Source organism: Equus quagga, unplaced genomic scaffold, assembly GCF_021613505.1.
Source record: "Equus quagga isolate Etosha38 unplaced genomic scaffold, UCLA_HA_Equagga_1.0 226_RagTag, whole genome shotgun sequence".
NCBI classification, from domain to species: Eukaryota; Metazoa; Chordata; class Mammalia; order Perissodactyla; family Equidae; genus Equus; species Equus quagga.
In genome coordinates, this window is record NW_025799809.1 from 17,618 (window position 1) to 485,287 (window position 467,670).

A 467,670-nucleotide genomic window follows, 5' to 3' on the forward strand; every position below is an offset into this window, starting at 1 on the left:
CTAGGAGTTCTAGATTTTCTTCTATGTTGTCTTCTAGGAGTTCTAGAGTTTTGTGTTTTACATTTAAGTCTGTGATCCATTTTCAGTTAATTTTTATGAAAGTTTTAAGGTCTGTATCCAGACTTATTTTTTTGCATGTGGATATCCAGTTGTTCCAGTGCCATTTGCTGAAAAGACTATCCTTTCTCCATCGAATTGCCTTTGTTCTTTTGTTGAAGATCAATTGACTATATTTACATCAGTCTATTTCTGGGCTCAAATCTGTTCCATTGATCTCTGTGTCCATTCTTTTACCTCTACCACACTGTCTTGATTACTATAGCTTATAGTACATCTTGAAGTTGGTTAGTTTCACTCTTCTGACTTTGTTCTCCTTCAATATTGTGTTGACTATTCTGGGTCTTTTGCCTTTCAATATAACCTTCTGAATCAGTTTGCTGATATCCACAAAAATAACTTGCTGGAATTTTGATTGGGATTGTGTTGAAACCATAGATCAAATTGGGGAGAATTGACATCTTAACAATATTGAATGAGTTTTCCTATCCATGAACGTTGAGTATCTCTCCATTTATTTAGACCTTCCTTTATTTCTTTTTTTTTCTTTTTAAATTTTTTTTACAGAGTGGCACCTGAGCTAAAATTTGTTGCCAATCTTTTTCTTCTTCTTCGCCCCAAAACCTCCCAGTACATAGTTGTATATTCTAATCATAGGTCCTTCTGGTTGTGCTATGTGGGACACTGCCTCAGCATGGCCTGATGAGCGGTGCTAGGTCTGCACCCAGGATCTGAACTGGCAAAAACCTGGGCTGCTGAAGGAGCATGCAACCTTAACCACTGGGCCACAGGGCCAGCCCCCTTCCTTGATTTCATTCATCCATGGTTTTCAGTTTTCAGTACAAGATATAGATTTGTACATATTTTGATAGATTTATATCTAAGTATTTCACTTTGGTGCTGATTTAAAGGGTATTATGCTTCTAATTTCAATTTCCAATTGTTCATTACTGGTGTATAGAAAAGCAATTGATTTTTATATATTAACGTTGCATCCTGCAACCCTGCTATAATTGCTTATTAATTCCAGGAGTTTTTTTTTTTTTATTGATTCTTTGGGATTCTCGGTATAGACAATTATGTCATCTGTGAACAAAAACAGTTTTATTTCTTCCTTTCCAATTTGTATTCATTTTATTTCCTTTTCTTGCTTTTTTGCACTGGCTGGATCTTTCAGCACTATGTTGAATAAGAATGATAAGCACAGACTTCCTTCTTCCAATCTTAGAGGGAAAGTATTCAGTGTTTCACCATTAAATATAATATTAGATGTAGATTTTTGGTAGATACTTTTTATCTGCTTTTTATCTTTCTCTATTGAGGAAGTTCTATATTACTATTTTTCTGAGTTTTTATCACAAGTGGGTATTGATTTTGTCAAGTGCTTTTTCTGTGTCTATTGATACGATTTTTCTTTTTTAGCCTGTTAATACAGTGAGTTACACTGATTTTTGAACGTTGAACCAGGCTTGCATCCCTGGAATTAACCCCACTTAGTCATGGTATATAATTCTTTTATGTGTTGCTAAATTTGATTGGCTAATATTTTGTTAAGGATTTTTGTGTATATTTAGAAGGCATATTGGTCTTTAGTGTTCTTTTTTTATGTTGTTTTGTCTAGTTTTGGTATCAGGATAATACTAGCTTCATGCAATGAATTGGGTCAAATCATTTGTTGTACTCCTAAAACAATGGCACATGTCAATTATATCTCAATTTTTTTAAAATATTGAAAAATACTAAAAAAATGAATTATGAAGTGTTTCCTCCTTTTCTGTTTTTTGTAAGATATTGTTTGGAATTGGTGTTAACTCTTCTTTAAACCTTTGGTAAAATTGTCCAGTGAAGTCATCTGGAGCTGGAGATTTTTTATTGTGTGTGGGGCGGGGGGGAGTTTTTAAGTTATAAGTTCAATTTCCCTAATAGTTATAGGGCAATTAAGATTATCTATTTAATATTAGATGAGTTGTGGTAGTTTCTGTTTTTCAAAGAATTGGTCCATTTCATCTAAGCTGTCAAGTTTATGTATGTGGAGTTGTTCATAATTGCTATAGTCTGAATGTTTGCATTCCCCACAAAATCGTATGTTGAAACCCTAATGCTCAATGTGATGCTGTTCAGGGAGGTGGGGCCTTTGGAGGTGATTAGGTCATGAGGGAAGAGTCCTCATGAATGGGATTATTGCCCTTATAAAAGAGGCTCCAGAGAGATACCTCACCCCCTTCTACCACGTGAGAACATAGCCTGGATTTCCCAGTCTCCAGAACTCTGAGAAATAAATTTATGTTGCTACCCAGAATGTGGTATTTTGTTGTAGTAACCCTAATGGGTTAAGACAGTAATATTTTCTTCTTATATTTTAGACATGGATGTTTCTGGGCACCTGACTTCTGTTCCAAGTCTGGGATATATGAGGCATAAAAGAAAACCCAGGCAACTAACCACCATGGTGTTCCTCAGAGCCCAAGGTCACTGGCTGGCCTGCTTTCTTCTCTCTGCCTTTCAGAGTCTTATGTTTGTTTTAGATACAATGTCCAGGGTTTTAAGTTGTACTTAAGTAGCAGTAGGAATAGGGAAAAGTATATCTACTCTATGTTCCCAGAGCACAAGTCCCATCTTCAGTTATTGATGTTACTGTGTTGTTTATGTCTTGCTAAGGTATTGTGGCCAAATCATTTTCAACGAGATAAAGTGTTGCTATTATTGTAAGACCATTGTTGTACATTTGGCAAATCTTAATCACATTCAGTGGCCTGAGATGCTTGGTGAATACAACTTTTTAATATGTGGAAATATTTTAAGTATTGGCTTAGAACAGACTACTTCTATAATAGCAAAAGATTTGTCTTAATTTCACTTGTGAGTAGATATTTGTACATAACAGTTTAGTTGACAAATAAAATATGGTAGTTTAATTCTTCAAAGGCAGTTTACAGACTTGCTTTTGATTAATTACAAATATTTCAACCCTGTATTTGATTTAACAGACAAATGAATAGGTGGAAGAGAAACATTGCAAACAAGGAGTATAAATGTGTATTCAAATAACAACTTTAATAATTAAATTATGCCTTCCATTTTTTCTGACAAGAATGTCACATCTATCCCTCACAGATAAACTGATTGTTCTAGTAATCTGAAATAAATGGTCTGAGATTGTGAGTTACATTTTGAAGTCCTTTCAGTTTAGTCAGAAGGAGTGACTGTATCATACACCCACTTCTAAGGAATAAATATGGCTATTCTGCCCAGGAAAAAGTCTATGTTCTAGTTTTTCCTAATAATTTTCCCCTCGTGTTCACATAGCTTTATAGCAGTGTTTTCATAAACAATGCATTGTTCTACGCCTAGAATTGCTATATGTTCACAGCACAGGGGTGAGACTTCTTGAAGTCTCCAATGTTCATCATCATTGACTATATCACTGAGCAATAGCCAGTAGAGAATGTAGCTTGGAAGAAATGTAGGCTTTTAAAATGCAAAGCAAAATCATTCTACTAGCTGGGAAACAAACAGCAGGTTTTGAAATCTCAAGAGGCCCAAATATGAATTTAAGTTAGAGTTTTAGAAGGTAACGTAAGTTCTCCTCTTAATGCTTCTTAATATAATTTTCTTTGGTATTCCTTAACACTCTCTAAGCCAATAGTGCTCCACAATTATTTTAAAATCAATCCCTAAGTCAATATCCTTTCTCTGTAATTTTAGCATCTTCCAGTCTCCTAAGCACAGCTGCAAGTTGAAACGATTTTGAACTGTGGGCAAAAATCTAATACAAAAAAAAAGTGGCTTCATTTTGCAGGGAAGAGAGTACTAGGTAATTGACAGAGAATGACCAGGAACATGAACATAGGAGTAGGTCAGACAGATTGAATTGTTAAGTATTTTGAATGCACCATAAATGAGATTTTGAACTCAATATGCCATTTTTGTTGCATCTAATAAGGATTTTTAAGGATAGAGGCAAGATGGAAAAATGTACCACTGCTTTGCTTAGCCCTGCTAAAGCAAATGGAAGTGCTCTGTGTGAAAATTCCCAAGAATCTTTTGCAAAAGACAAACTGCACTCATGTAATTTTGCTTTTAGAACAGGGTGTTTATAATTGTATTTGAAATAATTGTATATTAAATACTATTGCAATACATGTGATGCTAATTTTCACCTTGGAACATCTTACTGTCTTTTTATTGTTGTTGTTTCGGGATTTCAGTGAGTTTTCCATGAAAGCTCTTGTCTGGACACAAACTTACTGAGGTTACTCCCTCCTTTATTATACTGCATTCAAATACAGGAATTCTAAGCAGCCCTAGTTAGATCTCAAGGAACTGGTATCCTAAGTGTAGCAGATACTTTTGGTTCCTTACCCAACAGCCATTTCCTTTTTCTTTGCTGCTGGAGACCCATATTCGTAAGGTTCCACTCTTTCTTTGCAGTCCTGTGCTCAGAGAAGAGAGAAATCCTGGTAGGTACAAGGTAGTCAAAGTGGGCCTTTCCCTTAGTTATTGACTAGTTTAGAGGTGTGAGTATCAACCAGTTGGGCCAAAGAGACATGAGAAATATGCTGAAGAACTTCTGGGAAAGTTTTCCTTGCTCTCAAAAAAAAATCATCTCGGAGAGGAGATAAGCCTCTTTTCTACTGAATATCATTCCTGAATGTAACCTCTGAACTGCTACCACTGTCTAGAATCATGGATGAGCTGACTTGAGGACAACAGGGCAGAAGATGGAAAGAACAGACTGGATGACAATGTTCCAGCTTCTGAATTTGGAATGCAATTTGGAGCTGCCCTACACCCAGACTTGTTAAGTGAGACATTGTATTTCCCTCTGTCTGGGCCACTTGAGTCAAGATTCTCTATTACTTGCAACTGAAAAAGTCCTGTTATAATAATATTATACCACAGTACCCTTGGCTTATGTAGCATCTTCCACTCAGCATACTCTTTTAAGCAGCAATGGATATCAATCATGGGGGCTCTCTTTGCATTCTTTAGGGATTCTAGAAAGGCCAGATAATTCCACTTTTACACCATTGTGGTGATAGAAAGAAGAATTTGGCTATAATAGTTACCATTTACTGAACACCTACTGTATGTCGAGCACTGTGCCAAATGCTTTAGGTATATTATCTCACTGAATTCTCACAAAATGCCTAGGTACTATTTCCCCTGGTTTTCGTTTTTGTTTTTGTTTTACAAATAAGGAGACTGGGGCTCAAAAAGTTTAAACCGCTTGCCCAATATGAAAAACTTGTAGGAGGTAGAAAAGGACTGAACAGAACTCTCTTATAAAAAAACTTGAGCTCCTAACTTTACTTTTATCGAGTATGACATGCTAGTCATTAAGGATAAATAGAGATAAAGTCAAAATTGCTTCGTAGCTTTGGAGAATCCTCAGGACTTTCCACCCAGGAGAAAAAGTCCACACCGAAGGACTCTAGAAATCAGGCTTCCAAAGATGTGGTTGCTGTTGTCCTCAAATGATGTCTGATGGTGAGAAGGAGAGGTGACCATGATGGGAAAAGTCACACAGGATGATGGTTAAAGAGCCCAAGCTCTGGGCCAGCCTGCCCGGGTTTGCATCGCTAAGTGCTTTTACAATGTGTAATGGCCCCTATATTGGAGAACCAGGAGTCCAAGGTATCATGCTCTTGCTGTGGGTGAACTTTTTAAGGATAAAAAGTAAGTTAGCAGAGAATCATATAGAGGAGACTTCTAAATTGAATTTTCTCAAAATAAAGCAAAACTTTACCCAGGGTGGTGGGGTAAGACAGAGGTATATAATTTAGTGTAATATTCTGGTTTTAGATGAAATTGAACCCATGACAGGCTTTATGGCAGTATATGTTTAGGCCCTAGGGACCATCTAGCCAACACTTCCATTGAGGAATCTTTCTAAGAGTGAAATAGACTCCCTCAGACTATGAATTCCACAAAGTAGACTGATTAAGTCTCTCTTCAGTGTCTCTCTGGATGACCATGTCAAGCACCCTAATTCCATTCAGGTTTCTGAACCAAATACTGGACCATGATATACAAGAAATAGCTGAACATTAATGTATGTTTCATAATGTTGCCGTTTTCCATCTTTATCTCTGAAAAATATACCAGCCATTGAATTAGACTTGGAGATTCTAGCAATAGTGCCAAAAGGCCAGAAGGATCAGAAACAGATCAGAAAAGAGCTGAAAGTGAAGTAAACTGACCAGGGAGAAAAGTGGCCCTCATGGTCCCTACTATCTTCCCCAAGAAGTGGTCAGAAGTAGCTTGTTCCACTATTAGTTTGACATTTTTTCTTATCAAGTGAGGATACAGTATAACCTCTGTGAGTGTGTGTGTGTGTGTGTGTGTGTGCATTGATGTTAAGCAGGAGATTATTCTAGATCATCTTGGTGGGCCTGATCCAATCATTTGAAAGGTTTTAAGAGCAGAGCTGAGGCTTCCTGGAAAAAGATTAAATTCCACCTGTGGACAGCTGCTTCAGCTTGTGCCTGAGTTCCAGTGCTCTTCCTGATGGCCTGCCCTGTGGATTTCAGACTTGCCTAGCCAGCCCCCACAATTGCATAAGCCAATTCCTTGCAATAAATAAATCTCTTAATCTATAACTCCTACTGGTTCTGATTCTCTGCTTGAACCTTGATTGATACATAGTGATAAAGAGAGACTTTTTTTTTTCTAAAGATTGGCACGTGGGCTAACAACTGTTGCCAATCTTTTTTTTTTTTTTTCCTGCTTTATCTCCCCAAACCCCCGCTGTACACAGTTGTATATCTTAGTTGCAGGTCTTTCTAGTTGTGGGTTGTTGTGGGAGCTGCCTCAACGTGGCCTGACGAGTGGTGCTGTGTCTGCTCCCAGGATCCGAACCCTGGGCCTCCGCAGCGGAGTGCGCGAACTTAACCACTTGGCCATGGAGCCAGCCCCCAAAGAGAGACTCTTGAAAGCAGCCAGAAAAGAAAAAAACATTATGCACAGAGAAATCAAGAATGACAGCAGATTTCTCATTAAACATGCAAGTGAGAAGATAATGGAGCAATATCTTTAAGGTACCAAACAAAATCTGTCAACCTAGAAATTATATAACCAGTACAAATATCTTCCAAAAATGAAGGCAAACCAAATATTTTCCAGACATACAAAAGCTGAAAGAATTAAGCAGCAGCAGATCTTCACTATAAGAAATATAAGTGAGTTTTTTTAACAGATTTCAATTTTTAGAGTAGTTTTAGGTTTGCAGAAAATACAGAGAGGTCCCTTTTACTTTCTCCCCTACCCTACAGTTTCTCCTATTATTAACATCTTGCATCAGTGTGGTATATTCATTATAATTGATCAACCTCGCTATTTTTTTTAAATGAGATAACATTGGTTTATAACATTATATAAATTTCAGGTGTGTATCATTGTATTTTGATTTCTGTGTAGACTACATCATGTTTACCACCAAAGTCTAATTACCGTCTGTTACCATACACATGTGCCCTATCACCCCTTTCGCCCTCCTCCGTCCCCCATTCCCTTCTGATAACCACCAATCTAATATCTGTATCTGTGTGTTTGTTTGTTTGTTTGTTGTTGTTGTTTTTATCTTCCGCTTATGAGTGACATCATATGGTATTTGACCTTCTCCATCTGACTTATTTTGCTCAGCAAAATACCCTCAAGGTCCATCCATGTTATTGTGAATGGCAAGATTTCATCTTTTTATGGCTGAGTAGTATTCCATTGTGTATATATACCACATCTTCGTTATCCATTCATCCATTGATGGGCACTTAGGTTGTTTCCAAGCCTTGGCTATTGTGAATAATGCTGCAATGAACATAGGGGTGCAAATATCTTTTTGCATTTGTGTTTTCAGTTTGTTTGGATAAATATCCAAAAGTGGAATAGCTGGATCATATGGTAGTTCTATTCTTAATTTTTTGAGGCATCTCCGTCTCCATACTGTTTTCCATAGTGGCTACACTGGTTACGTTTCCAGTAGTGGTGTATGAGAGTTCCCTTTTCTCCATATCCTCTCTAACACTTATTATTTCCTGTCTTGTTAATTGTAGCCATCCTGACAGGCGTGAGGTGATATCTTATTGTAGTTTTGATTTGCATATCCCAAATAATTACTGATGTTGAACATCTTTTCAAGTGCCTGTTGGCCATCTGTATATCTTCTTTGGAGAAATGTCTGTTCAGATCCTTTCTCATTTTTCAACTGGGTTTTTTTTTGTTGTTGAGTTGTATGAGTTCTTTATATTTTTTGGATATTAACCCTTTATCAGATATATGATTTGCAAATATCTTCTCCCGGTTGGTAGGTTGTCTTTTTGTTTTGATGGTTTCCTTTGCTGTGCAGAAGGTTTTTAGTTTGTTGTAGTCCCATTTGTTTATTTTTCTTTTGTTTCCCTTGCCTGGTGAGATGCGGTATTCAAAGAGATTCTATTAAGATTAATGTCAAAGAGCATACTACCCGTTTTCTTATAGAAGTTTTATGATTTCAGGTCTTACATTCTAGTCTTTAATCCATTTTGAGTTAATTTTTGTGTATAGTATAAGATCATAGTCTACTTTCATTTTTTGCTTGTGGCTGTCCAGTCTTCCCAACACCATTTATTGAAGAGACTTTCCCTTCTCCATTGTATATTATTGGCTCCCTTGTTAAAAATTAGCCATCCGTAGATGTGTGGGTTTATTTCTGGGCTCTTGATTCTGTTCTGTTTAACTGTATGTCTGTTTTTGTGCCAGTACCATGCTGTTTTGGTTACTATAACTTTGTGGTATATTTTGAAATCAGGGAGTGTGATACCTCTAGCTTTGTTCTTTTTTCTCAGGATTCCTTTGACCATTCAGGGTCTTTTGTTCTTCCATATAAGTTTTAAGATTCTTTGTTCTATTTCCATGAAAAATGTCTTTGGAACTTTGATAGAGATTGCATTGAATCTGTAGATTGTTTTAGGAAATATGGACATTTTAACTATGTTAATTCTTTCAATCCATGAGCACAGAATATCTTTCCATTTCTTTGTGTCTTCTTCAATTTCTTTCAGCAATGTTTTTTTTTTTTTTTTTTTTTTTTTAAGATTTTATTTTTTCCTTTTTCTCCCCAAAGCCCCCCGGTACATAGTTGTGTATTCTTCGTTGTGGGTTCCTCCAGTTGTGGCATGTGGGACGCTGCCCCAGCGTGGTCCGACGAGCAGTGCCATGTCCGCGCCCAGGATTCGAACCGACGAAACACTGGGCCGCCTGCAGCGGAGAGCGCGAACTTAACCACTCGGCCACGGGGCCAGCCCCTCTTTCAGCAATGTTTTATAGTCTTCAGTGTACAAGTCTTTCACTTCTTAGGTTAAATACATTCCTGGGTATTTTATTCCTTTTTTTTTTTGAGGAATATTAGCCCTGAGCTAACTACTGCCAGTCCTCCTCTTTTTGCTGAGGAAGCCTGGCCCTGAGCTAACATCCGTGCCCACCTTCCTCTACTTTATATGTGGGACACCTGCCACAGCATGGCATGCCAGGCCCGCACCAGCGAACCCCGGGCCGCCAAGAAGCAGAACTTGCGAATTTAACCGCTGCACCACCGGGCCGGCCCCTATTTTACTCTTTTTGTTGAGATTATAAATGGGATTGTAGTCTTAGTTTCTCTTTCTGCTGTTTTGTTGTTAGTATATAGAAATGCAACTGATTTTTGTATGTTGATATTGTACCCTACAGCTTTACTGTATTCATTTATTATTTCCAAAAGTTTTTTGGTGGATCCTTTAGGCTTTTCTTTATATAAAATCATGTCATCTGCAAATAGTGACAGTTGTACTTCCTCCTTTCCAATTTGGATCCCTTTTATTTCTTTTTCTTGCCTGATTTGTCTGGCGAGGACTTCCAATACTATGTTAAATAAGAGTGGTGAAGTGGGCATCCTTATCTTGTTCCTGTTCTCAGAGGGATGACTTTCAGTTTTTCACCATCAAGTATGATGTTAGGTGTGGATTTGTCACATTTGGCCTTTATTATATTGAGGTACTTTCCTTCTATACTCACTTTATTCAAAGTTTTCATCATGGATAAATGGATGGATGGATGTTGCATCTTGTTGAATGCTTTCTCTGCATCTGTTAAGATGGTCATATGGGGGCCGGCCCCGTGGCTGAGTGGTTAAGTTCGAGCACTCCGCTTTGGCGGCCCAGGGTTTTTCCGGTTTGGATCCTGGGCGCAGACATGGCACCGCTCATCAAGCCATGCTGAGGTGGCATCCCACATGCCACAACTAGAAGGATCTAGAACTAAAAGTACACAGCTAGGTACCGGGGAGCTTTGGAGACAAAAAGGAAAAATAAAATCTTTAAAAAAAAAAAAGATGATCATGTGATTTTTAGTCTTCATTTTGTTAATGTGGTGTATCATGTTGATTGATCTGTAGATGTTGAACCATCCCTGCATCCCCGGATAAATCCCACTTGATCATGGTATGTGATCTTTTTAATGTATCATTATATTCAATTTGCTAGTATTTTGTTGAGGATTTTTGCATCTATGTTCGTCTGTGATTTTGGCCTGTAATTTTCTTTTTTTGTGTTGTCCTTGTCTGATTTTGGTGTCAGGGTAATGCTAGCCTTGTAGAATGAGTTAGGAAACATCCTCTCCTCTTCAATTTTTTGGAAGAGTTTAAGAATTGATAAGTGTTAAGGTTTCTTTGAATATTTGGTAGAATTCACTGAGGGAGCCATCTGGGCCTGGACTTTTGTTTTTTGAGTGATTTTTTTATTACTGTTTCGGTCTCCTTACTAGTGATTGGTCTATTCAGAATCTCCATTTCTTCTTGATTCAGTTTTGGGAGGTTGTGTGTTTCTAAGAATTTATCTATTTCTTGTAGATTATCCAATTTGTTGGTGTGTAGCTTTTCATAGTATTCTCTTATAATCTTTTGTATTTCTGTGGTGTCCATTGTAATTTCTCCCTTTCATTTCTGATTTTCTTTATTTGAACCTTCTCTCCTTTTTTCTTGGTGAGTCTGGTAAAGCTATATTGATACACTATTTACTAAAGTCCATAGTTTACACTAGAGGTTACTCTTTGTGTTGTACAGTTCTATGGGTTGTAACAAAAGCATAGCCATGTATCCACTATTATAGAATAGTTTCACTGCTCTAAAAATGCTCTGTGCTCCCCTACCTCTCCTTGAACCCTGGCCACTATTGATCTTTTTACTTTCTCCACAGTTTTGCCTTTTCCAGAATGTTGTATAGTTGGAAATGTACAGTATGTGGAGTTTTCACAGACTGGTTTCTTTTACTTAGAAATATACATTTAACATTCCTCCATGTCTTTTGGGGGCTTGATAGCTCATTTCTTTGAAATGTAAGTTTTCCAGGCAGAAGTAAAATGATACCAGCTGGAAATCTTTATTTACACAAAGGAATCTATATCTATAACAGAAATCATAACAATGTGAATAAATATATAAGATTTTAAAATTTAAGTATCTTCAAAAGATAATTGACCTTAAACACAAACAAACAAACAAGCAAACAAAGTGTGGTATGGATTTCATAACATAAAATAATAAAAATAATCCTAAAGAACACAAAAGAAAAGGGAAAAAAATCCCAAAGAACTCGTAGGGCAAATGGAAAACAAAGAGCAAGTTAGTAGATTAAATTTAACCATATTAATGATCACATTTAATGCAAATTGTTTAAACACCATAATTTAAAACAGAGATTGTCAGATTGTGTAAAAACATTGCCTGTAAGAAACCCGCTTTAAATATAAACACATAAATAGATTAAAGTAAAAGAATGGAAAATGACATATTAGGAATGATCAAAAGAAAGCTAGTATATATACATTGATATCAGACAAAGTAAATTTCATTGCAGAGAATATTACCAGGGTTAAATAAGGCTATTCCATATTGATTAACTGAATCAGTTTGTCAGAAGTATATCACAATCTTTAACGATTACGTACCCGAAAACAGAGTTTTGAAATCCATAAACAAGAACTGATAGAACTGTAAGGATAAATAAGAAATTTATTATAATACTTGGGGATTTCAATACCTCTCTCTCAATAATGGGTAGAACATGTGGAAAATATCAGTAAGGACTTAGAAGACATTAATAACATTTTCAACTAACGTCTTCTAATTGACATTTATAGAACACTCTACCCAACAACAGCAGAATATACATTTTTAATGTATACACAGAACATTTATCAAAATAGACAGTATTTTTCTCAATAAATTTAAAATTATTCAAGTCATATAAAATATGTTTTCTGACCACAATGGAATTAAATTAGAAACCAATAAAAAAAGGTATCTGGAAAATCCAAATGTTTCCTAAAGCTTCTAAATTACCCATTGGTCAAAAAAAAAAAAACAAAGAGAAATTAGAAAGTATTTTGAACTATTTGAAAATACTTTTCAGACAACAAGGTAAAAAAACTTGTGGGATGCCACTAACACAGTACCTAGAGGGAGGTTTATAGCGTGAAATGTCTGGATTATGAAAGAAGGAAGGTTTCAAATCAGTGACCTCAGCTTCCACCTTAAGAAATTAGAAAAGGAAGAGCAAGCTAAACACAGAATAAAGAAAATAAATAATAAAAGATTAGAGCAGAAATATATGAAATGGCAAACAGAAAAATAATAGAGAAAATCAGTGAAACCCAAAGTTGGTTCTTTGAGAAGGTCAATAAAATTGGTAAACCTCTAGCCAGACTGATCAGAGAAAAAAAAAAGAGAGGGAGAAGACATAAATTACAAATATCAGGAATGAGAGAGGTGATGTCACTATAGATTCCACAGATATTAAAAGAATAATAAGGAATATTATGAATAGCTTTATACCAAAAAACTCTACAATGTAGATGAAACGGACAAATTCTTTGAAAACCACAAATGACCAAAAGTTGTGCAAGAAGAAAGAGATGACCTGAATATTACTGTTTCCATTAAAGAAATTGAATTGCAGTTTAAAACTTTCCCACAAGGAAAACCCCAGGTCTTGGAGACGGCTTTGGTGGTAAATTCTGCCGAATGTTTAAGGAGAAATAGCATCGGTTCTACACAGTCTCTTTCAGAAAACTCAAGAGTGGGGAATTCTTCCCACCTCATTCTAGGATGACACCAAAATCTGACAAAGACATTCCAGGAAAAGAAAACTATAGATCAAATTTTTCAGGAACACAGATGCAAAAATTCGCAAGAAAAATTTAGCAAATCAAATCTGACAATACATAAAAATAATAGTACATTATAATCAACTAGGGTTTATCACAGGAATATAAGACTTCTTTTTAAAAATGGAGGCTTATATAATCAATATAATTTACCACGTTAACAAATAAGAAATAAGAACAATTTGATTATCTCAACAGATGCTGTTTTAGTCTATTCAGGCTGCTATAACAAAATGCCACAGACTAGGTGCCTTATAAACAATAGAAATTTATTTCTCACAGTTCTGAAGTCTGAGAAGTTCAAGATCAAGGTATCAGCAGATTCGCTGTGGTGGCTGGTAAGGGCCCATTTCCTGGCTGATAGCCAATACTTTCTTGCTGTGTCCTCATTTGGAGGAAGGGACTAAGGATCTCTCTGGAGTCCCTGTTATAAGGGCACTAGTCCCATTCATAAGGGCTCCACCCTCATGACCTAATTAACTCCCAAAGGCCCTACCTCCTAATATCATCACCTTTGGGGGTTAAGATTTCCACATATGAACTATGGGGGGACGCAAACATTCAGACCATAGCAGATACACAAAGAGCATTTGACAAAATCCAGTGTCCACTCCTGATAAAAACTCTCAAAAAACTAGGAACAGAAGGGCCTTTTATTTGTCTTTTTCTAGGCCTTGAATCCTTGAAACAGATCCAGCTGTGTCCAAATGCCGTGAAGATTTGCATTGCTGCCAATGGCAGAGGATGGACATTGCTTTGAAGGACAGGCCAGAGTTGAGCAGAAGCACCTAGGTAAGAAGACTAGTGAGCCTAATTCTCCTCAAAGAGCCAAAATGCAATTGTTTCTTGCTTAATGAAGTATCATTTTTCTGTAGTCCCATTTTCTTGCTTCTCTTCATGTTCTAATGCATGGTTCCGGAGCTATGCAGGAATTAGCACAGTATTTGCAACAGCTGTACAGCAGCTGAGGGTCATTCTGCAAATTAAACACTTCATATGAACTCTTAAATTTGCATCTAGGTCGGTCTACACATAATATGCATGCTTCTTTACTGCATCAACAAGATAGATATTAAATGCTAGAGTACTAATTTTGTTTTTATAAAATATTTCATATAATCAATTTTTTAAAAAATTAAAGTTTAAATAATTTTGATTTAAAATCTTGATATTTTTAAATTGACTTGTATTTTGCCTATTAATTTTCATAAGTAGCTTTTAATATTTTGGAAGAAAATAGCTCTTTTGAAAACATTGAAAAGCAATTTTACCTTGTTTTTTTAAATACTTTAATTTGGATTTTTGGTAAATATATATCCACATTTGTTCACTTTGAAATTACAATCTGAAAAGCAATTACATTTTATTTTTTATTCTTTAGATAATAGAACATAAATTATATAAAAATTCAATTATAACAGATCAATTGGTGAATTTCTAAAACAAGGCAAGAGATATAACTGCTATGGTCTGAATGTTTGTGTCTTCACAAAATTTATATGTTGAAACCTAATCCCCAAGGTGATGGTGTTAGGAGGCGGGGCCTTTGGGAGGTGATTAGGTCATGAGGGTGGAGCCCTTATGAATGGGATTAGTGCCCTTCTAAAAGGGACTCCAGAGAGCTTGCTCACCCCTTCCACCATGTGAAGACATAGTGAAAAGTCAGCAGTCTGCAAAGAGAAGAGAGCTTTCACCAGAACCAGGCCATGCTGGCACCCTGATCTTGGATTTCCAGCCTCTAGAACTGTGAGAATAAATTTCTGTTACTTTTAAGCTACCCAGTCTGTAGTATTTTGCTATAGTAGCCAGAATAGACTAAAACAATAACTTTTAGGCAATAATTGTGAATTATGTATGTTTTTCACGTTATGTCTCATTCAAATGTTATTATTTATCCAAACATTGTTGTCCCATCCACAAAACCCACACATGCACAATAATAATTAAATTCAGCCATCTTTGATATTTTCCCAGCTTTCAGTCCTAGCAAACCATAACTTTACATACACTTTTCAATTTTGTCATTTCAAAGGTATATTTGAAAAATATGTTTGTACAATAAAATATATTTTAACAATTTGTTAGCTTATTTATCATGTTTAAAAATTTAAACACATGGCATGTGAGTCTTCATTTGTACCCCTGCCTGAGGCCCCAGAAATCTTCAGGACAGCCTGAAGGCGGGACTCTCAGGTCTTGAGGCTGCTCTGGTAGTCTGGTGTGGAAACTCGCGTGATCATGAGCCATCCCTGGCTGATTTCTTCTCCTTCATTTCCTCTGTCATGTTTTGTTGTAGAAAACTGAGCATGGGGGACAAAGAATCTCCTGGAGATCAGCTTATACACTTTCCCTTTCCAAGAAAGACTCAAAGGGGTTGAGGAGCCCCTGGAGTGGCCAAAGTGCCTGAGACCTTCCTGTATGCATGGCCCTGCAAGGGGACTGGCTGACTTCCCAGCCCCGACCCAGTTCTCCTCAATGCTGCAGGATGCCTGACATTCCACCCTTAGAACTTTATCGTAAGATTTCAATACTTCTCTATCTATGTGTTGGTACTTCCTGAGAATAGATTTGATTTTGGGAAAAGAGCAGGGAAGACCTGAGTCTCCAATGCAACAGGGAGGAAGAACCATGAATCATTGGGGAACTGAGACAGAGATGAGGGGAGCTGGGATGGAGATGAGGGGAACTGGGATGGAAATGAGGGGAGCTGAAATAGAGATGAGGGAACTGGGATGGAGATGAGGGAAACTGGGACAGAGATGAGGGATGCTGGGATGGAGATGAGGGGAGCTGAGATAGAGATGCGGGAGCTGGGATGGAGATGAGGGGAACTGGGATGGAGATGGGGTGGTGATGGAATGGAGATGAGAGGAGCTGGGATGGAGATGAGGGGAGCTGAGATAGAGATGAAGAAAGCTGGGATGAAGATGAAGGGAGCTGGGATGGAGATGATGGGAACTGGGATTGAGATGAGGGGAACTGGGATAGAGTTGAGGAGAGCTGGGATGGAGATGATAGGAACTGGGATTGAGATGAGATGAGCTGTGACAGAGTTGGGAGAGGTGATAAGAAGGAGAAAGTTCAACTGCCCTTTCTACTGTTTGTCTAGGGCTGGTTGGAAGGAAGAAGATTTTATTTCATTTCATTTTATTTTTTTTAAAGATTGGCACCTGGGCTAACAACTGTTGCCAATCCTTTTTTTTTTTCTGCTTTATTTCCCAAAGCCCCTCCCCCCAACCCCGGTACATAGTTGTATACTTAAGTTGCAGGTCCTTCTAGTTGTGGGATGCGGGACGCCGCCTCAACATGGCCTGAAGAGTGGTGCCATGTCCGCGCCCAGGATCCGAACCCTGGGCCGCCGCAGCGGAGTGCCTGAACTTAACCACTCGGCCACAGAGCCGGCCCAGGAAGAAGATTTTAGAAGGTAGGTTTGGCAATGAGAGGAAGGTAGGCTTTCTGTTAAACAGCTTACAGGGGGACACAGTGTGTGCTGATCCTTGAAAACATGCACTTTGGATTCAGACAGATGGGCTCAAATCCATCTGACAGTTTAGTGCTCTCTGACCCTCAATAAGTTGATTAATCTACTTGAATCTCAGTCTTCTCATCTGTAAAATTTAGCAGAATAATAGGACCTATTTTACAGGATTATTGTGAGGACTAATGAGGTGTCATTGGATAAATACTTGCTAGTATGCCTAGCATACTGTAAGTAAATTACAGTTCTTGGATAATTTCCTCTCCACACCAAGAACAAATCATCTGAATAAAGACTCCATACATAGTCTTTAACCTAAACTCAAACAAGCCTGTTTCTGTTCTTACCCTGAGGCATTCTGACTCTAGATAACAGGACTTTGAGGCAGGAAAATTTCTGAAAAGGGGTCTGACTCTACCTTGCTCTAGTCTAGACCTTCTTGAATCTTCCCCCTCCACTGCCTCCAGAATGACCCTTTACAAGGTGAATTTGTTTCTTACTTTCTACTTGTTGCCTACAGAATAAAGCAAAAGCTCTTTAGCTTGGCATAGAAGGTCCTCCTTGTCCCGGCCTCTGATGACCTTTCCTGCTTCTATGCCCTCTCCCCACCCGGCTGGCTGGGTGCCTCTTCCCAGCGCTCGCTAGCACACTGTGCTTACTTCTAATTCAGTACTGATCATACGGTATTGTATGTGTATGTGAATTTCCTCCTGTGTAGCTGAATGTAGGACCTGCCTCATTCATTTCTGCTGTATTACTTTTCAGTGTTTGTTTATTTTTTGTTAGTAAATATCTTCACATGGTTTGCAATTGAAAAAATATAAAAGGAATAGTGAAAACTCTCTCCTACCTCTATTTCCCAAATATTCTGTTCCCATTCTAGAAGGAAACCAACTAATGTTAATAGTTTGGAGGGGGGGATTTGTATCTTTCCAGAGATATTTTATGTGAATGTGTGTGTGTGTGTTCTTTCTTCCTCCTTTATAAACAAATGGTAGCATATTATTCATACCATCCTATACTGGTTTTTTTCCCTTAATAAGTCTTGGCAATCTTTCCATCTCAGTACATAGCAAGTTTTCTCATTCTTTTTTGCCATTGCATGGTGTTATTCATATCTTTATACCTCAACATCTGACACATAGTTAAATAAATGAATGAATGAAAACAAAAGGACGCTTTTGTGCTGCTCTTGGAAATTAGCTGAATAAGCGACTATATATTGTTCCCTCACATGTTACACATAATGTAGATAAATCATACAAAGCCCTCTGACTTCACAACAAGAAGAAATCTGACTTGTCTTATTCTTTCCCATCCATTAGAGGGAGACATGAACCTGTTGTGTAAAGCCAACACTTAGATTCTCTCACTAGAAAATCTGAACCAACTCTATAGCTGGTGGTCCTTTGTAGGATTTGGGCCCTTAATAAATATACCCAGGCCTGCAGGTTTGAGGGATGATAAGGGAAGGTAACTGCAGGAGGAGAAAGCACCTAGACTAGGAATGAGGGCACAGGTGAACTCTGCTCAGTTACTAACAGCAAGACAAATTAATTACCTTTGCTCAGTGGTGTGCTAGTAAGCCAGCTCTTTAAAAAAAAAGGAGTCCTACCATAGAGAAGTTGAAATATAATGATGTCCACCTGAAATTTATATGATGTTATAAACCAGGGTTACCTCAATAAAAAAAAAAAAAGTCCTGCTTTGTAGGTAGTGTTTATGGATTCCCTAGAGAAGAAGATAATATGCAGAGTGAGCTATGCCACAAACCAGAGAGCAGCCGAGAGATGGTCATGTCAGTCAATGCCCTGTGTCTGAAGGAAGCCGACCTGAGCACCCCAGAGCTCCCCTCTGGCCAGGAGAAATCTGTAGTGTAACTACTCACATGGCCAATTCAAAGCTACCATTGTTTTAACGACTGAATTGTAAATTCCTTGGATATTTGACAACCAGCTCTCCTGAGCCAGTGTGAGCAGGCTCCTGCACACTGCTGAGCCTTGCCGGGCCTTACTTATCTTTCCTGTAAAATGGGGAAGAAAAGTCACCCATTGTGCAGCTTCCATTACATAGTGGACACATAAGCAGTTTGAACAGTTTAAAGCAATGTTTCCCAAACTTCCCTGATGGTAAAATCACCCAGTGGCTTGCAGAAAATGCACATTTCCAGGACCTGCCCCAGAGCTACTGGTTCAGAGCCTGCTGGGGAGAAGAGGCCTGGGAATCTGTATTTTAAACAAGTGCCTCAGGTGACTCCGATGCTCCAGGAGGCTGGGGAGACACTCAGGCTTACAAATGGGTCATATGTCAGAGGGTCTTTCTCTAACTCCCTCCACATTGGGCCTGCCTCAGGAGATGCACGCAGTTCTAGGACCAACTCCAGGCAAGGCGTTTACTTTCTCTACTACCTCCTCCACCCTCAAAGCCCAGACAGCCCCAGTCAGGAAACCTGCCCCTTGCCCTCTCCCAGGCAAGTCTTCCCTGCATCCACGAAGCCCTTTGTTCCAAGGACTGCTGGGTTGTTTGAAAGCTATCATTTATTGAGAATTTACCAGGTGTCAGGCAAATTACCACTCATCCTCACAGCGATCCTAAGAAGTAGACGCTTGTGCTCTTGCCATTTTACAAAGGAAGATCAAAGAGGTCAGGAAAGTGTTCAAGGGCATACAACAGCTAAATGCTTGGGCTGACAACCCAACCCAGGCCCCACTGACTCCAAGCCTGGGCTCCATCTGGGCTCCTCTGGCCTGCCTGCACCAGTGCCTTTGTGCTCTCTTCCTGTCTGCAGAAGTCTGTATACCCCTATTGCAGCTTCCAGAGGCAGAGTGGAGAATGAGGGATTCCAAAGGAGGGATGCAGTGCTGGGCCTGGGTACCTGTAGAACTCAGAGGAGAGCCCGAGGAGATCAGAATCCTCATGTCTGAAATTCGGTCAGCTCAGGTAAAGAGCTCGAGCTTGGGGGTTAATATAAATTGCTCTCTAAGGGGAACCCAAACATGCAGGGAAACGACTTCTCATCCTCTGAATGTCCACAAAACTCCTGATCTCCACTATTCCTTAATCACTTATCGTTTGTAACAGGTATTGTAGGTCATTTCTTAGGCATTTGTCTGCTCTGCTCAACCAGAGTATAGAGCCTTAGGGAGGTTAGTGGTTCAGAGAGAACGGGTGTTAGAGTGGAACAGGTCTGGTTGGAACCCTGTGCTCTTACTAGCTGTGTGATACTGGGCAAGTTACTTAAACTTTTTCTAAGCCTTAGTCTTCTCATTTGTTACATGGGAACATACATAGTACCTACCTGGCAAGAATGTTTTGAGGATTAAGTAAAATAGTGCAGATAAAGAGTTTACAAGCAACAGCTGAATGAACGGCGCTCATCTCCACCTCCTCCTCATCAACTGAGAACAGACACCTTCACCTTCTCTTGTGTCTCAGGTAGGTACTTACAGCATTATTGTTTTTCAGCACTAAGGGGGCATTCTTACAGAGATAAATGCATGAGGGCAAGAAGCATTCTCAAAAAGAGTGTTTTATGAGAGAATAATGTAATGTCGAGTGTCAGAATAATTTTAAGGTGAAAATAGCTAAAGAAGCTGTCAATAATTTTCTCCCTTGAGTGGTATTTCAGACTGAGATAGGGTGGGAAAGGTGGAGGGAAGGGATGGGGCCAGCTGACTCAAGCCCGTGGATACTAGCAGTAGCAGTGGCGGACATTAGGAGACCCCAGTGCTGGGAACACAGGAAATGAATGTCCCTCAGGAAGGCAGGTATGGATCTACATAATGAGTCAGATGACCTGGGTTCCTGTAGGTGTAAATCTGGAGAACTCACTTAAATTTCCTTATCTGCAAAATAGGGATAAAATCAATGTCACAGAGTTGATGTGAAAATGAAGCATGGCATGGCCATGTGAGTGCTTGGTTAACTGTAAAAGCCAGTGTCATCCTAGGGTGGCAGTTCTCTTAGTAAGTTGTGGCTGGCGGCTGGGAGATTATGTGGGAACAGACTGAGGAAGCATCTGGCCTGAAGTTGGGCAGAACCATGAAGGAGAGATTAGTGAGCAAAACTGCCTGGACTGATAGAGAAAAAATATGTGAAGATGTAAAAAGAAGAGGCAAAAGGGGGGAATGCAGAGATCCTAGGACATTGGACAACCCCGGTGATCCCTCCGAAGCTGTGAGCTACTTGGAGAAGTCCATTTTCTGGCTGTAGTTCCCGGCAAAGGAGGGGATTGCATAGTGGGGAAGACGGTTCCTTTCTCTGGTTAGGCTCATGAGATCAAGCAATAACGTGTGAAAGAAGCACCTTCTCTCTGTGCACAAAAAGATGGGGTCTGTATTTTTATAAAAGCCATTAATGCAATGTGCATCACTGGAGTGTTAATTGATATGGGTCTAAAGGAAAATACGAGACATTTCTAGTAATTTTCCATGATATGAATGAAGAACTTGAAATCGTCAAATACGTTTGGAGGGGTTTTTTGAATTCTAAACTCTATGGAATCAGACAGTCTTATTAGAATCTGTGGCCTCTTAAGCCGTGTCTGTCTATACCCTATCTCCTTGCTGACCTTATTTCTGGGAATAGTCCACTGTCTGACCTGTTAGTAATATTATCTTATTCTGTGATAGAAGAGGTAAGGAAGCTGCATTTCCAGAATTGCATCTGAGTCATTTGTGAAATTGCATATTACAATTTGCCACCATTTCTAACAGTTCTTTAACATTTTCTTTCTCAACTGGTGTTCACACTCATGCAGTGACCTCCAGGGGCTAGTTTCTTTTCTAGCTCAAGAGAGAATTGCTTCAGTCAGAGTTGGGACTGAGGATAGGAATATATATTCTTCATGTTGTTTGACTTCAGATGAATGGAAAATTAGAAACTCAAAGTATGCAAGAGGTTTGTGTAGAATTTAAGTGCCTTCGAGGAGCAGTAGACAGGACAAAAGTTATTTTACCTGTATGTTTGCAAATGTCAGAGACCAAGACTGAGACAAACAAGGATGACTTATAAGGAGTTGGCTGCACAAGCTGCCTGCCTGGGTGGTTCATTTGCATGGCAGGTCAGAGTAACCTTGTCCTGTGGTCTGAGCACCCTAGTATCAGGTTAAGTCTACCTTACTGCTTATGCCCTTGGTCACCTTCCTAACGGCTCAAATCAAACACACGTCAGTAAAGAACAAAGTTATGTAAATATGCACACAGGTGGTCATGCCTAGACAAGAACTTGGCAAAATTTCATTCAGCAATATCCGGGCTCTACAGGACAAATATGCCTCAGTTTACACAGCAAACAAGAAAAGCATCACAGGGTAACAGTGGAGAAAGCCGGGGACTAGCAGGTAGGTAGACAACATTGGGTTGGAACTTTCACTCTGCCACATGCACACGAGTGACCTTACAAAAGAAACGTCATCTCTCTGAGCCTCAGTTTCCCCATCTAGAAAGCAGGGACAGCCACAGGGGAGTTATGAGGATTAAATGAAATAAAAATGAGCCAACCTGTGCAAGCCTGCCTACTGTGGCACCCGGACTGGAAAGATGCATACAAGTTAGGTTCATTTTTTATTTCCACGAAAGACATGGCCCTAAAGAGCTCTACCCAAATTCAACTTTCAAATATCAAGTTCTGGTTTACGAACCCTAGTTTATGAGCAGCTGAGATAACCTCTGACCTATCGCCTTAGTAATCCCGCCTGTCCAATTCGGCACCACCAAATAAAGGTTTTATTGAAGGAGCAACAAGTCTTTCCTTCTCTTTTACTAATTCTGTAAGTTTAGGGCTTCATCTCTCAGATCCTCTTAAAACAGACCAGTTTATACCCACATAATATGAAGAACGAGCCTGATGCTGTTACACACCAGAGCAAGTGAGAGCACCCCAGGACCTCAATACTCCACATGGCCTCAGGCTCAGAAGAGAAATAATGACAATCCAAAGCCATCCTGTAGCATGACACTCTTCTAGTCATTGTAGGATCCTCCCTCCTCTCCACTTTTCAGCATTGGCTTTTGCTTTCTTGCCTTCTACAGGGTTTTATTTGCTTCTTCTGCCTCTTGGTAGTTTCTTTGCTACAGAAAATCCTCTCCTTGCCCTCTGATCTTCCCAAGTTGAAGCCTCCAACAGGTACCTGTTGAACGCCTGGGTTGTACGAGGTGGATGCGATGGGTACTACGCTACCGTAGGGGATGCTTGAGATACAAGACGGGCACTGCACAATCCCAGCGCAGGCAGTGTGGACAGGTAGGATGAGGGCTGTGCGGGAGGCAGTGTGTACGTTCCGCTGGGCTGTCACGGTGTTCACTTTACTCAGGCTTATGACTTCGGAAGGGGTAAGACTTCACTAGACAGAGAAGGGGCAGGATGAGAGGATGAGGAGGGTGCACCCTGATGGAGAGGCCTGCCTTCCTCCTACAGCACAATGTACCTGTCCGACGCTGACTTCCTTTGCTTTCCCAGGTGACATTTAGCTCATCTTGCAAGCTCATCTTATTAATGTAATCATAAATGCTAGTAAATTAATTAATATTACCCATCATATATAACATCATTGAATTGTAACAATCCAATGCTTTAACCCCAAAGGATGACTGAGTGGCGAGGACTTCAGGCCCTGTTGCAGGGTATTTTGGGGGAAGGAAGGCCTTTTGATGTCACACCATGTGGGTGCTTCCTTAAGCAGGTCATGAGTGAGGTGGAAACGAGACTGGGACCCTGCTGAGCAGAGGCACGGCCCTCAGCACTAGATTTCAGGGTGCTTTTTGGTCTAGCCATGGTATTACCCGTCTCAAGAATCCCTTCTTAGTTTTGAGTATGGTTCAGGTAGAGCTGGAGTAATCCCCCTCCCCACTCACTGCATTAAACGGGGTGAAGGTTCTATCCCTAAGGTACCGTTATCTTTCCCCATCCACAGGGTGAGTCAGAAGGAAATGGACTCACTCCCGTTCATTCTCTTTGCTTACTATTTCCTGCATTGAGGTTTCCTTGTGTAACAAACAGCCTCTGTGGGTGTCTGAGGGTCTTTAAAAAGAGAACATGGTGAGAACACGACGTGAGTGGAACGTCTTCTGAAGGAAGCTTCGTGGCAAACGCGCCACTCTGGTTCCGGCCGAGCGCAGCTTTCCTCACGGGCAACAGGAGGCTTTGAGGGGAGCTCATCTGTAGGGGATGGAGGGGCCTGACATTTAAGCCCTCTTCACTTCCAACCGATTGCAGTCATGGTATGGAAGAAAGCAGAGTCTTGGGCTCTGGCCTGGGTTCAAGTCCTTCTCAGCCACTGCCTGGCCATTTTCTCAACCATAAAATGGGGATAATTAATCACAGAATTTTTCTCATAGGCGTGTGTATAAAATGAGATAATATGTAGAAAGTGGAGCATGGCTAAGTGCCCAGTGAGTGGTAGCTGTTTACAAAGCCATTTTTGCTATTGGGTTTCTGTCTTACTATGTGTGGCTTCTGGTAACTGATACAAGTTCTGTGAGCCTCAGTTTCCTCATCTGAAAAGTAGGGTCAATCTTCCCTGTGCGAGCCTTAGCACGCTCTCTGGAACGATGTGGATACTTGATAGATGTCGGTTTCCTTCACCCTCACATCATCTTTGTCTGCCTGTTGGCTGATGACTGTAATTCCTTCATTATAATTTCCTTGCCAGAGCTATCTTGTTAACAAGTAAGTACCACCAAATGGAACTGATTTTTTTAAACCATCATTTAAAATTTTCTCCTTAAGGTGGAAAGAAGGAAGGAGTACGTGAGTACTGGCTACCTGGAGAGACACCCAGGAGAGGGAACAGGCAATCTGAGACTGTCAAAGATAAACATCTTGTCCTCCACAGTGCTTCACTGGGTGGATCTGGTCAGCTACACACCCTCCTGTCCAAACTCACTTCTCTGCCTCAAGGATCACGAAACTCTCCCTTACAACTTGAGAGAATCTAGGAGTCTCGGCTTTAATGAAAAATCGGGAGGAGGGAGTAAGTATTTTTGATAACTATTGTTTGTAAAGTCGAGCCTGTCTCCAGCACCTGTGGACCTTGCTCTTATAAACCCACAGCACACTAGAGTCCCTCTAGGCTATTTTTGGCTAAACCCCAACACCTGAGGCTGGCATTGTAAAAGTTTCCCTCTAAATGCCCCTTTGGTCTTCCTCTACCAGAGACCTAGAGTCACAACCAGGTCAAGAACCATGTCCCTTATGCCATGTGTATGGATAGTTTAATGATTGATTAGGCACAAACGTGGCACTGGGGTCTCACAATGGCTTATGGGACATCTGCTACTTTCCTTTTGATTTTCACCATCACTGGCTGCCCTAAAGCCCACTGCTTCTTAGCGACTGTCATATGGTCCTAACTCACACTGTGGGCTTTTGCGGCGGGTGGGGGGCCGGGGAGATGAGAGCTTGGGGACCCTGCAGAGCCGGATGAACTGCAGCTGCCACCAGGGGGCGCTCGCCAGTGGCGTGAGCTCGACCAAGCGCCCGAGGCGGGCGGGCGAGGGGAGAACCGCCACAGCAGAGGCACAGGTTTTCCCCTGGGTGCTTCCTGGCCGTAGGTGAGTTTGAGGAGGTCCCTGGCATCTTTGCTCTAACACGAAAGGCCTTCCTACTCAGCTCCTGAGAGCTGAGAACACACACCCTCCACCTCGAGCCAGGGCAGTGTGGCTTTGCCTCTCTAGGAGACAAGGTTGTGCTCACTGCTGGTGATTGGGCGAATCCAGAGTCTCTAGTTTCACCACTAGATTCTTAAAAGTCAGACTTCTATATTTAATGACGCCGAAGCATCCAGCCCCTCTCAGACCCACGTGGGTCAGGGTCTAGGGACGCGATCCTCAAAGTGTGGTCCCGAGCCCGGCAGCATCAGTTTCAGCATCACTCCGGACCTGGTTAGAAATGCACATTCTCAGGCCCCGCACCAAACCTAAATGCGAGACGGGGTCGGGGGCGAGGAGGCGGGTAAAGGGCGCCGTCTGTGCTGTGCTACCCCTGAGGGTGACTGTGAGGGGCTCGAGGGTGACAGCCCTACCCTAGGGCTTCCCCCTTCGCCCAGGTGCGTGTGGATCACGAGGCAGGGAGTCCAGGTCCTCCGAGATCTCCGTGCCGCTGGCTCGGTGGTCACGTGTGCTCTTGGATATTTTCCCCCCACCCCCCTCCTGGGTCTTTAAAAGGAAGAAGAGGCTCTTCCTTAAGTCGTTTGTGATCTTCGCAGTGTCTCCAGAGACTGGCCGTTTTGACAACCACTCCCTCGCCCCTGCTGCTAGGCCGCTGGAAGCGCCGAGGCTTCGAGAACCGCCTGTGGAAATTTGCAGGGTGGAGAGGAGGCGCGGGAGCCCGGCCAGAGGGGGGCCATCCTGGGCTGCGACTGGCATCTCATGCTGCGGGCGAAGGCCGGCGATCCGGGTCCGGGCTGCGCGAGGCGCGCTCTCTCTCCGTGGCTGGTGGCCGCGGGCCGGGTGCGGGGAACAGAACTACCCCAGGAAAAGCACGTGTGCCTTTTAGAGATTGCTAGGCCAGTGTTTACCTGCAAGGTAAGTGCCCCTTCGCTCAAGGTGTGATTTAATTCTCTGATTTTCTGTTTGAAATCTCTGGGATGATTGTGCTAACATACATGTCTTTTTAAAAGGAAAAACTCCTCTGGGTTTTCTCTCTGGATTTCCTGACAGTGGGGGAAATGTGACAGTGGGAAAGTTGGACGAGGCCCTTCATTCTTGAGTTTTGTAGGCCTGGGAAGATGTATCAGGCAGGTGACCAGTGCTTTAAAATGCATTAACTGGCATTCCTAAGTCATATCAAAAAGTACAGCTACTTCTTTCCCGGGCAGACTGAGCAAAATTAAGATCTGGTCTGGGTTTTTTGCTGAAGAGGAAGCCACCTGCTGCTCTCTTAACCCTTCGTGTTATCTTTCATGCCAGTTCATATTGAAAGCATAGAACTGAGTTATGGGAATAGTATTTTTGTGAAAAACAAAACTTTGGATGAGTGGATTTCTTAGGGAAGTAAGGTTGACTCAATTTTACTAGCTTTTCAAAAGCAACTTGGTGCTTCAGTGTGGTACACAACACTTCAGAGGAAAGCGTTTGCCTTATTTTGTTAGATTTCTAGTATTTACATGAACATTCCATTACGAATTTTTACTTTTGTTGTAAGTTTCGAAACTCACAGTGGCTATTTTCCTTTAGGTCTGGGGAAAGATGTTTGTTATTTAAAAAGTGAACATATGTACTCGCTTCAGCAGCCCATATGCTAAAATTGGAACAATACAGAGAAGATTAGCATGGTACAACTAGGATATACAGCTATATACTGGGGCTGTGGGGATAAAAAAAAGTGAAACGAAAGGTTTGTGCCACGAGTATTGTAAGAAGTAAATACGCCATGACTATGAAAAAAAACGACTCTCTGACTCCTATGTTTTCTGCAGAAAATCTGTATGTTTCTGCATACGTTCGAGAAGAAGGAAAGTGTAAGACTCTGTTCATCAATAGGTGTTAAAGCGTAAACCTTAGGATTCCATTTTACATTCAAGCCTTGTTTTTTCAGTTGACTTACTGAAACATTCTTATTTCAAAAGCAGCCAGTCTCCTGTAACACTTAAGACCTGTAAGTCTCTGCAATCAATTAAAAACACATTTAGTACACATTTCATAGTGGTTCTGAGGGACTTGAATGAATCTAATCACTTTTTACATTTCTCAATTCATTTATAATATGGAACAGGTAAAAGTAGTAAATTCAATGCTTAAAAATCCAATTAGCACTTAATAGATATTGATATGCCCATTTTTAAGAATGACTGCAATTTTCTATGGGTATCCAACAGGTAATGATTCAAAATACATCTTGTAATAATTTTAGTTCATATTTTGAGTCATTTTATATAATACCTATAAATAATAAAATAGTTATATAAAAGACTGAAGGCTTGAGTCATTTACTGACAAGTTTTTTGATAATTACATTTAAAACCCTTGAGACATGTACTCTTGATGTTAGGCTGCATAATTCAGTGCCTAGCATTAATTTTAGACATCATGCTGTTAGTTTTAGATATAATAGCATTTTTGAAAAGTCAAACTTATTGCAGTATAAAATCTAGCCTCTTCAGGTGAGGCACTCTGTGAATTCTGACAGTTGCACACAGTTGAATAATCCCTTCAGTCGTCAAGATATAGAGCAGTTCCACCACTCCCAATAGCCCCTCTGTGCCTTTGGAGTCAACCCTCTCAGCCCATCCCCAACCCCTGGAAATCACTGATCTCTTCACTGATTTTATAGGTTTGCTCTTCAGTATATTTTTACCTAGAAATAATTATCTTGCTTTGCTTTTCTCAAAAGAAGACCCCAGTTCCCCCTTTTTGTTGGGGTGAGTCAGGTTGTGGTATTTTTGTTTTAAGCCTATATACTTTGGGATAAATTGAGGCAAGAGAAAGCTATTTTGCAAGTGGGAAACTAGAGACTTAGACTGTGTTAAATTCATATTGGGCTAATAGTTTTCATTCCTAGCAAATTTGTATTCCATTCTGGTTTAAGCCTTTGGTTATGGTGTGCATCATGAGTTATCCCAAACTGAAATACAAGGTTGTTTAGAAAATATTTATTTATATTGTATTAACAGAATGTATTGTTCCTTTATAATCTTGGCATTTAAAAAATACTTTTATTATACTTGAGATTAAGAAACTTCCCTGAAAATTACATATTATCCAATAGTGAAGAACAAAAGAATGATTGAAAATGACAATTTCAAGACATTTCCAGTAAAACATAGAGTGATTGTAACTGCTTAAGTTAAAATACTCTCCTTAATAGGAACTAAGGTCTATGCCCAATTTATTTGTAGATGTCAGGGTTTTTTCATTTCTGTGCTTTGAAATCTAGATTTTCTTGTGGGACACAGATTCACTATCTTTTGTAAACTAATATTTTTTACTGTTTGATATATTGTTCAATTTAGTAAACGGGAGCTTGTTATTGTTAGGCACTCCTAATAAAGATATGTCAGATGATGTCTTTTTTCCTTTGTGCTATGAAAAACAAGAACCTGTATTTTAAATACTCAGTTTACCTTTCAGAGATCTACGTGGCAGTTACTAGGCTGTGCAGAGTGGCAAGTTTATGAGGCACAAGCAAACCAGATGCTTGGCGTTCCCAGCCGGAGCTGTTATGGCTCTTTGTAATTAAGGGCTTTTAGAGGGGAATCTTTGTGTGGGTGTAGAGTGAGGGTCACCTGGAAAGAAAGATTACTGGACTTGTGTATGTTTCCTCAAAGCAGGACTGCAACCTTTTGTTGGTAAATGTTTTGTGTTCAACTGTTAAACCCAGCACTGGCGGGGAGTTGAGCATATTCAGTTTAACTTCTGCACCGGTCAGATCCTCTTGAATCTCTTCACCCACCGCTCTCCCCAACGCTGCCCCAAATGCATCTTTGAATATGGTTCCATTTCCTAAGAGTGGAGCGTTGTCTCTGACTGCTGGTGTCAGGAAGGAGCAGAGACTGGCTGGTAAGAGAGAAGATTCCCGCCTTAGCATGTGAGACCCCTGGGGCTGATGCTCTGTCCCCTTCTATTCAAGCCCTTAGAATTCTGCTTCCTATCCAGCTCAGTGAGCGCCAGTGGGCTACCAGGGGAACTAGGGTTTTCTCATTTCAGAAGATAGCTGTAACGTGTTCTTAAGAGTTGCATGTGAATCAATTATTAATGATCAGTTCTATGGTGATTTTGGAGTGTTTTTTCCTTATTGCTAATAAGTATTAAGTTGACTGAAAGCATTAATATTTTGTTTTAGAAAAGGTACATTTAAGGCCAATGATTGGCAAACAGGCATTTATACACCTCAAGGATGCTTGATACTTAAGAAATATTTATCTTTTCCACAAAATTCCTTCTAGTGTCTGCTTTGTGTGTGTGATGGACTTCTGTGGGACACATAAATGTGGGGTGTTGAACTGAATGCTTGGGAAAGTGTGATGGGCAGGCTTGAGAATACAGAATAAGGAGAATGTGGCATTTTGTGCTCCATACAGTGCTAACAGGCTACCAGCAGCCCAGCTATTTGGACTGGTGGTGAGGGACTGTCAAATGGAAGTTAAGAAAGTAAAATTAAGAGGCAAAAATCTTCAGGGTGGCCATAAAGATATTTTAACTTAAATTGTCTAGAAATTTTACCCAACACTAAAGATGTGTTCATCAGCATGCCAATAGACTGACTTCATCCTCTTGGATATGTAATAATACCTTACAAGATGCATTCACATACATCATTTCACTTCATCCTCCAAGCATGTGAAAGGCTGCAGCTCATGTTAGGTACTGTCTCTACTGAGGAAGATGTGGAGGCTCGGGAGTTTACGTGATTTGTCTAAGATCACCTGGCTTCAGGCAGAGCTGGGACTAGGACTCCATGTCCTGCTCTGTCCACTGGGCCAGAATATACTGAAAGCAGGCCTGCCAGGGACTGCCCTCCTAGTCTTTAACTGGACGTGATCGGTACTTTGATAAAATCAGTCTACTCTTTCTAGAATGTATTTTTGCCATTTCTAGAGCTGCCTTCTTCTTCTTCAAGGAATCACTGTCAATATTTGCAGTTTTATAAACCATTTTTTCTAAGAGCCATAATGTGTTCCCCAGCCAATCTGTTAGAACACTGTGTATAATCAATGTGTACAGAAAGCTTTCCCGCTGAACACAGACGTGACTGGACAGGGTTCAACACAGCTGTGTGTGCTGGGGGTGGGAAAGGAGAGAAGTCTCTGGACAGAGACAAGGGCAATTCATCACGAAGGATTATGGGCCAACTATTGTAGGCTACAGTGACTAATTAAAGAAAATTGACATGCAGAGAAATGATTAATTCTCAGAATCAGGATGTCCGGGTGCATGTTGTTTTGTTGGCCAGGTGCAATTCCATGCCTGCCAGGCCCAACAATTAAACTGTGTGGAGACTCCGTTTCCTTGTTGTACCAGATATTGTGGTCACTGATGCTTGGGTGTTCAAACGAATGTGTTGAGAAAATCTTGTCCTACTATGTTGAAGAAATTTGCTCTTTTGGGGATTCTTTCCTTCAACCAGTTTATATTCCTGTTTTAGAGGAGGACTACTCAAGTAACCAGAACAGGTCCGTTTTTCACTTTTATAGACCTCCAGTGGAGAAGACCTCCCCTTTACTACCTGCTCACCCGTTTCCCATGTCTACTGTGATGATTTAAGTTCATCACCCCTTGTTGCGTCTTTGCTTAAGAAAAACCCTTTCCATCGGCTACAAGTTACCAATTATCTAAGATGCCACTGAGAAATAGTTGTCACATAAATCTGGATACATCTAAAGGATATCCAACCGAAAAGCAACATAGCCTTTGAATCACTGTCCAGCCACTAGTTCTCCCACATTAATTGTTACTGTACTGGGGATGTACTGTGGAAATTCTAGAGACGTTGATTGGTGTATATCTGCAAAAATCCATATTTTCTAAGCAAAGTCACTGTGGCACCTGACTGTTGCCTGGATGAATCCTGGCGTTTGCCATTTGGTGGTGTGTGTCTGACAGGTCATTTCAGCATTTCTGGGCTGAGAATGAGCATTTCAGTTGCAGGTGAAAATGAGTGAAGGAGTTGATTCTCTGCTCCTGAGAGAGATGTCATATTCATTTTAAATTGTGGGTTCCTTTTCCAGTTGGATAAGTCGGAAGCACTGTTTCAAGTTCATGAATTTCCATGCTACATTCATCACTTTGTTCCAGTAGATGCTTTATGTCTTCAAGAGGGCTAATGAAGGGAAAAGACAGCAGTGGCTTCTGATAGTTTGGTGTATTGGCTTTGCTGAGCTACTTATGCTAACATGCTAAATACATTTCTTTTGGGCAATGTAAATTTGAAACAACATGAAATTCAGTAAAGTCTTGATTGACCAAAATGTTCAGAGAATGATTTTTTGTTTAAACATTTTATTTGATTTTTCCATTAATTGGGTATTAGATTGAAGCCTCTTGTTCAAATTCCTATTCTAATATTCACTGCTTTCCTGCTTCCTAATTTCCTGAATATAATTTAATCTTCATTTGATGGCTGAGAGTGTTGAATTTATCCTGATATAAGTTTTCTTTGAACAGTACTCTGCATAAGAAAGTTGGTGTCCTCACCACAGTGACCACACTCACCTTTGGATATGCTTTTTATGTATTAAATTGGGTAAACCATCTAGTTGCCGTATGCTTTTTTTTAAGTTCAAGAAATGTAAAATGTAATTATTACCTCCAGGTTACATTTTGTTATGCATAAATATAGCTCCTTATGCGTGTTAGGGTAAGAATTGTACTCTCAGTTGTTATAATGTATACTGTTTGAGTTATGCTGTTAAAGTACTTTAAAGGTCTTTTGATGACACATTTGTCTACATAAGATAGGCTCAGATCATATAGTAAAACAATGCACTAAAATACAGTTGGCAAGGTACAATATTGAAGACACAAACACAGTGAGCAGGTGTATGTATAGGTGGATTGAACAGGAGAGATGGTTTCAGGACAACTTGAGGGATAAATGCTTCCTAACAATACTCAGTCCTGGAGCTGCCATCTAAAGGTTACTGATGACCTAATTACCAACTCCTGTGATCTCTCCTACATTCAACCACTCGCTCTAACCTGGGTCATTTCCATGGTTCTGTAAATGTTTTCAAGCAACTCTGTTTAAAACCTTTCCTTGATAGACAAAATGTGGTGTATAGATACGATGGAATATTATTCAGTCTTAAAAAGGAAGGAAATTCTGACATATGCGACAATGTGGATGAACCTTGAGGATATTATGGTAAATGAAATAAGCCAGTCATGAGAAGACAGATACTGTATGATTCCACTCATATGAGGTACTGAGTAGTCAAATCCATAAAGACAGGAGAATGGTGGTTGCTAGGGGTTGGGGTCGGGGGAGCTCTTGTTAACAGGTGTAGAGTTTTAGCTTTGCATGATAAACATAATTCTGAAGATGGGTTGCAGAACAGTGTGAATGTACTTAACACTACTGCCTGTACACTTAGAAATGGTTAAGATGGTAAATTTTATGCTATGTGTATTTTACCACAATTAAAAAGTTTGGAAATGGCTATTTTTGACAATAGTTAACACTATATGCTTTATACTGCATATTTTCTATTAGGAGTCAGCAGTTGTATATATTGATTGGGAATCTAAGTAATTGAAATATGAAATTCTGTACTCATGATTAATAAGAGCACATAGATATTTTTTAAAAACCCAAACTTCCTTGATCCTATATTCTCCTCCAGCTGCCATTCTCTCTCCTGTCCCTTGTGGTCAATCCATGTTCATTAGAAGTGGTGGCAACTCTGTATTAGTTCCTTATTCCACCCGCTCCATCCTGCCTCCCTGACCAGGCACAGGAGCCACACATTTCCTCATATTCTCTCCTTACAGCAAATATTTATTGAGTTGTAGTGGAAGGTGAATAAAATATAATGTGTCTTCAAGGAGCTTAAAATCTAATTGTACTTACTTCTTCCTTGACCACCCCACCTCTACCATTTCCAAGAGGGGTTCAATGTAGTTCTAATCTAAGAAGAAGGAGTAAGTTTATATGTAAGTAACTACAGGGGTGCCAAGAGTGAAAAAAGTGCTGAGGCGTACAATGCCCTCCACTTCACAGCGCACTTTCCATATTTCTTAGGGATGCGGCAGGTTTTCTGTGGGAAAATAGCAGGAGGTTAGAGTGGAGTGATGGGTTGGGGCAGCGGAGTGGAATGGGGCAGCATCGAATGCTAGAAGAGCATGGCTTATTACAGAGGCTAGTGGGAAGCAGAGGACTGATCAGAACTGAGTTTTAAGATGTTCGTCTGGCAGCTCTATGGATCTGGAGAAGGAGCTCACTAGGGACGAGGAGCAGTAAGCAGCCTGTTACAGATGAACAACTGAGAAGTAATGAGAGCTTGCTCAGGTGATGGCAAAAGACAGAACAAGGGAAAGGCACTGTGGAGAAAACAACAGTGTGCCTTGGTGATTAAAGGTAAGTAGATGAAGGGGAGAAGTCACAGCTAACTGTAATGGCTTTGTTATTAACACAAATAAGGAATAAGGAGTGGTTTGGGGGAGGAAAATGATGAATCTTACCTTGGATATTGTATTAATTATATATTGCTGTGTAACAAATTATCATAGAATTTAGCTGTTTAAAGCAGCAAGCATATATTATCTCATACAGTTTCTGAGAGTCAGGAATCCAGGAGCAGCTTAGCTGGAAGGTTTCAGTTTCAGTCTTCTCATGAGGTTGCAGTCAAGATGTTGGCCAGGGCTACAGTCATCTGAAGGCTTGACTGGGCCTGGAAGAATCTGGTTTCAAAATATCTCACTCACATAGTTTGGCTGGAGGCTGTAGGTCTTTGCTGGTCATTGGCAGGAGGCCTCCAATAAGGCTGCTTGAGTGTCCTCACAATATGGCAGCTACTTTCCCTAGAGTGAGTGATCCAAGAGAGCAAGCCAGGATGAGGCTGCACTGCCTTTTATGGCCTACCATCCCTTCTGCCATAATTTATTCATTAGAAGTGAGTCACTAAATCTAGCCCATACACAAGGGGGAGGTTAGGCTCCACCCTTTGAATGGAGGGGTGTTGAAGAATTTGTGGAGATATTTGTAAACCACCACAGATGTATCATGTTTTGAGGATGAACAGACTGAACATTCCAATGAAAATGTCAGGAGGAAGGAATTGGGGGCTTTAGAGAGCCAAGTTGCTACATATGGAATAGGTGACAGCTGGAGCTGAAAATACTGAAGATGGCAGGTTTCTTTACCTAATGATCTCAGTCAACCAGTCTCATTATTAATGGTCATTGTTCTCTTTTCCAGATTATATTATCCCAGTTATGCTAACCTTTTTTTTTTTAAAGGTTTACATTTTTAATTTCTTGTCTTATTTTGTGTTTTTTCTCCAAAGCTTCTTATCATGAAAAAATTCAAACTTACAGAAGAGTTGAAAGAGTGGTATAGTGAATGTCCATATGTGCACCATCTAGATTCAGTAAATGTTAACATTTGGACTTATTTGCTCTATCTTTTTAGCTATCTATGTATCTATCTAATCCATCCAATTTTTTTTCCTGAACTATTTATTAGGTGGCATTCTTTTGTAAAGAAGGGTTTCCCCTCGACCTTGGGACAAACTACAGATCCTCTTAAAAAGGCAGGGTACAGGTTTAATTCTTTTGCCTTAATTACTAATTTTCAGAACAAGGAACTGATGTAACAATCATTTACAATGGTACTAAATGATTCTCTTTTTCTTTTTTTCCTTTTCTCTATCACTATGGACTCCTAGTCCAAAGGGTAAAAGCATATGTCATTTTGCTATACATTGCTGAATATCCATAGAGGTTGTGCCATTCTGCTCTCCCACCAGCAGTGTAGGAAAGAGTCCCTGTTTTTCCACAGTCTCACCAACAGAGTCAAATATTTGAATTTTTTCCAAACATGATAAGTGATAAATGGTATCTTGGTGTAGTTTTAATTTGTATCTCTATTATGAATGAGATTGAACATCTTTTTAAGTGTTTTAAGAGCCATTTGCTTTCCTTTTTCTGTCTGTCTGTGTCTTTTGCCAATTTTTCCCATGAAGTTTTGGTCTTTTTAAATCTTAATTTATGAGTTCTCTCTATATACTAGGGAGATTAGCCTCTTATTTCTAATATAAATTCAGATTATTTTTTTTCCAATTTGTCATTAGTCTTTTGACTTTGCTTATGGTATTTTTATGATATGCAAAGATTTATGTACTGAATTTACTGGTCATCTTTTTATTGAGCCATAGTTAAGAAGGTTTTCCCCACACTCGTGTTACAAAGAGATTTGCCTGTGTTTCCTTCTAGTACCTGTGCAGCCCCCTCCCTCCCCCACCCCTCCCTGTGCCTTTTCTCTCCCTCTCCTACCCTGCCTCCCCCTCCCTCCCTCTCCCTCCTCCTTCCATTTCTCCTTTAACATTTGGATCTGTGAACCATGTGTTGTTTATTCTGGTGTATGTTCCTTTTCCACTGGCAATTCTGTTGTCCAACGTTTTCCCACTGATTTGAGATACTACCTTTATCATGTACCACATTTCCAAAAACTTTTGAATTTGCTGTTTTGGGATTTTCTATTCTGTTATGTAGAGTCTAGGTCCAGTCAGGAGACAGAACTACACAGTAGGTTAAACAGGGCAAGTTATTTTTTGTTTTTTAAAGATTTTACTTTTCCAGTACATAGTTGTATATTTTTCTTTTTAGTTGTGGGTCCTTCTAGTTGTGGCATGTGGGACGCTGCCTCAGCATAGCTTGATGAGTGGTGTCCATGTCCACGCCCAGGATCCGAACCAGCGAAACCCTGCACCACTGAAGCAGAGCGCATGAACTTAACCACTCGGCCACGGGGCCAGCCCCAGGGCAAGTTTAATATAAAGAACTACTAACTATGATAAGAGATTAAGTATAGACTATAAGGAAACTATATGGCACCCTAGAGCTGAGAGAGTGTGCCCAAGGAAGGACAAATTGGAAGGAGTTCAGAGGTCATTGGAGAAGGTGGCTTGGCCCCAACTAGCAGAGATGTTTGCTGGTTTAGTCGGGCCGGGGCTGGTCTGGAGTTGCAGTGGGGAGCAGGCAATCAGCAACTGGTGGTGTGGGCATGCCCTCAGAATACAGATGCCTGCGGGGGCAGAAGGCCTTTATAGCTGCAGGAGGCTTGCACAAGGGACAACTTCTCTGTGACTCCTCAGGCCACAGTCTGGACAGGTGGCTGCAGAAAGGTTCTCGCTGAGTCAAGGTTGCAAGGCTGCAGTCGGACTTCATTCTGGACTCGTGGCTGGGGCAGGTGCCACTGGATGTTCTCCACCCACAGGGCCAACCCCTGCTGGCACCGGAAATCATGGCAACCTCTTCCTCCTGCACGGTCCTTGCAGCGCCCTGTACTGAGAAAAAGCTTAGCATTGTGCTCACTTTAAAAGCTTCAAGGAATTCTGTTATCATAGGGCATATATTAAAGGACTTATTTGAAGCTGAGAGGCAATCTGTGATAACTGACACAGTTACATTGGCTTGTTTATTCCTTGTTTTTTATTCTTGGCAATTCATAGTCTATTTGAATATCTGTTAAGGCTAGCCCTGCTCATTGATCTGCTCTTTCAGATTTTTCCAGGTTATTCTGGCTTATTTTTTCAGTAAGAACTTTAAAGTAAACCTATCTTGTCCCAGAAAAAGAAAGTTGACGTTTTTATTTAATCTTGTGTTTTTTAATTTTAAAAAGCATTTTGTAATAAATTCTCATGGTAAAAAATATTCCTGTGGTTAACAACAACACTGAAAGCAATAAAGAAGTGAATGATGTAGGAAATGAGAGTTCATGCCTCACATCCTCCCCAACCCCTGAGGTTAATATTTTCATGCATATCTTTCAGGATCTATTTCTAAGCTCATACAAGTGTGTGTGTGTTTAATAAAAATGTTTGAACAGTTTTAACAGTTATGGCTGTAGCTCTAACTTAGAAATGTCTTTTGTTTTTCTTTATAGCCATTATACCTGCCCATGAGACTTTGAGAACATTATAATGTCCCTCTGTGCCTCTTCTCACAAGGAGTTTTCTCAACTTGACTTACCTAGTCAAGACATGGATATCAAAAACTCACCATCTAGCCTTAACTCTCCTGCCTCCTACAACTGCAGTCAGTCCATCCTACCCCTGGAGCACCGCCCCATCTGTATACCTTCTTCCTATGTAGAGAGCCACCATGAATACTCGGCTATGACATTCTACAGCCCTGCTGTGATGAATTACAGTATTCCCAGCAGTGCCAATAGCTCCGAAGGTGGGCCTGGTCAACAGACCACAAGCCCAAATGTGTTGTGGCCAACTCCTGGACACCTCTCTCCTGTGGCGATCCGTCACCCATCGTCACTTCTGTATACAGAACCTCAGAAGAGTCCTTGGTGTGAAGCAAGATCACTAGAACATGCCTTATCTGTAAACAGGTAAATCCAGCCTTCATTATGAATTGTAGTTCATGAGCATTATTCAAATCACGTTATGATTTAGTGAGAAGAAAGATATGCATAATCCAAGGTCTTTATTAGTCATTGATTACTTGGAGCACCTAAAACATGATATTCTGAATTCCAGAATATCTATTCTGATATTCAAGTCCTCATTAAAAAAGTTGAGCTTATAGAGCTGTGTTGTGGGGAGAATTCACTGTCATGACTACTATCTTCAGACAATAAAGATTGAGTTTAAATCGCTTTTCTCTTGATGAAGTGATTTGGGTTTGAAAAAGAAATGTTTACCTTCAAGTGAGATCCTTCTTATCTTGTAGTGAAATCACAGTTTAGTGTTCACGACAAATGGTGTCCAGGATGAGAGTAACTGGCAGTATTACAACTTAAATGAAATACTAGACATGTGAAGCCTGAAAAGACAGCAATTGGTAGAAGCTTTTTAACAATGAACTAAAATAATAACATTTTATAAAGATCGATGGGAACCTATTTAAATGTATACTTAGCTGAAATTTATTGAAGTTAAAAAGAATATTTGTACTTTTTAAGTGCAAAGTAACATGATGGATTATTTCCATTCAATTTGTAATGTTTTTAATGATAATTATGGCTATGGAGGGCAGAGGTGGTGTACGGAGAAGGGGGTGGGGGAGATAAATTTCTAAAACAACCAAAGTACTAAGTTACAGCATATTGGATATTGAAATTCATTACTTTCAAATGCTATCATAAAACTTTGGGAAAGCCATATTATACAGTAATTTTATTTTTCTTTTTAAAAAATGTTTGTTGGTCGAGGAGAATATAAAAATTATGGATAATTTTTTTAAAGTAATGTTTTTTGTTCAGCCCTCAAGAAAGAAATATTTTGGTTTTGAGCGTCAGCTCTGATCTGAGTTCCGCTAGTATTTGTGTAATGAAACCATAGTATAATTACCTTCATTTATAAACCAGTCATGCATCTACCATCTCTTTCTGAGAAAAACATGCCCTAGCAAAATAGGGAACCAGCCAGGTGTGTTTTGGTGTCTTCCAGCGCTCCCTTGATGGGCTCTCCTTTCCTCCCTGAGGCCCTTGCCGGTCAGCCCAGCCTTGAGTGCCTGCTTCCTTCAGCCTGCTCTAAGGACAGGCATGTGTTCTCTCTCCTCCCCCTTCTGTCTGCTCCTTTCTTTCTCCCCTTTTCTTCTCCTTTCCATACCGCTCCCTTCCTTTGCCACCCCTACCATCCCTTCTACCTTTTCCCTCCCCTTCCCTTCTCTTACTCCCCCTCTCCTTCCCTTCTCTTTTCTTCACTACCCTTCCCTACCCTTCCCTTCCTATCCCTTTCCTTTCCCTCCCTTGTCTTTCTCTCCCTCCCTTTTCCTCCCTTTCTCTACCCTACCTTCCCTCTCCTTCCCTTCCCTTCCATACCCTTCCCTTCTGTTTCCTTCCCTCTAAAGCCAGAATATAGTATTCACCTTAATATAACTTAAAGTCCACTTGTTACTCCTCTTAAAGTTGTTTTCATTCTAGACCTTTATCTTAAATTGCAGAATGAAAGATTTTGTCCCCCATTTAAATGGGGACTCTGAAGGGCTATTTAGCGACACTGTTTGGAATGACTGATATTTGGAAATGGTTGGGCGAGTTTAGGCCCATCCGCACAGTGTTGATGAACTCCAGTAACTATGGTAGGTCACTGCACACCTGCTTGTGGTTCAGACCTGTGGGTAAGTCTCCATCTGGTCACTTACTACACTCAGAGATATGCGCCCCGATGGCTACACCAGCCACTTTCCTAACCACTTTCAAACCTCAGTCATTCCCAACAGTGTGACTCTTCATAGATCTGTTATCAGCAACAAAGGTTTTGCTTGATTACAGTTCCTGGGATATGTTTATCATGAACCTGGGAGGGCAAAGACATAAATTAGGCAATGTTCATGCTGGCTTTTTTTCTAGAAAGTCCTTCTTTCCCCCCCTTAATGCTCTTTTACAGTGAATGTTTTCTTTGCCCCCAGAGAGTCCCTGAAAAGGAAGGTTAGTGGGAGCAGTTGTGCCAGCCCTGTCACTAGTCCAAGTTCAAAGAGGGATGCCCACTTCTGTGCTGTCTGCAGTGATTACGCATCGGGATATCACTATGGAGTCTGGTCATGCGAAGGATGTAAGGCCTTTTTTAAAAGAAGCATTCAAGGTACAAGAGTATTATTAGTTGCTTCTTTAGTTTTCCACTTTTGCTTTCAAATAATTTTGCAGCTGGCCTGGCAGAAATTCACCATTGGCCTGTTTGGAACACAAAGTACTTGATGAGCAGTTTGGAGGGTCATGTGTATTTGGGGGTGGGGTGGATTGTTTCAAGTGTAGAGAACTTTATCTTTAATTGCAGATCTCTAGCCCCAAACTCCAGAACTTGAATGGGTCTTGCCCCACCATCACCCATCACCGTCTTCTTGTGAGAAGATGTCAAGTTACAACCCGTGTGAAAATAAAGCTTGAAAAAATGTGCACTCCTTAGGAATTGTAAAGATCATTTCTTCCTTTGACTTATGTTTAATATCTGGTATGCGTAACAGTCATGATAGTGAGCTGGCTCCTGTTAGAATCCAGAGGGCAGTAAGGCGTAGAACGTTGGTAGATAAAGAGTCACCTTCCAGTGGATCCCCTGAAATTCACCCCATATTGATGACCATCTATTTGTCCTGGACCCTCCACTTAGTCACTCTCTAACTTTCCTCCCGGCTCATTTCCTCCTTTGTGAAATGGAGATACTCACAGAGTTGTTTGAAAAATGCAATGAGGTTTATTCATTTGGGTAGTTTCCAGTTTTGTGCTATTTTGAATAAAAACTATGAACATTCATGCATCTCTCTCTCTGTAGACGTGTTTTTTTTTCTCTTGGGTAAATACCTAGGAGTAAAATTGCTGGTTGAAGATAGATGCAGAAAAAGCATTTGACAAGATCCAACACCCATTTATGATAAAAACCCTCAATAAAATGGGTATAGAAGGAAAGTACCTCAACATAATAAAGGCCATATATGACAGACCCACAGCCAACATCATACTCAATGGACAAAAACTGAAAGCCATCCCTCTGAGGACAGGAACAAGACAAGGGTACCCACTTTCACCACTCCTATTCAACATAGTACTGGAGGTGCTGGCCAGAGCAATTCGGCAGGAAAAAGAAATAAAAGGAATCCAAATAGGTAATGAAGAAGTAAAACTCTCGCTGTTTGCAGATGACATGATCTTATATATAGAAAACTCCAAAGAATCCATAGAAAAACTATTAGAAATAATCAACAACTACAGCAAAGTAGCAGGGTATAAAATCAACATACATAAATCAGTAGCATTTCTATACACTAACAATGAACTAACAGAAAAAGAACTCAAGAACTCAATCCCATTCACAATCGCAACGAAAAGAATAAAATACCTTGAGATAAACTTAACCAAGGAAGTGAAGGATCTATACAATGAAAACTACAAGACTTTCTTGAAAGAAATTGACGACGACATAAAGAGATGGAAAGACACTCCATGCACATGGATTGGAAGAATAAACATAGTTAAAATGTCCATACTACCTAAAGCAATCTACAGATTCAATGCTATCCCAATCAGAATCCCAAGAACATTCTTCACAGAAATTGAACAAAGAATCCTAAAATTCATATGGGGCAACAAAAGACCGCGAATTGCTAAAGCAATCCTGAGCAAGAAAAACAAAGCCGGCGGAATCACAATCCCCGATTTCAAAACATACTACAAAGCTACAGTGATCAAAACAGCATGGTACTGGTACAAAAACAGGTCCATAGATCAATGGAACAGAATTGAAAGCCCAGAGATAAAACCACACATCTATGGACAGCTAATCTTCGACAAAGGAGCAGAGGGCCTACAATGGAGAAAAGAAAGTCTCTTCAACAAATGGTGCTGGGAAAACTAGACAGCCACATGTAAAAGATTGAAAATTGACCATTCTTTTTCACCACGCACCAAAATAAACTCAAAATGGATCAAAGACCTAAAGATTAGGCCTGAAACAATAAGTCTTCTGGAAGAGAATATAGGCAGTACACTCTTTGACATCAGTTTCAAAAGAATCTTTTCAGACACTATAACTCCTCAGTTGAGGGAAACAATAGAAAGAATAAACAAATGGGACTTCATCAGACTAAAGAGCTTCTTTAAGGCAAGGGAAAACAGGATTGAAACAAAAAAACAGCTCACTAATTGGGAAAAAATATTTACAAGCCACTTATCCGACAAAGGGTTAATCTCCATAATATACAAAGAACTCACACGGCTTAACAACAAAAAAACAAACAACCCGATCAAAAAATGGGCAGAGGACATGAACAGACATTTCTCAAAAGAAGATATGAATATGGCCAATAGACACATGAAAAGATGTTCATCATCGCTAATCATCAGGGAAATGCAAATCAAAACTACACTAAGATATCACCTTACACCCGTTAGATTGGCAAAAGCATCCAAAACCAAGAGCGACAAATGTTGGAGAGGTTGTGGAGAAAAAGGAACCCTCATACACTGTTGGTGGGAATGCAAACTGGTACAGCCACTGTGGAAAACAGTATGGAGATTTCTCAAAAAGTTAAAAATAGAAGTACCCTATGACCCAGCCATCCCATTACTGGATATCTATCCTAAGAACCTGAAATCAGAAATCCCAAGAGTCCCTTGCACCCCTATGTTCATCGCAGCATTATTTACAATAGCCAAGACGTGGAACCAACCTACATGCCCAGAAACTGATGATTGGATAAAGAAGATATGGTATATATACACAATGGAATACTACTCAGCCATAAAAAAAGACAAAATTGGCCCATTCACAGCAACGTGGATGGACCTCGAGGGTATTATGTTAAGCGAAATAAGCCAGTGAGAGAAAGACGAACTCTATATGACTCCACTCATAGGTGGAAGTTAGTATATTGACAAGGAGATCTGATCGGTGGTTACCAGGGAAAAGGGGGGGTGGGGGAGGGCACAAAGGGGAAAGTGGTGTACCCACAACATGACTAACAAAAATGTACAACTGAAATCTCACAAGGTTGTAATCTATCATAACATTAATAAAAAAAAAATTGCTGGTTGAAGAATAAGCGTATGTTTAACTTTCTAAGAAACTGACAAACTATTTTCCAAACTGGTTGAACAATTGTGCATTCTCAACAGCAATGTGTGAGAGTTCCAGTTACTCTATATCCTTGTCAAAACTTGATATTGTCAGTTTTTAAAATTTTAGCCATTCTATTGGGTATATAGCTGTATCTCGTTATGGTTTTAATTTGCATTTCCCTGAATACTGATGATTTTGAGCATCTTTTCATGTGTTCATTGTTTTTTTTCTCTCTATATATGATATGTTAAATTCTTATATATACTAGTGTTTTATTCTGACTGTTCTCTTGATCTGTCTCTTAATTCTTGTATAAGTACCCCATTATTTTAGCTGTTATAATTTTATAATGCATCTTAATGCATGCCAGTGTAAATACCTCCTATTTTAAAAATATCCTGCCTATTTTCTCTTGTTTATTTGTCCATAGGAACATTAGAATAATTTTATTAAGTGGCCTCCCATCTTTAATGTTAAGAAAAGTGAACATTTTGTTAAACCTAAGAATTATTTTAGAAGGAATCTTTGTAATAGTCTTCATATCAAGAAACATGTTATGTCTGCATTTATTTAGGTCTTTTATATCTCTTATAATATTTTGTTAGTTTTTTTAATATGTATCTGGCACATTTCTCGATGGTATTTCCACAAATTTCATTCCTTTGGCTATTTATTTTATATCCATATAAAATAGCAATTATTATTTTGTATTCTACTATTCACTTTCATTTTGGTATTCATTATAATCTTTTTTCATTGTCCTTTGAAAGTTAAAATCTATATGCTGCTCATGAATCTTCAGCTCTTCATTTCTTAAGACTTTAGAGGCTGAGCTGTAAGTGGGAAGTTCCAACAGCCCATAGGTCACATAAAACATTCTTACCTGGAAGGCATACATTCCGTTACCTGCATGTCTTATTTGGTCTTGAACTCAGGAAGCGTGTCCTGAGGGAACAAAACACAAAGTGGAGGCCTGCTCTTGAGGATAAGTGCCAGGGAGGATGTGGATGATAAATGTTGCTCTACTTTTAAAATAAGACAACTGGAGGCCAGCCTGAGGGCCCAGTGGTTAACTTCGCACGTTCTGCTTTGGTGGCCCGGGGTTTGCCAATTCGGATCCCGGGTGCAGACATGGCACTGCTTGGCAAGCCATGCTGTGGTAGGCGTCCCATGTGTAAAGTAGAGGAAGATGGGCATGGATGTTAGCTCAGGGCCAGTCTTCCTCAGCAAAAAAAGAGGACTGGTGGCAAGATGTTAGCTCAGGGCTAATCTTCCTCAAAAGAAATAAAATAAAATAAAAATGAAAAAAAAAACCCAGAAAACTGGAAGTCTGAGCTGACATTAAACTTAGATCTGATTCCAAGTCCAATACTGTCTCTTCCCTCCATTCAGTTGCATATGAATGATAATAGGTATTCAGACACGCTCAATAATTTTGCAGAGAGACCAAAGATATTCTATGTCTTATATTATAAAAAGTATATTTTCCTATAATGTTGTACATTTTAACCAAAAGAATTAGCAGCTTATTTGCTTTGGACTTTTCTTTCAGTTCTGTTAGTACAGAGTAGCATGCTTCTCAGATTGTTGCATGGAACAGGAAAACCATTTTAATACATGAGGTAGTTGGTGCAGTTTGAGGAGGATTTTTTTCTTTTTGCCAGAAGTGGAGTGAATTACCATGACCTTCTTGCATAAGACATTTTCTGGGCTATTGAGTGTGTTCATATTATTGTGCTTTCTGATCCTTTTTTAAAAATAAAATGATCTTTTTAAAATAAACTCTGAGAAAAAATGAAAGTAAACCTCTAGTTGTTCCTTAAGTGCTTATGCTATAAACCTCTGTATGAAACTAATAAGGATGCCATCATGTGTAGTTCCTAGAATTTTTAGAAAGTACTTAGAAGATTCCCACTGCTATGGAAAGTCCTGTGGGATTACATTTATCTTCTAACTATAAAGCATGATGTTCTGAAGTACAATAGAAATTTCCAATTATAAATATATTTTGGCTTTTACAAATATAATTTATTTTTGAATATTATCAATGAGGATAAAAGCAATTACAAGATAATTATCTGTTCCTTAAAATGTATATATAACATACTTTATGTTACCCCTTTTTCCTGAGTGTGTGAGGAACCTGTAAATAGGATGAGAGAGTCGCTTCCTTTGTTAGATTACAATATATATCAAATGGTGATGGGTTAGTCTCTCATGACTATGCTATGATTATGTAAGACTCCATCACACAAGACTGGAGAGAGACTGGAAGTCAGAGAGATGCGCTCCTCCTGGCCTGGAAGAAAGCAAACATCGTTTTGTGAACTGCCTCTGGCAAGGAACTGCAGGCACTTCTAGGGACTGAGAGTAATGTCCAGCCGATAGCCAGCAAGAAGATGGGAACCTCAGTCCTACAACTGCAAGGAAATGATTCTGTCAACAACTTGAATAAGCTTGGGAGAGGACCCCGGGCTTCAGATGAGACCACAGCCCAGCCAACACCTTGATTGCGGTTTTGTGAGACCCTGAGCAGAGCGTCCAGCTAAGCTGTATCCGGACTGTTGACTCGTGGAAACTATGAGATAATAAATCTGTTTGGTTTTAAGCTTAAAATTCGGTAGAAATTTATTACGCAGCATAGAAAACTAAAACAATAACCTTCAGGAGATTATTAAACTGAGCTTAAGTTTTTTCATTTGTAAAATGGGGATCATAGCTCTTTATAGAGAAATTATAGGATTAAATGAAATGTTGATGAAACGTACCTGGAAATCAGTAGGTAGGCAGAAGTGTTGGAGTGTCAAGCTGGGTAGGCATTGCTTGCTGTACGTGACCACTGTGGAGGTCACCTGGGAGAGTGGTTTTTGCATCTCTGGAGGGAGGTGTCTTACTAGCCCAGAACTGTGTAGTCTACACCTTTGGGGATACCCCAGACCAACTCGGCATGGTGGTAAAACCACAAACAACTGAATTTCAGTTTGTGTTTTGTTGAAAAAATCCTATTGGAATTTATCTAAAGTGGAAGAGAATTATAAATTTTGATTATGATCCAATCGTGGAACCATGTCTTTTTGGGACTATTCTTTAAAATATAGTGAGTTGGAAAAAGGAAAGTTAATTTCAGGACTTTAAATGATAACATTTGAGATATAGATTAATTTCACTTTTTCTGTATTTGAGTATTTGTCTGTATCTATATTTGTGTGAAATAATAGTTTATTGTTTGAGAAGCTAATGGAAGCATTTCTTTTATTAAGTCTCAAACTTACAGAAAATGTGCATATATAATATAAAGAACCTTTTTCCTGGAATATGAGTGGCCAAGATTATGCCCCATCACCCCCAGATACTTTAACATGCGTGTCCTGTATAGTCACAACACATTAGTCAAAACCGGGAAATTAGCATAGATACATTACTCCCATCTAATCCTCAGGCTCATTAAAGTTTTGCCAGTTGTCCCAATAGTGGCCTCTACAGCAAAGGAGCTAGTTCAGGATCACACTGCATTTAGGTCTTATGTCTTTTGCCCTCCCTCTGTCTGTCCAGCACAGTTCCTCAGTCTTTCCTTGGTTTTCATGATTAGATTCTCGTTGGCTCCTTTCATGTGGGGCCTGATTTCAGCTTGTCCCATTACTGGTGATGTGCACTTTGATTATTTGGTTAAAGTGAAGTCTGCCAGGTTTCTACTCTTTCTTTTTTCCTTTGTAATTAATGAATATTTTTGTTGAGAGATTCTTTGAGACTATGTAAATATCCCATTCCTCCTTAAAACTTCAATTAATTTATGTCAGTGTAACTTATGGTTTCCTATTTTCTACAATTGGTTACTGTCCATTGCTATCACTATTTATCTGGATGTCCAAATTATCCCAGATTTGGCTGGTAGGATCCCCTTAAACTACCTTCTGTGTCTTTTTTGACATATACCCATAATTCTTTGGGTCCTTCTTTACTTCCTGGCACAACAAGATGTTTCAGGCTCAACTTAAACTTTCTCTGCCCCCGTCCTGGCATAAGCTGTTTCTCTAAAGAGCCCTGATTCCTTTTGGTGGAGAATAATATTTCTAGACCAAGATCTGGGTGCTAGATTGCTCATTGCTCTTGGTTTGTCCCTGTTCCCAGGCTCTCTCCGACATATATATATGTATAATTTAAAGAATAATTTTAAGGTTTGCAATTATTTAAAGAGTAATTTATAAAGATTAATTATGAAGCAAACCCCTGTGTAACTAGTGCTCAGGCCGTGAACTAGGATGTCTCCAGAGCCCTAGCATCCCTCTGAGAGGTGCTTCGGGTCACAGAGGTAACAGTCCTGACTTCTGCCTTCCTCGCCGTGGTTTCACCCCTGGAGCATGCATCCCTAAACAAGTCTGTTTTCTCTACTTTTGAACTTTACACAAATGAAATCTTCTCCTTTATATTCTTTTATGAGTTGCTCATTTACTTTATCGTTAAGATTCATCCATTTGCCACATTGAAATTCTGACCCATTATAGACTTAATGTAAGAAATTCAGGCCATATTATTTATGAGAAAGACACAATTAATAGAAACAAAGGCACCAAAGTCCCCTATTCACTTTCACTTTTCATCCGTTTTATTATAATTTCTCTTTCCTGAATCTCTGAGATCCATGGAGCTCTCTTCATCCTCCATACTGTTAGCCGATCCTGACAGCCTCATCTCTGGTTTGCATGACTACTGCAGGTTCCTACCTGGTCTCCTGGCCTCCATTCTCCATAAAGCATCTGAAATAATTTTTGAAATGGAAATTTTCTCATCTCTTCCTTACATAAAAGAATTAAAAGAGGTACCACTGTCTTAGAGATTGCTAGAGAGCTAGTGTCTTACTACAATGGGCATTAATTTTCTTGGTTATGGTGGCTCGACTTCACAAGGCTGGCGCTGGGCCTTGGGTTGAGTTCAGATCTGCTCCACGTGGCTCCACATTCTCTTTGGAACAGCAACTGCATGAGGCATCTTCTCACGGGTTTTCAAGAGGCCAAACCAAACTGTTGGAGTATTATGTCTACTAACACATCATTGGCTAAAGCAAGTCCCGTGGCCAACCCCAACATCAGTTGGTGGGGAGTATGCTCTGCCCACTTTACGATACTTCCAAGGTCACAAGACTGAGGGACGGAGTGAAGAATTGAGAACAATAATCGAATCACCACCACCATTGTCAAGTAGCAGTTCTTTCTGTTCTTGCTTAGTTTGCTAATTTCTTTATTTGTTCTCTTATTGACTAGTTTAGTTCTCTTACTTGACTATGATTTCCCATAAAAACATCACATTAAATCCCCAAAAAGGATATATGTAAAAGAATATAAGTAGTCAAATTTGGTGACCTGATACACAAATACTACTCTTGAGAAGTTCTGTGAATTGGAGCAAATCAATTTTCAGGTGACTGTCTCATTTTTCATGTTCAAAGGAGAATATTTCTAAATGTATCTCTTGAGAATTCTAAGAGCATGCAGAGAATGTTATTAGTCAAAAAATAGGATATTGAAATATTCCTAAGTTTCCTTTACTCACCAACTAGGCACTGATAAGGCTGAACTTTGGCCCTTGCACCGTGACCTGTTGGTAAGAAGACATCCCTATCTCTCAGCAGGGTAGCATTATCAGTGCTGTTGACCAGGAAGATATTTAGCCAAAATATTGTAACAGTAAACTTCCTTTTTTTGCTCTGCTGTAGGACATAATGATTATATTTGTCCAGCCACAAATCAGTGCACAATAGATAAGCACCGGCGCAAAAGCTGCCAGGCCTGCCGGCTTCGGAAGTGCCATGAAGTCGGAATGGTCAAGTGTGGTGAGTGTTCGCTTCCCCTTTTATTGAATGTGGGACATGCTGAAAGCTTTTCAACTGAGACCCATTTGAGGAACTGGGGACATGTAGTCTGGATGAGTGGAGATTTAGGACTTGGTAGTTATCTTCAAGTATTTGTATGCTGTCACATTGGAGGAGACATTGACCTATTCCCCCTAGCTGCAGAGGACAGAGCTGGGGTGAATGGGAGCAAGTTACAGGAGGCAGATTCTGGCCCAATATAGGGAAGAACTTTCTATAATACAAGTGGTCTGACAGCAGAATAGGCTGCTACATGAATCAGGGAACTGTAGCCACTGGAGTGTTCAAACCAGCTGGATGACCATCTGCCTGAGGCCTTGAAAAGTCTAAGGATGATGTTCTGGTAAATGTTCACAGTTAAAGCTATGACAAGAAAGTAGAATATTTTGGGAGTTCCTTGGGTGGCTATGGGGAAGACTCATGCCTCTCCCTCCATTAGCTTTCTAGAAGTAGAAAAAATGCATATAGGAGTCAGAAACATGAGAGAACTATGGAAAGCACAAGGAGCATAGATTTTGTTCTATGACAATAGGCATGTGTGCATATATGTGTATAAATATATATGTGTGCACACACATGAAAAAATAAAGGACAATGAGCATGTTAGTACAAAAACTGACAACGATGCCTCCACCCTGCTCTCTCAACCTGAGGATTTTTGATTCACTTGTCTGTATGCACTTGCTTGTTTATGTACGCTCATATCAGCTCTGCCTGTACTTTTCTTATTCTTCTGCTCGCTGATATTTTGCCTGTGGTTAGTTGTAATTTCTCTCTTTGTAGCTATTTGAAAAATTTAAATAGAATTACAGCAGAATTTCTCTGAATTTGATCACAGTTCTCTGGCTTCCTAGCATCACTGATGTTCTCCATTTCCTCTGTGAAACATTCTGCTGTGCCCAGGACCTCCCAATCATGGGTGTGTTTTATGCAGGAAAGTAACTTGTGGTTTAGTGGCAGAGTTACTTAAAGAGAAAGCCTTGGCCCTCTGACAAAGGATTGCAAATAAATGTCTCATGTTTTAATTTAAACAATATTTTTAGGTGAGTGTGTATTTTTTTAAAAAACGATTTTCAATTTAGTCTTAGGTTAGGAATGCTTTCATTGAACGTACTAGGATGTTGGACAGCTGTAGCGCTCGTGGTTCAGGACAAGGGCAGCTGCAGATGTACGCTCCGCCTGTAGGGGGCAGTGTATGCGGCGGGAAGAACGAGGGCAAGTTTCCCATAGACAGAAGCTCATGTTTTGTCTCATCACTTCATGCTAACTGTGACTATGCTCAAACAACACAACCTTTCTGGCACTCGGTTTTCTTTCCTCCAAAATGGAGATATCTGCTTCATTGAGATTTGTGAGCAATACGTATGAAAATATATAAAGACCTAGCACAGTGTCTGGCACTAAATTTTAATTTTCCTTACTTTCTCTCCCCCTTATTGAAAACCTCATATAAGTTACGAGTTTTGATACAATACAGACTCATGAGGTAGAGTACAGAGAGGTAGTTAAAAAAATCTTTCATGGAAAAGGGAATGAGAGAAAAGGTAATTGAATTTGGTCAAAAAGTTACTGGGTAGGGCTAAGAAAAAACATTTTATCATTTTTGGAGATTACAGAAGAAACGAGATAGGTTGATATGCAAACAGTTGGATGTTTAGCCCTTTGCTGACCACGGAGAAAGACCATTAGAAGTGAATTTTCTTAACCATGCCTCCCTCCTTGCCTAGCACTCTTCTCATCTGCCCTCCCCAAACTCTCCCCACAGTCTTCCTTCTGTCCAGTCTCGGAGGATTATGGGTTCTACCTGCATTCTGGATCTTCCTGCACCATTTAACGTCCGCCTTTATTCAGAAATCATGGTTCTTCGGTTATCACCTTTTTCTTCAGCATTTCCGATCATGTCTTTTCTACTGAGGTATTAATATGATCATTTAAATGGCAGGAAAATACCCACCCAGACTAACTTCAGGGATACAGCTTCATCATAAGGATACACTGAAATGTAAATAACCAGGAAAACAATCTGCATAGCCATATAGTTGGTCATATCCCTGTCTCTCAGATGCCATCTCTTTATTCACCTGCTGTGTATACACATGAAAGGGATTTGATAGGGAGGTGATATAAGAGCTCCAGCTCTGGATGCAGCCTACTGATGGGGTTTAGATCTGCTTCTGTTATTTGCTAGCTTTTCTGTCTTGGGAAAGTTATTAGCTCTCTCGTGCTGGGTTCGTCATCTGTACCTTGGAAATAGTAATAGTACCTGCCCTCTGGGGCTTTTGTCAGAATGGGATAATCTATGTACAATACACAATGTCTGACACATAGAAGCTTCTGGAAGATGTTAGCTGCCATTATTATCAGTTACCATTATCGTTGTTGTCATCATCATCATCTTTTTGCTGGGACTCTTTCTAATATGGAGCACTCCTGTTTGGTAGAGTCCCATTAAGCTCGCTCAGAGGCACACTGAGTGACTTACGACTCAGCCTGGATCACAGTGCCAAAGCCACGACGCTAGAAATGTCCTTAGTAGAAAAATGTGAGTTCCTTGTCAAGGGTTTTATTTTATTGATCCTAGAATCCCCAGAAATCAGTGCAGGGCCTAACACAAGATTTTGTCAGTGAAAGTTGGTTAAATAAATTTGAATGTGATTCAAAACTTTTCACTTTGTGTATAAACCTATTTTGTAGACTCCTTATCTTCATACACTCTACAAAAGAGAAATGTATGATCAGAAAGGTTCTTTCTTAAACCATACATTTTTTTCCATTTTATTTTGGGGGCATAATCGATCTTATATAGCATCTATAACACTCTGATTACTAATAAAATGAATTATATTGTAGGCTTTTACTTCTTTTAGTAAAAATTTTGATTCAGTTATCCCTGGATGGATAGAAACCTTCCTTCTACAGCAATTAGCCAAGGATAAGGTGAGATTGAGATAAATTTTCTAGGGAGCAAATAATTTAAATTTGCTCATTCCTCCTAACTAATGTTTCCTTTTAAAAATGCTGACAATTGAATTTTTGTGTGTGTGTGGTAACATTGGTTTATAACATTATATAAATTTCAGGTGTACATCATTATATTTTGATTTCTGTGTAGATTACATCATGCTCACCACCCAAAGACTAATTACAATCCATCACCATACACATGTGCCCTATCACTCCTTTCACCTTCCTTCCTCCATCCTTCCCCTCTGGTAACCACCAATCCAATCTCTGTCTCTATGTGTTTGTTATTGTTTTTGTCTTCTATTTATGAGTGAGATCATATGGTATTTTACTTTCTCCCTCTGACTTATATGCTCTCATAATGCTCTCATAGGTCCATTCATGTTGTCACAAATGGCCAGATTTCATCCTTTTTTATGGCTGAGTAGTATTCCATTGTGTATATATACTGCATCTTCTTTCTCCATTTGTCCCTAATAAGCACGTGGGTTGCTTGCTAGTCTTGGCTATTATAAATAATGCTGCAGTGAACATAGGGGTGCATATATCTTTACACATTTGTGTTTTCATGTTCTTTGGATAAATACCCAGCAATGAAATAACTGGATCGTATGGTAGTTCTATTCTTAATTTTTTGAGAAATCTCCATCTGTTTTCCATAGTGGCTGCACCAATTTGCACTCCCACCAGCAGTGTAAGAGAGTTCCCTTCTCTCCACATCCTCTCTGACACTTGTTATTTCCTGTCTTATTAATTATAGCCATTCTGGCTGGAGTGAGGTGATATTTCATTGTAGTTTTGATTTGCATTTCCCTGGATAATTAGTGACATTGAACATCTTTTCATGTGCCTGTTGGTCATCTGTATATCTTCTTTGGTGAAATATCTGTTCGGATCTTTTGCCCATTCTTTAACTGGGTTGTTAGTTTTTTGTTGTTGAGACATATGAGTTCTTTATATACTTTGGATATTAACCCCTTATCAGATATATGGTTTGCAAATATCCTCTCCCAATTGTTAGGTTGTCTTTTCATTTTGTTGATGGTTTCCTTGGCTGTGCAGAAGCTTTTGAGTTTGATGTAGTCTCATTTGTTTATTTTTTCTATTGTTTCCCTTGCCCGGTCAGACATGGGACTTGAAAATATGCTGCTAAGACCGATGTTGAAGAGCGTACTGCCTATGTTTTTCTTCTAGAAGTTTCATAGTTTCAGGTCTTACATTCAAGTCTTTAATCCATTTTGAGCAGACAATTGAATTTAGTGAAAAAACATAATGGTGGGAGTATCGAAACTAGGCATTTTGCTGATTTTAACTTTTAGAGAAAATTAATATAAAAGTTATACCCATGCTAATGACATCCTGACTTACAACATGTCTTTCTTAATTTCCATTTTACACCTTTGTCTTTAACCAATGGATATTTAGAAATATTTTTGTGCTCAAATTTATAGGGGTTTGGGTGTTTTATATATATATATATATTTTTTTTTTTTCTGTGAGGAAGATTGGCCCTGAGCTAACAACTGTTGCCAGTCCTCCTCTTTTTGCTTGAGAAAGATTCTCACTGAGCTAACATCTGTGCCCATCTTCCTGTACTTTATGTGGGATGCTGCCACATCATGGCTTGACAAGCGGTGCTAGGACCACGCCCAGGATTGGAACCTGAGAACCCCAGGCCACTGAATGCAAACTTAACCACTACATCACTAGGCCGGCCCCTGGAAGTTATATTTTCATTATTGATGTATTTTTTATTTTATTGTGGTCAGAAAATATTATCTATACAATATCAGCTTTAGTTAAAATTTTATTCAATACCTAGTGTATGATCATGTTTTCAAATTTTATGAGTTTTTATAGCACAAGCTTGTTAATTGTGTAGTTCAAATGTTCTGTATTCTGACTTTTCCCGCACCTGTTTGCTCTGTGAGTTGCTGAGAGAGATACGTTAAAATATCCTATTATGATAGTATATTTGTCAGTAGCCCTTTTTCTTTCAATCACTTTTTGGTGTTATTTGTATACTGTGTTTTCTTGTTGTTTTGCTGTTTTGATGTATATGAGTTTAGAATTATTTATCTTCCATTTATAATCTATTGATGAGGCCTTAATAATGATTTTTGCCTTAAAGTTTATATTGTTTGATATTGATAGAGTAATTCCAATTTATTTTGTTAATTTTTGGCTGTTATATCTTTTCCTATCCCATTACTTTCGGTTTCTCTGTGTGTTAGATGTGTCTCTGACAACCAGTCTATGTCTAGATTTAAAAATATGTGTGATCTCAGAGTTGCTCTTAATTGATGAATTTAGTCTGTTTGTGTTTATTGTGATCTCTGACATTTGGATTCATTTCTATTATCTTATTTTGTGCTTTTAAAAAATATGTGTATTTTCTATGTTTTTCATTTTTGGAGTTGATCACCAGAAAGTTTTCATTTTCCTCTTCTGCTAGTTTGGAAGTCATACATTCTGTTTCAATTCTTTTAGACAACATTTCTATTTTTAGCATGCATTCGTGGATTAATTTGAGAATTCAAGCCCCTCTCTCTAATAGATATCTTTCTTCCCTAACAAAGAATCTTAGAAAGCTCTAGACAAAATTATTCTTCTTTCATCTTATATGTTATTGTCTGGTATTTTGTTTCCACCTTGTTTCTGTACCGCCAAAAATTAATTATTATTATTTTATTCATTCAATGCTTTTCGGATTTACTCACGTATTTACCATTTTACTTTCTTACCATTACTTCTTGACTTTCATTGTTTCTTCAGGCTTATTCTTCTCCATCCCAAAGAACACAGTAGTATTTCAAAGGGGCTATGAATGATATATCTTCTCAATCTTTGTTTAACTGAAAATGTCTTTAATTTCCTCACTCTTGAATGATAGTTTGGGAATATAATTATAAATTGAAACTTTCTCCCCCGACTCCCATCTTAAAGACATTATCCCATTGTGTTGTGGTCCATAAACCTACGGTAACCGAAACATTTTGGTACCAGCACAGGAATAGAAAAATAGATGTTTGAAACAGAGTAGAAAATCTGAAAGAAGTTACTTTTATATAAATTCTTTATTAAATGACAAGGCATTTTATATTATATAATATATAGTATATATATAAATATATATTTATATTTATTATGTTATATTGTATATTTTTTCCAATGGGAAAAGCTTATTCAGTAAATGGTATTGGGAAAACTGTACATCCATTTGGAAAAACATAACATGAAATATCCTTATGACATGATACAAACATAAAATTCCAAATAGATTTGAACCACAAAAGTGCTTCAAAAAGTGAAGATATAGGAGAATATTGTGTAATCTTGATGTGAAGCAAAAGACAGATTTTTTTTTTCTTTCTGCTTTTTCTGCCCAAATCCCCCCATACATAGTTGTATATTTTAGTTGTGGGTCCTTCTAGTTGTGGCATGTGGGACGCCGCCTCAGTGTGGCCTGACGAGTGGTGCCATGTCTGTGCCCAGGAACCGAACCAGTGAAACCCTGGGCTGCCGCAGCAGAGTGCCAAACTTAACCCCTCGGCAACGGGGCCAACCCCAAAAGACAGATTTGACTATGTATTAAAATCTTCTTACAAGAAAAGACACCGTGAACAAAGTTAAGAGATATATAACAAACAAGACAAATATTGCATATAACAAAAGTTATATATTGTTACTATATAAAGAGATTTTATAGGGTATTAGGGGGGAAATGGGGTGAAAGAAACAAACAGGCAATATAAAAGAAAAAGAAATACAAAGGGAAAACATATTAGTCAACCTTGCTAGTAATTAAAAAAATACAAAGATTGTTTAGTCACCTGTCAGATTAGTAAAGATTAAAAATGATTTTTGATGCCCCTGGTGTTATGAGAAAATAGCCCTTAAAGTATTGTTTAGAGTATACATTTTAAAATACTTTTGGAGGCTGATCTATTACTATGTATCAAAATTTTAAATGTGTATATGCCTTGGTTCAGGATTGGATGTCTGAATTTGTTGTAAGGAAGTGATTAGATACATGTACAAAGATGCATTTCATTGTAATATGTATACTAGCAAAGAAATTAGAACCAACTTAGATTTCCAACCACTGGGGACACTTTAAATAAGTGAGGCTATACTCATGAACAGAATGCTATAAAAATTTTAAAATTGTTGTAAAATGACATATTTTTAATAAAAAGGCAGGTTATAAAATAGTATATACACTATAATCCTAATTTTGTATATAATATTAGGAAAAATATAAAAGCATTAAAAAACCTGAAAGAATTTATACCAAAATTTGTGCTCTTCTGTATTTTCCAGATATTTTCAATTAATTTATTATTTGAAACATACTTATTTGTGTAAGTATATAAAAAGAATATATTATGTAATACATATGCATGCATGTAAACATTTTAAGAATGCATTATAAAAGTGTATTATTTGATGACTATTTGGAAATATCAATGTTCACTTCCTAACTTTCCTCTATCTTCTGCCTGAAGAAAATTCCAAATTACATGGTTTGGAAACTGAGGTATGTCAGCACTCTTAAAAAGAGAAATGGATTTTGTATCCATAGGTGACCTGAAATGGAGACCTTCAGATCATTTGGGCTATTGTCCCTAGCAAGTCATGTTACTGGTTTTGCCATATACAGTTACAACTGTAATAGTCATTGGTATATGCCCCCAGGGTCCAGAAGATAAAAGTCAGGCTTCTGTTCTAAGACATTCTGAAACTAGACTCAGGTCTTATAATGATAGCATTGCTTCGTTTTTACCCTGGCGACTCGGGGAACTTGAATGCTGGGTCGGGGAAGGATGGGAAAGCCCTGTGTTATCATCTGCTCTCCGCCTTAGGCTCCCGGAGAGAAAGGTGTGGGTACCGCGTAGTGCGGAGGCAGAGAAATTCCAGTGAGCAGCTGCACTGCCTGAGCAAAGCCAAGAAAAGCTGTGGACACGTGAGCCGAGTGAAGGAGCTGCTGCTGAGCACCCTGAGCCCGGAGCAGCTGGTGCTCACGCTCCTCGAGGCGGAGCCGCCCAACGTGCTCGTGAGCCGCCCCAGCACGCCCTTCACCGAGTCCTCCATGATGATGTCCCTGACCAAGCTGGCCGACATGGAGCTGGTGCACATGATCGGCTGGGCCAAGAAAATTCCGGGTAGGGCTTTCTGGGTCTTAGCTTTGCATTTGTTTGTAGAAAGGCCTGTCCCTAACAGTTACGGGGCAAGAGTGCAAAATGGAGGTCCATAAACCATGTCTCCATATTTAACGGTTTGGCAGCTTGACTTATAAACTTTACATGAAATATATTCTTTCTTCCTATCTTGACGCACTATATACCTGCAGCATGTCCTGGAAGGCCAGGTTCCATTTTAGAATTCTTGGACTCCTCTGAGTTCTGTGCCAGACATGGCAGTACAAGAAGAGTTGTGCATGGCTGCGCCCCTTCTGTTCCCAGCTCTCTTCTTTTCCCACCCACACATCCATCTCACACAGCCTTGCACATGCTCCATCCTACATGTCACACCTCCTACAGGCAATAGCCTTTGGTCACTTCTCATGTCTGGTCTGGGAGGATGGACCGGGGAAGAGACACACCCAGGCTCTGGAAATGGGCTTGGGGCATTTGGGCAGGAAATTCTAGGGCCCTGGGACCTGAAACATGGTCTAAAAGGAAGGGATCTAGACTTCACATTGACCTGTTTCCTGGCTGTGGACTCCTTACCTCGAAAGAAGGGGCATAGTGAGGTGAAGGTGGGGTGGAGTGCAATATAACCAGTATGGAAGTGGAAGGTTTGTCAGATGCTCAATATGAATTTGTAAAATATTGTTCCAATAGAGAAAGAACCAGTAGTAGGTACATAAATGAATGTATCTGGACAAGTAGAGAAAATTAGCAGCTGAAGTGACATCAATCATCAATAAACCTAAAATGCCACCAAGTTGAAAATAGGTTTGATTATTCAAGATGGTTATTTGGAACCAGCATTTTCCATCCTATGATGTGGTGACTTCCCCAGGCCAGTTTGTAATATAAACATGAAGTATTGCATTGTGTTGAAATTACCATCTAATTACCGTCTAAATTGGTATTTCTGTGAAAGAGGGAATCTGGGATTCTAACAGAGAATGGCAGCACTCGTCCTCCCCCTGGAAGGGCTTCTCCATGCACGTCTTTCCCAGCATCTAAGAAGTGAGGTCTCTCTCCAGGTTCTGAGCCGCTAGGGACGATTCCCCAGGCCTGGGGGCAGCAACTGCCTTAAGGAAACTGTGAAGATGGGGAGAGGTGAGAAGCTGGGTGAAGAGCAGTTGGGAGTAAAGAGCAGTGGGAATCAAGACCGAGGGTCATAGGATCTCTTGGGGCCATTTGTTGGGTTCTGAGCTTCCTTAGGATTTTCTAGTTTCCAGTTCTGTTTTGATAATCTAGCATCTCCACCTTTGCCAGGACTATATTGTTTTATCTTCTCTGCTCTTTCCCAGAAGAGACGATACTGATGCACTTCCCTCTGGCTTTCACTCTCCAAGTATTCCAAACACTACTTTTCAGAACCCCACCTGGAGAGTGGTGGTGAAATTGATTACTGCTGAGATCTGCACAGCTTCTCTGTGCCGTAACAAAACTGAACACTAAAGCTGCATTAGTCCCTCTTTAAGCTTGGTATTTTAAAAATTTTTCAGAAAACTTAGGCATAATCTGGAGGGGTGATTTTTTTCCCCTATGTCAGCTGATATAGTCATTGTCCAAACCAAAAAATTATTAAAATATCACCTAGACTTGATCTTGTTGAATATCTACAAGTGTAAAATGCTTGCTCTCCCTTGGGTCAGCTTATTGTCTACAACTATGGGTGAGATTGGAACATGTGCACATTTTAGGAACGTGAACTGAGCGTAGGATGTGGCTTTGGAAAGGATTTATCCATCCTTCCATTCATTGCTCCATTAAATTCTCCTTTGTGCAGATTTGCATTTTAATTGTTCAAAGATTTGAACCACGTGCGTCTCTGTGCCATAGTTTCCTCATATGTAAAATGAGGATGATGAGAGATCTTACCTGTAGGAAATTCTCAGAGGTAGGCGTTATTACCCCTATTTTTCCTATAAGAAAACAAAGACTTAAAAGGAGATTAGTAACTAACTAGGAAGAGGCTGAGCTGGGATTTTACCCAGAGTCCATTGCACTCTGAAGCTGTGCATTTGGCAAGTGTTTTTGTATTACGCTGCCTCCTGCTTTTCTCATGGCTTGTGGAGGAAGCACCAGTGATCTCTGCTTTGCTTTTGAAGCACTCACCTCCCTAGAGACTACCTGTTTCCTCCCAGTTCCTTGACCAATGCATGCTATTCGGCTATCAGGCTGTGGGAACCGGCTTCAGTTGTCAGATTCGCTTTTCCCGTTAGAAGAGCCTGGAGACAGCGCTCCTCCTCAGAAGAGTGACTCTAACACTGGATGGGAAATTTTAGGCAATTGGAGAAGTACTTTCGGTTGAAGCCTTGACTTTCTACAGGGGCTGGCCCTGCTCTCTCTGCATGCCCTCCACTCCCCACCCCACCTACCACATCCCCTCACTCCTCCCCGCCCCAATCATGCACTGGGCCAGTCAAGGCAGCCCCTCTGGCCGGCAGCCTAGCGTTATCTTTCTCAGCAGTGCAAGGAGTGATTAGGATCTAAGGAAGAAAGATCTGTCCCAGCTTTCTGTTCTTCCCCAGCATCTATCTGGGGAGCTGTACCAGCCCAGGTAACAGGTCCTTTATACATTCTAAATGAAGTATTTGTCCTAGAAGGAGTCCAAGACTGGAAATAGTGAGGTGCACACCTTAAGTTCAAAATTTTCTTCCTTAGGTCAGGATTTAACCACATCTTTGTAAGATTGTTTCCCCGTGTTTATGTTTCCTTAGCTTTTTAAAACTTGCTGTTCTGTCTCTACAGAAACAGGGAGCTGAGGAAAGGGCAGGGGTGTCTCACGGCCTCTTGCTTTCCCCAGGCTTTGTGGAGCTCAGCCTGTTCGACCAAGTGCGGCTCTTGGAGAGCTGCTGGCTGGAGGTGCTGATGGTGGGCCTGATATGGCGCTCAATCGACCACCCCGGCAAGCTCATCTTTGCTCCAGACCTCGTTCTGGACAGGTAAGAAAAAGGGCTTTGTGTTTCTTCTCCGAGTTGTTTGAGTGAGGCGCTGAGTGAGTGGGAACACGGTCCTGGGTGCTGCAGTTAAAATCTCGCACCTGAAGGGGCAATTAGAGGATGATAAGGTCATGAGCTCCTTCACTGGCTTAGGAACCTGAGAAGGGGATCACAGGGACCAGGATTCGGTGTCCTGTGACTCCTCTTACTTCAGTGGGGCAGCATTCACAGGCCAGGCCATTATAGGGGTCTATGTCCTGCAGGGTATGTGGCCACCAGGTGTATCAACTTAGATTTTTCTGCTTAAAAATTCCATTTTTGGGTGAAGTTGTCCTGCTGTTCTTTCCACCTGTAGGGATCAATTACATCGCCAGCTATCTGGACAGGTAATAAAATTGTTACAAATCTGCTAAGTTTATTTTGACATACTCACTCTAATTGCATGTACCATATAGCATTTTTGGCAATAGTGGTGGAAGGAGTGATTATTAAAATCAGACGAAAGTTAATGGGAATTGGGGAATGTTAGTGATGATGCCATAACCTGGTTGCATGTCGTTTTCTTTTAACGAGGGCACAGAAAAGGAACCAATTTTTAATTGACGTAGGTGAACTGTTTATGGAGGGAAAGCTGGAATACACAGCACTCAAGCTTTTTAGTAGGAAAAATCGAACACTTTCTTGGTTTAGATTTAAGGAGTTTGAAACTCTCCATGGAAATTGATTTCCACATACCTTATTTCGAAAAAGTTCTGGTGTGGAACGCTCAGTCGCGTTTGATTCTGTGCACAGAGAAGAAGGGTGCCTAGTGCTATGAGCGGAAAGCATCTGCCTCCAGCTCTTGGTATAACCTCTTTAGAGGATCCGAATCTCCCTATGCACATGTTACAGACATGAAAACCCCCAAAGGATTAGCACTCGTTCTGCCTGTTGTCATGGATGCTAACATGGACAAGGAGCTCTGTTCTGTAATGGAGGTGTTTTGGTGGAGAGCAGAGCCCTTGGGAAGAGCTGGAGCATGGGATGTGGCTCCAGCAGAAACAAACGTAGGTGGTAAACCACAGAGGGAGGTTCTGGAAGCCTAGGACAGGTAGGACCCTTCAGTAATGATCAAAATAGCTAACTTATTGGCATGTATGTACCAGGCACCATCTTCAGCACTTGATGTGTGTTAACTCACTTCATCTTCACAACAGCCCTTTATGGGTAAGCACCATTATTATCCCTGTCCTTCGGATATGGGAACGGGAAATTAGGTAACTTGCCTATAGTTAGAGTAGTAAGTGGTGGACCTGGACTTAGGGGGCTGGCTGTGAAGTCCACACTCTTTACTACAACAGTACATGCCTCTCATACAGAACTGGAAGGGGGAATAGGAAGAGGCTAAAAGGCAAACTTTCTACTTTCTTCTTTTGTCTTGGAACAACTCTATTCTACTCTCTGCCCACTTCAGAAGCCTACTCCTGCTGTCATCTCATGCTACCACGTTTCAAGGTGGCCTGAAAGACTGGGCACCCAGTCAAGCCATCGGTCTCATTCATTCATTCATTCACTCATTGAATTTGACTTGGTGTTTCAATAAAGCCACATATGTACATCCTCTCTCTCACATGCACACACACACACACACACATAAATATACACATATAATTCTCCTAGAAGTTAGTGCTAGGAAGAAGTTCCATCCCTTGATGAACCAATAAATTTGCAGACATTGGGATTGCATTATTTTACTTTTTGTCTTAATTTCTAACTAAATGCCATATTTAGTGTTTATTTTCAGTGACTATTTCATTCTTAGTTTTTGGTACAATTAACTCCCCTCTTTGTATGGATTCTTTAACTCCTGTAAGTATGTGTATAAGTTACTATAAATTGACACAAATCCCGGGTAAATTTTAGGCCTACCTTTTGGTTAAGTAACAGAAGAAGAAAAAAAGAAAGAAGTCATTTTTTTTACAAACTATTTTTAATAGACTCACATTACTCTTTATAAATATTTGAAAGCACTATATTTTACAACATGTAAATCTAGTTTCTATGGTTGAGTATGGAAGAGGAGTTCTTGAGAATTGTAAATGCATTCGCATTGAGCAGGCATTTATTTGGAGTGCTTATTGGTGGATATTTTTTGTTGCAGTTGCTACTACTGTTTTTAACACATGAACTCTGTGACATCTAGAATTTCAAGTCCAAGATAGTTCAGTTTCTTAGTGTATCTATTATACAAGTAAATACACTTTCATGTAATGAGTATGTTTCTGGAGGAGTTGCTTATTCAAAAATGTTTAAAATATTACTTATTCAAAAAGTCAGGGATCGTACACCATAAAGAAGTTCTATTTTGAATCTTTTTGCAGTGTAAATAAATAATTTTCACACTACTTGAAAATAACTATCTTTTGGTGGATCATCCTATCAGAGTTCCTTCAAGTGCTGGTATGACCATATGAGCAACGAATACAACTAAATTAGCCCATTTGTGGAGACTGAGACTATGATTTCTGTTTCCCTTTATTCTTTTTTTTCTTTATGGATCAAGATTTTTTAAATTATTTTTTTAATTGCAGTAATATTGGATTATAACAATATATAGCTTTCAGATGTACATCGTAATATATGTCGAATTCTGTGTGGATTACATCATGTTCACCATCCAAAAACTAATTATAGTCCATCCCCTCACATGTGAGCTTAATGACCCCTTTTGCCCTCTCCCCCACTTCCCCTCTGGTAACCACCAATCCTAAATCTCCGTTGCTATGTGTTTGTTTGTCATTGTTTTTATCTTCTGCTTTTGAGTGAGATCATATGATATTTAACTTTCTCCCTCTGAGTTATTTCACTTGGCACAATACCCTCAAGGACCATCCATGTTGTCACAAATGGCCAGATTTCATCATTTCTCATGGCTGAGTAGTATTCCATTGTGTATATATATCACATCTTCTTTATCCATTTGTCCCTTGATGGGCACCTAGGTTGCTTCCAAGTCTTGGCTATTGTGTATAATGCTACAATGAACATAGGGGTGCATGTATCTTTATGCCTTTACATTTTCAAGTTCTTTGGATAAATACCCAGCAGTGGGATCACTGGATCATATGGTAGATCTATCCTTAATTTTCTGAGGATACTCCATACTGCTTTCCATAGTGGCTGTACCAGTTTGCACTCCCACCAGCAGTGTGCGAGGGTTCCCTTCTCTCCACATCCTCTCCAACACTTATTTCCCGTCTTGTTAATTATAGCCAAATGACGGGAGTGAGGTGATTGTAGTTTTGATTTGCATTTCCCTGATAGCTAATGATGTTGAGCATCTTTTCATATGCCTATTAGCCATCTGCATATCTTCTTTGGAGAAATCTCTGTTCAGATCTTTTGCCTATTTTTCAATTGTGTTGTTGGTTTTCTTGTTGTTGAGATGTATGAGGTCTTTGTATATTTTGGATATTAACCCCTTATCTGATATATGGTTTACAAATATCTTCTCCCAATTGTTAGGTTATCTTTTCATTTTATTGATGGTTTCCTTTGCTGTACAGAAGCTCTTTAGTTTGATGTAGTCCCATTTATTCATTTTTTCTTTTCTTTCCCTTTCTCGGTCAGACATGGTACTTGAAAATATGCTGCTAAGACTGATATCAAAGAGTGTACTGCTTATGTTTTCTTCTAGAAGTTTCATGATTTCGGGTCTTACACTCAAGTCTTTAATCCATTTTGAGTTAATTTTTGTGTATGGTGTAAGAAAATGGTCAACTTTCATTCTTTTGCATCTGGCTGTCCAGTTCTCCCAACGCCATTTATTGAAGAGACTCTCCTTTCTCCGTTGTATTCTCTTGGCTCCCTTGTCGAATATTAGCTGTCCATAAATGTGTGGGTTTGTTTCTGGGTTCTCGATTCTGTTCCATTGATCTGTGTGTCTGTTTTTGTGCCAGTACCATGCTGTTTTGGTTACTATGGCTTTGTAGTATATTTTGAAATCAGGGAGTATGATACCTCCGGCTTTGTTCTTTTTTCTCAGGAATCCTTTGGTTATTCGGGGTCTTTTGTTGTTCCATATAAATTTTAGGATTCTTTGTTCTATTTCTGTGAAAAATGTTGTTGGGACTTTGATAGGGATTGTGTTGAATCTATAGATTGCTTTGGAAATATGGACATTTTAACGATGTTAATTCTTCCAATCCGAGAGCACGGAATATCTTTCCATTTCTTTGCGTCGTCTTCAATTTCTTTCAACAATGTTTTATAGTTTTCAGTGTACAGATCTTTCACCTCTTTGGTTAAGTTTATTCCTGGGTATTTTATTCTTTTTGTTGCAATTGTAAATGGGATTGTATTCTTAATTTCTCTTTCTGCTACTTTGCTGTTAGTGTATAGAAACGCAACTGATTTTTGTATGTTGATTTTGTATCCCGCGACTTGACTGTATTCATCTATTGTTTCTAAAAGTTTTTTAGTGGATTCTTTAGGGTTTTCTATATATAAAATCATGTCGTCTGCAAAGAGTGACAGTTTCACTTCTTCTTTTCCAACATGGATCCCTTTTATTTCTCATTCTTGCCTGATTTCTCTGGCTAGGACTTGCAATACTATGTTAAATAAGAGTGGTGACAGTGGGCATCCTTGTCTGGTTCCTATTCTTAGAGGGATAGCTTTCAGGTTTTCTCCATTGAGAATGATATTTGCTGTGGGTTTGTCATATATGGCGTTTATTATGTTGAGGTATTTTCCTTCTATACCCCTTTTATTTAGAGTTTTTATCATAAATGGATGCTGTATCTTGTCAAATACTTTCTCTGCATCTATTGAGATGATCATGTGATTTTTATCCTTCATTTTGTTAATGTGGTGTATCACGTTGATAGATTTGCAGGTGTTGAACCATCCCTGCATCCCTGGAATGAAACCCACTTGATCATGATGTATGATCTTTTTAATGTATTGTTGTATTTGATTTGCTAGTATTTTGTTGAGGATTTTTGCATCGATGTTCATCAGTGCTATTGGCCTGTAATTTTCTTTTTTTGTGTTGTCCTTGTCTGGTTTTGGTGTCGGGATAATGTTGGCTTCATAGAAGGAGTTAGGAAGCCTCCCCTCCTCTTCAATTTTTTGGAAGAGTTTGAGAAGGATAGGTATTAAGTCTTTGAATGTTTGGTAGAATTCACCAGGGAAGCCATCTGGTCCTGGACTTTTATTTTTTGGGAGGTTTTTGATTGCTGTTTCGATCTCCTTACTGGTGATTCGTCTATTCAAATTCTCTACTTCTTGGTCCAGTTTTGCAAGGTTGTATGTTTCTAAGAATTTATCCATTTCTTTTAGATTATCCAATTTGTTGGCATATAGCTTTTCATAGTATTCTCTTATTATCTTTTGTATTTCTAAGGCGTCTGTCGTAATCTCTCCTCTTTCATTTCTGATTTTATTTATTTGACCCTTCTCTCCTTTTTTCTTGGTGAGTCTAACTAAGGGTTGTCAATTTTGTTTATCTTTTCAAAGAACCAGCTCTTGGTTTCATTAATTTTTTCTACTATTTTTTTAGTCTCTATTTCGTGTATTTCTGCTCTGACTTTTATTATTTCCTTCCTTCTGCTGATTTTGGGCTTTGTTTGTTCTTCTTTTTCCAGTACCTTTAGATGCACTTTTAGATTGTTTATTTGGGATTTTTCTTCTTTGTTGAGGTAGGCCTGAATTGCTATAAACTTCCCTCTTAGAAGTGCTTTTGCTGTATCCCACAGATTTTGGCATGTCTTATTTTCATTTTCATTTGTCTCCAGGAATTTTTTTATTTCTCCTTTGGTTTCTTTGTTAACCCAATCGTTGTTCAGTAGCATTTTGTTTAATCTCAACATTTTTGTGGTTTTCTGGTTTTCTTCCTGTAGTTGATTTCTAGTTTCATACCTTTGTGGTCAGAAAAGATGCATGGTATTATTTTGATCTTCTTAAATTTATTGAGACTTGTTTTGTGGCCTAATATGTGGTCAATCCTGGAGAATGTTCCATGTGCATTTGAAAAGAATGTGTATTCTGTGGTTTTTGGATGGAATGTTCTATATATACCTACTAAGTCCATCTGGTCTAATGTGTCCTTTGAGGCCAGTGTTTCCTTATTGATCTTCTGTTTGGATGATCTATCCATTGGTGTAAGTGTCCCTTTATTCTTGTTGAGGCTTCTGCAGAGAGGAAACTTGAACCTACGGAGGAAGAGAGGAAAGTCCAGCTATCTTAGCTGATTTCTAACAAGGTGGTTCTTCCCTTAGTAACCACGAGATTCACAAGTTCACATGAAGCTCTACCACAGAATCTGAGCTTCTGCTTCTTGAAAAATCATCTCTCCTAAGACATTTTGTGTCCTTAGCATCAGCAGGAAACTGTCTAATGTTAAATGTTAATTAAAAGGCAGAGAACTTTAGATCTGGGCTTGGACCTGTTGTGGATGTTTGTGGAATTCCATGGAATCATATAATTGTGAATGTATGAGTTTGCATTCACATTAGTTATTTCTTTTTTTTAAAGATTGGCACCTGAGCTAACAACTGTGGCCAATCTTTTTTTTTTTTTTTACTCTAAAGATTGGCACCTGAGCTAACAATTGTTGCCAATCTTTTTTTTTTTTTTTTTTTTGTATGCTTTATCTCCCCAAATCCCCCCTGGTACATAGATGTATACCTTAGTTGCAGGTCCTTCTAGTTGTGGCATGTGGGATGCTGCCTCAATGTCGCCTGACGAGCGGTGCCATGTCCGTGCCCAGGATCCAAACCAGCAAAACCCTGTGCCATCACAGCGGAGCACGCGAACTTAACCAGTTGGCCACGGGGCTGGCCCCCACATTAGTTATTTCTATATCGAATTTTCTTCAAGATATCCACAGAATTTTCACTTATAAATTTTCATTTCCCTTTTGTATTCAGATAATTTTCACCTGAGTTCAATATTTAAGCCTTTTCATGTGCGAAGTCTTGAGCCCTCCCCCCGACGGCCGCCCACACAGAGGTAAACTGTGGTTTGTAGCCACATGTCTGTGCCAGCAGATACTTAACGCAGGTGCAAAATAATGTACCCTAAAGCAAGGCCCACTCATTCAACACTTTGCCCTTGGTATCAAACAGAATATTTTCCTTTTATGAAGGAGTGATTATCAAATAATAAGATATTCCACATGTAACGACTTTTATTTTTACTTAGCACTAGTTTATGGACAAATGGTGTGCAAAAGTGAATTTCCATGAGTAGCTTGGTTTGACTGATATATTGTTTCAATATTTTAACATTCAAATCATATACCTTCTATCTTTAATTTAAATCTTTTAATCCAGTCCTAATTCCTTCCTCGGAATTCAGTGTCAATCTATAGATGCAAAATAAATGAAATACATCTCATTAATTTGTTATTTTAAAGTCTTTTCTTATTCTGTTCGGTATAACTCATTTTAAAGCATAGCTTTATTAGGGTGTCATTTATGGAGTATTGTACCTTTTATTTTTTAATTTTTATTTTTTTCGGATGTACATCATATTTCAAATTCTGGATACCTTACATCATGTTCACCACCCGAACACTAATTATAGTGCATCCCCTCACATGTGGCCCTAATCACCCCTTTTACCCTCTCCCCTCCCCCCTTCCCCACCAGTCCAATCTCCAATGCTATGTGTTTTTTTTTTTTGTCGTTTTTATCTTCTATTTATGAGTGAGATCATATGGTATTTGACTTTCTCCCTCTGACTTATTTCATTCAGCATAATACCCTAGGTCCATTCATGTTGTCACAAATGGCTGGATTTCATCATTTCTTATGGCTGAGTAGTAGTCCATCATGTATAAATACCACATCTTCTTTATCCATTCGTCCCTTGATGGGCACCTAGTTTGCTTCCAAGTCTTGGCTATTGTGTATAATGCCGCAATGAACATAGGGGTGTAAGTATCTTTATGCCTTTGTGTTTTCAAGTTCTTTGGATAAATACCCAGCAGTGGAATAGCTGGATCATATGGTAGATCTATCCTTAATTTTCTGAGGATACTCCAAACTGCTTTCCATAGTGGCTGCACCAGTTTGCACTGCCACCAGCAGTGAACAAGGGTTCCCTTCTCTCCACACCCTCTCTAACATTTGTCGTTTCCTGTCTTGTTAATTATAGCCATTCTGACCGGAGTGAGGTGATACCTCATTGTAGTTTTGATTTGCATTTCCCTGATAGCTAATGATGTTGAGCATCTTTTCATATGCCTATTGGCCATCTGTATTTCTTCTTTGGAGAAATCTCTGTTCAGAGCTTTTGCCCATTTTCTAATTGGATTGTTGGTTTTTTTGTTGTTGAGCTGTATGTGTTCTTTGGATATTTTGGATATTAACCCCTTATCTGATATGTGGTTTGCAAATATCTTCTCCCAATTGTTAGGTTGTCTTTTCATTTTCTTGATGGTTTCCTTTGCTGTGCAGAAACTTTTTAGTTTGATGTAGTCCCATTTGTTCATTTTTTCTTTTGTTTCCCTTGCCCGGTCAGACATGGGACTTGAAAATATGCTGCTCAGACCAATGTCATAGAGCGCACTGCCTATGTTTTCTTCTAGAAGTCTCATGGTTTCGGGTCTTACATTCAAGTCTTTAATCCATTTTGAGTTGATTTTTGTGCATGGTGTAAGGGAATGGTCTACTTTCATTCTTTTGCATGTGGCTGTCCAGTTTTCCCAGCACCATTTATTGAAGAGACTCTCCTTTGTCCATCGTATGCTCTTGGCTTCCTTGTCGAATATTAGCTGTCCATAAACGTGTGGGTTTACTTCTGGGCTCTCAATTTTGTTCCATTGATCTGTGTGCCTGTTTTTGTGCCAGTACCATGCTGTTTTGGTTACTATGGCTTTGTAGTATAATTTGAAATCGGGGAGTGTGATCCCTCCGGCTTTGTTCTTTTTTCTCAGGAATCCTTTGGCTATTCGGGGTCTTTTGTTGTTCCATTAGAGTATTGCACCTTACTGCTCCTATATTTCCCATTTATTTTCTAGAAATGTACAGTCATGTGTTGCTTAACAACAGGGCTATGTTCTGAGAAATGCGTCGTTAGGTGATTTCATTGTTGTGCAAACATCATAGAGTGCCCTTGCACAAACCTAGATAGTATAGCCTACTACACACCTAGCCTATATGGCACTAATCTTATGGGACCAGTATTGTATATGCAGTCCATTGTTGACCAAAATGTCGTTATGCGACATGTGACAGTATTTGGTTTCTACAGCCTGTGAAGCGAATAAAAATGTTCTAACTTTGCGATCTCTTGAATGAAAATGATTGGCTCTCACATCTGGTAGAGCAAGCAATCAGACCTAGTTCTATAGACTTTGTTTAGAAATTCATTTTTTGCACGAGGTATGCATGTTCTGATTACTGTGAGTTACAGCATTTATTAGGGCTTAAGATGCCCTAGAATGAAAACTCTCTCTCCACTTTTGAACTATGATTTTGCATTAAAAATGGCATGTATGTAAATGAGGAAATGGCACTAATTTCAATATTTAGGGAACTGTACTTTGGCACAGGTGGCAACTTCTGCAAAATAGAATTGATTTCAGATGAGTCCCCTTATCATACTACTTGGGAGGGGTGTGTGTGTGTGTGTGTGTGCGTATGCATGTGTGCACGTGTGCACCCAGTGTACATGATCCCACCTCTGACTGAGCCTCTCAGAAGAGTAAATGGCCAAACTATTAAACCAGCAATGCAGGACCTGGTGGATTTTTTGTTTTTACCCCCAGAGATACTTTAACACCAGTTTTTCTCGGTATCAAGTGTCCTCAAGCCCAACAATTACAACTTCCGGTAATTAATTGTCCCCAGGCAGAGGGATTTGATGATGTGGCATGAGGGGCACTCAGTGAACAAATACATCTTGTGCATCTGCTACGTGCAGGGCAGGTGTCATCCTTGCTGGGAAAGCCAGAGCAGGGGAGGTGGGAGGATGGGGCATGGGGACGGTTGTAGGTTTCCGACAGGTTTTGGCATCTTTTGCCCAGACCTCTGAGTCTCCAAGGTGGCCTTTCTCTAAGAGTGACTTCTAGGGGGCACTGGTGTTTTATCTCTTAACGTGTGCACGTTCAGCAAGCCTCAGCTGGTTGCAGAAGTTATGGGTTTGCATGCTTGTAGCTTTGTGTAGGTGAGTTTGCAGGGGTGCAAATGCAGTGGCATGCAGGATCCTGGTTAGTGACCATCCTTGCACAGCACAGAATGGGGAAGGCTTCACCATGATTGGTGGTGCCTCTGGGGTCAGTTCATTTGAATACTACAGAGGCCTTCCCACCAACCACCACCATCACTGGAAATGTCCTGGCTCGGGGTTGGGGGAAAGAGGAGGGGAGCAGCCAGTTCTTGGAAGATCTCAGATCCCCTCCAGGCTGCTACGGAGACTCAAAAAGAATCCTTCTGCCACCACAGCTTCCCTTCACTGTGCACTGCGGCTTTTAGAAAGTTTCATGGCAAAATCATCTAACTCCTTGTCAAGGGCTTTCAATAACTCTCTGACTGATGATAAGAGAAGTTTTTTGGGAGCAGTGAGGTGAAAGAATGTGTGTCTGACCAGAGTCAATAGAAGCTGGTATTTTCTCGATACAGTTCAAGTAACTTACTTCAAATGTATACTTAAAAATTAATTGCTATAAGGAGTTCTCAAAAGAATTTTGATTATATGGTTGAAAGTTTGTCTAAACCATTTGCTTAAAAATAGTCTTTGTTAAGTCAAAAATCTCCACGTCTGCATTTCTACCTTCCTTTCCTGATTCTAATCCATCTTCTCTAATTGTGATTTCTTTGTATGTCATATTAGCTTTTTTCAAATTGCATTTAAATGTCTCTCAGTTGCCTCACTAGTTTCTAAATGACCACTAGGAAGTGAGAGTTAAGCCCTGCGTGTGAAAGATTATTTCTTCGTGGGATATTTGCTTCTGTAACATTGTCTTCCTCATGAACGCTTCAGGTTTCTTCCGAGGGGAACATGGCATATCCCCTTTTAGTAATATGTGTCATATCTAGAGCTGGTTGGCTAAAATGGTTTAGATTTAAAATAATCAACAGAAATGGCGTTCCTTTAAGAAAACATTTGGTGAACCGTTAGAAGGAAAATGTAGTTCCAGTGCACACTTTTGCTTAAATAGTGTTTATTCAAATGCTTGCTTTAGAGATTTATAGGAAATGCCCTGTCCTCTTTATATGAAGATAATTCTAGTAATTTCATATCGTTGGGTGTGGTCTCATGACCACATAGTTAAAGGATGTACAAGATGAAATTTGAGATTAAAAGGAAAATACTCCTTATTGCTTTTGATGGTTGCCTGGAGCTGTATGTTCCTTAAATTTCCAAATGAACTTTTGTAGGGAAGAGGGAAAATGCGTAGAAGGAATTCTGGAAATCTTTGACATGCTCCTGGCAACGACTTCAAGGTTTCGAGAGTTAAAACTCCAACACAAAGAGTATCTCTGTGTCAAGGCCATGATCCTCCTCAACTCCAGTAAGTAACCACACAGCTGGGCCGTGTTCTGTAGGGGGAGAGACGCTGCTTCTAGACCTGGCATGGCTAAGGAGTACTGAACTTATTTTATTTGAAAATGGGAAAACAGCTGTCTTTTTCACTTCTCTGTTTCATTTTATAGGGATTTAAACTGTAGTTAACTTTGATAATTTTTATATAAATTATTCATGAGGTGAATTACTAGTAGTAATTTAAAAAGTAGCTGAAGACACTTTGCTGGAAAAGAAAAAAATGAACTTTAAAATGTTTACTGTTTACCTTTTTATCTTTTTTTACATTTTAATTTATTTGTTTTATTGAAATATAACTGACATATAACATTATATTCGTTTCAGATGTAGCATATAATGATTTAATATTTACGTATATTAAGAAATGATCACCACAGTAAGTTTAGTCAACATCTATCACCATGCATAGTTACAAAATTCTTTTTCTTGTGATGAGAAATTTTAAGATCTACTATCTTAGCAACTTTCGAATATACTGTAAGTATTAACTACAGTCACCACGCTGTATATTATCACATCCCTATGACTGACTTATTTTATAACTGTACTTTCAACTTGTTTTCAATGCTTATAGAGACCTTTTACGTGGTTGACATGCATTTATATTTATTGTTTTGGGTTTGCTTTTACAGATTCATTTAATCATTCATTTCATTCATTCATTGGGTAAAGACATTGAGGATACCATACTCCCCTCAAATAGCTCATAGTGTAGGGAGGGAGAGAGAGAAAAATTCATTAAAAAGAATGATCTCAGTGCTGTAACAAAGGATGTACAGGGTGCTTTGGGAAAACAGAAGGAGAGACGAGGGAGTGGTTGCAGAAGGGAATGAAGTTTGAATATCGAATGAGTAGCTGGGCAAATGGAAGGACAGACATGGAAGAATGAAAGAACATGGGTGAGCCAGGAGCTGCAAGTCAGGCAGTGGAAGAGCAGAGGGAGACGGGCAAGGTTGTAAAATGTAGCACTGAAGACTACAGCGCACAGTGCGGGTTGAGAGCTGCTCCCGGGGGCACTGAGTGGCCCTAGAAGAGGCTCCGGCGGGGGAGTGTCATGGACAGGTAGGCATTCTTTTTTTTTTTCCTTAACATTGGCCCTGAGCTAACATCTGTTGCCAATCTTTTTTTCTCTTCTTCTCCCCAAAGCCCCCCAGTACGTAGTCGTATATTCTAGTTGTGGTCCTTCTAGTTTTGCTTTGTGGGATGCCGCCTCAGTGTGGCTTGATGAGCGGTGCTAGGTCCGCTCCCAGGATCTGAACTGGCGAACCCCGGGCTACCAAAGTGGAGTGTGCAAACTTAACCTCTCGACCACGGGCCAGCCCCTGGATAGGCATTCTTGAAAGGTCACTCTGGCTTCCATGTGGAGAACTGACTGGAGAGGGGAGAGACCAAGGCAGGGGACCCAATAGGGATTGTTAGGGACAACAAGAGCCTGAACTGACTTGATGTGGAGGGGCCAGGGAGGAAGGGACCTGACTTGAGGGAAATAGAGTGGTTAGAGTTGGGAAGATGAGGAAGGTGTCTAAGATATGTGTTTGTCGTAGCTTTGCTGTTTTTTCTTATTATGTAAATAATACCTGGTTATTGTAAACATTCTAAAAAAAGAAAAACATAGAAGGAAGAAAATGAAAATCACTAGGAATCCTGACTCCCTCCCCTAAGATAACCACCGTAACTTTGGTGCCCATTGTTTGACAGCTCTCTCTTTAGCTAGGTAGGTAGACAGACAGATATAGACATACAGATATGTAAATATATCTATAGAGAGAAATATACATTCACATGTATGCTGGCATATATAATTTTACGTAAACAGCATAGCATCTTATAGTATAAGTTACAGATCCTTTGAAAGAGGCTTGCTTTGATCCTTCCACCCCACACCAAGTAGCTAATCTTAACACCCAGAAGGTAGGCTTTATACCTTCTTCCATCCTCTAATAATCGTTTAAAGTAATACTTCACCTCCAACATGCCCACAGATAGGCTTTTTCCTCCCATTTTAAAAAAATTGGGACACTGTATACAAACACTTCTCTGCATCTTGCTTTTTTACTTTTCAAAATGCTGTGAAATCCCTCCAGGTCAACTAGGAGAGATCTAACTAATCTTTGAAGCGGGGGCATTGCTAAATTGTTCAGCCATTTCTCTGTTGATGGGCCTTTACTTAGTATACAGTTCCCTTTTCTTCTTTACCATTATAAACATTGCTGCAATAAATAGAGGTGTATTATTTTGTACACGTTTTCTAAGTTTCCATGTAGTTTTCATAGTGTTCAGTTTATTATCTACCCGGGTATTTGATCCAGCTGCTATACCAGGTATTCATTGCTTTGCTTAGGTATTTACTCTGGTTGGGCCTTTAGGTTATTATTATTTTTTCTTTCTCAAATAATAGGTATGTCCAGGTTTTAATCCTCAACTGATAACTTACAGGTACCTTCATCTGGTCATCATTTAGGGCTTTATTAAATAGATTTTATCCAATCTCAGAGCTTAATGTTTGAAACAACAGGAGTCTGTGAGATCATATTATGCTACTTTATTTTAAATCAGCCCAAGCAGCAGTTCCTGAAGCCAAAACTCAGTGCAGAACCTGTGGCTGCCTGGGTGCTAGGCGCCTCCTGACCTGGGCCAGCTGACCTCTCCCTCTCCAGCAAACGCTCATCTCCTCCCTAACACCCCCACATACTCCACATTGGCCCTAGTTTCGATGAAGGGGGAAACATACCAGAGCAATGTTTCTCAAACTCGCTGTGGTGGAGGACCTTCCTTTTCTTTTTAAGTTTCCGAATTGTTGTAGACAGTTGCTTTTGTAAAATATAATAAAAATAAATTGCTAGAAAAATGAAAGGAAAGTGCAAAATCCAAGCCCTAGTTTTTTTGTTATTGTGTTCAACTGCTTTAAAATTCCTCTGTCAATTGCCATGAGTTTCCAAATGCTTACCCTCATTTTCTGCTTATCTCTTTGTGGACTGGTAACAGACCACACCTTAAGTACCCTTGGTATAGCGCATGGGGTGCTGCCCAGGAAATGGGTGGATTGAGGGAGGTGGTTAGGTCTTGAAGGAGGGAGGAGAGGGGGAACAGAGAAGGAATCTGAAGGTCACGTGCGGTGCAGAGACCCTGAAGAAACCTTTGGGTACTTCCAAGTTGGGTCTCGATCTGGCCCTACTTGCCCTACAGGACATTTCCCCTGTACCCAAAACACTCCTTACCCCAGTTCTGAAAAGCAAACAGTTTGTGAGTAGAAATGGTAAATTGTTAGACAAATAAAAATCATAGGAAAAGCCAAGAAAACTCTAAAATACTTTGGGGCTTCTGGTACTTTCTTGGCATTTATTGTTACCGTTTACCTTTTACAACATACTATGAGGGCCCAGCTTATATCAGCAATTAAGTTGATGTGCATTTAGGAAATATCCAGGTGGGACATTTGAAATTGATCATGGAAGAAAATCAACTCTTCCGATCTTCTCTTTGAACCCCCCTACAGACATTACCTCACATACGTGCTGCCATTTCTGTCTTTGTTACTGGGAAGATTTGCTTGAAAAGTATATCCCGACCTTGGCACAGGAGGATCATCCAATGCTAGATCATGGGGCTTCTCTAACTTGCAGAAATAACTTAGGACTCTTCTCTGTGCAGCAAAGCGCTTCTTGGAAAGCGGTTTGCTTCTTGTTATGACACTTTGCATTATAAAGCCTTCTGTTTGGCAAGGCTCCTTACAATCATTTTAGCCTCCAAGACATCATATTGTGTTGTTGTGAAAGCTAGAAGCATCATCTGTGCAAATGGGAAAGACTAAGGCTGGGGTGTTCCTCCTGCAGCATTTGACAGAACTGCCGTATTAAGAGAAGTACAGAGAGTGAGGCAGCCGTGTGATGTAATTACCCCTTGTGATGGGGTAGAGGAGTAGAATTAGTTTACAGTTAAATCTGAATTTAAGAAATCTTCCTTTAAGAAAGTTTCTTTCTTGCTTGGTAATCATAACAGTTGTCAAAATCAATTTATTCTGTTCAGCATTGCTGTTAAGAAAATGCGATTCTATTTCTACTGGAAAATTTCCACTATCAGGAGAGCTGGGTCTTTTCTATGCTAGATTTTAAGCATTTGAAGGTACTGGGTTTTTTTCTTCTGGATTATTCGTAGCATTAAATTAAAAGCAAAAGCAAGGACAGAATCTACTTTCCCACCTTAAATTTTAAAAACTCTGGCAGAATATATAAAACGGACATTGGACATTGGACAATAGGCCACACAGGCTGCACAGGAAAGTGATCCCCAAGAGAAGGGACACAAACAAAGTGAGCCCTTTGATTACCCAGTTTACTGCCTGAAGCTGGTTCCCAGGTTGCAACGTAGGGAGAGGTAACCCAAGTAGACACCAGTGTCTCCTGGAACTGAGGAGACAGAGTTGTGAATTTGGGGAGGCTGAGGCAGCTAGGATTTGCACGGGAGAGTACTGGAGAGCAGAGAACTGCACACAGAGGCTTTAGAAATCTGCAAAGCGTCCCCTTCAAGTCTTCAGCTGAGCACTAATTTGCTCATGCTTGTGAGGATACTAACCATGGACAGGGAAAGAACCCCCAGAAAGGAGTAGGCAGAGCAATCCCTGGAGTTCACACAGGGCCAGGAGTAGTTTATGTTGTCACCAGCCAGAGGGGAAAACCTTGTGTATGTTGGACATTGGGTGTAGTGCTCAGAAAGGTATTGCCTCAGCAGTGGAGTGAATTAGCCCTAGACTAAAGGCTGCTCTGGTCCTACCAGACAGAACGTAAAAGGAAGCCTGAAGGGTCAGGCCAAATAACTCAACTGCATCCCGGAACAAAGCTCAAGAATATTTAAAGGAATACAAGAACATCCAACACCCAGCTAGGTAAAACTCACCAGGTCTGGTAACCAATCAAAAGTTAGCAAGCATGCAAATAAGCAGAAAATATGACCTATAGTGAGAAGAAAACCAGCCAATTGGAAAAGACCCCAAAATGACACAGACGATGGAATTAGTAGACAAGGACTACTAATTAAAACACAGTTACTGTAACTGTATTCAATATATCCAAGAAGTAGAGGAAAACGTGAACAGGTTAAGTAGAAACATGGAAAATATGACACACATGCAAATTGAACTCCTAAATGTGAAAACTGTGTCTATGTGGGATTTACATCTGATTAGGCATAGCAGAAGAAAAAAGTAGTGGATATGAAGTCATAGTGATAGAAACTATCAAAAACAAATGGAAAGAAAAAAAGAGTTAAAAAAATGGACATAGGGGCCAGCCCCGTGGCCGAGAGATTAAGTTCGTGTGCTCCGCTTCAGCAGCCCAGGGTTTTGCTGGTTCGGATGCTGGGCGTGGACATGGCACCACTCCTCAGGCCACACTGAGGTGGCATCCCACATGCCACAACTAGAAGGACCCACAACTAAAATATACAGCTGTGTACTGGGGGGATTTGGGGAGAGAAAGCAGGAAAAAAAAAGAAGATTGGCAACAGTTGTTAGCTCACGTGCCAATCTTTAAAAAAAAAATCAACAGAGTATTAGGGAGGTATGGGACAACTATAGTTGTTAAATACCTGAATTTGGAGTCTCAGAAAGGGGGGTAGAAAAATACTTGAAGAAACAATGGCTGAAAATTTTCCGAATTTAATGAAAACTATAAACACAAAGATCCAAGAAGCTCAATGAATCTCAAGCACAAAAAACCATGAAAAAAACCACACCAACATACATCATAATTGAGTTGCTTAAGACCAATGATTAAGAAAAAAATCTTGAAAGCAGTCAGAGAATAAAGATATTTATAGACAAAGGAACAAAGACAAGGATGACAACAATTTCTATTCTGATGCAAGCCAAGGAGACAAAGGAACAGAATCTTTAAAGTACTTTAAGAAAAACGTGTTAATGAAGAATTCCTTACACCATGAAAATATCTTTCAAAAATGAAGCCCAAAAAAAATATTTTCAGACTTAAAAATGGAAAGAATTCATCACTTCCAGACCTACACAATAAGAAATATTAATGGAAGTCTTTCAAGCACGAAGAAAGTGATGTCAGATGGAAACATGGATCCACACAAACGAGTAAAGAGGACCTGCAAATGGTAACAACGTGGGTAAATATAATGTTTTTTTTCTTATTTAAAACTCTTTATTTATCTTTAAAAGATAATCTAGTGTTTAAAGAAAAAATAATAGCAATATATTGTGGGTTTATGTAGAAGTAAAATATGACAAGAGCACAAAGGCTGAGAAAGGACAAATGGAAGTATACAGTTCTTATTTTGTATGAAAGTTTACTTGAAGTATTACTTGAAGATAAACTGCAATAAATTAAATACATATATCATAAATCCAAATGCATCTACTAAAATAACTCAACACATTTAGAGCTAATATACCAACAAAGGAGATGATAGGAGATAAAATGGAACCATAAAAAATAGTCAATCCGAAAGAAGGCAAAAAAAAAAAAGCAAACAAAGTATAGACAGGACAAATAGAAAACAGCAACTTGAGCTAATTGACGTTTATAGAACCCTCCACCCAACAACAGCAGAATATACATTCTTTTCAAGTGTTCATGGAATATGTACCAGGATAGACCATATTCTGGTCATAAACTAAGTCTTTACATTTAAAAGGATTTAAGTTATACAAAGTATTTTCTTTGACACAGTGAAACTAAATTAGAAACCAATAATAAAAAGATCTTGGAGGGGCCGGCCTGGTGGCGCAGTGGTTAAGTGCACATGTTCTGCTTCAGTGGCCCGGGGTTCGCTGGTTCGAATCCTGGGGTGCGGACGTTGCACCACTTGGCAAGCTGTGCTGTAGCAGGTGTCCCACATATGAAATAGAGGAAGATGGGTGAGAATGTTAGCTCAGGGCCAGTCTTCCTCAGCAAAAAGAGGAGGATTGGCAGCAGATGTTAGCTCAGGGCTAATCTTCCTCAAAAAAAAAAAAGATCTTGGAAAATTCAAAACGTTTGGAAACCAAATAACATACATCTAAATAACCTATGTATCACAGAAAAAACAAAGTAAAATTAGACAATATTTTGAACTCACTTAAAATGAGAGTACAACATAGCAAAATTTGTGGGTTGCAGCTAAAGTAATAGTTTGAGGGAAATTTATAGCACTTAAGGCCTTATTAGAATACAGGAAAGGTTTCAAATTAATTTGAGAAGATCAATAAAATTGATAAGCCTCTAAGTAGACTGATTGGGATAAAGGAAAGAAGACACAATATCATGAGTGAGAGAGGTGACACTGCTATTCTGTGGATATTAAAAAGAATAATGAGGTAATAGTATGAACAACTTTATGTCAATACATTTCAATACATAGATGAAATGGACAAATTCCTTGAAGGACACAAATTACTGAAAGACACATCAAGAAGAAATGTAAAAATCTTGAATAGCCGTATATCTATTAAAGAAATTGAATTTGTAGTTAAAAACTTTCCCACAAAGAAAACTCCAGGCCCAGATGACTTTTCTGGTAGAATTCTACTGAACATTTAAGGAATAAATAATACCAAGTTTACACACATTCTTGCAGAAAATTGAGGAGCAGGGAATACTTTCCAACTCATTCTATGAGGCCAACATAACTCTGATAGGAAACCCAGACCAACATATTGGAAGAAAAGAAGACAACAGGCCAGTATCTCTCATGCACATGGATGCTAACATTTTTTATAGAATTTTTGCATCTCTAAAAAATTTTAGCGAACAGAATCCAATAGTATATTATGAACTTGTGGAATTTCCCCAGGAATATAAGATTTCTTTAACATTTGAGAATCAATCAACATAATTCACTGTATTAACAGAATAATAATGAAAAAACCATACAATTATCTCAATAGATGCAGAGAAAACATGTGACAATATCTAATACCCATTCCCGCTAAAAAAAACTCTCAACAAACTATGAATAGAAGGAAACTTCCTCAACCTAATAAAGGGCATTTATGAAAAACCTACATTAGGTTTTATACTTAGTATTATACTTAATCATGATCAGGAACAAGGTAAGTATGTCCACTCTCATTAATTCTATTCAAGATTTTACTAGAAGTTCTAGCCAGTGCAGTAAGGCAAGAGAAGAGATAAAAGGCATCCAGATTGGAAAGGTAGAAGTGAAATTCTTTATTTGAAAACATGATAATATGTAAAAAATCCCAAGGAATCTACAAGAAGCTGAGTTTGGTAAGGTTATAGGATATAAAGATAATATATAAAAATCAATTTTATTTCTTTATGGTAGTGATGAACAATTGGTGATTGAAATTAAAAGTCCATACCATTTATAATAGCATGAAAAATTATGAAAAATTTGGGATAAATTTGATAAAAGATATGAGACTACCTACTGAAATCTCAAAGCATTGCTGGAAAAATTAAAGTAATCCTAAATAAATGGACAGATGTGTTATGTTAATGAGTTAGAGGGTTCAGTATTGTTAAGAAGTCAGTCCTCCCCAAATAATCTATAGATTCAACGTGATCTCAACAAAAAGCTCAGCAGGCTTTTTTGGTAGAAATTGACAAACAGATTTGTAAATTCATATGAAAATGCAATGGACCTACAATAGCCAAAACAACTTTGAAAAAGAACTAAGTTGGAGGACTTATACTACTGGACTTCACAATTTATTATAAAGCCACAGTAATCAAAACAATATGTGTTGACATCAAGATCAACAAATAGATCAATGGAACAGAATAGAGAGTTCAGAAATAGACCTAATCAACAATTGATTTTCAACAAAGATGTCAAGGTAATGGGGAAAGAATGAAAGAATTGATAATGGATAGATACAGGCAAAAACTGAACCTTGAGCAGATCTCATTCTATATTACAAAAATTAACTCAAAATGGATCATAGACCTAAATGTAAAGACTAAAATTATAAAACCATTAAAATGTAGGAAAAAATCTTGTTCACATTGGGTTTGGCAAAGATTTCTCTAATAGGACTCAAATAATGCAAACTTTTAAAAAATTCATAAATTGGGTTTCATTATAATTAAAACCTTTTGCTTTTCAAAAGGTGCTCTTGTGAAAATGAAAAGATAAGCCACAGACCAGGAGAAAAGCTTTGCAAAACATGTATTCAACCAAGGACTTATATCTAAATGTGTAAAGAACTGCTTCAATTCAATAGTAATAAGAAAAACAGTCCACTTAAAAAATAGCCAAATGTTTGAACAGACACTTCATCAAAGAAGATGTACTGATGTCAAAAAATTACATGAAATGATGCTAAAATTATTGATTAGAGAAATGCAAATTAAAATCAGAATAAGGAACTACTACATACCCAATAGGATGACTGAAATTAAAAACACTGAACATATCAAGTGTTTGTGAGGATGTGGAATAATGCGAACTCTCATACCCTGCTGGTGGGAATGTAAATTGGTACAACCACTTTGAAAACCTGTTCAGCCTTTTCTTAAAAAGTTAAGCGTGTACCTACCAGGTAACCCAGTCATTCCACTCTGTAGTATTTACTGAAGAGAGATGGAAGCATATGCTCATGCAAAAACTTGTACACAAATGTTCATAGCAACTGTATTTGTAATAGCCAAAAACTAGTAACAACCCCAATGCCCACCACTAGGTGAAAGGATGAGCAAACTGTGGTATATCCACGCAGTAGAATGCTACTAAGCATTAAAAAGGATTGGACTACTGACAGATACATGCAGCATTATGAATATCAAAATAATGGAACTGAAAGAAGACAGACACAAAGGCATACATACTGTAAGACCTCGTTTATATAAGATTTCAGAAAATGCAAGCTAATCTATACAACAGATCCGTAGTTGCCAGGGGATGGATGGGGGTTGGGAGAGAGGGAGGGAAAAACAGAAAATAAAACAAAACAAAAAAGATGAGAGCAAAGACTGCAGCCTGAGTGGAAAAGACACAGCCAAGCAGGGAACTGAATCCAGTACTAGGTGGAGGCCGGGAAGGATGAGGGTCAGGAGAGGAGAAATGGAGTACGTTTCTTAAAGTCAAAAGACTGTGGATACTCTCTGTCCCATATTAGAACAGCAGAGTCTCCAAGGGCTGCTACTTGGCTGCTGCTAGCTTGCCTTGTCGTGTTAGGTAAGCATTGGGCTCTCTGGAGATGGTCTTCTGTATAAGTTGGCCTCCTGTTTCCCTGCATATATGACAAGCTCAAATTGGGATTATGTCACTCAATCAGGTCCGCACTGGTATCAGCATGCTAGGTGGCCGGGTCAGGATTTGTCAGTAGTTGTGTGTGTGTATGTGTGTGTATGTGTGTGTATGTGTGTGTGTGTGTGTTTACAGCCAAGACAGTGTTTTTATTTTTAGCAGAACTAAGAGGTATAATTAACATACAATAAACTGCACATGTTTAAAGCACACAATTTTATGCCTTTGGGCATTTATATATGCCTCTGAAAGTATCACCGCGATCAGGATAATTAACATATCCATCACACTCAAAAGTTTCCTTGTGCCCCTTCATAATTCCTCTCTCCCTCATTCCCTCCCCCCTCCAGTCCCAGGCAACTGCTGATGTAATTCCTGTCACTATAGATTAGTCTGCATTTTATAAAATTTTAGTTAGATGTAATTTAGGGTGACCAACCATTCAGATTTGCCTGGGACTGAGGAGTTTCCCAGGAGGCAGGATTCTCAGTCATGCTAACAGGTGTGTAATGGTATATTATCGTGGTTTATTTGGCATTTTCCTAATGACTAATGATGGCTATTTTTTCATATGGTTGTTTGTGATCTGTATATCTTCTTTGGTGAAGTATCTGTTGAAATAGCCCATTTTTAATGAGATGTTTGTTTTCTTTCTTTTTCAATTGAGGTATAATTGACATACTGTATTATATTAGTTTCTAGTGTAAGTAGTTATGTTTTAAATAGCTGCATACTTCTGGGTTATTTATCTCTTCTAAGAATGGATATAGTATGGAATGAAAATTAACTTTATTATCCAATTAAATTTCAATTCAGTAAATATTTATTGAGTTCCTGGTATGTGTCAATGACTTCTAAATACTAAAAATGTCAAAATGAACTAGATACAGTGCTTTGGGTCTGGAATAGGGATGTACACTCAAACAGTTGATCAGGGGTCTGAGCCTTGCTGGGCTTGAGAAGTGCATCTTCCTCTCTATGGGGAGAGATGGGAAAAGGACGCCACCATTCTAGCTTCTCTCTCAGCAAACCCTCCTCTGCCAAACACAGATGGGATGTGGGGGTACCTGGAATTACTGTATTATACTCAGCCTTCCATGTGGCTCCTGAAACTCAGAGACAACAGAAAATGTTGCCTTTAACAACCTGTTGCAATGTTTGTTAGAAAGTCGAAGGTGTTATGCAAGTGTGGTAGTTAACATAATGACATATCTAAGGTAAGAGTGGTGGGACCAGCCATCTTGTCACCCAGACACCTGAAGACTAGATAAGTCTTTCCTTGGATAGAATTAGAGGCTACAGATTCTAGGAAACAGAGCAGAATCAATCTGCAAATAATTAGTCTTTAAAAATATTTAAAATTAGGAATAGGTCTATTTATCTAAATGATTTTAAGATTTAAAAAGGATGAAATTTTTCATTAAATGAAAGAAATGGAGAGTTAGAACCCAGTGATCATATTTTACATTAAGAAAATTATCAAGCCGTCACCTCCAGGCCCCGGTTCCCTGTGAGTTTATGGGGATTTTTCCCATGAAGGGGTGAGTGGAGGAGGCAAAGGCACAGAAGGAGGCTGAAGAGGCAGACAGGTCCTTTCCTGCTCATCAAGAATGTGGGTGCAAAGCACTGTGGACATCAGCCTGCTGGTTTCACATCAAAGGCACCTTTTGAACACCGGTCGGTTCTCCTGTTGCTGGGATAGGAGGTGGTGACAAAGGAGACGGTCGCAGCTAGAGCTCCCCTTCCTCAAAGCAAACAGGCAAACAGACACACACCACTACACCTCCCAAAAGCCAGAACATTTTCCTTTGGTTAGTATTCTGGGATTTTTATTACATTTGAGATCTTCTGATTTATTTGACTTCAGTCAAGGAAAGCTTGTGTCTTCATCCTTTGAACGCTTAGGATGTGGCAAATCTTGGGGGGATTGCCATCTCCCCCATGTCCTCATGGAATGTCATCAGGTGGGCTAGTGAGAGGAACACACAGCTGTTCCCAGGCAATAAAGAGGAGAGAAGATTATGTCCTTGATTTTATTTTATTTTCTTTGGTATCTGTGGGGCATGGTGCCAAGATCTTGCTTTTTTTACTGTATTTCTTTAGTTTCATGGAAAGTAATTTAATTTGATTCTAAAATGAATCCTAATCGATGTTCTTACTTTTGGAGTTGGAGGGAGTCAATTTTTGTTGTTTCCTATGTCTTGGCAATGAGGGACCTGCGGGTGGGGGCTTTGGGTCTTGTCGCTTGCCCCCTCTCAGAGCCTGCCACTTAGCAATTACCCTGTACAGCATGTTCGGTGAGCAGAGAGCGCGTGGATGCTCAAGTGCAGGCGCGGCACTGCTGACTGAAGGGAGAGGCAGGCAGCCTCCTGTTCCTCCTGATGTTCTTCAGCCCGCTTCATTCCCAGGATGATGTTATGTAGGTTCATCTTTTTGCATATAAAATCTTTTGGCATATATAAAATTAATATAGCATATGCCTTTCCAAAACTGCAGTGACTGCCATCCACAAGCACCTTGTCAATGATTGACGATGATGGTCCTGCTGGAGCTGGCTGCCCCCATAACCTATAGAAGACCCTTGCCCTTGGCAGTGACTATTCATTTATGAAGAGGGTGACCCACCAGCCAACACACATTATCTGAGGGGGGCCTCGATCAGACAGAGGGACACCCCCAGGGGCTTTTATGTTACTGTAATTTTGGTTATGAGGATTTATTTTATCAGGTTTTAATGACAGCCTTATTGTGATGTAATTCATATACCAAACAATTCACCCATTTAAAGTATGCAATCCAGTGGCTTTTAGTATATTCATAGACTTATGCAACCATCATTGCAACCAATTTTAGAACATTTTCATCACCCCAAAAGAAGCCCTGAACTCCTTAGCGATCTCTCCCCAGTCTGTCCCACCCTCACTCCTAGGCAACCACTAATCCACTTTCTCTCTGGATAGATTTGCCTGTTCTTGACAGTTCGTATAAATGGAATCATACAAAATGTGGTCCTTTGTGCTTGGGTTCTCTCACTTAGCGTAATGTTTTCAAGGTCCATCCATGTTGTAGCATGAATCAGTACTTCATTCCTTTTTATGGCTGAATAATATTCCATTGTGTGGCTATACCACATTTTATTTCTTAGTTGATGGGAATTTGGTTTGTTTCTACTTCTAGGCTGTTATAAGTAATGTTACCATGAACATTTGTATACTAACTGAGGATTTATTTTTATATTTTCAATCTTTGTCATTTTGAACTGACACATGTACAAGGATACAATTTTGACTCCTTTTAGAATCCAAAGACATAAGATTTGTTTACAGCAGTGGAAATCCATGGAGCATGTGTCGTGTAGCAGAACAGACTAAAGGGTAGTTAAAAGAAGGCGCTTGTTAATGCAGTTGGGATTTTAGGGAAAGTAAGAGTAAAATAATTTTCTCCATACTTTCATTTGACTGATAATTTTCTGTGTGTACCTAAAATATGCACTAATGTGCATATTTATCATTTCACTTATGATGGTGTGATTGGCTAAAAAAATGCAAAAATCTGAACCTCTGTGAATTCAGTCTAATTCTTCCATTTGTGAATATTTACTCCATGCTGGTCATTGTACTAGGTGATATGGATAGAACGACAAACAGGCAGGGTCTGTGCTCTCAAAGCACTTATGTCCAGTTTCTCTGGGGGTGTCCATGAGGCATGTACGAGGACATCCAGGATGTGGGACAACATGGTGCCCTCTGCTGGGGGCGCACAGGGCACTGTTAGAGCTTCAAAGGAGAACTCAAACCAGACTTAAGGTGGGATGGTAGGGAGGTCAGGGAAGCTTCCAGAAGGAAGTTCATAACCAGGCTGGGATCTAAAGGAGGAATGGATATAGACAAGCAAGGGAAGGGAGGGTGGAAAGGAGGAGAGGGAGAAGGAGTGTGAGAGTGAGTTCCTAAGCAGAAAGGGCAGCGTGTTCAGTGCATCTCCTGTTCAAGGAATTGACAGTAGAGTTCAAGGTGGGGTGTGGTGGGAACTGAGGATGAAAGAACAGAGAGTGGCCTGGTACTGTTGAGAGCTGCGCCAGGTGGTTTGGACTCTGCCCCGAGAGCTGGGAAGTCATTAAGGAGAGCCACATGCGCAGATCTGCATTTTGGCCACTCAAAGCGGGCACATTGGGTCCAGGGTGAGGGCTTGTTGCCTCTGTCGTAGGAGGGCAGGTCATCAGCTGGGGGTTCAGTGGGAGGTTTGAGGACGATGATTCAGGGGATTCAGGAAGAGTCACTGTGGAGAGTGAGGCGAGCAGGTGTGTTAGAGGCAGTTCTAGGCTATTGTAAAAGATGAATATTTTAAATCTGCTTCATCAGACCTCATGGAGGGTCGTGCCCCCAGGGACGTGGCAAAGCACCACACTTGCATAATTGTGGTTTAATCTGACCCTTGCCTTAATTGAACTGTTGAACTTAGTTGAACTGAAAATGCCAATAAAAATAGAGAACAAAAATTGCCAAAACAAATTCTGTGGATGATGGAGTGCCAGCCATTCTTCATTCTCATTAGAGTCAAAAGTTGGCAGCTCCTCTGTTGATTTCACATATTTGCTATTTATTCTTATTTTGCAATCAAAAGCCTGGAAGAGAAGCTAATTATTTCCCTGCTTCCAGGAATCAAGGAATCGGGGTTGGTGATGGGGGATGGGGGCAAGGAGATTTACCTGAGCTGTTGTTTTGCAACCATTGGGGGCCACAGTATCTCAGAGCCTAGAGTCAGAGGGGAATTAAGCACAGGGCAGGGCAGGATGGGGGAAGCAACCCACCTCATGGCGGGTTGTGAGGACCTCAGGAGACGTGTGCCTGTCAGCTCAGCTCAATGAGGAGTGCAGGCTGGAGGAGCTGGGTACCTGGTCTGGAATCTGAGAGCTAGAGATGCTGGATATCAAGTAGGTCTGTCTGACTCCAAAGTGGTGGTCTACCTGCCTCAGCAGGTGCCACCAGAGGTGGGATGCTGAGGGCCTGGACAGAGGTGGCAGTGGGCCTACGCTGACTGTCTGCACATGGCACACACGAGGGGGTGGGCAGGGGAGAGGCTGCATGGCAATGTCATTAGGTTATGTGTATTAAATTCCCCTTAGATGAGCAGCCCTCCTAGAAGTGAAGAGTAGAATTCATCTCACTTTCTCACCATCTCTAGATGTGTATTTGTTGCTGTAGCTGAGACATCATGTAATCATTTCAGGCAATTAGATACATTTACTGCTATGGCAAGCCCACAATTCTGGGCCAGTTGGCACTTTGAGAGGCCATTTAGTCTGCCCACATTCAGCTACGCTTTCTCTTCCAGCTCAGCGATGGGGCTGGCTCTTGGGAGGGGTGGGGTTGGGAAGGACACCATGGGCAGGTGAAGCCCTGCTTTTAAGATTGTCCCACACATGTAGACTCGTGGCTTCTCTTCTTTGTCCAGGTATGTACCCTGTAGCTGCAGCCCCTCAGGAGGCCGAGAGCAGCCGGAAGCTGACTCACATCCTGAATGCTGTGACCGACGCTCTGGTCTGGGTGATCTCCAGGAGCGGCATCCCCCCCCAGCAGCAGTCCATGCGCCTGGCCAACCTCCTGATGCTCCTTTCTCACGTCAGGCATGCCAGGTACCATTCCTGTGGGGCCGCACCACCCAGTGTGTGTGTGTGGTGGGGTGGGGGACATGCTCAGACGAGGGTGAAGAGCTTTGGGGAAAAGGTTTGCAAGTTTGAGACAGATAAGGTCGGTCGAATTGTCACCTTTAGAGAAAAATGAACCTCTGAAAGAGAATGGGGGGCTTCATCAGTGCACACACCTGTAACCAAGATGGGCACATAGGGGGCACCAAATGGATGTCACGTGGCACCTTATTGGATATTGATGGCATCCCTTATCTGTTTTCTAGTTGCTGCAGATTTTAGCTTGTTTATGGAATTGTAAAATGGGCAATTTCTCCCCTAAAGTGAACTGCCACCCCTCCTTGCACCACCTTCAGCTGGGGCCCTGAGGTCATTTCCTTGAAGAGGCTAAACCCACCCTCTCTAGATCAACTTGTGAGGCTGGTGATTTGGGGAACTACACACAGCTTTCCCCAAAAGTTATTCTTTTCTTGCAATAGCATCAGGATATTAAGAATGAATGAGACCTAAGGGAATGGGTGAGCCCAACAGGTTTAGGAGGGCAGGGCTGCAGGGAGTGTACTCAGGAAGTGTAAATGGATGTGCTGATGAAGGGGGACGTGTCCACAATGGTGCTCAGTGCTTGGTGGCACCCAGGATGAGGGGAGCCCTGCCCTGGGGCTGGAAGAAGGAAGCCATGGATGGAAGGTAATTGCTCACTTGAGGAGGAGGACAGTCTTGGGGCTGTGCGGAAGGACAACATACACCCGAAGGATTTTAACAAGGGGAGGAAATGAAAACGACCTCTGCCTCCGTTTCCTCTTCAATGATTATTCACACAACCATTTGCAGAACAGACACAGTCAATCCTTATTATTCGCAGGGTCCATATTTGCAAATTTACCTATTTGCTAAAATTTATTTGTAACCAAAAACCAATACTCAAGGCTTTTTTGCGGTCATTTGAGGATGTGCACAGAGTGCTAAAATATTTGAGTCGCCCACGCTTACATTCCCAGCTGGGGTCAAACAAGGTGACACTCGCCCTCTTGTTTCAGCTCTTACTGTAAACAGATGTCCTTTACGTGGTCTCTGAAGTGCCATGTTTTTGCATTTTTGTTTTGTTGGAAATTTCACTGTCTGAAAACGGTCCCTAGGCACAGTGCTGGAGTGCTGTCCAGTGCTCCTCCACGCAGGAAGGCTGCGAGGTGCCTGTGGGGAAAAGATGCGTGTTAGAGAAGCTTGTTCAGGCACGAACGGTAGTGCTGTAGGCCCAGAGTCCAATGTGAATGAATCAACAATTTATGTTAAATAAAGTGTCTTTACACAAAAGCACAGATAAAACAACGTTATGTGTTAATCAGCTGAGGAAAATGTCGAGACCAGAGGCTTTCCAGAACCTAACCCTCTTTCCCCCAGGAGCGGTGGGTCGGTATCCACTAATTCAGGGTTTCTGGTGACTGTGTAGAACATAGCTACTGTGAACAATGAGAATCGACTGCAGAGAGCCAGGTGCTATCAGGCCATTGTGGGTGGGCAGTGGGACACTCATGTCCACAGGACACTGTCCTTGTCCTTAAGTGCAGATTGTGGAAGGAGCCAGATGCAAGAACCATAGGACGAAGGGCTGGGGGACGTGCTGGGGAGGGGACGGACTCCTCTGATGGGGAAAGTTGGGGAGATTTCAGAGTTCCTATGGCGGCCTCACAGGAGGAATCTCAGCGCCTTTCTGTCCCTATAGTAACAAGGGCATGGAACACCTGCTCAACATGAAGTGCAAAAATGTGGTCCCAGTCTACGACCTGCTGCTGGAGATGCTGAATGCCCACACGCTTCACGGGTTCAAGTCCTCAGTCAGAGGATCAGAGTGCAGCCTAGCAGAGGAGAGTGAGAGCAAAGATGGCTCCCAGAACCCGCAGTCCCAGTGAAGCCCAGCTCTGAGAGGACAGGCCGCAGAGGTCAGAGGCTGAAGCATGAACTCCAGCACAAATCGTGAGCCCCATCGGGAGTGGGCGGGCTTCATCGTCTTTCTACTGTGTGGTCCCTCATTTGCTCATGGCAAGCTTGTCTTGTACCATCCTTTCCCCAACCTCCCCACTTCCCGGGCGTCAGGGTGAGAAAACCACAGTTTTGCTTGTTATCAGGGGGTACATTTGAATGCAGAGTTTACGTCTTGCTCAGCCTTATGGGATCTCAATGTGGTCCCATTCTTACTTTCCATCTCCCTTCCATCCCTTTGGGAGACATCTTAAAGGTTGTGGAATGAGTGGTGGAAATCTGACTTGGAAGGGCTATAAAATAGGAAGGGGAGAGAATGTGGTACCCTGACAGGAAGTGGACTAACCTTTGGTGTGCAACCCGAGCTGTCCTTAGATTGGAACTTTGTATGCTCTCTTCTGGACCACTCGATTGTAGGATTGCAAACTGTGATGACAATCAATTAACTAGTTTCACATACCTACCTCGAGGGCCTGTGAGGACTGAAGTCACGTATTGCTATTACTCTGTTGAAGGCCAGAGGGAATGTGATCTAGGGAGCCAGTGGTCAAGCTAGGGTGCAAGCCATGTTCTTCCCCCAAGACCTTGCTGCCATCTTCACACAGATCCATCACTCAATTTGCATCCACAGAGCCTGCGAATTATTTGGGGGGCAGGGGGTGGCGAGTATGATCACGGTCATGGAGGAGTGTGATTTAACTCTCCTGCCCCCCCCCCCCCCCCCACCTTAGAACTCTGTTGTCCCAAGGGGCCTGGCGCGTGCTTGAGAAATGTCCAGTGTTTATGGGAATGGGGCTGTTTCCTGTGGGACGGAGGTCACAGCCACAACACTTCCCTGGGGCAGCCACAACTGCCACATCAGCCATCCAGAGGAGACAGGGACACTTCAGGCTGTGTGTGTGCAAGGCACACTGTTCCCTGGAAGGGTGAAGGGCTATACATGTGCCAGCGGGTCAGGTTCAGGGCTAAACTGTGTAGATTTGATGAGCACATCACTCGAACAAGACCTGGTTTGTGAATTCTACTTAAAAAAGAGAAATATTGAGGGTAATTATTTATAGTAAGAAAGAATTCTTTATACCCTAGAGGTCTTTTAAAATATTTTCTTATCAGAATATTTATGTGGTGGGTTGGGTGAGATAGAAACTTAGTAGGAGATTCTTATTCCAGATGGAACATAAATAGGACATGATGATAAAGCACCTCTGAAATTACAATTTTAACTTTTTAAAAATTGAAATTTTTGTACAAATTTTCAGGAACATAGTGATTGCATAAAATGAGTTACATCTATCTTTTGGAAATGAGCAACTAAATAATCATGTTCCATTTTTGTGATAATGTTTTAAAAAATTACCTTGTAATAGGCGATTAAAACACATTTTCTGTTTGAAAATAGGTTTACTTTGGTTAGCGCATTCTGTATCTACTAAGTCATTAGGAAGATTACATTCAATGAGATAAAGCTTGGTTTCTGCTAGTGAGACCTTGTATAATTCTTAATTTTGATATTGGTGCAGTGTTACTAAAAGTTGAACAAAGCTGTTTCAGAAACACTTGGACATAAACCTAGAGAACACACCATTGTCTGTGTTCTGAGGTGGTTTGAAATTATTCTTAGTGACTCAGTGTTTCAGCCTTGGTGAGATTCAGTACAGAAAACATGAGCTTGATTTTATAGGCATCGGGGAACCGTGTTATCCAGAAGGTCAATTTTCTTTCTTTCGGGCCAGCTTAGAATCCCCCACGACAAACAGAAGGAATGCGAGGCTAGAGAGTGGGAAGTGGGAGGCAGAGAAGGCAGCCTTCAACAATTATTTGCTGATGAAATTCTATTAATTGTATTTATTAAGAAGACTACTAGGTTGAGAAAAAACAAAAATAAAAAAACAAAGAACAAAAAAACCCAGAATGAGGTCCAAGCCACTGCCACATTAGTATGTAGTAGAGTGAAGTTTAGGTTCACTAAACTCGATTTTGGATTTTGATGCCCAAAGTAGGCACCAGATTGGATGCAGGCGTCCAGGCACCCTTTTGTGCCAAATCCTGTGTGTGCTCTTATGAAAACACTAGTGCCCATTACTCCTTTTGCACAGATTTTCCTGCCTGCTTCTTGAGGCTGCTTGTCTGCTTGTGAATTTAGCCCATGAGGAGGATGTTACCCTTTTGGTAATTTCTTCCTGACTCAGGTCTTACCTGCCTGTGTGCTTGGGGATGCAGGTTAATTAGGTCAACCCCAGAGGCCTCTTTGGTGCAGGGCTGTTTCTTAGACTGGGGTCTGGGCCAAGGAGTAGTTGAGACAACATGGTTTATAGTTTAAAGGTCTTCTCTTGTTTTGAATATTCTTAGGTACTTTCCCCCTTTCAGGTGAAGTGTTTTGAATCTCTCTGCCCCCCTGCTCCAACCATGTCCTCCAAGGATGACACCAGTGTGCAAAGTCAGGCTGCCATTTTTATGTGTTTTCCTTAAACCCTCAATGTCCATTTTAAAGATTACCCGTTTCTCTTTAATAGTGCTTTCTTTTAAATGTCTTCTTTTGGGAGGGTATCCACCCCCCAAAGTGGTCCATGGGCAACTTTAAATTCTCCTGTAGCGAGGCAAGATTTCAGTGTTTTCAAGTTCAGTTTTGAAAAGGAATTAACTAGGGGGAATAGGACCTGACAACTCTAAACAGAAATTAAACTGAGTATTGAAAAAAGAAAAACCTACCCAACTGCATTGCATGTATTATGGAACGCGATCCTCAGCTTTGCCTCAGCCTCCTTTCCTACATTTTGATTTGTAAGTGATCATTTGATAAGAGAAATCTGTTTGTGGGAGAGGAGTGAGATTTGGGCTTAATTCCAAACACGTGAGTGTCTAATATGGGGTCATATAGACAAATTTTAATTAAAAAATTAACATGGAATATTCTTAATACAGAGAACACGAGAACAGAGTGTTCCCTCAGGTTCTTGGGAGACAACTGTCAGTTCCTAGAAGGACCTGTGAGGGCGACGTGTGGGAGGCAGCACAGGGCGTTTCCACACGTCATTCTAACGGCACCTCCCCCTGCCCTCACGTGCCCCCCCGTCTGGCCTCAGGTCTGTCACATGCCCACTGTCCACCAGGACTAACTACAGAAGATTTAACCCTAAAATAATTCTGGATTTTTCTGGAAAAATTGAGGTGGAAACAGAAGATTAAGTTCTCAGCCTAATAACAAACCTGGAGGGTCTTAACTGTAATGAAAGAAAAACAAGGCAAAATCAACAAAAGCTCCACAGTGAGCGTTTTTATCTGGCTACTCCGCCTGCTAACTCAGCTGGAAGGGCAATTATTTTAGATTTCAGGAAAAAAAAATAATCAGTTACCAATTCTTGGCAGAGCTACGTTGTATATTCATATATATATAAACTAAGTTGAAGCAATTCTAGAATTTACTAGCATGTGAAAACAGAGTTTGTTATTTAAATCTGCTAAGGGGCTTGCATATATTGACACCTTTTCAAATTCAAGGTGAACCTTCAGTTTCTAGGTCTATTTTGAAACAAAACATTTTTATTTAATAAGATTTGACACATTTCTTTAAGCTGCTAAAAATCTTAAAAAAACCAATAAAGGTTATGTGAAGGAAATGATAAAAATACATTGTTTAGTACCTAAAAATAATATTGTGGAACACTTACTACATGCCAGCCATGGTTCTCAGTGCCTCATATATTCACATTTAATCCTCATAATAATTACTGTCAGCCTGTTTTTCTGGCTGTGGAAATCAGAATAAGCAACTCGTCCCAGCTTTCTCAGGGAGTAAGTGACAGACACTGGTAGTCCAAGTCCAGGGCTAGAGGTAATCATGCAGTTTAGTTAAAAAAAACAAAAGAATATTTTTTAGACCACAGAATCCATTCATCAAATGTAATCTGACACGTATGGCTGCTGTGGTCTAGCCGGGGCCCGCTGTGGCACTCTCCCCCTCTCAAGCTCCAGAACACCCCTGTAGACAGAGAAGTTTAGTCCCATCTTTTAACATGTGTACATTAAAGCCCAGAGGGGCAAACTGACCACTCAAGGTCATAAAACTACTTACGGCAAAGCTTGGACCAGAATTCAAGTCTTCTGCCTATGTAGCCAGCACTGTTCCTGCTGCAGGACTTGCTTCTGTCAGTCTGCTGCTGGAGCCGAATCTCTGCGTGACGGAGATGGTTATGGTCGCCCTACGCTACCTGTAGCTCCTTCCTTCTCAGCTTAGATGGCATCTGCATGAACCTTCACAGAACAGCGGCAATGACAGATGGAAAAAATAGGATGAATTATTTTATTCCTGCCTTCCCGTCCTGGGCTCATAGCTGGTGGGTAGTATTGCTGTCACCTCCTTTCTACTGTTGCTTCCCCAGAGGCAGTGCCGTGCAGTACGCTCCTTGGAAATTTACCCGTGTAAAATGCTCACAACTTTTAGGCACTGATGCTTCCCTGTGGACTCTGGTATACTGTAGTGTGAAACACTTGCCATTTATTCTGTACAGCTCTCAGAGTTGCTGGAACCTTGGCTCCAGTGGGCAGCTCTAAGATGTGCCCTGTCTCGGCCATGTACGATCCTCTTATAACTCTTTTTGTTGCTTTGGAGTCAAGGATCCTTTCTTTTTGAATTCCAAGGGTCCTCTTCACTTGTGGGGCTGGTCACTGTTACGTGATGGTGGGTTTCCTTTACGGGAAGGGCAGAGGTTTGACGATACCAGCCCAGACCAGCTCCCGTTGATTGCATAAGCTATGCTACTGCATTTGCTTTTCTGTGTTGGGTGTCTAAATGCTGTGACTGTTGGTCAGAGAACTTCAGTGGTCTGGTGTACCTCAGTGCCTGCTGGCTGGCTATCATGTGTCATTTTTTTAGATGAATGCCTTGTACCATTAAGCAGGCTTTTGAATTTGGGCCTTTTTACAAATGAATGTTTGCTGTTGTGGGAAAGCAAATTGTGAGATCTGCTTTCCATTCCTCCAGGTACTACTTTTCCTTTGCCGTGTCTTTTAATGTCTGTGGAACTGTTGCAAAAAGAAGTTTAATGTGACATAAGCTAAATAAAGTGTTTTTGTAATTTTGGTGTTAAAAATGAATTTGTTGGGAGTTGAGTAAAAGAACTTTCAGTAATCAGGCTAAGTAGTCAGTGTTCCCCTTCTATTCTGAATTCTATTATATTTTAGGTTTGCCTTTAAGAATTTGATGAAAACCATGGACACTCTTCCTGGAAAAAGGTACATAAATGCAAATGCTTGCATACAATTTCCAGAGAGTTAAAAATCTCTGACTTAAAGTTGTGGAAGACTCTAAACATTAGCAGCAATTTAATCTAGAGTCAGCTAATCTCACACTTGTGGTTTATGACCACAGGCACTGTGTGCTCAAGGACAATGCAATCCACCAATATACAAGTCCTGGTATCAGTGCATCAATTAGTTGGGTAGATTTTCTGTAAGTACCCCATCTGAGTCAATTAGTATTATACCCTCCTAGGGATGGGGAGAGAAGTCATTCATTCATACCTAAGCTATCTTAATGCCAAGAGTCATTTGAAAATTTCCCTTGCACAAGGGGAATGAAAGATGCAAAACCTCCTGAAGGTGTAAAACACTATCTCATAACATGCATTTGGGAATACCCTGAGCTGTGAGTGACGGAAGGACTCCTGGGGGCAAGGGAAGTGGGGAGAAGCCTAGAGTACACACTCAAGACTCAAGGGCCTTTATCCTGAGGATTGACATTCATAATTACGCTTTAAAATGCAATCAACACTTTCCCTTCACCACAACTCTGACTTGTCCCTGAGTCCCTCTTAAGGGCAGAAATGGTCTCTAGGATGTTACTCCTTTGGACTGGAAGGGAGAGAACCTACCTTTGCCTTTTGTGAAACTGGAGCAGACACCCTTCTAACCAACTCTGTGGCTTAAACAAAAAGTCTGGATACCATTTTCGCTTAAATTTCCCTCTGGGATTATTGTAATCCATGAAAAAAGATGAATTATTTTAAAGAGTTAAAACACTTTGAAGCTTTGTGGTAAAAAGTACCTTTCTCTCCACATCACCTCCAACAGTGTGGAGACAATTTCCTTGGCTTCCCCCAAGGTTTGTGCTTTGCATAGAAGGAGAGAGGGGACTGAGATTGCTGTGAAGTCAGTGGTGTCTCCCAAGTGTCAAGAGATGCGGGTCAGGAGCAGTTGACCAAGGGACTAGTTCAGTAGCATCTAATCACCCTCTCTGTTTAGGTGGGACACAGACAGTGGGAATTGTGTGGAAAGCAGGTGGCTTTGCCTGTAACATTTGTTACACATTATCTGTTAATTCGCTCTGGAGAGAGCTGGGAATAGAAAAATCTGGGTGAAATGATCCTTTCCCTTGTGTCCAGCTTCCACGCCATGCTGCCCACATTGCTCCTTACAGCACTAGAAGGTCACACGCTGGGCAGTTTCCACATGTGCAGGCTGTAGATTTCCAGACCGCGTAAGTGACTGTGTACAAAGTTGAATAAGCAGAATAGAAAGCACAGCTTAGAATTAAAACCAAGAACCCCCCCCGATACTTTAAAAATAATTTTTGTTCTATGGCAAATTACAAATACCATTTGACTGCTTTTTAATATAATCCAGAACAACAAAAGTATGGCTATTTTTTTGTTTTGTTTTAATGAGAAACATCTAAGTTGTACATACCACAAACAGCTTCAAGTTTCTGTACCAACCCCCCATGGCCCAGCAGTTAAACAAAACCCGAAGCATCACTTTAAATGTGAAAAGTCTTATAAAATTAACTTACAAAAAGGTCCCTACAAAGTCTGTAGTTTGGCATTTACTGTACATTAGTCAAAAGCTCAAGCTAAAATCTGATTTTTTAAAAAAATCAATGTTTACATTATTCATACAGATTCAGCATTGTTAAAAAATATGCACAAATAACCACATCCATGCAATATAATTTCTTTAAAAATTTAAAGCAATATAAAAGAGCAGACCTAAGTACTGAACAGAAAGTTTTGGTTTATAACTTGTAGCTCAAGATGGCTAGCTGACTGGAGTAAAATTAACTCTGAACATTTTAAATATGATTGTTCCAATCAATCAGCCAAGGGTGCATGGGAATTTCTGAACCATTGCTAAGGCGGAATCTGCTTGCTTATTTCTAGAATATATATTATGTGGTGAACACTACTGTTCATTGACCATATTAGCTACAGTTTAAAAATGTTGTTTTACAAATAAATCAGAATTCACAAAGTGCTTGGCTCTTCAGGAAATTGCAGTTTCCAGAGATCCTGAAACCAATCAATTAGCATTGCCAAACTGCCCGGGGCAGCTGCTGCCCAGGTTCCCTGCCCTGGGTCCCGAGAGAGCCCTCTCTGGCCAAGTCCAGAAGGAGGTGTCCACAGCAGGTCCCTGGACTGTGCCAACGCTCAGAGTCACTCACAGGCTGGTCTGCGGCCGTGAGTTGGGCGCCTGAGTAAACAGGCTGGTGGTGGGGCGCTGCAGGCCGGCTGAGCCCTCTAGGTGGGGGGTGGCCCGTTGGTGTACCTCAGCATGGGGTAGAAGGACCTCGCAAAGTTGTTGGCCTGTGTGCAGCTGTAGTCCTCCTCGGAGGAGGGCAGCAGGCAGGCCAGGAGCAGGAGGAGCAGGAGCAGCAGCTGCAGGGGCAGCGCCGCCCTGAGCACGCGGCAGAGGAAGGAGCGCTGAGGCCGCGAGCCACGGGGCACCCTGTCAAGAGAGGCGGTGGAGAGCTGATCAGGAGGTTCCAGAAGCAAAACCCGCTCATGTTACCTGACCCCCTGCTTACGTAAGACATCCAGGACCTGAGATTAAAATGGGGCTAACCGCTGGGGTTCCGTTTTGTAAGAGAAGCCCAGCCCTTTCCAGATGAAAGAAAATGAGAAAATCAGGTTTCTACAAAGACCTTGATGGTGGCATTGGCAAGACTGGTGTGGTGGGAGTGTGGAACTGGGGGGGGGGGGGGGGGCCGCTACAGACACGAACAGGACGGGACAACGACTCATTGCTGTGACTGCAGAGCCCCGTTACCTGCTGTCTGTCTTGTTCTTGACTTTTGTAGTTCTCTCTGCTCCGAACTGCTGGATAAAAATAATCCAGTTAATGAGCTGAAGATAGTTTAGTCCTGTCCCTGATAAAACATGCTTCATTCTTAAATCACACACCTTCCTTAGGTCGGCTTCCTGACCAGCTTTTGAGCCTAGGGTAATACATTTGCGATTACACTCTAGGAGGAGAAATGATTGGGTTTGTTAAATGATCGAGATTTTCGTGTTCCAGTTTGTTGATCTGTTGTTAATGGAGAGATCAGGAAGCCCCTTCAACACCGCTAGAAGGGCTCTCAGCTTTCACAACCTACTAGAATCCCAGTGAAGAGCAGGGACTAGAAGACAGCTTTTGAGTTAGGTCTTTAAAAAGGGTACTGCAATTTTTTTTTAATCTTTGGAGTAAAGCTCCCTTCTGCCCAGCAGAGGCTGAAGCAGATCTGTGCTATCGTGAAATGCTGAGTGAGGCCTCGGAGTCCCAAGTTCCTGTCATCTCAGTAACTTAAAAATAACCAGTGTGGTTCTCACAGGAGAAAGGGGCTCTCACCTTTGCTTGGGGAGCTGGCACGGACGCTGCTGGAGGCTGGTCTCCAGAGTCTGCCTCGTCCAAGCCAGGCAGAGACGAGTCTGGGTTCTGGAATCCACATGCCAAGTGTTCAGTTCAGGGAAACAGAAGCTTCTAAACAGTCTCAAGGCCCCAAAATGTGCTTCCCGCAGACTCTCCTTTGCACTGCTCACCACTGCCCCCCAGCTCAAATCTTTCCTGAAGAGGGGGCTCTTCCTCTGCTCTCACCACTCCCACCCCCCACCCACTTTAACAGGGACTTTTTTCAGACAAAAGGGAATGTAAACACCACAAGGCCAACCATTTGCATGGAAACCCAGAGCACACACTGGGGGAGATGAGTTTAGCAGCAGCAAGAAAGAGAGACAGTTTCAGTTGACAGTGAGCTCACAGCAAGTGTCGATGTGATCACGTGGCCATCAAGACACTATGGTCTTGGCTGCACAGGAGGAACTACATACTCTAGAATGAAGGGGACAGGCCTGCCCGAAGTCTGGTGAGGCCACGGTTTGAGTATTCCCTTTGTTCTGAGTTGGATCACATTTTAAAGAGAAAAAAGTAGACAGATGAGAGGGTGGTCAGAAGACAGTGACCAGGACAATGAAAAGGACTTGAAACTGTCACATGAGGAGAGTGAAGGCTGGAGTCTGTTGGGCATGAAGGCAAGGCAGAAATGCTAGAGGGATCAGACTTGTTTTTCATAGCCCAGCCATGCTAATAGGTACTCTTGTTATCGCCCTTCTACAAAGGACAGACAGCATCAAAGAGCTTATGTGACTTTTTGAGGCCACGCAGCCAGAGGGGGCACGACTCGAGGCTCCACTCAGACCACTCCACTTGCTCACGGCCTCCCTCTGCTTTCCTGTTTGCATCGAATGTGACATCTTTATAGTTAAACGCCACAAGTGGACTCACCTGGTGTCCCTGCAAGGACATTAAGTCTTGGGACACTTGCTCGAGTAACTGTTTGAGTTTCTTCTCAATAACATGCACCTTCTCTTCAGCCTCAATATAGTCTTCTCCATGCCCCTTAATAAGAAGGCTGTTCGAGATCTCTTGTAAGGAGTTTACTTGAGGTTGACGTTCCACTAGCTCCTTTTCTAGTTGCTAAAAATAAAAAAGTGTGTGAAACAGTTGCTTACCCAAAGGGAAGCTAGTGTGGCCGCATGAGGCTTTCTCAGCACCAGGAAGGTCCCAGGATGAATGATGGGTGGCATTCCACTTCAGAACCTTCTACTTCTTGTATCTGCCTGTCTCTGTCCTTAAGCCTAACGTCATTTAGGGAGCAACTTGGTGACACCCTACTCCTATTTTTTATTCCTTCTCATTCTGGAGACCGCTGTGATGCTGGAGGAGTTAGAGGAAAAGTGAGGGGGGTGGTGTGAGAGACCAGGCCCTCACCCACCATGGCAGGACATCAAAGTCAGGGCAGATCTAAAGTGGATAAACTGGAACAGCAGCCTGAGCATACTATTCAGAAATACAGAGGTATCTGGTGAATCTGCTCGTATTGTCGAGGGTGGTTATCCTGCTCATTGTCCAATACAGTAGCCACCAGACAACACTGGCTGTTTAAATAAATTAAAAGAAAAAGCTCCGTTTCAGTTACAATAGCCACATTTCAGTGCTCAGTAGCTACCTGCAGCCAGCAGCTATATGGACAGCACAGACACAGAACATTTCCACCACTGCAGAAAGGTCTACTGAACAGTGCTGCTCCAGAGAGTGGGGCTTTACAAAGATTTTAGCATACAAACATATGTTTTAAGAACAACGACCAGCACTTTAAATTTAAAATACTTAAAATCGAGCCACATACAAATTTATGGATAAATATGTCATCTTGAGTTGATGTGAGAAGATATAGGCCTCATCTTGGCTTCCTAGTGAAATATAGGGAAAACCAACTACCCTCCAAGAAGTCAGACTGTTCCATAGTGGATATGGAAAACTCATACAACTCATCATGGCCATGGAGCAATGAGCACCGTATTTTCCTCCAACTGAGCCACATTCAAAGGGAAAAAACATTTCAAATGGACATAAGTTTCTCCGGATACTGCTAAACACTTTTGTCTCGAATTCCTGGGAGCCTTGAGGACTTTCTGCTCTTGGCCATGGCTCTTCATCCCTGGAAATCATTCTGCTTCAAAACTACAAAGGGATGCTCAGTAGACACCAACTGGAACAGGAGGGCAGAACAGCACACTGGCATTGTTGTTCCCAGAAACACCAGGTGAGGCTACCTGAGTACTGACTTCCTGGCAGGGGCCAGCGGTAGTGCAGAACTCCTTAGGAGGAAACTTACCATCAGTTGTTCCTGACACTCCAGGACAGCCTGGGGGTCTGCCTTTGGATCAGTGACATGAGCCTTCTGCCTCTGGCTTTCGGCACTCGCTAACCACAGTAGCAGATTTTGACTCAACTGGTGGAAGTCCTTAAAAAACAACACACATCACAGCATTGCCCTTTCTCCGAACTATGAAGGAAGGTGTGCTGGGAAGGAGCTTGCTATTTCTAGTCCATCATAGCCACTTGCTCTTCTAGTCTTACCCAGTGAATAAAAGGGCCAGATTTAAACTAAATGCCAGGGCCCCAAAAACAGGGAAAGGGGAAGGAGAGCGCATTTGGCACAGCCCCAGGAGGCATGCTGAATTTAGCCAAGGGAAAAGTGCTGGCAGAAAGGTGGGGCTTCAGAAGGCTCCACCGATATTTCACAGGGAGACCACGCAAATTACTCGACAAATCTGTCCGATTCAATGGTTCGGGAGACAGCCCAACAGGACAGGCTGTGGCCTGGGGACAGGGCTGCATGTGGCCTCGCAGCTGGGCTCAGAGGCAGACAGTGGTGTGGAGCTCACGTGTGCTGGGCATTTATTCTGTGTCAGGTGCTGGCCTGAGATCACACGCGCGTAGTCCTACAAAGAACCCTGTGAGGCAGGTAGGCACTCAAATGATTCCCACTTTTCCCATGAAGAAACTGAGGTCTGGAAGGTTCAATGATTTGCCCAGGTCACACAGCTAAGCTGTAGAGCTGGGTTAAAGTGCTCTTTGTTCCAGGGCCACGTCTCTTAATCACTCTGCTGTACAGCCTCCCTGGCAAAAGGACCGAGATGGGGTACGGTTGGGGTGGCGTCTCTGACCTACTGGAATGTTTGCTGGAACGCTTATACTAGGAGTGGGCCTGGGCGACCGTCAGGGCTCTGAGACAGCAGGCGGGCTTCTTTGGAGACAAATGGTAGAGCCCACATTTCCTAACACAAGCCATATTTGGCTGTGCCAAAGCAGCCTGAGGATGATAAAAATATCTGCTTCTCCCACCCACGTGGGCCTGGGCCTCGGGCACCAGCTGCGGCGGCGTACCTGGCACTGCATGAGCGACTGCCGTAAGCTGTCTCTCCAGCTCTCCACCGCGCCCTGTGCCGCGTCCCACTGCAGCCTCAGCTGGCCGACTCTCCCCTGGAGCTCTTTGGATTCGGTGCTCTCGGTTTGCAGAAATTCCTTGCTGTTCACATTGACAGACACCACTAAAGCCTTGTAGGTCTCAAAGGCTTTTAATATCTCCTACCGCAGAGGAAGAGACTGGGTTAGGCATTCTGAAAACAGAGATGTGGGGTTCATTTTGAACCTCGGGGGGAAATGGATCTTCCAGACACTTCTCCGAGCTGTGGCCACAGAAACAAGAGCAACGTCGCCTGTGACTGGCTGAGAAGCATCAAGTGAGGGAGCTGCCTGCCTTACAAGGTCAGTAAACTTGGCCAGCCGGCCAACCAGGCCTGAGAGCAAAGGCCTGTCTCCTGGCTGGCCACCTCAACCGGAGGTATGAATAGACCCTGCTGACCTCTGGTTGGCTTAATAACATTTCTGGACCAGATTAAAGCCTTCTAGATAAAGTATAGGTAGTTATCTGGCATTTGCCCCTAGACATCACAGAAGTGTTACTCCTTAAGATGAATGGTAACTCCTTATATATGAGTGCACACAGTAAAATGACAATAGAAAGATGAAGAGAGCCTGGATACTCCGAAACCCCTGCCCTGGGTCCTCTCGGGAGTTCAGGCTCATGCTTAGGGCACCCCCAACGTGCAGGGCTCAAACTGCCCCTCCCCTGCTCCCTGGACCATTCCAGTGGGGCAAGGGCTGATTGTGTGGGTGACAATTCCTTACTGTGTAGGGGGTGACCAGATCAGACCACCGAGTTCATCACTGGGTGACCTGGTCCTCCCCACCCCCAACACTCCAGCACCAGTCTTGGCTGAGACTGTGGCACACAGTTTGGAAAGGTGGTTTCAAGCTGCCTGACAGTGGCCACTAACACCCTCATAAGAGTCCAGAGGTGCCTCAGAAGCCAGGTCTTTCCAGTGCTGGGGATCTGAGCCACAACTCCCCAGTGCTGCTCTGGGCTTTGGGATCATTTGTAGGTAGTCTTCTGTAGGATAACAAAAATCTGAATCTGGGTCCTTGCCAGTGACAGAAGTGAAATGGAAGAGACTGACCTCTACCACACACAGTCTGCAAAGTTGCCACCAACACCACTAACAGATGTGACCCACTTGATTTGTATGCACGTTCTGAATTCCTCTTGCCCTCCACGCCTCCAGCTCACCTTCAGTTTCTTCACTCTGGGCTCCATTTCCTGCATATCCTTGGGAGGCTTTGCCATCTTTAATGTTTCTAGCTCTGCTTCAGTTTTTTTCAGACAAATGGAGATGTTACTGATATCAGAGTTAAGCTGCTGCAAGTTTTGTTTTATTCTGAGTTTATTGTGAAGTTCTTGTGCTTGAATCAGCTCCCATCGGTCAAAAGCACCTGGAATCAAAAGCCACCAATAAAAAGAAGCGACAATGCAAACAGACTTCTCTGCCTCCAGCTGGTTCAGTGTCGGGCTGATAAGCCCTGTAGGCGATGCCCCTTGCGAGAGGCTCAGGGTGTGGGCGTTATCATCTTCCCTGGGCTGTGGAATAGCTCATCTCCCCTGCTCTGGTTCAAGGCCCGTGCCACTCCACTCCCACGACGGCTGGAATGATGTGGGGCAGGGTAGGAGACCCAGCATGTTGCCAGCATGTGCTGTGGTCCCAGTTCAGCCTTTCAGTTCCTGCTGTTATCAGGGCGCTTTCTCCTTTGGTCTATGAATGATTAGCTTGACTTTAGACTCAGCTGAGTAACTACTTTTATAATCATGGAACTGGCCTAATGGGGAGACACATGACACAACTTTTTGATCACCATCCTCATGTCTGATACTTATATACAAGTGAAGTCATTAAAACACATACTTCAGCATATGAGGCTCATTTTGTCAACAGGATTTAAAAGTGAAAGTTTTGAAAGTAAACAGCCTCAGAATCTGTTTATAAACACAAGTCAGCTGATTCTGAGATCACACTGGCTGCCGTAGGGTCAGTGCAGCAGTCTGGGTCAATCCCTAATTAGTGTCCCCTCCAGCAATGACTTACAGTAAATGCCTAATCACCCCCAGTACCAGACTCCAGCTCCCTCCCCAACTGCCTAATTTTAAGCCTACCTGACTGCTGCCCGGGTCGACCAGCCAGTCCCTCGTCTTCCTGCTGCGGGCTGCCATTCAAGGCTTGTGGGCCTTCTTTGTCACCATCAGTGCCTGGAGATAAGAGCAGCTTTACCTAGAATGAGCCAATTTTTACGTTACCATCTAGAAATTTTAAAGGCTGTCTGCAGAGTATGTTGGTTCATATTAACAGGTCAGAATGAAGACACGGGGCCCTTTCTTTCGAGGAGTAACTTGCTCATGACACAGGGGGGCCTTAGTGTATTGGTTGCATTATAAGCAAGCAGAGTTAACAGAAATAACACCTCAGCAGAAGCCCAGGGAGGGGAAAGCAGGGGGGCGTCAATATTGGGAATAAAACGGCCTGACTGAATTTGCAGGCTTCCCAATGCTCCTCAAACAACCGTGTAAAGAGTTAAAAACAGTTGTTGGGCTTACTAGACTGTTATTGTGTTAGCTCCTTCCAATTTGCACATTTGTGTTTTACAAAATTTTAGTCATCCCCCCCAGTCACTCCGTGGCGCTGGTGGCATTATCACTAGGAATCGGAAACACAGAGGACGAATCCGCCTCCCAGGGTCATTCGTACCAAGTGTTTATCTTTCACTGCACATATTGACTCTTCTGTTATCGCTGAGCTGATTGGGCTATTATCTCAGGCCCTTCTAAAAATAAATGTATCGTTTCTAGAAAAGCCATGCTGTCTTTGGAGTGTGTCCATATGGCCTATTTGTGTGGAATGAAAAAAATAAAAAACGCTTTGGATCTGTGGTGACATGCCTGGTTTCAGACACAAAAAAAAGGGTTGAGCTTTTGAAACCAGCCAGGTGAGGGACACAAGCATAGTCACTGAGGAGGCCAAACCACACGACCCTGGAGGTATGGCAAAGGTGGCGTGCTGGGGTCCGCCCACCCATATTGTCAAGTCTTATTCCAGATCACAGAGGGACAGATTAAAGATGACAACTGCTTGCTGAGCGAGAGGAAGAGAGTCTGAATTGGGCATGGACAACCTATTATCAAATGACTCGGGTCTGACCATGAACAGGCAGAATCTTCTCTAATTATCTGGCAATAGTCACTCCTAGACACATAGTGCACTTTGAGGAGTAATCCATGATGCTTACACTGCTTCTGGTTTTTCTAAAAGATGACACTAAAAATGCTTGAGACATTGTAATTTCAACTTGCTCGTCACTAATTCTCTGTACTGAGAATGATCTGTGGCCAACATTTAATCCTAGGTTGGCTGCCCCCCAACAGCTGCATAGTCAGAGTATGCCAAGGACTCATGTTGCCTGAGGAAAACGTAACTAAGAAGGAAGAGTCACTGTTACAAACAACAACAACACGCCGTATACAGCAGTGATAATAATAATGACGATCACCACTTCTGAGGGCCTTCTTTATACCCATTAAGTCCTAACAACAATTATGTGAGGTAGGTTCCTCAGCTGAAGAAGGCTTACAGAGGCAAGGCGAAGTTTCTATGGCCCCAGACCAGTTTACAGTAGGGCTAGGAATCAAACACACATCTCCCACAGCACACTGTCAAATCATTCTGAAGATGAAGTCAGAATTTTCTGAATAGGATGTGTGGTCGAAAGGTAAACAGAACAAAGGTTTAGGGAGCTCAGGAGCAGCTCAGGAAAGCCAGCACTTCACTTCTCCACCGTTTGCACGGATGACTGACTCACCAGTAGTAACCACTGTCACATCACGTCAATACACACAAAGATGGTTTTTGGCCCCAAACCTATCTTTAACTCTAGTCAGTTTTGCCAGGGTTCTAATGAAGTAGGGACAGCTCGGCAAAGATATTGTCACTGTGGGAAAACCAACTCAAAATGTGACCGAGGAGTGAGCACATGCAATATACACCAAAATCTCTCTCTCTTGAAAACTTCTGATTATGACTGACACACTTGGGTTATATACTCCCAGTGGGGTGAAGACTTACATAGGCTGGTTTGTAAGGAGTGCTGGAATCGGAGGGGGTGGGTTGTACATTCCTATCACCTCCCATTTGTTTGTAGTGATGCTTGGGACAGGATGGACTGTCAGGAACATGCCATGAGTGGCCCTCAGAAATGGATTTACCTGAAACAAAAAATAGCAAGTGACAGTCCATTCTCTCCAACCAAAGGACTCATAGTCAGTTACACAAAAAAGGTCATGGGTAACATGGCGTCAGGTTATAGTATAACATGAGTTCTGCAGCTTTCCTTGCAAAGCATGCACATTTGCAAAATGTCAGTATGTCCCCGAAGGGAATGAAATGAGAGTCATGCAACTGAGCAGCACTGGGCCTTCACTAGATGGGTTCACGATGGAGCACAACAAACATGATTTGCTGCGGGATGAATGACATTTTGGAACTAGGGTCTCTAGTGGTGGGGACACTGGCAGCAAGGCTGGGTCTGGGGGCCAAGAGGACTGAAGGCCTGTCAGCAGTGAGGGGAAGTGTGAACATCAGGATGGACTTGGGGACCAAAGGGCCGCTCGTGGTTCTACCCCCCACTGCAGATGGGGACGGGCAGGGAGTAAAGATTAGAGCTGCGAGTCAAGGAAAGGAAGGTTTCTTCTCCTACGGCAAATGCAACAGCACCTCTACCCCCACCCACCCCTCCTCTTCCCAGGAAATCACCGTAAGCAAGGAAGTAGTTCCAAACCAAGCCACCATGAAGAAAGCTTGGCCCATGCCAAAGGACTCGAGTTAGATGGAGCGGGAATAAAACTAAAAAAAGGCACCATGAACAATTCCCTTCTGCACAGGCCTGAGGGGGAGGCGAGGGTTGGCGTCGAGACTGCTCTGGTCTGGGCGGGGCTTGGTAAGGAGCACGCGGGTATGTGTGAGTACGGCAGTGTAAATACACCATGACACGAGGACCAAGGCGCATGGTGTCCACAGAAGGCAGAGGTCAGACATGACATGGGAGCGAGGTTTAGGATGCAGTGTGCGCCACAGGGTGCTGCCATGTTGAGACACATGCACGGGCAAGGGCCTACCAGAAGACGCTTTCAAAGTTTTTGTGGTCATTTTAAGATATGCCTCAGGATTTTCAGGGATTTCTACATCTGAAAAAGAATAATGTCATTTTCCTCACTGCAGGCGTCTGGAGATGAATGGCCAAGTATTAAGTTAAAACAGTAGAAACATTGTCAGCTGGAAGGAGAAAAGTACCCTTTATCTGTTTTATTAAAAAGCTTTAAAAAACCAGATGGATTTTTTCAGCCAACTCCTCACTGTCGGAAGCAGTGGTGGGGAAGGGGACGTGCACACAGAGAACCAAGACACTCCATTTACTGATGCTCTGAAAACTCAACCGAAAGCCCACTGAGGAGCCTTCCAAACAGCCACACCATCAGGCAATAGCCTTAACGTCCCAATGGGACTTTCGTTTCTTTTTCCTTTCATTCTGCCTGTAATAGGAGTGAGTCAACTCTCAGGAGTCAAAAGTGGGCAGGACAGCACACAGGAGGCCACAGGAAGTCTGGGTCAGCCGCAAGTTGGACTTATGACCAGTGAGAGTTGGCCAGCTTGCTAAGGTGCTAAAAATACAGCCAAATGGGTCAATTTCAAGGGCTCTGGAAACCCGGCCATTACCTGACAGCGCACTGTAGTATGGACCCTCCTCGTCTTCTTCGTGAGAGGACGAGCCCCCTACGTCGCCTGTGTGATCCCACTCCAGAGGGATGGAGTCCACACTGACAGGGGTCTCACAGCCAGACCGCTCAGGCCCTGGTGCTGGGGGCACCAGATGACAAAGAGACTGAGGAGATGAGGGCTCCTCGCTCACTCCCCTTTTACGCCAAGAGTCAGTCTGGATCTCTCTGGGGTCTTCCATGTCCGTTTCATTCTCAGAGGCCTCCTTTTCGTCTTCCAGGCCCTAAAGCGGGAGGATCCAGTTTTCAGAATTAACCAAATCCCAGGCTATTGCAGTTACTAGCAGCGTGAGAAGGCGGCCCGTCCAGCAGTTCCTGAAATGGCCACTGTCAGCATTTCTGAGGCAGCTTTAAGCAGAATCAGCTCCCCAGGCCTGTCTGTGTTATTCCAGTTTACACTATCTAGCGTGGGGCCTAGAATCTGTATTTCCCAAAATTTCCACCTTCTTTCTTAGAAAAGATCTGAAATTTGATAATCTAAGTTACACCTTAGAAGATAAGGAAATGGAGGCCAAAGTTTCATTGATGGTTAATGGTAGCTTCCTCCAAGATTCAGGAGATTAAAATTAAAAAAAAATTTTTAAGGCCATTAGAGTATTCTGGATAAGATTCACAACTTCAAGGGCCACATGTACCAGGTTCTTTCTTTCTTATCCCCCAATCTTATTGTTCAGAATACAGAATCTCACTCACCCTGTGTTATAATGATTCTAACAAAAATGACTAAACTGCTCTATTAAAAATGAGAGAATTGTAAGGTAATTTTTGAGGTTACGTCTGATAAAGAATTATGTTTGAAGTTGGCCAGTTGGAGACACAAAAGAAGAAAAGGTGGCCAGTTGTGTTGGTCAATGGTCATCATTAAAGCTTCTGTCACAAAGGCAGTAAGTGACTTTGAATAATGGCCTTAACTCCACCTGAACATCCCAAAAGATCCCTCTGCCAAGGGAAACATCACAGTTGCTTTCGAAAGTTGGTGCTTTTGGCATGTCAACAGTGAGACCAAAGCACCAGAAAGGCACAAATATTAAAAGCTTGCAGACACTGAGGCAAAGGCCAGTAGAGTCCCAAGTTGCTACTGTTAGCAAACTGGAACAGTTATCCTCACAGGGAAAACAGGTAAGAGAAGCAAGAACTTTCAGAAGTGCCACGCTTTCCACTGGGAAATGGGAGCTTGTAAGTAATTGTGGCTCTATATTAAAAGGAGTGGAAATAAAATTTTTCAACATAGTTTTTTTTTTTTTTGAGGAAGATTAGCCCTGAGCCAGCATCTGCCACCAATCCTCCACTTTTGGCTGAGGAAGACTGGCCCTGAGCTAACATCCGTGCCCATCTTCCTCTACTTTATGTGTGGGACGCCTACCACAGCATGGCTTGCCAAGCAGTGCGGAAGTCCACATCAGGATGTGAACCAGTGAACCCCGTGTGAACTTAACTGCTGCGCCACTGGGCCAGCCCATCAACGTAGCTTTTTTACCATAAAATAAAATCATGGTTAGCCATTACACAGTAAGTTTCCCAATTCCTTAAAAATTTGCCCAGACGTCAGCTTTGAGTGGCCCAGAAGCCCTCTGTTGGGGGCAGTGCCCTTACCGGAGCGTGGGAGGTCAGCCGCCGGTGGAAGCGGGAGACTCGGCCGAACACCTCCTGACAGTACCGGTGGAGCTCCTCCACCTCGTCTTCGATCAGCACGGCGTCCAGGGGCTCACTCTTCTGAATGAGCTGCTCCCCAAAAACAATGAGCTGATCAATCTTGTTGGTATTCAACGTGATTTCCTGTTGGAAACCCTATTTAGAATATGAGAAAGAAAAGATTTCAAAGAAAGAAAAATTCTGCGAGGACCCAGTGTCTGTCTCTTTGAACAGGGCCACAGAAAAAGCATCAGAACGTCATTGCTATTTTGTTCCTTCACTGAGTACTCCAGCTTCATCAATTTTTAACAAAGTGACAATAAAGATTTAATAATTTAAAACAAGTGTACCTATTTTTTCCTCCCCCTTTGAGGCACTGACTTTTCCAATTAAATTAATTCTAAAAGTTTGACATGGATGGACCTTTACTGTTACTGGGTCTGAAGGAGAGACCTTGTCTTACTGACGCTTGGTGGAAACAGAAAATCGCCCATAAGTCACCAACGGGCATTTGCTTCTGCTGACGCAATAATAGTGTGCATTGGTGCCATTCTATTAGGGAAGGTGCATTTCTATTTTTCAACATCTTGTAAGACCTAGCCAAGGAGGGGAACAATAGTGAGACTAACGTGTAATACGGGCAGACCTCGCTTGATCGCACTCCACAGATGCTAGGTTTTTTACAAGACCCTCCACCAGCAAAACGATTATGATTCGCTGGCCGCTCAGATGATGGTTAGCATTTTTTAGCAATAAAGTAGTTTTCAATTAAGGTATGTACATTGTTTTTTAGACATATGCTATTGCACCCTTAACAGACTACAGTATAGTGTAAAGGTTAAGTTTTATAGATACTAGGAAACCGAAAAATTCATGTGACTCGCTTTATCGCTACATTCGCTTTATTGCAGTGGTCTGGAACCGAACCCGCAATATCTCTGAGGTATGCCTGCACAGATATTTGTAACAGTGGGAGAGCAGAAGATATCTGTTCTTGGGCCCACTCTTGATACAGGTTCTCCTCCTGTTACACCCCACATGTTGCACTCAGACTCAAGTGCTGGAGAAGCAGCATCTTTGGAAGTTCTGTATGGAACCCAAAGGGCGTTCTCCCCGTAGATGATTATAAATGACAAAGAGAATAAAGGGCCTCATTCCAATGACCCCTGGCCGTAAGGAAGAGTATCCTGGCTTGTGATAACTCAGCAGTACTCAGGTGGATGCAGTCTGGCTGCTGTAACAATTCTGGAACCTGCTCTCAAGGTATCAGGTGACATTTGTACTTGGCCAGCTCTCCTCTGCAAAGGTGCACTCTTTTAAGAGCAGCTAAGGAAGCAGGCCTCACGTTCAGCTGGCGCATCTTGTCGTCGGCGTCGCTCTCCGAGAAGTGCTCCACGTTGGTCAGCTGCAGGTCCATCTCCGTGAGCCACACCAGAATGCTCTCCCTGGTCCCCTCGAATTCTTCCCTTTGGTTGGTGAAATGCTGTGACAGGAGAAGAACATCACATGTTTGTGTTGATGGCAGAATGAGAGTTCACTTAGGCAGCAAGGCAAGGGTGCCCGGCGTACTCAGAGAAACCTGCCTCTGGGTACCCGGGGGGCCCACAAGGCCTTCAGGGGGCCAGTGTGGGGTCAGGAGCCTGGGTCTGGTCCTGGCTGTGTGATATCAAACGAGCCCCCCACCTTCTCCCAGCCTCAGCACCTTCACTGGCAAATGAGGGTGTGGGAATGTTGACTACGATCAGCATTTGCAATTTCATAATTCTCTAAGCTTGTGATTTTCCCCAACCTATCCTTTGAGGAGCCCCTCCAAGTCCAGGCCAGGCACCTTGCCTGTTTTCACCTGTCAGCCTCTGGGGGTTGACAGAAGGATTTACAAGCCTCATGCTGGAAAAGTACTGCTCTCAGGGCTGAGCCTGGACTCATGCCCCATTAGCCTTCACTGACGTAACCCTGAGTGTGTCTCCTCAGAGAAAGAAGACCCAGATTTACCACCTCCAACTAAGGATGCCTCTCGGGTTACCGCCTCATAGATGGGCAGCCGATGCTCACACAGAGCCTTCAGTGCCCAATGATGGCTTAGACTGGTCAGAGTCACATCAGCGGGAGATAAAGAAGTCAGTGCAAGAGGGGTGTCTGAAAAGTTAGCCAATTTCTTCCCGAGAGGGTTAAAAAAAAAGTCTAGATTCTCATCTTCTTAGAATGGTTTCAAGAGCATTCTGCTCTGAGAACAGAATACAGGGATTAAAATTACTTCCTGCAGCCACAGCCCACACCGGTCTCGTCAGTTACACCTGGACTCACAAAGGATGACATACCACGCCTTCTGAATTACAGAAATTTAAGGGGAATGTTTACATTCAAAAATTGAATCCAACTTTTGAGGTTAGTCAGCGTGCCCCGAAATTCAGAGGATAATCACTCTCCCCAACCCCCACAATGCAGAGGGGGCTCTGTCCGCATCCCTCAGAGTGTAAGAACCCACGGGACACACAGAAGCGGGCAGATGGGCGAAGCGGGCCTCTCTCCAGGCTGAGAGGGGCCTTCGCCAGACCCATGGATGGCAGCGCCCCAGACTCTGGGGACAGTCTGTGAGCCAGCGTGCACACTGTCAGGGGTTACAGGAGCGGAAAGAAGAGGCGTGTTGGATAACACAAATCACATAAACAGGCTCTGCCTAAGAAGCCTGTTCTTCAGCAAATAACCTCTTTAAGGAAGTGAACGCTGGCAGCTTTGGGCTTAAACAAGGGGAGACTGTGTTGGAAGGATGTTAAAACAGCTTAGGCCTTAAACGAAATCTTCTGCCTGTTGCTTTGTTACAAGCCTGATGTGGCAGATGGCTTCCCCCTGAAAATCTACAAACAACCCGAGTGCCGTAGAGAAGGTTACTCTGAGTCTGCGCAGCACAGCCGTGACCCGCTTCTGGAGGCTGTCCCAGCGCCGGTTGCCCTCATGGACCATCTGCTTCAGTTTGCTGGCCGTGTCGGTGCGGTTCTCCCGGGCCAGCCGCCGGTACTGCTTGTTGATGAGCTCCAGCTGAGTGAGCCGCTCGTGGATCTGCCGCTGGAAGGCCTGTGTCACAGAGGAGCCCATCCGTGCCACAGCACAGAAAGTGCCGGGACACCCCCCTCCAGACCCCAGATGACCTGACTCATAGTGGTTAATCCCCAAACTGAAAAGGCATCAGAGGGCATACTTCACTGTTCTGATGCTAAAGCTAAAGGCTTCCAAGTTCAGTGCATGGCAGCTGCATAATCGGCAATGTCTTGCAAAGCTGCCCAAGTAGCTGATGGTGGGTTATGGATTGGGTGGCCCGGGCCAGTAAGGGGGGAAGCCCGCCACTTAGAGGAGTCATTTTAGCCGCTCCTGACCCCGCCGCGGGCTTGGTTATCAGGAGCCCTGGGCTGGAGGGGGTCATTACCTCAAACCTCTTCAGCTCTTCTTTGGCATTTGTGTACAGCACCTCTGAGGAATTCGGGTAGGCCGCTGTCCTCTCGGCCGGCTTGAGCCAGTCCTCAAAGCGGGAGTAATCATCTAAAAACTTCTGCCACAGGCGCCACGTCTCCTCAATTCTGACAGGAGGAAAGCAACGAAATACAAGCCACCCGTTTCCACCATGAGCTTTCACACCTCCTTTCTCACTTAACCGGTCCTGTTCCCAACTCCCCTTGCACCGTCCCTGTTCGAGGGCAGAGACTCCACTAGACTTCGAGCAAATAACCAGCAACGTCACTCCTTGCTCAGGACACCTTCTGTCTGGGAGCGCCAGCGCCTCAGAGCTCCTGCCTCACAGAGACAAACAGGAGACAGGGCTTCCTCTGTGACTTTACAGCTGGGGACAGAGTACAGTCGCCAGCCATGGTTACAGCCCAAGACACAGGCGAGCTGAGGAAAGACATGACCCAGTTAGATTGTTCTGGAATCATTCACTTAATAAGCACTAGTCACACTTACTGAGCCTTCCCTGCTAAGACCCGGCACATTTCAAAGTGAAGGGAACAGAACACAGTTACTGTACTTTCGGTCAGAAGGGTGCACTGAGTTGGCCACATTTAAAATGTTTAGGGGCAGCTCAGTTCTTACTTCATTCGCCGCTCCATTGACATGGCGCAAATGTTCCTCCAGCGTCTGTCCAGGCTTCTGGTAGTCTGCTGGATGGAGTCACACTCGGTCTCGTTGGCACAGGCATCGGAGTCGTGCAGTAGGACATCACAGATGTTAAACACGGACTCCACCCCCGCACTGTGTTGCTCAATGTCTCGCTGCAGGTCCTACATTACAACAGAGTAGGAAGCACCTTAAGATGGTGGTCAAAGGATCTCTACCCACACCCTCATCTTCCAGCCCAGGGGGCACAGTCCTGGGTGGATTTCTACCTTGGAAGCAGAAACACAAACCGGTTCCCTCTCATCTTTGTGCAGCCATTGCACTGGAGCAGCTGACACAAAGCCTAACAAGTCAGGCAACAACTGGGATTTCTTTGTCACACTGACTATGTGAGGAGTGGGAGTAGTGGGGGATACCCTCCCCTGAGATCCCACCGCCCCACAGATGGAGGGGAGGCATCGGATCCACTCCACACCACTCGACCCCAAGGGCCTCCAATTTAGACTTGGCTTTGGGGAGGTCTTCCATGGAAAACTGACTGAGTCTCTTCAGTAGGACCGAAGACTTCAGCAGCAGCAGATCTTCACCTTTTATGGGTCATAGAATTCTTAAATCTACTAAGACTTTTGTGCTACCTTTACCGCCCCCCCCGCCCCAAATAATGCGTGCGGCTGTATGCTCCACAGCCTCCCCGTGAGCCCATCCTGGGGCTCAACAGGCCCAAGGGGAGAATTTGGGGGTAGAGACTCTGCTCCCCCCATCTGATGGGGTCCAGCCAAGGCTTAGCTCTGAGAGGGGAACCTTGTTCTCTGATGGCGACAGTGATGCAGTTCCCTGATTCAGGAGGAAGAACATTCATGAAGAGAAAATGCATGGAGAATAACCATGGCACTGCCCGTTATCACCCAGATCCTTCTGCCCAACACGCGTGGGCCGGGAGGGAGACGCGAGGAGGCTGCATGGCACTGCGGACGAGCTAGGCTTCTCCTGATAGCTGAATTCTGAGGAAGGTGACATGAGACTGCCCCCACTAATCTTAGCATCCGAGTTACTTTGTGAGATAGCAAAGACGAAGCCCAGTTCTAAGTTAAATACGGCACTGTTAACTATATTAAAGTTCCCTGGCTTTCACAAAGTTCAGTTTATAGGAGGGACAATTTTATACACAGTCCCTGCCGCTGTCTACAGGAAGGCAGCATGAAGTTCATCACGGGTCACCTCAATATTTAATAATTTTGGACATTACTATTGTATTACTAGATAAGACTAATATTTTCTTTCTTTTCTCCTGATGAATGCACGGTCCGGATCATTCTGTGTCCGAGTGGATATGAAAGAATAAAATGCTAACACTCCAACTGAATTTTAAATCAGGCAGTTCTTAACATAGATCCTAACTGATAAAAAAGAGCACCTCAAAGTTATATTCAGAAGAAAGGTGTTTCCCACTTGCCACCTTGTGTGCCCTGTGAAAAGAGATGCGCAGGGTGACTTTGTAAGCTCTTCAGTTGAGGACAAATGCCTGAAATGCTGCAGTGGGGGACGCCTCCCTAGGGTCAATGTGAGGACTAGCTTTACAATTATTAGGTTTAAATAGAATTCCAGTTTTAAAATTCTTAATGGTTCACAGAATTGCCATGGGCTTTCCTAAAACTTACTGGCATTGATAAATATCCCTTTTAACTTTGTTAACAAATAAGGAATTCTAACACTGGTGCTAAATGAGTAACACTGACCATTTTCACTGATAAATGGTACCTGCCCCTGACCTCACACGGTGGGGTTGGGTGGGATCTGGTTGAAAAGCACGGAGGAAGTCTCGTCTATGGATAAACATGAATGCCATGCATTTTAACAGACTCTCTGCAGTCACTTTACATTATTGATTCAGCTTATAGTGAGTGAAACGGCTACAGAAAACTGATTAATACGCAGGGTGAATGGTGGCAGCGAATGAGCTCCATGATAGTTTATAAGAGACGACCGACATCTTGGGAAAAAAGAAGTCCCAACATTTTCACAATTTCCAAAACAAATTTCTAAAGCACCACAGAATGGCCTGCTGATATTGTAGTGTGAACCAGTTAGTTACCTTGTAAAATATCAAATAAAGTGGTAGACCTACTCGAAAATGCAAACCATTTAAATGCTAGACAGGTGACACTTTGCAAACTGAAATAATCCTGCCACAGGTCTCCACTGAGGCCCGAGTTTGTACAATAATTAGATTTCAAGAACTGTCCAAATGCAGAGAAGAGCCAGACTTAAGAAACAACAGGACAATGTGAAGGCGTCTGCCGGCGGCTCTGCAAATGGGCTCCTGTCCGTTTCATTTTTCTGGTCCTGCGTGGGGGACACAGAGCACTGAAGCTGAGTAAGAGCTGGGGTGGGGAGCGAGAGGAGACGGGGGTGACATGAAACTAGAGCTAAGAAGGCAGCCAGGAGGAATGACAATACAGAACGAGCTAGAAGAATAAGGTAAAGGGGGGAAGGAGAAAACCAGGCAGAGGGCAGAAAATTGCACGTGGTGGGGCGCCGGTGGTGGCTCCAGAATGTCTCTGTGAGAGGGGTTGGGGGTGACAAGTCTGGGTGGTCTTGGGGAGTGATTTAGGGGGGCTGGCATGAAGCTGAGTTGGGCCACTGGGGAGGGGACTATTGGTAATTACAGAACCACCTCCCCACACCACCACCTGGCACCCCTCAGGGAACCAGGAAACCAAAGAAAACAGGAGCAAGGTGCTGAAGACTCACGGAAAGTGGTTCACAGTGTAAAATGTCACAAAGGTTGCTACCACTTCCTTTGCATTTTGAAGATGATATATTCTCCAGAAATCACAATACACCCTTATCATCTAAGGAGTTTCACATAAAAGAGAAACAAAAAAGGAGTCTTCTAAGGTCTGACCTCGGCCCCACGGCCCCAGGGACATCACAGTGAGGATCCAGGCACATTGCGGCTCTTTACCCCTCTTGGGGGCTGAGGGCTTTTGCAGGAAGCAATACTAGCCCAAGCTTTCAGGTCTTATTTCCAGAAGTAATCACGTAATTTACTATATTTAACTAGTGATAGAAACACGGGTAAGGTTTTTTGAAATGGCCCATACATAATTCTCTTTTGTGACACATTCCTGTTTTTGATGGAGCATTTAAGGTCTAGGCCTAGTATGATTTTTTAAAACAAAATGCTAAAAGTTTCCTTTTAGTATATCTGTGGTAGACAGAATATTGGCCCCTCCAAAGATCTCCATGTCCTTATTCCCAAAACCTGTGAATACGTTAGGTTACACGGCAAAGGAGAATTAGGATTGCTAACCAGCTGACCTGAAAACAGGAAGATTATCCTGGACCATCTGAGCGAGCCCAATGTAATCCCAAGGGTCCTTAAAAGTGGAAGAGGGGTGGGACCAGCCCGGTGGCACAGCAGTTAAGTGTGCATGTTCTGCTTCGGCAGCCCGAGGTTCGCCGGTTCGGATCCCGGGTGTGGACATGGCACCACTTGGCAGGCCATGCTGTGGTAGGCGTCCCACATATAAAGTGGAGGAAGATGGGCATGGATGTGAGCTCAGGGCCAGTCTTCCTCAGCAAAAAGAGGAGGATTGGCAGCAGATGTTAGTTCAGGGCTAATCTTCCTCAAAAAAAAAAAACAAAGAATTCCATGATGGTGATTCTGAATTCTATAAAGAGGGAAGCTGCAAATGAACCAGACTGAAATGCTGCACCATTTCAGTACAGGAAGAAACAAGGCCAAGGGGATGGCAGCTGCTCCAAATTGTACACTTTTGAGAATAAACTGTCTACAATTTAATGATGTTTTGTCACCCTTCAGGTTTATAAAATGTTAATACACATTATTATCCCCTGCCAAATTGAGCCAGTTATTCTTTAAGAAGAAAAATATTGTCAGCTTCTGTATTATTTACCTGAAAAAACTCACCACTCAGGGTAAATGGTTATTTGCAAGGCCTTGTCTATAAAGAGACTATTCAAGAAATTCACCCTAGTGGATCAAACTTGTAAATAAAGCTGATAATGTTCAGTAGCTGTGAGTCCACTGAGAAGGGCATTACAATCTCTGCAGTGTCCATTAACATGGTACTTATATCGATATTCATTTCTCCACAAAGCAAAGACAGAATTTAGATGACCTCAATGAAAAAGACATACTTAAATTTCTGAGGCTAAGTGGAAAAACCAGTATTTTTACCTAACAGCATTGCTAAATCATACCAATTTGAAAATAAGAGAATAGGCATCGTTTAAACAGTAATTGTAATAGATTGAATAAAGATCTAAGTCGAGAGTACTATCAGCTACTTAGCTCTATTTCATGGTAGCATGAAATGTCACTTGTTACCATTAAAGGGAATGACCTGAACTCAAGAGAATTTATCATCAACGGGTGGCCTTGATGATAATCTCATGGAAAAGGTTCAGCCCCGGATTCTGTCTCCAAGCAGCTGTGATACGTGGGCAAATCTCTGCAGTGTGTCAACAGACAGCAAACACCAAGGCTTTGGAGGAAATGCGAAGAAAACAGACACAAGTCTAAGAACCTGATGGCAACAGTATTGCTTAAATGGTCAAAACAGAATCTGCTCACAGGTCTGAGGAAAACAGAGGTGATGGAAAGCTCCTGAAAGAGTAACATAAACATAATATTTTAGAAATAAAGACAAGTTTAGGCACTGCATTTGAGAATGAGCACGTGAATGTGAGCCCACAGAGGGCAGGAAAGTGGATTTGGTAAGACAGTGATATCAAAGAGCATGCCCACGTCAGTGCAGTGATAAACACTGGCGGGACTCAGTGGTCTGCAAATGGCGGAATTCCCAGGTTGGCTCAGAGGGTGCATAACCGGTGACAGAAATGCCCAGAGCATTGCAGGAGAAACTTCCTAAGCTATCAGTCCAAGCACGCTCCTATTACACCTTGTTTTAATTTTTTTAAAGCTCTATCAGACACACCGAGTGTTGTCCCATGAAAACCTTCCTTGGTTAGAAAAACTATTTTTCTTTCAATTTATTGCCTTCTAAAACTCTATCAACAAAAACAACAAAACAAAGATCCAAGTTAAAAAAATAACAAATAAGAAAACCTCATTTACCACTAAGATTAAGGTCTGCATCTTAACCATTGTTCAAGGTATTTCACAAAGAGCTATGTGAATGGTGGCGGAGATGGGTACTCAAAAGACGGAGACCTCACACACGCAAGAACACGGACCGGTGATCAGCTTTCTCTGGAAAAAACAAGCCCGTATTATGAAATGTGAGCACACTTAAATTCACAGCCAATACAGGGAAGGTTCGAGTTAGCAGGTATTGTAGACACCTACACCCTTACAAAAGCTCATCGCCCATTCCCCCACCTGCTGCTCAGCGAGCCTCTTCTGGATCTCTTGATCATCACAGACGTCATAAACCACGGGCTTAGAGAGCTCAGACTCAATCCGAGCCAACCAGGTGCGAAGGTTGCTCATGTTTTTGTCTAACTGCTGAATAAAAGCAAAGGTCTCCTTCAGCTTCTTCACCCTAAACATATTTGTAGGAAAAAAAGAGGTGGAAAACAAAAGCACAATGTTTAGTGGGGAGAAGAATGCACGGACGAGGGTGTCGGAGGGTGAAAAGGAATCCACATCGGTTATTGATTTTACAGCAGAACAACACTCACATTACCAGATAGTTTTCACAGAATTATGTGACACTTTCCAAAACTGCTGTTCCAGCTGATTTTCAAATCGACTGAGTTAACCCACCCATGCAAATATGAAGTCCTACTATTCCCAGAGTGAGACCCCTGAGACCCAGTCCATCTTACTGGGGCTGCAGAGGAGACGGGAGGTGCTTTCTCTCTTTCTAGGTTAACTTCCGTCCATCTTCTGTCTTGGGGATGCCCAATGATCAAAGCAGCCAGGACCTTCCCTGACGGGTTAAGATCACACACCTGCTTCACTTGGTGGTATCTGGCCCATGCTGCCTCTCATGGGACCCTCCTCTTGAGCAAGCAGAGAACGTGTGTCAAACCCACCCCGTCCAGTCCGAGGGGTTGAGGGTGCCGCACGCAGAGAACCAGCCCATTACGGGGCAGCTGTGTCAGCCAAAAAGGGAGGGGGCTCAGAGAGAGGCTGCAAGCACAGTTCTGACTCCACCTCCCTCACCGACCAGCCAGACTCGGCGGGAGTCACTGTATTTCGTGAGCTGGCTGGCACGTCCACGTAGTTGAGGGGAAATGACGCAGCTGCTGAGGGAAAACGATCTTCTGATAGATCCTGAAGTAAAATGCTTGCATAAACTGCTTCCACAAAAGTCCTAAAGTAGAGCTTATTCCAGTGATCTGTGGGACTTTTAGTGAATCCCAGAGATATGAAGTGATGGCTACAATGGAAAGTTCCCATTTATCAAAACTCATGTTGCAAGGTGCCGTCAGAACTGCATCCCACGGCGCTAGCAAGAGAAATCAGGGCACTGACCCTAACTCGGAGGATGCGCACTCCTCGCCACCGTCATCTCTTCTGTGACTGCCTGTGAACAGCTTCCTACCGTCCGCCATGCCCTCCTGTCTGCCTTTGGTTCTATAGCCAAAGCGTACATTCCAGGCGGCAAGACTGATCCACGTTCAAACCCTTCCACAGTCCTCACTCCGCCCTGACGTACTGGTTTAACCTCTGACCTTACAGGTCCTCAAGAGGACAGTGGCCTCTCCGCCTCCACCCCTGCACTCTGCAAAGTAGCTCCTCCTCCCTTTTCCTGGGGCTTCTTCCACTGCTCACTGAGGCACCAGGGGCCCCTTGCCCACGTGCTCCTGTGGCACCCAGGCCCACCCCTCATTCACTGTGCATCCATCACGACAGAGCCCACACTGGCCAGGCTGCACAGGGCTGCTCCCTCTGCACGTACGGCACCTCCCACACTGCCTGGGGGGCAGGAGGTATCAACAAACATTGGTTGAATGAATAAATGTGTATAAGACTTCCACTACAAGCTATTATTTAAGTAGACCACAGAGTTGTGTGTGCTTTTTTTACTTTTTAAATTTCTTTTTGCATCCTACAGTAGATCAAATCAACTCTGGGGACTGACTTCTAGTTTTAGCTCTATTACCAGCTAGTTTTATGATTTAGGGAAAGTCCTTTTCCCTTAGCCCCCTCATCTCTAGTAGGCCTCTGAGGTCCCTCAAGCTTCAGGGGCGTGGTAGCATCCGGGCGACATTCAGGTCAGAGCTCTGGATGCAGGCAGACTGCGTCTAAGCCCCATTGCACCATCCCCGCAAGGAACCTAACCTTCCTACGTCCCTGTTTCCTCATTATCTGCCAAATTATTATCCACCTTGCAGGTGGCCGTGAGACTGAAACAAGAGGATGCATGTAAGACCTTTGTCAGATAGTAAGTGCTCAATATAATCCTAGGTCTTATGACTGCTGACTGGGACTACACGAGGCCGCAACGACGCCTCATTTATACGGCACTGGACCTCCGGAAGTCCTTTTACAAATATTGTATTCTCAACAGCGCCATGAGGTAGGCAAGCCTGGAGGGAGGCTGTGGAGGCTGGCGGTGGAGAGCACCGACTCTGCGGTCAGGGCCTGGGTCTGAATCCCAGCTCTGTCTAATCTCAGCTGTAAAACGCTATCAGAAGCAGTCTCTTCCTTCACCCGGTGGCTGAGAGGATCCGGTGAGATATAAACCCATCAAAGGCCTTCAGCACAGTGCCTAATAGAGATAAATCCCCAGAAACTGTGGTCAGGATGACTTTCAAGGTGTGTTTTCCATATTGCATTCTTATTGCAAACATCATAAGGAAAAGCTCCCTTCAAAGCTACAGGATGATTTATTAAACAGGAAGTAACAGAATCCGAGGCCAGGCCTGGATGCAGTTGTAACCTAGATCCCTCCTTTGTTCCTGTGGCTTTGAGGTACACTCTCCTCACCCCAATGTCTTGTCACCCTGATTGCCCAGGGACCAGACAGAATACTCCAGACAACGCCAGAGCAGCCAGGAACCCCAGGCCCCATGGGACAAGGAGTCTTTCATGCAGTTTGCAAGGGGCTACCCTCCTGTAAGGCTGTGGCTGGAGAAGCAGCCTGGGCCTGAGAGCTGCCATAGATGGGGAGAGGAGCTCAGGCCCAGCAGCCTCTGCACAGCTCTCGTGCCTCCCCCTCCTCCCAGGACCTCAGCCCCCACTGTCTTATCCAGCACCTGGATGCAGAGACGCTGTGATCTTGAATCATGTTAATCCCAGGGCGAGGTGTGCAGTGAACACATGGGGGAGTATGGAGAAGGCGGAGGAATGATTTAGTATTCTTCCCCAGGACTATGGTACTCCAGGCCAGTGGTGTCCGAAACGGGGTGCTCAAGACTCAAGACAAACCACTGGGGTGTGGGAATAATATATTAGACTTGCTATTATTAACCCACTTAAAAAAAATTTCTACATTGGATATGCCTTATAATTCACAAGCTTTATTACTGAAATGGAACATCCACAGAGCATGCTGACATCTGCACGTGCCAAGCCTGTTGTGTTTTACGTGTCAGCAACTCACTTAATCGTCACAACAATGCTATGTGATCGGTACTGTTAGTATCCCCACTGGACAGATGAGGTAACTGAGGCACAGAGATGAAATAACTCGCTCTAGTGACACGGTCATTAAATGGCAGAGGCAGGATTCCAATCTGGGCAGTCTGGCCTGGAGCCGCTGTTCTTAAGCATCTCTTACAAACCTGCCTATGCTAATGTGCACTTACTGGAGGTACGAGATGTTTCTCTTGCTGTCAGGGAACGCGATCAGAAGTCTAGACTCATGGGGTCAAGGGTACACGGGTGGGGGCGGGGCAGGGGTAAGTGCATTTTGGGTGCCCGTCTTTGCCCCTCCATGATTTCCTTTCTATAAACATTTAACCATTTTTGTCTTAGGTCCTACACAGATCCTGAGGACTCAAAGATAACTGAAACATCGGTCTTATTCCTAAAGAGCTAGTGGTCTAATTTAGACATTTATAATATAACATCGGAGGCAGTCAATAAATTTCTTCTGAATGAGTAAATGATGTTCACTCATACCTTCGAATGTGTCTTTTTCGTAAGAGGTGGCCATGTTATATTTTAAAGAAAAGATGTAAAGATCAGAGTACCTCTGAGCCATCTTTCCACAAAACAATTTCCTGCCACTATGAGCCACGCATGCTCCTAAAACTTGGTTCCACATTAGGCACGTGAAGCACTGAGAAACACACACGTAAATCACATGCATACTTAGGGCAAATTAATGGGGAAGGCAAGGTGGGAGGGAAAGAAAAGAAGGAAGTTGTCAAGAAGCTACAAAATATCCATCCAGTCAGGATTTAACCTGCTCTATGTCCCAACCTCTGACCAAAGGCATGATAACCCAGAATGCGCGGTGATATAAATCAATACTGTTCCTCAGATAATCATGTTACAACTTACTCTAGACACTATCCAACATCCTGTTGAGTTTGCATGGTTCTGTTCTGTACAGACTGCATCTAATGATCACCTTTTCCAGGTCAGGAAGTACGTGTCATTTGCCAACCCAGGCAACCGATCTCCACGTTAGGCCTTGTTAATATCGCTCTTAGAAAAATTTAAATCTCGAGTTAATATTGGGAAACAAGGAAACTCATTCAGAGACCAGACCGCTGGCACAGGGAAGCAGCCCCAATACTACATTACATCAACCGCCAAGGTGTTCTGTTCTCTGCACTGGCCTGTTTCACCCAGGTGCACTCGACTAACGCTGCTCTCACATACATTTCCACAAATCATATTTCTCCAGAAAAAACAGCATGATTTCCTGAGTTGAATTCTAATTCTGAGGATTGGGAAAACAATTTTTAGGTGCAAAAGGAAAGTTTTTCACCTGTGTAGATTATTGGAAGCCTTGAATAAAACTAAAATATTTTTATATGAAATCAAACAAAATCAGAATTTTGCCTAAGAAGAACTACAAATTAGAAGATCTTTTGCAGGGATTATGGGTAGAAATGCAGAAAATCATAAAGTGAATAAAGTTTTTCTTTTATTTTAATAGTGATGGATCAGAATATAACATTTATGAACCCTGCTCTCCCTCCAAACCAAACAAAATCTAGGCAGGTTAGTATCATCCTATGTATCAAGCCCAAGTCTGACAATGTGTGATGGAGGCTTCAGATATCAAATTCATGTGGAGGGAATAATACACATTTCAGTCCTATTCTCTATATGCTAAAGGGTCTACAGTTAAATTACAAAGGCCCTAGATCAGCGTAAGTTAAAAAAATTCCTATGCCAATGTGGACAGCATAACAAAAAATAATAACGAAAACTGAGATGGTCAAAGTATCTGAATTTGCACTAAAACAGACAGAAGCTCAGACCTGTGGACAGCTGTCAGTTGCTAAAATTGTACAAATTCTGTACAACTGCATCTTTTTGAGTGAGTAAACATCTTTATAGCAATACAATCAATTACTTTGAGATCCTGAAGACCTGATTTAGGGGCACAGACGTTACAATGCATTTGAGCTCATCGCCTCTTTGAAGCATTTATGTTGCTGGAGGACTTCCATTTTCCACCCAGCACAATCACTTCTCTCCCCGGCTCGTCAGAGGCTGACTGCAGACACCACACGCACGCTGACACTGAGAAAGAACCCATCCCCCGATGGCTGAGCACACAGACTCCGCGGCCACCATCTCATCAGTAATTTCTATTGTAACCAAAACGAGAGAGTGAGAGCAAGACACACAGAGACAGCAACCACCCCTCGGCCATATGCAAAGCTAATGACTGAAATGGCACTTACTGTTGACGAGAAAAAAATCATTCCTTATGTTGATTGAAAGCTCCAAGTTCCGAGCTGCCCCTGCACCTCCACCTCCGGAGGACGAGGCAGCCCCTCCCCCGCCTGGTGGGCCTCTCCATTCACTGGTTCAGCATCTTCCCCAGGCCGCCCTCCCGCAGGCTCCCGTGGGCACGGCTTGCTCACAGCCACAAAGCGATGCCCGCAGGAAAGGCAGAGAGCTGCTTCTCGGCTAACTGCAATTTTTAATCTCAGTTTTCTCCTTTCCAATAAACAAATATCTCCAGCTCTTTTCTCTCTCTTTCACACACACACACACACACACACGCGCGCACACACATACAAACACACAGTCTTTGTTCTGACGTTCAGGATTGCAATACTGGGGGAAGAAAGTCACAGTGTTATCTTGGCTATGGGTTATTTATGAAGTGTTATAAACCAAGAGAAGAAACATTTAGATTTAGGGCACAGAAAAGAGGACTTCTGTTCTCGTCAAATTAAATCTTCTCTGATTAGGTTTAAAAGAAATGGTGAAATCTGAAGCCCCTGAGTCCGACAGGAGTGCCTCCCTCCTGTCCCCCTAAAGAAGAAACTTCCCCGGGGGGTTCTGCCCTGCCTTTTTAGGTCCTGTGTATCCTGGCTCAGGAGGGGCAGAGAGTTCATTTAGTCCATTCCTCTACTTTTTGCAGGAAAAAAAAATTCTATCTCACAGCACAAATGGAGTTCAAGACTCTGCAGAGGAGGAAATTTTGCAGTTCTTGTTGCTAGCTCCTCCTAGGGTTTACCATAATGTGAGTATCTGAAAATTCCTCTGCACGCCAACCACAGTTCTCAACGCGAGCTGAAACGGCTCTGCTTACGGAGCACCCTTGCTTTGCGTCCAGCCCCTTCGAGGCTCAGCCCCAGCCTTATTTTGAGACTTCACAATATCAATCATTTCTCATGGGTCCCTCCAGCCCAACATTTAGTCATTATTACATCCCCACCTTGAAACACCGCAGACACATTCTAGATCAGTCAGATTACGAGTGTGGATTTGGAAACAGTTCTCCCCAAATGCTGCATTTGACTAACTTGTGCTCACATTCTTGGCTGTCCTTGGGACCTGCTACATATGACCCCCCAAGGCTCATACACTGGACCTGCCTGATGCTGGACACCAGGCTACTGATTGCTCATTGACCCAATGATGGCTGCTGTCCCTTGGGGAAGCTCCCCAACTCTCAAGAAGCCATTTCTGCAGGGCTTGGGAGCAGCAGTCACCTGCTCCAGAGGAGGAATGATGGGGCTGAGGGGAAGGAAAAATGAAAGGGGAGAGGTCGACCTCACATCTGGCTCTCCCTGTGCTAAATTTCTAAATCCTTCCAAGCCCACTGGACGAGGCAACCTGTTAAGACCAGAGCAAGTCAACTGTATGACTAGCAGCATTGTTTGGTCTTCCAAAAGAACCTTGAGACAACACAGATAAAAAGAGAGCAATGAAAAACTTTATCAGTTTAAAAAGGCACATATCTCCCTGCTCATTCTGCAAGGGATGGAAAAACAATCTTAACACACAGTTGCCATGGCAGTAACTGCTGAGTTTAAATGACAACATTTTAATTGCTACTATTATAAAGTAGGGGGGTTTTTCATGTTGGTAGGTGAAATGTGAAAATTACGCTTAAAGTTTTTTCATGGACTTGATCCTTCTGATGGCGAGAGAGCTATCTAGTCTAAACAGGAATGGACCATATGCTAGTATGTCTGAGTAAGTTCCCCCTTCATAACATTGGCTTAAGGATGCCAAGTCTATTAATGATGCTACCATCAAAGAGAAATTAGGAGAAAGCTAACAATATTCCTGACATTTAAGGCCCCCATGTTCCTTTTCCATAATAAACATTTGGAAAATACAGATAAGCAAAATTCTTTTGGAAAACTAAAATCACCAATGATGCCAACGCCAACAGATAACCAACGTGAACGTATGTCTTTCTGCTTAGCTGTCTTGTCTGTCTCCTGCATTGAAAGCTTTCACCAGATCCTTCCCACGTGCTGCTAGAAAGAGTCTTCAAAAAGAGCCACCCTTCCACCCATGTTTCTGAATAGGCTCTGCCAACACAAACGACCAGCAGGGTGACTCCCTAAGGACACACGGCTTGTGCTTTATAGGACACAGCTGAGGCTCTGACTAATGAAATGGGGAAGGGGTTGTGGGAAACAACAGTAGATGGATTTTTAAAGAGTTCAACTACTAGAATTTTGAAATCAAGGGTAGCAAAGGTGAGATTACGTGTGGAGCTGAGTCTTTCTCTGGCATGAGTCCCACTGAAGGGAGGATGGCCGGGGACCCTCTTTTCAGAGCTTTGGTCTGTGCTGGCTGAAGCAAGTCAGCTTTGCATCTTTTTGTCCATCGCTCAACATCCTGTGCCTAAGCTGTTCTTATTAACAGGTAGCCTAGCTTCCTCCAAAACAGAGGATCGCACATATTGGTAGTTCTGAAAAACAACTTCTCTAATTTACTCCTCTCTCCTCCATTCAGGTTTTGCTGGGTCACTTTTTAAAGATGTCTGAGAAAACATGAGGAAGAGGAGGAGCTAACAACTACAATTAAAAAAAAATTCACTCTTCATTTAATCTGTCAAATGAGCATAGTAGGATATAATTAATATTTCTTGTCATCAAATCAGACTGGGTTCTAGAATAATCATACCATTCACTAAAAAATATATAGTGCTTCCAATGGCCTTTCTGTTGATAAAATTAATAATGTGTTTTATAAGAGTATAGATGTCACAAATGTAGGAAGCTGCCCAGGGGCCCACGAGGACTGCTTAAATCTCCTGCAGCAACTCTGAAGGAGAGCCAGTTCCCTGGATTTTAATGCCCACCTCAGGGCCTCTGTGACCTTACGTGAGGTCTTTACAAGCAGAGGAAAAGCAGTGGTTTGGGCCTAAGCCCCCTCCCATTCCTCCTCTATGCGGCCACACTGAGCTGCACCAGAGGCTAGCAGTGAGTGCGTATGGACGGACCTAAGGGTCCCAGGTTCTTGTGCCGAGTTTATCAACAAGGAAACAGGCTCACAGAGGCCACAAGACGTGTTCAGAGAAAGTGGCGAATCCAGAATTTCTGCCTCTTGGTGCAGCACATGTCACGTCATCCTGCTGCTGGCTCTAGCTGTGTTCCCCAGACCAGCACCACTAGCAACACCTGGGCACTTGTTAGAAATGCACATTCTCAGCCCCACCCACACCTACAGAGTCAGAAGCCCTGGGGGTGGGGTCCAGCAACCCACGTTTTCATGAGCCTGCCAGCGATTCTGACCCACGTTAATTTAAGTCTGAGAACACTGCTCTAGAGTAAACAGTAAATTCTACACCGAGTTCTAGGTTCTAGAAAAATTCTGATAAACTACCTTTAAAAGTCAAGGTCTCAAAGGAGCCAAGTGCTCTTCCGACATATGGTGCAGGCAGACGGACAGATCCCAGGTCCGCCCCTGCCCTGTGCAGAAACGCTTCTGCCCGGGACCAGTTATTCACCCTCTCGGAGCTGCAGCGTCCCTCTCTGGAGGGACAACCGACCTTGCGGGTTGTTGCAAGAATGAAATGAAATAACATATATGAGGAGCCTGGCGCTTAAAAAATTAACAATGGTTTCTTCCCCTACCCAGCCCATAATGGAGCCTACTACTTGAAATGATCAGACATTTTACATGCATTTAAGTAACCCTGTCTTTCATTTTTAGCAATTCTTTTGAAATTTACATTTTGCTGAGAATGAACCCAAAACAACAGACCTCTTTTGGGTGAATTAAACCTGATTTGTTGAGGTCTTGAACTTCTGAACACCCTTCCAAACTTTGAAGTTAAAGGCTTATAGTTAAAATCTTGAAGACCTGAGGCTGGGTACCTGTGTAGGATCTCCCTTCCAAATCTTACCTAACATTTTTAAGAAGAGATGTTGCCCCCTGCCCCAGGAGTGAAGCAGCAGAACACTGAGCAGGACAGAAAAGGTTAACCAGTGGCCAGAATTCTTTGGGCAAATGAGGCCACAAGTGTACCCTGCAGGGCTGCAGGTTCTGGTGGGCAGTGTTCAAACCTAAATTCTGCAGCCTGTGCCCCCCCTTCCTTGATAGTGTGATACGATCAGCGTCAGAGATCAGACAAGGAGCTGATTCTATGTGAGGTCTATTTATGGCAGGTCCAAGCTTGCTGCCTCAACCCACAGATTCCCCTGAAGGGTAAACGCCAACTAAGACTTTCCTAGACTCTCAGCCATCTGTCTCAGCTCAGCCCTTGCTTTAAGGTAAAATAAGTTATTCCCTCCCTAGTCCCTCAACTTTGAGGGGATTAGGTTCTCAATACAGTCTACTCATTTCAGCGTAACAAACTAGAAGGGTCTGGGGCAGAGGAGAAGCAACACAACTGCTTGAGTTGAAATCCTGATTGCCTCACGTGTTGGTGATGTCATTGTGCACAAATGACTTAACTTCAGTGCCTCGGTTTCTTCATCTGTAAAATGGGATAACAGTATCTACCTTTCAGGATACAATGAAGATTAAGTGAAAATATACCTAAAAAGCACATTTTTAAGAATATAGCTGGCAGCCAATATATTTGCTACTACTTCAACTCCTTATTTTGCCAATTGCTCCTTCCAAAAACACCCCACTGCAATTTCACCTGCTGTTTTTTCCCTTTCCCACGAAGGAATTGGCTAAAGACAGGCAACCGGAGAGGAGAGAGGAAAATAGCCTATTAAACTCTGAAGTGCTATAACCAAAGCATGAATGACTCCAAATGGACTGTCAGTCTAGTCTTCACGAAGCATAATCTAGATCTCACTCCTGAATGATCTGTGAACAAGCACAATGTCATAATACCCTTGATTAATGCCAGGCCCAAGAAGACTGGGGATATAAAGATAATGGTGACAAAGACATGCTAGCCACAATTTACCTAATAGAAAGGATCTTATTCTTAGGTACTATGACATTCATTCATTTCAACAAATATCTGAAGCACTGTTTCAGGTGCTGGAAAGAAGTCAAAGAGATTGGTCTCATGGAGGAAAGACCTCTCACTATTAGACATAATGGAGGGAATCCTCTTCTACTCAACAAACATGCCACTTAGTCTTGGAGTCTTAAGGAAAAACAATGATAATAACCACTCATAGACGCTGGCTCCCATGTGCTGGTCCTGTGCCAAATGCCAGGCACATGTCATTCATCCCCACACAGGCCTCTGATGTGAGCGGTGCTGTTAGACACATTTTGCAGATTTGGAAACTAAGGCTTAGGAAGGTGAAATCACTACTCAAGTTTCCAAGGTGAGTAAGTGTTAAAGTCAGGCCTGGCTCAAAATCTGTGCTCTTAATCCTCACTTGGGTCACCACCATGGATTTCTATTGATTTTTTTTTCAACTGGCAGTAGAGAGAAGTTGAATTCAGCCCAGCTTATACTGCTAGCCAAATCACCCTAATATTTGTCTTTAGCAGACGCTGTTAAAAACCATGAATGACCCAAACTTTATTTAGAAGGCCAAGTCTTTTGTTGAGATTTAAGACTTGGCCCCAACCTACCTTTCTAGCTTCATCTCCCACACTGGAGCCAGCGGAGCTTCTTGTCATTTCCTAAACAGCTTCTACACTGCTCTACCCTGCACCTTTTGTCCCCAAAATGTGTTTCTCCTTCCCTGCCACCAGTAACACTTCAGAATCCCAACCCCTTATTCAGGACCATCTGGGAACACCACTCTTCTGTAAGGCTCTTCCTAATCCCCAGCCCCGGTCCACGAAGATGAGAACTGAGCTCTCACACCATTTTGCTCTACAGCGGCTCCGACGTCTGCTCCCATTAATGTAATGGGCTCATCTTAACGTCCCGCCTGTCACTCTCACAGCACTTAGCCTGGTGCCTTGGCTGAGTGAATCAGGTTTGCTTACCGTTTACAATAAACAGAGATAATGGAAATACCATATTATTATGAGTATCTTATTTTAGTACTCCCCAATTCTTCATTAACCTTACAGGTTTCTCTTGTATATTGCACATTATATATGTGTTCAAAACGTCTGAGCGCACTGTTGTGTAAAAGACTCGCTCAGCCAGTGGAAGCACGACGCTGCATGAGTGGTCCCAAAGCCGAGCGATTGTTTTTGTACGTCATGTTGCAACTGAAAAACACTTTGGCTGGGGTGTCTTTGGAGAGAGACTTTGAAGACAGAAGACATTTAAAAGCTTTGAGAGGCATCATCCTCGTTATTTGGGGGGGGGAGATAAAATGATCAGTCTTGTTTCTGACGAGGTTGCGCTGGAGAACACAGCTTTGATGTATAGTCACAGCCTCGCCTCCCAGGTCCGCACCTTCGGACCAGATGCGCACTGGGGACCTGGTGTGTGCATGCCCAGCACACACTTCCAAAGGGTCCCTGCCTTGTGTGTGCTGAACCCCTGTGGTGGGGACAGTCAGGGACCTCCAGAAGCAGCATCTAGAAACCCGTGCCCTGACTGACTTGCATCTGCCACGCATGAGAGGGACAGGCAGGAATGATTTCATCCAGGGGACAGCAATCCTAAAGCAGAGTTAGAATTTCGAAATAACACCTCCCCAAGGATCTCTTTTCAAATTCAGTATCCAACTCTCATTTAAACCTAATCTAATTCATGTAAAATTTTAAGCTAAATAAACAAATACATTAAAGTGGCATATACTAAAATATAACCTTCCTATAATGCTGAAATAAGAATTTCCACTCATTTTTACTGAACTTTACATTTCTCTTTAAGTTTACAGATCTGCCGGATTACCTGAGAGGAGGACTGGGCTCAGTTTCTAGATCTGTGAAGTGACCCCTGTACCTCGGGAGTAGGAATCATTTTTAGGCAGTTTCTTACCTTGATCCAATGACATCAAAAAGATGTTGCCAGCGGTCATTAATTTTGCTAAGCTTGTCATCGATCTCAGCTGCTCTCGTCTGGTTGCTGGCCTTGATCAACTGGTCACCCATTTGCTTTAACTGTAACTTGTTTTCACTAAACAAGTTTATTTCTTCCATGCAGTCCTGGCAGAGGCAGCAAAACAAACCCTGAAGTACTACCGAAAAGTCATTTCTTCGCCAGCCATAAATACAGTTTGCCTTTTGAAATTTCTTTTTCCACAATTTTCACCATCTTTATTCATTAATTTTTGTCAGATGGTTTAGTGGAGCATGTGGGAGAGAGATGGGCAGGAGCCGCCCCCCGACCCCCAAAATTGTTTAAAAAATAAAAAACTTCTCACATCTGTTAATTCTTCAGTATTAGCTAAAAAAGTCAAAGGACCCACTCAGCACATGTATAATATATAAAGCAGTAGTTCCTTTCTTAATTCAATAGGCCTGGTTTCCCCTCACAGCTTTCTTCTAAGCCAACCTACCTGGGAGCTGAGGACAAGTGAGTACAACCAAACTAGCCTAATATACCAATAAGAGTTTTGCTGAGGTTTAACTGAGTGGCATTTTGGGTGACTGCAGCAAAAACGCTCTTTCTCCCTTTTCGTGGGAATTAGTGACCATCTCAGACTTATGAGCCCCATGGCTGTCAGCCTCTTCCCTTTGGCAAGGGGAGCTCCTTAACGATAACCAGAGAAGCCATAACTTCCTTAGGGTGTGAAGCGATGCTTAAGGAGATGAGAGTGCCTTCTCTGGCCAGGCACCCTAACCGAGGGAAAGCAACCCCCCTCAGTACATACCATCATGCCCACCCAGAACAGTCCCACATTTCCCATCTCTCTGGAATCCTCACTCACCAGTTCTTCTCTGAGAAGAAACAGAAAGTCCCTTCAAATTTCTAAAATGTTATTGGAAACATACCTATAACATTATACGGCTCTGAGGTGGGGAGTGGAGGGCAGAGGATACCGCAGTATCCTAGCTGCACCCACCTGGGGACTCCTGCTCACCTTCTGTAACTTTTCAATCATCTCTTCAATGCTAATATCTGCTGTCTGGAGAACTTTGTTTTCCATCTGTACCAGCCATGCACATAACTCTTTATTTTTTTCATTGAACACAATCCATGAATTGAGTCTGTCTTCAATCTCCTGTTTTCGTATAGCCACCTGGAAACGAAAATGCATTTGGCAGCTGAATATAGGCAGGAAGGAAAGTGTTTTTCTTCCCTTCCTCCCACCAAAAGGACTATGAATTTCATTCATTTTAATCAGTGACCCTCTAGATTTAAATCATTATGTTTTTGCCTCTTAAACACTTAGGGTTCAACATCAAGAAAAGTTTTATACTTTTGATAAATACCATAAAAGGCATCTAAAAGATTAAAGTGTAACTGACCGAGAGGATTCAGTTTTATCCAATACAAATGTATTATCAGGTTATATTAAAAATTAGAAACAGGAAAGGTTAGACGAATGCATTAAGCATCACCCAAATTTCTTCTGTTCCTCATTCTTTCAATATACATTTATTGACTGCTTGCTACACGCTAATTTATAACTCTATGACACCAATCGTTTTGCCTTTTTAAAAATGACAACTCCCGGGGCCGGCCCCGAGGCCGAGTGGTTAAGTTCCCATGCTCCACTTCGGTGGCCCAGGGTTTCACCAATTCAGATCCTGGGTGCGGACTTGGCACCACTCCTCAGGCCATGCTGAGGCGGTGTCCCACATGCCACAACTAGAAGGACCCACAACTAAAAATATGCAACTATGTACCGGGGGCTTTGGGAAGACGAAGAAGAAAAACAGATTGGCAACAGATGTTAGCTCAGGTGCCAATCTTAGAAAAAATAAAAATAAAATGAAAAGAAGATCAATTCTTTATTCCTACTTAAGGCCAATGCCCTGCCTTTAAATCTAGATCACAATATAAATCTAACATTTGTAATGCAAAGGGAGCACAAAAATTAAAGTCATTTCCATGTTTTAAGGATATATTTCAAAAACAAAGCAAAATAAAATAAAAAACAATGCACACCACTCATTCAATCCACCTTCCCATTATACACTATGGCTTTGGATGGAAACCATGAAAATGGAACCAAATACTGGTCTGCAGTGAACAGGCTGACCCCAAAACACCCAATGCTCTATTACGCATGAGCAACACGTAAGCTGAAATCAGCAAAGGGTCTTCCTCCTCACAGGGTTCAAATTTATTACTTAAACAAACATAAATTTAAAGAATGCAAATCAGCCTTTCTAAATGTACAAAAGTATTCCCAGGTCTTAAAAATCTTTAGAATCTCAGAGTTGAAAGGCATAGCTAAAAGTTCTTTTGGTCAAGTTTTAACATCCCACTTTAAAGATGGGGAAACTGAGGTTGAACTCCCAGAAATTTTCCTGCTATGCACAAAAAAAACCTCTGCTCTTTTCAGACTGAGGCAAAATAACTGATGCTTGTACATCCACCCAGTGAAATGTATCAAGAAGGCTCAAAAAACTATCCCTAAAAAAACAAGTTTTGTGTTTCCATTCCTCAGGGCATCTATTTATTTAGCTTTTTAAAATCCTGGCACTTTGTACAGCATCACTTTGATTGGTTTCATAATGGTAACAATTAGGAACATCTGGGCCCCAGTCTGTGCTTCTTAACTTTTAGGATAATTTTCATGTATTCTAAATATTTCCTTTTATATAAAATGTGAAAAAAATTCTAAAAGGACATTTAAAATTAGGATACATTGTGACTATCAAAGAAAAACATTTTACTTTATTAAAATACATTCAAAAGGGCCTGAATTTCAACTTTTAAATACCTCTCCTTAATTCACAAAAATGAGATTAAGGAATTTATTTTTCTTAGAATTATGTGTTCTTAAAACAAAATCCTATTTGAACACCCTTTAATGCCATCCTGATCCTGTCACAAGTACATACTGTATAACATCCTAACCGCAATCCGATTCTTTCTATGTAGAAGTGAACTGCTGAGATACTAGTGTAGCAGCTGATCATTTCATTAGCTTCAAAAACCAGCTGCTTGAAATAAACATCGGACTTCATGTGAAGGCAGACTCTTAGATAACAAGCCCCTGTGCCGGGCACTAAGTATGACTCCTGCTGTTCGCTGGGCCCAGAGAAGAGCTACTGCAGCGATGCTGACCACTCCAAGACCACCCGGGACCTTGCTGAAGTCCTGATTCGAATACACTGATTGGTACCTGTCATTGGTACAGGACAGAGAGCAGTGTGCGCACGGCGGCCCAAAATTACAACTTTCTCCCTGACTTAAGGTGATTCTTAAAGAAGCTCATTAAAAGCATGCAAAGTTCCAGCACTGAGGGCTGGAGAAACAAAGGGTCAAATCTGTTAAACCGTGTTGCTGCCTTCTAAAGAACAGCATCTGGCCCGGGCTCCAACTGAAAAGGGCCTCGGGCTCAATGAAATTAAGCTCCTTTCTACTCGGTTAGGCCTTCGGAGACATTTCAATAAACGCCAGAAGAGCCGTGCCCTGCAGTTAACTGACTTACCCTTAAGCAGAGGTCCTCCCATTGTCTGTGCAAATGCTCTATTTGCTCCTTCAAAACCATCACGTCCTCCACAAGAATGTGCTGGGTTAAGTCAGTCTTCATAGTGGGAAGTTCTTTCAAGTTCTGAGTCCAGTTAGCCAAAGACTTCTCTAGTTCCTGCGTTTAAACACAAGAAGGAAAGAAAAAAAGAAAAAAAAAAACCCTTCAACTCAAGCTGCTGTTGTTTCCAAACCTGTAGGCTAATCCTTTGATTGGACTCTGGGGGAGGGGAGAACAGGGGAGGGGGCGGGACCTACAGAATGAGAAACAGCCCCGGGCGAGCGTCTGCAGTTGTGGTTGGCCAATTGCTCACCATCTATTTTCTCAAAGGAAACTCGTTTCTACCTTTGTTTTCATTTCTTCAGGTAGTTCAGACTTTTATATAATTAATTCTATTTTAAAGTCGTGTAAGTCTTTACCTTTACTCAAAGGAAAGTATTTTTGGAGTCTAGCAACAATCTCTCTTTCTCACACACACACTTTTAATCCTGAAACTATTACAGAAATGTTGTATAAAGTGTGATTTCCCATTTTTTAAAACATGTAAGAAATGCATTGTTGCTGCTGTGGCAATCACATAACAGCTTTGGTTCAAAGGGAATTATTTTGGTTAACTTTTGAAAAGAATGAGTATAACTGAAGAAAAAATAAATCATTCCCTAATTATTGGCAGATTGGTTAGCAGAAAATTTCCTCTGGCTCTGCAGACATTTACTTCTTAAAATGAAGTGTGTGTCAAACGAAAACTTTTGTATGCTAGTACTTAATCAAGAAAATTGCTTTCACAACAGGGGCGGTACAAGGAAACAGCCCACCGGTGAGTCCTCCAGATTTTTCCTGTGCTTAGAATTCTTCCTACTTAGGCATATTTTAATGGTCTCCATTCATACCTGTCTATTGGAATCTGAAAGAAAAGACTACTTCATTTACATCAGAAATAAGTCTGAGGAGTGGCAACAATACAAATGTGTTAACTCTGATTGATTTTCAGAGTTCTAAAAGCTACACTGGCATGATTTCGCAACTTGCCAAGAAGAATTTACGTTTAATAAAATGGTCCAGAGAATTCTTTTCATTTATTTATTTTTGTGAGGAAGATTCACCCTGAGCTAACATCTGTTGCCAATCCTCCTCTTTTTTTTTGCTTGAGGAAGATTGTCCCTGAGCTCACATCTGCACCAGTCTTCCTCTACTTTGTACGTGGGATGCAGCCACAGCACGGCTGATGAGTGGAGTACGTCCACACCGGGATCTGAACCTGTGAACCTGAGGCTGCAGAAGCCAGAGTTCGCGGAACTTTAACTACTTGACGGCAGGGGCCACCCCCAGAGAATTCTTTTTAAAGGTTGCATGGAGATCAAGAACTAACATCTTTATGAGAAGACAAATCATTCCTTTAAATTTTTGTTACCCAGTTTTAGCCTCACGGTTCTACTAGAGGGGATGAGAGCAGATCCCGCGGTGGAACACTTCTACTAGCCATACGGCATAAAGGGGCAACTCGAAAGGGGAGGGATACCATTCACTGACTCATACTCAAAGGCAGCTCAGATGCCTGCACACGGGGCAGTTATCCACAGCCACATTTAAATCAGTTTGGCTTGGATACTTGGTTTCCTCCTACAATTTGAAAGGATAATTAATAGATGTAGAACTTTTGCATAAGGACATTTTATAGTTCTTAATAAATGCTGCCAAATTGTGTCCTCAAAGAAATGACTTTCTCCACATACTTTGTGGTGGCAAGTTCTATGTATTTTTTTGGCAAGTTGAATATGTGTAATGATTCCTAGTTATTGTTTAAATTTGTATTTCTTAAATTACTAGCCTGAAATGCTATCCACTCCTTCACTCTGATGCTTCCACAGACATATTTAGTTAATTCCTGACATTTTCAGATCTAAGACACAAAGGTCATTGCTCACAGGAGCCTTCTCTGGGTCACTGGACAAGGTTGGGACCCCTGTTTTATGCTCTTTTAGCCCCCTGTCCTTTTCCCCTCTGATACTCACCATGCTGACAATTATTCACACACACGTACGTATGCATATAGGGGACTCTGGTTAACATGTGCGTCTCCAGCAGTCCAGACTATCAGCTCCCTGCTGGCTGGGGCCATGACAACAGTGCTCACCAATGCATGGCCCACTCAGCCCCTACCACATGCCCGGTGTAGAGTAAGTCCTCACACATCAAAATGTATGCTTGAAAGGAAAGCAATGTGGCAGGATGTCTCAAGAGCTTTAACATGTTCATAGGTCTTAAGTGAAAAAAGCAAGGAATCAAACAAGCTATAGAGTGAGGACTACTGTGGAAGTTTATTACGGCTGATGCTCACTGTTTGTATAAACATTTCAAAAATCATGCTTCCGGGGCTTGCCTTTGGCTGAGTGTTTAAGTTCGCGTGATCTGCTTTGGCTACCCAGGGTTTCACGGGCGCAGACCTAGCACCACTCATCAAGCCATGCTGAGGTGGCGTCCCACGTAGCAGAGCCAGAAGGACCTACAACTAGAATACACAACTATGTACTGAGGGGCTTTGGGGAAAAGAAGGGAAAAAAAAAAAAAAGATTGGCAATGGATGTTAGCTCAGGGCCAATCTTTTTTTCAAAAAAAAGTTTTTGCCTTAAAATACTCTAGATTTGTCACCAAACTAATTGCCAAAGAGAACACGTCAGTCAGATAAGTTTCCCTTTTTTAATTTAACCAGATAAATTGTCTGTATTCCAAAAACTACCTATAAAATTCCAATTGCCCATATAACACGTGATGTAAAACTTGAAGTTGTTTGACCATGTAAAGTGGTGTGTCGCATAGGCCTTGGCTGGACTCTCTAATGTCTCTAGGCACGACAGCATTTAAGCCTTTGTCCGTGAACTCAGTTACTGTTGGGATTGTCAAGTCCCATTTCTCTACACTACCATTTGGGTAAAAAGAGGAGCAAAAAATAAACGTGCATCTCTATAAATATTGGCCTGTGTATGCACAGAATATCTTTGGAAGAATGTGCAACAAATCTCTAACACTGACTGCTGCTGTGGAGAGGGAGTGAAGGGAGAAAAAATTTTCATGTATATCTTTTGTACCTTCTGAATTTTGAACCGTGTGACTATATTACTTATTCAGTAAATATTTTAAAGTTCAAACTGTCCTAAGATTCAATTGACAAGTTTTATGAACACAGATGTCTACTATAGCAACTGTCATAATAGTGAAAAGTTAGTATATAAAATATAAAGAAATTACATATATGTATATTACATATATTACACAGCCACACACACATATAAACATGTAAAGCAATTTTTCCATACATCAACTTGGCTGTAATGGGAATGTAATTTTTCAAGGAGGAGAGTAAAGCTCAGACTGGTCAAGAGGCTAGCATATCTCCCCAAGCGACTCAGGGATGATAAACATTGTCCTAGACAGGCTTCAGATTACTGGGGATCTTTCTGGAATATGATCATAGGTTGAATGAACTCAATGCTCTTGGCCTCTCTCCCTGATTCTTCCCACTGAGAAATAGAATGCTGAGGCCACGGAAGCTGAAAGGATCCTACTGGAAATTGAGGAGTGTGATACTTGGGAAAAGCATGCCTATGCGTGGGTTTATGGTTTGTATTCTGCACAAGTGTCTAGACTTTATGGAAGTAAACTCTATGTATCGACTGAGAGAGTGACTCCAGATTCTTTCATTTGTTAGTAAAGTCTAGATCTAAACCTAAAGATGTGAAGAGGGTAAACATTTTGAAGATTAGGGATGGATAGGAACCTTCTCAACCTAAGAAAGTCATCCACTAACACATCGCCAGCAAATATCACACCAACAGTGACATCTTAGACTCATTTTCTTTAAAATCAGGAATGGCACAGAGGAGCCAGTAAGCAATACTTCTACTCAACATTGTTCTGGAGGTACTGACCAGTGCGGAAAGAACAGGAAAAAAAGTATAAGAATTATAAGGAAGAAACAAAAAAGTCATTATTCACAGACAGTGATTGTCTACATAGACACTCAATAGAACAGATAGACAAATTATTGGAATTAACAAAGAGTTTAGCAAGATGGTTGAATGTAACATCAATATACAAAAAGTAGTTAAATTTCTAGGCACCAGTGATACATAGTTAGAAAATATAATTAGAAAAAGGCAGTATTTTCAATGGCTTCAAAAATAACACACCAAAAAATAAATCTAACAAAAGATATGCAACATAAAGAAATTATAAAACATTACTGAACATGGCTAAAAGGAGAAATAGGCCATATTCAGCAACGAGAGTACTCAATGTCAAAAGGATGTTAATTTTTCCCAAATTAATCCATAAATTCAATACAATTTCATTAAAACTCTTATCAGGACTTTTCACAGTTTGACAAACTGCTTCTAAAATTTGTGGAAGGTCAAAGAACCAAGGACATCCACACCTAATGTGGGAGAACAAGGTATGGGTACACATTCCACCTGAAATGAAGATTTGTCATAATAAACACAGTACGCCAGATAATTTGATATAAAAGCTGAGATAAGCAGACCAAAGAAGTAGAGAACCAAGAGACAAATCATACATATAGGAAAACTTGATATTTGACAGTGGACTATTCAATAAAAGGGCATCAGGACAATGGTCATCCGTAACAATAAAATAAAAATTTGATCTTTACCTCAAAACATATGCAAAAATCAATTCTTCAATGAATAAAGATGTAAATATAAAAAGCAAAATTTGAAAACTTCAGTAGGAAACGTAGGAGCGTATCTTTATGACTTTAGCGTGGAGTGATGGTACTGCTTATATAGAGTTTAAAAACAAAAGTAATACCTCTATACTTCATTGAGAGCTACATATATATGTGGTATAACTATAAAGAAATGCAGAAGGATGATAAAACACCAAATTCAGCGCTGCGGCTCCCACTGGAGACCACGCGGGCACGTGAACTGCATGTATAATGTTTCATTTTTCTGCCGAGTGGTGGTTTTATGACAGTTTGCCACACCATTTAATGTGTTAGAAACTTTTTGCATGTTAGAAATTTTTACAGTGAAGAAAAAAGACACAGGGAGGAGACACTAATGTCCAGCACAGCTCAAAGTAAGAAACTACTCATTTCTTTCTAATTTTTTCAATTTGATCCCTGAAGTCAAGGAACGAAGAAAAAATTTAAAAAACATTCCATTAGGCCCTTGATGTCTTTTAAACATCAAACCTGCAGATAGGGAAGAGACACAGGAGATCCTGCCCTGGGAATTTTACTGGTGCAAATCCCTATCCATAAGTTTGCCTTGTTGTCTGTAAAGGCCTAAAATATCCAGGAATTTTTGCTAGTGTGGTATCAACTAGGCAGAATATAGTTTGGAAGGTTTTATAAAAATGTTGTATTTGAGCAAAAACCCCAACCCATGGGCTTCTTTAAAATGAATTCTTTAGTTATACTTCACTCTTATTACAAAGTCATTTGCTAAGGGAACTGCTTTCAATGTGATCTCAGAGACCACATCTTCTATTACACAGGAGAAACAGAGAGAAAGAGGACCTGAAGGAGAAAACCCCAAATGCTAAGAAGAATTTCTGCAAAAGTCTTTCTCATCTTCACACATGGATCTCAAAAGGCATCGATTCTAACTGCTTTAGAGACCAGGATGTGATGTTAGAGCAGATAGGAAAAATGTTTTCCAACTGGACACAGACACTTAATTTCACACAGAAATTGAAAGGCAAGCAACCACTTCAACTTCTCAGCAAACAGCTCCGTGATGATCTTCAATAAGCCTTCAGATTTCAATACCTTAATCAGCTCCTTTTCTTTAAGGAGGTCCTCGTGAAGTTCTGGAAGAGGATCTTTGCTTTGTGCCTTTAAAACTTGCAGCCTGCTTTCCAACTTCTTGATTTTCTTTTCGCACTGGTCCCAGGTCTATTTGAAAACAGTGTTAAAATTGGTAAGTACTTTGCTATTTAAGGAGGAACTGTAGAAATAGAATAGCTCATTTAATCCTTGTAATCACTCTATCAAATGTGATTTTTTAAATCACACAGAAACACCATTTCCTTGTCTTGAGCAGACTGTGGCCCACGAGGGTAGATGGGAGCCCCGTGTGGTTCGATGCCTCTTTGTGGCTTTACGTGTGGCTCATCTCAACCATCGGGTTGGCTTTGCTTTGAGATATTTCTTCCTCCCTCTTCATATCCCTGATCTATCTAACTTATTTCCATTTTAATTTTGGAAAAGTTCACATCTAAAGGCTACTCCAAGAACTAATATTTACCCTTTACGATGTTGGGCCTATGCTATCACAGCACTGTAAAGCAGAATGCTCACCCGCTTTGGTTGTCTTCTTTTCTACTTTCAACCCTCTGCTTTCTTTTCCCCTTTCTAGAAATAGCTTGTCTTTAGCGACCCTTTCACAGTCAAGCTTCACTCTCCATTTCTCACCCCTGCTCTGACTGCTGTCTTCTAGTTAAAGCACGTTATAGTTTGCAAAGCATTTTCAACTTCATTTATCTCACTGCAATCATAATAACCTTAGGAGACAGACAGGGCAAGTGTTATTATCACATTTAAAATGGGAAAACTGAGGCTCAGCAAAAAACCGACTGGCCCAAGCATATGCGGCTGAAAGCAGCCTAGTCAAGAATGGAGCTAAGGCTGTAGTTTCCCCTGCCAATGCCATTCTTTTGAAGCATCTCTTTTCCTTAAACCTGACATTACTAAGCAAATAGTTGCCTGTATTTTCAAGATCAGGATGTTCACAATTGATTCATTAGGATAAATTTCTACTCCTGAGGTTACTAAAAACAGGCAAACAGAGTCAAACACTATTCTATTCCTCTACCTAAATATACTTGGGTTGGCCCATTTCTGTGGTAACACCTCACTAAAGGAGAGGCCACTTGTCTAGCAACATCAACTCTCTGGAACACAACCAAGAAGAAAGTGAAGAGAGAAACAAAACCATGAGTCCTAACTCTTCCACCAAACTGTTAAATCGCATTTACCATCATGCTTTGCAAACACGGCAGGTGTTCAACAAATATTTGCTGGTTCATGTATTTCACATAGTCTGTATACCAAATAAAATTCAGATACTTTGTTCACAGGAGAGATGTTCAGGCCCTAACTCACATATATTTACTCTTTATTCAGAAAAACATCTCTGACAAGCTTGGTTATCTGGTTTTGGTACACACACAACAGATCTGAGAGGAGAATGGGCCCCAAGAAGTAGGTGTGCTCAGAGAAATAAAGTAAAAATAGACAGCTAACATTAACTAGACAGAAACAAAAACCAGAAAAACCACATAAGAGCACAGAAGTGCAAGGCCTAAGTTCAAAGCAGCTCAGAGTCCTTGAGAGCAACTTGGTATATTTTGGCATAATAAAATGTTAATGATTTTCCTCATAATGACTCAAAATAAAACATCATGGTTCTTAAAGGTATAATCATTAATTATCTGGGAAATTCACTTTTATGGAAAAGTGCATTCTCTGATGATAATAGGAAGACGAAGTATCACTGTGTTTATTTTCATATACTACGCCCCCAAATAGACCCTATTTGGAACATTAGCTCTATGTATATTGAACACGAATAAATTTCCTGTTTCATAAAAGTAAATATAAAATAAACCTCAAGTATTTGTACTTAACATTGACTTTTTCAATGCTATATTATTATTTTACATTACGTAACTGTCATGATTCATGGATTAGTAGGACTCAAGTTCCCTTGGAAAAATCACAATATTGTGATTTTCTAAAATCATTTCCATCTTTACACAGTAAACAAAAATTCTATGCACTGCGTTTCAGCATCATGAAGAGTAGAAGGCGAGTTTACCTCTGCAATGCTCTGGAACTGTTTAATCATCTCTCCTACTTGGAGCTTTGTGTCCTTCCAGTTGTCCTGAAGTTGACTGATTCTTTTGTCAATTGACTCTTTGGTTTCCAGGTTAGTTATGTTCAGTAACTTTTCCCCAGCTTCCAAGGTTAGTGCATAGGTAGGCTGCCATCTCTGAAAATGAATTTCTCTATTCTAGAAGAAGAAAGAAAAGGGATTTGCTTAAGCCTCTGATGCGACCAAAATGTGACTCTTTGTGTATGTTTGTGTATATTTCCTTCAGAGATTTTCCTCTATGTTAAATTAGATATAAACTAGACAAATCTGGTTAGAATGTACACACACACATAAACACACACTCACTCACTCATTCACATCAAAGGCTAACGTTTTTACATTGAGTAGACAGCATACTACCAAATGATGTGTTCTTAAAATAATTTCCAAGGGCTGGTAAGAGATAAGATTCTTAGTGTAATGATTAGAAGTATAGAGAAATGAAAAATATACTTCACAGAATAAAAGCCTACAAGATAAATCGATGTAAGAACATTAAGAAAATGATTAGAGTATTAGACCTGAAACTAAGAGCAAATACCCATTAGCATCAGGGTCCCAGAGTCAGCTTACTCCTAACCCACAAGAGTTGAATGTGCACATTATGCTAAACAAACTTAAAAGACGGAGAGAACAAATAAAAAAGGTAAAATACAAAAGTATACACTCAAGCTTATTATGGGCACATAACTATGTACATCAATATTACATATGTACAATATATACATAAAGATGTACAGCAATAAGGGATTAAAAAATTCTATTTGAATATGATGTAGGCTTTTCTTCAAAGGGGACTGAAATGAGCGATTTACAACACAAAAATTAAGTAAAAACTTTTAATTCATAATTCCAAAAGCATTGGTTTTCAGAAGAAAAAAATTAGTTCTAATTTTTGTTGTAAATATAATTTCCTTCATTTTCAAATTTCTCAAGGGAGACATAATGTAGGCATTTTCCAAAATGGCAGCTGATATTTAAAAAAATCAAGAGAGCATTGATTTACAAAGGTATTTCTGAGAGTACTTAAAACAACCCAATGCAAAGGAGGAAAGCAGACAATACTCTCAGAAGCAGACATAAAGAAAAACTGCAACTCAAATGAGTATACTGCCACTCCACACTCATCTCTCCAATATGCAGCACTGCTCGACACAGCCACTACGCTAGACGCCTAGCAGCCATTTCAAACTTAACTTATCAAAAGATCTGCTCCCCCTCCTGTCTTCCCTGACTTGGTCAACAGCACACTATTAACCAAGATGCTCAACCCAAAAACCTAGAATCATCTTGATTTAGATTTTTATTTACCTGCCACACCCAAACCATAAACAAGTCCTGTAAACTCTACCCACAGACATATCCTTATTTATCTTCATTGTCATCACCCTTGTCTTAATCATCTTAACTATCCAAGACTATTGAAAGAGACTAACTGGTGACGGAAGACTGTATTTTTCACAAAATGGCCACAGCAATATTACCAGTCCTGCACGCTCTTCCAGAACCTTGCCACTCCCCATCAAGTGGTGCTGCCTCTGTCCCCTCCTCTTGAACCTGTGTGGGCATGTATGATGGTCCTGACTAATGGAGAATGCTGCAAGTGAGTGACTTCCAAGGCCAGGTCTAAAAAGGCAATACAGCCTCCCCCTGGATCTCTCTTTCTTGGGACGCGCACCTTTGAAGGCATGAGCCGTCATGTAAGAAGTCTGGCTACTGGAAGCCTCCAGGTGGAGGGAGCACAGGGAATGATGCCCAAGGAGCCCCAGCTGGTCCAGTTCCTAGCTGTCTGAGTCTTTCCAGCTTAAGTGCTAGACACGAGAGTGAGGAACCCTTTGGATGAGTCCTGACCCAGTCACCATCTGACTGAAACTGCCTAAGAGACCCTAAGCAAGAGCCACCTGACTGAGCCCTGTCAACCTCCAGAACTGTGAGAGATAATACTAAATGTTTGCTGTTATGCAGCAATGGGATTCCTGCTTCTCCTTTGGCTCCCCAACAATCTATCCTTCTCAGAGCAGCCAGATGATCTTTAAAAATACAGACTGTATTGTATCATGCTGCCCCCTCTTCCAACTGAAACTCTTCAAAGGCTTCCCATAACATCGAGACTGTAAACCAGGGACCACATCTCACCTACAAAATCCTCCTCCCTCACTGCGTCTAAATGCGTTTTCTATCACTGCTGTCTCACTGGCTATACTCCAGTCATACTATTTGATCTCATCTTGGGGACTTTGGGAAAGCTGCTCCCTCTGTCTGAAAGGCTCTTTCCCCAGATCTTTGCATGGCTCGCTCCTTCTTGCCATTTAAGTTCCAGTTTAAACGTCACATTCCCAGAGATTACCCAAAAGTTCCTAAAGTACCACCCAGGCCCCCCATTACTGGCCCTGTTTTAATTATCTACATATGCCTTGTTGCAATCAGATATTATTTATTATTTTGTCTGATTCCCCTCACCAATCAGACAAATTAGTATTTTCTTGTCTGTTTATTAATTTGTCTGATTCCCCCTACAAGAGCAGAGGCCTTCTCTTAGTCCACACCATATGCCCAGCACTTAGAATAGAGACCAGATAAGAGCAGGTACTCAATATTTGATGACTAGATAACTGAATGAGGAAAGCACAGGACTTCAGAACGGTACCTCTAGAAAGAAAAGTGGTTCTACTGCTCAATGGAACATGCCCTGGGAACTGCCAACTCATTACTCTAGTCCTGTGCTCAGCAAGCAACTTTCTGATTAAGAACTCTGTTGCCTAAATGAATCTGCCCTTCAAGAGTAAGCAGGAGTCCCACTGGAAGTTACCACACTGGTCGTCATTTCTGCCTTTGTCAGTGCCTAATCAGCTAGGGTGAGTCTGTCACCCTAAACTTCCCCCACTCTGCCCACCCATCTCCAGTCCACGCCTACTGCCACAGCCCAAGAGAGCCTCACCATTTCTGGGTGAATGGGGAAGATTGGGTTTCTGACCCCACAAGGCTAGGGACAAGGCTTGGTAGGGTCCCCATGACCCTACCCAGCTGGCCTCCCCATTGCAAAGAGCATACTTGAACCATGACATCACAGAAAACGTAAAACCTGAGGCGAATGAACACCTTCCAAAGAGTGGCCACTCTGTAGTTCTCACACTGCTCCTGTGCACACACTACCTTCAGCTCATGGATCAGGCTTCGAGTTTGGTAGAGGCTGTAGCAATCCTGGCTCTTCACTGCAGACAGCAGGTGGGTGGTGTCAGTGAGGAAGCGGAGCAGGTCCTCCTCGGAGGTGGTGAAGGACTGCCACTGCCTCACCAGCCCACTGATGTCATTCTTCCTCTGCCGAACGCTCCGGACAGCACTCTGCCACCGGTCTTTCAGCCTCGTGAAGTTTAAAACAAATTCAGGTCTTGGGAAAAATAGATCGTTAGAGAATTCTGACATCAACATGTAGGAAAAATAACTATAAATACATAATAGGAACTCGGATTTGCTATTTATATGCACAATTTAGATGGGAAAAAACTCTTAACACCTGAGCACCATTCAACTTAAAGATGATGGGGAACTTGGGGCTGGGGCGTGTGTTTTGATGAAAGGCATTTAGCAGAAAGTGTCTGCACATGACCTGGTTTTCTGCCAGCATGCATGACAACCATTCCCTTGAACAAACTGAAGCTGTTTTAACATACATTATGCCAAATGCTGTATGGAAAACTAAACATTGGGTCAACGGGAAACGGATGAACCGGTAGGTACCATGTAATGTTCTTTATTACTTGATGGTTGCACTTTAAGTAATTTCAGCAATAAAGAACATGCTTTCTGCAACTACTCAACTAGTTATTTCCCAGATCAATTACACTCTTCACATGATTGATAAGGCCTTTTATTTATTATGGGAAAAGTCATGCTTTGCTATACTGATCAAATCAAAACCAGTTTATCATTTTGGAATTGGTTTGAATTTATTTCTTCAGAGCCAGGAAGAAATGGGCATTATATTTCTTAGTTATGCTGAACGATGATTCAGAGGTATATGGGTGGTGATGGGGGGCGGGGTGGAAATAATACCTATCAGGACATTTAGAGAAGTCTTTAAGAGGCCAGGCCACCTCCAGACTGTCTGCATGTCGACCAGCTGTGCGGGCAGGTTCAGTCACTGTCACCGGGCTGGCCTCAGGCGCTCTGCTCAGCCCAACTGGCACTGCCCAGGGACCTCAACCCCATGTACAGCAGAGAGAGAAATCCCTTCTTTCACACATGTGACAGAGCTACCTGCTGGGAACAGCAGCACTTTAAAATTTATTTTTTACAGAGCAAAACATCATGAAGCTGAAGGTAGAGAGGAAAACAGACTACAGAAGACTCTCTGGGGTAAAAACTTAGTTAACCGTATTTGGTGAGTGGGTATTTGCAAAGCGTCTGGTCTGCCAACTCCACCCACCCATCATAGGGAAGAGTGCCACCAAAGTTTTTACGGCTAGATTTCATCCTAATATACAGTCAAAAGACTGGCCCCGTGGTGGTCTATCAACTGACACGGCCACAGGGGACTGACACGGTCAAGATCCACGTGGTGGAAGGGTGGCCCCAAATGCACCACCTTCCCCGCACCCACAGCCATCACAAGCCCCAGACAGCTTACTTCTTCTCCACTTCTGTTGTGTCCAGGAGTTGTAAGGACTGGGTGATGTAGGAATCAGCAATTGTCTGGTTTATAGAAACTTCAGCTTCTAACATCTATATATGAGTTAAAATATAAAATAGCAGCTAGTAGAATTCATTTTATGAATCTGGAACTCATAGTGCCTATTAAAACCAAAGCTCAGAGGGGATATGCGAGATGATTCATTTGCAAATCATCTGAGCCTAACTACAAAAAATGCTCAACCATCACATCAACATCACCTGTGGATATAATCCTAGAAGCAAATACATCTAATAATAACTATATCTAATGCCCATTTATTGGGCGTTTACTATTTGCTAGGCACTGTATAAAACATACATTGTCTCACTTATTCCTCAACCTTAGGACTTAAGTAATATTATTAGATCCATTTGAGAGGAGGAAACTAAGAGGGAAGGAAGTTCAGTAACTGATTCAAGGTCACCCAGCTTTTTGGCTGGACAGATTTCATTTTCATTGGATGATCTTGATGTAACGATGCAGACGTAAATCAGTTACATTAAAAAGTTACAATGAACTCATCATGCACACTTTTGAAATGCAGGGTCTGGCTATAACCACCAGCAGAATTTTCAAATAAACATCAACACAAGCCTGGGGAAACTCCTCTGTGAAATTATTAATGCTACAATTATGATTATACCAAGTGCTTCAATATTTTAGAGAATTACTTAGTAAAAATGCAAAGACGAATTGAAGTACTTTAACATATTCTTGGTAAATTAGTTGTATAATGTTTGCATTCTGTGAAAGCAAAGTTTGCCCTAGAAGCTTCCACCTACTGCAGAAAATCTAGGAGTTCTGTCATTAATAAAACAGAACAGTAAAACAAAACGTTGAATTTTATGAAACACGTGAGGATTTTACAAATGATCAACTGACAACGGAGTTTGCTTAAAGACTTACATTCCATGTTTAGAGAGTGATGGGTACTCTCTGTATTTTCTTTAAATCTGTCTTTCCCGGATGCCTGCCCCAGGGTCGGGGGTACTAGGTGGCAGAGAACACATGTTTACCTCATATGTTTTCTGCTGTTCCAGGAGAGTTGGAAGGCTGTCAGAGATATTTGCTTTGAGTGTCTCCTCTATCTTCTCCAAAAGCTGGACCCATTTTTCACAGCAAGAAAGAAACTTTTCACTCAATCCAGTTCCCTGAAGCTCACTACAAAGGTTAAAAACAAACATAACAGAGCCATGTAACAGTGACATTCCTGAGCTCAAGCCGTTAATTTTACCCTAATGGAAAATGGTAAGAGATGGGCTCTGCTGACCTGCAGCGCTCCAGCGCTGTCGCCGTGGCCCGAATCCACTGCCGGTTCAAGTTCTGTAATGTCTTTACAGCTATGTCACTCAGCGGGAGCCTGAGGCTGACTTCATTCAAACGTTCAACCTCAGGTGACTGGGCTGTCAGTGCCAGCACGTGATTCTACGAAAACAATTAAATTCCTGATTTTTGGATGCCAATGATATATCTAGAGGATGCAAAGGCCTCAGAAATCCTGTAGACCATCCTTAGTTCAAAGATAAGGGAAAACTGGAGCCTAAATAGGTAAATGACCTGCCCACAGTCAAACAGCTAACTAGTGTTGGAACTGGACCTGAACCCAGACCTCTCAATCCTGTGGCTTTTCTAGGACAACAAGCTGCACACACGGCCAGAACCTAACCAGCCCAGGAAGTAGAAAGTCATCTCAGATTTTGTCTTTGAGGAATATTGAACTGAGCTTTCTTTTTTAAAAGACCCATTCTGGACCTTCAAGTACCTTTTAGTCTGCCAACAACTTGACTTTCAATAGATCATGCAGTTTACCTACAAATCAAATGAAAATTCGATCCTTAAAACAACCCTAGCAAAGCACAGGACAACATCCATATTTTGGTAGAATATGAAATCACAAGAAAGCAAACTCATCAAAATTTTATTTTTAAGATGATATTCCAGGGACAGCCTCTAGGTCAACAATATGTTAAGCAAACATCCTTCACAATATCCATGTTGCCACTATGGAACTCTGCTGTGATGTTCTGGGTCAGGGTCAGCAAATTTTTTCTGTAAAGGGTTCGGTCATGAACATTTCAGACTTTTATGGGTCATATTGATGAGGATTATTTTAGGCTGGTTACTTTTAAAACTGCAGATGAGAAGGGGGCTGGTTACTTTTAATAAAAGCAACTCTGAGGAGTAGAGTTTGCTTGCCCTTTGTTGGGAAACATTTCCATTTGTAAGGAAAATCTCCACCTGTAAAGATGCCTCCCGCTCTATGCCAGGAAGAAGGGGGATGAACTTATCTCTAGAAACTCTTTAATCAGTGCCAAAGGCAAGAACTTAAGTTGTTTACTGTCTGGCAACCTCATGTAACTGACCCCCCCCAACATCCTCCTTTGTCTTTAGCTGAAGATAATATTTAAGGGGTGACTTCTGCCATTTACTCAATCCAGTTTGATTCTTATCTAAAAGTTATAGGACCACCCAATAACCAGAACCCTACGGGCACTGACACCATTTTAACCACTCTTTTTACACATTCTTTCCTTTGTCTTGTAAAGAGATAACTCACATACCTATGCCTCAAATTTAGCCTTACTCTCCACCCATGTTTGCAGCAGCAGCAGTGGCAGCAGCAGTGGCAGCAGCAGCTCCTCCTGCCTGTGGGTCCTGTCCCCATGCTATTCCACACTATTCTATAAATAAAAGAGCACTACTGCCAGATCTTGAGAGTCCAAGAAATCTTTTTCTCGACTCCTTGGCTCACTGACCCCACATCAATATGATCTCTGTTGCAACGATTCAACTCTGCCGTTGTAGCATGAAAACTCCCATAAACAATATCTAAATAGAAGGGAATGACTTTGTGACAATAACACTTAATTTACAAAAACAAGTGGTGGACTGGATTTGGACAGTGTGCCACAGCTTGCTGACTCCTGATCTAGGTTATGAATACTGGTCCTTCAGAGTTTGCACGATCCAGAATCCTTTAATTTTTCCATTCACTCATGTTAACTATACTAAACTCACTAAGGTAATAAAGAAGGAAAAAATATATAAATAATTTTACACGATATTTTACTTTTGATCTCGATTAACCAGAAAAATTCAATTAATCACAACAGCCAATTCCTAGATTATTCTAGTTCACGGAAGCTAATTAGTAAAGATAGCAAAATTTAAAAATCTACTAAAATTACTGTGGCACATTACTAAAACAGATCCCTATGTTGTCACACTTTTCCACACCTTAGGGAAAACAGGGCAAGAACAAATGGTGCATAACTGACTGTTCTGAAGAGTTTAGACACAGATTCTATAAGACGACAGTAACCAGCTTATTTTTCATCCTGTGGTGAATTTAAGCCCTTAGGAAGGACAAATATTGGCAATACCAGGAATAAGTCAGGATTTTCTTCTTTTTCTTGCTGGTAGAGTTTATCTAAGTTTTCCTCTTCATGCATAATAAGACCTTTTAAAGATTCCAACTGGTCCCCAAAATCCTTGAACTGTGAGAGAACCACCTAGAATGAGAGAAATTTCTGTTAGAAACAATTTTCACGTGTGTGTATAACAGAATTAAGCATAGCCTCCGGGGGCTGATAAAAGTTCAAGTTGTTTTCAACCCCTAGCAGCTCATTATTATCTTGAATATTCAGAAGGTGTCTGATTTTCACTCTGTGCCTTTGGCAAAGCACTGAGCCTTCAGGAAGCGCCTGCCTCAGAGGGGAACGCAGAGGACGGTTAGTGAGTATTCCGCTCCCTCAGTCCTGCTGGTTAAATGTTTTTTTCCTGATGGTACTGAGGTGTGACCATGGTCTTCCTTGCAGCTTTTTGACAGCTCATGCACTAAGGGCTTTTCAAAAAGTGAATGAAGAATATAACAAATGGCCATGCTTTGAGCAGCTACTTCTATGACTCCATTACCCTACTTGGAGATCCAAATAACTATGAGATCTGAACAGTGTACGAAATCCAGCACTTCTTTAACATGTTCAATAAAGAAGAAACAATTGCTGAGATCTGCCCATTGCCCGTGGGATTGGAGAATCACCTGACTGAAGAATCATGTCAAATGGCGGATGTGTTTGGCGTAGCTTTATTTTGCAGCTGCCCTAAGGAGTAGTCTGCAAAGCTCTAACAACTATGACTTCATAGGATACGAGGAGTTGAGGAGAGTGTGCGAATGCCAAGACTACAACTTAAATGGAAAAGCAAGATGAACCTCAAATCCGTTTGCTTTCACAAGCAGCATCTTTTCCAAGTAAGAGGCCCTCTGGAGGAGGTGCAGCTGACCAGAGAGGAGCACGTTGGTACTGGACTCTGTGGGCTGTGGGAGTCGATCCAGGAGAGTGGAATTTTGGAGAAAGTCTTCTTTTGTCTTCTGTACATCATGCTGCAGCTCCTGGAGAAGAAAAAGTGGTCACAAAACATTTCCTCCTTCTTTCACAACAGAAATCCCCATCCCCTGCCACTCCATCAACATCTAGGAGAATTCCTGCCCGGAAATTGTGGGCATGTTTTTCTGTTATGGTTTATTTTAACAAGTTAAAAAAGCTAAACATTCTTTATATGATGCACAACTCTAGTGCTGTTCTAAAATTCGTCAGTTCAGAGCTAAACCTGACCACTGATCAATAGATTTGGGGCTTCTAGTGTTCAGAAACTGAAGACCACTTGAGTAGAGTCCTGTGTTTTATATTTCTAATCATCAAACACTCTAGGGATCTGTCTTAATGCCATTGTAAGAATCAACACAGCCCTGTTCTCTGCCTGAGACTTTTTGACATAAGTGGATTGATTTGCAGAGAATGTAGAATCCCCTTAGAAGATACAAAATGCATCTAGTCACCCACTTTAAAACTAGAATGCATTCACTTTCTGAGCATTCATCAACATGATAGGATAATTCACTCGGTGTGATCATCTAAGAATAGTACACGTTGAATCTCTTGCTTTAGAAATACTCTGAAATATAGTAGTCTAAAAAGCATTATACCCACAAAATTATTTCTAAAGCAAGAGATTCAACCTGTACTATTCTTAGATGATCACAACGAGTTAAGAGACTTGTGCTTTCATTTGAGACTTTGTATGAGGCTTCTGTTTTAGATTTACCTGCTGGAGTGAAAGAGGAGACTTGGAAAAGGTGGTGTCAGGTGCCCCTGTCCCAGCTACCTGCTGCCTAGACCTCCCCCTGGGCCGCCACCTGTCGCTCCCAACCACACACCTCCCGGCCTTGCCCAGGTCCTACACAGCGTGCTCACGTACCTGCTCTGATGCCCTCTCTGTCCCTGTGGTCTGCCCAGTCCCTGAGTCACGGCCCCGTCTGCTGGGCTATCGTGGCCTTGGTTTTCCCAGTGGGCTCTGCACTCACCTTTAAGTCCCGCAGGGCCGGCGTCAGGATCTCTGCCAGGTTGTTTCCAGACATGTTGATGTTTGCGAGCTGTCGGTACTTTGCTTCCTGCTGCTCCAGCCTTGCTGCAGCTTCAGTGTGAGCGCTGTTATAGGCCTTCCAGAGCTGCAGCAGACTCTGGGCCTTCTGCAGCTGGTCTGCGATGTCTTGATTGACCTGGGTCCACCTGTCAGCGCAACATGAACAACAGGACCCTCATTCCATCCTTTCTCTTGCAGCAAAAGCACAATGCACACCTTCTACCAGTAAGTTAATAGCAGATGGATTGTTAAGAAGAGACTGTTAAATGCCTTTTCTATTAATGGCATCACCATTACATAAACAGAAGTCCAAATTAGGATATTTAATTGACTTTATAATTCTCAACAAAAACTGCAAAATTTGTGATTGGCAAGAAATATCTATTATATTATGAATGTCTCTTAGGCAAAGGTGAAGAAAACACTGAACTGTGTTCCTGATGAAACTTTCTCCACATGGGAAGGACTCCTATTTTATGGGGGGGAGGGGGTGTCTTTAAATAGGCCTCATTTAAATTGTGTTTATATAAAATTTATCTTCCCATTACAAAAGCAACGTATTCCTTGTATAAAAGTGCAAATAAAGGAAATTATTCTTATTCCATATATAAACTGTAGTATCTTGCCTTTCTTTCCCATTTAACTTTTTACAAAATATTTTCCCCATGTTATTAATAAAAAATTTTAAGCCTAATTTTAAAGGGCTGTACGTAATGATCTGCAAATCGCCTGTTTTTGGTTTAGTTACAATAACCAAATTCCTGTTTAGTATGGATATTGAAGTATTTTTTCAATTTTTGCTTTCCTTTATAATGCTCAGATACAACTTTGTTCAAAAGTTTTTCTCTATACTCCAAGATATTAGTCTTAGACTAGATTTCTGAGAAAATTAGTGGGTCAAAGAATATACATATGTAAATATTTTTAAGATTATGGGTATATATGATCAAACTATTTTCTGAAAGCATTGTAATATCTACATTCTCACCTGAAGCACATGAGAATAAGTGTTTCACAACATCCTCAACCTGGCTAAACGTGTGAAAAATGGCACAATTGCTATACTTTTATGTATTTCAAAAATCTTAACAGAATAATGTTTTTTTACAAGACTTTCCCCAATTATAAATACAACATATGTTCTTTGTAAAATAAAAAGACAACAAAACCCACAAAACATGTATGTTTATGTCTATCTTTATATCTAAATCTAGATTACCTACCTATCTACCTATCTATGAAAGAGAAAGTAAAAAATCCCCTGACATCTCATTAATCTAGTGATAGGTACTATTAGCATTGTGGTGATATTTTCTTTTGTCTTTTTCAACATGCCTTCCAAGATATTCTTGTGCCAACATCTGAACATGTAGGTGCAGTGGTGACAACTGAATCCCTTTAATAGCAAACTACACCACCATACATTTTGAGGGTGGCCCCCGATACCGTATGTAGAGTCAGATGCATTTCTGTGTTCCTCCTTGCCCTCCCACCCTCCCCTCTTCCAATAAGGAATGGATCAAGAGCTGACCACACTACTGCAGGGTATGTAAATTTGGTGTCCTTTGTTCAAAGTTGATTTACAGGAGAGGCTGAATCTACATGGAGGAAGGGTGGAGATGGACACTGAGGGTAGCTTAACCTCTTCAATACTGTCTGGAGCAAATGATCTTTAGGCCAACTTTCATAGCCCATTCAACAGAGCGGGTCATCAAAGAATTCCTTCCAACCCCAAATATCACCTCCCTGAGAGGTATCCTAACATCCCCTTTCCTCCATCTTAGAATGTTTCCAGTGACACAGATTGTCCATCTGACACCCCTTAGTCTGTTTCTGCCTGTGATTTTGGTGTCCCTGAGGATCACACTGGGCATTTAGTCTATGCCCTCTGAAAGTGGCTACCCTGGGGCTGTAATTAGGGTGTTTCTAGACTGATTATACCCAATACTTGTACAAAGCAGGTAATAGCCTTCACAACATCAAATCTTACATGAACTAGATCCTTTAAAGCAGAAGAGAGCAGAATCCAGTCACCTCAGATGATTTAAGAAGACTCAAATGGCACTTCATTTGCCTCATGTCATTATGATGACGATATCTGATCTATTATTCAAACTGTATCTTAATACGTACCTTGTGTGAGTATCTTGGCATTTCTCTTCGATTATTTCAGCAACTGAGGGGCAGTAATCTTTGAGTTTTCCAATAACCTCCTGGAGTTTCTTCCAACTCCCTTCACTACTCTCAGCTTCATCTTGAAGAGACTAAGAGAACAGAGCAGGGAGGTTAGTTCCAGAACGGCCTGGCTACTTCCAAAGAAGGCAGCAGCTTTTCAGCACTTGTTGCTATTTCCCAACAATAACAACACTCAAACCTTAACAGGACTGGGATAAATGATTAGAAAGGTGAAGAAGAGAACAACTGAGAAGGCATTCTTTCATTTGAGACTAAAACTTTAAAAAGCATACACACACAAAAAAGCCCACCCAAACCCTTTAAGTTGAGAAATAATATGGACAGGAAAAATGAAGAAAAATTCAATGTATACTTTTACAAACTTTTGCTCATTTGGCTCATGTGAGCCATTTTGGAATTTCAAGTTATACTTATGATGCTGCTGTTTAAAATGTTTTGTGGGGAGTGCAAAAGCAAACACTGGAGATTTTCTGCCAATAATGCACTGTACAAAAATCTGGTTAATTTACCTGAAGGTTCTGCACCTGGCATGTCAAGGCCTCCAATGATAAAACCACAGGCTTGCTGTGTTCCATGCAGTACCAGAATCGGATTGTCATCGTACTCACTTCATCATAGAGTTTATCATAAATCTTCCACTCCTGTAAAACGGACTGCATGGAGGTTTTGAGCTCATTGACCTATATGAAAAGAGAAAACATATTTAGAAAATGAGTGAGAAGAGGCTCTCTCATCATTTTTTTTTCCCTAAGGACTCTACCATTGCATCCACCTTAGGCATTTCAAGTTGAGAGTACTGATGGAGCTTTAGTGATTAATTGAAGGTGGGAAGGGAAGGTCAATGAACAAAAAATATCAGAGAAGGCTAAGTTCTAGAACAGGTAATGGAAAAGAGCCCTGAGACCAGAAGGATCTGCAGGGAGAGAGTTTGGCCAAGAGAGTGACAGCCAGTGAAAGAACACTAAGAGAGGAATCAGAATTTGTGAGTGCACGTTCCAGGGACACCCTATTAGCTTTCTGACCTTGGGGAACTTATTTAACCTTGAGTCTGTTTCCTCATCATCAACAGAGAGATAATAGACAAAAACATAAATAGTGTCTATGAAAATGCTCTGAAAACTGAAAAGCATTATAAATGTAAAATGTTACCTGTGCTACCTGACACTTGAGTCTGATTACTACTAGCAAGCAAGCATAAATTGAAACGAAACATACCTGGCCAAAACAATGGGCAAGTGCAAACTAGGAAGAAATGCAACAGTGAGCATATTTTATCTGTTAGTATGCTTCAATAATCATGAAAGGATGGAAGCTGAAGCACTTAAAGGATATCAGATACAACTGAGAATATATAAATATATATTTATATATATATTATATAAAGAACACTTATAACTCAAGAAAAAAAGGAAAAATAACCAAACTAAAAAGTGGACAAAGGATTGAATAGACATCTCTCTAAATATATACAAATGGGCAACTATACACTTAAAAAGATGCTCAATATTCACAGTCATTAAAGAAATGTAAACCAAGACCACAATGAGACATGATTTCATATCCACTAGGATGGCTATAAGCAAAGCGGATAATAACAAGTGTTGGCAAGAGAGTGGAAAAACTGGACCCCTCATACTTTGCTGGTGGGAATGTAAAATGGTGCAGCCACTAAAGAAAACAGTTTGGCAGTTCCTCAAAAAGTTAAATATAGTTACCATGCAACCCACCAATTCTATTCTTAGGTATATACCTAAGAGAATTAAAAGCATATGTTCACACAAAAACCTGTATACAAACGTTCACAGCAGCATGACTCATAATAGCCTAAAAGGGGAAACAACTCAAATGTCTATCAACAGATAACCTAAATGTGGTATATCCACACAATGGAATATTGTTCATCCATAAAAAGAAATGAAGTTCTGATACATGCTGTAATATTGATAATCTTCAAAACATGCTAAGTGAAAGAAGACAGACAGAAAAGACTATTGTATGATTCCATTTATAGTTATGCATCGCTTAATGACAGAGATAAGTTCTGAGAAATGCATCATTAGGCGATTTCATCATTGTACAAACATCATAGTGTCCTTAAACAAACCTGGATGGTATAGCCTACTACACACCTAGGCTATATGGTACTAATCTTATGGGACCACTGTTTTACATGTGGTCAGTTGTTGACCAAAACATTGCTATGTGGTGCATGACTGTATATGAAATGTCCAGAATAGGCAAATTCATAGATAGAAAGTAGATGAGTGGTTGCCAGGGACTAAGGGAAGGGAGAAATGGGGAGTGATTGCTAATGGGTATGGGGGTTTCTTTGTGAGGTGATGAGACTGTTCTGGAATTGGATATGTGATGGTTGTTTATCTCTGTGAATATACTAAAAACCACTGAATTGTACACTCAAAAGGTGAGTTTTATGGTATGGGAATTATATCTCAATTTAAAATGAAGATCTGAGTAGAAATGGAGTGTGCTCACTACGTTGGCCAAACTGGACATCTTAGTTTGTAGGGTGATGTCGAGTTTTGGATGTAATTACACAGGCCTGCATTCAGGCCCTCTGTTCTCTGCTTAACAACTACAGAGGGCACTGCACATCCACCGTGATAAGGAGGCTTCCCCAAACCCTGCCCGAAACAGGGACAGAGGAAAAACAACCTGGGAGGCTAAAATGCTAGTCTCACATTGGCAATTATGGGGGCCAAATGTCTTTATAAGGACTGGATGGCTCAGAAAAAGAGCCAGAGTCATTAAGAAAGAATAAAAGAAAGGAAGGAAAAAAGGGAGGCAGGAAGGGCACTCCTCACAGATGTACCTCTCAGAAGCTTGGACCTATCTGGGTGGCAGGGATGATTCTGGTACAAAAGGGCCTACAGGCACACTGCTACACAAGGCACTGCCACGGTTCAGGCCGCATGGGCCTTCATGGCTTCCTCATATAAAGTTGGTGCAACTCCTGGTGCTCTTAAGGGTAGCCCCTTAGAATATTATAGCTCCACAAAAAGAAATGGGACATGTGGTTTGAGGAAGAGGATAAGAAACCCATTAAGTAAAATTCACAATGCTAGCGACAAGAAGAAAGAACATCCTCAAAATGTTAGAAATGGGATCCGCCAGTAGGGGAGCATTCACTGAGTGCAGTATATGCACTGCCACCAAGGTAGAAAGGAATGAGTAGGTATCACCATGCCTATTTTATAGACCAGGAAATTGAGGCTTAGAGAGGTTAAGTACCTGCCATGGGGCAAAGTTAGAAAATGGTAGTGTCAGGACCTTTATCTAGGTAGAGACTCAAAGCCCTTGTTCTTAAACACTAGGCTATGTTGACTTTGGAGAGCTTATGGATGCATGATCTAGGTCGTATCCCTCTGCATTAAAAAAAAAACAAAAAAAGCTTTATTGAGATATAACTCACATTCCATACATCTCACCTATTTAAAGTGTACAATCATTATAATCAGTTTTAGACCATTTTCATCACTCCAAAAAGAAAGCCCATACTGATTAGCCACCACTCCTCATTCTTCCCCAGTCATTAATCTACTTTTTGTCTCTAGAGATTTGCCTATTGTGGGCATTTCACATAAATGGAACCATACAGTATATGGTCTTTTGTGACTGGCTTCTTTGACTTAGCATAATGTTTTCAAGGCCATCAATGTTGTAGCATCTATGGGCACTTCATTCCTTTTTATGCCTGACTAATATCCCATTATATGGATATGCCAGTTTTATTTATCGCTTTGTAAATTGATGGACATTTGGGTTGCTTTTACTTTTTGGCTATTATGAATCATGCTGCTATGAACATTCATGTTCAAGGTTTTAATGTAGACATATGTTTTCATTCCTCTTGGGTAGACACCTAGGAGTAGAATTGCTGAGTTATATGGCAACTCTGTTTAACCATTCAAGGACCCGTCAGACTGTTTTCCAAAGAAGCTGCACCATTTTTCATTCACCAGTGGTGTGTGAGTCTCCATATCCTTGCTAACACTACTGTCTGTCTTTTTATTACAGCTATCGTAATAAGTGTGAAGTGGTATGTCATTGTGGTTTTGAATTGCATTTCCTTGATGATTAATGATATTGAGCATCTTTTCATGTGCTCATTGGCCATTGTTTATCTTCTTGAGAAATGTCTGTTCAGACCGTTTGCTCATTTTTTCTTTGGTTATTTGTCCTTTTATTACTGAGTTGTAGAAATTCTTTATCTATTCTACATACAAGTCCCTTAAATAAGCAAATATTTTCTTCCATTCTGTGGTTTATCATTTCACTTTTTTGTGTCCTTTGAAACAAAGTGTTTAATTTTGATGAAGTCCAATTTATCTATTTTTTCTTTGGTTGCTTGTGCTTTTGGCGTCACATCTAGGAAACCATTACCTAATCCAAAGTCATGAAGATTTACGCCTATGTTTTCTTCTAAGACTTTTGTAGTTTTAGCTCTTTATATCTTTGATCTATTTTGAGTTAATTTTTGTATATGGTGTGAATGCAGAGGTCTAACTTCATTCTTTTGAATGTGGATATCCAGTTGTTCCAATACCATTTTTGAAAAAGACTATCCCCCCACCAGCCCCGACTGAATTGTCTTGGTATCCTTGTCAAAAATCAATTGACCATAGGGCTGGCCCCGTGGCCGAGTCGTTAAGTTCGCGCGCTCCGCTGCAGGCGGCCCAGTGTTTCGTTGGTTCGAATCCTGGGCGCGGACATGGCACTGCTCATCAGACCACGCTGAGGCAGCGTCCCACATGCCACAACTAGAAGGACCCACAACGAAGAATATACAACTATGTATGGGGGGCTTTGGGGAGAAAAAGGAAAAAAAAAAATCTTAAAAAAAAAAAAATCAATTGACCATAAATGTGAGGATTTATTTCTGGACTCTCAATTCTATTCCATTTATCTATATGTCTATCTTTACGCTAGTGCAGATCTTCTTGACTTATGATGGTGTTATATCCCAATAAACCTGTCATAAGTTGAAAATATCGCTGTCAAAAATACAGTTAGGGGGCCAGCCCACTGGCGCAGTGGTTAAGTTCGCACACTGTGCTTTGGCAGGCCGGGGTTTGCTGGTTTGGATCCCAGGTGTGGACCTTTGCACTGCTTATCAAGTCATGCTGTGGCAGGTGTCCCAAATACAAAGTACAGGAAGATGGGCAGAGACGTTAGCTCAGGGCTAATCTTCCTCAAAAAAAAAAAAAAAATGCAGTTAATAAACCTAACCCACCAAAGATTATAGCTTAGCCTAGCCTACTTTAAATGTGCTCAGAACGCTTACATTAGCCTATAGTTGGGCAAAATCATCAAACACAAAGCCTATTTTATAATAGTGTTGAATATCTCATGTAATTATTGACTACTGTACTGAAAGTGAGAAACAGAATGGCTGTATAGGTGCAGAATGGTGGTAAGTCTAACGGTTGTTCACCCTCATGACTGCATGGCTGCTTGGGAGCTGCGACTTGCTGCGGCTGCCCAGCATCATAAGAGAGAAACCTACCACATATCGTTAGCCTGGGAAAAGATCACAATTCAAAATTTGAAGTTCAGTTTCTACTGAATGCGTATTGCTTTTCCACACCATCGTAAAGTAAAAAAATTATAAGTCGAATCATTGTAAGTCAGGGATGGTCTCTACGGTCTACATGTTTTTTACATGCATTATCTCATTTAATCCTTTTTCCCCTCTACGTTTTTATTATATTGTAATTTAATTGTGTTGCAACGATCTGTTCAAGTGTCTTTCCTTCAGTAGCCTGTGAACTCTTTGAGGGTAGGACTCATTTACTGTCTTGTTGATCTATGTACCCTCAGCAGTGGGCATAGTGTCTCACAAAAGATATGTTTAACAAACGACTCAGACAAGATACATTAAGCTTATCTCTATTTTCCTGCCTGAGTTCTGGGGGAAGAATGAGGCTGAGGGTCGCCTATGGATTTCATTCACCGAGGTTATTCTCAATTCCCTCTTGGAACAAACGGTTGAAAGTAGATTTTACTAGATGACAAATAATCCACAGTAAGGACTCTCTAGGAAACATGGAGACACCTATAATTGGTTAGTATTTACAGTTTTCTCTCTTCCTTTGTGGGGAAACATCAAGATTGCAACGTCTACAGATGCCTGTTCTTTCTCTTTTGATGCTCTCCTCCTGGAAGGGGTAAAAGCAGACTTTGACATGCCTTTCATAAAATCATCCACACTCTTCCTCTGTACTTTCTCCTGGCCACATGCTATGTTTCTCCCCACCTCTGGACTTTTCCCTACGCTGACTATGCTTCCAGCTTAACAGAGGCTACAGGAGGCAGGATCACTCCGTCCCTGAGGGCCCTCTCTGCATGGGGGGAGTTGAGCCGTTTCTCTGTAGCTGCTCCTGTACATGTGGCCAGGACACCATGCCAGATACTCTGCTGGGTTTGATAGGTGGAGACATTTTTGTCTGTATGAGTACATTAGACAAAACAAAGATAACCAAATGGATTTCTAGCCCGCCAATGATGCTGAACCCGGGCTTTGCCTCTGATTATCCAGTGCAGAAAACCGAGATTTGAAATGCTTTTCTCTACTTCACTTCAGGATTCTTCTCAGCAACTGTTCAGTTTTTGGTCTGGAGTGAGTCTCCATGATTAAATAACAAATAAGATAAACAAAGGATATGTGAAGAGAAATAGTACAGTTCAGATGAATTCTAGTACCTGGTTGATAACACTGCTCCTCTTTTGAAATAATCCATCAATTCTGGATGCTGTATCTGCCAACAATGGCATTGTCCCACTTTCTGAAGTCAGGCAACTTTGTCTCAGCTCAGCCAGTGCTTTAGATTTAATTGCAAGTTGATTTTCTATATCCTGAAAGGGCAAGAGCCAAAGGTTTTCACATGCACAATATTATAAAATAATTAATAAGTTGTAAGAAACAAGAGTTAGCTCTTTTCAAGTAAAAATGCCATTAAGTATAAAATTAAATAAAACTATACTGAAGATATTTTAATAGTAAACTCAATTCCATTTTGACAATGATTTATTACAATGACTTTACAATATTAGAATATGAATTTTTACAATAATTCCAATTATTACATGGCTCTAGATTTTAGAAGAATCTAGGTAACAAGTCCTTATCACACACTACAGTAGAAAGAGTCCCAGAGACTTAGTCCCCATTCCACGTCCACCCTTGACAGGCGGTTTGACCAGGGATTAAGTCATCAAACCCCCAAGTTTGCCTTTTCTCCTCTGAAAAACAGTGACGATATCCTACGACATGCATGACAGCACTCAAGGGAAACCAGGGTGGCCTGCTGGGGGTGGTGTGGTACTGAGCTATGCAATATAGGCTTCCAGTCAGGAGCTATGCTGAATCCAAGGCGGCTGTGAGAATTCTCGAGTGGAAACGGCTAGTGGGTAGTTAGAATATGACCATCGGAAAAGATCTCTTATGGTGATGCTGCTGCTCACATATTATGCCCAGTATTATTCTGTGGCCTTCTAAGCAGAATTGGGGTCTGAGCTGACTTTCCACCCCCGACAATGAGTAGTGCCATACCTTCTGGAGTAGGTGCAAAAGCAGCACAACCTGTGCCATCTGCAGCTACGGGGACAACTGAAATGTTTTCAATAGGGAGCGACACAATCAGAGCAGGGCTTAAGGGGGATTAATCCACATTTGGGTGAGGGCACCTCAAAGACTAAGTGACCTCACAAATGACAACTGAACAAAAAAAGGGCACGGTCAACAGCCTCAAGCCGAAATGTGACTTAGACAATGGTTCCAAGGTACAGGTGGTCCTCTTAGAACACATCACAAAGTAGGTAAAAGAAAATCATTTTCTTCTGAAGAAACAGAATGAAAGACTAAAAATAATGAAAACTTAGAGTAATTTTGTAAATATTGGGTAAATTAATGAAAAACACAAAAGTTGGAAAACATCTAAATCAAAATTCCCTTGGAATATTTTTTTCTCAGGAGTAACACTCAAGTCTCTTAAGAACAACAATAAGCATGAAAAGACCTTCTGTTTATCATAAAAAACAGCGTTTTGCAATTTTGTAAAGCCCATGGATGATTGTCTGTTTTACATAAGAAAGTAAGTACATAGGGGTTTGGAGGAGAACCCAAAGAAACTACAGCAGCTTGCCCCATTCCTTGGGGCACGAGTGGTGACTAAGCAGCATGATCAAGCCGCGTGGGACAGGTGCTGTGTGCCTTCTCACCTGACAGTCCAGGAGCATCTTCTGCACTGAGATCACATTTTCAGGTTTTTGTAAAGCTTTCAGTCTCTCCTTTTGCACCTCCATCCAGTTGTTCAAAATCTGTATTTTATTTTCATTCTCTGTGATACTCTCCAAAAGTTGTTCTAAATGTTGAAGCTACAAGTTGTAAATAAGAAAATAAAATTCTTACTTTAAACCACATGCTTTAAAATGTAAACGTCATGATGTGTCATTTTTAATAGGATAATTTTGTTTCATCTCAGATTTCTAATATTTTGCATAAAATTTCCCAATAACTTTGGGAATAAACAGTCATAAATCAGGAAACAGAATTAAAATCCCCTTTAAAAAAATCTAACATTTGATATAACAGTTAGCGTGCTAAGAAAGCTGGCTGTTTTGGAGTTCCATAATATCTGTACAAAATAAAATCATGTTGCTAACATTCAATATTTTTTCATTGCATTACCTATTGATCTATGTGAAGCTTAATAAAATTTTCTTTCCCCAGACTCTCTTCATTAGAGTCACTTTAAAATTAAGTCAATATCAAAAATCACAAAAACGTCATCAATTTAATAATTATTGCTTGTAATGTCTGATTCTTCTCATTTCTAATGCTTACAATTTTTATCAGGTTACAATCACAGCATACATAAAGTTTTAAACTCTTTTCCCAATGTCATAGGCACTTGCTGTGTCATGACATATGCCTTATATTAATTTAAAAGGCTGCCCAATATTTCATCAAATGGACACAGTATAATTTGATTAACTATTCCCATGTAGTTGGAAATTAAGGCATTCTACATTTTTCACCAGTATAAAAATGCTGAATTGAACGGTTTATGTGCAAATCTTTTCCTTTTTGGAGGACCATCTACTAAGATAAAGGTGTAAGAGGTGGAGCTCTGGCTTAAGAGATAAGGTGATTATCATGGTTCTGGAAATTTTCCCAATGTTTCCCAAAAGGGTATGTAGCCATTATCTGTAACGTATGAATGTGATGGCTTTAGGTTTTATGTTTATCTTACTGAATGAGAAAAATTTAATAAGTACAATGTTACATTAATGTTTATTTCAAATGTTTGATAACTGAAGTTGTAATCTTTCCATGTTTATTGGTTAACGATAATTCTCTCTTTTGTGAATTATCTGTTCATGTTCTCTGTCCATTCACGTACTTGAATCTCAATTGTATAACCCATTTGGATGCATCCTCTACACAGCAGAAATCAACCTATTGTCATTACCAATAATATATAAATATTAAATATTTTTCCAAGAATAAGTTTTCTTAATCTTTTCAGAGTCATGGAATGAAAAATCTACCACAAGGCCACATCTATTTTTCTTCCTTTTTATAATCTTTTCAAAGCTGAAATAGCTTTGCTGCCTTTGAACATCTACTTTCACAGAAAATGTCAAAATGTCATTTCGTAGTCTCTCAGAATACTTGACATCTTAAATAAAATTTATCCTCTTCACTTGCCTAACTCAATTTCCCACTAAGAAATCTCAAAAAAATATAAGAACTATTTTCATACTCTCTTATATGTACCAATAGGAATGCTGAAACATAGGACTTAGAAAAGGGCTCTAACTGAGACGATTATCAGGCATAACTGGAAATTAACTATATGAATGTCTTTTCAAACTTTTCAGAAAGTTGTATTTTGCAAAAACCAATCATACATCAAACCATCACACATGAGCACACCTTTCTGTTTAGTGTTCCGTGTACCCGGTGCCATTGACGGTTCATCTCTCCCAGGTGCTCTGCAAACTCTGTTCTCTCATAGCGCTTACTTTCTACATCGCAGGTGCTTAACTGAAGTAATGACTGGTTAACAAAGTCAACTATCCATTGTTTAAAGTCCATTTCCATTCTAAACTCCTAAAACAAACAAACAAAACAAAATCAACCAACCAAAGCCTGGACTGAAGTAGGTTAGATGATCTGGAGTTCCTTTGGTGCACTCTAGGGGGCGCCAAGCCCCCATACATCAATCAAGGGGCACCTGTCTGTGCTGTGTTAACTCTACCCCGCAATCCTACCAGGTGTGTGCGCTATTTGAGTGGAGTGTCTTTTTGGGAATTCCACATGCTGGGGAACAGAGAGACTCACTGCTTTCAGACAGAAGTCGACGGCAGCACCATGTATGGTATAATAGCTGCATCAGCTGAAACAAAATAAGGACCAGAGACTGACAGAGGGTTCCCGTGAGAGGCTCAGAGAGCTACTGGAACTGAGAGCCATCCTGCAGGCTCATGGAAACGAAAGGAGGCGAAATCTGAAGTTAAGACTCTCCCAGAAAACCCAGGACACCTTTAAGGAACTTTGCCAGTTCAGGCAGCTTCTGTTCCTCTGGGGACAGTGTAGGCCTCCCAGTTTGGAGGACTTTAAGTTCTACAGCAATTCTAAACCCCTCAAGGCCAACACGTTTCTGTCAAGCCTGTCAAACCTTGCTGGGTTTCTCCTGGTGAGTTTTAGCAGCTCCTTTGGAGACATCTGGGGGGAAAACCCCGGGGTATGTCTACGTTACTAGAGCCCGCAAGAATACGTACATGTGGACCCTCTAAAGATTCTACTACTCACTGAAGCTAGGATGTGATAGTATATAAAAATGAAATTCTCGCTAACGTGCTTTGTGATGAAGCCATTCATCTTCTGCCTACCAGAGGTTAGATCCATCAGCCCGTGAGATCTTTGAAAACAATGACCCGGGTCTTCATTCATCTCTGTGTTCCTAGTGGTGAACACATTGCTTGGCACACAATCAATGTTTGTGTGTGAGTTTGTTAAACGTTAATTAAAACTGCTTGAAATCAAATATGATGGAGCAGGCCACATTCATATCTGTTTATAGGATGTCGATTTATCTGTATGCACTCTCTTACTCAAAGAACATTTACTTAACACCTTTTGGATGCCAGGTATCAGGCTAGATGTGCCGTTTCAGGGAGGTGAAGGATAGCCTGTGTTCTCAAGAAGCTAAATCAAGGTGAAGAGACAGGCAAGCAAGCAAATAATTATAATACCATATGACAGGACCTATTGATGGCACCCTGGAGACACCGAATCCCAAAAGTAAACTGGTCTAGCTGGGAGGGTCAGGGGTAGATTTTCAAATGAGGAGATACTTGAGCTGATGCTTGAAGGATGACCAAGAGGATTTCTACGACTAAAGCGGGGCACTGGAATTCCAGGCCGAAGGTGCAGCATGTACAAAACCATGAGCGGGGAGAGCACCAGAGGCAGCTGAAGGACTGCAAATCATTTGGTTCTGGCAGAGACCACAGTTTACATGGGGGAATGAAAATACGGGGCTGGAGAGGTAAAGAGGGGCGAGAGCCAATTAAAATCTTGGATTCTGTCCTGTGGTGACGGGAATCACCGAAGGAATCTAGGCAGAATATGAGCAAGTATACTAACTGCTCTCTCTAGAATCATCCATCACCCCATCCCTCACCCCTAGGATTAGTTTTTCAAAATTATATCCTACATGTCTCTGTTTAGTATTCCCCCTCTTACTGACTTGCCTTCTTATTTAATGAAAAGGTTTCCGGCTCTTTTTCTATGATTACCTTGTACTTCCGAAGAAGACTCTTAACTTGAGATGCAGAACTCAGTGAGTGCTCAGCGTCTTCATCTGCAGTCTGACGTTCCACATTGTTCATCCAGCTAATCATTTCCGTGATTGCTTTACGAGACGGCAATTTCTCCATCTGAAGCTGCAAGGACAAAATGATTTCCATTTAATTACCTGCAGTTAACAAAACGATTCAGGGCATCATTAAAGATGATGCCTGATTTGATAAAAGGTCTTGCTACATAATTACGTAGGTTACTTACAAAAACAACCCAGCACTCGAGCTTAGAATAAGTGACCCCAAAACAATGACAATGACCTTCACATAAACTAACACAGTGGTGCAGATAAACTGAGAAATAAAGTAATTAAGCCTGATTTCTCTCTTAAGAAAGATCCCATTGGAGGAGAGTCCAGTAATTAAGACCTATATTCAGTCACGCCAGAGAAAAATAGGTAGTGTCAATGAAAATTACTGAGTCAGAGAAATAATTTTAAAGGAGTTGTGAGCTAACAAGTGAATGCTAATTCAAACGCTGGGTCTTTAAATACTGACCTGGTGAAGTTTTTCCTGAATGTCTGGAAGTTGAGTTATGAGCATTGTCCATTTTTGTTCAAACTGTGCTAAGGAAGCTCTCAGTGTAGCCGTGTCAGCTTCTTTCAGGTGAAGAAGTTGGTTCCCAGTACTTACAACTGCAGTCTTCAAGGAGGACTTCTCATCAAGTTCCTTTGAAAACTCCTAAAGGAAACAGTTTTAAAATTAAGCAACTTTCAAAATTTAAATCTAGCCAGAGTAACTAAGAGTCAGAATAACTGGGTAGAGTCTAAACTAAATAACTGAAGTCAACTCAAATAATAAATATTTGTATGTGTATTTGTAAATGTGCTCTTGCACATGTGCGCACACACACACACATTTTTCCTACTAAGTGTCAGGCACTGTTCCAGGCATCATATCTATGTATGGTGGGGAACAAGAGATGGAATTCCTACCCCTTGAGCAGTCTATAATCTAGTGGGTTAATATTTAAAAAAATAGACAAATCATCATTTCAACTTTAAAAAGAAACTAAAAAACACAAAGTTCACATTAAATGAACTAAATGCAACAAATTTTTAACGAAAATATCTAAATCTTTCCCGTGTACTTAGAGGTTTTTTCCAAGTATATTTTTAAATATTTACATTTTAATATCAAAGTGAGTAATCATAGCTACAAAATATGAAAAATAGAAAAAAAGAGAAAAGACTAAGGGAAAAGACTAAAAGTTTTCAAAAGTGTAATTTATATTACAGAACTAATACTTCCTTATCTTAAAACAACAGAAGAATAACATTTTAGTAGAAATACCGGTTCTGTATACAATAATGTAAGATCATGTATTTATTAACTTTAACCTTTATGAATTAATAATCCTGTGAGGCTTTTGGGGTGGGCAACGGAGTTATTTTCTGCATTTGTGAAACATGCCCCATGTCATATCAAGTTTTAAATTTATATATATTTTATAGGGTCAATTAAAAATATACTTTATCATCATTATAAGTGTATAAACGAAGAGAATAAACAAACAGTTTTACACTTCAAGAACACAGCTGTTGTTAGCCGAAGTGTTATCCCTTATTCACAAATGATTATGGAAACTATCACATCAACCCTGATATTTATTTCTGACTGGTGATTACAGGAGTGTATTCTGTTGCAACTTACCAAAAAATCGTTTATGTTGCTTCTGATTGTACCCAAGTCCTGAGACACACTGAGGGACTGCTCCTTCCAGTACTGCAGAGTTTGCTGAGAAGATTCCAGCCATTTGGTTAACTGACCGGAATCTCTGTTATAACTAATAGGAGCAAAGTGAGAGGAAGGAAATTAGAAACGCACTCCATTGATGATGCGCGTCATTGGCATAGTTTCTGCTTACTTTACTGTGTGTTCTCCTGTGTTGAGCAGCCCTAATAGAGAATCATGATGTTTTTAAGGATTATACTGTTTTATCCCATGCCCCAAATCTGATGCTCCTGGTATTTTCTATGACTCTAGTATGACTAATCAAGAATAAAGAGACATTTTAAAGCCTAAAACATCTTTTTTAAAATTTCCTATTACTCCACATAAAAGTAAACCCATGGACAAAGACAGAGATTATTTCCATTCAGCAAATGTCCTCTACAGATTTATTTATAGTAAAAATATCACCAGCATTTATATAAGTTGTATAATAGCAAACTGCTATTGGCTGGATGCCAACATATCTATCTGATATGATGAAAATATCCAAGCAAAATGCTGTCCCTCTTGTAACTTTAAACTTCTAGGTTAAGACAGCCCCGAGAGGCGAGGATGAGAACGAGGTTTAAACATTCTGTTTTCTACCTTCCTCAAGGGGTTCATGATTAGATCAACTGAACAAAAATAATCCTCTGAAGAACTCCAGAGCCTTTTTCAAACTATTCTGTTAGCTAAAATTATTTAACTTTTTTAAATTTTAAAACTTTTGGGGACCGGCCCCCTGGCCGAGTGGCTCAAGTTCCCTGCACTCCACTTCAGTGGCCCAAGGTCTATGGGTTCGGATCCCAGGCACAGACCTGCTCCACTCATCAGCCATGCTGTGGAGGCATCCCACGTCAAAAATATAGGAAGATCGGCACAGATGTTAGCTCAGGGCTAATCTTCCCCAAGTGAAAAAAGAGGAGGATTAGCCACGGATATTAGCTCAGGGCAAATCTTCCTCACCAAAAAAAACAAAAAAGAAAAAACAAAAAACACACTTTTGGAAGAGGGTAGGAAAGAGCAACATCATGGTATAAAGGTTACATGCATAATTTTATAACATAATTCCTAGTTTCCATAGAACTGACTATATATTATCCTGAGTCTAGCAAACCAACATTAGAGACTCCAGACCCCATTTAGCCCAGAAGAGGGACCTAACTGTTTCAGATCGTCCAAGAAGAACCATATAGAGGGGGACGACATGTAAAATCGGGTGAGTGCAGAGTCCCTCTGTGGTCTTTCTCCACAACAAAATCTGACACCGATCAATCTCTGAGAAAACACACCTGAGCAGATGCTTGAGAAGCGTTTGTAGTCTGTGCAGTTCATGGTCAATTTTTTTGTTCAGGGACAACCACTGCTCCTCTAGCTTTGCCATCTGGCCCTCCAGCTCAGGACAGTTCACAGACGCCACCAGCTGTTTGCCTTCATTCAGAGTCTGATAAAGCCGAGCCTGCTTTTCATCGATGTTTCTTTTTATTTGCTAATAAAAGTCAAGTCATAGAATGAATTATTAAAAATGAAACCAGCCAATCCACTCCCAAATACTTCATTAATGAGCTACAGTAGAGGCTACTGAAGAAACGTGAACAGCTTCCTAATGCTCAAGACTCCACGGTCTCGCTGGACAAACAGGATGAACAGTTGACTGATCACCTCTCATGATGAGAGCATCTGACTAATGCATTTCCACGGCACAGATTCAGTGCTACAGACTTACATACGCCAACAAAACCCCAAAATTCACAGATTTAGATCTGATAGTTAATTCCTCCATCTAAAAACAAAAACCAAATTGGCAGTTTATGGGGTGCATTCAGCTTGCAGACAGGTTTCACGTGACCTGAAGATTATTCTGAAAACCAGGAAATTTTACACAGAAAGCAGCATTTCCTGTGACTCTGGGTAGAGTAGAAGAGCCAGCAACCTGGGTCAGCATTCTCACGTGGCAAAGACGTGAAGCAAGGAGCAGTGGCCTCCTTTAGAAGGGCCTGCTCTCTCTCCTCCTCCTCCTCCTCCACCGCAGTCCCTGCCACCCCTCCGACTGGAGACCCAGGCATTTCCACTCTCCTGCCCGGCACCTGCAAGCATTTTATGTTGTGACCTAGGTATGAAGGGGATAAACAGGCAAATATTTCTTTATGATATTTTAGACCCAAATAGTAGGGGAAAAACTCATTTCTAGAGTCTTCTGAACGTAAGGATTCAGCAGGGGGAAAGGAAGAGGACTTTAGAAGAATAGATTAAAACAGCACATCACTAATCCAACTTTGTGAAAAGAAAAATAAAATTCTTCAAAACTGCGAATATAATGACCCCCTATAGAGAATTCTGCCTAAAGGCAGTTGTCTTCCATTCGGGTTCGACTAATGACGCTTACCCTGACAGCTATTTAAATATCATCTCAAAAAATAAATTATGATCCAAATAGAACTTTTGCTATTTTCCAATTAACTTAAGTTTTTTAAAGAACTACTAAAAAATTCTACTTCCAATGCCCTTTCCACCACGCCAATTTGTAACCCCTACTCCTGCCCGAGCCTGCAGGCTAAGCTAGAATAAGATGTTCAACATTAGTTAAAAAAAAAAAAGGTTCTAATTTTCTAAGCCTTCAGTGTGAGACACTTCGCCTTTTCAGTGTCTCTGAGAAGTTTTAATTTCCCCATTTTATATACAGGAGTCAGACTACATTGGTCACTCAGCCCACGAGGTGACAAGCCAGCATTTAAACAGGGTTTGTTCAACTCCAGAGGCCACATGACCAACGCCTAGGGTCCTCAGAAGTCCCCGCTCAAGATACACACTAACTTCTCTGTGGCACGGGAGGCTGAGAATGACCTGAAGGGGTCTGTACACAAGATGGGCTTTACAAGATATTTGTCTTCTTTTAGTCAAATGGCAAATTTATTTCAAAGTCTTAGAATAATTATTTCATTTTTTAAAATATTTCAAATTTAACAGAATCACAGGTCACATTTTAAGTATGGATACGGTCACTTTTGGGGAAATAATCAGGCTTATCTCAGGTTGGCTAACATGAACTGTTTCTTAATATAATGAGATTTAAAATGCTATGTTTTCAACTGTGTTCTTTCAGCCATCCAGATGGTACCTTCCGCATCTGTAGGCTAACAAAAAATTTAATAGCAGCTTCCCGCCCCCAGAGGATTCAGATTTATCTTCGAGTTAGGCTCAACATAATAAGACGGCAGAGGTCAACCGCAAGCTGTCCAGGCATCTAGAGAGCATCACCTCAGCATTCCAGCCTCTGGAAATGTTCCTTGTAGCTCAAATGCCTCTGGAGTGGCGTGGCCCTGGCAAGTATTTCACGCTTTCAATTTCTACCCAGTCTGTTCAGGCAACAGACATACTTTTGAAGTTTTAAAGTTGGTGTTGGATGACTGCTTCTAGCTGAGCAGCTCAGATTCTGACCACATATTTTCTAAAGTGAAAACTAAGTATTTTAAGTTTCTGTTGAGAAGATTTAAAACTTGCTTTTGTCTTGCTGGTCATGTTCTCAATGTCATCGAAAATCATTTTAAGGTTTTATCTTTTCTATAGCCCAAAATTTGAGACACAGAGACTTTGATTATAACAGTACTAAATGTTACACAAGAAAAATTTTAACGTTTGAAGTCTTTTTATAAAGCTGGTGACGGGTAACAGATTATTTATTGCCTGTCTCATAGGCTATGTCGAATCAGGCCTTCGCTGTAATAATAAAACTAAACATATGTTTAGAGGCCCGTGGTTTGCAAGGTTCTTTCCATACTTCAGCTCATTTCCATACCCACTGACATCCACCTCCTGAGATGGGCAGAACTCTCCGGATTCTCGACATTCTCTAGATAAAGAAACAGAGGCTTAGGGACAGAAAGGCAACAAAGTGATAAGTGAGAGCCAGGACTCAAGCCAAGGACCTCGACCCCACGCCAGACATGGGGTTATGCTGAGGAGCTCACAGCCAATCTGCAGTTTCCCTGAATATACGTAACAGTGAGTTATGTGACGAACAATATTTCATTTCAATTCAAATCATTCACCTTCAAAGTCAAGCAATTTGATTGGAAAGAAAAACCACATAAGGTTCTACAGATCACGCCTTTGATGTCTTAAAGGGAGGCAAAATACCTGGTAAAATGAAATCCTTTCTGCTAATCTTTCCTCTGTCTCCTCCACCAAACTCACAGAGGGCAACGTAGATACAAGCATTTCCAGGTCCTTTTCAAGAGATGCATAGTTTTCATCAAATTCTTCCCATTTCTAGAGAATCAAGAACATAAAATCACTGGGGCCCCTTTTCTAGATTAGTTCCAGACCATGACAAAATTAATCAGAAACAGAAATGAGCTCTGAGACCACACAAAATGGAAGTGCAGATTTCTAGGGCTTCTGTGAGGTACTACCCCGCCTGGTAAACAGCTCAGTGTCTAATGGGAAACAATTCCATTGCCGTTGTGGAGAAGGTTTTAAGAAACCCACTGGGCATTAGTGTTTTATGCTTGCCTCGTCATATCGAGTAGGGACTAACAGGATTAAGTTAAAGTGATACGCTTAGCATGAACCTCTGTGGAGGCCTCAGAGCCGTAGGAGAGCCCTTCTTTCATCCGGAAAGGAAGGGCCAACTCTTAAAGCCTTTCTCAACAGAAGCACCTGTCAGGCTGCTTCCGCCCTCCCTACCCCAATGCCCCGTCCACTGAAAATCACTCTACCGTGCTGCACGCACACGATTCCACTGTTTGAGGAGTGTGGGCTCACACTTCATCGGGGGAGTGCTGCTGCCTTAGCCTGAGCCTTGCCTCATCCTAGCTCTCCGTTTCCACAGAAGCCCACGGCGAGGGTCTCAGCACACGACAGAGCTGACTTACGGACACAAGAAATACTAAGGCGGGAAAATAACCACCTTACTGATTCTCATAACTACTGAAATAGTGGGTCACCTGGCTATTAGGGGCACTCACGGGGCTCAAGGAGTCTTTTTTTATTTCAATACCATGAAATAGTACTATAAATATCAATTTGACACACTAACTAGGAAATTAATTTTATTAGCTAAAAAAACCCATTTCATATTATCACATTATAAAGTTGAATATTTCCTTCACGGGCTAACATTCGCTGTGATAAAAAGTTAAAGGGGGAAACCTTAACACTGAGAAAGAGCTTTACACAAATTTAATTTTTTTTCTTTGAACTGGGACAAGACTGTCATGAATCTACTTCAACATCATCATGTGGACCTGTCTCCTTTGGGAAGTACCATTTCTGAACCACTATTTTATCCAAGCGATCTCACTCAAGGTCTCAAAGTGCTTTCCATTTTGTTTATTTGTACACAAACCCAGAAAGTAGAAAGATGCTGTGCCATCCGTAATTTTCATAGAAGTCTCAGCTGCTACTTCACTCAGGGAATAGCAGTCAGAACTAGAACAGGGTTCCACATTCCTCATTGTTAGCTCCTTGTGCCTACTGCTTAACGATAATTAGATACTTCTTTTTGACACCTGGAGGTGGTGGCTGAAAATTCGGAATTCCCAGCTTAAGTACAAAGTTTATACTAGCCAAATACCTGTAACAAACTCTGCAGCTTTATCCCATATTGGTGTGACTTTTCTTCTAGCAATTTAACTTCTTTTACTTGTTCTGCCCAAGATGTCTCTTTCTTTTGCAATAAAGAAGGAAGCATTTTGTTGGAGTATGTCTGGATCAACAGCATGTCAGCAACAAGCTTCTGGAAAAAAAGCTGTAAAATGGAGAAGGTTTTAATATTTATTTATTTTTACATTGTGAAAATCTTAAAAACCAACTTACTTCAACGTTTTATACTGTTATATCTGTTTTTTAATCCAAAATCCAAAAGCACAGCCATGTACAGTCAAATATATGAGAAAACAAAAATTTCCAGTGAGATCTCCCTAAATCAGTTATTCTGAGTTTTAAGAAACTTTACAAAAAGGTAGATACTGACGTGGCCGAGGAATTTCAAGACACTAAGTTGGGTGGATAGATGTGTGAGCCAAGAAGCCACGCATCCAGTAGCTGGGGGTTCCTAAACCCTGGCTCTAACTTCTACTCAATACAAAGGCTAAATAAAGGGAATTTATTGACGAGGTCTATTGGGATCCTGGTATGTAAAAACTCCCAGAATAGCACTTTAAGAACCTTTAAAGAGGAAGGCTTTCCTTCATACATTCTTCTCCATTTAGAGTCAGCTGCCCCCAGTAGTTATCTGGAGGAACTTCTTATGTGAGTCTCTTCTCCTATTCCTTGAAAAGGATAGAAGGGTTTATAGAAGCATTTAGCATAGGGCTTGACACACTGTAAGTTTCAATTAATATATTTTGTCCTCTTCTCCTCCATTCTTTATACAGTATTTATGTTTGAATTTCTTAGGAGAAGGTCCACTTATCAAAGGCCTAGACTTCAGCTTGTTGAAGGTAGGAACTCTGTCTTATACAGTTTTTATCATCAGCACTTAAATTACTGCATATCTTTAGTTGATGATCATGAGGTTTTTGTTTAATGATATAATGGGAAACTAAAGGATTTACTGAGGCATTACACTAGATATACATTTATATATTTAAATAGGTATTTCCTTTGATCTCTGTTCTCAGGAAAGCCTTTCCCAACTTACTGAATTCAATTTCCTCTATTAAATGCTCTGAAAGCATGTATCTTAATTTTAATTTTAAATTTGTTTAAATGACTCCTTGATAAATATGTCTTCTCTATCGGCTGAAAGCTCCATAAATGTAAGGAACTGTGTCTGTTTTCACTCACAATCATATTCTTAGATTTAGCATAGTTCCTTGTACACAGTGAGCACTCTGAGAGATGTTTGCTAAAAGATGAACAAATGAGGGACTAGCCCTGTGGTTAAGTTTGGCATGTTCCACTTTGGCGGACTGGGTTCGGTTCCTGGGAATGGACCTACACCACTTGTCAGCCTCCATGCTGTGATAGCAACCCATATACAAAATAGAGGAAGAGTGGCATGGATGTTAGTTCAGGGCAAACCTTCCTCAGCAAAAAAAAAAAAAAGAAAAAAATAAGAACGAACGATGTATATTTCACCAAGGAAGAAAGTGGATGCTCTGTTCACACACAGGAAAATTCAGTCTATGAAAAGGTGACCTGACCCATGTGTCTTACCTTGTGGTTTTGTATTTGAGCCTGTAAGGCAACTTTACTTTTGGTTTGTTGTAAGTGGCCATGAGCAAGCTTTTCCTTTCCGATATTCACTAGTTCCACCATGCCTTGCAACAAAGCATCTTGCTGGCTCTCAGTGACGAAAGGGCTGCTGAGTTCCGTGTACCTGGCTCTCAGGATTCCCCACATACTGTCAAGTACATCCTGAAAGGAAAGAGTAAGTGTGCGCAAAAATGTTCACCCAACCACGAAAATAACCCAAATGAAGAACAAATCTAAACTCCCTTGGGGGAAGAAAAAAGTCTTACTCCTTATAATCATAGTAATTCACTGATTGAATGTTTTCTGCTCAGACATACCTCTAATTTGTAAACCTCTTGAAGTAAAACATAAGGTAAATGAAGACTCTCCCCTTCGTCTCTTAGTTTTGCAACTCGGCTCTCGGAGTTCTGCAGCTCCACTGTATACGCATCTGCTTTCTAAGGTGAGAGACAATACAAAAGAGTAAAACCTTTTAATAAATTAGAGAAGGGTATATATTCATGTAAAATGACTTAAACAGTACAGGAAAGAATTAAGGGAAAAATGCAAGCCCAGCTTTCCCCACCCCAAACCCGCCCCCGCCACCTCCAGCTCTTCCCAGAGATGCACAGTCAACAGCATGTCCATAATGCCTTTCAGGCATGTACCAGGAGATCCAGGCACATCCTTACACTCATTGCCTTGCACACATCATTCTGTTCCGCAGTGTGTACTCCTCACTTATCAGCCCCTCAGCATCTCTTCAAATCAGTACAAACTTATATGGCTCCTTTTAAACAGGCACATAGCATGCCATTGTATGGAGGCACACTGCTTTAGTAACAGTCGGCTCTCAATGGACTTTGGGGCTATTAAACAGTTTTTAATTCAAGCAGTGCTGCCAGGTCCATCCTTGAATATTTATATGATTATTTATCTTTATGCACTTGTCTTACTCCCTTACAATAAGTGCATATCCAGCACCTAGAGCAGCATCTGAACATAGTAGGTCCTCAATTAATACTTAAATAAATGAAGTGAAAATGCTGCTGGATGGAAGAGTATTTATGCTTAAAATTATAATCTATAGCCAAGTGGTCCCTGAAGCTGACCAGTCAGCATTCCTACTAAGAGGTGAGGGTCTCCTTTCCCAACACCCTTACCAACACTGCACAAGCTCAAACTCTTGCCTAGTTGATATGCAACAATGGTCTTTTTTGTTTTAATTTACACTTCATCAAGTACCACTCAAGAGATATTTTTAAAGGTCAACATAAATAGTTTTCATTCTTATTTATTTACTTAAGCCTTGCCACTGCTCACAGAGGGAAATGGTTCAGAAACACAGCTTATATACACGACTCTTTGGTCCAAGGGCCGGCCAGTTGGAATTATTTTCATTTGATTACCTGAAGCTGCTCATCAATACTCTGGCCACTGATCTCATTCAAAGACTGTTGTAAAGATGCTTTATTCTTAATAAGTTGATCATATAATCGCTTTATTTCATTCTGTACAAAAAGATAAATGCAGGAAGCAGGAAACTGAGAATCTCATTTAGGCCTTCAATACCTTTTTGAAAATTAATTATCCTTTCATTTTTGTGCTATCAGAAATTTCAAACATATACAAAAATAGAGGAATCCCTGCATTACCATCACGCAGCTTTAACAATGATTGATTTGTGGCTGGTTGTCTCTCTGCACCCTCCCCTGAGCTTTCTTGACTGTACCTAACCTCCCTTCCCTCAGATTATTTTGAAGCAAATCCCAGATATCATATTATTTTATCAGTATGTTTCAGTATGTATCTCTAAAAGACAAAGATTTCTCTTTCAAAATTCTACAAATCAATAATAATTCCTTAGTATTATTAATACTAGACAGAGTTCACATTTCTCTAATTGCCTATAATTTTCTTTTTTGGTTTATTTGAATTGGGATCTAAATGAGGTCCAATAGGTTGCAATGGATTAATATGTGTCTTCAGTCTCTTATAATCTGCAGGCTCCCCGACCCCCTCTCTTCTTCATTTCTTGGATTTTTTTAGGGGGGAGGGGAAACGAGTTCTTTATTCTCTCCAGCTTCCCACTGTTTGTACTTGGCTGACTGCACTCCCACGGAGCTGCTTAACAGGTCCTTCTTCCCTGGTGCCTATTGTACTTGGATTCTAGAGGCTGGATCAAATTCAGGTTTGATTTGATGGGCAAGACTCCTTCATAAGTGGTGTCGTGTTTCATTTCTTTTTCATGAGATAATTTTAGTAGCTTCCTGACTAGTCCACCTGCTCAGGTCTCTCTTCCAATCCCCATAGACAACTGCCAATGACTCTACCTGAGACACACACAGACTGCCACTCCTTTGCTGAAAAACTTTATTGGCTCCCTCTCATCTAGAAATCCTCCCCTATGACACTCATTAAGTGGCTGAGTGTAATACAGAAATATTACTTTAGCTCATCCTAACAAATTCATACCCAAGACTTTGGAAAGGGCATTGCTTTCAAATGGTCTCCAACCATGAGCAGGAGAACTAACTTCAAGACTTTCACAGAAAGAATCTCACCACTTTCCTTAGCAATTCCTATTCACAAATGCAGCCAGGAACAGGAATTAATGGAAATTAGGGGTCCTTTCTGTAACCTAACACAGCGCCAAAGTAGGCTGAGTGCCCTGCCCATACCTGATAACTGCGGTTATAGTCGAGGCCGGCTTTCAGGGACTTGCTTCTAGAGGCAGCTGCAGCCTGGGTGTGCTCCAGGTAGACCTGGAGGTTATCAAAACATTCAAGGAGCAAGCTGGTGTTCTTGCCAGGCCAAGTCATGGCTTTTAAAAGATCATCCTTCTTGTCACTCAAAGCTAAGTAAAGTTTTTTCAACTCAAGAGCCAGCGTCTGCAAAGTAGAGAGGAAGGAAGACACAGTGAATGAGCTCTGACCTTAAGAGGCTTCAGCTCTGGCTTGAGTAGTGGGATGCCTGTGGTAATGACCAACATATGGCCTTGGTGGAGGTTTCCTACCTCATAGTGCACCTGCTGAGCACAAGCATCCTCTCTGAAGAGCCCAGGTGTCTGCAGCATCTCCTCCACACTGCCAAGGCACTGACTGAGGGTCAGAAATAGTTCAAATAATTTTTTATCCACATTTATGAATGTTTCTTCAGTCATGTTTCCCTGAATCAAGAGGAAAAAGAAAACATAAAAATCATTAAGCTTCCTAGCTTTCCCAAGCCTACATTTTCCCTGGTTTCCATTATAGTTTACAATTTATGGTATACTCTTTTATAATTAGTTGTTTCAAACACTATGTGAACTACGTAGCAGAATAAATAAATAAAATTAAGATGTTAACTCTGGGAAAAACAAGTTTAAGAAACTCAGTGTTAGGTAGTGAGTTGACTATTGAATAGAATTAAAAGGTAAGTGAAAGGTGAAGGACTTCCTGAGCAGGGTCATCCAGAGGGAAGCGTGGCCCCAGATCAATCATACCATCTCTCTTCCCGCTGCTCCCTGCCTCCCACATCTTAACGTAGGAGAAAGAGGGTTAACGAAATCCAGTATGGCTTGGAGAAGGAAAAGAAGTCAAGAAGGGGTTGATTAGAAAGAGGTATAGTATCTGAAAGATAGGGATGGTACAGCATGGTGACTATAGTTAACAATACTGTATTGTATATATGCAAGTTGCTAAGACAGTAGATCTTAAAAGTTCTCATTACAAGAGAAACAATTTGTAACTACGTATGAGTGACAGATGTCCACTAGACTCATTGTGGTGAGCATTTTGCAATATATACAAATATCGAATCATTATATTGCACACCTGAAACTAAAATAACGTTATATGTCAATTATATCTCAATTAAAAAAAGATAAGAATGGGCTGTGGAGCAGGGGGGAATTAGGAGTGTCACTTATGGGCTGATTGTGAGAATTAAGGCCACTCTTACATGTACAGCTCCAAGAGGTGCCCCGGGGTTGTGCAATTGTGTCCTGGTGAGTTTGGGAGCCACAGGTCTGTTTTAGCCGAAGCTGTCGGAACCACCCCTTTTTCTTTACCCACAATCACCTTGAATTCCTAACCAGTTACAAGTAATTTAGGAGCATCCCAAGGCTAGTAATCACCCCAATTTGGGCTGTCTCCTACTGTCTTCTCTGATGAATACCTAACATTACCTAGCACACCGTCTCAGTGTTAAGCCTACTCAAGATTGGAAACCTTACCTATTCTGCCCTCCTTCTTCACCCTTCCAACCCCAGAGCACTACTGCAGACAGGACTAATCAACCAAGTCCTTGTTCCTACTAACCCTGCACTCAGGTTCAGGAGCCTTTGCACATGGTGCTCTAGGCAGCCACTACCAAATTTATCAGAGCTGGCAAGAGGGATCAATTCTATGTGCAATTCTAGGACCCATTCCATTAGGTGTTCTATTATTTGTTCAGTAAAGAAAACTATGACCAATCCATAATATCACATCTCCCTTCTCTTTTGTTATTGCAACGAGGAAAATATATAACGTGCAGCTGCTACCTGTGTCTGCAGATTATTTGCTTCTTGACGCAGGTCTTCAAGTTGGGTAGTATAAGTTTTCAGTTCTTCAGTTGCTGGGTATCTAAAGTTATACACGCTCACACTGGGTAGAATACTCATATTTGTGGCAACCTATTTGAAAAAGGGAAACTCTATTACAGACTGAGATCCTGCTGATGTTAATGTCAAACAGTAAAAACACCTTAGCACGCCATCTTCAGAGTTACCCTCTGGATAAGTGTTTTTGTCTACCCTGTCATTTACAAGAAAAAATAATTAAATTAAATTTTAAATATTTTGGACAATCTGAAAAATCATGACCAGTTAGTCATGGCCTTACTTAGACACTTCAGGGCCCATTTAGATATCAAAATGAGAGAAAAAAACCATAATTTGAAAAACAGAGTAAAATTTCTAATCTTTCAATTTAGTAGCAATGCTATCCATGTTACAGTTAGCTGTTTCTCTTCCCATTACTGTAGACTCCTGTATACAGCCAACTCTTAGAATAGAATTCAGTCACCTCAGGGACAGATATGGATCTTGATTTGTTATTGAAAAGCTTAAAAAGTATTGATAATGAGCTGAGACTTCAGAAGGGAGAACGATTCAAAGTTAATTTCTTTCTCCAATTGGAAAACTAACATGAAAAGTAACAGGATTGGGTGGTAGATGACTCTGCTTAGGGAGAAAACTATTGATGGTGTTTTACTCTCTTGGAAAGAGAAAGATATACATGTTATAGTGCGTATAACAAGGAGAAACCAAGACTAAAGCTCTACCAATGAGTCTGACTCAACCTTAATTGGTCAAATAAGGTTCTTGGCAGAATAGAAGGGAACTAAAAAGTTCCCACGAGACTGGGGAATTGGGAAATCGTTGGTAACCTTTGTCCAGGCAGTTTGAGGGCAAAGTTGAAGGCAGAAGCTTGATTGCTATGACAACAGTGCTATTCTGCTCATGGCCTCCCTGTTTAGCGAGAAATCCAACAGTATCTGGCACAGTATGAATAAACCTATAATGGCAATGATCAGGTGTGTTGGTGGGAATATAGACTGGTGCCATTGGCACAGGGGCCGGCACACTGAAGATTCCAAATAATCTTTTGATGAATCAATGATGCTCATATAGCACTGTATCATTTTTTAACAGTTTTTTACATATATTATTTATTCCACATATAGTAACTGAGATTCTATGATGCTCTAGGTACTGTGCCAGGCACTCAAATGTGAACCAAGCAGACATGGTCTTTCTTCTCACACCAGCTAGTGGGGAATACAGACAAATAACCAGGTGCACGGTATGGTGAGAGCTCTGATGAGGGAAGCCCAGGGTGCTAGAGAAGCACAAAGGCGGGGCACTTAATGCAGATTCCCAGGAGGGTAAAAAGGGGCCAGCCAAGTGAGGAACCTACTTGGCATCTTTGCTTTCTGAAAATAAACTGCCACTAATGCAGAACATACATGTGTGTTTAATGAACACGTGTTGGATTTTCAAAGATAAGCATGCTACTTTACACTGTGTGCAGACACACACTGACCTGAGGCTGCACACGTTGCGGGAGAGGTAGTCTTACTTTTGATGAGAGTTCACGATGTAAATATTGCCACCTATCTCCACTGCGGCCCTGGGGTGACAAGACCGAGTCTGAAGCATCATTTTCGGGGCTAGATGCCTTATCGCTTTTAAGGGAAAACAAAAGGTGAAAATAATAAACATACAAAAATTTTATCACATTCAGATAATACTTTATTAAATGACTTTAAAAGAAACACTTTAATTCTCCCAACCATAAAACTACCGAATATCCAACTCTTTAAAAATGTTTTACCTCACAGATGACTTCTGAGTTGCGTCTTTATCATGTTGGCAATACTGGGGCCACATTTTCTTAGCATTCAATTCTATGAATTTGATGAAATCTTTCTGTTCCATTGGAGATAACTCCAGAACCTATATTGAGTAAGATTCAAATGGTTCAGTCAATCAGGGTTTCTAATTAGTACCCAGGGGTTTCTTCTGTTGAGATAAGCTGATTTTGAACCACTTCCTAAATCATTAGTTACTATTTCTTTCTTGTTTGCTTGTTCCTGTTAACTTTTATTTCTCAAAAACCTATTTAAAATATTCACACAATGACCAAGGGTTATTTAATATATATTACACACATGGAAAACCACCAAAAATATCCTACAACATTTTGAAACAATAGGGGAAAGGGTGTTGCAGTTACAGAGGTAAGTTCACACCCAGAGTTGCTGCACGCACAGGAACTCACGCACCACACTGCCCACTCAGCCACATACGAAAACACTCCAGCGGCAGCTCAGGATGTAGTTCAAAGGGAAATTCCACACAGCAAGCTTTATTCTTATCCTTATAACTGTTAGGGGCTGAAATTACCTGTTGCTGCTGGAAATCTTTTTGCTTGCTGAATTGTGGCCTTTCAGTGACAACAGATTCAAATTCAGAAAGGTTATCTGGTTGGAGAACTTTTTGATGCTCTGAAGGTTTCTTTAGAAGAGTAGAATGCTGCAAAAAATTTTATGATGGTAGACTTATTTTATTTAAAAAGATGACCCACTTTATTTCAATTCTAATAATGAGACCACATAATGGAAAAGTTTCATATGGAGTAAATGACTGTATTTTATTATTTATTATAATTATATACTACGATTTAAATGTACTCATTTCATAACAACTTCAAAAACCACTATATTTGATGAAGTTGTCATCATATTTCCTCAACTGAATTCAGTCAATGAATTACTAAAATCCAGGAAATCTATTGCCTTTTTTTTCTTAAGAACAGAGTAAAAAAAATATCAAAAAGAGAAATAGTATTATGCATATGAATTCAAATATCCCCTATGTCTAAAACATAAGTCGATTTTTTTTTTAAAAGAAAGAACACATTAGGATGCAAGGGAACCAAATGCCCTGTGTATCTGCAACCCATCTCATTTCTGTGAATCTAAGTCCTCTAGCAGGAACTAGCATCTCCTGAGTATGGATGCAAATCTTATATAGTAAGATCCTACTCACAGGACGCACATTCGCACTTCTAAACACAGAACGCTTTTAAAAGTCACAGGAACACTTCAGCTGTATGATACTTTGATCTCTATATATAAATATTTATAAATAAATAACAAAAGTACCCTAGAAACAGGTTTTGTGTTTCTGAGGTCGAATTTTAACCATACCTATAAAGGCTTCGTTTTCCAGTCAATTGGAGTCACAAAATTCCTTTAAAATACATCTTTCTTTTATGAAGAAGGCTTACACCAGACCTATTACCAGCAAGAACAATCAACCCAACCCAACCCAAACCAAAACCATCACTAACAACAACCTAGACTGAAAAACTGCACAGCAAAAGGAAACCAATAACAAGAGCAAGCACAACCATCCCTCACAGTTTTAAGAGGCGTAATTTTTATTTAGTATAATTCCTCTGTAGTTGTTTCATCACCTCCACCCAGAGTTCCTTCCTAGCAGGTTTATCACATACATATACCTGCATACATGTTTGTTTATACATAGCCGTATTTTACCTGGTCCTCACTGTACTTCTCCTGAAGCATCACCTGGACTTTTTCCAAATTGCACTTCACAGTTTTTAGTTTCAAGGAAAGTGCTTCAGCCTCCTGTTGAGTGGCTCCACTATCTCCCAGGCCCTGATCTTTGCAATTCTCTAACAGAGACGCAACCTTGTGCTCAATCTCTGTTAGCATAGCCTAGGAAATAAAATCATTTAATTATTCCTAGTTTTGGTCTTGAACAAGTGTTATACCTCAAAATAAGTTAGATTCCCTCTCTCTATTTAAGTACATACAAGATGTTCCAGAAACACAGGTTGGAAGGGATCTTGGGAAAACAGAAAAACAACTTCCACATAATTCCTGTGCTTTTCCACAGGGGTGTCATGAAACCAACCCCAAATTGCCGATGTCACTCTCTAATACAAGTGATTCTATAATGACTTTAGAAAACACAGCTGAATGTATCCAGCATGGCATAGTGGTTAAGAACACAGACGCTGGAACTCGACTACCTGCGTTCAGTCTCTAGGGGAACTTGGGCACCTTCCTTCATGTGAGTGTGCCTCTAGTCACCTGTAAAGTGGGGATAATAACGGAACTTACCTCCTACGGTCCCTTTGAGGAATTACAGTTAAATCCATGTATTTTGACCAGTGCTTGATACATACCCTGTGCTTAAAATGTGTTGACTATTACTTTCCCCCCACCTTCCTAAAACTTTCTGTTGCAAAGTGTTGAGTACTAATAACCAAAGAATTCTACAGAACTCTTTGAAAATTCTTTCCCTTGCTCTTTTCCTTCTCGTTCTCAAGCCAAATAAGCTTCCAAAATATCAGAAGAAGACCACAGAAGAAATAATTTGGAACCTAAAACACTTAGTCATTGATACAACTGGCCAACTTACACCCCGGCCTAAAAATAAATCAGCGGGATGAAGTAAGCTTCTCAGTAGGTCTCCGTCATGGTATTCCTCCTCAGCAGATCAAGTTTGCCCTCTCCTGGGCTCAGGACCCCGAACAGCCATGCCAACTGGCTGGGCACAGAAGCGGCATTCAGACTCCCGTTCCAGCACCTGGATCATTTGTGCTAAAACTCTGTGTGGGACTATGAGCAGGTTCAGCCCTCTGAGAGAAGCGTAAGGAAAAACTCTAGCCTTAAAACAAATTTTCAAATAATATATGGTCTAATTCCTCCATCCACGAAAACTACTTGTATCCTCTAACTTACAGACTCTTCTAAGCTTAAACAGTACGTCCTCACAGATTTTAAAGGGGCTGTAAAAAAAGGGTATGATAATTTTGCACTTTTTTTCCACTTAGCTATTTTATGCTCTCTACTTTTTCATGTGTCTACATACACATGTTCAGGATTCCCATTTTGATAGTCGCAAGTTGATATTCCATGGTTCACATAACTTCCCTATTAAGCCTGTAAGCTGTTTCCAATTCTTTATTTTTGTAATAAATGCTGGCATAAATATTTTTCTCCTTTCTGGGTTATTCTCAGAGGGTAAATTTAAAGTAATGGTATTATTAGGCCAAAGAAGATGGACATTTTATCTCCTCATGGCTGACCTCCCAAAACGTGGAACCAATCTGACAGAACTATCAGACGTTAGTGGATCCATTTCTCCAGAGTTTTCCAGGATGATATAATTTTTGCCAGTGTACCGTAGGAAGAAAACAACAGCTGTTTGGATTCACATGTCTTTCACAATCAAGGCTGAAGATTTCTTCTCAAATATTAAATTACCGGATATAATTTTTTCTTCACTGTTTGCTCTTGTGTCTTTGGACACTTTCCCGCTGGAAACTTAGTGTTTTTACAGACCAGTGTAAGACTTTTTATAAATTTCAATATTAAATTGTGTGTGTCACGGCATTAGATAAATGAGCCAAAGATGGCCCCTGTATATTGGTCCCTATGATGTTTATGTCTTCACAGCAGGCCAGGACCAATAGCTCAATCCCACTGGCACAAAACTCAAAACTGGACCCCACATCTGCTAGTCACGGTTAAGACAAACTCTGGTGAACTGAAAGACCCCAGCCTCTGCTGCCCTTTGGAGCTCTCTGATATCACCTAGACACACAAGCCCCTCCGGACTCCTGACCCCCCAAGAGTTCCCTTGTCCTCTTCCCACCCCCATCCCATGCCAAAGCCTCTGGAAGGTCTCCTGCTGTGAGGGACTTCCCAGTCCCTCAGGATCCTGCCAAAATGCTGCCCAAATAAAGCTCTTGTATGCTATTGCCACCTCGTGGTCTGTCTTTTCCTTGAGCAGTCCCAAAATCTTTGAACTCACTACAAGTGGCTGGAAGATGGGATTCTGGTGATGATCAAGGAATTGGCATGGGGTCTACCCAGTGAGCAGGACAATCAAATGGCAAATCGATCCTGGACGGTCTTCAGGGCCTGGGACTCAACACCTGGCACGCTGTGGGCTCAGTTTAGCGTAGCATCGCTCTGTGCTGAGTTACACTCTTTTTTCCAGACTCCCCTGTGCCTCATCAGCCAGGCCATGCGACAGTGCCAGTGTGTGAGTGAACCCACCTCTCAGAGCTGACTTTTGGGATCAGAGGCGCTGAGCTGCTCAGGGAAGGAGGCCAGCCTGCCCACCTGAGTCCCCCACTAGTTGGATGTTCTAAGACTGTGGGCCTGAATGGAAGACGGTGAGGAGTGTCCTCCCTGGATGGAGGGTGGGCTACTCCCAACCCCATAACACTATAGTGGGAGGAGCTCTCTGTGGCAGGGCCGGTGATATGGGGCACTCTGAGAGGATGTCTTCATCCCTGGGGACTGCTGCAGGAGACAACAAGCCAATCAGGCAGAGACTGGTCTAAGCACCGTTGGGGGAGGAGCCTCAATTGTTGTGACACTCAAATTATGCTGCCGCCATGTCGTCATTCTAGCCCCTCCCTGGAGGGACACAGAAATCCCAACATTTGGGCTGAGCGAGCAAATGGTACTCAAAGTGACTAAAGGCAAGGAAGTTTACATTCCTGCCCCTCCCAAGCAAGAGGAGCATTTGTAGAAAAACGGCAGCGAGGTCCTTTTATGCTGTATCTGCCATCTTGCAAATCAGGATACTCAGTTTCATTTCCGGTGAATGAAAATTCAAAAAACTTATTATTATGAATAAAAATAACAGCATTTATTGAGCACTTTTTATACACTTTATACACCAGACACTGGTTTATAGACCTTATCTCATTTAATCCTAAATCCCATGAGATAACCTTCTATATGAGGAAAATGAGGTGAGAAGTTAACTTCCTCAAGTTCATAGTTAACGTGATGGAGCTGAATTTGGACTCTAGATTCTGAGCTCTTACTCACTACTGTCTCCCCAAAATACTCTGATTACATAAATTGTTTCAAAAAATTACCGTGAGAACAAAAGTTGAGGCCAAGATAAACGTAAGGGTCAGAGTAACAGGAAGAAACCCACTGTTGCTTTAAGAGAAAGTCACCTAGTCTTGGAAGGGGATTGGCGAAGAGGTAAGCCATGAACTCCGACCCCAGCCTTACCTGGCACCCTACCAGCTGCTGTTCCACCGCCTGCTGCATGTCTGCGTCTAATGTTTCTGGCTCGAATGCCACGTTGGCTTGGCGCAGCCACAGCTCCAGCTCAGCCACCTGGGTCTTGCAGACATGGAGGACTTCTGTGGGCTCGAGCCTAGGTTTCTCCACCGTGGCCTCAAAGGCTCCTTGCTCGTCAGAAAAGCCCAGAGCTGCAGCCTCGATAGGAGGTGTGGCACCCTAAGATAAATCCAAAGGTAACCCAGCAGTGAAAAGCCAGGAGTCCAAAGTTTTCAGATTTGGACTTGCAAGGACCTGTGAACTTGCATTTCCCCAGTTAAAAGAAAAGAAATAAGGGCAGAAGAAGAAAGAAAAGAAAAGAAAAATGCACCTCCACACACATAGCAACAATCATGTGACCTGCCACCCCAGGTTTCCAAGCAGCTGATCTGCATGTACACAGGTACAGTATTCCCAGGCACAGAGGACGCAAACGGGCTCGCGGTTCATTAAACGGCAGGCCCCAGGAGACAGGTGAGTGTGAGGGAGAGGGTGTGCATGTGGGTGTGTCTCTGAAACATTTCAGCGAATTGCCCAGTGTTTAAAGTTGCGTGACACATGATTAAGCAATGCTTACATTGCTGTGCGCTCTATTCAAACAGAAAAAAAAAGATCTTTACACACTGGCAGGGATACAAGGAAATATACCACTTTTAACTTAACAGCTTTTCAAGTAGTTAGATTATAAAATATTTTAGCTTTTTTTCCCCCTAACATACATGCTATTGCTCATCTAAACATCTCCCTATTAAAAATAGCTTAAGTCAAGCAATGAGTTTCCGTGGGGTATTCTGGAAACTTTTCTCCTGTTCTTCAGAGAGAATCCCTAAGACTACTTTTCACCTTCTAGAGACTCAAATATTAGTGAATTAAGGACTAGATGCTTACAGTGTAAATTGTGGTGTGTTCTTTTTATACTGAAATAACTGGGTTGCCTATTGATCCAGTAGAAAAACTTCTCCCAGATACCAAATTATTCTGCCAATTTTATAATAATATTTTTAATTTTGAGGTAAAAGATTATTTGATACAGAGATATATATTTGCCTCTCATTGTGTAATTTACCCTTTCCTAGAATACTGAAAGCATGTATCAGACCCTTCTAGAGAAATTCCTTTAGGAATAAGGATTTGTGTTTGGATCCACAAAATTATTGTTCTCAATAAATATTTTGTGGATTATGAATATGATGAAAATACAATGTTTTCTACATAAGACTTTACAAACTACATGTTAGCATCTAATAAGACACAATTTTGGCCAAGGGACAAACTTCTAATGAAAGTTGCTCACAAATGTAAACCCTACCTCAACTCAAACGCACATTTCCCAATGTTTGTAGAATTTAGTTTAAACATAGAAATTTCAGGACAGCAGAAGTGCACAGAATTGGCAAGTGGTAACAAAACCATGCAGGGTATGAAAATACCATTCACTTTCACACACACTGATGAGGATCCTGGAAGCTGGTCTGGCAGAAGTGTTTGTGGGATGTACTTGTTCCTCTTGACCATCTATTAACTTCATGTGTTTGCTCTTTTCCACCCAAACACTCTCTCTCCTGCCTTCATCAATATATTCTGCAAGAATCATCTTTCTAAGGTCACTTTCCCTTATCTTGTCAGGTCTATACGTTGATTCACCTGTTTCAATTTTCTTTTTTAATCCTGATTTTTAAAAAAGCAACAGCTGTGTGACTTTACTGCCAGATAGCAATTTCTAGTCATCTGATTAACTGTTTTTAGATATCACTCTACCTTAGCGGCAAAAATTTTGGGATCCTCTGTTTTGTCACCTGAGAATCTGTTAACATTAATTAATTAATCTGTAATAACAGATTTACCACCTGTCTTCTTTATTTATTCAAAACATTACTTGAGCACCTATCATATGCCACACACATTTTTTTAAATGACAATATTGAGTTTCTTTGCTTTCTAACTTACTGAATTACTGAGGAAACAAGGAAGCTGGATAACTAATCTGGGCTTTATTTGCTAGTTATTTGAACCTGAGAAGAATCCAAAGGTGAATGGAAGGAAAAAGGAATATTTGCAACCACAGAATTTCAACAGCTGAAGGTGGCCTGGGGAACCTGCCAGCAGTCTGTTCAGTCACCTCTCTTTATAGTCACAGAAACCCACGGGCATTTAACATTTATCAGTCCACACACCTCCCATTTCACCACAGTGCGTCTGAGAAGCTCAGGCCTCAACACGAGTTGCTTGCCTCAGGTCACGCAGCTCCGTGATCTTTTAATTCTGAGTCCCCAGTTTTTCCCACAATAGCACCTCCACTCAATATCTTCTACAAATGATCGCCCCAAATTCTAAAAGCAGACATTGTTTAAATGAATGTTTTATGATTGTACACTTTGGGGGGCTAAAAAGTATTATCACAAGTATTTCTTGTGACAGAGAATTATGTCAGGCCGGTATGGGAAGTGTGATACACAGACCATCTCATTGCTTCCACCACAAGCCCCTATTACTCCCAGTGTACAGAGGAGGAAACTGAGGCTTAGAGAGGTTATTCAAAAAGCCTATGGTCTCACAACTAGTAAGGTGAAGCAGGACTCAGTCCCTGGTTATCACGCCATGGAGTCCACGAGTCCACATTCTTGACGTGATTTTGCCAACGCTCTGTCTCCAGCTTAGTCTCTCAGTTAGTGAAGGTCATACTCTGACTTCTGCATCCACACATCACTGATCCAAGGAACAGGATGCAGTTAAAATGCCAACTAATTTTCTAGTTGGAGCTATACATATTTCATGCAAAAATATCAACCCTTTAAATTTACTCCTTAATATTTTACAGTCAATTCTACAGACATCTGCACATCTCCCCTACTTTTTATAAATGTAAACTTGCTTGGCTACAGAGCAATACCTAACTGCATTCGCACAAATACCAGACATGCCTCTAGGATGGTAAGGTGCTGGTTTATTTTGTGAGGCCAAACCTACCTTGGTTTCATATCTTTCAGTACTAAATATTCAAATTAGGGAGGCAGACTGAAATATTCTGGGTTTGACTCCTAACTCCTCCATTTACCAGCTGTATTTTTACTTCCTGAATTTAGATTTTCTCATTTGTAAATTTATGGTAGGTGTTAACCTAACTTACTTAATCTGAGGATTAAACTGCAAAAATAAATGCCTCTTAAGTAATAGTTAATCAATACTAACTCTCCTCCACTTTCATCACCCCCATAGTTTTATCTACAGAAGAAAGAAGTAGTTGTTAATGGAAAAACTAGTTCATCCTGACAAATGGTGAGGGAGTGAAAAATCTTCAGTTGCTCTGGGTCATGCTTACTTTCTATGTAAACATCTGATGGCAAATCTTCCAGTTCTCCAGCTTGACAGCACAGGTGAAGATGTTCACACAGAACTCTTGGCTTGATGGACAAAGTATTGCAGAACACAGAAAGCTTGGCATCTCTGAGTGCTGGTCCAGGTATCTGAGCAGTTAGCTTATTACCAGCAGGGACTTACCTCTTCTGTTTGGTTGGGACTCAGGGAAAATTCTGGGCCTTGCTCAGGGCCTAGTGAGTCTGGTGCAAGAATCTGTGCCATGGAACTAGCACATGTGCTTATTCTCCCAGCTGCCTCCTGTAAAGAAAAGAATTAGAGGTCCAAAAAAGTTCCTGCCCTGCTGCCACCCAAGTGACCCTTCCTGCACCTGCTCATTTCACAGATCGCCTGCTTGCTAAAACGTCCAGAGAAGTTAGGTACATTTAGAGAAAAACTTTGTTCATTAGGGAAAAAGTCAATTTCCTTAGGTTTGTCTTTATTTGAAAGACTTAAATTCTCCAACACTCTTCTAGATAATGAGGAGCACATAAGGAATCTAGAGAATTATGTATTTAGGTGGATTATTATGACAAAATTCAATTACACGATAAAGGCAACATTTCAAATAATAGGGGAAAAGATGAAGTTATTAAATTTGGGAAGAACTACCCAGGCATTTCATGAAAAATAGAACTAAATCCTTGTCTCACTCCTAACAATGAATTCTACTTGTGTCTAATATTTAAATATAAATATTTGAAGAATATTTGAAGATTCTTGAAGAAAATATGAGTGAATATTTTTCTAATCTAGGTTCAGGGGAGGACTTTTAAAGCATGACAATAAAGGAAAAGAATGTTAGTATTAACAACATAAAAATAAAATAATGTGCACCAAAAAGGACACTATAATCTAAGTTAAAAGAAAAACAACAAAACGGGGTAATTACTTACAAAGTGTTAATATCTTAACATAGTAATTGCTCTTATAAATCAATAAGGAAAACCTCAACCCCTATGTAGAAAAACAGTCAAATGGGATAAACCAGCAATTTATAAAAGAAGAATACAAAAGCCAATGAACACCAAAAGAGATATTCAACATTCTTAGAATATAAATGCAATTTCAACTACTGGCTAAGATTGAAAATATCCCATATCAGCTTGGAATCAGGAAAGAGGCACTTCCATGCATTCCTGCCTGAAATAAAATTGATATAGTCTTTCTAGAGGGCAGTTTGATAACATGTGTCACATTTTAAATGGATGTACATTTTGATCCAGCACTCCCACTTACTAGTTTAACCATGGCCAAACAATGGGAAAACAACATTTACACAAATAATTAACATAGCATGGTGGGAAAAGTATGGATGTTGGAATTAACCAATCTTGACTCTCTGAGCCTCACTTCCTTCATCTTTGAAACTGGATTATAACCCACCTCAGTCATGCTTGTGATTATTAAAGAGGATGACGTATATACAGCATCTAGCAGTTCCTAACAAAATGTTACTTCATTTTCAGCTCCTTGTACTGCAAACAATAACTGCTATTAGAAAGGTAGGAAGCAAGTAATGATGAAGATTAGATAAAACTGGAAAGGCAGGTCAAGATCATGAAAAGTCTGGGATGCATTTTATTCAGCAGATAATCAGAATCCATGAAAGATTGCAGCTTAGCATTAATGGTGTTTGGAAAAGTCATCAGTTGGTTTTGTATAAGATGTATTAGGAAAAATAACTGAGGCTAGAAACCCAATTAGAAGGCTATTTCAAAAGTACAGGGAAGAAGTAACAATTGCCTGGAATAGGATGCTGGCAAAAATAACGAGAGGAGAAGAAAGATGTAAAGATTGAGTGGACATCACTTGACCACTGACTGGATATGAAAGGTAAGAGAAATGAGGTACCCAGGATGACTCTCAAGTTTGTCTTAGACTCAGAAAATAATGGGGCCATTAACAGACACTGAGAAATTAGGAGGAAGCTTTGAAGGAAGGTTGGTAAAATGGGTATGAGATGAAGAAAACACAGCCAAAAAGAGAAATCTATCAGGAAGGTAGATGTGGAACAGATTTAAGGGAAAAGCCAAGACTAGAGATGTGATTTGGGAATCACTGGCATAGAGGTCACTACAAACCTATGGGAGGAGATGAAGTTGCCAAGGGAGAAAACAAAGAAGGAAGAGGAGGGAACAATGAGGAGTCCTCCTATCACAGAGATGGCGCAAGAGAAGGAGATGGAGGAGGGGCTGCAGGAAGATGAGACAAGAAAGTGCAGAATTAAACGTCAAAGGAACGTTGCATTTCAAGAATCAAGAGGTGGTAGATGTGTCTAATGCTAGAGAGATCAATAAAGATTAGGACTAATAAAAGGGCACTAAATTGATGTTCCAGAAGTCAACGGCAGTTCAAGTATAGCCGGGGGCAAAAACTTGATTGCAATAGGGGCCAAGGGTGAGGAGCAGCAAGTACAGACGTTTAGCCAGAAGTGAGAGGAGGCTCAGTAATTGACCTGGGGAAGCAGGATCAAGAAATTCAATGTATTAAAGTAGCACATTGAGCCCAGTACAGGCATAAAAATGTAGAAAAGTTCTTGCCATTCATGAAACTGTCAGGTGTATGAATGAAAATGTCATAAGTCATAACTGAAGTTAAGCACGCTATCAGAAGACAAAGGGAAAGAGACAGGAAGTTTCTTGGAGGAGCTGGAAGTTGAGATGGGCCTTTGTGGATGGGGAGGAAGTATCCAGGCAGATGTGGAAAGAGGGGTAACCCAGGGAGGCAGAGCAGTTTCTGAAGAAGAGTCTGGGCTCTGGGATACTCAGTTGGTTTGGAGGGGCGGGGCTCTGAGGGAGGGGACTGGTTAGGGAGGAGAAAAGTGAATACTTCTGAGGGAGATGGGAAGGAGCCCGTCAGGAGGCAGAGACTGGAGATGCAGGCACAAGCAGAGCCAGGTGCCAATGGTTGATGAAAGGCCTGGCCTGGGGTCTTCGGTGGGGCTCAGCCCTGGACAGGAGGCAGGAGCAGGGAGGTGTGTGGATCAGAACGATCAGGGATGTTTCAGGAGCCAGGGAAAACATAGTTTTCACGTCAGCTAATAATGATTTTCTAAGTGAGGGTATTTGCCCTCTATTTTGAGAGATTGGAGATTTAGAAGGTCATAAGGAGCAAAAAGACGTTTTTCATTAATTTATCGTATACGTTACTTTGTTAAAAAAAAAAAAAAAAAAGGATTATGAGGAGACTTCTCCCCAGAACTACTCCCAAAAGAAAGGCGCGTTCAGTACTTGTTAACACCGTGCCGAAGCTTTAGGTGTTCCTTTGAGTTATCTGTCAGTTTGGATTTTCACAAATGGAGTTTTTCTCAGAAAAATACTCTCCTATTATCACTGAAGGCACAATAGAAATGCAAATAATAGGCAAGTACTTAGCTGTCTTTGCATTTGTGCAGAGGTAACGGTGAGAAACTTAAAAATTTCAGCCCAAGCAGTTTCCCTCCCAAAGAATTGTTTCGAACAAGAAATTCTTTTCTTTGACCTACTATCCCTTATCATCCCCGCCCCCCAACGGAGGTGTTATGCCCACTCTTACCTGAATGATCGTTCCAGAGGACGAGGATGCTCTATCTTCCTCTATGTCCTTGTCATGCTTCCCGAGTAAAGACCAGGGCCCGGAAGATGGCTCTGCTTCCTTATCTCCATTCTAACACAGTAATCAATGGATGAGCAGAGGGAAATGATTTCCTACCATTCTAACCAGCAGCCTACCCATCTCTTTTACACAAAACTCAGCTTACCAGGCAGTATAATTATAGACCTTAATTTGTCTCTCCCCAGATTTTTCATCTATTTCTTTGGCTAATTAAATCATATGTCTCCGAATGTGGTTGCTTTTCCTGAAGCCTAAAAAATATATATATTTTTTTAAAGATTGGCACCTGAGCTAACAACTGTTGCCAATCTTTTTTTTTTTTAATTGCTTTTTCTCCCCAAATCCCCCCAGTACATAGTTGTATATTTTAGTTGTGGGTCCTTCTAGTTGTGGCATGTGGGATGCCGCCTCAACATGGCCTGATGAGCAGTGCCATGTGCGTGCCCAGGATCCGAACTGGCGAGACCCTGGGCCCCCAAAGCGGAGCGCGCGAACGTAACCACTCGGCCACGGGGCCAGCCCCTAAAAAATGTTCTTAAAAGTTGGGAGTCAGCTCACATCACACAAAGGGGATGTTTTTGATCTGCTTTCGTAAATGTAACCTTAAATACCATCTTTAAAATAACACCCGGATGAACATGTATTTTTTTATTGTTGACAAAGCCAAACACTGAGTATTAGAAACATATCAGCTCAGATGCAAATACAGGTCTCAAATTATAATCATACTGAAGTACACTCTTTTGGTCCCCGGTACCTCCTTCATTCTCACAATTCTCTCTCATGAAGGGGATGATGGGATTATGAAGTTGTCTGATGATCAGAGTGTAGTAAACCTGCACTCTTCCTTGTCCCATGTCTCAGTCCCACTGTGACCTAGTGACACACTCTAGGACAACAGGTTGTTCTGTGTGACAGTGGAGCTATTTAACAATCCATAAGACAAGCAGAAAAAATGTCTGGGGATTACATGTGAGACCATATACAAACTATAAATTGCTGCAATTTTCTTCCTTCCGGCACAAGACCCATTATAACTTTAGTTTTTAAAGTATGAAATGGAAATTGCTGTCAGGAAAGACAACTGTAAATATCTCATTCAACCAGTTCTAATGAAGTAGTAAGCATTTGTGGTAGTTTTAGCTGCTAACACATCTCTTCGTGTCCTTGCCAATGCTGTTTTAGACTAAAGAAGTAATTCAAATGCTGTTAAGAAAAATAAAGTTCTAAAAAGCACACCAGAAGTGCCAAACAAACAGCATACTCTCAAAACTTCAGAGAAAGTGCTCAGAAGTCAGGATACAACAAAGAACTCCATCTTCTCCCGTATGCCAACAAGTGTGTCTGAATTACATTTATCCCACTCTGGCCTGAAGTAGGTTTCAATGCACTTAAACAACGTTAATAACATCAGAGAATGACTTCAATCCCCCTTATAAAATATCGGCATTAATGTAAAAAATCCTTATGTTTTCATTCATTTTAAGATCTTCTCAATGACCTTCGTCTAGAGATTTCAGTTGTAACCAACTTTAACGAGAAAAATCATGTTCCTTACTTCACTCTTTAGGGAGCTCTCTTCCGCCTCTTCCTCAACTGCTGGCAGGAAGGACATGGCGCCTGTTCTGTCCGGCTGAAATGCACAGCACAAAGCCTCCTGCAGCCGGGCTGCCATTCAATACCACCAGCATCCCAGCCTGGCCGCGTTTTTATGCAGGTAATTTTTCACTCACTTTATCCAAGATGCCCACCCACACAAGCAGCCTCTGGGTCCAGCACCTTTCAGCTCTTCCAGCCAAATATCATGACTCGGACAAATCTTGGGTCACTTTCAATTGCATTCCCCTCTGTGGCCCCTCATCAAACAATTCAAGAACATGACTCATTGATGTGGATTCAGAACGCACTTAGAGGGGTGCTGGGCCCATTCTGGAGCCTCCAATGGGCTGTTTAGTAGGAAGATACTTCAAAGGTTGGCTCCCACCCACGTGCCCATGGAATTTCATAAGCACCTCCTTAAGTAACTCACGCGTAAGAATTCTGGGTTGAGTCCAGAACAGACACACGTCAAGGATTTGTATTCACTAGTGAACAATCTCAGGTAGGGTATTTCCACTTTTGAAAATGCCTTTACTGTAGGCCATAGACATAGATGCCACAGGTTTTTCTGGTGAGAAATACTACCAATTTAACACTCTTGTGGAATGTGGGGCCGGCATTAACCTAAAGTCATACCCACCTTCCACTGAGAAACGTCCCTCTCAGCTACTCCGTCCTCTTCTGAGGCTCCGGCTGACAGCATTTCTTTTTCTGAGTCTCGCTGTTCTTGCTGTAAGCGCTGGTGAAGGTTTAGTACAGTGGCTTTCAGGTCCACTAACAGGTCTTCTTTTTTCTGGTTCAAACTCAGAATCTGCTTTTCCACAGCTTCAATTTCTCCCTGTGCAGAAAGAGCATTTGCACGGCTTCATCTGAGGCCTCTGTATGCCCACAGGAGCCTGCTTCCTTTGGTACAAGAGATGAAGCCTTTTCTATGCTGTTTGGTTTACAGAGCCAGGAGTTACAGAACAGTACAGTTCCTCTCTATCCTGGCTGCACTTCCAAATGACTTGGGGAGGGTTTATACGCTCCCTTATAGGATGCCGTAGCCTCACCTGAGACCTTGTCAATCAATCTCTGGGGGTAGGGCTGAGGCACAGAAATTTGTAAAAGCTCCGAGGGTGACTGGCATCCAGGGTCGGGAACCACTGCGCGAGTGGCCACAGGACTGACTGACTAGAATCCAGAGGGTCAGGGCCTGAGCACTTGCACTTGAACAAGCTCCCTAGGAGATTCATAAGCAGACTAACATTTGGGAACCACTGAGAGAAAAAAAGGTTAGAAATCTCACACTTATACTGCCTTTGAAGACTTCTTTGGTATTACTGAACTCCTTTACTTTTTCTCACAAAGCTTCCTGCCAAATGGGAATAAATAAACAAATATGGGTACTGTGAAGTGTAACTTTCTATGGGACTGATGGACAGATGATTCCAAGCTGTACGTTACTTTAAAAATTTGTATGATTTATGTGTGGGAATGAAATTCCTCATCCACGGTAGAAATGAAGGTGTCCACTGCGTGTCTACGAGGATCATGGAATTAGGAATCCTACATTTGGAAAAAATAGCAGGGGCCGTCTAGTCTGGCCTCCTCCTCTTCAGCACCCCTAAAGGCATCACTCCACCTCTGCCTGGGCTTTGCAGTGAGCGCTGCATCAAAGGACAGTACACTCCTTTCTGGTAAACCTACATGTGTTGGAATTGTGTTCCTAGTACATTCCTTAAATCACTGTTTGTTTGTTAGTTCGTTCCTTCCTTCTCATCCATCTATCCATCCATCCATCCTACAGATATTCATAGAATCATAAATTGTTTTACAGACAGAGAAACTTAACATGTATCCACCCATAAGTGAGAGTTCTGACGTCCAGAGAAAGCAGGTGATTCTTCCATGGCTGCAGCTAGCTAGTGACAGAGCCCAGACTGGGACGTCCTGACAGCCAGCGCCCACAGCTCTTCTGCTCCTGCACATGTTCCTATGCCAATACCCCTATTCTGACTGAACGTAAACTTCCTGTGACTGCTTTGGGAAATGATAATTGAATTAAATCTGAGCTGGCTGCGGTTTGTGTTCCGTTTTCAAAAAGCACTAAACTTCAGAGGTATAGTGCCTCCCAACAGACGTAATACTGCAGCCACTGAACAGCACTTAAAGAAACAGAGCAGTCTGGAGGCGCCAGCAGGATGGAGGCACGGAAGGGCAACGAGCAGCCATTCTCAAAGTGGTATCCGGACACCCCTGTGGTCTGCACTCCCTGAGGTCAAGATCATTTTCATAAAACACTAAAATGTTATTTGCCTTTTTCACTGTGTTGACATTTTTCACTGTGTGATAATGCAAAAGCAACGGTAAGTAAAACTACTAGCACCTCATATGAATCAAGACAGGGACACCAACTATATGAGTAGTTACCGGATTCTTCACTATCACGTACTTACAGTTAAAAAAAAAAAAGCCAGTTTCACTTAAGAATATCCTTGATAAAGAACATGTATTTTTAACATTCTGCGACATAAAGCACTTCTGATGCATACCAAAGTATGATGGTTGAGGAAAAGCACTCGTGATTATTTGAGTTTCGAGCTGAACTACCCATTTTTTTTCATAGAACGTTATTTTTACTTGAAAAAAACAGCTGGTAAACTACTTATATATGTAAATACTATACTTAAAGATCTTTCTGAAGAGATAGATGTTAATAAATGTGAATGTTTTAATATCAATTATGGAAATGTGTCAACAGTGGAGGATCTACATAACTAGTGAAACAATATTAACCAAATGATCAAGCCTGATGTCATAAAATCATGCATGCTTAGAAGATCCACTCAAAGTATAAAACAGCCCGATGGATTTTAATCTAAGAGTATAAAAAGTTCATTGACATGACTTCAGAGACCACTGAACAACAAAACTGTGAGTAACTTCTACCTGTTGGAGTTGAGTGTAGTTTCAAAGACCATCCAAATTATTCAAAATTCTCCCTCTCTTTTCCATGCGCATGTCTTTAAAACTTCAAACAAAGCTACATACCTCAACAGATGCAATGCAGAGGCAAATGAGAATCTTGCTGTCTTCTAGTAAGTCAGACATTAAAGAGATTTGCAAAAATGTAGAACAGTGTCACTCTTCTCACTACATTTTCTTTGGGCAATTATAATTTCTTCCATAAAAATATGTTAGTTCTATTAACATATAATGGGCTTATTGTGATTTTAAAATAAATCAAATATTTTTACATTTCTGAGTTTTAATTTCTATATCTGTAGATATAACTCATAAACAAAAGCTCTTTGAGGTACTCGAATTTTTAAGTGTAAAGAGAAATTTGACTTTTTTTTTTTTGCTGAGGAAGATTAGCCCTGAGCTAACATCTATGCCAATCTTCCTCCACTTTATATGTGGGTCACCACCACAGCATGGCTGACAAGTAGTGTACGTCTGCGCCTGGAATCTGAACCTGCGAACCCAGGCAGCCTAAATGGAGTGTGCAAACTTAACCACTACGCCATGAAGCCGGCCCCAAATTTGACATTTTTACAATATTGAATGTGCCTTATTGATTCTACCACTTAAGAGCGGTGTCACATTAGATTCCCTCTGTACTTCACCTTAGACATTATGTAATTTGTCCTAGGTCTCACGGTTAGCAAGTGGTGAAACCTGGCTTTGAATACCACACATTGCCTGCCTATATCACCTTGATGGCAGGAAAAAAGAAGCTCTCTACAATCCTTGGCATACAATCAGGTTTTTTTAAATTATAAAAGTACTGACTCAAAAACAAAGACTGAAAAAGCCCCTCACAGTAGAGGGTTAACATGTAAACCACCATAACTAGGTCCACAGGACATCGTTAATTATGGCATATGGAAACCCTGCTTAGAATATGGAACTCTTCATCATAACAGTATTCAGAGACCTGAAGTCTAGAGCCCAGCCTGCCCACATTGCCTGACCCCTCTCCCAGAAAGCTAGCTGGAAAGTCAGACTGTCCAAATATCCTGTGTTACATCAGCTTCTTCAGTACCAAAGCAAATTCAGACCAAAATGCAGCAAGTTGAGGCTAAGGACACTTGAAGGGTCTTCCATTATGATAATTATATAATCACTTATTTTATGAAATAAGAATGGAAAGTAAATATACACATAAAATACCTTCAATTGGAAGAGAGAAGCAGGAAATACACTGTACCGTCAAAAGGCTTCTAGACACCAATGGCTTTAAGTGATCATTGAATGAACTGCTGGATGAATGAATGACACATACCTGTACTTGTGGCAGGCTGGCAGCTTGGCCTGGTGATATACGTTCAGGGGAGAACTCAGCTGAATAATTATTTAAGATCTGCTTCAAATTTTCTATTTCCTCATCGTATTCATTTGTCTGTTTTATGACTATCTACAAAATAACCCCATCAAAAGAAGAATCTTTGTCAGAATCTAAGAACTAGATCAATGGACTACTTCCAACGTCTATCCCCATCACGTTTCAATCAATTACAGAAATACACACCCAAATAGATTGCAATAGGATATGGTAGACTAAATACAGAGAACAACATTTGCAAAGCTGGCACCTGACCTCCTTGGTCTATGAGATGCCAGAGCACCTTGTGCAGTGCTTGGAGTACAAGTCTAATTAGACACACCTTTGCTCTTAAGTACCTCCAGTCCAGTGGGCTTATTCTGGGAAGGGTTTTATGGCATGATAACATAAAGTTGCTAAATTTTATGAAATGACTGATATGTCACATACGCCATTTTAATACACATTCCATGTGGGGCTTTCCACATAGGAAGGCGGGATTACTGATTCAGAATGGAAAGAGCACATGACTTGAGAGACGACAAATTTTCATGTTGCAGCCACATTCTCACCTGGTACTCCTTGGGATCAGTGATGTACATTTTAGGGTAAGAGGTTGAAGGTTTGAGAGCAGTTTGAGTTTGCAGAATAAAGCAAAACTAACCAGAACAATACCTGGAATCTAGTGTTAAGGGAGTAACAGAGCTGGAACCTATTTGTGCTAAATGATACGATCAAAGCATGATGAAATAAAGAAACGGACTTCAAAAGAAAGTCTAGATATTTCCTCAGCATGCTTCGCAATGAAGCAAAATCCCTTTTAAAACTACAAAGTTTCTGGCCAACAGAGAATTCTTCCTTGTATTTTCTTTAATATTTAACCATAATTTTAGCTGCAGGCTGGAAATGAATAACTGCACACACCTGTTCCCCAGCTCTCTATAATGAGCTACGTCCCATTGCTCCTCCCAAAAGTAATTTGTCTTGTTTTCCACAATGAAAGCACTTGCAACATCTAAAGTAGGACTTAAAAGAAATGTACCATATTCTAATGATTGTCATTACCACTGGCTCCCTTAGCTTTGAAATCTTTGAGGACTCTGATTTCCACTAACACAACGAGATGGAAAATTTTAGTAGCACAGTTTGATACCTAACTTGGCACAAAACACAATTTCCTCTTCTATTCCCCCCTTTCATCTTGTGAAGAAGCCACTTTAAAGCATAATCAAGACGGTTATTTTCTTTTGCTGACCAGGAGACCAATAAAGCACAAAACGATTAAAAATAATAGATCAAATTTTATATCTTTCTTTTTTCTTTCTCTTTACATTATTAAAAAATAGTACATTGAGTGCCAGATCTTTTATCTCCCTGTAGGTGTTAGGAAATGACGTCAGCTGATCAGGAGTCAGACCAGAGAGACCATACGAGCTAAGACTCAAACCAGAGCTGACAGCATGCTCAGATCTCAGGAGGACACGGACTGGCCACCTCCATGCGAAAGAGACTTAAGAGGGAGAAAGAGACAGCATTTTTCTTCCCATAATGAAGTGGTGGGTGGGAAGGAGGGAAAATAAGCTTTTCTCCTACCCTGACCCTCTAATCAGGAAAAGCAGGCAAGAGAGGGATCTATCAAGAGGGTTGAAAAGTCTGTGGAATTTAGGGCTCTTTCAGGAAACTTTCTTTTCTTGTGGGAGTGGTTGTTGATCCAGGAATACAAACCAAAGTAAAATGTACTTTTTTTTCCTGGGGAAGATTCGACCTGAGCTAACGTATGTTGCTAAGCTTCCTCATTTTTGGCATGTGAGCTGCCGCCACAGCATGGCCACTGACGGACAAGTGGTGTAGGTCCGTGCCCAGAAAGAACCTGGGCTGCCAAAGCAGAGTGTGCCAAAGCAGAGGACCAGGGCTGGCCCCAAATGTAATTTTTACCTAATAATGATTCTTGACTTTAGCTTGGAGATCAAACAAAACATAAGAAAAGAAACCCTCTGGGGAGAGGCTGAAAGAAGTCATCAGTTAGAAGGAAGAGACTGATTCAGAGAATTGCACCAGATTCTTGTCCCATCTGTGCACAAATGAATCTCAACACAATTTAACTCAGAGGTTAGCAAGTCGCCCAACCTTCTCAGACTAGTCTCCTTATATGTAAAAATAAAGATGGCCAAGTGCCTACTTCCCTGGATCACATGTTTGAGAATAAAATGGGGTGATTAATAGGAGAGCGACTGAGATGTATAAAGAGATTATTATGGTGATGATTACAGTATGATCTGTCGGCCTCCCGAGATTGCAAACACACAGGTTTGAACCTCTTCCCACAGCATTACACCATGTGGGTCTTCAATAACTGGAGAATGGAATTAAATAGACCACAACTGTGCTTCAATTCTTCAACCAGAACGAGGGTAAGAACTGAGAAAAATAACCTTAGCCCCATTTGAGCAAGAAGATACACTCTTATATTCAAATGCCACCTCTGGGATAAGAGCGTTGGAAAAGGCGAAAAAGAATCAACAGACAGCATATTACTGTCATGGGAATTTGATCTACTCAAACATGAAAACTGAAAACAAAACCAGCTTTTGCTGAACATTTTCATCCAATAAGTTGGCTGTCATCATAAACTACTCACCTTTAATAACTCATTTTGTTCCTGAGTCACATTTTCCAACAGTTTTATATCTTGTAAAAGCTGGTGTGTCCGCTGAAACACAGGCAGAGGCTTCATTCCTGCCTGGGGTAACCTCAGCTCCACTTGGTAAGACACTATTTCAGCAATGGTTTTCTTCATAGGACGGATATTTTCAAGTATGACCTTAATTATATCAGATAAGTATGGCACACAAATGAATAAAAGGGGCCACTGCTAGATCTAATTAGTCAAAATTAAAATACTGCATAATTTAGTCTTTGGTCTATTGTTTCAATTTTTAAAATGCTTCCTTAGCTTAGATTGAAAAGAACTATTTTATCACTTGTGACCCGGTAGTTGAAGGTCTCAGGAAAGAAGGCCTGGGGGCAGGAGAAACCCCAGCGCTACACGATGGCTTTGGACAACCCTTTCCTTCCTCCTCTCCCTCCCCTCACTCTCTGTAGAACTATGGTTTGCTTTGTGTATTGTCACCAGACAGTGAGCTGTGCAAGGGCAGGCACTACACCCCACACTTTCGTGGCAACTGCACTTAGCACAGGGCTTCCCACATAGTAGGCCCTCAAGAAATGCATATTGAATTGAAGTGAATTGTCCCGCCAAATTTCCTAAGTCCCAAGAGTACAATTATATTTTGCTTTAATGACATCTGATCCAGAGAAATCTGGGTTTACATAATCAATAAATGAGAAGAGATTATTCACTGTACTAAGTACTGCATACACATCACTTCATTTAACCCTCGCAGCTACTCTGGGAGGTAGGTGTCAGAACTTCCACTTCATAGGTAAAGAAATTGGGTTCCCAGAAGTTAGAAGACCCAGGCGAGGTCAGACTGTAAGAGGCAGGGCTAGGATTAGAACCCAGGCCCGCCTGATCCCAAAGCACGTGCTCCTAACCACCAGGCTGAGGGGGAATCAAGGTCTGTGTACAGTTTCGTATGTTCCAGTTCCTGTGCTAGCAGCTCCATATACATTATAATTGTCCAACATAATCACTGCAACAGCAATGTGCAGATATGGAAGAGAACCCAAGAAACGTTAACTAACTGCTCAAAATCACACAGCCAGTAAGCAGCATCACTGGGCTGGAACCCGGTTCTCCTGACTTACAGGCTCAAACTCTTGGACTATTAAACACCAGGATTTGACTCGAAGGCAAAACTCCCAAACTCTGAAGTTTTGGGGATAAAGTAAATGACAAAATAACCTATAGGAAAATTATCTTCATATAGACAGTACTATACAATTTAAAATACGGTATTTATAGTCATTCATTTCTACTTTCCAACTTTTTCCTGTTATTACTCTAGCAAAAGTAGTTTTATCACATCATATTACTACATATTTAAAAATAAACATAATAAGTATTACAAGAAAATATTTTTAATAATGATCCACGCTTACCTCCCCATGCTTAAGATGTTCTTCTGGTGAAAAATCAAATATTTCTTTTGATAATAGGATAGTTTTGATTTTTGAAACTCTTTTCTCCATTGGTTTTACTTCAGTTTCAATAGCAACTACATCCTAGAATTCCATAAACAAAAAAATACACTCATGCAGTATATGCTATACATTAATATCTATAAAACACAATTTATTGCCATTCATTCTGTTCTCATATTTAACCAAAATGTGTTTGCCACTTCTAACTCTTAAAAACTAATCAAGTGCTACACAGATAATGTTGATTGTTTTCAATAAAAATGTTCTTCTATTAATAGCATACACCACATTACAAAGCATTGCTGACATCTTGTTGAGTTAAAGATCCTCACAAGGCCAATTTTCAATTATTTATACTATGAGATCAAAAATAGTATGTATCCAAAACGTTTTTTAAGTAAATTCTCAATTATCTACAAATTCTTTAGATTTATCTTTGGAATGTGTTTAAACACTTGAACACAAGTGGGTCTAACATTTAAAAAATTCCCACCACTTTAAGTAAAATGATAAAGTCACCCCTGGGAAAGAAACACACGAGGAGCTAGAAAATTGACAGGATTTTCTTGCCAATCCCCTAATGAACCGTTGCCATGCAGAGAGTCACTAAATTGCTTTATAACTTACTCAGATTCATTTAAACAATAGACCATTTGTCCAGTGGTTACTCTCTCATCAGTGTCAACCTTTAGAACCTGGCCAAGAAGCTTAAAGTGAAAATGCCACAGTATGTGCTATAAAAACGCCATATTCAAGTCGACTCACACCGTAAGAGAGCCTTCAGACCTACAGAGCTCAATGCAGATACACCGTGGCAATAAAAAGGTACAGCTAATGATGAATGGGGTAGAAAAAACTACACAGAAATAGACTGAAGGTTTAAAACTTTAGCAGTTTGGAGCCATTCAATACAGGAGAAATATAACTTTATAAGCAAATGAAGCAATGAGTAACTTTATAGTGATAGCTTCAGATTATGAGGAAAAGTTAAATCATATTGAAATTATTTTCTGCACTTTATATTTAAAAAGGTATATAAAAGTGTACAATGTATTTTAGAGTGATTTCCATCAAAAATTGTAGAAGCATTTAAAAACTTTGGAAGAAGATTCAATAACCAAAAATATTTAACAACTATTATTCCCTGAAGTTACATAAATGTGGTATAGGGAATATCACTGAGAAACACAAGGTCAATAATTAAGACTAACTGCACGTGCCTTTGTTATGACACTCTACCCTTAAATAAATGCCTTGCACATTTTAAGCTAAAATAAATAAAATTATTTGAAAATCCCATGGCTGGCATACAGCAGCTCTTCAATAAATATTTGCTATCGGTGAATGAAGGCTTGGGAGGTCATTGTTTTAATTCCCTCTTTGCTCATCTGTGCTTTTAAATCAAACAACAGCTCCTCTCTGACGAAGAGAAAACACTGAGCTTATTTGATCAGGACTCTTCCCTTTAAATAGACCACTTCTGGACTGAGAATGGGGATACGATCTTTCGCTGTAGTTGGACCACAGGCAGCAAAGTAAAGTGAAATACAATTCAAGGAATAAGGACATAAGTGAAAAACATTGCAGATCAATGTGTCTTCATAGAATTAGGAGTTGGTTAGTGGTATAACTCTACTTTACTAAATGAAATATAAATTACAAACAAGAAATCGCATCTTTCTAGTGCCAACTTACGTCAGCCATTCGCTGAATCTGTGGAAGGCTTTCCATGATTTTTTGTTGTAAAGCCGTTACCTGACGCCTTAACTCATGTACGGATTGTGCAAAATCATCTGTTTCAAAAATTACTGACAAGTCTTCCAGGTCTGTGAAGACTGAATGTAAAAGATTGTGCTTCTGTTCTGAATCTTCCAAAGCCATCTAGATATGGGAAATAAGGGGAAAAAAAGATAAAGAAACATCAAGATACTGAAACAAGTTGATCAAAAATTAAATCAGAGGGGCCGGCCCCATGGCACAGTGGTTAAGTGCACACGTTCTGCTTCGGCGGCCCAGGGTTTGCCGATTCAGATCCCGGGTGCAGACATGGCACCTCTTGGCAAGCCATGCTGTGGTAGGCGTCCCACATATAAAGTAGAGGAAGATGGGCACGGAAGTCAGCTCAGGACCAGTCTTCCTCAGCAAAAAGAGGAGGATTGGCAGCTGTTAGCTCACGGCTAATCTTCCTCAAAAAAAAAAAAAAATTAAATCAGAGAAAATTCTGTAACTGTGTATGGTGATGGACATTAACTAGACTTATTGTGGTGATCATTTGGCAAAATTTACAAATATCGAATCATTACGTTGTACACTTGAAACTAAAAAAAATGTATGTCAATTATATCAATAAAAAAACTTGAATCAGAGAAAATTTAAATTTGTCTCAATATTTCAAACTCCTGTACATTTCCAGTTACATCATAAAACATTGACTATTCTCTACTGTCAGTGGCCCCAGATGACTTTAGAGCGTCTACCCCATTCTGGTGGGCTCACAGCAGCTATCTTATATCACATAGCCCTATTCTTCCAGGCATCATTAATAGAACAAGGAACACCTGGCCTGTAGTCCGTCCCTCTGAAATTTGGAATTGGGGCCAAGAAAGCCATTCAGGCCCTCTCTAATTAGCTGGACTTGTAATCTTCAGAACATGTGTTTGAGAGAAATAGATAAGTGGGGATGAGAAATGAAGAGGAGGTCCTGTGGCTTGCCAGTCCTGGTGCCAGTGTCCTTCTTAGGCCTTACTACATGGTACCAATGACCTTCATGAGACATCCCTATAGCCCGAGTTGACTTGAATAACTTGATAGCAAAAGAGCTTTATCTGATGAAATCAAACGAAAGTGAAAAATATGCATTTCTAGAACTTCTTAGACATTCCTTCTTATAATTTCTCTTTTTTCTTTTAATAATTATAATTTATTTGCTTTCAAACTTAAGAGTTCAAAAGATCTCAGCTACCTATTGGAAATGTTCAACCTGCTAATGTAGTCTTTAGGTAATTCCATAAAAAATAACTGATATGAAAAAGAACATTTACTTATGCAACTAGAATTGTAATCATCAGTCTGTAAACTTAATCAGGTTATTCAGAATTTTATATTGGCCTTATTCAAAATCCTAGAAGGAGAAAACTTTAAGGAAAACAAAACCAAACCAATGCTTTTAACCAATAATACTTACAATAGCATCAAAAAACATAAAATACTTAGGGATAAATTTAACAATTTACATGCAAGACCTGTACACTGAAGAGTAAGAAACAGAGGTGAGAGAAATTAAAGAAGACCAAAATAAATCAAGAGATATATCATATTCCTAGAAAGGAACAGTCAAAGTGGTTAAGATATCAATTTTCATTACATTGATCTACAGATTTAATGCAATCACACTCAAAATGCCAACAAACCTCTGTATAGATATCGACAAGATGATTCTAAGACCTATATGGAAATGCAAATACCCTGATTAGCCAAAACAAATTTGAAAAAAAAAGAACTAAGTTGTAGAATTTATGCTATCTGATTTCAAGACATACTCTAAAGCTATAATAATCAAGATTGTAGTAATGGTGAAAGAACAGGCACGTGGCTCAATACAACCGAAGAAAGAATCCAGAAATAAACCTACATGTATGAGGTCAATTGATTTTCAACAAGGCACCAAGTAATTCAACAGTGAGTTTTTTCAATAAATGATTCTAGAATAATTGGATATCCCCACTGAAAAAATGAACCTTGATCCTTGCTTCACACCTATACAAAAATTAACTTGAAATGGATCATAGACCCAAAAGTAAGAGTTAAAACTATAAAATTTCTAGAAGATAGGAGGAAATCCTCGTGACTTGGGGTTATACAAAGATTTCTTAGATACAACACAAAAGAATATATAAAAGAAAAATATTGATAAGTTGACTTCACCAAATTAATAAATTTGCTCTCTGAGAGAATGAAAAGAGAAGCCACAGACTCAGAAAAAATATTTGTAAATCACATATCTGATAAAGGACTGGTTTTTAGAATATTTTATAAATAACTCTTACAATTCAACAATGAAAAGACAAAAAACCCAAACAAAACATGGGCCCCCCCCAACAATGAATGAACGCCTCACAAAGGAAGTATACAAATGACACAAAGCATATGAATAAATGCTCAAATAAACATCAAACAAATGCTCAAATAAATCATTTGTCATTAGAGAAATGTCATTTAAACCACAATGAGATATTACTACATGTCACCAGAATGGCTAAAATTTAAAAGACAGATAATATCAAGTGCTGACAAGAATATGGAGCAATTAGAACTCATATTGCCAGTAGGAATGAAAAATGGTACAGCCATTTTGGAAAACAATTTGGTAGCTTCTTATCTAGTTAAATACTTACCATAAAAGCCAGCAACTGTACTCCTGGGTAATTACCAAATGAAATGACATGAAAACACATCCACACAAAGATTTGTATATGAATGTTCATAGCAGCTTGGTTCCTAATAGCCTATGGCAAGCAGCCCATAAGTTGGCCCCCAAAGATCCCTGCCTCCTGGTATTCATGTCCTTATAATCAGCTCCCTTGAATGTAGGCTGGGCTTACTCATTTACTCCTAATGAAATATGGCAGAAGTGATGAGATGTCATTTCCATGATGAGATTATATAAAAAGACTGTTCTGTCTTGGGAGCTCTCTCTCACTCTCTTTTAGATTTTGTTTATGGTGAGCAAAGCCAGCTACCACACCATGAGAAAGCCCTGTGGCGAGGCCTCCACATCTGTATGGACGTGGATCTTTTGAGGCCCTGCCAAGGGCCACGTGAGTGAGGACAGAAGTGCATCCTGTCTCTTCCCTCACCCAAACTGAGCCTTCAGATGAGACCACAGCCCTGGGCAACACTGTCTGCATTCACATGGGTGACTTGAGCCAGAGGCACTCGGCTAAGCCAGGCCTGGATTCTTGACCCTCAGAAACTGTGAGATGATAAATATTTGTTATTTTAAGCTTCTAACTTTTGGAGCAATGTGTTACACAGCAATAGATATCAAATACACAGCCCAAAGCTTGAAACAACCCAATGTGCATCAACTGGTGAAGGGGTAAACATACTGCATATTTCCATAAATGGAATACTATCAAAAGAATGAATTACTTATAAATGTAACAACCTGGATGAATCTCAAAAACATTGTGCTAACAAAACGTCAGGAACAAAAGACTACATACTGTATGATTCTATTTATAGGATATTGTAGAAAAGGCAAAACTATACTAACAGAAAGCAATGAGTGAGTGATTACCGAGGGCTGAAGAGAAGTGAAAGGGGACTGATCACAAAGGGGAATGAGGAAACTTTCTGGGGTGATGGAAATGTCCTCTATGTTGACGATGGTGGTGGTGGTGGTTACACAGTTGTATACCTTTATCAAAACTCATCTAGCTGTAAACTTTAAATAGGTGTATTTTACCATATGTAAATTATACGTACCTTAACGAAGTTGATTAAAAAACAAATTGTTTTCCTATTTTTACAATGACAATTTATGTTTCAATGATTCTTAATTACAAAGCAGTCTTTGTAGAAGCATTGTTAGGTTATAAAAACCTATTTTAACAAATATAATCCAGGTGGAAGGTTATAGTGCAATTAAAACAGACTTTTAAAGCTTAGTTGAGAATTTTGATGCTTCTTTAAGAGTCATTTTAAAAATCAATGCCTGGTAATGCTAGAAAAATGGAAAAGGGTATCTTAAAAGAAGGACAACTATTTTCAAAACAGGGACAAAATGAGGTATACACATATGACTAGTTATTGAGACAGAGTTCCAATTGCGGGATTTAGTAGGATACACTCTACGGGAAATCAGCCTGCATCTCCTTTGTCTCTACTTCCTCTAGCCCATAAACTACATTGCTAGCCAGCTTTAGCTCATAAACAAAGGCAAACAAATTAGGGAGTCCTCAACAGTTTGAGAGACACTTTCACACTTTCACATGTGTCAGTAGAAGGAAGCAAAATTCCAGCTGCTTTTGCCTGAGTTCACTCTTGTATAGTTTTTTTTAAACTCATAACAAGCATTTGAGGATAAAAGCCTCAATCCTCTCTTGTGCCTTTGCAAACTCCCTGAAAATGGTGAAAAACACAAGCAATTTAAAATAAAAAGATGACATGCTGTGGGGACGTGGAAAGTTAACCCAAGAGGTGGAGGCAGAAATCACAGGCGAGGGGATGAAAAGAAACAAGTGGGTGAAATGAAGCATCTTTACAACCATTACCACAGGAAAAAAACGTGCCAACGAATCTCAAACATCACGGAGGTATGGAGTCAGCTGTTCACTTAGGAACACACTGTGCTATTCTACAGATATAAAAAGGAGTTGGATCAACTTTGAGGTCTGATTACTCTAAAAATTGTTAAAGAATAAACTTTTTCCTCAGAAACTCTTTCCCATGGCTGAATAATATGAGAGAAGGGAAATACACCTTCGCAGTAAAACTTAAGCCAATACTTAGTATCTGGAAGATCTCTCACAGCCATGGCCCGAGGAGGAAGACACTTGCATTTGTTTTGTCTTGGTAAGCTAGCACAGAGACACAGGGCACCTGTGGGGTACCAGGAAGGACAGCAAATTTGGAATCACGACATGCTAGAACTGGAAGGAACTACAAATCAGTTTTCTAATGCTGTGTAACTAATTACCACAAACTTAGCTGCTTAAAATAAAACCAGTTCATTATCTCGTAGTTTCCATGGCTCAGGAGTCCAGGCATAGCTTGGGTGGGTCGTCTGCTTGGGATGTCACAAGGCTGGAATCAAGGTGTCATCTGGTGTGCAGTTTCTCTTCCAAGTTCATTCAGGTTGTTGGCAGAATTTGGTTGTAGGACTGAGATGCCAATTTTCTTGCTGACTATTGACTGGGGGTCACACTCAAGCTTCCAGAAGCTGCTCTGGAGTCCTAGCCCCTTGGCCCTCACATAATATGGCAGCTTACTTCTTCAAGCCAGCAGGAAAATCTCTCTCCAGTCTGCTACCAGGGAGTCTTATAATCATATAACCATGATTAATCACGTATTCCCGGGAGTGACTATCCCATCACCTTAGCCATATAACAGAACCTAATCAATGGAGGGACTGTCTATCACATTCTCATATTCCTGCCCACACTCAAGGCGAGGGGATTAGACAGGTTGTGTACATCAGGGGACAGGAATAGGAGGAGCCATCTTAGAATTCTGCCAACTAAAACCATCAACACCGTTCAGCGCAACATTCTTACTTCACAGATGAGGGAAACTGAGGCCCAGGAAGGATGCAGTAAATTATCCAAAAAGTCATATAGTAGTTATGAGGACAAAAAGAACGAGATCCTGGTCTCCAAATTCCCTGTCCAGAGCCTGCCACTCTCCCAAGCTTCCTTCTGCCATTTGGCTTGAAGACAAGGTTGTTTTTCAGGAAAGAAGGGCAAAAGAGGACCATGATGGTCAGCTAAGTCACTAATCAGTATGTAGATTCTATGACACGCAGGAAACACTGAAATGACACTTACCTGAAGGGTGCTGGCACGGTGACTCAGCGTGTTTGAAGAGTCATAGTCAGCAGGATTAGCCAGCAAACGACTGGTTCTTTCTATCCACGCCTCAGTACTCTTCAAAAGGTCATGATATTCCTCCATCTTAATTGTGGCCTGTGAAAGACAGGCGGTACCCAGCTTAATCTGACGCCTTCTACTTCAGTTCAATGATTCTTGAATGAAGAATTCTTTGCTCTGAGTCAGAGTGTGTCAGGCGGTGCAGGGCTCTGTTCCCCATGGCTGGGCCACTTGCCCACTCCTCCAGCCCCCTTCAGGCTTTCATCCTTCCAACTTTTAAGACTAATCCTGACCATAGGTGGAAAGGTCTTATGAAGTTCTACGTCAATGCTACGGGCTCAGCAAAGGTTCCAAGTTAGCCTTACAACTAGTTGGGTTCCCATCTGATGCTTCATTTTGAAAACTGGATTTGTCTTTTGTCCTCCTGTACAGGGCCTTGTCCTAGAACATCCCAGTTCTTGTGAGCCTAGGATCCTGCCTTGTTCTTGCTAGATCACATGTACGACTCACCTACCATGACGGCTACTTGGAAGGGAGGGGGAGGGTCTCTCCACAATGACACTGTTTCTCTTTGTTGGCTCCCTCCTGGGACTCTCGAGATTGACTGCTGGAAATGTCCATCACCTATTGGGAAGCTCAACACCTGGACTCCTGCCATGGCCTGACATTTGGAAACTTGCTTCCTGCCTGCCCAAGCAGACTTCCTCTCTGTGTCAGCAGTGAAATCTCTCCCCTTAGCCCACCTGAACCTATCATGTGGTTAGTGTCAGGTCCTAAAACTGGCAATTCAAGGGAAACTGGCTGCCTCTGAATTTACATTTTTGTCCTGTTTTAAACTCATCGCCATACCACCACATGCGAGGCATAGTAATCACATGTTTCTGTCGCACCTTATTTAACTGTGAGGTTCTGGATTCTGCTCTCTGTGAGACTTGCTGGTACTGCTGGAAAGGAACCATCAGTTTATCCATCCATTCTTGAGCCTGTCCTGGATCCTGTTCAACAATGTCTTGAACTTCAGAATCCAGCTCATTTAGCTTGGAATGCCAGAGATCTAGCTCATCCCACATTTTCTGGAAAAGGAAATCATAAGCCAATATGAATGCAGATGTCATGGTTTATTGTGTTAATTCCTAGTTTGCACACAGTATTTGCACTTATAAATGCTACCAAAACAACATCACAGGAAGTTATTCACTTACGCCTAGCAACCACTTGTAACCTAAACCAAAAACACGTTTTATGAGGTCTCTTAACGCTAACTGTATTCATTTCAGTATGAATTAGCTGTACAGGAGCAGAAGGACCTGGACATTTCCAGAGATGAATGACACCAAACAGGGTCACTATAACCCTAATCTTTCAAGAGTGATGAGGTAATATCATGTTTAAAAAGGGCTTCAGTTAATGCCTGAACCTATTTAGACCAGAATATACATGTGCTTAATCTATAAGACTTTTTGTTGTTGTTGTTGTTATTTTGCTGAGGAAGATTTGCCCTGAGCTAACACCTCTGCCAATCTTCACCTATTTTGTATGTGGGTCACTGTAACACCATGGCCACCGATGAGCGGTGTAGGTCCGTGCCTGGGAACCAAACCCAGGCTGCCAAAGCAGAGTGCGCCAAACTTAACCACTAGGCCACCGGGCCAACCCTAGAAGACAATTTTTATTAAGTGCAAAAATAAAGCTAATAAAAAGAGAATAGCTGCTCTGACTCAGGATTAATGCAGTGGTAGAAAATTCTAGCCACATATATTAGTAGCAACTGCTTTTGGCTCAAGAAACCAATAGGCTGGATTCAAACCTGGACTTGTCTTGGGCAGAGGAAATCTCAAAGGTGAAATATTTAATTCTTACTGAATATTTGCTTAAGAACATAATTTCTTGAAATGGGAAAATCTGACCCATTTGTTAAATTAGGCTCCTCTATTTATTAAGAGTCCAAGATTTTGTCCAAAGGTGAGCCACATTCTGTCCCATTTTTAAAAGTCTCCATTCATATTAGAATATTTCCTTAAAATGTAGATTAGAATAAGAATGCTTTCCCTATGCAGGAGTTTACTTGGGAGTTAAGAGGTAACATATTACATTTATGTACATTTCTACCTAAGACTTTATTTCCTAAGACATTTTACAAGGGAAATAAATTCATAATTTCTATTTTCCTCTTTCCCCTTGCAGTCTAAAGAAAAGCTGTTAATCTATTCCAATCTATTGAAATATTTTTTAATCAAATACACTTCATAAATCTTCCATGTTATATTCCCCAACATTAATTCACCTTAGAAAACCAAAAACCCTAAGAACTGCTCCAACATAGAGACATGTCAGCTTTGCTTTTTCCATTTATATATTTATAAAATTTTTTATATCATTCTCCCCACGATAAGATCCTTGATTTCCTTTACTTGTGAAAAGGCTGGTTCACAACCATAGGCTCTCGGGGGGGGGGGGGGGGAGGTGGGCATATTCCCTCCATGGAAAAAGTGAGAACATGCAACCTTCTCCAGCGAGCCTCTGCAGGTGACACTCTCCGTCAGGGTGGTCGCAAGGATCTGAGTTAGATCTCTGTGACAACTGATGAGCCGAGGGAATACCAAATGCCGAAGGAAGTTAAAGGAGAATGTTACCTTTTGAATTTCTTGAGCTTTCTCAATATTTTTGCTTTTCTGTTGCAACATCTTTTCAACATTATAAAGCCCATTGTTAATTTCATCTATTTTGCTACTCATTGCATATGACGGTGAACTTTTCAAGACTTCATTGCTAATCTGTTACAATGGGAGAAAGACACGTTTGGTTTAGAGATGTTTTCTGCACTCTAGTCACAGGTTCTAATGATAAAAGGGGTAGTCACACTGTTACATGATTTTACTTATAAAAATCTTTTAAGGGCTAGGGAGAAATACCAAACCATACCGGCTAGTGTGTTAATGAGAGGGTAGATTAGCAGAATAAGAAACAGCAGCTGTGCTGACTTGACCTTTTAAATCCAATCTATAAAAAGAAAAGGAAACCAACAAGCAAAAATTTGTTGAATGTAATCCACAGTATGTACTACAGATATGTGCTATGTTGGGCAAAACTACTGAGTGGACAACTTAAAACACTCCCATGGAGCAAATGATATGAAAAAGCTCCTGTGAGACAAATTATTTATTACACAATCTCTCCATTTTATGAGGAAATATTCTGCACAGAACTCTTTTCAATACAACCTAACCTATCCTCAAACTGACTTAAATAAATGTAATTCCCATCTTAATATTCATTTGGGTGAAAAAATTTTCTGAAACTAGCTATTTCTTGAAGATGCACAAAGCTTAGTTTTTCTCTGTGTGAATGTTTCTAGTGTACGTTTTCACAACAATCAGAAATCTAGCTGCTAAACAGTGTAATTTTTTATCTGAGTGATTTTCTTAAGAAAATAACTTGGGCTAGGAAAGACGATAAATGAATGTTGACTGTGTCATTTTTCAAACACTTGATTAGTTTGTATTACTGTTTTTTTAAAGTTATGTTGATAAGGCTTTCTCCAAACTGCCATTAAATAATGAAATAATACTTTACGCTTTTGTAAATCCTTTAACTCTTTTAAACACCAATCTATCTGTATAGCCATTGTGACTGGAACCTTCCAGTGCAGACAGTATACAGATGTAGAAGCTAAACAAAGGCTGAACGACTTGCTTAAGGTTACATATCATGGTAGTGGTTGAACTCCTACAAGGAGCCTCAAATCCCCAGACTGGATTCTCAGGCTCTTTTCACAACATCAGGCTGTTGACACTTTTATAAAATGTTTTTATTCCACAGACCATACCACAGTCAAAATTAAAAAAAAAAAAAATTAATCCTGTATTAGTTTTTTTTATTGCTATGTAGCAAATTACCACAGAATGAAGTTTTCTGGTATTTTGGGCAGTTATTCTCCCGGCAGAAATGTATATCGTTTAGGTACATTAGGAGACATCATGATTTAGGAAAAGTAAGCGGACACCTGAATTATACAGAATGGTACTGTGTCTGTTGCCTGTACCCTTTAGAAACATCACACAATAAACATCAGTTGCTGTTTGTTACAAACATACAAGTTACAGTTGAAATTTGCAACCCTACTTTTAAAGGGCAGATCTTGATTATTAGTTCTCTGTGTTAGGGATTCCATGAAGCATTCAGGAGAACGAATTTTCTTTCTCTCAAAGCATTTAGTATTCTCTTAAAATAAAATCAATGTATGCAATCCTTGAGGAAGTATCTCATAACAGATTTTCTTGTGTGTTAAATCAACAAGATTTGTTATAAATATATACATTAGGAGTTACATGTTTTTTAAATGGGTTAGATTTTCCTAAGAAATCTGTCATAGAAGTGAACTAAGTCTGAAATCTGATTTTTTGTGTGTATTTCATATCTACTTTATTTAATAAGTTAGAGGTATTCTAGGCTTAAAAACAGCAATACAAAAATCTTTCTGTGGATGCTGGACCAAAGAGAATTTTGTTCTGCTGGATTTGGGCCGCCTTTTTACAAACCAATAAAAGTGTCTTGCTAAACTCCTAAGACTCCGGGACTACGAACCATTTCTCACTCTTTCTTCCAACCTGGACTTTCAGGTATAAAGATTTGCCCAGGCATGTTTCGCAAGAGTGGTGTTACCATCGTCATTAGAAAGACACTGTATTAAGTGCTATTCCTAGTGAGTTGCGAAATTTGTGTTCTTATAGCCCTGGGTTGCAATTTCAAAATGTTGACAGAGAATATGTTTTAAAGCAAAGTATTCTTCATGCTCCAAATTTTAAAGTGTTTCTCTAGTTAAAAAAAAAAAAAGCCAAGTAAAAGATAATATATAACTCTACTTTTAAATGCGAAAGAAAAACTAAGCATCTTGACTACAAGTAAACAGATCATCTAATTCTGTTATCTATGTCACTTATTTAGAGCAATATCTCGGTATTCAATACACAAAATTATCATTAGCTAAACTCTATAAAAATAGTCATAGCTGAAATCTGGGCAAATGAAAATGTGACATTAAATGCTATTTCCTTCTTTATATTCATTCAACTCCATAAATAATAACACTAGTACAAACATTATTATTACCTTCTCCTCTACGTCTTCTAAAGCTTTTCTGCATTCTTCCACCTGGGATTCAATCTCTGCAGGGACTATGGTGTACATTTCAGAATACTTGATTCTCAGTTTTTCCATAATATTCTCAAAAGTTAGCTTCCCTTTTGTAAGAACGCTTTGAAGCTCCTAAAAACATCGAGAGAGTTTCAAATACTCACAGGACAGGGAAAAAGTTTAACTCTAAAAATGAAAGCAGGTTTCCAGCACATCCTTAGGATTTAAATGGACAAACTTTGCATGACAAAACCTCACTATTGATACAAGCTGTTTAAGCCTGAGAGATACTCAGTGTGGTCAGAGGATGCTTTCCAATTTGGAAGAATTAAACTTGATATCTCTTCCTAGTGTCAAACCATTGTCCTGAAAAGACGTTACAACATCTCCTGCTTCTAAAGTACCTCTAAGATTCAGTGTATCTCAGTAGCAGTCTTGATCTAAAAAGCTGCAAGGAGCAAAAAGTTTCAAAGAAGTTTTTTTTTGTTATTAACTTGTTGCCATTTCTGCTTCTTGCTACATTATCATCACAATGATTCAAGGCCACTAAAAGCCCTGTGCTTGAAGCAGAAGTGTCTGCTTTCATGTAATTAGACAGCCCAGCAGAGCTCAACTTCTTTGAAAAGGGCGGGTTCCAGTTCCACGCAAAGAATGTGGGTTTGGGGAGATAAAAGAGACCTGAACAAATGGTCTATTGGTTGTGGCCTAGAAACAAAATCTGATCTACGTTCTCCTGCACTAATTATAAAGGAGAAACTCATTTGTTTGGGAAAGTTTCCCAAAGGTCAAGTAGAAAAATACTTCTTGACTTAACTGTGGCTTTTTGGGGTTTTTTCTTTTTTTTTACAGTAGCTGTTCAGTAGCATTATTTGTCTTAATGGATTGAGTCACCACACTGAAGAATGATTACGATTTTGAATGACTATGATGCGTGACTGTTTTCCTTTTAACCCTCAGCAGAGGACAACTCTAGAAAGGGAAAGTGAAAGAACAATGCTATTCAGGCAGTCTGAGGGATAGCGTCACCCTGTTTAATCCAGACCTAGGCGGGGTACAGGTCTTCATTCAGAGCTTCACGTACATGGCGGCCCCACAAAGACTGCTTCTGTGAGGGACAGTGAGTTTCCTTTTTCAACTCTGATCACCAAAAGCTCTGATTAACAACAGCATGCAACTTTTGAACAAACTTCCAAATGTCATTTTTGCCCGTTACCATTGGATCTGAACGAGAAGAGATTTTTCTGAAAAAATGAGTCCCCAAATGACACAGGGGCATGTACACAGTCCCTATGGGACATCATGTTGTGATATAATAAATAAATGTGGTCTTCATCCTGGGTTCCTGGCACAGCTTCTAAAACCCTTGGTATTTCCTGGATAGAGGTGAGAGGGGCGTCTTTTGTTATTTATCACAAGCCTTTTTCAAGCATACCTGAGTTTATGCTAACAAATAAAAATGGCAAGCAATAGGATATATTGGAGTATATGAGGAAGCCATTTGGTGTAAACCTAATTCGGCCTGACCTTATCTTTCCAAAAGGGCCTGACCGAGGCTGTTGAGCATGCATTGTATATCTGCTTTAGAGATTCCCTATGGCAAGAACAAAGGTGCAACTTGAGATAAAGGTGCAACTTCCCTCCCTCTCCCAACATTGGCATTTCCTTAAGGATTCAGCATCTTTCCTTAGGCTAGGAACTGATTGCTGCGCTCACCTGTGACCACTCAGCTCGAGACAATAGACTTGCCTCCTGCTACACCCTCCGAGATAGCAGACCCACTACCTGCTGTGTCCATCAAGCGCTGTGCCGACAGGACAATCTTGTGACTATTGTGGGAGGGACATTTCAATCATATGTGAAATATACTGTATGGGGCTATATAACCACTCTGTATGCCTCACTTCTTCGGTGCCTTTTCTTCCTTCGGGAAGAAAGGCCCCAGGCCATGGTCCTCAGATTTTGGCTCAGAATAAACTCATCCCAAATTTTCCTTTATAGATTGGTTATGGATTATTTTCGTCGACAATGCTAATGAGATGACTCTTGGAGGGCCCCTAGAAAGCTTCAGGAGCCCCCTCCTGAAGGGGGCGCTGGTTGCCAGAGGAATCAACCATGTGGTTAGAGGTTTCAGACCCACTCCCCAACCTCCAGAGAGGAGAGAGGGGCTGGAGGTTGAGTTAATCACCAACAGCTAACAATTTAACCAATCATGCCCATATAATGGAGCCTCCATAGAAACCCCTAAATGACAAGGTGTGCAGAACTTTGGAGTTGGTGAACACATCAAGGTGCTGGGAGAATGGCACACCCAGAGAGGGCATGGGGGCTCTGTGCTCCCACGCCTAAACATTGCCCTACGCGTCTCTTCCATTTGGGCTACTCTTGAGTTGTATCCTTTATAATAAACCAGTAATAGTAAGTAAAATGCTTTCCTGACTTCTGTGAGACATTCCAGCAAATTATTGAACCTGAGGAGCAAGTCCCGGGAAGGCGTGATTTATAGCCTGTCAGTCAGAAGGACGGAGGCCTAGGACTTGCCACTGGTGTCTGAAGTCGGGGTGGTCTTGAAGGAATTAGCTCTTAACCTGTGAGGTCTGTGCTAACTCCTTCCCGGTAGTTAGTGCTAGAATTGAATTGAATTGTAGGACACCCAATTGGTTTCCACAGAGTAGAAGAATAGGTTGGTGTGGGGGTAAAAACCCCACACATTTGGTGTCACAGTGTTGTAAGTAAAAACAGTTCCATTCTATCGGAGATGAGACATTACACCCTAGTGAAAGGAGTAGTCTGACATGCTACTCAAGAGTCTAAGGCCCCTGTCCACTAAACACACTTGAAATGTGGCTGAAAAAGGGCTGCTTGGTCCTGACTGGCTTACTTCTGAACCTGGTCTCAACTCCACTCTCTGCACTTCAACTGCACTGATCTCCTGTCACTCTGCCCATTCCATGCCACAGGGCTTTTGCACATGCCTTCTTTTCTCCTGGACCACTCCCTCCACTCTAGTCACTAAGTTACCTCTGCCCCAAGGACTTCAGATTCAAGACTGTGGACCTTGTATCAGCCACATTCACTGTTCATTCCTCACTTACCTCAAACTCTTCTGCCTTTTCTGGGTCCTCTTGTAATGCCATATTTTGGAAAGAAGTTGTGGTTTGTTGAAATAAATTCTTCAAACTAATTATTTCTTTTGTGAAAGAATGTCTTTCTTGGATTTCCTTCTGCATCATTTCCTTATTTTTTTTAACTTTCTGCAAAAGCCTAAAACACAGCATCAAAATAAAGTGTTTCTCTATCTGCTTTTCTGTGAAATAGTTTCATTTCAACAATTAATACAATGTCTGCAGAGCTCACAAAAGAAGTTTTCCTGAGAGAAAAGCAACAGTTTTCAATGATTCATATACTACATATACAAATATATATCAACTCTATCACTCAATCAAAAACCTCTCTAAATCTTTCATCCCCAAATACCCTCTTTTCAGGTTTTACATTCCAATTACCATTTCTATGCCCTTTTTCTCATTGTAATCAAGAAATTACAACTGAGTTCAAATGAACATGACTTAGGTGTGTGAACTCTGTTCACACACCTAACCGAACCGGGTGGGTTCTTGGGGACAGACAACTCCACTAGCCTTTTTTTCTCAGCTGACCCCGTTTGCTGTGGATGTAGCCACCATATTAGTAGGGGAATTTAAGTGAGGAAAATCTTTCCTGAAAGCTATTTCCTAAGTATCTCTAGCCATATATTTATTATACCCTTTGATCCAATGGTTCTACTTCTCAGCATCTTTCTCAATGAATTAATCACAAATGCAGATAGAGATTCTAGCATAAGAATAGTCACCACAGTGTTTATAAAGGTAAAAAAAAATTACCTAGAATTTCAAGGTCCAACATGAGGGGCTTGGTTAAATAAATTATGGCATATGCACATGGTGAAATATTGTACAGCTATGTTTTAAAGATCATTTAATGGCACAGGAAAATAAACATGATATGTTGATAAATGATTGAGCAGAATAAAAAACAGTATAAGTACTATGACCACAATTTGTTTAAAAATATTGTAATTGTAATTGTAAAAAAGCGATTGGCAGTGGTTGTTGCAGAGTGCTGAGATTAAAGGTGGGTTTTATATTAATCTTTATAATTGTCCACATTCTCTAAACCTCCTATAAATTAGAAAAACAGTAAACATTAAAAAAAAATGGAAGGATATTCACCCTCAGTAATACCAGGATGGAGACGAGGTGCTTGTTTTAATTATGGCTGTTAATCTTTTGCATCCCCTTTTATACCTATCAGTGTTGACTCAATTCTGTTGTATCATTTTGTCATTATTCCATACATTTCTATAATCTATAATCTCAAAATTCAATATTTTCTAAATTTTAAGCCTGAGTTGTCAAGTATGTTTTCTTAATAGTTTTTCTTAAATCTTACTTGTTGCATCGTTCTTGCATAGACGTAATCTCTTGAAATGCTGGAACAGCTTCCACAGCCTCTAAGCTTTCAGGAGCATTCTGGATGCTTTTTATGCGCCAAAGAAGCAGGGTCAGTAACAGTTGCTGCTTCTCCACATTCTCTTCGTATTGGCATAAACAGTCCAGCAGCTCAGAGAGCTCCTCTGTGGTGGCTGCCTCTTTTGTTTTGGAAATTTCAGGGAGTTCTTCTTGAAGATTATCTAAAATAATTGCTTCTCGTTCAATCTAATTCAGTAAACAAAAAAAGAGAGCTAAAATAAATAAAACATACTTTGACCATTTCAGGATCTCAAACATACCTTGCAACCATCGTTTTTGTATACCGGCTCTTCAAAGGGTTCCTAATGCTACATCCTAGTTCAAGGCAGTATTTGTCTTCCCGTAGCTGGGAAAATTATTCCTCCACTATCAGTAGCCCATGACTGCCAGCTACTGAGCATGTAGATGTGTGATTAAAAGGAAGTACTGCTGTTATAAGAGCTGAAGGAAACACTGTTGAATATTTTCATAAATAATTTCTTTCCTCTTCATATTTCAGTTGCATAAGGCAATTATTTCTCCTGATATATCCATAAGGTAGTTAGAATGCACTCCACCAAGTTACATCTACCAATTATAACAGGTTGGGCAACTACTGGATAATTTTTACAGATCTCTTTTCTTTCATATCTGATTCCAATATGCTCACATAAGTAAGTCCAGTCGGTCCTCATTACCCTGACACCCACACCAAAGGGAAAGTAGCCCAGATTATTGAATTAATCACGTATTTATTAACCACTGCTATGTGCAGACCCCAGAAATACATCGTATATCTAGAAATTGGAGTTCTACCAACATCACACATTTGTCACATTCTGCCCTGCGTTGTTAACTCTCCTGCTCTATGTTCAAACAGAGTCAGGCATGACGTTCTTGACGTTACAGAACATCACACAGTCCACTACATTTATGATATCGTGGTAACTGAAATGATGAAGGAGGACCTGGGGGCCCTGTAAGACACACCAGAGGAAAACTCAGAAGCCCCAGCATCAATTAAGTTTCCAGGGGCGCAATGGTCTGGGGCATGCCAGGACTTCTATAAGGTAAAGATCATGTTGTCTGATCTTGTACTTCTATCGCTAAAAAAGCAGCACAGCACTGGATACGTCTATTGGGATTTTGGAGGCAGTACATGCTCGACTTGCAAATATTGCTCAGTTCCAATGTTGAGGGGAGCCTGGAAAAAAAGAGGCACTGACTGCTGGAGAGTTTGGGCTGAGGTATAAGCTGCCCTGCCACTTGCACCACAGGATCTAGCTGGGTCCCCCGTCACTAGAATACATGGGTGCAGGTGTAGACTGGCCCCTCTCCAAGAGACCCAGTTATGGAATTTGTGCTTTCCATCACCTCAAACCTAAACTCAGTTGGGTTGGAAGTCCTCGTTCTCGGGCAGGCAGCTACACTTCCACCAGGGAAAGAGATAAAGCCTCCGCCGGGTCATTATGTGTCCCCCCCCGTTGGAGAACCAGCATCCAAAGAAAGGAATTGCTATATTGACAGAGGCAATTGTAGATCTGGGGTCTCCAATATACAGTAGGGGTGGAAAAACTATGTCTGTAAACCAGGACTTCATGGAGCATCTCTTGGGGCTCCTGTGCCTGGTGATAACCATAAATGGGCAACTGCACCAATGGGACCCAGTAAGAGTAAAGCAACTAAGGGCTCCGACCTTTCCTGCTTCAGTTCTCCAATCCCTACTCCTGTTCCCTGGGATCACTTTCCAAAATCAACCACTTGCCTACAAGCCGCGGCTCAAGCCCTGCTGTCTGCTACAGTGGGTCAGTGATAAGGTGGAGAACACAAAGAGGAAAAATGATTTTTATTAGGACAATAATTTTACTCAAAATCAAGGCAATTCTGCAACTTGTGAGTGGATAAACAAACTGTTATACATCCACCAATGGAATATTACTCAGGCATAAAAAGAAACAAACTCTGCTACAAGCAGTAACAGGAATGAAGCTCACATGCATAATGCTTAGTGAAAAGAAGCCAAGTCAAAAGGCCACCAAGTATTCGAGTGCATTTGCTTGACATTCTGGAAACAGCAGAACAGATCAATGGTTGCTAGGGGCTGGCGGTGATGGAAGGGGCTGACTACAAAGGGACACAAGGGAACTTTTTTGGGGGATGGAAATGTTGTAAATCTTGATTTTCTTGGTGGTCATGTGACTGTATGCAGTTGTCAAAACTCAACAAACTACACTCAAAAGGGTGAAGACAGCCTCCAATCAGTAAAATAGTTGCCACGAGGATAACCATTGACTCTTGCACCTAGAAGAGGCTCTGCAGCCCCCGGATGATTTTCCTTGGACACAGAATTCTAATAAAATTAGTTATAAAACTTTTAGGTTCACAGTCAATTCTAAAGTGGAATCTAAAAAGGGAGAAGGAACCACAGTTGCACCAAAAGTAAACATAGCGAAGGGGACGGAAAAACCTGCAACTAGCAGAAACAGGAACTAACACAGAAGTGACTTTTGAACTTTTGCTACACAGGGAAGAAGCCAGCCTTCCACTTCTAATTATCTTTGCAGATATGACTTTATTCTAGCATATTATGATCATCAAAGAATAACATGATGATTCTGAATAACCAGAAATGAATAACTAAATCAAGCAGATTGTGTTTAGAAAACAGGGAGGTTAAGATTTTGGGAGCAAAAAATAGTAAATTTAAACTTACTTTTTTAATTTGTAAGTTTAAACAGAGTTTAAACATTTTTCAAAAATTGACTTCTGGGCTGGCTCAGTGGCGCAGTGGTTAAGTTCGCACGTTCTGCTTCTCGGCGGCCCAGGGTTTGCCAGTTTGGATCCTGGGTGCGGACATGGCACTGCTTGGCAAAAGCCATGCTGTGGTAGGCGTCCCATGTATAAAGTAGAGGAAGACGGGCATGGATGTTAGCTCAGGGCCAGTCTTCCTCAGCAAAAAGAGGAAGATTGGCAGTAGTTAGCTCAGGGCAAATCTTCCTCAAAAAAAAAAAAAATCGACTTCTACAAATCCTTTAGTCCAGGAAGACACTGGATGATTGTATTACTATAGATATTTTAAAAACAGAAATTCACCTTGTCACATTTAAAGCACCAACCATGCTAACAGAATCTTGCATGTAAAGGTCTTTAGATGATGTAGTTTTTATTGAATGGATAAAAGCTATTTTAAAATCTTACACGGATTTGATCTATGTAAATATCATTTAAGATGATAGTTTAGTGGTTAAACTCTGGAGTGTAAGTTTGAACGCTTTTCTACCGCTCACTTGTGAATTTGGGCAAATCACGTGATCTCACTGGGTCTCACTTTCCTATGGAACAAGGATAATAAAAATATCTCCCTCATAGGATTCTTTTGAGGACAAATAAGATAATACACATAAAGAGCTTAGAACGACGCCTGACACACAGGAAGTGCTCCATAAGTATCAGCAGCAGTTGTTGTTAGTGTTATTACATGAGGACATACTGTTTGTGCTACTCTTTGAAGAACACACTTTGTTAGCAGATACTGCCAAATGTCCGTATGAATAATTACAAAGTTCTAAATGAATGGGGTCTGAATTAATAAAATATAATTGCAAATGAGTATATACCAATAGAGAGACAATGTAACAAAATAAAAAGAACAAAAATTTAGCATTAACCTACACCTGGGTTTGAATAAGAGAGGTCTCTCAACAAATACTTACTATGAGCCCGGTAAGCGCAAGGCCGTGTTGGATTCTAAAGTTATAGCAGTGAGCAAAACAGACACGGCTCCAGCCCACAGCCCCAGCTCACTCACTAGCTGGGAGATTTGGTGCCAACTTAATTCTCTCAGTGCCTCAGTTTCCCCCTCAATAAAATGCTAATCATAGTTAACTCCTAAGGGCGATGCAAGGATTCAGTGGCATCGTGTGTGAACTGCCCACTGGGCACAGCACACAGCCTCCTGGAGGAACCCAATACACGGTGCTTCCATGGATGGGAAAGAACTGGAAGCCTGCAGCCCTGCTGAAAGGACAATTTGCAAAATTTCTTAGAGCTTTAACATTCAAGAGACTATTTACTAATCAAACCCCACCAGCACCACCAAAATGATATTCACTTTCAAGAATATTGAGTTTTAAGCAGGAAAATACAATAGTGATAAATATTTAAATCCCAAAGCATGTGAACTACATCCAATCGACTATTGATTCACTATATTTCTCACTTCAGTAAATTCAGCAGGAAATTTGACATGAATAAGAGAGAAGGATTTTCATTTAATGTTCTGATTTGTACCTCATTTATACCTGGTCCTTTGGAAAGATTAAAGAATACCCTAAGATAATTTCATACTATTTTAAATTTTCTTTCTAAATATATGTGATACTTGAGTCCTGAAGCATGGTGAAATTAACGTCTGTGATTGATATATATTATGGAGGTTTTCTTTGAGACACTTTTCAGAAAGAATATCTCACATATTTTTAGGTCAACACTTAACAATTGTAGTTAATTTCCATAGTTAACAATTATGGTTAATTTCAAAATTAGCTGGTGTGAGATAACAGACGATATATATTATTGGTATTTGCCCCAGTTCTTGGCACAGAGCTCCTAAAACCCTTGTAATTTCCTAGGTAATAAGAACACAAGAGCGGGGGCTGGCCCGGTGGCGCTGGGGTTAAGTGCACCCGTTCTGCTTCGGCGGGCCGGGGTTCACCGGTTCGGATCCCGGGTGCGGACGTGGCACCACTTGGCACGCCATGCTGTGATAGGCGTCCCACATATAAAGTAGAGGAAGATGGGCACAGATGTTAGTTCAGGGCTTCCTCAGCAAAAAGACAAGGATTGGCAGCAGTTAGCTCAGGGCTAATCTTCCTCAAAAAAAAACAACACAGGAGCATCTCTTGTTCTAATATTGGTCTTTGATCTCAGATCCTGACACAGGGCTCCTTAAATCCTTATAATTTCCTGAGTGACAGGACTGTCTTTTGTTCTAATGAGGTGACTCTGGTTGGGTTCCTGGATGGCTCCCGGATGCGGACTAGTCACTGGAAAAATGAAGCCATGCTTAGAAGCGTGAAATTTTCAGCCCCGCCTCCATTCTCTTGAGAGGGAAGGAGAGCTGAAAATGTAATTAATGATCGATCATGCCTACATGATGAAGCCTCCATAAAATCTCAAAAGTACCAGGTTTGGAGAGCTTCCAGGCTGACAAACACATGGAGGAGCCAGGAGAATGGAGCACCAGGAAAGGGCATGGAAGCTCTGCACCCCGGCCCTCACACCTTGCCCTACACATCTCTTCCACCTGGCTGTTCGTCTGCATCCTTTATCACATCCTTGAATAAACTAGTAAACTTAAGTGTTTCCCTGAGTTCTGCGAGCTGCTGTAGCAAATTAATCGAATCTGAGGAGGAGGTGGTTGGAACCTCTGATCCACAGTCAGTTGGTTAGAAGCACAGGTGATAACCTGGACCTGCGACTGGCGACTGAAGTGGGGGATGGGGGGAACTACAGGGAGATAGTGTCAGAACTGAGGTAAACTGTAGGACACTCAGCTGGTGTCCGAGACTTGCTCGTTGGTGTGGGGAAAAACCTCCACACATTTGGTGACCAGAAGTGTCAGAAGTGAAGTGTTCCCTGTGAAGGTAAAAGACATGACCAGGGAAGAAACACACAGGAGAGAAGAACTGGATTTTCTCCACACAGGAAGGAAAAGACTGGAGGTTTTCCATTTACAGTTGGTTATTATGATTATCACCTAATTCTAACCTTCAGTGCGATGTAGAGACCACTTTTTTAAAGAGGGGTGTAACTTACCTGACGGTATCGAATGAGCAAGTAGTCAGTTATTTATAAGAATGATCTGATACCAGAAAGAAAAATGCCATTATTCTGAAAGAATTTGAATCATTTCTTGGAGATTATCTTACTAGGACCTGACCTCTGTAAGCATTTATGTGTTACGTATATGTGATGTTGAGGAGGCGTTTTAAATAATAAAAACAAAATTAAAGTAACAGAACAGTTTAAATGACATTTGTTAGGAAACTGTATAGTTTGACTGTTGAAATTGAAGCACTTACTTCTTCGCTGACAAATTTCCACTCCTGCTTAAGCTCTTCACACCACATCTCCCACTCTTTAGCAGCTTCCAGCAAACTCAGCCATTTCTCCCACAGAGCCGACGCGGTTCTGAACAGACATACGCCATCGCTGTCTGTGCATGCAGGCCTCAAGTGTCTGAGGACCTGTCGTAGTTTCATTAACTCTTCTTTGGTTGATATGAGATTTGATACCAAGGCCTTAAGAAAGAAAAGAAAAGGAATAGGAAGGATATAATGTCTATTAATTTTCCTGGTACTTATAAACTATTTTAAATCTTGAACATGTAATAATTTTAAATCATCCATAAATATTACATGATCCATTTTTTAGGCCCTTTGGAAGCCAGTTTGAGACAGATGAGAATTATCTATGTACTATTGTAGTGTACATGAATTTGGAACTATGGGGACAAATAATGTCCCATAAACCAATTTTTCCAAGTAAGAATGTGTTTCAAAGGCAAATATCCTACCAGTTCATTTTATTTTAATGTAAGTCTCCTGTATTACTAGGTATTAATTTGTACAATACTTACTGTATCAACCACCATTATTTAGGTTTTTTGTTCTTTGTTTGTTTTGGGGTGAATGTTAAGCACAGATGATTTAGAATGTTCTCACCCAAATCCTAATAACATAATACCATAAATTCTAACACACGAAAATAAGCAAAAATTAAAATTGCTTTGTAACAGGGTATAAGAAGTAACGAGAATCTAGCACTCATGACAGCTGCATTAAGTTCTCTGTCATTGATCCAGCAACGTCCAAGAAAATAACACGAGAGGTAAAGGTTTAGAAAGAGCAATCAATAAGGACAGTACGCTACTGGGGAGAGAACTGTCCTGTGAACCCAACTGATTCATTTTCTCAGAACCGTTGTTCTTTTGGTTTGAGGAATTCTCTGGAGTGTACCACTCAGGTTAAAGATTTCTCTGGGTCACAACAGAGGCAAATTCCCTGCTGCCTCCACCTGCTCTTTCTGCCAAGTTTTTGTGCACAGTCTTACTGGAGATTTGCAAATACTGGTACCTTGCTCTGTTCCAAGCGCTCCAAAGCTTCTTTGTAAGATACGGGCAACGGGGACATGGCCTGCCCGAGAACCGTCTCCATTTGGTTGAGATTAGTGTAAATTTTCTCTTTAATTTTTCTATAGCATTTGTAATTCTCGAGACACCTAGTGAGGCACAGTTAGAAAAAAGGTGATATTACATTTTATTTAGTGCAATAAATTCTGAACTTTCCAGAATGAATTCTGAACACAATAAAAAACAGACTGTAATTTCTTGTTGCTATTCAACGTATTTCAAAAATTTTTATTGACTCCCTCCTCCTCCTCATGGGCACTTGCACGAGACTTTAATGCAAACTTTAACAGGCAGATAAGACTGTTCTCAAAACACCCACCTTGGAAAACTGCATTCTTGAACACTGCTAATGAGGTGTTAAATTGGTACAGTTCTTGTAGAAAACCAGTTAGCATTAAACATGCTCATATCTTTTGACCCATTAATTCAACTTCTGCAATTTATCTTAAGGAATTAATCCTAATATAAGGAATTTATCCTAAACCTGAAAAAGAACCTTTTGCACAGTAAGACCTTCTTACTTATTAGAGTATTAATTAAAATGGCAAAAATTGGAATACACTTTATGTGTAACAAAAGGCATAGTTAAGTAAATTACAAGAATCCATTTTATAAAATATTATACAGCAATTACAATTACTTTTATGAAGTTTGTGTCACAACAAGGAAAAGAGCTCATGCTCAAAGTAAAGGAAAAGCAGCATATTTCTTATGTGGCATAATTTTGTGATATATTAAAAAACTCTATGAGGGCCAGCCCTGATGGTATAGTGGTTAAAGTTCAACGTGCTCTGCTTCAGCAGCCCAGGTTTGGTTCCCAGGCGTGAATCTATGCCACTCATGTGTCAGTAGCCATGCTGTGGTGGGGACCCACAAAGAAGAACTAGAAGGACCTACAACCAGACTATACAACCATGCACTGGGGCTTAGAGGAGGGGAAAAGAAAAGAGAAAGGAAGATTGGCAACAGATGTTAGCTCAGGACAAATTTTTCCCAGAAGAAAAAACAAAGCAGCACTATGAATAAAATTATGTTTACAAAATAGATATAGCGTAAATCCTACACTGAAAACAATTTAAAAATCAACATCAAATATATATTTTTTCAAATTATTAAAACCCAATAATAAACCAGCAAGTAATTAAGGAATATTCAGAGGTCTCAAACTATGTAAAAGTGGAAATACAGAGAAATAAGCTGAGCTCTAGGGCCACTTTTTCACTTTGAGGGGATTTGCTGAGTTTCAGTTTTGTTGACCTTCTCCTGGAATGGGGACAGAGGAGAAAGCCTGGAGCTCATCTCAAGATGGGTGTTTCATAGGAGACCCTCTCTGTAAAGACATCTATAACACATGTACCACAAAGGACCAGACTCCAAAATATAGAATAAATCCCTCAGATCAATAAGAAAAAGATGAACAACCCAATAAAAACTGGGTAAAGGCTTAAATAGGCATTTTTCAGAAGAGGAAATATGAATGACAGAGAAATATTCAAAAAGGAGGTTCAAATTCATTAGCAGTAATAGCGATGCAAATTAAAGCCACAAGGAAATATCACTTCTCACCCATCAGACTGGTAAAAATTAAATCTCATGATATCAAGTGGTGGCAAGGACACAGGGCAACTGGAACACTGATATGCTGCTGATTTGAGTAGAAAGGGGTAAAATCATTTGAAATGAAAAATTTAAGGTGTGCATACACTTTGACCTGGCAATCACAATCCTAGGTACATATATACACAAGGGAAGCTCTTGCATTTAAAAATGTTCTTAGTAGCACTGTTTGTGAATGCAAAAACTGGAAGCAACTCAAATGTCTACCAATAATTGGGTGACTGAATTCTACCACAGCCAAGAATGTGAGGGGCCAGCCCCGTGGCTCAGTGGTTGAGTTCGTGTGCTCTGCTTCGGTAGCCCAGGGTTTTGCCGGTTTGGATCCTGGGTGCAGATATGGTATCACTCATCAGGCCATGCTGAGGTGGCATCCCACATGCCACAACTTGAAGGACCCACAACTAAAAAAACATACAACTATGTACCAGGGGCCGTTGGGGAGAAAAAAGAAAAATAAAATCTTAAAAAAAAAAAAAGAATATGAATAAACTTCAGGATCATAATGATGAGTTTGAAAAAAATGAAGTCGCAGAAGAATACACATACAAGAAAACAGAACACAAACACATAGTAAAGATATTTTTAAAAGCAAGGAAATTATCAATAAAAAACTTAGGATAATAGTTACTTCTGAGTAGAGAGGGAAGGGGCCCACAAGAGAATTCAAAAGTCATGATGTTTATCTTTGAACCTTTGGGTACAAAGCTGTTTGTTTTATCATATGCAGACTTTTTTAAACATTCTGTTGTATGTACTCAATATTAAATAAGAAATAATAAAGTATTTGCCATGGTTTTCTTTACAGAGTGATTTTTGGGGTACTTTTCCAAAGGATTTCTAATGTGTACATTAGTTATATTTAAAAAAATCTGTACTTTGGTCTTAAAGCATTACCTTTAGAAAGAAGAACCTACCTTTCTATTTCGGCCTCCTTTACTTTGCCCGCCTCTCTCACGGCTGCGTTCTTAGAAACCAATTCCTGTAAAGTACACTGAAGTTGTTGTTTGGCTTCAGGGCTGGATACAGCCTCCAGTTTCTCGGTGAGGTCCTGAATGTCTGCTATTGTGGATTCCAATTCCTCTTGTTTCCGGCGAGGCCGCCCTAGTGCTTCTTGTGGATTATCAAGGTCTACTCTATGGGATGCAAAGATGGCTTCAAAGGCAGCGATGATCCTCATCGCCCTGGTGACTGCTTCATTATAGTGTGTCATATTTTCATGAGCATCATTCAAGACATTCTGGTGAAACAGGAGATTAAATGCTGTGACAAAATTGTCAAACGTTTGGGATTTTTGTCATTCATGAATTTTTGTGGTGCACTCGTAACATGTCTCTGGGTCTTCTAAGAGTTAGCATCCTAACTCTTTTATTTTTAGTTTGACCATAGCATACTGGTATTTAAAAATGAATAACTTTAATTGCATAAAGAAAAATTGTTTCCAGATTTAATAAGAAATATAATCTAAATTCAAAAATACATCTCATGAATGTCTAATGATATATGTTTCTGCTCTAGAACTCATATTAGACTATGAATTAAAGAAAACAATTAAATATATTTAATGTATATAACCTTAGTCAATATTTGTGGGGGAAAAAAATGAAAACAAACAAAAACCTACAGACCTCTTGTGTTTTAAAATTAATGGCTCTGCCACTAACTTTAGTTTTGAACACAACACTTAATGTCTCCAGAGCCCAGTCTTCTCATTGAAATAACAAACAGTTGAACTAAATGGCTTTAAAGGGCCCTTCCATTCCAGCTCTAATCATATTATTTTGAGGATTTATGTACATTGTTTCTTGAAACTGCATTAAAAACAATAAAAAAGTACTCAATTTACTCCACATTTGTAAAGTACCAATTTAAAGAACATATTAGAGTTCACAATCTTAGTTTATATTTTGATAGCATTTATACTTTTCAAAATATTTCAAATATATTATCTAATAACTCTGAATTAAAGAAGAGAGTTAATTTTCCCATTCTATAAATTCAACATGACAATTCAGAAAACAGTGAAAGGCATTGTATGAAGCACTGTGTTCCAATGATGTCTAAGACATCTACCCTACTATTGCAGGAAAGGAGGGAGTATGTCGGAGTTGCTCTGCAACAGAGGTCAGCATATTTTTCCTGTAAAGGGTCAGACTAAATATTTTAGGCTCTGCAGGCCATCTGGACTACCACAATGACTCAATCCTGTTGTTGTAGCATGAAAGCAGCTGTAGACAATCCACTAAGGAATGGGCATGGCTGTGTTCCAATAAAACTTTATTTATAAAATCAGGCACTGTGGGCAATTTGGCCCACGGGCCTTAATTTGATGACCCTGCACTAGAATCAGACAGATCTCAACTTGAATCCTGGTTCTGTTAGTGTTACAAGACCCTGATAAAATGAATGTTTCTGAACTTCAATTTCCTTATTTTAAAATGAGGCTAATAATAGCACCTACCTCCCAGAGTTGCTGTGACAATTAAAGGTAAAGCGTTCAGCACAGTGCCTAGACATTGTAAATCCTAAGTAAATGTGGAGTTATTATTCTGTGTTTCTCTACACCATATTTCTTCCACCATGCCCTACTCTTTCTAAAAAACAAACAAAAAAAACCCAAACTTTGTCCTGAGCTCAACAGATGCTACAAGGAATATAGAAATAAAGGTGTCAAACTCATCTTCTTCTAAACTATAAGACAAAGAATTTAGATGTAGAATGAGTCGGGATTATAAACCAGCCCATTGCAATTTTTTAAATGGCTATTCTCCTGTAGAGAATTTTCCTGTGGAACCTGTAACTTCTTGAGAAGTGCAGACATTAACTAGATTAAAACATAAAATCATGACATAAAGATAAATGAATTAACCACTGAATTAAAAAAAAAACTTACTGTGCGCAAATCAAGACTTGCACTAAGCTGCATGTGAAGATCTTCAATGTCACGTAATTTTGACTCCGTATCACTGGCTTCAAAAGAGTTTTCTTCTCTTTGCTTCTCAGCAACAGTCACAGCTCTAACGCTACATATTTCTGCCTGAACTTGTTCTTGAAACGCTTCACAATGATCCTTTTCACTTTGAATATGTTCGGTTTTCAAACTTATAAGTAAAGGCTGCTGTAACTGAGATTTTATCTGATTTAAAACATGTAAGGAATGTTCCAGTTTGTCCTGAAAATTCTCTTCATCCATTTCTTTCGGTTGGAATTCTAGTGCTATGTTTTGGAGAACTGTGCGCAATGTACCATGTTCTTCTACATACAGCTTTATTTGTAGTATTTCTTTCTCTTTGAATGAGTCATCGAAGGCTTTATTTTCACTTAATTTCTTTATTATCTCATGAGACAAGCATATGGCTTTCTCTATTTTCTGATTCAAAATCTGAGCATTGAGCAGACTGCTTTCTGATGAAGTATTAGGCGTTTTTAGTACTGCTTCAGCCCTTTTCTTAATTTGCAAATCCACAGCCCTCAATTCACTTAGGGATGCTTGATATTTGCCATATTCTTCCACAAATGTGTCCAATTGCTTAATTTTTTCTTCAAGTTCCTTTTCTTTTTGAAATACTAGAGTTTGCAACTGGTCAAGTTGTGAACAATCCCAGTTTAGTCCTGCACAGTCAAACACTTCTTTAAGTTTCAATACTCGTAAGATGCTAGATTGAATACCAGCGAGTCGGTCTTTAAGATGATAGGAGTGCTCTTTAACATCTTGATTTACTTCTTGATGTAGCAGCAGTTCATTGTGCTGTATATTATCAACCTCCTTCTGAAGTGCAGATGTTTTTTCATGGAATTCTCTGTAAAAATTTAGCTTGTGTTCTACTTGATTATGTTTAGTCTGAATGAATCTTTGAGTTCTGTTGGCTCTAGTCTTAAGATTTTTCAACTGATCATCCAGAAATAATTTTTCAAACACACTTAGATCCTTATAGATGTCTGTTAGTTCCTCAAGACATGCTGAGAGTACACTCTCAATTTCTCGCAATTCCTTCTGAGAAGTTGTCAAAATGACACGCTGATGTTCCAGTTCAGTTTCTGTGGAAGTTGTTTCCATTTGGGGAATTATTAGTGTTTCATTTCCTTGAAGTGAAAGCTGAACCTTCTCTATTGATGCAACAAATTTGCTTCTTTCTTCCAATTTAAATTCTAATTGCTGTGATCTTTGAGTTGATTTTAAAACTAGCATTTGGTATTGATTTTGTAAGTCCTGTAGGAGGTTATTTAAATCATCGCTCTCATGTGCTGTAAAGTTAGGAATGTTATCTTTGACCTCTTTGACCAATGACTCCACAGCCTGCTGCTTATCCAGAATGTCATCATGTGTCACCTTGCATTTTCTAATCTGTAAAAGAATGTTGTCTGGGAAAAGGGAAATGGCAGGAATGAGTTCACCTAACAGATTCTTGAGCCATAAGATAGTCTCCTTCATCTCGTTCCTTACATCACAATTCTTGATCTGATTTTCCACTTCTATGTTTAATGGATCCAATGCTTCCAATTGCCTCTGCAAATTATTTATTGCATCTTCCAAAATCTTCTTTTCTTTTTCTCCCCAAATCCTCTTCATCTGAAGTTCAGTTTGCCCCTTCAAAACAGAAAATCTATGCTTGATAGTGTGGAGTTCAGCAGCCAAGGCAACTATGCTTTGCTTCTCTTCCTGTTCTGGAGAGTTCAGCCTTAACATTAAACACTGCTGCTGCTGCTGCAGATGAGTCTCCAGGTCTTGAATCTTACTCATGAGAAATGTAAATTCCTCGTGTTCCACTACTTGTTGAGTATACTTCTTTTGGACCAGTTGTTCCACTTGCTCCCAACTATGTTCGAGTTGCTTGATCTGGCTTTCCAACAACTTCTTATCCATGTCAGTCAGACAGTTTGATAAATTTTCCCATTCTATTTTCACCTTGCTTAAAGAGCCTTTCTCTTTTTCTATTGATGCCAGGAATTTTTTAATTTTGTCCAGATAGGTTGCACTGTCTAGTGATCCCCTAGAAAAAGAAGAAAAATGGAGCTTGTTAATATCTATTATATATCCACATACAGTTAGAGGTCATTAAAAGAAATTAATTCTACTTTGAATTCACAGAAGATTAGATTGTCTATAAGAGTACTCTGTCCTTAAAATAAAAATCAGAACCTCGCACAAAGGTTAGTCTAGGACTAAGAGAAATTACTACAACATCTAATCCATTTGTTACCGTTTTTCCAACAATAATGATAAAAATGCTGACCAAGAAGGTGTAAGCATCAGGCTAATCTTTTTAATATAAAATTGTCTCCTCAAGGGATATCACTGGAAGTAAACCTCATTTAGGCATAAGTATAAAATAAAATAAACATTTTTAATAACAAGAAAGTGTTTATACATTAAAACTATATCTACAACCATTTGCCATCATTTTCAAAGCCAAAAGGAATGCATATATTTTTAAAGAAGTCATTACAATACATACATATTCACTATGTTCCAAATGATTTAAACAAATTAAGCTGATACTAAACAATTGTATATATGTTTCTCTCCACATGTAGAATACATTCTTGACAAAAAGAATACTGAACTCCATAGAACTTAAACCTATTTTGCAGATATTTATACTGTGAATTAATTGTTTAACAGATTAATTTGTAAAATTCATTTAATTAAAAAAATTAATAAACATTTTTTGCATGAAACCAACCGATTTTCTTAAATGGCTTCCATATGGAATTAATTTCCATATTGTAGTATGAAAATCCTAATATCTTTTCATGGTATAAACTCATAAAACTCTGGGCCTGTCCTAGGTAGTGGAGGCTGTGTTTGAGTAAAATGAATGAAGTCCTAAATTCTTAACACTTACACTTTTAGACTTTCCTTTTCTGTCAACAAGGCTCTCATCAAGGATTCAATTGCGGCAAGGTGTTCCTGAAAATCTTTAAGGCAACAATATTGGCTTTCTTTATTTTTCTTCAAAGTAGCAAGTGCCTGAAGCAGACTGTCCAAGCGGTGCACTGAATACCTTGCCCTGGGCAGAACCGAGGCACCTGCTTCTGTTTCGTTGAGGGATTCAGTCTGTTCTAGTGGTTCAATGGCTGCTTTCTTTGCTTCCAAGTGGGTATACAGTTCCTATAAATAAGTCAAGAAAATCAGTAAATACACACTCATTCACTCATTCATTCATTCACTCATTTTCTTTCCCTTCCTCCTTCCTTCCAACACACATTCTGGCCCAAGAAGACGTTTTAAATGTTTCATTTGCACACACAGAAACCCTGACATTTAAAAGATTTCTCACTAAAATCTGGGTAAAATCTAGAGTAAAACTCACCATTGGGCTAGCATTTAATAGCAGTTAGATCACCCTACCATGTTAAAGGGTTCTGTAATGCCCAAAGGAAGATTTATCTTATTTTTATTATTTACAGGCATCACCTCTTTTTCCTGTTTTAGATACAGGTTTACAGTTATGTAAGCTTAGTTAAAATTGTAGGGGTAATCTTTAAAAACACAGCCATGTATTGGCCTTTCAGATTAGTTTGCATAGCTATAAGTACATAAACACACAATTACATCTATGTAAACACAGTTGTAAAAACAAAGAAGGAGTACCCCCAAATGCTGATAATTCGGAGAAATAAAAGGAATTTGTCAGAATCAGAAGAATACATACGACTGAGAAAAGGAAAGATGACAAGTCAGAATCTCCAAATTTTGTTACTGAGTAAGTAAGCTTTTAGGCACTTTGTGAAAGAGAAAGAAGACTAATGTTCATTAAACTCTTCCACGTTTTAAACGGAAAGATTTATACAACTTACTGATTAGTACATAATTAGAGTGACCAAATTGATCATCAGACGAAGGTTAAATAAGACTTTTCACTCTGCCCAAGCAAGTTTTTGGTAATTAAAATATATTGTATTGCACTGGATAAATGATGCAATCATGTTGTCAGTGTTTTTCTTGCTTCCATACCTCTATCTCTTTTAATTGTTCATTTCTTAACATAGCATCTAATTCTAAAGGTTGATTTTGCAGCTCATTGACTTTCTGCTCATCTTCAGTGTTTTTCATGATTTCTTGAACATTGAGAGAAACTTGTCTTGACAAAACCATTTTCACGGCTGAATTCTGAAAACATAAAAAGATTAATTGTTGAATAGCCTATCTTCCAAATAAATAATTTTTCTTTTTCTTGATGAAAATATTTCAGTTTCTTCTTTTTACTCAGATTGAAGACTGTTAAAAAGGACACGTGGGCACTACCAAAGATGATTTTTCCATATAATATTTAATGCCAATGTTCGTATCCCAAGAAAAATGAATCTCCTTTCACAAGATAATATAGGATCTAGCTTTGCTCATTAAGATACCAAGGCATCATCTATTGTCTTAAAGAAAGGAAACAGCTATAGGGAAAAGCTAAAGTTCCAAAGTTTGTACTTAGTATTCACCATGATGCAGAGGACAGGGCAAATAATAGGCATTCAGTATTACCTATTGGTAGTTTAAAATAAGTTGAGAGATGGAGGAAACCCCAAGATTCCACAATATTAAGAATGAATTAGGCCTTAAACCACCAACAGCAAGAATTCTAACCTAAGTAAGGCAGAACAGCTTATGTATGGAGTAATTTGATCTTCTGTGAAAGCTATAAGAACTTGAGGTTCTCAATAGGGTACATAGAGATGGCTTCTGCATTCATTTATTCAGTCTTTCAACAAATATTTGTTGAGCACTTACATGTAGCACGCACCAACCATGCCAGTAATTTTCAAAGATTTCCATTATTTTGCTAAGGTATAATTTTTTATTTTCTAGTTACTTTATAAATAAAATACCATTTAATTTTGCCATATGCTTTCATGTCAGTAAAATCTTTGAGGTCTCAAGTCTGTGAGTAAAATGTGTCCACATCCCTAAACAAGGGAGAAATTAAAATACCGCCTAGATAGTAATGTAAGATGTTAACAACAGGGGAAACTGGGTAAGGGATACATGAGAACTTTCTGTCCTGTATTTGCAACTTTCTGCAAATGTAGAATGATTCTAAAATTAAAAGTTTATATAAATAAAACAGCTACTGTCTAGAGCTTCACCAATACTAACTGGTAAGAAAATTCAGCTGACCAGTGTTGCTGGTTTTGAAGTACTTAATTGGCACTTAGTCACTTCTTTAAAAAGGCTGCAAATGATTGAAATGATTTTGCAAATTTCCTCCAGTTCCAACAATTTATTCATGAGAACTACGGTTAAAATCTACATTGACAACAGCATCTCAAGTGGAAAGACTGAGGAAAGCTGTGAGAGGAATAAATAGAAGTGCCACAACACAGGCTTCATGGACGCATGAGTGCTCTTTGCCATGAGCCACGGTCATATGGGGTGGATGCCTGCCCCCTTTCCACTCGTGGTTACTGTTACTGAGAGGAACCCCACAAATCCACCTGCAGAACAAGAGCACCTGAGCTGAAGGCCTAGCCCCAGGAAAACCTTACTTGTTATTAATCATCTACTCAGAATTCAGAGCCCTTCGTCTCTCTTACCTGATGGACCAGTGACTTGAGGACTAGCAACATTTGTAACGTGCCATTTGTAATCTGCCTTTAGTCATCAGAGAGAGCATTCTGAAAAACCTGAAATCACCCCAAACACTACTTGTTTACCAACTCCAAAAGCCACGTTTCTATCTTGGCGGAAAACCCAACAGAATCCCTCAAACGAACATTTGAAATTTGAAACATAACATTCCTTTGCTCCTGCCAGAGAGGTTGGAACTCAAGGTCCTGATTGGCTCCTGGAAAGATTCTTTCGTAACCAGTCATCCTATGGGCATCACCCTTGGCTGTATTTTATTCTGATTTTGCACACTCATTTGAAATATTTTATTTTAAATTATAAAGTATTCAAACATACTTAAAAGAACAAAATATAAGAGATATTCATTATCCATAAGACAAACATGTGACAATTTTCCATATTAAAAATTGAAAGCCCAGTCTTGATCTCTTTTTCATTTCTTCCTCCCCAGAACTAACCACTATTCTAAAGTCCCCACATTCACGTTTTTACACTTTTACCACACATATTAGTATTCATACAGTATTGTTTGATGTATTCTTAATTCTTATAAAATTGGACTCATGTGTGCATCACTTTATAACTTGTTTTTCTCCACTCAGCAGCATGTTTGCAGATACCCATGGTGACAGACGTAAATGCAGTGCAGTCATTCTGCTGTCTGCAGGAACATGATTTATTTATCTGACATGCTACTATGGCCAATGCCATTGTCTCCAATTTTTCCTATTATAGACATTGCTGTGATAAACACCCATGTGTAAGTATTCTTGCACATATGCGTGAGTTTCATTGGAATGTTTTCCTAGAACTGAAATTACTCCTTCTGATTCTCAATAGATAGTTATGAGTTGTTCTCCAAACTGAATAACAGTTTTTACTCCCACTGGCATGGTAAAAGAATTTGTATTTTCCCTAATCCTCTCCGATATTTGGTGCTAACAGACTTTAATTTCTGCCAATATAGTGGGTATAAATTTGATATAATTATTGTTTTAATGGTATTTCCCTGACGGCTAATAAGACTGAGCAACTCTCATATGCTCATTGGCCGTAAGAGCCATACTTTCTGCGAATTACTTTTGCATCTCCATTTTCTATTTTTTATTGGGTTGTTTGTGACTTTTGGTGTTTTTTTCATATTCTGGACACTAATCTAACAGTTTCATGCATTGCAATTGCCATCTTCCACTAGATTGTCTTTAAACTTTGAATGTGGTGTCTTTTGCTGAACAAGAGTTTAAAACTTTAATGTAGTAGAATTTATCAATCTTTTTATTTTGGGTTCTCCTTTTAGGGCCTATTTAAGAAAGTCTTTTATACCCTGAGATCACAAAAATATTCTTTATATTTTCTTGCAAAGGTTTTAAAGTTTTTCTCTCCACATTTATGTTTTTCTGTAATATACTTTTGTGTGAGGTTTGTGATAGGTAAATTCAGTCTTTGTCTGAATGTAGGTATTTTGCCTCACTAGAGAATGATAGTTCAGCCGGATATCAACGTGTAGGTTGATAACCATTTTTCTCCCAGCCCCATGAAGATGCTATTACATTGCCCTCTGACTTTCAGTGTTGAGAAATCTGTTGTGAACATAATTGTTCTTTTTTCTCTGGCTCCCTTTGAGATTCTTCTTCTTGGCTTTGCTGATTTACTATTTAACTATGATGTATTTATGTAATAATTTATTTTTATTTAGCCTGTTCAAGGCTCTTTGTACTTCCTGAAACTGAGGATTCATATTTTTCCTCATCTGGAAAATTCCCAGCCTTGCTTTTCCTCCATTTTCTCTATTCTCTCCTCCTAGAACTCCTATCAGAATTGTGTTAGACCATCTCAGTACAGCCTCTGGGTCTCTTAAATCTCTTTCCTATTTTCCGTATCTTTACAGCTGTGTTGGGTTATGGGTAATTTTTTCAGTTGTATAGTCCAGTTAACTAACTCTCTCTTCAAGTTATGTCAAGTTTGCTGTTTGACATGGCCAGAGCAATCTTAATTTCAATGACTTTTTTTTTATTTATTAAAGTTCCATATTGTTCTTTTTCAATTCTTCCCTTTTTTCTCAAAGCATTTTATTCTTTCCTTATGACTTTAAATCCTTCTTTTACATCACTAATCATTTTACACATGGTATCGTATAACACCTTTCAGACCGCTGCATTACCTCCCTTTCTGAGTGTATTAATGCCTCTCATTTGTGGTGAGGAGGATCTTCCCTGTGGTGGAGTGTTCCTTTGTCTTACTGATTGACTGATCCTAACTCGCCATTATCAGACTTTTTTTTAGTCTACTGTGGGAATCCCTTAGGTCTGACTGGTAGAAATGACCCCTTTATATAGATTTGTGCTTGCTTCTTCCAGGTACCCCAAGGCAATACAGAGATGGAGAGAGATGATGATAGATAGATAAATAGATAAGTATAGAGACTGATTTTATGTCAATTTCTTGATTTGAACTGCTCCACAATGCAAGTAGTATAGATTTGGACTCTAAACCTATTTGAGATACAGGTTTGGTTTAGATTTCTCACAGCAGATGTTTTCTTCCCACCTGCAGTTAGAACAAGCCAGTCCTGGTTCTTTCTCTGGGTTAGAGACTTGCTCGTCTACCTTTCTCCCAGGGTACAAGCTTTTCAAGGGGCCATGTCTTTCCAGAGTATCTACTCCAGTGGTGGCCTTTCACAAGCCCTTGTGGACTCTAAGCCCTTGGACATCTGACTCTTTCCCTTCCCCACTGCTCTTAGAATTTCTCCTTAAAAAAAAAACCTATGATTGGCATAAACTTAAGACAAAGCATAACTTTTAAACAGTGTACACTTTGAGTCTCTAAGCATAAATGGAATTTTCAAAGTTAACAATAAATTTAAGGCAGAAAATTACCATTCTATCAAAAGCCTGGTTGAGTTATATTGCCACTTCTGTTTACTTTTAAAAAAAAATGTTACTTCTTTTCAACCACATATCTTTCCTTAGAGTTTGGTCTGTTTGTAAAAGAATAGGAAGCGAAAGAAAGAGATATATCATCAACTCTCCTTAAGCACAGGACCATGACATTTTCATCTTTATGTCCCTTAATTCACGAAGTAAACATCTTACCCTAACATTTAAAACATCGAGCTTTAAATAATTGAGCATTGCCTCTGGCTTAAGAATTAAGTCAACAACAGCCTCACTATCCCTTTTCCCATTCAGGAGCAATTGCCCCATCGCTATGACAATTCCATGACAATGAGAAGCTCAAATCCATCACTCATACCCTGCCAACAGTAGGACAGTGTCATACAAGCTCTAGAGGATACATTTCTTTCTTCTCTTAAGAATTCCAAATGAACTTTTCGGACACCATGCCTTCTCAGAGAAGGGAAACAATAGAAAGAATAAACAAATGGGACTTCATCAGATGAAAGAGCTTCTTCAAGGCAAATGAAAACAGGATTGAAACAAAAAAACAACCCACTAACTGGGAAAAAATATTTGCAAGTCATATATCTGACAAAGGCTTAATATCCATAATATATAAAGAACTCTCGCAACTCAACAACAAAACATCAAACAACCCAATCAAAAAATGGGCTGGAGACATGAACAGACATTTCTCCAAAGAAGATACACTGATGGCCAATAGGCACATGAAAAGATGCTCATCATCGCTGATCATCAGGGAAATGCAAATCAAAACTACACTAAGATATCACCTTACACCCGTTAGAATGACAAAAATATCTAAAACTAATAGCAACAAATGTTGGAGAGGTTGCGGAGAAAAAGGAACCCTCATACACTGCTGGTAGGAATGCAAACTGGTGCAGCCACTATGGAAAACAGGATGGAGATGCCTCAAAAAATTAAAAATAGAACTACCATACGATCCAGCCATCCCACTGCTGGGTATTTATCCAAAGAGCTTGAAGTCAGCAATCCCAAAAGTCCTATGCACCCCAATGTTTATTACAGCACTGTTTACAATAGCCAAGATGTGGAAGCAACCTAAGTGTCCAGCAACAGACGAATGGATAAAGAAGATGTGGTACATATATACAATGGAATACTACTCAGCTGCAAAACAGAACAAAATCATTCCATTTGCAATAACATGGATGGACCTTGAGAGAATTATGTTAAGTGAAATAAGCCAGAGAGAGAAAGATAATCTGTGTATGACTCCACTCATATGAGGAATTTAAAATTATGGACTAAGAACAGTTTAGTGGATACCAGGGGAAAGGTGGGGTGGGGGGTGGGCACAAAGGGTGAAGTGGTGCACCTACAACATGACTGACAAACATTAATGTACAATTGAAATTTCACAAGATTGTAACCTATCAATAACTCAATTAAAAAAAAAAGAAAAAAAAAGAATTCCAAATGAAGCAGTGAAAAACAATTCTAAGCATAAGTATATATCATCACCATTAGAGACAAAACAGAAAGGCAGATCAACATAGTCCCAGAGGCTGCCTCTCTCTCTTAGCATAATGTCTAAAATGTTGACCTAGGGGCTGGCCCCGTGGCCGAGTGGTTAAGTTTGCGCTGCGCTACAGGCAGCCCAGTGTTTCCTTGGTTTGAATCCTGGGCGTGGACATGGCACTGCTCATCAAACCACGCTGAGGCAGCGTCCCGCATGCCACAACTAGAAGGACCCACAATGAAGAGTGTACAACTATGTACTGGGGGGCTTTAGGGAGAAAAAGGAAAAAAATTAAAATAAAATAAAATAAAAAATCTTTAAAATGTTGACCTGACCTGTAAGGCACTCTTGATTGAGTCAGCCACACCTACCTCTCAGGCCTCATCTCTGTCGCTCTCCTCTGTCCTCCACCCTCTAGGCAGTGGCCTTATTTCAGTTTCTGAAACTCCTTGTGCTTTCTCCCACCACAAGAGGAAATTCTATATCCTCTGTCAAGAATGCTCCCAACACCCAGCCCTGAGCTCTGTTAACTCCAACACTTCCAGGCTCAGTTCAAATGCTAATTCTTTAGGGACGCTCTCTCCCGACGACAGTTCAGGTCAGACTCCTTTATTGTAGACTATCAGGGAAGTGTGCTCCTTCCCTTAGTTCCTGGAATTTGACTCTCCTTAGTCAATTAGTTGATGAATGTGTGTCTCCTCCAGACTAGAAGCTCTATGAGAATAGAGACCATGTCTATTTTGCTCACGCTGAAACCCTTATTGCCTGGTCAATAAATTCTTACTGAATGGATGTACAAATGAATTCATATTGGAGAAAAAAATAAGAGAATTTTACTTAGTCTTCAATTGTCAAAATTTACAATTTGTGGCTTATAGAGTCGAGTTGAAAGAAACTGAGGACCTGTCAATCCAGCCATTGTTGACCAGACACTTTGGCTAGAAATGACAGGAACAGGATTTCATGAGAGTAGAGAAGATTTGAAACACCCACAAGAACTAATAAAGGGTCCACTGGGGTCAGACAGTACATTATCATATTAAACCTCAAATAACGACCCAGGTGTAACACATTTGGTAGAATGGTGGGCTAAATCCCGAGCATCAGACTGGACAGAAGACACCTGGGTTATAGTCTTAGCTCTGCTACAATGAAATCTTGGACAATTAACATCTCTGACTTGAATTCCCTCACCTGAAACACAAAGGTTAGGTAAGAAATTTACTACGGTCTCTCAGCCTATGTCAGGACTTTGGAGAATGTTCTCAAATGCATGCTGCTCACAGATGTTAATACTATGTACACTATGTAGGTCATCTGTCCTTTCAAGGAATAAATCTTAGATTGTGAAAAGTACCTCTAGAGTATTTGCATGATTTGCATGCTGGTCAGAAAGAGCAAAGTACACTTTGAAGACAGAGTCAACATGGCCCAACTATGTGTCCCATTACAACTGTTTTCTACTGAGTTACCAGGATAAACAGCACCAGAATAGACATCATTCACCCCAGGACTGAAAACTCTTTCTCCAGTAAGTGGTTTTCCTTCTCGTTCTAGTACTGACTCCACCGTGTTCTGGTCACTCACCCACAGCTAGACATCTTGCACGTTTTGCCTGTATCTGTGATCATTCACTTTCCAGGATTTCTCTATGGATGCCTCCTTAAACACTGAAATTATAAATGCTCGGAAATTTTTGAAAAGAACAAAAAACGATTCAGATGTATAACAGTTATACCTAATGACAAGGAAATTAAAGAACTATAGATAATTTTTTTAAAGCAATTATGTCATATAGGTTGACATTTGGGGAGGATGGAGTAAGAAAGATCATTCAATGTCAGTTAAGCTGTAATGTTGCTTTATGAGTTTTTAGAAAAATAATAAATTAAGAATGTATTAGTTTCCCTGTGTTTCCTCTTTATCATTTCCCTTTATGGACACAAAATCTTAAGAGATGAATCAGTCCTCACTTTTTATCATATCCTAATTTGTTACTTGCCAGCCCTGGTGGTCTAGTGGTTAACATTCAGTGCTTTCGCCACTGCAGCCCAGGTTCATCTCCTGGTCAGGGAACCACATGGCCCATCTGTCAGGTGTCACATCGTGTTGGTTGTGTGTTGCTGTGATGCTGAAAGCTATGCCACGGGTATTTCAAATACCAGCAGGGTCACCGATGGTGGAAAGGTTTCAGTGGAGCTTCCAGACTAAAACAGACTAGGAAAAGGACCTGGCCACTCACTTCTGAAAAATTGGCCATGAAAACCCTATGAATAGCAGCAGAGCATTGTCTGATACAGTGCAGGAAGGAGAGAGGATGGCGCAAAAAGATGGAGCAGGGTTCCTCTCTGCTGTACACAGGGTCACCAGGAGATGGAATAGACTCAATGACACTAAAAAATTTATTTGACTTAACTTACATAAAAATTTTTTTAACAGTAATAAAAATTTAAAAATAATTTTAATGAGCACATTTCCGTGCGTGAGTCCGGGCGAGACGAACCGCCGCCAGCGCACCGGCTGACATACGCCGCAACCGTGAGCACACCAAGCGGCGGAAGACTGGCCAAGCGAACGTGCGTCGCCCGCACACGCGCACGGGTGAGATCAATGCACACAAGTTGTATGCGCGTGCGCACACACAGCCCGGGATGCGACGGGACGGGTCACGTGGTAGTATCTGCCAGAAGGAGACCTCCAAAGCTTGGCCATCAGGGAAGCGCCTCCACCCTTTCCAAAAATGCCCCGGAAGTGCCTCCGTCCTCAGTAAAGATGGCCGTAACCCTTGACAGGAGGGAGGCGGGGCTGCGCCTGCGCAACAAGTTCAGCGGGGAAAATGGCGGATGACAAGGATTCTCTGCCCAAGCTTAAGGACTTGGCGTTTCTCAAGGACCAGCTGGAGAGCCTGCAGCGGCGTGTGGAAGATGAAGTCAACAGTGGTGTGGGCCAGGACGGCTCGCTGTTGTCCTCCCCATTCCTCAAGGGCTTCCTGGCTGGCTATGTGGTGGTGAAACTGAGGGCATCAGCAGTATTGGGCTTTGCCGTGGGCACCTGCACTGCCATCTACGCAGCTCAGGCATATGCTGTGCCCATTGTGGAGAAGACATTAAGGGACTATCTGCGGTCACTGTGCAAGGGACCTGACTAGCTCTGGATGCCATGGGGGAGGCAGGATGAGCACCTGGGGCCTGCAGGTGGAGGTCTTTCAAGCACAGACACCATTTCTGGCTTCCTCGGCTGTCACCTGTTTGCTGTCTCCAACTTTCCTGCCACCTTCATCCTTGCTTCCCTTCCTGAAGAGAGTGGACAGTGGCTCATCAGCCAGCACCCTGGACTCCTTCCCTCCCTAATCCCATGGGACTGGGCCAAAGACTGCAGCTTCTAGGGCCGGCAGCCCCTTTTCCAGCCCTGATTGTGGAGTTTGCAGCTGACTCTGATCCTCAGTATTCTCTCTGGTGATGTACCATGGCTCCTCCCTCCTGGGAGCTGGCTCCATAACTTCATTTTCCCCAAATGTGTCACAATCCCCACTGCCTCTTGCCATTTACACAGGCCACCCAGGGTGTGGTGTGGGCATGAGTGTAGAGGATGGGGGTATGCCAGGCCTGGGCCGTCCCAGGCAGGCCCGCTGGACCCTGATGCTACTCCTGTCCACTGCTATGTATGCTCCCATGCCCCATTGTTGGCACTGTGCCATGTGGACGGCCGAGTGCCCTTCCCGCCCTCCTCAGCTGTGCTGCTGACTGAGCTGACCAAGCTGCTCTTGTGTACCTTTCCTTTCCTGGTGGGCTGGCAGGCATGGCCCCGGGGGGCCCCACCCTGGCGCCAGGCTGTCCCCTTTGCACTATCAGCCCTGCTCTACGGGGCTAACAACAACCTGGTGATCTATCTTCAACGTTACATGGACCCCAGCACCTACCAAGTACTGAGCAATCTCAAGATTGGAAGCATGGCCCTGTTCTACTGCCTCTGCCTCCAACACCGCCTCCCTGCACGCCAGGGCTTAGCACTGCTGCTGCCCATGGCAGCAGGGGTCTGCTATGCAGCTGGTGGCCTCCAGAACCCTGGGAACCTCCCTTCTGGGCCCCCTCCAGCAGCTGCTGCCAGCCCCATGCCCCTGCATATCACTCCACTAGGACTGCTGCTCCTCGTCGTGTACTGCCTCATCTCAGGCTTGTCATCCGTGTACACAGAACTGCTCATGAAGCGGCAACAGCTACCCTTAGCCCTTCAGAACCTCTTCCTCTACACCTTTGGTGTGCTCCTGAACCTAGGTCTGCATGCAGGTGGCGGCCCCGGCCCAGGCCTCCTGGAGGGTTTCTCAGGATGGGCAGCACTCGTGGTGCTGAGCCAGGCACTAAATGGATGCTGCATGGCAGCAGCATCACATGGCTCTTTGTTGTGTCCTGCTCACTAGTGGTCAACGCCATGCTCTCAGCAGCCCTGCTGCGGCTACAGCTCACAGCTGCCTTCTTCCTGGCCACGCTGCTCATTGGCCTGGCTGTGCGCATGTACTATGGCAGCCGCTAGTCCCTGACCACCTCTACCCTGACTCCTGACCCTGTAGATTGGACGCCACCCTCAGAGTCACCTCCCAGCCCTCCCCACCTCTCACCTCAGCAGCCCTGTAACAAGTGCCTTGTGAGAAAAGCTGGGGAAGTGAGAGCAGCTGGGTTAGTCTCTAGAGGTGGGTGGATGAAGGCATACCCCTGGGAGACTTGAATAGTGGGTTTGGTTAAGTAAACGCTTAACCCCCCCAAGTTCTTCCAGACTAAGGAATTGGAGGAGCGTCAATACCTAGACCTGAGAAATGACCCCATCCCTGATGGAGAAGATTCCCTGCCTCATCCTGCATGAATGCAATTGCTTAAAGTGGGGCAGAGCCAACAGTTGGCTTTCCTTGCCTACTGTGGTCACCCTAGGAAACCCACTGCCCCCAGGCTTGGTGCTGGCTGCCATGGCCCAGCTATGGTGCATGACTCCCCTATAGGGATACTCACCTCCCACTGTCATGCAGGATAGCCCAGTTGCCACAGATTACACACCATCACCCAGGCCACTCTGCCTAGCTGCCATAGCTCCAGGAGCACCTGGAGACAATGCCCCCTGCTCCCTCCCACAGTGCTGCTCTCCACAGCCAGCCTTTGTTCTGGAAACCCCAGAGAGGGCTGGGGCTTGACTCATCTCAGGGAATGTTGCCCCTGGGCCCTGGCTTAAGTCTACACTCCTGACCCCTCTGCTCATCCCAAGGGCCCTCTTGAAGCCCACTGTCCCCTCTGTGGCTCCTAGAAGGTACCATCCTTCCCCCCTGGGTCCTGCCCCAGACTAGCAGTGTCCCAGCCCCCAACAGCCTAGGGAAGCTCTAGACAGAGTGACCTGGGACCAGGCACAGGGAAACTTGTATAGCTCAATCACTGTCTCTAACTGCGTAAGCAATAAGATATTAATAAAGTGTTCTGGGGTGTAGATGGTACCTACAATCGACCATGATAAAAAAAATAATAATTTTAATGATCACAAATGATCAATAACTCATCATTCAAGATTAAGTAAAAACAATAAATTAAAAAAAATTCATATTCTTGGCTTATGATCTTTATATAGTTTTCAATTTACTCTATTGAATTTGGAGGGTCACAGCCAAAATGAGTCTGAGAAGCTAATTTTAAAGTTATTCTTTAATTACTGTTTAAAAAGTTTCCTTTACACATACAACCTCACGAGTCTCACCCACAGGGCCCTCAATCCTGTAAGACATATTTCCTTAGTGGTATCTAACACTGTGGGATTTATAAAAAGTCTTTCCTCATGGCCAGTGAGATGCTCTGTCGGCATTTAACATTGTTTTACACATTCCTAGAAAATCCTATCTGGTTCCTCTAATCATTCACACAGTTCTGTTCCAGGAAGACAGCAGAAATGCATGTTCTCTTCACTCCTGTTGATTATGTATTCCACACAAAGATGATGAGAATTCACACTGGAATGGTCTAACCTTCGCTATTATCCCACTGGACCCCGGACTGTGAGAGGCTGCCTAACAGGGAGACCCTTTCAAATATAGTTTCCTGGATGGCTCTTTGTCTGTGACTTTTCCATTTCAATCTGTAAACTATGAGAAAGCACTGTAACAAACCCCAGGAAAATGTACCCATTTGGTTGTTTAGAATGAAAACAAAACAACATTCTTCTTTCTTCCCCCCAGGGAAAACTAGGAGGCTGAATGTTGATATTCTCACACCGAGTGATCTGACAACATTGAAAAACACATTTGCAGTATGGGGTTAACACAAGAAGAAAAAGAAAGGAAGCTATCCTTTCAAACATCTCTGATTTCATTATAAAATCAACCAAAAAAAAAAAAATACGGTTCTTGGATTTTTTCTGAGAAAATGGGTAAAGCACATTTACTTTTCTTTTGCCTTTTCTAATTTGCCTTTGTGCTCTTGACCCAAGAAACTGAATCTGATTACATATCAGAGAGAATAATAAACCTAAATTGATGACTGACATTTTAACAGATGAACAGTAATATTTCACCACTGAAATCGTGGACAGTTTTCTAAGGGCTCTTTTTACAAGTGGGCATCATAAATAGGCAGCATATTGAGGGTTTAATTATGAAATCAGAAGGCTTGATTCACGACCCTCTTTTCAGAGCCCAGCACCTCTTCATTCTCAGATGCGATGTCTTAGAGTTGCAATCACAGGCACTTACCTTGTTTATTTCCCCGTCTTCCTCCAACTCTCCCACCACAGCTGAGTTCTGAGTGGACTCCTGCACGGCAGACGTGACCTGCCTCTCGCCGCCTGCCAGAGACACCTTTTCTTTCTTTTCTGTTGAGCGTTTTGATTTGAGAATGCTGTGGAGACAATTTTCTGTCTCCTGCTTAGCAGATTCAAGTCTGTTTTCCAAATCTTTTTGTTTACACTTAAGAGATTTTATATCATCTTTAATAATCTTCTGTCCCGCTGAAGATGTATTTTGCTTGATGGATTTTGCTAAAGCTACAATGGTTTCTAACGCGCCATCTTGTAAACTGAGTCTATCCTCTAGTTCCTGTGAGTGGAGGAAAGATGTCACAAAAAGTATTTCTGTTCAGTGATCACTAGAGTTAATTTACTTTTGTAAATCACAGCACATTCTGCTTCACTCGTGGAAAGTATAAAAACTTATCAACTTCTATCACAAAGAAGAAACTTTGGGCAAAACTTAAACCAATGTAACATCACAGATCAAATTCTCCAACAGATTTTAGAAGATATTAGAAGTTTATAAGAAGTAATTAAGACAATCTTCACAAAGCATTGAAAAGAATGAATTATTTAGAATGTGCCCATATGGCTCTAGTGTTAATATTTAAAATTCGGACCAAAGCTAAAATCAATCTTTCTAGTGCAATATCTTAAATATAGCAGGGACTTGATACTTACTAAATGCATGAATAAATGAAGCTAATTTGAAAACTCAAGACTCAAAAGGAATTTGAGGCATGATAGCAGCTATGGATGTTACTGTTGAAACAGAGTAAGTCTTAAAATTACTAGGTGAACTATGTAGTATTTAATTGCCACTATCCTAATGGACAACACAATGAATATTCATTCATTCAACTAACAGCAAGTAGTACGATAGATTTTGAAGTTACATAGATGAGTAAAATACAGTGCCTTCAAGTTCCTATAGTCTATCAAGAGAAACACAGAAGTAAACAGACACGGGTAATGGAATGTGAAAAGATCTATGCTAACAAATACGCACAGGTCATTGAAACATCTTAAGCTGGAAGAAGGGAGTTCTAGATTGCATTTTAGAAAGATCCTCAGCAGCCATTGGGAAGTTGCACCAGAAAGGGTGACACCCCAAGCAGGGAGCCCATTTGGAAGTCTAATCTGTGAGATGAAGGCCTGTTCAACAGCAGCCATAATGGGGTAATGGGGGAGGGACAAATGGTAGAGATATTTCAGAGGTGAAAGAGACAGCACGTGGTGTCTGACTAGACTGGGGAGTCTGGGAAAGGATACCCAGGTTTCCACCTTGGAAGCCTAGAGAGAGGGTGGAGAGACTCATAGAGTCAGAGGATACAGGAGAAAAAGAAGGCTCACTGGTAGGGAGCTGGGAGATGGAGAAAGGCAAGAGGATGATGAACTATTTTCTAGACATGCTGAATTACAAATAGCTGAGAGACATCCAGGTAGAGATGTCTAGTGGGGTCAGAAGACCTGAACTGTGGCCCCTCTCTGTCATTTAACTTGCGTGACCTTGTAATTCCTCACCTCTCCAGAACTCAGTTTGTCCTGTATAAAATGAGAGTCTGAATCGATGGTCTCTGAGATTCCTTCCAGCTACAGCACAAGGCTATATTTTAATTTTTCAACAGGAGCCTGTGCTCCTCAGAGTGATGCTCATGTCTTATACTTTTCTCAGTGTCCGTGGCATGGAAACAGCACCTTGGACAGGATGAGCCCTCAACATTGGTCAAATTATCACTGTTAGAAAGGGAGGCAGCCCTGTCACACTGTCGGGCCATTCTGGAGGAGAAGTTTTGCCTGATTCCTTGGTCTCTAAAAGGAAGAGACGGGAAATTCCCAAGCTCATGCCAGCAGTGCTGTTCTGAGACTCACCCCATGAAATCTCCAGTCAAGAAACTGTGAAAGAAGTAGTTAAGAAAATGCTTTACTTTGTTTTCTTCTGGAAGACACCACTCTACCTGTTTATTGGTTGTGCAAACAGAGAGAATCCCGGGAATGTGTTCTGAGGAAGTGGGTAAAGGGTGTAATCCTCAATGTATACAGCTGGATGTTGGAGTGAGGATGAGAATTTGGAAGCTCTACATCTTGAGAGAGCTCTACCGTAGGACATGAGTATGAAAATTACTAAGGTAAAAATTATACAACTCCCATCCACCCACGAAGAAGAATGCAAAGCTGAAACACTTCCCCCAGGTCTCGTTGCATTCGATGCGTCCTTTGACTACCTAGTATCTCCCAGAATCACTGTGCTGTGTCTAAAACAAAGGTCTCCAGGAGCTACAGATTGGTCATGGGTGGAATTGTCTCTGAGGATCCAGAGTACAGGGTACTGTTCAACTCAAATTATAAATGGATTTGGTCACTAAAGAAGAACATTCCCATTTTTTATGACTGCTCAGAACTTTAATTATCTAATAGTCATCTGAATAGCACTTGAATTTCTGACCAAAGACACTGATTTGTCAAGTTGTAATTGATATTGATTTTTTTTAACGCGTATCATGTCTGGACACTGTTTAATACCTGCAGTTTCTGCAGTTTTTCCTCAACTGCTTCTTGATCCACAGGCTTATCAGAAAAACCAACAAATTCCTCAGAGATATTGTCCAATGCTGTGTTCAGGTCTGTAACGCAAACCTGGTATGAGTGGTGTTCTTGAACATGACCTTCCAATTTCTGCACAGAGTCCTAAAAATAAAACCATTGACAATTTACAAATTATGTCTCTGAATTTTCTCACTCAAAAAATAATTAAATTGTTCCTAAACACTTGTTTTATGAAGTTTCATCTTGAAACAGAAATACGGCCATAAATCATCCAGAGTTCTTAAGTGAAGTTTTTTAGTGTTTGAGATATTTCACTGTAAAGTCTCCCTTCTCCCTCCTCAAAATGACTCTTATTGAAACCACGTTTGTTTCCCCCCATGCTGCTCTGCCTTCATTTCATTCCTGAAGACAATGTGTCAAGAGGTTTGCAAAACAAAATGGCTTGAAATTATATCATCAAGTCACAAACATCCATAATAAAGCAGCTCCCTTCATTATTCTTCTTACTAAAACCAAGTACCCATATGTGAAAATGAGACAAATGAGATCAACCTAACCCCTGATTCCTTTCCTCAGAAACAAACTCCAAAATTGTGTGTTAAGAAAAAGTAATCCTAACTCAAGAGCAAAACCATCTTCTTGAAATAAGAAAATAAGGTGACCACACCTGATCAGAAAAGTAACAACTATTAAACTAAACAACTTACAGCCAAGCAGGTATATCTTCACCCCTGCACATCGCCTGCCATCTGTATAAACATGCTTTCTTACCAGGTAATCCTTACATTGAATCCGGCTTTCAGCGTGCAATTATAAACAATTTCCTTAGGAGAATACACTCACTCCCCCATGACAAGCTGACATTTTACCTCTTAATTCTCTTTCTGCAGAACATATGGAAATACTCAAGGGAGGGACATTGAAAAGGTTTATACAGAAAAATGGATGTAAACTATTACAATAGATAGATGATGGATAGATAGATGGATGGATGGATGGATGGATAGATGGATGGAAAAATGGACTGATGGATGGTTGAATGAATAGATGGATGGATGGAGAGATGGGTGGATAGATGGATGTATGGATGGTGCATGGATAAATTTGACACAAAGTTCATAGAGATACCTAAAAAATCTTAACCCTTCATACCCGTGAAGAGGGGAACTTCAATGAGAGGAAACAACACCAGCATTACATAATACCCACAGGATTCCTCTAGCAAAACTGACTGGGTTGATTCCTCCATCCTTCAGGAGTTAGTATTTGTATCGAAAACTGATAAATTAAATTTTAAAAGGTTTTGATTTACCAAAAGAACAAAAAAATGACTCTGTATACAAATATTACATAATTATGCATAATTACAACAATCATTTAAAATTTTCTTTTGCCCATTTCACCTGTAGTTGTTGAAGAAGACTTTCATGTAGCTGCTTTATTTCCAGCCAAGGCTCTTCACTGAAGTTGGGATTTTTAGTGCACTCTAGGAGGTAATTTCCTTGAGATTTTAACTCCTTTAGCAAGGATGTCAAATCTTGTGCTTTCTGGAGAAACTTCTTATAAATTTTTAACTGAGCTTTCTTCTCCTGCAATCCATGTTGCAGAGCAAAGCCCACTTCTTGTTTCTTTTTCAGTTCTGTGAGCATTAATCTCAGATCCTCCTTACTTTGCAAATATTTCTCTCCTTCTAGTAGAAGCTTTTCTTGATGGCTAAGTTTAACAAAATATTATACAAATGAAGTGACACTTAGCAAAATGAAATGGCATTTTTCACATTATAATGCAACATACATTATAATAAAAGCATTAAAATAACACTAATATTCATTATTCCCAGAGACTCTTTTGGAATTACAACATTCTAAATAGCACTAAGTTTAGGTCAGAAGTCAAGATAGAAACTATTTGTAGATTACTAAAAAATTACTGTTTTTTGTTACATACTTTGACCCGAGAACAAATATTTAATAATTTAGATTTCAAACTATTCCAGTTTTTATGTTACATATAATTATATTATCCTATGATTTTCTTTTTCATATAAGATTTCATATAAAATAAGCATTCCGTATATTGGCCAACTAACTAGTTCATGCTTTCTATAGCTTAAATTTAGTTTTGATCTGAATGTCTCCTTAGAAAAATACAAAGTTTACATTTCTACCAAACACTAAATGCATCATTTAAGATGTGGTATGAATTAAGACTTTTCACCAGAATTATGTCCACTGAATTCAGACATTTTTCAATGTTTAGACATTCAAAAATCTCTTTGAATATATATTTAAAAGCATGAATTATCCTACAGAAATACCACGCAGATACAGAGGTTGTGTGGGGGAAGGGGTTTTTACAGTGCTGAAGCGGAGTGCTGAAGATAGAATGACAGACAATGTTAATCTGTTGCCAAGAACCGGACAGGTTGATGCACCAGCCAAAGCAAACACTGCCACAGAGTGACGACAGTGTGTTTTGGATCTGATCCAGAGAACTGTTCCTCTGTTTCTGCCTTTGACATTGTCGATGCCCCTGACATTACTGACTTTCTCCAATAGATATATTATATCCAAATCTAGGAGGCAGACAAAACATACTTGTTATGGCTTCACTGTGCAATGGAAAACCACAAAAGTGGTGAAGGCATGCCCTTTACCTTAGATACGTTTTGGCTAAATGGAGCGTGTTGTCCCACTGGTTCTTGATATCAGTAAGGGTCTGTGGAACCAAGGGAGCTTTGCTGCTCTCGGCCTGACTCATGATTCTCTGTATTCTAGCGTCCCCTTCAGGCTTCAGTAAAATGATTTCCTGAATTAAATAAAAAAGAGCTTATCATCTCATTCGTACTGCTTAGGGATATTACATATGATATCTCTTTATTTATAAACATTATACAGAGATTCTAACTTCAGAGTAGATTTCAAAATTACTCTTTCATTTTTATTTATGCCTCAAAGACAAAGAGATCTCCTTCATGTTATACAGAACTGGTTCTCAGTAAACATTTGTTGGGTTAATCTGAGTGCACTCCTGCTCTCCTCTTGATTTTCAAATAAATTGTATGCCAAAAAAAAAAACAAACAAAAAACCTGGCAAATCCTCCTTCCTATCTACTCCATTATTTATAAATGGAGAGTTAGGGTAACAACCTGAACAAAACACTTTTATACACCCACAATTGGACTTTCGGCTTCCCAAAGGGAAATGCAGCGTCCCTCATGTCAACTCTGGTCTCTCTATCACAACCTAATTAATTCCCATTCTCTGTTCTTCACTTTCCCTCCTTTGCTCTGAACAATCAAGTTCTTCCCTTCCTGGAAACACTACTCAAGATTCACCCTGTCCAGAAAATCTTTCAAATATAATCTCAACCGATTCCGATTACTTCAGTAAATCCCACCCACCCTTAAAGCTCCCTACTCTTGACCATTTCTTCCTCTAACAATGCTTCGATTAACGAGATTTCGATTCTCTCCAGTTCCCTTTAAGCACACATGCTTCTGTCCCCTGTATTTTTAACTAGCGAAGTTTATTCACCCTCCCCTTAAAAAGTAAGAAAAGAAAGAGATAAAAACTCAGCTCAAGGGAGCTTGAGATCTCCTTGGCCTCCACAATCCACTCAGTATCTAATAAGCTTTATGACCATACTTATCCTCTCTGAAGAAGAGTTCCTCTCCAGCCCTGCCGGTGACATGGCTGATGCCTCTGCAGTACTGACCTGTATTCTTTTCATAATCTAGCAAGCTCCCATCTGCTGCAGCTCTGGTTTATTGTCTTTATTTCAATTCTTCTGTACTCAGTAAAGATGGACAATAACTGGGCATTGCCCTCACAGAGAGGAAATACTTTCTCTCCTTTCCATGCATTAAAATAACTTTAGATCCCTCACAGCCCTTCTCTTTTGCAAGCTCAGTCATTTGAATTTCTTCAACCATTCCACACTGATCCTATTTTCCATTAAGAAACAAATCTTCGCAGTTTTCCTCTAAATCTTTTCAAAATTAGAGTTCACTCTGACCTCTGAAATTTAGTTTCCACAGTTATACCTTTATTTTTTGGATTCTCTCCTCAAGTGTCATTTTGCCTTCAGATGAATTCAGAACCATAAGGGACTCTTTAATCCCTGTTATCCAACACATTACATCATGTGCAAGATCTTTAAAGCTCTGGTCCTCAGCAGGAAGTAACTTATTGTCTTCATCAATTTCACACAACTGTCTCAATAATGTCTGGTATCTATCAGTCAAATGTGTGGATTCCATTATTATTTCTTCTTCTTCAGTAAGCCCATATTCCTTCAAAGAGTTGTTCAACTGGGCCATAGATTCAAACTGTTCCCTGTAAATTCCAAATATCATTGAAAGTTTACAGGAGCCATGACATCACGTAAGAAATCATATACCCAGGAAATATATTTCATATGAGATTAGCTATACCTCTTTCTGGCTAGAGCTTGGCCAAATAGCTCAGTTTTCTCTCCTGATTCTTCCATTTCTTTCCATTTCTCTTCTTGATTAGTCAACCACTTACTCAAGTTTCTATGGTCATCCTGGAGTCTAAAAGAACATTCCACATGTTAGAAGATAAAAGAAGCAAAAAGTATTTATCTGAAGAGAAGGCTGGCATTAATCTTGTGAGCCAATTGGGTTTTTACTATATATTTTTGTTATTCTTTAGAGAAAATTTAATTTGTAACATTAAAATCTGAATAATAATAGCCTGTATTATAGTGGGATTCTATAAAACAATAAGCTACACAAATGCATCATAAAGAACAGGAAACAAACAAACAGAAAACATTTTTGGACTCTCCCCTGAACCTCTGCCATATTGGATAATTTGAAGAACTCTCCAAACTTTTATATTCCTAGAGCCAAACTTGGATTTTAAAGTATGCTTTCTGTTTGTGAAATTTGTGTGTATTTGTATCCTAATGCTAGCTGTACTGAGGCAGAGGACATATAAAGATATCACTGGAAAATATATTATTTCAATATCACCTTTATTTCCTACCTCAGTAGCCGCTGCAAATAATCATCAAGCTCCTTTGCTCGCACCTGGCATATGGACTCCATTTTTTCTAATTCACTTTCTTGACTTACAATCCAACTGTTAAGCTCCTTAATATGTGCTTTGGGCAGATGCTTCTTCACATGATTTAACACAGATGCCACCTGCTGTATTTTACTGCCTCTTCCTTCAAGAGCCAAGAAATCCTTAAGAAAGACAAAAAGTCAATTATGCCCTACTGGCAAGCATAAGTATGGTCTCTGCCACTCCTAGGACACTTGTCCAAGCTAGTACATAGACATGCCATCTTCTTAACATCCTGTACAAAAGAAGGGCTATGGAGATATGGTTACCTCCAAAGCAAATGAACAAAAGATGACTTACATTAGCTCTAGAATGTGTGTGTACATATGCATTTGCATCTGACTTTCTGAGAACTACATTAAGCAACATAACACAGTGCCACCATGAAGATCAGTAGAAGTAGGACCAGGAACGCTGCATTTTTCTTTCCCGGCTCCGTTCAGCTTCTCCTAAATACTTGCTCCCTCTGGTAACCAACACGTAAAACTAAATGGACTGTGCTCTGTTTAACTTTGTCCAAATCAGAAATTTATTTCAATGTTTGTGTTTCAAAGTTTGAGTATCAATTGCTGAGGCTCATGCAGTAGGCGAAGTTAAAGGCAAAAAAGAAAAGAATCGGGACTATAAAAAAGAGAAGAAAGGCAATTTTGTCAATAAAAAAAGGCATCATAAAAGCGAGAAATCAAACAGAGAGCATTTAATGCCGTCAATAAGCTTGAGAGCACGTCTTATCATCAAAACGAAAGTACTAAATAATCTACCCCAAAGTGATCAAGCTTTAAGGGTGCAATATGCATTTTACATGCCCCATGCACTTTGCCTTTTATCTCAGGCCACTACACTCCGAGCAGCAGTGCATTAAAGTTCAAGAACAATTTTTTAAAGAAATATGGCTGCCAAAAGACAAAAAGTCAAGAGACCTCTTTCAAGAAAGTAAAGGGATTTCAAAGTCCAAATTAAGTACTCTTTATTTTTTATCAAACATGATTTTAACACAACTGAATTCACCAGCAAACACTAAGTTAAACAGCATCTTAGAATAGGTGTGAAAATAAAACTTGTGTAAGTCCCTCGAACCCTTACCCAGTAAACAGTTTCAAAATATTTGGAAAGAAGTCAGGTTATTTGGAAATATTCTATGCAGGGAAATCAGTAAATCAAAGTAATTATTATCTTATCTACTTAAATACAGGTCTACGCCTCCAGTATTCTAGTCTTGATAAATTTTTTTTGAAATTTATATATGTCTTACAGAAAGTTTTTGTAGCTTTTGTTCCACACTCTTTTTTGTTTCTGATGATTCAAAACAGTCCTTAAGGTTCATTTTAACGTTGCTGAACCAGTCATTAAAGTTCTTGCACTGATCTAGAGGAAAAACAAAACAAAAGCTGTATTCATTCAAGGGAGACTTCACACACCTTCTTAAAGCAAGAGATCTGGAAACTTGTTTCCCAAGCCATGGGTACAAGTCATTATGTAAAGCAGTAATAAGCTGAAACCCACATTTGAGGGCTAACAGAGCCGAGAAGGTAATCACGGTGTACTTTCCACACTAAGCCTCCTTTCCAAGCACAGAGGACACCCAGAGACACTTGCTCACAGGCACGTCCCAAGACTCACCGACCACAGAAAGCGGGTCAAACACTAGGACCCTGGTGACTTTCCTTCATGAAGTAACTATTTGTCATGTGAAAGAAATAGATGTATTGATGAAAGGCGTAGATCAGTGAGTGTTCCCCCAGCTAAAAAAATGGTATGAATATTGTTTCCTTGAATAAAATCTGTGCAACCATCTGTAAGTGAAGCTTAGATTAATTAGCCTTGTGTTCACAGTCCTTATTCACACTTTAAGAGTCCCAGAAACACAGCAAGAGATACACTGCACTCACCATTCAGTAACTTCGAAAAGTGATCTTGCAAAACACTTTTTTTGGTATTAAATAAATCACTGACGCTTTCATATTGCTTTTTTAATTCAGAGAGTTCAGGAGTCAGACAACCTATTTGATTCTCAAGTAATATCATACTGTGCTTTTGCTGTAAAATTTGCTGTTGTATCTCCTAAATATATAAACAAACAAACAAAAAAATATTAAGTCTTTAAAAAGACTCAATTGGCACAAAGCATAATACATCTCCATTATTTTTGTAAAAATCTAGATGATTATCTATCGGATGGATTCACTTTCTCTTAGCCAGTAAATGTATAACGCAATGTTATTTAATTTCTTTTCTTTCTTTCTTTCTTTCTTTCTTTTTTTTTGCTGAGGAAGGTCTACCCTGAGCTAACATAACATCTGGGCCACTATTCCTCTATTTTATATGGGGTGCCACCACAGCATGGCCGACGAGTGGTATAGGTCTGCGCCTGGGATCTAAACTTGTGAACCCAGGCCACCAAAGTAGAGTGCACGGAACTCAACCACTATGCCATGGGGCTGGCCCCTGCAACACAATTTAATATCAAATGATTACTGTCCACAAAGCAATTCAAATACATACACAAAGTGTTTTTCTGAGTTTTTTCCCAAGCTTTCATTTTTTTATAATGATTTTTATTAAACTCAAGAGGCCAAGACCACCAGAAATAAGTGTGAAACTAAATCTGAACCACAGTGAGAAGCAAGTGGGCAGGACCTCTAGTTTGGTAAAGATCTCCAAGCTGTCGGAAGGAGACAGGGCCTTTAAGAGGGACTCCGTCATTCCAATCTGGGTCTTGGCTTGGTCCAGATCCTCCCTTAGCTCAGCTGGGCTGCCACTGAGGGCACAGTAGTTGGGTTCTCCTGTTAAACGCATTTTTACATGCTCTATTTTGTTCAAAATAGAGGACTCCATGACCTGAAATCATGAAACACAAGAAGGATTGTAACAAACTTTATTTAACCACATTTTAGGATAAATGCACATTGCTAGAGAATGAGTTAAGACTTTGCTTCACTTCAATGTGAAACAAACTCTTCTCTACTTCCAATTCTACATCACTGATATAACAACTCGAATGTTGCCTGTAAAGAAAAAGAGTAACATGAAAAAACTTAAATTGACATCCCGACTTTTTTCTAAGAGCAATCTGAATCCTTCTCTCTAAAACAAGTCTTATCTAGCACACCGACTGAGATGCTATCTCATGGGGCTCATTAGAAAATATATTGAAACACACAGAAAAATTAAATAGCCAGCATTTACTGAGTGTTTACTATGTATGCAGCATCATGGTAAGCACTTCATATACAAAATGTAGGCTTCAGAAGGTTAAGTAACTTGCCCAAGATCACAAAGCTAGTAGGTAGCAGAGTCATGACCTCACCCAGAGAGTATGACTCCAGAGCTCATATTCAGCCACCTTACACTTTAATCTAAATAAAATTGTCACAGATCTCTTCACACAACGGAAAGTCACATTTGAAAGTCACAATCTCCCTGTTTCTCCATCTAGGGATTAAGAAACCTAGAATCATTGAGCCATATTCTCCTTCCTATGCCCAGGATGCTCAGGAGGAAACCCTGGTTACTTCACACGCAAGTACAGCAACCTCTCCCCCTCCATACAAGAGGTCTGTGAAGTAAGTGAAATGAGAATACAAGGCAAAAAGTAGTATTATTCATCTTAAAAGTGGAACAAATATAATAAACTATGCTATTAAAAATTTGGTCGGACTTAATATAGGAATCTAATATAGGTGAATTAAGTAATGATCCTAATTTTATTTTAGGTTTAAGACTTAGAATTCTGGTTTATGAATGTTACTTTAGAGTACTTCAATCACAACCTTGAAATAAAAATTTTCTTACCTGCAATTCAAGAGGTATGTCACTACTTTGAAGCAAAGACTGTATTTTAACCACTCTTTTAGAAAATTCTGAAGATTTTTGTTCATGGACTTGCAACTCTTCCTAAAACACACAATTTTAATGGAAAATATCTTTTTATTTTGTACTTTATTTTCTGGTACACACAATTGCTATTGTTAATATACAGAAATTAAGAGAGCCTTGAATTTCCCTAATCACTTGTTTTTTAACAGAGTCCTGGGAGTTACAAGCCCAAGTGCCTTCACGGGTCAGGCAAATGTTACAAGTGAGTGAAGCATTCTAGCTACAAGACAATAGAGAGGGGCTGGTCTGGTGCCACACCGGAAGGCAGCGCCTGCCTAAAGGCATCACATTTCATAGATGTGTACATATAAGCTGTGCCAACACACACACACACATGCACACACATTGTTGGCAGAATTTGGCCCACAGGCTGGCAGTTTCTAATACTTAATTTCAAATTTTTAAACAACTCGTACTTCAAGACAAATTTAAGTGACTCAGTGATAATTCATTTATACTTAGAAAGCCATAGTTTTACTTCACGACTATCATCATATACCTAGAAAACTCATAAATCTCCACACATTTTGAAAATCTTTTCCAAATGTAAAAAAACGGATATGTGAATTTAAAAGTGAATAAAATGACAAAATGAGAGAAAAAAATGAGATTTGAAGCATTAGAGTTAGCATACTGTAAAGTCATTATGCACACATACATAGATTTTAATATTACATTGAACCACACATAACTGCCAATACTGATGTTTTCTGACCTACCCACACAGTGATTTTATATAGTCCAGACTAATAATACATAAACAAACAAGCAATTATAAAGAACTCTTCCTAGAGTTAAAAGAGACAATTTTAATTTGTTCCAAATGGCAAAACCTGAGATTACTATTTGGAAACTAGTCTTTTTTGAAACTCTACACAAATGTTGATACTCAGCCTTATGTTTTTTCTAATCTTTTTTTTTGATTTGATTTGATTTTTTCCTTTTTCTCCCCAAACCCCCCGGTACATAGTTGTATATTCTTCATTGTGGGTCCTTCTAGTTGTGGCATGTGGGATGCTGCGTCAGCGTGGTTTGATGAGCAGTGCCATGTCCGCGCCCAGGATTCGAACCAACGAAACACTGGGCCGCCTGCAGCGGAGAGTGCGAACTTAACCACTCGGCCACGGGGCCAGCCCCTCTAATCTTTTTTGGAGAACTGCTTAATTCAAATTATGACAGTTGGGGTTAATGGTCTTAGGGCAGGGAGTCTGTTTTTATAAAAAAAGTTTTATTGGAGCCCAGCTACTTTCAAGCATCTATGTATTGTCTATAAGTGACTGCTTTCATGCTACAACAGTAGGGTTGAGCAGTTGCGACAGTGACCAAATTATCTACAAGTCTAAAATAGTTACAATTTGGCCCTTTAAGAAAAAGTTTGCCAACCCTTTGGGTCTAGACTCACCACCTGGGAACAATTATGCATTTTGATGGGGCTTCTGCCAAGAGTTCTTAACCTTTTTATACTGTAAACCCCTCTGGTGGTCTGGTGAATCCTATGGACCCTTTGCATAATATTTTTAAAACAAAACATAAAATAAATTATGTAGGATGACAAAGGAAAACAATTACATTGGGTTACTGTTAACAAAACATTAAAAATAATTTATAATATAGTAACATATAGGCCTCTTTAATAATACCTTAAATAACAAGGTCTAGCAGTGGACCTACTAAATACCATAATTTCAAAGTAGTGATAAGGGGAATAGTTGCAACTACCAGATAACGATTTAAAAGTATCTGTGATTTTTTTGATAACAAAGTCATGCATAATGCTCATCCTATTATGTTTGTTGACTATGTTCATAATTGAAACAAATACTACCTTTTAGTCAGACATTCAGGAAAATAAAGATGTGACTGTCCCTATGTAAGATGATTTTATCAATGAACCTCTTGTGTGTGTGTGAACCCCAGATTAATAATACCTGCTAACATCTTCCTGGATATTATAAAGGAAAAGATAGAGTTCAGGTCGTACTCAAGGGATAATGAAAGAAATAAAAGATTTCTTTGTGATTTCTCTACTCCACTTCAAGAAAGCAAACAATATTAAAATGTCAACTGTATACAAAAAGACCACATATTTTATCTCTGTTTAATTACCCTCAGCTTTTCTCTTTCTTCTTCAGTCAGTTGATGTAATCCCATTTCTTGAAGGACCTTTTCAGTCCACTCATCAATGACATTTTTTAAGTTAAAAAGTTTGTCCCATAAAGCAAGAGCTCGACCAAGATTTTCATAGTAGTCTTCTGTCTTCTCATTTATCTACCACAATTAAAAAATAGAAATAACACAGTCAATGGTGAAAAGTATGAGAACCATTGTTTCAGTTGAACACTATTTTTAAGTAGAATTTTAGTTTATCTTTACTGGATATTTTGCTTTATTCATCAACAAAAAAAATTTGCTTTAACATATCACATAGTTCTTTCTTCTACAAAAAAACTTGTTTGATATGCTGCAGCTTATACACAACTGAAAGCAACAGTCTCCCTAATTTCTAAACCACAATAAATAAAAAGTGCTTTTTTAAAACCCACATACAAGAAAGTACGACAGATAAATTCTTAATTTGTAGCTCCTAAAAATGTCATTACCACTCACCAAAAATGTATTAAAAATATATATAGTTGAACATCAATATCCTGCACAGATGAGTAATATATTAACTAGTTTATTTTAAATAAGTTGAGCATGCACTTTTATATCTGAAAGATTACAGACCCATTTGTTAGCAGTGCCTAACTCTGGCGTGAAGACAATTCCTAAGTTATGAATTATATATGATGTGAACATTTCTACAGTGAGCACTTCTGAATTCTGTAAATAGATAAAAATACTAAGGATACAATAGAAAAGATGAACTTAATGTTATAAAATGGAATTTCTAGTCAATTAAATTATCACTTACATCAAGCCATCTATCCACAATAATATTAGCCTCTTTCTCAAAAGGAGGCTCTTCAAAGGTTCTCATTTTATTTAGATGGAATTGTAGATTTTTGCAGATCTGGTTAATCTTGTCTACAATTTCTAAATGTTCATTAAATTCTTCTTTGACAATTTCAATCTGTAAAAAAGATGCAAAACGTTTTGATATACTGACATAGACAAACTGGTAAGAATCACAATTCTATTACTGGCTTTTATTGTGCCACTTTCTCAATGAAAACATTTTAGACTATTAGCCATCTGGTTTATCAATAATCCTATATCCAAATTTCTTCCCATTCTGCATGATGAAATATTTATAATGGTCTAAAACCATGTTTTTTGTCCATGCAAAACAATATTCTACCCAAAAAGGCACCTCCATTCAGTGGCATAAAAAATGATAGTTCCTAGATTCCTGTGAAAGGAATCAGCATTGTAACATTGAAGAACCTAAGTGCTCATCTGAATAGAAGAGACAGAACTCTAAAACATCTGTAATATGACTTCTGGTTTAATCTTCCATGATTCTAACTCCAACATCATTTCTCACATGGAAGGTGAAACACTACATTATCAAAAGGCCAATGTTCTTAGACTCCAAAATAAAATTTGATTGTTGACTAACATAATCCTAATGTTTCACTCAATTTATTAATCTTACGTGAGCATTTTAACAATTATATAAAATTTGAAAACAGTGACTTCTCATTAGCAAAAACCTAAAAATTATACACCTTAGGAGGATTTCCATTTCTGAGAATATGGAGTAGACAAACTTTTCCCTATCTTTCCCACTACATACAACTGAAAACCCTGGGCATCACATACAAAACAAACTTAAGAAGACTGAAAAGTGGGGAGCTCAAGAAGGGGGAATAGCTGAGGCATCAGCTCATGAAGACAACCTGGCGATGAGTTCCCTGAATCCTCAGATCTCCCAGACTGTGCTGGAGAAGCCAACACCTGGTAATATCAATGGACACAGACAAAAAAAGGCCCCAAGGAAAGCCCGCTCTCTTCAGCCAAAGAATGAAGAATTAGTCAACTTAGCAAGACAGAAAACTTTCAGAAAATAATTGCTCACCAGAGCCAAAAACCACAGAAAAAACTGTGGCCCAACCCCCACCCAGCCAGCAAAGGTTAAGTGCAAAGCCTAGACTTCCACCGTCACCAGGCTGTAACAGGAGCCCCACCCACACCCAACCAGGATAGTGTCAGAGAAGGCCAGGTAGAGAGCTGAGACTTTCATTCTAGCCGGGCAGTAACAAAGCACTCCCCACTGGGATGTCCATGGAGGTCATGCAGGCAGCTGCAAGGAGGAGCCAGGAAGCTGTCAATGGAGGGTAGGGAGCCAGAACTCCCACCCACAACCAGCAATAACAAGGAGCCCCCTATCTTAAGTGTCAAGAAATTGTCCTTATTTGCAGATGATGTGATCATCTATGTAGGAGATCTCAAGTAATCTACAAAAATACTCCTAGAACTGATATGTGGGTTCAGAGAGGTCACAGGATACGAGATAAACATATCAAAATCAATTGCACTTCTCTATACTAGCAATGAATACATGGACACTGAAATTAAAAATATAACACCATCTACAATTACTCAGAAAATCAAACACTTAAGTGTAAATCTAACAAAACAAGAATAGGACTTATTTGCTGAGAACTACAAAATGCCGATGAAAGAAATCAAAGATCTAAATAAATGCAGAGAATACCAAGTTCATGGATCAAAAGACTCAACATAGTAAAGATGTCAATTCTCCTGAAACTGATATACAGTTTTAATGCAGTTATTTTCAAATCCCAGCAATATTATTTTATAAATATAGAAAAGATTACTTAAAATTTATATGGACTGGTAAAGGAACTATAGCTAAAACATGTGAAAAAGAAGAATAAAGTAGGAAGAATCAGTCTATTTGATTTTAAAACCTATCATATAGGTAAAAGTAATAAAGATTACGTGGTACTGGCAGACAGATAGACACATAGATCAATGGCAAAGAATAGTGAACCCAGAAATGGACCCACACAAATACACCCAAGTGATTTTTGACAAAGGTACAAAGGCAATTCAATGGAGGACAGAGAGCCTCTTCAACATATGGTGCTGGAGCAACTGGATATCTACAGACAAAAGCATGAACTTTGACCTAAGTCCACACATTGTACAAAAACTAAGTCTAAATGGATGGATGATGGACCTAAATGTCAACCATAACACTATACAACTTTTAGGAAAAAAATAGGAGAAAATCTTCAGGATCTTGAGATAGGCAAAGAATTCTTAGACTTTCACACCAAAAGCGCAATCCATGAAAGGAAAAATTGATAAATTAGTCTTTACCAAATTAAAAACTTTTGGTCTGCAAAAGACCCTGTTAAGAGAACGAAAAGACAAGCTACAGTTTGGGAGAAAATATTTGCAAACCACAAATCCGACAAATGACTATTATCTAGAATATATAAAGAACTCTCAAAACTCAACAGTAAAAATAATCAATCTAACTAGAAAATGGGCAAAAGATATTTCACCAGAGATGACGTACAGATGGCAAACAAGCACAAGAAAAGACGATCAATATCCTTAGCAATTACGGAAATGTAAATTAAAACCACAATGTGATACCACTACATACCTATCAGAACGAGTAAAAGAACAAATAGGGACAATATGTAATGCTGGCAAGGATGTGGAGAAACTGGATCACTCATAAATTGTTGACGGGAATGTAAAATGGAACAGCCACTCTAGAAAACAGTCTGGCAGTTTCTTCAAAAACTAAATACACAATTAACATACAACTCAGCAACTGTACTCCAGGGCATTTATCCCTGAGAAGTAGAAATTTATGTTCACACAAAACCCCCTACAGGAATGTTTATAGCAGCTTTATTTATAATAACCAAAAACTAGAAGCAACCCAGATGTCCTTCAGTGGATGAAAAGTTAAACTGTGGTGCATCCATACCATGGAATATTACTTAGCAAGGAAAAGGAAAACAGACTATTGATACATGCAAGAACCTGAATGAATCTCCAGAGAAATAAGCTATGTGAAAATAGCCAATCCCAAAAGGTTACCTACTGTCTGACTTGATTCATATAAGATTTTTGAAGTGACAAGTTATAGAAAGGGAGAACATATTAGTACTTGTGAGGAGGTGGGGGCAAGAGGGAAGTGGGTACAGCTATAAAATGAGAACACGAGAGATCCCTGTGGTGACGGAAATGTTCTTTATCTTGAACCTATCAATGTCAGTATCCTGATTGCAACATTGTACTACAGTTTTATTAAGATTTTACCACTGGGGAAACTTAGTAAAGGGTACACAGGATCTTTCTGTATTATTTCTTACAACTGCATGTGAATCCACAATTATCTTAAAATTAAAAGTTTAATTTAAAAAATTAAAATTACACAAAATTTTTTTAAATGGAAAAAACATAACTAGGGATGTTTCTGCCTCCTGACTGGATGCTGACGGATACACAGAGAGAGCTGAGATGCAAACTCAGGTGTTTTTTCTCCTGGTTCAGGACTCTTTGCATTGGAGCATAACAAATGCTTCTTCAATTAAATGAAAAAAATACATATACGTATCCTAATTTTTACTACATTCAAAGGACCTTGTCGTTACATTGACACAGCTACCACTGGGAGAGGAGAAAAGAAAGAGCCGGAGAGGGCACTTTCAGCATTGACAGGAATTGTGGGCTTTGTTCTACAATGAATGGAAGGGGTAAAAAGAAAACCAGGCTCCCTCTGACATCTCCCAAACTGTATAGTCCCCTGACATCCTAGGCTTCTAGTCTTACTTTCGCACTTCTCTCTTTCATTAAAGAGAGTGGAAACCTGGCACCATGTCCCAGGTTTGGTTTTAAAGGACAAAAATTCTCAGTGGTATCCTATTTCAGCCATGGGTGCAAAGTATCGTGACAATACACACCACAGAAACTGATTGTTCCTGAAGACAGTACCCAAGTCATCACAAAACTAACTGAAAGTTACGTTAACAAGCAGTACTAAAGTTTGCTTTTGTCAGACAGTTATAAAAGCGCCTGAGAAAAGAATTAAACACTAGTGTGCTAGAACTTCTATATCTTCCATACAAAATAATCCATTATTTCAGCAAATACATGAAGCGCCCCTGTGTTAGATACCACACTAGAAACAAGGATTCTTAACAAAATAAGAAAAGCCTGGACTTGTATACATTTCTCAAAGGTAATTACAGCTATTTTAATAATTTTTAAAACGCCTTTGCGGTCAAACCTTTACAGTTGAGAAAGGGGTACAGACAAAGCACAGTTAACCAATTTTTACTTCTGCCATTTACATATTCCAAACGCGTTTTCAGGGAAAGCAATATTACGATGATTGAAACATGACTTTGTAGTCAGATAGATATGGGTTTAAATAGTGATTCTGCCATTTATTAGCCATATAATCTTGGCAAAGTTACTTAATGTCTAGCCCCACTTTTTTTCCTTTTCTACAGAAAAAGTTGCCAAGCTGTCCAAATGCCAAGACACCAACTGGACCATATTTACTAGTGAGCAGGATCAGTGTGCCTGAAAAATCAACACACAGATAGGGCTCTTTTTTCTGCTTCGTGTTGCTTCCTTCCTGTTGAACAGCTGAGAGTTGCAGCTCCTTGAGACCAGCACTATGCACCCCCCTTCACATGAGCTGAAGAACTCAGGTCACCGCCTCAGTATCTGAGCTACTCCGGGCAGCCAAGAAAAGGGTGATAAGATTCCAAGATTTGGATTTAGATCCGGACAAAACAAAGGCCTTGTGGACACTGCATGCTCGAACCCATTTTTTACTAGAGAATTTGTTGAGGCCTGGCCATTTGTGCAGATAATAATAAAGCAGTACCATTTGGTCTCATTTTTTTACTATATATCTCCCTTGACAATCCCACAGAAAATCAGGAAAACTGGCAGCACAGGGTTGGGAATTCTTTGCTCTTTGTTCATAACAATATCTTAATAACATTAAAACCCCTACAGAAAGAAAAAAAAAAATTGGGGCCGGCCCCGTGGCCGAGTGGTTAAGTTCACGCGCTCCACTGTGGCGGCCCAGGGTTTTGCCAGTTCAGATCCTGGGCGCAGACATGGCACCACTCATTAGGCTGTGCTGAGGCAGCGTCCCACATGCCACAACTAGAAGGGCCCACAACTAAAAATATTCAACTATGTACCAGGGGGATTTGGGGAGAAAAAGCAGAAAAAAAAAAACCCGGGGCCAGCCCAGTGGCGCAGCGGTTAAGTGTGCACATTCCGCTTCGGTGGCCCAGGGTTCGCCAGTTTGGATCCTGGGTGCAGACATGGCATCGCCTGGCAGGCCATGCTGTGGTAGGCGTCCCACGTATAAAGCAGAGGAAGATGGGCACAGATATTAGCTCAGGGCCAGTCTTCCTCAGCAAAAAGAGGAGGATTGGCAGCAGATGTTAGCTCAGGGCTGATCTTCCTCAAAAAATAAATATATAAACCCTACAGTTACTTCCAAAATTCTCTAAGCCATAGTTTTCTCACCAGCATAACAGGGATAAAAATACTTACATTACACAGTTATTGTGAGAATGAAATGATATAATAATATGCAAAGCACTTGGCACACAATGAAAAAGCCATCAATGATAGAAGTGACCATTAGCATCATCGTTACTATCATTTTTATTATTAGTAATAGTAGTATTACTTAAAACCTCAAACCCACATGATAATCTTATTTGGAAATAAAACCAATTTTGCTGGCTTCAGGGTTTTTCAGCTTCTGGGGCAAATCATTTACTGGAGTAGATGGGGCATGTTTGGCCAGTGAAGAAAAAAGGAAATTAGTAAATTTATAAAGTGCTGCAATGAATATCTTTGGTATTAAGAATTTTTCCATATTTAAGATTACATCCTTAGGATATATTCCTAGAAGTAAAATATTTGGACAAATGGTGGAAAGATTTTGAAATATCTTGAATAACATTGTCAAAGTATTTTCCAAAATGGTAGTACTAACATACTCTTTCACCAGCAATATAAAGAGTGCTTATTTCATTGACTATCAAAAAGCTAAACAAAGGTATTTTCAAGTAATTTGGGTTTCCTTTGATTACCTGTGAGGTTGAACTATGTCTCTTTTTTTTTTTTTTTTTCTGACAATTGTCCATTTATTTCCAAAGTACAAATATCCATTTGGATCTCAGTGATTTTCTCACTAATTTTTATGAGTTCTCTACACATTATTGTAAACCTTCCCCGTCATATTTATTGAAAATACTTTTCTACTTTAAAGCGTTACTTTTAAGTAAAAAATTGAAGCTTCCCTTGATGTTGTTAAAAGAACTTACTGGAAGTTTAATAAAATAAAAAATTCCCAGCAACTGGGAAGTTTAATAAAATTACTTGCTAACAACCAGGTGTATCAAGTAGACTAGATTTCATACAGACTTTTGACACTTTGTCATAAAACCAACAGGAAAAGCCACTTTCTGAAATATGGTAATATACTGTAATATAGTGTATTCTTCTCTAACTATTACATTCTTCTGCCACTCTGGTTGATGCCCACATAAAACTGTAGGAAATAATGACACCTAGTGTCCAAAAACATTGTTCTTATTAGAATACAAAGTTGTGATTGGCGAGGCTATGAACACAGATGGAGCAACTTGGAGATGAACTCACATGGTTTTACAAAAGCTAATAAATTGAAAAGTAATTTTTCCTTTGTCCATTAACAACAGAGAGGATTTTCCTACTCTCTTCATGCTCTCAAGGATGCAGTGAAGTCTCAGGTTCCTTTTAGGTAGAAGGCCAGCACAAAGACCGTTACAACCCTAGGGGGCAATCCTCGACTCCAACAGAACCACACGGCTGGTGTCAGAAGGAAAAGCGAAGCAACCCAGCATCAACCTGGGGACTGATTCTTTCCAAGCCCTGATGAGAAAGTCAATAAATTCTTAAATATCTGGTAAGATAGAGTCCCTAGTAACTTCTTTGAAGCCAAGTTTTGAAAATGACTCTATTTATAATATCCTCTTTGTTGTCGGGCTTTTAAGTAAGGCCACTGTGTAGCTTCCTTTGGAATTTGGACTCACCTCTGCTATCCTTTTCTTCAGATTCTCCTTTCCCATGTATGAAGCCTGAAGGGAGATGATATTCTCTTCTTTTTGAATCAAAGTTGTCAGGACACTTTTAAAACTCTGATATTGTTTTAAGAGCTCCAAAACTCTCTCACATTGGTCAAGGCTATGAAGAGAAAAAAACGTAAAACAGCTAAACGTCTGAAGAAAACAAAACCATTCTCTCTCTTTGTAAGTATTCTACAATAATGGCTAATAAGTTATATAAGGATTTTTCATCTTGACATGGTTTAACATTGTTTTACCAATTTATTTTAAGAATGATGGCACATTCATTTATCTGGCAAATGGATGGTATAAATAATCACTGGATTAGTATTTTCACCAGATTGATGGCTGGACACTAATTAGTCACGTGACCTTAGATAAGGCACTTTAGCCCTCTGTGGACCTCAGTTCTTCCCTCTGTAAAACTGAAGATAGACTAGACCAAATACCACAGGCAGGCTTCATCTTGACCACTGTACACTCAGGTTCCGGCAGAAAACAGGAGGTATACTCAGATGGAGTTCTGTGGTGAAAGTACCACGGAGAGCAGAGTTAAGGGAAATCATCAGAGCTTAGGTACCCAGGGACTAGGCAACGTCACAACAGGCATGCCACTTGGCCCAAGGGGAAAGGGAGAAAGTGTCCTGAGCCAAAGAGGAGGGCATAGCAAGAGTTGCCAGAACCACTTGTTGAAAAGGGAAGGAATTAAGACAACACTGACCTCTTTCTCTTCTTGTCTTCTCATCTGTTAGTACCTCCTACTTCCTAACCCAACTGGAACCCTTGGCCTGAGTGGTACAGTCTGTAGGGATCAGGCCTCCTGACCACTGCCACCCGCAGGCAGAGAATAAAGGAGAGAAGGTATGGATGGAGAATAGTCAGCAGAATGGCCAGCTGGGACTCATAGGTAGTGGCTGTCACACAGTTAAAAAACTTTTGAGCCTTGACCAGGTTCCGTAGGAAAGACTGTGGTAATTGACAGGCAACATCTGCCATTCAAGGAAGGTGGTGTGGTAGAATAACGTCCCCACCCCCAAGGATGTCCACATCCTAATCCTGCTTCTTGTGAATATGTTACCTTACATGGCAAAAGGGACTTTGCAGATGTGATTAAGTTAAGGATCTTAAAATGGGACATTATCCTGGATTATCCAAGTGGGTGAAATATAATTAGAAGAGTCCTTACAGGCAGGAGACAAGAAGATCAGAGTCAGAGAAGGAAATGTGGTGAGAGAAGCAGAGGGGAGAGAGGGAGAAAGCGAGAGAGAGTTTGAGATTAGAAGATGCTCCGCCGCTGGCTTTATTTAAAGATGGAAGAAGGGGACACAAGCCAAGGAATGTAGTAGGAGGCTCCAGAAGATGGAAAAGGCAAGGAAACAAATTCTCTCCCAGGGCCTCCAGAAAGGAACGCAGCTTGATTTTAAGATTTCCAGCCTCCAGACTGCCGGAAAGGTTAGTTGTTTTTAAACCACTAAATTTGTGGTAATTTGTTCCTGCGGCAATAGAAAACTAATACAGGTGGAGGTGATAATTATAAATATACTAGCTATTTATTATCCCTCCTAGAGAACTCTTCAATTCATTTATCTAAGGTTCCAGGTCTTGCTCCAGACACTAGACCAGTGAGCTCCCCGCGTGAAACTCTTAAGTCTGCCCCACTTTTAGGCCCATGGGAGTGTGTTTTCAACATTAAAGTTTCAAAAAGTTAATTGTGCAACGGACAGTTTTTGGATTTGGGAGGGATTTTTTTCCCTTACCATTCAGTGACCGAAGCTTTTGCATTCTCCCACAAGAGGGCTGTCTCTTGGCACTGTTGACTCAGAGCTTTTTCCCTGCCATCTTTGAACTGTGGAAGAGAATTTGCCACTTCTTGCAGGTGTTTCTTTTCTTCTTCATATTCATCCAGATCCTTATCCAGTCTGATTAATGATTTTTTCCTTGATTATGAAAGAGAAAAATTTGATAGCTAATTATTACCCAATTTGATTCGGCACAAATATGGGTAATTTGGGGGAACACGCTAACCTTAATTTGTTCTCATGAGGGTTATGCCAAAATTACACAATCTTCTTACAGGGTTCCAGAGGCTCTTTGTATTTCCAGAATACTAATTTGGTGTTTTAAATATAACAAATATACAAAACCACAAGGAGTAACATTTCTCTCTGATGAACACATTTGTAAAGCATGTGTAAATGCATTGAGAGAAAAGAGAGACAGAGTATGAGTGTGTATATGAGTGGGGAAGACAACATGGTATGGAGAGAAGAAAAGAGACGGATGATAGAGCACTGCAAGCCACTAAGGAAGGGTGGAGGGAGCCAAGGAGGAAGGAAAGAGAAAGGGAAATCTTGCATTTCTACCTAGTGTACAACAGGCTCTCCCAGGCCAAAACGAGTCATTTGAACTAAGGGTTTTAACTTGCAAACTAATCCGGGCGGGATTAACCCCATTGACATAAATCTAAATTGCTTTTATCAGATACTCGTTGCCTTTACTTTCTTTGTTCCAGTTCTCTCTTGAATCCACTCCCATAAGGCTTTCTCTCTCTACTGCTCCTGCAAAACTGCTCCTCAAAATCTCCAGTAACCTCCACAGTGCTAAATCCATGTTCCATCCTCAGTCTTTGCTTCCTTCACTAGTCAGCAGCATTTGTAAGAACTGATCACTTCCTCCTCGTTGAAAGACCTTCTCACTTGACTCCAGGACTCTCTTGATTTTTCTTGTACTACATTGCCTACTCCTCAGTATCTGGCTGGTTCCTCCTCATCTCTCTGATCTCTTAACACGAAGTGCCCCAGAGTATACAATGTGGACCTCTTCTCTTGTCTATCTAAACTCATTCTGCTAGCAATCTTAACCATTTCATGGCTTTAAATAGCATATTAAAATGCCAATGACTCTCAAATATATACCTCTAGCCTAGACCTCTCTCCTGACTCCTGATGCCATCTTTTTTGCGGACAGCAATAACAAAATGGAATAAGATATGTATAGGCTTCTAAAATGGAGCTGGGAGGCCATTAAGGAAGTGGGGTTTATGCAGCACATACACTACATCCACCACCAGATGTTAAGTGAACTTTTGAGCTTTATCTGACACCAGAGGTCACGTCTTGAAGCACTTCCTCATTCCAAAAATGGACAGTCTGCCTAGATACAACCCAAGGACCAACTACATGTTGGCAAGTCAGCTCACCCCATGAGCTGTTCAATACAAACCTTTATGGGTCTGTGTCTTTTGCCTTTATAAACTCCTGCTTCCCTTGTCTTTCTCGGAGCACATTTTGAGTTTCTACCTGAATCTGTGTCTCCTTAATTGCAATTCTAATTGCCAAAAAAATCTGCTGTTTGAGTTATAGTGGATTTTTTCTCTGGTCAACAATTTTTAAGAGTCTTGTTGATATTGCTACTTGAATGTGAAATAAGTATTTTGAACCTACCATTTCTAAAACTGAGCACACCTGATCTTTCATTCAATACCTGACAAACTTCAGTCTTTCTCATCTCAGTTAATGGTAACTCCATTCCTCTAGTTGCTCAGGTCAAACCTTGGAATCAGTCTTGACTCTAATCTTTCTTTTGCACCCCATGTACAATGTATTAACAAATCTTGTGGCCTCTATCTTCAAAATATACACAGAATCTTAACACGTTTCACCACCTCACCACTGGTCCATGTCACCATCCCTCATCTGGATTACCGCATAAATTAACCTAGACTTCCTCTGTCTTCCCCTGACTCCTACAGTTTATTTTCAACGTATCAGCCAAGACAGAACCTGTTACAATGAAAACCAAATCATTTCCCTCTGCTCAGAAGCCTCCAAAGACTTCCCATGTTACTCAGTCAAAGCCAAAGTCAACACACGGCCGCAAGTCCCTACAGGAGCTAAGCCCCATCACCTCCATTAACTCTCTGACCCCCTTTCACACCTCTTCCCCTCACTGCTGACCTTCCCACCTCCTACCTTCTCCTCTAACACACCACGCCCTGTCCCACATTTGGCCTTTGTACCTTCTGCTCCCTCAGCCTGGAAGTCTCTTCCTCTAGATAGGCACTTACTTGTTCTCTCATCCCATCTTCCTCAAAGGTCACCTTCTCACTAAAACTGTCCCTAACGACCCCATCTGATTTGCAACTCCCTCCTTCCTTCCTTAATTTTTCTCCATAGCTTTTATCACCATCAAGCATACTGAATATCTTACTCCTCCCACTAGATAATAAGCTCTATAAGGTGCAAGAATTTTTGTCTGTTTTGTTAACTGCTGAATCCCTGGTCCCTAAGACAGCGCCTGGCAAACAATACATATTTGTTCTACAAACAATTCAATTAAAAATTAAAGCAATTTGTTACTTACAAATGCATTTTTTCATTTATAAATTAATATTTAATTATTACTTATTTATAAATATATAATAAAAATTTATTAACAATTAAATTATCAACCTAATTAGTTATTAGTTCAACACCTCATTAAGAATTAGGGCACTATAGGAATGAAAGTCTCATTGAGACTTAGGTCACAGGGAAATTTCAGGGGGAAGAGCTTGGTCAGCTGAAAAGCCACAGAGAACACTGAGCCTGAGCCACTAGAGGTGGAGGAGGAGACTGAAGGTAGGAGTGATTTAGAAAAGAGAGGGGAGGTCCACAAAAGAGATTCTTGCAACATTTTCATTTTTAGGACCCGGAGGCCATACTCTGAAGGCCAAAATTAAAATAGCAGCACTCATATAGAAGGCTGCCAGCCTCAGTTTACTGCTCAGTCTTCAGAATCAACACTAACCTTAGCTTACCTCTTAAATTCAGCCCCATGTCCTCCCACTCATTCCCACTCTCATCCTGCTGGGAAGAGAGGAGGAGACCAAACAATGAAAGAAGCAGCATGGACAAGATGTGGCATGTGCATCTTCCACCACTTGTTTCTTTATTGACACATGTGTGGAATTTTCCAGGTCTTCCCCCATCGTGAGAACTCCAAAATAAATACAAGGCAGTAAAGAGACTTTGAAGTAACTCATGAATCTAATACATATCTTATTTCACTACTCCTTTGTCCATGACCATGTACACTTGTTGAAAAGTCAACAGAAAAGAATGCTGAACACTGAATAGAGTGGATGGAATAGAAAGACATAGGAAGTATTTGGTTCACCTAACAGATATTTGAAAATACAGAGAAGTGTCGTCCTACACAGAAATAGGCAGAAACCATACTTACCTTTGTTTCACAGCTGGAACAGTTGGATCCTTCAGACCAATTTTACTGATTTGATCGTGCACGTCTTGGATATTTTTCCGGAGTTCATTATTTTTGAAAATACAAGTCTCTAGTAACTTGTCTTCTTCAGTGAGTTCCTCCTGTGTGCCATAGCCACCTTTTTCAAATACGTTTTTGGACAAAGCATCAAGAAGTTTTTCACAAGAGCTGTCTTCACCCTGTTCAGCATCTTTAAAGCTTATATTAAGCATCTTCAAACATTCATCCAAATGTCTGGCCTTGTCTTTCATCACCTGGATTTCTCCCTCTTTCTTTCCTACTGTCAAAGTACTTTCTGGTTCCACCTGTGTCTCTGAGGCTGAAAGGTCTGTAACAAGCTCAGGAGAGAGTTCAGCTGTTCTCAGAGAAGCCAAAAAGTCTTCCAGCACTTTGAGGGCATCTTGACTCCTCTGCACCTTGTGGTTCATTTCTTCAAGTTGTGTTCTGTGTTCCAATATAATATTCTGTGTTACATGTAGATCAAGAGGGTGTAATTCCTTTAATGCAGAGTTGCACGACTGTTCCAAATTGTTACATATTTCAATCTGTTTTGCTATGGAATCTTGGATAGTCTAAAATAAAGGTAAGGAAAGCTGAAAAGACTGAGGCAAAAAAAGACAGTGAACGTCAGAAACTAACCTCAAATTATGTGACTACATTTGATCTAGAAACCTGCTTCTCAGTGTAACCAGGGCTCATAGTTTCTACAGAAGGAAACATTTTAATTACAAACGGTCAGATGGCCCAGCTGTTTCATTATCTCATCCTCTTCCTGATGTTTCAATCCCCAAAAGCAAACAGGTATATAAATATATTCCTTCGAGGAGAATAATTAGAGATTGAACTGTTGAGACATCTGTTTATAATCTGAAAAATAAAACTTAAGTGTTTTTTATTTAAGATGGGATATGGAATGAGTAAACTGCAGAATATGCTAATTTAAGCATATGGGTCTAGTACGATATTTAAGATTTTAGTCATTAGAGAAGGCATTCATAAGCCAGCCTTCATTTTGAATTCAAAGAAAATACCTCATTATTTACCCAGCATACCTACTTCCAAATTTGCAAGGAATTAAAGAGTTGAGAAATAAATACCAAGTCTAAATTAGTGAAGATCTTTCTCTCATGGCTTATATTCTAAACATATACTATTGATGTATAATTAACAATCCATAAACATGGGTAAATCAATGAAGAATTGATTTATTCTATAAATATACTGTGATAACTTATATTTACCCCCATGTGTTGATAAATGCCATCAGCATCACTGAGATGAAATTCTTGAATGGCCATTTCACGGAGGAGCAGGTCTGAGCCACAGAGAAGGAGCGATTCCTTCTCCACAGGTACCACAATCTGCAGTGCAGTCTCCAAAGACTCCATTCTGGGTGAAAAATAAACCAGGCATGAGGGAAAACACAGCAGAAAGATATCCTATAAAATATAGTAATGCCGTTAGTTAACCAAGAACAAAAAATAATTACCCAATAAAAATGCACACAATGATATATACAGATCATCACATTAAAACTCAAACCCAGCGATCCAAAGTGCCGAAGAATGAGTTGTTTCCTATATTCAGATGTTCTTCATAGTTTAATAGATACCACACTGAATGGAAATGTTTTGTAAAACATACGAAGCTTTTCCTTCTTTTTTGAAATACAAAATACTGAATGTAATATAACTTTGCCTTGAAGACAAAGAAATCTCATTATGAATACTAGTTATTTTATTAGTAAAAATATAATAGAGTTCAAAGAATAGGCTCTACTGATAATAAGTTGAAAGGTGTGACTCTGGATTAATAACGTACAGACTCTGAGTCTCAGCTTCCTCCTACGTAAATGGGGATATGGACAGAGGACACACTTCCTGCATATAGGTGATGAAACAGTGCTCTCATTGTAGAAATGAGGAATCAAGGCCTAGAGGAATTATGGGACATGGCCAAATTCATGCCCAAGGGGGCACAGCGGGAAGAGCGTGGCCTTTGGAATTCAATAGACTACGTTCCACTGAAGGCTCTGGCCAGTGGTGTGGCTTGGTTGTCTTATTTAGCCTCCCTGAGCATCAGTTTCCTCATCAGTAAAATGCAGTTATAATGGTAGCCCAACTTACGGTTGTTGTGACAACTAAATTAAATAACATACTTGGTATAGTACTAGTCTAGCTTAAAATGGCATTTAAAAATTTTCTAAATTTAGTAAATTCATGGTTAATAGATCTCAGTATTATACCTGGTATTAAGACTCATCTGAAGCTCTCTTTCTTTTTCCTTTAAACTGTCTCTTGTCTTAATTATAAAAGGCTTCTGTACGTCACTCTCAAGTTCTTCTAACTTCAGTGAAGTGATTTCAAACTCTTTCCAGCAAGCATCAGTTTCATTTTTTAAGACCTAGGTGAAATGCATAAATTAATTTATCACCTAATGGGCTAACAGGCACAATTATTCTGTTCTTACAAAATGAGATGTTCACAAACTATGGACACAAACACACAGCTTCAGGTGAAAATACATTAGAAAAATATTTTCCAACCATCTACAAGTGAAGTATCTTTCAGGGAACAATGATATTAACTGTGCTCTCAGAAGACCCATTCTGTGAAGTCAAGGGAGTCAACATTACGACCGTCAAAGGAATCCAAACTCCCCCCTAAGTTAGGTGCACAGAATACAATTCAGAAAGATACATACAGATGTAAGAACAAATACTCTGTTTCCTGTAGATAATACATCTTTGTTTCTCCCTAAACCAAAAGAAAATGGAAGTGAACCAAAACGGCTTCTATCAGTTGAGAAGTGAACGAAATTAATTTATTATTTATAATTAAACATCTAAAAACTCTGTACTATTCCAGTTCCTTATCTTGGTTCTTAAAAAAAAAAAAGGCACTGCTACAGAATTTTACTGAGTGTTCATCTGTATAATTTGTTCTTCACTTTCCCCAAGGATTAGTACAGCTTTGCTAACCAGCTATTCAGTCACTGGGGTAAGGTCCCCAGACAGTTTTGTAATTATGATGAAAACGTGCTAAATCCATGACTTGAAGAACAGAGATTTTAATATATGAATTTTGCTTATTTAGATGGAAAATTGAGAGAAGCCAGATGGTAGAGTATGACTCAGGAAGTGGCATCATGAAAGGAAGATAAGTAGAAAATACAGGAGGCATTGGAAGAACCACCCAGGGCCCTTTTCTCCACCTGAGGGGTTTTCTGTGAGAGTTCCCTGTAATGCATTTCCAAGCATACAGCAAGAATGTTGCACTGCGATGCTCAGATCATCTTCAAACCAAGAAAGATATTTATCTGTAGAGCTTCCAATTGCTGTGCCCACCACCAGATAGAGTTTTTTTCTGTAGCTCCTGAGTCAAATGGAAGACTCTCTCTGATGGGTCTCCAGAAGATCATCCATCACTTAGAGTGAAAACTCCCTCCACTGTCTGCCCCTTTCTTATTGCCCAACATCAGAGAGACAATGTGACAACTTAGTCAAGATGAAGAATGATTAAAACATGAGACCGGCCTCGTGCCCAAGTGGTTAAGTTTGTGCGCTCCGCTTCGGCAGCCCAGGGTTTCACTGGTGCGGATCCTGGGCGTGGACATAGTACTGCTCATCAGGCCATGCTGAGGCAGCGTGGCACATAGCTCAACCAGAAGGATCTACAACTAGAATACACAACTATGTGCTGGTGGGCTTTGGGGAAAAGAAGGGAAAAAAAAAAATGATTGGCAACAGATGTTAGCTCAGGTGCCAATCTAACAAAAAAAAAAGAATGATTAAAACAAATATTCAGAGTCACTGGTTTTTCATGTATTGTTAATTTTGGAGCAAAAGAAGCAGCGTTTGTTGAAACTGCCTTCAAACATATTGTTTTGACCAATTCATTTGAAGCCCTCATCCTCATCCCAAGCACAATCCAAAACCCTGCAGGCCACAAGATCGAGAGTACCAAAGCAGAGCATGAGCAATAACTTAGGATCCTGAACCAAAGTCTCTCCTGGGTTTGGTACTTGAACGCAAATCACTTTCTGGAATCAGGCGACATTAGAAATGCAATCCGACAAAGAGAGCACTTTGGAAACACCTCACATATGTGACCTCAACAAAAATGGTAAAGTCCATACTTACGGTGATATTATTTTCTAATAAAAGAGATAACTAGAGGAAAAATGTTTCCAGTAATTACCTGTAGATCTGTCAGTTTTTCCTGCAGACAAGTGCTACTCCTGTCCCTGTCACTCGAGAAATCAGAAGTAATCCTGAATTTGCTGTTTTGCAGGTGTAGTTCAAGAGTTTCTCTGTGAGTTTCATATCTGAGAAAAAAATTAAATGCGATGTTACTTAATTTTAAAAATAAGACAAAAATTTTTTAAATTACTACCAATTGTGCACGAAGAAATCCCAGGGGATTTCTATCAAAGTTATTGGACCACATGCAAAAATTATGACTGAAGGATGATAAAAACTTATTAAAATATAACATATTTGCATTGATGAAAGATTTTTGATGGATTGTCCAGTTGTTTAAAAGAGTTTACCTCTGTAGTAAACTATTTGTGGACGCACTGTGATCCTTTCCATGCTTCTCCATAATGCTTTCTTCCTGTGGAGGATTCAACTCAGATTCCGGGGTAAAGTTCTTAACCGAGTCTATTGCCTAGGCAAATATGCAAAGTAGTAAACAAAATAGCTTCAATATACTTAATAGTCTGGAAGAGATAAACACTTTATGATACAAAGGGATATCATTGATTCTTTCTACCCCAAACCAGGAGATAATACGATGAGGTTTCTCAGCTCAGAGAAAGGCCTTCCCAGAGAACAGAGGAGATTTGTTAGACTGAGTCTCACCATCTAATCGGTAAGTCAGCACGGGAAAGGAGGTCTCCCAACCCCCAAATTTTTTTTCTTCCTGCGACCACATAGCTGTAGTCAAAAGCAGACAGAAGCCCAGCAGGCAGAAGCAAACCTTGAAAACAAACACATCTCATTCCTTCCCCACGCCTTCTGACTAGCAGTCTGGCCTGGGGTATACAGTAAAGGCCCTCTTACCTAGAATTCAAGAATTTAGAAAATTCAATTCCCAAGGATGAAAGACAGTATAATGAGGAAAAGTTTAATGAGAAAAAGACACATGACAAATGAACTAGATCGTCTCAGCGAAGCTGAGGTATCTGTACGGATTAGACCCAACCTCTTGTACCCTCAATAGCAGCACGCACAGACAACGTGTACTCATAACGGCTCAAAATGGGCTCTTTTTCAAAGAACTCTTTGTTCCTCAGAGCAAGATTAAGTTATGTTTATTACAGCTCTCGTTCATTGTATTCTAATTCTTAGAAAAGCCGTCTTCCTTGAATTATTTAAGTGGGAATTCTCAGCTGATGGAAACAATCAGATAATTAAAACCAACACTTAATTAATGAGAAGTGGATTGCTGTACACTTGGCCTTTTTCATTGGGTTTACTTCTGAAATACATTATCCACATTTAACACCTTTTCAGTTGATGGCTGATCATCTGATTCTGCAGATGGCACCTCACTGTGGGCATTCCTTCCTCCATTCTCAGATGTGTTCGTGGTCCCCCTAGGAAGGAATCAAAACCGCATATTAAAATAGAGGGAGAAAAACGAAGCCTAAAAGAAAATGAATACTACTCCATGTCATTTGATTTTGCAAGAGGCTTTATGTCGTTTAAGCACTAACTTGTTCTTCGATGTGCCTCCCACCGTAGGTTGCAGTGTCATATGAATCTCAGAAGCGCATTTCCGAAGTCTTTCTATCTTTTGTTCATAATCTTTAAGCACTCTCCTCATTTCTTGTTGACTCTTCTGCGAAGTCAGCTCTTCACACAGCTCCCGCAGGACATTCATGTGGTGATCAAGCTGGTACAGACTGCCTTCCTCAGAAAAGCAGGCCTGACAGAGGAGAAGAGCAGGAAATGTGTTTCAAATGAGTTTACATAATTAGTCCATGAGGATTAGAAACTAACAGATGTGTGTGACTTGAACAACACATTCTTATTCAGGCCTGTCCACTGTGTGCCTGGGGTAGCAACTGGCACCAGAGAAACAAAGATGAAGAAGTCAGCCCTAAAGGGGTTTGCCCAGCCCGGTAACACAGTGAAGGAAACCAGAATACAGTAGGTCCCCTTATCTGTGGTTTTGCTTTCCACCATTTCAATTACCCACGGTCAACCACAGTCTGAAAATATTAAATGGAAAATTCCAGAAATAAAAAATTTATAAGTTTAAATTATGCACCATTCTGAGTAGCACGATGAAATCTTATGCTAGCCTGCACCAAGACATGACTCATCCCTTTGTCCAGCGTACCCACACTGTATACACGGCCCACCCAGTTACCAAATTGACTGTGGGGGTATCGATTGCAGTGCCTGTGTTCAAGTAACACTTGAGTTACTTAAAAATGGCCCCAAAGCACAAGAGTAGTGATGCTGGCAATTCGGATATGCCAAAGAGAAGCCATAGAGTGCTTCCTTTAAGTGAAAAGCTGAAAATTCTTCACTTAATAAGGAAAGAAAAACAATGGTACACTAAGATCTACGTTAACTTTTACTACAATATATTGTTATAATCGTCCCATTTTATTATTTGTTATTGTTGTTAATCTTTTACTGTGCCTAACATAAATTAAACTTTGTCATAGGTATGCATATATAGGAAAAAATAGTACCCATAGGGTTCAGTCTGTCAGTGGTTTCAGGGTCTTGGAACATATCCCGTATGGATCTGGGGGGACTACTGCATGTCACTCCAAAATATGCCTCTTTGACATGAAAATTATTTTGAGCTGAAGGCAATTAACAAGCAGTAAATACAGAAAAACTCCCCCTTTTCTGCCCTAAAGCAGGAAATAAAGCCTCATTTTACTGGAGACAAACTCTTAGCAGCCCAGAGACAACACCAGAGGAAGCTGCACACAAATCTTGTTAAACTCACCCTCATCTTCCTACTGACTTCCTCCCCATTCACCACCCCCAGCCCAAACCCTTTGTCTCATCAAATCTTGACAAACTGACTGTTTCTTTGCCTGAGAGGTATAAAAGCTTCCAGCTCTAGTCACTTCTTTGGGTCTTGTGGAGGCTCCCATGCACATGCCAAAATTAAATAAAATGTGTATGCTTTTCTCCTGTTAATCTGTCTTTGTCAGTTTAATTTTCAGACCCAGCCAGTGACCCTAAGAGGATGGAGGAAGACTTTTTCCTCTCCTACAGCAGATACACAAATAATTAACATATAGTGTGACAAGTGTTATGACAGAGCCACTACCTGCCTGAAGGAATCACACAGAGCCTACTTCACATGAGGCAACCTCCTGAGCTAGACACAGAAAGTACAAGTCCGAGTCCTCCCAGGATAAGGGGAGAAGGTCACCCCTGCAGAAGCAGCAGCCACGAGAGGAAAAGTTCCAGATGTTCTGAAAGGACAAATAGGCTAGCGTGGAGGGCATGGCACAGGAGAAGTGACAAGGAAGGCGTGTCCTGGGGCCAGACTGTGAAGGGTCTGCATGGCCTTCTAAGGAGATGTCCTGGGAGTAATAATGGTCAGCCAATGACATAAGATCTGTGGTTCAAAGGGATCACTCTGGTGATGAGTCTGGAAGATGGTGAACCATCATCATACTGAGAAAACAAACCAGGTTAGGGAAGTGACCACATGGATGGAAAGGAAGGAAAAGCAGCAGCTGTTCTGAAGAGTAAAGGCTGGACCTGGCAACTGAGCCATTAAGGCTGAGTGGGAAGGAGAGGAAGGCAGTTCTGAGACGGCAGTGCCTTTCATAGCAGGACAGATAAGAGGAAGGAAAGTCTGAGAGGAGATATTCTTGGTTGGTATTGGACATGCTGAATGTGAGGTCTCTGAAGAACACCAGTGATATCTACTACTGAGAAACAGAACCTGGAGCTCAGGGGACAGGACAGAGCTGGAGACAAAGATTTACGCACCATCATTGTAGAGAGGGCAGTCAAAACCCCAGAGTGCACAAAATTGCCTAGAACAAGCATGAAATTAGCCAAAAATGGAGACCCCCCCCCAAACTAAAACATTAAGATAACACAAGAAAAAAAGAGAAATTTGTGAAGGATGCTCAAAAGAAGCTCCCTCCACCTCTCCCAGCCCCCGAAAAATAAGGAAAAGCAAGAGGATTGATATTGGGAGAGTCACAGTAGTAGACAGTTTAAAAGAAATGAAAAGAGGGGTCACTACTGTCACATATGTAGAAGCAATCAAATCGGATGGAACCGAAAAGAGATCATTAGACTGGCCCCTGCTGGTTTACATCCTGATTTGCTATCTTTCACAAAAGCTGAGCTTCTGAGGACACCATGTCCTCACCTGTGGCTACTTCAGCAGCAGGTGACACCCAACTAGAGTGTCAAAAACAAGGGTCACTGAGACATATCAAGGGAAGTCATGAAATATTAACTCAATGCTGAATTTTTTCACTTCTAAAAAGCAAGACGCACAGGCTCTAGTTAGAACTTGAACCACATAAGGGATAATCCCCAAGGGATGAGAGAGCTGAAGTAATTTTCAGAGCAGAGTTAATCCCAGGCCAAGGACACACACAACTATTTAGGATAAACCCCAAAACGATGGCAAAACGTAAATGAAATCAGGTTGTTTACCTCATGCTCCTTGATGAGACCCTTGGTCCTTCCTCTGCGAATTAGTTTCTTTTCTTTAGTTATTTGTTTTTCAAGTTTCGAAATATTGTCACTAAGTTTTCCTTTTTCAATGTCTATTTTTAGTTGTTGAATATACAAAGCCATTTCATGATGAAGAGACTGCAAAAAAGCCAAAGGTACATATTAACCATGGGAACAGAAAATATTGAAAAGATTTTCATTAGAAACACAGAAATACTTGTTGTAACAAAGGACAGAAACAGAGTGTAAAAGAAATTCTGATTCATCCTTGTATCTTTGGGGAGGATGTTTTAAAATATACCAGACCCATAAACATATATATTTTTTCTTTCTAACAATTAAAAATGTGTTTTAGCTGTGAGAGACACTGTTAAGAGAATTAAAAGACAAGCTGCAGAATGGGAGAAAATAGATACACAACATATCTCTGAGCCTATGGAGAATTAGTAAATAACTACAACATCTATCCTGTATGGGATTCTGGAACAGATGAAAAACGACATTACAGGAAAACTGAAACTGTGGAAATATGAATAAAGTATAAACCTTAGCTAATAATGTATCAATATTAGTCCATTAATTGTAACAAAGGTACTATATGAATATAAGATGTTTGTAATAGGGGAAACTGGGTGTGGGGTATGCTAGTATTCTCTGTGCTGTCTTTGTAATAATTCTGTAAATCTAAAATTGTTCTAAAATAAAGAAGTTTATTTTTAAATGTGTTTTAAGAGGAACTTTAACAGTAGATATTCAGTTACCATAGTCTCTCTCTTTGTGTGTGTGTATACATATTATGTATACACACACACAATCACCTTTAACACTAAATACCATTTACTGAGCACATACTTTGTGGCAGGTGCTTTATATAAATCCTTGTGACAATCCTGCCAAGGAGGTGGGGTCATTCCCATCCTACCTGTGAGGCTCCCAGAAGTAAAGTAACCTGACCAGCTGCAGCCAGCTCTGTCTGCCACCACAGCCTACACCTGTTTTGCTGTGAAACTCTGTATGTGTGCACGTGTCAACATGTTGTCTCAGTCGGGACCCAACTAGCAAACCAGGAAACACTAAATCTTTAACGCAGAGGGAATTAAATGCAGGGACTTGATTACACAACAGATGAAAGCCAGAGGGGTCAGTAAGGCAATCCAGAGATTAGCACTGGCAGAAAGCTGCGCCCATCCTTGGGCTGGAGGCTTCAGTGGTGCAGAGGCAGAAGAGCCATCCACCAGAAGCTGGAAGCCTGGAACCGGCAGCCGGGGAGACGCAGCTGCCAGAGACACTGCCCACGAGAGGGAGGGAAACAAAGTCTTTGCGTGCTCCCTTTCTCCCCTCCAGTCCCCCTCTAATCGCCAAACAGGGTTGTCATTGGCTGAACACAGTCAGAAGGTAGCTGACGTGGGGCCTGGGAACCACAGACTGCAGGACCTGCTCCTCTGCCATACGGAGCAGGCAGGGGGACAGCCCTGATGACAAACAGGCCCAGGGTCAGCTCTACAAGCACAAGTCCCAGATGCATACACAAGTTCTTACCTCCCACTTGGCACAGACATCTCCACTCTTTTCTTCCAAAGACAGCTTTACATCCTCGGTTACGTTAGTTTTCAGTTCTTCAACAGCTTTCAAATACTTGGCCAGGCTTTTAGTGTTAAAAATTATTAGCGCTTCCTAAAAAAAGAAATGCAAACAGGAACATGGAAGCCTCATGAAACTGCCAAATCCTCAAAGCTCATTTTGGTAGGTCTTTAACAGGTAGAACCAGGATGGGACTCTCTGAAGACTATTTAAAGTTAGGCAAGGCTTTTGTTTGTAAATTAAGTCTGATATTCCTTTTGCATCTCTTGAATTATCTTGAAAAGAATTGCAAAATATTTATTATTCAAATGCAGTTACACATTTGAGGCTCAAAGACTTAAGATATTTAAAATGATTTTTGTTACCTCTTAGATAAATAATCAAAAGGCTTATTATGGTGCAGAATAATGAGCCACTGGTAATGGTTCCTCTAAAGTTCTTAAGTATTGAGCAGATGACCATACGTCATAAGCAATACAACATTAAGAGTATACCCTCATGTATTAGCGATCAGTGTTGCAATAAGACACAATTTATAGTAGGGCTAATATGGCAAATATTTAATATAGTGCATAAGCACTTTTATGCTGCAAGGAGGCAGCATGACCTTATCACGGACTTCAAAGTTTTGCCCAGGAGCAACCACACTGGCAGTCCTGTCCCAGGGAAGGAGCAGCAGTGGGCAGGGATGGGACTGCCTTGCCAGGAATGTGTCTGCTCCTTACTTCACACTTACCTGCTCTTATAGAGTATTACCGGGCAATACTCTGTAAGAGCAGAAACCTGCCTTAGGTAATTAGTGAATGACAGAACAAAGAACAGTTTAGGGCCTATGAAAGAAGCAGAAAACCTATAGGAGACGAGAAGACAAAAGTAATTCTCGGGGAGAAGGCAATTAAGCAGGGTGGGAATTCATTCATACACTCACTGCACCTTTATTATGGGCCTACAGCAGAAAAGATACAAGGCCGAGCCCAAGGGACCTTCTCCAAGGCCAGATTTAAGACCTAGGGAGCCACTCTTACCCTCTAGGCTGGCAGGGAGCTCCTACAACCCAAGTCCCTGGAGTCGCAGGGGTCTCGGAGCAGTACCTGGCAGGGCAGGGGTCTTGCTTCTGCTGTGGAAATGGATCTACTTCACTAAATGCAAGAGGCCAAAAGGGGAATCCCTGACCTCAGATTCCAAAGGAAGATGGTTGGGGAGAGGAAAATGCTGCGAGAACTGACACCTCTAACTCTTCTGCCTGGTAGCGGAGGGGCCTGGAGCCTCTGTGTACCTTTTCCTTCTCCTTTTCCTGAGCTGACCATATCTACCCTCTTGAAATCCAGCCTAGTGATTATTTAAAAGAACTTTTGACCCTGTAAGATCAATTCAGCACTCTCAGCAACCTGAGAGTAAAACTGGGGAAACAACAGCGGAATTGGTCAAAGTTGGTGGCTAGCAAAGAGCAAATAGCATAGATCAAGCAGGTGAGGGCTTTGAGGCTGTGGGAAAAGCAATGTTGAAATGGCTGATCATAGGGTCTAGTATGGTTAACAACAAAAAAGACCAAAATAGGGTTGAGGCCCAGCAAAGAGAAGGGGGCCACAATGAGAAGGAAGAGAGGCTCCTGTGGGAGGTCCTTTTCCTAAAAAGAATGGGAGCAGCAGTGCTGGGAATATCGCTTTACTCCATCTTTATCTCCCCCAAAAGCTGGCTCATTTTAAATGTTGAGCAAGTATGTTAAATGTTGGATGAATGAATGAACGGAAAAACACACATTACTCACGGGGAGAGACCTCGCTTTACTTCTACTTCTTATCCCCCCACGCTCCTCCCACAGGGTTAATTAACAGTGAGTCTCTGCTTTAGATACATCTTAAGCCATGAAAAAGCAGCCTAAAACTGTTCCCATACAAAACATTATTGGATCTTTACCCATAAGCATATGTCCATAAATAACTTTTATCAAATCATTTTAATAATAAAAGCATTATTTTACATTTGGAGAATTTTAACTACTCCAAGTATCTTCATATCCCTTATTTTCATTTAAAGACACAACAATTTGGGCAGCTGGATGGCACTAGAATTATTATGCTCATTTTATTGACTAAAAAAGCCAGAGAAATTAAATTCTTGTTCAAGGTCATAGTCACTGTGTCTTTACACTTTTCCTGAGTCCACTGGTGGATCTACAATAAAATTTGAATTAAAAAAATTCCTCATTTGGTTGTTTATTTTTAAGAGTCTCTGAGGAACAATTCATAAAACTGGGAAATTTTGAAGAGTTACAAAGCCAGGTAAACTTTAATCGCTGAGGGCCTAGTGGTTACAGTTCAGTGAGCTCCACTTCGGCGGCCTGGGTTCAGTTCCCCAGCACAGAACCACTCCGCTCGTCTATCAGTAGCCATGCTGTGGTGACGGCTCACACAGAGGACTAGAAGGACTTACCACTAGAAAATACGACTATGGACTAGGGCTTTGGGGAGGGGGAAAAAACCCCACTAAAAGTTACAGTCACTTTGAATATAATTACAGTGATGGAAACATCTTGATTTCAAATGAGATAGGTAGCTAACAATAAATATCCCACACTTGATGGTTGAAAGAGCCCCACCTTGTATTTTGAAATTAGTCCACTCCGGCTCTCTCTTTGGGCAAGTAACTGCTCAGCCCTCGTAATGTATGATTCAAGTTCCTTCTGTAATTCTTCCATCTTCAGCCTGACATCCAGCTCTGGTGAAACATCAGTTGAGTTCTTCAACACTGCAACTAATTTTACCATATTAATCTGTGAAGACACAATATTGTCAACTTAATGCTTGGTTCAACTCCTTAGAAAATTCATAAGTTAAATATTTTTTTGGAGTAGCAACTCCTATTTTCCCACTAGACATAAAAATATCCTATTTGTTATATTGATATTTTTCAATAGGCTCTAACTTATAAAGAAATAAATATAATGCAAAAGCTATATTTAACAAAACATTTCCAAACTACAGGGCAATCCCTCCTTCCCTGTCTTCCCACTGACCATCCAGTTTTAAAGACTAAATTCACCAAATAGAGAATATTAAAGAGACCTGGACTTTCTCCTTAGCTTCTTGAATCTTTGCCTGAAGCCCAGCCGTGAGAACATGTTGGAGAGATTCCTGGCTTGAAACATTTTGCACATCCATTTGTAATGTATCTTCAGTTCTAGACACAAGCTCTTCGTACATAGAGCCTTTGGCAATAAGATGCTATTAAAGCAAATTAAAGTGAGATCACAATAAACATTCTGATTATATGTTAAAGATTAACCTTAAAAAATCTCATCAGGTAATCATAAAAACTTAATTATTAATCCAAAATGAGGCAAATTTATATTCTAAAAAATGTTGTTCTAAAAATCCATTTGGAAATTTTATATTAATACTGATTCTGAGTAACATAGTCTTTTATAGATTATTCTTTATGTACTAAGCACTTTAATAAAATAAAAACTAGAAGTAATACAATGCAAATAGAGAGAAAATAAGTTGAGAGAGAAGTAATAAATCTTAAAATGCAGTTGTTCTAAGTCAAATCAATCCTTAGAAAACTGAATAAATGTTAGTGGAGAAAACGGCTATTGGAAAATAATCTTTATAGAACCATGCTTTGTAGTACATACCAAAAATACAAAGTTCAAATGGATCAGAAAGTTATATATAAAATATGAAACTACAAAAAGAAGAAATTATCCATGAAAATTGATCTGCTCTCTGGATGTGGAGGGCCTTTTCAGCACAAGAGTAGAGATAGAAACGACTACAGCAATATAAAAATTTTCTATGTGAAATAAAATAAACAACTTAAAAGTCAACAACTTGGTCAAAATATCTGGCACACAAATGAAAATGGTTCAGGTTTCAATGAGCTCATAAATTCAATGCAATAAATTCAATAAGAAAAGTACTAAGATCCCAAGGAAAATTCAGAAAATACAAAAACAGGTAATTTACAGAAACAAAAGGCTAATGAATAGTTCACTCTCACATGTAATCAAAAATGTACAAATTAAAATAACAACGAAGTACCATTTTTCAGCTGTCAAATTGGCAAAAAAACGTTTTAATTACAACTCAAGGGTGGCATGTGTGGGATATAACAGAAATTATATTGTGTGATATCAACTGTGTAAGTGTTGATCTTATTTATGGTAGGGTAGTAGAATTACGGTGATTTTAATTTTCTTCTTTATACTTACACGCATTATTTAAATGTTCAGAAATTAGCATATTCATTTATAATTTCAATTTTTTTGTCTTTCTAATTATAAAACGAACAAAAGGTAGTGTGAAAAACTCGAACAAGAATAGAAAGGTACAGCATGTAAAGAAAAAGTTCATCTTCCTTCCCATCCCTCACTTAGCTGTCATTTAATTGATCATTCACACATTCATTTAAAAAATACCTATTTTATATTTACTATGTATCAGGAAACACACTAGGTGCTCAGCATAATGCAGGATCAAGACAGAGTTAGCTATCTGTATCTCCTTACAGGCATTTTTCTATGGATATAAAAGCATAAAAAAGCAACTATTTTAAAAAGCACAAAAAGGATTGCATCACCCATACTGTTCAATGACCTGCATTTCTTACTTTACAATATATCATCTTGATCCAACAGAGATCTACTTAAACACTTCTTAACAGAAGTGTATTGTAGCACGAATGTATTTTCACTGTTTATAAGAGGGATCATTGTTATTTGGAAATATTTTTTAAAGATTTCATTTCTCATTTCTCACTCATTTCTTTTGCCAAAATAAATTTCAGATACAGCAAATAAATAAATATAAAAATAAAATTAGAAAAGCATAGGCAGATAGCACAGGTAAGTTTATATAATATTTTCAAAGCAATAAAAAGTATCATCTGGGGCTGGCCCCGTGGCCGAGCGGTTAAGTTCGCGCGCTCCGCTGCAGGCGGCCCAGTGTTTCGTTGGTTCGAATCCTGGGCGCGGACATGACACTGCTCATCAAACCACGCTGAGGCAGCGTCCCACATGCCACAACTAGAAGGACCCACAACAAAGAATATACAACTATGTACCGGGGGGCTTTGGGGAGAAAAAGGAAAAAATAAAATCTAAAAAAAAAAAAAAAAGTATCATCCTTATAAACAGTGAAGATGCAAAATGCTACATATCCATCTTTCAGAAATGTAGATTTAGAAGAATTATACAAATGTTCCCTCATTTCGAGAACTTTCCATCTTGTTGTAATTTATGACAGGCTCTGGTAACTTTTATAGCTGAGCTGGAATTCAGTAAAAACCTCAACTGTAGCTTCTTTCCCAGGAGAACTGAGCAATATTAAGACGCAATCTTGCCTCATTGCTTTTCAATGAGTCACCTGCCTCAGAATAAAGGCAGGATGGAGATTTAACATCCCTCGCCCTCCGGCATCAAGTAAGGAAGAGAAAGTGGCTTGACCAGTGGGTGAGCTTTCAAAGCACAGACTGTGTAATCTCTTATATTCACATTGCACTGAGCCATGTGAGACTGAACTCACTCACTCATCTCCTCATTGCCCACTAATACAAGAGAATATTTCAACATTTTAATCTCCATTCTGTAGCTGGGAAAATTAATTCAAGAATTTAGACTCATAAGGACTTATTAGTGGTCTTCTAACCCATCCTCTGTCTTCAAGCAAAATCACAGCAAATGATCGGCAAGGGATGAGAATCCATTTTTAAAAGTCCCAACAAAGAAAATTCAAACAATAGGCTTATTACTACTTACTTTAAAACTTTTAATTTATCTTAATACCTAAGTCCACAAACATGAAAGCTTTTCATACTTTTAATACCTCTACATTCATACCTGCAAAGATTCTTCCATTGAGGTGTCCACATCATCTTGGTGTCTCAGAAGATCCAAAACAGATTTGGTCTCTGCCTCCCAGACCTCCACTTGTCCAATGAGTTTTTCAACCTCTTCAGCCACTTTCAGTTGTTCCGTGAATCCTTCATTCTCTTTTTCAGATTCTTCCTCAGCCTACAACATTCAAGATTATCACAAAGAAAATGAGAACATCTACATTATAAAATAATTTTCAATTTTAAAAAGTTAAACCTCTTTTTTTTCCTGAAGAGTGCTAATTCAACATGTTTTAATGATTTAAGACCTAGGTTTTGGACAATAATAATAAAACTTCATGATAGTATATATCACTTTAAAAATTAAAAGGTTTGTTCACATACGTTTTCTTAATTATAGTATTCCTATCAGACACTATTATCTCCATTTTACAGATAAGATTAAAGCTTAGAAAATTAGAGTATTAACTCTATAAACACATTTTAAAATTTGTATACAATTTAATTAAATACAGCTATTAGCAACAGTTGTTGTGAAACATCGTCAAGGAGACTCAGAGTCAAATTTCAACAACCTTAGCCCTTTTCTCATTGATAATTCTCAATATTCTATAGGTTGACATGCTATAGCTTTACATGATAGATACATTCTTAAAGTCGTTTTTAATCATATTATATTTTAAAGGCATCAGGAGAATACAGAATTCTATATTCTTCTATTCTAAAAGCATACTGTACAAATTCAGATCTTTCAAGATATTCTCTGATCAGGTCTTCTTTTGGTGGAAAAACACTGGCACTCCATCGTGGCAACTGACCATAGCCGGTTAAAAATTACTTTCTTAAGCAAAGCTGTGTAAGGTATTATTCTGAAGGAAGTACATTTCCAGAACCAAAGGTATTTTATCTTTCAGGTGTATGATGTTTACTTTGGGTCCTTTTCCATATTCTTATCTATAACCTAAAGGCATCTTCCAAATTACCCAACAAAGCAAGCAAGAAAGATTACTTTTTCTCCCATTTTACAGAAATGAAGCAAGATACAGGCCAGGGGTTAGCCTAAACCTAGATAATTTCTGCACAGTAGTCAAAAGTAACCTGAAGAAAATATCAACTCCATTTCCACAGCTCAGAAGTCATGACTGCCTCTGCGTGTCTGTGGAACTCCTCAGCCAGTGAGGGGCACAGGACTTTAACACTAGAGACTACTTCACGAAGGGAGCCACCTAAGCAGTTTAATGGAAAATGATCATACTTTAAATGGTATCTCACAATCACACTTACCATTGTTTCAAGAATATAATTTTTTCAAAAGAAAAGCAGCAAAGTGAAATTATTTCTATATACAAATAAAATACATAAAGTATGACTATTTTACCTTCATATTCTGATTATGATTTTCCGGAAGTTCTATTGATATATCTGCTGAAAAATCAACCGTTGGTTTTTCTTCTTTAGGCAGCTGAATATTTCCAGAATTGTCAAGAATGGGCTGATCTTGTTTTTTTATAAGTGGCAGGTTCATTTCCTATAAAAAATTAATGTAACGAAATTTAATGCTCATTTTTTTATGCTAAGATATATTATTACCAACAATAAATGGACATAAGATATTCAATATATTTTTAGGATTTATCTATTAGTAACAATGTTAGAAAATATGAGCATTTCTCATTAAGACACTTCAATCTCAAATTGTTAAGCATAAAAAATAGAATACTTTAATAATTTAAGTTCAAAAGTTATTTATTCAAGATATGCTTTCATAAGGCACCTTGCTAAATATAAAGATAAATAAAGCAGTTTATATTCTCAAGGAGTTTGAAATATAGTAGGCAAAAATGCTTGTTGTTCTTTAATGGTAAAGGAATTTCAACTAGAAAAGTGTATGTGTCCACACAAAAATTTGTCCATGAATGTTCATGGCAACACTATTCATAACAGCCAAAAAAGTGGAAAGAACCCAAATGTGCATCAACTGATCAGTGAAGAGATAAAATGTGGTATATCCATACAATAGACTATTATTTGCCAATAAAAAGGAACAAAGTACTTATACATGCTGCAACGTGGATGAACCTTGAAAACATTACGCTAAGTGAAAAAAGCCAGAAGCAAAAGACCACATATTACATGATTCCATTTATGTGAAATATCCAGGACAGGCAAATCTATAGAGACACAAAGTAGATTAGTGGTTGCCTAGGGCTGGAGAGGTTAGGAGAAAAATGGGGAGTGACTGCTAATGGGTAGAGAGTTTCTTTATGAGGTGATGAAAATGTTCTAAATTGATTATGGTGTGGCTGCACAACTCTGTGAATATACCAAAAACCACTCAGTTACACTTTAAATGAGTAAATTGCATTGTATGTGAATTATATCTCAATGAAACGTTATCAAAAAAAACTTACGAGCTGAGTTTTTGTAATAAACTTTCTCCATCTTTTATTCAGCCTCCTTAGTTCTTTAGAAATAGATGATCCAACTTCATCATTGCTGACTTGAATTAAGAAATTTCCCACTTCATTTAAAGTAGTATGTTCCAGATTCCATTGGGATAGTGTCTCAAAGGGAACCTACACAACATATAAGCAACATAATATTTTAATGCCATAATATTTATCTTTCTATTTTCTATAATAGATCTTTACCAAGGTTGATTCTAAGCAAAAGTAAGTGTGAGGTTTTTGCAGAGACTCTGACCCTCCCTTAGGGGGCTCCCCCATCTCTATTGGTCCATCTCTTCATCCCTAATCACTAATTGGCAGGCACCAGCTGTCTGTCATCACTCCCGGTCCTGGCCCTCTAGGAAGCATCTGATCTTCTATCTTTCTACTACGTGGCTGATGAGCTTAGAGCAAAGGTTCTCAAACGTTTCCAGTTCTTGGCACCCTTAATGTCTCAGTAATTTTTAATGGATTCCTTAAGCCAGAAGAATTACCTAACAGTCTCATTTTTAAGTAGTCAGGTCCAAAAAACTTAGTAGTAATTTGCATGGTGTCCAACAGACAGATGTTGCTGTAACTCCCTCGAAATTTAAATTATCTTGAGAGTTCTCTTTGGCGGCTCAGGGCACCTCAGCACAGAGTTTGGGAATTGCAAGGCTTAACTTGTTGTTTTTCTCAGAGTTACGTGAATTTTAATAAAAGACCTTTAAAGACAGAGCTGTTGAAAGCCAAAGGTTTGAATTTCTAATCTCAATATAGGCAACAAGGAAAAGGAATGACTTCCTAACTCCTCACTCACACTTACCACAAATTTTACTTTCATATAAACAGCCTATTTTTTCCTGAGTAATTTTAGTTTCTATTTGGAAAATATTTCATCTGAGAGCCTACCTATATCCATTTGCAATAGAGGAAAACAAATGAAAGAAAGAAAAACTACCTCAGGGAATAATCATAAAATAGACTATTACACAAATAAATAAAAAAAAATAACATGGAAATTTCTTCCACACTTCTCCACATAAGTCTAAGGTATTTCATTTTTCCTTATCCAGAAACCCAGGAAGGTTTTAGAGCTGAAAAGTATTCACCCAAATGGAAAAATAAAACTTTTTAAAACATCAACTTATTTTAAATGTGTCTATAAGCTGTAGTCTTTTATTTCCTTTCCAAAGAACTTAGCAATATATCTTCCAAAAGCTATACTGTGTGTGAAAAGTACACCCCAGTAAAGCTCTGCATGCGTGTGTGTGTGTGTGTGTGTGTGTGTAAGTCAAACCTATAATGAGGAGAAAACTTCCTTTTGAAAATTATATTAGGAAGACACTAAACTCTCTCCAAGACCTCAAAGAATTTTTCCAACAGTCAGGCTTATTCTTCTCTGGCCTCTCATTTTTGGATTGAAAATGAGGGTCTGCAAACAAAATGGAAAAAAAGAAAAAAACATGTACAGTTGAGCAGGTGCCCTGAGCCTGCAAATACCTCTGTAACTTGTTCCTTCTTTGTCTCCTCAAAACAAGCCTTTAGGGAGCGAAGCTTCTCCGCATAAGCAGCCCAGGATGCCAGGACTTCTTGTAGAGTAGACTTCACATCGTATATATTTTTTCTAGACATACAGACATTAGATTCCACCATCGCATATTGTTCACTAATATTCTGATATTCTCCAGCTATAATGTTAACAAAACAAGAAAGTAATCTTAGAAAAGATTTATTAATAAAATAATACTAACAAAAATATTTGCATATTAACAGTAGCAGAATAAATATACTCTGATATTAAATGTGATTGCAAGAATTTTCCAAAGAAAACACATAAGTAAAACCAATTTCTAAAACATTAAAGTATAAAGAAAGTGAAACAGACAAAATGCTATTTTTAAGTGATATTCATGCCATCAAAAAGTAACTGTATAGCTTTACCCAAATTCTTATGAATTTCTCCACATTTCTGAAAAGAAGTTTCAAGTTGAGCTAGGAACTCTTTTTCTTCAATAAATTTCTGGAAGAAAAAGGAAAAAATGCATATTGATAGATTTTACTTTTAAAAATGTGCCAAGAAATCCAGATAGAGACATATAAACATTGAAGAAGCACTTAGGTGGCAAAATTTCTTTAAGGCTTTAATACTACAATTTGGGTAAGAAAAGAAGAGCAGGTCATGAAGAAAGATAACCTCTAGGAGACATAAGTATGAGTATGAACACTGCCTAGGTCAGAGACCTGACGAAGTTTATCCAAATGTGGTGATATGGTTCTGTAACGGTTTTCCACTCACAGGAAAAGGCAAGTTAAGTATTACAGCAATTTCAAAATCTCCCACTTCACATATTTATTAATATTGCATAATTTGTATCAGTTTCTCTTATTTCACATTTTATTAATATTGAATGATTTTTTTATTAGATATATTAGAGTACGTTATAAATAGATGCCATCTATCACACGAAAACATCTGAGAAACTACCATTAACCAAACTTTTACGCGCCCTCTGCAAGTAAATTCTGCTATGGAAAAAACACTGAGCTAATTAGAAATTCATATTTATCATACACTTATTACGAGCAAGAGTATGATTATTTAAATGTAAAAATGAAAAATCAAAGAAAGCAAAAGAAATAAAAATATTCAAAATCTAGTCTAGTTTACAATGATGCTTCCTTTTCAGAGATGTACAGTGTTTAAATCATATATTGTAAATAAATCTCTCTTCATCATTTCATGTACTAAAAATTACAATCTTGGATTTTTCTCTTTTTCCCTCATTCTAAAAGGAAGGAAACAGAAAGAAGGATAATAAGGTCTAATTGTAGAAATGACATTTTTATGATGCTTTAGTTTTAATTTAGAAATGAACACATATTTAAACAAATTTGTAACATTTTTTACTACAAATTACATAGATTTATATATGATGTATAATATATAAATAGATTATTCATATCCTCCCCCCAAAAACCTCAAGAAAAAAGGTACCATTTTTCCCACTCTTAAAACTTAAGAAGCTAAGGGGCTGACCCCGTGGCCAAGCGGCTGAGTTCACACGCTCCGCTTCAGCAGCCCACGGTTTCACCGGTTCAGGTCCTGGGTGCAGACACGGCAGCGCTCATAAGGCCATGCTGAGGCGGCGTCTCACATGCCACAACTAGAAGGACCCACAGCTAAAAATATACAACTATGTACCAGGGAGCTTTGGGGAGAAAAAGGAAAACTAAAAAATATCTTTAAAAAAAAAAAACTTAAGCTAAGATTAAAATGTTCTAAGAAAAATTTAATTTTTGAATTAAACTAGGAATCTGAGTGGGAAAAAGGATTAAACAAGATGTCCAGTAAGTGAAAGTAGGAATTTCTAATGGAAATAACATTGAAACTTTCTCTATGTAGTTAATTAGCTCGGTTAACTCAATCTCCCCCGGGCTGATAAACAATGCTGTTTTTTCTTTCTTACTTTTCCTAATGTCTGCTATTTGACTATCCGTAATTCTTTCCTCTAGGCAATATTTGAGCTAATGAAAGCTACCAAAAAAAATCCATCTCAAAACCTAGAGGTAAAGGGAAATTGCACCAATAAAAAATGCAAACCCAGCACCCAGACACGCAGAATAGTTGTGTAAGACACGACACAGAACAGCTTACGCGCCAGTCTTCCAGAAGAAATTCCACAGATTCTTTGCTCCCGTATTTGCTGTTCCAAACATCCAGTTTTGATTTCACTTCATCTAGCAAACCAAGAACTGAGCACTTATAGTAATGAAATTCTAGAAGTGGAATAAATTTTTTCCCCGAAATGTTGTTGATTCTGGAAAATAGCGCAGGTTTTAGAATCTTACTTAATAGTATTGGCCAAATGTGAGATATCTGTTTGGCATTTTAAAAAAACATTGGGCCTTTAACTTTTCCTTTAAACACATGGAACTCAGATGTACTTTTAAATATTTTTTTTTAAACAAAGCAAAACAAACATTTTGGCTAGATATAAAACAACTATTTCTAAGGTGAAAACATCTAACAGAACAGTTTTCTGAAGGAATTATTTCACTATTGAGAAATCCTACAATAAAATGCTGACCTCCAAAATATTTTACTTAATTTGAAAACTTCTGTATAACTTAATGCCACTATAATTTTTTTTATTGAGTTATTGATAGGTTACAATCTTGCGAAATTTCAGTTGTACATTAATGTTTGTCAGTCATGTTGTAGGTGCACCACTTCACCCTTTGTGCCCACCCCCCACCCCACCTTTCCCCTGGCATCCACTAAACTGTTCTTGGTCCATAGTTTTAAATTCCTCATATGAGTGGAGTCATACACAGATTATCTTTCTCTTGCTGTTAATGCCACTATAATTTAAACGTTTATGTATTAAAACAGCTTTCATTGTTAGGCTAACACTCTTTTATTATCATTCTAATAAGTTGCTTATCATTAATGAGAAAAGAGAAGACATGGACAACCATCAATTAAATAATCTCTATATTTGTATTCTAGAGTTGATAAAGCGTCCTTATATACTTCCTCCCATTTCACTCAGCATCCTTGTGAGACAAGAACAGGGTGATTATCATTATCCTAAATTTACAAATGAGGAAATATGCTCAGAAAAACAGAGGAACGTGGCCAAATCCAAGACACGGAGCTCAGTTTCTGACTCTAAGTCCAGAACTTACTCCACCACTGCATTCTACTATCCAATGAAAAAGGAAATATGTTAGCATGATATGTCACTATTACATAAAACATGAAGATATTATTACCAAGATTGAAAAGAGAATACTTGTCAGGAATTACTTAAAAATCTGTACTTTGCAGTGCACGGTCCCTATAGGCCCGTGTTAGTGCTCAAACACGAATGGTAGGAGCAATTGTGAAATGGGAGAGTTACACACCGTCTTTTCATTTCCTCCAGTTTGTTAGGCGGTACCAGTGGTAAATGTTTTTCATCTCTATTTTCAAATGCCAGGAGAGTATTCAAATGACAGTCAAATTTATCCATCAGACTCTGAAAAGAAATTTAGCATGACATGAACCAGATTTACTGCCAAACATTGTAATTGAGGGTTTCTTAATCCCATTTGCTCTGTGCATACATTGTATCCTTTTTCAAAAAAATCATAAAGCCCCTTTAGTTTTTTTAAACTAAGATTTTGTGAATAAATATTTTTATCATAAATGTTTTAAACTTTTACAAAATTTAAACATTTTACAAAGAGGCAGACGGCAGTTTCTTTGGTAAAAGCATTATCAAAATCGTTTGTTTTCTAATGTATTTTCCATTTCTTTGTGGGCTCAAATGCTATAAATCTCACATATCAAATTCTTTCATGCCATTTTAGTAAGAACTCAATCTCCCACATTTTAAACCCATCTCCCCCCTCTTTTGTTAGACTTTACAGCTGCTTTAGAACTTACTGGACTCTCTTCTTATTGTTTCAACCTTAAACTAGCACAATGCTCACGAAGAATGTGAAGCTGTCTTCCGGATCCCAAAAATCCCTGGGAGAATCAGTCTAAACCAACTTCAAATACCCACTATATTTCCTTCCCTTCTTTCTAGGAAAAAGTCTTCCTCAAGAACAGCTCCCAACAAAGTGAAGATTTTTTCCATATTTCTTTTTCTTTGCCAACCTTGAATAAAGTAATTTTCTCTTGTATTAGAGCCATGGCTTCAGAATAATCCTGGAAGGCTGGCAAATCTTCATCTATAAGCTCCTCCACCTCATGGAGCCAAGCTTCGATTTGATGGAGGGGCAACGGCAGGTCATCATTCAGCTTCATTTTCCACACATTAATCTGAAAAAACGGAAGGCATCCTTCAGTAGAACTCTTCTGGTTTATTGCTTCACACACAGCATGTTTAATTCTTTAAAGTTTCTCTGACCCATTAGTCAGGGAAATCTTTATCAATGGGTAAACTTCTTAGTTCTAAGTATCATTTAGCTACCTGCTGATCGAGAGGATAATTTGTTTAAAAGCTATAGGAGAAGCAGGCACAAAGGTAAAAACAAATGTTTTGATAAATCTGTAATCAGCTATGAGCGGAAAATTAGAAATATTTAAAGCACCCCTCCGAGCAGAGGTACACTATCGTACTGAATGACCACCGTTTGAAATGCTGTGTGCCCTTGTGTTCTCTGACATTACAATTACACCTCTCACACAGATTTATAGATTATTTTCCTCACTAGCCCCAGTCGTATATTCATATTAGGTATCTCTACCATATCTCCTGAATATCTGTCCTAGACCAAAGCCCCCCACAATCCAGGCAACTTCCTCCTTCCTCAGCCTTCCCACCACTCCCTACGCGCACACACGAGTCTCACAAATGCCGACTACTTATTTCCCCAAACATTGACTGCACTCCCAGGTCTTCGCTCTTGCTGCCCCTTCTACTTGGATTATCCCCCTGCTAAGCACCATTAAAACTCACTCACTCACACATTCATTCATTCAATCATTCATTCATTGAGCAAACATTTACAAATAACCTATTGTGCTAAGAGTTGGGCATAAAGAAATAGAAGGCTTCCGGAGTGGAGAGGGGACACGTGGTGGTCACACACCACAGAGTACCAGAGTACCATGCAGCAGTTAGACACAAATTAGATGTACATACACGGCAACGTGGAGGCACCTTAAACATATGTGCTCAAAAATGAAAGTAAGAAAGAGAGTAACATATAACATCAATTTAACAAATTAAAAACACATGGATACATAAGTACAATACGTATTTTGTAAGAACACAAAAAACAAAAATGTCCACGTTAAGCACATCACAATGGCGGCCAAAAGAGAAAGAGGAATGGAAGGAGGGTATGGGTAATAAAGGAGATAAATACACAATTAAACAAGTGAGTAAAAATAAGAGCAGGGTCTTGCCCAAACCCATGTGCCATGAAGGGAATAGTAAGTTTAACAAAACCCTCTACATCTGAGGGTCAACCAGATAAATAAAAGCCACAAGTCTTGCCTAAACGACCTAGTGGTGGAAGCAGACAAGTACACGGTTACAGCAAAGTGTGGTCAGCAGAACGGAGTCAGGCAGAGGGGCCGGAGAAGGACCCCAGAAAAACACCAAACTCCACATTGATGACTGCAATTCTTCAGCACAATAAAAACCCAGCTCCAAGGCCTCCTTTCCTGACAACTCCATTAGGAATGCGGCATTTTATTTGAACTCACATGGCTCTTTTATGTTCCAACGACACTCCTATGGAGATCAAGCACAAATCAAAATCTGGTTTTGTTTCTGTTTTTGTTTTTTAAAGATTTTATTTTTTTTCCTTTTTCTCCCCCAAGCCCCCCAGTACGTAGTTGTGTATTGTTAGTTGTGTACATTGTGGTGATATGATAGATGTTACTTTGTGAAAGGACTCTCACCATCTAGTTAACATATCATCACTTAACATAATATTTATCTTTTTTTTGTGAGAAAATTTAAGTTCTACTGTCTTACCAAATTTCAATGATATAGTATCATAAACTATAGTCACCATGTTTTACATTAGATCCTCAGACCTTACTCATCTTATAGCTGAAAGTTTGTACCCTTTTACCAACCTCTCCCTATTTCCGACACCCTCCAGCCCCAGCCACCACTTCAGTACTCTGTCTCTACGAATTTGGCTTTTTTTTTTTAGATTCTACATATAAGTGATACCATGCAGTATTTTGTTTTGCTTTAATTGCCTTGCAAGTTTATTTTCTGAAAAGTCATGGCAAAAGACAACTCTACAGTCTTAAATCATTAACTATGTACCGTTAAGCCCCCAGTTGGAAAAGAATGGAAAAAATGTTTTCATTATTATGAATTTTTTTGTAAAGATCGGCACCTGAGCTAACAGCTGTTGCTAATCTTCTGTTTATTTATTTATTTATTTTCTTCTTCTCCCCAAAGCTCCCCAGTACATAGTTGTATATTCTAGTTGGGAGTGCCTCTGGTTGTGCTATGTGGGACGCCGCCTCAGCATGGCTTGGGTGCCATGTCCGCACCCAGGTTATGAACCGGTGAAACCCTGGGCTACCAAGGCAGAGTGTGCAAACTTAGCCACTTGGCCACGGGGCTGCCCCTATGAATTTTTAATATAAACAAGTTACTTGTGCTTTTATTATATCTGAATTACTTGTGCATCTGCCAAAAAACAAAAAATAAATCAGAAAATTGATAAGTGACTAATAAAAGAGGCTAAGAATGACAGCTTTTTCCACAGCTGAAAGAAAGCTATGGACATTTTAAATGAAACCAAAAGTATGCTTTCTGACTCAGGCTGTACTCTGTGTAGCATACAGCAGAAGAAAGACAGAAGGTGATGTTTACCTTTCATTCCTCTCCTTTCTCTCTTAACATAGAAAACTGGTTCCACACTTTCTTTCTTAGTGTTGGAAATTACTTTTGGATTTGACTGAAAATTCATATAAGATCTTGTCAGGTCAAAATAACATAATGTTGTTATTTTCTATAGTAGGCTTAAAACAAAACCATTTACTACTGGGGGCCAGTGCCATGGCCGAGTGGTTAAGTTCTCGTGCTCCGCCAGGGTTCCGCCAGTTTGGATCCTGGGTGCAGACATGGCACGGCTCATCAGGCCACGCTGAAGCAGCGTCCCACATGCCACAACTAGAAGGACCCACAACTAGAATATACAACTATGTACTTGGGGGATTTGGGGACAAAAAGCAGAAAAAGAGAAAAAGAAAAAAGAACATTGGCAACAGTTGTTAGCTCAGGTGCCAATCTTTAAAAAAAACAGAACATTTACTACAATGCTGTGAGATATCTGTGTTCTCAAACAACTGAACCCGAAACGGTCTAGATGGTATGGACTTTTATATACCTGATAACTTTAAAATTAATGTCTCCTTTTGTCACACCAAGAACATGAGCTTCCCTCTACCTAAGGAGTGGATTTTCAAGCTACTATCAATTTGCAGCACTTAATCTTGCAAAATAGTTCTTTTTATGGTTTTTCTCATTATTTTGGGTAATTTTTCCAAGTCACGTTCAGCAAAATTAGGCCAGGTCACTGTGGCCTGGAAAAGCCTGAACTATACAGACACAATCTTCTTCCTCTCCTTCCATTTTGTCCAGGATTTGTAACAGAGATCTCCCGCCTTTCCCGGGGGCCAGTTTCAAAGCTGTGATGAGAACAGAGCTGAGAAGGCAGTGAGCACGGCGAGCGGATGGAAGGCATCTGCAGCGCACTAGTTCTCCCAAACTGGGTTCTCTCAAAGGGTGGCTCTTTCAAGCCACTACACCACCATTTAACACACTTCTTAAATGGTGTGAAAAATGTATTGTGAAAACAGACTGTCGCTCCTGACAGCCAACAGACTTGAGCAGAGATCTGCAAACTTTTCCAACACCAGAGAGTATTTTTGACTGGCAGATCATGCAACCTTTGTTGCGACTCTGTAAATTCACTTAAAATCATTTAACTATGCACTTAAAATGAATGAATTTTATGATATGTAAATTATACCTCAATAAAGATGCTAAAAAAATGAAGGCAAAATAGACATTTAGAGATCAAAGAAAACTAACAGAATTTATCACCCACAGACCTGCATTATAAAATAGGTTAAAGGAAGTTTTTCAGGCTGAAGGGAAATGAGTTCAGAGGGAAACTCAAATCTCAAGGAAGGAAAGAAGAATCTTGGAAATGGTAAATACTTAGATAAATATAAAAAGCCAATTTTTTCTCTTAATTTCTTTAAAATATATGACTGTTTTAGGCAAAACTTATAACATAGTCTTGAGGATTCTAAAACATATTTGTGTTATATAAATATTTATATATAAAGCAACTATAGCATAAAAAATGAGAGATAAACTAATCAATTTGACTGCAAGATTTCTACATGTTATAAGAAGTTGTATAATAACTAAGTTGTATAGCTCTAAGTAGGCTGTAAAAATTTTAGAATGTATATTGTAATCCCATTAAAAATATGATAAAGAGGTTGAGCCAAAAAGTCAACGGATAAATTAAAATGGGATTCTAAAACAATTAACATAATCTAAAACAAGGCAGGAAAAGAAAGAAGAGAGATAAAAAAACTGAATATACAGGGGAAAAAAGCATGAAATGGTATACTTAAAGTGAACCATATCAATAATTACATTAAATATTAACTGACTAAGCACTGCAATTACAGGGCAGAGATTGTCAGAGTGGATAAGAAAGCAAGATCCAACTGTATGCTGTCTATAAGAGACGCACTTCAAATATAAAGACTCAAATAGGTTAAAAGTAAAGGAAGGAAAAAGATGTACCATATAAACAGTCAGCATAAGAAGACTGGAGTGACTGCATTGATATCAGATTAAGCAGATATCAAGAAAAAACAATACCAGAGATAAATAAGAATATTTCCTAATAGTAAAAGCGTCAGTTCATCAGGAAGACACAACAATCATAAAGGTACACACCTAATAACAAAGTTTTAAAATGCATGAAGAAAAATTTAACAGAATTATAGAAAGGATTCTACAGATTTTAATAGCTTTCTCTCAGCAATTGACAGAACAACTGGACTAAACGTCAGTCAAGATATAGATAATCTGAACATTATCAACCACCTCATCTTAACTGATATTTATAGAATACTATATCCACTAAGTCTAGAATACATGTTCTTTTCAAGTGTAAATGGTATGTACACCAATAGACACCATATCCTGGGCCATAACACAAGTTTCAATAAATTTAAAATGATTGAAATCACATGGATGTATTCAGACACACATAAACACATTCATCCTTACACAGTTTCTCTGGGTTTGTCTCTACCCCCTTCCATCTATTGATACTGATACATGACACTGGGCCATGGTAGAGAGGAGGCTGCTGTCAATCAGAATACAGATAATCTACTGTGGCAAACCAAGAATTGATGGCAAATATGAAAACTTTGGATAAGGCTACAATTTCTCTAAGCAGAATGTTATACATTCCTGTTTAGATATCAACCACTACCCAAATGAGACCATGGAGAAAATACAAGAACACTCTCCCCAACTTTCTGATGAAGCATCTAGTCCATCTTTTACAGAATTTCTCGTCGAAGGCTAAAGTTCTCATCCAACAAAGCTGCCCCATGAAAATGTTCTTCTAATCAGTACGACACAGTAACCTGGTGGTTGAGGCCATCCCAGGCTTCTTTCATCTGTAACTGATCTTCATTCAGCTCATCCGGATTCCTTTTTACGGACAGGATGTCCAAAAAGGGTTTTTTTTCTTCATTGAATGACTCCAGAAAGGACAGCAAGCTCTACAATTAGAAGAGTATTTAAACACTGAAATGTTTAAATTAGTTTATTAAATGTAATCTGCTGTTTTAACGTCTATAGCTGTAGGTTCTATTTAAATTTTAAATAAATATAAAATTCCCTGAATTCAGGATTTCTTTCTTCAGTGCACCCTGACAATTTGGGTGCCATCACAGTGACATATATCTAGCTCGTATCTCGTACTGTTCAATTTCTACTAAAATGAAGCGGCAAGGTCACGCAGCTCTAGAGAACAAATCATGATGCCACGTGGAAAATGTGAGTTTGTCTGTCCTCCCCAAATATGTGTTCACAACAAAATAAGAATGCGTGGAAGTGAGAATTATAGGACAGGAGTCATCATGTATAAATGGTTTTTGAAGCGTCTATGATTAACTGAGCTTGAGCCAATTCTCCCCAAGTCACTTTATACAGACTTTAGAAAATACTTTGTATCTGCCCTCAAAAATTTAATAAATAAAGGGGCTGGCTCCATGGCCTAAAGGTTCAGTTCGGCACGCTCTGCTTTTGCAGCCTGGGTTCAGTTCCTGGGCACAGACCTACACCACTTGTCGGCAGCCAGGTTGTGGTGGGTGTCCCACATACAAAGTAGAGGAAGATTAGCACACACGTTAGCTCAGGGCAAATCTTCCTCAAGCAAAAAGAGGAAGATTGGCAACAGATGTTTGCTTAGGGCAAATCTTCCTCAGCAAAAAAATTAAATAAATAAAGCTTTTCTTGGTTCACACTAGTGTGAAATATTTGTGTTTAAGAGTCATCAATTCCATAAATATTATTTAAAACACTATCCATAACTATTAGCAGTATTGTTAATTAAATTTTGTGAACAAACTGAGGGATCATTAATTTATTTTAATTCTTTCTGATAATTAATAACTTCATAAGCCTTTTATTTAAGAACTCTGAATCTGTGGTACTTTACTAAATCTAAGACATATGAGAGCAAGGTACTTCCAGTAGACACTGAGCATCTTGTCAGTGAAAAGAAATCTCATGCCAGAGCTAAGAAGGAAGAAGCACAAGGAGCCTATGCAGTTCAGATGGAAGGAAGATGAGAATGTCTGATCCCTTCCTTGCCTGATGGCTCCAAACCAAAAAGGATGGTGTGGACAGCAAGTCACACATCCGCTGAATGTTAGTGTTGGAAAGGCTGGATTCATCCACCTCTCACTTAACAGAGGAATGGAGGCCTAGAGGTGCTAATTGCCGTGTAGGCACATGACAGCATCTCCACTTCACTCAGGACAGAGAACTCGTGGGAGCACAAAGCTGCACAGACAGTGGGCTCTACAAAAAGGACTGTGGCGCCTTCACTTTGGCTCCTGTTAGTCTCTTCCAAGATGGTACAGGGAATAAATGCTTGCCCTAGAGAAGCATCAGGATGTAAAGAGAGCTAGGCTGCTATTCAAATTCCACCTCTTCTCAGTAACTACACAACCTTAGATAAATCACTTAGTCCCTCGAAGTCTTGTTGTCTTCATCTGTAAAACTGGAGTATCAATACCATACTCAGCAAGACACGGTAACATGTAAAATGCTTGTCAGCAAGGTGCCTGGTAGACAGCAAGTGTTCAATATGTGGCAACAATAACAGTTGTCACTATTCCCCAAAGGACCCCTTGGTTGAGGCCCTGTACTATAATTCTGGGATGGTTCCATTTCTGATTTCTTGACCTTTCTTTCATTCAATATTCATTCTGAAAAGTATGTTCTGCTCTAGACCAGGGGTTGAAAAACTTTAGCCTTAAGAGGCAAGATAGTAAATATCTTCGGCTTTGTGGGCCACATGGTCTCTGTCGCAACTATTCAGCTCTGGTGTTGTAATGTGAAAGCGGCCACAACAATCCTTTAATGGGCATGGCTCTATTCCAGTAACACTGGACTTACAAAAACTGGTGGTGGGGCCCGCAGAGCACAGTTTGCCAATCCCCGCTCTAAAACCTTCCCACTCTAAGGACCAGCAGAATCAGCACCACCGGGAGTTTGGTGGAAATGCAGAATCTCAGGCCCTACCCCAGAACGACTGAGTCAGAATCTGCATTTTAACAAGCTTCCCCAGGTTGATTACAATTTGAGCAGCACTGTCCTAGAACTCAGCTGCTGAAACTTGGAGTTAATTTAGTATTTAAACAGGTAACTCTGAAAGATTTTTTTCTAAAAACATCCTATTCTTCCCTAAGCGTAAACTACTAATAAATTGCTGTTTAAAGTCATACTTACTTCATACTTTTTAAAGAAGGTCTCCTTTTCTGAATCCTTTAGCATTTTCTGTAGTTTTTTCTCTTGCAGAGTTAACCAGACCACAGCATCTTTCATCTTTCCCTGTAAATCACACATACATATATTTAAATTCTATCCTAAATAGACTTGGTGATTTTTTTAACAATAATTAACAACTTCAAACATCAGTGAAATAATGCACCCATTACACACTGATGACTCCTTGGGCCAAGAAGAAATTTTGCTTGTTAACATAACACCTTAAATTTTAAAATGGATTGAAACTAGCATCTGAACATAATGTGCTAAAGAAACAGGGCAAGCAGGCCCTTATTTTTTTGGCTTATCCATTTCCATTATTCAATTTTAGACAACATTATTCTAAATTACTTATATATAGTAGGCATTTCAGAATATTGCTTTCCAATACATCTAAATATGGGTTAATTCAAGAGATGTTCACACCCACCAAATACACTGACATCAAAAATATCTTGAACTTTTTAAGGACCCTAAACAGTAACACCCCCAAAAGTTTCGGTTATGTTGTCATATGCAAGTGAACAATAATTATTTTTTCCTTTTTCTATTATTATTTTTCTATTATTATTTTTAGATTCTTGCTTAGGTGGCAAGCTTGCCCACATTTGGAAGGAAATTTTACTGCAGGAGGATAAGTTACATCTTATCTCCATTCTCCTTTAACCTTCATTTACTTTTTTTTCTTTCTATTAAGTAAGAGTGTTTTCTGTATATTTTTGCATCCGATTTCACGGACAGTTGAATTTTTAATTTTATTTTTTAATACAAAAATTAATTAGAGAAGAGTAGCTCCTCAGCAGGTCAGAAATAAGTGAACTGAACTGTAAGCGTGAGTCTCAGCTTGAGCTTCTATTCCAGAGTCAGAAACAGCCTAGCTCAGGGCCTCACACAGAATAGTTGGAAAAACATAGGCCTAAATTTGTCAAACAAAATGCGGTAATATGACTGCATGTAAACAAGTCCGAGAAAGTAGATTAAATAAAATTTAAAATAATATTCAAAAACACTTTACTAAATTCACAGCACTCATTTATCTTCATAGAAGCAGAATAAGTGTTTATTTTCAGCTTAGCGATTTCCAAGAAATTTCCACACACAATATTTTGTGTAACCGACTGCAAGTCAAAGGAAAAAATTGAATAATCAAATGGCAATCTGACGGTAACTCAAGAGTGTCTCAAAGAAGGATGAAGAGTAGAACACAATGCTTGCATCTATAGGAATTATATGACTCCATTTATCGGAAGCTAAAGAACAGGTAAAATGGAAATATGCTAAAACTAGCTCGTGGTAATGGTTGCACAACTATGTAAATATATCAAAAACCGCTGAGTTGCAAATTTTAAATGGTTGAATTTTATGGTATGTGAACTGTGTCTGAACAAAGCTGTTAAAAATTACAATAGACAAAAATTTGATATCTCTAGAATTTTTAAAAGCCTGCTAAACTTAATTTATTCTATATGGTGCCTATCTAAACGTTGTTTTAGATAATTCAGCAAAATTTAATAAATTACCACTTTTTACTTAAAAAAAGAGAATAGGCAAAACTGGTCTACAGAAAGAAATTAGAATACTGGTTGTCTAGGGTGGGGAGTACAGACAGGATAGAGACACAATAAAACATTCTGGGTAATAAAAATGTTTTATATCATGATTGGAGTATGGTTTACATGAGTGTATGCATTTGTTAAAGCTCATAGAATTGTACATTAACTTCTGCATGCAAATTATACCTCAATTTTAAAAATTAAAGCATTAGTGGGGTACAACAAAATGAGCTTGATTTGTACTAATAAAGACATACCTGAGCTTTATCTCCAGTCCCAGGTGCCTTCTTTGAATACTGCAGAAACTGTGCCACATAGGTCATGATTGACTTTTCATCAGGATTCACAACATCCACATCTGCAAGATACGCCCCATTATCAATTGCTGTAGATGTGATGTACTGTGATTCATACTCGAGAACAGGCTAAGCCACATGACAGCCTTGAAATGAACCAAAGCAGCCGACCAGCCATGCAATCTCTGGTCACATGCCCTTGCCACAAGACTGTAGAGTGGTTAAGAGCTTAGATCTGGAGTCAGACAGCGCTGGGTTGACTCCCAGCAGTGGTACATGCACAGCCTCAGTTTCCTACAAATAAAAGGTCACTACGCATGTTGCATGTATGAGGGCATAAGTAGTCAGGGAGGGTGGAAAGGAGAAAACAAAGCCTTGCTCTTTCCAGAGACACAGTGCAGAAACTCCTCCAGGAGTGTAGGAACATAGAGCAAGTGAAATCCATTCCTGACACACTGGTCTCAGCATTTTGTGCAGTAAAACATTTCCAAAAGTATCTATTGTATGGAAGACTTTTTCAAGACATCCACAAGATTTTATTTGTTCATACACAGAACAAATATATTTACTGAGAGCCTTATATGGGGCAAATTTTGTGTTGTATTAACAGAGTCCATGGTGAAATTAATTTGGAAAATGCTGAATTAAACAAAGTTAAAAATATTAGAAATTCCTTAAGTGCAGAAGTTTTCCAGATGTATAATAAATTAGGTAGACCCAAAAATGACAACGAAGGGATTGCAACATGTCACAGACAAAATGAACACATAATATTGGGATGTCTCTGGGTATGTTGCCAAAATAACCAACGACGATCATTGAAAAGGAAATCTTCTATGTTTATTTATTAATTCAGTTAAACTCAATTCAGCAAATATTTATAGAGCGCCAACAATGCAGTCACAAGCAGAGGTTACAAGCATATGTAAGACTCAGTCCTTGTTCTTAGGGGCCTATCTTTTATCCCTTTATTCATTCAACAAATAGATGCTAGACACTTGAGTAGATGCTAGATGCCTTAAGATATTATCTGCCCCTCAAGGAGCTTGCAGTCGGGAGAAAAACAAGCAACACACAAGTACAACACACTATGCATGCTTTAGCCAATGTGCTTACTGGGCCCAGTGTGTGCTCTAAGCCGCCTGGGGAAACGGGAATCTAATCTATATCCAAATAATAAAATTCAAGACAGTAAGCACATAAAAGGTATCAATAGAAAGCCAGGAGTGGGGTTTCAATAAAGGAAGGATCCCCAAGAGTTGAGTTATTCTATCTTTTACTGAAAAGAGTATAAATATCAAGAAATACATAAAACGATACTGGCTTAACTAGATATTTGTTTTTAAAAACTTCTCATTATATATGAAGCTTTGCCTAATGATTAAATGTTTAATGAAATTGTGTCAAAGATAGTTCCCTTATTCAAATATGACCGTGGTATTTGTTTTGGGGTATTTGTTAAATAATCATGACGTATTTCACATTTTTGAGCTATTAGTTAAGCTATTTTAAATGAATTATGAGCATTCATGTAGTGTGCAATTTGGTTTTATTATATTGTCTCTGCGATTAGTTGCCTAATTATTTTCACATATTAAAATAGAGAAAATATTTTACATTAATGAAGATTTGGAGAATCAAAATATGAAAGAAGTATTTATAAAAACAGTAATCAGGGGCCAGCCTGGTGGCATAGTGGTTAAGTTCGCACACTCTGCTTCAGTGCACCAGGGTTCGCAGGTTCAGATCCCAGGTGTGGACCTATACATCACTTATCAAGCCATGCTGTGGCAGGTGCCCCACATATAAAGTAGAGGAAGATGGGCATAGATGTTAGATCAGGGCCAATCTTCCTTAGCAAAAAGAGAAGGATTGGTGGCTGATGTTAGCTCAGAGCTAATCTTCCTCACCAAAAACAAAAAAACAAAACAGTAATCACAAACAGGGAATAAGGCAAAGCATGGAGAAAAATAAAGAAAAGAAAAAAGATAATGAAAAGCCAAAAGGGAGAGAAAAAAGACAAAGAACAGGAAAAAAGAAGAAAGAAGAAAAAAGGAGGGAAGAAAAAAACAGGAAATGGAGGGAAGTTAATGAGAAGAATTAATAACAAGCAACATGAAACCAAACTAATGACAAACCTATATACAGAAATAGGGAATCATGAGGCTAAATGTGAACTTAGAAATATCATCTAATTCAACTGAGGTCCAAAAAGGCTAAGTACCAGTAGCAATGAGCACAGCTACACACACATCTTGGTTTCAAATACCATCTCCAATAAAAGGAACCAGGGCTCCTCGGAGGAATGGCCGATCCCAGGACTGGGCCAGGAAATATACAAGATGAGCCTTCATATAATGCCAGAAATTAAGAACGTGCTCAAAAGCAAACAAGGAAATCCTGCGTTGATGTGGATATGTCAAAGGCGCACAGGAGCCAACTGAGAGAGTGCCAATGGCCAAAACTTTGAGCTTTAAAAAAATGTTGTTTTTTTTTTTTTAAAGATTTTATTTTTTTCCTTTTTCTCCCCAAAGCCTCCCGGTACACAGTTGTATATTCTTCGTTGTGGATCCTTCTAGTTGTGGCATGTGGGACGCTGCCTCAGCGTGGTTTGATGAGCAGTGCCATGTCCACGCCCAGGATTCGAACCAACGAAACACTGGGCCGCCTGCAGCGGAGCGCGCGAACTTAACCACTCGGCCACGGGGCCAGCCCCTAAAAAAATGTTTTTTTTAATTTGAGTAATAAATAAAGTAGTATTGGATTACAACACAAAGTATAAAATAAACTGTCCATGAGTCCGTCTTGATATAAATAGATGTCTGGTTAAATGAATAAATGGGGGAGAATAGACAAATCGCCTGTGCAGAATTCCAAATAATTTCTGCAGATAACTTGTCCTCAAGGAGGGTGAGCACAACTCTCCTATGCGTGGGTTGTAGAAAGTAACTTCTCCTAAGAATGCAGCACGGAAAGAGGGAAACAAAGAATGATTTTACAGAGGAGAAACCTGACAAACACCATCTCAGCCAGGGGACCAAGGTCAACACCAACAGTGATGTCACGTTGTCAGTATGTTCCTGTGATATGATGTAATGACAATGGCACTTTACCTCTGTGGTCTTCCTCCCAAGAACTCACAACCCCAGTCTAATATGAGAAAAACATAACACAAACTCCAGTAAAGGGGACCCTACAAAATACCTGACCAGTAATCCAAACTGCCAAGGTCATCGAAACAGAAAGGTCTTAGAAACTGTTACATCAAGTAGCCCAAGGAGACAAGAAAACTATATGTAATTTAGTGACCTGGATGGAATTATGAAGAGGAAAAGGGCACTGGGGGAAAACTAAGGAAATGAGAATAAAGCATAATAATTTATCAATATTGGTTCACTAGTTGTAAGAAATGTACCATACTAACATAAGATGTCAACATAGGGGAAACTGGATGTGGGAACTTACTGTAGTATCTTCCCAATTTTTCTGTAAATGTAAAACTATTGTAAAAAATAAAGTCTATTTAAAGAAAAAAATAAAATGAGGTATTGATAAATGTTGCAACGTAGACGAGCTTCAAAAACATTATAAGTTAAAGAGACCAGTCACAAAAGACCACATATTGTACGATACCATTTATGTGAAACGTCCAGAGCTGGCAAATCTATAGAGACAGAAAGTAAATTAGTGGTTGCTAGGCCTGTTGTGTGTGTGTGTGTGTGTGTGTGTGTATTTGGGGTGCGGAGGAGTTAAGGGGAAAATGGGGAGGGACTATTAATGGGCATAGGGCTTATTTTTGGGGTGAAGAAAATGTCCTAAAATTGATTGTGATGGTGCTTGCAAAATTTTGTGAATATACTAAAAACCATTGAATCGTACACTTAAATGGGTAAATTGTATGCTTAGAACTGTATCTCAATAAAGCTGTTTTAAACCAGAAAGTTTCTAAGTGAGAAAGCCACAGTTTACACCAGCTTGAGAGAGCTGTTAAATTTTCAGCAGTTATATCAGCTCGTTGTCAAACATAGCCCACATTCAAAACTCAATTATGTAAATACATAATTAAATAAATTATATTAAAACAAAGGTAAGAAAATACTCAAAACCCATCACTTCCCAACTATTTTACTACTACCCAGGCTCTTGAGGTTATTTGTGTCTGTTGTATCTGTATGCTAGAAAAAATAATATATAATGATGAGCTACTGTATGTCTTTTTCCACCTGTGTTCAGTGACTTCACGCTGGTAGCTTGAAATCAGCCACAGTGGTAGTATTTATACCACAAAAAAAAAATCAGCAAAGGAGGGCTTGTTGTTGTTTTGTTGACTGCTATGAAAGGGATGGAGAAAGTGTAAATAATGCAGATTAATCTTAAAAGTATGTCCTGTCTACAGCTGTTAAATCGCAAATAGCACAAAAAATTGAGGAAATATTCTTCCAGTATTTAATTCAGCAAAAAAGTCATTTACGTCATTGAAGAAAAGTTAAGTTCTGACATACCTCATTGCTGTTCCACTTACTCATTAACATAAAAGAAATTATCCACCAACATTCAAGAACTATGCTTGTTCAGCAACTGCAACCATAAATTGGCTACAGGTGGACACAAGAGTTTGGCAAAAATCAACCAAAGCATTTCTGAGCTTTGGGAAATTTATAATAAAGTGTATGATATATTTTATTATTATTTGTAGAGTGTGTGCTACACAGCCTTTATATTAGCAATATTTATAGTAGACATATGTATATAGACATATACACACACACACACTGTTTTGGAGAGCCAGTTGTTAAACATTTACCTACACACCCCTGGTTACAGAGCTAAGACTAGAACTTGTATCTCTTGACCCCTTAGCTCCTTATAAATGTCACTAATCCTACATGCCTCTTTTATGATCCTAGTGGGGTTTTTCTAATAAGCTTTGGGTACATTATGAAACAATATAATCCAAAGTGCTTTTCCAAAACAATTAAATTACTTTAATCATCACATGAAGTTAAAGTATAATTTGATAATTGTCTCTTTGAATATAACCAATATTTAGGATTCTGCTGTTGTCATTAACAATTCAACACAATAGCAATCAACAGCAAACTGGGCAAGCCATGGAGGGAAACAGAAAAGCAGTCTGTCCTCACAGGGGTTCAGCTTTACTAGGGGAAGGGGGTGGGAAAGGGGTGAACAACTCAAACATCACACTCAAGAGATTTCAGAACAGATAATAGAATCAAGGGAACACAATAGAAGAAAACTAAGACAAAGGCTCATATTATTCCCAATAACAGCATGGTTTGCTTTCAGCTGTGGTGTCATCCTGGCAATTACTGAGGTTAACTAATTGGGAGGAATTCTTAATTTCATGAAATTTAATAGAGTCAAGTTAAATCCTCCAGGACTAAAATATAACAGTTATGCTTGCTTACACATGGATACCGTTTTCAAATCAGCATCACATTGGACACTTTTAAAAAGAAAGAAGATTGTTTACCTTCTGGTTCCAGCAGTTTGGGGATCTTCAGTTCTTGTTCTGCGATTCTAAAGGCCTCCTTCAGATTGTCTTTGTTGGATCTATGCTTCACACTCTTCATGTCAATCAGGTTTGGTCGCAAGGCGTGAATGATGGCCAAAAAAGCCGTCCCATTTCTCCAGCTTGACTTAAAATCTGTCACACTGACAGACTCATACCTTTCACAAAAGGACGAAAACATAATAAAGACTATTTAAGAGAATATTTCAAAGCGCCTCCGCTATAGTCAACAGTAACTAAAGCAAATTTCAGTGAATCAAATATACAAACCATTCGAGGAAAATATTTTATTTTAATCTGGTGATCAAATCAAAGTGAAATGACAAGTTTGGTGAGGCTCACAATCCCTTAAACATCGATTCCTCCATGCTCCTTCCAGGTCGGTCCCCACCCTGCTCCCCACGCCCCTCAGAAATGCAACCACTGCTCTAATTCTCACCATAGCTTAGTTTTGCCCGTTCTAGAACATCCTATAAACGGGATCATAGAGCATGTGTTCTTTTATGTTTGGCTTCTATGGCTGAGCATTACATTTTTTGTAATCCACCCACGTTGCTCTAAGTATCAGCAGTTTATTCCTCCATTCATTTTTATTGCTGGTTAGTATTCCGCTGTGTTGTATTCCAATCTTTTTGACATTTACATGTTCATTATCATTTTATTTATTTTACTTTTATTAAATACTTTTTTTCATTTTATTACTTTTTATTGAGGTCACATTGGTTTATGCTCATTTAGAAGTCACAAATGGGGGCCTGATTCATCTTTAGAAATAAGAAAATACAACATAGTCTTACATCTGAGTCCTAGATCATCACAGAATATTGAAATAAAAGTTACCTAATAATACCACCAATTAAGGCCAAAACTAGGATAAACTCCCGATGAATTACTTAAGAGTTACGAACTACATCTTAATAAGTTTAGCATAAACTCTATGGTTGAAAAAAAGGAAGGACATGGAGAAGAGATAAACTATGGTAAAATATATGGACTTTGAAAGGGTTTGAAGCTTAGTTATGCATAAATGAAATAAATCTGAATATGATGCAGTAATGCTCTTCACAAATGCTATGCTTTAGATTTTAACAATTTAGGAAACTGAAGTAAAACTTTCTCTACATGATTCAAGAAAAAGTTTATCTAATAAACTTAAAACTTACAAGATATGTATGTTTGTGTCCGTCACAGAATACAGAGGATGAATGACAACTAAAGAAGCATAAGCCTGAAGGCAGAAATTCACATCTCAGCCTTTCCTTAGCACAGAGTCACTCTCATCGTGACAGGGCTTAACGACGTATTTATGACGTTATTTACCCAGACAATGCTATGATGTGACAAGGAATGCCTTTTGAACTCTACAGCTCTTCCTGTGGGGAGCTCTCCTGCGTCCTACTTTCTTCTCCTAAACTCCATCCCAGCGACTGGTTAAACTGAAAAAGTAAACGTCTCCCAAGAGCAGAAGACATTTTTCAATTCAAAAAAGAAACTACGAGCACTAACTTCCCTCCGTCATCCCCACTTTTTAAAAACACATAGTTTCTTGTCTCTTTGTTTCCTGAGCTGTGAGTTGCTACAATGGGGACCATGGCCTTTTAACAGAGTCATACACAGCTCGAGGAGAAAATGTTATGAGTTGGTTACTGATCACTCATTTGTTCATTCATTCATTCAAAACACTTTATGGAGCACCTACCATGAACTCTTATTACGCTAAGCTCTGGGGATACACAGTCAATTAAGACATGGTCCTGGCCTTTAAAGAGCTCCTAGTGTGCTAAAACTTTTTGAATCTAAATCTACGTTCCAGATGCATAAGGGGATTGTGCCTGAAGAAACAGATATTTAAAGGCCACCTTATTTCCACAGTAATAGGCCACCTGAACATAGGGGTGGAGGTGAGGCTGGTTACCTAGATGATACCTCCTTCCAGCCTTCAAAATCAAGAGTGGCTGAGCTCATTGACCTTCATATTTGGAAGACTCACTATGAGAGGAAGATGGATAGTGAGCATTTTCTTTTCATGAGATGGGAGTGTTCAGGTGGTTGCTATACCCAGTCGGCCTGATTGCCAGACCTGGAAGTCAGTAAGATTGTTTTGGTGGGTTCAGCTGTCCCGAGTGTCTCCTCTGGTCATAGCTAACTACTTACGTGGCACATTGCTCCTGAGCCCACAAGAGAAGAGCGTTCTTTGCAGACATCTGCCATCTTTCTTGGGCTTTGGAGCATTTCTTAGCTGGAGGACTTGAGGTAGGAGATGAGTCAACCACACTCACGCTGTCGGGGGAAGGTTGATCATAATTGCAAGGCAGAGTCTGGGCAAGCTCCTCAATCTAAGGAAGACAATACTAAGAGTTAACATATACAGAATCATCAATTAGCAGCACTGAGGAAAAACCTTCAGTCAAGACCTAAAAAGTATCATATAACAGTGACAGTTTACTTATGGTAAAATGAGCACCAGACAAATCCTTGAACAACAGCATTTGTCCTCGGGGGCCATAGTTAGGCTTTCTTTCAGTGGACCTGGGTCACTCCTTGCCCTCACTCAGGCATGGTGTTCCCCTTGAGGGCTGGCATCTATTCACCCCCTATCGTGCTTACAGAGCACTTTACTGGTGCTCAACAACTGTCAATCTAAATTGAACTGAACTGAATTGAGCTCCTAGTCTAGAGATCTTCAGAGACACTGGGTCAATTAAAAGGCATCCTCGATTACAAACCATTAAGAAACAAATATACAAACAGAAAAAAAAATAGTCAAACACATGGAGGGATAAGTCCCAAGAAAGAAAAAAAATTGCTATTAAGTATATGAAAAATAACCTCATTAGTCATTTAAGAAATCTAAATGTATACAGCAAAAGGACAGTTTTTTCATACATAACACATACATAGCACAAAAAATTTTAAAAGATAACATCCAGTGATGGTGAGAGTATGAGAAAGTGGATATTCATGTATTGCTGGTAAATATACAAATTGGTTCAGTTTTTTGGAGGGCAATATGATAATACCTACAGAAAACTTTAAAAGATAAATCCACAAACAGAGCAGAAGTATTACCGAGAGAGCCAGCTCTGATGGCCTAGCGGTTAAAGTTTGGCACGCTCAGCTTCAGCAGCCTGGGTTCAGTTCCCAGGCACAGAAGCAAACCACTCATCTGTCAGTAGCCATGCTGTGGCAGTGGCTCACATAGAAGAACCAGAAGGACTTACAACTAGAATATACAACTGTGTACCGGCGCTTTGGGGAGAAAAAAACAAAAAGAGAGGAAGACTGGCAACAGATGTTAACTCAAAACAAATATTCCCTAGGGAAAAAATATATATATATATATACATATATATTAAAAAAAAGGAGCATTAGTGAGAGAAGTACACTTTAGATAGATTCACCAGATAATCAATAATAGCCCATTTGACCAACATAATTAACAAACTTGATCTGATTGGTTTATACCATTGTACCTAAAATGGTAGAATCAACATTCTTTTCAAGTGCATATAAAATATTTACCAAAATTGACCATGCTGAGCCATAGAGCAAGCCTCAGCAATTTTGAAGGACTTTTCGAAATCATTAAGATTATATTCTCTGACCACACTGAAATTAAGCTAGAAATCAGTAATGAAGATATAACAAACAAAATCCGCAAGTATTTGGAAATTCAGCAATATACTGTTATAGAATCCATGGGTCAAATGAAAAATCATAATGAAAATTACAAAATATTTTGATCTGAGCAATAATGAAAATACTATATTCATGGACTAGAAGATGCAATATTTTAAAAACGTCAACTGTTTCCAAATTGTTCTATACATTCAATGGAATTCTCATTAAAATTCCAGGAGATTATGTATGTAAAGTAATAAGTTATTTATAAAATTTATATGCATAGTAAATCAACATGTTGTATACCTTAAACTTACACAATGGTATATGTCAACTATATCTCCATTAAAAAATATTTACATGGACATGCAAACAGCAAAGAATAGCCAAGATCATCTTGAAGAACAAGTTAGACAACCACACCATCGGATGTCAAGACTTACTATATAGCTACGGAAATTAACATAACACTGTACTGGTGCGAGGATAAATAATGGAACAGAGCAGACAATCTGAAAATGGAGCCACACATATATGGTTACTTGATTTATGAAGGTGACACTATAGTACAGTAGGAAAATGATGGTCTTTTCAATAAACAGTGTTGGGTCATCTGGATATTTTCCATATGGATAGCCATATGGAAAAAATAAGTCTTGCCTGCTTCAACACAACGTACTCAAAAAAAATCAACTCATTCTTGAAAGACTGCAGATCTAAATGTAAAAGTGAAACAAGCTTTTAGAACTGTGCTGTCCAATACAATAGCCGCTAGCTACATGGGGCTATTTAAATTTAAATAAATTAAACAAAATTTAAAATTTAGTTCCTCAGTCATACTAGCCACATTCCAAGTGTTCAATAGACACAAGGGGCTAGTGGCTACTGTTCTGTACAGTGAAGCTATAGAACATTCCTGTCAATGCAGAAAGCCCCATCGAACAGAACTACTCCAAAAAATAGCAGGAGAATATCTCCATGATGTTGGTAAAGGGGAAGATTTTTTTAAAGGACATAAAAAGTACCGGACACACACAAAAAGAAGTTGATAAAGTTGAACTATATTAAAACTACAAATGTCTGTTTATTAAAAGATTGAAAAGGCAAAACCAGAGTCAGAAAAGATATTTGCAATTTATATATACACAGCTAAGGATTTGTATCTAGAATATATTTTATTTTATTTTTTTCAGAATATATTTTAAAGATTCTATAAACCATTACACACAACAGCACGGCTAAAATAAAAATTTTTTAATGCCAAGTATTAGCAAGGATTGGTGCAAGGAACTCTCATACTCTGGTAACACTGTAAATCAGAACAAGTTTGAAAAGCTATTTGGCAGGTGTTTACTAGAGCTGAAGATCACATGGCCTTTGGCCCCACAGTTCCATTCCTAGATACACCTGCAACAGAAAGGAGGGCTTGTAGCATGAAAGGGCATATACAGGAATGCTCCTAGCAGCTTTATTCAAAACAGCTAAAAACTGGCAACAAAACATCCATCCATCGAGAGTAGAATGGTAAGTAAGTTCTGGAATACTCATGTAACGGTACATTCGTGCACAAGAATGAAAAAGAAAGACCGATCGATACATGCTTCAACGGGATGAATCTCACAGACACGATGTTAAGGGAAATAGGGCAGACACAAAGGAGTATACGGTGTGTGCAAGAGAATTCAGTCATAACTCACTTTATATGAAGTTGAAGATGCTAAACTAATCAATGATAAAGATCCAAACAGTGGTTATCTTTAAGGAAGGAGTGCAGTGACTGGGAGAAGGACCTGGGGATTCTGAGATGCCAACACCAATGTTCCATATTTTTATCTTCAGTTAAACAGTGTTCATGTGGATGTGTTAATTTATGAAAATTCACCAAGCTCTACACTTAAGATTTGTGCATTTTCTCTATGTGTGTTATACTTTTTTTTTTTTTTTTTTTTTTTGCTGAGGAAGATTCACCCTGAGCTAACACCTGTGCCAATCCTCCTCTTATTTTTTTGTTTGTGGGATGCCTCCACAGCGTGGCTGGTAAGTGGAATAGGTCTGCACCCAGGAACCCGGGCCACCGAAGCAGAGCATGCAGAACTTTAACCATTCAGCAACAGGGCCAGGCCCCTGCGCTATACTTCAACATATAAACTTTTGTTGAAGTGTGTGCTATACTTCAACAAAAGTTTATTTACAATATTAAAACAAAACCAAAAACAGTTTTAATTTTGCAAATCTTACAGCCCAAAAATTTCATTTCTAGAAATTTGGTTCCTGGAAATAATTAAGATTATATGCAGAAATTTTATCTGAAGGGCAGTCTTTCTGGAATTGCTTATAGTCGTAAAAGATCGTGAGCATTCTAACTGTCCATTAACAAAATATAATATTTTACAATAGACACCATGCTTCCATTAAAATATATATAATTTCAGAAAGATGTTAATTAGAACAGGTTGAAAACAGTATGGATAGCATGACCCTATTTTAAGATATATGTATATGACTATATATATTAATTCCTGCTGCATATATCATGAAAACTATCAAATTATTTAAAGTGATTATCTGTGAATGGTGGAATTATTGATGACTTTATCTTCTTTTTGTTATCTATATTGAAAATTTTAATTATATTTCAAATACCCTGGAAAGTATAGAGAAAAAACATAATAAATGCCTACGAATTATCAAATTTTAACATTTTACCACATTTGGTTCATATTTTTTTAAAGAAATTAAACACAGATACAGTTTAAGCCTCTGCCTTTCCTTCTCCAATTCCATTTCCTTCCTTTCCCAGAGGGGAAAAAAACCACAATCCTAAATTTAGTTGTCATCATCCTCATGCATATTATTCTAGTATAACTACAAATGTAGGTATCCAAAAGTAATACATAGTCTGGTTTTGCATGTATTAAATTTGATATAAATTAGTTATGTAACATTCTAGTTTTTCTAAAATAGGCATTTTTTTCCCACATAATTTTTAAAGTTATTTTTAAAGTAATTATGGAGATATAGAACATGTAAGTTTTCAGGTAGCTGTAGAAAATCTGCACTAATTCAGAATCCAAGACCTGAGAGAATATACTTATCAATCATAAATGCCATAAAGTCAGGACTATAACTATCTCATTCATTGTTATTTTCTTGGTGTCCTAAAACAGAAGCTAGCACACAGTAGGTGCTCAGAAATATTTGCGGAATGAAATCAATCTATGAGTCATTCATGGATGTTGTAGGATTATTAGATTGGACAAGTGTCCTCAAAAACACGGAGATTTTACACAGTTTAATGGGTTAGTTTTCAAGAATTTACTCCAAAAGCTTCCTACTCTCTCTTCTGAGAAAGTAAATAAACAATAATAAGCAAAAATTTACCACAGTAGGTTCTACACAGACTGGTGCTGTTATCATGGATAATTCAGGATATAATGATAATTCAGCATTCAATTTTCAATTGAAAAATAACATAAATGGCAAAAAGGTCTGCTACATATTTTCTACCTGTCAAGATTTCCAGAGTGTCCTATTTCTGGAAGAAGCTGAGGACTGATTCTGGCATCAAGTCACACATTGCATTACACTTATTTCATACTTTGGTAATTGAAATAGAAAAAATTTTCAGATCATCAGACTACTTACATGAAAGTGCAGTATAATTGTCCAAATTAGGCCAAGAATAATGGATGGTTTTCCATCTATAATGTCAGTAATATGAATGTTTATTAGCTTGATCTGAAAAAGAAAAAATGCAGGTTAAAAGGAGAAAACATTTCACAGCATTTCTGTCTCTTATGAGTTTTCAAGTGAAATTCACACTCACGGATCGGCTTTGCAGGAACGTCAGGGCATGCTCTATGTTGATCCTACACTGGAATGGATTGGATCCTTTATCTCGAGGCTAGGAAATTTAAGCAAAACATATTGCTCAGAAATAGGAAAATTTTTTTACATCAAAAAATTTCCTTAATGTCATTTTAAAAGCTTACCAATTGTTGTCCTGAGAGGACTTCCAGCAGGTCCAGGAGGACATGCCCCTTTCTAATGTCTGTGAAGAGGTCTGATATAACCGAGGGAGGGGTGTGCTGCAAAACGTCACCAGAAAAATCATCATCCAAATTTTGGCCCCAAAACACAATACCTTTAAGAATCTCATAAATGTGCTTTGTATCTTCACAAAAGCTAAGACTGGGTAGTGATTTTCTTCATAACTAAGGGAATGATAGTTCCATATCAAAACACAATAAGAAAAATGGTGAACTTTATTTATCTCATGGCAAATTTCCAGTAACAAAACACTCTTTCAGCTTTCACTGTGAGCTAAAAGCTGTGCGTTGAAATAGTATTAAAGATATTCAAAATCAGCCAGTGGTGACCCATTTGGGGAGCAGATTACATTTCTAGAGTAACCTGTTTATGAATTTACCCTTTTCAGAATTACGACCACTGTGCTAGGATGAGTAGCCTGCGAGAAGAGGCTCATTCATTTTGTATCTAGGTTATTCCAGGCACTTGGCATCGCTGAGAGGCAGGACGGCACAGTGATTAAGATCAAGGCCTTTGGGTCCAGACTCCTGGGGTCTGTATCCCAGCGCTATCATTTACAAGCTCTGAGACCTATGGGCAAGACATATAACTTCTCTGTACTTTAGTTTCCTTATTCTTTAAACAGAAATACTACTACCTGGGGAGAGGTTTTGAAGTCATTTAAATGTAATGAGTAGTCATTACATTTAAAGAGCTTGGGACAGTGTCTAACACAGAACACTCAATATACATGAATCATTACTATAATTTCATTTGCTGCTTTACATATTTTTATAGCACTCTCTCCCATATCCTTAACAAAACTGCCCTTTGTGTTGGGAAAGAATAACAAATACATCAAAACATGATCAAGGTGACATTCAGCACGTTGTTTTAACCTTTGACATGTCACCAGTGCCAAGTTGGGGACTCAAACTGAGGGAGCAGGAGTAACATATATATTTCCAGCTTAATTTGCTCTTTTTTCCTCACCTTTGCCAACTGTGAGTTTATCCAGCAGGTGAAGGTTTTCTTCTGAGTGTCTTCCTGTTTAGCTATTAAAAAAGGACAACAGCAGTTACTGAATGAGAAGCCTCAGAAACATCTTGAACATATCAAACCTTCAAAGTTTTGTCACTCTGAGTCTGTGCTTGTGTTTCACAATCTTACAAACTTTCTAGGAATTAGTCAATTTCAGATGTTCGTCAAGAAGTGTTTTGGAAATAGGATGCTGATATAAGATATTTTTTAAAGCCACAGGTTAGCTGATGAGAGACAATGGTTTTTAAGACTTTTTCCTGACGAAAGAATGAAGTCCTTACGTGGCCTTGACAGTGCTGTGCTAGGAACCGTGGTGACAGAGAAGACTTCCTAACAAGAGGACCTGCAGCCTAAGCCAAAGCCAGGCCGTATTTAAAGATAAATTCCAGAACATCGGATGACGTTTTAAACGGCTCATAAAGTCATGGCAGGATAGTCTTGACCCTTATCATGCAGAATCTACTGCCACTGAATTAACTGTAAATGAGCTGCAATTAGAGTCAGAGAGACCTGGGTTCAAATCCTGCCTCTGTTACGGAGGAGTTGGTGACCTTGAGCAGTTTCCTCACGGAGTAAGGTAAGAAGCACTCACCTCTAGAAGCTGTTATGAGAATTTAATGATTCACTAGAAGTGGATAGTCTCTGGCACATAGTAAACACATAAGAAGTACTAGCTTTTACTCTTATTAACCAGGCAGAAGTCAAAGGAAAACCCTAAACACTCAGAGTGTACGTTCCCTTCCTCCCCAGGGCAGGCGTGGGCCCCACACCGACTCCATGCTCCCCCCAGCCTCCTACCCCCTCAGCTTCAACTCTGAGGCCGAGCGTTAGCCCTGCACACGAGGACTGACTGGCCTTGTCCCCAGAGCTCCTTATTCCCCTGGACAGGGAGAAGCATAAGCCCAGACACCACTGCTCTCTGCACGCAAAGCTCACAGCCTGTCACCACCGTCTACCTCGAGTTCATGAGGTCTCATCTCACTATGCCTTTAACCTGGCCGTGTCCCCCAACACACCCCCCCACACACACACCCCTCCCCAGACTCTCAGACGCCCTCTGTTCTCTCACTCTAATTTCCATGTGACTCTGCATATCTCCCAATTTTTCTCCTTAACTCCTGAAACCCTTCCACTGATGACGAAATCCATAATACACCCTCAGCAAAATCCCCCACGCACCCACTACCCTCTCTGGGCGGGCTTGGCCTTTCTGCTCTAATTGAAACCTGGCCCTCCTCTGAGCACTCCGCTTTCTCTGCAGCCCTTTCAGGCAGTGGCTTTGCTTTCTCTTATAAGCAGCCCTTGGACCACACTGGTTCCTTGTTCCTCACTGCTCCTTTCAGATCACTCTCCACTCTTTGTTTCTGAATGCTCCAGCTTTGACTCTCATGTCATCAGACTGTCCCCACTGTTACAGTCATATCCTTATCTCTGTCACTCCTCATCATTTCTCAAAGGTTTTAGCTCCTTCCCCACTGTCACCCTCTCCAATACAACTCCTGTCTGATTCTTGGCAATTTCAATATACATAGAGATGAACCTTCCAACCTCCTGGCCTCTCCGTTTCTTCTGCAATAAAGTTGCCTTCTGACCTGCCTCAACCACTCACTGTCATGGTCATACACCAGACCCTGCGTTACTAATAACTACAACTCCTCATAATGTCGATTTCATGCATTATCATCTCTGAACATCACCTCTTATCTTCACTTCATTCCCTCCAGCGCTCCAACTCTAACAATCCTTGGGATCCATTAACAACTCCATGCCATTGATTCTGCCCATTTTCACTGCCCTTCACCTTCTTGATATCCTTCCTTTCACCCTTACCCATTTTAAACTCCATGATCAGTCACTACACACACTCTCTTGTGCCTCTCATTTTATTGTGTGTGCTTGGTACGTGACCACTACCCTCGGCTCACTCATGCCATTCATACACGTGCTGCCGAATGTGGCTGGAGGAAAACCCATAACTGTGTTGACTGGTCTCACCGTGACCCCGAGTGGGTCCTAAATGCTGCCCGGCAGTCATACTATGGCCCTCTACCACTGCCCTGGACAGTAATTTCACAGCCTCTCCTTCTTTCACAAACTTTCAACAGGCTCTCCCATCCTTACTCTCAGCTGAGAACTTGCTTCCCAGGACACTTAAGCAAGCAATCACCCACTCTCCCTCATCTAACACCTACCAAAATGTTCTGCCTCCAGGAGGTAGGACAGAGCAGCGATTAAGTGTATAACCTCTCAAGTAGACTGCCTGGGGTTTGAATCCTGAGCATGCCATTTAGTATTGGCTATATAAGGAGGTTATCAAAACTGGGGTCATAATAGTACCTTGAGGATATTAAATAAGTTATGTATTTAAATGATACAATGTCTGGCAGATAATAAGCATTAAGCAAATGTTAGTAAATATTATTTAAAAATATTCTGCCTCTAACCTGTTAGCATGGATGAACGAGTCTTGCTCAGACCTAAGCTGATCCCTTCACTGGTTCAGGAGATCCCATCCCTTTGCACCTATTCGAGAACATTTTGCTCCTTTCCCTCCTGTACCCTCCTCTTGTTCTGCCCTCTCTCTGGGACCCTTCCCATCAGTATAGACCCATGCTGTTAATTCACCCATCTATAAACAAAAACAGAAACAAACTCCTCTTGACCACAGTTCCCCACCAGCTACTCCTTCACTTGTCTGCTCCCTGTTGTGGCAAGGCTCCTCAAATACAGTTGTCTCTGTTCACTGTCCCCAGGTCCTATCAACATTCTCTCTTAACTGAACCCATGCCAATCAGGCCCTCGCATTCCACCGAAACTGCTCTCTCATCAAGGTCACCATGAATCAAGGTCGTCAGTGACCCCCCTCTCACTAAAACCAATGGTCGATTCTCAGCCTTCATCTTTCTGGACCACCAGCAGCATCCGATACAGATGATCACTCTCTCCTCCTGCCTTCAGGACCCTACACTCTTGGTTTTCCTCCTACATCACATGTTGGCTTCTCTCTCTCTCTCTCACACTTCACATCCAGTGCCTCAGGAAATCCCCTTAGGTTCACTTTCAAAATATATTCAGGATACGACCACTTCCACCACTCCACTCAACCACCCTGGTCCAAGTCACCTCCACCTCCCCCTCCACCTGGATTACCGCGATAGATTCCTAACGGGTCTCCCTCCTCCAGCCTTGTCCTCTAAATACTATTCTCAACACAGCAGCGAGAGTGATATTGATGAAACGTTAACTCAGATCAGGAAACCCCTTTGCTCAAAACCCTCCGAGGACTCCTCACATCACTGCTTATGATGGCCTCATGGCCGAAACCATCTGCCACCACCACCACCACCACCACTTCCTCCTGGCTCAATCCACTCCGGCCACTCTGCTGCCCTGCCTGTTTGTCTCAAACTCTGGAGACACATTCCCACCTCAGGGCTTTTGCACTAGCTGTCCTTTCCTCCAGGAATGCTCTTACTACAGATAGCCCCCGAGCCTAACTCCCTCTTCTCTTTCAGATCTTGGTTCAAATGGTGCTATATCCATACCATCTGTCCTGACCATCCTATTTAAAACTGTAACACCCCAACTCCTGCTCCCCGTTGTTTGCTCTATTTTTTTCTACAGGACTTACCACCTTTTAGCATTCTGTGTAAGTTATATATATAGTATGTTTATCATTTAATATCATGCTCTTCTCCCAATAGAACCTAAGCACCACATATGGAAAGATGTTTTATCTGTGATATATTCCAAGTGCCTAGAGGAGACTGGCCCAGATTAGGCTCTAAATAAATATTTGCTGAGAGAATAATAATATTGATTTTACTAAGCATTATTATTGTTACATGTTGTTTACGAAACTGAGCAGGTCAATCTACCTTTATGCACTTACATTCCTCTTTTTAAAGTTGTCTGTTCTACCTTCTGATACATTGTTTGCCTTTGACCCTTCCCACTCTGCCTCATTAATCTCTATCTAACAGCTGTAATGGGCTGAAATTGTTCACAAGACATCTAATTTGAGTTCTTGACAATTTTTGAATCTGATAAGAGTTTAGGCTGAAGCATTGAAGAGAATCTGAATAAATGGAATTTTAGTGTGTTTACAAACGTGATTAGAGAGTAAAGATGCACTTGGCCTCGCTGGGTTTTTTCCCTTATCTTTTTTAATCCATTTCATTTTTTTCTGTATTATCAGCTTAAATTAGTTATAGCCCAGTGACTTACACATTATAGGGTGCTCAATAATTGTTAGCTGAACTGAATTAAGTTCTGACAAGCCAACTGAATAGCTGAGGCTTTCAAGGGTCATTTCTGTTTTATATAAATTTCACTTAGTGGAAGAATTACAAAGAAACACAATTTAGTCCCATAAATCAAATGGTACTAAATCGTCTAGAATCTTTGAGATACGTTTTCACTGTTTTTCCCCCTAATATCAGTAGATGGTAAGACAATAATTTTTAAGCATATACTGACACCAAAAAGTATACTGAGGGCTAATTTTGTTCCTCAATAGAAAAAACTAGAGAACAAGTTTTTATGATTCCGGGATCAAGTTACATGCGCACAATGTACATCAATCAAGCCCACATGTAAGAGCAGGGAGGGCCCTAGCCATTACTATAACAATAAAGCAGAAATTCAAATCAAAAACAAAACAAATAAAAAAAACTAAAGATGACTCTCTTCAGATCCTTATGGAACTGAAAGAGATTTCTCTTTCTAGGTGATCAAGTGTGAAAAAGAAATTTATTGGCAATACGACCAGGTCCAAAGCCAGAGTCTGCACTAACTTTAGGGGAGTCATGGGGGAGGCTGCAGAGGGGTACCTTTAAATCACCAGGGAGGGGAGAAGCACTGGCAGAGAACTGAGCCTTACGTCCCTAAGGAGACTAGTGTTCCACGTCCACCTGGAAATCTCAGCCATTTTTTGACTATTTCCAAGTAAGATGAGGGATCATTTCATTTCCATGCGAGGCTAGACAAAAGGCGTCTTGGTACGAGCGAACTGAGGACCGTGAACTTTCTCAGGTTGAGAAAAGCCCAGCAAAACCAGGGCTCTGACTGGATTATTCAAATTGGAGCACCTAATCTCATATGAGGTGGCACTGATGAAAACCCCTGACAGGGACACAAACTTGAATTTTAAATAATCAAAAAATTTCCAATGAAAACATTGCTATTCCTGTCCTAATTTGAGTAAAACCTAACAGAAACAAAGGAAAAAACAATAAGAGGAGCAGTCAGAACAAAGCCCCACTAGTACTCTCCAGGGAGCAAAGGAAACAGCACAAATGAAACCCTCAGAAAAGGATTTAGAAAGAAAACCTCCCGGCTTTTAACTAATTCACTGTCCAAACTTAGAGAACACGTCTTCATCCTGGAAATCAAACCTTTCAGCTGCAACAGGACCTTTTGCATAACAGCAAACAAAGATGTCCCCAGTGCAATTAAAACACCTTCGTAGCAGCTCAATTAAATGGTCTGGTAAGTGCCAGTTCATTTATCCCTTGACACATTTCGCTCGCATTTTCATACTGCCTTATCCCTGAAAAGCAGTATTAGTTCAATAGGAACCAGAGCCAAACAGCTCACCCTATGGCAGGATAAGTAACCTTTTGTTCTTTTCAAAGCCTGACCCATTGGGAAAAAAATAATTGAGAGCCACATGCTTTTAAAGCAACTTAATTTGAGTGGGTGAGATTTTTTTTAACTGTTGGGTTTTATTTTTCAATTTCCGGGGTAACTTTCTAATAAAATAATAAAACTCTTCTCAAAATGGCACATAGAGAATAGGACCTTTTAATCAGCAGATGTTAGGGATAAAAAAGGCAAAGAAAGAAAGAGAACAATAAAATCAATTATAATGATGAATTTCTGTAAAATGTCAAGTAACAGAGAAGGAGAAATTCTCTATCTTGATTTTTAAGACAAACAAGAAATATACATAACGTAGGAAAATGTGGTCAGTGAATTTTATTCAGGCCAGTATAGGTATCCTTGATTATCATTCTTGGAAAATATTGGACTGAATTTCAGAAAGAAGGCATAGAAGGCAAAGATTTTCGCTAGGAGTCATTACCATAAAAATACATTTAATCCCTGAGGGTATTCTTATTCAATCTGCGCTTTGTGAGCTGGCAACTCATATCCTTAGCCTGAAGGGAATTTAAATGAAAACAAACTGAGTTAAGCTCAATGAAAACGTATGGATTTTAAGTTCATTATAAAGCTCATTATAAAACTCCCATGGCTACTGGTTCTCAGCAAGGTCCAGTTTCCCAAAAGTTCATCCAAAATGCTGAGTCCAGGAGTTCGCCCCAGTAGTAAGAGTTGAAAAGCCATTCCCCAGGCATGAGAATCACTAGTTTACATGATTTACTTAAATACAGATCTATGCAGTATTACAATCTGGCTTTTCCAAGAGTGTTCTCTACCGCACGAGGTCAATGAGGAAGCTTTGCAACCCTCCTCTACCCAGGAATTTCTCTTCTTCCCTATTATTGGGTTATTGATAATCGGTTTACTGCACATGGCCCCAGACTCATTACTTTGAGTTTTAACTCTCCTCATTAAAATCTTTTGATCGTCCCTAATTCCTTAATGACTCAATTATAAATTCTTAGCCTCACATTCTAGGTCATTCATAATGTGATTCCAATCTACTTTTTCCTGACTCCTCTCCCATGACTTCTCCATTCACATCCTATTTCTCTAGCCCACCTAGAATATCTACAATCCCCATGTAAGTTTCACTCTTTTCTGCATTGCCATGCTATGTACCCTCTGGAATGGCCAATCTTCCCGTCTCCCTCTGCATTCACAGAGACCCCAGCACCCAGCACAATGCACATAGTGGGCATTTGATTGACATTTATTAAAACAAGTCATATCCTTTCCTAAACTGAAATAGAAATACTCTCTTCTGCCTCTGTCTCTCCTATAATACTTTTTTCTTTTCTTTTTTTTTTTTTTTTGAGGAAGATTAGCCCTGAGCTAACATCTGCTGCCAATCCTCCTCTTTTTGCTGAGGAAGACTGGCCCTGAGCTAACATCCATGCCTATCTTCCTCTACTTTATAAGTGGAACGCCTGCCACAGCATGGCTAGACAGGCAGTGCATAGGTCTGCACCGGGGGTCCGCATGGGGGATCCGAACCAGCAAACCCCGGGCCGCCAATGTGGAATGTGCAAACTTAGCCACTGCGCCACCGGGCCAGCCCCCCTCCCATAATACTTTATTGGATCTTTTCTTATTATTAGAAAGTAATATATAATACTTATAAAAAACATTTTTTCAAACAGCAATAGAAGATAAAAGTTAACCTTAACCTTCCTCAAACCTCCCATTTTCCTTTCCCAGATACAACACTAATTAACAGTTTCCTGTGCATCCTTCTAGATGAAGTTGTAAAGAACATAAATTCTAAGGGGAAGGGTATGGTTTTGTTGGTCACTAGGTCCCTAGCTCCTACAATAATGCCTTGCAAGTAGGAGGCACTCAGTCAATATTTGTTGAATGAATAAATGTATGTATATGGAAATTAAATGAATATATATGATATAGCTTCATATGTTTACGTTGATAATTCAAAAAGCAGAAATTTAGGTACACTACTTAAAGTTAAAAAGCATCTGCTATGGGGCTGGACCCGTGGCCGAGTGGTTAAGTTCGCGCGCTCCGCTGCAGGTGGCCCAGTGTTTTGTTGGTTCGAATCCTGGGCGCGGACATGGCACTGCTCATCAAACCACGCTGAGGCAGCATCCCACATGCCACAACTAGAAGGACCCACAACGAAGAATATACAACTATGTACTGCGGGGCTTTGGGGAGAAAAAGGAAAAAAATAAAATCTTTAAAAAAAAAAAGCATCTGCTAAACTATAAGAAATTTTTTAAAAGGAGATCATAACTCTTCCAAATTACCAGAAAATAAGAAAAATATATCCGGCGAATAAAAAGAACACAGTAGATATACATGAGCTGATGTGGATATATTCTTAAGTGAAAAAGAGCATGTTATAAAATAGCATGTTTATTATTACTCCATCTGTATTTGTTTTTTTAAAGATTGGCACCTGAGCTAACATTTGTTGCCATCTTCTTTTTTATTTTTCCTTCTTCTCCCCAAGTCCCCCCAGTACATAGTTGTATATTTTACTTGTGGGTCCTTCTAGTTGTGCTATGTGGGACACCGCCTCAGTGTGGCCTGACGAGCGGTGCCATGTCCGCGCCCAGGATCCGAATCAGCAAAACCCTGGGGCCACAGAAGCTGAGCGCGCGAACTTAATCACTCGGCCACGGGGTCAGCCCCCATCTGTATTTTTATTAGTATCGTTATACGTATAACCCAACAGTTTGTTTCTATCCTGTGGTCATTACCGCCTGCTGCTCATGTACTGTGGTCATGTCCCTGCCTGTGGTTGCTCTCCTACTCAACGTATGAACCTTCAAGTTCAAACTTCATGCTTTTGTGTTTTTGCTACCCCTAGCACAATGCCGTGTAGACAAGACATAATAAATATTTGCTGACTGAAAGACTTATAAATATTACAAGAATTGAGGATCAAACAGACTTATTGTATGGAGAAGAATTTAATTTACTGGCAACAGTTAGTAGGCCTATGTCTTATCCCAATCCTTGTTTTAATAACCCCCAGGCAATTTCTTTCTTCTACTAATAAAATGTCTGGAACAAAAGGGCATGTACTAAGGAGACCCTGTTGCCATTCCCTAAAACAACCCTGCCAACTCACTGTGAGCAGGACAGACACAGAAGGAGAACTAAATTCGGATGATAAGGCAACACATTTTCGCCATGTGTTCCAACAGCCGTCCCAAAGAATCTTAATCAAGCTATTATCCAATAGAAAGGGAGCTAAAAATAATAAGGCCACCTCTTCTATTGTTTATCATGGAGATTATAAACAGAAATACATGAAGAAACAAATCAAGGGAATAAAAACACACAGGCACACACAATCAAAACAAGAACAGCCTAAAATATTTGAAGAATAAACAGGAAAAGGCCTGTTATTTAACTACCAAAAGGGAGACTACTGACAGACAGAGAAAGCAGGGGGACAATTTACAACACATTTTCTTGCAACCAATCACAAGCAAACAAACAAGCAAGCAAGCAAGAAAAATAAATAGTACCAAGACTGAGATCTCGCTAATTGAACCAGAAAAGTGAGTTGAGAAGTTAACTCCCAGCTAACATATGTCCCAAGTACAGTGTGCAACCATCTCTCAATCTCCAAATTCTTTTATTTCACATAGTTCCCCCCTGGAGAATCCATGTTGTCACTATAGCAAAAACAGCACTTGCCTGTCAAACTCAGTATCCCAGGACTAAAACCACACTCCACCTCCCCACTTCCCAAACCTGTCCTTATGCCTGTTTCTATCTCATGGATTTGACACCCTCATTCTTTATCATCCCCAGGTACAGTCTACCACCAAAGCCTGACAATTTGCCTCCACATAGCTCTGGCGTCCATTCCCTTCTCTACATCTCTCGGTTCCCCTAACCCTCCTGCCCCAATCTACCATCAGCTCTGGCCTGGACTACTTCCATGGCCAACCAGGCCTGCTCCACTCCCTTCAATCTGTTCTCCACTTCAACCAGTAAATCTGAGGGTATTACCCTCTCCACCTTTGCTGGTTTCTCTCTACTCTCAGCATCAAGAGCAAAACCCATAACAGCCTAGGAGGTCCTGTGTGGTCCACCCCAGAGCAACTCTCCAGCCTGGCACACAGCACTCTCCCCCACCCAGGGCTCCAGCCCCTCCCTGCTTCTTTCAGGGCCTTTACAAGCTCTGTTGCCTCCTGCCACTCTGCCCCACCATCCTCTTCACCTAGCTAACTTCTACTTATGCTTAGGTCTCAGCTCAACTGTTGCATCCTGAAGGAAACCTAAATCAATGTGTCATTTGCTATTTGCTTTCATAGATCCAATCAGTTTTCCCTCTCTGTTTGGCACTTGCCTCAACTTGTAATTATCGACAAGATTAAGGGTACTGGCTCTACAGCCAGACTACCTGGGGTTGATCCATATCTGCCATTTATTAGCTGTGTCCCTTCTCATCTTCTTATCTATAAAACGGGGATAATAATACCTACTTCATAAATTGTTAGGGGGATTAAGTACTTACATTGACATAGATTAGAGGTCAACAAACTATAACCCGAAAGGCCAAATCTGGTCTGCGCCTATTTTTGTAAATAAAGTTTTATTGAAACACAGACATGCTCATTTGTATGCACACTTTGTGTAGTTACTTTCACGCTAAAATGGCAAAGTTGAGTAGTTGTGACAGACCATACGACCTCAAAGACTAAAATATTTACTACCTGCCCCTTTACAGAAAAAGTTTGCCCCTCCCTGGCATAGACCATAATTAGTCTACACAAATAAATATTAGCTCTAACATGGATGAACCTTGGAAACGTTATGCTAAATGCAAGAAGCCAGTTACAAAGTAACATATATGATTCCATTTGTATGAAATGTCCAGAATAGGAAAATCTCCAGACACAGAAAGTAGATCAGTGGTTGCCTAGGGCCAGAGGGGTGGATGATTTGTGAATGATAGCTAAAAAGTATGGGGTTTCTTTTTGGGGTAATGAAAATGTCCTAAAATTAAATGTGATGGTTGCACAAGTCTGTGAATATTAAAAAAAACTATGGAATTGTACACTTTAAGAGTTGTATGGTATGTGAATTACATCTCCAATCATATCTCAATAAAGCTGTTCCAAAAAAAATGAGTTAATATCTGTGAGATAGATTGATTATTATCTGTCTCCTCTTTAGCCTATGGGCTGCATGAGAACATGGGCCAAGACTGATTTTGCTCCTAACTTTGCCTGCAGCACCTACCACCATGCGTTTCATGTCGCACGAATGTAGAAAATAATTTGCTGAATGAGTGGTTAAACAGCTGGGGGAGGAGGGGGCAGGGCTTTGTTGTTGTTTTTCCCCCGTCAATGTAGAGATGTAAGTATTTAGTTTGTTGGGAAAATACATGACATACAACAAATGATTTCTGTTCTATTCTGGACCTCAGCATGTGGAATCCAGCAACTTCGTGTTGCCACAGGAGTGAACCACACCCTTGCGCAAACACCTGAGATTTTCACAGTGAGGCTTTTGTTTGCAGCCTCACTGGAACAGAGCTCCTGGCTCTCTGAGTAAGCAAATCTTGTATTTCTAGCACATGAGAATGAGCCCACAATACAGATAAAATGCCTAGAATCTGTGGTGCAGTTCGGCTCTCCTCTTTCTCACCTTCTTCCGACTCATCTGAGTTCCTCAATAAATATCTGTGATGTGAAGAAATCAAAGAAACTACTACATCTCTTTTAACACATATCTCTCACTCCTCACTCCCTTTTATCTAGCACATGAAACTGTGAGTGCTTTTCTTTGGAAAATTCAGATGTGTGAGGCTGTACTTTCCCCAGGGAAGCAGTCCCAGCCCATCTGACTTCTGAGCGCAAAAGAACCAGCCTGCACTGAAGAGATCTGTGCTGCGACTACAAATCTCGGATCCCTACGCTTCTGAATGGCGGCGAAGTACGCAGGCTTATTGTTTAAGCGCAGGTTTCTGGGTCCCAGCTCCCAGAGATTCTGATTCAGGGAGTCCACAGAGCTCACTCTGAGAAACACCTCTCTACAGTAAGTGGACTGATGTACATGTGGGACGTACTCTTGAGACAACACAAGGGAACAGGCGGGGCCCGGCAAAAATGGTGATGAAATAATAAACTCTGAGAGGGTAATACATTGTAGCTCAGTGTAAATCTATTATAACATAACACCCTAAGATGCACTTGGCTCAGGCCTGCTGAAGCAAGCCGGGTCCGGGAATAAGTGGGAACTCAAGGGTAAGGAGCAAGGACACTATTTCACTAAAGCCTTTTAATGAAGCAGTCAGGTAGGCATTTTTATAAATGAGAAAGCTGTAGCTCCTAGAAGATGAATGAGTTTTATTCGCTCGTTCAATAAACATTTATTGAAAGTCTACTGTGTCCTGAATACTGTGCTCTGGATGGAGGAGAAATCAAAATCCAGATGTGTCTGATACCGAAATCCATGTTCTTTTCATTATAATTCAAAATTGGATGAAATGTCAAATCCATGTCCCCTCCAGCTACCACCCTATCTCTCTCTTCCTCTTTAAACCCAAACTTCTTGAAAGAACTGTTTACACTGGCTGTCTTCACTTTCTTACCTACCACTCAATTCTCAAGCCACTAAAAGCTGACTTCTGCCCCAACCACTTCACTTAATTCTCAGCTAGGCCACCCATAATATTCCCATTGCTAAACCCCACGGATACTTCTCAGTATTTACTGGTTATCTTGAAACTTCTGACAGTGTTTACTAACTTCTCCTTCTTGAAATACTCTCCTATGGATTCCATGATACCACACTCTCCTGGTTTCTTCCTACTTCTCTGGACACCTCTTCTCAGACTGTTATGGGCTTGTTTTGCTTTTATTTTTATAATGTTTCCCCCTAGGCCCTTCTCTTCTTCTAGATATTTTCATCTACTCCAAGGCAACATATCTTTACCTTCAGCCCAGGTGTCTGTTTCTCCTGAGCTTCATGTCTCTATATCCTATTATCTTCTGGGTATCTCCACTTATGGTTCCATAGACACTTCAAACCCAACATTTCCTAAATGAGTCATCATCTCTAACCAACTCCCTCCCCCACCAAAGTTGTTCTCCTGCATTTTTTTTCAGTGAATGGTTCCATCATCCACTCATCTGCCCAAGAATATACCTGAGTCATCTTTGATACTGCTCTCTCCTTCACTTTCCCATACCCAGCCAATCAAAAAGCCCTGATAATTACCTCAATAAAGCTCAAAATAAAATAAGGTAAAAACTGTGTAAAGTCTTGAAAATTATACCTATTAGATAACTCTCCACACCCATTTCTCTCCATCCCCACTGGTACCTCCTAGAACAGGAGACCATGATCTCCCAGCTGGACCCTAATATCAGACTTAAACTGGTCTGTCTCCACACTCACTCCCATAAGACCACGCCCCACACTGCAGCCCGGGTGATTTCTAAAACCAGTTCCGCATATGTCTCTATCCAGAATCCTTCAACTGCTTCTTCCTGATCTTAGGAAAAATTCCAAACCCCTGTATGTTACATGACCCTTTAAAGCCTCATCTCTTCACATTCTCCTTCAAACTCTAAACCTCAGTCTCACTGAGCATCCCTTGCCTTGAATGCGTGTGATCAGCCTCATCCTCTGGTCTTTCACATGCTGTGACCACTGCCTGGAGCACTCTTCCCACCTTCACCCTGCTCATCTGCTAACATATTTTAGGACTAAGCTTAGAAATCACTTCCTCTGGGAAGCCCTCCCTGACCTCCAAGATGGGGTTAAGTACCCCTACTCTGTACTTCTACAGTACCACATCTTCCTTCTCTTGCAGCACAGATCCCATTACGCTGCACTAATCTATGTGCTTATCCTTACCCCTGTGATCAGAGCATGCATTTCAGGACAGCACATGCCATGTGCCATCCCATGTGTGCAGCATAGTGCCTTGTACACAGCAGGTGTTCAACAACACTTGTTGAATAATGAACAAATAAATGAATGGAGCTTTAAGAATAAATTAACCTATAATTTTAAAAAGCATACCAAGTAGTGGAGTAGTATGTCTTATCTTTAAAATCCTGCATTTTTCTCCAGCAAGTGACTGATACCTCTGTTCCCCTTCACAGCAAAATTTCATGAAAGCAGTTGATTGAGTCACTGTCTCCACTTGCTCACCTCTCAATCTCTCCCCAACCCATTCCAGTCAGGCTTCCATCTCCACCACGTGAGTGTGGCTAACTTGTCATGGCCACCAACTAAGTCTATGAGCCCAACCCGGTGGCCACTTCTCTATTCCACATGGTTGCCCACATCCCCTTCTTGAAACACTTTCATCTAGGGGTTCCCATCCATCACACTCGCCTGGTTTTCCTCCTTTGTCCCTGGCTCCTCCTTAATGTCCTTTGCTTGCTCCGCCTCTTCTGCTTGACCTCTAAACATTGAAAGATCCAAAAGGTCTGCGCTAGCTGCACAGTCCACAGGTGACCCCACCCAGTCCACGGCTTTAAATGTAAATATACAGCCATATGCTGAGGGCTCCCAAATCTCTCTAGAACTCTGGATCCTTACATCTAACTGTCTACTTGACATCCCCATTTGGATTATCAAATAAGCATCTCACATCAATCATGGCAAAAATAAACTCATGATTTCCCCCAAACTTATTCATCTACCAGTCTTCTTCACTGGATCAACTACTGAGTTGCTCAAGGCAAAAATTTAGAAATTATTCTTAATTTGTGAACATCCCCAGCATTCACAGATATCCTAAAAAATCCATGGTTCTTCATCTCATTGCTACCACACTGGTCCAAACTACCACGATATCTCACTTGGACTGAGATAAAATCATCCTAACTAGCTTTCCTGCTTCCCCTCCTGCTCCCAGATAATTCCTTCATCACCCAGCAGCCAGCGTGATCTTTTGGAAAATATAAATCAGATCACATTATTCTCCTGATTAAAACCTGCCAATGGTTCCCATCCACACACCTTACCTTACAGCTGACAAATGCCCCCGGTCCAGCCTGCCTCGACTGGCTCTGCAAAACTAGCTCAAACCACCCCTTGCCCACACCATCCAGTCACACCGGGCTTCCTTCACTCTGTGAGTCCCCCAAGTTTGTTTCTGTCTTTGAGCTTTCCCTTCACACTGGAATGCTCTTCCCCTGTTCTTTGCACAGCAGCTCTTTTGAATTACTCAATCGCTCCTTAAATGTCTCTTCCTCAGAAAGACCTGCTCTGACCATCTGATCTAAAGAAGACACCCAGGAACTATCACATAAACCCATTTTTTTTTGTTGTTTAAAGATTGGCACCTGAGCTAACAACTGTTGCCAGTCTTCCTTCTTTTTTTTCCTGCTTTTTCTCCCCAAGTCGCCCCAGTATATAGTTGTATATTTTAGTTGTAGGTCCTTCTAGTTATGGTACGTGGGACGCGCCTCAATGTAGCCTGACAAGAGGCGTCACGTCCGCGCCCAGGATCTGAACCGCTGAAACCCTGGGCCACCGCAGAGGAATGCGGGAAGTTAACCACTCGGCCACAGAGTGGCCCCACATAAACCCATTTTTAATCCTCTGCAGAGCACTTACCATGTACTGATATTTTTTCCTTGATTATTTATTCTCTGTCTTAACTTAAATACAAGCACCACCGGCATATGAAGCTTGCTGGAGTTGGTTGCCTCAGTATTCTCTTAACCTAAAACAGCACTTGATACCAGGTAGGGTCTCAGGAAGCACACATGGCATCAATGAATCAATGAACAGATTTACCTGTATTCACAAAAATCGTAATTATGTGATGATGCAGTAAGTGTGAATTCACCTGAACTTTGGAAACATTTTGTTTTGAAGACATAAAAACCTTCCGGAGAGGCTGGCCCGGTGGTGTAGTAGTTAAGTTCACACACTCTGCTTCAGGGCCCAGGGTTTGTGGGTTCAGATCCCAGGCACAGACCTACACATCGCTCATTAAGCCATGCTATGGTAGCGTCCCACATACAAAATAGAGGAAGATTGACAGGGATGTTAGCTCAGGGACAACGTTCCTCAAGCAAAAAGAGGAAGATTGGCAACAGATGTTCGCTCGGGGCCAATCTTCCTCACCCAAAAAAAAAAAAAAAGCAGTCTGGAAGTTATGCCAAGAAAACATTCAGAGAGGCAGACAGAGATACACAGCAGAACTAGTTCCCACTATTCATCATCCTACTTAACTGAAGACAAGGCCAACAATTCCAATGTTTTGGGAAGACCTTAAATGTTTCTCACATTTGAGAAGAGCTGTTTGTGCGCTGTATTTTTGAGCCAGGTGCCCTGCATCTTCTAGTATCTCGCCACTGATGTGATTGGTAGTCCCTTGTGCAGTAAAGACTGAAAAGACCAAGGTATGACCAGTGAGTGCTGCTCCATCCCAGAGGCACACAGCAATTGTGTGTGGCTACTCTTTCACCATTTTCTTCCTATACCCATTGAACGGGCATCACTGCACAGACAGTCAAGGACCAGGAGAGATTATTCACCCAGAATCTCATGTCTCTCCTCCAACCATATACACATTTAGAACTTTGAACATCCCATCTCTCTGATAAATCATTCATAGCCTTTTATCTACCATTTTTAAATGACTCTAGAAATACCTGGTAGTAGTAAACCTCAGTTCCCTACACATTGAGAACCACAAACAAGTTACCTGTTACCAAAATTTCCCAAATGTTTTAGAAAAATAGAGCCATTCAGAGAAACTGTAAACAGCAACACTGAAATCAGAAGAGGAAAGAAATCTCTTGAAGAGGCACATTTAGAATGACCTCCAGTTTTTAGCGTGTAGAACCACACACTAAACCCACCAATAGGTATACATTAATCTCTTATAGTGACTTCTTACTTTCCTGTTTTCAAGGAAAAATAATTTGAAATTTTATTTTTTCCTTATATACTACTTTAAACTCTGAATAATTACACCCCCTCCAGACACACACACACGTACACAAAGCCCAGAAAATCTTGTATCTCTCATGGGGCTAATTAAAATGGATTTTGATTTCTATAAGGAATGAATGAGATCGTTGTTAACCTACTTTAACAGGACTCTAAATGACCCTGGATTTATCTTGCCCTAGTTTTCAAAATGTAAGTGACCCAGAATAAAGTAAGCTTATCCCCAAACTCCTGGCAAAAACAGAACCAAAGTTCCCAGAAGCAAAAACTGTATATACAACCTAAGGGAAAAAAAATTGTTTTTCCCTAAAAAACACTGTACATTGCAAACACTACTGTTTGTAGAGCTTATTGCATTTTTTGTTTAATTGGGATATTTTTAGGCTCATAAAGGTTTACAATATCAAGGCAAAGAATCTCCCGAGAAAGCACAGCAGAAAACATTGACAGCTACTATGATATCAGGAACTTTCTGGAAGCTTTTGTGTTGGAACAGTACGGCACTGACAGCCAGAGAAGGACAATAACTTGATTATTTCCTCTGAGTGTAATAATCACCTAATTTGCCAAAAAAGTAAAAATCACCTAATCACTCAGAGATGATTTGCTTTTATTCCTAACAAGCAAGCAGTCTGAATTGGTTAGAGTAGCAAAAGTACTGCCTCCTGGGACATGTCATTTTCTTACTCTTCATTCATCATTTCCATCAAAATTCCACACTGAGGATGTGGCTGCAACAGGATGGAAATTCCACCCAGGAGGTCGTTCATTAATCCTGTTCCTCTTTCTCAGACTTCACACGGTTTTGTTCACTCCCTGTCATAAGGCAGAACAGAATTTCTCTCAGAAACAGGACACGAAAGCACTGCTGAGCCTCCAAGAGGCCTCGACACACTCACTGCCTCACGTCTAAAGACAGCCACGTCTCCATCCTCTCGGCTGACTTTCCTGTACACTGAACAGTTCTTCTAATTCAGGGGACTTTATAGATTTGTAATATTGGAATGGCCACTCATTTATTCGTTACACAGTTTACTGAAAGCCTAAAATAGGTCAGAAACTTCATCGGCAATAAAGACACAGGAGTATCTTAGGCAGGGCAACTGACACACACTTGGAGGAACTCAGAAGGCTGATTAAAGCAAGTGGGGTCCAAAAACGACACGAAACTCAAGGATAAGGCACAATTACAGGGGGGTCAGCAAGAAGACAATCTCCAGGGAGGTTCTTACTAAAATGTTCGATGTTTACAGCAACAGGAATATATAACCTTACAAATAATATGTTATGTAGAGAATATTTTTATTCACTTCCCTAGAACTGAAATACAAAAAGATATTCCAGACAATATTTTCAGTCATATTTTGATGGAATTTGTATGCTGGATACCAAAGTTAGGAACATGACCCTGTGTACTTAAGGATTTCACCTCGTCTCCTAAGAATGATGAGATCTGCATCCCAGGTCTTTCTCATGACATCGAAAGCACACCTGGACCACACACGTCCTAATGGTGCTCAATCTATTCACCTTTATACCCTTAACACCCAGCCCCCTGCATGTGGTTGGCATTCCAATATAAATACACAAATGTATTTACTGAACAACTGAATAAAATTAAGCATTACAGCAAATTATTATGCTTTAATGTAACACATTGAACGTGAGTAATTTCTCATGTTACTAAAAATAATACATAAATCAAAAGCCTCCCTTCAGGTGGACACTCAGTAAATAACAAATAAATTTCAGCAGAGGAAAAACCTAACTACAGGGACTCACATTTCACCACTGAGCCCCACCAAGTAATGGTACCTACCCAGAAGACGCACGGAGTTTTTTAATCTTTTAAAATATGTCATCTAGATGATAACAGCACTAAATAAAATATACGAGCACTGTTTGAAATGGCACAGTAACTAGACTGCACGTGGTTTTATCCAGGTTCACGTAGACAGCACCATTCACTCAAATTGTGGCAGGACTGCATGAAAGTTAACTCTTCATGTGACGGCAAAGATATCAGAACACACGCTCCTTCCTAGTTCTGTGTCTAATTAATGACAACACTCAGTATTCGAATGCTGCTTTTCTAAAGCATTAGTGGACTTCATTTTGAACAAAATAATGTGTTTCTGTTATGTAAACTGATTGCGTCCCTTTACGGCCAACAACCTGTTAAAAAGAAATAACTTAAATCTGAAATATATAGAGAAAGAATCCAAAACAATTCAAATTTGCCACAGCTATCATTTAAAATATCACAAGATGAGTCAGCCTGGTCAGTCAATTCCATCCATTATTAATTTGACTTTCAAATGGGTCCTCTGCCTGCATCACGCTTTCAATCTTTCCATCACATAAGAAATTCCCAAGAAAGACTTTCTTTGTAAACACTGTATTTTATCTACAATTCATTTTAAGCACATTCATATAAAATAATATTTATTATTTTTAATATCATTTATAATTGTTTAATTTGATAGTACTAAAATAGTGAAAACACACTAAATAAAAAGAAAATTAATAATTTGCGCATTATAGCTGTTGCCACTATTATCCTAAGCAGCTCAGCTTCTAACCCTTGGAGCCTCCCTACTTTATTATCCATATTCAATAGCTGCAAAGTCCTCCTGAGCCTTCCCGGCTCACGGTTTTCACATCTGTCCCATACTTTCATCCTCGCTGCTGTAACTCCAATCCGGGCAAACATTCCCCAACACCCAGTTATTTGCAAAGCCTGCATATTGGTTTCTCCAATTCCACTTTCTCACCCCTTTCAAGTCTTCCCATACCTCAAAGCCGCGTTATTCTCCTAAGGCCCAACTCTGACCTCTGACCAGGCACCCTCATCCTCAAGACCCAATAGCTACCCGCTGCCTAACAGCAAAATTCCGAAACTTCTTGGGTTTGAATTCAGCTCCCTCAAGGATCTTAATCACAGCAATACTTCTGAAGGGATTCCTACTTCGGTCTCACATTAAACTGAATGACAAAGAAAATCCCCTCCAACTTGAAAATTCTCGGATCCTTATCCAACTCTACTCCTTACTGTTTCCATAATCGTATGTATCTGATACTCGAAAGAATTGTTCCCTAAACATACCTTTCCCACCCGCAGAGCTTAGCAGGGATTCACTTCAGACAAAATACACAGCTACCATTTTCTTAGGATAAAAGAGAAGGAAGCATCTATTATTTTGCCAAGTAACAAATCTAATGGAGGGGCCGGCCCCGTGGCCGAGTGGTTAAGGTTGCGCGCTCCATTTGGCGGCCCAGGGTGTCGCTGGTTTGGATCCTGGGCGCAGACGTGGCACTGCTCGTCAGGTCACGCTGAGGCAGCGTCCCACATGCCACAACTAGAAGGATCCACAACTAAAATATACAACTATGTACGGGGGGGATTTGGGGAGAAAAAGCAGAAAAAAAAAAAAAGAAGATCAGCAACAGTGTTAGCTCAGGTGCCAATCTTTAAAAAAAAAAAAGAGGGGGTGGCCCCATGGCCGAGTGGTTAAGTTCGCCCGCTCCGCTGCAGGCGGCCCAGTGTTTCGTTGGTTCGAATCCTGGGCGCGGACATGGCACTGCTCATCAAACCACGCTGAGGCAGCGTCCCACATGCCACAACTAGAAGAACCCACAACGAAGAATATACAACTATGTACTGGGGGGCTTTGGGGAGAAAAAGGAAAAAAAGAAAATCTTTAAAAAAAAAAAAAAGAAATCCAATGAAAAGATTTAAAGAATACTATAGTGGACACCTTAGTTAAGCAAATAATTTTTTTAAACAGCCATTTATTCATCATTTTAATCACCTGATTTTTCATGGATCGAATTTATTTAGAATGTGGACCATCCATAGGAGTACAAAAGGCACTAAACCAAAATAAATTCCATTTTTACATTAATCTGCTCAAATTCACAAGTGCCATTTCTTTCTCCTCCTAACAATCCAACCTTTTCAATGCATCCTCCTCACTAGACTCAGAGGATATAAATACCTCTCTACAAAAGGGCCCTCAAAATCCCTTCAAAAAGACATTTCCTCAAAGATCACAAAAAAGCTGAACAGAAAGAAAGACGAAGTCACCTGTTCACTGTCCTGCTCTATGAATTTCGGCCGAGCACTGCCTGGCTCCCGGCAGGCCCTGCACACATGACCTGTCTGTTTTCGTAGCATATCAATGATGAATCACCGCCTTTCAGTTCAGACACCTTAACCTTTTCTTGAGCCTATTATTTTGCGTCAGGGCACCACCCGTCTCAGCTTAGGTAAGTTTTGGCTAAAATAAAGTCGGCATTGCAAGTTAAACAGGCCGTGCTGCTGCCTCTCCCCGCCTCTAAAAGATCCTGAAATGAAGAGACAAAAACACCTTCTTCCGAGCAGTGACCCTGAGCCTCTCATATCACATAAAATCTCTTTTCTCATATGACTCCAAGGATCATTAACCACATGTGGATTTTGTGAAGTACGAGTCTGCTTACACAGCGTACGAAGCCAAATGCTTTTAAGATCATCGCCAACAGCCTGCAGTTCGGTAATAGCTAATGTACATAATATTATCTATCAATTTCTTTGTCCAAATAACTAATAATCCTGCCACGAAACCAAAAGTACTGTCAGAAATATGGACAAGTTCCTTCCTTCCTCCTCTCTCTCTGTTTTCTTCTCTCTTTCTTTCACCAACTTAGGCTGAAAGAATCATGATAAATCTGTTGATAACAATATAGAATTTAACCGGGGACTCTCGAATCTCATTTCACAGTTGAGCCTTCGTTCCACAATCATGGGAAGTTCTTGGCTGACACTCCTGAGGGTACCTGGCTGATGTGAGCAGCCTCTACCAGTGTCAAACCGACTACATCATAGTCCTGCCTTTCTACCTCTCCCCCTAGAGCAAGGCACACAGCACCACGTTCTTCTAAATACCTCACAGAGGAAACTCACTCCCACTGGTAGTACGTGTGACCTTTCCACACCAAACGCCCATACTCGTCTCCTATTGTAAAGCAGATTGCATAACCTAGTATAATTCAAAACATGCTATAAGAAACCACTCAGGTCTCAGTAATTTGCTAATTATTTTGAACTACTTATGACCTTGAGATCATGAACGTTACTTGAAGATGCCAGTCCATATCGTGATGTAAGTTTCCTATGGATTAAGTAGGATAAGGCTAAGACTGAAGCAGATTTTCCAGAGAAAGCTGTTAGGGAAATTCCCTCTTTCAAACTATTGGAATGTGTCAGAGGGGGTGTGGTGCAGTGGAAAGAAAACTATCCTCCAGCTCAAAACCCAGCTCCGCTGCTCACGAGCTGTGTGACTCTGGGACAGTGAGTCCATCTTCCTGAGCCATGGCTCCCTTCTAGGTGCTTGAAGATAAACTATCTACCTCACAATGTGGCTGTGAGGATCACATGAGACAATGGATAAAAGAGTGCCGTGTAAGACAGAGCATGCTACATAAAAGTCTTGGAGCACACTCTGGAGTGGGGAAGAAAACATTGTTAAATATGATAACTGCAAAACTATAAGTGCTAAAACAGTTAACTATGGGAGGACCGAGGAGGGAACATGAATCTCAGCCAAAGGGAAAGCAGGGCTCAGGGAGGAGGCTGAGGCTGGCAGAGTTTCGGATGGGCACGGATGGACCAGGATAGTGAGCTGGAAGGGAGGCAGGAGGAACAACCTGAACAAAAACACACAAACAGGGGGGGATGGCCCCTTGGGAGCCATGGGGTTGGAGCACCGGGTGCTCATGGGATACGAGTGGAGAGAAGGGAGCGCCAGCCAGGAAGAGCCTGTGAGCCACACCAAGAAGTCGAGACTATCCCACATGTGATGGGAAGCCATTGAATAGAATTGTCAAAACAAAAAACAGAAAAAACCAGACTTTTAGTTTACAATTTTTTTGTATCCACCACGCAGTTTCCGCTCTAGCTGTAGCTCCCAAGAGAAATATTTTGACTGTAAATATATAAGAGGAAATTACGATGCATTTATTGAACTCCTACTCTGTCAGGCACTGTGCTAAGCCCTTGGCAAGCATTGTTGTTCATCTTCAAAACACAGGTGCAATACAGGCATTATCATCCATATTTTAAACGTGAGGAAACTGCAACTCAAAAAAGATTAAGTCTCTTGTCCAAATTCAAAGAACTAGTAAGTGGCAGAGCCAGCATAAGAAATCAGACTTACCCGACTATTGATTGATGCACTGGCTCCCTGACAGGGCTTAGGTTACGTGAGTTGCTACTCACACGCAACCAAAACTTCAGAGAAAAACAAGAATATTGAGTTTTTTCAGTTAAATGAAAATTTGATTCCAACTACCTATGAATATTGTATGACACTATAAAAAATGTACTTTCAGGGAATTTTTAAAATTCCTACCTCCAGTACTGCCTTCTCGACATATTACGTTTCTGAGTCTATACAAATCGCATGACATTTATTTTTAAAAGCCTGATACACATAGGTATAGTCTACTGCAATAACTATTGATCCCAAAGTCAAGAAGCGAATCATTCAAAATAGATTTTTAATTAAAAAGAAAATATCAAAAAAGAAAGTCATTTCAAGATCTTTATCATAAATAACTTAAAATCTATGGCTTCTAAGTAACATTCTAAGAATGATGCATAATACTGTCCATAATATTAAAATTACTTTAAAATAGTTACATAAATATTTTCAAAGACTTGCCATAGCCTTATTTCTTCTACACTAGAGAAGCTTTACTCAGCTCCAAGACGTGCTTTATCAACAAAGGTGGAAAGCCTAGGGGCTAAGGAATTTTCAAAGTACAAAACAAATATTGCCAACTCCACAAGAAGCCTAAAACTTACTCTGCATAAATGCACATGATTCATATAATTGAAAGGTCACTCATAATACTACCACTTTTCCTTTCTATTAGGGCAAAATAAGGATGTACATTAAAAGAGGCTATGCAAAAAGATGGAAACTAAGTGCCAACAATGCAAATTATGGTTAACTATTTAAGTTTCACTTCAAATAAAATACATACACTCAGATGCCAAATTCCTTCCAGGTATTCCTTACTTTCCTAGAGAGCTGAGATAGCAATAAAGACATTTAAGTCTATTGAAAGGTTCTACAACTGGAAAAATACAGATAGTTAGACACACGGACAAATAGATAGATAGACATTTCACCATAAGAGAGACAGAAAGCAACACGATTTGTGAATAGATGAGGGTCAGGTTTCCACACTTGCTCTAGGTGTCAGCCCACCCAATCTGAATTACCTTGCAGTGAAATATGGAGATCATCGATGCCCAAGGAAACCTGCTCATCTTCAGCGGGAAGCACAGGGGTAGACGCCATCCTTTGACTCAGTGGAGATTATATCATGTCCGTATCAGTCAAAGAAGTGAACTAAAAGTAAAAGGGAGAAATGCTCATTAGGAACTTTGCAGCTCCGTATTTCTAGCAAACACCCATTGCCAGAAAACAACAGCAACCAAAAACTGCCCTCCAAAAGCAGCAATTTTCTAGTGAGTGTTTGCGTGGTTCATGAGGAACAGAGTGACTACGCCTTCTTTTTTGAATAATAATCAAGATTTTGCCCTGTGACCTAAGCATGCTCTTTGGAGTTGCTGGCAGAACTCCAAAAGGGCGAGCATTGTGGTTCTACACTAGTGATGAAAAGGAAAGCTATGCAATTAGACCCCATAACTTCTCTAGAGGAAGTAAAGTTGACGCAAACTGATATCTTGCGCGTTTGTGTGTATTTTACTGTTAACTTTCAACCTACAAGGATTTTCTTTAAAACTTTTTATTTAACTTAATTCTTTTTCTGCTCCATAAATGTTGCCATTTACTGGAAACAATAAGAGCTGAGTTGCATAGCTTGCAAAGCGAAACTAAAAAAATTGTATCAAAAAGAATGTTTGGAGGGATTACCTATTAGATTAAATTATCTTCCCAAGTATTTCTTTTTCCACCTACACATTTCTTTCTCTGTCCCCACTGTGACCCTAAAAGAATCCTTCCAGTAGGAGGAATTCTTACTCTGCAACTCTTAAAAAGCATTGCTTCATGTATGTATATATGTCACTGTTAGTATCCTGGGGGCTGAGAATAAAACATCAGCTTCTCCCAGATGATGACTTTCATATCAAAATAGACCTAACCAAACATATAAAAACATAACATGTCTTAGAGGATAGAGGGATAGATAAATGTACAGATACGTGGTCAAGCAAGTATAGCAAAACATTAATGGTAGCATCTACATGTTGAGCAAATGGGTGTTCACTGTAAAATCTTTTAACTTTTCCATACGTTAGAAATTCCTCATAATAAAATGTTGGGGGGGGGGACTAGAAAGTAAATAAACCTAAGGCCAAGAGCTAGATGCAATCATATTAGATATCCAATAGACCACTTTTTAAAAATGCAAAGATGAAAATCATTAAACAGTTAATGCTAGAGCCAGTCTTCAAATATCTTTCAATCCAGTCTTCCCCACTCTGTTATCATCTCAAACTCTTTTTATTATCTCCCCCATGGGTCACTCTTTGTAAACATTTTACCTACCAAATAAACTATGTTTATTAATTAATAATTAGTTTTAGCCTCTGAATTAAGATGAATCAGAGCCTGCCTGAGGTAACAGTTTCACCGTACTGAATTGATAGAATTCTAACCAAAACAAAAAGCTGTTTGTTGGTTCAAGTGAGTCTGTGCAGCCGGATGATTGACAGAGGTACAAATGTCCTCAGCTTTTGATGTGTTGAGGACCTCCACTACCCCTTCCCATCCCCAGGGCTCCTGAACCCAAAGCGAAGACAAAGCACTTCATGATGCCAGGAAGAAACACCGAATTCCAGAATGAAGGCAACCACTATTCCAGGCCAGGGTTACTTAACTAATGATAATAACAATAACATTAGCAGCAAACACCTACAGAGCACTGACTATATACAAGCACTGGTCTGAGCACTTTGCATATATCACCTCATTTAATTTTTATAACTGTATGAGATAGGTACTATAATTATCTCCATAGTTTAAAAGACAAAAGTGAGACACTCGAATGTCATATACAGTGGTCTAAGGACACATAGCTAATAAATGATGGAGCTAAGATTTGAATCCAAGTGCTTTTGGCTTCAGAGTCCATGCTCTTAACCAACACATGTTGGTACCTCATAGAGCTAGCCAAAACTTTGCCAGAATTCATTTATTCTTTCTTCCATTCATTTACTCAACAAGCATTTCTATGTGCTAAACCCTGCTCTCAAGGAATTCAATCTTCTGAGAATGACAGATGAACACAATATTGAGTGAAATCTAAGAACTGTATGTAGAAGGTGCTATGGAAGCAAAGGAGACAGTGTACCCTATCACTTGAAGCTGGAAATAGATGTGACTATCAGGAGTGTACTTATTATAAAAGAGTATTTCACTCCAAATAGTCCCATTAGCATTATTCAGATAATACTTTGAATTTAATGCAAATATCTCTGAAAACCATTCATTGCATTCAATGTTAATCAAATATAAGGTATCAAATGTAGAGGAAAGAATTTAGCTTTGCCTTTTTTATACTAACAATAAAAACAAAACAATAGACAATAAATTGATAACCAGAGAAGCTAGAAATACTCCTGTTCTAGACTGGTACGTGGGATTCACTATATTGTATATCAAAGCTGTTGGAAAAAAATTAGTATTAGTAAAAAAACACTAGAACTGAAGATAACTATTTGCCTGAGAGGTTTCTATTTTTAACAGTTAAAATTTATTAGCAAACAAATCGATAAAATATTTTTTATTTACTAAAGAATTTCCTAGCACTTCTAAAAAATGTCCATCAAAAGTAAAACTCAACTTTGAAGACTGAACCAATTGGAAGCGTTAGATTATCGACCCAAATACTGTCTGGTTACAATTATTTATCAAAACATGCTACAGAGGTCATGAGGATCTGACTGAAGACAATTTATGACGACATTTCCAACACAAGAGTTCTTGGTGAGTAATCTCCAGAGAGGAATTTACTTGCCAAATAGGGCCCGTAAAAAACTGGAACAGAGTGGAGAGCCTTGAGAGATTTCTCAGGATCTGAATTGAGAAGCTAGAAGCAGTATGAAAAACGAAGGCAGAAAGAGGAATGAGGGCTTGGCCAAAACCTAAAACCACACTCTATCAACCAAAATCCCTGAGGGGCATCCTGTCACTTGTGTCCCAACTCCCCTGTGGGGAGCTCAAGAGCTGCCTCCTCAGGTAGAATTGCAGAGAAGAGCCATTCTCAGGCGCTCCTCACAGCTGTACTTTTCCGCTTCAAATAAAAGTGACACACGATTACGCAACAAACCCCAATTACTCTAGAATGAAACTAAATGAGACTATTCTTAAAAGTGAATAATGGACCCTCTTCAGGCACATAACCAAAGACTGGGCAAAGAATTAATGTAGTGGCATTAAAGAATCTAAGATCAGTGGAATCACATGGAATTGTGTTTTTAAAACTCACGCAAATTAAGATACATGCTTGTATAAATGGCATAAGGTATCTTGAAACGACTCTGGCTTGCTTATGCAAGATATCTTAATATGCTTTTGGTATCCCTAAAACCTCAAAACACTAAAGAATTTCCCCTTTTTCAAGTAACCTCAGCATTTACTTTGGATTAATATGATTAGAATTTTTTCACTTCAAAAATGAAATTTGAATAGAGATTATTTCTAATGAATGAAATTATGGGTGATTTTTATTTTCTCTCTTTTGCTTATCTGCATTTTTAAAATTTCAGTTGAATTTCTGCATATGCAGCATATTTCTGCTGCAATAAGAAAAATGTTTTTGCTTTTATTTTAACAAAATGTCAACAAAATGGGGAATGAAATATTATTTAGTTCAGGGTCAGTTCTCCAATCCACATTCTACGGAACCTGGATATCTGTATTTTCACAAGGAGAAAAACACTCTCTTGACACAAATAAAAATATTAGAAAAATTCTCTGAGTTTGCCAGAAATGTCTAGAGAAGACTCCTAAAAGCCTTTTTGGTAGCTCGAGTCTCTTATTTTCCAATTATTAGATAGCTTGCTAACAAGCCCTGTCAGTCTAGCCCTGGATACAGCACTGGAAAAATCACACGTCAATAGGGGAGAAAGAGGCTTCAGTCTTATCTTCAAAGTTGATCAGAAGGTGTGGCATAGCGGATGTGGTAGCATTCAGAGATTCTTTAACAGAGTAATTTCAAAGTCAGCATTTTCCCTGGGGTGCCTCTCTTGTTCTTTTTTCTGTTCTTCAGCTGCACCACGTTATTTATGGTCTACCGAGGAATTCTGAAGGATCTCTCTTTTGTCAGTTATCTTACAGAGCTGTTCCTAGCAAATGACAGTTATTAACTTTGATCTGCTTACAAGCTCACAGAAGAAAGTTGGGGACACATTTGCAACAAATTTCTTCATCTTTTTCCCATTAATTTTTCCTAACTCTATTATTACTTATCTTTTCATCATTTGTCCAGAAGCAGTTGGTACAAATTCCCAAACCAGGTGATGTTTTTGTTTTTGTTTTTGAGGAAGATTAGCCCTGAGCTAACATCCGTGTCCACCTTCCTCTACTTTATATGTGGGACGCCTGCCACAGCATGGCTTGATGAGCAGTGCTAGGTCTGTGCCTGGGACCCTGAGCAGCAAACCCCGGGCCGCTGAAGCAAGCACAGGAACTTAGCTGCTCCGCCACCCGGCTGGACCCCAAAACCAGCTGATTTTTAAGTTCCACTCTACTATCTCCTTTCAGGTACGTTATTTTTCTAATGACCACCACAAAATGCCAGAGCGATCAATCCCATCTGTTCACTACACTTTTGGAAAATAAACATGTAGCAATTGTCTGGATATGATACCGCTGCACTTGCTACCTCACAGCGAAGCAGTGTCACTCACCAGCCAATGCCAACTGAGCCTCTGAGCCATCCACTTCACCCTCCCCGACAGCGGCATTCTGAGCGAAAGTAGCCACTTCCCCAGAAGAGGCTTCCGTTGGCCTTGACCCAGTCCCAAATGCTCTGAACTGCAGCGTCCACTGCTACCGAATGGGAGTGACCATACTAATAGGCAGTTGTGGAAATTCCAAGAAGAAGCACATGAAACTAAAAAACTACAGTAACAACTAAAATTTATTGAGTGCTTACTATATGGGAGGTGTACTATAGTAAATAAACTGTATTTACTATAATTTGTAAAATGAATTTTTCAGGATTATCCATTTCTTAATCAGCCAGTAAAAATTAAAAGCTAGTCACAATACTAAAATGAAATGTACAAAAACTTAAGGATGAAAACTTCCAACACTACAAAATCTGATGTGTTGATCAGCACACATCTAGAAAGCATGCACTCAGGAGGTACTTATTTTTAATTGCCATCAGGGTATTGTAAGCTAGAAAGTCTGCCTTGCACCCCACACCCAAATTTTCTGAAGTTCATAATTCCCCCAGCAAAAATTCCCTGCCTTAGTTACCGCCATGTCATCAATCTCCCAAAAGGCCTGGAGAGATCTTTAAGTTATAAGTCCTGACAATGGTTTTATCCCCCCACATATATCTCTTCATTCTTTTTGTCATCCTCTCTCCCCATGACCCACTGTTTTGTTCTTAAATCACTACCAAAGATTCCTGGCTTTCCTGTTAACTCCAGCTCCCCCCACCCCCATCTCTGAAGAATCCCTAAGAGGTTTGGGACATGGAGGCAAAAGATACTGCAGGAGCTGAGGATGAGACATAGGTCTGAAAAAGAATGGAACTGAGTGTGTTGAAGATCAGAGCTGATAGCAAGATTTTAGATAAGTCTGCACAGCAACATTAGGACCCCAGCCCTCACCCACCCCATCTACTCCAACAGCACTGGTGGCCAGATTTCAGAGGATCCTTTTCTGGAGAAAGTAAAAGCCCCAAGAAGAGACAGCCAGATACTCATATTTGGGGCTCCTCAAGAGAAAGAGAGTTCCCTGCCAATTCACCCTACTGTGAAATTCCACTAATTGGCTTTTTCATTTTTTGCTCTAAAATATGAGTGGACAGCCAAAGATTACCAGACATTTAAGGAGAGCCTCCAAGAATGAAAGAAAAAGATCAAAACAAACACAAAAGAGGAATCTGGAAGATCTGGCAAATGAAGGAAAGAAAAGAAAACTCAAAAATAAAAATAAAAAGTGAAATTGATAGCACCAGACAGAAAGTTTCATCTATTCATTCAACAAATATTTATTCAGCATCACTGTTCAAGGTACTTGGGATAAACAGAAACCAAAACAGACAAAGTTTCCAGTGCTGGTGGAGCTTAAATTCTTATATTCTATCACAGGGATGGGAGGAGGTAGGAAGAAGACAGACAATAAACAGAATGAATGAATGAATGAATGAACGAATGAACATTAGAAGGTAACAGGCAAAAAAAAAAAAGAAAAAGTAGAGCAGGGCAAAGGGTTGAGAGTTTGTATGGAGGGCCAGGTTACAAATTTAAGTAGGGTATCAAAATAAGCCACATTGAGAGATGATTTTGGACAAAGATTCAGAAAGTAAAGCAGACAGCACTGGGAAAATCTGGAGGAAGAACATTCCAGGCAGAGAGCAAAGGCTGGAAAAACAAGGAGACCAGCATGGAGCAGAAGGAGCACAAGCAAGGTATTGGGAACTCAGGCAGGTGGAAAGACTGAATGAAACGCATCGTCATTTCAGGGTTTTGAGCAGAGGGGAGATATAATTTGACTTATGCTTCAAAATAATCACCCGGAGTGATATGTTGGGAACAAAACACAGGTAAGGAATGAAGCAAGGAGCCTAGTTAAAAGGTTATTACAGACAGAATGGCTGGACAGATGGATAATCAATAAATGAGAAAGCAAGCATGGGAAATTGTTAAGGTTGGAATCTAGATGTTGAGAATACAAGTATTTGTGTAAAATTCTTTCAATTTCATTGTATATTTGAGACTTTTCATAATAAAACTTTGGGACTGGGGGGTTATTACAGTAATCCAGGCAAGAGATGACGATGTCTGGGACCAGGGCTGCAGGCGCAGAAGTAGTGATCAGAGCTCAGATTCTGAGTACATTCTGAAGACAGCACCAACAAGGTTTTCTGATTGATTAAAATGATGTCATACGTGAGAGAAAAAGAATAAAAAATGACTCCAAAATTTTTGGCCTAAGCACCAGGAATGATGGAGCAGCCATGAGCTGAGGCAGAGAAGGCTGCAGGCAGAGCAGTTTGGGGGCAAAGTAGGAATTTAGTTTTGAAATGCTAAGTTTCAGATGCACATCAGACATTCAGTCCTGAGAGACAAAACAGAACAGGTTACTTGGGAATACTCCAACTTTTTTTTTCAAAGTAAATGCTTCAAGCCCCAAGGGAAACTAAGCCAAGAGCATCAAGTCAGAAGCAAGAAGATGAGGCCGGGCAAGGCAACAAAATAGGAATAGGGTAGCTGTTGAAAAAATGAAAAAAAATTTTAAGTGCTCGATTTAAAAAGATCAATAAAAGGGTTAGAACATAAGATAAGGATGTCTCTCACAGGCAAAAGGGAGAAAAATAGAAAAGAAATATAAAGTTTAAAGGACCAATCTAGTGGGTCTAGCATCCAAAGGAGAAAACAGAAGAAGGAAATTATCAAAGAAGTAATATAAGATTTTCCAGAGCTGAAGGACAAGCATTTCCATATTATAAGAGCACAATGAGTGCCCAGCAAAATAATTCTTTTAAAAAGACCCTCAGCAAAACACATTATTGTAAAATTTCAGAATAGCAGGAGTAAAGAATCTCCCAGAGAGAGAAAAACCAAGACTACACACCAAGGAACAAGAATCAGGACAGCATCAGCCTTTTGTACAGCCATGGTGGACAACAGAAGACGGTGGGGAATATCTTAAAAGTTCTAAGAAAACCTAAACATAAGAGCTCAAATTATAGAAGTCTTAGAAGAAAAGATAGGGCAAAAGCTTCACAACATTCAATTTGGTAATGATTTTTGGGGTATGATACCAAAACACAAGCAACAAAAGAAAAAATAAATTGAACTGCATTAAAATTAAAAACATCTGTGCATCAAAGGGCACAATCAACATAATGAAAAGGCAACACAAAGAATGGGAGAAATTGTTTGCATATCATATATCTGACAGGGGGTTATCCAGAATATATAAAGAACTCCCACAACTCAACAATTAAAAAAATAAACAACCCAATTAAAAATGGACAAAGGACTTGAATAGACATTTCTCCAAAGAAGATACACAAATGGCAAATAAGCACATGAAAAAATGCTCAACATTATTAATCAGAAAGGAAATGCAAAGCAAAACCACAATAAGATACTTTCTCAAACCATTAGGATGGCTACTATCAAAAAAGCAGAAAATACCAAGTGTTAGAGAGAATGTAGAGAAATTGGAACCCTTGTGCCTTGTTGGTGGGAATGTAAATGGTACAGCCATTAGCAAAAACAGCATGGCAGTTCCTCAGAAAATTAAACAGAGAATTACCATATGATCCAGCAATGCCACTTCTGGGTATATACACAAAAGAACTGAAAGTAGGGTCTCAAAGAGATATTTGTACGCCCATATTCATAGCAGCTTATTCATAATAATCAAAAAGTGGAAGCAACCCAAGTGTTCATCCACGGATGAATGGATAAACAAAATGTGGCATGTACACACAATGGAATATTATTCAGCCTTAAGAAGGAAGGAAATTCTGACACATACTACAACATGGCTGCAACTTGAGGACATTATGCTAAGTGAAATGAGCCAGTCACAAAAAGACAAATACTGTATGATTCCACTTATACAAGGCACCTACAGTAATCAAATTCATAGATACAGAAAGCAGAATGGTGGTTGCCAGGGGACAGGGGGAGGGGGGAAATGGAAAGTTAATTGTTTTAATTAACTTTCAATTAACATTTAATTGTAATGGGCACTGAGTTTCAGTTTTGCAAGATGAAAAGAGTTCCGGAGATGGATGGTGGTGACAGTCACACAACAATGTGAATGTACCCCATACCACTGAACTGCACACTTAAAAATGGTTAAATTGGTAAATTTTATGTTATGTGTATTCTACTACAATTTTAAAAAGATTCTGAGAGAAAATTATTTTCAACCCATAATCTATACTCAGCTAAAGTGTTGATCAAGTGTTAGGGTAGAAAAAAGACATTTCCTGACATTCCAGACTCCAAAAACCTTATCTCCTACGCACTTGCTCTTAGAAAGCTACTGGAAAAGTTATTCCAACAAAATAAGAAAGTAACACAAGAAAGAGGAAAGGGAGTATTCTCACAAAATAGAAAACTAAACTGAAAATGAGAAAAACAGAGACTAGATATGGAACACAGGAGAAATAACAGAAAGTTCCCAGGACACAGCTATGCAGCAGATCGGTGCAGGAAAAGGTAGAGATCTGGGAGAGAGGTCTGGGTGGGAGCTGAGGGAGGAGGAAATGGAAAGAGGGCTGTGAAGACAGGAAGCGGGGGACAGACAGAATGAAGGAGCACACTGCCGACATCTCAGCAAGTTGGAGAACCAGTACGGGGAGAGTACTTCAGGAACTAAGCTAGAAGAGCTGGAGGCTGGGGTCAGAGAGTACTTGAATTTGTGATTTTGAAGATGGTGCAGCTCCTACTAAGACAAAGTTCCAGTGCAGGGTCTGAGAAACTTTTAAAAAAATGGACGCCTCCATTCATTCCATAAAGAATTTGCGGTTTGCAAAACATGTTCACGGTTCTTCTGGACGGAAATGCTGAGAAGTTTGAAAGGAGAGAGGGATAATGGGAGCTCTCATCAGGTCACCTCATTTTTCTCAGGAAAATAAAAAGTGAGGTCATCTCTTGGGAGCGGGGGGAGCAAAGGTACGGTAGGGTCCTTGAGAAATGAGTGGTGCTTGGAACAGGTCACAGTTGAGAACCTGAAGAGACCAACCAGAGAAACACAGAAAGAGCTGGAGGGCAGCAAAGGTGCAACGAGGCCGGATCAGCACTGGCTACCGATGGACCCAAACGGCATTTGGGGTGCAAGGTTCTCCCAGGAGGACTTGGCATCTGCCTATGCTGAGAGATAGGAGCAGCAACTGCTGGCAACTTAATAAATTTCTGCCAACTAAAGAATGCTCTAAAACTGCACATAGACACAAGGAGACATGTTCAAGAATGTTCACTGCAGAATTGTTTGTAACAGAAAAAGTGAAAATAACCGAATTCCATCGGTAGGAGAGTGCATAGACTGTGGTTGATTCCTACAAGGAACGACCATGCCACAGCTAAAGTGAACAACCAGTAGCAGCATGGTTAGATATCAAAACTATAATTGGGGGACAGGGGAGCAAGCGCAAAAGGACTGACATACCATGAAGTCATTCATGTACCATAGGTAAATTTTAAACACACACATATATATGTGGTAAAAGAACAGAAACCCGCTTAGGAATGATATCCACCACGGTCAGTGGAGAGGAAAGGAACAGAAGGATGGCACATCAGCTCTATGGTTAATGTCTTCTTCCTTCTAAAAATTTAACATCTGAGTGGAGAGCATATTATGGATGTTTAAAATATTCATTCTTAACATTTTTAAATTGTAATAGAATTCTACTTAAGTTAGAGAAGAGAGATGAAACAGTTGAAAGAGTCCTAGACGTAGAATCAGAAGAATTTGGCTCTAGTCCCAGCTCTGCCACTGACCGCACGGCCTTGGATAACCATCAGCTTCTCCGAGGGCCCGATTCTTCATCTGTGAAGTGAAGATAATGATTTTGTCTGAGCCAACTCATAGACTTTCAGGTTCTTGCCAAAGAATCTAACCCAGAGTTCTCTGCTGCACATTTAAAAACACTAGATTACAAGAAATAATATTCCTGGAGAAATGCCCGAAAGACTCAGAGTCCACCCATTCCTGGATGTTGTCTTTGGATGCTGTCCAGCCATCAGGGAGCTGTACACCCGAAAAGCATTGTTTTATCCTCTCAGAGGACTGCTTTTATTAAAACGTATTCTGGTATAATCCCGTAAGCCTTACCGAGCAGGATATTATAGGAAACAGCCAAGAGAAGCCCACTGTTGTCCTCACCCAGGACAGTCCGTAAGCCACACGGTGTGCCTTTTATGAGAACACCCTGTGGAACACTCTCTCAGGTCTCAGGACCATGAAAAACTGTGATCCTGAGCATTTCGTCTTTTAATCTAATGACCGTGTTATTTTTATAAACAAAGTTTCCCTCTCTTTCTGGCTGGTATAGCCCAGCTGTAGCAATGACAAATGACTTCATGGAAAATAAGTTGTTTTCCCACTGGCTTTCTTCATCTACCCTTATTTTTCCTTCAGTGCGATATCCTCAAGTATTCTTTTATTCTACTGAATTTTATGTTTCTCTGTAAACTACTTCAAACTTTCTCTGGAATAAAGGAGGGTACAAACAAGTGAGTTAAAATAACTCACAGACTTCCTGTTAAGAACAAGATGAGACAAAATACGTAGTATGTTGAAAATTACAAAATGAGATACAAAGGGAGATTGTTCTTCATTGGCGAGAAAGAAAAATTTACTAGTGGAAAATGCAAGTTTATGTGCTTTCAGTAAATGAGATTTTTAAAATATTTCTCAATGCCAAGTCACTTGAAGACATCTAGATTCCAGTTCTAAGCTCTAGGAAGAGCTTTGTAGACAACATGGTGAAGCGTCCCTACACTGCAAGCATCCTGGCGTCCATCGATCTAGAGGCTGCAGGTCTTGAACGTCAACTTGAAATGGCAGCTAACAAGGAGAAGCCCATTCCTTAGACGCTCCACCGCTGAGCCTCCCGGTCCTTTGGAGGGCATCTCTTGGCCTTGGATCTTCTTCAGATTCCAGGCAGTGAGCTGAGAAGGGAATACATCTCGTCCACTGTCACATCTCCATCATCTAGCACAGCACAGGTACACAAGAAACGTTTGAGGAAAGAGTAAAAGAGGGAACAAATGACTGAACACACTGGAGCAACGTTGTTGAGGACACTGTTTCTACAACTCTCAGCTCCCTACTATAGGAAGCACTCTTAAAATTTTTCTTTTTTTTAAGAATTTAGTGGGGCCAGCCCTGTGGCCGAGTGGTTAAGTTCGCGCACTCGGCTGCGGTGGTCCAGGGTTTCACCGGTTCGGATCCTGGGCACGGACATGACACCGCTCATCAGGCCACGTAGAGGCAGTATCCCACATGCCACAACTAGAAGGACCTGCAACTAAGATATACAACTATGTACCAGGGGGATTTGGGGAGATAAAGCAGAAAAAAAAAAAAAAGATTGGCAACAGTTGTTAGCTCAGGTGCCAATCTAAAAAAACAAAAAGAATTTAGTGCCAGGAAAAGCTTCATTTCCTTGAAAGAAATGGTTGAGTTGTTGTTTTTGTATTGTTTTTGCTGTTGTTTCCCTTTCTGAAAATAAGAGCCATATAATCAATATTCCTTTTTCACCTTGGCTGTCCAAAAACACAGAGCTAACTTTGAGGTCAAATTGTAGCTATTACATAGGTCCTCCTTATGTCTGTTTTTCCCTGGCCTTTGTCTTGTTTTTTGTTTTTACTTTTTACTGACATACTATACCTTATTTTATACATATTTGTTGTGGTCATCTTAAATCCTTTGTGAATAAGGTAGGGAATAGATAAATTTAAAAACTTAATGAAAAAATAAGCAAGCAAACCACAACTCAGAAAGTATACTTTAAAGGATATTTTTTATGTACATAAAATAAAAATAATTTTGAAATTCAGGTCTTCTCGAGTCACAGGATAAAATTTTTCTTTAAAAGTTACAATTTTTTCCTTCGATATCCCCACTTGAATTACTCCCCTTCCTTCCATTTTTGACAAGATTTTTTTCTTCCCCAAATGGCCAGAGAATTCTTGGCTATAGGAAACTGAATTGCCTTCAAATGTCTTCCTGGATGTATTCTAAAGTAAAATGCCTATTTCTACTAGTAATGATTTTTTTCCTTGGGATTTAAAGGTTTAGGAGGAACTTTGGTTCCAAACTACTCCGGGGAAAAGAAGGAGTTGAGGCGACAGAGGAATTCTGTTAAATTTACAAAGCTGAACCAGTCCTAATGAGTTGTGGTTAAAATGGTCACGTGAACACCGGCAAAATTCTGAGAACAGAAATGACTGAAATGTTTGGGAAAATATGTACAAGATCTCACTGTGAATACAGCAGTATTTTTGTCAAGTGTTTCAAGTAACAAAGCTGTACCTGCATTTTCACACGTGTTTTTGTTGGGTAACATTTCTCCACTGATGAAGGATTTGTTGACTTTAAAATTCTAGTCTCTCCAAGATATTTAAAAGAAATATTTCTATATTCGAAATGTTTGCCAGCAAACACAACAGTCAAAAGTATGTTGGCTGTTAAAATGAGAAGTTTGTTTCTCAAATGTACTATTTCATTAGAAAAATATCTGCCAATTTTAGTGGCAGCTGCAGAAATGCTTTCACACTCAAATTAATTTACTATTAGAAATGGGCAAAGGCACAGTGATTTGCTTTTTCCTTTGGCCTGTACTATCTAACCCAAATTACACACGGCTTTATCAACAGATGCACCAGCTGCCGCTTGGCCAGGTACCCATTCTCTCTCTTGAACTGTGTTCACTTACAGGGGGAATTAACAAAATCAACCTTTTTCAGATAAAGGTCCAATTTGTCTTGTAATGACCAAGTTCCACTGCAGCCCTCAATCACACATAGGTGATTGCTAAGTTTCTTGCTTAATTTAGAAGCTTTCTGACCCAATTTTATTCTAGCCCTCAGGCTTAAGATAAATATTATAAAAACATGCACCAAACTCATGAAGAGTTGAGAGTTCCAGATGAGAGCATATTAATTCATTCATTTAACAAATGTCAGTTGAGTGATTACTATTTGCCAGGCACTGTATCAGGCACTGAGGATGCAAAGATGAGTAAACGGAAAAGGTTTTCCAGAGACAAGAATAGAGTGCTCGGGGAGCTTACACGACAGCAGTAACTAACTGCCTGGGAGAATCCGAGAAAGCAAGGCCTGTCATAACAGGCTTAAATGGAACAGGAGCAATTTCTTACTTCCTGCTCTCAAGATTTCCCTGCTAAACTAGATAGGACCGAGCAAACGTAGACTGGTGGAGGAGAAGGCTGGTCAGGACAAGTGAATCTACTCAAATTATAAATCATTAAAAATTGCAAAATAAGTTTGTTCCTCCAATCCACCACCACAACAGAGCCAAGGGTTAAGAAATGAATCCAGTGGGGCCAGCCCGGTGGTGCAGCGGTTAAGCGCACACGTTCCGCTTCTCGGCGGCCCGGGATTTGCCGGCCCGGATCCCGGGTGCGGACATGGCACCGCTTGGCACACCATGCTGTGATAGGCGTCCCACGTATAAAGTAGAGGAAGATGGGCATGGATGTTAGCTCAGGGCCAGTCTTCCTCAACAAAAAGAGGAGGACTGGCAGTAGTTAGCTCAGGGCTAATCTTCCTCAAAAAAAAAACCCAAACAAACAAAAAAATGAAATTAATCCAGTTATTTTTACAGAGTGAAAAAAATCCTTTAAATCTAAATTTCATATACTCTAAGGGTAAAAAGTCAAACCACACTTCAAATTTATTTTCTACAAAATGGAATATACATTTTTTTTACTTTTAAGAGGACTTTTGTGCTGTAAAATAATATATGTGTATTAATTTTAATGCTACAGAAAACTAAAAAAGTGAATAAAATCTATCCATAGCCCCACCATCCAAATACCACCACTCCTAACACGTTGGTGAATTTTTAGACTATTTTATTTCTAATATAGGTTTTTATTTTGTTTTTACAGAGTTGCAATTATAGCACATTTTTTAAAAATTCTGTTAAATATTAAGCATCAGCATTTCCATGTTATTAGTCTCTGTAAACATCATTTTAATGCCTGCATTGTATCTTGATGGTACATGAAAATTTAAATTCGAAAATAGCAAGGGTTAGTCTCCTAAAACTTCTCGAGAAGACAAGAAAAAAAAGTTCTGCTATTATTCAGCCTTCATTTATTTATTATTAGCCCGTAATTTATCCCCAAAATATCAATGCACAGCTTGTTATGTTTCAGGCACTATGCTGAGTGGTCAGCAAGATCATCAATCCTTGGAAAAATGGTCTCCAAGACAGGAGGGATACATATTCCCCCGCCTTATTTGATTCCTGGCCATTGTTACCACTGTGCTTCAGCTCTGTTCTGTGCAGATGCAATCAAATAATTAAATGAGTTATCCTACGAGACTAATTTCCAGTAGGGCAGGAATGATGAAGGGGCGGCAGTAACAAGGACTCAGGTTCATCTGAGCTAGAACATAGCCAACCAAGTCTTGCCCCGAGACCCCACCCATGGTGAGAGAAGCAAGGACCAGCACACATCAGCAGCCGGCTGGATCAAGTGAAGGACAGGGCTTCCCCTTCGGACTTGGGATACACGAGCCGCACTGTCTATCTGGGAAGTTGAGTGGTTTAGTAAGGAGGCAACGCCATGTCGCAAAATTATTCCTGGACTAGTGGTTTAGCAGACCTGACTTCTAGTCTTCATTTTGGCCCAAGGGTAGAGAATGCATTTCACAAATCTGAACCCTAATTTTCTCATCCATAACATGAGGGTGGAGCTACACATTCTCCACGAGCCCTTCCAGCTAAAGAAATCTGATTTTATGAGGCTATAAAAAGCAGGACTCACAGTCTGCAAAAGTACCAAATCCAACGACCTCACCACTTTTTAAGCATTATTTCAAACACCAGGAATGAAGAAAAAACAGTTCCCTACTGCTCCAGCAATTATACATCTTCCAGTTCAGTTACTGAGCTATTCTGAGTTGTGATCCATCCTCAGTTTGGCTGGCAATGCCAATGAGGCCAGGGTAGGGATTTGAGCCTCTGGGTCCTCCTGAAGGACAATCAGTGGTGTTCTCTTCTATGGCAACAATCTGAGCGCCTTCCCCACGGACCCACAGAGAGTGATCAGTTCAAATCTGCTTTTCCGATGGAAAAGTTCAAAGTCTCATCTTAAACGACTGAAGGTCACACCCTCGTTCTATGACATTCTCTGACAGTATGAAAAGTGGAAGACAAATTCTCTTTATCATTGAAAAATTGTTTTCATTTTTTTCTCAAAATGATCATTTCCATGCTGTTAGAGTTTTCTTTATAAATTCTTGAATAATTTTAGAATAGACCATGCCATTTAAAAAACACAAAATTATAAGGCTAGTACCCCAATAAGTACAAAATATTCTGTCAAACAATTTACACACCCACTTACAAAATATAAAATTGATATATACTAGATACGCACCTAATAATCACACAATGTATTCATAAGATGCCCTCAATTCTACCTATCTCTTGAAATCAAAGTCCATCATTTAAAAGGAAAATAGGAAGAAAATTCCATATAATAAACAAGCAGACAACAGAGCATGCATTCCACCCCACCTTCCAGGAATTATAGTCGATTATTCTTACAAAACAATCATTACTTGTCTGTAGATCATAAAGCCAAAAAGAAAAAAAAGTACCATCAGCTCTCAACTGCCCAGCACGCACTTAAGTACATTAGTCAGAGTCCCCTCCCTCGGCCAAGGACATGAAACAGGTAGTAAGCCTGTGTGTCTGCCGGTATGTGTGCCTTTGTAGGTAATAAGCCCACTCAGCCGTGCATTTGGAATCCTGTCTGAGCGGTCAGTGACAAGGCTACCTCCATCCTGTGAAATGGCATCATTATCTGTCTTCGATAGACAACTCAGGTGCTTACAGGGCTCCTCAGTTAACAATAAAGCAACAAGATCCCAGGTTGGCACGAGAGGGCAAGTGTGGGGGGAATGGCCAGGTACAATTAAGTAAATCGGCATCCTTTCAGGTTGCTTATTCTCAGAACATCGTCTCTCAGCTTCAATCGTGTTCAGTAAGTGTAAGCTGCATACTGAACAACTCTGAGTTAACAAACATACTCAAGATAGAACAGCTGACTTCACGTCTGACCATGAAGTAGTTACAGGTTCCAGAAATAACCTTCTTCTGTAAACAACTAGAAAATTGGAAAAAATATGGGAAACAATTATTTTAAGACTCCAACAGGCAAGCAAGGGTGTCATCCTTCCGAGAGGGAACCAGTGAGGCAAGCCCCCGACTGGCTGTGCTTCCTACAGGAGACAATGGGCACACCTCCAGCTTCAAGGGGAACACCGTGAAGTGTTCGAAGGAGCACTTCACCAGAGCACCAGTGAAGGAGCCCAGCCACCTCCCCGAGATCAGAATTCAGAAAGGCCGAGGTGGCAAGAGCAGAGGAGGAAGCAGAGTTGGGCAGAAGAAGAAGCTGAGCTGCAAAGCAGGCTCCAGAAAAGCCTCTTCCAACCCCACAGTGAGCTCCAGAGGTTAAACAGCCCTTCAGAGTTGTCCTAGTTGGGCCAAGATGGCCCAGCCCTCACACTCCTACCTCATCAGTCACTGGATGTGGGACCTTCCATCCCCTCCCCACTGCTGGGAAGGGGCATAAGCTCCACTGAGGTGCTTCACTGCGGCTGAGGCAACCCCCAAAGGGCCGAAAGCACTCCCGAAGGTTGGACGATCCTTCATTAAAGGGAGATCAGGACAGCGCATCAGTGTCCACCACAGTGAGCTCTTGCAATCATCAGTCTGGCCATTTTACTTCCCTGCTTTAAAACACGGCAAAGGCCCCCATCAACTGCACAGCATTCAAGTCTCTTCCAGACCTGGCACCTTCCTACTTCTTCATCCCTGTCTCCCGACACTCTTCGCACAGGCCCAAGGCTACAAACATGGCAAGTGAATCAAAGCTTCTCTCTCACTTCTGTCTTTGCACCTGTGGTTTCTCCTACCTGAGCCCAGGCGGAGTCAAGCGATCTGCCTTCGTACTCCCCACATGCCCATACCTCAGACTCAGCACAGATATCACAACTGTCAGCTATGCATCTGAGACCCCAACTGGACTGTGAGCTCCTTCAGAGTACCACCTTCTTCCCTGTAGCCACAGCACCAAACACCAAGTCTGATGCAAAGCAGGTACTAACCAAATGTGCAGGGAATTAATGGAGGGAGGGATGGAATCATTAAGCATTCTCGCCAGGTACCCCCAACCTCCCACCTATGCTGAATGTCACTTCTCCCCTGCCCCTACAAGGCTGCTGACCCTCCTGCTCTCTAATCCTAGAAATTTTACCTTCACTGTGGTCTATGACAGGGCCTGTTTTCTCCATTTAACTTACCCTCAATATTCTGTTTTGTCTAATATGGTCTAGGAGCAGAAGATGCTCACACTGCTCCTCCAGCCCTGACATCCTGGCTGTGGCTCTTCTCCAAACTTTGACCTGAGTGGTTGTTTTTCATCTTCTGGGTGAGACTAAGGGGATCCGTCCCTCAGCTCTCCACTGGGTCATCCACCACCACCCAAGGGCCCGTCGTAAAATTCTCTTCCTGACACCACAATGTATTTTTCCCATTTCAAAACAATTCACTAGCTTCTGTATTTTAAGCAATAGAAACAGTGCCCCATGTATATTTCATCACAGAAAACATCAGACTCTGGTCTAAGACAACTTTCCCCAAACTCAAAGTACCTCTGTAGGGAAGGGATATTTATCGTCTAATATAAATTCCTTTTTTGTTCTTTTTTGAATTTTCTGCCTTTATTAAATGACACTTCTTCATATCTAGAGTACAATGTAGCTTGTACTTATAATAATATAAAAGACTCTGAAGCTTCGCAATGTCCCAAGAGATAATGAACCTTAAAGAAAAATTCAACGTGTTTGATTATGTTTATAATATTAATAGTCTAAGCCTCTGAAAATTAGCAAGTAAGTATGCTGGGTATAGTTACTCTCCATTAAATAGAATATGAGGCTATATAGGTCATTTTATTCCTCAGTTATGGCAGAAGACAGGTGGAGAAAGTTGAAGATAGTGATCTAAATCCAAGAAGAACCACTTTAGACAAATTATATTAGTGCAAGTTTCAGCTATGTTGGTGAGTGCCATATACATCCTAGAACAGGAGCAAACTATCGCTGATGCTGCCACATCTAACACCAACAGTGTCCAACTGTGAAAATACGTCTCTCCCATCTCATTCCCCAGAAAGTACAGGTGAAGAATAAAACAGACAAAGGCAATAGATTGAAGGAACAAACAAGAATATAAATATATACAAAAACTGGGTAGCCAGTCCCTGAATAATCTAAAACTAATTATAATCTCTCTTATATCACACACGCTCAAATACATTTTGCCCTCTTCTGTGTGTATTGAAACTGAATTTGGTTATCTACAGATCATTATTATAAAATGTAATAAAATATCCACAAAAAGCAAGCCTCATTTCAAATATCAAAGGCCAAAAACTGCTCACAAAGATGCATGTACAAAAGGAACTCACGGAGTGCAGGTGGTTCCTGAGGACAAGATCACAATGCATATCCACCCACAGTCAACACAGAGTGTGTCCAACCAAAACGACATTTACTCACTCATAGGACAGAGTGGAAAAAGTAGAAGGCCTTACAAAATAAGTTATAATGAATGGTGATTGTGCTAAGAAATCAATTGTTATTTCTAATCTTTACGCTATAATAAAAATCAGAGTGAAGAAGCACATGCTTGACAGTGAATTTTAAAATATAAAGGAATAAAGAAAAAAAGCATATTTACCAATAAGTAACACCTAAATCATGATAATATAGAGTGCTCACTGTGCCCTAGGCATTCTACACACATGTCATTTAAGCCTCAGGAAACACCTCTGACACGGATACTAATAACGTCACCAGTGTACAGATGAAACCAACGCTCGGGGAGTGAATTGCCTCAACCGAGAGGCTCAGCCAGTGAGCTGGGTCTCAGGCCTCTATCTGTCTCACCCCTGAGGCCACATTCTCAACCTCCATCTCATATAATCCCAAAATAAGACTGTCAGGATAAGTCAACTTTTCAAGTAAATATATTATCTGCTCTTTTAATAACATCCACATTTGTTTTTAATCAGTAGTGATAGAAATTCCTTGACTCACAAATGCAGTATCTGGAATATGATTTTACTTTTTTTGGCGGCTTAAAATCATCATCATTAATAATAATTACTGTACTCATCTCTAACTAAAACCATGTATGAACTTCCTCCAGCGCCTCACTAAGTTAATCCTAAGGAGTATATTATTCAAACTGACACTTTCAGGATGCGCACAGAACCAAGTGCTTCTTGTGGTGGCTCTGCCATGTACCCACGCCATGACCGTGCACAGGCCCCTGACGCTCCCTGAGCTTCCACTTCCTCTGCTGTAACACAGGGACCTACGGCGCCACCTGCCTCACAGAACTTGCTAGAAGGCTCAAATGAAACAACGAATACAAACATGATCAAGAAACTGTAAACTGCAACAAGATTGCAGGCTTTATTATTTCCCTTCAACGAAATGGTTGGATTTTAAACTCTTCCTCTCAGATATTATTTTAAAGAGAATGAAATTCACATACGGCTAACAATCTCCACAGTTCAATAGTAATTTGTCTGGCTTGCCAGTCAGAAGTGTTACAGTTTCGAATGATGAACGTCAGTAACTGAGCCTTCTGTTCTAATGGTTTTTACAAGGCCACAGCACTAAAGCTATGAGAAGTCTGTGTTTCCTTGAGTGGTGTGAATAAGTAATACCTTAACCACTGGACATTTGCACAAAATGCAGCAACTGGCTCCCTGGTGTGGTAGATTAAATTCCCTGAGAGAGGAATTAATTCAGACTTTTTCCATTTCTTTAGAGAAAGCAATCTGTGTATGTCTCTGACGCAAAAGATCAAATTCTTCTATAGCAGTATCCCACAAAGTAACCGAAGATGAGAAACAATCATGTGAACAGCTTCAGAGGTAAATAAAAGATAGAAAAAGTTTCCTCTAAAAAACAAGCCAAGTTCTGAAACACAGGAACAACTAATTCACCTAAGAGGAAATAGAAATACTAAGTAAACACATGCAAAAATGTTCGCCTTCCCTAGTAGATGGAGAAACTGATAAACCTCTACACTACACACACAACCACCATTCTGGAAATCAATACGGCGATATGTAGCTTGAATCATAAAAATGCTCATACAATCTGATTCAGTAATCCCACTCCTGGGAATTTATCCTACGAGGTCATTAATTAGAAACAAAAAGCTATATATACGAATACAAATCCTCAACAACATTGGAATGCTTTGCAAAATTTGGTACATCAATGTAAAAAAATATTTTTAATCAAAACAAAACCAATCATAAAGTATATGAAAAATATTAAATAAGAAACTACTTAAAATCTTTAAAAAAAAGGGGCGGGGGGGCTGGCCCCGTGGCTGAGTGGTTAAGTTCAAGCACTCCGCTGCAGGTGGCCCAGTGTTTCCTTGGTTTGAATCCTGGGCGTGGTCATGGCACTGCTCATCAAACCACGCTGAGGTGGCGTCCCACATGCCACAACTAGAAGGACCCACAACGAAGAATATACAACTATGTACTGGGGCGCTTTGGGGAGAAAAAGGAAAAAATAAAATCTTTAAAAAAAAAAGGAGACTACTAAGTCAGATAAACAGAATACAAACGTTTATGTTCCATAGGAATGTAACCATATAAATACATATACATGTGGACAAAGACTGAAAGGTAAAGTGCAAAAATAAAAATTGCTGTGTTACAGTGATGTAACTTATGGAATTATCATCCCAAATCTTTAAGCATTATTGCCACCTCATCTTCTAAATGAAACTATGTAACACCGTTTTTTCAAAACCATTTAGAGTCAACCTTTGTCACATCCCTTCCATCAATTGAAATAGAATACAGAAAATTTAGAAAGCTGTTATCAATAAAATAAGAAATAACCAGAAAAGAAAATATTCCCTTAAGAATGTGATTTGTAGGGGTCAGCCCCGTGGCGGAGTGGTTAAGTTCGTGCTCTCCGCTTCAGCGGCCCAGGGCTTCGCTGGTTTGGATCCTGGGCACGGACATGGCACCACTCATCAAGCCATGCTGAGGAGGCGCCCCACAGACCACAACTAGAAGGACCCATAAGTAAAAATATACAACTATGTACCGGGGGACTTTGAGGAGAAAAAGGAAAAATAAAATCTTTTAAAAAATTAAAAAAAAAAAAAAGAATGTGATTTGTGGTTAATAAAAATACTAATAACAACCCTAAGTCCTTTCAGTGCCCCTGCGGTGTCCATCACCGGGTGGTACTATAAACCTAAGAATTCCCACGATAACCTTTGCTACACTGTTGAAATCTCCTGCGCTGCTTTTTCGGACTAACCGAAGAATTTAATCTTGTGGTATTTGCAAAATATGTTACCTGTGGAGTACTAAAAGGAAAACAAATATTTTTGTCTTATTTGTTTGAATACATTTAATTTTCCTCCCGTGTCTCAGACCTTGGACGAGGAAGCCCCTTCCTTTCTCAGTGCAGTTACACGTTATCACTCTCCCTTTTCTCGGTGCACACAATTAACAGGCTAGGTCAAACTGGCTTTTCCACCCTCCCAGCTTCCTTCCTAGGAGACACCAGCCCCCTGGGGAGCCTTTTGTGGAAGAAAGGAAAGTCCACAGACTATTTCCGGCAACTGTCAGAATTCAGGGGATGCAGAGCCTCTGCCGGCTCCTCACCAGGATCGGTGGCCTGTCTCCTTCCTCCACCCACAGCTCAGCATTCACCGAGGCTGACTCGGGCAGGCAGCCTCTCAAGGCAGAAGTTACGTTTTAGAGGTGTTGGGCCCCTTCCCCTGCCTAACAGGGGAGACATATTGGCAATGAGAAAAAGATTTTTAAATTAATCTTCTGATAAAACTTACAAGAAGGGAGGTTTCTTAACACCTTTTATTGGTGAGACAAATTAACTCTAACTCAGTTTTTCCCATTATAGTCTTCTCAGTTTATGAGGCAATATGACTCTTCAAACTCCTTAGCGTCTTTCAGGACAGAACAGACTTTTCTTATGTATATTCCTCCCCTTTATGGAGGTCATTCTCCGATTTTATTACCCTACATAAACAAAGACTGAAGGTTCTCTTAGAAGCCTCTCAAACTCCCCAGTCTGCAGTCAGGGACTTCCTTTACTCCCGGATGTAACAGAAACCTCTACACCCTATGACCCTTAGCTGTAGACAAAAGGCCTTTTATTCTTAGGTTTATCATCCCAAAATGCAAAGGTTCAGTTATTATCTATCTGCATATTATCATCTTCACATCCATCATTTCCTTCTGTCCCTAACGTAAAAGAAGATTCCTCAAAGATTTGGGTCTTTTATACTGTTAAAAAGAACCAACAACGTGTACTGAGCAAATGAAGCAGACTGCATTATTTAATGGTTTAGGCCAGATACTTAAGGATTATGACTAAATTTTCTTGATTGCTGCTTTAAGAGGGGGCTTCCGCAGCAGAAACTAAAATGCCAGAAATCCAGGGAGAATGGTCGTCAGCAAATCATTATCTTGATTCCTACGCAGCCCCAAATATACGAGATACTAACCAACTTGTCTAGACAACGAGCCAATCCTCCCCACCCCCATCCCTCCACCCCTCCACCCGGCTGCCCCACCCCTCCTGTTAGGGTGTGCATCGTCCCCACAGCAGGCCTGTTACCAGGGTTGCAGGCCCTATGGGGTGGTGTGGGTGTATCAGGTGCGGACCAATGAGATCTAGACATGCCAGCCCCGCAGGGCAGAGAATCACACTCACGTTCCCACATGTGCCATTTCACATTCACCCACCCGCTCTCCGTCCAAAGACCACATGTGCCAACTCAAATGACCCGGCCTGTAAAACACAGAAAGCCACACCTTGAGACAGACAGTCACAAAGTGGCATGGTCCAAGAAACACAGGAAAAAAGACATAAACAAAAGTAAGCAAAGGACTCATACACAGGAAAACACAGACACATTCATTACAAAAAACAATATATGCCTCTTTGATCTCAAACACCATTGGTAAACACCAAGCTCCACTGACTGACTTGAACAAAACCGTGAAAGCCCAGAAAATCAGAGCTGTGATACTTTACACCAGAGTAGAGCTCCCAAACATTCTGTAATTCTATTTCCATCACAATATTAAAATGTGGAGACAGGGGCCAGCCCCGTGGCCGAATGGTTAAGTTTGTGCGCTCTGCTTTGGCAGCCCAGGGTTTCCCAGGTTTGGATCCTGGGCACGGACATAGCACCGCTCATCAGGCCGAGCTGAGGCAGCGGCCCACATGCCACAACTAGATGGACCCACAACTGGAATATACAACTTTGTACTGGGGAGCTATGGGGAGAAAAAGAAAAATAAAATCTTTTTAAAAAAAATGTGGAGACAGTTCTTTCCACTTCCATGGTTTCCTTAATCTCTATCAAGGCAAAGTAGGAATGTAGGTAACCAAACCACCTCTACTCAGCCGGAAAAATGGAAACTCAGAGACCTCCTGTTTGTATAAACCACTCCCCCAAATCCTCCTGCCAAACTTTTGACCTCTTGTTTCTAAACTCACCAATTCTTGGCAGTGAGTAGTAATAAACCTAAAAAGTGAAGTTTTGGTCATGAATCATAGTTCCCATGTTGACTAAAATTCTAAGCTGTTCTTCCCACTTTTTTCTTCAAGTCACATGGGCCTGCTATTTTTACGTATGAAAACAGTCACGATGCACCTTTTTTTCTCTCCCTGAGGGCTTCCCATAATCTATTTATAGGACTGGAAGTTTTCCAAATCTAAACATAATTTACTGTGCCATTTTTGATGACGGACAATTTTGGTTTTGTTTTTCTCTTATCCTGAGGGAAAATCAATTGCCCAGCAAATTAATGTATCCCTCATCCTTTCATTGTTAGAGACCAATGATCAAAACTGATTTGGGTCTCAATTGGTCTATGTCTGGCTCTGAGTGGATGTTAATCCTCACTAACAGGTTTGTTGGACTAAGTAACAGACTGAGCACCCAGGGACAGTAGTTCTGATCCTTGTTATTCTTTCACTAGTGACTCACTTGGAAGCTTTGAACAAGTCACTGTAGTAGTCTCTTTTTTTTTTTAGGAAGATTAGCCCTGAGCTAAGTGCTTCCAATCCTCCTCTTTTTGCTGAGGAAGACTGGCCCTGAGTTAACATCCATGCCCACCCTCCTCCACTTTATACGTGGGACGCCTACCACAGCAAGGCGTGCCAAGCGGTGCCATGTCCGCACCAAGATCCGAACTGGCGAACCCCGGCCGCCAAAGCGGAACGTGCGCACTTAACTGCTGCGCCACCGGGCCGGCCTCTGTAGTAGTCTCTTTGACCATAAAAGATGATTACCAAAGCAGTCAAAAGGGAATATGTTGTTATTGTTTTTAATTAAGAAATATAATGGTATCCATTATTGCAATTATATAAGCTTTGCCACCAACTCAATTCATAGCCACCCAATCCATACCTGTACCTTCATAAAACACAGCCTGGCACACAGCAGAACTAGGAAGCAAGAAAAGAATACACTGCAGTTCAACCAGTAATGAGATGTGCTCCCCTGAAGCCCTGGAGTCAGCATACAAGCACGGGCCGCTGCTTCCTCCTGAGCACCTACAGCGCTGGGGCTTTGGGAGCTCTCACTACCCAGGGTCCCCGCAGGAACTCGCATTACCAGCTTCCCATGGGGTCTGCAGGACTCTAGGAGGACGCCAGTGCATCCAGACTGCAGGAACCACCCGAGATTTGAGTGAGGTCAGGCCTCAGTCTCCTTCAAGTCCTAAGGGGCTCAAGGTCCACCCAAGAGGCACTCACAGTGGGAGAATTTGGAGAGTCAGGCCTCTATGTGTGAACTCCCTTACGAAATCCTACTGGAGAAAAGGAAGAAGGCACACTCAAAAAATGATACATTTTACATTTCCAAGGTCAACCCATAGCAAATTCTCGGGATCGGCTTAGGGAAAATGTGGGACCCTCAGGTCCAACATAGTTTAATCACTGGGAGAATCCCGGTCCATAGACCTCCCCAGAGCACAGCAAAGTCAAACAGAGGGATCTTCTAAGATACATCCCTCGCAACAGGCACTTCGCCCAGAGATCCCGGTCTGTCCCGAGGTTTCTGGCAAGGTCTGGGAGCTCTGGGACCCTGGAGAGGGCATCAGCTGGCTCTTCCACCTCAGCAGCAAAGCATCACCTTGGTGACACTGCCACTCCCTCAAATACATCTGCTTAAGGATTCACGCCAAAGAACAGAGAAAACAATTTACTGTAAATATTAACATTTTGAAAGTCGTATTTGTTATTGCCTACGATGTGAGGAGGCTTCTTCCCCCCAGGTTCTGGCTGTTCTACTGATGAGTATTTCTTAACTCACTCCATTTTTTTCTATTCTGTTTAGTCTGAATCGAAGTACTTTCACTTCACCGATCCCATTGTGCAACGTCCCATAAAGGTCTGTGATTCCACAAACGCAAGGACAGCTTGAGTGCGCTGGTCCAGTAACACCACTGCACCTCCTCCAGCCCAAGCTCAACTTCCCAGTAGAAGAAGGACGTGACAGTGTTGGAAGACAGCCCTCAAATGTCATTGTTATTGTCACCCTTTAAATAGACCTCTGTATCTGTAAAGGGTTCTGGGTTCTGCTCTCAAAGATCCTGTGGGAAGGTCTGTGCTGCGAACTCTGGGCTTTGATTTGTATCTACGTCACATGCTACGTTATTACTAGAAACTGGGACTCATGTAGTGAAAACAGCCCTCAAAAATGAAGTCAGCAATCTTTAAAAATCAAAGACTTGGAAGGGTTCTTTTTAGTCACATGGTTACCAAGATAAAAATTAATTTGGAGGACACCATCTCTGAGAACTCTGCTTGTCTGCTAGCTTTAACACCATGCCCTTTGCACTAACAACAAAATTTCTTTAAACATTTTTCCCCTTTGACGGTTTTCAATCTTCTATATCACTAAATGAATTTTATATGGCAATCCACACAAGGAAAAGGAGAATTTCAGAAAAATTGTGGTAATATTAACTTTGACTAAGCAAATACAGAAAGCTAAAAAATGCAACTTGTTTTCAAAATGTTTATATATATTGCTAATTCTTTCAGCAAGATTTTTGTTTTCGCTTGGGATTACCCACTTAAAGTCCATAGTTTTTGCTTCTTAAAAAAGCAGTTATGCCAAATGGGTTCAAAATACTTTCTGCCTCTAAAAATAAACGTCTTTGTTTTGAACAACATTAACTCTAAAGTTCTGGCTATTCCCAAGACAGAAGAGACTAGTTAATCAGCAATTTTTAAGAAAAGGGAGCTCAGGCAGGTTACAGAAATTCTTCCGGGAACCCCTGGGCCTGGCCTTCACCGCAACATCCAGCAAATTACAGTACTTTGTTAGCTCCCAACAACAAAAGAGGCCCGCAGAGCAGGGAGGGTGGGAGTGAGGCAGCGGAGGGCGGGGTTGCTGGGGGATCTCTTCTACTAATAAAAGGAGGCGGGGAAGCGATGCTCCAGGAAAAGGCAACCTCCAGTACTAAAAGTATTTTTAAATGTTTACGTCCTTTCGGACAACAAAAAGAAGGTTAAAAAAATTTAAATGAACAAAATGTTGGATGCTCTGCAGGATGGCTATCTAAGAGATGCATGTGATTTGTAAGTAAAAAGAAACAAAGAAGAGAGAGAAGCAACGTAAACCAGGAAAGCAAAATGAATAGGAAGATTACCCTTTCCAAGCCAACGAAAGGTTTATCTGGCCTAATCCCCGTGCTTAAGATCCTTGAAAACAATAACGGTCTGGAGAGCAGATACAAGCAGCCAACAAAGAACTAACAGCCCAACAATCTCTGTCAAGTCAGGTCACCTTTCCCTGAGGAAAAAAGGGGAGAGAACCGCAATTGTGAACAACTCAGAGAGTTTAAAGAAAGAAAGTTCTGGAAAGAACCTCCTAAGCTATGGCCTCAATCTTCCCACTCACTTTGTAGTTTCCTTGATATTCTGTGGCCCAACCACAGCTCACTGAGGAAGCAAGTGACCCATTATCCTATTTTATTTAGTGGAGGGGAAAAAATGAGAATTTTATAATTTCCCATGAAGGCTTTCTTCCCATATTTTAGAGTACCGTGAAGTCAACACCTTCAACCTGAAAGGCCATGTAAATATGAGAAAACTAAATCAATCTTTACAGTCAGAACGTTAAGACTATGTCAAATCCGTTCTAAATAAAGGAATATGTTCATATCTACAGTGACAGGCATATTAACACTCAGACAATTCCACTGATGTACTTGACATCAGTCTATTAGGAGATATTGAAAGACCCTTTTCAAGTGTGAACAGTTGTATGTAGCTCCAATAATGTTGGAAAGGCAAAGCTATGATAGGTTTTATATGGTTTCTAAAGCACAGATGTTAGTGAGTATTTGTTTATTAAACAATAGTTTCCCCCCAAAATACAAATGTAATATACCCACAATTCAATAAGGAAAAGATAAAAAACCTGAGAGGAAAATAAGCAAAAGACATGAACAGGTAAGTCCCAAAAGAGGATATAAAAAAATTAGATATCCAAAAATAAGTGAATGGATAAATAAACTGTGCCATATTCATACAACAGAATGTTAAACAATGAAAATGAGTGAATGAGAGTCATACATATCAGTATGGATGCATCTCACAAATATAAAGTTGAGAAGAAAAAGCAACTTGCAGAAGAATGCATATAGAATAATACCAACTATATACAATCTTAAAAAAATTGCATAGGGGTCCATGATGGGCCTGATATTCAGTCAGTACACCTTGGCATGGCTGGATTTGTTGCTTACGGCCAGCATCCATTATGAGTGGCAGTGCCCACACAGTATCAGTTGTTAAATACTTTGAAAACCAGCCTTAACATCCATATGCAACAAAATTGTAACGAAATACATGAGAATGATAAACACCAAATTCAGGAGAGTAGCTACCTCTGAGGAGGAAGAAGGGGTGACAACCACGTCAGCAATATTTTGTTTCTTAAGTAGGATGCTAAAGCACTTAAGTCTGATGATTTCTACCTTATCATAGGTCTTAACTAATACAGAACAATTTAACTATGTATACACACATACATAGACAGCAAGAGCTTTGAGCCAGGAATCTGGAAATAGCAATTTGACTCCTTGTTCTGCCAATTTCCTGTGGGACATTGCTGTCCCTGAATCTTGGTTCCTCAACTGGGAAATAAGAGGATTCAGGTGTCATTCAGTTCTGAAATTCCGAATTGAATTCAACATGCTGGACTCTAATAACAACTGATCACTACTGTCACTGGGCGTTGGGTATAAATCCTACAGACGAGGTGAGACTAATGGACTCGCTGTGGACGGTAGACGCATTCTATGGGAATGGCCTTAACCCCCCCACACTCTCACCTTTGCTGGCCTTTATAACGATGGCAGACCTTTGAGAACCAGCTGGCTAGGTTTAGGAGATCAGACCAATGAGTATCAGTAAAAACAGGAGCAGTTTAATAGATCCAAGACAAAACAGGTTACTTTATATAATCATGATATTCCTGAGGTGGGAAAACTGAGACCATTAATATCAGTAATCTATTCAAGAGCATAAAACTGTCTGGGACAAACCCAAGATTAGAATTCATAATTGGTATCTTAGAAATGATATTGTTCTTACTCAATCTCTGCTCTCTTCTTTTACAGACCATAACTTCTCACCCCTCAAGACTTGTCTGAGAGAAGAGAGATCCCCTCTATTTCCTATGATCCAACTTTACTTAATAATTTACCAAGACTTGCACAGGGCACAAAGCAAATAAACCAGCAAGCGCTTAGATCACTCATTAAGTCACTGTAGATTTTAATATGCAGATCACAGATTCTGGTACATAAAATTAGTATAAGTGATTTGACAAGAAAAAAATGACATTTCTGCTAACCACTTTAGATTATGGTTTTCATACTACAATTTTAAGAAAATTGATATAAGGGAACTTTTTAAAAATTAGAGCTCCTTTCTACTCTTTTTGAGTTCTATTTCTCTTTAATTCTTTACTTCCAAAGAACCCTCCACTATGTGCAACCGTACTGATAAATGAGGAGTTCTCACTAAATACGTGACACCTGTCTTACCTCACCATTCAATCTCAGCATTCTGACCGGTTAGTGGGAAAGAAGATGAGAAAAAAACAGCTGAAAAACTAACTGGTGTGATTTAGAAACTGTTTTTCCAAGGTACCAGCCAGCAGTGTAACTCCTGAACAGGTATTCATTTGTTAAAAAGCTGTTGACTCAAGCAACTCTGGAAATAGAGAGTGTCTCTGAAAAACAGATTTGATTTCCAAAATAGCAGAACTTCAAGCTGTGAAAGCATCCCTTCGCCTTGCTTCCCTTGTGACTGGCTAGCGAGCTTGCAAACTAGTTTCCATTTCATTTCTAAACATGACAGAAGTTTCTGACCTGAAGAGAAACAACCAGAATTCTTTGTTTCTGAGTTTTCCCTAAAGATACATATTTGCCAATGCTGTGGGCACAATTTTAAGATCTGATAATGAGGTCACATCATCTCAGGGAAAGAACAGAATGCACTTCTGTGTATACTAAATTATCTGTGTTGTTACTTACAACATGTGCAGTGACTCCATTAGAAATTTGTCTGGGGGCTGGCCCTGTGGCCGAGTGGTTAAGTTCACAGGCTCCACTTTGGCGGCCCCGGGCTCACAGGTTAGGATCCTGGGTGCAGACCTACACACTGCTCATCAAGCCATGCTGCGGCAGCATCCCGCATAGAAGAACTAGAAGGACTTACAACTAGGATATACAGCTATGTACTGGGAATTTGGGGAGAAGGAAAAAAAAAGAAATTTGTCTGGCTTTCAAAAAAAACCTATTTCTGTCTACTTCTGAGATTACTTTTTCTTTAGTATATCTTCTGGTTCATTAAAATGTTCAGAAATTATGTAACTTCTTGTGCAGATAAACTTCCTAAAATATAAATAATCCTTCTGACCCCTATTTCCAATAACTCAGATTACAAAATTCCTAAATTTCTTTCCATAGAATTTCAGACTACAGTTTTGAGGTTTCTAAGAAATATTTTTCCCTCCCCATAGAAATATTCCTGACCCATCCCCAGTCCTCAACACACATGTAAGAAAAAACCCTCAAAAAGAAACACCACCTAAGTTGATTTCTCCCCCATCAGTGAACAATTAGAACACTCACCCAAAAATGTCTTATGCATTCTACAATATTTCCCTGAGTAGAACTAAAACTGGAACCATTGAACAATCTTGAGAAGCAGGACCACTCAGACAAAACAGTCCCTGTATAATCCTTTGGTTGAAGCTCCTCCAACTTAGTTAAGAAGCTGACCAACTAAGAGAGGTACTGAGATTTGTAACTGTTTAAAAAGCGTATCTCAATATTTGCACATTCCTTCTGACAATTTGTAGCGCAAAGTGAAATATCAGTGACGTCTCGTTTGTTATAGCTTGAAAGTAAGAACAGGTCATTTCTCCTTACAGAGGTGACCAAAATTGTAAGTTCTCTATTTGATGATAATGATTAAACAGTAATAAGAATAGTTGATATTTATTTAGCACTTAATTTGTGCTGCACATTTTACATACACAATCTCTTTAATCCTCAGAAGTCCATAAGGTAGACCTCATTTAGGGAAACAGAGAGGTTAAGTAACTTGCCCAAGACCATTCAGCAAGTTACTGGCAAGACTTGCTTGAACACAAGTATGGAGGCTCCAAACTCCATGTCCTTACAAGAAACTTCCTAACGGGAAAATAGATCTAATCTACTCACTTATCCCATGATTCTGTAGAGAAATTTACCAGATCGCATATCGTCTGAGCGCTCAACATACAAAGGAATCAACAGATTAACACAGTGACCAAACTAAAAGGGACCTTTGTTAGTTTAAAACCTTGGTTCTCTGCCCTTTCTCCTCTTTAAAACAAATAAATAAGATGACACATGTTTTTTGCCCACTGTTGCAGTTAACTGGCAAACTTGTGTAATAAATTAACAGAACTGGTTGTGCAACAAATGAGGAGCTCAGGGTCTCTAAATTCTAACCCTAGGTATGTCGCTGATTTGAAAGGTGATTCAGGAGCATTTAACTTCAGCTAAATTTGATGTTTAGAGAGCTTTCAGAACACACCATAAATGAAGAATCCATATTTATGAAACCTCAATAATAAACCAATACCAAATATCTAGGTGAAAAGGAAAAAGCACAATTTCGAGCTACTTTGCCCAATTACTGCCAAGGTTCCAAGTGTTCGTAAACATTCACAAAGGATAAACATACAATTGTCCACAGTGATTATCTCTAGGGACAGAGAATGTAGGAATGGAAAGTGAAAATAATATGAGGAAGGGCTTTTACTTTTTACTATGTGTGTGTGTTGCGTGTGTGTTTTTGGACTTTTGTAACAACGCAAAAATGTTTTAAAGAAATGCTCAGGCTTAATTTTGATCTGAATCCACGAGCTTGACCTCAGGATTACACATTTCACCCTCTAATGAAGGGGATAACATTAAGGAAACCAACATCCTTCTCTCTGCCTCTCTCCATTCAAATAAAACAAGGTTCGTTTTATAAAGTTTTTACCCACTCCTACCCAAATGTGTCCATTTCATCACAAGCAAGAGAAAAAGTCTTGAAGGACTTCAACCTTCAAGCAGCTCTAAAAGGAAAAGAATATTGGAATCTGGGAAATAAGATTGGGAATGAAACTCCCCTGGACATTCTTCAGGTACCAAAGAGAAACCACCCAGTTAGAGAGAGTTGTTCGGTCCTCGTGGTAAAGAATATGTCATGGGAGCCTGAGTGTGGAAGTGAGGGACGGTGCCACAGAGAGCAGCCTGCTGCCTTCACTACTCACTCCTTCTTCCGAGCCCTGGCTCTCCTCTTGCTCCAAAGAGCTTGAAGAGAACGATAAAAGTGAGAAGTGCTGGGGCCAGCCTGGTGGCACAGGAGTTAAGCACGCACATTTCGCTTCCGCGGCTCGGGGTTCGCCCGTTCAGATCCCGGGTGTGGACATGGCACCGCTTGGCAAGCCATGCTGTGGTAGGCGTCCCACGTATAAAGCAGAGGAAGATGGGCACAGATGTTAGCTCAGGGCCAGTCTTCCTCAGCAAAAAGAGGAGGATTGGCAGCAGATGTTAGCTCAGGGCTAATCTTCCGCAAATAAATAAATAATAAAAATTTTAAAACTTAAAAAAAAAATACAGTTCAAACACTTCAGCGTGCAAAACTCCCCAAGACCTAACCACAGAGCATGAGTCCAAACCTCTCGTGCCACATCCTGCCGTGAGCCCTCATGCTTTAGTCTGTGCTGTTCTTGAGCCTGCAATCGACTCTCCTCCATTCCCCACCCACGAAAGCCCTGCTCCACATTTTAGACCCAGCTGTACAGCCAGCTCAAATGTCAACGTTTTACAAAACTAGCCCTACCTTCCCCAAGGCTGGTATTAATTACCACTTACTTTATGCCCCCACAGCATGTTGCTTGCACTTCAGTTGGCACTTTTTTCATTCTGGATCATACTAGAGTGATTTGTGTACAAGCCTATCTCCTCCCATTCCTGAAGAAAGGGGTCACGTCTGATCCATTTCTGATTGCCCCCTAAACACCTATCACTTCGCCCCTTGTTCACTGCACGCTTGAACGGAATGTAATAACTAGCCCTTATTACTATGTGCTCTTTGGGTTCCACTATAGGTACTGTAGTGTCTGCTATGTGTATTATCTCAGTAATATTCATAACACTCCTTTAAGGTAGGTCATGTTTTGGCCTCTGCTTTACAGATGAGGAAACTCTCCTCAGAGCAGTTATGGAATTTACCCAAAGCGATACAGCTAGTACATGGCAAAGCCAGGATTTGAACCGAGGTCAGTCTGACTTCAGAAGCTGTGCTCTTAACCACTGCGCTACACCACAGACATTTCTCAAACTCACTTGTTCCTTTAGTCCTTATGCACATGGGAGTATTACTCAAGATCAAGACCCCAGTACATTAGATTTTATCCTATCAGCACATGGAGGCCATTTTGGTTCTGCTCTAGTCCAGGGTCACAAACAAACAGATCCACAGTCTCCCACTTATTTTTCTCCTTCCCTACCCTACCCTTAATCCCCTGAAAAACGGATCAGAAAAAAAAAATGATTTGGAAGGTAGGCATAAGAAGAGAACTAAATCTTTCCTTCTCTATGAAACACACATTAATGGTAAGTATATAAGGTTCAACAGGCATATATAACCTGAAAGAATGCGTTGGGTCATTTCAAAACATACTTTCCCTGGTCAAACCAGAAAGCAGCAGCAGTTGCTAAGAAAACACACAGCCATGTGAGACAACACGATGACTCACAAAAGGAGCAAGCTTACCTTCCAGTTCTCAGACACCAGCGCCAACAGTCTTCTAACCAAATCATCGACCTGTGGTTACAAACCGCATTCGGGAGTTTCTTTTCATCCAGCTCAGAAGGAAATAGAATCAGTTCTGGACTAAACACTATTTATAAAATTAATTATTACCCACTTGAGTTGAAGCTGCCTATAATGAAAAAAGTACACAGACTACAAAGGTAACAGACTTTCATTTAAATGAAGGTCTATTAACAGATGAAAAATTCTTACTCATCGTCATCAAATGAGTGACTACAAAGGATATTCACACAAGAGAACACTAGTAATCTATTTTCTTTGTCAACATACAAGTGTGAAGAATAAAACACACCTTTAACTCTCTTATAAACAGAATTTATAACAGGCATTCCTTTTTTTATTTTATTCTTTCTGAATCACTAACTCAAATTTTTGTACTAAAATTCTATCAACCAATCCCATCATGCATTGGCTCTAACCTGCCATAGTACTAAGAGCTCAGATGCATTTGAGTTGCTGGGGTTTTGTTTCTGTTTTTGTTTTGGAGGCTGGGGGAACAGTCTTGAAAAACTTTATTTATTTTGTTGCAATTTACACTTAAGAAAAAATTACTTCTGAGTAATTAGCATTTTTTTTTTTGAGGAGGAGGATTAGCCCTGAGCTAACATCTGCCGCCAATCCTCCTCATTTTGCTGAGGAAGACTGGCCCTGAGCTAACATCCATGCCCATCTTCCTCTACTTTATATGTGGGACACCTGCCACAGCATGGCTTGCCAAGCGGTGCCATGTCCACACCCGGGATCCGAACTGGCGAACCCCGAGCCGCCAAATCTGAATGTGCGCACTTAACCACTGTGCAACCCGGCCAGCCCAATTAGCATTTTTAAATGAAAACTAGCTAACTCCTATGGTATGACCCACTAATTAATGTATCACACAGAAGCAGCCAAACAGGAAGATCTTAGTCCTAATGCAACTGGCTTTTCCTCAAGATATCACAACTTGTACTCCAAAGCCAAAGTGGGAGAAAACAGCAGTGCGTCTGTGGATTAATCCTGCCCCCTCTCCAAACACAAACTATCTCAGCCTGAGCTCTACAGAGGTTGTCACTAAGTCTGATGAAATGACTGTGTGCGGCACATCAAACGAGACGATTTTTTAAAAAACATATATTGTTCATCCTTAATTTTTTTTCTGGGCCATCTGTAGTTTAAAAACAGATCAAAGCAACCTGGGAGGAAGTTCAATTAAATTAACTGGTGGAATTCCAGACAGCATTCCATCCTTTGAGCCGAGCCAAGGACCTTCTCCATCCCCAAAACCAAATCACAGAAGCCTGTGGTCTGTCAGGGCCACTGGAAATGGGTGAGGGTCCATCCCTAAATTTGAATACCTTTTCTTTCCAAAGGAGACAACATAACTGCTGAAATGAGTAAGGAAAATTTTTAACTTAAATATATTAAAAATTTGCCTAGAAATTGGCAAAACCTTCTTATAATACCTCCAGTCCCAAAAACCTGCCTTTCAAATTGAAATTTCCCCTTCAAGTATAATATTTCAACTTTGGCAGCACATGAGCATATATTCTTTCTTCCTATTCTGGAATATTATCTATAAGTAAATTGCATATATTGTTATCATGATGATGAGGGTACATAAAATATTTTGATAAAATGTATAAGCTCTTGTAACCAGTATATTTAATTTTAATGAATTTTATGTTGATAGGAATATATGTACATGTGTCTACACTACTGTTTTGCTTCACTTATCTTTTTTCTTTCTTTTTCTTTCTTTCTTTCTTTTTTTTTTTTTTTTTTTGGTGAGGAAGATTGGCCCTGAGCTAATATCCGTGGCAATCTTCCCCTATTTTGCATGTGGGACACTGCCACAGCACGGCATGATGTGTAGGTCTATGCCTAGGATCCAAACCCGTGAACCCTAGCCTGCCGAAGTGGAGCATGCAAACCCAACCACTATGCCGCCAGGCCAACCCCCTCATTCATTTTTTTGTATAACTGAATTCTAGATAAACTTTATCTATAATTTAATGTGTAACCATGAAATGGCTATATGTGATTCAGTTTCAAATTCATCTCTAGCATCTTACTAGCTCAAATAATTTCAAATTTATTTATGGGTGAAATGATATGTGTGGAATGTGCTCCAAAATAATCCAGCATGGGGGGATAGGTGAGGGTAAGGTAAAACCAGATTGGCAGGATTTGATAATTATTGACACTGGGTCATGTTTATACAGGGGTTCATTTTACTATTATCTTTCCTTTTGAATACATTTGAAATTTTTCATAACAAAGTTTTTTAAAACCTAATTTACACTTGCTCTAGTGTCTAGCATAACTTGACTATTTTGAATTTCTGTTTTACCCACAGAGCAATTAATGTTTTATGTGACACTTCATTAGTGCCAACACCGCCCTTAAAGTCAACAGGATAAAAATCAGATTTCTAAACCATCCTCATAGAATTTAGGAGCTGGAAGAAAAATCTCAGAGATCACCTACTCCTCTACAGCCAGTAGTTCACAATCTTGAGCATGTCAGGATCACCTGCAAGGCTTGTTGAACAGATGCTGGGGCCCACCCTCAAGGTCTCTGATTCAGTAGGTCTGATGCTGCTGGTGCCTGGACCACACTTGCAGAAGCACTGCTCTAAGCTTCCTCTGTGTTGCCCTGTTCATGTCTCACTGTAATGATCATCAGTTACCACACTGGAGTGCATGCTCCTCTGCCTGTGGGCCTTTCTCCTATTAGACAGTTGGCTCTCACAGGGCAACAGACATAAATTTTCACCAACATGCCAGAGTCCAGATTCAGCAAATGTTTACAAAATAAATTCATGTGTTGAATGAATTGAATTTTTCCACTCATTTATAGTTGAGTATTTGTCAATGTATTAACATTCAGAATAGGAGTGCATTTACACACCCAGATGGTGAGGAGGGAGCTGCTCGCTGATGACAAACTGCGAACACTGGCCGTACCTACAGGAAGACTAAAAGGCAGCTGGAACCAGAGCAACAAGTGGATGTCCAATTCTAGAGAGATCCAAGAACTGTGTCTCAGACTGGAGTTTTCGATCAAATATGGGCATCGACAAGCTGAAGCTGGAGGCTCACTTTTGTCAGATGTGTCACTTTGACCTGAGGAGCTATAACAGAGTATTTTCATCTCACACATCATCAAAAGAAAGAAATGCATTCAAACTCATCTCTCAAAGTTTCTCAGAGCCTGGTAAATGTCAACACGGGCAGACCGATTCCTTTGCCCCATCCACCTCCTCCTCCTAATGCCGCCCAAGGGCAAGAAAAGCAGCACATCACACTCAGCAGCATCTGTCTGAAGAGTTCTCCAAGTCCAGGAGTTCTGGACGTTGCAATGCCCACAGCATCCTGACGAATCTTTCTATCACAGCAAGGATCTGCTCAATGACAAGTCAGTGGATTTAGTTTAAGAAAATGAACTAAGCTCTGATTTCTGAATTTCACTACTTCTTTAAGGTTTATTCTAACTTGCGAAGTTAGAATATATATTTATACATGTGAATCCAATAACCTCAGTATGTATGATTTCTTTATTTTCATTTAACAATAGTAAAATAAAGAATATAACATGTGTAACTGCATGGGTAAATATATAGTTTTTCACATTACTTAGATCCTTTTAAAAAATAATTAACTCCTCAAGCAAAAATAATAATGCAGTGTGGTGTTTATAACAAAAGAAAGTAAAATGTCTCACAATAAAACAAAGGTCAAGAGGAAAGAAATGGAAATACACAATTACAAAGTTTCCATACCATCCATGAAACGGTACAATATTAAACTTGAACGTAAACTGTGCGAAGTTAAAGATGTATACCATAAACCCTAAAGCAACCACTAAAATAACAAAATAAAGAACAAGAGCTGGGGCCAGCCCAGTGGCGCAGTGGTTAAGTTCGCACATTCCACTGCTCGGCAGCCTGGGGTTCGCTGGTTCGGTCCTGGGTGTGGACATGGCACTGCTTGGCACGCCATGCTGTGGTAGGTGTCCCACATATAAAGTAGAGGAAGGTGGCCATGGATGTGAGCTCAGGGCCAGTCTTCCTCAGCGAAAAGAGGAGGATTGGCAGCAGTTAGCTCAGGGCTAATCTTCCGTGGAAATAAATAAATAAATAATAAAAATGAAAAATAAAAAATAAATAAAGTAAAAGAAAAATACACAACTGTGTACTGGGAGGCTTTGGAGAGAAAAAGGAAAAATAAAATCTTTAAAAAAAAAATTGGGGGCGAGCCTGGTGGCACAGCGGTTAAGTTTGCACGTTCCGCTTCAGCAGCCCGGGATTCGCAGGTTCAGATCCCGGGTGTAGACACGGCAACGCTTGGCAATCCATGCTGCGGCAGGTGTCCCACGTATAAAGTAGAGGAAGATGGGCATGGATGTGAGCTCAGGGCCAGTCTTCCTCAGCAAAAAGAGGAGGACTGGCTGCAGATGTTAGCTCAGGGCTAATCTCCCTCAAAAACAAGCAAACGAACAAAATTCAATTAATCCAAATGCAGGCAGGAAAAGAGGAAAAAGGAAACAAAGAACAGATGAGAAAAAACAGAAAACAAATAGCAAGATTATAGATGTAAACCTAACCAAATCAATAATCACTTTAAATATAAATGGTCTAAACACCCCAATTGAAAGGCAAAGACTGTCACATTGTATAAAAAAGCAATATCCTTCAAGGAGGTGGAGCATAACTCTCCATTCCTTAAGTGTGAGCTGCACATAGAGACTTCCTTCCCCAAAAGTACAGTACAGAAGGAAAAGAGCAACTTTACAGAGAAGAAGCCTGACAAACTCTACCTCAGCCAGGTGATCAAGGTTAACATGCATAGTGATGTCATGTTGATGGTATGTTCCTTTGACACGGTGTAATGAGAATACACAATCTTTTCAAATGCACAGAACACATTCACCAAAATAAATTATATTCTGAGCCATAAAATAACTTTCAGTAAATGTAAAAGGATTCAAGTCATACAAAGTTGCTCTTTGGCAACAACGGAATTAAACTAGAAACCAAAAACAGAAAGATCTCTGGAAAGTCCACAAATATCTGCAAACTAAATAATGTACTTCTAGGTAACCCAGGGTCAAAGAATAAATCAAAAGGAAAATTAAAAAGTATCTTGGGGCCAGCCCGGTGGCATAGTGGTTAAGTTCGCATGCTCTGTTTGGCAGCCCAGGGTTCACAGGTTCGGATCCCAGGTGTGGACCTACACACCACTCACCAAGCCATGCTGTGATGGCATCTCACATAAAATAAAGGAAGACTGGCACAGATGTTAGTTCAGCAAGCATCTTCCTCAAACAAAAAGAGGAAGATTGGCAACAGATGTTAGCTCAGGGCCAATCTTCCTCACCAAAAAAAAAAAAGGATCTTGAACTGAATAAAAATGAAATCACATCATATCAAAATTCATAACATGTCACTAAAGCAAAACTTAAGAGGAAATTTACAGGACAAAACACCTATATCAGAAAAGAAAAAGGTTACAAATCAATGACCTAAAGGAACTAGAATAAGAAAAGCAAATTAAGGGGCCAGCCCTGTGGCCTAGTGGTTAAGTTCAACACACTCCACTTTGGTGGCCTGAATTCAGTTCCTGGGCACAGACTTATACCACTCATCAGTGGCCATGCTGCAGCAGCAACCCACATACAAAAGAGGAAGATTGGCACAGATGCTAGCTCAGGGTGAATCTTCCTCAGCAAAAAAAAAGAAAAAGAAAAAGAAAAGCAAATTAAACCCAAAGGAAGTAGAAGAAAGAAAATAATAAGGATCAGAGTGAAAATCAGTTAAAAAGAAAATAGAAAAACAAGAGAGAATATCAATGAAACAAATAGCTGGTTCATTGAGAAGGTCAATAAAATTGATAAACCTCTAGCCTAGGGTTTCTCAACCTTGGCACAACTGACATTTTGTGTGAAAAATTCTTTGTTGAGAGGATCTCTCCTGTTCATTGTAGGATCTTTAGCAGCATTCTTGGCCTTGACCCACTAAATGCCAATGCCCCCCACCCAAGACACATTGTTTCCAGGTATTATCTCATCTCCAGAAATTGCCAAGTGTTCCCAGTGGCAGTAGGATGAACGTCAACCCATACTTCACACCATAAACAAAACGTAACTCAAAGTAGATGGACCTAAATGTAAAATAAAAAAACTTTATTGTTTTACACTCTATTATAGAGGTTTCCTACAGTGTTATAACCCTTAGGGAAAATATCTTTGTGACCTTGAGTTAGGCAAAGACGTCTTGGGTTCAACACCAAAATATACTCCATGAAAAAATAAATTGATAAATTGAACATCATTAAAATTTAAAACTTCTGATCTTCAAAGATACTGTTAAGAGAATGTAAGACGAGCAACAGACCGAAAGTAAATATGTGCAAATCATGTATCTGATACAGGATTTGTATGCAGAATATATGAAGAACTCTCAAAACTCAATAAGGGGAGCTGGCCGGGTTACACAGTGGTTAGGTTCACACGCTCTGCTTTAGCAGCCCAGGGTTTGCCAGTGCAGATCCCAAGTGCAGACCTATCCACCCGCTTATCAAGCCATTCTGTGGCAGGCATCCCACATATAAAGTAAAGGAAGATGGGCACAGATGTTAGCTCAGGGCCAGTCTTCCTCAAAAAAAAAAAAAACCCTCAATAATAAGGAAGCAGCCAACCCAATAAAAAATGTAAAAAGAAATTTCAACAAAGAAGATATGTGAATGGTAAATAAGCACATCATTAGTCATCAGGGAAATGCAAATTAAAACCACAATGAGATACCACTACGCATCTAGTAGAATGGCTATGAAAAGCTTGACCATACCAAGTGTTGGCAAGGATGCAGAGCAACTGGAACTCTCATACACTAGTTTGGAAATATAAAATGATATAAACACGCTAGCAAAGTATGGTAGTTTCTTAGAAAACTAAACACATACCTACCATAAGATCCAGCCATTCTACTCCTAGACATTTATCCAGGGGAAACGAAAGCAGACGTCTAAGCAAAGACTGTACATAGTGTTCAAAGCAGCTTTATTTTTAATAGCTAAAATCCGGAAAAAAACCAAATGTCTACCAATAGGTGAATGGATAAATGAACTGGGGTATATCCATACAGTGGAACACCACTCAGCAAGAAAAAGGAATTGACTGCTGATACACACAACAACATGGATGGATCTCAAAATAATTATACTAAGTGAAAGAAGCCAAACAAACAAGAGAACATACTGCATTATTCCATTTATCTAAAGTTCTAAAAACACAAACTAATCCACAGGGTCAGAGCCATCACTGGTTGTCTAGAGGAGGAGGATGCAGGGTGGAGGGAGGGGTCAGAGAACGAAGGTTTCACAGGTCTATACACAAGCCAAAAACTTAGCAAACTTTACACTCTAAATATGTACAGCTTACTATGTGTCAATTACTCAATAGAGTTGTTTTAAAAATTATCACACAAAACCAGAAAGTATGGACAATTTAAGATAACAACAATCAAAAAAGAAGAATAGAACCTGTGATTTCTCGAAGAATTACAGGCTTTAAACATAAGCGATTTTACATTATTCAGACACAATCCCATATTTGGTGAAAGTAGGAAAGGGGGCATATGACACAGGTCATTGGTAGATGTGAAAGCAAGAAAAAAAAGCTAACAGTGAAGCCCTCAAGGTTACTGCATTTAATATTAACATTATTTCTTAATTAAGATATAGCTAATCTGAAATCTTTCATAATAATAAAAAAAGGAAAAACGATTTAGTTCTTTCCAGAGTGGTCTGCCCCATTCCCAGGCAGAATTAGGGCCCCCTCCCCCCATACCCCCCAGGGATGGATCTTTTCTGGCACTGCCACATGGATACAGCAATGGCGTGTCTTCCCAGGACACAAACAGCTCCATCAGCACAGGGACTGTCTTTCGATGTTGGCATGGTGGTCAAATATCAGTGTTTTGGACTCTGAGAGCCTGGCTTCCCATCCTAGGCTGTGCCATTCACCTACTGCGTAACCTCGGAAAGTTACTTAATCTCCCTGATGCCCAGTTTTATAAACTATAAAACAGGGCTAACAGGTATACATGAGGATTCAGTGTGAATCTATCCACACCATGGCCTGCATGCTCTGACACCTGATTACCACTCTATCTTCATTTACTTCTCTCCCTCGAGCTGACAGTGCTCAGCCACAACGACCTTCTCTGAGTTCCAGTGAATCCACACACCACCAGCTCTTTCCTGGCTCAAGGCCTTTGCGCATGCTGTCTCCTCTGCTGATCTTCTACGCCTCTCTCCTCTCCACAACCTCCTACCCCACAACAACAGGGCTGGCTCCTTCCTATCAAAGCCTCAGCTTACATGTCCCCTGCATCCAGAGAGAAGCCTTCTTATATTCACACAGGGCCCCTGGCTATTCTATGTCTCAGCATCCTGTTGTTCCCCTCTCCATCCAACAACATTCATTCAACAAACTTCGTGAGGACCTGCTGTATGCCAGGCACCGTTCCAGATTCTGAGGACACAACAGTGAATACAACAGCTCTGATGGAGTGTACATTCGAGTCGGGGAAGACAGACCACAAATGCGTAAAATGTAGAACGTGTTAGTCAGATGGTCATAAGTGCTATGGAGAAAAAAAAATAAATTGTGAAAGGGGGAATGGGAGTTGCAAGGGTGGTTGTGAGCTTAAATCTGGGGTTTCGTGAAGGCTCACTCAGAATTAACACTGAGCAAAGACGTGAAGGCGGTCAGGGAGAGAACCTTACAGATATGGGGGCTGGGCGAGGGGCACTCCAGGCAGAGGAAACAGCAAGTCCAAAGGCCCTCACACAGCAAGGAAGCTAGTTCGGCTGTAGAAGTCTGAGTAAGAAGAGCGGCAGGTAATCAAAAAGGTGACAGGATTGGGAGTGAGGAGGACCACGGGGCAAAGTCCTGGGGACCACTGTCAGGTCTTCGCCTTTCACCCAGAGGGAGATGGGAAGCCATCGGAGGGTTTGGAACAGAGTGAGGTGATCTGATTCCAAAACCTGTGATTCGTTTGGTAATGTTTTTTACGCTCTGCCTATCTTCCCCACCAGACAAGGGCGTGAACCCTAGCTGTCCTGTGCAGTTATGTTACAACTCCAGCACCTAGCACAACACGTTGCAGGCACTCACTAAGTACTTACTAGATGAATGTAGTAATCTGTGTAAAGTATTTACTGATACAAAATAAGCATTCTATGCATGGTAACTACTATTATTTGGAACCCCAGAGTCCAGCACAGTGGCTGGCATAAGGTAAGAGCTTGTGTGAGTAAACGAAGGAATGAATAATTTTGTGAAATTATTGTAAACCTATATTTAAAACATGTGATGCATAACGACAAGTGAATCCATTGCTTTTCACCCTTTCCCTTACTTATTAAGACCTGACTGATTCTGTTTTTAAGCTTTACATTAAACTCTCAGGTTACACTACTGAGAACACCCCTACCTAGAATAACCTCATTGTGACTCAGTTCTCTAAACGTCCTGCGATACCCTGCAAACACAGTTAGCGCTAATGCACTGAAATGCTTGTAAAATTTCTACCCGGGGAAATTCATTCACATGATATGTTTTTTAAATATTTTTAATGTACAAGGCTGAGCTGAATCCAAACTGGTTTCATTTTGATTTTTGCTGAACTCACATAAAACTCATTAACTTAAACATGTGGACAAACAACTAAGAACTCCCACTTTTTACTTTTGACATCTCCAGAGTCTTCACCAGGAAAAAACTTGAGGATTATACCTGTTCCCTTCTCCCTAGGGGTGCTTGGGGGAGGGCGGGGCGGGAGGCGTAATGGCGAGGCTAAGGCAGTTCAGTGATTATTTCAGGAAGAGCCCTTGGGAGTCTCAAGAGAGTTTTCCAGAAAGAAAACTAAAGAAAGAGTCATGCATCCAAGTATAAAAACACACCAAATGTCCCATCTCATAAAAGGTGAACACTCTCCCTTGATGTTTACAATGTCTCAGGGGCAGGGCCCCGGGCGGTGAGAGGGCCAGGTGTGGTTCAGGCGTTTCACTGTAAACCCCACCCCTAAAAGTGGTCGCAGCCATCCTAGCACGGTCACATTCTATCTGCAAAGGAGGACTTCGGAGCTGTGGGAACTCCTAGAAAAGCAAAGTTGCTTGAAATCAAACTTTAAAAAAAGAAAAAAAACTGATGCAAAAGCGTTGAGCGGCTAGAAAGAACCTCCAGTTCGGCTCGGACTTGCCGGTGCTTGTACACAATCGTGCCCGCCGGCATCTGGCTCAGACGCTCCCTTCCACTAGGGGAGGGGAAATAATAACTTTCGGAAATAACAGGCGCCCACAAAGGCAAATGTTACAGAGGACTTCTCAACCTCCATCGAATAGGGTGGCTAATGTTGTTTTGAGCAGCACTGATTCCACACAAGTGCCCCAGTCCCCGCTTTATTTTAATAGAAGAAAAATCACCTAAGAAGGAGAAGGTGCTACCGTTAGACCCTCAAGGCAATTTCAGACAACAAAGACCCCAAGCAATCAAAATGGAATTATAATCCGAGCGTCCGAGCGGCCCCACCTCGGAGGCGCTTGGCCGCCGCGCCCGCCGCGGTTCCCCGAGTGCCCGGGCCGGCGGGTCCCCGCGCCCTCTCCAGCCCGGGTGCGCCCCGGCCCGCGGGGTCTCGGGGACCCGGGGCGAGCCCCGCGCCGCCCACGACTCGGTGATCTCCGCGCCACGGCTCTCCGCCTTCTGTCTCACGCGGCGTTCAAAATCTTTCCCGCCCAGGCGTGACGCGAGGACAGAAAACAATCAGCAGACCCCGAGCGCGGGGCCCTGGGCCCGCGGGGGCGGCGGGGGGATCAGGGCCGAGCCCCCGCGCAGCCCCTTTCCCAGCCCGGCGAACCAGCAGGCTGGGGCCCGGAGGTGACACAAAGAAGCCGGAGAGACAAACGCCACCCGCTGGCGCTCGCTCCAATCCCCGGAGCGCCCCGCCCGCTGACAAGTTTGTGGCGCCCTCCACGCACCCCGCTCTCCCCACCCGGGCAAAGTTTCCCGTGGCCGGGCTCGGACCCCAGCCTCAGGTCGGTCCCCTTCTCCCGCCGCCCCCGCCCCGGCTCGGGGACCTTTCCCTCCCTCGCCCTCGCCCCCGTCCCTCCCTCCCGCCCCCACCTCCCCGCCCCAGCCCGCTCTCTCTCCGGGACGCACTGGGGTGCTGGGGCCCCGCGGCCGCGCTCACCCGCGGCCGGCCCGGCGAGGGGCGAGGGCGCAGGCCGGGGCCGGCCCAGGTCGGCGCCCGGCTTGCCTTGCTCCCGCGATCGCGCCCTCTGCTCGTTCTCCCGCTCGCTTTTTCGGTCCAGCCGAAGGCACAGGGCGCAGCAGAGCGCGCTCCGCTCCTTGGCGCTCGGAAAGCTGCAAACCACGCCCCGCGCCTTCCCCGCCCGCCGCCCGCCGCCGAGTCCCGCGCTCGCCGCTCGGCGGCCACTGTCGAGCCCGCCCGCGAGCGCCGGGGGCGGAGCAGCCCGCCTCCCCCCGCAGGCCCCGCGGCAGCCCAGGGCCGGCAACTTTCCTTCGGTGCTTTGGAACCTCTGAGATGGTCTGAGGAAGATGCTAACTAGAATGCAGGTAAACGACCGGGGGCGGGGGATGGAGGAAATGTCACACACTCCCTCAAAAAAGCTTTTCTGGCAGATTTCAGAGAGAAATTTCTCTAACATTCTTGGACTCCTGGGTGTTGGAAGTCGGGGTAACACAGCGTGTCTGCAAATTAGCTACGAAATCTTGATCCAGTCATTTAACCTTTGTGGACTCTTTGTAAAAAGGAATTCGGATTGGATGGCCTTAAGATCTGGATCAGGATTTCTAATAGCGTGGTCCGGACCTTAGGCTCACCTAGAGGGAAGAGGAGGTGCTTGTTAACAATGCCCATTACTGGGTCCCTCCCTCCCCTTGGACGCGGGGGATGGAGAAGGGCCTCAATCTCATGACACGATGTACATCTTCCAGGTCTGAAACTCAGTGGAAACTGGATCCTTGGGAATGCGTCCTGCAGGTGCCAGTTTGATTTTCCAACAAATTACTCAGTGCTTTTGGACTCAGGATGATGTCAGTTGGCTCCCACTTACCTCCTGCGCTGCTATTACATTACTACTAAAGCACTCGAGGTCCTAGATGAAAGGTATTGTATCAGCTCATTATTATTACATAAAGAAGCAGTGACTTTAAAGTGTTTCTCTATTGAGTTTGTATGGCAATCAAATTTAACTTCTTAAAAGTTCAAGTTCATATATATTGTGTGGCTACAGACTCTTTCCTGGATTACTTAGTTAAGTTCGGTGCTTATGACCCAGACTAAAGGGTAAGGAGCAGAGATTATTAGAGGTTTGATAATGCATTCAGATAATATACATTAAAGGAAAAAATTGGTTGTAAATTGTACCCACAATTTGGAACAGTTATTTCAAAAACTTGTATGTCTGTGCCAGAATGTTTCAGATGAGTTGTTTGAAATGCACATTTTATTGACAGTCAATAACTCAACTCTTCACGAAACAGCACATTACCTATGTACACCTCTTTTTTTTTTTTTTTTTTTGCTTTTTCTCCCCAAATCCCCCCAGTACATAGCTGTGTATTTTTAGTTGTGGGTCCTTTCTAGTTGTGGCATGTGGGACGCCGCCTCAACGTGGCCTGATGAGCCGTGCCATGTCCACACCCAGGATCCGAACCGGGGAAACCCTGGGCCACTGAGAAAGAGCACACGAACTTAACCACTCGGCCACGGGCAGCCCCTACCCATCATTTCTTGTGTTCCAAGGTAATTGTTCCAGTAATATCTCTTCTCTTCTTGGTCTACCTAGGTTCGTGTTATTTATTATTAATGGTTTGGGTACAACAAAGGTCTATAAAGCAAGAAGATCCTTCTGGTCCTGGTGTGTCTTTTCACAGCACTGTTTTGCCTGATACAATACATGGAAATCACAGAGCCTGTTTTGGGGAGAGCTTGGGCTCCAGGGTTCTCAGAGCTGTCTCCAAAGCGTTGTCTGCTATTTTCCTTCTTTGTTCTATTCATTCTACTCATTTCCATTTTACCTTGGTTGCTTCCTTTACAGTAAATGCTGCAAAATCATCATGGCAACAGTCGCTGGAGAAAATGTTATAAATAATTTTTTAATTATTGTTCCCTTGTAGGCATCTATGCTACAAGTCTTCAAAGTTAAAGGACTGTTGTTTCATGTTGTGTCTAGTGCACCTAAGAGAGTCTGGAATAAAATGTCTGAAAATGTTTTCAAATGTCCCCAGTTAGAGCCTTCTAATTACCTGTAGTGTTTCCTAGCCATGTCAGTTTGGACATGAAATTAATACCTACTTTTAAATCAGCAAATCTGACTAATGGGAAGAGCACAGGAACAGATCCTCTTCACTTTGAAATGAAAATAAAATGTAATACTAAGCCAAACAGAGACACACCTGATTCTTTTGAAACACGACCCTGGGCATGTAAATGGATGGCTGCTATGCTTGCATCTCTGACTACGGGGTAAGGGTTGCCATGAAGCCAGCCGTGCCCACATTCTCTCATGCACGAAAACACAGCCATAGTCCAGTAAGATCGCATGAAGTCATGTTATGCCTCTTCGCTATTATTTACATCAGGGCTCTATATTTATAGCAAAGTATCCGTTCACCTCGACAGCCCACCTGAGAGACTTAGCCAGCTCCAATTGTGGTAAACACAAGTTTTGCAAATTGATCAAACTGAAAGCACATCTGTGACTTGGTACACAAGCGTGCTGTGGCATATGGTGAGAGCCACTGAAGCAGACATTCAATACATACTGGCATGTTGTTCTGAGCAGGACAAAAAACATGGTCTGAGGCACTCAAGCGAGTTGGACATCCTCATGCCACTGAAGGAACTAAACTCAGCACTCTTGACCATAGGCTGCAACTCCTCTCTGTCACAGCTTGGATTTCTCTGAACTAGAGTTGTTTACATTCCTGTATCCCACACTAGACTGTGAGTTCCTTGTCTTTGCATGCAGAGTACCTAAATAAGAATGGCAAGGAATTTTATCCTGGGAGTAAATTCTAGTCTTGTGCTCGGGTGCCATGTTGAGAAGATTGTGGGGCTGCATCTGGGTTTGGCAAAGTTGACTATTAAGTGAGTCTCTGCTGAGGGCACAGAAGCGGGGGTGGGGGGGCAGGAGGGAAGGAGTATTCACCCTAGTATCATCTTTTATCAACCGTGAGAGTAAAGGAGATAATAGTGTTAAATGATTGCCCAGATGGATAAGTAAACTTAAGAACAACACAAAGTATCTTTAGCCAAAGAGGCAGGTATAATATTAATTAATTTGAGGCAGCATGAGACCATCTATCTTAGCACTAGCCTCTATTTTATTGACAACGTTACTACTAAAGACAAAAGGAGATTGGCTTAGAGCTAAACACTCCTTGTTAGGATGCTAACTCTGCCAATCTCAAGGAACAGTGTTTTGCCACAATATTTGTACCACACTGGGAGCACTTGTGTGAGCCTGGGATGAAAATAGCTGGCCAGGAAAACAGCTTTGTTCCTCTCTGTCTAAGAGCTCAATCACACCCATCACTGTACAGGCCTGAACTCCTTATCTCATTCTGGTCTTATTTCCTGCCAAACCTGGAAACTAACAGAAATAAATGTTGGCTAATCGCTCCCTTGACCGATGTGATCTTTCTGACCATTGTCCCAATTCAAGTAGAAAGTTGTGTCCAAAAGTATGCAAGTGTACACTGCCAATTTATGCAGTATATGGTCTCCAAAAATACTGAGCCAATCGATCGAGTTTCTGCCAATTGAATCAGAGAGTCCAACATTCTAGAGGTTGAAAAAAATTAAAACGAATATGCCGTGATTCGATGAAATCATATATGTAAAGCGGTAAGGGTGGAGCTTAGCATGCAGTAAGCACTCAACAAATGATAGTTGTTATTGTAATTATTTTCATCAGTAATATTGGGGCTTAGAAGGATATTATTTCAAAAGCACTTTTATTGAATTGGTAAATAGAGTATTGGATTAAAAAATATTCCCTAACTCATCTCATTTTACACAGGAGAAGATTGAGGCCTTAGGGTAAAATATTTGCCGAATGGCATAAAATTAGTAGTGGCAGTCCCTGGATTAGAACCTAGGAAAGTTTTTAGCAGAAATAAATGTATCATTTAGAGGAATCCTGTTGTATATCTTGTTATTTGTTTGACTCGCAAATGCAAAGCATTGAATTAATCATACTGCTCAGCTCACAATAAAAAAAACAATAAAAGTAAGAGACATTAACATATCTCTCTCAGGCCAAGTCAGGTCTAGTGGATCAAATTAAGTAGAGATATAGAAAATCTAAACAACATAATAAATAAAGTAGATCTCATGGATATATTGATATATTTTACACCTTAAAAATAGAGAATATAAAGGCCGGCCCTGTGGCCTAGTAGTTAAGTTGGTGTGCTCCACTTTGGCAGCCTGGGTCTGGTTCCCAGTTGCGGACCTACAGCACTCATTGGTGGCCATGCTGTGGCAGAAACCCACATACAAAATAGAGGAAGATTGGCACAGATGTTAGCTCAGGGTGAATCTTCCTCAGCAAAAAAAAGAGAGAGAGAGAGAATAGACTTTCTTCTCAGACACTTATGGACTCAGTTCTAAAAACTGACTTTATATGTCACAAAGAACTCCTCAATAGAATAATAAAGTAGAAAAAATGCAAATAATATTTTAATTAAACAATAATAGTAATTAATACTATAATAAAATGAAAATTGATAACAAAATCAGAAAACAAACTGCTTTCCACCTGGAAATTTTAAAGTGTGCTATTAAAGAAGTGTTGGATGAAAGGGAAAATATTTACAAATTGAACTCAATTTCTAAAGAAATAATGATAATGGAAAATACGTATCAGAATCTCTTAAAAATAAATCAACAATTACAGAAAAGCTTATAGCTTTCAAATATCTATATAATGAAAATAAAAGAATGACTATAAACAAATTACATTTCTTTTCCTTCCTCCTCTTTTTGCTGAGGAAGACTGACCCTGATCTAACATCTATGCCCATCTTCCTCTACGTTATATGTGGGATGCTTGCCACAGCATGGCTTGACAAGCGGTGTGTATGTCCGTACCTGGGATTGCAACCAGTGAACCCCAGGCCACCAAAGCAGAATATGCAAACTTATCCGCTGTGCCGCCAGGCCGGCCCCAACAAATTACATTTCTAACTCAAAAACATAAACCAAAGAAAAGCAGAAGATGGGGTTGACCCAGTGGTATAACAGTTAGGTTGACTGCTCTGCTTTGGCAGCCTGGGGTTCACTGGTTTGGATCCTGGATACAGACCTGTGTGCCACTTATCAAGCCATGCTGTGGCAGGCATCCCACATATATAGTAGGGGAATATAGGTACAGACGTTAGTTCAGGGCCAATCTTCCTTAAAAAAAAAAAAAGAGGGAAGAAAATAAAGATAAAAGCAGAAATCAGTGAAGTTGAAGACAGAGAACCAATAGGATCAATAAGTAAATCAACATGCTGATTATTTGAGGGGAAAAAAAGATTTTCATAGCAGACCACTAATAAACCTAATCCAGAAAAAGAGGAAGAAAACATAAACATTCAAAATAAGAACTGATAAAAGGGGGTATAGCTGTTAAAACAGAAAATTGTGTAGTATTATGTCATTATTTTCATGGTATCATGGTAATACATTTGACCTGGATTTACCGGAAATCACAATATTCCAATATTAATCCCAGTAAAGATAGAAAGTCTAGACAAACCAATTTTATTAGAAGAAATAAAGATATCAAAGAAGTACCCACACAAAAAAGTACCAGGTCCAGATGGGTTCACAAGGAAATTCTTCTAAATCTCCAAGATCTGAGACTTAGATGCTATCCACATTGTTTGAGAGCATCTTAAAAGAAGAAAACCTTCCAAATTGTTTGTACAAAGCTAGTATAGCATCAACTTCAAAATATGACAGAACTGCACCACTCTCACTTATGAATATGGGTGTAAAAAATTCTAAGTCAGATATTAGCAACAGAATCCAAAAGCACATTTAAAAGAATAGTTTATGCAAACCCACTCCTGAGATTTACCCAAATGAGTTGAAAACTTATGTCCACACAAGGATGTTTATAACAGCTTTATTCATAATTGCCAAAATGTGGAAGCAACTATGTCCTTCAGCACATGAATGGATAAATAGTCTGCAGTATATCCACTGGAATATTATTCAGCACTAAAAAGCACTATTAAGCCATGAAAAGACACAGAGGAATCTTAAATGCATATTACTAAGTGAAAGGAGCTAATCTAAAAGGCTACATACTATATGACTCCAAATATATGACATTGTGGAAAAGGCAAAACTATGAAGACAGTAAAAAGATCAGTGGTTTCCAGGAGATGGGGTGAAGGAGGAGTAAATAGGCAGCGCCCAGAGGATTTTGAGGGCCATGACACTGTTCTGTGTGATACTATAATGGGTGATGCATGTCATTACACGTTTGTCCAAACTCATAAAATGTGCAACACCAAGAGTGAGCCCTAATGTAATGACTTTGGGTGACAATGATGTGTCCATATAGGTTCACTGACTGTAACAAATGTACCACTCTGGTGTGGGATGTTGATAGTGGCAGGGACTTTGTGTGTAGGGGGTCAACAGGTATATGGGAACTCTCTGTACCTTTCTCTCAATTTTGGTGTGAACGTAAAACTGCTCTAAAAAATAAAGGTTATTAAAACTAAACGAACAAACAAAAAAAAGACTTCATGACCAAGATGGATTTATTCTAAGAATGTAAGGATAGTTCAATATTAAGAAGATCTTTAGGGGCCAGCCCCAGTGCCTAGTGGTTAAGTTCAGCGTGCTCCACTTTGTTGGCCCGGGGTTCGGTTCCCGGGCGTGGACCTACACCACTCATGTGTTAGTGGCAATGCTGTGCTGGCAGCTCACATACAAAAAGAGGAAGATTGGCAGGAGATGTTAGCTCAGGGCAGTCTTCCTCAGCAAAAACAAAAGAAACAAACAAAAAAGAAGATCTTTAATATAATTTATCATATTAACAGATAGAAGGAGAAAAATAAGATTATTTCCGCAGGTGCTAAAAAGGCCTTTGATACAATTCAGTATCTATTTCTGTTTAAAAAAAAAAATACACTCAGTGAAATAGGAATTGATGGATATGTAGAAGAGGAAGACAAATCCTCTACCCCCTGGGTCCTTCTGGCTGGGCTATGAATTGAATTGACATCAGACATAATAACAGGAGGAAATCAAACAAAGCTTTATAGTGTGTACACATGGGAGAGACTCAGGAAAACTGAGCAACTCGCCAAAATGGTGGAGGCTGTTCCCTTAAATACTCTCTTCAGCTAAAGACAAAGGAGGATGTTGGGATGGGTGTGTCAGTTATGGGAGATCACCAGAAAAGGACAATAAACAAGAGTAAGGTTATTATGCAGATTTAAGTCCTTGCCTTGATAAGAGATAAGGCAAGGTTTCTAGGAGGTTTAGAAGAAGGTTTCTAGAGATAAGGTCATCTCCCTTTCTTCCTGTTACAGAGAGGGAAGTACTTTTACAGATGGAGATTTCCCTCACGAATATAAATGTCTCTTACAGAGGGTTAAATTCTACTTTTCAGAGCTTCTCCCCATCTGCAGTTTCTTAAAAGTAACCAGCTCAAAATAATCCTCATGCCAAAGAGACACATTTTGGGGTGGCCAATGCTGATCCCCCACAGATACTTCCTAATATCATAAAATATATCTCAGCCTCTTACTGGGGAAACATTAGAGGCATTCTTCCTACAGTCAGGAACAAAGCAAGGATGCTCACCATCCCACTATAACTTACTATTTTAATGGAGATTAGCCAATGTAATAAGACAAAACAATTCAATTAAAGCATAAAATCTAGAAAAGAAGTGAAATTACATTTGCTGATGTTATGTGTTCTCGGTTTCGGCAGCCCGGGGTTCGCTGGTTCAGATCCCGGTGCAGACACGGAATCCAAGAAATCCAAGAAATCAATATTAAAACTCACACGAACATTAAAGAATTCAGACATGTTGCTAGATTTAAAATTAACATGCAGAAAAAATACCCTTCATACATACCAAACAATAAAGTAGAAGACAATGTAAGAGTAACCCTGTTTACAAAAGCAACAAAAACATAAAATACTTGAGTAAACTTAAAAAATATGCAAACTCATATGAGAAAAATCTTAAAACACTCTTGAAAGACACAGTAGTAACCTTGAACAAATGAAAAAGTGCCCTTGTTCTTGGATAAGGCAAATAAAATCATAAAGATGTCAATTTTCCTCAAAATTAATATATAAATGTGAGTCGATTCCATAATGGTCCTAAGGTGACTTTTTTTTTGGAGTTAAATTGAATGACAAACTCAAGGGATATATTACTACTTATATGACGAGGAAAGGGCTAATTGTCCTAATGTATGTTTTTTTTTAAATTTTTTTACTTTTTTGAGGAAGATTAGCCCTGAGCTAACATCTGCTGCCAATCCTCCTCTTTGTGCTGAGGAAGACTGGCCCTGAGCTAACATCCGTGCCCATCTTCCTCTACTTTATATGTGGGATGCCTACCACAGCATGGCTTGCCAAGCAGTGCCGTGTCTGCACCAGGATCTGAACCAGCAAACCCCGGGCTGCTGAAACCGAGCATACGAACTTCTGCTGTGCCACTGGGTTGGCCCCTAATGTATGTTTTAAAATGAGTAAAATCATCAAAATACAACAGAAAAATGGGCAGAAGACATGAACAGACAATTTAAAGAAAAGATACATAAATGTATCTCAAACATATGAGATAATGTTCAACTTCTAGGAGAAACCCAAATTAAAACTATACTGAAATATCATTTAGTATCTATTAGCTTGGTAAAAATTTCAGTTTGACAATGCTCTCTGTTCATGTGGCTCTAGAAAAACACTGTCATATGTTGTTGCTAAGGGTGTAAAATGGCTCAACTTCATATGGAGGAAAATGTGGCAATATCCAGTAAAGCTACATATAATCCCATGAAGAATTTACCCTGAGGAGATGTCTCCACAAGAACAAAACAACGTATGCCCAAGGTTTTCCACTGCAGCATTATCTGTTCTACTGCCAGATGATTTCTCTCGGGTTTTGCCAATGGAGAAGGAGACAGGAAGGCGGGAGAAGGGGATTTGCCTGCTGTTTCCAGTTCCAGTCAGATCTCCCCAGCAGCACGAGGGCAGCTATCCTCCAGGCGTCTGATTCCTTTGGCACTCACAGCTTCAGTGCTTGGCCGGTTCCTCCCGGAAGTTCCCACACCAATCTCAGAACCTCCTCCAGACATCTGAGCACTAGCTGTGGGGCAGTGAGAACCAGCCCCATGGCGCCCCCAGAGGTCCCAGCTGTGGACTCTCTCCTCCCCAGGTCTGAGCACAGTCTGTGGGAGCCCCTCCTCCAAGTCCCTAGGTTCTTTTCAGGCTAACTCTTCCCGTTTGTTCCCTGGCCCTAGGAGTAATGTCTGCTTCCTACAGCTATTAATTAAAGGAGACCTAAGTAAGTGAAGGCATGTATCTTGTCGTGTAATGGCAATGAGCAAAGCACCCTTGGCAGAGACAGCATCAAACTTGGGGGTCCTGAAACACCCCATAAAGAAAAAACAATCTCCAAGCTAAAATGCTTACATTGGAGCTGTTACTTGAAAGAGAAAAAAGTCTATATTCTTTAATTCCTCTATTTTGGGTTATCTTTTCTACAACAAGCTTAGCCTTACTCACACTAAAACATCGGATTAAAGATTTACATATGAAAAACAAAAATGTTGAAACTTTCAGAAGAAAATAAAAAGCTTCTTTATAACTTCAGGGTATGGAATAATTTCTTAGAGAAGACATAAAAAGCACTAACCATAAAGAAAAAAAAAAACATTAAAACTAAGAACTTCTTGGGGCTGGCCCCGTGGCCGAGTGGTTAAGTTCGCGCGCTCCGCTGCAGGCGGCCCAGTGTTTCGTCGGTTCGAATCCTGGGCGCGGACATGGCACTGCTCGTCAGACCACGCTGAGGCAGCGTCCCACATGCCACAACTAGAGGAACCCACAACGAAGAATACACAACTATGTACCAGGGGGCTTTGGGGAGAAAAAGGAAAAAATAAAATCTTTAAAAAAAAAAAAAAAAAAACTAAGAACTTCTTTTCATCAAAAGACACCATTAAAGGAGTGAAAAGACAAGTCACAGAATGAAGATATTTTCAACAAATATAATGGACAAAGATCTAGAATCCAGAATATTTGTAGAACTATAAAATCAATGAGAAAAAGAAAATCAATGAGAATAGAATAGCTGAACTGCAGCTTTAGAGAGGAGAAAAACCAAATGGTCAGTAGGTGGAAAAAAATGTTCCATCCTGTTGGCAGCGAGAAAAATTTAAAATGAGACCGTACTAACATTTTTACCCACTAGATTGACAAAATTAAGAAATTGGGAAATATCAAGTGCTGAGGAGGATGTTCATCAGCAGGAACTCTCAGGCATGCTAACAGAAGTGGAAATTGGTAAGACTATTTTGAAGATCAATATCACATTATCTTTTTTTTTTTATGCTGGGAAAGATTTGCAGCTAACGTCTATTGCCAATCTTCCTCTCTTCTCCATCTCCCCAAAGCCCCAGTATGCAGTTCTATGTTCTATTTGTAAGTCCTTCTAGTTCTTCTATATGAGCCACTGCCACAGCAGGGATACTGACAGACAAGTGGCATGGTTCTGTGACCAGGAACTGTACCCGGCCACCAAAGCGCAGAGTGCCAAACTTTAACCACTAGGCCATCAGGTCTGGCTGTCACATTATCTTGTAAAACTGAAAATTTATGAACTCTAAGACAAAGGATTTCCACTTCTAGATAGACACCATGCATATCTAGGACATGAACAAAATGTACATGTATGTCACGTGTACAAAAATGTATGTGTACAAAATGACTCATGTATACATTACTAGTGCCATTGTTTTTTTTAAATAAACTTTATTGAGGAATAATTTACTCATAATAAAATGCACAGATTTAAGTGTACGGTTCAGGGAGTTTTAACAAATGTATGTACTTGAGCTACCACCTCCACAGTCAAAATATAGAGCCTTTACATAGCCGCAGGAAATTCTCCTGTACCCCTTTGTAGTCCATCTTTTCCTGCGAGCAATCATTGATCTGATTTCTATCAGCGTAGATTAGTTTCATCTGCTCTCGAATTCATACAAATGAAATAATGCAGCATGCTTTCTTTAGTATTGGCTTCCTCAACATGTTTTTGAGGTTCATTCTTATTTTTGCACGTATCAGTAATATGTTCAGTTTTATTGCTAATTTTCTTTTTTATTTTTTAAAGATTGGCACCTGAGCTAACAACTGTTGCCAATCTTTTTTTTTTCTGCTTTTTCTTCCCAAATCCCCCCAGTACATAGTTGCATATTTCAGTTGTGGGTCCTACTAGCTGTGGCATGTGGGACACCGCCTCAGCATGGCCTGACGAGCCGTGTACCATGTCCGCACCCAGGATTCAAACCGGTGAAATCCTGAGCCGCTGAAGCAAAGCGTGTGAACTTAACCACTTGGCCACGGGCCGGCCCCAAACTACTTTTCCAGTGTATGAGTGTATCACACTTGATGATGGTCATTACGTTGTTTTTTATTATAGGTAAACCTGCTGTAAATATTCTGTACAAGTCCTTTTCTGGACATATGTTTTCATTTCTCTTGGATAGATACCTAGGAATGCAATTGCTGGGACACTGAGTAGATATATGCTTGATTTTATTAAAAACTGTGGGGCCGGCCCGGTGGCCGAGTGGTTAAGTTCATGTGATCCACTTTGGCAGCCCAGGGTTTCTCTGGTTGGAATCCTGGGTGCTGACATGGCACCACTCATGAGGCCATGCTGAGGCGGCATCCCACATGCCACAACTAGAAGGACCCACAACTAAAAATACATGACTATGTACCGGGGGGCTTTGGGAAGAAAAAGGAAAAACAAAATCTTTAAAAAAAAATTGTGAAATTATTTTCAAAGCAGTTGTGCCATTTTACACTTCCACAAGCAATGTACAAAATTTCCCATTACCACACTTAGTATCATCAGTCTTTTTACGTTTTTTTTTTCTTTTGAGGAAGATTAGCCCTGAGCCAACATCTGCCACCAATCCTCCCCTTTTTGCTGAGGAATACTAGCCCTGAGCTAACGTCCATGCCCATCTTCCTCTGCTTTATATGTGGGACGCCTACCACAGCATGGCTTGCCAAGCAGTGCCATGTCTGCACCCGGGATCTGAACTGGTGAACCCCAGGCCACTGAAGCAGAATGTGCTAACTTAACTGCTGTGCCACTGGGCCGGCCCCTGTCAGTCTTTTTAATGTTAATCATTCTCATGGATGTGAAGATGTAGTTTTCTTCTTTTCATGGATGTCAATGTAGTTTTCTTCTTTTAAACATTGGCACATAAGCTAACATCTGTTGCCAATCTTCTTTTTCTCAGTCTTCTGGTTTTTTTCTCCTTCTTCTCCTCCAAAGCCCCCAGTACATAGTTGTATATTCTAGTTGTAGGTCCTTCTGCTTGTGCTATGTGGGATGCTGCCTTAGCATGGCTTGATGAGTGGTGCTTAGTCCTCGCCCAGGATCCGAACCAGCAAAACTGGGCCACTGAAGCAGAGCATGCAAACTTAGCAACTCAGCCACGGGGCTGGCCCCTCAATGTGATTTTAATATGTATTTCCTTGATTATTAGTGATGTTGAGCATCTTTTCATTTCACACAACGTGTGTGTGTGTATCTTCTTTTATGAAGTGTCCGTTCATATCTTTTGTCCATTTTTAACTGCATTGCTTGTCTTTGTATTGAGAGTTCTTTATATAGCGCATTATCAGATTTATGTACTATCTTGCAACTATTTTCTCCCAGTCTGTGACATAACTTTTCAATTTCTAATAGTATCTTTGGAAAGTGAAAGATTTAGTTTTGGTTGTTATTGTTTGAATTTGAAGATATAAATTATCAACAAACAGATACCATTCTTACTTTATAAATGAGGAAAACAATGTTTATAATGGGTCATTTGCCAGGCCGCTCATTAGAGTAAGTCTGGAAATGTGCGTTATAAGGTAACTTTACGTTTAAAATTCTTTGAAGAACTGCCAAATTGTTTTTAAAAGTGACGACCATTTTGCAATCCCTTCAGCAGTGTATGAAGATTCCAATTTCTCCGTATTCTCACCAACACTTATTATTGTCTGTCTTTTTTATTTTAGCTATGCTATTGTGTGGGAAGTGGTATCTCATTGTGGTTTTGATTTGCGTCTTGAGCATCTTTTATGTGCTTACTGGCTATTTGCATATCTTCTTTGGAGAAATGTCTATTCAGATACTTTGCTTATTTTTTCAGTTGAGTTGTTTGTGTTTTTATTATTGAGTTGTAACAATTCTTTTTTTTTTTTTTTAAAGATTTTTTTATTTTTTTCCTTTTTCTCCCCAAAGCCCCCCAGTACATAGTTGTATATTCTTCGTTGTGGGTCCTTCTAGTTGTGGCATGTGGGACGCTGCCTCAGCGTGGTTTGATGAGCAGTGCCATGTCCGCGCCCAGGATTCGAACCAACGAAACACTGGGCCGCCTGCAGCGGAGTGCGCGAACTTAACCACTCGGCCACGGGGCCAGCCCCGAGTTGTAACAATTCTTTAATCATTCTTAATACAAGTCCCTTACTTGACATGTGATTTACAAATTCTCTCCCATTCTGTGTGTTATCTTTTCATTTTCTTGATGATTTCCTTTAAAGCACAAAAGGTTTTAACTTTGATAAAGTCCAATTTGTCTATTTTTTTTCTTTTGTCACTCTGCTTTTGGGGTCATATTATGAAACCATCCCCTAACCTAAAGCCATAAAGATTTATACCTAGGTTTTCATCTACGAGTTTTACAGTTTCAGCTTTTACGTATAAGTCAATGATCCATTTTGAGTTAATTTTTTATATGGTATGATGTCGGGGGTCCACCTTCTTTCTTTTGCATGTAAATATCCAATTGTTCCAACATCATTTATTGAAAAACTAGTTTTTTCCTATCGAGTTTCCTTGGCACCCATGTCGAAAATCAATTGACCATAAGTGTACAAGTTATACGTCCCTTCCTGTACTTCTGAATTGACATCTTATATCATTTCCTTCATCCTTAAGAATTTTCCTTAGCATTTCTTATTGTGGCAGCATTATTTATAACAGCAAAACTAATGAAAGAGCCCCACATTTCCATAGATGAAAGAATGGATTAATAAAATGAGTTATTTCCTTACAATAGAATATCATCTAATAGTGAAAATGAAGCTACTATAACTACATACGAAAACATAAACAACTCAGAAATAGAATATTAAGCACTCTGGCTTTTATTCTGTGGAGATGATAATTCATTTTAGTTTTTTTTTCCTTCTTTTTTTTTTTTTTTCTGCTTTATCTCCCCAAACCCACCCTGTACACAGTTGTATGTCTTACTTGCAGGTCCTTCTAGTTGTGGGCATTTTAGTTTTTGAACAGAGGAATTATATTATCCGGCTTCCGTTTTAACAGGATTCTTCTGAGTGCAGTGTTGAAGATGGACTGGGAAGAGGGGTAAGGATGGAAGCTGGCAGATGGAATGGCGCTATTGCAATACTTCAGGCAACAGACGATAGTGTCTTGGACCAAGATGGTGCTAATGGGAATGATGAGAACTGGTAAAACTCTGGATGTATTTTAAAGGCACAACCTACAAAATTTGAGGGGTGTTGGTGAGGGAAAGGAGTCAAAGAGGTATTAGAAAGATAGGAAAATGAGTCAACTGTAAAGTATTTTTTTAAATAATAGCATAGTTGGTATAATGATACTGCAAAAATTGTGAAGCATAGTAAGTGAAAGGAGTCAGTGACCCCAATGTTTTTAGTCTGACCAAATGAAAGAATAAAGTCTAATATTATTGTCTGCACTTTTCTATAGGTTTCAGATATTTTATAATACACAAATGCTGAGAAAAAGAACTTCTAAAAATAAGAATTACAAATATGAATTAAAATATTAATTGAAATATTTGGAGATTTTCAAAATTAGAATAATATTTAAGGAATGAGATACTAGAAATCGCTGGTGGAAGTATCTCAAAGATAAATATGTACTTTAAAACTTTCCCATAAAATTTTGTATTACGCTAATTATCATGTATGCATGATAACAGAGGTTTTATCTATTTAAAAAATTCATTTTATTGATACCTCTTCAGCCCCTAGAAAAACAGCAGGCACATAATATGACTCAAGAGACATAAATTGTTGGATAAATGAACACAAAGAGAGCCTTATTGATTCTCCAGGTCCAGCTCCCTCTTTTACTTATTATTTAAGCTCCGCAAATGCTGTATTTGATTTACACTATTCTGCATAAGAATTAGGACACAGCAATATATTTGTGTCATTAGTATCAGAGTAAACTTCTGTTATTATTAAATCAGTCTGAAGAACTTTAAACAAAGAAAAACCCAGGGGCCAGCCCCGTGGCTGAGTGGTTAAGTTCGCGCTCTGCTTCCGGGGCCCAGGGTTTCACCGGTTCAGATCCTGGGTGCGGACCTTGCACAGCTCATCAGGCCACGCTGAGGCAGAATCCCACATGCCACAACTAGAAGGACCCATAACTAAAAATATACAACTATGTACCGGGGGGCTTTGGGGAGAAAAAGGAAAAATAAAATCTTTGAAAAAAAAAAAGAAAAAGAAAAACCCAGAGATGAATTTTCTAAAGGAGATATTTTAATCTGTGAAATATGTGAGCAAGTTAAATTAAGAAATTCAGAAGAGTTCTTTAAATATTCTTTGTTATACGTATCTTGGAATGTGTTTACTTGAAAGAGATTACAAAAAATAAGACTACCTTTTGAGATGGGAGATAGAGCAGCTTATGTTCTGGAGGGTAGGATTCTATGTCTGTACATTTACCATTCTTGTGAGATAGCAAAGCTGACTCGATTAACACAGGGGTTGCTCAAGTGTGGTTAGCATGCCACTGGGGGGTCACATGGTTATTTTAGTTGATGATACACAGACACACCTTTTTCAAGAAACAAATCTGCGATTCCGTGGATATTAATCCTTAGGACTAGGTTAAAATAGGTATTACAATGAAAGGAATATGAGTCAATTTACGATTGTTTAAAAAATAATAGCACGGATGGTATGATAATACTGCAAAAATTGTGAAAGACTGAAGTTTTAGAAACATTGGGTTAAAGGAATAAGGGAAGATGCAAAGCACATTGTGTGCCGTTAGCAAGGAGTGATTGATGAAATTTGAAAGGGGAATTGGGAATCTGGACAGATACTACTTGTAAATGATCTGTGGACCATGATTCAAGGACAAAGGATAGACAGATGAGAGTAAAGAAAAGGTGCTAGTACTTAGCTGTGACTTTTATCATACACAAAGATAGGTAGTTCTTGTGTCAGTCACTGGTCAGCTCATTGAGTGTCTGTTGGTCTGTTATATGTCTGTCTTCACATACATTATCTATTTGAGAAAGAAAAGTACAAGAAGATTACGACGATATCTGTGTATTCTACCTGCTCTAGCATTGGTAGAGCAGAACGTATATGTGGATATTTAGTAAATATTTTAATACTAATGAAAGAGCAGTATATAACATATGATTTGGTTCAGAAATAACTTTTTCTTGAAGAATAATATACATATAGAAAAAACGTATGTCATAACTACACAGTTTAATGAATTTTCACAAACCAAGGGAACCCATAAAACATGACTTACCCTTAGTTTTGAAGTTGTCTGCATTGCCTCAACTTGTTTGTTCACTTTTACCTGAATGAGAGAGAATGCTTGACTACTCATCAGGATTTCGTGCCGTGCCATAGCCTAGAACTTCATAACTGTTGGTGCTTTTAATTTTTAACATCCACATGTGAAATAACTGAGCTTTTTGTGTTATTTTTCCCTCTGCCTCAATATGGGGGGTTGCAGGCGGGGCAATGACCGTTAGTGCATCATCTCTGGAGTGCCATGTGGAATTCTATTTATTTCAAACACCTTGAATTCCAATAGCAATGGGCTTTATTACCTTTGTTTTTCCTGGGCAACCCCCTCTCCTTTTGTTCAGTTAAGTCCAAATAGATACAATTTATACATGATTATTAATCAATAAAATTGTCTGATTTGGTATATTTTAAGTAAGTTGCTAATTCTAGTATATTAACAATTATGGCTTTCTGCCGGCCATTTCTCTTCTAGGACATTGTAAAACAGATGGAGAATCCACCAAATCTAACCCTCCTTCTGCAATAATCATGTTCTGGGCTCCTTAGCAGTAACCTGAAATAAGAATTTTTCCTTGGTGGATTATTATGATTTTATAATTCAGAAAAGAACTTCTCAAACTTCAAGGGTTAGAGGAATTACAAAGTTAGAAATATTGGCTAGATTTTAATTAAGATTTTAAGTGGCTTCGATAGTGAGCAATTATTTGTTTTGAATTTTGCTGCATAATATAGTGAAAACAAATTTTTGTACTAACACTTTAAAAACTACTGTTAATCTTTCTGTGACCATTTTCTTGTTTCTCTTGCTTATTTTTGTTTGTTTGTTTCTTTTCTTTTTTTGTTCTTCTTTGGGAATCTATTTTTCTCCTGCATTGAATCCCTTATTACTCAAAATCTTCCTCCTCCCCTTCCTTGGTGTGTGTGTCTATGTGTCTCCTCTGCTCTGAATCTCTATTCATTTGTCTATTTAGTTCGTCCACTAATTTTCACGTTCATTGTCTCTTTGTCTCTGTCTTTCTTTCTGTCTGGCTTCTTCCTTTCCATCCTCCCTGCCCCCCCCCACGCCCCCATTTATACTCCCCTTTCTCTAGATTGATAACCAAACAAATTTATCTTGAGAACTCAGAGCAAAGTATACCTGATTAATTTGAAAATTGTAATATGGTAGCTTAATTTTCTTTTTAATCCTTTCTGTTTTTGTTTTTTTTAAGATTGGCACCTGAGCTAACAACTCTTGCCAATCTTCTTCTTTTTTTTTTTTTCTGCTTTTTCTACCTAAATCCCTCCAGTACCTAGTTGTATATTTTAGTTCTGGGTCCTTCTAGTTGTGGCACATGGGATGCTGCCTCAGCATGGCCTGATGAGCGGTGCCATGTCCACGCCTAGGGTCTGAACCAGCGAAACCCTGGGCCGCCAAAGCGGAGCACGTGAACTTAACCACTTGGCCACAGGGCTGGCCCCCTTAATCTTGTATGTTTATTTTGAAGATTTATCCATAAATCTCTTTGCCATTGACAGGCTGTTACAAAACAAAATAATTATAATCTTTGTGAGGTACAAGAATAAATTAATGAAAAATGTGAACATGGTTCTCACAAAAATATGGTTTCTTGAGTCTTGAAATTTTCCAAAAGATCTATTTTCTAGTTAGTTTAAAAAATAATATATATTGATGACTTCGATAATCACTAAGATTCTTAGAAAAATGACATATTCTAACATTCTCTACTGTCAGAAGTCAATGGGAAGTATGTGTTTTAAGAAAAACATTAATGAAAATAGACCAATACTTAGACATATGCTGGAGAAAATTTTGAACTTCAAGAGAAAAGAATAAAAGAATCATTCAAGCATAACAGGCTAAAAGAAAAATCAAGAACAAATGCCAACAACAACAACAAAAAGAATCAAACCATGCTCAGACTTTTTCTTCTATGACATTACATACTAGAAAGCAACAAAATAATGTCCTTGTACCTAGAAAGAGATTGAGTCCCAAGACTTCTATACTTAGTCAAGATGTCACTTCATATGTGAAGACAACAGATAGAGTCAGACATGCAAGAGGTCTGAAAATACATACTACCTATAACCCTTCCTGAAAAAATACTCAAATGAAGATTCTAGCCAACCGAGAAAGTAGTCAAAATAGAGATTCAAGGGGCCGGCCCCGTGGCCGAGTGGTTAAGTTCACGTGCCCCGCTTCGGTGGCCCAGGGTTTCACTGGTTCGGATCCTGGGTGTGAACATGGCACTGCTCATCAGGCCACATTGAGGCGGCGTCCCACGTGCCACAACTAGAAGGACCCACAACTAAAAAATATACAACTATGTACTGGGTTTGTTGGTTTTCTATATACATTTTTTTTCTCTATCTCATTCGTTCCCACTCTAATCTTTTTATTTCCTTCCTTCTGCTTGCTCTAGGTTTAGATTGCTTTTCTTTTTTAGTTTCCCATAGTAGAAGGTTAGCTTATTTATTTAAGACCTTTCTTCTTTTTTAAAAAGGTGTCTAGAGTTATAAATTTTTGTTAAACGCTTCTCTGTCTATGTGTCAGAGTATGTTTTCAATGCCCTGGCAGGTAGTTTACAGCTGTGTCTGAGCCTTCTCTTCCGGCTTGTGCAGAGCCTCAAGATCGGTCAGAGGTGAGAAATTACGGCCTTCTCAGGTCTTTCCCAAGCATGAGTAGAGCACTGCACCTGCTCATGGCTTTTTATGTTTCCAGGAATATGTTGAAGCTTTGCAAAGCCTCACATAGACATCTCATTCCATATTTTTTCCTTTTAATTTTTTTAGTCAGGCTCTTATTAGCTCCAACTGGTATCACTGCCTCATGCACCTGCATTGTTAAGTAATTGCCACTTCTTGTTTTTGGCAAATGTCCTAAGGATAAGGCTATTCACACAGCTCTGAGTCCAGGCAGATAAAGACTCGCCTTGATAATGGACCTTTTCAAGGAGCTGAAAGAGCTTAACTAGTGACAATTCTCTGGGGATAGAAAGGTTGGGGAGTTTCAAATCCACTCCTTCTGCTTCCACCAGTGGCTGCTAAGCTTCTGGTTTTTACACCTATCATAGTTGCTAGGCTGTTGGTTTTTAATTCTACCCTGGAACTGAGGATTATGAAACAGTTTTTTCTTTTTTAGTTTATTAATAAGATAAATTACATTGGTTTATTACCTTGTTTATAATTCAAAGGATATCTCAATTGTACTTCAATTGTAGCTTCATTTTAGGTGCTCAGTATTCCCATGTGGATACTGACTGCTGTGTGAGGCAGTGCGGCTCTCTATGTTCTTAGCCACTCTGCTATACTACTGTCTACAGCAACTACCCAAAAAAAGCACCTCGGCTAGATGCCTTCCACTCAGAGTGTAGAAAATATGCAATTTGAAACTTAACAACCTTGTGAATTAGATATCATTCCTTCTAGGTGACAGATTATAAAACTGAGATCTTAAAAGAATGGTGTCACACATGTGCCTGTGAAAGAAAAAGAGAGAAAGAGAACCCAGGGTGCATGTTCTTTTAAATTACATAATCTACTATTCATTAGTTTTAGGAGAAAAACAAAAACCAGGGAATAGATTCTTCATTATAGACCAAGACCTGAGGAAACAGTAAGTAACCTAGCGGGACACAGAAACTCTTAAGAAGGCAGAGTCAAGCAGAATCAAAGTGTCCACAATCCCTTCTCGGGCAAAATGTAGGCCTGGAGCTTTAGCCCGGGTCAGGATCTTGTGAGATGAGATTGGAAAGAGGAGTGAGGTTGGGAGTGATGACCTGTATCTCAGAGAAACAAGGGTCAAATCCGGGGCAGAAAGAAAGAACAGGGTATGAAGGAAACGATCATGAAAGATAGTTAGACCACTTAAGCAAAATGGTTTATGATGTAGTAAGTTGGATTTTTTTTAATCAAATAATTTGTCCTTTTGATATAAATTGTCACATTTTATTGACATACAGTTATTTATATTTTATTATCCTTTTAATGTCTATAGAACCAATAGTAATGTCTACTTTTTATTTTAGCTATTGATAATTTTTGGTTTTCTCATTTTTGTTATTGGTCTTCCTAGGGGGTTATCGGTTTTATTAATCTTTCCAAAGAATCAACTTGTGGTTTTAATTTTCTCAATTGCATGTCCGTTTTCTAATTTGGTGATATCTGCTCTTAACTTTATTTCTTTTCCTCTACTTTTCTGGCTTTAATTTGCTGTTTCTTAAGTAGGTTATTGATATGGAGACTTAAATAATCGACTTTCAATCTGTTTAATTTTAATATTGCACTTAAAGCTAAATTTTCTCTCTCAACTCCCTTTTACCTATGTCCTACAAATTTTGTTATATTTAACTTAAAATTTTAAAAAATTTCCACTGCGTTTCTTTCTTTCATCTTTTTTTGGAAGTATTTTACTCAATTTCCAAAAATTTAGGGATTTTAAAATCGTCTTTCTGTTATTGATTTTTAGTTTAATTTCATTGTGGTCAGAGAAAGTATCTTGGATTACAAAGTCAGTCCTTTACAGTTTGTGAAGACTTGTTTTATGGCCCTGCATATAGTCTATTTTGGTAAATGTTCTATGTGTATTTGAAAAGAATATGTATTCTGCAGTAGTTGGAGGATGGCGTTCCATATGTATTGAATAGGTCAAGTTGATCAATTATGCTGTACAAATTTTCTATATACTAATTTTTTGTCTGCATCTTTTATCTGTTACTCAGCGATATGGGTTGAAATCTCCAACTATCTTTGTGGATTTATCCAGATTTCTTTATGGTTCTGTCAGTTTTTGCTTCCTGTAGGTTTTGAAGCTCTGTTAAATAATGTGCCTAAGATAACACAGCTAGTGAGTGATAAAGCTGAGACGTAAACTCAGATCTGACTGTAAAGTATTCATTATAGTACTTTGTAGTACTCATCGAACAATACTGACTTTCAGTTATATCATTCAGTTAAAATAATATAAAAATTATAGAACTTTTTGAAACAAAAACTTATTTCAAAAAATGTCGATTTAATTCCTTAATTTGAATCATTCTTAGGGTAGGAAGAAATTGGCAAATGAAGGACCAGTTACAGAGAATGTCTTTCTAAACTTTTCTACCTCCTCCATCTTCTCTAGCTGGGGAATCGTTTTGACTAAAATTCTAAAGTCGCTTTCCCATTTCTCTTCATTTACACTGAAATCTCACAATTGGAAGTAAAAAGGTTCTTAAACTAAAAGACTGTTAAAGTGACATTTATCTAGAGAGTGGGTCCTTGTCCAGGAGCTTAACTTTCTCCTCAGAACAGTTTCCTGAGCCACATGGTACAAGTCAGCAGTATCAAGAATCTCACTAGTCCCTTCTTTCCTTCCTTTCCCTCTTCCTTCCTCCCTCCCTTCCTTCTCGCCTTCCTTCCGTTTGTTTTGGAAAGCATTAATAGCCTCTGACTGTCCTCTCTGTGTGCCATGTGTGTCGTACCCTACTGTGCTTCCATCTGTTCTATTTCAATATAACTTCAGGCATAGGGAAACATTCAAGGGCTCACCAACAATATGCTGGTGGGATTTTAGTTTCTATTTTGTTAATAAATACAACAGAGAAAGAAAAATGAAGAAAAATTCTGACTTATTTTTGTAATTCCCTGAAGAGAGAAATGTTTAGTGCTATAATTTTAAAGTTGAAATATGACTGCACTTTACGTTTTGAGGACTTGGATCACGAAAGGGGTTGAGATGTGAAAGAGAGAAGGAATATTGGAGAAGCGTTCTCACTACCTTCTATCCTCAGAAGAAAGCTGGTCTGGATTGGAAACAGGACACAGGTCATGAAAACTTAAAGGACTCGTCAAAAGAGCCTCTTCTCCCCAAAAGGACAGGCTAACAGGAAAATTAAGAGTTCTTTACTAGACTGTCGTTCCTCAGCAGGCTTTGGCTGCTTCTGGACCTTCTGGCCAAATCCTAAATTCTGTACAACCAATTCCTTCCTCATTTCCCTTTGAAGGAAATTATCTTGAGATAAGATCAGTCTGGGTCCTCTGTGATATCTTCTTCCCTTAGAGAAAAAGAAAGAAATATGCCACTCGAAGACTAAAGTATTTTTCATCTTGTAAAAGTGAGAGACCGTGTTTATTTTTTAAGTGCAACAGTGACATCTAGTGGACAAAATACTTCAACAATTTACCAAATACATGAACTAAACATTTTCTACCTCTGTCATTAGGAAAAAATATGCTTTTTAAACATTTGTCCCTTAATAAATGTTTTTCCCCCAAAATACAAGTCCTTGGCCACTGATAGAAAGCTTCTTGCACACTTAATCTAAAAAGGCTGCCAGTGACTTGTGTGGCCAGGGCTTGGGCCCCACGGAGAGTTGTTCAGCAGGCTATTGGATGATATTGAGCATCCACGGGGCTCATCTGGGCCAGGGAACAAGACCTGTTGCTGGCCGCCTTTCTTCCCTCCACTAGAACTCTGATGAGGCGCTCAGACAGTAGCCACAGCTTGGGAGAGGCTCTGATCAGACCCCTTAGAGGTACGCAGAGATAACAGTGAAACAATATCTCTTAGAGAACAGAGTTGGAGTCTGGTTGGTGTCCAGGATGGGAGAAGAGCATTAAAGGAAGATTTCTTTTTTTTTTTTAAGATTTTGTTTTTTTCCTTTTTCTCCCCAAAGCCCCCTGGTACATAGTTGTGTATTCTTAGTGGTGGGTCCTTCTAGGTGTGGCATGTGGGGCGCCGCCTCAGCGTGACTTGATGAACGGTGCCATGTCCACGCCCAGGATTCTAACCGACAAACACTGGGCCAAAACACTCCACCTGCAGCGGAGCCTGTGAACTTAACCACTCAGCCACAGGGCCAGCCCCGTAAAGGAAGATTTCTAAGTAAGATGTGTGCACGAGGAAGTGGAGTTTCTTAATTATATATTTTAATATACTAACCTAAAGCAAATATAGCTAACTAAATAAAGCCATCGATAAATTCTAAGTTGTTCTTTGTTCTCTTTCAAGTTTGCTAGGAAGTCCTAGATTGTTATGGCTGCTCTGGAAGGAATGGCTGGCTCTAATGTGTAAAAGGACACCTGATCCTGACGAGTAAAGAAAGCTCCCACTTGTTCAGTGTCTACTATGAGCAAGGCTTTGTATTAAACTTTGTGTCCATTAACTCATATCATATTTAATACACACAATCCTCATGTGTAGACTTTATAAAATCTTTCTTTATAGATAAGAAAAATGTGGCTCCAAACAGGTTACATAACTTGAGTAGCAGAATCAGAGATCAAATCTCAGGTATTTCAATTCTAAATATATATATATATTGCCTCTCACTAAACAAGTGGAAGAAAAAGAAAATGAAAGCGATTCTTCTTCATTACTGTCCAGAAGACTGACGAAGCACTTTTACTATTATCCTAAAATTGAAAAATAACGTATTCCCTCCCCTGCTCTGTACTACCAAATTTGGCATATTGTATATTTTTCAGCTTCAGGAGAGACTCGCAATTTTGCTGCTTCATTAGAACTTTGAAACATCCTCAAAATTTGATTTATATTAGCAGAGAGGTGAGAATGTGGCTACTGGAACCAATTGTTTAGGTTTGAACACTGGCTCGCTTACCTATTTGCTGCACAAACTTGGGCAAGTTACTTAACTTCTCTGGGCCTCAGTGTCCTCATTTATAAATAGAATAATAATGTCTGTTTCCTAGGTTGCTGGGGGGATTGAGTAAAGAGCTTAGAACAGTGCCTGGTACATTGCAAGGGCTCAATATCATCATTGTTGGTGTTATTTCTATTAATATATTAAAAAGTGAAAGTTATTGAATTTATTTTTTAACAACTTTATTGAGGTATAATTTACATAAAATAAAATTCACCCATTTTAATGGTACAATTTAATGATTTTTAGTAAATGCAATGAATTGTGCAATAAGCACCACAATTCAAGTTTTATTTTTATTTTAAGGATTGGCACCTGAGCTAACATCTGTTGCCAATCTTTCTTCTTCTTCTTCTTATTATTATTATTTTCTTCTCTCCAAAGCCACCCCCGCCTTCCCCATACATAGTTGCATATTCTAGTTGTGGGTCCTTCTAGTTGTGCCATGTGGGATGCCACCTCAGCATGGCTTGATGAGCGGTGTCAGGTCCATGCCCAGGATCTGAACCGATGAAACCTGGGGCCCCCGAAGCAGAGCCTGCAAGCTTAACCACTCGGCCGTGGGGCCGGACTCTGTTTTTAGAACATTTCTGTTTTAGAACATTTCCATCACCCTAAAGTTCCCTTGTGCCCATTTATAGTTAATCCCTGCCCCTATCCTCAGCCTGAAACAACCATGGATCTCAGCATGGCCTGACAAACGATGCCTTGTCCACGCCCAGGATCCGAACCAGCGAAACCCTGGGCTGCCGCAGTGGAGCATGCAAACTTAACTACTCGGCTGTGGGGCTGGCCCCTGTGTGTGATACTTTTATTTCTGTAGTGTCAGTGGTAATATTCCATCTTTCGTTACTGGTTTTGGTAATCTGCATCATCTCTCTTTTTTTCCCTTGGTCAGTCTAGCTAAAGGTTTGTCAATTTTGTTGATTTTCTCAAAGAACCAAATTTTAGTTTTATTGACTTTCTCTATTGGTTTTTTTGGTTTGCTTTCTATCTCATTTATTTCTTAGAGAAGAAATATTATGTCCTCCCTTCTGCTTGCTTTGAGTTCAATTTACTGTTATATTTCTAGATTTTTAGGGAAGAAACTTAGGTTGTTGATTTTGAGGTTGCTCTTCTAATATAAATAGAGTGTATAAATTTTCCTCTGCTTTAGCTGCATCCCATAAATTGTGATATGTTGTTTGTTGTTTGCATTTTAATTCAGTTCAAAATACATTCTAGGGGGCTGGCCCAGTGGCACAGTGGTTAAGTTCACATGTTCCACTTCTCGGCAGCCCGGGGTTTGCTGGTTCAGATCCCGGATGTGGACATGGCACCCCTTGGCAAAAGCCATGCTGTGGTAGATGTCCCACGTATAAAGTAGAGGCAGATGAGCATGGATGTTAGCTCAAGTCCAGTCTTCCTCAGCAAAAAGTGGGGGATTGACAGTAGTTAGCTCAGGGCTAAACTTCCTCAAAAAAAAAGAAACAACAAAACATTCTAGTTCTCGAGAGTAGGGTATTAAGGTCTCCAGCTATTATTGTTGAGCTGTATTTCTCCCTTCAGTTTTCTCAGTTTTTGCTTCATATATTTGGAGCTCCATTGCTAGATGCATATATGTTTATAATTGTTTATCTTCCTGATGAATTGATCATTTTATCATTATAAAATGACCCTTTTCTCCTATAGTAACGATTTTTTTGGTCTTAACGTCTACCTTGTCTGATATAGGCACTCCAGCTCTTTTATTGTTACTTTTTGCATCGTTTTACTTTCAACCTATTAGTATCTATGAATTCTAAGTGTGTCTCTTATAGACAGCATGTGGTTGGATTCTATTTATTTATCTCACATCTCTGACTTTTGACTGGAATGCTTAATATATTTACTTTTTTTTTAAGATTTTATCTTTCCTTTTCCTCCCCAAAGCCCCTTGGTACATAGTTGTGTATTCTTAGTTGTGGGTGCTTCCAGCTGTGGCATGTGGGACCCCACCTCAGCATGGCTTGATGAGCGGTGCCGTGTCCGTGCCCAGGACTCAAACTGGCGAAACCCTGGGCTGCCAAAGCAGAGCGCAAACCTAACCACTTGGCCACAGGGCCGGCACCTATTTACATTTAATATAATTACCTGTATGGTTAGATTTATTCCTGCCATTTTTCTATTTGTTTTCTCTATGTCTCATGTCATTTTGTTCCTCTGTTCCAACTTTACTACATTCTTTTATATCAAACAAGTATTCCTCGGTGTACCATTTAAATTCCTTTGTTTATTTTTGAGCTATTTTTTGAGGGGTTTTTTACTGGTTGCTCTAGGGATTATGGTACATATCTTTAATTTATCACAATCTACTTCAGGTTTATACTGACCAATTCCAGTAAAATATGGCAAACTTGCTCTGATATACCTCCATTTTCTCCCACCTCCTGTAATGAAAGGACAGATCAAGATAGATGATCTCAAAGTTCCCAGATATTTTAAGGAGATAAAAAAGGTAAAAAATGGAAAGAAATGCTATATTCCAGGAAAGGGATACACCTGAGCAAAGGCAGGAATTAAGAAAAGGCCTGTTTATTGGCATAAAAATGCAGTAGGGAGATGAGAGAAGAGATAACGAGGGCCAGATCATGAAGGACCTTGTACACAATGCTAAGTCAGTTGGGGAGGGGCTTATTGGGGCATAAATTATTTTAAAATATAGAGAGACACATTTGCATATCAGTTGGGGCACTCCGACAGCAGTGTAGAGGATCAGTTTCAGGGAGGCATGACCGGACCAATCAGAGCTCTCCCAGTGATCCTCCCTCAGAGCTTTTCTTGATTTCCCAATAGAGTTCCTGTGACTCCTCAGGTGGGAACAGGAGTCAGACCCTTAAGCCCTTATATGTTCTATCTTTAGTTTGTAAACCTACAAGGTGATGGACTCCAACTGCTGGGGACTCACCGTGTGCAAAGTCATGCAAGTCAATGCTCAGTTATTCAGAGGTCATCCATCGAGTTTGCATACAATTAGACCCATGGTATCTCTGTCTCGTTCCTTCTTCTTGCCTCAATCTCATTTCTTGGTTGATTAGTTCCCTTATATTATGGATGAAGAAAAAGAGAAAAAACTAGGGAGCATATGCTTTCCTCTTTTTCATAGTTTGAGTAAATAATGGTGGAGTAAGGGTTTTAAACTGAGTCCAAATGAAATTGGTGCCTCTCAGTGTATTTTTACTAACCTCACCTTAGCTTCTAGAGTAGATTATAAATATCCCCTCTTTTCAATGTTTGTTAACTTTCTTGTCACTAGAACAGTCACTCTCAAAAAATATTAATAACTTTTAATTAATAAGGTGCTTAATCTTAATTAACAAGGCACTTAACTTACTTTTCTTTTGTTTTAATAGATTTATTTTACATGAGACTGTTTGAGGCTCCTCAAAATCCCCACCTGAGCGGTAATTTTGCATAAAATTCATACAGGCAGGAAATCGTAAATAATTGATAGTAACACTACCCAAAAGGGCCAGTTGAACTGATATATCTTGAAGGTAAATATCCAAGATATTCTCTCTTTGAGTGATTTTGACACCTGTCCGTCAAACTTGGAAATGACATGAAACCGGAAGGGATGCTAACATACTGGATGACAGTCTAGGGACCCAAACAGATTAAGAAAGCTAAAATAATAAGGCAAATAAGAGAGCTGAAATTTAACAGATATGAACATGGTGCCAGTTAGGAATGAGTTTGGCTATGTTTAATAAAAAGCCTAAATTTATAATAGCTTAACCAAATATGCGATATTCATAAGAAAGATGTGTGATGGTACTCCAAGCTCATCAGACGGTGCCTGGAGGGTGGTGTTCCCACTGTAGGATTCACGAATGGAGTCATGCTCTTCAAAGGCCATTAGGATGGTGAGGGGACTGAAAACCAGGTCTATGAAAAATATTGAAGAAACTGAGGTGTTTATTTTGGAGAAAAGAAAATGTTTAAAGTACCCTCTTGGGAAAGGAGAATCAGAGTTTCTCAGTGTTACTTTAGAGGGCAAAAATAGGACCAATTGGTAGATGCCACAGAGAGGCAGATTTCAGCTCAAATTGGGAAGCTTTTGTTTGGTTGGTTTTTTGCTGAGGAAGATTTGCCCTGAGCTAACATCCATTGCCAATCTTCCTTTTTTTTTTTTGCTTGAAGAAGATTAGCCCTGAGCTAACATCTGTGACAATCTTCCTCTGCTTTGTATGTGGGTTGCTGCCACAGCAGGGCAGATGAGTGGTGTAGGTAGACACCCAGGGTCCAAACCCGCAAACCCAGGCTGCCAAAGCAGAGTGCACTGAACTAACCACTACACCACAGGGCCAGCCCCAGGAAGTTTTTAATGTTAGAATACTCCAGAAATAAAATAAGCTGTTCAAGGGGATAACAAATTTTCTAGTAATAATTAAAATAATGCCTATGACTTTCTGAGGATTTACAGTGTGCCAGGCTCTATTCTAAGTCCTTTGCATGAATTAATTCATTTTATCCTCAAAATTACCCTAGAAGGAACTACCGTTATTCCTCGTTTCACAGATAAGGAACTGAATTTATTTGCCCAAGACCAGACAACTAGAAAATGGCCTGTGTTCAGGCAGAGACTTGTTGACTAATGGGGGGGGGGGGGGCGGTGAAGGGTGTCAGAGGTGGATCAAAGCCTGGCTACATGAGGTACCTTACATGAGACTTACAGGCTACATTTATTGAATGCTTGCTGTGTGTTAGGCACTGGACTAAAATGTCACATACATTAAAAAATTTAATCCGGCGGCCAGCCCGGTGGCGCAGCGGTTAAGTGCACACGTTCCACTTCAGCGGCCTGGGGTTCGCCGGTTTGGATCCCAGGTGTGGACATGGCACTGCTTGGCAAGCCATGCTGTGGCAGGCGTCCCACGTATAAAGTAGAGGAAGATGGGCACGGTTGTGAGCTCAGGGCCAGTCTTCCTCAGCAAAAAGAGGAGGATTGGCAGCAGTTAGCTCAGGGCTGGTCTTCCTCAAAAAAAAAATTTAACCCAAGGAAGCACTCAGCAAAGCATGGAGTACATCCTAAATATTCAATTGCTATTAGCTGTCACGATCACGTTTAATCCTCTCAGCAGCTGTATTAGATGAGTATTATTGAATTAACTTTGCTAATAGAGAGACTGAAGGCTTGAGAGACGAAGTAAATTACCCAAGGTCAGATAGTAGTAAGTGCTAAAGCCAGCGTGTGAACTCAGGTCTGCCCGGTGCCACAGCCCCATCCTTTCCGCTAGGCCGTGCTTCCACTGCACCACCCACCCTTCCAACCTGGAAGTTTTGTGGTTCTGTGAAACCAGTAAGCATATGATAAGTTTAAGCTAAAAAAAAAGGCTGTGCAAACTCAGATAAATCTTGCAAATTAGTAGATCGTTAGCTATTTGAAGTGAAATCTTAAATAGTATAATAAGTATGTATCAGAAGTGCAATGAAATGAGATTGGTTTTGTTTTTTTAATTTTTAAAGCCACATTTTTACCAGCTAAAAATAATTTTCCTGGCTCTTCTCTTTACAAATTCCACCCAGAAATTCCCAGGCGCCAATGAATGAAGGGAAACCTCAAGCTAGAATAGTAATCATGAGCTAAAGCCAAATGGCCCTCAAAGATCAGAACCGAATATTAGCATAAAGAGTTAGGGTCTAAAAGCCCTTGAGGAAGCACGGCTTCAGACCACCACAGACACACCCTCCTGCACAGGGTGGAACTGTCAATGAGCTCTCTGCGGAAAGCTGGCAGCCAGGAAAAGCTGTTCTGCCTGCAGAACAGGGAGGAGAAAGACTCCACCTCCTGGTGGGAGTAGAGACATGCATGCAAACAGGCTAACAGGTGAGTCACCCAGAGAAATCTGAACCCAGAGCCTCCGCGGAAAGTGGCTGTGGGTACAAATCTGTACTGTCTTCAAGGTGACAAAATCCGAAGCCCCAAAATAAAAACTCATAGTACCAGTGAAACCCATGGGGCCCTAGCAGAACCATATCAGAAACGACCCGACAAGGACATCTTCATAACCTAGAACACATAGAACCTGCACAATAAACAACTGAGGATGAACTCACAGTGAACAACGAGGAAGAAAACAACACGAGAGAATCAATAGATCCAACAAACAATAAATACAACAAAAAGCCAGACGCCAAGGTGACCGATCAATATGAATGCTTGGTTATAATCTTCACAGAGGAAACAACTGAAACTCTAAGGGGAACAAAAGACATTATGAAAAAGAGAGAGGAAACAAGAGATGTGAAAAAAAAAAAATCATCCAGAATGTGGCACAGAGGAAAAAAAGAAACAATATAAGAAAGAAAATTGAAGAAACATGAAAAACAGAATGAGAAGCTCCAGCATGTGCCTCCTAAAATCTTCAGGAGGAGAAAGTAGAGAGAATGGGAGAGAAGCAATATTCAAAAAGACACTGGTGGAGAATTTTCCTAGACATGAATCCTAAGATCGAAAAACTCCAGTAAGTCTTAATCAGGATAAATAGAAGCAAATCAACACTGAGATACACTGAAGTTTCACTGTAGAAATCAAAGATGATGAGAAAGTCTACAAACCAGGATAAGGGGTGGGAGGGTAGGAGTTGGGGAGCAGATTACTGAAAAAAAGAATAATTATCAGACTGACATAGACTTCTCATCAGCAGGCTTTTTATTAGCAATTATGGGATCAAGAAAAAAATAGAGTGTTAAGGAAACAAAGCTCACCAAAGTTGGATGAATATCTTCTCAATAGCTACAGCTTTCAGCAGACCCAGGGACGGCTGTCAAAGCGCCTGCTCTGTATCATCTCCAGACAGGAGAGTTTGAAGAGGCCCCAGTGAGAATGAAGATTCCATTAGGAGGAAAACAAGTGGCAAAATAAAGTTATTATATCCTTGTGTTGCTCTTTGCAATATTGTGGCAGTTCTTTCTGCACAGGGCCAAACACCTCTGCAAAGTGTCCAATTGTGTCCAATAGAACCGGCCAGGTCCTGACCTTCCGTGTATCAGACAGCCTCTCTCTTATGTACCACCACTCTCTCTCCTTGCCCTTGATTAGAAACATCATTATTTACCTTAGGAAGGCTCCTCTACAATATTGCCTTTAGTTTTGCCACAAAATGGAAACATCTATATCAAGTTTTCTGATTATAAAAGCAAAAGACGCTGGTCGTGGGAAAAAAAGTAAAAGAAATTAGAAATGTACATGGAGGGGTCAACTTTGAACACATCACACACTCAGATGTACAAAAATACAGCATTCCTTCTTTTCTGTGCCTGACTTAACTTCCTCTAGAGTTCTCCTTCCACAGGTGGAGGGTGGAAGTGGAGTAGGCGTGTAAACCTGCCAATTTAAGGTCTCTCAGTTTCTTCCTGCTTCAGCAACTCATTTCAGGTATGTGTATTTGGGCAACCCTCCGGAATTCACTCCTGAGCGTTCAGACTTTAATTCTCCTACAAGTTTTCCACGTCTACATTCGTTTGTTCTATTCCCAATCTTACTGTCTTTGGTGAGGGTCCTGCCCCTAGCAAATCAGGTATGGGGGAATAAGGATTTTTAGACTTGCAAAGACTCAAAAAGAAAAGAAACAAAATAAAACAAAACTTCTTTGCATCTTTCTTAGGAAGTTACTGGAGAATGTGCTTCTCTAAAACAAAAGTATAACCAAAAATGAAAATAACTACAGCACAGGAACAGGAGATCTATGATGAGCAAGAGGTAAAAGGTGTCACCAGGATGATAGTGAAGGGAGACTCTGGGATGACAGTTGTCACCAGGCACAGGGCAAACCAATTCAGATTGGAGTACATCACAGGCACCATGACATACTTTTTGGGAAGGTGAAACCAATAGAATGCTTGACGAGTCAGAACCTCTTTTTTTTTCTTTGTTTCATTATTTTTGCTGAGGAAGATTCTCCTGAGCTAACATCCGTTGCCAATCTTCCTCTTTTTGTACGTGGGCCACTGCTAGAGCATGGCCACTGATGGACAAGTGGTGTAGGTCTGCCCTGCGGAACTGAACCTGGGCCACTGAAGCAGAGCGCACAGAACTTAACCACTAGGCCACTGGAGCTCTCCCCAGAACCTCTTGAAAGGAAATTCAGTCAAAGACTTTAGGGCTGAATTAGTGATAAGTACATAGAAAATGAAACCAATTATTAACTCCAGAGAAAATAAAGACATGTTCAGGATAAGAAGATAATCACAGTATGCTATTTGTCTCAGCTGTAAATAGTGTTTGCATAGTCATAATTATATAAACCCTTAATATTGATCTAAGCAAAATTTTGATAAAACAAGTTTTGGAGGATGGGGGCCAGGGGAGAATGGAAGGAAAGGAAGGGTGAGCGGTGTGGTGGGTGCAGGGAGAGCAAAGAGGGTTGGGTCCCCATCTTACGTAGTAAGAAACCAGTAGATTATAAAACTGAAAAATCAAGAAGTAATTCAGCATGTTAGAGACATGGCAGTAAACATCAAAATAATCAGCTGTAAAAGATGAAAGTGGTTGTCTCTGAAGGGCGGGTAACGGGTAGAAGGAGGGGAGGGTATTGCCGTGTTTTTAACAAAACTTGTTGGATTACTTGACTCTAAACAAAGTGCATGTATAATGTTGATAATGATAAAAAACAAAAAAGCTTCGTATTTGTTTGGTTTTATAAACCGTCTCCACCTATTGATCTTGTAGATTTTTGTGGACAGATTTTTCACACTAGACACACATTGTCCATTTCTGGATTATGCTAATTCCTTCACGTAATCCATCCCTGGAAGCAGGTCAATAAAGACATAATTGCTTCATGAACAGGTTTGAAGTTGTGAGTGTAAGAATTCACATTGCCAGGCAGAGTTGATCCTGAGCAGATCCTGGACATGAGATTTGCTGGTTTTGATTTAAGGGTGGAAATACAGTGGGGTATCTTTTCCCAACTTCTCTTATTTCCAAAACAAACAAACAAAAACTCGAGGAATACAGAATGGTGGGGCTTACCAGTATAGAGGGTTTGTTCTTCTTAAGAATAAGAAACAGCGTTTTAAGTTTAAAACTAAGAGCTCGTGTTTTTCCTACACTTACAAATATAACAGCCGCCATTGAATTTAGCAGATACACCCACATACACACTCACACGTAGGTACACTTATACAAACATACGCTGGTAGTGTGAACAACTTTTTAAATGTTTAATTTTGATGTAATTACAAATTTACCAAAAAAGTTGCAAGAATAGTATAAGGAACTCCCATACACCCACCAGACTCACAAATTATTTATATTTTTGCACCATTTATTGTTCTCTCTCTCTCTGACATATATTTGTTTGTTTGTGCGTAAGCATGCATGCATATATATGTATGTATATTCTTTCTGAACCATTTAAAATTTTGTTACCAGGTATATGAGCCAACTGTGCACTTTACCCATAAATGATTTTGTGTGTGTTTTCTAAGAACAATGACATTCTCTGACATAACCAGTACAATGACCGAAATCAGTAAGTTTAACATTGATACTGTACTATTATCTAATCTGAAGTCCATATTCAAATTTCATCAATTGTACAAATAATGTTCTTTATAGCTATTTCTTTTTTCTTGTCCAAGATCCAACCCAGGATTCCAAATTGTATTTACTTGTGATGACTCATTGATCTCATTTCATCTGGAACAGATCCTCAGTGTTGAGAATATAGACCAGATATTTTGTAGAATGTCATTCAATTTGACTTTGTCTGATGTTCATCATAAATAGATTCAGGATATGCATTTTTGGCAAGAATAACACAGAAGTGATGCTGTATTCCTCTTTGAGCATCATATTAGGAGACACATGATGTCAGATTGTCCCAACATTGCTAATGTTAACTTCAATCACTGGGGGAAGGTAGTGGCCACCAGATTTCTCTGTTGTAAAGTTAATAATTTTCCCTGTGTAAATATTAAGTAATTTATGGGGAAGTACTTTGATACTATGTAAATATTCTGTCTGTTATACTTATTTTCACCTACTAGTTTTAACAACCACTAACGATGTCCAACTTCATCATTTCTTCTGCAGTTTTTAGTTAGCATTCTGTTGTAAGTAAAAGCTTTCCTTTCTTTCTTATTTATTTATTCATTCATATCAGTGTGGATTCATGGAGTCTTATTTTATTCAATGGATTGTACTCTATTTCTATCATTTATTTTGATGCTCAAATTGTCCTAAATTCAGGTAGTGAGAGAACCTTCAAGTTAGATCTTTTGTAACTTTTGACACGTTCTGATCTTTCTCTAAGCACTTCTCTAATTTCGGGCACAAGATATGTTGTGCTCATCTCATTCTTTCCCTCCTTCATAAAGAAAATAAGGGAACCAAATCTGGGTGCTAGGTGTGCCCTCTGCTATCGGTGTGTCGTTGCTTCTAGGCCCTCTTGGCAGACGAAGCTAGAAAAAATGTATATACACATACATTAATATATGTATATGTATGTGTGTGTATATCTATATAAAACTACCTATCTGTCTATCTTAAAATTGGTTAATCACCTTGATCCCTCCAATCCCAAACCAACATCTCCAGGGTTCGTGCTAGCTCTCCCCCTTGCCATATTTCTCCAACAGTGAGAAAACTGGCTTCCAGTATCTTCCAAATATTATTTACTTGCACAAGTCTAGAATACAAAGGATGTGCTTTTAGGATTTTTAACCCATACTACTATGAAAAGCAAACCTAGTAAGCAAAGATGAGTATTTATTTGTTTTTGTTTTTTAGGTGAAATATACATACAGTGAAATACACAAATCTTAAGATGTCAAAGAATTTTGACAACTGCATATACTCATTTAACCTACTCCTAAGAACAATTCCAGCATCCCAGAAATTTCTCTCATGCTCCTTCTCATCAATCCCCATCCCAATAGGATCTAAGGGTAACCTCTGTCCTGATTTTTTGCTTGTTCTAGAGTCATATGTAAATGGATAAAACATTATATACTATTTTTGGTTTGGCTTCTTTCACTCAGTGTAATGTTTTTGAGATTCAGGCAAGTTAATGCATGCATTGGCAGTTTGTTCCTTTTTATTGAGTAGTAGTCCATTGTCTAAATAGACCACAATTTGTTTTGTGGTGTTCAGGTAGAGGTCATGCACAGCTTTTGTTAAATTTATCCCTAAGTATTGTTATGCTATTGTAAATGGAATTGTCTTCATTTCATTTTCCAATTGTATTTCCAAGGTGTTTTATTTGCAAATTTTGACTGTGTATCCTATGATCCTGAGAGTATTAGATCTAGGAGTTGTTTGACAGATTCTCAGATTTCCAGCGTCAACATTCATAAACAGTGAAGACTGACGGATTTACTGCTTCCTTTGCTAGCCGTGTTCCTTCTCTTTTTCTCGCATTGAAGATCTTCAACACAATGTTGAATTATAATATTGAAAGAGGACACCTTTGCCTTGTTCCTGATCTTAGGAAAAAAATAATTTAATATTTCACTATTAGTGTAACATTAGCTCTAAGTTTTTTGTAGATGCTCTTCTTTTTCTAGCTTGTTAAAGTAGAAATTTAGATCACTGATTTTATTTAAGATTTTATTTTTAAAATTTACAGAAGTACAGAAAAGTTGAAAGAATAATACAATGGTTACCCAAATGCCCACCATCTAGAATCTACATGAACATTTTAGTCTACCTGCATTATCACATATTGATCTATATATCTGTCCCTCTATCTAACCATTAACCCATTCATTTTGTTGGTGTATTTCGAAGTAAGCTGGAGACATTACTTCACTTACCCCAGAAACTTCTGCGTGCATCATTAACTAGATTCAATATTTGTTTATGGTTCCCTTTTTAGAGTTTAAGATAAAGTTTATATACAATGAAATATACATATCTTAAGTGTACCATTTGATGAGTTTTAACAAGCATATCCCTCTACTAAGATAAACAACACTGCCACCTCCTCAGGTAGTTCCTTGTGTCACTTCTTAGTAAATCCCTGCTCCCATCTGTCAGAGGCAATCATTTTTACAAGTTTTTTCCTCATTACGTTAGTTTTTCCTATTCTAGGACTTTATATAAATAGAATCAGACACTAGGTTCTCTTTTCTGTATTGCTTCTTTCAGTCAGCACAATGTTTTTGATCTTCATGTCTTTTTAAAACTTTTGTCTTGCCTTATGGCAATGGCTAGTTCCCCTAGTACAGTGTTCAACAGCAGTGGTGACAGTGGGCATCCTTTCAATCTTAGGGAGAAATTATTCAATAATTCATCATTAAGTACGATATAGCTGTAAATTTTTCACAGATGCTTAGATTGCTAAAAGTTGTTTTGGTTTTGTTTTATTTTAATCTAATCTAATTTAATTTTTTTTGAGGAAGGTTAGCCCAGAGCTAACATCTGCTGCCAATCCTCCTCTTTTTGCTGTGGAAGACTGGCCCTGAACTAACATCTGTGCCCATCTTCCTCTACTTTACATGTGGGATGCCTGCCACAGCATGGCTTGACAAGCAGTGCGTAGGTCTGCATCCGGGATCCAAACCGGCAAACCCTGGGCCGCCGGAGGAGAACGTGTGAATTTAACCACTGCACCACTGGGCAGGCCCCTGCTGAAAAGTTTTAATTGTGAATAGGTGCTGAATTTGTCAAATGCTTTATCAAATGCTGTCTACTTCTGTTGGAATGATCATGTGGTTTTTATTCTTTATTCTGTTAATGCATATTACATTGAGTAACTTCAATGTCAGTCCAACATTACTTTCTTGAGATAAGTACTATTTGATAATATTGTATTGCCCTTTTTGTATACTACTGAATTTGATTTGCTAACATTTTAAAGATTTTATTTTTCCTTTTTCTCCCTAAAGCCCCCTGGTACATAGTTGTGTATTTTTAGTTGTGGGTCCTTCTAGTTGTGGCATGTGGGATGCCGCCTTAGCATGGCCTGATGAGCAGTGCCATGTCTGTGCAAAACCCTGGGCCGCCAAAACAGAGCACATGAACTTAACCACTTGGCCACAGGGCCGGCCCCTGATTTGCTAACATTTTATTAAGGACTTTTTCCTCTGTGTTAATGAAAAATATTGGTATGTAGTTTTTCCTTCCTCCCTTTCTTCCTTTCTTTCTTTCCTTTTTTTTTTTTCTTGTAATGTCTTTTGCAGGTGTTAGTCTTAGGGTTATGCTGGCTCATGAAAGGAGTTGGGAAGTATTCCCTACCCTATGATTTTCTGTAAGAATTCATGAAAGATTGGTGTTATTTCTTCCTTAAAGATTTGATAGATTTCTCCAATGAAACCATTGGGTCTGGAGTTTTCTTTAAATTTTTATTAATGAGTTAAATTTCTTTAATAGATTCAGAGCCATTAGTTTCCTTTCATATTGGGCTAGTTTTCATAAGTTGTATTTTGCAGGGAATTTTTCCATTTCCTCTAAATTATCAAATTTTGGAGGTATAAAGTTGTATATAATATCCTCTTATTGTCCCATCAATGTTGGTGGGATCTGTAGTAATAACCTCTCTTTCCTTCTTGATATGGGTAATTTGTGTTCTCTCTATTTCTTGATCAGTCTACCTAGGTGCTATCAATTTTTCTGGGCTTTTCAAATAACTGACTTTTGACTTTGTTAATTTTTTTCTACTGGTCTTTTTTGTTTTTCACTTATATTGCTCTTCTCTTTATTACTTCCTTCCTTCTCCTTAATTTTGATTAACTTTGATCTTTCTTTCTTTTTTCAGCTTCTTCAGGTTCAATCTTCGGTTATTGTTTTAGACCTTTCTTCTTTTCTAATATGAACATTTAAAGCTATAATTGCTCTCTAAACACTGCTTTAGCTGTCTGTACAATTTTTTATGTGTTATGTTTTCAGTATCATTTAGTTAAATATTTTCCAATTTCTCTTATAATTTCTTCTTGGACTCGAGTTATTTATAAGTTTGTTGTTTAATTTCCAAATATTTAAGAATTTTCCAGATGCCTTTTTTATACTGATTTCTAATTTAATTCCATTATAGTCAGGGGCTATGCTCAATATCATTTCAATACTTAAAAACTTGTTGAAACTTGTTTTTTGGTCCAGTATATGGTGTAACTTGGTGAATATTCCATGTGCACTTGAAAAGATGTGTATGCTGCCATTTTTGAGTGCTGTGTTCTATAAATGTTAATTAGTGCAATTTGTTGATTGATAATGTTGTTCAAGTCATTTACATCCTTACCACTGTTCTTTCTACTTGTTCTATAAATTATGGAGAAAGACGTGCTGAATTGCCAACTATAATTGTAGATTTATCTGTTTCTACTTTCTGTTCTGTCCGTTTTTCCTTCAAGTATTTTAAAGCTTTGTTATTAAGTGTATACACATTTAGCACTTTTAATGCCTCCATGATGAATTGACTCATCTCTCATTATCAAATGTCCCTTTTATCTCTGGTAATATTCCTCATCTTGAAGTCTGATTTATCTTACATTAATTGCTAATCCAACTTTTCGACAATTGACTTTTTCATGGTATAATTTTTTCCATTTAAAAAATTTTAGGGGCCAGCTTGGTGGTGTAGCAATTAAATTCTCTCCACTTCAGCAGCCAAGGGTTCGCTGGTTCAGATCCCGGGCGTGGACGTACACGCCACTTGTCAAGCCACACTGTGGCAGACATCCCACATATAAAGTAGAGGAAAATGGGCACAGATTTTAGCTCAGGGCCAATCTTCCTCACCTAGAAGAGGAGGATTGACAGTGGATGTTAGCTCAGGGCTAATCTTCCTCAAAAGAAAAAAATTTTTTAACCTATGTCTTTCATTTTAAGTGAATTTCTAATAGCATATAGTTGGGTCTAATAATCTTTGCCTTTTAATTGGAGTGGTTAGTCCATTTACATTTAATGGAATAATTGATATGGTTGAGTTTAAGTCTATCATTTTGGTATTTCCTTTCTGTTTGTCTCATCTGTTCTTTGTTCTTTTGTTTCCTCTTTTCCTATCTTCTTTTTTTTCCTTCTCTTCCCCAAAGCCCCCCAGTACATAGTTGTGTATTCTAGTTGTAGGTCCTTCTAATTCTGCTATGTGGGACGCCATCTCAGCATAGCTTGATGAGTGGTGCATAGGTCCACGCCCCAGATCTGAACCTGTGAAACCCTGAGCTGCCCGAAGCATAGCGTGCAAACTTAACCACTCGGCCACAGGGCCAGCCCCTTTTCCTATCTTCTTTTGGATTGAGTTTTTTTTATTATTCCATTTTATCTTTTCTATTGGGTTTTAGTGGTACCTCTCTGTTTTATTTTTAGCAGCTGCTCTTAGTTTGGCATTTTTAACTTGTCCCATCTACCTTCAAATAATATTATACCACTTCCCACATAATGTAATAACCTTACAAAGGTATGCTTCCACTTCCCCTTTTCTGTCTTTGTGCATCATTGTCATACTTTTTACTTTTTATTTCTACATATTTTATAAACCCTACAATACATTGTTATTTTTGTCTTTTATTTAAACAATCCATTACCTTTTAGAAATTAAATAAAATGAGAAAGAAATTTTTTATATATACCTACAGATTTACCTTTTCTGGCCCTCTCCATCCCTATGTGAAGATCCAGATTTCTACCCTATTTTATATTCCTTCAAAGCTGCTGGTGGTATATTCTCTCAGCCTTTGTTTTCTTGAAAATGTCTTTATTATGTCAGCAAATTTTTTGAATAACTTTGCCAAATATGGATGCTACAGTGTAGAGACTCTGGAGGGTGTTGAGTATTATTCTATCATGCAGTTAACTCAACTCAAATTTCAAACTCTAGGAGCCAGCCCAGTGGCATAGTGGTTAAGTTTTCACCCTCCTCTTTTGTGCCCCAGGTTTTGCAGCTTCAGATCCTGGGCACGGACCTATACACTGCTCATCAATCCATGCTGTGGTTGCATCCCACATATAAAATAGAGGAAGGGTGGCATAGATGTTAGCTCAGTGACAATCTTCCTCCAGCAAAAAGAGGAAGATTGGCAACAGATGTTAGCTCAGGGCCAATCTTCCTCATCAAAAAAATTTTTTTCAAACTCTGTCTCCCCCATGGTTGGCAACAACAGTAATCTTTGCTTAGATCTTCTTTTAGCCTGCTTCTTTTAGCTTGCTTTTGGCTGTGCTGCTTGGACTCTTCCTCATGAATGTGCAGAATAAAAGTTAAAGATTTGGGCAAAATTTATATGCAGAATTCACTACTCTCCTTTTGTGGTTGTCTCCTTTCCAGGATTTCCCCCTTCACTTTTCAGCCATTCTGACCCCCCAAAGACTAGCTTTTTTGCTTCAGTTCTAGCTGCTGCACTCAGCATGAACTTGGGAGTGCCCACAGGAGAGAAGGCATAAAAATTGCAGATAGGGCTGGTCCGGTGGCGCCGCGGTTAAGTTCACATGTTCCACTTCTCAGCAGCCCGGGGTTTGCCAGTTCAGATCCCAGGAGCAGACAAGGTGCCACTTGGCAAAATCCATGCTGTGGTAGGTGTCCCATGTATAAAGTAGAGGAAGATGGGCATGGATGTTAGCTCAGGGCCAGTCTTCCTCAGTAAAAAGAGGAGGATTGGCAGTAGTTAGCTCAGGGCTAATCTTCCTTAAAAAAAGAAAAAATTGCAGATAAATTCTAGTGACTTTCCCTTTCTTTTAAGGGTCAATTTCTCTCTATTTCTAGCAGCTTTTGGCCACTCTCCAGTGCCTTCAAGAATTAATTATATTTTATCTAGGATTGAAGACTGTTATCGTGAGAGGATTGGTCCAGTGCATACTACTCCATTACCAGAACAGTAATATGAATAATTAAAAATTATAATTATTTTCTTTGAGTCTTTCAAATTTGAGGTCCTGAGACTACATATACCAATTTGTGTGACTACTGTAAGTAGAAGATATTAACCATACTGGGACATGTTCTATTAGCAATAATTTGCTTTCTGGGAATGTAATAGGAAATATGGGTTCTCATGGTTCTTGTTCTGAATTGCAAGACTGTCCTCTGTTCTGACAAAGTCCTCCGTCAAAGCAGTCAAGTGCAAATTCTTTCAGCTGTGAGTCATCTTGCTCATCAAAAGCCTCATGCTGTAGCTTACTTATTTTCTACATTTGTTAGGTAAAGGAGAATTTCTTGCTCACTTCCAGAACAGCTCTGTTTTGTTAGTTTTATATATCAGGCTACATACAGAATTTTGTTTAAAGGAAGTGTGCCATTGTTAAAAAAAAAGGGGGGGGACTTGTAAATCCTAGTCTACATCATCTCTAACAGTCTCCACAATTCAATAACTTAATATATTTTAGTTTGCTTGTCTATGGAAAAGTCGTGTGTGTATATAAATATATAAAAATAATCTTTGGCATGGAAATTCCTACGCCTAGGTGATCTTCAAAGGGCTGCCTACTTGACAGCAGGTGGAATCATTTATCAACAAAACGCTCCTCTGATTTCTTTCTCTTTGAACTCGTCCAAGGATCCATAATGCAAAACTCTCTTTATTACTAATTATTTTGCCATCAATATTACCAGTCTGTACAACCTGACATTTTCATAACAGTACTCAAACTAAACGACAAAGAGAAGATCTATGCTGAGAAATGTGTACTCTTCACAGCAAAAGTTACTTCAATTCAAAGGCACATGTGCCGCTGTCCATTGAACTAAGACCATCCTGATAGTTCAGAGCTGTACCTGGGCTAACCTAGAAGCAGACGCATTTACAAATGATTGTCATTGCCTAAGGGTTTGTGCAGTCATTTCTCTGACTTGTTGCAAGTTTCAGAGTTGATAACATCTGGACATTCCTGTTTATCAGGACAGTGGTAATTTTCATTTTAGTTGTGATATGGAACTCATTAATCACCTGCTATCATCTTAATTGAGAGGAATAAGCATTGTAATAAACATTTACTTAAAACTTCCAGTGAACTAAGATGCTATTTAAATAAAAAACAAGACGCTGATCTGGTTCAGCGCGTTCCCTCCTCTTTGGTGTGCTTACCAGTTTGCTCAGTACTTTTAATGGTAAAGGAAAAGTGCTAGGTACTCTTTTTAGTGTGTTAACTGAGAACACAATGTCTAGTCTTAGGTCCACATACAACAGCTATTATAGTACCTGATCTGAAATACTGATCCCCCCTCCTACCTGGTAAGCTTCTTGGAGACACCAACCGTGTCATATTATTAATCTTTGTAATTCTGTCAGTGCCTAACGTGTTGCCTTGCATGTTGGCTGGTGGTCAGCAAATGTTTTTGAGTAAATCCATCTTTATTTAGCAAACTTTTCCACAAATAACAGGTAACAGGAGAGACTCAGAACCTGATAGTCTTTTATGTTCAGGATATTATTATTTTTGCCATTTTTATTTCTACTACAAAGGCAACAACTTAAACCTACCTACCAAATTATGCTATTTTTTTTAAATATTTTATTTTTCCTTTTTCTGGCAAAGCCCCCCGGTACATAGTTGTGTATTTTTTGTAGGTCCTTTTAGGTGTAGCATGTGGGACGCCACCTCAGCATGGCTTGATGAGTGGTGCCACGTCTGCACCCAGGATTCGAACCGGTGAAACCCTGGGCCGTGGAAGCAAAGGGTGTGAACTTAACCACTCGGCCACAGGGCCAGCCCCTATGCTATTTTATTGATTAAAACCTTTTCTCTTGTCATGAGTTTCCTAAACTGTAAAATGAGGGAAACATCTTCTAGTGATACTTGATAATCACCTGAATGGCTGTTACCCACAGCATGTCATCCAAATACAAAGCATTAAGAATTTTGTTGTAGTTCTAAGAGTTCTGTGAGTGGTCAGGATCTCTAATTGTATAATCATATTGCAAAAACAAGATGCGCTAGCTCAAACAAAAGCTTCTTCTGTCAAAAGGATAATCACAGTTAATCACAGGCAAATGCATTGGTGTCTGCACTTTTCATTGAAAACTGAAGTCTGTTGCTTTAGAGATGACAATCTTGCTTTTTATAACATGCAAAATAGCTATTGCTGGCAGGTAGCTTGATGATGATGAGAAGTGCAGTTTTTAGAATTAAAACTGACAAGGAGTAAGAATGGCAGAAGCAAAGACAAGAAGTGAGGAAACTCATAGTGTGTTTGGGTGTGAGCGAGTGAATCAATGTGGCTACCGCAAATGCCGTGGTAGAAAACTAGACGAGAAGGGCCAGCTGGAGTCAAACGGGGAAGGGCCCTGAATCCTCTTACCCGGAGTGATTGCACTTCATGCTGTGGTGAACAGGAAGCCTTGATGCTCTCTGAGCAGGGATCCACTTGTTCTGTAAACTGTTTGGAAGGCTAGTCTCGTAATGATGTGAAGCAGAGCCCAGGAGCAAGGGAGTAATGCCTATGCTCACAGAATATAGAACTGGATGGGTACTTTCTGTTTTACTCGATAACTGTAAAATATATCGTAAATGCAAGAGTGAAATACAACAAGTATGTATAGGTTAAAGAACAATTCACATCAGTTTTTTAACTTTTTAAATATTTTTGTTGCCTATGGGTGTCTTCCTGTGTTACATATTTTTCGTTTTGCCTGTCCTTGACCTTTATAGAATGGAATCATACTCCAAGTATTTTTCTGGGATAGCTTTTTTCCCCACTCAGTTTTTTTGAGATTCTCGTCCATATTCATGCCTGTAGCTGTAACCCATCCTTTTCCACTGCTGCATAGTATTCCATTGTTTGCATACACCACAGTTCTATTCTTTGATGATGATGTTTCCAGCTTTTTGCTATTATGAACAGTGCAGCTGAGAAACTCCTGCGTGTGACTACTGGTGTACGTAAAAATGTTTCCCTATGGTAAATATCTAGGAGTGGAATTGCTGGATCATTAGAAATGATATTTTCTAATGAAATGGTATAAGACAATACTAAATTGTTATCCAAAGTCATTATCAAATGTACAGTCCCTCAGGAGCATATGAGGGTTTCTGTCTCCACTTCCACACTAACGTCAGTAATTGACAAATTTTTAATAGGTGTGGCATTCTATGTCACTGGCTTTAGCTTGTATTTCTCTGATGACTAATGAGGTTAAAAATCTTTCCATATGTTTATTGGCCCTGCAGGCTCCCCCTTCTGTGAAATATCTAATCATATCATTTGCCCACTTTCCATTTGGTTTGTATTTCTTTATTGATCTGCCAGGCCACCTCTGTCTTATATCAGGTTTCCATTTATCTGTGGTTCTGTTTCTAGCACCTGTTTTCTGGTGAATTCATTTTTCACTTGTTTGAATATTTTACACTGGTCAGCTAAAAAAAAACCTACATATTTTCAATGAAAGCTTCAATGGAGAAATTTACGAGAAATTTTTTTTTTTTTTAATTTGCAAGAGATTCTTGAAAATACTCAGTAATTACTGAGGATTAGTGTGCCACCACAGGAAGCCCATGAATGTATAGCACAGCATTCAAGCATACATGGTGTAGGGGAGTCTAGCTTTACTGAGCACTTTATGAGTATTTTTCACTATTACTTACATCAAGATCTTGGGGTTTTAAAGCATTTTTGCAGAATGTCTCGTCTTCCCTCTACTATTTTATTATGTTTATTTCATTTTCTCATATCACTATGGCAGAGTAAGACACATCATGAGATGAAGTAACTAGTTCAGTATTACCCCTAGGACTTTTTTTTTTAAAGACCGACACCTGAGCTATCAACTGTTGCCAATCTTCTTCTTCTTCTTCTTTTTTTGCTTTTTCTCCCCAAATCCCCTCAGTACATAGTTGTATGTTTTAGTTGTGGGCCCTTCTAGTTGTGGCATGTGGGACACTGCCTCAGCATGGCCTGATGAGTGGTTCCATGTCCGAGCCCAGGATCCGAACCGGCAAAACCCTGGGCCTCGAAGCGGAGCACGCGAACTTAACCACTCAGCCACGGGGTGGCCCCACCCCTAGGATTTTTAATGGCCCATCTGATTCCCTATTCTTAGAGTGTTGTCCAGCCTCTGCAGTCTTGACCCTTCCCTAGACTCTGAGGCCAATGCTGAAAGTGGGAAGTTTAGTTCATTAGCTCAAGTCATTTCCTACAAGTTACACTTGTCCTGTTTTAATCTTATTGGCCAGGCCTAGTAATGGGATTCTGCCACCTCGTAAACCATCATTGCAATTAGCAAGATTTGTATTGTGTTCTTTATCAGCTAGGTTCCCATCTGAAAATCAGTTCCTCTGTGACTATGTTCCAGGAGACCAAAGTCCTGTCCTGAAACCCAGGCAGTGATGTGGACCCTGTGCTCTACTCCTCAAGACACTCACACTTGGGGATCCAGAGTGACTGTCTTAGCCAGAGTGTTTCTTTGTTTCTTCCACACTGCTTTCTGGGATGGAGGCTAATGCTAGAATGTAGACAGGCCACAAGCCAAGAACCTTGGCTGCTTCTCTCTTGGTCCTGGTTGCTAGGAATCTGAAAAGTAATTTTATGTTTGATTACCATAGCTTTGCTCTAGCAGCAATTGAGCAAAAAGTTTCCTGATATGTTTTCGTCTATTTGTTAAACCAGTGAACCTCTTTGCTACCCACTTTAGAATATGGCATATGAAAGATTGACAGAATCCGTGCCATCAGGAGCTTGTGGTCTGGCAAGAGTGCAAGGCATCAAACAAGTGGTGTCTGGGTATGTGCTACAAAAGGGAAAAACTCACAGTCAGCGTCCAGCGTGAGGACTTAACTTCAGCTGGCTACATTTGTTACTGGACATTTGCCTTTTATTTTAGGGGTTTTTATTATTTTGGTCTTACAGCCTAATTTTATTTCAAGTTAATGCACACTCTTCTAGTTGTAGGCAAAGCTGTGTTTGTGCATCATCTCACAATCACTGTCATCTATCCCTCCTTTCACAAAGGATTCGAAGTGATGCATCAGGGGAGTATTTACTCGAATTCCTGGGCTGAGGTTTCACTGATTCAACTACTGACTTAACAGGTAGACTCTAAGCGTTACAGAAGCTGATTCAATATGAAAGGATAGAGTATAGGCATGATAGCTGGTGCGAATCCATAACCAGTATAGAATGAAGAGAAGAGAGAAGAGAGGATTATTTGCTTACAGAGGCCAGGCAAGTGACGTATATGACTGAGCCAGGGACAGCTGAGACGCAGAGAACCGCAAAGGGCCTGCTCCAGTGAACGTTGCCGTGCAGGAGTGAGGGCCCAGTGTGGCCAAAGCATCCCAATTTATAACAGAAGCTGGAATTTATATTTTTTATGAAATTCTCCATTTTTAATGTCAAATAACAAATTTTTTTTTTTGAGGAAGATTAGCCCTGAGCTAACATCTGCCACCAATTCTCTTCTTTTTGCTGAGGAAGACTGGCCCTGAGCTAACATCCATGCCCATCTTCCTCTGCTTTATATGTGGTACGCCTGCCACGGCATGGCTTGACGAGCGATCCTGTGTCCGCACCTGGGATCCGAACCGGGAAACCCTAAACCCCTGAAGCGGGACATGCACACTTAACCACTGCGCCACCAGGCTGGCCCCCATAACTTAAAATTTTTTTTAAAAAATTGTTCAAGCTGAATAAAACGTCTCTGCTTTTCTGTGATCTTTAGTTTAGACTCTGCATTTCATGATGACTTTCTAAGCGAGGACGCATCACTTACAGCCAACTAGATCTTGTTGTCTCTCCCATTTTATTGACCTCTCCCTCCATTCTACCACCAACCTTCAAACGCGTCCCCATTCACTTGCTTCTAGTATCATAAGGTGATCTAGCTGAGAAAGAAGGAGGTCAAAGGGCATTTTTGTCCCTCTCTCCCCAGAGTTTTCTTTACAGAGGGAAGTGGAGGCACGTAGGATAGGTAAAATGCAAGAATTTTTATTTCCCTTTTCTTCCCCTGAAGTGGTCTACAGATTGAAAAGTTTAAAGAACATTGTCCTAGAATTTCTTCCCTATCTGGAGAATGGTCCGTCTAGAAGACAGTAAGTAATGGAGCTTTTCACCACTGCTAAATCTATGCTTCTGTAATATTGCACGTCTCCTTGCCAGGGGATAACTGAGTATAGTGTGATACTTAACCAGACAATAGCAAAGAAACTCCTCCCCAGTTTACACCAGCTGTCCCAACAGCTGTTTCCATCTCACAGGGGTGATGTGCTACCCTCAGGCAACTAGGTCTTCTCTAGCCATTTGCTCTCAGATCCGTTCCTTGCCCTTTCCCTATTTTTTATTACAAGAAATTACTTTTTCCTGAATCCCCTTGCCCTCTGACTTCCCCAGAGGTTTGTTTATTGAGAAGCACTGGTGAAGGTTAGAGGAGGGGAGGAAGGGAGAAGGCAGGGATCCCCCCGCCCCCCATGGCAGTGGCTGTCTGCTCTTAGCTCCAAGCTCCCACGGAACCTCCCTCCCTCCAGGGCTCCTGCTCCTACCTGACAGCCTGCCCCAAGCTGACTCTAGCTCCCCTGGACAGCTCCGGCTTCTGGGCTCCGAGGATACCATCTCCTCCCCTGTCCCATAGCCCTAGAGGTGGGAGCAGCCTCCTGCTGTGCCGGCTCTGAGTTGCTTCGCTGGCCCTTTGGCTTCTTAGCATAAGCTGTTCAATCAACTGTGTAACCAATTCCCTGCATTAAATTCTCTCTTCCAAACAGTGGTTTCTATTTTTCTGACTAGACTCTCCTGGATACAAACACAGAGGAGCTCCTTGTAAAATAGTCTTCCAAGCTTTCAGGTATATGTCATTAATCCAATGTGTAGACTAACATGTCAGTTTTATCTGTGACCAGACATGCCCGGATTTTGTCATATTTTCTACCTATAACAGCCGTCTCCTCAATTTTCATTATCCTGGTTGATGCCAGAGAATCTCACTTGGCAAATTTGTTTTGAGCTACCTATATTGCCCTTCTTTTAAACTTTTTTGGGCAGACAGAAGCTTAGCATTCAGTCATAAACCTGTATTTCAGCCAAATTAAAATATGATTCAAGAGTTAAAATAGGTTTTATTTAGCCTCTAAAAGCCATGGGTATTGCTTCTTTACGAAAGGCTTCAAGGGGAAAAACACTTTTGTAGGCTGCAAAAACCTTTTTGTTTACATCATTTTCCTCCAGCTTTTAATTTCAAATCTACACAGAAAGGGAAATAATAGTATAGTAAATCTACATATAATCTTTACCTGGATTCACTACTTGTTAGCATTTTACTAGTTTGCTTTTCTCTCTCTCTCTTTCTGAACCATTTGAAAGTAAGTTGCAGGCATCATGACATTTCACTGCTAAATAGTTCCACATGTATTCCATGTAACACAATACCATATTTATGCCCAAGAATTTAACAGTATAGTCCATTCTAGTGTCCTGAGTTGTCCAAAAAATGTTGTTGATAGCTTTTTTCCCCCCAATAAATCTTTAAAAAAGGAGTATTATGCTAATATAGCCAACTAGAGGACATAAAAGAATGATGAACAAATGCGGGGATTAGTCAGGTGTTGCTTATTTCATTATTTATTTGTATATGCAATGAGCGGACAGCTAAAAATGAAATCAGCTAATTTTGCTTCTCTTAAATAATGTTAACTAAAAGTCTAAAAGTGAAGGTGTAGTTGATTACTCACTTAACTTTGATTTGGAGATAATCTACCCATTTGTTCACGCTACAAACCTGAACTAAACACTTTCAAAATAAAAACCAAAAAAAGGATTGCTTTTCTTTCAGTTTATTACCTCCCTGATCCTTTCAGTTTAGGTTATTGACCTAACACGAGCGGTTCATTAAATATAAATTTGCTAGTTGATAAACCTTACTTCTTAATATTTTCTTGTGTCAGTGAACAAGGTTTCTTTTCGTCAGGGACATTAGATTTTCTCCCCACTGTACACGGCTCAATATTAATTTCCCATCCTCCTATCTATATGTCTGCTGAAAAATGGAGGCTACAGAGATTGGAAATATCTTCTGAGCTCCTGCTTGAATTCCTTGAACCATGGAAGAAAGTCCTGGAAGGCTGCAGCAGCCGCCAAAAGCTCCTCTAACTCAAACCAGTAGTGTCTGGCAGCTCTCTAGACTGTGTTAGGGTCTGAGACGTGGCCGGTCCTTGCTCTGCCCCCATCTTCCAGTCTGTGGGCTGTGCCTGACAGTTTCATTGATACTTCCAGCCTTTCCTATAAAATTCTATGAAACGTGATTTAAGCAGCGAATGCCACATTTTGAACCTGAAGAGTAAACACAATCCTCAAAAAAATGAATTCAAAATCTAGCATCAAAGGCGTGCAAAATCTAGTTCTCATTTTCTTTCTACTATTTACTCTCAAATCTTTTTTTAAAAAACATAATGGAAAGGAACACAGCATATACATAAATATAAAGCCCTAAGTTATTTGACTTTTTTATTTTTCCAAGGCAATGATCTCCAAAGTCTGCTGTCTGTCCTTCAGGGCTGCACAAGACAATCCACTGGGATATGGGAAGAAACGATTAAATAAACATCTATTTATATTTTTATTTCATCCTTAAAAATGTCTACATACTGCATAATGTACATGAAATATTGGGCCGGTAATGCACACACATAATGTAGAAATAAATAAAGTGCAAAAATGTTTGGAGACCACTCTTTTTAAAGTTGGTACACTTTGATTTAGTACATTTTGTTCACATTTTGAGAAACCTGTGGGATAAACTTTCTTTTTCAAAAGGAATAAACTGAAATGCACAGCTAGATATAAAATGTTAGATTATTGTATTTGGACTGCTAACCTTTACAATAGTCATTATACACTAAAAATCACCATATAGTTCTATGAATACACTAAAATAATGTCATTTAATTTTTGCAAGTTGTAAAGATAATTATAGAGAATTTGAAAATGGAACATGAAAATAAAGTGAAGGAAAAATACCACAGAAGCAGGGCCTGCCCGGTGGCTCAGCAGTTAAGTATGCGTGCTCTGCTTTGGTAGCCCAGGGTTTGCCGGTTCGGATCCCAGGTGCAGACATGACACCACTTGGCAAGCCATGCTGTAGTAGGCATCCCACATATAAAAGTAGAGGAAGATGGGCATGGATGTTAGCTCAGGGCCAGTCTTCCTCAGCAAAAAGAGGGGGATTGGCAGCAGTTAGCTCAGGGCTAATCTTCCTCAAAAAAAAAAAAAAAACCCACAGAAGCAACCATTTTTATCATTTTATGTATTTTCTTCTAATCTGACCTAACATCTGTTGCCAATCTTCCTCTTTTTTGTTGTTTTTTCTTGGCAAAGCCCCAGCACATAGCTGCCTATCCTGGCTGTAGGTCACCCCAGCTCTTCCATGTGGGATGCCACCACAGCACGGCTTGATGAGTGGTGTATAGGTCAGCGCCCAGGATCCAAACCAGGGAATCCTGGGCCACTGAAGCAGAGTGCACGAACCTAACCGCATGGCCATGGGGCTGGCCCCTTCTAATCTTTTTTTACATAGATGAAATCATATGTATAGATAAATCCCCTGCATTTTTCACTTATTACAAAATATATAAATTCCTAAATATATAAAAATATTTTAATATATAAGATTCATAAATCATAAATATAAGTTTTCATGATTATATAACAGACCATTTTGACATTTGACACGTTCAATCATAAACATTGAAATGAAACTGATGTGCAGGAAGAATTGTGGTGCTGATGACATTTCTAGTAAATTCATCCCAGATCGTTTTATGAGACAAGACTTTCTTTAACCTGTGATTTAAATTGACATGATATTCTATAGTAGGAGGCTAACATTAATTAGATGTGTGTGCTTTTGTTGTGTGAAGATCTTATTTTACATCTATATTTCTGCTTCTATGATATATATTTTTGTATATGGCATATGTATGTGTAAATATATAAAGAGAGATGGAGGGGCTGGGCCGGTGGCGCAGCAGTTAAGTGTGCATGTTCCGCTTCGGCGGCCCAGGCTTCGCTGGTTCAGATCCCGAGTGTGGACATGGCACCGCTTGGCAAGCCATGCTATGGTAGGTATCCCACATATAAAGTGGAGGAAGATGGGCACAGATGTTAGCCAAGGGCCAGTCTTCCTCAGCAAAAAGAGGAGGATTGGCAGGAGTTAGCTCAGGACTAATCTTCCTCAAAAAAAAAAAGAGAGACACACACACACGCATACACATGCCAAAGAGAGATTCTTTAGGGTCTATTAGACCAGAGACATTTACCAAAGGAATCTCTTTCCAGGAGGTCTGAAGGCACAATGAATGTAACCATGGAGTCATTGCAACTATATTTCTCCCGCCAGTGCCCACAAGTTGTTGGCTAGATTTTCTATTAAAAAAACAAAGTAGCCTTCCTATGTGAGCAACATAAAGGAGAATGCATCAAAATTCAGGTAGGTGTGCAGGGTGAGGAAAGGCCAAAGTTATAGAAGAAATTAAGCCAACAAAGCCAGTGAAAGAAAATAAAGGCAGATATCTGAAACAAAGAGATGCTATCAACAGCAGTCATTGAAAAAATATGTCAAACAAAATAAGCAGCTTAAATTATAAAGAATAAAAGAGACTGAAAGCGCTCTTTGAAACATGAAACAACTATTTCCACCACTCTAATCCTTATTTAAGCCATGTATCTCTTTCTTTGGTCATTTGTCCTAAATTATTGAAAACAAATACTTGGCAAGAGACAGATGAAGTGAATTAATCTCTTAGCTTTCGGCTAATCCGAGATGAGGCTAGCTAGTTTATCAGCATTTAATGGATAAATCTTTGAATAGGTATGAGATTCAGTTAATATCTCAGCCCAGTTATTTTTAATACGCACGGCGACATAATCTTACTCTAATAAACATTAGGTTCTTTGAACAAGCATGACTTTACGAAAGTGTTTCTTAGGCAAAGACCATATGATTTCACCTGTATGTGGAAGGTAAACACACGGATAAGAAGAACAGATTAGTGGTTACCAGGAGGGAGGAGGGTAAGGGGAGGGCAAAAGGGGTAAAGGGCCACAAATGCACGTTGATGGATAAAAACTAGACTATTGGTAGTGAATACGATGCCCTCTATACAGAAACTGATATGTAACAATGTACACCTGAAATTACACAATGTTATAAATCAATATGACCTCAATGAAATAATTTAAAAAATAAAAATTGTGTTTGTTTTCAATCCACTAGGAGCAAAACCATTGATGAGAGATATGACTAAAATTTTCATCCTTTACAATTTCTAACATATGTTTGGATATTGTAATAATATCCAAAAAATTCCAATTTGTGATACTCAACAAATGTGAAATACTAATAGGAAATCTTTAATTATGATTAACTCTCACAAGAATGTGACCGTAAATAGCAAAAAGGGTAAAAATAAAAAGAAGCCTTCACTTGCTGTGTTCTTTTGTTAATGGCATCAGCAATGTTTTCTAAAACTCTTTTAATAATAGATTCAGGATAATAAGAATATTGCAGTAATATCTGGACCTTTAGCTGAATATCTCTTTAAATTTATTGGAAAAAAAAGTATAAACATGGTATAATATAGACTTGCAGCAGTTTTTCTCAACTTAAAAGCACTTATCTAATCAATTCAATACAGAAAGTTCATTACACAGGCACCACACCCTTGCTCAACTCCAATTAAAAACATTATTCACTTATTAGCGTGGCAATAAAATATTCAAAATTTTTGTTTCCTTTATTTTTATAATATCCCTTTGTTCACCCTTTCTCCTTTTCATGAAAATGTCATGAGACACAGAGCAACAGTGATAAGGGAATCTGACCTAGGGTTCCTCTGGGCTGTAAGTTTCTAATCGTCCATGTATTTTATAGACAATAAAATTTAAGTTGTCTCTTTGTGTATCATGTACTTCATAACTGCCAATTTTAAATACTAACTTTAAACAAAACTGACTCAACAAGTTCATTTTACTCTCTAAACCAGTTTTTCTTTGGGTGAAGTGTTGAGTTCTTTTAAGATCTTTCCTGTCCAAATAAATTTTATTTCTTCGACCAAAAGATAGGAAACTAGCATAAGGGATGTGAGGAAATCAAAAACTTAAAAGCCACAATGACTACTTCAAAGAAAAAAAAAGAATTAGCAATTTTAGCACGTGGTAAAGGGAAGAGGATTAACAATAACAACTACAGTTTATTAAATGTTTCCTATATACCAGGCACTGTGTTAAGCTTTTTATATAAATAACCTCATTTATTCTTCACAAAATCCCTATGAGGTAAGCATTGTTACCTATTCCAAGATCATATAGCCAGCAGGTCACAGAGCTAGAAATTGAACCTACCTCTATTTGTCTCTAAAGCTTATCTCCCAACCACCATACACACTGCCTTCAACAACAACATGTATTGGAGATCAAATTCTGTAAACACAATCAAATGGCTCTGAGTGACATGGGAGGTAGAGGATAAGAGTTTAATAGGTTATAAGTCAAAATGGAAACTGAGAAGAAAATTGAGGAGGTGATGGACAAAACTGTCTCTAAATGAGCTCTGAAATCTAGTCAGAAATTCTTAGCACCTGTCTGGTATTGTGTGCAAAAATATCTGCTATAGAGAAAGTAAAGTAATTAGTGTATCAGCAAGCAGTAAAGCCAAGAAAAAAGCTAGTGGTGTTGAAGTTGTGAAGCCATTATCAGGAAAATTTGTGAATCATTTTGCATAAACCGTAAAATGTTACATTATGTATTGTTGCAATACATGACTTTCTTGAGAAATTCTATTAATAGAGCTGATCTGTGAACTACAATTAGTTATAGTTATAATATAACTATATATTGTTGAGTACTTGCTAGACCCATGTACTGAAATGTTTCATATATCATAAGAAGGCTAGTAATTTCTGGGAGATGATTCCAAAGGTTAAGAATTTGAAACGTGAGTGCATATTGAGGATCTGAAGTTATTTTTGTGAGCAACAAATGCAAGATGCTGGACATGACAGGCCACTTTAGCATTGGTAGTGAACTGTGATAGTTATAGGATTTTTCTACTCAGTAGACATTTCCTCCTCATTTTCTTGTGAGGACTCCATTTTTTGTGGTTCAGATAGGGCTAGTTCCATATCCTTTCTCTACCAGGCATACACTTCCACATGCATCACCACCACCACCATCACCTGGGAGTAAACAGGTGGTGCAGACCTACCTAGGTACTGCACCCCTGTAGCAGCAGGAACTGGACATGAGGAGGAACCAAGCAGGGGTAATCAGTCCTCTTCGGGACATTTGCCAACAATGTTGAAGCAAAAGCACCCTTTTGTTGCTGGGATCTTCAGCCACAAGGAAAATACAAGCCTAGAGCTGCAGATGGCCATCTTTGCCACCATTTGGAGAAAGCCTGTAAGAGAATAAAGCCAAAAACAATGAGAAGAAAATGCTGAGAGTGGGCGTGTGACAGCATTCCAATGACATTGTTTGAGACTCTGAATCCAGCTGTGGTTGAAGCTGGAAGCAATCTTGCATTTCCCAGTTACATAGACAATAGAAGTCCTTTCATGTTAAAAACAGTTTGAGTTGGGTTTCGGCCACTTGCAGATAAAAGAGAACTTTGACCATAGGTACACTATAAATGTATGCTGTAAATACATTAATATGCAGGTAATACTATAATCTCAGGTGCCTGCATATCAGGAGTCCATAAACTCTGGGAAAAAGTGCCAGAGCCTTTGCTTAGGCATAATGAAGCACAACTCCATCATGATGGCCCTAATTTTTTAAATTTTGTTTTGATTTCTTTTATTTTGAAATGTATTATGCATACAGAAGGCTACAAAATGTATCTGCTCAATTTAGAAAATACTAATAAAGGGAACATCTATATACTCACCCCCAGATTAAGAAGTAGAAAATCTCTGGCACTTTGGAAGCCCACTTTTTGCCCCTCTCCCATCGCCTGAGAGGCAACCACTATATACTATTCTGGTTTGCATTTCTTTGGTCCCTATACAAATGAAATCATACCGTGTTTTTCTTCTGTGACCTGAATTTTTCCCTCAATATTTTGTTTTTGAGAATCATCTATGTTGATATGTAAAGTAGAAGTTAATTCATTTTCAGTGCTGCATAGACTATTCCATTGTGGGAACATTACAGCAATTTGTCTGTTTTACTGTTGAAGGACATTTGCGTTTCCCATTTTTTGCTATCACAAACAATGCTTCCATGAACATTCTTGGATGAGCTCCTAGGGCACATGTGCAAGAGATTCCCTGAGGTGTACCTAAGAGTAGAAATAGTGGGTTGTTGGGTATGCTTGTGTTCTTTTTTCCTAGAAAATACCAATTTATTTTCCGAAGTGGTTGTACCCACTTAGACTCCTACCAGCAATGTATCAGAGTTCTGATTGCTGCACATATCTCTGGCCAGCACCTGCTATTAACCAACTTTAAATTTTTGCCAGTTTGCTTGTTTTGAAATCCTATCTCTGTTAAATTTCCATTTCCATGATTACTAAAGAAGTTGAGCATATTTTTATTATGGTTATGAGCCATTTGGTTTCTTCTTTCGTGAAATGCTTATTTGTGTCTTGCATCTATTTTTTGTATTAGTTTGTCTTATTCTTATTAATTCACAGTCTAATATTTATTCTGGATACTAATCTTTTGTGGGTTTTATGTGTCACAAATATCTTCTCAGCTTATTATTCTTTTTGGTATCTTTTTTTTTTTTTTTCCTGAGGAAGATTCACCCTGAGCTAACATCTGTTGCCAATCTTCCTCTTTTTGTTTGTGAGCTGCCACCATAGCATGGCCACTGACAGACGAGTGATGTAGGTCTGCATCTGGGAACCGAACCTAGGCCACGGAAGCAGAGCGCACCAAACTTAACCACTTGGCTACTGGGGCTGGCCCCTTTTTAGTGTCTTTTGAGAAACAAAAGTTCTTAATTTAAGTCTATTGAATGCATCCGTATTTTCTTCTATGGTTTGTGCTTTTTTTGTACTCAATTTAAGAAATCTTTCTTTACCTCTAATATTATAAAGATATTTTCCTACATATCATTTAAGAAGTTTGATAGTTTTGCCTTTCACATTTAGGTCTCAATCTCCCTGGAATTTTCTTTTGTTTATGGTATGAGGTAGTGATCCATTGCTTTCCCATAGAGATTAATAATGGCCTCAGCTTTATGTATTGAATGCCCATTCTTTCCTCCATCGTTATGCTTGAGGGTTGTTCCGTTTGTTTGTTTGGTCCTTGTTCTGCTTCACTGGTCTTGGTGTACAAGCACAAGTCCATGCCAATTGTACTTGGCCTTACTTATAATAATTCTAGAAGAAGACTTGTCATCTGGTAGGTCAAGTTGTCTGACTCTATGCTCATTCTTCAGGAGTGACTTGGCTATTCTTGGTCCTTTTTCTTGCATACAAATTTGTAATTAGTTATCAGGTTCCACTAAAAAAAACTATCTAGTTTTAAATTTTAATTGAATTGAATCTCCACATAAATTTGAGGAGAACTAAAACTATCAAATAGAGTCTTATCTAATAACGTGACGCATTTATTTATTTAGGGCTATAATGTCTTTCATAACATTTTATAATTTTCTTCATAAAGGGATTGTATATATTTTATTAAATTTATTCCTGGGTACTTTTGTTTTTTTCTGTTGCCAGTGAAAATAGCATCTTTAAAAAAATTGCATATTCCAGGGGCTGGCCCCGTGGCTGAGTGGTTAAGTTCTCGTGCTCCACTGCAGGCGGCCCAAGTTTTCATCAGTTCAAATCCTAGGTGCAGACATGGCACCGCTCATCGAGCCACGCTGAGGTGGCGTCCCACATACCACAACTAGAAGGACCCACAACTAAGAATACACAACTATGTACCTGGGGGCTTTGGGGAGAAAAAGGAAAAAATAAAATCTTAAAAAAAAATTACATATTCTGATGTTTGGTGTTGAATTGCAATTGACTTTTGTATATTTATTTTTATAAAATCTTGACAATTTCTGTTATTAATTTTAATAATTTATTTCTAGATTTTTTAAATGTACACAATTTTATCATCTACAAATAGTGACAGTTTTGTTTCTTCCATCCCCATCTTTTTCTTACTGAAGCAACTAGGATTTCCAATGTAAAGTTGAAGAGAAGTAGTAAAATGGAGATTTTTAACTTGTTCCTGATTGTAAAGGAAATGTCCAGTATTTCACTATTAAGTAAAATGTTTGGTATAGGTTTTTGGCAGATAACTTTTATCAGATTAAGGAAGTTCCATTGTATTCTTTTTTTTTTTTAAGATTGGCACCTGAGCTAACAACTGTCGCCAATCTTTTTTTTTTTCTGCTTTTTCTCCCCAAATCCCCCCAGTACATAGTTGTACACTTTAGTTGTGGGTCCTTGTTGTTGTAGCATGTAGCATGCCACCTCAGCGTGACCTGACGAGCTGTGCCATGTCTGCGCCAGGATCCAAACCAGAGAAACCCTGGGCCGCCAAAGCAGAGCATGTGAACTTAACTATTTGGCCATGGGGCCAACCCCGTATTCTTAATTTTTATGAAGATTTTTTTGTGAGTGGATGTTGAATTTTATTGAATGTTTATCCTTCATCTACTGAGATGATCATATGTTTTTCTCCTTAGAATCAATCATTAATGTGGTAAATTACATTAATCAATTGTCTACTATTAAATCACCTTTGTGCTCCTGGGATAAATCCAATGTGCTAGCATTTTTAACACACTATTGGATTTGATTTGCTCATGTTTTGTTTAAAATATCCACATCTCATTTCATGAGTGCAAGTAGCCAATAATTTTCCTTTCTTATACTGTCCTTTTCTGATTTTGGTTATCAAGGTTTTGTTAGTCTGAAATATTATTTCACAGAATGGTACATCTAGAAACTATATCAGCTCTGGAGTTCCTGAAATAATAAATAGTAAATTAAGTTATGGTGTATAGCCCCAAACATTCATTCAATCCATTTCTGTTAATATACTTAAAAACTCTTCAGGAGTGCCATTTATCTAGATGACAAGAGAGTTTCACATATTGGGGTATATAGGGTAACTCTTCTGATTCAAAACTGATTTGACTTGACTAAAAAAAGCCTGATTTGTTGCCTAACATGCATCTGGTTTAACCATGAAAATAAGAATGAATACTGCCCCCTTACAAAGCCCCAGTGAAACGCCCTATCGGAAATGCCCATATTAGTACTCCTAAAATAAGTTCCCTTTCCCAATTTCGGGGTCATGCTGACCTGCTAATTTGCAACTGAATACTTCTTTGAAACTTTGATGAATACGAATCCTGGGTGTGTTTAACGTATATTCTTTGTTCTAAAAAACTATAAGACTGTGCTGAAAACCCTGCTTCTCTGAATGCTTTCTTCCTTTCTGGGAAAGGCCTTCCCGGGTTATAATCCTCACTCTGGCTCAAGTAAAACTCACCTATCTCTCTTATCTATGGAACAGTTATTGGTTATTTTGCACTGACAAGAGGAATGTATACATTTGTAGATACAAATATTATTCCTCTGTAAATGGAGATATCTGAATTATGTAGAAGATGAACCAGTTAAAGAATGTAGGCAAGGCAGATATATTCAAAGTAGATGTTTTCACCTACACTACCATTCTTTACATTGTTATCTACTTGGAGTCCTACACAGAATATTTTCCTGGCTATGTACTATGTAGGGCAGTGCAGTAGAAGGAAAACAGTACTCCACCAATATCCAGCAGACTTAATTCTCATTCCAGCTCTGCTGCTTTCTAAATTGCCTCAACTACAAAATGGTGATAATAATTCATCACAGTACCATTTTAAGGGTCAAATGAAATGATATATATATGAAAATCAGTTTTATAGAAATGTACTATGTAAACTAGGAAGTAACATTATTTTTTTGATATTCTGGTATTCTTGATAACTCAGTATAAGAGTATTTCATTTAACTTCTTTTTCAATTAAATATATTTTTGGATGAAAATGCTCCTACTTTTGAAAATCTGAAGTGGCTGAAATTAGTTGTGATGGGTGATGCGGGGTCGGTGAGCCGAGGAGTCGAAAGAAAGATTTCTTAGACTCTCAAGATCTGGCAGTAGTGCTCTTTTATTTAGAGAATAGTGTGGAATAGCATGGGGACAGGACCCATGGGCAGTCAGAGCTTCTGCTGCCGCCACTTCTGCTGCCCCCGCTGGCATGGGGACAGGGCCCATGGGCAGGCAGAGCAGCTGCTGCTGCCCCCGCTGGCATGGGGACAGGACCCATGGGCAGGCAGAGCTGGTGCGTGGGGACAGGACCCACGGGCAGTCAGAGCTCCTGCTGCTGCCCTGAGTTGAGGGTTAGGGCTAATTTTATAAGGCATGGGTACGTGACTTATTTTTACTGGAGAAAAGAAAAGATGATGTAAAAAGTCATTAAATGATTTCAGTGCAGATGGGGTCTGGTTATTGTGCGGTCATATAACTTTAGATACGAATCTGGCCATGTAGATCGGCATGTAGGTGAGGATGCCCTGGGCTTCTCTCCCTGGGGCGGTCCTAATTCATACCATAAAAAAGTCCACTGGGTCGTATAGTTTGGCATGTAGGCCAGGTCACCTTGGGCTTCTCTAGCTGGGGCAGCCTTAATCCACATCAATGGGGAGGAAGACATTTCCTCTATCCAATGTGGGTTCGTCTGGCCAGAGAATGAATTAAATTCACATGAGACAGAATAGCAAGAGAAAGTTAAACAAAGCTTTATGAGGAACCATGGCCCGGGGCCTTTCTTCCCGAAGGAAGAAAGGGCACCGAAGAAGTGGGGTGCACAGAGTGGTTATATACCCCCAAACAGGGTGTTTCACATGTGATTGAAATGTCCCTCCCACAATAGTCACAAGATTGCCCTATCGGCACAGCGCTTGATGGACACAGCAGGTAGTGGTCTGCTATCTCGGAGGGCGCAGCAGGAGACAAGTCTATTGTCTTGAGCTGGGTGGTCACAGGTGAGTGCAGCAATCAGTTCCTAGCCTAAGGAAAGATGCTTAAGCCTTAAAGAAATGCCAACGTTGGGAGGAGGAGGGAAGTCAGTTACAGGAGGTTACCAGACTAGCACAATAAAATGCAGATTTAAGTCCTTGCCTTTGGCATTGATTAAGAGTTTCTAGAGAGAAGGTCATCTCCTTTCTTCTTCCTGGTACAGAGAGGGAGGCACCTTTTACAGATAGAGATTTACCTTACAAATGTAAATGTGTCCTAACAAAGGGCAAGTTCCATTCCTCAGAGCCTCCTTCCCTTTCCCAGTTTATCAAAAGCAATCAGCCTCAAATAATCATGCCAAAGAGACATATGTTGGCCTGGCCAATTCCAGACCCCTACAGTTGCAAAATTAATGTAAAAAGATAGAAAAAATAGAAATCATGAAGTCAAAGGATTGTTCTGTTCTCCTCGGGTACTAAGTAGCAACGGTATGGATTTATAGCACTCATAATTTATACATGAAACTAAATAATTTTATTCATCAATCAGTCAAAACAATATGAAAAAGAAAAAGAAAAAAGCAATAGAGACCTGCTTTTGAAGTGATATCCCACTTCAAGATATTTACATGAACTTCTTTGTGGTGTTCAAGAAAAAATGTTCATGACACTTGTTAAAGACAGCAAGGAAGATTTCATTCAAGAGAGACCACTGCAGTTTCATTCAAGAGGGTTTTGAAGTAGGAGACAGAGAGTGGGCTCAACTCTGAATACAACAAGGACTAGTGGGGATTTATAGCCAAGGAGCAGGGTAGAAGTCTTTGCATGGAAAATTGCTAAGAGGAAATGTCAGAGGTAAGGGGGATTCTTACTAGATTGATTCAACAGATTCTTGCTGAAGGCAGGCCAGAGTGATAAGATATCAAGGATGCAGGATGAGGAGTTTGATCTGATATCGAGGGTAATCAGATCCCAAGGGTGGGGCTTTTCACAAAACTGACTCAGCAGGATTCTTGCTAAAACTGGACTAAGCAGCCCAGGACAGAGCCCAAGGTCAGGGCCTAGTTGAGAAGAGGGCTCAGGGAGCCTGATTTAGGCTCGCTCAAGGCGAGAATCTTTGTCAGTGGCTGTGGTATCTGTCTCTTGACTCCATGGTTAAAATATCAGCTTTTCCTAGCCTCACATTGAAAAAATCTAAGGTTGCTTCATGCCAACTCTCCTTGCTATTCTGACCTAGCAACATTAAAACTACAGTGTTCCGCCTACAGCTTCAAAGCCTACGATCTTCCAGTTGCAGTTGAGCTTTCAGAAACAATTTTAACATCTGGAAACCACTTCTATTCCTAGTGACTAGCCCAGGGCATTAAACTGTAATAAGAACAGCTTGGGAAACAATGGAATGACTATGCTCCAAATAAATTTTAAAATACTGTAGGCTTTGTTCTGATACAGGATTTGGGTGTGTCAGTGGATGACTATGCCTAAGTGTTGGGATTAAATAGGTTTGGGCTTGACATCCAAAGAATACTAATACTTTTACTTCTCAGTTGGAATCTGAGTATAAAGTAATGGCTCCTTATTTTATTTGACAATGTTGAACTTTATCGAAGGTTAAGAAATCCCCTCACCCTTTTGTGAAGATAGCTTAGTTTTGTGAAAATAACCAGCCTTCCCCCATGACAAGAGATTTTTCATATTGAGGTATATGGGGTAACTATTCAGGTTCAAAACTGATTTGGCTTAAACTAAAGAAGCCTGACTTATGGCCTATCAAACATACATTGTACATCCGCTTTAATCATTAAAGAACGTACTCTCTTAAGATAACAACGGATCCTTCCCCTCCCACGCCCTATTGGTAATGCCCTATTGGTAACATCTGTATTAGTCCCTTTCCTGACATCAGGGTCACGTTCACCTGCTAATTTGCAACTAAATACCTTTGAAACTTTGAAAATGTATCCTGGGTGTGTTTGATGTATATTCTTTGTTCTAAAAAGATATGAGTGTACTGAAAACCATACTTCTCAGGAACGCTTTCTTCCGTTCTGGAAAAGCCCTTCCCAGGTTTACTCTGGCTCAAGTAAAACTCACGTTATTTCTCTTATCTATAGAATAGTTATTGGGGGGGCCGGCCCTGTGGCCGAATGGTTAAGTTCGCGTGCTCCACTGCGGGGGCCCGGGGTTTCGCCTGTTCGAATCCTGGGCATGGACATGGCACCGCTCATCAAGCCATGCTGAGGGAGCATCCCACATGCCACAACTAGAAGGACCCACAACTAAAAATACACAACTATGTACCGGGGGTCTTTGGGGAGAAAAAGGAAAAAAATAAAATCTTAAAAAAAAAAAAAGAATAGTTATTGGTTATTTCGTGACAACACCCATATAACTTAGGTAAGAGCCTGCCTTGTTGACCTTTGACAGTGCCAGATATGGACCCTCCAAATTCCCGTTCCTTGTCACATAAATGACTAGCTGAACTATTTTGTCCCTACTGATTAATAGGAACAAACTATTAACCAAACTTTGGTTAAGCTTCTTTCCTTCCCCCAGGACCCTGAACTTTGGCCCACCCTGAGCCTGAGCCAGCATGCAGCCCTCCGAAGGGCAGCTCCCTGAGAAGAGGCTGGCCTCAGGGTAAGACATTTCTGATTTATTCTCCCATCACACCACCCTTTTATCCCACATTGCCTCACCTGGGGTTCTTTCTAGCCTTGTTCACTCCTCTCTGTAAAAGAAAACCTCTTTGCCCAACTCTTAAGATGCTTGCAGGTCTTGTGGTCACAGGGAGCTCCCTATTGCAACAGTCCCCCCCTTCCCCTGAATTGTCCTTTCAAATTTGTTAAGCATAGTCTATCTTTGAATATGACATTTATTAAACTGATTTCACATAATTTCATCGTAGAGAGGCTTTCTGAATATCTTACGTCAGCCACCATGTTTCTTCCCATTGCCACTGCTCTTGTTCAGGTCCTTATTAACCTCATCCTTGCCCATCACTAACTGATCTCCTCAGCCTCCAATTTTATTTAATTTTTCATGTTGCTAGCAAATTAATGTTCCTGAAGATGACTACTTCAATCTCAGCATTCTTTTACGCTCTTTTTGCTCTTTTTTGCCTAAAAATAAAGTCCAAATTCCTTAGCATAACGTTGAAGTCTTTCCACACCAAGGTCTAACCTCATCTTTCTTCCCCCTTGAACTCTTTCAGCTGTTTCTAACACCTGCCTTGCCTTTCCCAGTCCCATTGTGTTTGCCCATTTTCTTTTCTTGTGCCTTGAATGTTTTCCTTCCCAAATTCCCCCCTCTGCATTTCCACCCAACAAATATGTTATTCCTTCCTTGTTTGGGAATTAATCTCTTCCATTGTTATTCCCCTGACACTGTGTCTGTACCGCCACTAAAGCATTTAACACAGTTGTCTTTTATTACAGTAACTTGTCTACATTTTTTAGTCTCTCCTTCTAGATTATAAGCTTCTTGAGGGCAAGACTGTGTCTATTCCTCTGTGTATCTTCTCTAGCCCTTAGCCTAATGCCTTGCATTTGATAAGCACTCAATATTTGTTCTTTTAATTTAAATGAATGGAAAACTATTCCACTTCCTTTGTGGCTCCCTGTAACATTTTGTGTAATGTATGTTTATTATATCTTAATGACCAACTAAATATAATGTGAGAGTTCAGGACTCAGGAATCAATTGAATGTTGTTTACCGTAAGGCAGAAGATGGAATTTCCTAAATAATGATGGTAATAAGAAAAGAGCAAAGATTGAATCAGTAGTTTTAAGACTTTGGGGAGGCAATATAGCATAATGTCTTAAGAGTGTAGGTTCTGGTTTCAGCTCTACTTACTAGCTCTGTGACCCTGAGCGTATTCTTTAATGTTTCTATGTCTCAATTTTTCGTATGTAGAATGCAGCTAGAAAGAAGATCTACATTAGAGGGTGTGAGGATTAAGTTAGTTACCATCTGTAAAGCACATCAAATAGTACACATTGCATATAAGATCCAGTAAATGTTACCTTTATTATCAAAATTGGCTATCCGAAAAGGAAAAGATTCACTTTCTTGTGGCCTCTTAGTGATCATTTGAGTCAAATAATTCCAAAGAATTCATTACCAAATGGCTACTGGACACACTGGTTTGACTAGAACTTGTGGCATCTCTAAGGATCATCAGGTCTCAAAGATCTGTATGAGGACCAGACAGGGAATGACCTTTTATAACCCACGGCTGCGCAGGGAATGAGCCAAAGTCAAATCATCAAGTCCGTATATGTTTTAACGATCTCTACGCTTCAGTGTCTTTCCAGAGGAGTTCTGTAGGAATGGATTTCTAAAGCTCATTCATTCATATTTATTTATTCAGTTATTCAGTAAGCACCCAGGTGCTCGGGATATAAAAATCAAGGATACTGTTCCTGTCTTCAGCTAACTCACAGTCTACAGGAGGAGACAGTCTAGAAGGACTCAGCCAGGGGAAAAATGGAAGGAAGTGAGTTCAAGACAAGAGAAATAATATGAACCGACACGACACAGAGGTACGAAGGAACATGAAATATTCAGGGAACTTCACTTCAGAATGATTGAACAGAGAGTGAGGGTATCAGAGCAGGGGTAAGAGTGGGAGGCAGGGACAGGAAGAGGAAGGCCTTGTACGTGAGGCTTGAATAGCACCTGGCCCCCCTCACTGCCTGTTGAAGTCCCCTCAGCTTGCAGGTGTGGGGACCTGAAATTGGCCACACCAAGATATGTCTCTTTGGCATGATTATTTGAGGCTCATTGCTTTTGAGAAACTGGGACAGGGAAGGAGGCTCTGAGGAATGGAACTTGCCCTTTGTTAGGACATGTTTACATTTGTAAGGTAAATCTATCTGTAAAAGGTGCCTCCCTCTCCGTACCAGGAAGAAGAAAGGCGATGACCTACTCTCCAAAAACTCTTAATCAATACCAAAGGCAAGGACTTAAAATATGCATTTTATTGTGCTAGTCTGGTAACCTCCTGTAACTGACTTCCCTCCCCCTCACAACGTTGGCATCTCCTTAAAGATTAAGCATCTTTCTTTAGGCTGGGAACCGATTGCGGTGCTCATCTGTGACCCCCCAGCCCGAGGCAACACACCTGCCACCCTGCGGCGCTCACTGAGACAGCAGACCTATCTGCCGTTTCCATCAAGCGCTGTGCTGACAGAGCAGCCTCGTGACTATTGTAAAAGGGACTTTTCAATCACATGTGAAACACTCTGTTTGGGGGCTATATAACCACTCTGTGCACCCCACTTCTTCGGTGCCCTTTCTTCCTTCGGGAAGAAGGGCTCTGGGCCATGGTTCCTCATAAAGCTTTGTTTAATTTTCTCTTGCTATTCTGTCTCATGTGAATTTAATTCGTTCTCCGGCCAGACGAACCCCCATTTGGGGAGAGGAAATGTCCTCCTCCCCTACACAGGCCTCATGGGGAGAGGGGAGAAGAAAACAAAAAGCCACTGTGGTAGCCAAGCAGCCTCCGTGAAATCACAGTTCTGCATAAACTAGACCTCAATCACCTGTTTTTCTTCCTATGTCCCGAGAGACCTAAATTTAGTCCTTTGTGAATGGAAAGTAAAATTTTATTGGGAAGGCAATGGGGAAACACTGGAGGATTTTAAGCAGGGGGGAGTTGTGATCAAGTTTGCCTTCCAGAAAGCGGCGTGGAGAAGAGATTCGAGGGTGTGGCAAATGAAAGCAGAGGTACAAAGAGGACAATGCATTCTACTGAATACATTGAGTTTGAGATGATGGATATTTGAATGGTGATGTTAAGATGATAGTAAGGGCCAGCCCCAGTGGCACAGTGGCTAAGTTCAGTGTGTTCTGTTTCGGCAGCCTGAGGCCCAGTTCCTGGGCACAGACCTATACCACTCTTCTGTCAGTGGCCATGCTGTGGTGACAGCCCACATACGAAAAGAGGAAAATTGGCAGCAGATGTTAGCTTAGGGCAAATCTTCCTCAGCAAAAAAAAAAAAAAAAAAAAGGTGATAGGAAGATATCAGATTCAGTTCTTTAAATAAAATTTCCAAGGTATATTCTGACCTGAGCATACTCTCAGACCAATTTCATTTAGCTACGGCAATTATATGTTTGTGATTGTTAATTTACTTTATAGTTTAAAATTTTCTTATCTATATAATGTCATTTTAGCCATTCCATAATCCTATAAGGTAGATGGGACTCTTATTCTTCCCATTTTGCAGTGGGGAGTTCTACCCCTGAAACTGTAAGTGATTTATTTGCCTAAGAGCATAGAGGAAGTCAGCAGCAGATCCAGGCCCCAAATCTAGCTCTTCTGAATCAAGATAGTGTTCTCTCCATAACAGTGAACTGCACGCATTTATAGTAACCTATCGACCCTTTATTCAGTGACTGTTTTGCTCTCAGCACGATGGCAGTGGAAATAAAGAACTGGTAGGTCAGCACGGGTCCCTGCCTCTGAGGGACAGCAGCACTGTCTGCGCGCAAAGCTGTAGATCAGCAACCAGACTTGGCTTATGGTTCTAATTCTGCCTCTAACGACCTGCATGATTATATTTTATTTGAAAATAATAGAAACCCACCTCAAATAAACTTACATAGAAAGAGGAATTTGTTGGCTCGTGTTGGTTCAGGAAGGATTGAACAGTCAAGCGTCAAGAAAGGCAGGGCTGCAGAGGTGGCCCTTAGGAACAACTGGAACGAGGGGCTCAGACCTTGTTAATGAGCCTTCGAAATCTTCTGTTTCCGCTGCTGTCTGTATGGCAGTTTCACTTTCTCTCACTGCTAACTAGCTTTCTGTGAAGGAGGAAATATGTCTACTATGTTTTCGAGTTTAGAAGTTAAAGCTTTAGCCATTGGAGAGAGATCACCGCAATCTCTCACTGCCCCAAAGTACAAAAATCTCAGGGAACTACTCCCTTGGCGCAGCAGAAGGTGGGTGCTCAACCTATGGTCACCAGAGAAGTCAATTCCACAGAGAGCCAGCAGGATTATCTCAGGTGGTCATTCTTGGGTACTATAGGAAAGCCATGGACCTCGAATGTGGAGCATGATGTGGTTAGCTAGAAGGAAGGAAAACCAGTGCTCCAGGCAGAGGAAGGAGGCTTTGAGTTAGTGATGTAGGTGGTCCATGAATGAAAGACAAGCCTGACTGGAGTGGGGGTTGCATCCTTGTTCCCACTGGAAATCCCACTGGATTGCTTAGGTAGGAAGTGATTGTGATGGACTTAAAAGGTAAACATAGAATTTGTTTTAGTTGAAGCAGCCATTATAGGTTTCTTGTATAGATTCAACTGTGACTCAGAAACTCTGCTTTATAACAAGCAAATCCTCAACCACTTCATAGAATGCTCCTTCCTTGTCAACTGAACTTGGCTTAGGGTTGTGACATTGGGAAGAAGAATGAGTGAGAGAATTCAGAGAAGGAAAACTCAAAAGACAACATCCAGTCATCTAATCTCCGAGCCTAGAAGAAGGATGATGGGACTTGATTGTGCCCTCAGTGACTATTTGAACATAAACATCTCGAAGGCAGGAGATGTGTCTTAATAACATTGCATCGCCAGGAATCTAGCACAGCTGGTGCTTAATTTACCAGATTCTTTTTTTTTTTAAAGATTGGCACCTGAGAGCTAACATCTGTTGCCAATCTCCCTCTTTTTTTCTTCTTCTCCCCAGAGGCCCCCAGTACATAGTTGTATATTCTAGTTGTAGGTCCTTCTAGTTGTGCTATGTGGGACACCACCTCAACACAGCCTGATGAGTGGTTCCATGTCCATGCCCAGGATCCGAACCAGTGAAACCCTGGGCCGCTAAAGCGGAGCACGCAAACTTAATCTCTGGCCAAGGGGCCGGTCCCATTTACCAGATTGATAAATGGAATGACTCTCATAAAATGAAGAAATTGATAAGATGGCTTCTAAACCCCTTCCAGGTCTACAATTCTATGAGTCCATTTCTAATCCTGATCTTAAAAGTCTTCAAAGTCCTCAAATATCCACACATAAAAAAAGATAGGTTTGTAAAAAGTTTAAGATGGTAAATTTCATGTCATCTATTTTTAAAGATTTTATTTTTTCTCTTTCTTTCCAAAGCCCCCTGATACATAGTTGTATATTTTTAGTTGTGGGTCCTTCTAGTTGTGGCATGTGGGACGCCACCTCAGCATAACTTGATGAGCGGTGCCATGTCCGGGCCCAGGATTCGAACAGGTGAAATCCTAGGCCCCCAAATTGGAGCATGGGAACTTAACCACTCGGCCACAGGGCTGGCCCCCAATCATGTTATGTATTTTTGACTGCAATTTTAAAAATGAAAAAAAAAAGAGAGAGAGAGATGGGTTGTTTATTCTACAGTACTTTTGAAAATATTCATTCAAAAATATACCAAACACATTTTTATTTTATTTATTTATTTGTTTATTTTTGAGGAAGATTAGCTCTGAGCTAACATCTGCCACCAGTCCTCCCCTCTTTGCTGAGGAAGACTGGCCCTGAGCTAACATCCATGCCCATCTTCCTCTACTTTATATGTAGGGCGCCTGCCACAGCATGGCTTTCCAAGCGGTGCCGTGTCCACACCCAGGATCTGGGCTGGTGAACCCCAGGCCGCTGAAGTGGGACGTGTGCACTTAACCACTGTGCCACCAGGCCAGCCCCTAAACACATTTAAAAAATATTTTTACCAAGGGCTAAAGCTTATAGAAAGCTTATGTTCTTTAGAAAATTAAATTAACCATTCTGATTAAGGAGAATTTATGCTAGCATGTTACAAACATCAAAATATCAGGGGCAAATCAGCACCTACCAAAATGTCTGGAATGGTGAATGGGCAGATGTGGTTGGAGATTTCAAGTCCTGAACCTGAAAAAACAATCTTCTGAGTTGGGTATACACCTGTATTTCCAACCATTTCTGGAAAGGAAAAGTCACGAATCAGATGTTAAGAATAAGAAAAGTGGAGTTGGAAAGAGAAATGTTAACAAAGGGGAAAACTTTTAGGAAGAAAAAAGTGGTTAAAAAAAAAGTACTACAGAGTTGGGGTAAAATAAAACTGCGTGTGAATGGTCTGTGTGGGAAGGAAAGAATTCCCCATCTCAGCCTTCGTGGGCTGGAAATAAAGTGGGTGAGAGGCCCTGTAGTTTGTTGCCAAAGATACTCTCAGACCCTTTTTCTGGCAGGTTTTTTCCTTAGACTCTTACTTTGGGAGAAGGTGATTGAAAGGTCAGGGCATAGAAAATGTAGAGGATAGAACACATTACCCATTAATTATAAAATTTTATCTATAATTATCACACATCTCATTTACATTTGTGCTATGATAGGCATCTTTTTGAGAATTCAGAGGAAATCCTATTCTTGAGAAATATAATAAAACTAATCAAAGATGCAGGATAAAATCATTAGGTGTATATGTAAAGAATTTAATAAACATAGATTTACTCTTTCAAAAATAACATTATAATGACAATTTATTGAGGCCCAAGTGCTATGTACTGACATCTACATGTCAAAAATATTCTAGTAATGGTAATAATTTATAGTAAATGGTTTGCAATATAGAAATTTTGTAGTTTAACAAGAAATTAAGTTGGATTCTAGGTAGGCAAAAGAAAATAAATTGATGATAATTAATACTCAGTTTAAAATGAATGTTATCATTTCATGTTAAGTAACATAGTGCCCCCCCTCATTTTATTGAGATATAATTGACATAGAACATTGTATTAGTTTAAGGTGTACAACATAATGATTTTCTATATGTATATATTACAAAATGATTACCAAATTTTAGTTAACATCTATCACCTCACATAGTTACAATTTTTTTCCTGTGATGAGAACTTTTAAGATCTACTCTCTTAGCAACATTCAGATATACAATACAGTATACATAGTTTTGAACATAAATTAATTAGAAGGTGTACTTCTAAAGATAAATTTCTTTGACCTCACTGTAAAGGTAGCTCAATCAATGATTTACTCAACCCAACATGATAAAGTACAAACTTAATTTAAATTACTTTTCGAAGGTAAAATGACCAAGGCTAAGACTATATATTGTGTTTTATTAAAGTCCCATTAGAAATGGTGGCAATATTTTACCTTTACAGAACATGTATCTCAAAAAGTTTTCAATATTACATAAAGTTAAACTGAAGTACAGAGAAGGATATAACAAAATTTATTTAACACGTCAATTATAGAACAGGGATTAAGACATTTGGCTTTGCAGGCAAGACTCTGAATGACACCCACATAGTCATATCCTTACTTGGCAGCAGTATTTTTTCTTTCAAAAAAATGTTTATGCTTTGTTATAAAAATGCTTGCCACAGAATGTTTGTATTTGAATCTTTTTTTTTTTTAAAGATTTTATTTTTCCTTTTTCTCCCCAAAGCCCCCCGGTACATAGTTGTGCATTTTTAGTTGTGGGGCCTTCTAGTTGTGGTATGTGGGATGCCGCCTCAGCATGGCCTGGTGAGCTGTGCCATGTCCGCGCCCAGGACTCGAAATGGTGAAACTCTGGGCCGCCGAAGCGGAGCGTTTGAACTTAACCACTCAGGCATGGGGCTGACCCCTGAATCTTTTGATATGGTTAAATTTCTATTAAGTTTTAAGATATTCTGTTATGCAAAATTCAGAGCGAATGTAAATGGAATCCACCAGAAGTCCTATTCTGTTCATCACAGTGCTCTGATTTACAGCTAAGACCTTGTCTTCATCATTAACAGATTTATTGCACCAGCAGGACAGTGTCAGCGCCTTCAAGTTTTGTCAACTCGCATTGTTTTTCCTGTTAGCGCAGTCAGAGGCCAAACTCCCATCTCCCCATCATCCTTGTCTCTGCTACCTTTAAAGAGAATATTGCATTCTGACAAAATACCCCAGTGCTGAAGGAGTCATAATTTGGCTGTGGGACATAAAGATCTCCTTCTACTTTGTTTTACATATTTTCCTTTCTCTGCTATCCTTAGGCTACATAGTCCCCAGAATCTGAAATTCCTTGGCTGAATCTGAATAATTCCCTTATAAACAAATTATTTTGACAGAAAAGCATGTGTAAACTGCCTCACTGAGGCTGTTCCCACCTTCCTCTCCATAAACCAACTTGCTCCCTGTTTTCAAATGCCAGCTAATCATCTCTTTCACAGAACTATTCAGAGAGAACCCGGTGCTGCCCCCCTGCTTCCCCCACGGAGGGATTGCTCATGTCTCACTTCCTAGAGCTGTTTAGTATGCCTGGCTGTACATCTTTGAATATACTTGCATGTTTTCTCATGATTTGTCTCCCTCACCAGATTATAAATGCCTCAGTATTAGACACAATGTGTTCCAATCAGGGATGGACTAGTATTTGCCTGCAGACCTATGAATTCAAATGAAATGTATTAACTTTTTCATAGTTCCAAAATCCTGTTCAAATCTATCCCCTTCCTTCCAATTTTCAGAACCACAGTCCCGGTTCAGGCCCTCATTCTCTCCCACCTGATTACTGCAATCATCTTCTAATTATTTATCTGGTCTCTGGTCTCTGACCTCTGGCAATTCATCTTTGATTCTGTCAACTTAAAAAAGCAAATTTGCCTGTTACTTTACTCTCGAAATGAGGTTTTTTTAAAAAAATTTTTTTTTTGAGGAAGATTAGCCCTGAGCTAACTGCCAATTCTCTTTTCGCTGAGGAAGACTGGCCCTGAGCTAACATCCGTGCCCATCTTCCTCTACTTTATCTCTACTTTGTATGTGGGATGCCTGCCACAGCATGGTGTGCCAAGCGGTGCCATGTCCGCACCTGGGATCCGAACCGGTGAACCCCGGGCCACCAAAGCAGAACGTGCACACTTAACCACTGCACCACCGGGCTGGCCCCCTCAAAGTGAGTTTATTTGGGAATAGTCAAAAGAATTGCAATTCAGATGTGCATGCCATGCGAAAGCATGGGCAAATCTCCAGGACAAAAGAGGGGAACTTGCTTTTATAGAGAAAAATGGGGAGTAGGAAGGGGCTGTTCTAAACAAAAATCCGTGCAGGGAAAGTAACAGTTCAGGGCAGCAGCAATTTCTCATTGGCTGAGCTGCAGTGTTAGTGTTTCTCATTGGCTGGGCTGTTGCTGGGTGAGGAGAGAAATCTTCCTTCAGTAGTAAAGCAGCTGTCCTTCCTGTGGGAGATGCAAGAGTTAGTCTCTTCCTGTTTGGAGTAATTGACCATGTATGTTGGTGTATGAGACCTGCTACAGGTCTTCCCTGCTCCAGTTTAGTTGAGGTTTCCCTTATTCATTTCACAGTTTCCTTCCTAGCTATCTCTAAAGCACAGTTCTGATGCTGTCACTCCCTAGCTTATAAAAGCCTTCCATGTCTCTCCACTGCCTACAAAATAAAAGAGCCAGCTTGACATTCAAGGCCTTTACAATCTGGTGCTATCTTCCCTTTCCAGCCTCATTCCAATCACTTACCCTTTCTACAGTGTATTCTATGAGCTATTCATTGACGTTCCTATCCCGTCTTTATTCATTTTCTCTCTTCCTAAGAGGGGCTTCCTCACCTATTAATATCTTCTTTATAATTACAATCCAGCTAAACAGGATCACCTCTTAAGACCTTTCCTGCTGTCCCTGGTCAACTTGTTTCTTCTCCTTTCCAGAGCATCTTCCATCTCTATTTTAGCACTTATCATCTGCTCTGTACTCTAGCTGTACCTAGAGTGGACCTATCTCTGTTTACCAGCTATACTGTGAGCAACTTGAGGGCAGGGATGATGGTTTATCCATCTTTCTATGGCTACAGCCTAGGTAGTGGACTGAGAGGAGGAGAATAACGCTCCCTGGGAAATGAAGAAAATATTTCTAATGACATAAGGGAGGGGAATTTTCCAGCTTGTTTCTTGGAAGAAGTGCAAATTATTTCATTATAGACATTCACCTTACCTGAAATAACTTCCTGGAATTGGAGTTCAAAGACTTTCTACTAGAAACTATTCTTTCTAGCAGTCAAGTTTGCAATTTGAGACACGGAAGTTAAATCTCTGAACCAGCCTTATCAAACTCAAAAATCTACACAGTGCATTCGGCCACCAATTACATTTCTTGTGTGCAAGCCTGTTAGCATTTATTAAAAGGAAATTCCACCTGTAAGTCAAGACTCGCTGGGGCTGGCTGTGGTGTAGTCGTTAAGTTCCAGCGCTCCTTCCAGCAGCCCGCGTTTTGGAGCTTTGGATCCAAGGCTCGGACCTACACACTGCTCATCAGGCCATGCTATGGCAGCATCCCACATAACATAGAGGAAGATGGGCACAGATGTTAGCTCAGCAACAGTCTTCCTCAGGCAAAAAAAGGAAGGTTGGCAACAGATGTTAGCTGAGGCCTAATCTTTCTCACACACACACACACACACACACACACACACACACAAGAATAACTGTGATCTCTTAACTTACACCAAAATATTTGATCAATGACACAGTATTGTCCTCAGATCTACATCTGGTGTTGCCACCACTGGTGAATTGGCACCTGCCTTTCAGGACATCAACCGTCGGAGACGGCTCTTTCATTACTTGTGATTATTTGAGGGGAAAGATTGGGGCGCACGGTGGTGACTTCGCCTGCCTTCACCATTCACCATTTGAATCTAGGCCAGGAAGACGGGCGGGTGCTGGGCCGCTGGCACCGCGGAAGCTGGCCCCAGGACCGTGGCCTCTCCGAGGCAACGGTCGGCAGACGGGAGCCGGCAACATCAGCCTGCAGGGAACGAGGGCTGAAGCTGGGGAGCCGGGGCGCGCACCGTCCCGCCCGCGGGCCCGCGACGCCTG

At 40.1% G+C, this 467,670-nt stretch overlaps 3 protein-coding genes, 2 long non-coding RNA genes and 1 pseudogene across 5 annotated transcripts in view; 5 read left to right on the forward strand and 1 right to left on the reverse strand.

Annotated features, from left to right (window-relative positions):
* The window catches only part of LOC124233790 (uncharacterized), a 13,230-nt gene extending 9,744 nt beyond the window's left edge, over window positions 1–3,486 (forward strand). The window contains exon 3 of the long non-coding RNA XR_006887143.1: window positions 2,421–3,486. This is a non-coding gene — a long non-coding RNA (uncharacterized LOC124233790). The remainder of the gene's footprint in view (window positions 1–2,420) is intronic.
* Window positions 3,487–16,523: 13,037 nt separating this feature from the next.
* On the forward strand, window positions 16,524–89,886 carry LOC124233784 (estrogen receptor beta-like). The gene is made up of 12 exons (XM_046650987.1): window positions 16,524–16,651; window positions 19,997–20,140; window positions 24,434–24,677; window positions 25,911–26,229; window positions 37,247–37,705; window positions 39,730–39,902; window positions 48,580–48,696; window positions 56,565–56,864; window positions 59,689–59,827; window positions 71,194–71,327; window positions 87,023–87,203; window positions 88,936–89,886. The coding sequence occupies exons 5-12, from the start codon at window positions 37,284–37,286 to the stop codon at window positions 89,120–89,122; spliced, it is 1,653 nt and encodes a 550-aa protein (XP_046506943.1). The 5' UTR covers window positions 16,524–16,651; window positions 19,997–20,140; window positions 24,434–24,677; window positions 25,911–26,229; window positions 37,247–37,283; the 3' UTR covers window positions 89,123–89,886.
* A 5,944-nt stretch (window positions 89,887–95,830) lies between these two features.
* On the reverse strand, window positions 95,831–393,843 carry LOC124233787 (nesprin-2-like). The gene is made up of 116 exons (XM_046650989.1): window positions 393,724–393,843; window positions 348,273–348,402; window positions 324,380–324,441; window positions 323,350–323,445; window positions 323,184–323,261; window positions 323,003–323,095; window positions 317,891–318,072; window positions 315,698–315,894; window positions 310,165–310,265; window positions 308,316–308,417; window positions 305,939–306,076; window positions 300,428–300,592; window positions 299,689–299,801; window positions 298,436–298,598; window positions 296,722–296,800; window positions 296,281–296,468; window positions 294,763–294,927; window positions 293,730–293,879; window positions 292,356–292,529; window positions 289,582–289,740; window positions 289,116–289,289; window positions 286,475–286,609; window positions 284,915–285,073; window positions 281,971–282,182; window positions 281,760–281,850; window positions 280,801–280,919; window positions 280,449–280,575; window positions 278,495–278,652; window positions 277,491–277,638; window positions 276,211–276,821; window positions 272,745–272,924; window positions 270,955–271,105; window positions 263,820–263,978; window positions 263,012–263,173; window positions 260,822–260,923; window positions 259,667–259,867; window positions 258,919–259,090; window positions 258,282–258,394; window positions 256,949–257,151; window positions 256,372–256,491; window positions 255,982–256,273; window positions 254,592–254,743; window positions 253,339–253,648; window positions 251,912–252,076; window positions 249,354–249,695; window positions 236,627–236,782; window positions 235,515–235,780; window positions 232,562–234,659; window positions 230,586–230,908; window positions 227,999–228,143; window positions 226,946–227,164; window positions 220,804–221,069; window positions 219,447–219,615; window positions 216,331–216,486; window positions 213,855–213,995; window positions 212,112–212,294; window positions 211,180–211,317; window positions 205,328–205,513; window positions 203,591–203,713; window positions 202,167–202,349; window positions 199,490–199,621; window positions 195,860–196,057; window positions 195,179–195,253; window positions 193,561–193,671; window positions 190,168–190,284; window positions 186,619–186,849; window positions 183,103–183,285; window positions 181,946–182,074; window positions 181,374–181,495; window positions 181,083–181,224; window positions 179,540–179,671; window positions 178,031–178,183; window positions 177,696–177,905; window positions 176,424–176,525; window positions 175,353–175,472; window positions 174,997–175,197; window positions 173,411–173,584; window positions 171,973–172,104; window positions 169,128–169,324; window positions 167,776–167,908; window positions 166,621–166,803; window positions 166,060–166,206; window positions 164,192–164,368; window positions 162,472–162,627; window positions 160,954–161,106; window positions 154,743–154,913; window positions 154,171–154,301; window positions 151,979–152,183; window positions 150,827–151,006; window positions 149,997–150,125; window positions 147,884–148,038; window positions 147,630–147,774; window positions 146,569–146,663; window positions 145,095–145,329; window positions 141,885–142,079; window positions 139,835–139,960; window positions 134,002–134,157; window positions 131,476–131,634; window positions 130,431–130,597; window positions 118,109–118,271; window positions 112,717–112,904; window positions 112,055–112,205; window positions 111,523–111,705; window positions 109,979–110,116; window positions 108,595–108,789; window positions 106,943–107,225; window positions 106,345–106,413; window positions 105,296–105,435; window positions 103,336–103,450; window positions 102,418–102,620; window positions 101,175–101,375; window positions 100,120–100,248; window positions 98,727–98,918; window positions 97,794–97,880; window positions 97,233–97,279; window positions 95,831–96,911 (listed from the first exon to the last, which is right to left on the reverse strand). The coding sequence occupies exons 2-116, from the start codon at window positions 348,349–348,351 to the stop codon at window positions 96,704–96,706; spliced, it is 20,745 nt and encodes a 6,914-aa protein (XP_046506945.1). The 5' UTR covers window positions 348,352–348,402; window positions 393,724–393,843; the 3' UTR covers window positions 95,831–96,703.
* LOC124233786 (SLC35A4 upstream open reading frame protein-like) lies at window positions 245,295–246,189 on the forward strand. The gene has a single exon (XM_046650988.1). It carries the CDS (start codon window positions 245,472–245,474, stop codon window positions 245,781–245,783), a length of 312 nt encoding a protein of 103 aa, XP_046506944.1. The 5' UTR covers window positions 245,295–245,471; the 3' UTR covers window positions 245,784–246,189.
* On the forward strand, window positions 246,211–247,897 carry LOC124233785 (probable UDP-sugar transporter protein SLC35A4; annotated as a pseudogene).
* Window positions 393,844–393,992: 149 nt separating the features above from the next.
* On the forward strand, window positions 393,993–456,507 carry LOC124233788 (uncharacterized). Its single transcript, XR_006887142.1, has 3 exons — window positions 393,993–394,109; window positions 394,491–394,662; window positions 456,408–456,507. It is a non-coding gene; the product is annotated as an uncharacterized LOC124233788 (long non-coding RNA).
* The last annotated feature ends 11,163 nt before the right edge of the window (window positions 456,508–467,670 follow it).

What these genes read in the sequence shown, in the direction of transcription:
- LOC124233786 (XM_046650988.1), top strand. Translation starts at nt 245,472, where the DNA reads ATGGCGGATGACAAGGATTCTCTGCCCAAGCTTAAGGACTTGGCGTTT.
- LOC124233784 (XM_046650987.1), top strand. Translation starts at nt 37,284, where the DNA reads ATGTCCCTCTGTGCCTCTTCTCACAAGGAGTTTTCTCAACTTGACTTA. An exon ending in CATGCCTTATCTGTAAACAG is followed by an intron (nt 37,706 to 39,729) that starts GTAAATCCAGCC and finishes CTTTGCCCCCAG; the next exon opens with AGAGTCCCTGAAAAGGAAGG. An exon ending in TTTTAAAAGAAGCATTCAAG is followed by an intron (nt 39,903 to 48,579) that starts GTACAAGAGTAT and finishes GCTCTGCTGTAG; the next exon opens with GACATAATGATTATATTTGT.
- LOC124233787 (XM_046650989.1), bottom strand. Translation starts at nt 348,351, where the DNA reads ATGGCGTCTACCCCTGTGCTTCCCGCTGAAGATGAGCAGGTTTCCTTG. An exon ending in TGCCAAGATACTCACACAAG is followed by an intron (nt 152,184 to 154,170) that starts GTACGTATTAAG and finishes TTGCGCTGACAG; the next exon opens with GTGGACCCAGGTCAATCAAG. An exon ending in CTGTGCTGCGCAGACTCAGA is followed by an intron (nt 110,117 to 111,522) that starts GTAACCTTCTCT and finishes CTCCTGTCACAG; the next exon opens with CATTTCACCAACCAAAGGGA.